The following is a 558796-nucleotide window of genomic DNA, read 5'->3' on the forward strand; positions in this document are numbered from 1 at the left end:
TTCCAGCGCTGGGCCCTGACATTGGATGGGGTGAATGAATTAGGTATGCACTCAATGTATTTATATACCTAGTCCCCATTGCAAATCTCATTCTGTCAAGATGGCACATTCAGGTTTTATATGGGGTAAAGGTATTTCCCATTTTACTTCACGACTCATGAGTCTATATAAATATTATAATGTGATGATACCCTGGAGGCCGAGGTGTTAAAATCGCTGCCAAATAATATGTTAGTAGCTTGAAAGCATCCCCCCACCCCATGTAATGAATTTTCCTAGTTTCTGGTTATATAGTGAGAAACATGGAGGCATGCCAACAACATTATTAAAAAGTGGCCAGATGGGAGATCCAATTAAATATCCTCATTACCATTCCAAATGCTTTGTTATTTAACATCTTTGTAATGTATTCCCTGGTTATTCCGCATGTTCCACTTTGACTCCGGTCAAAGTCACAAGAGGTGGCAATATTATTTATCTAGTTAATTGTGGACTTTATTGTTGTCACCTTTACTTACACTTCGCACAACCCTATTATTCTGCAGGTCACAGAATAAACTATAATTGTTTGGGCTACAATGACATTACTTTATATGGAAAGTGCACTGGACGGATTGTGTGCGGTGAATCTGTCATTAGATGTATTCTGGGAGCTGAAGTAGTACCCCATAAATAAAGGGGGTGTTCAAGGCCATAGAAAATTGGGGGAAAGCCAGGCATTGCTATAAGTCCTTGTACAAAACCATAGTATATTGCTTTACATTATTAGCAATTACAGGACTGATTTGTGTTTATACAGTAGCCTTATACAAACATCTGTAGTTTTTGCACAAACTATAGAACAGGTCCTATTTCTGTCTGTTTTTGTAGCTTAGTCCATGTACTATAATGATAGAGGCTGTGAAAACACAGGTAGCACATGGATGCCATCCGTTTCATTTTATACAGACATACACACAACTATGACAGTGTAATAAATATAAATTATCATTATTTACAGTTCTAGCATGGTATTTTTTTACTGAACCTATCACTTGATAGACACTATTCAGTTAATAGGCATGATGTTTCTATGCTAAGAGATACACTAAAGACACTTATTGTCTCTCTGATTGATTCTTGCCTTGACTACTGTAACTCCTTACTAATCGGTCTTCCCCTCACTAAACTCTCCCCTCTACAATCTATTCTGAATGCAGCGGCCAGGCTCATCTATCAGGCTAGACGCTACAGCGATGCCTCTGGTCTGTGCCAGTCACTATATTGGCTGCCTATTCATTATAGAATAAAATATAAAGTTATCACTCTCATCCACAAGGCTCTCCATAATGCCGCACCTCCCTACATTTCCTCCCCCATCTCTGTCTACCGCCCAACCTGTGCTCTCCGTTCACTCAATGACCTAACACTTACATCCTCTATTATCAGAAACTCCCACGCTCGTATACAAGAGTATACAAGACTTCTCCCGAGCTGCACCACTTCTCTGGAATGCTCTATCCCGGACAATCAGATTAACTCCCAATTTCTACAGTTTCAAGTGCAAACTAAAGACACATCTTTTCAGACAAGCCTATCACAATTGCTAATGTAAACCGTTCCATACCGTAATTAGAATCTCTAAAACATACACTCCTCTGTTCCCGCTCCCACATTACCCCACGCGATATGATGCCATTTCAGACTTTATATGTCCAGTCACCATGTGCATATTAAAGGACACGACTGGTGACAGCTCATACAGTTTTATGTTTGTGTAATGACAGTAACTTCTATTACAAGATTGTCTGACTACTGTATATGCAATGCTACCTCCGATGCCGCCCCTGCTACCTCTTGTGTCACCCCCTCTACCTCATAGATTGTAAGCTCTTGTGAGCAGGGCCCTCAGTCCGATTGTGTGAAGTGACTATTTCTTTGTAATGTATCCTTTTGTCTGTATTTGAGCCCTACAAATTGTGCAGAGCTGCAGAATATGCTGGCACTATATAAATAAAACGTATTATTATCATTATTATTATTATTATTATTATTTAGGAATCCACTAGGTAGTATTAGTCAATGATTAACCAGCCTTCACCAGGAGTGTACATACACAGATAGATGTGAACTTGGTATTCCAACTATCAGCACTCATCCTCAATTCACAGAATATGGGATAAGTGTCTCATCGCTGGGAGTCTGACCATTGGAATCTACAGTAATGAGAATGGAGATACCAGGGCATCCCATGTTAATGGATTGGTGGTGCGTATGACATGACCCATGCCTCATATAGGGCAACCTCCATCAGTCCCATAGAGGTGAATGGTGCAGTGGTGTCATATACACACTATTGCTTTGGTCACATAAGCTGTTTTCAGACCTCCGTATTCGTGATTGCTGGGGATAGAGGTGATGTAAATCAATAAGGCACAAGGCACACTGACTCTTTTCTTACAAAACTATACATCAATCTGCCCAGTTTATTTTGCCATGCTGCCAGCAGATCAGACTCCGACCATGACAGCTTCACTTTACATTTACTGTACGTCTAGTAAGGAGTGTTGAGCTCTGTTTTATATAATATAATATATATATATATATATATATATATATATATATACAGTCCTATGAAAAAGTTTGGGCACCCCTATTAATCTTAATCATTTTTAGTTCTAAATATTTTGGTGTTTATAACAGCCATTTCAGTTTGATATATCTAATAACTGATGGACACAGTAATATTTCAGGATTGAAATGAGGTTGATTGTACTAACAGAAAATGTGCAATATGCATTAAACCAAAATTTGACCGGTGCAAAAGTATGGGCACCTCAACAGAAAAGTGACATTAATATTTAGTAGATCCTCCTTTTGCAAAGATAACAGCCTCTAGTCGCTTCCTGTAGCTTTTAATCAGTTCCTGGATCCTGGATAAAGGTATTTTGGACAAACAATTCAAGTTCAGTTAAGTTAGATGGTCGCCGAGCATGGACAGCCCGCTTCAAATCATCCCACAGATGTTCAATGATATTCAGGTCTGGGGACTGGGATGGCCATTCCAGAACATTGTCATTGTTCCTCTGCATGAATGCCTGAGGATTTGGAGCGGTGTTTTGGATCATTGTCTTGCTGAAATATCCATCCCCGGCGTAACTTCAACTTCGTCACTGATTCTTGAACATTATTCTCAAGAATCTGCTGATACTGAGTGGAATCCATGCGACCCTCAACTTTAACAAGATTCCCGATGCCGGCATTGGCTACACAGCCCCAAAGCATGATGGAACCTCCACCAAATTTTACAGTGGGTAGCATGTGTTTTTCTTGGAATGCTGTTTCTTTTTGGACGCCATGCATAACGCCTTTTTTTATAACCAAACAACTCAATTTTTGTTTCCAAAATGAAGCTGCCTTGTCCAAATGTGCTTTTTCATACCTCAGGCAACTCTATTTGTGGCGTACGTGCAGAAACGGCTTCTTTCTCATCACTCTCCCATACAGCTTCTATTTGTGCAAAGTGCGCTGTATAGTTGACCAATGCACAGTGACACCATCTGCAGCAAGATGATGCTGCAGCTCTTTGGAGGTGGTCTGTGGATTGTCCTTGACTGTTCTCACCATTCTTCTTCTCTGCCTTTCTGATATTTTTCTTGGCCTGCCACTTCTGGGCTTAACAAGAACTGTCCCTGTGGTCTTCCATTTCCTTACTATGTTCCTCACAGTGGAAACTGACAGGTTAAATCTCTGAGACAACTTTTTGTATCCTTCCCCTGAACAACTATGTTGAACAATCTTTGTTTTCAGATCATTTGAGAGTTGTTTTGAGTAGCCCATGATGCCACTCTTCAGAGGAGATTCAAATAGGAGATCAACTTGCAATTGGCCACCTTAAATACCTTTTCTTATGATTGGATACATCTGGCTATGAAGTTCAAAGCTCACTGAGGTTACAAAACCAATTTTGTGCTTCAGTAAGTCAGTAAAAAGTAGTTAGGGGAATTCAAATCAATAAAATGATAAGGGTGCCCATACTTTTGCACCGGTCAAATTTTGGTTTAATGCATATTGCACATTTTCTGTTAGAACAATAAACCTCATTTCAATCCTGAAATATTACTGTGTCCATCAGTTATTAGATATATCAAACTGAAATGGCTGTTGCAAACACCAAAATATTTAGAACAAAAAATGATTAAGATTAATAGGGGTGCCCAAACTTTTTCATAGGACTGTATATATATATATATATATATATATATATATATATATATATCATACTACAATTATACTATATAATACTACAATCATTGCAATGGAGTATATTTAAATATATATACAGATGTAATATATATGTATATGATATTGTACTTGTCGATAAACCTTGCAAAATAAAATGCAAATGCTAAGCTACAGTATAAGGTAGCAATAATTCTAGTAGATGTCACACTACTATACACTATGAAGAAACACCAAATCCCTAATATATTACAATTGAGGCTACTAGTACACAACCATAGTGGTTACTGTCTGCAAATAATGATCCACAAAACCCAGATCCGCATTGTATAGGTATGCTATCTGCAATCACAGATCTGCAAAAACTTGATCCCCTACAAGAATAGGACACAAATAAGGACAATTTGTGGATAGTTTCTACAGCCCAGACACTGATCAGGAATAGCTACAGATGTGTGCACAAGGCCATAGAAATGAATGGGTCAGTAAAGTATCTGCAAGTGCACAATGTACAGAAAGCAATTACAGCTGTGTGCATAGGGCCTTAGATATGTTTCAGTACTGATCGGGGGATAGGTGATCTTTTTTTTATGGATTTTAACTTCTGCTTCAATAAAGATGACTTTGTTTTACATGATTTTGTTATCTAGGAGTCCTTTTTTGGTAGAAGTTTTCTTTAAAGAGGACCTTTCATGTTGGCTAGAAAGCCAACAGTGAGCTGAATTCAGTGCACTTTCGGCTTTCCCGTTATGTGCCCACCTGCTGGAGACACCAGTGCCATTACCGATCTCTGCCCACTGTCAGAAGGGTGTTCATGACAGTCTATACTAGTACTGGGGGGCTTTCTTCACAGTTAAGCATCATTGCTGGGTGGTAAGGAACGCCCCCTCTGACACTACATGGCTACGGATGAGTACTGTCAGGAGGGGAGTTCCTCACAGCCCAGCTAGAGTGTCAAAATCACCTTTCTGACAGTGAGCAGAGATCAGTAATGGCACCGGTATCCCCAGCCCTGGGGCACATAACGGGAAAGCCAACAGTGCACTGAATTTAGAACACTGTCTGCTTTCTAGTGGCATATAAAAGCGCATGTCCCCGAGGACATGAGAGGTCCTCTTTAAAGTCTATAGAGCTTTGTTTTTGGTACCAAATTACCCAAAAGATTACCACATTACTAGGATCATCTGGTGGGTCCAGGCTAATAGCAAACCCAGCCTTCGTAATACTAATGTGATGATAACAATATCTGAAGAGGGGAATAATAAGCAGATACAGTCTTGTTACCACACTAGTTTTGTATATGAATTTGCTTTAATAGTTCACACCTGGCTATATCCCCATACTTACATTTATAGATATGCTGAGAATATGTTTTATCTTAGTTTGTACCAGTTTTTCCTTGCTGGTTGCAGTTTGACGAGATATCCTTGAAGTGCCCTTTCTCATCATTTTTAGTATTTCTAAAATACCTAGCCGTGGTTCAAATGAAGCTGACATTTAGGTTTAATGGATAAATGTACTCAGAACTTTATAGAAATACCAGCTGCCACTCAATAAAATGTATTCCTTTCCCTACGAGGTTGAGAAATTACTGTCTTATTGTAATGTTTTCCATATCTTGACATTTACTAAGATTACTTGGATTTAGTAAAATAGGTTATCTGATGGAGAGGCCGCTAATATGCTGTTAGTTGTGCCAAATCTCTATATGTCGTGTGTACGCTCCCCGGACTTTTCCCCTCAAAATACATTATTGTGGCAAGTTCTTCTGTCTGACATGTAGTCCTCCATCTTTAAACAAGTACTCCCAGAATGTGTGTCCTATAGGATTATATAGGGAAACTGACTTCTGATCCATTCGAAAGAGTAAATGTGGATCAGAAAGTCTGAGTGCAAGTGACATAGTGACATAGTGACATATTTCATAGTCAATATTTCAGGGATAAGGAGCCTGCTATGGTTTTAACTGCACATGCAACACCTTCATTTCATTTGCAGTTGGTTGGGAGACAAAATATCTGGAGTGCTTCTTTAAGGCTGCATTCACACATAAGGTTTTGTGGTGATTTTTGCGTCTTTATAATGTGTTGTCGTGTCAAAAACTGTATAGCCAGATGTTACTTTAAAGTGTACCTCATGTTATAACTTTATAATAAATGAACAGTACGGGTGAACACAAGAACTTTTGTAATATATCTTATTAAGGAGATCTGTTTCCTTCACTACTTATTAGGCTGCTTGTCTCCTCCTGCCTGTTTGTTTATATAGAATCTGTATTAGAGTTCTATGGAGAAGGGAGGGAGATGAGGAAGATGTTAATTCATTTATCACCTCTTATCTCTAGTATAGCAGTATTAAGAGAGCTCCCCTTCAATCACAGCATAGCAGAGTGTAACAGCAGCAGTTATCTTTGTGTGTTTTCCATTAGCCTCATACTCCCCCTCCCCTCTCCATAGACTAAAAAGTAATTCAACTTTATAAATGAAGAGGGCATATATTTTTTAAATAAGATATATTACAAAATATCTTATTTTTGCTTCTACTATTAATTTCTGATTATTTTGCTATAATTGGATGGACGCGTTAAACTCTATAGTGAAGTCAGTCTTTAAAATTACCTGGATTTCTGCTTTCATTTCTAATAAAAGTGGTCTGATTGTTATTTAAGTCGCGATTATAGACCAGCACAATCTAACCAAACTAATAATGCGCAGACATTTTATGTTCCTGTCTTTGTTATATACTGAGTTTATAACAGTGCAGGAAGAAAATGTAAGTGAACCTCTGTGTTAATGACTGTGCCAAAGCTTATTGGCAAAAGGTATTTCAATTAAGGATTGTAAGTGTGGTTTCACAGGTGCTATGCCATTACATAAAGGCAGACAGAGCCTGGTTAGCAAAAAAAACCTGTACTCATGAAAGATTAGCTAATGTAAGCCATTCATGCAGGGTATTTTGGTCAGGATCTTGAAGCAGAATCCACCTCAAAATCCTGACCAAACAAACAGCTCCCACTGAAACCAATGGGAGCCGGTCAGTTCTTTTTTCTGGGAGCGGTTTGTTCCGGCTCCTGGAAAAAAGAAGCAACATGCCCATTCTTCAGGCGGGTTCACCTCGCAACATCCGCCTGAAGACACCTCTCTCCTGACTAGGCTCATTCATTTGGGCCTAATCCGGAGCAGAGTGCCGCGACTGGATGCCGGTGCTCTGCACCGAAATCCAGTCGCGGCTACCCATATTTTGGACCTGAACCTGAGGCGGCTTCTGCATCAAATTCAGGTCCAAAATACCCCGTGTGAACCCGGCCTAAGGGTAAGTTCACACAGAGGAAAATGAAGAGGAATTTCTTTTCATATTCCACCAACGTTTTCTGCCTGCCGGCAAACATGACGGGATGCCGATGCCGGGCATTGGCATTCTGTCATGGCTTTCCGCAGCTGATTAAGCCCAGATGAATGGACCTAATCACTGAAAACAATGGGAGGCAGAATCTGATGCAGATTCGGGGGCAGGATCTGCCCCCAAATCCTCTGCAAATTCCTCTGTGTGAACTGGCTCTAATTTGTCCAGGATCGTCAGGAGGTTCCACAATGTTTATGTAAAAATTTTCCATGGACTGAAGAGACAAAATCAGTAACTTTAGCTCAAATGCATAATATCTAGAAGAAAAAAAGAACAGCCCAGCTCATTCCCCTGGGTATTGTGACCTGATCCTGAATTCAGGATGCGCATATTTAGTGATGATGCAGCAGTGCTCAGTAATAGAAGAAAACTCCCACCCACCCACCACCCAAAAGACCACTAAGCCCCGCCCATCACCCGTCTACCCCATACTCCCTGATACGCACACGCCCCAAACAAGAACGACAAGACCCTAAGGACACTAAAACCCCCAACCCACGGACCCTGAACCCACCCCCCTCCACAACCCCAACCTCCTTTTTGCTTTGGTAACACCAAATGTCTTATTCTTTGGTAATGCTAATAAAGCTCATTTGTAGCTTGTATCTCCCCCTGTGCTCCAAGATCCTCATGTGAATAAAGAATAAAAGTGCTTTTTCTATTCATCGCTGGGGCTCTGAAACAGAAGAAAGGTATGGTTTTAACTTTGCTAACAGCATCTACAGCACTATGGGAGCAGGTTTAAAGTGCTGGAGGCAGTGATAAACTCCCTTTAACACCTTCCCATTGGTGACAATTTTAGATTTTTGTTTTTGTCTCTCCTCCCCCATTATACTTTTTTGACATTTTAGCCCGTTAAAAATATCCAAACTGTGCAAATTTCTTGGAGTCACCATATTCTGACACCATTAACTCTTTTTATATTTCATGTAGGGAACTGTAAAAGGCCAAGGCCCCACACAGCTTTTTTTATCCAAAACCAAGAATGGCTACAAAAGGAATGGGAAATATATAGGAAATTCTTAAACTTCTCCCTTCTATTCGATCCACTCTTGGCTTTGGCTCAAAAAACTGCAGAAAAATCTGCAACAAAAAAAGCTGAGTTTCCTCAACGTGTGGCCTTAACCAAAGGAGTCTTTTTTTGCAGGCCAGATGTACTTTTTATTATACTATTTTGGGGAATGTTTGATGTTTTCATTACTTTTTTCTTCAAATTTATGTGGGAGGCAAAACGGGTAAAAAATGCCGACTTGGCTCTTTTGATTTCGCCATATGGGAGAAACATTTTTATATATTTGTAGACTGAGTGTTTCTGGATGTTTATTTCAAATTGGGGTGATTTAAATTTTTTGTTTTGTATTGTTTTATATTTTTGAAAACTTTTAAAAATGGTTTTAAGCTATTTTAGCAGGTCTCCTAGGAGGCATGAACCTGCAACATTTTGATTACATGTCCTATAGACTGCAACGCAACTGTATTGCAGTATATGGGACTTTTGCTACATAGCTATTGAGGCTGGTCATAAACCTGGCTCAATAGCTATATTACTATGACAGTCCTATGACAGCCTTTATTAGGCACTCAGTGTTCATAAGAACAGGAAGGCTCCTGTGAGCTCAATGTGCGGGAGCTGTCCTGCATGGGCTTGTGGGGACCGACTCTGGTAGGACTCCTTGGAAACTCAGCAGCAGTATAAGGCAGCATTCACACTGAGTAACGCTGACGTTTTTTGTGCTTATTTTGGCACATAGCGCCGCATAAACGCCGTGTTTACGCCGCGTTTGCACCGCGTTTGCGCCGTACAACGCTACCGCAAAATAGCGTGGTGCAAACGTGGCGTCTACGCGGCGTTTACGCGGCGCTATGTGCCAAAATAAGCACAAAAAAGGCCAGCGTTACTCAGTGTGAATGCTGCCTAAGAAAGCTACAGGTTCCTTCTGTGCAATATAATGGAGAACTGGTGGCTAAGGTGGCTGCTCTGCTTCAGAGCGGCCACTATCTTTAAAGACCCTGTATCCACTCTACTATTACAGTGGATGTTAGGAAAGGGTTAACACACCTCTATAAACTACAAATTTACTAATAGTATTTAGGAGAAAATAGTTAGGCCGGGTTCACACGGAGTATTCTGGCTCGTCATTTGGTACATAGACGCCGCTGCAAAATCACGGCTGCAAAATAGCGCCACGTGTACAGTACCGGCTCCCATTGAAAACAATGGGAGCGTATACGGCCCGCAAATCCTCCCGCGGTGTCTACGTACCAAATGACGAGCCAGAATACTCCGTGTGAACCCGGCCTTAGATTGCAAGGCTGGGTTCACACTACTGCCACTGTCTGTCCCAGGATTTCCATCCTACACCCCGGGGAAACTGGATAAGGGACAGCTTGCCAGCTTTAAAACCCATTCATTTGTATGGGGTTTTTTTGCACGGACACAAAGTCCTACATGCAAAACTTTGGGTCCATGCAAAAAAAATGATTTCCAGGCGAAGAGGCCGCATACGGACACCGATGGTCACCTTTAAAAACCCATTCAAATGAATGGGTTTAAAAGCTGACCACCAGCAAGCTGTCCCCTGTCCAGTTTCCCCAGGGTTTAGGATGGAAACCCCGGGGCGGCAGTAGTGTGAACCCAGCCTAATTCATATTCATTTTATCTATGAATAATAATATTACTTATATAGCGCCAATATTTCCTGCAGCACTTTACATAGCATAGGGTCCATGCATAAACAAAATGAGACACCATAAGGCCACTTATTCCAATATGTTCCTTGGAGACGATAATATCACTAGACCACAATAAGAATATACAGTAGTATTACATACACATCCAGTATTTTACAGAACATTCCCTTACAACTAACTTTATTTCCTTTGTCAATGTTGACATCTAATATGTCTCATGTTATGTTCACCGACTTGTACGTGCCAAATGGAAGTTCACGGAAAAGGCTGATTATCTAAGGTGAGGGCAGGAAATTTGCCAGCGGCTGTACATTTATATTTGGATCAGCTTTTTTAAGCCACGGTATATTGTCAGGACTGAACAAGCACTCATAGTTTCTTTCAGTTTAGCAAATGTTCCTTGCAGAATGAAACATGTAAGCATAAAATCCTTATTGACTCCTATGGGACACAGTAAGTCAGGTATAGCTGAGCTTTACGCATCAAATTACTTCTAACAGTAGCAAAGACTTGGCAATCTGAATGTGGGGTCAAATCGAAGGGTGCAACTTGTCTGAATTATTTACCACTATTTTCCTAAAATACACATTCAATATATATCTCTATGACACATCACAACAAACACATCTGATGGATATGGCCATTATGGACATAAATATCTGAAAATGGTTACTGATAGTCGTAAGTGTTTATGTGTGATATCCCACGGATCCTGGGTTGATTTTTCATGACGTTATCAGTGCCAAGCATGCAGGCCAATCTGGATTAAATACAAATTACTTCTGGAGTCGTGTGAGCCTCCTGGTTTAGATCAGATATTCTATTTGTTGACTTTTTTGTTCACTTTTTGGCGCCGTGACGCATTAAACAAAAACACATTAATTTGCACAGGAATATAAAACTATGCTTAAAAAAGTGAACTGCCACACATTTACATTGAGGAATATGTATATATATTTTACAGTGTTCACTGTACGGGATAAATAACGCTATTTTTGGGTTAATGCAGACTTATGCACTTTCGGGGATACCTAATATGTTTGTTCACATTCTACATATTTTACTTTTTATTTATTTTTTTTTATAGATTTTGTTTTATATTCTCCTGTACTACAAGGGAAATAAAACCTGGAATCTCCTGATCCTCAGTGCAATGTACTGCAATACTTATGTATAATAGCACTGTATGTGTATAATTCCTATGAGTAACATGGATTGGCTGCCGGGAGGCCCTTAAACGAGTTGTCCGGGATAAATTAAAACTTTACCTCTAAGCTAAAGCCCTTTCGCCGCCTAATTTCTAATTTACTTCTTTTAAAAAATATGTATATTTTACCCATATGCCTGAAGCAGTCATGTGACTGCCCCAGGCACATTTTCTGATTTCCTGGGGACGTTCCATTTTGCTGTTTCAGGAGATGGGAGGCCAAGAATATTCCTATATCCCAACCCCCCCCCCCTCGTCCCCTCATACTCACCATGCTCACTTCCTCTTCTTCTGCCGGGTGTCACTTTCTTCACAAGGAAGTTGGCGTCTGCACAATAGAACGCAGGTAGAAGCAAAAGGAAACGGTGATCTATTGTGCAGGCGTGGCTTCTGCCAGCATTCTATTGTGCAGGCGCAAGTTACAGGCAGAAGAGGGGACAGCAGAACCTCAAAGTCATCTCTAGGATGAAAAGGCAGGTAGGTATGATGAGGTGGGGAGGGGGTTGGGCGACTAAGTTAGTTAGCTATTTAGGTAGACAGGGCTAGTAGTTTGTAAGCGGATTGCTTTTGATTTTGCTTTTGTGCCACTTTCTTATGGGCTTCTTTTTACAGCATTCACTGTGCAGCCAAAACTACATGTCACCTATATTGTATGGTATCCGGGGATGTGATATTTTTTCTAACTTAATAACAATAAAAAAATTCAAAACTTTCCAAAAAATGTATATATTTCTGTGTACTGGGATGCATAACTTTTTTTTGTGGGGCCTGATGTACTTATTTATACCAATTTGTGATTGTCTACTACTTTGATTATTTTTATTCAAATTTTTAAGGGAAGCAAAACTGAAAAAAATATATTTTTTTTCCCTTTACAGCATTCACCATATGTCAAAATATTTTTAGAAATTTATAGAACAAGCCTTTTTGGACACATAGATTAGATACCTAATGTGTATGTGTTTCACTTTATTTTTATTTATTTATTTTTTCCTTTTTACTGTTCTAGGGAAGGGGGTTGATTTTAATTTAATTTTATTTATTTATTTTTCATATAATTACTAGACCCCTTAGGGGTCTTGAATCCCAGGGCGTCTGATCACTAATGCATTGGATTATATGCATTGCAAAATTACAGCATTTATATTACAGGCTGCATAGAGCTGCCTGCAATACAAATTAATGCAAGACACACCTGGGAGCTTTCAATAGGCTGCTATAGCAACAGATCACTGGCCCACGATCTCATTCCACTGTCAGGATTCGGAGACGCCACGGCCTTCCTGCTATGCGACTCATGCCCCAGAGGTGTGTTAGAGACTCCTCTGGCAGTATTTAGTACATCAAGGGGTTAAGTTATCTCCTTGGTGTCAGTTTGACTGGCAGGTTGTCTGGCCAGTCATTCCTATCTGTGATGGGTGGGGTTGTATCTCAGTTCCTATTTTAGTCCCCTCCCCCCATGTTCATGGCCTGTTATAGCATTCAGTATCTGTTTGCAATCTTCCAAGTTCTCTATAACCTTATCTGTACACTTGCTACAGCCCCTTTAGCTTTGCTTTCCCTTACCCTTCCTGTTCCCTGCCTGTTTAGATTCCTTGTTTATGTTTGTATTCTATTTTTTAACCTATATTCAACACTGGTCTAGCCTGAGTACTCTTAACAGCTATTGTTCTCTGTTATCTGCCACCACTAGTATACTTAGTTTGTTTCTTTTTACATTTCAGCCCATTGTTAGGGTAACTATAGGGAATCTATTGTAGGTTCCTATGAGGGGCGTCCTTGTAAGAATGTTACTGTGAGGTTAGGCAGGTTCAGTCAGGGAATCTGTTAGGGATAATTCCCAATCTGGTTCTGCCAACGTTCCTGGATTTGCACCCAACCGTAACCAATCTAGGTCAGAAGTTGTAGGGACGTCGGGGAGTCTCCTTGGCCATGGATTTCTGGGAGCTCCAGGTCAGTATCTTACATCCACATTTCAGGAAATTAATATCCATGATTAGTTGATCAGTGTATAATATAGCAAAGATCCGGAGGCTGTGGCTACCATATTTAAATGCTCAACATTATGGCGGATAAGGGTTGAACGTATACGGAAGATATATGTAGGCCGATGCAAAAAAAAAAAATGGAGTGGCTGCCAATGACGCCAGATTCCACCTTTTTTTAGTGTCTTTTTGGAAAATGAAGCAGCAAACTGATCAATTACAATAGGCAACGACTCCACACCAGTTTATACATTTCCCTCATAGTAATTAACATAATTACATGATTACATGATTACATGGCACCAGATATCAAAAGCTCAAAGACATACATTGCCTGACAGGTGCTGCCATCCTGGGCATTGTGGCGTTTTGTTTATCCAAATTCATTCAGCTCTTCCAAAGCTATAAGCCCTGCTAGTATTTATACAGATTAAGGTCTTTTAGCTAAGTGGGCTGTAACACTGTGGTTTCATTTTGGTAAGGGTCTTTGAATGCTGTCATGAAGTGTTAACCCTCTCTTGGTTGAAAATGGGTGTTTAAGCCCTGGTGAGAGGTCCTCTTTAAATGGTCACTAAGGCTACATTCACATGACAGGGAAAACTGGTTGTGTGATGTCCACATTTTTTGACGGACATCACGTGGCAGCATTGATTTCACTGTCAGTGAATGGGGGCTATTCTCATGACCATTATTTTGATGGTCCATTGACATGGACTATCAAAATATAGGTTATGTGCTATTTTTGGCTATTATCATGGATTCCTCCAAATGTGTGGAGAATCCGTGTAAACCGGTGCCTCATGGGATCTTTGCAGATATAAATGCTTCTTTCCCCACTTTACGGGCTCTTTCTCAATTTCATTAGTCATCTGCATTATCTTTTGAATCCACCTTAGTCTCCTGAGATGACCTGTCAGTCAAGTTGAAAGGTCTACGGAGATGGAGGTGGTGAAGGGAGGAAGTAGTTAAGAGAAGCAAAGACATAAACACATGCTGCTACAGCTCACAGTAAGATGTCCAAGTGCTTTATGTCCATCAGTGCTGTTTAATACAGCATTATAATGTGGTCTGCTTCTGAGTGAGTAAGGCTAATGATCAGTCTCCATTGGTGGTTTCCCGTCCTCCATTCCGCTTGAAAAATGCGAGCCTTTTTTTGGGTGGAGACTGGGCAGAAAACCAACAGACCCTATAGACTATAAAGTGGACTAGGATTCCATTCTTTGGGTCCCCAAGAATGGAATCCTAGTCTATTTTTGGTAGACTAGTCAGCCGTCATGTACAGTTATTTGCTGTAACTTTATTTCTGAAAGTTTAATGTCTATGGCCTGCTTTTGGGATCAGAATTACCTTTTTATCCATGTGCTGTCTATAGGAGATGTTATGGGGGCATATGTCTGAGGATTAGAGATGGAGTTATTCCTCATGGGCACACATATGGCAGGAGGTACACTTTAAAGTCTGCTTTTTTTTATTGTTGCTACAATGGCTTATCTGCTGTGATACCAAACAAGATAGATACATTTCATAGACACCAATATAAACTAACACTGTTAAAACCATTGTATAATTTTCATTGGGCAGTATAGCAATAGTAACATCACAAGCAGGGGCGTAATTACCGGGGTAGCGGCTGTACATTAGGGTCCCGGCGACAGCCGCTACCGCTGTGGTTTTTTCCCCTTTACTGGCTGGAGTAACTCCAGCCGGTAACGGGCCCTATTTACTTACTGATCCTGGCAGTGGCTGGGATCGGTAAGTGACGCCATGGGCCCCACAGACATCATTATTATAGGGGTTCACACGGTGGCTCAGTGGTTAGTACTGCAGTCTTGCAGTGCTGGGGTCCTGGTGTTCAAATCCCACCAAGGGCAAAAAAACATCTGCAAGGAGTTTGTATGTTCTCCCCGTGTTTGCATGGATTTCCATCCCATATTCCAAAAACACATACTGATAGAGCCCACATTTTTCCCTATGTGGGCTCACAATCTACATTAAAAAAAAAAAAAAAAAAGACTTCATTATACTCAGGGGTCTTTTCAGACCACCGAGTATAATGATGAGTATAATGATCGGAGGTTCAGGGAAGGTAAGAGAACATAAAAAACACTGTTACTTACCTTTCCACGCTCCGGGCAGGTTCGGGCCTACCTCTGGGCGCTCCCTGACGTCACATGACCCGAGATGCAGGAACCGGTCATGTGACGTCCTGGGTCATGTGACGTCCCGGACATCATTAAAGAAGGCCGACACCACCGAGGACTGCAGGGGAGCCGAAGATAGGTAAGTAACATTGTTTTTTTATGTTTTTATTCCCCCCTCCTGGGTCTCCGATTATTATACTCTGGGGTCTGAAAAGACCTCAGAGTATAATAATTGTAAATGGGTGTCCACAGTGGGTTATAATACTGTGTGCAGGGGCCAATATGGGGCATAATACTGTGTTCAGGGGCCACTATGGGGCATAATACTGTGTGCAGGGGCCACTATGGGACATAATACTGTGTACAGGGGCCACTATGGGGCATAATAGAATGTGCAGGAATGCGCGGGGGGGGGGGGGGGTTGGGGTCTTCAGTGGGCGTCGGTCGGGGGGGGGGGGACCCTATGTCAAAAGTTCGCCACGGGGCCCCCCACTGGTCCTAGTTACGCCACTGATCACAAGGTACATGAGTTGCATAAGAAGTTATATAGCTCTAGAAAAATGGAAAGCTCAAGGAAGATGAAAATTAAAATGAGATCTGTTCTCTTATCACATGATAAAAAATTGCCATACAGCCCAAGCCTTAAGGTTATCAGAAGACGTCTAGGCAGAATTGTGTAGTGAGGCATAAGTCAAGGACAGATCTGAGTACATTATAAACCTAGTAAATCTGTCTCCAAGCCATGATCATATGGACTGTCCTATATGGATCGCTGTATTTGTATATTCTCATATCTATACAGTACAGTTACAGTATGGTTGAACTGTTAGCTCCAATGTATATTGCAGCCTGTCTATAGAATCATAATTGATATGGTAGCAAATACAAACCCATGTGCATACTAAGCTCTTGACATGAAAACCCAATTGTAAACTACGGTATAGTGGTTTGTTTGTTTTTTCTAGAGTAGGGATAAATCTTGTTCTTTGTACTATTGTATATATGATATTGTCTGACGAAAACATGGACGCTGCCTTCTATGAACTTTTCATAATTTCTTGTTCATTAAAGGGGTTTTCCGGGCAAATAATAGTTTTATGAGAAAAGTCTGTTAATGCTATTAATAGGTTAATAAGTGCAGCCAAATAGCTTTCAGTATTTTCAGTGATTTCTGTTTTTTTTTTTTTTTTTTTTTTAAATTTTTTACATGGATAGCTTCCTGTTCTGCTTTCCTACAACTACCATGATGCCTTGCGTGTTACTCAGATCTGATTCCCTCCCCCACCCTTTCTCACTCCCTACCCCTCCCTGTTTCCCTAGCTAACCAGCCCCTTTTTAGCCCTTTCTAACTAATTAAACCCTACCCCATCATACTTACCTGCCTTCCAGGATGTTCTGGGCTCTGGACTTCATTTGTTCTGGGTTCCAGTACTCCAGCTCTATTGCACAGGCATGGGAGACTGGCAAATGTCAAGAAGAGGAGGTTTTGGTCACCAATCGCCTGCACAATAGAGTTGGAGTGCCAGTAAGCTAAGATTAGAAAAATCATTTTATCCTGAACAACCCCTTTAAGTCTTTGATGACACTAAAAGACTGTACTTGCTATATAAGACCATAAATCTGAACACAGGGAAACATAAAACTTACATTGTTTACAAGTTACAAAGGGGAAGTGCAAGCAATTTTACATTTTATTAAACTTTACCTTCTTGTATGTTAACAATATAAAATCTTATGCTCCAAAGGACTTTGTGATAAAACAAACACATTCCGTATATGGCTGGAAAATCACAAGTAGGAATAAATAATGCATGGTCCGCATCTGGTCCGTTCCTACATCTACATCTATCAATTGCTTATTGTTGTTTATGCGGTAAATTCTGGAAACAAACTTTATTACCCTTATGAAAATATTTGTATTAAACTCTTATTCCATATTACATGGTTGCGAATAGTAGCGGGAACACAAGTTATAAGGTAATGACCAATCTCAGCATCGTTCTGATCAGATGAGAATATCCTGCTCTTGTTCCAATAGGAGCCATAACAGTCCTCTGTAGCTATGTAGTACAGGTAGTCAGCCTCACACACTATAAAAGACATACTAAGATGATAAAATGTTGCTGTCCTGAAAATAAAGCAATCCAATACATCTAGGAGGATACCTCTGTAATATGGTGGGCAGTGGAGAATACACAATATTCTTTCTGTCAAATCCATATGGAATGTAATGGAAAAAACTCCATAAACCTCTATAAGAAGGTATATAGAGGTAGAGGTCTATATAATAGTTGTGTACATAGCCAAAGCTGTACACAGCAGTCTTACACAGTAAACATGGTGGTTCACCTAAGGCCTGGTTCATATCTGCGTTTGGTATTTGGTTCGGAAAGTCCACATGGGGACCCCCAAATGGAATACCAAACGCATTAACAAGCAGTGAGCAATGAAAGCACACGGACCCCATAGACTACAATGGGGTCTGTGTGTTTTCCATGCAGTGTCCGCACGAGTCATGCGGAGAGAAAAGTAGTTCATGAAGTACTTTTCTCTCCGCATGACTTGTGCGGACAATATGCAGAAAACACACGGACCCCATTATAGTCTATGGCAGAGGTTCTCAAACTTATTTTGTCTACCACCCACTTCGAGAATTAATTATTTTCTAGCGCCCCCCCCAAATTTTTTTACTTTACTACATCTTAAGAATCACAATCGCAGTCATTATGTTAATAATTAAATTATGTGTGTCATGTGAAAATAAGACTTTCTGATGAGGGTAATGTAAAACACCATTTTGTAATATTAGGAAAACTTTTATTCATGTTATTAAAACAAACATTTTAATTTTAAAACTCATCTAATGTGAAGGATGAATTTGATGATTTTTAACAAATTTGTTAATATCAGGCTCGAATTTACTCAAAAACAGCAGTAAGTCACCGCGTTCGGTAATCTGCAACTGATTTCTTGGACTTGGATTTACCTTGTACGGAGTTTCCTAAAGGACCTGGCTCCTCTGCCCACTAGCAGCCTGCTCTATATAATAAAGCTTTATCCTAGTGAACAGAGAGACCAGGTCCTTTAGCCCAGTAGGATTTAGACTGCTTTATATAAGAAAGCAGCATTTATTCCACCCCCCCCCCCCCCTCTATCTCACAGCAGGGAGCTAGGTGATGTGTATGTGATGTGTATGTGTGGTGCAGACACAGGCTGGCTCTGTACACTCAGCCCCCACCTCTCTCCCCCCACACAGCAGGGAGCTATGTCATGTGGCTCCCTCAGCAATGAGCAGGGGGCCAGGTGCTAGTGTCCATAATGAAGTGAATAAAGTAAGATAGTGGACAAACAAAGCAGTTTTGCTGAAGCAGTGTATTTAGGAAAAGTCTTAAATCCACATTAACAAGCAGTATAGATAGAATCATTGTTATGATACCACCCCTTTAAATTAGCCATCACCCCCCTAAACCGCTTCAACGCCCCCCAATCTTCTCTGTGCCCTTTACTGCCCCCCTATAGGCCTCCAGCGCCCACAAGGGGGCGTTATCGCCCACTTTGAGAAAGACTGGTCTATGGGATCCATGTGCTTTCATAAGCTAAGGTAAGGTTCCCAAAGCCGCCTATTATTAAGTGAGCAGCAATAGTATTCCCTGGAAAACCCCTTTACAAAAAAAACCTGGTATTGAATTTTTGTTCTTAGTTTTGTTTAAACTAAACAAATAATGGTTAATTTTTAGAAAAAAGTGAGTTATAATTTACCAGTGTTTTATAGTAATATTTTTAGAGCTGCTCTCTTATGACATTCAGATCCCCTTTTACGGATTACCATGATATATATTCTAGTTTAGGAGAAGACTAATGTACTTTTACATGTGACACTTAGGACTATTTTTCGATTTTTTTCGATTGTTACCACTCAAAAGTAATTTGAAGTTTTCATTAGTTTAGCGCTATTAAGCCTGAACATTGTAGGATCCCTATGTATTTGGCTATATGAGTTACAGAAATGGTTGTCCTTAGCTTTTTATATAATTCTAGGGGTTTTAATAAAGAATGTTGCACACATGTTCAGCCTGTTCTTTTTTTCTCTATATCTCCAATTTCCCATAAACAGGTAGGCATTCCAGTTAGACTCTCACCTATCAGTAATTTTAATATTCTGGTCCAAGTTTTTTAAGAAAAAGCAAGGATCTGTACTCACACCATGAGCCAGAGACATAACCTAATAAACTGTCAGTTTTAGGGTGGGTTCACACTACAGTTACTTAGTGCCAACCTATGGTAGTACAATGGTATGGTTAGGGGGATATCGTCACTCCATGGGGAGAGACCATTATATAGGTGTGTGGAGACTTATTAAGCCTTTCGCACTCCAATTTGCAAGGGACCATGGGAAGAATAAGCAAATCTGTCTTCCATGATGTAATTAGGAAGTCAGGTGCCTCAGTGTTGCAAACCAATAGAGGACGCTCACTGGAATGTGCAAGCCTGTCTTCCCTGATGTAATTAGGAAGACAGAATCTCAGTGATATAGCCCAATAAAGGTTGCTCTCAATAAAGGCTACTCCCTTTCCAGTGAGCACCCTCTATTGGTTTGCAACACTGAGGCACCTGACTTCCTAATTGCACATTCCAATGAGCGCCCTCTATTGGTTTGCAACACTGAGGCACCTGACTTCCTAATTACATCATGGAAGACAGATTTGCATATTCTTCTCATGGTCCCTTGCAAAGTGGAGTGCTAAAGGCTTAATAAGTCTCCACACACCTATATGGTGGTCTCTCCCCAAGGAGTGACAATATCCCCCTAACCTTGTCTAAGCCTCTCACCTCTACCCTGTTAGTCTTCTCTACACCGGGCTGACGAGATGCAATAACATTGAAATGGCCGTCCTCGGTTGAGAGACTATGCCTGGTAATAATCCCAGCATTATTGCAAAACAAAGGCCTCTTGAAAGGTCGAGCATGATGTTAAAGGGAGCAGCCACTATTGGGCTATATCACTGAGATTCTGTCTTCCTAATTACACCAGGGAAGACAGGCTTGCACATTCCAGTCAGCGCCCTCTATTGGTTTGCAACACTGAGGCACCTAACCTCCTAATTACATCATGGAAGACAGATTTGCATATTCTTCCCATGGTCCCTTATAATGGTATGGCTTAGTATAATAACAGTAGAGCTTACCCTTACACTAGCAGGCTATAAACCCTAAAGCATTATATTAGCCATCAATCAATTGGACCCAAAGAAAAATGAAAATAAAGTTGAAAAAAATGTGCAGTAACAAAGAATGAAGACATTTGGAAAAGTGTTCAAAATACATCTTTATAGGTTACTGAGACTCCATCAATGCAGCGATGGCAGGAGAAGGATAATCTGTTATATCATTATGAAGACCTCTATAGTCAGAAACATCTGGGAGATATGGGACCCGTGGAGCAATTTGGTAGATCTCTCCTCCCAGAAGTGTTAAAGTGTTGTTTCCCATTTTGACTATACATCACCATCCCAGTCCCCCTTCTTTTCAGTCCCAAATCTCCTCCACTGTCCAGCAGTACCACTCTCATCTGAGACTCTGTACTACCTTATCATACACTAGTGACTTACTAATCACCCTGTGAAACATACTACTGATAGGGTCCGTGTAGGTGTATTGCATCTCTGCCTTGTCTGGAATTCCTGGATGTTTTTACAACTCACAAATATAGCGCCAATGTCATTAAGGACCATCTTCAGAGTGAAAAAGAGCAAGGAGTAATGGAAGTGACGATATGACCCCCAAAGGGCTTTGATCTAAAAATCGAGTCTGGGATTACATTAAGAGTCAGAAGGATTTAAATAAGCCTACATGGACAGAAGATCCTTGGTTAGTTCTCCAAGATGTTTGAAACAACCTCAAGTTCCTTCAAAATCTGTCTGTGTACCGAACACTAATGTAAGGCAAAAGGGTGGTCATGCCAAATATTGATGTGATTTAGATTTCTGTTTTGTTCATTCAATATGTATTTTGGTAATTGACAAAAACAAAGTATTAACATTTCTATTTTTGAAAGCATTCTTGCTTTGTAACATCTTTCCACGCTGCCTAAAACATTAGCACAGAACTGTATTTGATAATGTCATAATCATACTAATACAAGGAGTAATGGTATCATGTAACTTACAATGCATAATGTATGGAACAAAATGTTAAGCCCAAAAAACAATGGAATGGTAATTTACTAGAAACCATAATAAGGGGATTCCCTGTGTCTTCCCTGTTCCAATAAGTGTTTAGAATGGGAATTAAATGTACGCCATATTGGTTAGTTCATAAACAGAGCGAAGTTTAGTTCACCAAGAAACCTGTCTGTCAAGTAGCAGCGGTCACACCACCAAATCATAGAGGTGTTTATGGGTTAAAGCCAAGAAGCGAATCAGCGCTGATAAAGAAGAATGTTCTGCCCAACTTCACCTTGCCAAAGACTGCAGAGATGATTGCTAAGCAAAGCAATGGATTGCACTGAAGCAAACTAGTGATGAATGGCATGCATGCTCTGCAGTCCTCAGAACCCAATAGTGGAGAATTATTAAGGGAACGCTTGGTTCTGAATTGTGCCAACAAATTCTGCAGAATAACATCAGGGTCCCCATCTGTGAACTGAATCTAAAAGAAGCTGGTAGTGCAGAATAACTACAATCTTACACCGAAGCAACTGTATAAGAGAGCAGCTGAACCATGAAATATATTGTCTTTTGGCCTCACTACGTCTTCAGTCCTGATGTTAAAGTGACAGAGGTCTAGACTCAATAGCTGTATACCATTAGTAACCGAAGCTCTCCGCCAACTACCTGTAACAAAATTTAAAAGTATTTCTGAATGTAAAAATAAATATTGAATATCCAACATAATAAGTTTGGTGCCAGTGATGCCATGTTGTACAACTTCACGTGATCCCCTCTACACTTTGCATATAATACTCCTGGTATTTAATATTAGTATAGTGAATAGTATAGTGAATAGTTTAAGGGTATTTTATGAGGCTAAAGAAATATTCTGTGAAACTCAAAAGTTTTGCTTAGAACAAGAATATTTTTGCAGCCCTGCTCTACATACCCGGTCCTGGGGCCCTTTTTTGCCTATCCCTTTACTGGTAGTAGAGAAGTTTAGATGGCACGCCGCTTGGCATGGTGCACGTGAAATAGCTTTTTAAAGAGTTAACTTCAGGAAGGTAGGTGATAGCTTGATATTCTGAGTCTAAAGGGGTATGGGGGTTTTAGTAAGGGAATGTAAATTTTTTGGCATATTATAAGTAATGCAATTTTCCGTATCCTTCCTTTATGAATTTGTGACCTATTCCAAGATCTGAGCTTGCGTTCATTCAATAGGAACTGTCCATGGTCATATGATGGACACTTGGATTAGTAGATGACACATCTCTTATAACTGTACTGTAGTTGTACTCGGCCTTGCCCTCATGTGACCGTGGCTAGATTTGTAGCTACTAGAAGTATATAGTAAAGGTTCTTATACATTGACAGCAAGCAAAGATCTGGAAAACCATGAGGAATTGATAAAAAAAGGATATTAGAAAACTGCATAACGTCTTATTCTGCAAAGAATGACACTTGGGGCTTATTTACACTCAGTGTTCTCCATGGACCGACAGACATAACCTAAATCTTCTGGGCCCCAGTACAAAATATATAACAGGGTCCCTACTCCATGTTTTATATATAAAACTGGGGTCTTCTTATGTTGCAGAGAAGTCTTTGGGGCTCCGGGGCCCCATAGTAATTGCTTCCTCTGCTCTCCCTATAGTGCCCCCCTGCAGCACACAGTCCTATTGGTTTTATAGACATGCTTTATCCGCAGTAAATTTATGTTTTACGTCTGTGAAAATCAAATTGCCTTTAATTTCAATAAACCAATAGAGTTCACGAGGTATGTTTAGTTTGCAAAACAGACCAAAATAGTGCATGTCCCCGTCACAGCAGTAGGCGGTTGCAAGTAATAGACATCTGAATACTCCTGGAATACCCCTTTAAAGGTGTGAGCCCCTACGTCTGTGGCCAAATCCTTTTTCTGTTTTTAACACCGCCACTGTGTAGCTGAGCACAGCCAGGTTTACTGCTGTATCTCTGTGCTATTTTCTATATAACTCTATTCTAGTGGTGGCGACTTCTTATATCGCCAGCTACACTCGTATTGTCACATTTCACTCCATGACCTAATTATGGCAGCTTTATGTATACAGACAGAAATCGCCATCTAACAGCCTGCAACTGAGCTAAATGTCTCCATAACAAGGTTCTGGATCACAAGGTAAATGGGATTTTGAATAAAATGCCTAAAACTTTTCATATCTGGTACATTTTGCTGATATCTTGCATTCGGCATCCCCAGCGTCATTAAATCCGGACAGTGGAAAGAGCGCTCTAGATCGGCCTATTCATGTCTAACTTTCTACAGTAATAAGCTAGAACTTGTGGCTCTATTCACATCCCATTACACTGGAGGTATACTTCGTACACATACTTATTATGGAATATATTATTACTGATTAATAATTTGTGTATCCACATGTGTAATATTATGTTATACCTTGCTCTTTAATGTAATGTTTTTATCCTAGGTGAGGATAAGGGGGGATTGGAGTTGAGGAGGGGATTCATTTTTGTATATGACATCCAGTATGTGATGAATAATGGTGTAACTACCCAAAACGTGTCCATTTTGCTGGACTATTTTATGTGACTTATAAGGCAGCTCTGAAGACGTCTTGTTGGAGTGCTAAATGTATCTTTTATTATGGGAGACTGTAACTTATAGCACACAGATCACAAATAGTATGTGAAGCCTAAGCGTACTAGGTTGTATAGAGAAAAGGAGGCAAAACCCCTCAATTGGTGAAACTTTGTTTCAATGACAAAAACACGCGTGACACCACCTCCATGATGAGCAATGGCCTCAGACCATCTAGGACATATGGATAGAGCAGAGCTGAAGTTTTTATTCAGTGGTTACTTTTCCACTCTATGGTAACTTATTAAAGGGGTTTCCTCTTGAATAACAAGTATTCCTTATCTGCAGGAATGAAATACTGTAGGTGTCTTAATGGCTGAGGTCCCCAATGACTACAAAAATCTGGTTCCCTGATTCCCCTGTCTGAGTGAAGTGACCACCGCTACATTTCTACAGTATGTGGCAGATGTGTCAGTCCACAAGATGAGAATGGAGCTGTGGTCAGGCATTTTCACTACTGCTACGCATGGGATTCAGTAGGATAAGTGTTGTTTGTGCAAAAGACCCCTTAAGTTAATAGGATAACTCACTAAAATCTGTGAGTTTACCTGCAGGTCCTGAGCTCTTGCATTGACAAACTTATGTCTTCTACATCGGTAGGTCAATGACTTTGTAAACTTAGAGAGCTCTAACTGATCATCTGACATTTCATTGGAGTAGGAACCTGTGACAGGTGGAGTTTACCATTACATAATATGTGATTCTGCCACAATAACAGTAACAATAACTCTATATTCTCTTCAGCTGGGGAATAAAAGGGATTAAAGAGAGCAACAATAATATTTCCCTTACTTTTATTCTTCTTGCCTAAGAGTCTGCTTAGACAAGAAGAGTAATAGTAAGAGAAATACAAGATGTACAAAATCCCAGGTTCCTTCACCTGCAAAACACCTAATGTAGTGTATTTAATGATATGCACCAAATGCCCCACTGAAGGTCTGTATGTAGGAGAGACCGGTAAGAAACTTAGAATGCAAATGAACTGACACCGCCATACACTTAGAGAGAAACGAATGGACCTTCCCATACCAAAACATTTTTGCAACCAAGATCATAATATTACCAATGACATGAAAATTTTGGTTTTAAGGGGAAACTTCAAATCAAAGAAAGACAAGGATTTATGAGTATAAATTTATGACCCTGTTCAACACACTCCAGGAGGGGTTGAATCTGTCACATGGGTTTATGGCCTTTTACAGGAATCATCACTGATCAAAAGCAGCCATAAAACACCACTCTTTGAGCTGATAAGGACCTTGTGCACTGGTGAATTGTTTACTTGTATCTACCAATGACCATTCACCCTCCCACCTAACATCTCCTATTTGTCTCTTTTTACTCCTATGTCTCTTTCAGACATTGTGTTTATACTATACCTGAGGAAGGGATCAGAGTTATCCCAAAAGCTTGTAATCTGTCATCATTATTAGTTAGCCATTAAAAAAAGTATCAACTACCGAAGACTCAAGTTTTTTGTTTTTTATATTTCATACCCACTGGCTAACACAGGACAAAAACATATTTTTTCCTTATACTAAGAGTCTGCTTGTGCAACAACTACCAATGGTTAAAATCTGCAGCCTACTAGATGAACTGCCAGACTATTATTAGACTTAGTGGCCATAGGAAAAACTGCAAGTTTAGAATTTTTTTAAAATACAGGAAAAACATGGAACATTTTTTTTAAAAAATCCCCAAACATTGTTAAATTTACAAAAGCAGCAAGTATTAACTTGACTCTTAAATGTAAAGTTAATGTTTGAAAAAAAATATATGAAAGTTTGCCAATTGCTGATGACAAAATTCTTTTAAAGAACATTTTACAGTACCTGGCAAGTGGATCAGATTCTGCCTAATCCCATCCACATATTGCAGAAAACAAATCTTCTGCACTTGTGTTTTTGAAAATTGCAAGATCGCAATAAAAAATGCTGTGGAGAAAAAATGCGATATGCTCCACCGTCAGAATTTTTTGGTTTTGGCTTGCTACGTGGGACCTTAGCCTCAGTCGGATTTGCCATATGAATTGGGTGTAATAATTAAAAATACTGTGTTCCTTGGCTAATATAACCTAAGAAAGTATACTGCAAACGCATTTTTAAGAGTCATTGACTCATCAAAAGAGAGTCATCAAAGAGAGATTCATTGTTGTCGGCAGCCCCTCTCCCCATATAAACAGGGGATGTTCTACTGATAATATGCAAACTGTATAATGATGAACGGTCATATAAAAAAAATTCCCCTGTATCTTTAGCATTGTCCTTTACATGAGCACTGATCAATTCTATGTGAATGAGTGCCAGTCATTGTGGCAGGGAATGTGTCCATGTAAACCATTAGTAACTAGGCATAAAAGGCCTTGATATGTCTTTGTCTACACTAACTATAGCATGTCTGTTCTGTGCGTCATTGGAAACAGCTCAGAAACCTTACCAATGTCCAGTACTAGGGAATACATGACTGAAGGAAATATCATAGCACAAAATACTTTATATTATTTACACATTATAAATGGGAACAACTTTGAAGTTCAGCCCAGCGTTCCTGCTTCAGACAGCTGGTTGCCCATACAGCCGTCTTTTTTTGACAGCTGTCAACTGGCAGAGGAAATCCATTAAATGTGTGTTCAGGGAAACATCCTATTAGCCTACGAATCATTAAATCAACAGCTTTCAAGTCGAGACATTCACACAGTATTCAACAAGTTAGTTGGAACTCTACATTATACATCACTGCCTGCTTTCTACGGCCAAACACTTGGCTCTTATTTTTGGATTTGGACAGCAAACATTGGGTTTTATCAATCATTCATGAATTATTATACTATCAGTCATTATTTAATTTTTTTTTATTTTGCAACGTAATGTATATTTTTTTTTACAATATATTTAGTAGGAAGCGGGCCTTGGTGACCCATGTAACCCCTATAGTGACACACATACATTTTATGGCCATTGTGACCTTGATACATCATCTCGATGAGAAACAGTCTCTGGTGTGAACAACATCCTTGTTAACTCTTAAAGCAATTACTCCAGACAGTTCAATTACTTAGAATGGGGTCAAAAATCAGACTCCCCACACCAGTCTCTAACTCTCCTGTTCCTAGACTTCTCAAGTCCCCCTATGTCAAGTCCCCCTTTGGCTCTACTTCTTGGTCCCTCTACATAAATGGAAAATGGTCTATAAACCAATCCCTGGCCATAGGGGCTGTTTCTGGTATGTCAAGAGAGACCAAGAAGCCGTGACTAAAGGTGATGGAGAATCGGTTAGGTAAGTATTTGGTTTTTAACCCTTTTTAGCTGTCTATAGTTTTATTGGCTAGACAACCCTTTTAGGAAAGTAGAAAATGAGATGTTTTAGGTAATATTCTTACTTGGTACCTAGGGTACCTGTCATGTCTAATCCTCAGAACTAAAGTGTCATGTATGTCAGTGACCGCTATATAAACAATCCATTCACCCAAGACCATTTACATTGTCCCCATGCTTTAACGTAGACCATTTTAATGATGTATCCCCTATACCTAGTTAATACCTAGGAAACTTTTTACCTGGGCTAAAGCAGAACATATTAAGCTTTAATGCCGCCTGTTTGATAAATCAACATTGTTTTTCTGCAACATCTTGATGAGAAGTACAAATTAGAGTCATTTTGGTCCCAGTACGCCGTGTGTTTATCATCGCCAGTAAGGCTGCCAGTGCCGGAGGCTTTGATAGAACACTGTATAAAAGGGTAATGCCTTAGCTAAGCTTTTCTCGTGGACAGAGTGTATTTTGATAAATATACCTCATGTAAAGAAGCTGTGTCCAATCTTCCTGCCTCGCCATCTTTGCTGTGAGCTTTTCATGCTACATGTTGATAAACTATTTGCCGTTTTAATTAGTCCTCCGCCTGTATTGCGAGGGTTATCCTTCTTCATCGGTTGCTGTTATCTCTTGCATATCAATGTGGACTGCAAAGCATTGTCATGCTTCCCGTCCTTCCCTCTCTCCCTTAATGTTCCAAGACAAAACAAATCATGTGTATGCTGTGAGTCTCATGTTTGTATCAAGGCTGCATTGACACTCTCAAGACATTGAAACACTCTTGACGCCTTTGGTTCGCCTTTTGACAAAAATAGGCAAGGGTTTATAAACGTTTGTTTTGCAAACCGTGATATGGATATATTTATCAAGAAAGATTAAGCCTTTAGGTCTTTGAAGGACACGTCCATATTGCTCATTACAGAGATAAGACCTTGTGGTATCATTGGTATTCTAGAATAATTTCAGCTTTTAGGAACTGAGCAGATATTGCACCTGTTAACCTTAAGAGTTGCCCTTAATGACCTCTAACCCTTTGCAGATACCTTGAGCTAGCCCCATTCTCCAAGCGACCTTCATCCTTCTACTTGCCCCAGATTAGCTGTTTATTATTTTTTTTAGATTCATCCCTATGCCTCACTTTTATAGAAAATGTCACTGTTGAGAGAAATGTGTCAAGGTACAGCGTGTAGGAACGTGAGCTCTTACTTGTACCCATTTACTAGTAAGTTATAAACATTTTCCTTGGAATGACAAAATATGACTTACCAGGTCACCCTGAGTTCTGAAGGTCAGTTTCTGGTCTTTGCTTTTCATGAAAAATAGTGGTTATTGAAAGGTTCATTTATTCCTTATGTGGAATTGCCCAATATCCTAGATTAAATCCCATGATCACAATCCACATCTCGGCAGATATACCACAGAATGACATATAGAATCAGCAATATGGCAAAAATGAACAAAGCTACTAAAATAGCCTTGGTCACAGGAGATATGAGGGACTGCATGTCACCTACGGGATCAGACTGAGAAGAATAGTTGGCAATTGTTGTGATTAAGGAAGCAAAGGTTAACCGATGGTCTCTGGCATTGACATGCAACTGCTGTTGAGCAAGGTACCAACTAGGACCTGTGGATCATCTGCATTGCTTCGTGCCAAGTTGAATGAGATGTACAAATGGTGCTTTATTCCACTTGACAGGGAAAAGGGAAAGAAAATGACAGCTCGTCTATAACAGATTCAAAATCTGCTCTGCACACGTCCATCTGAGACTCCGGCACCAGAGATCAAAGCCTTAACTAGAGCAAAGAAAGGGACTGCGCAGAGGAAACTTAATGATGCTAATAATCCTGCCATGGGAGCAGCCCTGATCCTCCAGACTTCCTTTATTCTAGCAGAAGACACAGGACGCAGTCAAACTTGAAGAACAAAAAAGAGTGCGAAGAGTTGAATTGAAGTTGATGTGAGCTCCTGCTGTCGCTTCCATCAAAAGCCATCAGCCAGGGACAGAGATGAGGCTGCCGAATAACTGGAAAGAGGCATAAAAGTTGCAGGAGCAGAGGTTTAGAAGGTCGGAGGTCTATGGTTTACCACTCTAGCTTAGAAGACAAAGTGCGAGAGCTAATGAGTCAGTCTTGGCGAATGATGTCTTACCATTGCCCAGGTACAGCTGTCATATAGTGAGTGATGTGTAGTCAGTGTGCATGCATGACAGAGAGAGGCTTCAGCATGTGTGATGTGAGAGCCTCTGGTGTGTGTATATGTCTGCAGCTAGGCTGCTGCAGACTGAGAACTAGCTTGATTAGTATTCCACCCAGCAATGTCTCTCCCTCCTTCTCCTACCTCAATATCTCCCTCCGTCCTCCCCCTTTCTCCCTGCAAATCTCCTCCTCTTCTTCGCTATCATTCAGTCAGTGAATGCCACTCAGCCCCTATCCTCCGCTGTCATTATTATGTTGTGATTAAACAGCATGCTGGAGGTTACAATATAAATACGGCTGCTCATGGTGTAAGAGTACCGAGGCTGTGCAGCCATGAAACAATCAGCACAAGTAGTGTTCACATTGGGACACCTGTTTCTGCATCAGATTCCATGTCTTGTACCCTTTAACACCCAATATTCATGTAGTCCCTTCTACTATTACGGTGCCTTTGAGAAAACAAAAACAAGTAAAATGATTAACCTATATAAGTGCCAATATTCGGCTACCGGCTCTTACAATGCTCCCCTCCACCTCCATCTTCTGTACAATACATGTAATTCAATGCTTCCATGAGATAATATATTTAGTGGCCATCTCTATGAAGAGGGTATCTACTGGCCATCTCTATGATGAGGGTGTCTACTGGTCATCTCTATGATGAGGGTATCTACTGGTCATCTCTATGATGAGGGTGTCTACTGGTCATCTCTATGATTAGGGTGTCTACTGGCCATCTCTATGATGAGGGTATTTATTCGTCATTTCTATGAAGAGGGTATTTAGTGGTCATCTCTATGATGAGAATGTCTACTGATTATCTCTATGATGAGGGTGTCTACTGGTCATCTCTATGATGAGGGTGTCTACTGGTCATCTCTATGATTAGGGTGTCTACTGGTCATCTCTATGATTAGGGTGTCTACTGGCCATCTCTATGATGAGGGTATCTACTGGTCATCTCTATGATGAGGGTGTCTACTGGTCATCTCTATGAAGAGGGTATTTATTCGTCATTTCTATGAAGAGGGTATTTAGTGGTCATCTCTATGATGAGAATGTCTACTGATTATCTCTATGATGAGGGTGTCTACTGGTCATCTCTATGATGAGGGTGTCTACTGGTCATCTCTATGATTAGGGTGTCTACTGGTCATCTCTATAATGAGAGTGTCTACTGGTCATCTCTATGATGAAGGTGTCTACTGGTCATCTCTATAAAGAGGGTATCTACTGGTCATCTCTATAATGAGAGTGTCTACTGGTCATCTCTATGATGAGGGTGTCTACTGGTCATCTCTATGATTAGGGCGTCTATTGGTCATCTCTATAATAAGAGTGTCTACTGGTCATCTCTATGATGAAGGTGTCTACTGGTCATCTCTATGAAGAGGGTATCTACTGGTCATCTCTATAATGAGAGTGTCTACTGGTCATCTCTATGATGAGGTCATCTTCTGGTCATCTCTATAATGAGAGTGTCTACTGGTCATCTCTATGATGAGCGTGTCTACTGGTCATCTCTATGATGAGGGTGTCTACTGGTTATCTCTATGATGAGGGTATTTATTCGTCATTTCTATGAAGAGGGTATTTAGTGGTCATCTCTATGATGAGGATGTCTACTGATTATCTCTATGATGAGGGTGTCTACTGGTCATCTCTATGATGAGGGTGTCTACTGGTCATCTCTATGATGAGGGTGTCTACTGGTCATCTCTATGATTAGGGCGTCTACTGGTCATCTCTATAATGAGAGTGTCTACTGGTCATCTCTATGATGAAGGTGTCTACTGGTCATCTCTATGAAGAGGGTATCTACTGGTCATCTCTATAATGAGAGTGTCTACTGGTCATCTCTATGATGAGGTCATCTTCTGGTCATCTCTATAATGAGAGTGTCTACTGGTCATCTCTATGATGAGGGTGTCTACTGGTTATCTCTATGAGGAGGGTGTCTACTGGTCATCTCTATGATTAGGGTGTCTACTGGTCATCTCTATAATGAGAGTGTCTACTGGTCATCTCTATAATGAGAGTGTCTACTGGTCATCTCTATGATGGTGTCTACTGGTCATCTCTATGAAGAGGGTATCTACTGGTCATCTCTATGATGAGGGCATCTACTGGTCATCTCTATAATGAGAGTGTCTACTGGTCATCTCTATGATGAGGGTGTCTACTGGTCATCTCTATGATGAGGGTGTCTACAGGTCATCTCTATGATGAGGGTATTTACTCGTCATTTCTATTAAGAGGGTATTTAGCGGTCATCTCTATGATGAGGATGTCTACTGGTCATCTCTATGATGAGTGTCTACTGGTCATCTCTATGATGAGGGTGTCTACTGGTCATCTCTATGATGAGAGAGTCTACTGGTCATCTTTATGATGAGGGTGTCTATTGGTCATCTTCATGATGAGAGTATTTATTCATCATCTCTATGATGAGGGTGTCTGCTTGTCATCTCTATGATGAACGTGTCTACTGGTCATCTTTATGATAAGGGTGTCTATTGGCATTTTTATAATGAGGGTGTCTACTGGTCATCTCTATGATGAGGGTGTCTATTGGCATCTTTATGATGAGGGTGTCTTTTGGCATCTTTATGATGAGGGTGTCTACTGGTCATCTCCATGATGAGGGTGTCTATTGGTCATCTTTATGATGACAGTATTTATTCATCATCTCTATGATGAGGGTGTCTGCTTGTCATCTCTATGATGAGAGTGTCTGCTTGTCATCTCTATGATGTGGGTGTCTACTGGTAATCTTTATGATAAGGGTGTCTATTGGCATTTTTATAATGAGGGTGTCTATTGGCATCTTTATGATGAGGGTGTCTATTGGCATCTTTATGATGAGGGTGTCTTTTGGCATTTTTATGATGAGGGCGTCTACTGATCATCTCTATGATGACAGTATTTATTCATCATCTCTATGATGAAGGTGGTCATCTCCATCATGAGGGTGTCTATTGGTCATCTCTGTGATGAAGATGTTTAGACATAATTTCTATGAAGATGGCAGGATACAAAGGACCAAAACCAATCCAGTATTGGAATGATGAGGTGATCAGCGCTTACCCAAGGATGGTGAAACACTTCTTCATTATCAGTGCCAAACACTAGTGTGTTTCTTAGTGTGTTTAGTCCTTTGTATCCTGAGTACTCTGACATCCTGGTGACATCCTGGTGACAAAGATCTAGCTGCAACCCTACCACCCGAAAATTTCTTTACATGCTATTTGGTTGTTGTGACTATATCACAACCAAAAAAGGTGAGTGAGCACTTTTATTGCTTGTTAATTTATCACCTCTCCAAATGGTATCACACAAGGCTTGGCTTGGTGCTGACTTTTCTGTTTATAACATCTCTATGAAGAGAGTATCTATTGGTCATCTCTATGATGAGGGTATTTATTCGTAATCTCTTTGATGAGGGTATTTAGTGGCCATTTCTATCAAGGGAGTATCTACTGGTCATCTTTATGATGAGGGGGTCTATTGGACATCTTTATGATGAGGGGGTCTACTGGTCATCTCTATGAAGAGGGTATTTAGTGGTCATCTCTATGATGAGAGTGTCTAGTGGTCATCTCTATGATGAGGGGGTTTAGTGGTCATCTCTATGATGAGGGGGTCTACTGGTCATCTCTATGAAGAGGGTATTTAGTGGTCATCTCTATGATGAGAGTGTCTAGTGGTCATCTCTATGATGAGGGGGTCTACTGGTCATCTCTATGAAGAGGGTATTTAGTGGTCATCTCTATGATGAGAATGTCTAGTGGTCATCTCTATGAAGAGGGTATTTATTGGTCATCTCTATGATGAGAGTCTCTAGTGGTCTTCTCTATGATGAGGGGGTTTAGTGGTGATCTCTATGATGATAGTGTCTTACCTTACAATGGGAGTAGATTCATAAATGTTTCATGTTGCTTCCTCTTTATTTATTCTCCATAAATCAGTTACTGAATACCAAGACTGAACCAACAGGCAAAAAAGAGAGATTAGAAATTAATTAAATAGAGATTTATTATTGCTGTCTTAAATTTAGACAGATTCAAACTAGACCAGGTCGGTAAAAATTGTTTGAAATTTGTGACAGAGTGTCATGCTGTGTGATAGATTTGATAAATCTTAGCAGGCATGGACACTTTCTTCTTCCTTATGGTACCACTTGGATGGCTTAATTTAGACCAATATTTTGTGCCAAAATGATGGTGCAGTTTCACACATTTTAAGAGTCTTCTGAGCTGTATCTTCTTTTTTAGACACTTTTCAAATCTGTTTAATGAGATGTGAAAGCGACTAAAATACATAACAAGATCAATTTTTTTGAGTAAATTTAGCCAGAACTCTAGTGTATATCTGTTAGTAAAATCCTCCATCCCCCTCCCCCACTATGGCAGTGGCGGATCCAGGGTTTGCGGGGCCCTGGGCAATTGACTTTGGCGGGGCCCTACACGCAGCGCGCCACAGCAAATTTTTATGTTGACTCCGCCCATTCTCATTCATTTTTCATGTGATTCCACACAGTATAATCCTCCTACAGTCACCCGTAAATTATATGTCCCCCCTCCATCTCTCCCCATTTTCATATACACCCTTCATCTACCCCTAGTTTCATGTCCCCCCTCTATCTCTGTCCCCAGTTTCATGCCATTCTCCCCCTTTATCTGCCCACAGTTTCATGTCCCCCCCGTCTCTGCCCCAGTGTCATGCCGTTCTCCCCCTTCATCTGCCCCAATGTCATGCCATTCTCCCCCCTTCATCTGCCTCAGTGTCATGCCATTCTCCCCCCCTTCATTTGCCCCAGTGTCATGCCATCCCCCCCTTCATCTGCCCCAGTATCATGCCATTCTCCCCCTTCATCTGCCTCAGTGTCATGCCATTCTCCCCCCTTCATTTGCCCCAGTGTCATGCCGTTCTCTCCCCCTTCATTTGCCCTAGTGTCATGCCGTTCTCGCCCCTTCATCTTCCCCAGTGTCATGCTGTTCTCCCCCCTCCATCCACCCCAGTGTCATGCTATTCTCCCCCCTTCATCTGCCCCAGTGTCATGCTGTTCTCCCCCCCTCTATCTGCCCCAGTGTGATGCTGTTCTCCCCCCATCTGCCCCAGTGTCATGCTGTTTTCCCCCCCTCCATCTGCCCCAGTGTCATGCTGTTCTCCCCCCTCCATCTGCCCCAGTGTCATTATGTTCTCCCCCCTTCATCTGCCCCAGTGTCATGCTGTTCTCCCCCCTTCATCTGCCCCAGTGTCATGCTGTTCTCCCCCCTTCATCTGCCCCAGTGTCATACTGTTCTCTCCCCCTCCATCTGCCCCAGCGTCATACTGTTCTCACACACACTCACCTTTCCTCGTTCCCCCGCAGCTCTCTCCCTCATACACATATTGTAGGCGCGATGTGACGTCATCACATCGCGACTACAAATGCCGGAGCTCAGCGTTAAAACAGGAGCTGAGCTGTGACAGCTCCTGCTTTAAACGCCTATGTATTCAGCTCATCGGCGTCCTACGGACGCCGATGAGTTGAAATCGGGACATGCTGACCCAGGACCGGCTCCAGGTTTTTATGGGCCCTTGGGCAACAGAGCCTCAGTGGGCCCCTTGTAAAGGAGGCGGGGGGAGTCGAGACACTGTGCATCGCAGATGAAGCGAGTGACATCATGCAGGAGTGTGGCGTCACTACGCCATACCTCCCAATTTTTAAAGAGTAGAAAGAGGGGTAAAATGTGCGGCGCGCTCTGCGCGCCGTGGCAAATTTGCCTCCACCCACTTTTGTTGATTCCACCCATTCTCATTCATTTATCATGTGCTCCCACACAGTATAATCCTCCTGCAGTCACCCGTAAATTATATGCCCCCCCTCCATCTCACCCCCAGTTTCATATACACCCTTCCTCTGCCCCCCGTTTCATGTCCCCCCCTCCATCTCTGTCCCCAGTTTCATCACGTTCTCCCCCTTCATCTGCCCACAGTTTCTGCCCCAGTGTCATGCTGTTCCCCCCTCCCCTTCATTTGCCCCCCAGTTTCATTGGGCCCCCTTCATTATGTTCCACCTTAATATTTAATACAAAACAAACACTTACACTCACCTTCTATCACTCACCTTCCATCGTTCCCCCGACGCTCCTCTCTCTCACTCCAGTCACATACGCGATGCAGGAGCTGTGACCTCAGCTCCTGCTTAGCTGCGGCCCAGCTTGCGTGTGTAAGCGTGATGTGATGACGTCATCGCGCCTACACACGCAAGCCGGGCCAGAGCTTTAAAGCAGGAGCTGATCTCACAGCTCCTGCTTTAATCGCGATTCAGCTCATCGGCGGACGGACGCTGATGAGCTGAAATCGTGACAGGCAAGTGCCGGGGGGCCCCCAGAGGCTCTGTGGGCCCCGGCACTTGCCCGACTATGCCGAGCTGACCGGGACCATTTTGTTAGGGCCGGGCCGCGGGGCCCCGCTAAGCGTGGGGCCCCGGGCGGTTGCCCGGCTCGCCCGGCCCTGGATCCGCCCCTGCACTATGGTCTCCACAGCTCTGGAGATTAGGTTGTAGTATAGCAATGAAAGATTAAGCATCACTGGGAGCTACAGAAGGGTTGTCAATAACATTAAATTGGGTAAGTGCTTTATGCTATGAAATCAATTGATCATCCACCAATCTGGAGCGAGGAAAAAGTATTCAGTCAATCAGATTATAATAATTGTGTATTTACATATATTTATCTGTCTTTTACTATATATGTATATGTGTTATCCAATTGTGTGGACACAGATGCATAAAACCAAGACTAATTCCACATAAGACTAATAATAAAATACAAGTAAATTAAAATATATAAGAAAATATAAAACTATCTGTCTATCTATCTATCTATCTATCTATCTATCTATCTATCTACCTACCTATCCAGACACACTGTATAAATGTACATACAGATATATACAGACACTTATTATCTGGACGGAAGATAAAATGTGTGAAGTTCCATGTGTCTTAGTATTCCCCACCTGATGGGTACTTCCCATTCAATATACATTGCTCATTATTGATTTTCACCTTCGGAAATCCTTTGATATTCCCTAGAGGACACAATGAAACAGTACACATTTGTCATTTATTCCATGACATGTACAATGTTGTATGTTACTCTATCTCTAACTCCATCTAGTGGATTTCCAAGCCCAAATCTCTACAGCTTTAATTAGAATCTAGTAGCAGCCATCTATCTGACATTTCTGTAAAGCCTAAAGCTATGGTTAGCAATAGATAGCCATTAAAGTATCCCTTAGAAATAGCTTGATTTCCTCCCTTAGGCTGATGCCCCACAATGCCGAAAAGCAGCTTTTTTTTTTGTTGCGGTTTTTGAAGCCAAAGCCAAAAATGGCTACAAAAGGAAAGGAGAAATATATATATATATATATATATATATATATATATATATATATATATATATATATATATATAGTACTTCTACCTTATGCTCAATCCACTCCTGCTTTGGCTCAAAAAACTGCAGCAAAATCTGCAACAAAAACAGCTGGGTTTCCACAACGTGGGGCTATAAAACGTCACTTAGAGGAAACGCATTGCATTTTTTACTGCAGCATTTTTCATTGCATTTTGTTCTGCAGTTTTTCTAACTGTATTAAATCTACGGGAAAAACGTGATTGTTTCTGCGTTTTTCAAAAACATGTTTTTTTCCACAATGCATGGATGAGATTAGCAGAACTTCAATTACTTTGCTGGTACTGTAAGTTGCAGCTGGAATAATGCTGTGTTGCTGCAATGTGGGGCCTTAGCCTAAGTGACTAAATAGGCGACTAACAACTGTAATCTGGTTACAGCTTTTTGTAAATGAAAATTTACCATACTAGGAGTTAGAGACAATGAAGAAATACACAAACTGAAGCCCCCTCTTGTCAGCCAATGACTAATTCAGCAGCATTGTACTCTAGATAAAATATATAATATAGCCAGGAATTGCTTCAAGAGGATCCACTCTTATAAAGTGGATTTTCAGTGATTCATAATTTTAACTATAGTAGGGATTAGAAGTAGGATGCTAAGATAAAAAAAAAAAGGTACATCTCACAGATCTCCTGCTCCAGTTCCCACACTACCTGGATTCCTACTGTGCTCCGACCCTCCAGAAATGCTTGGATGCCTACTCAGACAGTCACTGGCCTACACTAGCATTCAAAAAGATAGAGAAACACCGAGCACACTTTATAGTGTAGATAGTCTATTCACCTTTTTAGATAATTGTAATGAATGTATCAGACCTGGTGGCCTCTCACCTGGTTTGTTTGTGACAGCGTTCACAACTCCGTACTAAGGTGTATATGATACCAGGTATGGGGAGCAGCACGTCTCAAAGGCACCAGTTGTGTCAACCGGGGAAACAGCAGAGGAATAGGGCAGGACGGCGCTCACAGGTCCAATAGATTTTATTAATAAGAACAATTGCAATTCTTCTTATTAATAAAATCTATTAGACCTGTGAGCGCTGTCCTGCCCTATTCCTCTACACTAGCATTTCGTTTTTCGAGTCTACTTGGTGATCCAAAAAGAGAAACCCAATCCGCTTAAAAAGTGGTTACTAGCAGAAACCCACAGACCACATAGACTATAATGGGGCCTGTCTGGTTTCCACCCAAAAAATGCGGAGAGAAAAGACTGCACTTTTCTAGCGCTAGTGTGAACCTAGCCGGAGGCTCTAATAACAAGACTTGTACAGTTGCTTGGAAATATAATTATAACATCATTTTATAGTGTTAGTTGAAAAACAATTAAAGGGTTTACGTGAATTAGTTGTACATGATGTGCTAATAGGACATGTCATAAACCACTGATCGTTTAAGGTTTTGACGCCCACCTAAGCTTCAAGAACAGGTTTGTTACAGTCCTGGCCAAAGATGGTGTGGTTGATCTTTGTCCATTTAAGAAAATGGCAAGTGCATAACCACTTCTCATTGGACAATTGGAACCAAAACTACTCCATTGACACGTCCTAAAACATTTATTTATGAAAACCCCAAAGGCTGAGGTCACATGTTAAGGCATTTTAAGGAAAATATGCATCTTTAATTGAGTATTTTGGTGCATTTTTTGAGCCAAAGCTAGGAGTGTATTTAGCAGAAGGGAGTCCTTCTGTTACGTACTCACCCATTCGAACTCCTCGGGCCTCCATTTGAATGTTTTGGCCCCATAGTACGGCGCTGGAGGCATGTCGACTCATGATTACCTGTTCCTGGACTCTTGTCATTCTGTGTTGGCACTGTTAGGGTTAACTTTTGTGCGTTTGGGATTGACAGCTTATCTGCCAATCAAGCCTGGGACGGGTTCTGGACTTCCTTAAACTGGCCATCAGTTCACACATGTACTGTGTCTCTGACCTTGCTAAGCTTTGTCCTTGCTCTTGTATTGTATTTACTGACATCTGCTTTTTGACTACTCTTTTGGATGGCAATTTGGTACTGTTTTTTTCTCTCTGGTTTGACCCTTGGCTTGCTGACTCCTCTTCTGTGTTGTCTTGTCTTGTCCTGTTCTGTATATCACTTATCTAGAGTAGAGTTTGACGTCCAGTTGTCCCTGTCATTAAGACAGTTGTGAAAAATAGGTAGGGACACGAGTTTTAGGTCTCAATATCTCTGTCTTCCCTTTCCCTAGCAGTATTTATTGGGAATTACCTTTGGGTATTCTAACACCTTCCTTTATATTTCCCAGTCCTTTTGAAACCAGTAATGGCTTGGACTCCTCAGCTAATTCTGCAACAAAAAACAGAGCTTTTCTGTGATGTGTGACCTCAATCTAACTTTCATGGTAATGAATATTACCATTTATAGCTATGAAAGTCATTCTAAAGCACAATAACATTATAACAGGCATATTATCAAACACATGGATGCCTATTACCAGCGCAGGTAGGACTTAAGATTTCCATAAGCCATTGCCTCTATTTAGTTTTATTCTAATTCAGACTAAAAAAAGAAAGCGAAAAGCTAATTGTGTTAAAATCCAATTCAAGAGGGAGCATTTCACATTTATCTGATAGTTTTATACAAGTAAAGTATTTTCATAATGGGATAAGGTAGGATACCATAATTACAATACGATTGGCAATAGAGTTTGTCATCCATTTTGTTCCGCTAGACTGCTCAGAATAATTAACATACACTTATGTTTCGGAGTCGGCCTACAAGTGATTCTTACAGAATAGATTCTATGGTTTGGTCAGGAAAAGTAGTACATATATATATAATCATGCAGTTTCTGCGATGACTTCAGAAAATCTTAAAGAAGAATGTCCTTTCATCATCCCACCCATAGGTCAAGTACAACTGGGTCATGTAGCAGGTCAGAGAATCCAAGCACGACAGCTAGGCCATCTCTGAATGGCACAAGAAAATAATAATGCTTTGAAGTGGCCTAGTCAATGTCCTAAATAAACCCCACTGACATCAGAACCGGAGAATTCATGCTTCAAAGCCCTCCAATTTCACTGAATGTAAGTCATTCTTCAAAGATGAGGTGACAAAACTCAATCACAGTGATACGAAAGACCGATCACCAGTTATAGAAAGTGTTTAGTTGTTGTTTCTGCTGGTATTAAAAGGAGTCTGTGAGAAGGAAAATCATGGTTAATATAATGACATTGTAGGACTCTTTACACACTTTCCAAATATGTCTTAGTTATTCAGCATTGCAGCTCCATCATTTGGAAATTGTTGTCTAATTGATATTCCCATTAGGTGAAAAGGGTGTTTGGGGGCTTGTCATATATTTTTTAACTTCTCCTGGCTTCACCATGTGCTGTAGATTTCCTATCCTGACTGTCACTCAGTTCTCTCCAGGGGAAAGCTGAGTGGCTTGGGCTGGGCAGCAGTTAGTGGAGGGAATCTACAGCAAAGAGCAAAGCATGGGGAAGATAAGAAATGCTCCAAGAGCCCTGTCCACCCTATATAAAGCCTGCCCACCTAGGTGCTTAAAAAATTATCTTTGTCCTTAGCTAGAGGTGAGTTTCACTGGACTAATCTCTGCTGTTCCTAGTGCATGCACAGTTCTACAATAAAGCCACGGAAGTACAGTAGACATCAGGCATACTTACATAAGTACAGCAGTCATACATAAGGAGCATGTGCAGTGAGACCACAGTGTACTATCATTAGATATCACTGGAACTGGTGTATATGTATATATGTTACTTCAAAGAATATCTCCAGTATGTTTGATTTGAAGAAACTTTGCCATGCATGTTATATAAGAAATATGCTTCCTTGTCAATGCATTAAGCTGAATTACTTTTCGCATATTAATGTATGGAGAGGGGAGTCCGAGGAGGAGTATGCTGGTAATAGCATAGTAATAGCTGCCGCTGCTGCCCTCTGCAGGGAAACCTCTACCACTGCACAGAATGTGGCAATACATCAATTAACAGCCTCAACCTCCCTCTCCCCTCTCCATAGAATTCTGTGTGTGCAAAAAGGCAAAATTTGAGGACATGTTAGGTACTGTGCAAGGTATGGTATAGTTCCATATAATTCCAATGGTGTTGTACAACCCCTGGCAAAAATTATGGAATCACCAGTCCCTGAGGATGTTCCTTGAGTTGTTTAATTTTGTAGAAAAAAAGCAGATCACACCCATGGAAAAAAAATAAAGGCATTTCATAAGGCAACTTTCTGGCTTTAAGAAAAACTAAAAGAAATCAAGAAAAATAATTGTGGTAGCCAGTAACAGTTAGATTTTTAGAACAAGCACAGGAAAAAAATTATAAAATCTCTCAATTTTGAGGAAAACATTATGGAATCATGAAAAACAAACAAAATAACCCTCCACTAGTACTTTGTTGCACCACCTCTGGCTTTTATAACTGCTTGCAGTCTCTGAGGCATTGATTTCATGAATGATAAACAGGACTCTTCATCAATCTGGCTCCAGCCTTCTCTCATTGCTGTTGCCAGATCAAATTTGCTGGTTGGAGCCTTGTCATGGACCTTTTTTTTTTTTAACTTCCACCACAGATTTTCAATTGGATTGAGATCCGCACTGTTTGCAGGCCATGACATTGACCTTATGTGTCTTTCTTCAAGGAATGTTTTCACAGTTGTATAATCCATGTGTACCACATAAATATGTAATACGATCATGTGCATAAAGCTTTAGGAAGACTGAAGGACTCAAAAATGGACAATTACAATGAGCAATGGAATATTGTATAGTGCTGCCGAATATGTTGGTGCTATATAAATAAAATTTATTATTATTATTATTATTATTAATAATTATTATTACCGTATTTTTCGGACTATAAGACGCACTAAGGTTTTAGAGGAGGAAAATAGGGGAAAAAAAATTTTAAGGAAAAAAAATTGGTGAAATATTTAATAACCTAATAATATAATATTTCACCAATGTAAATAGAACCGGGGGCTTTCGGACACAGGGATACCAAATGTGTATGTGTTTCACAGTAATGTTTTTGTTTTATATGTATTCTAGGGATATGGGGGTGATTTGAACATATCTATCTATCTATCTAATCTATCTATCTATCTAATCTATCTATCTATCTATCTATCTATCTATCTATCTTTCTATCTATCTATCTATCTATCTATCTATCTATCTATCTCCTATCTATCTATCTATCTCCTATCTATCTATCTATCTATCTATCTATCTATCTATCTATCTATCTATCTCCTATCTATCTATCTATCTATCTACCTATCTCCTATCTATCTATCTGTCTATCTAATCTATCTAATCTATCTATCTATTCTCATCCATAGATGGAAAGAGACATCCTGCAGTGAAGCTATGCAAGAAGAGAAAAAGGGGCGGGCCAGACGGGTGAGGGAGGTGTGGTTTTCTAAGCAAACTTGAAAACACACCTCTTTCACCCGTCTGGCTCGTCCCTCCTTCACTGCCTCTCAGATCTTGCTCCTGCAATGAAGCCACACAGGCAGGGAAGTAGGGGCGGGCCAGACGGGTGAAGGAGGCGTGGTTTCCTCGGCAAGCTTGAAACCACGCTTCCTTCACCTGTCTGGCCCTCCCCTACTTCCCTGCAAGAGCCAGATCTGAGAGGCAGTGAAGGAGGGGCGGGCCAGACGGGAGAAGGAGGCGTGGTTTTCTCGGCAAGCTTGAAACCACGCTTCCTTCACCTGTCTGGCCCTCCCCTACTTCCCTGCCTCTCATATCTCGCTCCTGCAAACACGCGACACAGACAGGGAAGGAGGGGCAGAGCAGGCAGGCACCGTGCTGCTCTCCTTTTCATTCACACAGACGGGACACAGGCGCTGCACACGCTGCATTCGGACTATAAGACGCACACACATTTTCCTCCCATATTGGGAGGAAAAAAAGTGCGTCTTATAGTCCGAAAAATACGGTATATTGTGTTTCACCCACTTCCTATTAAATGAGCTCTAGAATGTATTTTCTGTGTTTAATTTTACTCCAAAATTCAACTGGAGTTTATTTAACTTTTTTCCAATTATAGAGTTATCTACTCATTAAAGTTTTTCGTTGGATCTGAACAGATTTAGTGGAGATTAAAGTTAATTTAAGGATTAGGAACATACAATTCTGAAAGAACGATGTGTAATACAATTGAAGATAGTATCTGTCTCAGAAATGTTTCTAGCTTGTCTACTGTATATCGTATTATAATAGTGTTCTAATATTCTCCTATTAATTTTAGTCTTGACAGATATTCAGTAAAAAGTCCAATAAATAAAAAAATTTACCATTAATTTCCTTTAGATTTCTGTTTTTGCCTGGGTAGTCTTATGGTCTTGTTAGGGGACTGGTCAGGGCTGGCATGGGTTAATCTCTGTATATCTGGATTCTCTGGTTTTGGGTGGGGGTTTTTCCCTGAGATTCTGCCCCACCCTCTGGTGTGCTATTTAAGATGAGTTCTAGCAGCACTCCAGTGCTGGCTATTTAGTTGATCTCCATATCCTGGTAGTAAGTGTTCCCTGATCTGATTACTTGTGTTCCTGACCCTTTCACCTTGACCTTTAACCTTGCCTTCATCTCCTGATTCCATGCTCTGCCTGTTCCTGTTAACGACCTTGGCTTGCCTCTGGACCTCTGCTCCCTGAATCCTGCTTTGCACTCCATTTTTGGTTCTGTTACTGACTCGGCTTGTCTGATGTTCCACTTGGATTTCCCTCTGTATTGCGTTGCCCTCTTGTTGACGACCTGCACCATATGTCTACGATTTACTCTCTTCTGCCACCTGCTGACCACCTGCCTTCTGGATCCCTGGACCAACACCGCAACCCGAAACGTCTGCTGGTACGAATCTCAGTGTCTGGTTTGCCGTGATTTGTGGTGCACTGTGTGTTTGTTGTTTCCCGACCCGTGCAGCTCTGACCTGCAGTGCAGTCAAGTCCATCCCCACCATCTGGGGCTCTGGTGAACACCATTGTGGGGTTGGAGTTGGTGTGGCACGGGGGGGGGGGGGTGTTGAACACACGACATTGTGTTAAACATTTTAATCGGTACATCTAGTACTGGCTCTTACTTTGGTTCTGAAACTGCATCCGCTATCCTAACAGGTCTCAGAACTCCACTATAAATATATTTTTACATTTTTACTTTCTGAATATTTTAATTAAATATACATTAAGTCTAATAGACTGCAGGTGAAGAGTCAGTACATTCGGACAAGATGCCAAGAATAAAGTAGAGTAGTAATCCAGGCAGGACAAGAGAGAAACCAAAGTCAAAAGGGCTCAGAGAATGGGTGTACTATTGAGAACAAGAAATAATACAACCTTACAGTAACAGACAACATACTGCTATCAGAGAAGGACTTGCATAAAATATGTAATATGTATTCAATAGACCTTGAATATACAGCCCACAATCGTGCTTTGGCATATCCTCTGAGTACAAATCCAAAGAGGGGGTCACAGCTGGACCTAGGTACAATAGAGCTGTTATAAGGAGCTGGACCTTCCACTGTCCATGGTTCTGAAGTTTCTATTAGAAGCACATAGGGGCAGATTTATCATTATGGAAATGTTCATAGTCAGTATTGCTGTAGTCTTCATTGGCATAATTTGCAACAAATTTCAGATGTCGCTCAATGTTAGATAAAGTTATTGCATCTATATGTAAGACACGACTATTTATTTATTACTCTCCTTTATACACCATACAATGACTGGAGTGAAATTTTGGAATTTTTTTTAAAAAAGTCTCTTAAAAAGATGATACACCTGGAGTACATACAGCTAGACCGGCTAACCGTGCCCACTTTCCAAAAGTGGAGGGCGTAGTGTAGGAATCGAAAAGACGCAAATCTCTGCTTTGTGACTTTTGCACCAAAAAAGTGCCATGTGCTGTATATATCTTTTTATATTACATGCTTATATCTGTGTATTGAGCTAACTACCTACCATTGATCATTTATCTATATGCTTCATGTGTATAGCTGTGTCTTTTGTATCAGAGTATTGTGGTCTTCTATTGCTGGATTATTCTTTGGACAGTGGTCTGTGACTGGAGGCTTGGATCTATCTCATGTCTCATGTACATATCAATCTACCAAAATATCTTTCTATCTATCTATCTATCTATCTATCTATCTATCTATCTATCTATCTAGGTATTCATGTATGTACCTTTTATCTATACATTTGCCTAATTGTTATTGTAGTGTCTTTTATTAAAAAATATAGAATAACCTTTTTTATACCATGGCAACTTCTTTTCACGTTGTATACGTCTTAGTGTAATAAATGTAGCTTGATAGAGTAGTATAACTTGAAGAATATGATTCTCACATTCAGCCATAATACAGCTATTGTAGACGGCAGAGTAATATATGCTCAGATGATTGGGTTTCTGAGGGAATAGGTTCTGCATTGCAAATGAGCAATGATACGTTCTCATGTTGATTTCATAATCCTACAAATGTATTCTATGTAACCTTTATATTATACAGCAGCAATGATGCTTTGATGGAGTACAAGAGAGGAAGCAGAAGCAGAAAATTTTGCTCTCGCTGCTAAGTAAGATCCAGTAATTACAGAAATGCATTTAATTAATGTGGAAATTCAACAGTTTGTTCCGAGTCTCGTGACAGGAGAGAATACTTCTCAGTGATATTATTCTACCAGCATTACACCCAGGAACAATAACTGTAATATGGATTTACTCTGTAAATTGTAGCAAAATTCAAGTGAATAAAACAGTGTAATGTGGTGCAAGAGACATCATAGGAGTGTATACGTTTCAATGCAAGGAATTGATGATTTTACAATAGGTGCTAGACCTTACTTAGTAAGGTTTCATGAACATTGAGTTGTATGGATGTGTAATGCAAGACCTATAGGACACTTAGGGTAAGTTCACATGGGTTTTTTTGGTCAGGAATTTGAGGCTGTATCCGCCTCAAAATCCTGACCAAAAAGACGGCTCCCATTGAAATCAAGGGGAGACGGTCAGGTCTTTTTTCCAGGAGCAGTTTGTTCTGGCTCCCGGAAAAAGAAGCGAGATGCTCATTCTTCAGGCTGATTTGCCTCCTCCTGACTAGGCCCATTCACTAGCGCCTAATCCGGAGCGGAGTGCACGATTGTATGCCGGTGCAGTGGAGTCGCGGTTACCTATTTTTTGGTCCAGAACCTGAGGCGGCCTGGGGATGAGCACCTGTACGGCAGCGACTAACTCCTTTACTCCACAACGATCGCTGCGCTTTGAATCCCTTGTGTGAGAAAAACATGTTACACATATTTGTCCTTGTTGCTGTATATATAGCATTACTTCTCATCAACCTAAGGACACAGATAGAGGTGAAATTCACTGCATACTGTTCGGAACAGTGGGACATCACCTGAAATGTGGGACTGTCCCATTCAATCTGGAGCAGCTGAAGGGGCTCTTTCAAACATAGGGCTCAGTTCAGTTGCACCATTGCACCTATGGTTAATGCGGCCTTGACTATAGTAGCATCTCGTCAATGTATATATAGTATTACTATAGTAGCGTCTTATCATGCCTGTTAGTTTAGTTACAGTATTAGTACAGCATCTTCTCATCATGGCTGTCAGTGTATACGCAGTGTTACTATAGTAGAATCTGATCATCATAGCTGTCAGTGTATATACAGTGTTACTATAGCATCATCTCATCATCATGGCAGTGTATATACAGTATTACTATAGCATCATCTCATCATCATGGCAGTCAATGTATATATAGTGTTTAGAGATGAGCAAACACTGTTCGGCCGATCCAAACAGCACGCTCCCATAGAAATGAATGGAAGCACCTGTGACGCTGACATTGCCGCGGCCGGCCGGCGTCACAGGTGCTTCCATTCATTTCTATGGGAGCATGCTGTTCGCTCATCTCTAATAGTGTTACTATCATAGCATCTCATCATCATGGCAGTCAGTGTATATACAGTGTTACTATAGCATCATCTCATCATCATGGCTGTCAGTGTATATACAGTGTTACTATAGTAGCATCTCATCATCATGGCAGTCAGTGTATATACAGTGTTACTATGGCATCATCTCATCATCAAGGCTGTCAGTGTATATACAGTGTTACTATAGTAGCATCTCATCATCATGGCTGTCAGTGTATATACAGTGTTACTATAGTAGCATCTCATCATCATGGCAGTCAGTGTATATACAGTGTTACTATGGCATCATCTCATCATCAAGGCTGTCAGTGTATATACAGTGTTACTATAGTAGCATCTCATCATCATGGCAGTCAGTGTATATACAGTGTTACTATGGCATCATCATGTGGGTCATCTAATGAGAGTTTCCACTATTATGGCACCTCAGGGACTTGGCAAATGTGTCATGGCACTTGAAAACGATGACAAGCATTTCAAATGTTGAAAATTAGTAATTTTTACTGATTGTCATAAAAAGAAATTGTATTCAATATTTTTTCATATATGAATGTAAAAAATATCTACTATAAAATACCATCAATAAGTTACCATTAACATAAAGTACAATGTGTCACAAAACAGTCTCTAAATCACTTTGGTAAATTAATGCAATCCAAAATTATTAATACAGAAAATGACACGTCTGATTTCCAAAAAAGTGGCTGTGTCCTTAAGGTGATTTAATCTGGGTTCTTAATGTATAAAAGCAGAAATTCAAAAAGTGCCACATATTCACCCCAGGAAAATAAAAGGTAGGATGCCCACTAATATAGCATTTACTACCTATCCAGTAGGATGAAGAGGTGAGAATGATTCCTTTAAAGGGATTGTCCAGGATAAACCTTTTTTGACAAGGAGCCTGGGAAGGTGGGAAAAAAAACATATTCATCTGTCCCTTGTGCTGTGGTGTCTCCCACCGTGATCTGGTCCAAAGCCACCCCCATGCTTCTTCTGGTAGAAGTCTTCGCCGCATGTGACCGCTGAGGCCAATAAGCGGCCTCAGCAGCCTTAGGAAAGGAATCAGGATGTCTCATGTCCTTTCCTTAGGTCGCTGAGGTTGCTGATTGGCATTTTCTTTGCAATACATCTTCCATTCCGGTCTTCCGATACACTGTAGTTTCATAGGATCAGCAGTTTGAGCTGCCAGCTTATACAACTTCTGCAGTAGACTGGAAGTCAGTTTCTTTATAGACGTGTATGAGACTCACGTTGAGGCTGTCACAGCCTTGCATGGAAATAATAAGGCCTGTTCTTCTGACTTGGCAAGTCAGGCTATTGATCACATGACACAATGAAGGACCCCAATGTACTCTAGTCTGTACTGCATAGTAGAAGCTCTGGTTGAACAAGCTGTCAGCCCTAATGGGCAAAATAAAAAGTAGTGTATATGAAGTGGTGTATAGGAGGGAAAACTTTTCCATTGTTTGCTAAAATTGTTCATAGAGCGTTTCTTATAAAAGCTGAATTAAAAGACACGGCGTCCATATCATTCATTACATAAAGAGCCAACAAAGAAACATACCAAGTGTAAACAAAATGCTCTTGAACTTAAACAACCTCAGGAGGTCGAAGGCAATTTTCTGTACTTTCTGTATGCAGTCTAGAGCGCGCAGTCATCTGTCATCACACATTCCCAGCCGTACACTTCTTTCTCTCCGGTAATTGCATTACTGTACTACTTTCTCTGGAAACTGTCCGTAGGTGGTGAATTTCATGTTAAAATGTGGTAATACGGTTACGAAGAAGAAATCTGAAAAGTAACTCAAAATGAAGTGCCCTGTATGAGGATTACAGTCTGTCCGTGCGTATAACAATGCTAGTGCGTACAGCATATGGTAAACCCGGTAATATATGCAATGCTGAGTTTCTATTTTTATTATCTGATAAATGTGATGACTATAGTGAGTCTCTGAGCTGGAACTACTAGGAATATAATTATAGAGAATTGCACAGCCAGCAATTCCCTAATACAATGGTATCAAAGCAATAATTCCTATAAAGTGTGATATTGAATTCCATTGACAATACTGTAAGTAGTAAGCTCTGTTCTATGGATGATTCCAACAGAGAACAACTTGCTTTATTAGTTCCTGATTAGGGTTGAGCGATCATGTTCGGAAAAGATCGGATTCCGATCGGCGATCGACAAAATTTCACGATCGCGATTGGAATTCCGAGCACGATCCTTTTAGGTGGGATCGAGATCGGTGATTATTTCCCACAATGCTTTGCTACTGGCCAAGCATTGTGGGAAAAGCTAACAATGTTAGCCTTCACATTGAGTATACACTCCACTCATTCTGAGCGGAGTGTATACTCAGTGTGAAGGCTCTGCTGTGGTTCCATAGGAATGAATGGAAGCAGCCGGCACACAGCCTTAACCCCCTGCACGCCAGCTGCGTCCATTCATTCTAATGGGAGACTAGCTAACATCCCTAGTAGCTACTTACCTGCAGAGATGGCTGGTCCGGTGCCCGGTGTTCTCGTTCTTCTTCGCCTCGCTGCCCCCGCCTCCCAGGTTAGTGTTTAAAGAGCTAGGAAGAAGGCTGGGCTTGTGGCTTAGGAGAGTGTGGGCAGGTATAGGGCGGGGAGATGTGACGTCTCCCCTCCCAGTACCCACCTACAATCTTCTAACCCGCCCACACACTCCTAACCTGGGAGGCAGGGGGCAACAAAGTGAAGAAGAACGAGAACACCAGGCAGCGGACCAGACATCTCTGCAGGTAATTGGACACCAGGGGGGACTAAGTAGCCAGAGGATTAAAAAAAAAAATCCTCTGGATACTTAGTGATTAAAAAAAATTACTCCACAGCGTGGATTCTAACAATTAAAGCATGCAATTGTTAGATTCCATGCTGTATAGTGAATAGGATTGTTTTTAACCCCTTCCCGCCGATGGCATTTTTTGATTTTCGTTTTTCATTTTTGACTCCCCTCCTTCTAAACCCCATAACTTTTTTATTTCTCCGCTCCCAGAGCCATATGAGGTCTTAATTTTTGCGGGACAAATTTTTCTTCATGATGCCACCATTAATTATTCTATATAATGTACTGGGAAGCAGGAAAAAAATTCAGAATGGGGTGAATTTGAAGAAAAAATGCATTTCTGCGACTTTCTTACGGGCTTTGGTTTTACGGCGTTCACTGTGCAGCCAAAATGACATGTCCCCTATATTCTGTGTTTTGGTATGGTTCCAGGGATACCAAATTTATATGGTTTTATTTACATTTTGACCCCTTAAAAAAAAATCCAAAACTGTGTTAAAAAATTTTTTTTCTAAAAGTCGCCATATTCCGACGGCCGTAACTTTTTTATACGTAAGTGTTTGGGGATGCATAGGGCGTCTTTTTTTGCGGGGCCGGGTGTACTTTTTAGTTCTACCATTTTCGGGAAATGTTATTGCTTTGATCACTTTTTATTCAAATTTTTATCAGAATCAAAACAGTGAAAAAACGGCGGTTTGGCACTTTTGACTATTTTTCCGGCTACGGCGTTTACCGAACAGGAAAAATATTTTTATAGATTTGTAGAGCGGGCGATTTCGGACGTGGGGATACCTAACATGTATATGTTTCACAGTTTTTAACTACTTTTTGAACTTTTAATACTTTTTATATTTTTTTTTATTTTTTTTACTTTTTTTTACTTTTTTTTTTGCATTTAGGGGGTCTGATCACTAATGCAATGCATTACAATGCTAAAGCATTGCAAAAAATCATCCTCTCTTTTGCAGGCTGCATACAGTTAGGGCCAGAAATATTTGGACAGTGACACAAGTTTTGTTATTTTAGCTGTTTACTAAAACATGTTCAGAAATACAATTATATATAATATGGGCTGAAAGTGCACACTCCCAGCTGCAATATGAGAGTTTCCACATCCAAATCGGAGAAAGGGTTTAGGAATCATAGCTCTGTAATGCATAGCCTCCTCTTTTTCAAGGGACCAAAAGTAATTGGACAATGGACTCTAAGGGCTGCAATTAACTCTGAAGGCGTCTTCCTCATAAACCTGTAATCAATGAAGTAGTTAAAAGGTCTGGGGTGATTCCAGGTGTGTGGTTTTGCATTTGGAAGCTGTTGCTGTGACCAGACAACATGCGGTCAAAGGAACTCTCAATTGAGGTGAAGCAGAACATCCTGAGGCTGAAAAAACAGAAAAAATCCATCAGAGAGATAGCAGACATGCTTGGAATAGCAAAATCAACAGTCGGGTACATTCTAAGAAAAAAGGAATTGACTGGTGAGCTTGGGAACTCAAAAAGGCCTGGGCGTCCACGGATGACAACAGTGGTGGATGATCGCCGCATACTTTCTTTGGTCAAGAAGAACCTGTTCACAACATCAACTGAAGTCCAGAACACTCTCAGTGAAGTAGGTGTATCTGTCTCTAAGTCAACAGTAAAGAGAAGACTCCATGAAAGTAAATACAAAGGGTTCACATCTAGATGCAAACCATTCATCAATTCCAAAAATAGACAGGCCAGAGTTAAATTTGCTGAAAAACACCTCAAGAAGCCAGCTCAGTTCTGGAAAAGTATTCTATGGACAGATGAGACAAAGATCAACCTGTACCAGAATGATGGGAAGAAAAAAGTTTGGAGAAGAAAGGGAACGGCACATGATCCAAGGCACACCACATCCTCTGTAAAACATGGTGGAGGCAACGTGATGGCATGGGCATGCATGGCTTTCAATGGCACTGGGTCACTTGTGTTTATTGATGACATAACAGCAGACAAGAGTAGCCGGATGAATTCTGAAGTGTACCGGGATATACTTTCAGCCCAGATTCAGCCAAATGCTGCCAAGTTGATCGGACGGCGCTTCATAGTACAGATGGACAATGACCCCAAGCATACAGCCAAAGCTACCCAGGAGTTCATGAGTGCAAAAAAGTGGAACATTCTGCAATGGCCAAGTCAATCACCAGATCTTAACCCAATTGAGCATGCATTTCACTTGCTCAAATCCAGACTTAAGGCGGAAAGACCCACAAACAAGCAAGACCTGAAGGCTGTGGCTGTAAAGGCCTGGCAAAGCATTAAGAAGGAGGAAAACCAGTGTTTGATGATGTCCATGGGTTCCAGACTTAAGGCAGTGATTGCCTCCAAAGGATTCGCAACAAAATATTGAAAAAAAAAATATTTTGTTTGGGTTATGTTTATTTGTCCAATTACTTTTGAGCTCCTAAAATATGGAGTGTTTGTAAAGAAATGTGTACAATTCCTACATTTTCTATCAGATATTTTTGTTCAACCCTTCAAATTAAATGTTACAATCTGCACTTGAATTCTGTTGTAGACGTTTCATTTCAAAACCAATGTGGTGGCAAGCAGAGCCCAACTCGTGAAAATTGTGTCACTGTCCAAATATTTCTGGCCCTAACTGTAGATCAGCCTGCAAAAGAGAGAATTTGCAGACAAGCCTGGGAGCCTTGTAAAGGCTCCCGGCTGTCATGGCAACGTGACGTCGGCCCTGGAGCATGCTCCAGGAGCTGGCGATCTCGGGCAAAATGGCGGCGCCCATGCGCCGTCGGGAAAATGGCGCCTCCGGCGCCTTTGACCGCGGCGCCGGAGGGGTTAATGCCTCCGATCGGTCCGGGGACTGATCGGAGGCATTAGAGCCAGTTGTCTACTGCTTAAAGCAGTAGACACCCCGCGGCTATGGCGGCCGCCCGGCTCCCGTACTATTACGGCGCATGTCGGGAAGGGGTTAAAATCCGATTTCTGATTAGTAAAAAAATCCCATTGACTTGCATTGGGATCGGAATTGGGATCGAGATCGGGTTCGAATGAAAAATGATCGGAAATCGGATTTCAAAATCGATCCTGAAAAGTCAAGATTGGCTCAACCCTATTCCTGATACACAGCTCCCTCTCACACTTACAGAAAACTGCCCCTCCTCCATCGCTATGGCCCTAACTAATAGGTACCCCTCGCCCCAGCCCTCACTGAGCTCATGAGACCTATTGCATTTTATCCACAGATAAATGTACTGACCTCTACAATTCAATGGGCCCATGCACACAGCTGTGGTTTTTACGGTTTGCTGTGCCTGGGCCAAATTTAAGAACCACATAATATGGAGCAGGGCCTATACCTGTACGCGGCTTTGTGAATTCATTTTCAATGTATGGATCAGTGAAAACCACGGATGACACACGTACGCCAATCTGTGTGTCATCTGTCCCATTTTTCCCAAACTGTACACTGCACTGGATTATTTGGTCATGTATGGGATTATTATTTAGGTTCTGTATATGGCGTGATATTGTTACGTAGGCTATGCACTATATTACAGAGACCTTAGTTTGTCATAAAACAGACTTGCAAACAAAATTTTGTTAACAATATGTATAATTATTTTATAATCATTTTTATAAGTTATCTTAATTTTGCTGTTTCTATGTTACTTATGTGTAATGTCTCTGCCTGTGCCACCCTCTGCTCGCATGCTGCGGTGCAAGAGGCGTGTGCAGTTTAATTCCTTGCTTAGAGTTTTTGGTTGCACTGTGTGAACACGGCTCTAGTTCTGTAGTTGAATTTCCACCACACCCGTCTTCTACCCTTGTTTGCCTCTGTTCATAGTGGTTAATTCTAGCGTTGCCCTGTGATTGACAGCCTGCCTTTCCACCTATCAACTCCAGGGCGGGTTCTTCCTCCCTATTTATTCTTGGCTCACATTCACACTGGTGCTTGCTATTGCCTTGTGCGTGCTGGCTTTTCTCTTGCTGTTTGTTCTTGTATTCTGATTCTTTACTCTGGCTTTCCCTATTGACTATTCTTTTGGATATCGATTTTGACACTGCATTGCTCAACTGTTACTGACCCCTTGGCTTTCTGACTTCCCTTGTTGTTGTTTGTTTTGTCCACGTTTTGTGTGTCACATATTTAGGAAGGGTTTTGTCATCCAGTTGTCGCCTATTACCTAGTATAGGACCAGCAAGCAGGAAGGGACAGTGGGGGTGTCAGACCAGGGCTCACTGTCTCTTCTGCCCCTTCCTCTAGGGTTCATTTACAGCACTGGGGAACTGCTGTCTGGCACTTCCCTTACATTATGCCTTTGTTTAGAAAATCATCTGCTGATAAGCCAAGTAATAACGCTCCCTATGTACCTACCACAAAGTAATAATGCCCTATAGTTCCCCCCAAATATAGTTCCCCATGCAGTAATAATGCAGTGAGTTTAGGAAAGGACATGTGATCATGTCACTACATCACACTGCATGTGAGAGGTCGGTGATGGCATATATATGACCCTGGTGTCTGGTATATTTAAAAAGTTGGATGAACATATTAAATCCTATCCATTGTGAACATTTGAACATATTAATACTTTACACTTGAGGATGCATTGCTGTGCACAGTAGTATTCCCTATATTAATAAAATAGTCACTTTGTGATGTACCCTCTGTGAGAAAGTGACAGTCAGAGTGCTGGAGTCCAGATATATCAGCCCCACATTTCTGACATATGTGTGGCCCAGGGCAGATCTGGAGTAGGCCTCAGCCCAGATGTAGATCCTTGGCTCATTACTGGGCCACAAAAAGGCTTCAGCTCCTGCATTGTGTGCAGTTCCATGAGGTGAGAGGAGGTGTGTGGTTCTGTCCTGTAACCCTGAGTCCGGTGAGACTATATTGCTCATGTTTTGTTTGTGTGGCTGTTAGTAAAGCACATGTATAGTTAGTTTATCAGCTCTGTTAAGTTAGTTGCTCAGACAAGCAGGTTTTTATTTTGTTTTTGCCTGAAGTTAAGGCTGTATTTTGTTTTGCTCATTTTGTGTCTGAAGTCAAGGTTTATTTATTTTCCTGTTTTCTTCTAAATAAACCCGTTTGCTGCACATTTTGTGTCCCTGTCTTGACTGTTTGGGTGCGCACCACTGCTTTCTAGCGAGCTAACTTCCCCACACCTCTTAGATCCAATAAAGAAAAGCTTTTTTCACCTGATGGTGCTCTTTCCTTCCTATATGAGATCACTATATTAAGGCATATGGTAACAGGTCTGTTAGCCATAACTAGTTGACAGTTTCCAGCTGACAGCGTTAAAACTGGCATAAAATATTACAATAATGAACGCAAATAAATATTATGACATTTATTTCTTTTTTTTTTTTTTTAAATGTGGCATTTTGCATTCACTGTCTATAATGTCAATGTTAAGATAAAATGTAATCTCACATTAAACATAAAAATCTTGTACCTTTTACCATAGAATATTACAACTCGCTGGGGAATTATGCAACTTGGAAGTGGCACAAAGCCAGAAACTGAGCACCTGTGTACCAGTAGAAAAATTACAATGTGACTTTCAATGAAGAACATGAGAGCTAATTGATCATTCACCATATTATACACACAATTCTGGCAGTGTTATTGTGGTGCTACTATTGTTACATTTACAGCTCCGATTATATAACAGTACCCGTAGTCCCACATAACACTAATATTAGGACATACAGTATACTACAGATAACATGGGGTTAGTTCCTGATGATGTCATTGGATTGTGGTAAAGGGTTACTGTTTACTGAGAATAATATACCGATATAATGCATTTAGATATGTTGTAGCTGTCTGATCTATATTCATCATGGCCAGTTGGGAAACCTTACAATGGCCTAAACGCAAACAAAGCAGGAATCCTCCTAATGACATATGATTAAGTAGTTTAATGAGCCAATAAGTAATGCAATCAGATAGACAGAAATAGAAGAGCTTATCACTGGGAACCCTTTCCTGCAGCCTGAAACAAGAAGCATTAGTCATTGAAACTGACCAGCATTTCTGCATACTGAGAACCGGTCAGAGAATGTGAAACACAATGACTTATTATACTATTGTAGCACTTAAGAAGGTGAAGCCGGTGGAGCATTTCACATGTCATGAAACCTGCAAATCTCATTCAAGAACGTTGTGCATTCTTCGGTATTGGTAGAATTATTGCACTCTTTGTTCATATGTTTCATTATTTTAAAGAAAAATAATCTCAGAAAACAAATTCACCAGCTACCCTTATGTAGGTAAACTTCTATTTTTTTCCACAAATTAAGTAAAAGCTGTCCATATACACAGTCCAATCACATTAATTTGACCACCTGTCAAAATCCAGAATAACCACCTTCTACAGAGCGGACCGCTGCAAGACGTGCAGGAAGAGAGGGGATGTTGTGATGATGTTCACTGGGGTGTTGAGCCATGCTGACTCCAGTGCCGTGGCCAGCTGCGCTAGGTTATGCGGTTGAGCATCCATGGCATGAACAACCCAATCGAGGTGGTCCCACAGATTCTCGATTGGGTTCAAATTCAGGGAATTTGCTGGCCAAAGGAGTACGGTAAACTCAACCTGGTGTTCCTCGAACCACGCACATACACTGCGAGCTTTATGACACGTCACATTGTCCTGCTGGTAGATGCCATCATCCTGAGGAAAAACAATTTGCATGTAGGGGTGAACATGGTCCGCAAGGATAGATGCATACTTGTGATGATCCATCGTGCCTTCCACAATGATGAGTGCACCCAGATGGCTGATGACGCGTGCCTTCTGTCATTGGTTATTTAACGTTGACGTCAAAAGTAGGCAGTGCTCACATTAATATGACTGGATTGTGTAAGTCTAAGGAGAGGACTGGTAGAGGAGGAGCTGTTGGAGCGAGACAGAGATACACAGATGTGACTGCAGCAACTACTAAGTGTTTTAACTCATCAGCTATACTGTTCAGTATTGTATAATGTCTTCCAGGCTGCTACGTCTTTTTGTGTATGAGAGGAAATTATAAGAGCAGAATCTCTTCTTCTATGTTTGTAGGGCATGGAAGACATCATAGTAGCTGGTGTCCACTAACTCTTAAGCAAAAATGACATTTAGAAATTGAGCCCATAAAAGCTGCTAAAAGACAGATATAAGCTATATAATTGTCAGACACAGTGTTACTGCCTATGTACACTACACACATGCGACAGGTTGTTCTACTAAAAGAAAAGTCAGCCAAAAATTGATTCATACTTACCAGGGTTAACAAGGGTTAAAATAATGAATAGCGCAGAAAATGATAAAATAATAAAACTGAAACATAACACTAAATATAAAAAGAGATATGGGCTTGGAATACGGGACTGTGTAAGATGTAGAGAAAGTGAGAGTAGGGGAAGGTCACTTCAGTTATATCTCAGACATTATAAAAAGTACTAACTAGCTAATGTGAAAGAAGAGAATCTCCTCCATGTTTTCTTTCATATGCCACTAAGGTTGCAGTGCTATCTATATTATTTCCAGAGATATCATTGGTTGAAAACACAGTTGGGATTGGAATATTTATATCATGTATATTATACGGCTTCATATAAATCAAACAGCTTCCTCCTCCCCCTTCCCTCTCCATAGACCTCTGTGTGAGGTAATGGATTCTATACAGATGAACAATCTTAGTGAAAAAAACAGAGAAGGAGAGCAGCCCGAAAAGTGGAGTAAGAAACATATTTGGTTTTTTTGACCTGTAATTTTTAGTAAATTTAACATAATGAGAGGTAAACAAACAATTACAAAAAACTTCCATATCATGTAAACAGTAGCAGTGTAAACAGTAACCAATGATAAATTGAGACAATAGACTAGGGAAGAACACAAGAAAGATGGTGTTGGGAAGGGAGGGAGGGTGTCAATGACCCCACAGAAAGCAGTGGGTATCCCACGGGTGCCATATAGACTGGAATGCTTCCACTGGGTTGTTCCATCTGGTCCTCCAGACTATGAATATCTTTCATATGGGTGAGGAGGTCAGTGCTACATGGGGATTAACATATTTCTAGTAATATAATAATAAGGGCTCGTTCACATCTGCGCCCAGGTGTCCGTTCTGCAGGTTTCTGTTTCCTGCATAAAACAGAGCAGGAGACGGAAACCTGCAGGAGTCTCTCACCCATTCATTTGAATGGGTGAGAAAGCTGTCCGGCCGTGAGCGGCGGTGAGCGTTTTATGCTCTCCGCCGCGAAACCAGGTTTTATAATCCGGACACAGAGTCGGACATGCAGTACTCTGTGTCCGGATTAAAAAAAACAGTTTTGCGGCAGAGAGCATAAAACGCTCACCGCCGCTCACGGCCGGACCCGGTCTGTGCTTTCTGTCTTCTGGCATGCAGAAGACAGAAACCACAGAACGGAGACCAGAACGCAGGTGTGAACCTAGCGTAACAATACATTGTATTTATATAGCACCAGCATATTTTGCAGCACTTTACAAATTGTAGGGTTCAAGTACAGACAAAAAGATACATTGCAGAGTAATAGTCACTTCACACAATGGGACTGAGGGCTCTGCTCACAAGAGCTTACAATCTAGTGTAATGAAATGAGGGTCTTACAAACAAAGAAATAATCTAGCAGACATTTTTCCTAACCATAAATGAAGTGGGTAGATGAGAGGGTCTATGGGACACCCTGCAGAAAAAGTGGTAGCGTGTGCCTACTACTGAACGACAGTGCCAATATACAGAAGGAGATTGTATGATTTAGAGGATGAAGCAGAGCGGCAGTATGATACCAATACATAAGAATCTTATATTGTGTTTCCTGTAATGTCACACACATAGAGGAGTAGAAACATACAGTATATCCGCATGTACATTTATGAAAAGAGCGTTAGAAATGAAGGCACGCTTTAATATACACCGATGTGCATTCTATGCCAGTTAATAGGTATAATCTAATAGTAGACAGTCTAAGGATGCACCAGATTTATCATCTAGCAATAGACACTGTAATAAATCTGGTGTATTTTTAGACTGTCTACATCTTCGATAGGATTAGTAAATCTGCCCCATGATGTGAACCCAGTCTTTGTTGGTAATAAACTGAGCTCTAACATCTAGCGCCCAACAGCTGCTGCCAAGCCAAATAAAACCATAGGATAAAGGGTCTACATGCTGTGGGGGAGGTAGGTTCAGCGGTAGCAGCAGCGGACCCAGACAGTCAGAGACAGACACCAAAATCAGTTTAAACAGGGTTTTAGCCCTGTGTGTTTATTTTGCAAAAAAGGTGTTGGCAAACAAAAACAGGCCTTTACTTCAGGCAAAAACAGAAACACAAATACCTGCCCGGCTAGGCGACTAACTACACAAATGAACTCTGTCTATACGTGTGGCTTGCTTCAACCACACGGACAAAAGAAAATCAACAAAATAGAAGTTTGTGGAGCACCCACTGGTCTCACCAGATATCAGGTTTGAAGGACAGGACCTGGCTCCACCACTCTCCCCCAGGAACTGCCCAGGACTGAAGTCTTGATAGGCTTTATAGGCCTGTGATTAGGCCTAGCTGTTCCCACTTGTGCACACAAGCTCCTTCCTGCAGTAGGATGAGAAGAGGTTAACTGACAGATGCCTTACTACAGCTATTGAAGTCCTCACTCACCACACATATGAGAGGACTCTGGGGGAGATATAGCGTCCTTCCAGGACTTTTCCTGTCACTTTCTTACAATGCCCATAGCTTATTTAGGACAATTTGTTCTTTTGTTTCTCAGAATATACACTGTAGGATAAGTGTGGATTTGTGACTTTTTCACATGTGCTTTATAACAATGTATAAAACAACAGAACCCAAAGACGAACAGAACAGTCTGGTGCCCTTCCTTACCGACATAACGTAGGTTGCTTCATTTTACATTTTGTATATTCTCATTTTCTCAGAACATGCCCAATAATGAAAGGTTAGAGCTCAATCTTTCTGGCTGCTTGCAACTGCCACTAGGAGACGCTCACTAGAATCAGATTTATACAACTCCAGAGGTGGGATTCACATTATTAACAAAGAGCTTCTGTGATGTTACCAGTAGAAGGAGCCGGACGCGACACACACTATGCAAATTTTTCTAGGGTCGGAGTGGTGGTGTGCTTTCAAAATTAACAAGCCGCACACAGTTGGGAGCCCCCTTACACTGTTCCTTGTCTCTCTAATATAAAATATGCCCCTATATATTAGATAATATATGTATACATCTATAGGGCCTGCAATAAGATGTGCACCTCTGCAATACCTACACCCACTGCTACACATCATACAACTGACAAGCAGAATGGTTACCGGGATTGTTAACAGTACTGCTAGCAATGGATGTTACTCATACTTACCTGTCCCCGGTGCTCTGTTGTCTAACACCACGGGGACCAGTGGATGGGTCACTTAATGGGGGAGCAGTAAAGGGACCTATAAAAGATTTGGAAGTCTGAACCACCATTGAGATGTGGGTATGGATCAGTTTTAAGATGGATTGCTATGTCTTCTCATTCAGTGCCCAGTTGCCTATATGGTAGGGCTGCAATTAATCACAAAATAACTGAAATAAAATATCAGATGAATTAATACATAGTCCAGTCATATTAATGTGACCACCGACTACTTTTGACGTCAATGTTAAATAACCAATCGCAGAAGGCGCGTGTCATCAGCCATCTGGGTGCACTCATCATTATGGAAGGCACAATGGATCAACACAAGTATGCATCTATCCTTGCGGACCATGTTCACCCCTACATGCGAATAGTTTTTCCTCAGGGTGATGGCATCTACCAGCAGGACAATGCGACGTGTCATAAAGCTCGCATTGGACGTGCGTGGTTCGAGGAGCACCAGGATGAGTCTACCATACTCCCTTGGCCAGCAAATTCCCTGGATTTGAACCGAATCGAGAATCTGTGGGACCATCTCGATCGGGTTGTTCATGCCATGGATGCTCAACTGTGTAACCTAGCACAGCTGGCCACTGCACTGGAGTCGGCATGGCTCAACATCCTAGCATCCTAGTGACATTATCACAACATCCCCGCTCTATGAAAGGTGGTTATTCTGGATTTTGACAGGTGGTCACATTAATGTGACTGGACTGTGTACATGAACTTGCTCACATCAGTTACTGTATTTCAGTTATTTTACTCCATGCCATCCTATGTCACACTGTCATTGGCTAAAGGATATGTCACCAACTGTATACCATACAATTAGCATTACTGGTATGTGAATAACCAAAACCTAGATTGTAAGCCCTCGCGGGCAGGGCCCTCTACCCCACTGTGCCAGTCGGTCATTATTAGTATTATATCTACCTGTATATTCTGTGTATTGTATGTAACCCCCAAATGTAAAGCACCATGGAATTAATGGTGCTATATAAATAAACAAACAATAACAATAATAATAATAATAATAATAAAACCTAAATTCAGTGGCATGGCGTGTGCTAAAAAATAATGTATTAATTCTTATTGAGGTACAATGTTATATAATTGCCCATCCCTAATATTCGCTCAGTCTGCCTCTGGCCAATCCTGTTTCAAAGTGACTTTAAATTGTATTGATGTCTTTCAGCTGCATTGGGCTAATACATCCCTTCTTTTGTACCCCCAAACACTATGGGCCAGATTTACTAGAATAGTTATAACTAGATACTGGTATAAACATGAAAAATCTCTGGCACGTCTAATTTGAAGCTAAAATTTGTCCAACTTGCTAGACATGTGGTGGCGGCTCATCAGGAAAGGGGGTGTTGCTTAAACATGCCAAAAAATTCACCAAAAACGTGATATAGAATTCTGGCTTAAAGTAAGCCAACTAAAGGGTGGGATAAACGTAAACTAGACAATCTAAAGATATGCTAGATTTATCATCCAGCATCAACCACGGTGACAAATCTGCCACATAGACACCTGTCTAAGGCCTCGTTCATATCATGGGATTAAAGTATGAACACATGAATTTCCATGAGTCTATATACACACAGCTGTTGGTTTTTTTTGCAGCTGTGTCTGGGCCATAGTGAAGCGCTTCATGATACGAAGCAGGTCCTATACCTTTCTGTAATTGCTGCTCGGTTCATTCAATTCAATGAATGGATCAGTGAAAATCATGGATACCAATCCATCCGTGCCATTTTAGTAACCCGTACACTGCACATGAGCTCTAAGTTTACAATGTCATTAGTATATTTGTGCCTGTACAGTCCTATGAAAAAGTTTGGGCACCCCTATTAATCTTAATCATTTTTAGTTCTAAATATTTTGGTATTTGCAGCAGCCATTTCAGTTTGATATATCTAATAACTGATGGACACAGTAATATTTCAGGATTGAAATGAGGTTTATTGTACTAACAGAAAATGTGCAATATGCATTAAACCAAAATTTGACCGGTGCAAAAGTATGGGCACCCTTATTATTTTATTGATTTGAATTCCCCTAACTACTTTTTACTGACTTACTGAAGCACAAAATTGGTTTTGTAACCTCAGTGAGCTTTGAACTTCATAGCCAGATGTATCCAATCATAAGAAAAGGTATTTAAGGTGGCCAATTGCAAGTTGATCTCCTATTTGAATCTCCTCTGAAGAGTGGCATCATGGGCTACTCAAAACAACTCTCAAATGATCTGAAAACAAAGATTGTTCAACATAGTTGTTCAGGGGAAGGATACAAAAAGCTGTCTCAGAGATTTAACCTGTCAGTTTCCACTGTGAGGAACATAGTAAGGAAATGGAAGACCACAGGGACAGTTCTTGTTAAGCCCAGAAGTGGCAGGCCAAGAAAAATATCAGAAAGGCAGAGAAGAAGAATGGTGAGAACAGTCAAGGACAATCCACAGACCACCTCCAAAGAGCTGCAGCATCATCTTGCTGCAGATGGTGTCACTGTGCATTGGTCAACTATACAGCGCACTTTGCACAAATAGAAGCTGTATGGGAGAGTGATGAGAAAGAAGCCGTTTCTGCACGTACGCCACAAATAGAGTTGCCTGAGGTATGAAAAAGCACATTTGGACAAGGCAGCTTCATTTTGGAAACAAAAATTGAGTTGTTTGGTTATAAAAAAAGGCGTTATGCATGGCGTCCAAAAAGAAACAGCATTCCAAGAAAAACACATGCTACCCACTGTAAAATTTGGTGGAGGTTCCATCATGCTTTGGGGCTGTGTGGCCAATGCCGGCATCGGGAATCTTGTTAAAGTTGAGAGTCGCATGGATTCCACTCAGTATCAGCAGATTCTTGAGAATAATGTTCAAGAATCAGTGACGAAGTTGAAGTTACGCCGGGGATGGATATTTCAGCAAGACAATGATCCAAAACACCGCTCCAAATCCTCAGGCATTCATGCAGAGGAACAATTAAAATGTTCTGGAATGGCCATCCCAGTCCCCAGACCTGAATATCATTGAACATCTGTGGGATGATTTGAAGCGGGCTGTCCATGCTCGGCGACCATCTAACTTAACTGAACTTGAATTGTTTGTCCAAAATACCTTTATCCAGGATCCAGGAACTGATTAAAAGCTACAGGAAGCGACTAGAGGCTGTTATCTTTGCAAAAGGAGGATCTACTAAATATTAATGTCACTTTTCTGTTGAGGTGCCCATACTTTTGCACCGGTCAAATTTTGGTTTAATGCATATTGCACATTTTCTGTTAGTACAATAAACCTCATTTCAATCCTGAAATATTACTGTGTCCATCAGTTATTAGATATATCAAACTGAAATGGCTGTTATAAACACCAAAATATTTAGAACTAAAAATGATTAAGATTAATAGGGGTGCCCAAACTTTTTTATAGGACTGTATGTTGTACTTTGGAATACCCTTTTAGTTCAATATCGTAAGAACCCATATAAATTGGTAGGTTAGCACCTATTGACATTTGAAAGGTTGTCGTAAAAGTGAATGCACACTTTATGATGGAGGATCTACCGGTAGTATTTATATGATCATTCTTTCAATAGCAGTGAATTGTCGGCTACTGTGTTGACCATCGTAATAGATATAAAGAATCGGATCAGATGCCAAATCAGTCTTTGCTTGGTGTCAGATGTTCAGTTCTCTGCTGAGATGGGTCGATGGTCAGGTGAACAAGTCTTCTTGCAAACTCTGGCTCCCTCTCATCAGCTCATGTAAATGGGGCTCAGTTGTTTTCCCATACAATTTCCTTCCTTTGGATTGTGACACTATTTTATTAGGCGATCCTTTCTACAATATGGAGACCTCTCTGTAGACGTGTGCTAGAGCTGTTCTATAGAGTTATTAGTTTTCACGGGTGGCAGAGCTGAGCCTGCTGTTATCTGGTACATGGTTTGCTCCTGTCCTAGTCGCTCAGGCTTTACATCCATTTGCTTTCTGTTATGTGCATTAGATAAGAAGAGACAGCCTTCTTCCCTATATGCCACTTCTTATAAATATTTGCTCTTTAGTAGATATGAAATCCATTGGGAGACAGAACTGGCATGATGTCTTCTATATTGAAGCTGTCACTAACATTACTCCTGGAAGATGCACACTGTTTTGTCATATACCTGAAATTTGAGATCTGTATATACCATATAAAATTCCTTCTTGTGCATATTATATGTATATCCTATCGTAGTGTATGAAGTTTTGGGGAAATGATGTCATGAATAAATATAAATGTTGTGTCCTTTGTATGTAATGATGTGATGCGACCACAGACTTCATACATTTTTCATCACCTGATAGATATTAGCATCATTAGGGTGAGTTCACACGGAGTAAACGCGCCACGCAATGTGGCGCGTTTACGGGGCGTGTACGCCGCGTTTTTTAGCGTTGTGCGCAAACGCCGCGTTAACGCCGCATACACGCGTCGTTAATGCGCCGTTTGCGCGCAACGCTAAAAAACGCGGCGTACACGCCCCGTAAACGCGCCACATTGCGTGGCGCATTTACTCCGTGTGAACTCACCCTTATACTTCCATTCATGTGTAACTCTTCATATAAGACAATTGGATATGAGCGGGGCATAGTAAAGTGCCATATAACAGTGTGAGTAAGGCTGCATTCACACAGAGTAACGCCAGGCGTCATTTGTGTGTAATTTGTGTGTCTTTTACGGCCGTCATAAAACGTTTACATAGAGTTCTATAGGAAAAGACGGCCGTCATTTACTGCCGTCATTTACGGCCGTCATTCACGGCCGCAAACTAGCGCGGCGCATACGCTCCCCGCTCCCATTGAAATGAATGGGAGCGTGTACGGCACGCAAAGGGTCACGCGGCGTCTACGTGCCAAATCTCGCGGCACGTAACTCCGTGTGAACCCGGCCTAAAATGTCATTGAAGTCAATGGGATAGCAAAATTTACAAGTGTAATTTTACTCTACAGAATAAGCTAACGTTTACTCAGTGTGAATGCACCCTAAGGAGTATGGATGCTTAACCCCTTCCCGCCGGTGGCATTTTTTGATTTTGACACTCCGCCTTTAAACCCCATAACTTTTTTGTTTTTCCATTCACAGAGCCACATGAGGGCTTAATGTTTGCAGGACAAACTGTTCTTCATGATGCTGCCATTTATTATTCTGTATAATGTACTGGGAGGCTGGAAAATGGGGTTGAAATTGGAGGAAAAGTGCATTTGTGCGACTTTCTCATGGTCTTTTTTATTACGATGTTCACTGTGCAGCCAAAATGACAGGTCACCTGTATTGTATGTTTAGGTATGATTCTGGGGATACCAGATTTATATAGTTCTATTTACATTTTATCTCCTTAAGGCCGGGGGCCCCATGGGACATAAATGCCGCAATTTGCCCGCAGCAGAGACGCTGCGGGGAAAATTGCAGCGTTTTACAGTGCAAGCAAAGGGGATGGGATTCATACGAATCCCATGCCCACTTTACGGAAAAAAACACAGTGCGGACACGCTGCGATTTGCAAAGCTGTTGCGGCTTTGCAAATCGCAGCATGTCAATTATATCTACGGAAACGCCGGCGGGTTTTCCTGTAGATATAATGGGAAGAGAAAGTCGGTGGAGGAAAACTCCGTGAACTTTCTCTTCAAAGTGCTGCGGAAAGAACCGCAATGCGATCACACATCAGTTCTCTCCACAGTGCTTTAGCGCTGCGATTACTGTCCGTGGGGCCTTAGACTTAAGGGGTTTTACCATCTCACTGTTTCAGAAGTTTGCCTGCTGTTTCATCTTCTCATATCCAGTCCCCCCCCCCCACCTTGCAGAAGGACACTATCAAGTCAGCGCCGCACCTCCCATGAGGCGACCTGAAGCGAGCGCTTCAGGCGGCGCTATGTCAGGGCCCCAGGGAGGGCGACATTTTTGATTATCTAAGCCAGTCCAGGACAAGCTGTCCTGGACTGGCTTAGCACCGAGCAGTGGTTTGGGGAGGCCACTGGAGCAGCGCTGCTCCAGCAGCCTCCCCTCACGCTCAGGCAGAGAGCAGGTCATCTCCGTGCCTGCTCTCTGCCTGCGAACGGCGCTAAGCCTCGCCCCCTTCGCTCCGTCACGCCCCCTTCGTTCTGCCACGCCCCTTCGATCCGCCCCCTCCTCCCAGCGGGGGGGGGGGGCTTTCTGTAGTTCGCCTCGGGCGGCGAAAGGGGAAGGTTCACCCCTGTATCAAGTATCACAATACTTATGCATATCAGATAACATGCAGATGCTTGTAGAGAATGACTCAGTGTTATCTGTGTGTTTACATAGAGGGATAACAGACTCAGCCTTATCAGCAAACTGCAATTAGCTGAACTGGTTGCCGCAGAGCTGTAGATAACAATGAGAGCAGTGAGTGACGCCTATCACACTGGTCTGGCGCTATGGAAAAACTATGTAAACAATAGGAGGAATTAGTTCACATAACAGGCAAACAAAGCAGCATTTCTAAAGCAATATATTAAGGGAAAGTCTTCACTTTACATAAGCTACCAGTATAGATAGGATCCTTGAGATTTGACAACCTCTTTGACAAAAATTCAAAACTTATATATACTGTTCTATTTCTTTTTTATGTTTTTGCATGGCCAGATATACTATTTAGTTAAATCATTTTGGAGAATGTCTTTTACTTCGATCGAATTTTATTGAAATTTTTATGAGAGTTGAATAATGATAGTTTGGCTCTGTTGATCTTTTTTCTCACTACAGAGTTCACTGTATGAGGGATGTATTTTTATAAGTTTTTTGACGGGGCACTTTCAGACACAGGGATACCTAATGTGTATGTTTCACATTATTTTTTAACTTTTATATGTATTCAAGGGAAAGGGGGGTCATTTGAATTTTTATTTCTTTGAATTCTTTTTATATTGTTTTAAATTGGTATGATGAATGTTGGGAATGAGATGAAACCCTCAGCACAGGTCACTTGGCTCTTCAGGTTTTTATGTATCACTTTCACTAGGCTGCAATTGTAAATCGTTGCTAATGGTCCATCAGTGAATTTTCAGTGGCTAAGCAGGCCCCTTGTAGCAAAACGCAGCTAAAAAATGCAGTGGTTAAAAAACTCTTCTTAAACGCCCAGATTTTACTCTGCAGCATTTATCGTCAGGTTTTTGTTGCTCGTGCAAACAAATAGATCGCCATCTATTTGCATACATTTTGGGTTTCTTGCATTCAATAAATGGATCTTGAAAACAGATGATAACAATGTGAATGGGCTTGATTTCATTTTGGTCGCAATAATTTCCAGAGAAATAAGCATTTGAAGTCGTGCATATTATGTCAGTTGTGTTTTGGCACCATCTAGTGGAAAGTACTTGTATATGCAGTGTACAGGAAGATCCACAAATAGTTGGATAGTGACAGAAGTTTCGATCTTCAAAAAATATTCCAGATACAGTTATATAATATATCTTAGGCTTCGTTCACATCTGCGTCGGAGTCGCCATAAGAGTGGACTTTTCTCTCCACTGGTTTCATTATAAAACCAGTGAAAACCTGCCGGACACCCATCAGACCCCATTATAGTCTATGGGATACAACAGCATATACAAACGACAGAGACCACATTGTGAATCTAGAGCTAAAGTGCAGATTCTCAGCTGTCTTCAGTGGCATTCAAATCCTGCGCATACGCTGTACTATCAAGCCGAGAGTTTAGTGCTTGCACGGGATTTGGATCTCACTGAAGACAACGCCGGCTGCTGACACCGCGAAGTGGACGATGCAGACAACTCATCTACATGAAGGGGGCATGAAGGAAAGGGCCAGGAGGTGGCATTCACGGAATGACGTTGCTGTGCTTGGAGCAAAGAAAGAACGCCTGCTGTGCTCCTTGAACTTCATTTACATACAGTATCTGCAAAAAACAATATATACTGTGGATGGGGGGGTAGATGGGGATAGCAATCAAAATTATCAAGCTAAAGTGGATCTCGTCTTCAGAAAATTTGGGAACCGCTGTATAACAACTGTGGTCTGCAATTGCCACCATACTACTATTCCTCTGTGTATGAGCCTTTGCCATCCTATAATTCTGCATCTCTGCTGCCTGTCCTGACCTTCACACCAGAATCTACCAGTCTCTTGCCTGACACTCTGCTTGCCACTAGTGTCTCACGGCTTCCGGAAAAGGTGCCACCTATACTTGGACCACTCACCGCTATATACTTACCAAATTGGTCATAAGTAGAGATGAGCGAACACAATAGGTATTCGATCGAATATCAGGCCGTTCGAGGTATTCGTTTCCAATTGAATACCACGCGGCATACGCAGTAAAAATTCGTATCCCCTCTCTCCTTCCCTGGTGCATTTTTTTGCACCAATAACTGTGCAGGGGAGGTGGGAGAGGAACTACAACAACGGAGGCATTGAAAAAAATTGAAAAACCCATTGGCTGCCGAAAACATCTGACCTCTCATTTATAAGAATGTGTCATTTTGCGGCTTGCAGACATAGGGACAGGTGTGCTGCTGAGGGCTAGAGAGTTTTAGATTCTACTAGGTGGGGAAAAACTGAAGAAAAACAACAGCTCTTTTCAGAGCTATACTGCAGGGATAGGAGTCGAGCTTTCCACATGGTGTCCCCCCGAAACAGGAATACAGAGCAATTCAGTCCAGTTCTATATGCTCAACCCAGCTTTGCAGTCGGTGTCTCCCGAAACACCTAACAGGGATACAGAGCAATTCAGTCCAGTTCTATACCCTTAACCCAGCTTTCCATGGGGTGTCCCCCCAAACACCTAACAGGGATACAAAGCAATTAGGTCCGGCTATGTACGCTTAATCCAGATACCCCCGGTGTGTACCCCCAAAACCTAAGTGGAATACACAGAAATACAGTCACGCAAGTTTCAGCCACAATTCCAACTTGGAGACCTAATAAGTGTAGGGCGCAGAGGGATCGGAGAGGACAGGGCTGGGGTCGGCCAGGTACCCCCGCAACATGCGCCTATACTTGTCTCTCCTGGTGACACTAGGCCCCTTAGTGGTGGTAGTTTGGCCAGGGGGTGCCGCTAGCCTCCTGTGTGACAATGAGATCATCTGCCACTTCGTCATCCTCCTCTTCCTCCATCAATATACGCTTTGAAGTGGACAGGAATGTGCACTGACTATCCTGTTGGGATGGTTCTGCTCCTATGCCCGACTCCTCAGCATACAATGCATTATCCCTGTTGGTGAGGAGGGATTCTTGCATCACACACAGGAGTGAGATTGTTACACTCACAAGTGCGTTGTCACAGCTGATCCTCTTGGTGGACTCCTCAAAGACACGGAGAGATCTCACATAAGTCTGCCAACATGGGCGAGTTTTGCATGAGTGGCTAGTACACGGAAAATCTTTGGCCTTGTTGCCTCTGGACATGCCTCTTCCTCTAGCCACCTTTTTTGCTTCTGCACTTGCATCCACATCTAAAAAGCTTCCCCCCCCAGACATCACCCCTGTCCATGTCTCTGCCTCTAGCCACCTTTTTTCTTGCTTAGCTTGCCTCCACATCTACACTGCTTTCGCCCCTAGACATCACCCCTGTCCATGCCTCTGTCTCTAACCACCTTTTTTCCTGCTTAGCTTGCCTCCACGTCTACACTGCTTTCGCCTCTAGACATCACCCCTGTCCATGCCTCTGTCTCTAGCCACCTTTTTTCCTGCTTAGCTTGCCTCCACATCTATACTGCTTTCGCCTCTAGACATCACCCCTGTCCATGTCGGGTCGGTGGCCTCATTGTCCACCAACTCCTCTTCAAATTGCTCACTCTCCCCTTACTGGAAACCACACATAACCACAGCTTGCCCTGATGGCAACTGTGTCTCGTCATCATCACTGAGGCCCAGAAACGCCGGTTGCGGGTCCACAACCACAAAACTGGTAGGAAATGGCAGATGCTCCAGTATTTGGGCATCAGGACACACAAAGTCATCTGGTAGCTCCTGCAATTCGGGAAGTGGTTCAACAGAGGGAGAGACAGTAAAAGGATCCGAAAAGAGATCCTGGGAGGAGGCAAGGATGGGATGTCTCTGTTGGGAAAATTGGGCATGTTGGGAGGAAGGAGGGGCAGACTCTTGGGTTTGAAGACGACTGCAGGTAGTGGCTGACTGGCTGGTGGAAAAGCAGCTGGAAGCATTATCCGCTAGCCTGTAACACCTGTTCCTGGTGTTCAGGCCTGGTTTGCGTTGTACCCTGCACCCTGTTAACGCAGCTGTCATATCAGGAATTGTGATGAGCGCATGCTAATGTTGATGAACCCTTGAGTTTTGGAGATGGAACTCCATCAAAGGTCTGTGCTGCTCACACCCTGCTCAACATATAGTATCTAGGGTTTCAGCATGTGGTGACCTCGCACAACAGCCGGTGGTTCAGGCAGATGTAGGCGTTGCTGGAGTATATTGAGGCTAGCAGCAGCTACTGTAGACTTGCCGCACTTTAACTAGTAGCTCGTGTAAATTGGGGTACGTTTTTAAAAACAGTTGCACCAATAATTTGAAAATGTGGGCCAGGCATGAACCATGTTGGAGGCTGGCAAGCTCTAGAGCCGCTACCAGGTTCGGTCCATTATCACACACGACAAAAATGCCTGGCCCCAGGTGCAGCGGGGAAAAACACATTGCCATATCATCCAGGATGGCATCCCTCACCTTGGAGGCAGTGTGCTGTCTGTCCCCCAAGCTGATGAGCTTCAGCACAGCCTGCTGACGTCCCCCCACGCCAATGTTGCAGCGGTCCATTTAACGGCGGAGAAGGAGTAGGAGGAGGGTGGTAATTTGCGACCCAGTCCCAGCCTCAACTACATTCAGCCAGTGTGCCGTGATTGAGATGTAGAGTCCCTGGCTGCATGCACTTGTCCACGTGTCGGTGGTCAAGGGGAACTATGGGCAACTTAGCGCAGAACTTAGGGCCCGCCTGATGTTACGGGACATGTGCTGGTGCAAGGCTCAACTCACCCTAAGGGCCAAAAACACTTCTGGTGAATTTTGTTCAGTTCCAAAGGACTCTGTGTATAGATTTGGCTCAGTTGCAGCTCCAAAACATGCCTTGGAAGGCAAGGTTTCCTTTAGTGGCTCCATCTCAGCAGGATGATGATGATGATGATAATGATGATGATGATGATGATGATGATGAAGCTTGGTTAAATCTGGTGTCGGAAGGGAAAGTGGTTTCTGATCTACATCTAAAGTACTTTAGCATGTTGTTTGAACTATTAACACCTGATCAGTGGCGTAACTAGGAATGGCAGGGCCACGTGGCGAACTTTTGACATGCCCCCCCCGACCGACACCGACGCCGAAGACCTCAACCGACCCCCTCCTACGTATTCCCATAGTAGCCCCTTCACACAGTATTATCCCCCATATTGGCCCCTGCACACAGTATTATCTCCCTTAGTGGCCCCTCCACACAGTATCATCCCCCATAGTGGCCCCTGCACACAGTAATATCCCCCTTAGTGGCCCCTCCCATCATCATCTGAAAAGACCCCCGAGTATAATGATAGCAGCGGTAGCGGCTGTCACCGGGCCCCTAATGTCCCTGGCCCTGTGGCAGCTGCCTCTGCTGCTATGGTGGTAGTTACGCCACTGCACCTGATCAGAACCCTGTAGAGGTAATATAGAGTCCGATTTTAGAGGACCATTACTGGTAGTAGTGGTTGCAGCCAATTCTCCACCTTTGCGGTCCTCTAAATAAAAGTTACCCCCAGGACTTGATGCCAAAATGTTATCAATTTCCCAATCCAAATCAAGGTCAATGTCTGGGTCCTCAGTTCAATCCACTGCATCAATCCCACACAATGAGAGTGATGGTTCTGGAACCACTGTTTTAGGGGCTAACAATTTTAAAGGGGCTAACACTCTACTGGTGCAAGGCTTAACTCACCAAAAGGGCAAACAACTCTGCTGGTGCAAGGCTGAACTAAGTTAAAGGGCCTAAAACTCTGCTGGTAAGAGGCTGAAGTCACCTAAAGGGCCTCAATCTCTGCTGGTAGCTCAGCTTAAGGACCTCTAACTTAATTTGGAAGGGCTCATGTTAAGGGCCAGAAAAGTGAATTTTTGAAGGTCTTACCACATTTCTCACACACACATCCACAATGACAGGTCAGGGTGGGTACTGTTGGATTTCCCATTGCCTATTCCATCTGTGGTTGTCATGGGCAACGTGATTTAAAGGGGTGCTTGGTAATGTTTCTTTAGCTTAAAATTTGGGTTTGTGTCCATCCAATTGGGGAGGAAAGAAGGTTTCCAGGTATTTTCCCACTTTGATAAAGCTTTTTTTTGAGTGTAGAAAGTGTTTAGTTGATGGGCTGTGATGTTGGGGTAAAACTGTGACTTGGGCTTGTTAGATGCCCCCAGACATGCTTCCCCTGCTGTCCCAGTTGCATTGCAGAGGTGTTGGCATCATTTCCTGAGGTGTCATAGTGGACTTGGTGACCCTCCTGAGTCGAATTGTGGGTTCCCTTGAAACTAAGCATTTTTCCCCATAGACTTTAATGGGGTTCGATATTTGTTTGAATAGTCGAATATTGAGCGGCTATTTGAAATGAATAACGAATATCAAATATTTTACTGTTCGCTCATCTCTAGTCATAAGTACTTCAAGTAATACCAGCTGCAGATGGAAACTAGAAAATTCACTATATGCATTGATAAAACATTATTCACATATCTATTGACATTGCTTTCAATGTATTAACAAAAAACCGCTCAAAACCCCAAAAAAATGTATAGAAAAGGAATGGAAAAACCACTTAAATCGGCTGCTCCGGATAGATCCCCGACTGAAGAGGATGAGTTATATAACAATGATGAATAAAACCTCCAGCGCCAAAAAATTATAAATAAAACTTACTTTTACTTCATTTGATTAAAATTGTAAATACAATGGATCCATATGAAATACAAAAAAGAAGAATAGCTTACGCGTTTCGGGGCTACGAAACATGCCCCTTACTCATAGCCATGAGTAAGGGGCATGTTTCGTAGCCCCGAAACGCGTAAGCTATTCTTCTTTTTTGTATTTCATATGGATCCATTGTATTTACAATTTTAATCAAATGAAGTAAAAGTCAAGTTTTATTTATAATTTTTTGGCGCTGGAGGTTTTATTCATCATTGTTATTGCTTTCAATGGGTTGGATGAGATAAGAAAAAAGGCTGAAGTTACAATCACTAGAATGGATGGTATTCGCATCCCCAGCAAGTGGTTGGTGCCCAAAAGTCATATCAGATATGGAAGCATATTTAAGCAAGACTTATCAATTGTGTCCAATGACTGAGCTTCATACCCTGTCCTGGATATGGTTCCTTGTACTTTGGCTACTGTTTTGATACCTGATTAACCCTGATCTTGACCTCAGCCTTGTTCCTCGATATTGTATTGTTTCTGTTTCGCTTTTTGGATTGTTTATCTAGAACTTGTTGTTATGACCCGGTCTTTACAGTCTCAACCTGTTAGGTTTGGGCGCATGAATCATATGATGCGCTGCAGAGGAATGTTCACACTGGGCATGCGGTAGCACTCATGCATCAATCACATGATGAGTTGCTTTGTGGGTCAGTGCCTTAGTATATGTTTGTCTCAGAAGTGCAGTGCTGAGAGCTAATTACAGGCTGTGGGCGGTTCTGAGTGCTGCTTCCAATTCCCTGGTCACTCCTGCTCTTTACTATTTAAGTCCACTGTGCATGCTGTCAGATGCCGGTCTTAAACTTCAGTTTCCTGTGTTCCAGAAATGGTCTGTCTGCCTGAAACTGCTTATTCACCTGTGTCTGAGTCCTGGCCCATTCAGCCTTCCTTGCTGCCTATGTATACCATCTGGATGATAGCTAAGTATTGAGCATTTTGATCCAAGCATAGTTGTTCTGGGTGCAGTGAACCCTAGCCTTTTTACTGCTTGGATGTTTGGACTTTTTGTAGGGTTTTTTGTGTGTGATACTAAGTTCTGTTTTTCCTATCCCTTTGCATAGTGTCAGTATTTCTGTGTTTCCCATTTATTTTATTTTCTATACTTTGTGTTCCCTCATATTCACTGTTAGTCCAGTCGGACACCTGTGCGGGGCTTTGCCTGTATCTTTTCTCTCCTTCATAAATGTGAGACAACTCAGGGTTTTCTGTTTCACTTGTAGGCAAGTTATTTCTCCGACTGTGTTTGTGCCCATTAAGGTTAGTTAGTCAGACCCACGGTTACTTCTGTGTGCAAGGCAGGGATTAGGAGTGTCACACACTAGATATTCCAAAAGGCTCATACTCTTGTTTTGTTTTTCTTTTGTGTTTTTCCTTAAACTTGACTGAGAGGTTATCAGTCAGGGGCCAGTCCATGGTCAGAGATCCCCAGACCATAACACTTGTTGTCCTATCCCTGGCTTGGACCCTTGGCACTATTCTTGACAATGCCCCTATCTGGTCCCATTATGGCTGCTCATGGCAATGACCCTTGACTTCATTCCTGACCACAGCACCGCTTCAACTCTACTGCTGCCAGTTTTTGACTATTCTATACTAGTCTATAACTGCCTGCAGTGATAAACATGATGATCATGGTATCCCTTAAACACTCTATATAAGTCTGGCCAAGGAAATCCATTATATTCTGTAACTATAATAATGACATTAAGATATCAGATACCAGACATAACCTGTGGACAAGTGTTTGCTTTCTATACGTTCAGCATTTCTCATTGATCTGACATTGTCCTTTTAAAGATGCTAGCCTACGTGGCAGGATAGGGGATAACATGCAGATTGCATGGATCCAACCTCTGGCTGACATGCCTAGCTTGCCACTATATAAGATGTTAAAACGGCACTCTTATTCTTGCAATTGGTGAGAGTCTCAGCATTCAGACCCCACCGATTTGTATCTTGTCCCCCTACCATGGAGATAGATGATAGCATTAATTAAAGAATCTTACATATGACATTTAATGGCCAGCACTGCTTGTAGATAGGGCCCACAATCTATATACTCATTCAGCAGAGCTACAAATCCTTACCTTATATAGATAATTAACAGAACTATACAGTAGCACAGTCTCGGGACTTAAGAATACCCAGAGTCCCATGAGCTGTAGACTGTAGCCGTTATGGCAGTCTATGGCTTGCAAATGACATGCAGGCTGTAGATTGTAATAACTCTGCCTATAGTATGTCCACAGGCTAAAGAGAAGCGGCTGAGAACATGGAGATCCCTGGAGCATTGCTGCACGTCTTGTCTGTTGTGAGTCTGGGTAATTATTGTGTAAATGTTACTATGAATCAGAGGAAACATCTGTATAAATAGGTCTTGTAGTAATGTGAGTTACATAGGACGTGTCAGAGAAGATTAATGCTTTCATCTCAGTACATATGTCTTTTTTTTCCTCTACCTGGTAAAATAGTTTTGACATGAGGGAATAACCTTTCAATTGAAATTCTGTGACACTGAAATTCCCTGGCATCTGAAGCAGAGCCGATGACACAAATATTGCTGCCAAGTGTGGAATTTCAACATTGTAGACTCCGCTTTAAGCCTCTCAGGTTAATGTATTAACATATTTGCAGAAAGGTTCCAACACCCAGTATTATGACCCCTCTGAGTAATAACTATAAGTGCCCCCTTCCCTTAAACACAAATGTTATAGTGGAAAAATTTTTTAAAATTAAATGCTTATTTGATAATCCACCCACTAGATCTAGGACTGGCTGTTCTGAACTGTGGGAATGCTGAAGAGAAGGTAATGCTTATTAATAAGCTCATTTTTCACATCCACTCTATATTGATACTGCTGTACTTCTTCAGGAGCACGGAGAGCAAGTGAAGTGCTAGGCAACTGCACATCGGTCACTCTATTGCTGTTAATGTGTCAGTCACTGCACTGGTTGCCCATCCACCAAAGAATACGATATAAAATTATTACACTCACCCTGTAACATCCTCGCCTGTCCGTGCTTCACCACCACCCTCCGGCCGCATGATGTGGTGCAGAAGACGTGTCCAGCTGTGATTTCTTATTTTGGGTTCTTCTTGTATTATCTGAACATTGTCGTATTCCCTCACCTTGGTAATTGATTTACCACCACACTCATCTCCTTCACTTTGGTTTCCTTCTGCTCCTCTAATAGTTAATTTTAGATTACCTGTGTAATTGACAGCCTATCTTCCTATCACGTCTTGGGCGGGTTCTTCCTCCCTTTTTATTCTTGGCTCACATTCACATTGGTGCTTGTTATTGCCTTATGTGTGCTGGCTGTTACTTTTGGTGATTTGTTACCTGTGTTCTTATTCCTAACATCTGGCTTTAACTAGATCTAGTGGGTGGACTATTCTCTTGGATTACAATTTTGTACTGCGTTGCTTGACTGTTACCGATCCCTTGGCTAGCTGACCTCCCTTTGTTGTTGTTTGCCTTGTCTGCATTCTGTGTCATCACCTATATCTAGGAAGGGCTTGTTGACCACTTGTCACCTATCGCTTAGGACAGGATAGGCAAGCAGGAAGGGATGGGTGGGGGTCAGTTTAAGGCTCAGTGTCTTATTGTCTACCTCCCTCCAGGTCTTCTCAGAAGAAGGTATAAAAATGATTCCCTGGCTGCTGATAAAAAAGGGCCTCAAAGACTACTTTTGGGCGTGTGCTTCTCGATGAGAGATCATTGACTGCTATACATGCTTCTACAATGCACTTGAGGACATTTTGCCCAGTTGACAGAGAGAGAAGCAGGATGGTTATTTTGATAAATTTCCAGCTGTAGGAGGTGTTGGGAGCCGTGGTTATGTGACAACACACATGATGAACAGGCTCTGGATGAATCTAGACAGACTAATTTTTACAATTTTACAGCAGACACTATACAGTAGGTATCATACCTCACTGTTACTGTAGAGAATATACTTCTGCTCCAGAGTCTAATGTAACATGCTTTGTACCATGCCTGTGACATTTGGCACTTGCATTGTGACTTCACACTAACATTCAGTTGCTTGACTGTAAGAACCAATTTCATGAAGCTCTCAACACATCGTTCCGATGTCACTTTCCTCTAACAGAGCCAGTACCGATCTGCTGACGGCATTATCTGTATTTGGAGATTTTGTGTGTGCTTTGATCTATCAAACACTATAGTTATGTGTCATGTTATCCCTTTTACTATTAAATGTCTGCTTTAGTGAGAACTGTCCAGATCTCCAAGTCAACCGTAATTACCAAACTATGGGTGATGTAAGCCTGGAATAAGTCCCGAGCAACAACAAACATGTCACTTGGCGCTCTAAAGTCTTATGTACAGGAGGAATAATAAACGGCTGCAATAAGACAACACATGTGGCCCTATACTCCCATGAGGAAACTACAGACAAGTGTGCCTGTGGGACCCGATCATCATAGTCTGTTCTTACAGATATGGGTGCGCTGCTCTAAGGATCTAATTTTTTAGTGATTCAGAATTTTATGCCACTCCTACACAATAGAAAGTCAGGCTGATGACTCAGGAGGGTTTGCTCAGTCGTGATTTTAGGCAAAAGACTGAACTAATTTAGTAGTACAAAAGAATCCTGTAATAAGAGGCTTCTTGGCAGATTTTATGAGCATTATTATTGTATCTTTTAATTGACTGCTTCTAACATTAGTGAAGTTACTTAACTGTTTCAGCATTGAAAGTATCAGAGAATTAGAAGTTTATATGTAATGAGTCCGCGGTTAGGAAAGGAAACGCAGTGAGTCACGTCTTCATACAGTAAATCGTGCTGTGAAAGCAGAGCCCACTTACAGATTCTTCCCATTGTGGGATATTTGTCATAAATGGTCCTTCAAAAAATACATATTTATCAGAAAAGGGAACTTTTAGTCTCAAACTTGAGACGTACTCAAATTGGAGAAAAAATGTCAAACACATTTATGCTAGGTTCACGCTAGCATTCAGAGTTTCCATTCTTCAGGTCCCCATGTGGAATATGGAAACCATATCCGCTCAGAAAGCAGTTACCTGCGGAAACCTGCGGACCCCATAGACTATAAATATATCTGTCTGGCTAGTATGAACCTAGCAGAAGTGATTAAATCTGCTTGAGAGACTTTCAACTAGAAGTCTTTTGTGCCTTTTAACTACAATGATTTTTTCCAACACAGCATATTATAACACCCTTCTCCACGGACACACTACAAATACTCTTTCCCCCCTCCAGTCCATGTTAAACTGCGCTGCTCGCTTAATACACCTCTTCCCCCGTTCTTCATCGGCTGCTCCTCTCTGCCAATCCCTTCACTGGTTACTCGTTGCCCAACGAACAGTTAATTTACTAACGTTGACATACAAAGCCATCCACAACCTGTCCCCTCCATATATTTCCAACCTAATCTCCCGCTACCTGCCCACACGTAACCTCAGATCCTCCAATGACCTCCTACTCCGCTCTGCTCTCATCCGCTCCTCACACAACCGCCTCCAAGATTTCTCCCGTGCATCCCCCATACTCTGGAACTCCTTACCACGACACATAAGACTGACCCCCACAATCACAGGATTCAAGAAGGCCCTGAAGACTCCCCTATTCAGGAAGGCCTACAACCTCCAATAACACTATCACCGCACTGTCATCTGTACAGTCTCCCCCTCTCCTTCTGTCTCTATCCCTCTTACCTCATAGATTGTAAGCCCTCGCGGGCAGGACCCTCTACCCCACTGTGCCAGTCCGTCATTGTTAGTATAATATCTGTTTGTGTATTTTGTGTACTGTATGTAAACCCCCAAGTGTAAAGCACCATGGAATTAATATAATAATGTACAAAACTTTGGAATTAATATAATAATGTACAGCACTATGGAATTAATATAATAATGTACAAAACTATGGAATTAATATAATAATGTACAGCACCATGGAATTAATGGTGCTATATATATGAATAATAATAACAAGTCTACATCTAGACAAGACAGCTAGCACACAAATTGTAGCCAAAATTCAAAAAGTTTCAAAACTTTAAAGCAATATGGATTATTGGAAAGGGGAAACCTAAGTAGGAAATGAGGTAAATTATTGCTTATTTATTCAGACAGCAAAGTTATTCTCCACCCATATCACTCAAGTAAAAACTATCTGCCCCTAAAACTGGTTCTACTACCATTCAAACGAACGATTGCAACTAAACATCTCTTATATAACATTCTTAAGTCCACCCTTCTTTGCACAACTTATTTAATGTAGGTAGATTTTCACGAATGAGCTGCTCTATGGAAAACAATTTGGATCTGAATCAAGACTTTAACTTGGCTATGGAAACAAGGAACTGACCTACTTATTCCTCAACCTCCTCTTATGAACAAATGACCAAACAGTCTTCATAAAAATATCAACTTGTCCATGTCCTGAGGCAGAAAATTCTCCCTAGTAGAGGACTATATTTGACGATTGGTACTATGTACACTTTTTATGGCAAGTATAATGGGACCAGACTCATTCAGCAGGAATAGGAGTGTGAGTCAGAGCTCCAAGCAGAAGTAGACAGTGTCAGAGCTCAGAATCTCATTCCCTTGCCTGCTCCTGCCTGACACTGCCCTAGTAGTGTATGAGGCACCAAAACTATAAGCAATTATTGCTGGAGAACGGTGAGGGCGAGACAAAAATTCCAACTGTGCTGGAATCTGTGGAGGAGCACCTATAGAGGGATGCAAATGGTCCTCTTAAGGACAAGACATACACAAAGTGATAGCCACTGGTGACTAACCCACTCCATTGTATAAGCACAGCATAGTAGGTAGATTTGCTAAACCTCTTCCATATACTAAAACTGCATACCATTATACTACGTATTAGTATTTTTACTTGCTGTCCCCATCCATTTATTGACAGTGCTACCAAAGTATACTTGTGTATCTTCTGAGCATTTCTCAGATATTCTGGTAGATGAGAAGCTCACATACTGGACGATGTGCAGAAGTTCGTGACCAGCCACTTCTTTGCCTCTCTACTGAACAGATGCTGATCTATAGAGTTATCAAGGCATATCTGCTATGCTTGTATTAGGAATAAAACAGTGTAATTGTTCGGTGCACAATAAGAATGTGGGAACCATACTTATCCTGATGGGAGTAGGCCACTTTTGTTTACTCAAGATGCTGGCATTGGGTGGGCACATTTTGAAGTGGCCACTACAAAAAAAAACTATGTGCCAGGAAAATCTAATTTTATTTATTTATAGAATATTAAGACAAAAAAAAGTTTAAAAAAATTTAAAACAGCCTCTGTAATATTGAAAAAATGCAGACTAAAATCTATCAACTGGTGCAGTGGAGTCGACACATTTTATGAGTCCTTCATACTTGATATGGAAATGCCAGACTCGGTGAGAATCTGGAACCCAGGACGGAAGGAGACGTGGAGAGAGGCCTTCCAGATGAAGATAGAGGCGTGCTGGAGATTTCTGTTGCAGCATTGGGGACGCCCCCAGTGCTGTTTGAGCGCTGGGGACTGCCCTCAGTGCTACGAGAGAACTCATTTGAATACAGAAGCAAAACGGAATTTCTACCGAATGGCAGCACGCATAAAACATCTAAAGATAGAAGAATAGGCTTTCTTAAGGCTATTCCTACATGTTAGGAAGAAAAAAATGGGGTTCCCTTTGGAACCCCATTGGATCCCTTTAATATCCAGAGTAGAAAATGGTTAGATGGGAGGTGATTTCAAGTCCTCCAGGGGTCCACACCAGAAAGTAAAAGCAACTTTTTAAGACCCAACCCAGGAAAAAAAAAAAAACAGTGACAAACCACTAACACCATCAAAAATCTGAAAAATAAAAACTGGGGGATCAAAGGACTAAAGATACAATGTGAATACAACAAACATGAAAAAAAAACAACTTAGTATCACAGCAGCTGTAACCAACTAGAAGAAGGTAGGAAATGTATACTGCGTATAAGCCATTACTGCTGGGAAAGACAGCATGTAAATATACTCACCCAGCATGGACCCTAAAGAGCCTTCAGGCCTTGTATTTTGTTTTGCTACAGACACAATAAAAGCTAAGTTATTTTGCAATGTTGCAACAGCTTAGGAGAAAAGTTGAAACAATCATCACAGTAGAATGACAGCAGCCATCTTGTGCCATTGTCTTCTGCTGAGAACCATGCTGCAGCAGCTTAGGGATAACTGTGTCTGTGGACATCTCAAGACTTACGCTAGGTTCACACCTGCGTTCGGCACTCCGTTCTGTGGTTTCCGTCTTCTGCATGCAGAAGATGGAAACCACAGACTGGGTCCGGCCATGAGCGGCAGTGAGCGTTTTATGCTCTCCGCTGCGAAACCGTTTTTTTAAATCTGGACACAGAGTACTGCATGTCCGACTCTATGTGCGGATTAAAAAACCCGGTTTCACGGCGGAGAGCATAAAACGTTAACCGCCGCTCACGGCCGGACAGCTTTCTCACCCATTCAAATGAATGGGTGAGAAAGAATCCGGCAGGTTTTCGTCTCCTGCCTGCTTTGTGCAGGAAACGGAAACCTGAAGAACGGAGACCGGGCGCAGATGTGAACGAGCCCTTAGCAGTCAGCATCTCAGTGGTGGCACATGGTGGCATCTTGGCAATCACCAAGGACACAAAGCACAGTAAATAATGGCTACAAATCCTCAGTAGATGTGGAAGTGGCTATATTGATGCAAAGTAACAGCAATGTCTTGTATGATGTATAGTGCTTAATACCATACCATCCAACATGTCTCACAATTGAAGAAGGCGTAAACAAATGCTGCTGCACACCGTAAATAGGTGAAAGGGTGAAACAAATTTTTTATTTTTAGTACATTAATTTTTGGTACATTAACGCCGTGGATAGATTTGACAAGCATAAAGAGAGTACTAGATCAATAAATGAACATAACGTTTCGGTCATATTGGACCTTCATCAGATCGGATCTAGTATATGGAAAGCAGAGTACGCAGCAGGGTCACGCCATGACCCTGCTGCGTACTCTGCTTTCCATATACTAGATCCGATCTGATGAAGGTCCAATATGACCGAAACGTTATGTTCATTTATTGATCTAGTACTCTCTTTATGCTTGTCAAATCTATCCACGGCGTTAATGTACCAAAAATTAATGTACTAAAAATAAAAAATTTGTTTCACCCTTTCACCTATTTACGGTGTGCAGCAGCATTTGTTTACGCTGTATACGAGTCGCAGGACTCTCTGACTGCTAGCACCCATATTCTCTTAAGCTATTCAGTGTGCGGTTCCTCTGATATCTGTATATCACAATTGAAGAAGGAACTCGGGCTTCACTTACATGCTCATTCTCAATATACAAGGTTTTAAACTTCTAGTAAATTCTAAAGGTGACTCATATTTCTTTTTCATGATGTCATGTGCACCAGGTCATGCTGAAAGTATCTCTTATCTGCCATGACTACAGTGTTCCCTGTCTCCTTAATAGAAGTTATTCCTCTGCATATGATATAGGTTATTTTTCTAATCAGTGGCATGAAAAGATCCCAGAGTACAATAATTGTTTACGGGTGTCCACAATGGTGCATAGTATTGTGTGCACACAGTATTATATCCCATAGTGGCCCCTGCACACAGTACTATGCCTCATAGTGGCCCCTGCACACAGTATTATGCCCCATAGTGGGCCCTGGACACAGTATGATTCACCATAGTGGCCCCTGCACACAGTACTATGCCTCATAGTGGCCCCTACACACAGTATTATACCCCATAGTGGGCCCTGGACACAGTATTATGCCCCATAGTGGGCCCTGGACACAGTATGATTCCCCACAGTGGCCCCTGCAAACAGTATTATGCCCCATAGTGACTATAGGGCATCATACTGTGTGCAGGGGCCACTATGGGGTATAATACTGTGTCCAGGGCCCACTATAGGGTATAATACTGTGTGCAAAAATGCGAGGGCGGTCGATCGTGGTCTTTGTAGGGGGGTGATTGTAGTCTTAGGGAAGGGGGGGGGGTATGTCAAAAGTTCGCCACTGGGGGCCGCCATTCGTAGTAACACCACTGATTAGAAAAATAACCTATATCATATGCAGAGGCATAACTTATATTAAGGAGATAGGGAACACTGAGTGACAGGAAGCATGGCTACAGAGAGCTAGATAGGGGTGTGGGAAACTGCATGTCCTTACCAAAAACAGGTCACACATCTATGGTTGCATTACTAAAGGCTGATTTAGGTCACCCCCAAAATCTGTAAATAATTGCTGTACCAAGGGAAATTTCTAAGGACCAGATTCTTATAGCTTACTTGAATTTTGTGTTTTGTATGTTCAGCTTCAGGCCTGGGTGTGACATCTATGCTCAGATACAGTATATACGTTATGTCCTACTCTATTTGGCAGAGATTTTACATTCTGCTGTTGCAATGTCATACTATTGTGATCAAATGAGGTGACATGTATGCTATTGCTTGTTAGGCTGCTGGTATGCGGTTCTGGATATGACCTCACACCTCATTGTGATATGTAATCGCCCCCAATAACTGAATAATTTTCTTTCCTAGGGTAATGATGGTATACTAAGGTTTTTTTTTTTAGATGCCTTCATGTGGGCTATGTTATTGCAGCAAATCTGTCCTGACTAACCAGTCTAATGAACTGAACTAGAAGCTTGATAGGAATCTATAACGCTGCCAGTTTGGGTCCTTAAACCCACGGTCAGGGTGTTATTTGTGGACATAATACCATCCGTATATAAAACACCTGCGTTACGAATAAGCCCTAAACAAGTCAGACAGTTCTGGTAACCACATAGTATAATAAACACTATACAACATACTTTACTCTGTTAGTGAAAACTTATGTCCAACTGAGAAGGAAATAGCTCCTTCCTGTATGTTCTTGTGATCTGTGATATATCAGATAATGGAATACTTGCTGGCTCAAAAATAAAAAGGACAGATATTCATTTACCTTAACCCTTTTACTTCTGGGACACATATGACACCTTTTTCATCCACATAAGATCCATATCCACAAATTATGGCCACAAACTCCATCCTGACTGTGGGTGTAATGACCAAAGCTAGCAACGTTGTAGAGATCTATGGTTCTGTAAGTGATGGTCATTAGAGCTGCAGTCATGATGGGATTTTCAGCTGAAATACAGACCATATAATAAAACCACATTACAGCTAGAATGCACCCCTATAAACAACTCGGTACATCTTCTAACATTAAATAAAATACTTTCCTTCCTTATACCACCACCTATAACCCCACAGCAATAATTAACCACCAGGAAAAATATTAAGTGTTAGACTTTCACATTACTGTTATTAATGTCCGTTGTTGTCATCTGTTATAGGAAGACAGCACTGAACATTAACTAAAGCAGAGCAAGAGACACAGATGGAGACACAGGACTCCAAAAAAAAACCTCATACTCACTTGTCCCTGGCTCTCTGATGTCCACTGTCCGGTCGCCACAGGAGTGGAACTGGTGATGTCAATCACAGTTGTCACCAGTCCTTCTACTATGGCCGCTGAGGCTGCGGACACAGGACTTCTGCCAATAAAGACATGGTGCGCACTGGACTGAACATAGACGGTGGACACTGGGGCGCTGGGGACAGGTGAGTTTGATTTTTTTTTTTTTTTCACCTTCCTTAGTCTCTTTCCTGAGTTGTGAAATGTGGATAACCCTTTCAGGCTGGGGCCCCCCATTGCGAAAACACTGGAGAAAACTGAAGCATATTACAGTACCTCCAAAATGGATGGGAATCTGTCTAATCCCATCCTCACAAAACAGAAAAATATCTGCAGCAGAAATACTGTGATTTCAAAAAACAGGGCATTTTTGTAAATCGCAGCGTCTCAATTATACCTACGGAAGTCAGCAGAGGGAAAAACGCTTTTTGGCTGCATCTAACTATGAGGGACCTTAGCTTTAAGTAGGCTTTGTGACTGGCAGAGGTAAATCACAGCTGTGCTCCATCACCTATGGAGATGCTGTGTATTCCTACTGCATATACACAAAGAGTTGAGAAAAAGATAATACATACGTAACAAACATCCTGAATTATATGAACATCAAACAAGTTTATTATCAAATAACAAAGACACCCAAAGATGGAATAAAAACATTTAAAACCAAAGCACAAAATCCAAACTAGGATGATCCTAAGTGATGGGAGATCCGATAGAGCGGCAATTCTCCATAATAAGACAAAAAATATTAACCCTCTATGAACAAGTGACAAAAAGAGGAAGAGTAATAAATAGCTAATGTAAGACCAGTCCAGATGGATAGATTAAATTAATAAGAGACCTTAGGGGAACACAATTCAGAAATATCCCCAAAAATGACAATGACTTGTGCACTACTATATAAATCTACTTGTTGTGACAACATCACATTTATATAGGTGAAACCAGTGCCAAACACTAAAGGGAGGTGTAGGAACCAAACCTAAGTCCCATGTTCTGAAGCAATAACTAATAATGTGTGCGGAGTATAGAAAATCCCAAAGTGTATTGCCAAACTTGTGGCTTCCTCAAATTGTAATGTGTGGATTGGATTGAAAATGCTTTCTCTATTTACTTCTATGAGACACAAAGAAATAAGCAGAGAAAGCAACTTCTGATCTACACATAACAGGCCGTGTGAATCAGCAAGTAAGAATGCCAGGCATGCAGGACAATGGTAGTATACCATATACAGATGTAGCAGGGTTAGCCCGAACTTCTGCAATTGGTTAAACTGCCAGTGACTAAGTACCGTCGTACAGCCAAGGCAACAAAGGAGTGGCTCAAAAAGAAGCACATTAAGGTCATGCAGTGTCCTAGCGAGTGTCCAGACCTTAATCCCATAGAAATCTTATGGAGGGAGCTAAAGCTCCGAGTTGCCAAGCGACAGTCTCAAAATCTTAATGATTTAGAGATGATCTGCAAAGAGGAGTAGAGCAGAATTCCTCCGGACATGTGCGCAAACCTCATCATCAACTACAAAAACCATCTGACTGCTGTGCGCGCCAACAAGGGTTTTGTCATGGGGGGTCCATTTGGGACTACTTGATCCCTCCCTGCCTGTATTGCAAAATTGACAGGGATCTCTGGATTCCTATAAGATTGCTAAGGTTCTTTTGGATTCCGTGATAGAACAAAGAAAAAGACACAGGCCACACCCACTTATCAGATTACATAGTTTATTATGCAATTAACAGACTGACTTAGCTCATTATGCAAAGTAACAGACTGACTTAGCTTATTATGCAAATAAACTAGGAGTTACTTACCACACTGCCACGCCTCATTGATGCCGATCGGTTCCCATCAAGCTTTAGTGTTCACTCGCTATCGATGCAGTAAGGGACGCCTTACCAAGCAATCGATATTGACCTGTCACTAAAGCATGATGGGAACCGATCGGCATCATTGAGGCGTGGCAGTGTGGTAAGGAACTCCTAGTTTATTTGCATAATAAGCTAAGTCAGTCTGTTACTTTGCATAATGAGCTAAGTCAGTCTGTTACTTTGCATAATGAGCTAAGTCAGTCTGTTAATTGCATAATAAACTATGTAATCTGATAAGTGGGTGTGGCCTGTGTCTTTTTCTTTGTTCTATCACGGAATCCAAAAGAACCTTAGCAATCTTATAGGAATCCAGAGATCCCTGTCAATTTTGCAATACACTGCCCCACACGGATTCAGACCCTTTGCTCAGTATTGAGTATTTGCACCCTTTTGAGCTAGTACAGCCATGAGTCTTCTTGAGAATGATGCAACCAGTTTTTCACATCTGGATTTGGGGATCCTCTGCCATTCTTCCTTGAAGTTCTTCTACAGTTCCATCAGGTTGGATGGTGAACATTGGTGGACAGCCATTTACTATTCGTATTTTGGAGAAAAAGTCAATATAGAGTAAATATTGTCAGGACTCCTAGGATTAACAGAGCCCTGCTTACCGCACCTACACAGTCTGATTGACAGTTTGCCCTGTATTAGTGCATGGAGAATGCTGTCTATCAGACTAGTGCTGCTTTTGTAATTTTGGTGTCTGGCGTTCCCAAGCACTATATACATATTTGTGTACAACCTGGATTTTGTCAAACTTTAATGTTTAAGTTTTATATTGATGTGTGTTGTAAATATTGAAGAGTACATGTAGAAATAGACACATACATAATAAAGTTAATTCTATGATATTTGGTTAGATAAACAGTATAGCATTGACTGACATCAGGACACAAATGTGAGCCGGTCATTGTTAGGAAATGAATACGCAATTTACAGAATTTCTCTTCTTCTATTGTTTGGAAGAGCTAGTAGATTGTTTCAGCCAAGTTTCCCAGTCTGGCTCTATTGTTACAGAGCAAGGTGGGATTTTCACAGCTGAATGGCAGATAGCATCCATCCTCTGAAACAGCGAACTTGAATATCCAAACGTGATGATCAGCAGCCAAAAGGATAAGGAAATTGGCACATAATGAATCACATCATTGCTGGCGTATTTAATTGTGACTCAACCACATATCCCTAGAAGTTAGCTCATTATAAACCATGCTACCATTTTAAACACGGCTCTATCCTCAGTTCCGGCTTTACAAAAATAGCTTCTAGCACTCACGTATCATTTTATACTGAGCTTTTCCTGACTTTTCATGAGCCGTAATGGTAAGGTACATAAAACCACATCACGCCTCATGGAGCATGGTATCTGTTTTGATGGGGACAATGTGTCCTTGACCCAGCAGTGGTGACAAAAGCAGTCCTATAAGAACTGAAATGGAAAATAAAGTTGCACATGCTTCACTCTTTACAGAAGACAAAGAAATGATAATATACTCACTCATCCTAATAATAGATGCTGGTAACAAAAAAATTGTACTGTACCCTAAAGGTATGTGAGATCAGCCATAAATATTTCATATACTATGTCATCGGCAACAGAATGTCTATGATAACATACCGGGAAGAAAATCTATTAAAAAAAAAACCTAATGGATATCTAGGCTTCATGTACACAACTGAATGTGCTATCTGAGTCTAGCCCAGTGTCTTCCAGGTCTGTGTGTCCAATCCAACAGATAATAATACATTTTTATTTATACAACGCCAACCTATTCTGCAGCCCTTTACAAATTATAGGGTTCCTGTAAAGACAAAATGAGACATTATAGTGTAATAAATGCCCAGAATAGGATTGAGGGCCTTGCCTGTGAGAGCTTACAATTTATAAGGTAGAGGGGATGACTTTGGGAGTGTAACTGCAGAAATGTTAGATTAATAAATATTATAGGCCGCCTGAAGAGATGTGTCTTTAGAGTACACTTGAAGCTGTAGAAGTCGTACATTAATCTGATTGTCTGGGGTAGCGCATTCCAGAGAAGTGGTGCAACTTGAGAGAGGTCTTGGAGACAAAAGTGGCAAGTTTTTATAATAGAGCACAGATTGAGGGGTAGAAAGAGATGAGTAAAGAATGTGCAGCATTGTGGAAACTTTTGTGGATGAGGATGATAAGTTTATGTTGTATTTGCTTTTATTCAACTGTGATTTTTATAAAAAAATTTCAAAACAGAGAACAAAGAACCATATACAAGAATCAACCACTAGAACAACAAAAGGCAGTCGATACAAGCAATAATTTAATTAAACTACTGCTATGGTTGGGTAAAAGGTAAAAAAAATAATTGACAGAGATAACGGAAAGAGACGGGGAGACACAAGACTAGAGATAGGAGACAAGGAGGGACGGGAGGGATCAGAGACCACCTATAGAACAGTACGGTGCCCAGATGGTTCGAAATTTCTCCACTGCATTATTCAGAGTGGCAGTAAGAAACTCCAGGCACTTAACATGTTTAATATGAGCAAGTAGAAAGGGGGCCGAGGGGGGTTGGGTACTTTTCCAGTGACAAGCTATAAGGGACTTAGCCGCAGTACAAATATATAAAAACAGCAAGGAACAGTGTTTACCCAGGGGTCTGGGAGGTAAGTTAAGGAGATAAACCAGAGAGTCCAGGGGGACAGCGTGAGGGAAGATTGCATCCATCATGGACTTCACCTACAGCCAAACAGGGCGGATCAGAGGGCAGTCCCAAAAAAGTTTATGTTGTATTCTATAGTGAAAAGCAAATCTGTGCAGTGACAAAAACATACTGGATACAAAAAAAGATGTGCTCTAAAAATATTGAAATGAAATGGAAGCCTTCTAATGGACACATGATAAAGATAAAGCAAAGAACCTGCTGTTCAGCAGAGCTTGTTTGATTATTTGAATTTAAAAAAAATTGAAACAAATATGAGAGAATCACTATAGATTTCAAGGGCATAAATGAGGAATCATTGAGGAAATTTAAGTGCCAATTGCGGTTTTGGAAATTGCAGAATGTCAATTATATCTACAGAAATACAAGCGTCTTCCTTATAGGTGTAGTTCAATTTGAAATTCCGCAGAAGTTTCCTTTTTACTTTCTGTGAAAAGAGCTGTGGAGAAAACCAGGATGCATTGCCGCCGCAGGTTTTCCCGCAGCACTTTTTTCCTGTGGCCTGTTACATGGGGCCTTAGCCTTAACCATTTTCTAAAATAATATAACGGATGTTGGATCTTTAAATAAGGCAGGTGCTTGGTCTCTGCTGTATTATATGGTCACTGATTGCAGATGTTAATCTGCTAATGTCACCATTATTCCGGTGTTGCCGCCATTTTGGCTAGGATCATTGTCCCCCAGAAAGCGATATGTTGTCTATATAGCCAGGTGCCTATTGAATATTCCCAGGCTTGCATTCAATAGGATTCTAATATAGGCTTTGGTAGATAACTTGTAATAGAATTGATGGCATTTTACAATACATCACAATGCATTAGCATTGCAATGTATTGTATTATTGATCCAACCCTCTGGGTTTTAAACAAAATCTTAGGCGAGGACCCGTGTGGTGTAAAACGCCCCAATTTTGCCGTGGTGGAAACACCATGGCAAAAACTGAAGCATTTTACAGTACATGCAAAGTGGATGAGATTATGGCTAAACCTTTCCACAAGCTTGCATTTTTGTAAATTGTAGTTTGTCAAAAATACCTACAGAAATGCTGATGTTTTCCATATAGGTATAATAGAATCAGACAGTCCGCAGAAGAAAACACAAATCAAAGTGAAATCAAAAAAGCCAAACAGATATTTTTTTCCCCCAAATGGTATAAACAAAAACTACATCTAGCCCCACAAAAAATACACCTAATGCAGCCCCATATCCAGTACTATACAAACTTTATGGAGAGTCGGAATATGGCAACTCAGAAATTTTTTTTTTTTTTTTTAAAAAAGCTTTGTATTTTTTAAAGGTCTTAAAACATAACCTAAACTAGATAAATTTGGTATTGCCGTAACTGTGCCGACCCGCATGATATAGGTAACATGTCACGGCCACAGAGTTAACACCATAACAAAACTAAATCCATTCTGAATTCTTTTTCAGCCTCCAAGTTTATCATATGGACTATCAAATATTACAAAGTTAAATTTGTCTAAAAAAAACAAAAAAACTTCTTATGGCTCGGTGAATGGAAAAATAAAAAAAAGTTATGGCTTTCGCAAGGAGTGGCGTAAAAAAACAAAAATAAAAAAAATGTCTGGAAGGGGTTACATGAATGTCTAGGTTACTTTTTACTACAGATTGATGTGTACCAGTTGTATATGAACAAACACTCATCTACCGTATATAAGGGCATTATTTTATCTCCTTTCATATGAAATGTCTGCTTGGTTCACATTTACACCCGTAGTCCTCTCGGTGTATGAACGTTTCACATTTTGTTAAATATATCATAACATTTCTATTTTGTTCAATGTGAAAAGCAATCTAAACAATAGGGCATTTTTCAGTATAAATAGTTTTCCATTAAATTTCTGTCCAGAGGAAAGAGGATAGGGTGGAGTTATCAATTCCAGTTGGTGTGCTTTTTAGTGAAAAGAGCAGTCATGGAGTAAAAATACAGCTTTTGTGCATGACAACTCAGGGGTTAGAGGTTAAGTACTGGAGTGTGCGCATTTAGGCTGTTAGACAAATGTTGCCTGAACAAGAGAACAGCGAGATCTATAAATTATTCTCTACACAGCCAGCTGCTTTGTGTACAATTATACCAGTCAGCAGCCATCAGTTTCTCTGGATGAATGAGGGAGGCACAGGAGACGTAGTCGCCTTCCTGACGCTCTGGTTAAATGAGGCACACTGCGGTACTGCTTACACCCAGCTGATTCCAAGGACATCTACCATATAGATCTACCGTATATCCATAAGGGACAAAGAAAATGCAGCCAGTTATCAGAGTCAAGATAAAGACTGTTACATTTATATAAGGGCCCTACTAGGCCTTTATACCAATTGTTGGGAATGAACGCTCATACAAGTGATAATTGGGCTGTGTAATAGTGTCCACAGTCACCCAATGAATAAGGCTAAGGCTTCATGTGGCGTCCCCCAGAAAAAAAGCGATATAGGAAAAAGTGCTGCGGCAACCCATCGCAGTTTTCCCACAACGCTTTGGACAGAAAGTTCACAGAGGTTTCCTTTGCACACTTTTCTGTTTCAATTATACCCATAGGGAGGGGGCAACACGGTGGCTCAGTGGTTGAGCGCTGGAGTCCTGAGTTTGTATGTTCTCCCCGTGTTTGCGTGGATTTCCTCCAATACTACAAAGACATACTGATATGGGGCCTATATGGGGCTCACAATCTACATAAAAAAAAATAAAATAAAAACTGCGATGCTGCGATTTCCAAAACCACAACAATTTTGGAAATGGCAGAGCTACAATCCCATCCACTTTGCTGTGACTGTAAAATCCCGCATTTTTTTTCTGTGGGGTTTTTTGTTCCGTGGAGTTTCGAACAGCCCTGCGGCCATTGGACAATGACAATATAAGTCAGTGGAATGATCTCTTCAGCACGAGTGCTCTTTCTAATAATTATGAAGTGTGCCTCAATTCTGGCACCATTTTCATCACAGACAAGTGTAGAAAATCATACAGGATCCATAATTGTTGATGACATAATGATGCAAAGTGAACATCTTTTGGTGCGGATCAGTATTTGCAGACCGTAGATAATCTACTACTTGGGCAGGAGGTCTAAGGCATAAAAAGGTCTAACACAAGTGTGAAGAAAGCTTTAAACCCTTCCCGCGTTGTACTATGATACAAGTTATACAAGTTGATCATTGCTAATTTACTTAAGCCTAGTTCACATCTCCGCTCTGTATTCTGCTCTGGGAATCTGCTTGGGGATCCTCCGAACAGAATACCGAATGCATTAAAAAGTAGTAAGCAATAAAAGCACATGGACCCTATAAACTATGATGTGGTCCATGTGTTTTTTGCGCAGTGTCCACAAAAATCATGTGGAGAGCCAGTGGAAAGGCGCCATTACTACATCTCAGCTCCCATTGACGCCAGTAACCCAAGAATAGGTCATAAATAAAAATGACAGAATACCCCTTTGAGATGCAGCATGGTTGCGAAGTCTCCTGTTTGTTACTGTGGTTCTGTATGGCACATAGTGACTTGTGGTGTACAGAAGTGAAGACAGATCCTGCAGTAGACTATGCCACAGGATATGTACTCATCCTCCAAAAACAGTGCCTCTAAACAAATCCTTGTGAGTGTTGAAGGATGACATCAAAGACCTAGAAATACACAGGAAGGAAAAAGTGAGCCTTTCCTATACATGTTATCATCTTTACCAGCCCTTTTGTTTGGGGTTTCTGGTATTTCTTCATTTTCCAGAAGGATTCCTGTTACCCCTGACCCCACTGTTGTTGTAACTCTGCTCCATCTCAAGCCTGATTCACATCTGCGTTTGGGATTCTGTCCGTGGAGTCCACTTGGGGACCCCCTGAATGGAAACCTATCCGCATAAAATAGCAGTTACCTAAGGAAACCTGTGGACCCCATAGACTGTAATGGGGTCCGTGTGGTTTCCACACAAAAAATGCGGAGAGAAAAGTGCTGTTTGTAGGACTTTTTTCTCCGCATATTTCATGCAGATAGGTGAATGGAATGGCCTGAGTGCAGATGTGAACTGGGCCTCATTCTGTTTTGCAGATTATACACGTCGTCCCTTGTCTGTCCAGAGGGGCCGTTACTGCTATCTGACATCATTTTCTCCTGACAACTCCTAATACATTACTCCTATGCACTCAGCTCCGCTGTTTTCTGCTATGAAAAAATGCATATGTGGGTGATATTCTGGAGTGAATCCACATTAAGCTGGTGTTACAGGGCTTTTTCCACATTAGACACTTATCCCCTACCCTGGAATGGGACATAAGTCTCTTATTGCTGGAGGAGAGGCCACTGGAGCCCCAGAGATCAGGAGAACGGGGGACAAAAGTCCCCCTAAGTGCTCCAGGTAAATGGTGATGGTGTGCATACATGGACACAGCTCCATTCACTTCCATGTAGCCGCTTGAGATTGCTGTCTCATAGAAATGAATGGAGAAGTGGCCTAACGTGCACACAGGCGGACCTGGCAGTTCTCATTCCTGTAGACCAGTGGTTAACCATAGGCCCTATGCACAGTTCATTTTGTGTACCAGTAAAAAAACATATATCTATGTCCGGTGAATGTGCATATGAATGTCAGGATACGGAGTCGCCGCGGTCTCCTTGCTGCGCGGCGTCTCCCTGGGAGACGTGTTAGGAGTTCTATTGGGTGTGCTTAGGTCATTAAGGGTTAATCTTTTCCTTACCTTCAGTCTCCATGTCATTAGCCATCAGGTGTGTTTCTCTGCTGCTATTTAATCCCCACCCAGACATGGATCCTTGCCAGCCATTCACTTGTGTTTCCTGGTCCCCCTGCTCAGTCTGATTCCCTGTCTGTTTGTATTCCATTTGCTTCTTGGTTTTTAGACCCGGCTTGTATTTTTGACTATCCCTTGTCTTTTGATTTGGTACCTTTTATTATATCTCCTGGCTTGACCTCTTGCTCATCTGACCTCGCCTTCTCTTCTGTGTCTTGCATTGCATTTACACTGTGCTTTCTGTTTAGGTGTGACCCCGTGACTCCAGTCCCTAGGACTTTCAGGGCCTCCTCTCCCCTTATCCTAGCCGCCGGATAGAAGGTTAGGAGCCGTGGTAGGCGCACTTCAATTAGGAAGTGCATTGGTCTGCCTCATCTCAGATATTACAGCATAGTTATAGCTGCAGGGCCTGCGACCCCTTTTGTCATTAGTTGCACAGTGTTGCTTTCCCAGCTGTGTCACTTTGCACTGCCTGACCCTGACTCCAATCCTTCCAATGAAACTGCTGGGTTCGGTACCTCAAACAAGGTTAAGAACCACTGCTGTAGACAGAGGATGGTGGTTTTACAGACCATCTATATACAGTCCGTCGTTCAAAAAAGTGGCCACCTATAATCTCTGATGTATGGCCAGATTTATTAAATGAAACAAAAATTGCTTCATGGTCACGGTTAAATAGCAATAGCTAGTACCATTTACTAAATCTATCTATACACTGATATTAAAAATAGTAAAGGAGTATAGTTCAGGTCCCCCACAGCACCAATGTTTGCATGATGACTAGCCATGCGCAATGAGGCCCTTGTGAACAGGCTAGTCAGTCCTGGCCCACTGTAGTGACGTCATTACGGTACGACCTGTGACTGGCTCACTCACGTGGTGTTTGTCACACAGTTGTGGAAGTGGGTACAGTGAGGTACACAACTGGGTTCGAAATTCTAAATGTAAGTTTCATTTTTTTTTCCCCCTAAAAAACCCCTGTAAGGCTAAGGCCCCGCATTGCAGAAACACAGCATTTTGAGCAATTGCAGAAACACAGCTGAGAAAAATTACTAGCAGGTACCTGCGACTTCGTCTGCGGGGTGGCGGTGGCGCTGATCCGCTTATATGCACGCAATCGCTGCTCCAGTTTCATGTCCCCCCATGTGTGCTCCCAGTTTCATGTCCCCCATGTCTGCCTCCAGTTTCATGTCCCCCATGTCTGCCTCCAGTTTCATGTCCCTCATGTCTCTTTCCAGTTTTATGTCCCGCCATCTCTGCCTCCAGTTTTGTGCCCCGGTGTCATGCTGTTCTCTGTCCTGCTCGTTTTGTGCCTCAGTTTCATAGGCCCCTTAGATTATGTCCCCCTTGGATGTGTAACACAAATAGTTCTACTCACCTTCCCACGCTCCCTCACCGCTCTCTCCGCTCGCTCACTCCACCGGCGCCGGCACCCAGAGAAGTCTCTGGGGCCAGCGTCAGGTTGCTATGACAGCCGGAAGCCTTGTGCTGGCTCCCCGGCCAGTCAGTGTTTCGCTTCAATTGCAGCCTATGGCAGGTAGACTGCAATTGAAGTGCTGGTTTTATGCAATGTACTGCATAATACCGGCGCCTCTATTGCAGCCTACGCAGCCAATGCTGCAATAGAAGCGAAGGACTGACAGGCCGGGGAGCCAGCACAAACCTTCCGGCTGTCATATCAACCTGACGCCGGCCCGGGAGACTCGTCCGGATGCCGGCATCGAGAGGGGACATGGCTGCGCCGACGGATGACATTTGTTCAGGGGGTTGGGGACACCCCCAACCCCCTGCACTGACCTGTTAAGGGGATGTGTCGGGTGCAGCAGCCTCCTCTTTAGCCGTCCGCGAAGTATGTAGGCGGTGTGGGATAGCTGCGGCGCCAGGACCATGTGGGCTGCCGCCATCTCCCTCATTGTGTCCCTGCTCAATCGGCACGCCAACATGCAGCCCCCAACGTATGGTGCCGCAGCCCTGGCTCCATAGCCCGCCCACACCCAGCCATGCACCAATAGGAGGTGCGTGGACAGACCAGCGCTTGCGGAATGCCAGCTGCTGCAGCCAAGCCGGAGGGTTCTTTGGAGGGTGACGCTGGCGATTTGGGCCTATTACCTTTTCCTGGGCAATGTATGTGTGTGTGTGTGTGTGTGTGTGTGTGTGTGTGTGTGTGTGTAGCCGTTTGGCTGTGATTGAGGAACAAACATCCAATCATCAATCCAATCATCCCCTGTAACTGGGACTGATCATGTGCTGGATGATGTTTTTTTGTTTATAATACCGCTATACTAGGGAGAATTATTACCACTAGACAGACAACTATTGAACATATAATATAAATACCACTAGCATCGATAATACACAATCTACAAGTCTCAGATAGTAAAGTACCGTCACACACTGTCTATCTCCATTACCACTACATAGTGTCAAAAAACAATAGTAGAACACAACGAAGTAAAAGTAGCCTTGCGTTCACACAACCAATATTTTCCCAGGACTCCTAGCATTATAGTTATCTACACCCCTATTACATTTACTAGAGGACACGATGTCACTGGGCGCAGGGCCTCGCATCATAAATAATTATAATGTTAGGATTCCCACTCCCGGCATAATATATAGGCTGGTAAATCCAGGCAACACACGGACCAAGTTTCACAGGTAAAATTCAGTCATGTGTTTGCGGAGTAATAGTGCCCTCACTTTTATCCTAATGAAAACAGATCAATTAAAAAGTGATTTAATAATGCCCCCTTTCTGCCCCCCAAATAGTAACAACAAGCCCACAAACCCACACACAATAGAAATTACCATCTTATTAGGTATTATAGTGCCCTTTTATGAATAATAGTCTTTACCTATAAATAATAATCCCCCTTTATCAGTAATAGTTCCCCTTTATAAATAAAAGTCCACTCCTCTCTTAAAAATAGCCCCTCTGAAGGATACCGCTTTACCAAGCTGCTTGCCACACCTTGCAATCACCCTTCTTCCTTACTTTCCACTCGCGCCCCGCGAGTGTGTCCGAGTCTTATAGAAAAATACAAAACGAGCTTTCTAAATTTTAGATATTTATTAACCCTGAATGGGTTGGTACTAACCACTTAACATATACAGAAATATATATATATATATATATATATATATATATATATATATGTGGTTGACAAGCAGATACAGATAAAGTACAATACAATACAATACATAAAAAATAAATGGGAATAAAAGGTGGAAAAGGAAACAATACCAAATGTATCTCTGAAGCCTATCTCCTAGACTACAGGGCACATGCTTATTCAGTTAGGGGGCGTTCACACTACCGTCTGTGTCCGGCAGGTAGTGTCCGCTCAAAATCTGGCACGGACATTAGGAGCGGACACTAGCTGTGTCCGTGACACCTGTCATTTATTTAAAAGGCGATCGGGTGTGTTCTTTTGCACTCCGTGCCCTTCCTTCACTGTCCGCATGTAAAGATGTCCGACTTTTCAAGCGGACAGAAAAACCCGACATGTAGTGCAAAAGAACTCACCCGATCGCCTTTTAAATAAATGACAGGTGTCATGGACACAGCTAGTGTCCGCTCCGAATGTCCGTGCCAGATTTTGAGAGGACACTAGGAGCGGACACTACCTGTCGGATACAGTCGGTAGTGTGAACGCACCCTTAGAGATACTCAGTCAACCTTACATGGCTTCCAAAAATAGAACTCCACTGTATTTTTGGGAGAGACAATATAACAATCCCCAGTCCCCTCCCAGAATGATGTCATTAGGGATAGAAATATAACATGATGCAGGGAAAGGTATGAGGAAAAAACACAGCTCTACGTGCAAAAAAATATATGTCTGCAGCAATGGAGATATCGCACTCACGTAAATTCTGGAGGAGGTTGAGTTTGCCCGGAAGATTCCCTTTCGGCTAGGGTGATTGCAATCCACACGTTCAGAAGTAAAATTCCAGCAAAGACATAGCTCCTTGGTTAAAACTTAGCGTTTATTGATTGTAGACGAAATTCATAAAATCATATTCATTTGTGTGATGAGACACACTAAGTACATGCAATCGATGGAAAGACAGCTGACGCGTTTCGAACACAAACAGTGTTCTTAGTCATAGCTATAGGGATAGAAGTCCAACCCTCCATCCTTGAACCCAAATAACTAAGAACAGTCATAATTCCTTACCAGATGACCATAGGGTCAGGCCATTGGTATGATTGGGTTCGTAGTGAGGTCCCCATTGTGTAGACACCAAGAATGACAACCCATCCCCTTTGAGGAATGAGTTCAGTGTCTGGATTTTTCCCATGCTCTCAAGATAAGATAAGATAATCCTTTAATAGTCCCACCATGGGGAAATTCAGTGTGATACAGCATCATGGATAGTTGTCATGACCTGATTGTGTGTGTTAGTGTATGTTTCTGTCGGGGATTCAATCCGGGCTTCTGTGATCTGCTGGTGGGCTCCCTACCATTGAGCCGTAGTGGAGAATAGAGTCCCTCAGGGTCTTAACCTAATCAGGCATGGAGGTATAAGGGAAAGTGCGCACAAGACCAATGATCAGCTTATTAACTTCCAATAGATTTATTCGTTAAAAATACAAGCACAATGCGTTTTGGGCTATCCGCCCTTCCTCAGGTGCAATTAAAACCAACTTTCCTGAGCCCCTGCACAGCACAGCCCCCAACCTGACTGTAGCATCAGCATGAAGTGAGTGAGAATAGTTGTGGCCCCTGCAGCCCCCACAGAGACCCTCCTCTCTGCAGCTCCACTGCTGTGCACAGTCCAGTTCTCGAATAAGATGGAGGATGTCTGGGTCAGGGTGAGGAGAAATCTGGTAGCCTGTTCACAGAGAATTAAAATGGTGGCTGACAAGAAAAGGAGAAAAGTTGATTTTGTGGTGGGTGACCGGGTGTGGCTACTAGCCAAAAATTTGAAATTGAAGGTCCCCTCTAAGAAGTTGGGTCCTAAGTTTGTGGGTCCTTTTTCTGTGACAGAACTTATTAATGAAGTTTCGGTCAGGTTAGACATTCCCCCGTCATGGAAAATAAACTCTGTGTTCCATGTCTCTCTATTAAAAAAGGTGAGTTCGGTGGAGACTGCACCTACAGTTGTGCCTCCCCTGGACTCAGATGGAGAGTATGAGGTCTCCCGGATTGTGGATTCCAGATTTTTGAGGGGAACTCTTCAGTATTTGGTGGCTTGGAAGGGGTACGGTGTAGAGGACAACTTGTGGGTTCGGGCTTCTGAGCTGTCTGAACACACTTGAGGTTATAAGAGTAAACCTCAGGTGTTATGTATTGCCATCATCCTATGGAAGGAGTCTGGGGCCTTTATTAGGAAGAGGGCTGTCTCCACCAGTTGCCGGTTTTTGTGGTCCCAACCTAGAATTCTTGGCCTTAGGAGGAGGAGGAGTGGTTTGTTTGTGCTTACTGACTAGAAAGGAGTTTGAGTGTTGTTTGTGTGTGAGTTGGTTTTTCCCTCCACACTTCTACTCTGCCCTTCACATCTGTTTGTTTGGCACTATCTAGTTGTTTGAGGTGGGTTCCAGTTTATTTTACACCAGTCTTGTGTTTACCCTTTCCTCACCTCTCCACTGTCCCTCTCCTCATTTCTCTGGTTTTGTATTGTGTTGTGCTGCGTGTCCGTTGTCCAGCACATCCTGTCCGGTTTGTTTGTCTGCAGCTGCACCTTTATTTCTGTAGGGATCACCACTTTAGAATCCCCAGTCCCTAGCTCTCTTGCAGCTCTTGTCCTATCTGTCTGTTAGGTCTTTGTGCTAGAGAGCCAGGAGTTGTCAGGGCCAAGGCTAGCTTGGGGACAGCTGACCACCACCTGTAGGCAGGGCCTAGCTAGCCACCATAGTGCCAGGGATAGTCTCCTTCCCCTGTTTCCTTAGCGGTGCAATCTGCAGTCCGGAATCTGTGTCTGGACTCTGACGCGAACGTGACAATAGTACAGTAGTATATAGCAAGAGAGATAGAGATATACTAGGAGCCATAGCAAATAAAAAAGAAAAAAAAAAAACTTCAGGATCGTTTAGCTCTCTGTGTGAAGTGATGTTGATAATACAGTCTGACCGCAGTTGGAGGACACGAGGAGGGGGCACAGCATGTAAACATAACAGGCAGAATCAGCTCTTGCAGAGGTGGGGGACATATACAGCTATCATGATAACATATGGTAGTTGCTTTGGGAGGTAGTAAGATCTCATGCTCACAGCTGATACTTCGATACCTTGCATCAGCACTATTTTTTCTTAACCACAAAAAAGTGCACCATCTTTCATCGCAAGCCCTCCTCCTTTCTTCTTACCACTGTGTTCTATCCGCCTGAAGTAGTCTGAAGCCATCCAGGGGCACAGGCTGCTGATTATTCTCCATTCAATCTGCCTCTCTTGCCATGTTTACTTAACTCGTGGAGGGGGATGGTAACAAAGGCTGTAATAGAGCCACCATGTGTCCACAGGAAAAAGAAATTCCAGCCAGCCAACCGCAGGCATCTCCAAGCATAAACAATAGATGGCAAAACAATTCCTTAAAAAAAGGAAATATAAAAAAAAACAAAAAAAAACTTGAGAGTCTTGAGTAGTTGATACCTTTTTTAATGACTAACTAATAATGATGACAGATTACAAGCTTTCGAAGCTCTCGGCTTCTTCCTCAGGTAAATTTAAAAACTATTTCTGAAGGATGCATATTTATGTACAAAAGGACACTTAGGAATAGAATTTTAGGAGGGAGGGTGGAAGAAGGTTATTGGTTCATACAAGTAAACTATTCTTCAGTTCGCAATGTTCTTATCAGTTCAAAGTGTCATCTTTTATGGCTGTCTCAGTGTTAGGACTGTGCGACAGGTGCAGTGATAGTATTAGGGCTGCCTTCACACGGAGTAACGCTCTGCTCATTCTGACACGTAAACACGAGTCAGAGTGAGTGGAGTAAAACAGAATCCCATTGACTTCAATGGGTTCTGTCTTACGCGCGCTACCCATAGGTGTAAACTAATATGATGTGTAAAGTTAGACTAGACAGTCAGATATTGCAATAGATTTATTAAGACTGTCATTTTGTATGCTAGTCTTACTCTAGGTTTACACTTGCTTTCGGGTTTCTGTTCTTTGGGTCTACTTGGGGACCTGAAAAATGGAAACTCAATCCACTTACAAAACGGTTACCCGCAGACTCCTTAGACTATAATGGGGTCTGTTGTTTCTATCAGAAAAATGCAGGACTTTTCTCCCCCCATTTTTGAAGCAGAATGTGACCCTTTGTTCACATATGTGTTGGTATTCCGTTCGGGGGAGTCCACATGGGGACCCCCGGGATGGAATATCAACGCAGATGCGAATGAGGCCTGAGACGGAATCCCGGAACATTCCCCGAGCACAGATGTGAACCTAGCCTTAGTCAGACTAATACAAGTTTCTGAATTATTAAGTGACTCCTCTGTGCCAACAGCAGCGATCTATGCCAGTCAGGGCTGCTGTAGACATCAGGTATCGCTCATGCCAGATTTATAGTAATAGTATATAATAGTTACCATATATAGTTTTAGTAAATTTGTCACCGCCGGGCCTGCCTTAGATTTTGCTCTCCTCTACCCATTTTCATAAAAAGTGACGAGCTAGGTGTAATGTCACACATCTTTGCCACAAAAAGGGGCCCATTTTCACAAATCCATGTCAGAAATCTGGTACACAGAGGTTAGAAAATCCTCCCCCATTGTGATAAATCTGGAGGAATAACAAAGGAAATAGAGCTCCTTCTGAGAGCTTATTCAGTAAGGACAGAGCCTTGGTATGCTGCGCACAGTGAGGATATAGCACAGCTGTGTGGGCAGGGGGCACTTACTTTAGAAGCATCTTATTATAACATGACAAGGGCATTGCCAAGTCGTCGCTTTCTTAAATTAAAACCAATAGACAGTTTCGGATAAATCGGCCACAGCAGCCGTTCTTTATTAATAACATACAAACATAAATGAAACATCTTAAATGTAAAGTTAACCCTATAACTTCCAAACATATAATAATAATGCCCGACAAAGGAGGTCCTCGAAGCCCCAAACCCATTAAATCCAGAATGTATACCTATGTATATTTTATATATACATATATCCTCCCAATTTTGCACCAGGAGTATTACCCCCAGCCGTAGGCCACCAGCTCGGGGGCACCATAACATCTTAAATTTCCTGGTGCTCACTATCCTTGCTATATATACCAATAAAATTCAACCCAACTTACCAAAATGGCGTTGAGGAGTCCAGCCCCTACCGTGGGGCCCTCCCCACCACAACCATTTCTTAAATTCCAGGTTCGAGGACCCCTCTGCCATAACGGCCGTCGGTGATCCCTTACCGACGGGCGTCGCTCCACATGCCAATAGCCGTTTCTACTCCATTTTGTAAGCCCAGACACCATAAGTCAATTCCCACCGCGATCAGGTGAACGCCGTTGCGCCTCCAAAAGGCACCAGTCCCTGACTCCAAATCACTGTGCCTCACCACAACCGCTCCGGGACATAAATCTTCCGATAGCCCTGTTGACCTTAACCCTGGCTTTATTCAACCGTTCCATCGACCTCGATTCACGCCAAACTTTCCTGGGCATTATATCCGACCAAAATCGTGCCCACAGCCTAAAAAAAAAAATCTAATTTTATATCCCGCACTAATTCCCGGAATGGTCGCACCCCTAAGTCATTTCCCCCTAAATGAACCAACAACACATTCGGAACCCTATCTAAGGGGTAAAACGATGAAACCCTGAAAGAAAACGACTCTATACCATCCCCCTCATACCTAACCATCTGACTGTTGCAACTTCCCTCGACAAACCAAGTTGTCGGCCATCCGGACGCACCTCTGCCCTTACAGCTCCCCAGAATATGAAGAAATGACCCATCAGCCAAACAAGACAAGGCTCAGATCCTGAAAAACAATATGAAAACATCAGAAAACAAAATCTATCAAGATACAAATGAGCTTTATTAGCATTACCAAAGAATAAAACGTTTGGTGTTGCCAAAGCAGAGAGAAGGTTAGGGGTGGTGGAAGGGGATGGGTACGGGGTTCTTGGGTTGGGGGTTTGAGTGTCTTTAGGGTCTCCTCGTTCTTGTTTGGGTGTCGGTGGGAATGGGGTAGACAGGTGATGGGGGTGGGCATAGGGGGGTTTAATAGTCCATGGAGGATGGGTGGTTTGATAGTCCATGCGTCTCATCTTCCTCTTGTTTGGTGACAGCTGGACACGTATTGGGCAGCGATCTCCACAGTGGCCTCTTCTTCTCCCAGTAGGATGTAGAGTTTCCTCTTCTCGTCTGCAGATGTGAAGTCTGGGATGTGGGCAGAGAGTCTTTGGTAGTAGACGTCCCTCACAGCTGAGTATTTGGTGCAGTGTAGCAGGAAGTGGGTCTCGTCTTCTAGGGCCTCCTGGTCACAGTGCTGGCACAGTCTGTTCTCCCGTGGCTTGTACATCTGTCTGTGCCGCCCCGTCTCTATCTCTAGGTTGTGAGTACTCAGTCTGTACCGGCTCTGGGTCTGTCTGTGTTTGGGGTGGCGTATTCTCTCCAGATAGGTGGCCATGGTGTAGTCCTTTGCAGGGATTGGTACACGGTGACTTTCTTGGAGTTATTTATTTCGTTTCTCCATTCCTCTATGTACTGCTCTCTGTTTGCCTCTGTGGTCGCCTTTATTTCAGCCTTGGTCATCGTCTGTTGGTGTTTTTGGTTTGGTGTTTGGCTGTTGTTTAGTTGGGGGGTGTTGGGTTTGCTTAGGTGTCTGTGACTTGGCCATGCTTGGTGGTGGTAGGAGTCGGGGTTGCTCCCCTGGATGTGTGCCTGGAAAGCTAGCGCCCTCTTCTGTATGGTGAGCCATAGGGGGAGTCTGCCTAGCTCTGCCCTGCAGGCCATGTTGGAGGTGTTGCGATGGACATGGAGCAGGTATTTGCTATCTATCTAATATCTATCATCTATCTATCTCCTATCTATCTACTTATCTCCTATCTATCTCTTTATCTATCTATCTCCTATCTATCTATCTACTATGTCCTATCTATCTATCTATCTATCTATCTATCTATCTATCTATCTATCTATCTCCTATCTATCTCTTTATCTATCTCCTATCTATCTATCTACTTATCTCCTATCTATCTCTTTATCTATCTCCTATCTATCTCTCTATCTCCTATCTATCTCTCTATCTATCTACTATGTCCTATCTATCTATCTCCTATCTATCTCTTTATCTATCTATCTACTATGTCCTATCTATCTATCTATCTCCTATCTATCTATCTACTATGTCCTATCTATCTATCTATCTATCTATCTATCTATCTATCTATCTATCTATCTATCTATCTATCTATCTCATATCTATCTATCTATCTACTATGTCCTATCTATCTATCTATCTATCTATCTATCACTCTCTCTCCCCCCCCCCCCCATACTCTCCTCTGAGTTTACACTAAGGGCCCCTGTTAACCCTTTCCTAGCACTGTCTTTCTCCCCTGTCATCCCTGGCATGTATGCATTGCCTAAATCTTAGCCTTTCTAGTCCGGCCTTTCTTGACGGCGGATTAGAGCGCCACACCTAGCCGCTGGCAGGGCGGGGCACAGCCGGGGTGGAGGCGGCCGCCTGGTCTATTCGTCCCGGGCTCGTACAGCGCAGTGTAGGAGGAGGAGAAGGGGCTGGAAGTTCAGACAAGTAGGGAGGAAACTTTGGTGCGGCTCCCGTGTGATATTACAGAAGTTTCTGTACCGGGCTGCTGGACACGTGATCTCGCCTGCGGGGTCTGCACTAGTCTGTAGCACTAGTCTGTAGCACTAGTCTGTACGGAGTGAGTGCTGACCACCATTACCATGAGGCTGCCCGTGTGCTGCTCCTGCCTGCTGCTGCTACTTGTGGCTGGGATCCGAGGTAAGTGCCTGCCATATGTCCCCTCAGTGTGCTGGCTGCCTGCTCGGACAGCTAACATGGGAGCTCTGCAAATAGAACTGCTGCCCCTCACCCCACCATGATTCCAGCTCTTTGTCTCCTCTATATTTGGGATGGGTGAGGGGGTTCCCTGTAGGTGAGCTGTGTGTGTGGGAGGCTCAGCTTGTAGGACCTCACAAGTGCTGCCAATCTGTGTATTGCACCCAGGTCTCCAGGTTATATAAGCTATGAGCCAGAGGGATTGTTTATTGTGGCCGTCCTTCACCGCACATCAGGTTTTCCATAGACCTAGATGACTCCTGGGATCCTTGCTTCACTAAGATAAGAAGTAATAGCGGAGGAAAATAGTCGGGAGAGCTCCAGATGGCAATACGGCAGGATATGGGATGGCGTTATGGTGTGCGCCAATGTTATTATGTAGCCAGACAAGATGGGAAGGGACAGGCAGTGGTACAATGTTGTTGTAGGTGTTAATCTGTGACTACCCCAATTATAAAACTGTGCCCACCCTTTAGGCAGGATAGCATGATCACCCCTATTTGTAAAGAAGACCCTACCTCTTATATATGATACTGTGGTCACCCCCTAATTATAAAGCTGTGCCTACCCCTTATGTACAACATGATCACCCCCGATTTGTAAAGCAGACTCTACCCCTTATGTATGACCACGATCACCCCCATTTATAAAATCTACCCTTATGTATAACATGATCACCCCCCTTATTTATAAAACCTACCCCCCTATGTTACTACCCATATATATATATAAAGCTGTTCCTACCCCTTATGTATAACATGATCACCGCCTATTTGTAAAACAGACTCTACCCCTTATGTATGATCTCACGATCACCCCTATTTATAAAACCTACCCCCCTATGTTACTACCCATATATATAAAGCTGTGCCTACCCCTTATGTATAACATGATCACCCCCATTTGTAAAGCAGACTCTACCCCTTATGTATGATCTCACGATCACCCCCCATTTATAAAACCTACCCCCCTATGTTACTACCCATATATATAAAGCTGTGCCTACCCCTTATGTATGAACCAGTAACTATTCCTATTTCTAAAGCGGTCACTTCTCTTTATAAAACAGCGAGCCCCCTATTTATAAAGGAGCTCTTACCTCCTATGAGTGCCCACCAGTTATGCTTTAAACTGTGACTGCCTCCTTGGATGGGACACAGCCTACCCCTTATTTATAAAGCTGCATGTACCCCTTATGTATGAGACGCTGACTGTTTCCTTTCTATAAATCTGTGCCTTTCACATGTATGGAGCAGTGTTTGCCTCTTATAAAGCTGTGCCTACCCTTTGTATGAGACAGACTCTACGCCCTGTTTAGGAACATGGCCTTGTCTGACTCAGGGTTTGCCATGGATTACATTGTTGTGAGACATTCTAGACACATATACAGTTAGGTCCATAAATATTTGAACAGAGACAACATTTTTCTAATTTTGGTTTGTACATTACCACAATGGATTTTGAACAGAACGATTCAGATGAAGTTGAACCAATGAAGCAGCTGCAGCCGGACATCTTGTAAAAAGTGTTTTCCAGAACTTGGGATGGGTCATCAATATCTGAGTACCAAGCCCAGAGCTGTACATTACATAGGGACTGTGTTTGGTACTGCAGATCAGCCCCATTCACTTGCATGCGACTGAGCTGCAGCTATACCATATGACCGACGAACATGATTTCATTGCTACAAGGAAGAGGCTTCAACACTTGCAGGCTCCATGGCGTCTTCAGACAGCTGATCGCGGGCATCTGGGTGTTGGGGATCCCCATCAATCCTAATAGTGATGACCTAATTTTTGTAGTCCCATAAAACAGCTTTAGTCCAAGGCCTCGTCTTGTGGAAACATAGTGTGTATGGCTGCTGCAGAAGCTGAATGCTGATTTTTATGCTACCCACAAAGTACATGAGATTTTGTTTAGTCTCATTCACACACTGAGGGAAATAAAAAGCTGTTTTGAAAAGCGAATGCATTTTTGCAAACTAGATGATATTAACTTTAGCTTTGGAACTGCAAGCACTTTTCCTATATATTTCATACTTGAAGAAAAATTGCTACAACAACTCAATGAAAAAAAAAACACTTTTCAGAATCTTTTAAACCCAGCTCTGCATTCGGGGATTCCGTTCCCCACTTCCACATGAAAAATGCAAGCAGCACTTTTCTCTTCCTATTTTTGTGCCAAATTATAGTCTATGGAGTCCGTGGGTTTCCTAAAGCAACCGCTTTCTTTTGTGGATTAGGTTTCCGTTCGGGGGGGGGGGGGGGGGGGGGGTGGTAACTCAAGCAGACTTCCCCCAAACAGAGACCCATGCTCTGTGTGCATTGTTTTTTTTTTTTTTTTACAACCCATCCAGGGCGTTCTAGCTTTTGTTGTACATCTCTATGTTGTTATATTCTTTATTAGACTGTATGCCATTGCTTCAAAGTTAAGAGTCTGACATGGATTATGACTGAGCAATAAAACCCTCGAGTGAGCTCAGCCACTTAAAACCTTATACCTGGGTCCAGCAAGACAATATGAAGAAAGTGTCCCTTTTCTTTATAGTGTAATACCTGTGGGAATATTGTTGTGCTCAACCAGGATCGCACCAGAAAACAGATCAGAGAGCCGTCTCCTCCCACCTCCAGGAATAGCTGGTAATTCACACCAGTCAGTTCAGGGCGTAGCATCCAAACGCTCGCTCCTTAGTGTCACCATTGAAATTTAAGTTGAGATGTTGCAGTACACTTAGGCAATGTTAAGGGGCCCAATTCCGGCACTTATTTATCTGATATTAAGGGGTATAAATAAGACAAATAGGCGGATAAAAAAGCCCAGAAGGAACATTACCATGGATTATAGTATGGTGTTGTGTTCTAGACACTTAGACATTGCCATGGGTGCACCTGGCATTTACATCATTAGATACATTGCCGTGTCCTCTGTTTGCGACATAGTGCACTGAACACTACTAGGTTGGAAAATTACATAGAAGGGGTTATAAAAAGGCTGCCTTCACACGATGTAATGTGCCGCGTGATCTGGCACGTATACGGCGTGTGAGAGTTTGCGCGCCGTAAAAGCTCCCATTCATTTCAATGGGTGTTAGGATCGTATACACCACGTTATTTTGCGGCCGCAAAATTGCGGCCGCAAAGTAACACGTATACAATCCTAACTCCCATTGAAATCAATGGGAGCGTTTATGGCACGCAAACTCTCACACGCCGTATACGTGTCAGATCACGCGGCACATTACATCGTGTGAATGCAAGTTCTGCTTGGGGTCCCTCTTCTTTGTCTGACCCTGCATCTGTCCCAGTCCTTCTACATTACAGGAGCCATGATTCCAGTATAGAGAACCACAAGCTGTACACTTATAGTCCATGGCTATATACAAGTTAAATTAAACTCTCCTCAGGACTTTTTTCACTGTATATTGTAATATTTTACTTTACTGTCCTCATCAGTTCTAGATTCTCCCCATATATAACAATTAAGTGTGAAAGAATGTGACTGCAGAACAATCTGTCTGTATTTATCTCCTTGTTTTAGCTGTATTTTAGTGTACTCGTGTGAATGAGGCCTGAGGGAGGATGAAAAGACATTATGCCCTTCCCTCAGTCTCTGGTTCTTGTTACTGACAATGCAAACATGCCTGGCGTGGTTACCATGCCTTTGTGAAATCGCACACCAGAGATGCAGAATTTGGTCTGCAGGGGGTGCTCAGGACAGCAGGCGGAGTAAACCATTGCACAAGACCATCCTAAATTATTATTATTATTATTATTATTATTATTATTATTATTATTGTTTATATAGCACCATTAATTCCAAGGTGCTTTACATTTGGGGGTTACATACAATACACAAAATATACAGGTAGATATAATACTAACAATGACCGACTGGCACAGTGGGGTAGAAGGCTGCTTTTGTGCCATGTTATTGCTGAAAATCCCATCCCAACTACCAGTCTAATGACCCAAACTAACACCATCATAGGTTCGGTTATCGGCTGGAGCGAGTGGGTATGTTAAAAAGTTTTCCATGAATGTAAAAATAATGAAACGTTTTGTAACTATAAAGAATTAAACATTTTGCATAACTAAACACATTGTAAAGATATTTTGTAATCCTCCAGATTTTTTTGTGTCTTGATAGGTTGCCGATAGATATGCCCATTAAAGGGGGTTTTCCATGAAACAAATGACCTCTCAGACCCCAATGATCAGGTGACCAGGAGCCATTCAGTGATCTGGCATTGTGTGCCCCATTCTCTTCAGTGGGACTGCTGGGGATAGCTGATGTACGGTGCTCGACTATCTCCAGGGCTCACGTTGAAATGAATGGTACATGCACTACCTGACTACCGCCCCATTCAGAACCGGTCGCCCATTATGGTGATCATTAGGAGTCTGAGCAGTCGGACTACCACTATTCTGAAATTATTCCCTATCCTTTAAATAGGAGATCACTTGCTTTTTTTAAAAAAAAAATCCCTTTATTGCAGGAATTTTCTATGATCTGGCAGAAACCAAGCCATGATTTCCTTAATGTAAGTGGGTTATCTTCTTATACATGCAGTGTCCCTGTCTGATCATCTGTTCATGACTCGATTTTCAACAAGCATCGGATCATAGTAATGAATACATGGTTGCCGATCAAGAAAATAAATTCTCTCAACTAAAAATCTTTAAAAAAAAAAAAACATTTTGCAGAATTTAATTTGCAGAAGTTTTTAAATGTCTCCAAATTTAGTTATAGTTACATCTGCCATCTACTGGGATGTTGTTTGATATTTTATAACCTGTGTTCACCTGTCCTCAGGATAGGAGATAACTGCTATATTGGTGGGAGCCCAACTACGGGCCCCCCATTGATCACTATAATGATCTACCATTGATGGCTACCTCTGTTAATCCATTAGTGATAGGATGTTTACTCAAATAAGGGAGAGCTGGGTATAGAATATCGCTATAAGTGTGTGAGGACGTTTAGCGTAGTCTGTATTACAACTCCCAATACATAATGTAGTCCTACTGTAGTGATGGGTGGTTTGTAGAGACTTCTATAGCATCCTGGTAGAAGAAGATACCGCCATCCCTAAACAGTGAAATCATTCCTTATGGCTTGTTTGGAAAGCAAATGATGTATTTCTTTAGGACATGGAGCGGTAGAAGTCGTGTACTCTATGTGGACTATATGTATGAGACATCCTGGATAACCTATTCCTGTTATTTCAGTGGAGTAGCCACAAAGGGACACCTGTTGAGTTCCTTATCTCTGGGGACAGCTAAAAGTTTAGATAATAAAATTCCAATCCAACTGCTTGCTTTACTGGTGGGGGTCTTCAGACAGCTGTCTCCAGACTCCATATACATTGACAGTGGATATTCTGTAATGGTCATAATCTGACATATAGATATTAGGTACTATGTACTGTGCAGCTTTAGTTTATGATGAGATATTGACTTTTGATTCACTAAAGTTTGGCTTTGTTCTATATTTAATGTACAGGCTAACACGCCCCAAGACTAGAAAGATATACAGCTGTCATCCACATATTCTCAGCATGCTGAAAGTGCTTCAGGGTGTGTAGAGAAAGAACAGGCGTGTTGGGAAACCAAAGAGCATAACACTAAGAGCCGGGGATGATCTGCCCAGTAACTCATATATGAGAAAGCAAAGACTATGCCTGAGTCACCAGATTAGTCAGTATGACCTGTACAGAGCCTCATGGACATGTACAAGTACAGACACTGGGAACATTTACTACAGAAAATGTGCACCAAAAATGGCATGCCACATGTATTAACTGTTATAGACGCTTCGTGAAACCTTCTGTTCCAAGAGGGCCGGGCCTATCAAAAAAAATGGGACTTGCCTCGAAAGGGGTGAAACCATGTGCTAAACTTAGGTTCCGCTTCACGTTCTTCGGGTCCGCTTGGGGACCTGGGGGAACAGAAAGCTAATCTATTTAAGAAGCTTGCTTGCAGGACATTTCTCTCCACATTTTTCAAGCAGATTCAGGGATGGAAACCCCGAATGTAGTTCCAATGTTAGGGTGAACCTAGCCTTAGTGATATAAAGTTAGAAAAGACAGCCTTAGGCTAAGGCCCCACGGGCCGTAATCGCAGCGCTAAAGCGCTACGGAAAGAACCGCTGCGTGTACGCATTGCGGTTCTTTCCGCAGCGCTTTTAAGAAAAAGTTCAGAGTTTTCCTCCGCAGACTTTCTCTTCCCATTATATCTACGGGAAAGCCGCCGGCATTTCCGTAGATAGAATTGAAATGCTGCGATTTGCAAAGCCGCAACGTGTCCGCGCTGCGATTTCTTCCACAAAGTGGGCATGGGATTCGCATGAATCCCATCCCCTTTGCTTGCACTGTAAAACGCTGCGATTTTTCCTGCAGCGTCTCCGCTGTTGGTAAATCATGGCGTTTATGTCCCGTGGGGCCCCGGCCTAAGGATATGTTCACACAGAGTTTTTTGCAGGCGGATTATGACGCGGAACCTGCCTTAAAATCCGCCTGCAAAAAAGGCTCCCATTGACTTCAATGAGAGCCGCTTGCTTTTTTTCCCCCGCTAGCTAGCGGAAGAAAGAAGTGACATGCCTGATCTTGCAGCGCATTCCGCGGCTGTATCAGCTGTGGGTTCGCGGCCTGAGACACACTCCTGTTAAGGCCCATTCATTTGGGCCTAATCAGGAGCAGGATGCTAGCGGGCCAAAAAACCACACGGGGGGGAAAACTTTTCCACCATGTGAACTAGCCCTAAAGATGCTCCAGATTTATCATTCAGCATTTGACACTTATAGTTTAGGACTGTCTAGTCTCATTTTCCACAGATGAGTTACAAATTAAAGCCTAATTCACATGACTGTGAAAAACTGGCATTTCTAAATCAGTTGTGTGTGGGTATATTCGCGTGTTTGTTTGCTTTTTTTGTTTTTTTTATGGTCAGAAAAAACTTTTAAAAAAATCTTGAGTTCTACCGTATATTTGTCCATTTTAGCAAACTACAAACTCAGTGGGTTCGATAAAAAAACAAACAAACTCCAAAACTAATGAAATTCATCAGTTTTCTGTACAGTCCAAAAACTCCTGACACTTGGCCTTCAAAAACAAACTAACACTTCTATTTTATGATGGCCACATGCCACACAGTTGTGTGAATATAGCCTAAGGCTACATGTGCAGGGCAGTGAACAAAAAGGACATAAAGAGGATAAATCATTCAATCCCAACATCTATTTTCCATCCTACTATGATTGTGGAGAGGCTTGACATGGACTTATTAGACCATGCACGCCATGCTAAGAATTCTGGGAAAAGGATATGCAAATGAGTCCTTCTTGATGGATAAGGAGAGTTTGCCCTAGCACCATGTTCTGGAAGGCATTAGGTTTTCTTGAAACCTAATGGCATAATCTGGGAGTAAAGTCCTCCAAAAAGAGTTCTTAATTGAAAATCCACAATAAATATACCTCAAAATCAGTAGATATTAAACTAATAAAATCGAGAGACCCTCTTTAATGTTACATTGTTGGCAGTGATGGCAATACATCCTTTACTTTCTCTTGTAAATGTTTACTTAGTGATAAGAACATAAGAAAATCAATCAAGACAAGAAATGAATAAGTTAAGGTTATCTCATAGGTCAGTCTAGAATACTCTCAGAAGTAATCTATTGTAGTAGATAACCTGGCCGACATGGGCTGAACCTAATGATCTGAGGTAAATCGTGTGGCCTAGCAGTATTCATGTTAGAGAGCCTATCAGCAACTCCAACAATTCAGGTTCTTCGTATCTGTTAATAGGCTCGGCTCCACTGATTCCAGCACAGTGGGAATTTTTCCCTCTAGCCCCCACTGATCCCAAGTAACAAGCGCAGGTAGTTTTGGTGCCTGATGTGCTATGTAAAGGTTATCCAGGATAACTTGTTTTTTGTTTTTTAACTTTCTTTGTCCTTTTTGCAAAATACAGATTATCCTGGACAACCCCTCTAAGCTCTACAGTGTCAGAAATTAAGTGTCAGGCAGGGGATGTGATTCAGCGCATAATTGGTCCTCTTTTTACTTGTCATCTTTTAGCAAGGGTCCCCTGAGATGCCCCATTTACATTATATTGTCAATAGACCCCATGTATTAGTGCAGCTATTGAGCATTGCTTTAGCTTTCTGCATTAATGTTATAAATTCCATACACTATTGTTTCAAGACCTTCCTAGGGCCACATGCCCGCAGCTATATTGGTTTTTACCAAAATTGAGGAATGGATCTGTATACCGCCAAAGAAATGTCTTTATTGTATCCATATGTCATCCATAATTACGGATAAACAAAGAAACTTATTCGTTCCCATACATTGGTATGGCCGAGTCAGTGCCACAAATACAGACAGGAATAGGACCTGCACCGTATTTTACAGATGGTTTATACGACCCAGACACTGATCTGTAAAATCTACAGATGGGTGTATGGGACAGTAGAAATGAATTGGTCCTTATACTATCCATAATGGCAGATATAAGATTGTGTGCATGGAGCCTTAGCCTGCACATACACAGACACATGATGCTTTCCATTGTCTTCTATATCTCTACCCTCCCTGAATGCTTTTATCTTGAAGTTGTGAACATCATGGTTTGTATACATCGGTGCCCATTTACACTATGGTTTATATACATTGGGTACCCATGTACACTAATTTGTATACATTGATACCCATGGACTCCTGGCGGTGGTGGTCATTCCTGTGTGGGCTAAGGTAAGCCCTGACACAATGTAGTGACTTATTACGCCATTAGACATCAGCACTTGGCCTTTCTGATATTTCTGCAGAATGTGGACAACCTCCAAGTATAAAATGTAGGTGTAAGAAATTTTTCACATTCTTCTTCTGTGGAATTTCAAGATGATCTGCTCCAGAGTTTTCCTGTTATTGGTACATCCCAGTACATGGCACCGCAGAAACCTTGGGCATTGGTTGTAACCTCCTGGTAGAGCTAAGACGTACGACTTGTATACATGGATCTATGAAATGCGCTTCCCTTCCTGTGCCTGAACACTACACCGAGCTGCTAGTTGTCGCTCGCTCGCCCTCCCTTAGGTTTAGGGCACTTTGTGCTATTAATCCCGGCAGAGTTTGTTTTTTCTCCGCAGCCAATTTATCTTGCCACCTGCTGCCACAAAAATGTCTTGCCACAGTTGTAAATGGCAGCACTGCCTAGGAACAGGCCTGGTACAATAAGGTATTTGCCTTGCGCCTTTTCTAGTAACAACTTTTTTGGCTCTCGGCCTCAATGTCTGCTTTTGATCTATGCACAAGCTATTACAAGCAGCAGTTCAATGTTTTTCTTGTTTTGTGTTAAGTTTGACTTGTGTTTTTTGCCTTGTATGCTTGAACAATACCTGTATGTCATCCCCTTCAATTTGGTGAAAGGTTTTGGTAACCGTAAATACTTTTGAGGTCTTTGTATGCTGTTCACTTGCTACATCCTCTTGTGATTTTTGCCCCCGTATTACCTTAGATCTGCACACCTGGGATTTTGGATGACCATACTCACAATAACACAATGATATAAAGAAAGTTTAGCTTTTGTTTAAGATTTAGTTAATATTGACAGTGTCAGGGTAGGTTCACACTGATGTTATTAAAGTCCATTAAAATGAGAGCAACAGATATTAACTATAATATGGCGATGGAGCCCCACCCGTCTAGCGTCTGTCTGCATTCACTCTCATGTTAAAAAACAAAAAAAACAAAAGTTGTGTTTTTTACTTACAGGACTGTTTCTTCCATTACAAAAGTAAGCAAGCATCATGGGAGAATTGTCATATTGTTTACATTAGAGTCGATGGGACAAACTCAGATGGAGGGGGCTCTATCTGTGTCCGTCACTCTGTCGCTATTAAAGTCCGTTGACAGAATCCTATGATGGATGAGAGCAATGGATATTCACAACGGTAGTGTGAACTTCCCATACACCGACTCGTCATGTGTAGCAGGAGTGGAACATGAAACGCCCAGGCCTGAGTGCAAAAGTGCACCCCATAAAACTAGGCCGTGACCTGTACTCCCATACTAAGTGGCTAAGGTACATAGTATTGGGTAAGAAATATCAAACGTGCTATAAAATGTGTGCAGTTACCAGTCGGACCAGAGAGAGAAATTGTACAAAATTTTTGGAAATGGCACATGCAGCATAATACATGTGGTGCAACCTGGCAGCAGGAGTGTTACAGTTTCCCTTCTTCATCCAACATTATCTATCTATCTATCTATCTATCTATCTATCTATCTATCTATCTATCTCCTATCTAGCTATCGAATTGATCTTTACACTCTCATGTCTTTAAAGCTGTTGGCACAGTTCACAAGTTCAGCCAAACCTGTTTTTCTGGAAATATTTTTCAGTATTTAAGGTAAATTTACCACACATAATAAATGTAGCACTTTCTTTAATTATTGTCACAATTTGTGACTGAAATCTGATCCATTTTACCTAGTAAGGGCTCGTTCACATCTGCGTTCGGGTCTACGTAGTTCAGGTTTCCGTTTCCTGCCTAAAACAGAGGCAGGAGACAGAAACCTGCAGGAGTCTCTCTCACCCATTCATTTGAATGGGTGAGAGAGATGTCCGGCCGTGAGCAGCGGTGAGCGTTTTAGGCTCTCCGCCGCGAAATCGGGTTTTATAATCCGGACACAGAGTCGGACATGCACTACTCTGTGTCCGGATAAAAAAATCCGGTTTCGCGGCGGAGAGCCTAAAACGCTCACCGCCGCTCATGGCCGGACCCGGTCTGAGCTTTCCGACTTCTGGCATGCAGAAGACGGAAAGCTCAGAACGGACAGGAGAACGCAGGTGTGAACCTAGCGTAATTCCACCTCCTATATCCAATTCATTCACACCAAGGACTGGAGTTGAGAAGTTGCTTGTAGCAACCAGGGCCCATTATTATGGTTAGGCCCAATCCACAGTAGAGCAAGTCGATGAGCGAATATTTAGTTGACGCGCGTTCGCTTCCTTGTCAGTTAATCCTCAGACGTGTTAGCATTGGATAATGGTGTCAGGATCGCTCACTCTGGTGCTCACACTGCACCATGTAAATGGTTACCCTTATGTTCTCCTTCTTACCTGTCTGGATTGCTGGGAGTCCTGATGTTTTTTTTTTATCCTTTGACGTTAGTGGAGACAGGATTGACTGAGAGAATCTGTAAAACACCTCTCAATAAGTGACATTTGCATAACTGTTTTTTGCATAAACAAAATGTACAATGGCCGCCCTGTGTGCAGGCGGAGTGCTTCACCTGGGCCCTGGGCTGTTTACTGTAGAGTTGCATTTATTATATTAGGCAAATGTAATTTGGAGCTGGCAGACACTGGACGTGCTGTGTTCCATCTATTATATAGTAAACTTCCCTTACTTAGCTTCTAATACACCCAAAAACTTATCACCTACATTATTTTTCACTTGAACTGGAACAGGGGAAAAAAAAGTTTCTGCCAGACACCCATACTAGCGGCTTTGGTCCCCACACATAGGATTGGGCATGTCTAAATCGAAGTGACAGGTTCTTATCTCCCCAACAACTAAAAAAGGGAAAGTTGGGAGACTACAATACATATTAGATGGTTGGTTGGTCAGTCTAGCCAGTTCAGCAGATTCTGCTTATATACATGTGGTGTGTATGGCCAGATTTATTTCGGCATACAAGGCATAAAAAGCCACATTTTTTTTAATTTTTTTTTTTGCACAAATTTTTGACTTTTACCGCTTTGCCAAAAAGGGGTCAAGGCAACAGTATGCGCAGGGGTCAGTGCTTTCTGCCCCGCCAGATATACCAACATTTACGCCACACATCTGGCTTAATTCGCACACATAAATATCCCAATCCTGACTCTGTTTTCAACCAATGATCAACCTGGAAATCCTACAGGTGGAATCCTTAGGGCTAGTTCACACGGAGTTATGGTAAATGAACTCCGCGTGTACATATGAATGGGCTGGAGCTTCGCGCCATGGCTGATTCAGCCACAGAATCCGCGGCAAGATAGCTCACTTATTTTTTGCTCTACTAGCTAGTGGAAAAAAGAAGTAAGCGGCTCCCATTCAAGTCAATGGGAGCCATTTTTGGCAGCGGATTTTGAGGCGGATTCCGCGTCAAAATCTGCTGCCATCTTCCCTTGTGTGAACTAGCCCTAAGTGTCATTTTCTCCACTTTAAATAGCCCATACACAATGAATAACAAAATACAGCTCTCAATAGAGAATGAAAAGGAAGAGTAAAAAATTGCAGGATTTCACAGAAAGGAGCTAAATTTGTTAAGTATATTACAAAATCAAAAGTTGTCTGAATGTTTAGTTACATGTTTAGTCTTAACCAGTGTGTATATTTTATGTTAAAGTGGTTGTCCCACTTTAGACACTTCTACCCTATTAGAGGTAAGTGCCTGATCACTGGGGAACCCACCATTGCGACCCCTAGAGATAATGAAGATTGATCCGTAAGTTCTCCTGAGTACTCCATAAGGGGTGCTGCCCGTATGACCACTAGTTCATTCACTTCTATAGGACTGTTGGGATGATAATTTCCAGCCGCCCTATAGAATGAGGCAGTGGCCTCTCGTATCCACCCCTACTCTATATACATAAAGGACTTAGAGGACGTTTGGGGCTCTTGTTCTACTGATTGCTCCAGAGGACACAAGTCACATGGAAACCTTTCTTCATCTACTTTACTAGCTTTATTTTGCAAAGTCTTTTTGCTGTGTACATTGTTTTTCAGGATCCTCTTCACCTATGCCTATCAGAACTGCATTGCGCCCAAATATATGACTATGCGATGCTTATAGACTGTGTACGTTACCACGGCTGTACAATGTAGAGGGTTCAGAGTTGTCTGTAAACAGTTTAGGTAACCTCGGGCCTTCGCTGTAAGTACATGCCTGAGTAAATTGCTTTCTGTGCGGCTTGGTCCAGGATTATTGCAGAACAATAGGACTCTTTGTTGTATATGATTCTTCATTCATGCCTTCCTGAAGTCTGTGACACACCCTAAAAACATCAGCTGCATTTTCAGTCTGTTTAGTGTGGGCACATGGACTTTTCCCACAAGAGATCACATAGGTGGCTGTATTTATTTGCTGCACTTTGTGAATAGGATTTCATAACGCTTACTGCTACAAGGATCTGTCCTTTCAGTCTGCCGGTCAGGTGTAAGGTTCCCATTGATCTAGTGTTAAGGAAAGTTCATCAGTGTTTGACTTCAGAAAACCCCTTGAAGGAATTGACAAAATTCATTACTTTGTGCATTTCCAAGGTGAGGTTTTTTTTCAAGTGAACCTCACAACAGGACTCTTCTCCCTGCCCCAGTGAAGTTTAAACCGGACCTGTCACCTTTCCTGCCATGACTGTTTTAGGACATACCTGCTTTTCCAATGTTATAGCCATTGCAGGGCATTTTTGTGGCGTTCTACAAATTGATATATTAATTGACAACTGGGTGTCACTAGTTAGCGGTATGTCTGATACTTTGCAGTCGTCGATGACCATATCAGACTGTGCATAGATACAACCCTTTTACAAGGCGAATAGTAACCCCCAGCTGTCAATATACACCTATTTATAACTTGCCCAGATAGGAAGACCTCATTAATCCTCCTACTATTTATAAATGTGAAAGTTTGTGTGTTTGGATGTTTGTTCCTTAATCACACAAAAGCAGCTGAACGGATTTGAATGAAATGTGGCACATAGATGGTTTTATCCCGGTAAATGACATGGCTTCACGACTAATATGAATTTATATTCACATACTATATTAAACTGCTCTTGCAGCAGCTTATCTCAGCCAGGTCTGTTATCTCTCTGTGTAAAAACACACTAACCCTCAGTACTTTGTTTACATACATTTATATATTATCTGATCAGCTCCAGGCAATATGCTGAGACATTGGGTAGGAAAACACCTTTAATCCAAATTGGCAGTTTGCTACTTTTAAGCATACCAGGAAAAAGAAAATCTAATTTGTTGCAAAATTCTTAAACAACGAGAGCTATGAAGGTAGCCAGAAGTCAGAGTTCTCCTCAAGCGGAGCTGAGGGGGATCATCGGTGCCAACGACCTGCTCATTACATGACATCCCAGCGAGTAGCTGTGATGCCGGAACAATCACAGGCACAGTGCGAGGAACGACTTCAACAGCAGGCCAGCTTGACAGTTGTCAACAAAACCGGAGCACGCGGATTATCAATGCCAACAACACGCTCATTATATGGCTTCCCAGCGAGCTGCTGAGATACCAGAACAATCATGGCCACAGCGTGAGGCAAAAGTTCAGCGGCAGGCCAGCTTAAGGACTGCCGGAGCAGGCGGATCATCAACACCAACAACACGCTCACTATATGGCGTCTCAGAGAGCTGCTGAGATGCCAGAACAATCACAGGCATGGTGTGAGGAACAAGTTCAGAAGCACTACAGCTTAAGAGCTGCCGAAACAATGGAGCAGGCAAAACATCGACTGCAGCAATTTACTGAATATAGGCGGATTATCGACGCCAACAACACGCAGACGAAGTCACTAGTGAATAATATGAGTGTTTACTAAAGCAGACATGTCAGGTCCTCTTCAAAACCACTATTTGCAGTAATGCACACAAAGCAGCAAAGTATTCACATTCCGTTTGCTTTGTAGCTGGAAGTCAAGGTAAATACAGGCACAACGTTGAGTCTGTGTGCACATGGTCACTGAGTAAACTATGGACTGCATATAGCCAAATAACAAAATTAAAGAATTTCTCCCATTACATTAGTTTGACAATTATATATTTTTTACATTCGAAATGCTTATGATTTCCTGATAAAAGGTTACGGTGTTCCTGGATCCCCACTGATCTTCAATTGATGAAAAATTATAAGCCCAGAAAACCCCTTTAAGCCACTCCGTCTTGTTCTGTACTATAAGTTCATAAGATGTCTGCTAATGGAGAGCCACGTGACACACGTCACTCCGCCTCCTTCCTTCAAACCCTCTACCTGGTGTCTTATTGGATAGCAGGTATGGTTTGAGTTGCAACACCATGCGCCAAACATGGGGCAAAGTCAATCTTAGGCCGAGGCCCTACAAAGTGGAAAAGCTGTTGTTGTTGTTGTTTTTTTTCTCTTTCCATCCAACCAAAGCCAAGAGTGGCTTCATCAGGAATGGGACATGTATAGTGAGCTCTTACACTTCTCCCTCTGCTAAATCCACTCTGGGGTCAGAAAACCACTGCAAAATCTGCAACAAAGAAAAGTTTTTCCACAATGTGGGACCTGTGAGAAAGTGTTAAGCAGAGTGCTGGAGTCCAGTTGTATTAGTCCCAAGTTTCTGACATGTATGTGGTCCAGGGCGGATCTGGAGTAGTCCTCAGCCCAAGTGTAGCTCCTGGGCCAGAAATGGCTGCAGCTCCTGCATTGCCATACAGTTCCATGAGGTGAAACGAGGTGTGTGGTTCTGTCCTGTAACCCTGAGTCCAGTGAGACTAAACTTCTGTTTTGTTCGTGTGGCTAGAAGAAAGTCACACGTATAGTTAGGTTATCCGTTCTGTTCAGCTAGTGGCTCAGACGAGCAGGTTTTTATTTTATTTTGTGCCTGAAGTCAAGGTTTATTTATTTTCCAGGTGTGTTTTTTTTTCCCTAAATTTGAGTCCGCACCACTGCTTCTAGTGAGCTAACTTCCCCACAGACCTAGTCTATCTCTTAGACAGTATCATGTCTGTCACATGCCCCTCTACTAGTAGACTCCTTATGGATAGGTCCACCATTAGGACAGTACAGATGGCGGATGGAACAAGGGGCAGCTTTTAACATTACTAGTAACCGTATTAGTGAATGCCATACACTTACATACACTTTAGATAAGTGGTGAGATAGTTGCTTCCCTTTATAGACATAGGCAGCTCGGAGTAGTTTAGCGTTTCATGCATTTAGAATCTGACGTAATAACTTAGGATTGAAATGGAGTTTTAGGGCAGAGACATTTGTAGCATCCACAGCTTGACTTTGATGCTGTTTTCTCACTTATAAATATCCTTGTGGTTTTGGGGTTAAGCCCGTTAAAGCCACATTGGCAGTCACATTGTCTTTTTGTAAAACTGCATGATGAAAAGTGTTAAAGGGGCTCTATCAGCAAAATCATGCTGATAGAGCCCCACATATACGTGAATAGCCTTTAAAAAGGCTATTCAGGCACTGTAAATGTTATATTAAACTACCCCCCAATTTTAAAATAAAACCCTAAAAAAGAATGTGATCTACTTACGCATCGTGCACGATGGGCGGGCATTCAGGGTGCGCCGTCTTCTTCATCCACGCCTCCTCTTCCTCCGATGTCCTCGGGTCCTGTCTTCCTCCGGCGCTCGCGAACTGACATTGATAAAAAAAAAAAAATGGCCTGGGCGCATGCGCAGTAGCCGTAGTAGAATCCGCATGCTACTGCGCATGCGCCCAGGCCATTTTTTTTTAATCAATGTCAGTTCGTGAGCGCCGGAGGAGGACGGGACCCGAGGACATCGGAGGAAGAGGAGGCATGGATGAAGAAGACGGCGCACCCTGAATGCCCGCCCATCGTGCATGATGCGTAAGTAGATCACATTCTTTTTTAGGGTATTATTTTAAAACTGGGGGGTAGTTTAATATAACATTTACGGTGCCTGAATAGCCTTTTAAAGGCTATTCACGTATATGTGGGACTCATCAGCATGATTTTGCTGATAGAGCCCCTTTAAAGAAAAAAGTGGAGGCCTCATTGAACCAATTGGCACCAAGAAACGCCCGATAGGGTTATGTGAAATATGCGGAGTTGTGAGAAGTTTGGATATGTATTTGTTACTTGTTTGATACTTCTATGACATGTTGGCCGTTCCTCTTACATCTGGGTGTACTTTACAAACTCAGAGGAAATTAATCACGTGGAATTAGTCATAGTTTTTTTTTATAAAGCCATACTTTTGGCAGCAGTTTCCACAGTTACCAAGGAGACTATTTTATATCCTCTGTGATCAGCTTTAGCCACAATGAAGTCCCAGTTCACTTTTTACATTTTTGTTTTCATTGTGTAACGTTTACTACATGTACAACACATCAGAGCCTACACCATTGCAAGACATCGGTTTAAAACAGACACCTGACCCACCCCATTATAGTCATTGAGGTTCGTCGGTCACTGTTGATGTCACGATTTAACGCTCAGTTTGTAATTTTCCATGTTACCCATATTGAAAAAAAAGTTCTAAAAAATCTTGCAGCTCCAACTACTGCCACTGACACAAGGTTCACACCTGCTTTGGGGTTTCCATTGTTCGGGTCCGCATTGGTCTTCTGGGTTTCCGCCTGATAAATGCGGATAGGAAAGTCCTGCTTACTGGACTTTTCTCTCCGCGTTTGTCAAGTGGAAGGGGCGGATGGAATCCCTGAACGGTGATCAAGCGAAAATGTGAGCCCAGCCTAAGCCTCAAATGGTCTCTTCATGTTTCCTATAGATGGACGTTTGGCCATAGACGCAATAATCTGGAGCAAACCCTATTGATTTTGAAGGGAACGTTTATTTCTAAGGTATACTTAAAGCGTAATAAAACTGAGGTATTGCCTTCAAAATTGTGCGGTTTTGGACCATGTGTTCTTAACCTAATAGTTTACTTCCTAAATCTGATACAAGAAAATGGAATGGCACAGGTGCTATGAAGTAATAGACAATGCTTATTACCTGTTCTCTCTTTCTCATATTGCATCTTTCCTTTGGGATTGTCTCGTGTCTCTGTTGCTCCCATTATACCTGCACCTGCTCTTATGCCCTTGTGCATTTGGTGGAGTCTGCAGTCTCTTAAGGGAACACTGTGCTTCAAGCAAAACATCATTTCTATATCCTTGTTCGCATTTATTATGCTTGTAGAGTGTGCGTGGTGTTACATCTTTGTATCTGTATACTGGAAAGCAACTATCCTGTTCTAGTTATTTCACCTAGTTAGTTGTCTGGTTCTAATCTGGATGGGTAGAACATACTGGCTCCAGTTTTATTTTGCGATGCATTACTTTGGGTGAGTTTCTACTAGCTGTGACAAGAACCCGCTGCAAGAACAGGAAGTCTGTGAGCTGCGACATCAGCCAATAGCTGCACAGCAGGAAGTGATGTCAGAGAATGGGGAATCGTTTTGGCATTTGCTGGTTACATGCAACCGGTTACATATTTCCTATGGTATTACGGTATTGACCTTTAGTTACAGCACCCCACTGAAACTTCCCTGTTACATGTCCCCAGTCCATTTCTATGTTCCGAACTGGGAGAGTTATACTTTTATAATCTGAACTGTGTCCTTTAGTATTTTTTCTCTATTTTTGTGACCTGTTGCAAAAGAATATAACTTAGGAAAAAAAAAAAAAAAAAACTGTCAGGGGACTACTACACCTCTGAGGTTGTACGCCTGGTAAAATATATGGTATTTGGAACCACGAATGTGCATTTTTGTTCAGTGTTAGCCATTTTCATTGGCGTAGGAAAAACAGCAGTGTGATAAAAAGCAAGAGTAATATCACGGTAACTCTTAAGCAGCTCGATGAGTAACATCTTTCATGCTCCACCCGGGATGACTCATGGTCACATTCTTGTGTGTAGTGTCTGGAGGGCTTCTAATTCTAATGCATAACACGACTTCGGGACTTCCTAAACAGACTTGGCAGGAGATTTCATTACAACTATCTTACCAAACATGTCATATGTAAAAGAGAGAAAAAATTCTCCAAGTGAGCTGTATCATATTTATGAAAAAATTGCACAATATATAAAGGTTATGACCACAAACTAACGTAAATTACTATGCTATGTTCACACCTCCATTGAGATTTCCATTTCGACATCGGATCTTTGTCTCATCGGGCCTAATTCGGATATGGCAGATTTGGTGCTTGTTCCTCAATAAAAATCTGCACTATTGCATTATATATGAGAATGTTTGTTTTGTTTCCAAACCCATTCACACTTTATGGACTTTTCCACTGTCAATTTATGGGTCTGGCTTAAAAATCGACAGTAAAGTATCAGCAAAATCTGCATAAAACAAAAAAACAAAAACCTCTTGATTGATAAGAAACAGAAGTGGACATGAGTGGAGCATGAGACGATATGCAGCATGTATTCTGTTGGTACTTTGAGCAATTTTTTTTTTTTCTTGCACAGGCAGTGACCATACATGGAAAAATTGACTGTTACAACATTAAACCAATGATGCTGCCCATTCATTCTCTCTGGGTCATGGGGTTTCTTTTCTTTCTTTTTTTTATGTAGATTGTGAGCCCCATATAGGGATCACAATGTACTTTTGTTTTTTTTTTCCTATCAGTATGTCTTTGTAGAATGGCAGGAAATCCATGCAAACATGGGGAGAACATACAAACTCCTTGCACACGTTCCTGATGGGATTTGAACCCAGGACTCCAGTGCTGCAAGACTGCAGTGCTAACCACTGAGCCACCATGTTGACCCCATGGGGTTTCTTTTTGTAAAAGATTATGAAGAAAAATTTCCTGTGAGGGTATGTTCACACAGCTGAATTTGAGGTGGATTCCACCTAGAATCTGCCACCCGTTAATTTCCATGGACACTAGTAGTAAAAATTAAGGGCCGTACTCCAATCTTCAGGCACTTTCCACTTGATAACTCCCATTGAAGTAAATTGGAAGCAGGAAAATTCCATTGGACTGGTTTGGATCAAGCAGAAAAATTCACATTCTAGAAGCTGAAATTTTTCAGCTTGTTCCTCTGTGTGAACATACCCTAAGATGACTTACATTTAGGAGCCAGTAATATCATGATTCAACTTTTTTAAAAAAAAATAAATTTTAATTGCATTTTTTTTGTTTTTAAAGTAAAATTCTATTTGCTCCCCTTGTTTTTGCTTTTTTTTTGCCATGTTTACCTTCTTCAGACTGTCACACAAATTTCAATATCAGACAAAAATAACCTAAGTAAATACAAAAAATGTTTTTTAAATGATGACTTCATTTATTAAGGGGAAAAAGCCATCCCAAACATCCTGGCCCTAAGTGAAAAAATAAGAAATTCAAGAACAGATGAAAAATAAGGTCATTGAAACCTAGAATAGTGAATCTTCGCAGGAGTTTTGACAACTCAGAGTAACGTCTAAAGTACTGTAGGCCTCACTTTAACTCAGTTAAGGACAGTATTCAAGATTCAACAAGACTGGGCAAAATGGTATCAAGGGAGAGTTCCAAGGCAAAAACCACTTGCTGAGCAACACTAGAACACAAACCATCTTGATAATTTTTTGGTGAAAATATTCTGTAGACTGACAAGACAAATTTAGACCTTTTTGGAAGGTGTATGTCCTGTTACATTTGGCATAAAACTAAGGGCTCGTTCACATCTGCGCCCAGTCTCCGTTCTGCAGGTTTCCGTTTCCTGCATAAAACAGAGGCAGGAGACGGAAACCTGCAGGAGTCTTTCTCACCCATTCACTTGAATGGGTGAGAAAGCTGTCCGGCCGTGAGCGGCAGTGAGCGTTTTGCGCTCTCCACCGCGAAACCGGGTTTTTTAATCCGGACACAGAGTCGGACATGCAGTACTCTGTGTCTGGATTAAAAAATCCGGTTTCGCGGTGGCGAGCATAAAACGCTCATGGCCGGACCCGGTCTGTGCTTTGCGTCTTCTGGCATGCAGAAGACGGAAAGCACAGAACGGAGAGTAGAACGCAGGTGTGAACCTAGCGTAACACAGCATTTCAGAAAAGGAATATCATACCGACAGTCAAACATCATAGTGGTAGTGAGATGGTCTTGGTCTGCTTTGCTGTTGGATGGATTTCTGTAATTGATGGAACCATGACTTCTGCTCTCCTGAAGGAGAATGTCCAGCCATCAGTTATACTTGGGTTCTACAGCAGAACAATGATATGAAACACACCAGCAAGTCCAGCTCTGTATGACTGAAAGAAAACAAAACAAAATTAAGGTTTCCAAATGGCCAAGTCAAAGTCTGAACTTAAATTAAATTGAGATGTCGCGACATGATCTTATCCAGGGCATTCACGCTTGAAAACCCTCCAACTTTGCTGAATTAATATGTGAAGGACTCATTGCCAGTTATCGCAAAGTCTTCACTGCAGCTGTGGTTTAACTTATTAGGTTTAGGGAGTAATTACTTTTTCATATAGGCCCAGGTTTATTTGGATAGCTTTTTTCCCTTAACAGTTGAAATACCCATCGAAAAACTGTATTATGTATTAACTCTGATTATCTTCATCTGATAATAAAATTTGATCATCTGAAAAATGCAAGTATGAGAAATTACCCATCGAAAAACTGTATTATGTATTAACTCTGATTATCTTCATCTGATAATAAAATTTGATCATCTGAAAAATGCAAGTATGAGAAATCTGTGAGGGGGCAAATACTTTTTCCCAACACTGTTGTCAGGGTCTGGGGTTGCTAGGTGGGGTGACATAGACACACAAGTCCAGATTTTTAGTCCAAAAACGTAGTTTTATTTTCACTCCAAATAAACAGTGTGGCAATAAAAGAAAACAATACAAAAATAAATACCTGCCCGGCTAGGCTCTAACTGAACATGGGTTACCTCACCTATAATAGCAGACTCAATAGTAAATTGCAACAACCAGGACAGCTCCAACAATGTGACCTTCCTGCTGGCTCTCCAGCCAAGCTCTGTCCAAAGTCTTGCTGCTGGAGCTGACCTTTTAAACCTCACTGATGAGGACAATCCACAGGAGCTGACACACTGCAGAAACATCCACAATGTGTGGACTGGAGGGGGTGTGGAATGACAGGTCCCACTGCCAACCTACCTGCCATTCCTAAAAAATCCAGCCCGATACTGAGCATGTAACAAAATGCAAAGCAGACAAAAGCTGTCTGCTGAGAGTAAGTCATTCCTGGACTTTCTCTCATCTTGCCCACCTGAGTAGTCTGGGCGAGATGTACACCCCCTCCATTATTTTGCCGGTCATCGGCTTACACTGTATATAGAATGACTTCTTTTTAGGCCCTATTTGTGGCTTCCCTTGACTTTAATAGACAGAATGGAGCCCAAGGGATTTACCATACCTTTGGTATTCATTTGTATACTGTATATACTCGAGTATACTTGTCTTCAGGGTAAAAAAAAAAAAAAGTAAAAAAAAAAAAAAAAAAAAATAGAAACAGCAAAATGAACACCTCCATCTTTCTTACAATGAGTGTTTTTGTTTGTTTTTCCCCACGTATATGTTGTATAAATTAAACATTTTGCAAGTTATTGGTTGTGTCCCATAAACTACATAGGTGACTGTATTTCTTCTTCTTTTACCTTTCTATTTTAAAAAGCTAATTTTTTTCTTTTGTTTTTTTTTTCTGTTCTAGGCCAAGATGATGCTGGTGAGTTTTTGGGTTTTTTTTCCGCTTTGTTTCTGTTGTGATTCTTATAACCGAAGATGTAGTCCTAAAGGAAAAGGGAAGCTTTCCAATGAACATGATCCGGCAGCCACCATCTTACCTTCAGCGCTGAAAATGAAGACGTGTAGCATTGGCCAGCACCCATCCAAATGAGCTTAGGAGTTTATTATTAAGGAAGGTGCCTGTTGATGTCTTAGCTCCTCACATATGTCTTATGCATTCACACGGACAGGATTACCGCTGATACCACATTACACAGCATTTTTTATCAGAGTACAACATCTGTAGTATCTACGTCTGTTTATGAGCAGGTCAAGTGTCTGGTGTGTTCATGGTATAGATTGCTTCGATGTAGTTTATTTTCATGATTTTGAAGCACTTAAAGTTGGGTCCCTTACAAAATTCATGGCCTAATGATGGAAGCCTATTTTGGTTGACATCTCTCGGTTCTGCCCCATCCCCCATTAGCCTGTCATGTTCACTTCGTTGGGTATATAAGTCATTGACCTTTTTGATTTTACTTATTTCATCCACTGGTTCCCTTCCTGGTACATATCTGGATGCCTTTGTGGGACAGAGGGGGTACTATGTCTCATTAAGGAGACGCCACTGTGAGGTGTACGGGACTATTAGACCATGCATGCCCTGCTATGAATCCTCGGTAAGGAATATCCAAATAAAACCTCCCTGGTGGGAAAGAGGAACCTTCTCTAGCGCCACCTCTTGGAAGACTGCTCCTTATAAATCAATGCCTGGTTTTCATGAAACCTAGTGGCATAATCTGAAATAATTATTCTGGTTTTACTGTATTCCCAAATTATGCGATTAGGTTTCATGAATTCGGGCATTGTTTTATAGGGACCTGCTTTCCAGGATTGTGCTAGAACAAGCTCATATTTTCCACCAAGGATGTTCTTATTGGCTTATTCTTTGGGCAGTATTGGTCAATCTCTATAATCATTACAATATTGCCTTGAAGGGAAGTGGATATTTTACCCTTACAATATCATAGTTTGTACATTAGGTGGGCTGTCTACTGTATAAAATGTCACAATCTGTTGTTTTCAAGATGTTTTTATAATTTATAGACTGTTGTTTAAAGGGAATGTACTGCCATGAAAGGTTTTATGGAACAAATGCAGTAGTACTTCAATTAAAGGGGTTGTCTGCAGCTTACTGGTTCCACTGGTACCTGGGGGTTCTGGCCTCAACCTGTGTCACGTGTTTGGAAGCCGTCCTCTGACCCTTGGGTTGGTCTGCCCCTTCCCTCTCTTTCACCAATCTCTCCTTTTCTATGGGGGATGGCTGTGGAATCAGAGTTGTGGAGTCAGTCAAGACCAATTTTGGTTGTAGTAGGAAACTGTCAGCCAGCCCTCATAGCACAGGTCATTGTGAGGGAAGGAAGGAAGAGGGCAGAGAGGGTCAGAGTGCTGCTGCCAATCACATGACCCTTGGGTCAAGATGAAGATGGAATCCCCAGGTCCATAATTAAGAGTCTACTGGAGCACATAAGTGAATCTAAACTCCCTGGACCACCTCTATTAATAGTCTACCATGTCCCCCATGCATATTCAGATGCCACCATCATATTAGCGAACATATTAGCAATAAACATAACTCTGTTATGTATGTCATTTTTAAAGAGTTGGCGAAAAACACATTTGAAGTCTTAGGCAGCTGACGCAATTGGTGCACTGGGGGCGGGGCCTTCTGCTCTCTGAAGCGCTACTTTTGCTCCTCAAGCAGGGCTGTGGCATCAGAGTCATGGAGTCAGTCGGGACTAGTTTGGGCTAGAGTTGGGTTTGGGAAAACAGTTAAATCATTAATTGTTCTAAATTATATTATGCGATGATTGATATTGTATAATTAGTAGATGCATAGCTTGTTGTATATTTATTTTCTTAGGAATTCAATCATTAGTGTTTGGTGGGTTGTTTTTTTTTTTCATGAATTTGAGGATCTTTCCTGCTTCTGTCTGACCATAGCTGACAAAGCCATTTCTAAAGAAGTCAGATGTTGGACGGTGGAAAAATAGTCAACTCCACACCCCTGTGCTAAAGTAGGATTGGTGATGTCATAGAAGCGGGAGGATCAACTTTCACTAAACAAGGTGGCATGATGATGGCAGTGTAAGTGGCTAGAGCTCCAGGAATCTAAAGCTCCACCCCCAGTGCACCAACTGCCTCATTTGCATTTTTTTTAGCTTACAAAAATGACATGCATAAGAAAGGTGATGTTTATCACTGTAATGGTGTTCTGTAACACTGCGGCATCATCTGACCATGCATGAGATTGTTGTAGACTCGCTTGAATTTTCTTCTTGCTTTTGCCTTGGGAGTCCAGTGGGCGGTCCTTTTAGACAGTGAGTGGGACAGCCCATTAGACTCCTAAGCCCAGAATGAGTGGTAAATAAAGTTCTAGAACAGGGGTAGGGAACGTACGGCTCTCCAGCTGTTGCAAAACTACAACTCTCAGCATGCACACTTGCTCTGCTGTTCTTGGAACTCCCATGGAAGTGAATGGAGCATGCTGGGAGTTGTAGTTTCGCAGCAGCTGGAGAGCCGAAGGTTCCCTATCCCTGTTCTAGAAGTTCCACAGAATCTTCTACAAAATGATATATCAAACTGCTCAGCTCCTCCTGCTATGTAACATACTACGGTACCTATAAACCAAGCTGTATGTTCTCCTGTAAACCATGATAGCCAAGTGAAAAACTATTGAATGTGATAAACTTTGTTTTCATGATCTCTCTTGTTGTGCTGCAGGATTTGACCTAATGGATGCTTTGGATGGTAAGAATAAGTTCACTCATTATTAAAAAGAATATATGTATAGATGTGTGATAGATAGATAGATAGATAGATAGATAGATAGATAGATAGATAGATAGATATGAGTATGACTTTATATTACCACAACATTGTTTTAGTGCAACTTTCAAAAAAAAATCTATTTACCGGAAAGGCTGCCAGTAGATTTCCATTTTTTTTAAGGAGGCTTTCTACTGAAAATGTAATTGCTGTCAATCATTCGGGTCTATGCAGCTGAAATCTGTGAGACTGTCCTGCTCATCCAAATGAGGCTTGCAAATATCTATGTGCTGCGGCCTAAATAACAACAGGCGGTGGGGTTAATGTAGTGTGAATGGAGTTGAGACGATCTTGAAAATTAGTTTACTCATAAATGATCCCTCAAATCTATATCCACTACAAGCAGACGCGAAGGGCCTGGTGGAGGGTACTCCTGATGAGGAGGCGCTCCCTCTGTTACTGCAGGGGATATAAAGACTGGCGTTGCAATCATCAGTCTTCATAAACCTGCCCTATTATTTCATTTCCAGTAATTAAGTAAAATTCTGTAGATCATAAATAAAGTACGGGATGCATTCCTTTAAAGGATCAATATTCAGTTTGTTTGAATTTGTTTTTATTCATATTTTATTTTCTTATAAATTTAGAAAAGTAGCTATTCAGTACAAAATATGGTGTGAACAATACCTTAGGACTCACTTGCATGGTTGTATTTTGTGGCTCATGTGAACTGAACTTAATGCTGTGATTTTAAGTTCTACTAGCTCCTGTACTCGCCGCATCAGGATGTACAACTGATACACACAGATACGGCCATGTAAAAGTGCCCTACAGGATAAAGAATAGGATGACTTTTATTTTTTGACTGATCTCTCTCTTATTTTTTGACAGATGTAACTACAAAACCTAAACCAGATGAAGGTAATGAGAATACGGGTGGTAAATTGTATAATCCTTGATCCTTTCTGTGTGTCTGGTAAAGGATACAGTGACTTTTTTTTTTTTTTTTTTTCTGACAGGTGTGAAGCCAACTACAAAACCTAAACCTGAAGAAGGTGGTAAGTTGTATAATCCTTGAACCTTTCTATGTATTATGTATACACCTTCCGTATACAGTGGCATGCAAAAATCCGGATACCCCGGTCAAAAAAAAGACGGTTATTGTGAACAGTTAAGCATGAAGATGAAATGATCTTTAAAATGAAAGATTAAACACACTTATCTATAAGTTTAAGCATTATTAGTGTATTATGTTTGAGTATAAGTTTAGAGTGAAAAAGGGGAAGGAGCACCTTGTAAAAGTTTGGGAACCCTTGTAGATTAGTGTGCTCAGATAACTTTGACCTTCATTAGCCATTTAGTGCTATGGCTTGTTCCCTGTCGTTGTTAATGATCCAAATCTTACAGCTTTATAAATCCCCTAACCTTGTGCCAAAAAAAAGCAGCCATGGGTCCTGTTGGAGGTCCACAGAGCTGGAGAAGGCTATAAGAATACAGCAAAGTGTTTTTCAAGTTGCCCTCTTAATATAATGAAGAAATAACAGTTACCAGGATCTAGTTTCAGGCTTGGTTCACATCTTTGCTTGTTTCTCTGTCGTTCAGAGAGCCCCATTTCAAAACGGAACCCAGCAGAGAAAAAAGTCCTCCACAAGGCAGCACGGTAGCTCAGTGGTTAGCACTGTTGCCTTGCGGCGCTGGAGTCCTGGGTTCGAATCCTGCCAAGGACAACATCTGCAAGGCGTTTATATACTCTCCCCATATTTGTGTGGGTTTTCTCCCACACTCCAAAGACATACTGATAGGGAAAGTTTTAAAAAAAATAAATAAAATTCAGAAAAAGTGACCAGGCGGTAGATTGTTCACTGATGCAAAGGAGCAACATGCAGAACTTTTAAGTAGAATATGGCAAATTTCCAGCGAGATTAAACATACTAGGGCATCATTCCCTCTACGCCAGCTTTCTGGGGTTATATATCGATGTACATGTTTGCCACCTTTGCACCAAGTCCCAATCCGTGATTTGCCTGGAACATTGTGTGAATGTAATTGGGGAGGGCCAGGGTGTCCGAGCCTAAGTCCAACAGATTAATTCTAACTCATGGTAGTTTTCCTGTGTGAGATGCAATAGAAATCTAAGCCACTTGGCAGGTTATTAAGAATGACGTGTGATACTTGGGGCTTAATAAATTTGCCCTGCTAGAGATATACGGTATATGGCCTACTAATAGACATGTTTCGCATAGTAACTGCCCTGCTGTGTATAAAAGTTATGTAATGATTTAATTTAAATTTTTTTCAAGTCATACCCAAAGAGCCAACCCCAGAACCTAAGCCAGAAGTCCCTGATGGTGAGTAGAGGTGCAAAAACTGTGTAAATGAGTTGCAAAACATGTTCAATATGATTGTGTTTGGAACAGATTAACTCAGAATTTTGACACACTTTGCTTAGTAAAACTGTGTCTGGAATCTATGTGATAATACGTGTTTTTATTTTTTTTTTTTTTTTTTTTAGCCACACCAAAAAAGCCAACTGTAAAACCTCAACCGGGTGCACCCTTAGATGGTAAGTATCTGTTCACACTGTGAAGATATCATTGAACATTAAGACATTGAATTTATGTGACCTAAGTACCAATAACCAAAATAACTAGTTGTGAATGGATATATATATCTGTATATGAGAACCTCATGAAATGTCTACATTATATAGATTTAGTACAGTCTATTAGCTGGTCTTTCCATGAATTTTGCTTTTGAGAGTTACTGTCCCTTTAAAGAGCACCAGCCACCTCTCCTGTGCCGGAGTATATTTTCTTAGAACTCAGTGTTATTCCATTTGTCTATTATTCTTTATTTTCTTACATTAAAGGGGTTTCCAAGGACTTATTAATGATGGTGTATTCTTAGGATAGGTCTTCGGTTATAGATCTGCAGGGGTCCGATACCTGGACTCCAGCATATTAGCTATTTGAAGAGGCTGCAGCGCTCACATGACATCGCATAGCCTACAAAGTGGTCATGTAGCCTTTCAAACAGCAGATCCACGGTGACCTTGGGTGTCGGATCTGCACAGACTTTTAATACCAATGAAGTCCTGGAAAACCTCTTTAAAGGGATCCTATCACTCAGACATGATTTTTTTTTCTAAGTACCACGTCGGAATAGCCTTAAGAAAGGCTATTCGTCTCCTTCCTTTCGTCGTCTTCTCAGCGACGCCGTTCGCCTACAATCCCGGTTCTTGTCGGTATGCTAATGAGCTCTCTCGCAGCATTTGGGCGGAGCAGTCTGCGCATGCCCACAGGCAATGAGAAAATGGCCGCTTCCAATACTGTGCAAGGATACAGTGCAATACTTCCAATACTGTGTAAGCGGCCATTTTCTCGTGGCCTGTGGGCATGCACAGACTGCTCCGCCAAAGGCCCGAGGCCTTAGAAGTAACCCACCGCCGGAAGAATAGGAGGAAGATGACGCTGCTGAAGAAGAGGAGGTGCCGCTGGAGAGAGCTCTCTTGCAGCATTGGGGACGCTCCCAAAGCCATCTGAGCGCTGGGGCCCACCACCAATGCTGCGAGAGAGCTCATTAGCATACCGACAAGAACCAGGATTGTAGGCAAATGGCGGTGCGGAGAAGACGACGAAAGGTAGGAGAAGAATAGCCTTTGTTAAGGTTATTCCGATGTGGTACTTAGAAAAAATCATGTCTGGGTGATAGGATCCCTTTAAGGCTGAGACCCCACGTTGCGGAAAAGCTGCATTTTTTTGTTGCAGATTTTGCTGCGTTTTTTTGAGTCAAACCTAGGAGTGGCTACAAACGGAATGGGAAATATAATAGAAGCATTTATAGTTCTCCTTTTTGCTCTAAACACAGCAAAATCTGCAGCAAAAAAAAGCTGCATTTCCCCAACGTGAGGCCCCATGTTGCAAAATGGCAGCTTTTTTTTGTTGTAGATTTTCAAGCCAAAGCCAATAATGGATACAAAAGGAATGGGAAATATCTAGGAAGTTCTCATACTTCTCTTCTGTTCAGTCCACTCCTGGCTTTGGATTAAAAAAACGGCAGCACAATCTGTGTTTCCGCAATGTGGGGCCTCAGCCTAACAATTGGCTATTACCAATCCCTTTTGAGAGCAATTTGTCTTCTCTATAGCAAAGTACATATGTGAAAGCAAGTACTCTTCATAGTAACATGTATATTAGTGTACTGATCTAAAAAATGTGCCATGTAATCTCATGAGTAGTTATGTCTGAAATAAACATAATTCGGATCCCTACCTTAAGGTTTATATTTTTTTCTTGGTTTGTTGCAGACTTTAACTTGGGTGATGCTGTTGAAAAAGATGGTAAAATTTGTTATATAATATTTGTGTACTGTGTGTATATATTGTGCTATAATTGTTTTATATAATCCAGATTTCCTTCGTAAGACTAAACACGCATGTGGTACAGTAAACCTAGCTGGAAGCAGGTAGCATGCCATGCCAGTTTAGCTGTTCATTAAGTTTTAGGTTGTGTGTGTTTTGTTTCCTTAAAGTCTTAGTATAAAAATGGATACATAAATGGATAGATGTCTTTTGTAATCAAAGCCAAAATGCTGCCAATTGCCCAATTCAGCTTTATACTTGGCATTATATCCATGTAAGGTCCACTTTTTACCTAATTTGTTGTACCTAATTTCTTGCATTTATCTTAAAGGGCAACCCAAGCAGCCAACTGCAAAGCCTAAACCAGCTCAGCCAGCTCAACCGGGCGGTGGCGGTGGGGGTAAGTAAAATTCTGAATCCACCTGCTCCAAACTTATCTTCTATATCTAGAGAAGTTTCCTATGTAAGCGTAAGCTCACACAGATAAAAATGAAGAGAAATTCCTCTTCATATTTGGCCGTGGTCTAGCCACAATGGGATGCCTATGCAGCTCATCGGCTGTCATGGCTTTCCACTGCCAATTTAGGTCCAGAAGAATAGGCTAAATCAGCAGGAAGTCTCGAGCCGCAGAATCGAATAAATAAAGACTTGAAGTGCGTTTTCGTGCGTGTATGTGAGAGAGTGGGAAAGCTGGATCTCCCACTGGAGATAGTTACTAACCTGAGTGGGGACCATCCCTGAATAGCAACAGGACAAATAACATTAGAGAGCTAAAAGACTTAATCTGAAAAGGGTAGTAAAATCTGGATTAACCTGTAGGCCTCTGCCTGGAGATGGCCCAGAAGAAACTGTCTGCTTAAAGGGAATCTGTCGGGTATTTTCGGTCACTAAACCACCCACAGGTACTTATAGACTGGGGGTTTAGTGGCCTAAATCGCCCTGTTGTAAATCCATTCTTTATACTTGGCTACAGATGAGTCTGATGAGACTCATTAGACCAGGGGTGGGCAATTAATTTTCCCATGCGGCCGCATGAGAAATTGTAATGGTTCTAGAGGGCCATGCGAGTCGCGGCAAATTTAGCCCCACCCACTTCTCTGACTCCGCCCATTCTCAATCATTTTTCCATGTGCCCCACAAAGTAAAATCCTCCTACAGTCACCCTAACAGCATACACCCCCACATTATAACGTTTTCCTCCAAATGTCCCACAGTATTAAGTTCCTCTCCTGGTGCCCCAGTATAAACTAGCAGAAACTAGAGGGGACATTAAACTGGGGCAGCTGGAGGGGGACATTAAACTGGTGGCAACTAGAGGAAGACATGTCCCCCTCCAGCTACCCCCCATGGTTTAATATCCTCCTCCAGCTGCCCCAGTTTAATGTCACCCTCCATCTGCCCCATAGTTTAATGTCCCCCCTCTATGTACATTCAGTTTAACTGGCCCTCTACATCTGCCCCTATTCCCCCCCCCCCCTCTTGCTCACACATGCTGTCTCTTCTCGTTATCATCCAGCAGCCCCCATTGCTGGCAGCTTGCAGAAAGCACACAGTCCCATTCCCGTGTGGCTCCGCCCACTAACTAGCCATAGCCTATCCTGGTGATAGGCTGTGATGACATCTCACAGGTCCTTCAAAAACCTTCCACTAGCTATGCGGGCCGGATAGAAGCCGGATGTGGCCCGTGGGCCGCACATTACCCAGGTCTGCATTAGACTGTCCTCTGGTGCCTGCGCAGTTCTTCAGTGAAGCCAAGGATGTACACCCCGGCTTCACTGCACTAGTGTCAGAGGTTTGGCGCATGCGCATTGTTACTGAGGTGTACTCCTCTAGTTTTAGCAAAGAACAGTGCTGGAGCAAGAAGTACAGCAGCAGGGTATAAAGCTTGTTTTGTGTTTATTGCGGCCAAGAATGTCTTTCACAGGATGATATAGACCCCCTGTCTATAAGGACTTGTAGATGGTTTAGTGTAGATTACACTGTTAGATTCCCTTTTAAAGGGGTGTTCCCGTGTCGGACAATTGTCATAAATGCAGGACCTGACTCTGGCACTCACACCGCAAAAATGGGAGGTCCTGTGCCATTCACTTCTGTGGTTCTGAAAATGGCCAAGCTGGTGTGAATAGGGCAAGCCTCTCCATTCACAATAGGAGGGAGACTTGGAGCAATGAGATTGGTAGTCTGTCTGGTGTAGATTGTGGCTGATCTTTTATTTATGTCTTTTTACTTTTAGTATTCGATGACAGTGATCTTGGTGGAGGACACCATGATAATAATCCTGGTGGTAAGATATCTGTACAGTACATACATATATAAAAGGAATTTGTAGATAAAAATAATGTTGTTGAAATTGAGCAAAATTGCTGAAAATTATGACTTTTATTTTACACATCCTCCACCCTTAAACTTAGTAGTGACAATCTTTTGTCTTGTCACGTTCTATGGTCTGGGACTTGTCAGAGACCGGGCCATGAATCTCCTTATGGTGGATAGGTTACCCGGCAAGGACACTACATGCAGAAGATAACCCAACTAAAACGGGAAACCAACTTATCTACATGGTTGTACCCATTGATATCTGATCAAGACAAAAGATTATCAGCGCTAAGATGGTTAGAGAACGTCTTCAAGCCTCTGCAAAACCTTTAATGATTGATATTTGCAAACATTTTTAACTTTTTTAATTCTCTACAAATTTAAATATTTCTATGCTTGTGGGAAAACCCCTTTAAGGAAAATAGGTTCAATACATTGTCATTGCCATAGACCCTGTTGTGGGTAAGCGCCATAAAGCAACATTGCACATATAGCATTTGATACTCCGTAGCATTAGGACTAAAGTGAACTGCTTTAATTGACATATGACATTTCAAGGGGTTTTCCAGGCTACAGATATTGATGACCTATCCTAGAATAGAGGATTTCTGACACCAGATAACCTCATTGATTGGCTGTTGTCAGCAGCGAACACACAGAGGATGGAGCAGGAAGCAGACGGCTCTGTTCTGTGTAGTGGCCAGACCAGGTACTGCAGATCGGCTTCTATTCATTTGAATGGTACCGAAGCTACAGTGGTTCAGGTCCCCCATTACAAAGAGAACAGGGCTGTCTGCTTCATTCCTTGTGTTTTAGCTACTGAGAACAGTTAATGGATGGTGGCGCCAAGTGTCTCTGTGACTCCCTACAGATCTGATATTCGTGACCTATCTTTATGATTTTTAGCCCAGCTATGACCACTGGGACTTGTATTGCTCTGCTGATGTGATTGAAAAAAAAAAACAATGGGGGGGGGGGTGTGCATTATGAATTTAAGAAACTTTTTGATGTAAAAAATGCAATCCATTGGTGTGACTTCACTTGTGTTTTTGGACTACCTCCACCGCTCCTCTCAAATCGGGCAGGGCCATTACGTGTGCCAGGTTCATGTTCACCTTTGTAATGTAAGCGACTACACATATACACACCAGCAATGAGCTGAGGCATATCTTGGCCAAGGTGGAGGATGAGCCCAATTCATGACCAGATGTCTTGTGAAGAATGAAGCACATCATCTGCAAGATCAGGGGGCATAAAGACTGGAATACAATACGCCGGTCATGGCTATTCTTCTTAATTGTATATGTGGCCTATAAAAGCTTTGTGTGTAGAGCAATTGTTAGAATTATGTTTTTTCTATAGTTCTTGGCAGTGTTTTCTATAACATTGTCTCCTACAGAGCACAGTATAAAGTAGGATTTCCTTAAATGTGTTATACTTCCTCGCTGGTGAATATTTTTTTACTATAGACCTGTTTGATTCTGTACATACTAAATAGTGTTGTTTCCTGTTTTTGTACATTGCCTAGCGACGTGTGCCAGATGAAATAGCTGACATAGCTGCGGCATTGTGATTGTGCAGCACTTGGCAGTAGTCATGAAAATACCGTATACAATTTATGTTTGCTGGGGTTTGCCTATAAAAGAGATGGCAATCCTAAAATCCATCCTATTGCTGTATCTATCAATGGAGAACACCCAGGCGCGTCCTGTTTGCTTCCTGCTGGCAGTCCTGAACAAAACAAGTCTTTTCTTGGGATAGGTGCGGTGCAGTTGCCAGCTAGCAGACCCCCCCCCCCCCCCCCAAATAGTGCCTGGGCTCTCATAGGGCCTGGCTGATGAACACAACACTACGTACACTGGAAGTCAATATGATAGGAAAAAATCAGACGTAAATGACTGCATATGAGTAGACCGAAAAGAAAAATCATGAGTCTGGGGTCACTTTAAGGGCTTATATCTTGGCCATTGTAATACATGGGAAAGTGCATAGAAAACAAGGTTCTGATATTTCATATGATTTCAACTTTGTTCTACATTATTGGTATTTTACTACAAGTAGGGAAGAGAGCAGCCTGCCTGAAAGGGATTACAATAATATATTAGTGTCTTAGATACTGTCAGAAAATCAAAAGAATTGAATGTATATGGCCATAATAAGGTTATAGGACTTGTTGGTGGCACTGACTGAGCATATAATGTTTGTGGTGGGGTGTTTAAGATCTGCATTAGGTCGTTGTATTTCATCATTCTATTTTTTTCCGTCTTGGGAAGATAAGTCCGTGTTTGGCAGCGGAGTGTTTTTATGTGTATGGTGGTGGTTGGGGAGGAGGTAGCAGTCTATGGCCTCTGTTACTTGGGTAATCCCTATGCAGACTAGATGGGCTTTTGTGCAGATGGTGTGCCCTCTAGTGACAGAAATGTGTAATGCTCAGAACAATGGATCATGAACAAACAAAAAAAGTCCCATTGAATGACACTGTTTCCTTTTGGAACATTTTCTAATTTTATGGGATTTCTTTGGACAACATAAGTGAGCCTCAATGCCTTATCATAGGATAAGTTCAGCTTTAAAGGAGTTGTCCAGAAGAATATATTTATGTAAAAGAAGCAATACTTGCCAACGCATTCTCCTTCTGCTGCAGGTAGACCCCAGAGGTCTGGATTTCCTGGCCATTGTAGCACACAGGAAATGCCTGCGACTCCCGCTGACAGGTGACAGCTGCAGCCAGTTATTGGCGGAGGGGCCTTTCCTGTTTGCGCGGAGACAGGACCAGGAAATGGAGATTAGTGAGGACGCAGAACAGCAGCTAGGACAGTATTGGTGAGGGGGGTATCACGTCCATTACACTCATTGCCAAAAATATAATGCACCAAAAGGAGTTGTTGGAATGGAATGAAATTTTCTATGCCTGAATATAATGGTGATGTATATAGAAGCGATTACCATATTGGAACAAAAGGAGAATTTATTGAGGAAATCTGTACAAATGAAAGAAGGTGCTACTACCCTTTTGGGTCACCTCTAGCCTGGATACAAGATGAGACAGGTTCCATATGGTATCTTGCAGCACATTTGCCCACAGCGGAGTCTTTAGAGCCTGCACCTTTGTAGGCAGCCAAAGCTGACAACCAAACTGGTCCCATTAATGTTTGACTGACAAACTGGGGAATGGCCAGGCCAAGGATGTTTTGCATTCTGTCAGAGACATCCTGGGAAACCCTTGTTGCATGGGGAGAGGATTATCCTGCTGAAAAATGGCAATAAATGTGGCCGCAGGTTGTCCTACACATATTGATAAGCAGTTGGTATCAATCATACTAGTACGTAGGGGTGACTGACTCGCATTTATAATGATCCCCAAGCCAGCAGTTGGGGCAATGTGTTACTCCACAGTAAGGGCAGGATGGCAGCGCTCACCATGATGTCTCTATACTAAAACAGCCTGGGTTTGTTCCCAAAGACTATATGATTCCAGTCCATAGCAGTCCAGGTTTCTCATACACAATGCCACTGCAAACAAGCGCTATAGTGGCTGACTGTGAACGGCAAGACACATAATGGGCACATAGACTCCAATCACAAAGTGATCGGCTTTCCTGAAAATCTGTCTGTAGCCTGTTCACCATGTGTGCATGCACTTACATAACCACCACCCCAAATACCACCTAACCTACCCATCCTGCTTCACTCAGTCCATTGATCTGCCCCCTCAAAGTCTGTCAACTGGGTAAAACATCTTTGATGAGGCATGTCAAGCAGTCTTCAATCTCTCGACAAGAGGTGCACTGCGCAAAAGTAGCCTCTTAGAGGCTTTTTATAGGGTAATGAGGGAAACCCTTTTACACTCTTTTGTGGCAAGACCTAGCGTCTGAGAGCACAGCTGACATAATTGCAAACGGAGACTTGCAGCATTTCTTTAGTCATCATTATTATTATTATTATCATCATCTTTATATTATGATATATAAATTTGTTTTGTCAAGAAATATATATATAATTTTTTTTTTTTTTTTTTTTTTTTTTAATTGAAATATTTAATGCACATTTTTGTTTCCAATTATTCCAGGACATGATAATAAGCCAAGTGGTAAGTAGCACATTTCCTTTTTACAGGTGGGCTACAAGGCGTCTCGGCAAGCTGTAGCTGTCCATGTTTCGTTGCAACTAAATGTGTTTATAATGTGAGCATGAAAGCTTGTACAATAAAAGAGAATCTGGAATACTCTGCGTTTAATAAAGTGTAACCTTACAAGCTTTGCTGGTCATAAGTGATGACTCCTGGCATACAGACGTGCTTAATGGCAATGCTAATAATGCTTCACCTCGCTTTCATAAAATACCATCTCAAGCCATTTTGCGGGCTGAATGCTACACTGCTGGCTGCCACTTGTAACCAGGTTGCTTTCCATCCCAAGTCTTTCACCCGCTCTGCCAAAGTAGTTATTTGTCATTTGTCCAAAACTACTTTTATTGATCTCCATTAAAATGTATTTTTCCTTCCTTTGCTTCTTATAAATAATTGCACAGAGCAACCGAATTGAAAGGCGTAATAGTGGCACGTTATGGGGGAACCTTACTGGGCTGTAGTTGGGGGGCTATACTAGAAGTTTTTTGGGTTTTTTGAAGTTACAGTATGAATTGGCTCTGAGATGTTTGCTCAGTGTATCTGCTAAGTTTTTATACTTCATATTACCTATTTCTTTAGTTTGTAGGACAGCGCAGTCAAAATCCAAGGAGCCAATAATACACTTTTTATGGATTTTTGACTACCCAATAGGGCTTTTCCCATCTCACAAACATGGCATAGCTACAAGATCTGCTATAAATGGTTTATAGGTGAGGGTTCAACTATTTGGACGCTCTCATATAAGTGAATTGAGAGGGTCATCGAAGGGTTGTCCCTGACCCCCCATTCTCGAGATAGGTCCTTCAGACGTTCGTGGCATATTTTGTGTATATACGATACAAAACATGTCTGGGATAAGGAAAACCCCTGTAAAATCTTCATTTAGTTTTTTTAATCATACGTGTATTTTGCTTGCAATTCTTACTAGGTCGTGCATTGCATCCATCAGATGGTATGTCTCCATGCAATGTCTCATCAATCTTTAGTTTATGAACTTCCTTCTTCAATTCTTTAAATTCTACATTACAAGTATTTTCTTTCACCTTCTTAGACCCTTTCAAATGATATTATGGAACTGCTTTGCCAGCAATACCCTAATGAAATATCAGATTTCCTCTTAGAAGAATCCATCCCCTACGACTATCCTGCAGGCACCTATATGGCGGCATTATTCTGCCATAGATATCGGTGAAATGCGGCTAAACTAAAGTCTTGGACAGGTCAAGACTAGAAAATATTACATTCCTTCCAGGTTATTATTAGGATACCTGTAAATGCTGTGACTCCACTACTCCAGGGATTTGCTGAGAAGAGTTCCTTAATATGATCTTTTATAATTGGTGGCTAGGTAGACCTTCTTCTCTTTAGGGGTGTACTCTGTGTAGGGCTGTCCCATGAGATTTTACCTTTCTAGAGTTTCACTGAAATGCCATAAAATATGAATTTACTATTTAATAACCATCACTATATATCTTTTCAGCGGAACACTAAACCTAGAAATGAATGCTGAACGTAAATTAAAAAGTGTAGTTGCCCCTGTTTTTCAGTCTGATTCTGCGGGGGTCCTGAAGGTGTTGCTCGGCTCCATCTTTTGCTGTAGACGGATGGAGTGGTGAAGCTTAAAGGGGTTTCCCATGCACATAACCATATTTAGATTTGTAGACAATTTTAATGTTAAGTCTTTTTACACCTATAAATTCTAGAGATGAGCGAGTAGTATTCGATCAAATACCTCCCCGCCATAGGTATGCGTGTAAGCGGCTGAACACCAAGGGGTTAAGCACATTGAATATTCGATGCGTTTAACGCCTTGGTGTTCGGCCGCTTACACGAATACCTGTGGCGGGGAGGTATTCGATCGAATACTACTCGCTCATATCTAATAAATTCTTAAAGATTTTGCAGAGCTTTAATGACTCTAACCATCTTAGTGATGACAGTCCGTTCTCTAATTTGGTCGCCCATGGTTATGCCCATGACTGCAGGAACTTTCTTTGGTCTGGTGCTTGTTACAACCCAGCCCCGATTTCCTTATTGTGGTCAGATTATCAGGTATCATCCAAAGAGGAAAGGAGAAAATCCTGGTTATTTTTTTAACCTATTTTTGGTAAATCTTCTATGCTTAGTGTTCCTTTTGCTCAGCTAGTTGCCCGCTTTTCCGCCTACGCTCTTCTGCATGCCCCTCATATCAGATATGCTTCTTTTGGTATCTGCTTTGCTTCTCGTATGAATAGCGTTACGACTTGTACACTGCTCATTTATAGAACGTCCAGTCATTGCCTATATTTCTGTTATTTTGTAGGTGGCCAAGAACAGGGACAAGGAGGAGGAGGAGGTACTGCCCTTTTTCTTGACTTTCTAATTGCGTTTGTTACATTGTAAACTCCCACCCCAACCCGTTTTAGGGGGTATATGATACTTCACTCTGTCACCACCTTTATACTGTGTAGGTTTCCCCTGAGCTAAGTGTGTACATGTTAATGTTAGTGATTGATGGGAGATTGCAAGAAACATTTTTTTGGAAAGGCAGCAAAGTGGCTCAGAGGTTAGCACTGCAGCCTTGCAACGCTGGAGTCCTGAGTTCAAATCCTGCCAAGGACAACATCTGCCTTGCAGTTTGTATGTTCTCCCCGTGTTTGTGTGGGTTTCCTCCCACACTCCTAAGACATACTGATATGGGGGGGAGGGGAAATGTTGAAATATGCAATGAAGCTTTTCTGCTTGCAGATTTGGTTACGATACTGGTATTTTGTTGCATGGATACAGTAGGGTGATTTTATTAAGATTGACGTTCCGTACGCCAGTCCTAATGATGTCCCAAACTGGAGCCAACTGCCCATGGAGGGGGGGGGGAGCTTCCTTCAAACCCACGCAGTCAATGGGAGGCGGAAAAGCCACGTGGAATTGGCAAAAACCACATTGAAAAACCGCTAGCGGTTTTTTCAAGGTCCATACACTGTGCTGGAGGAAAAAAACATTTTCCAATTCTTGAAGTGGATTTTTTTCCTTTTTTTTTTTAAATTTATTTATTTATTTTTCTCCCCCCGCTTCAGGAATTAGGAAATTTGCCAATTCCACATGGATTTTCCACCTCCCATTGACTGCGTTGGTTTTTGCAGGCAGAGTCCGCTTGAGTCCGACCCTTACGTTAGGTTCACACTAGCATTCCACTGAGGAATCTGAAAAACTGAAACCTAATCTGCTTAATAAGCAGACTATAGACTTTGATGGGGTCCGTCGGTTTTCGGAAAAATGCAGGCAGAGTACAAACGCTAGTGTAAATCAAGCCTTAGTGGATTCATCATGATGACTTCCTCTGAAGGAGGGCTCCATAGTCTCAATGCTCTTACAGTAAAGAACCCCTTGTTTGTTGCTGTCAAAACAGTCTTTCCTCTAGACCTAGGAGTGTGTCCTCTTTCTAATGGCCTTTTGACACATTTATACAGATATTAGGACCCCCCTCAGTGTTTTTTTTCATCACCTTCATTTGGATAATCCTCTTGGGTGCTGTAGTCCAGCCATTATTTGCTGCCTGTTTTTCCTGTGCCCTATAGCCTGGTGCACAACCTGACTACTGGTTTGTAAAGTGCTGGGGCTGTGTTCTCATTATGTGCATCTTTAGAGGGGAAGGGGGCATTTGTTCTGGTAGCAGCGTTGTTACAAATTACCAAATGTATTATAGCTAATACCCTTCTTAAAATGTTCTGTATATTGCAGAAAATCAGAGCATGGTGGCTGGTATCGTCAGCACCGTCGCTGTGGCAGTGGTCGGGGCAGTATCAAGTTTCATAGCTTACCAGAAGAAAAAGCTGTGCTTCAAAGGTGCCACGGGTAAGCTACCAATGATCTGTTCATGCCAAAAATAATCCCCAAATATGTTTGAATACGTTCAATGGTTCCTTATTTATTGCTGACATTTGGAATAAGGCAACACTGAGTATCTGCTTGAATTTGATATACACATTAAGCAGTCTGTCCTCAGTCCAATGAGTAATGCTTATGACAACGCCTAAACAGATAGATTGCCTTATCCTTGTAATGTCCTCAAGGCAAGTTGTATTTTTCCAATTTTGCCATTTTATTTATTTTTTTTTAATTTGAGCGGTAAAATGGCAAAAAAAAATTATCAATGTTTTTTTTCCCCCCTACTTTGGGGTTCATCATATATGATAAATGTTTTTTTGTTTGGCCATTTTTGGATGCATGGATAGCTAATATGTTATGTTTGCGTTAACTTTTTGTTATATGTGACAGTGTGTGTGTGTGTGTAATAAATATATATTATATGTTGTGAGAAGGTGACAGGCAGAGTGCTGGAGTCCAGATAGATCAGCCCAAGGTTTCTGACATATGTGTGGTCCAGGGCAGATCTGAAGTAGGCCTCAGTCCAGGTGTAGATCCTTGGCTCATTACTGGGCCAGAAAAGGCTGCAGAGCCTGCAGTTCCATGAGGTGAAAGGAGGTGTATGGTTCTGTCCTGTAACCCCGAGTCCGGTGAGACTATATTACTCCTCTTTTGTTTGTGTGGCTGGTACTAAGCCGCATGTATAGTTAGGTTATCAGTTCTGTTTAGTTAGTGGCTCAGACGAGCAGGTATTTATATTTTGTTTTTGCCTGAAGTTAAGGCTGTATTTAGTTTTATTCATTTTCTGCCTGAAGTCAAGGTTTATTTATTTTCCTGTTTGTTTTTCTAAATAAACCAGTTTGCTTATTTTGTGTCCCTGTCTTGACTGTTTGGGTCTGCACCACTGCTTCTACTGAGATAAATTCAAATGCCACTATTTAATGTTGTAGAAGTTAAGTATTTGATCAGTTGGGGGGCTGACTGGCCACCCCACATGGATCCGCTGTTTGAGATATATCCAGTGCATGGAGCTGAAACCAGATAGCTCTGTATAGTGACTGTGTGCCCGCACTGCAGTTTTATTCCCATTGACTTCAATAGAAGCGGAGTACATGGCGACACTGCAGGGCACACACAGAACTGCTTCCATCTTTGTGCACTGTATAGTACACAGAATAAACGCACCTCCGAACAACTGACCTGTCGGCCTTCCCATCAATCAGATATATATGGCCATAAAACAAAAATTCCTGGACCACCACTTTAAAGCTATTAGAGAGGAAAAAGCTAAAACTGAAAATGGCTTTGTCAGGAAGGGGTTAAACACTTAGGCTTCCGTGCTTTGCAGCATCATTGGTATTAACTTGTGCAACTTGTTTCAGAGGATCCAGAAAATGTGAACATGGAAAGTCATAAAGGAGACCAGTCAGAACCTCAAGGTAGGGATTGCTGAGTGCTGCGTACTTGTGGGGTCCTTCATAGGATTCACAGGTAGACCTGCGTACCATCTTTTAGCAGAGCAGGAAGTTATACACCATTTTCTGTCTGTTTGCTGTCGCCTGCAGAATATTTCTGTATTTGTTCAGCTGACCTTCTCCCCGTATCCTAATGAATATAAATGGCTCTCACTTGTTTACTCCTCTGTAAGCACGTGTCATGTACACCTGCTTTCTGCGGGTCCAGTAGACTTTACTGCACACGAGAAGGATTTACATGCAATATATCCACACTGAAATCCGCATCCGCTAATATGGGTTTTGCATTGTGTGCATGACAAATAGAATTCTGTGTGGAATTTTAGACCCAAGAATGATAATAAATTGTTTAGGCTCCATTCAGATCATGAGTTTTACAGCCGTGTAAAGCAAAAGGGTACAAACAGATGGCCGTCTATTTACATAGGTATCCATGTTTAAAAAAAATAAAATATTTTTTTTATTTTTATTTTAGGCACAGAAACATAGTATACCATACTTTTGTGTCTGTCCAAATGTATGGCCATCTATTTGTGTTTGTCTCTACATCCACTTTTTGCATCTGCTAAACGAATGTAAAAAACGTGATCTGAATAAAGAAATATTTTTTGTATTTTTTTGCATTTGCTTCCTCTGGGCATCGTGATAACCATACACATTTACTGTTAAAGCAAAAATATTGACTGGCCGTCTGAAAATGTGCCAGATTTATCAAAGTTCTGGATCATGAATCTGATGTGTCTTTATACTGTCAGGTCTAAGTTTATACCACTTAGGGCGGGTTCACACCTGCGCCCGGTCTCCACTTTCAGGTTTTTGTCTTCTGCCTGAGAAACTGGACAGGAAACGGAAACCCGGCAGTCAGTTTTCAAACCCAGTCATTTGAATGGGTTTGCAAAGTGTCCGCCCGTGAGCGTCTTCAGCCTCTCCGCGGCAAAACCGTGTTTTTTTTTGTTTTTTTTTTTAACTAGACTCAAGGTCGGACTCTTAGGACTTTGTGCCCGGTTAAGACGCTCACAGGCGGACACTGACTAGCGGGTTTCTACTGTTGCGCCCGGGTATTCCGTTCGCCTCTCCGCATGAAAAATGTGGGGACAAGGGCGCTACAAGCAGCTCTTTTTTTTTTCTCTGCATTTTTCACCCTTGTCGGATGGAAACCATTATAGTCTATGGGATCTGTGTGGTTTACTAAGGTGACTGCTTTTTTTATGCGGATTAGCTTTCTGTTTGGGGTGTCTGTCCCCAAGCAGAACAGAAACCCGTGCGCATAATTGCACCAAACCTTACCGAGCAAATTGTGACAATATCATATCAGACTAGATGTGCCAAAATGCTAATCTTTGCTCATTTTATTCCAGGGTGAAGTTGTACCCATAATACTAAATGCGCCCCTCTGTGCTTGCTTTTGCAGTTCAAAGTACTCTGCTTGCAAAATAGCTGCTGTTATTGGCTTACCGACTTGTGTGAAAGCTGGCCACCAAAATGCAATTCCCGAAGAGGACATCTCTCAGAATTATATGCTGGAAGCAGCACAACCACAGACATTATCAATGTTCTTGGTCAGATCGTGCCTGTTACATGTGTAATCTCAAACGTTGTTTTTTGACTTGATTTTAGAGGGGTTTTTTTTTTTTTTTTTTTAATTTAAAAATTTTAGAACCAGCTTTCCAAATGAAGATTGGTACTTCTGTGCCCTCCTTTTTAGCATTTTTTTGTTCCTTTTTTTTGTTGTTGTTGTTTGTTTTTTTTGTTTTGTTTTTGTTTTTTTTTGTTTTTTTTTAGCAAACTGATGTTAGAAATGTGTACCACCTTCAGGTTGCTTTTATATAACATGCAAACCGATTGAAAAATATTTTGCCAACTAAATATGCTTTACCACCCTAGAACATGAATTTATAATTGGTGAAGTATAAATGCAACGCTGCAATTTTTTTAGTCTTGTTTATTGTCTTTGAGACATCAAAGTGCCTTCTCCACTTTCATCTCCACTTCCTCTCATAAAACCAAAGTTAGCATCTACCAACCAGAGACATAGTCGCTTATCCTTGTGAGAGGAAAGGAATGAAGGTGGAAAATCCATTTGGCCCTTCTGGTTGGGACTATCCCCAGAAGGCTAAGGCTGAGTACAGGAGCTGTATCATACTTTCACCATGCCATGTGCACTCCTTGGTCGCACCTCAGGTTTGTGAGGAGTTACTGTATATATGTATTAAGTAAGGAAGGATTCATTATGTAATCAAATTGACTAAATACATGTAAATTCTAAGCTCGCTCTTATGTTGTCTGGCCACACGTGAACTTCTTATGTGGCAGTTTTACATAAGACACAGAACCTCGGTTCTTAGGCCCTACGTTTTTGTTCTTATCTTGGCCATTTAACCACAGGCCATTCCTTGGAAATCGTGTGACTGTCTTCTGTTTCCGTTGGCTATAGACAAAAAAAAAAAAAGTCATAGTGATGTGGTTTACAATACAAGTTGTCCTAGGTACATTTTCCAGAATGGTTTCTAGAACAAAAAATGTCAGACAGCAATATAAACTTAAAAGATCATGCGTTAAAAAGTTTGTTTTTTTTCAATTTTGTTAGCTGCGCTCGAGGTGCCCATACACATTAGATTATAGTTGTGTAGTATAATATAGGTTATAGTATAAAAACCTTACTGAACTTCCTTTTGCTGGATTTTAACAAAAATTAGTTTTGGCGCACCGAAGACGCAGTCACCTGCCACGTTTGGATGTTTCGACAGATTATAAAAGATCTTTTCTTTTAGGTTTCTAGAAAGATCATCTCCCCATGGCAAGTGGGAATGTCTATAATGGCCAATATGGGCTAAATGTGTAAGATCTATGAACTAATCATCTACCAGATGTTCGACCATTGACCTACTTCTGTTTAATGTGTTTGGCCATCTTGAGTGCGGTATGGGCCGGGGAAGATGTGTCCTTTTTTTAAGAGGATATTGTGACATTAGCTTTTAACTTACAGCTTTTATATCTGCCAGCTGACTTGTTGGGACGAGAGAGATGTGAGTCTTTGTTGAAGGGAATAAATCTTCTTATTGTTTAAAGGGGTTGGTCACTTCAACTCTAAAAGGCACAAACAGTAAAGTGGCACTGCATTAACGTATAGACCCATCAGAGAGGTGTTCATTGAAAGCGGCCAACCCCTTTAACTGCTAAGATGATCTACTGAAACAGTGTTTTGTCTCAGCTTTTCATTAGATACGTTTCTGACAGGAGTTAGTAGTTCGGTGCAGACTTATGGTAGAGGGAACCTGTCCTGGGCAGTTTGCTGATCTTTCTGTGTAGTTACTGTGCAGCAGTTTGACTACTTACATTCTAAGCTTTGCGGCAAACAGCCAACACCAAGGACTCCTATGATATACATCAGGGGTAGGGAACGTACGGCTCTCCAGCTGTTGCAAAACTACAACTCCCAGCATGCATACTTGCTCTGCTGTTCTGGGAACTCCCATGGAAGTGAATGGAGCATGTTGGGAGTTGTAGTTTCACAGCAGCTGGAGAGCCAAAGGTTCCCTACCCCTGATATACATGCTTTCCCCGCTGTCCAGCTGCTGATTCACAGCATCACTCTTGTTACTGTGCAGAGGGAGAAATCTGTCAATCAGCAGCTGCAGGGCAGTGGAGCTCGGGTATAATGAATCTCATTGAACTCTTTGCTGGCAGAACTGGCCATGCAATGTGGCTGTTTGTCACTAAAGCTTTTTAAAATTGCTGCACAGACTGTTGAAAACAGATTTTATCACTATTTCATCCTTTAGGGAATGGGTCATCAAAAATGGCTTGTTTTTTTTAAACCATCTTTTTATGAGAAACCTTTTTAAAGAACTTTTAATTTTCTATTTCACAATCTAGATTTATAAATACTGCAAATTTCACACGGTCCCCTAAAGTCTAATAGCAGCCTTACACTTACTAATTCTGGGGGAGTTTTCAATGAATCATTGACCTCATTTATATCATAATCAAGATGGACAATATCACAATAGAAGTTCACACCTCTACAAATTACACCCATAGTGACGCATCATTAGATCTACTTCTGAAAATAGGTGATGTCACATCTTATCTGCTTCCCCCTCCCTGCACAGATCTTGTCTAGGAAACTCTTCCATAGTCCTCAATGAAGCGTCTTCAGACGGCCTATGGCCTTGTCTATACTGTAAAGCATATCTCCAGCAGAGATGGCGGCCTCATAATCATTGATAGAAACTAGATTAATAATCTACAATCAAAGGAAAACAGAAAAAAAGATATTTCACTATCCGGTTTTAATAAATGGGTAAAAAAATTGGTGATACATTCCTTTTACTTCAGAAAGGGCAGCATAACATCCCTGACAGGTTCCCATTAGCCTGGCCATATAAGTGATGTCAGTAAGCGTATTACTTACCAACTCTCCCGAAAGAAGATTGGATTTGATCTTGTGTATTGGGCAGAATATGTCTACCAGGTGGGTGTATTGGTTCCATAATGTAATTAAAATGGTGGCATTTTACCACTGACTTATTCCAATGTGGCATAAAAGTCCAATATAGTAGGGTATATGTTTGTGTTAGTTCAATAGAGAAGGTCAGGTGTAAGGCATATACAGGGATCGTGTCGGACTTTGAAATCATGGCTCCTTTCTTCATCATGTAGGTTATTCACATGCTGCAGCTCCGTCCCATTCATTTTAATGGCATGGAGATGTCCGCTGGCCACGTGTTATATCCAGAGAAAAAGAAAGCAGCCATGTTTTTGAGTCCTGCACAACTCCTTTAATCTGTATAAAATGGTAGTCACTGAGCTAATTGTTACAGGATGGTCAAGGTTTTAGAGCTGTTTGTAAAGTACGAAAAGGTAAGAAAACAGTGTATTACAAATGCTGTACCTGCATCACCTCTTTGTGTTCCTTAAAAGCTTGCCATGTGCCTGTATTAATGTACTCTAAATAAATGTTTTGGTTTTTTTTAATTTCTTTGTGCTGTGTTTTATTGCATCATGTATGTTAGGAGATCTTATAGCTGATCAATATAAAAAAGCTGAGAGAGATCACCCTAACCCCTCGTTCACATCTGTATTTGGTAATCCGTTTGCAGAGTCCGCATGGGGACCCCCCTGAATGGAATACCGTACGTATTTGCAAGCGCTGTGCAGTGAAAGCACATGGACCTCATAGACTATAATCGGGTCTGGTGTGCTGGACAGGAAAGTAGATTGTCAACTACTTTCCTGTTTGCATGTTCCCTGAGGAGATCTGGTGGCAACCACACGAACCCCATTATAGTCTATGGGGATCTGTGTGGTTTCACTGCACACCACTTCCAGTTGCATTCGGTATTATGCTCGGAGAAGTCCCCATGTGGACTCCCCCGAACGGAATACAAACGCAGATATGAACGAGGGGTCAGGCCAGGGTTCCACATTTCAGCTGCTGTTTGGCCACAGCAGAAACACTGCAGAAAAAAAAACATAGCATTTATCAGTCCCTGCATCTAGAGAATCCCTACCACACATGGCAGAAAAATATGTTCAGCGGATACACTGCAATTTCCAAAACCGTTGCCGTTCTGGAAATCGCAGCATGTCAGTAATACCTATGGAAATGCTGGCGGTTTCCCTGTAGGTATAAAGGAAGCAGAAAGTTGGCAATGCTTTTTTGCTGCAGCCGCTTCAGGGGTTTCTCGCAAGGTACTTTTGTGAACTGTTTGCTGACGCTGTTTAGGAATTGTACACAGACCATTGACCCACCATGGTACATGCTGTAACTTCCACCTCTTAAAAACTCGCATCCGTTACAGTACGAAAAATATCTCCAGAATGCTCTATTTAAATCCCTGTTGCAAAGGTCTTGGTTCTTGTGACCTTTGTCTATATCCTTCACTGATATACAGGTTAATCATGTAGATGAAGAATTGTCAGTTATGGAGTCTTTGTTACAGATGCAACTTTGGATGATTTCTACAGTCCTGTGATTCTGGCTTTAGGCTTTGCTTACACTTGCATTACAGTTTGCTCTTAGAATGTAAATGACATTGTATTTCCTGATCTATTGCATGACCGATACCACTGGTATTCTACAGGCTACCATTTGGGGTTTTGAGTTTATGTTCTTGCATGCGGCGCGTTTCTTTCTGTCATATTTGATGTAACCCCTGATACAAGTGTGAATAGAAGCTTATGGCAGTATTACACTGGCTAATTCCAGTCAAGCCAGGAGCTGATCAACAAGAAATCTGTCAGTCAGCCTACACAGACCATTGCAAGGTGACTGTGAGAGGAGCGATTGTGAAGGCAATATGTCTTCCCCATTGGACCGTGGCTGTGGTCAGTGTGCTCTCCGTGTATTTTACAGCACACTGACCACTTGTTTTTGATGGGCCTGTACACACGACCATGAATTTCACGGTCCCATGTGCGGGCCGACACTCTGCTCTGCAAAATATAGAACAGGTTCTATTTTGTGGCTCGTGCTTCTATAACTCCTCTTCATTTAATGAAAGGATACCCTGCCCTGGTTTATAGCCTGTATTACTGCATGTGCTGGAAATCTATTCACTACAGAGAGATGGCACGAGAAATGAAAAAAATCAGCTCACCTTTCCTTTGCAAATGTCCACTCTTAGTAACAAGAAAGAAAAGAGAGTTTTCTACGTTTCCCAAGATTAGAAAAAGCCTAGTCGAAAAATAGAGGTGCAGACAATGTACTTTTTCTGATGTGTTTATGGTCACTAAACATAGACCGTGAAAGTAGGGTACAGACTACGAAACTAGACTCGAGACAAACTCTGCCCACCCAAATACATGAAAACTGGTATCTGACATTTAACCCCTCTAAGAACATACAGCACCATGATCTAAAACCCCTCCAAATTCAATAGGAGACATCGCAAATCCCCATCTCTTACAATTTGACAATTTCAGTTCCTGTTAACTGTAAAGGTCTCCCTGTTTTTCTATATTGGAAGGATTATGGACAATGGGGGTTGATGGTGCCCATTGATATGCTCCCAAATCCAATCTCTTTACCTATGGGAACTACAACCCATGTAGGTAAACTTCCAATCTGCACAGTCTATTTAGTAAACTACATAAGGAGTATTACAAGTAACTAATCTCTTTATAATAGGGATCTTTCTATCGATGGCAGTAACAGAGGTATTAACCATATACTTACAGGAACTACATCGGAAAAAAAGCCCTTATGATTAAGCCAAGTACCAGTGGTCTCCTCGCCTGATATAAGACTAGGAGATGAGAGAGATGTACAAGCATGTTGTAAGACGTGACTGATCATACTCGGAGCACTGGAATGTACTTCCTAACTATAGCTCAAAACTGACATTTCCAACTATAAGATTCAAAGTGAGATAAAAAGATTCCAGCTCCACTCCGAAGTCCTTAAAATGTAACTTTTATTGCGGCTGTTAAAAGTTCACTGCATGTAAACAAGCTCTAACTCCTTGATGATGTTTCCATTTCTTAAACAAGCTTGACTCCCTGACATGTTTCGAGAACGGGAGTCGTAGCCAGACTTTTCCGACTATAGGTAGTACCAGAAAATGGTCACTAGGTGTCATCGGAGTCCACATCTTTGACCGCTTTATTGCGCAGCGTTTCTTCTCCATTTCTATTTCAGCAGATGGACTTGCCCCTTAAAGTCCGGGTAGGATAAGATGGAAGCCTCATTCTAGAGGAGATATCACAGACATCTAAATTGTGGCTTTTATCATTCTAATCTAATTTAGCCCTTGGCATCTCCCCTACTGCGAGGCTTCGGGCAGTGTGCTTAAGAAGACAAGATTTCCCATGTACAATAGTATTACCCAACATCTGCTTGTGATATGTACAGGTGTGAGCTAAGCCCTAAATGGGATCTGTCATCATTTTCAAATCCAAAACTGACACTAGTACTATGTGAAAGCGGAAAAGAGTCCAAAAGGATTATTCTATAATCAGTAAAATCCTTTAAGGCGGCCGCAAGTTACTATGACATCATTGACAAACTTATCGAATGGATCAGTGCTGGACAAATGACTCCTTCCACTGTGCAACAGGTTAGGGGGCAGCGGGGCAAATCTAGTCCCTATAGGTATTGAACGTTAAATAATTGGTGCACAATAGATATTATACTGCCATACAGATACAGATTTGCAAATCCTCTGAAGAGTTATCATATTTGTCAAAATGCTACAAAGGCAATATTGGCCAATCACTATGGAATATGTGAATAAAGCGATTCCATGTCAAGTAATCCAAGTTTATTAATCATTCCATGTTAATTAGCATAAATGGTTAATGGTTGCATAAATGGTTAATTTGGTGTATCTAATATACCCATAACTGTAACCAAAGTGTGAAGCAAGTTATCCACCCACTCCCCAAGTCTCCAATTCCTGCAACAGCCCGGACGCCAAGGAGAGAAACGAGACTAAGAATACAGAAGGTACAGACATGGATTTCATGGAAATGAGCCAACAAATGAATAAAGTACATTACAATATTTATTCATGTCACAAATTCTGCCCCAAAATCAAAAGTTTATTTATACTTTAAAGCAACAGAAATTTGGGGAGTATCTCTAAAAGGTGTTTGGCAGGAAGGCAGCAACCCCCCCCCCCCCCCTCTCATTGCCTATCAGGGCTGTCCTCAATGAGCGATCACCATCTCTGGACAATATGACATCTTCTCTATCTGTGAAGTGTAATTTTATTTGTAAGTGTGGACCAATATCGCCATGGACGCAGTAGTGTAACTATAGTCTTGTGGTCCCCGATGCAATCTTTTGTCCGGGGCCCCTACCTCATCCCTACAGCAAATTCTTGATAGTGATGGTAGCGGGAACTGAGGCGTTTAATGCACCTTAGTGTGGTTGGGGTAATCTGTGGGTCTCCTTGGTTTATGGGTCAGATGGAAGCTGCAATCTCAATACTGATGTCAGTGCTTATGGGCCACCTAAGGCTCTTGGGCCCCGGTGCGACGTTACCCTCTGCACCCCCTCAAGTTAGGCCCATGCATGGATATAGTCCTGTTTTGGAGGGAGTCTTTGGTTTTGAAGCCTCCTTACCCAACCCTGGCCATTCATTACTTAGATAATACTGGAGATAGTCTATAACCCAGTGTCTATACTCCAGTGACATGCGGATACCCAGAAGACCTTGTCCTCCACTGCTGCAGAAGGATTTGACAATAATAATGAATATATGACAATTATCTAATGATAGAATTACTTGATCAATAAGGCCTTTGACAACCTAAACACTTGTCCAATATAAAAATCACAAGATCTCACTGGAGGATTTCTGTTACATTGCCGTCTTCCTTATCACACCAGCAGAAAGGAAAGGTCCCACAACATGGCTGTAACCAGGGCCTCCATAGGTTATTGAGGAAAGAAAACTGCATAGGCACAGCAGTGATGGTTTTCTGATGCTCCACCACTGCCATCTTTATTCGGTCTAGTACAGTCTTATATTGGGGGTCCACATGAGAGTCAAGAGGGTGGGACTCTGAAGGATCAGCAGATAGTTCAAATAATAATGGAGGATCATGGTGAGTAACCCCGTCTCCTTCACAAGCACAGATTACAGTATCATAGCATGCCCCCGCACCCTCAGGGGAAAAGACTGGAGTCATGTAGTGAGCTTTCCATAGAGCGCCACCTAGGAAAACAAAATGTAATGCAGAAGATTTAAGAATCTGGGATAAATCAATATAGTGGTCATGCTGCCCTAAAATCCAGGCCGATTGATTTTCTCAGTAAACAAATTAGGTTTTGTAATCTCCATTTACATTTATTGCCACAATTCCATAATGATCACTACTAGTAATTATTAGTGACCTAGCACCTACATAGTCTGGAGAGCAGAACAAAGAACATGAAATAAAGCACTTACTCGCTTTCTGATGCCAGCGGACCGCATGGAGCTTAGTGCCACAGTAATGGAAAAGAAACTCGTGTTCGGAGTGAGGAGATTGTCTTGTGAGTAAAGGCATCAAGTTCTTTCCATCAATTATTCTAATGGAACAGAAAATAAATAATATAAATATAAATATTTGAACATCATTTATTAGTTTTTGTAAGCTCCCCCTCCCTTCACACAGGGGGTAATGGGTAATACTAACATCCCTCCTTCCACTACTTTTTCAGTATAAAAAAAGACACCCGGCGGATACCTGGCAGACTGATTATTGTCCATGGGGTCCATGGGTAACCGATGTTCTAGTGTACAGATGTGAACCTAGCTTTAGTCTAGATGAACTAAAAGTTTGCATTGCAACCCTTTACTGTGACTCCACACCTCTATTGGTGAAAATCATACCAGAATTATGGTCCATCTACTTGATAAATCTGCACCATTATATGTGCTTGTTAGCTTGTACGTGATTTCTGACTCTCATCTCGGAAAAAGTCAGAAGTCAGGTATCAGCAGTCAGATGTATCAGAAGTCAGGTATCAGAAGTCAGACGCATCAGTAGTCAGACGCATCAGAAGTCAGACGCATCAGAAGTCAGACGTATCAGAAGTCAGACGCATCAGAAGTCAGACGCATCAGAAGTCAGACGCATCAGAAGTCAGAGGCATCAGAAGTCAGACGTATCAGAAGTCAGACGTATCAGTAGTCAGGTATTAGAAGTCAGACGTATCAGTAGTCAGGTATTAGCAGTCAGATGTATCAGAAGTCAGACGTATCAGAAGTCAGGTATCAGAAGTCAGGTATCAGCCGTGAGACATATCAGAAGTCAGCTGTATCATAAGTCAGACGTATCAGTAGTCAGGTATCAGAAGTCAGACGTATCAGAAGTCAGACGTATCAGAAGTCAGGTATCAGAAGTCAGGTATCAGAAGTCAGGTATCAGCAGTGAGACATATCAGAAGTCAGCTGTATCAGAAGTCAGACGTATCAGTAGTCAGGTATTAGAAGTCAGACATATCAGTAGTCAGGTATTAGAAGTCAGACGTATCATAAGTCAGGTGTATCATAAGTCAGACGTATCAGTAGTCAGGTATTAGAAGTCAGACGTATCAGAAGTCAGGTATCAGAAGTCAGATGTATTAGAAGTCAGGTATTAGAAGTCAGGTATCAGAAGTCAGGTATCAGCAGTGAGACGTATCAGAAGTCAGACGTATCAGCAGTCAGGTATCAGAAGTCAGACGTATCAGAAGTCAGACGTATCAGAAGTCAGATGTATTAGAAGTCAGACGTATCAGAAGTCAGACGTATCAGAAGTCAGATGTATTAGAAGTCAGGTATCAGCAGTGAGACGTATCAGAAGTCAGACGTATCAGTAGTCAGGTATCAGAAGTCAGATGTATTAGAAGTCAGCTGTATCAGCAGTGTATGGACACTGTATAGGTGGATTCCATCCCTGGGCTTCAGGACCAGACTACACATTTTGAGAGTAGGAGCTGTAAGTAGATAATAGCAAATTTCTGCTCAAAGCTATATGCATGAGTAAAAAACAACAAAAGGAAACCGTCCATAGCAATTCCATCATAAAAAGTATGGCCACATTCTGAGTACGATACATTCCCTTCATGTAATATGTTGTATTTAATCATATTACACTCTTATGAAATAACTGACTAAGGCCTCGTTCACATCTGCGTCGGTAATCCATTCAGTGGAGTCCACATGGGGCCCCCCGAACGGACTACCGAATGCATTGGCAAGCGGTGTGCAGTAAAAACACACGGACCTCATAGACTATAATGTGTTCTCTGCACAATGTCTGCACGGAACATGTGGACAGAAAAGTACTTTGTGATCTACTTTCATGTCCGCATGATTGGCGTGGGCACTACACAGAAAGCACACGGACCTCTTTATAGTCTAGGGGGTCCGTGTGCTTTCCCTGCACACCGCTTGCCAGTGCGATCAGTAGTCCATTTGGGGGAGTCCCCATGCGGACTCCCCGAACGGATTACCAAATGCAAATGTGAACCAGGCAGAAGGGGCAATTCTGATTAACCCTCTACTGCCTAGCCTTAATATTTTTTCATAACCACTGAGGTTACTCTGACAATATATTAGCAGTGGCAAGGTGTGAACAGGGCTGTTATCAGGACAATATTGTCAGAGGCATCTTCAGTACATTTTATAATGTGTCAGGCCATTGTGTAGCATTATACTATATGGAGGCTCTGGGGAACATTTTATACCCTGTGAGGCCACTGTGAAGCATTATACATTGAGGGGGACTGGGGAGCATTTTATACCGGGGGGCAGTGGCGTAGCTAGCAGGGGGCAGAGGGGGCACTGCCCTAGGTACCCTGATATTGTGGGGCCCACCCCAGGGCCTTCATAAATACGTGCTTTACTTTTAACTAGATTATTATTTGCAGACACCGATCTGGTTAAAATGCTTCCTGCAGATATCTTATAAATCGCAAGCCACTTCAGGCCTGCTTCTTGGCATAGGTGGGTGCGAAGACGTCACAGCATTGCAGCTCCTGCACTGAGACACAGACAGTGTTGGACTGGGATGTCTAGGGCCCACCATCAGAACCCCTGCAGACCAGCGGTACCAAGACAGGGCAGCTAAAGGTAATAACATGTTGGGAGCCATGCTGCTCCCCCGTTATACCATGTGCAACAATGCACTACCTAAACCTACTGCTACACCCTGGATGGCAAGTGAACATCGTGGCTCCTAGAATTGTTACCATTACCTGTAGCTGCTCTGCCCTGGAAAAGCTGATCTGCAGAGGAGAAACAGATGTGGCGAGTATGAGGTGTAAAATAAATCAGCATACTCATCTGTCCCCGGCACACTGTTGTCCGTTGCCAATGTCCATTCAGTCTTGTGCCAGCGCTTATTTGCTGGAGGTCCTGCACCTCGTGTGACTGTAAAGACCAATTAGGTACAGGATTTCCAGAAATGAGGCACCGCCATGAGACCGAACAGACAGAGGCAGGAGACAACGGGATGCTGGAGACAGGTGAGTATACTTTTTTTTTTTTTTGCACCTGGTGACCGTCACAGTTATCATTCCAGTTTATGGACAACCTTTTTTAAGGGGATGTCTGGCCCCAATTTTTTATGGCCACTTCACTGGTTCCCCCATACAGTGGCCTTTTCACTGGTCCCCCATACTTGTATGGAGAACAGTGATGGGGCCATTATATTGTGTGGGAGCAGTGAAGGAGCTGACATTCTGTGGGGAAGGGAGGACATTAAACTGTGCAGTGCATATTAAAGGGGTTGTCCAAGGTTAATCTTTTTTTATGGCCTATGCACAATTTAAAGAGGGTACACAGGGATGGTATTAATTTAAAGATGCACTTAGGGGTATTATTCATTATGGGGGTTATATTATATATTTTATGATTGAGGGTAGCAGCAGGATGGGTGTGCAGGAGAGGATGATGTGGGTCAGGTGCCTGAAAAAGTGAGGAGCCCCAGTATTTTTGTGTTAAGAGTCACTTAATGTTACTCAATTGTATTCACCTAAATGGTCTTTACAGCCCTGTGTGGAACCGCTATACACCACTATACTATAATATCAGAATACCTAAGTTGGAGCCCAGCTTGGACATGTTCACCTTCCCCCCACCCCCATGCTGCACCCCTAGCTACGCCTCTGACTAGGGGAAGGAGATTGATGAATATTATACTGTGTGGGGAGCACTGGGGAATATACTAAATACTGTGTGGGGGCACAGGACACATAACTGGAAGATGCGTCGGGAGATAGAGGAGGCCCCCATTTTTCCCTGTTATGGGGCAGCCCTGGGCGCAAACTTAACACAAACCTGTCATTAGGCAATTTTCCACCACTCAAGTAGACCACGGTTGGATAGATATCCATTAGGCTTGTGGGTTCATCAATGTTAACAGAAGACGGAATCACACCAGGCCACCGGAATATCCCTGGTACTCGGATACCACCTTCCCAGCCAGCCATAGCTTTTCCACCTGAAAATGTTACATTATGAGAACATGTTGGAAATGCCCTACATGAAATACATGAATTGAATGGGGTTGGGACAATCTTATTCTCTGTGGATAGGGAATAACATTACAGCTTGGGCTAACCCAAGGACTTTTTTTTACATATTTTTAAAGCAGAATGGGGAATGGATATCTTCTCTCTAAACACTGTGGTTTATTTAGAAGATACAGTATCCAGACAGTTTTCTAAAGCCCGACCCACTGTCCACCGTTACCAAATCTTGCGGAACATGTTCGATAACTTTACAGTTCAGACAGTAGAATAATAATTTTGTAATGAAATTTTAAGCTGTGACTGTGTGTTCGCTGTAGTTATTGCTTTGGGTTTTTATCAGTCCCATGCACATACTTATACAAAGATATCATACGCCTTATATCATACAGCTTTCTCTTCTGTAGGCTAATCAAATTTAGTTTTGATAGCCTATCTTCATATGTGAATTATTTCCTACCGCGTTATGATGGATATAAAAATATAATTAAAAAATATAATCCCTTCAGGTCTGATTGCTTTTTGCACAGGACCATTTGTTCCCGGTAGACATGGAGTTATACCATGCTCACATCGGTGCCGCAGTCTGATGTCACGTTGATTGTCATATAGATATTATTGCTGCTAGCGAAGTTTGCCTTCTTTTAGTTTGCCTCCTATCTGCCCCCGCAGTCAGACTCTGCTGCATTAGATCCTCCCTTCACCCTATTAATGTGTTATTGTTTGTCGCCATTTTAGTGTTCAGACATCTCTACCCACTTGGCAAAGATTTCTCTTTTCACTTGTTGCTGCTATTTTTACATTATTACAAGAATTCAGCCTGGAAAGAAACTTTCTATTGGAATCTTCTTATATGAGTAAGACAATATCTGGCAAGGTTTCTTGGAGTAAGTAACTGGTTCAATACAGATATACACAGTGAGACTGTCTCTAGAGCCTTGCTGCCTTGTGATGGAGTCAGAATATGTGGGAGGACCAGAACAACAAACACATGGACTGCTAAGACAGCGGACAGTAAGGGAGGGTTCACACGGTGTAACGTGCCGCGTGATGTGGTACGTCTACGCCGCGGGACCCTTTGCGGGCCTTACACACTCCCATTGATTTCAATGGGAGCGGGGATCGTATGCACCGCGCTAGTTTGCGGCCGTGATGTTGCGGCCGCAACATCACGGCCGCAAACTAGCGCAGCGCATGCGATCCCCGCACCCATTGAAATTAATGGGAGCGTGTACGGCCCGCAAAGGGTCCCACGGCGTAGACGTGCCACATCACGCGGCACGTTACACCGTGTGAACCCTCCCTAACAATGTCCGAGAGACCCCTTTGACTATAATGGAATTGGTTGGGTGCCTGTTCTTTTACCCTGAAACTGCCAAACAAAAAAAGTCGGTCTTGAAACACTTTTACATCCAGCAATTTTGAGTAATCCTACGACAGAGTCTCTAAACAAAGATTCTGATGCAGATGTATATACAGTCCTAGCTGTGTATAGTCTGTATAAGTACTGTATGTATATCAATATACCTAGTTCTCGGGGTAATGCTGATCAGTACTAAAGCAGCACATTGCTTAGCTGAACGCTTCTGCCCTTCATCTCCGCTGTCCAGCTCAACACCCATCAATCAAAACTTCGGAAGCATCACTGTGACAGTTTTATTACATTACAGATATTGCTGCATTATATCACAATGTGAAGCTTTTTCTCACCTCTGTAAATTCCATTCCATCCTCCAGTTTGGTTGTTGCCATCTTTAACCTCTAAATGTCCTCCATGGTCGGAGGCAAAATAGATCATTGTGTTGTTCTTTAATCCAGCATTATCAATAGCATTGACTATTGAACCTGAAAAAATAATCAATGTTGCAAGTGTTGGTAATAAGAAAAATCATAATAATAATAATAGAGCGCTGATTAATTCTGACTTAGAATAAGTTCACATCAAGGCAAAATCTTCAGCAGAAATCTTCCTGTCATAAGAAGAAAATTTTCCTTTCCCCATTCTTTTCAGTGGGATTTTCAGACAGGACCACTGGCATAGCTATTTGCTTGCCTCTACACTGGGCTCAGAAGCCAGGGGACCCCACAGGTTGCCCATAACATTAGACCTGGATAAACTTTTTTGAACTCCTTTCTGACTCCCTGTGATTGCTGACAGTCTGTCCTCATGAAACTATGGCCCCCTACCCTCTGGTGAGCTGAAGTGAAACTTATACACAGCCTTGCACTGTCAGAAAAAAAAAAAGAGAGAAAATTAACCCTTTCTTGGCAAACAAAATAGCTACACACTAGACACAGACTGACCCTCAACAGACACCCTAGAGACCTAGGTCTCCTACAACCCCACCCAGTGGCCTGTGATTGGTCAGGGCTAAACCAGGGCAAAGGTTTAAACAAAGAGGGAGAAAAATAACAAGGGAAAGCTGCAAAACAATCACATAGAACATAGAGGATGGGACCTACCAACATAACCCAGAGGCACAAAAGACAAACACTTATAACAGTAGCACTGTGGGATGCTGCAGATATTTTGTGATTCCATTGCAAATATTCTTTTGTGTGAACTTACCCTAATAGATCTGTGCTATACATATCTGAAAACTAATGTGAAGCAAAGACTACTAAGGGCCTATACACTGCCTTTGATTTTATGTGGAGACTCACAAGGTTTCATACATTCATTCATTTATAGAAAGTGTTCCGTCACATGCTGTTTATGAATTTAATAAAGTCCACATAAGGTGAAGGTCAAGTTAAAACTCCATCATGAGTTCAGCAAATGCAAACAATCCAGCATGGCATGACTTACGTGTTCCCGATCATCACTCTTCACTGATAGCTTCTATCTTATGGATCTTCCTGAATGAATCAATTTCCTGTGTTGAAGCCCTACCTTCAGGCATGTCCAGAAACTGGGCGTAGTATTATTATTGGCATAGATACACCGTTACATTATCATGTGCAAGAGCTCTGAAAATGGACCATTCACCACCTCCACAACTTCCAACTCTTTTCATCCTTATTAAATAGGTGCCCCTCTACCAATTTTAGTGAAGTTGGAATTTCCTGAGCAATCTTTCCTATTAGTCTTAGCATCCAATCTTAATTTAGCTCCCTACTTGCAATCCTTATTTTTCTGCTCCCACCCAGGACAACCCAGCTGACAGTAGAGTCTTGGCTCTTTGATAGAGTATTGGTTGTTAATAATAACAAAAATGATTATTCAGGAAAAGTACAGGGAGCTATACAAAATATTTCAACTGCACCCAGATCAGGGTATCCTTGGCTTACCAACCATGAAGTCCATCTCTTCAACAAAATCTCCATAAGGTCCATGCTTGCTTTTTCCAGTAAAAGCTTTTGTGGGCACCATTGGTGTATGAACATGGAGAAATGAAACGAACAACAGAAAAGGAGCATCCTTATTTCTTAGAATAAAAAAAAAATGCAATGTTAAAACTAATGACATAAAATACCTGATACATGAGATAATATTTATTATAGAAATGGGACAGGATTACTGTTGTTTTCCAAAAACAGTGCCAGGCCTGTTAATGGGTTTCATCTAGTATTGCAGCTCAGACCCATTGAGGTAGACAGAGCTAAGCTGTAATATCAGAGACAACACATGGGTAAGTGTGGCATCATTCACTAAAGAAGGCAGCCATGGTTCTCTAGTTCTGTACAACCCCTTAAAGTCAGTGGGAATAACAATGATTTGTATATGTAGTGCTGAGACTGGATCTATCATTAGTGCTTTCACCATTTACTGATAGTCAGAAGAGTTTATATGGTCATTTTACCAACCTAGAATGTCTACAAGAATAATTCAATAGAGCAAAAGCTCATTGAAATACAAAGCAATCCAGCTATGAACATGTGAGCACAGACCAGTGGTGATTTCCAAAAGGATAGGACAGCAGCTCCATAATTATAAGATAATTCCACCTATGTGAATGGCTGTTCACTTAGAAAATTGGGTAACTGATCTGGTAGCATTGCAGGAGCATAACTTGAGACTATACAGTTGCACTGTCATACCTATAGGTTTGCAGTGGTTGCAATTGGAACAAGGCCCATAGTCACAGGGACCACAGGTCACCATCATCACACTAAGGCTGATTAATTTCTCTAAAATTCATCGCAGTACTCCCCATAAATCCTCTTCTCTTCTGAGCACAGGGCAGGTTGAGAAGGAGACACAAGGAGGACTATAACAGTGCACTACATATGCGTAAGATCTTGCTGCTTTTTCATAATAGGCAGTGGAGGTCTGGTAACAGCACCATCAGCACCGTGATAGCTATACACATTGTTAATGGACAAAGTACTAAGTGCACGAAACGGACATAGCTTGAAATTGTTGCTTCCCCTCTCTTCCTGTGCAAAGTGTTTTAAGACGGATGAAATAAAGGATCACGATTTTAAATGAAGCACCCCGGTGAGTGCCCTGCTTATTTCTTTTGTGCATGACTATGGAGCATATTATACTGCATGGGGGCCACTCTGAAGCACATTATACTGTGTGGAGGCCACTGTGGAGCATATTCTGTGGGGGGGGCCACTGTGCAGTATATTACACTCTGTGGAAGCCATTGTGGAGTATATCATAGCGTTTAAGGTTACTGTGGAGCATATTATACTGTGTGGGGGGCCACTGTGGAGGATATTATATTGTGCATGGGCCATTGTGGAGCATATTATAGTGTGTGGGGGCCACTGTGGAGCATATTATACATTACATCACAACCCATCTATTTACATCACACCCCATCTATTTTATATCAGAGAAGTGATATTATCACAGGATGTAATTACATTGCTTGGTCACATAAAACAGATCTGTGTGATGTAAATAGCAAAGGGTGAGGGCACTTGCAAAAGCACCATGGTCCCTTCAAACAGTTGATCAGAAGGAGCCCTGCATGTTAGACCCCCATTGATCTCTAAGACAGAACACTGCAGATCAGATGTTTACCAAAACGCGCAGCTCCCAGTATTATTTCCATGCTCACTCACTATATTCTTGATAACCACAGTTGTGGGTACTCTAGTTGTATGATCATGTTAATGTTAACAACACCAGGAGCCACGCTGTCTGCTTGCCATAGATAGTGTAAAGGTGGGTTTAGGTAGTGCAAAGGTGCACATGATATGGCAGGTGAGCAATATGTTGGTAAAGCTGATCTAAAGGGGTCCTGGAAGTGGGCCCTTAGAAACGATTCCATTGGTGGGCTCTAGACATCCCAGTCTGACACTGAAAAGAGGTGGATTCATCAGCTAGTGCGGTGCTCAGGGATGTAAAGGAAACGCCCCCTGTGCTCTGTGTGCTTAATTTGCATAATGGATAAAAGTCAATTTTCTTGGCATCTGAAGCAGTCTTAATCATTAAAAAGGCTATGATATTAGTCAGTGTTACAGGAACTATATCACTGTAGGGTCAGTTTAAATGGTTTGGGGAGGTGATAGACTCCCTTTAAGACTGGCAGATAATACATCAATTTACATCGTCTTAATAGATCTACCCCAGTGTGTCTGTCATTATAAAACTGGTGACAGATTTCCTTTAAGTGCTCATTCTACAAGTACCAATGTGACAATACCCAAGGTGATAATGACCAAAAATCGTTTCATGTGGTCGTAATTCGAAATTAAGAAAATTCCAAACGCTACAATATTAGTAAGACTGAACTGAAAACACTGGTGAGACCTAAATCTTCATATATGATATATGTTTTGTTGCAAGATAAAAGTCAAGCCAACATACCTGTCAATGAACTGTTGCGCCTCCCTGAGTATAAGAGATGCAGATCTTTCCACATTCATTGGCTGCTCGATGATTTCGTGATTTCTCATTATTATACAGCTCCAGTATTGCAGAAAACCATATTTTAAGTACCACGTCATGAAAAATAAAATACTAAACAGGGCAGTGTAAAAAATGAGACTCCAGGTGATGTGGAACATATTACTGTATCTAACAATCACTAATGTCATTACAGTAATAGCCATGAGCTGAGTAAGAAGTCTTAGTTGTGCTCGAAAAGGAACATCAATTTCCAGCAACCTTCCAGGCCGACACTCATTGACGAGAGTAAAGGGCATACCATAGAAGTAGTCAAAGCCATGGTTAAGAGGATGATGACAATGGTCATTGAGAGTTTCACAATTCAGCCCAAGATGCCATTTGCCTAAGTAAAGAATAAAACATGCTGCAATAAAGCGTAGAACAAGATAATCCTTTAATAGTCCCACCATGGGGAAATTCAGTGTGTTACAGCAGCATGGGTAATACAGTAATATATTACAAGAAAAGATGGAAAAGATACTAAGAGTCATAGCAACCAAAAAGAAAAGAAGACTTCAGGATCATTTATTTCTCTGTGCGGAGTGATCTTCGCTTAGCAGGGGTGAACTCAACCCTCTGCTGCCTGAGGCCAACTATAGGAAAAAATAAAACATACCTAACCCAGCTATCTTTGGTTGCGTGATGGGTCCCCTCTAATTAAAATTGTAGAACATGCATCTCCCATTTTCATATCAAACAATACCCCTATTTGGCCCCCACATAGTATAAAACCCTTTTTTTTTTCCACCCCACAGACTCCCCCCCACCATGGTATGTGACCCCCTTTTTCTGCCCCCCCCTCCAATGTTATATGACCCCCTTTTTCTGCCCCCCCTCCAATGTTATATGACCCCCTTTTTCTGCCCCCCCTCCAATGTTATATGACCCCCTTTTTCTGCCCCCCTCCAATGTTATATGACCCCCTTTTTCTGCCCCCCCCTCCAATGTTATATGACCCCCTTTTTCTGACCCCCCCCCTCCAATGTTATATGACCCCATTTTTTTGCCCCTCTCCTCCCCACAGTATATGACCTCCTTTTTCTGTGATCTGTATAGAGTCTTAATAGAATGGCACTCAATAAGGAAAATTAAAAAGAGCAGATAAATATTTTGTGTAATTATTATTTTTAATCATTTCACAGCAGTTTTATTTTTAGTGTTCTTGTTGAGAAAGCTAAGACTCCCTACACAGTCTTTTGGTACCTGTATATACAGTTTTGCTATGTTGACATACATAGGTGTGCAGCAGTGTAACAGGTACCATTAACTACTGAGAGGCACATGTAAATTCAGTGGAGCTTTTCACACATCTGGTTTTTGTTTTAGGTCCATTTTGATGGACCCTCAAAATATAGAACATGTCCTAATTTAGTCCCTTTTCATGGAACCATCAATAGACTTCCCCACGCATGCAAAGTAGTTATGAGAATTGAACAGTTTCATCCATTTCTCGCAGCCATTTTAATACATGGTTGAGTAAATACACAGTTCAACCCTTTAAGTACTATCATGGTGTCTATCATAATGATATGTGTATGATAATGGTGTATTTTTACATTGAATGGTCTTTTGAAGGCAAAGAAACGTAAACAAACAAAATTAGAATTGTACAGTCCTATGAAAAAGTTTGGGCACCCCTATTAATCTTAATCATTTTTAGTTCTAAATATTTTGGTGTTTGCAACAGCCATTTCAGTTTGATATATCTAATAACTGATGGACACAGTAATATTTCAGGATTGAAATGAGGTTTATTGTACTAACAGAAAATGTGCAATATGCATTAAACCAAAATTTGACCGGTGCAAAAGTATGGGCACCTCAACAGAAAAGTGACATTAATATTTAGTAGATCCTCCTTTTGCACAGATAACAGCCTCTAGTCGCTTCCTGTAGCTTTTAATCAGTTCCTGGATCCTGGATAAAGGTATTTTGGACAAACAATTCAAGTTCAGTTAAGTTAGATGGTCGCCGAGCATGGACAGCCCGCTTCAAATCATCCCACAGATGTTCAATGATATTCAGGTCTGGGGACTGGGATGGCCATTCCAGAACATTGTAATTGTTCCTCTGCATGAATGCCTGAGTTGATTTGGAGCGGTGTTTTGGATCATTGTCTTGCTGAAATATCCATCCCCGGCGTAACTTCAACTTCGTCACTGATTCTTGAACATTATTCTCAAGAATCTGCTGATACTGAGTGGAATCCATGCGACCCTCAACTTTAACAAGATTCCCGGTACCGGCATTGGCCACACAGCCCCAAAGCATGATGGAACCTCCACCAAATTTTACAGTGGGTAGCAAGTGTTTTTCTTAGAATGCTGTTTCTTTTTGGACGCCATGCATAATGCCTTTTTTTATAACCAAACAACTCAATCTTTGTTTCCAAAATGAAGTTGGCTTCTCCAAATGTGCTTTTGCATACCTCAGGCAACTCTATTTGTGGCGTACGTGCAGAAACGGCTTCTTTCTCATCACTCTCCCTGACAGCTTCTCCTTGTGCAAAGTGCGCTGTATTGCTGACTGATGCACAGTGACACCATCTGCAGCAAGATGATGCTGCAGCTCTTTGGAGGTGGTCTGTGGATTGTCCTTGACTGTTCTCACCATTCTTCTTCTCTGCCTTTCTGATATTTTTCTTGGCCTGCCACTTCTGGGCTTAACAAGAACTGTCCCTGTGGTCTTCCATTTCCTTACTATGTTCCTCGCAGTGGAAACTGACAGGTTAAATCTCTGAGACAACGTTTTGTATCCTTCCCCTGAACAACTATGTTGAACAATCTTTGTTTTCAGATCATTTGAGAGCGGGCTGTCCATGTTCGGCGACCATCAAACTTAACTGAACTTGAATTGTTTTGTAGAAAGAAATGGTCCAAAATACCTTTATCCAGGATCCAGGAACTGATTAAAAGCTACAGGAAGCGACTAGGGGCTGTTATCTTTGCAAAAGGAGGATCTACGAAATATTAATGTCACTTTTCTGTTGAGGTGCCCATATTTTTGCACCGGTCAAATTTTGGTTTAATGCATATTGCACATTTTCTGTTAGTACAATAAACCTCATTTCAATCCTGAAATATTACTGTGTCCATCAGTTATTAGATAGATCAAACTGAAATGGCTGCTGCAAACACAAAAATATTTAGAACTAAAAATGATTAAGATTAATAGAGGTGCCCAAACTTTTTCATAGGACTGTAACTGTATGACAAGGTAGGGTATTACCTATAATTCCAGTAGAATAGCCTTCTTTCTGCAGAATGGAGGCAAATGTAGTCTCGTTAGGGGGGAGTCCGCCAGTTTCACCAAGCCACTTTACAACACGAGCTCCACCACATGAATCCATACCTAAAATGATATGCAGAATACAAAATGGATCGTGTGCATAAAGCCTATGTAGCGTTAGAAATACTCTTCCCTTTCTTACATGCATTTAGTTATGCTTGCAAATCCATTCACATGCTTTATGAATCATACTGGGTTATGGCCACCCAAATAACACGTAAAGCTCACTTTCCCCCTTAGACAAGTATTTCATGGGCCTAATGTGATAGCTTTTGGGGTTGTTTATGTTAGGATTGTGAATTATGCTCTGGCCCCTTTAAAATATTGTACTTCAATCAATGTTCCAGTCCGGGTCTTTATAATCCTGTCCATCTCCTTACTCTCTGCCGGTTATTAGGCTTTTCCTTAGTCTTGACTCCTAATCCCTGTTTTGTTACTGACTAAGGGTGCATTCACACGGAGTAACGTGCCGCGTGACCTGGCACGTATACGCAAAATCACGGCCGCAAAATAACGCACCGTATACGATCCAGGCTCCCATTGAAATCAATGGGAGCGTATACGGTGCTCAAAATCTCACATGGCGTATACGTGCCAGGTCACGCGGCACGTTACTCCGTGTGAATGCACCAAGGCTTTGGACTTTTGGCTTGTTTTCTGGACCTCCCGCTTGGATTGTGATTCTGCTACCCTGCTCCCATTCGGCTTCCGAACTCAGGCTACGTTCCCTGGATTTGGACATTAGTACTCTGTGGTGTCAATTCCAGTCAAAGGATTCTGTTAAGTTCCCCTCCACCACTAGGAGCTCTGATGAAGGTATCTGGAGGCTGGTTTTGTCTCACTCTAGGTGTGGTGTGTTTTGGTTGCGGTGTTTATCACTGATAGTTGTCTGCCCTGGTTCTATCTCTCTCTTCCATACTGACAATTCTCATACTCACTACATCTGATCCATAACATTTTACAAGTCCTAATATTTTGGGTATGGGTGACAAATTTTGATGGGGCTTTTGGAATCTTTGTTGATGCATAGAGTTCAATGTCTTTCTTCAGATGACAATTGGCTAAGGAATGGCTCAGATGTCTAGCCCCCTCCCGTTTCCCAATTGTCTCCTATTTCATAGAGCCATCATTGTACCTATAATATAAAACTACTTGAACCTTTTTCTCTATTTTTCCACTTACAGGTAACTCATATTTAATACTTCACCAACAGTTGTATTTTTGTACAAGGCCTGGTCTCCCAATCTCATCTAAACAACTACTGACTTACATATACTAATTCACTAATCTATCTACATTTTGGTTGATAAAGGAGACAGCAGCCCAGTTAGGCTGCTTTTACACAGAGCTAACACTCCGCTCATTCTGACACGTAAACACGTTCAGAGTGAGCGGCGTAAACAACAGATCCCATTGAGTTCAATGGGTGCCGGCATACGCGCGTATCACATTGAAAGCAATAGGTAAAAAAGCCTCCCATTGAGTTCAATGGGTAGCGCACGTAAGACCGAACCCATTGAACTCAATGGGATTCTGTTTTACTGCGCTCACTCTGAACGTGTTTACATGTCAGTATTACCGGAGTGTTAACTCCGTGTGAAAGCAGCCTAGTCTTCGTTAACATCTGTGAAAATTGTCGGAGAGAAAAGTCCTGCATGGAGGACTTTTCTGTCCGCCGGTTTCTGTATAAAAAAACCTGACAGACCCCGGCGGATACAAACGACAGAGAGCACAGTGCAAGTGTGAACCTAGCCTTACAGAGGTATGGCATTAATGTCTGAAGTAATAATACACCTTTAGGGTGCATTCACACGATGTCTTTTGGCACGTAATGTGGCACGTAGACACTGCGGGAGCTTTTGCGGGCCGTATACGCTCCATTGATTTCAATGGAAGCGTGGATCGTATACGCGGCGCTATTTTGCGGCCGCAAAATAGCGCCGCGTATACGATCCCAGCTCCCATTGAAATCAATGGGAGCGTATAAGGCCCACAAAAGCTCCCGCGGCGTCTATGTGCCACATTACGTGCCAAAAGACATCATGTGAATGCATCCTTATTCACACGGAGTAAAATGGCGTGTAATTTGGAGTGTAATTTTTACACATGTAAAAATTTTACACGTGTATTTTGGAGTGTTTTTTTTACACGTGGCGTTTCAGTAGCGTTTACGGAGCGTTTTTTTATACGTGTAAACGCTCCAAAAAACGCTCCGTAAACGCTACTGAAACGCCACGTGTAAAAAAAACACTCCAAAATACACGTGTAAATTTTTTACACGTGTAAAAATTACACTCCAAATTACACGTCATTTTACTCCGTGTGAATACTGTGAATTCACACTACGTAAACGGCAGCTTATTCCGAACGTAAAACACGTTCAGAATAAGCGGCGTATAAAGCAGTTCCATTCGTTTCTATGGGAGCCGGCATACGAGCGCTCCCCATAGAAATGAATGGGCTGCTTTTTTCACTACGAGCACTCCCATTGAAGTGAATGGAAAGTGCCGGCGTGTATGGCTCGGCATGAGCAGAGCTTGCCGTACACGCGAGCACTTTCCATTCACTTCAATGAGAGTGCTCGTAGTGAAAAAAGCAGCTCATTCATTTCTATGGGGAGCGCTCGTATGCCGGCTCCCGTAGAAACGAATGGAACTGCTTTATACGCCACTTATTCTGAACGTGTTTTACGTTCAGAATAAGCTGCCGTTTACGTAGTGTGAATTCACCTTTAGGTTAAGGCCCTACATAGAAAAGTGCAGAAAAAAAAAAACTGAAGAAATAAACACAGCGGAAACATATTGCGTTTTTTTCCATAGCATTTTTTTCACAGAAAGTCCTTAAAGTTTTTCTCTGAAAATTTTGAAAACGCAGCTTTTCTGCTGCAGATTTTTTTTTTTTTTCTGCAGCGTGTGAATGGGATTAGACAGAATTCCATCCACTTTACAAGTATAAAACATAACATGTTTTCCTTATGCCTGGTTCATATCTGCGTCAGTAATCCGTTCGGCGGAGTCCGAATGGACTACCGATCACATTGGCAAGGGGTGTGTAGTGAAAGCACACGGACCCCATAAACTGTAATGGGTCTGTGTGCTTTCCGCACGGTCTCCGTACAAGTCATGTGGACAGGAAAGTAGTACAATTGCTACTTTTAATCCCCTTATCTGTCCTCTAGGGGATGGAGAACGTTTGCTATCAGCATAAAAAGGTGTCAGTATACAATCAGTATGTGCATCAGTCCGTTTTGAAGTGTCAAACTGAATTCAAACGGACGGATGGCATACTGATGTGTGAACATACCCTTAGGATGAAGCCCAACGTTGTGGTATAGTTGCTTCTTTTGTAGCAGATTTTGCTGCAGGTTTTTGACCAGAAGAGAAAAGTATAGGTGCTTCCAATATATTTCTCACTCCTTATGTAGCCACTACATGGTTTGGCTCAAAAAAACCACGGCAAAATCTTCAACAAAAAAGCAACTTTTCCACAAAATGGCTGAGAAAACGCATTGTGATTTTTCCTGCAGCGCTTCTCACAGAATGTCTGCTTCAATTACAGTGTATCTATACAGAAAATGCCTGTGTTTCAGTAAGTATCATTGACATATTGCGATTTACTAAAAACGCAACGGTTCTTGTGACTAATGTATCATCTTAATTGTTCTTATCACGCCCAGGTATGGATAACTTAAGAGGAGGTGCTATTTACTCACCAGACCTGAGAGGATATCGTCCTGTCACAAAAGCCGCCCTGCTTGGTGTACATACTGGTGCTGTTGCTATATGTTGGGTTAATTTAATTCCCTCAATTGCAAGTTTGTCAATATTCGGTGTCCTTTACAAAAAAAATGTCTTCATTAGACCCATAGATAATGGTTAGAGCTTAAAGTAACAAAGCCATCATGTAACAGAACTGTCCTCCGCTGTTTAGTAAATACTCACATTCTTATCATTATGTAAAAAAATGTAAAACTTTGAAAATTTCTCAGCTTTGCCATATTCTGACACTAGTAACTTTTTATGTTTCTGTGTATGGATCTGCATAAGGTGTTGGAGTTTGTTTGTTTTGGTTTTTTTTTTGGGGGGGGGGGCAAATGTACTTTCTATGTGTACCATTTTTGGGAAAGTTTGATGTTTTGATCGCTTTTTATTAAAATTTTTATGAGTGGCAAAACAACCAAAAAATGCAGGTTCGGCTCTTTTGATTGATGTTGTTTCCCGCTGCACCATTTGCCATACGGGTAAAATATTTTTTATAATTTTGTAGACTGGACATTTTCCGGCACATGATGTGTATGTGTTTTACACTGCTCATTTATTTTTTATATGTGATCTAGGGAAAGGAAGAGGAAGCTGCCATGTCTGGAGGGACAGATGAGGTCTCAGAAAATTACACACCATATTATATAGATGAAATGAAGACTGTGGGATCGTAGAGCAGGCAAGAAAGAGAACGGGACAGAGCCTTGAAAAGAAAAAAGCTGCTTGGTGTAAAATGCAGCGACTATAGAACAAATTCTGAGTGTCTGGAACGGGCCTCAGGTGCATCAACCTGCTATGGAGAGACAAGAGAGCACAGGCTATAAACAGACTATAAACAGACTGTCCGAGTAGTCCTATGTAAGGGTAAGCTCAGACAGGGTTTTTTGGACTGGATCCCCCCTCAGTGAAACATATATAATAAGGAATAAGAATATCATACTTTCGGAGAATATATAGGCCGCCTCAGGTTCCGGTCCAAAAATCGGGTAGCCGTGACTGAAGCCGGTGCACTGCACTGGCATCCAGCTGCACACTCCGCTCCAGATTAGGCCAAATGAATGGGCCTAGTTCGGGGGAGGGTGCGTCATCAGGCCGAATCGCAAGGTGAAACGGCCTGAAGAATGAACGCCTCGTTTCTTTTTCTGGGAGCCGGAACAAGCCATCTCCCAGAAAAAAATTCCTGAGCGGCTTCCATTGATTTCACTGGGAGCCGTCTTTTTGGTCAGGATTTTGAGGCGGATACGGCCTCAAAATCCTGACCAAAAATCTCTGGGTGAACTTACCCTAAGAAGTAGGGCTAGAGTGCAAGTGGCCTGAGAAGCCATATACTGAACTGGTGCTAGAAATTCACATTGATATGTACTGTATATGGAACTGTACAGTCAGGTGTTTTATCTACAAAGGAAGAAACCTATGGCTGTCTCTTATTGCCTTCCCATTTTACATACTATTTAACTCTTTGTGGGGATATTTGGAGTTTTGCATGGGAAACCACAGCACAGAAGTTTGGAAAACCTCATTTACCTTAAACGACAAGAGAAGTCACCGTCTTCACATATAAGACTTTCTTTAACCTAGTGCCATATATGACTATAATAGAACACCTCTTTATAAGTATATTCATTTATAGCAATTCTTTAAAATCAATCAACACTAGTATTGTGAATTTCGAGTGTTTTAAACATGTACCTCATGGTGTCATTTCCATAGCATCCAATATCTCCAATGCCAAGATCATCAGCAAGCATTAGCACGAAGTTGGGTTTAGAGTTTGAAGCCATTATACATGTATCACCAGCTAAATGCAAGAGAACCAGAAATATCCTAAAATAGACAAAGTCAAAGTCACAAAAAAGCATTCATGGCACTATATCACCAATTTCCTGATGCTCTCAGAATCCTATGTTCATCTATGTAGTTCATTGGAATTATGCACAAGTGTATTCTGAAAAGTTAATAATGTTACATGGAGTTGGAGCAGCAGCATTGTTCAAAATAGTACAAAAACACTTTGCATATGGTATGCAGCACATATAGCATGGCATATCTTACATGACATATACAGCATTGTACAATAAAACAAGGATTCAACAATTTCAGCCCTAAACAGATGGGTTCATGCAGAGTCAGACTGGCCCACTTGGGAACCAGTAAATCATCTGGTGGGCCCCATACCTTTAGTGGGCCATACTGGATTTCCACAGTTTTTTTTTATAATAGGCAGTGGAGATCTGGTAACGGGCAGCATAACGATCATGGGCTCCGGGGGTGCGACTGCCCCTGGAGTAGTATGGGACCTGCTGGAGATTGCCAGAGCCCGGCAGCACCATGATAGCGATCGAGGAAAGCCTGTTTTGCCGATCATTATACATATTGTTAATGGAAAGGGGCCCGGCATTATGTTGGCCCCTTTCCAATAGTGCTTTTATTGTACTCTGAGGTTGTCTCAAACCCCAGAGTATAATAATCAGAGGCCCAAGGGAAATAATTAAATATAACAAATATTTTTACTCACCTTTCCTCGAACCTCGACGACTCCCTGCATCTTATTCGGGTTCTTCCAACCTGTGACTGTCATGTGCCCCAGAGGTCTGGGATGCGCGACCTCGGTTGCAGGCAGAAGAGGACTGAAAAGGATGCTAATCAGCTGTATGGAGCAAGGATGCCCAGGAGATGTGAAGTAAGGTGAGTATAAGTGTTTGTTATTTTCTATCTCATTGCCATGGCCACCGATTATTATACTCTGTGGTCTGAGGAAACCACAGTGTATAAGAATAGCACTAAAACTAATTGGACTGAGGAAGCTCATGAATATTCATCAAATTTTGTGGGGTTCGTCTGAAGGGGGACTCTTGTGAGGAGAATATTATACTGTGTGGGGCCACTGTGGCATTTAGTATACTGTGTGGGGCCACTGTGGAGTATATTATACTGTGTGGGGCCACTGTAGAGTATATTATACTGTGTGGGGCCACTGTGGAGTATATTATACTGTGTAGGGCCACTGTGGAGTATATTATACTGTGTGGGGCCACTGTGGAGCATATTATACTTTGTGAGGCCATTGTGGAGTATATTATCCTTTGTGAGGCCACAGTGGAGCACTATTTTACTAAACCCTTAAATACTAATGCCTTTATCAGATTAAATGTGTGGTGTAGATGATTCAGTCAATAATTCACCGTAAAATCTATCAGGTGTAAAGGCATATGTTCTACTCCAGGTCACAGCTATGGAACCCATAAAAAGAGAGGTACAAGTTAGACTGAAAATTACCTAGAGGGTTATACTGCCCTCTTTTACAGACAATAGGAGGAAAGTAAGAGGGCAACAAGCTCCGAGCCCTTATGTAGAAGAGGGCCCCAATTTGAGTTTTGTGCTTTATATATGCCACAGCTAAAATGGACAGTATACCGCACGCAGGGGATCAAGAGTGGTACAATCATTTCTGTATAAGCTCAAAAGTTATATTAGTAGTAGAAAGGAACTAAAGAAACTTTATTATTAAATGATGTTTGGATGTTTGTGGGTTTGTGTGTTTGGATGTTTGTTCCTCAATCACGCAAAACCCGCTCCACCGATTTGGCTGAAATTTTCCACAAACATAGTTACTACACTGGATTGCGCAATAGGCTACTTTTCGTCACAATAGCGCACATACGTTTTTCCCAGGACCCCCCCAAATCCCAAACTCACATCACTATCTCTACAATCTCACACACTTTGGACCATAGCAAGCCACAAAATTCATATTACCCTCTACAGCAGAGGTCGGCAACCACTGGCACACGTGCCAAGAGTGGCACTCCTGACATATTTCACTGGCAGCCAGCAGCACAGGACCTGCAAGAGTTAAATGAAGTCGGAGCGTCCCTTCAGTGCTCTGCTAGAGCTGAGGCATAAGGACACTCCCCTTTTCTCACTGCCCTCCAATGAGAGGGGTGCAGGAAACCCAGGGGGTGGAGCTTAATCGCTCAGGTCTCTGCCTGCTATAGTGATAGCTCCTGCCGTCTGCACCCTGCAAAGGTTCCCAGAGGAGGAGAGGAAGCTGCTAGCAAAGTGAAAGTGAAAAGCATACAGGTCCCTTCCTTTAGTTCCTATTCTCATTAATGTCAAGCATTTGGGGTTATTAGTTTAGTGTTAGTAACTCCATGTGCCTCACATTAATAGGAATAAACCCCATCATGTCCCTCATATTAACCCCTGTGTGCCTCATATTAATAGGAATAAACCCCATCATGTCCCTCATATTAACCCCTGTGTGCCTCATATTAATAGGAATAAACCCCATCATGTCCCTCATAGTAACCCCTGTGTGCCTCATATAAAGGTTACTAATATGTGAGACATATGGAGCTACTAATAAAAGACCTTAATAATGAAGATACTTAATTATTACCTCCAAGTCTCTCACATATCAGTAACTCTTACACAAGGGTTAATGTGAGGGACATGATGGGGTTAATTGCTATTAATAAGAGGCACATGGAGTTACTAAACTGTAATGCACAGGGCCAGACTTTATGTTGCTTGCTCAAGAGTATCCTGTGCCCAAAACTTACACGTACTGGCGGAAAATAACAAATCATACAATGTTGTATATCAAAGTATATTAAATTGAAATACCTCTGTTGACAAAGTCACTATGTACAGTTTCTCACAACACCGTATAGCAGCTGAAATAAAAATTACGTTCAACACAAAAGTCTCACGTATTCTCAGAATTACAGCAAAAACAAGATACAAAGTTACATTTTATATCATATACTTTTTACACACTACTAAAACCTTACCCGCGCCTGTATTTACCCACTTCTACAATCACCACAGACGAAGTCGCGGGTACCAGCTAGTTTTATATAATTATATTATTATTATCTTTAGCTAAGGCTAAGTTCACACCTGCGTCGCAGCCTCTGGAGACTTTTTTCAGCCTCACAAACCATGTTACATAATGTACTGGATAAGCAGTGGTTCAAGGATACTTACCCATATCTTTTTGTCAATCCCATTCTTCACCCTGAAATGAAGGAAATTTGATCATGAGTATCCCTGAATAGAAAATATTATTATTTGACTTATGTTTAACAAATGTAACATAGCTGGGGTCAAACTCCAAGGAGCTGGCACTGTAACTAGAGAAACAAAGATTTCTTAAAATTAATCATTAAAATAGCAAATAAGTAGTGACTCTGAAGTGTTACAGACTGTGAGAATGTGTGTCAAAGGGATTCTGTCTGTAGACTACTGACAGTATCTTGCAGGACGGCTTCTACATTTTCCAAAATATCTTTCTTATTCTGCATTACAGATCCATTTTCATGAAAATCAGTGTTTTATTATTATGTAAATTATCTGCAAAGGGTTTTAGGGGCGTTTTATCTCCTGCCGGGACTTCACTCTGATCTAAATAATCGCCCCTAACTGTCACCCAGCTCAGCCCCCCACTGCTTGAGTTACATCTTCTACTTTGTCACGCTTTGTCTCATTTATGCTTGGTTCACACCTGCATTCTGCTTGGGGAGCCCCCAAAAGGACACCTAATCCACTTAAAAAAAGCAATTACCCAGGGGCAATACAGTAGCCTTGCAGCGCTGGAATCCTGGGTTTGAATTCTGCCAAGGACAAAACATCTGCAAAGAGTTTGTATGTTCTCCCTGTCTTTGTGTGGATGTCCTCCCAAAGACATACTGATAGGGAAAAATGCACATTGTGAGCCCTATATGGGGCTCACAATCTACATTTAAAAATTTTTTTTTTAAAAAAAAGCAATTACCTGCCAAAACCTGTGGACCCCATAGACAATAATGGGGTCCACCCGGATTCCGCTTGAAAAGTGATAAAAATGTGGACAGAGAGCCAGCGCTGGTGTGAAACCAGCTTTAGTGGCAGTATATAGTGTGTGTATAAATATAGTGTGTGTACATATGTATATATATATATATATATATATATATATATATATATATAACAGATGCCACTGAAAGTCTAGTGTTCTGTAGCACAGTATTGTTACTCTGTTAAGCAGCATCAGTTAAACATATATACAGTTCTGTGCAAAAGTTTTTGGTAATTGTGAAAAAAATGTTGTAACATAAGAACGCTTTCACAAATAAAAGTTTTAGTAGTTTATTATTGTCAATTAACAAAATTAAGCAATTGAACAATAGAGAAATGGAAATCACATCACCGTTTGTCTTTAAAATTGTGCCTCTTCTAGGCACAATTTTGAAGGAACTTGTCAGAGAAGTTGTTCCAAACACAGATCTCCTGTGGATGTAGGTTTGCTGAAATCCTTCTGTCTCCTATAATACCAGACAGACTGGTATCACTTCCAGGACTCCTCTTCCAAAGGGACATTCACGCCAAATATGAATTTTATTCAGATTTTATCTTTTGTTCATTCACTTAATTTTTAACTATTAACACTTGAATTTTTGAAAGTATTCTTAGGGGGCGTTCACACTACCGCTTTTACTGTCTGTCCTTAAGTGTCCGTTCCCAAAGATGTCCGCCTTTTCAAGCAGACAGCAAAAACCTACATGTCGGGTTTTGCTGTCCGCTTTAAAAGTCGGTCATCTTTGGGAACGGACAGTTAAGGACACCCACGGACTGTAAAAGAACGCACCTGATGTCCATTTAAATCAATGCAAGATGTCACGGACACAGCTAGTGTCCGCTGCTAATGTCCGCGCAAGATTTTTCACAGACATTAGCCGCAGACACTAGCTGTCGGACACCAACGGTAGTGTGAATGCCCCCTTACTTTGCAGCATTTTTTCACACCTGCCTAAAACCTCTGCACATCTATATAAGAGCAAACTATCTCCTTTGCTCATCTTCATCCTGCAAACATAGATACAGATCTATGGAAGGTCATTGAGGCGTTGCTGTGTTAAGTACCTGGACCCCATTTTGTACTGCTCAGCTTCTTACAGTCATCTTGTATAAAGTTACCTCCTGACACCTGAAGTGGACCTTCTCTGGAGTTCACCTGCCAGATTTAAATAGTCAGTGCTGGTGTGCTCTGACCCTTTGGTAAAGGGAGAAGTAGTTAGCCAAAGGGGAGGAGTCATGTGGGAGAGTGACCAAGAGAAGGTATATTCTTGGGTGGGTAATGGTAATTCACTAAGATAACTGTGCTATATTGTAATTATGTCATGTGTCTTGGCCATCTTCCTTACTGTCTACCAACGGGTGCATGGCCTTACTGGGCTTTATCACTTGACTCTGTTTCAGCAGGGTCTCAATGTCTTGCAAGAGGTTTGTGGTAAATGGCCAGGAATGATGATGAATTGGCAGTAACTCATGGTCCAGGTGCATGCTTGTACCCAAAGTTAGCCTCATGATGGACAGAGAGCCAGCATGGGCTCCAGGACCTTGACCAGTCGCTCTTGCTGCTCTTCATTCCACACTAGGCCTAACCTGAGGGTCACAGAATATGGTTTTGGCGAGTCCACACATCAATGGGGCTTTACATCCTGGACAGTATTCTCCTTAGACACAACCTTCCTTGAAGATAACATCATTTGTGATTGTTCAAATTCATCATGTTCTCTCATACATGACCTTGGAGCAAAGTACTCAACAAATGACCACTCCTTCCTTGTCCAATTCAGTCTCTTCCATCACTGTAGCGCCCTGCAGTATCATGTTGGTGCGTACTGGCAGAGGCCACAGCACTTCTATGCTAGTGGGCAATTTCACAGGTGTGGCAGAGGGTCTCTTCTCTTTTGCCACTGTGGCATGGGCCCGGCTTTCCTTTAACACTACAAAGTCACTTTGAGGCCTCTGATTTGGGACTGACTTCCTGCACTTTGGGCCCAACTCCCTCAAAGACAGGAGCATTGAGTCTGCACACGCACTCATCTGCTGGAGCATGAAGGTGCCAGCAGGGCTGTGAGAGGTCTCCAAAAAAGTATAAACCTGCAACAGAGCCGTGTGGTCATTGCATAAGAATCCATCGATGTCACTTATCCAATAGTTTCCAGAAAATAAATCCCACTGCAGCAGCACCACGACACCTGTGCTATACAAGCCACTTCACACAATGTTCTAGTTGGTATGATGGTTAGAACAGAGGTCTCTGTCAATAGGATCTCTTCATGCCCAGGACTTTCACTATAGCAGCGTTTCTGAAACTGTGCTCCGCGATATGGTGATAATAAACGGTTAACAATAAAAAATTGATAAATGTGAAGGGTTTCAAAATGAAAATTCACATGCACTCCTTATATTCTACCGCCGCGGCACTACGGTCTTTTCGGCAAATATATGAGGCCGGCGGTTTAACGCTTCACAGTCGGATGACACTTCCAAACTCGTCTCAGAACGCCCTTTCTGACTAAATATGCCGGTCTCGTATATTCGCCGAACTAACTGTACCTATGGGCGTTAGTGCTTTAGTCATCTTTCACGCTCGTGTTGTGTGGTCACTCGATCCTTGCTGTGTCAGTTTAGTTCGTGCAGTATTTGCAGTTATTCGCAACGTGTTATTCGAAAAACATACCTGGATCATTGGTTGAAGACTGGATCCTTCAGAAAAGCAATTAATACCACTGACACAGACCCTCCAGTAGGAGCAGCGGCTTCAACATTGAACAGGCATGTTCAAATATTATGTTAAAAAGTTAAAATATGGATATTGTGATTATCCAGAACCAGATTTGGGTCATACGACTTTTCAATTGCAGTGAAGAGATTACTGATGCTGAAATAATCGACAGGCTGAAGAGTTTGTGGAAGAGTTAGTGACGCAAAATGTGCCAGAAGTGTTCAACAAACTGCCTAGTACTAGTTCTTCTTCTGTGAATATCTATTCCACAGGAAAAATATCAGTAAAAGGAAATACTATGATTCCTACTTGGATATTGGATTCGCTGTGACCAGTGACAACAAACCACAGTTAAGTTCCTTATTTTTTAACTGTGGCTGAAAAAGAAAAAAGTTTGAATAAAGTTAAATAGGACCGTCCATCAAATTGGGCACAGGCAGTTCCATATACTGCTGGAAAGCTGACAGTGTGCTGAATTCAGTGCACTATCAGCTTTCCCGATCTGTGCCCCGGGTAGGGCGCTATCGGTCCCGGTACCATAGCGCTTTACAGTCAGAAGTGTGTTTCTTTTTTTTTTTTTATGTAGATTGGGAGCCCCACATAGAGCTCACAATGTACATTTTCTTCCCCTATCAGTATGTCTTTGGAATATGGGATGGAAATCCATGCAAACACGGGGAGAACATACAAACTCCATGCAGATGTTTTTTTGCCCTTGGCAGGATTTGAGCACCAGGACTCCAGCGCTGCAAGGCTGCAGTGCTAACCACTGAGCCACCGTGTGGCCCCCCAGAAGTGCGTTTCTGACAGTCAGTCAGGAACATCCTTATCCACAGGAGCACCTATCGCGCCACGGGGTGCTGTGGTGCCGTGTGTCCCCCAAGCAAGTCTGCTCTGGGGGGCCCTGTCATGCAGATAAGAGAACAGAATGACGCGAGAGCAGATGTGACCCGGGCCTCAAATTGCAGAGCCCCCACCCTATAAATGAGGGGGACACACTGGATAGCAGCCCCCTCTTCGGTCTCCCCTCCCTTATTACGTTTCAGGTAGTTTTACCTGAGGAGGCTTATGCAGTTCCAGAGATCCTCAGAGTGTCACCTGACCGGCTGGCTGAGCAGGGATTCATCTGCTCAATATAAGACCAATGACCCTGCTATAACAGGTAGTCCGCTGACTGAAGAGACTAGAGCTGCAGGGTCTTGGAGGACCTGTTGTGTCAGCTTATTCAGAAAACAGAGAGTGGTTGTGGAAGTGTCTGGAGCAGCAGCCAAGAACTTCTACATCTCTCCCCCCTCTGAAGCTGGGAACTTCTGAGGACTGAGGAAGAGGCGGCCACGGATGTTGTCATAGCAGATGAAGGATTGGCTGAGGATTGGTCGGGAAAGGAGAAGAAGTTCTAGGCATGTTTGTTCCCCTTCCCAATCACAAGCCAGGCCCCTCCTATGCAAAACAGGCCTGAATCACAGCAGGCGCCAAAAATTCAGTGCTGAGGGCAAGAGCTCAACTTGTGTTCTTAACCCTTAATTTCCTGGGGAAATGCTTACTATGTGTATGATTTCATGGAACAAAAAGTGTCTGCAATGTCTCCTGTTGCATGAGGGTGGGGTCCACATATATGCAAACATGATGGCATACAATGTCTGAGCCCCGACGCAAGTTACAAATTACTTATTCATTAAAGGGGTTCTCTGGCCTCAATTTTTCTATCTACAGGATAGGTCATCAGTATATGTCACACCGAGAAACTGCATAGATCAGCTGTTGCAGCAGCTTCGGGGTGCAATTCAGGTAATAGAAGCAGTGTTGTCGTTCCCGGGAGCCACCGCTATGCAGTAGACAGGGCTGCTGTGCCTATTACTTAAATAGCAGTGATGCTGAACATCCACTAGCTGATCTGTGTGGGGTCCAGGTGTCTTACCCTGTAACCTATACCATAGATAGATACACTTGTAACTTCTATCAGGGCCAGTGCTTAAATTCTATTTTTGTAATGTAGTTTGCGTGGAATTAGCTTTTTGCTTTGTTGAATATCCTTTAGAACTACCAGACAAATCTAGTTTATGTAAAAGCTAAATTATGTTAATTTCATGACAGTGACCACAAGGTGGCAGCAAAGGACAACGTAAGATGGAAATCCCAGTTGCAATTGGTAACGGCAAAAGAAAACCTCCAAAAACATTTCATCTGATCTACAGTAAATTGTTACAGGTCTTATTTACGGTACTCTAAAATTAGTTTTCACAAGTAAATTGTAAATTCACACGGGTTTATAATAAGTGATCATGTCAGGCGATTACGTTTATTAATTAATCTCATGTCTTGTATTCTCAGATGATCCACAGTTGTCAGATCTCCATACTGTACCTTATAATGGGGTCTGACAATGGAAAACGTAGTATCACAGGATAGCTGTACAAATATTTGCCATCCAGTCTGCCAGCTATGGACTTTACTGTATAGGACCCTACACATATGCCTGCGCAGGTTTTTATACTTATTATGCTGCAACCCAGATGGAGGGAACCAGAGGATGGGAGTAGTAGCGGCAATAACTGTGTGACCGGATAGGCCAAGTGTCCTCAACCAATCTCCCAAAACACTTCTCCTAGGCTGGTCACCAATGAGAGGGCCTGCACTCTACCGCATGCTGGTGGTAGTAGTTCCCCTGGGACGTTCCAGTTTATATTTATTTCTATGGTCATGTAACTGTTAGGTGGATCTTGTTATTATTGTTTGACAGTGACATAACTACCACCATAGCAGCAGAGGCAGCTGCCACAGGGCCCGGGACATTAGGGGTCCCTGTGACAGCTACCCCTGCTACCCCCGCTCTTATCACAGACAAACTGTTGTAACTGCAATAAGATTGGGGGAAAGCTTGTAGGACCTGTAGATGAAGGACCTTGTGTGACGTCAGCCATCACATGATTAGGTGGGCGTGTCTTTATAGCCCGTGCAGTCCTGCAAGAGATGAAGAGAAGGAGAGATGTGCTGGGTACAGAAGGGGAGGGGTAATGTGAGATGCAGAATGGAGAGTGAGTGTGTATGTATGTGTGGTCTGGAGGAGGGGAGAGGACAGTATCCTGATATTTGTGTATGAGGAGGAGGGGAGAAGATAGTGTCCTGATATCTGTGTATTAGGAGGAGGGGGAGCTCAGTGTCCTAATATCTGTGTATGAGGAGAAGAGGACAGTGTCCTGATATCTGTGTATTAGGAGGAGGGGACAGTGTCCTGAGATCTGTGTATGAGGAGGAGGGGGAGGTCAGTGTCAGTAGATAGATCAGTAATCTACACATTGTTTGTATTCAGACTTGCTTGCAATTGCTGTTACTAATGACTGTCTAATAGTAGTCAGGGGGCGCTCTGTGTATTGTATTGTACTGAAGGGGAGGGGGATGTGAGATGCAGAATGGAGAGTGTGAGTGTGTATGTATGTGTGGTGTGGAGCAATTGAGGAGCAACAGTAACCTAGGGGCAGAGATGGAGGGGAGGACATGAAAATGGGTGTAGAGATGAGGGGTGCATGAAACTGGGGGCAGATGGAGGGAGGACATGAAACTGGGGGCAGATGGAGGGAGGGCATGAAATGTCATGTGACATCCGTGTATTATTAAAGATGGCCAACACCACCAAAGACTGCAGCGGAGCCGGAGACAGGTAAGTAACTTTTTTTTATGTCTGTATCTCCCTTCGGTCTCCGATTAATATACTGTGGGGTCTGAAAATACCCAGAGTATAATAATTGTTCATGGGTGTTCATTATGGGGCATAATCCCGCGTGCAGGGGCCACAATGGGGTGTAATACTGTGTGCAGGGGCCACTGAGGGACATAATAGAGTGTGCAGGAATGCGGCGGGGGGGGTCAAGGTCTTCAGTGTCAGTCAGGAAGGGGGGGGGGGGGGGCATGTCAAAAGTTCGCCACGGGGCCCCACCATTCCTAGTTACGCCACTGTTGTTAGACATATTACTTTGAGAATTGTCCCCTGATGACCCAGTTTCAAAGTTTGGGGAAATACGTTGTGATGTTACTTTGTTAGCATACAGTATACATCTTCAGAAGGCTGTTTTGTTTATTTGGCTATGTGCCATGATGTCATGAGGGCCCTCGGATGTTATTGGTACCATAACATCTGAAGGTCTTTTGTCCCTCATTGACATATTTGTATCTTGTGATTATTTTGGAGCTTAGAGAATATTTAATAAAAGTTAGATGTTCTTGTTTTTTTTTTTCCTGTTAGCAGTATATTTCATAAGGTTCTGATGTTTATTGAACAGAGATTTTTAGGAATATTAATAATCATATTATTTTAGAGCCAGAGATGGAGTTGGTAACTCTGACTCAACCCCAAATGGGTCCCGACTCTGATCCCGTGACTCCAAATACACAGCCCTGAAGTATACTACCTTTAGAAGCTTTGCAAGGCTTGTCAGTTTTTATTGGAGATCTTCAGTATTAGGTCAGTAGGAGTATGACACCCCAACAATCAGCTAATGTGACTATCAGATCTGCATACTGTATGGAGCCACAAGCAGTTTGGACTGTACACTGTGTCAGGGTCTGGGGTTGCTAGGTGGGGTGGCATAGGCACACAAGTCCAGTTTCTTTTAGTCCAAAACAAAGGTAGAGTTTATTTTCACTCAAAAAGGTAGTGCAGCAACAAAAGGAAACAATACAAAAATAAATACCTGCCCGGCTAGGCTCTAACTAAACATAGAATAGGTTATGTAAAGCATAAAAGTCATCTCCAGCCGGGAAAGGATTTCTCTATAATTTCTCCTGGTTTTAATGGATTACGAATAAAAATTTAGCTATTACTAATCTTCGGAATTTGGATTTAACTTTCTGTTCCCGGTTGGAGGTGACTTTTATGCTTTACATCACTATACTTCCTGGTGCAAGTCTATCCAGTGTCTTTGTCTCCCAGGAAGGACTATGGAAATGGTGAGTGGAAATAAATAACTTTTTTCTTTTGCTTGAATAGAATAGATTACCTCACCTAGAATAACAGAAACCCAAAAAGCCAGTAGAATCATTCAGGACACAGCTCCAAAAATATGACCTCTCTGTCAGCTCTCCAGCCAAGCTCTGCCCAAAGTCTGCTGCTGGAGCAACTTCTTATGCCTCCTTGATGAGCAGACTCTCTGCAGCTGAGTCGCTGCTGGATCATCCCCAAAGTGTGGACTGGAGGGGGGTGGAATGACAGGTCCCACTACCAACCTACCTGTCATTCTGAAAAAATCTAGCCATGTCAAAAGTTCGTCACGGGGCCCCGCCATTCCTAGTTACGCCACTGACAGAGCCTATAACGTCCCTGGGCAACCTTCTATTACCAAGGCAGGGGGATTGAACAGTGGACTACAACCCCCATCTTCAAACTGCTGTTCTGTTCGATCCAGTTGTGTTAATAAACAGTTACCTGGTTCACTGCACATCTGGCCTCCTGAGCTGTGCCTGCATTTCCTTCTCCTCAGAGAGGAGAGGTCCCCTCTCCAACTGGAAGCGCCCTGGGGAAAACTTCTACCATCACCACCAACTGCAGGACCCCCCTTGACAGTGTCTGGCCCTTGTGTGGGACTGGAGTGATTGCTGGAGTGTGCTAGGCCTAGCAGGTGGCACAGCATCCGCCACTACAACTCCCATCCTCTGGTCGTCTCCATCCGGGTTGCGGCATATACCGTATTTTTCGGACTATAAGACACACTTTTTTCCCCCAAAATTTCGGAGGAAAATGGGTGCGTCTTATAGTCCGAATGTGGGGGGAGGAGCGGATTTACAGCAAGGCCGCACTACTGCCACCGCTGGTTTTCTTCAGCGGCAGGAGCGTGACAATCTGCAGGCCCCGGCAGCTAAGACACTCCCCGGCATCCGCCGGTCTATTACAGCAGATGCCGGGGACTGTCTTAGCTGCCGGGGCCTGCGGATTGCCGCGCTACTGCCGCTGAAGAAAACCAGCGGTGGCAGTAGCGCGGCCATGCTGCAAATCCGCTCCTCCTCCGCAGGTCCCGGCAGTTTAGAGTTAGCCCCAGGGCAGGTCCCCACCGGCCCCATACCTTTAGTGATGCAGGCCGGCTCCTGCACAGCGAGGCCGCAGGAGCCGACCTGTTCCGATGACAGCCGGGAGCCTAATGAAGGCTCCCAGGCCTGTCATAGATATAGATTACTATCGCGGCTGGTCTATGACACTCCGCGATAGTAATGTATAGAATCTCCCATAGACGGCAATACACTTGTATTGCCGTCTATGGGACTTGCAATCAAATGATTGCAGGTTCAAGCCCCCTAGGAGGGGGATAATAAAATAGTTAAAAAACAAACAAAAAAAAAACACTTAAAAAAATATAATAAAAAATAAAATAAATAAAAGTTCTCCTTTCCATATAAAAGTATAACATTACTGTGAAACATATACATTAGGTATCCCTGTGTCTGAAAATGCCCGGTCTACTAATAGTTTTATGTACAGTGAACGTCAAAATCAAAAGTGCTAAACCGCCGGGTTTTTCTCACCGTTTTGCCTCTGATTTAAATAAAAGGTGATCTAAGCAATAAACATTTCCAAAAATGGTATAACTAAAAAGTACACCTGGCCCCACAAAAAAAACGCCCTATACATCCCCGTACAGCTGCAGGGTCACCTGTCAATGTGGCCTTGCAGCTGTTCCAAAACTACAACTCCCATACATTAAATATTTTACCATTTTTTCCCTGAAAATTTTTTTCCCCTATTTTTCTCCTCTATATCCTATAGTCTATATCCTATAGTCCAGTGCGTCTTATAGTCCGAAAAATACGGTAGTTTTGTTACTGCAGAAGGATCTGCACAGTTGATCTATTATGTCATTAGGGGGTAACAATCCCATTAGTCTCATTTTATTTGTGCTGTTACAAAGACTGCAGTCTGAAATACTTTAGAGGCTAAGGATTGCTGCAGAGGTAATAGGGCAAAGTTGTCCAAGTGACAAATTCTTCAGTTGTCAGGAGAAGTCATCATAATGGTCTGGGGCGTGAGGAAAGAGAATGTCTGCAAGTCTCATTTAGCAAGTACTTTTATTTCATAAAAAATATACAAAAAAGTCTCCTGTCTAGTCTAGATCCAATTGATAAATGGGTGTTCCATTCAATAGGATGAGTCCCTATACAGTCTGATTGGGCACTGTCAGTGTTCAGGGGTTTATTCCAGTAACACCCAGTTATTAGCAGATAATGGTGATGTCTATAGGCAGAGCATAGCAGGAAAGGAGGGCCACAAGTTTGAGGAACAGTTCGTGGTCTATGGGCTACTTATTCTGTTGCTGCCTTATTAGGGTGCATTCACACGGAGTAATGTGCCGCGTGACCTGGCACGTATACACCGTGTGAGATTTTGAGCGCCGTATACGCTCCCATTGATTTCAATGGGAGCCTGGATCGTATAAGCCGCGTTATTTTGCGGCCGTGATTTTGCAGCCGCAAAATCATGGCCGCAAAATAACGCGGCGTATACGAGACTAACTCCCATTGAAATCAATGGGAGCGTATACGGCGCTCAAAATCTCGGTTACTCCGTGTGAACGAGCCCTTATATTGCAGACATCTCGTGGTCTTTACGCCTGATGTTTAGGTGCATTTCCTGTGACAACCAGGAACGAGAAACACACACAGTATAGAAACACAAGATATTCAAAATTGTGCATTTATTCTTTAATACATTGTCAAATTTATGATATTTCATTGTACATAGCACATTATAAAATTCTATTTTGATGATTCAATATGTAGCAAATGTCAAATATAAGATTTCTTGTTACATCCAGGATTATACATCCAAAGATATGTCTTTGTCCCATGCAAAAGGCACACTCACATAAAATACCACTTTTTTTTAAATATATGTTGGTAGAAGATAAAGCCTCACACATAATTACTCATCTTCACTTTCCTACTCGTATAATGTTCTTGACTCTTGATCCTTGGAACCACAGCTCTGTCACTAATGGTTAGATAAAAAACGGAGCTCGGCAGAACCACGGTGCAGATCATGTCATCCAACATTCACAAAAAATTGAAGATGATCAGTGTGAATTGTACTTATTACCAACATTATAGTCCTATCACAACCTGGGCTATGATAGTGTTGGATGCTTATGATAACCCCATTGCCTAGATGATGATGTCATCAGGATTACACTAGTTACTATTAATGTGTTAGGTGGACCTGTCAGCAAAAGATAGGTACTGACCCCTTTAATCCAAAAACAGGTCAAGGCTCTCAATAATCTTTACTTAAAAATTTAAATTTGACTCCTACAACCTTCATCATGCTTCCTAGGGTTAAGATCCAGCCATATCCTTTGCATCCACATTTAAAAGAAATTACCGTATATACACGAGTATAAGCCGACCCGAATATAAGCCGAGGTCCCTAATTTTACCACAAAAAAATGGAAAAACTTATTGACTCGAGTATAAGCTGAGGGGGGGAAATCCACCATTGCAGATAAAAGTCTGGTCATGTGCATTACAGCTTAGTAACTCCATGGGGATCATAGTAATAGCAGTTAACCCCATCATGTCCCTCACATTAACCCCCTGTGTGCCTCACATAACAGTTACTGATATGTGGGACATATGGAGGTAATAATTAGGTATCTTCATAATTAAGGTCCTTCATTAGTACCTCATGTGTCTCACATATTAGTAACCCTTATATGGGGCACACAGGGGTTAATATGAGAAACATGATGGGGTTAACTGTTATTAATGTGAGGCACATGGAGTTACTGAAACTAAATGAATAACCCCAAATGCCTGACATTAATAGGCAGAGTAACTAAAGGAAGGTCCCTGTGTGTCACTTTACTGTAGTTTCCTCTCCTCCATACAACAGACATCTTCCATAAGACACAATGAATCCTGGCCACTCATCTGCGGGGTAGATGCTAAATCCTAGTGTGCTAAAGGACCTCTGATGACGTCATGACCATGTGATCGGACTCTGGTGTGGGCGGAGCTACTAGGATTTAGACTAAAACCTTATCTGCAGATGTTACATATCAGTGGCTGCAGGACTTCTGATGACATCACAGTCATGTGACCTCATGACAAGCCAATCACAGAGCAGTAGCACTAAAGGACCTCCCCCTACCAGGTCCTTCCAGTTTTCTGTGCTCCGTGGACCCTGACTCGTGTATAAGCTTTTTCAGCATGAAAAGTGTGATGAAAAAGTCGGCTTATACTCAAGTATATACGGTACTCAGTCCACGAGGTATCCCTAAACCTCAGCATGCATTATAATAAGGAGGCAGTATAGTCATGGTATCCATTGTCCTGACAGGTTCCAATCATTGCATGGGGACTTTGAGAACTATGAAGCCGACATTTCCTAGGTGTCACCTAACTCTAGGAATATTTCATTTTTTCCATGTTATAAAAATTCAAGAGTAGCATGCAACAGAAAATAAATCCCATGGTTGGAATCACATATGTAATTTTTGGTGCCAAAGCCAAGGATTGATAAAATATGGAGGGAAAGGATGCAGATCCATCCCTGCCCTGGGTACATGTCAGGAGAATTTAGGCCCTCAAGCTGCCATAAACCTGTTTTCTAGGACGGTGACATATTGACAATTATTGTTTTCTATATTTTGGCAGATGCAACATAACAGAGGAAAAGGTACTGAATGTTGTAATCTATTGACCTGTAAGGAGTCATGGAGGTGGGGCCTCTATGTTCACCTTCCCCCTTGATTTGATTGATGGTCATCTCATCTCTAGTATACCTCGCTTTACTGCACATGTCCAGGACGTTGTGCCCACACGCAGAGTTTATGGGACGTCAATCAAGTCAGAAGGGGGAGTGACCATTTGGACTCTTCAATGGAGAGGCTCCACCCCCAAGACTCCTAACAAGTCATTAGATTGTTTGTCCTCTTAACAAAATACTTTTTATAATTCATGCTGTATTAATAAGAATATAGATAGAAATGCTGGGTTACAAGTAGGTGGTAGTTTAGGGCCAAATTCTTCACACCAGGTTCTGTTTAAATACTGCACCAAAAACTGCATGTGTGAATCCAGCCGAATACATTCACTAAGTTTCATTAAGTAAACATTACCACTTACCCTTAGAAAACCTGCTTATATAAAACTCCTAGAGTCACCAAGCGCCTCTAGGTCTATATGGGTCGAACAGTCACCTGATAATAAAAGGAATCAGCACTTTAAAGTTCCATGTAAAAATAGATACTTCTGTTTGGTCCACTTGTCTTCCTCACTTATATGAGGATTGGTCCGTCCAACTATATTTATGGAAGTTTCCTACTGTAATGTATAAAAGAGATGAATAGTCTCATCGAGCTCCTATTACTAGGAAGAATTGTTACTGCTGCATGCGGAGGATTTGGTGGAGACAAATGGTATAAACTCTCCCACCAAGTCTCAGTAATGGAATAAAGGCCTTGATAAATATAGGCCAGCAAGGACAATGTATAATGAAGTGGTGTAATCTAGAACTAATGCTATATAATAGCAGAGCACATGTAGTGGCCTAAACTGCTTATACACTTAAGGTGAATTTCACACAAGCGTATTTACCGGCTGCATTTTTGCCATATTACCACCAAGTGTCTCAGCCTAACTGCAAGTCAAACGAAATATCCTATTTATATCCTATTATATCCTATTGATTGCAATGGGAGCCTGGATCGTATACGCAAAATCATGGCCGCAAAATAACGCGGCGTATACGATCCAGGCTCCCATTGAAATGAATGGGAGCTTTTACGGCGCTCAAAATCTCACACGCCGTATACGTGCCAGGTTAAGCGGCACGTTACTCCGTGTGAATAGGATTCCATTGGGTATATTGCCAGAATGGGAGCATTGTCATAGAGATATGCTATATGTCATATTTGTTGAGTTGGCAAAACTTCTAAGCAGATGTTTGCACATCCTAATACACTAATGACAACGTGCACATTAATAGCTGCGCCACAGTTCTACCTGTTACAAATGCCTATTGTTCTATACTTTGTCTTTATTTTGTAACTGACTTGGTAACAGAGTGATATGTATAGTAACCCATGCAACATAACTGGTCAAGCAAAACATAATCCGGCATTGTCAACGTAATACTAACATTAGCGGTCCAATGGACAACTTGGCCTAAATGGATCCACATTTTCCATGTTTACATATTGACCTGCCAAGTTTTCTATTACCTGTAGATAGTTTCACCAGTCGTTGCTAATAGGTAACACTAGAGGGACTGTTGTCTTTCCTTACAAGGTGAGCAATATTTCTTATAAATTTACAAACACTTCTCAATGATGTTTTCCAAATTCTTAAAGATGTAGTAAAGCTTTAGGTTCCAAAAATAGTTTCTGGTGAAAGTTTTTCTATCCTATCTAACTTTATTTGTACTGTTAGAAACTCTATAAAAGTACAGCCAATAAAATGTATTCATACCTTTATTATCTAAGGGTGCATTCACACTGAGTAAACGCTAGCTTATTTTGTAAAGTAAAATTACACTTGTAAATTTTGCTATCCCATTGACTTCAATGACATTTTACAGGCGTATTTTTACAGGCGTATTTTTACGGGCGTATTTTTTACAGCCGTATTTTTACACTTGTAAAAAAATATCATTGAAGTCAATGGGATAGCAAAATTTACAAGTGTAATTTTACTCTACAAAATAAGCTAGCGTTTACTCAGTGTGAATGCACCCTAAAATGTGAGGTATTGTTGGTCACATTAACCCTAATCATTTATTTTTACCATTGGAATTATGGGTGGATGAATGGAAAAGAGAATATATGGAGGGAAATGTGCCCTGTTCTGTCGTTGTAGGTCCTTCTACCACAATGTCCCTGTCTTAAAGGGGTTGTGCAGGACTTCAAAAACATAGCTGCTTTCTTCTTGTCAGGTAATGACCTCGCGATGGTTGGTCACATGGCAATACCACATCTCTGTACAATTAAGATTAAAGGGATTGAGGTACAGAATGGCCATGTGACTAGTGGACATGATGCCACTTCCTGAGAAAAAGAAAGCAGCCATGTTTTTAAAGACCTGAACAACCTCTTTAAAGGGAGTGTATCATTGGAAAAACTCATTTTCAACTAAAGGCTATTCTACTTCTACCTTTACTGCTTTGATTCTCCCCGCCGTTTCTACAAAATCCATTTTGTTCTGGTATGCTAATGAGGTTCACAGAGCACCGAAAGCGTCCCCCCCAGCGCTCCGAACACCCTCCGCATCATACCTGTCTACCACCCCTGTCTACCATACGTTCGTATGCTCAGTATGCTCATTTAGACTAACTGAGCATACGAGCGCACAAAATGGCCGTTCAGACATGCGAAGTCAGCTCTGCCTGAACCCACAGTGGCAGAGCCACTTGCGCATGCCCGAGCTTTTAGATAGGTACAGCGCGGCGTCAGAGGTACAAGTTCCGGAGAACAGAAGGAGGGGACAAGCATAAGCATGAAAGGGGTGGTGGACAGGTATGGTGCGAGGGGTGCTTGGTGCGCTGGGGGGATGCTTCCAGTGCTCTATGAACCTCATTAGCATACCAGAACAAAATGGATTTTGAAGAAACAGTGGGGAGAATCAAAGAAGTGAAGGTAGGAGTAGAAAAGCGTTTTTAACGGCTATTCCAACGTGCCTTTAGTTGAAAAAGAGTTTTTCTAATGATAGACTCCCTTTAACAGTAAGCTTATATATGGAATGATGGATTTGACTTGAGAAACTATGTGTGCCACCATATTAGCAATGGTGTGAACCATCATATTAGCATCTGGTCCGACCAACTGGTTTTCTGGTGAAATATTTTGGCAAAAGCTTACAATACGTAAAAAGAAATAAAGAACCATCACAAATCTCCTACCATGACCACTCTGGTGCTGTCTTAGTCCCACCTGGTACTTCCTGGTCTTGCTCATACATCAATGGCGGAGGTTGGTCACACTGTGGACCACAATTGACTGAGCAGTCCTATATCAAGAGAATCCAGGGAGTTAAGATTGCTCGGGAACCCCAATATCATTGTAATCATTGCAAGGGATTAGGAAGGTATATTGTAGTATTATATTTTTTTATCCAATTTGAGCCTTTGACAAAAAATGTTCACCCACCAGAAAACTCTGTTAATGAATTCTATCTCTCTGAAATGAATGGCTTTTTACATATCCTTACACGACAAACAATTGAAGACTGTTGAATCTCATTCATTTGCGAATATCAAACTAAATTTGACATTGTATTACCTTCAATATAATAATCAAAGTATGGTTTATCTGAGAATTTGGCAAACACGTTAGAAAAATAAGTGGTTGTATGCATATTAAACAGCAAATATGCTAAATTCCTAAAAATGCTGACCATCTTTGCAATAAGATTGAGGTATGATAAGGAGTATACCGGTATTTCGGAGCATGGATCAATAACTTATCGGAATAATCTGACAGCATGCTTTGGTTTCTATAAAATAGTCGGATATAATGAAAAGCCTAAAATCACTGACTGATAGTTTAGCTAAAGAACGTACCAAGAATGATCAAAATTGCATTTCAGTGGAGACTAGTCAACATCTAATACATAGTCATAATCTGAAGAAAGGACAGTAGAGACTTCTCTCCACCGATGGAGTGCCTGACATTGACATCTTTCAATAGCATCTTATCTTTTAAGTGTGAAAATACAAGGTCATTATAGGAAGCATCTAGTTAACTTTGTGGCTGCACACTCTTATCTTCTAAGCCGCTAACCACTTGCTCATCTTCAGTCTCCGTGGATGCTTCTTGATTCTCTAAGTCACTTAACTGTCCCTCTCCAAATTCTAAAATAGTTGGCAAATTCCCCTGTTTAGGGCATCGTTTCTTGAGGCTAACTAAAAAAGGCTGTGGCAAGGAGAAGATGTCCACATTATTGCCAAGGTCAATCCAAGTCATGGAGGGAAACTTTTTAGGGTCCTTCAAAGCTTCGGTAATTTCCCTCAAGATGGATTTTGTCAATCGGTTTCCATTGAGTGCTAGAGTGGTAAGATGTGGAAGGCCACTGAGGACAGGCAGAAGGTGTAAGAACATTTCATCTGTGAGTTCCGTAAAACAGAGTTCCACATTCTCCACTTCTTCTGAATTGTGCTGAAGATAAAGCATCAACCGGTCCAGGTCCTTCATGGTGAGGGGAATGCCAGAAAGGTCTAAAGAGCCATCTTGAGGTCTTGCCGATAGAATTGCTTTTAAGCTGCAGAAAAAAGAATAAGACCAAATTATTCACCAAAATTTTTCACTATTATTCATTACAATAAAGAATAAGGGAAAAGAGTTCTTACATAATGATAAAAAAAAGTTATTGGGGTTCCCAGATCATAAAAACTTAGAACGAAGGTATAAAATAACATAAGTGTAGACAATCGTATAAAATATTCAAAGAAGCAATACTCACTTGATGATGTATCAGTAAGGCCATTGTTGTTGATGTGATGTCACCACTGGAGCCCTGTATACAAAGCACTGGAGCTGTGGCATTGGAGCAAAGGGGCATTGAACAGTTAAAGAGGACCTTTCATGTCCTCGGGCACATGCGGTTTTATATACCGTTAGAAAGCCAACAGTGAGTTCAATTTAGTGCCTTGTCAGTTTTCCGTTATGTGCCCCAGGAGAAGAGATATTGGTGCATTTTCCAATAGCTCTTCACTGTCAGAAGGGCATTCCTGACAGTCTAGCTGGGCACGCCCCTCCTGACAGTACTGTCCATAGCGCTATACTGTCAGAGGGGGCGTTTCTTACCGCCCAGTGATGATGCCTAGTGATGACGTTCCTTAGCGCTCAATGTCAGTCCTGGATGGTAAGGAACGCTCCCTCTGACAGTGTGGCGCTACACACAGTACTGTCAGGAGGGGCGTTCCCAGCTAGACTGTCAGGAACATCCTTCTGACAGTGAAGAGCTATCGATAAATGCACCAATAGCTCTTCCCACATAACGGGAAAGCCGACAGTGCACTGAATTCAGCACACTGTGGGCTTTCTAGTGGTATATAAACCCGCATGTGCCCGAGGACATGACAGGTCCTCTTTAACTGATCAATCCACCTTTTCTCCAATGCCACAGCTCCAGTGCTTTGTATACAGGGCTCCAGTGGTGACGTCACATCAACAACAACGGCCCTACTGATACATCAACAAGTGAGTATTGCTTCTTTGAATATTTTATACCATTGTCTGCCTTTACCCCATTTTTTTTATGATCTTGGACAGGTTACAAAACACATGACTAGTGCCACTCTGTTCAGGTGAGCCTCATTTACTGGAATGGAGCTGAGCTGAAATAACAGATGCAGCCTGTGAATAAGAGTGACACTGACTTTGAACTGTGACAGTATCTGTATTTATGTGATTCATATACAAAACTATATAGGCTAGATGACGTAATACGTTACGCTGACATCATTCAAGCTGTCATTATTGGAACTGAGTCAATTAAAGGGGTTGTCTAAGGCTGTAAAATGTCGACTTCTTTCTTCTAAATACAGCGCTGTACTGTACCAACTCTTGGATTGAGCTTGGTAATAAACCTGCTACGAACCCTTTATGGCTGAGGCTGCATGTTGTGAAAATGCTGTGTTTTGGCCTTTGAAAAATCAAGGCAGGAAAAAAAAACCCTGTATTTTACAGTGCCAGATAGTGAATACGATTTAATTTAATCTCACTCCAAACCTACAGAATAAAACATTGCGAAAAATGTGAAAAATGCAATTATTAATTTTACATGCAAAACAACAGCATTTTCCCCATACCCCTATATTGTATGAGGGAGGGAAAAATGCAAATGCAGCAGATAACCAGTGAAAAACGAGAGTATTTTTGCTGTTTTTTTCTGTAGCGTAGTTTTGGCTGCAATAAGTTATGTGAATCCTTACACTTAAAGGGGTTTTCTGAGCCAAATTCAGTTTTCACACTGATGACCCACTGCTACAGTGGACAGACTGCTCCAATTACGGATAACAGGATACAAACATAGACAAAATTGTTAGTACCCCTCGTTTAATGAAAGAAAAACCCACAATGGTCACAGAAATAACTTGAATCTGACAAAAGTAATAATAACCAAACTAAATGTTGTCAAGCCACAAAGCTTCTGGGAGAATGTCCTATGGATATATGAAACAAAAATTTAACTTTTTGGCAAGGCACATCAGCTCTGTGTTCACGGACAGAAAAATGAAGCATATCTTGAAAAGAACATTGTCCCTACCGTGAAACATGGAGGAGGCTCTGTTATGTCTTGGGGCTGCTTTGCTCCATCTGGCACAGGGTGTCTTGAATCTGTGCAGGGTACAATGAAATCTCAAGCCTATCAAGGGATTCTAGAGATAAATGTGCTGCCCAGTGTCAGAAAGCTTAGTCTCAGTCACAGGACATGGGTCTTGCAGCAGGATAATGACCCAAAACACACAGCTAAAAACACCCAAGAATGGCTAAGAAGGAAACATTGGAGTGGCCTTCTATGAGCCCTGACCTAAATCCTATTGAGCTTCTTTGTAAGGAGCTGAAACATGCCGTCTGGAAAAGGCCCCCTTCATACCCCAGACAACTGGAGCAGTTTTCTCATGAGGAGGGGGTCAAAATACCTGCTAAGAGGAGCAGAAGTCTCATTGACAGTTACAGGAATCCTTTGCAGCGATTGCCTCAAAAGGTTGTGCAACAAAATATTAAGGGAACCATCATTTCTGTCCAGGCCTGCTTCATGAAGTTTATTTAAAAAAAAAATAAAATTCTATTGAAGCGAAAAGCAATGTCTGACTTTCATAGAATTTTTATTTATTATTACTTTTGTCAGATTCAAGTTATTTCAGTCCATGTGTGTAGGTGCTGAAATAAGTAACAGGAGAGGTGCGGAAATCCAATCCCCCCCCTCGAAACCACAGCCCTCGATGCAGTGGATGTGGATTCTGCACTGCTCCTATTATTTGAATAGGAGTAATCTGCACATGCTCTCTGTTCACTACAGCAGCAGCCAGCACCTGTATGCTGCTGCAACAGCTGATCTGTCTGGGGTCCAGGAATTAGAAACCCATAGTTCACATACTGGATAGGTCATCAGCATGAAAACTTGATTTGGAGCTGGAAAACCCCTTTAAGCTAAGGCGCCACGCTGCGGAATTGCAGCTTATGCGTATCACATTGAAAGCAATAGGTAAAAAAGCCTCCCATTCAGTTCAATGTGTAGCACGTGTAAGACCGAACCCATTGAATTCAATGGGATTCTGTTTTACTGCGCTCACTCTGAACATGTTTATGTGTCAGAACGAGCGGAGTGTTAACTCCGTGTGAAAGCAGCCGTATACTTCTTTCTTCTGATCAACCTACTCCTGGTTATTGCTCAAAAAACTGAAGCAAAATCTGTAACAAATAAAGCTATGTTTCCGCAACGTGGGGTCTCTGCCTTAATGCATATATTACACACAAAGAAGTTATCTCAATTTTTTTTTTATAGATTTCAACATTTAACCCCGATTGGGCCAATATTTTATCAAACTTTTTTTAACACAGATATGAGTACACCATATTTTAGTGGGAACATCTCTTTAATATTGTTCAACAAACATTTTTCCCATCATTTTTATTTACCAAAGCAAGATATTTTTATGTGAAAGTTTCTTTACTGCCCTCGCTGCAATCTATTCTCATTTTCAGGGAACAAAAAAACAGGTAAAGGTAGAAGGTTCTAATGCACTGTAGATGAACCTCACAAAATGAATTTTGCGAAGTTTTCCCATGAGTAATCTTGAGATGTGCGGCGTAAGATGACCAACATTTCAAAACAGCATGATTTTGAGATACTATATCACAAGATATCTATTATACTGTCCATGTGTCTGTGTGTGGCTATCCAGTGACTGTGTTGTCAAGAGGTGTACTAGTAAGTCATGATATTGTATTGAATTGGTTTAATGAGATATCATGGTCCATTACAACTTTTGGCCTACGGAAAGGGTGGACACATCTGCATAGATTAGATTGTATTTAGATTATGATTCATTGTATAACAGATTATAACTGATTCCTTCTGATGGCTTCATTGCGGGATTTATTTTTTTAATAGGAAAGTATACAGCACAGCATTCTGCTAGTGAAAGTAATGGAAACACAAGAATGTAACTTTATATCCCGCCATACAGGCTTACTATCAGTAATGTGGCCTTTTATAATACTGTTATTATTATCCCTCTAGAAACAAAGTGATTTTGTTAAGTGTATAAAATAAACAGCAGGCGTGTGTGAACACAGGAGAACATAATCCTGTTAAAGAAGAGCTAAGCAGAGTTCAACCAATGATAAAAGGTTTAACTCTAAAGATATAAATGGAAAGATGGATCCAACAGCTCAGTCTCCAGGTTGTTTACATGGCAGCTGCTCCCATACGACTGATCTTCTCCAGAAAGATTGACAGCTATTACTAAGAAGGGTCCAACAATTGTATATGTGTAGAACAACACTAAACATGGTAGACTCACATTGGCATCCCGTCCGCTATGCTCTGCTGAATATGTCATACGATGAATACTAATGGCAACCGACATACTCCAAGCTACATCAAGGTGTATACTGTATAGCAGTGATACAGGCTCCAGCTGGATGCAAATGTCAGCATAGCTTTTACACAACAAAACTGCTGATGCCCATTGTCCTATTCAATGAAGTTGTCTTGTTAGTAATGCCTAGCTACATAAATACAGAAAACCCCATAGCAAAGCTCAAGATAGCACCAATTATGATGCCACCCAAGACAGAAGGGTCCAATGTTTGTTTCCTCCTCCGTACTTTCCTTAACCTTTGGGCATACTCTCCACTGCCAAGGTTTGTAACCATACATTTTCTCTAGAGAGGTTAATCCTTCACATGTTCTCCCTGGTCAGTAGCAAGGGTCCTACAGCTACTATGGTGGGTATGCCCATCTACCACCAATGAGCCAAGTTATTGTTACCTGTGCAGGATTATATGTAATGTAAAACTGATGTGGACATGACATAAACCAACACTGCAAATGGGGAAAGGTAGCACATCTAAGGATGGGTTCACATCTGGGCCAGAGTCTCCATTGCTTTCAGTTCTAAAACGGCGGACCCCATTGTGGGGTCTATGGGTGTCTGGACTTTAGGGACTTCTAGTCTGGAGATAGATGCGAATTCCGCCTATAGGACCCGCATATATCAAACATTTATAGCATCTCTTATGGTCGTGTCATAACTGTGATGGGAATACCTTATACCTTTAAGAGAAAGAAATGTAAACATAAAAATATATGTACACTGCTCAAAAAAATAAAGGGAACACGCAAATAACACATCCTAGATGTGAATGAATGAAATTTGCTCATTGAATACTTTGTTCTGTACAAAGCTGAATGTGATGACAACAAAATCACACAAAAATCATCAATGGAAAACACATTTATTAACCTTTGGAGGCCTGGATTTGGAGTCACCCCCCAAAATTAAAGTGGAAAAACACACTACGGGCTGATCCAACTTTGATGTAATGTCCTTAAAACATGTCAAAATGAGGCTCAGTAGTGTGTGTGTGGCCTCCACGTGTCTGTATGACCTCCCTACAAGGCCTGGGCATCCTCCTGATGAGGTTGTGGATGGTCCCCTGAGGGATCTCCTCCCAGACCTGGACTAAAGCATCTGCCAACTCCTGGACAGTCTGTGGTGCAACATGACACGCTGGATGCGCTAACAGGAGACAGGCCAGTACACCAGGAGACGTGGAGGGGTCGTAGGAGGGCAACAACCCAGCAGGAGGACCGCTTTGTGCAAGGAGGAACAAGAGGAGCACTGCCAGAGCCCTGCAGAATGACCTCCAGCAGGCCACAAATGTGCATATGTCTGCAGAAATGGTTAGAAACCGACTCCATGAGGATGGTATGAGGGCCTAATGTCCACAGATGAGGTTTGTACTCACAGCCCAACACCGTGCAGGACACTTGGCATTTACCACAGAACATCAGGATTGGCAACTTTGCCACTGGCGCCCTGTGCTCTTCACAAATGAAAGCAGGTTCACACTGAGCACATGTGACAGACGTGACAGAGTCTGGAGACGCCATGGAGAGCAATCTGCTGCCTGCAACATCCTACAGCATGATCGGTTCGGCAGTGGCTCAGTAATGGTGTGGGGTGGCATTTCTTTGGAGGGCCGCACAGCCCTCCATGTGCTTGCCAGGGGTAGCCTGACTGCCATTAGGTACCGATATGAGGTCGTCAAACCCCTTGTGAGACCATATGCTGGTGCGGTTGGCCCTGGGTTCCTCCTAATGCAGGACAATGCCAGACCTCATGTGGCTGGAATGTGTCAACAGTTCCTGCAAGATGAAGGCATTGAAGCTATGGAGTGGCCCGCCTATTCCCTAGATCTGAATCTGATTGAGCACATTTGGGACATCATGTCTCACTCCATCCACCAATGTCACGTTGCATCGCAGACTGTCCAGGAATTGGCAGATGCTTTAGTCCAGGTCTGGGAGGAGATCCCTCAGGAGACCATCCACAACCTCATCAGGAGCATGCGCAGGCGTTGTAGGGAGGTTATACAGACATGTGGAGGCCACACACACTACTGAGCCTCATTTTGACATTACTTCAAAGTTGGATCAGCCTGTAGTGTGTTTTTCCACTTTAATTTTGGGGGTGACTCCAAATCCAGGCCTCCATTAGATAGTTCCTATCATCTGACACGTCTTTCCTACTATCTCCTGCTACCTATGACTGACACCATGTAAGCTGTGCCCATTTCCCTTTAAACCGTCCTGAGTACTTTGCTTTTTACAGACTTAATCACACTGGCAGGTAATCATCCTTTGTGTACTTGCTATGATGCTGCCGCCTGTTTTCTCTCATACACTCCGCTCCTATTTTGTAACCTTTAATGATTTTGAGTCCTACTGAGCAAAGAACAGGGGAAATGATCATCATTATGAAGATATGAAATGAGTCTTATTACAGGCTCGGTATCTTTTCATCAATCTAGTGCAGTGCTTTTATATTTGGGGAAAATAACCCACCCTTTATGCTGACTGCCATTTCTAAATACAAACTATTCAATAAGGTGTAAAAGAGGTCAGTGGATGGGACTTACAGGATAACTAAGTACATAGACTAATGTTTTCCATATCTCGTCTTTATTAGCTGAAAATAGATTCTTTTTTTTAACCAAATGCATCGAGTTCACAGTTATACTGTAAGTTAGTTAAAAGGGATGCCGCATGAAAAACATTAAGGAAATCTCACCGCCAATTTCACAACACTATGGAGCCTTACATTATGGGTATGTATATATAAAGTATAAACAACCTGACAATGACAACCCCATTTCCAAGCAAATGCCCCATTTGTACCTATAGTATGAAAAAGTGTCATGGGTTATCTTCAAGAGCTGGATGTAGTTAGACAAGGTGGGTACAAGAAGTGGCGTTACTGCCAGGGTAGCAGCGATAGCAGCTGCCACAGGGCTCAGGACATTAGGGGCCCGGCGACAGCTGCTACCGCTGCATTTTTTGTTTTTTTTTAATAGGCCAGTACCGGCGGGGGTAACCCCAGTCAGTAACAAGCCCTACTTACTTACCGATCCAGGCAGGGGCCGGGATTGGTAAGTGACTCATCAGGCCTCACAAGCATTATTAAACTCAGGGGTCTTTTCGAACCCCTGAGTATAATGATTGGAGACCCAAGAGAGGTAACGGAACATAAAAAACAGTGTTACTTACCTCTCCGGGCAGGCTTCGGGCCTACTTGCATGATGTCCTTGATGTCACATGACTGGGATCTGCGTCCACATGCGTTGCAACGCAGACCCCCTCAGTCACATGACATTCCGAACATCATTAAAGATGGCCGACAGCGGCGGAGAGTTCAGCGGAGCTGGGGATATGTAAATGACAGTGGGTTTTTTTTATGTTTTTATCCCCCCTGGGTCTCTGATTATTATAATCTGGGGTCTGAAAAGACCTCAGAGTATAATAATTGTTCATGGGTGTCCACAATAGAGCATAATACTGTGTGCAGGGGCCACTATGCGGCATAATATTGTATGCAGGGGCCACTATGGGGCATAATACTGTGTGCAGGGGCCACTATGGGGCATAATATTGTATGCAGGGGCCACTATGGGGCATAATATTGTATGCAGGGGCCACAATGGGGCATAATACTGTGTGCAGGGGCCACTATGCGGCATAATATTGTATGCAGGGGCCACTATGGGGCATAATACTGTGTGCAGGGGCCACTATGGGGCATAATATTGTATGCAGGGGCCACAATGGGGCATAATACTGCGTGCAGAAATGCGGGGGGGGGGGGTTGGGTGGGGGGGGGGTGGCGTGAGGTCTATTGGTAGAGGTCTTTGGCGTCGGTCAGGGGGGCCCCATGTCAAAAGTTTGCCACGGGGCCCCGCCATTCCTAGATATGCCACTGGGTACAAGGTTGCCTAGTATAATCTCTTGCTTGCCTCTATAGAGTTAAATGAATTTGTAGTATAGATTTTTTCTTCTGTCTCATCCTCCTGTTGTACAAGCAACATTCGGGAAGAAGCTATAAATCTACTAGATGATACCACTATTCACTGACAGCTTTTATATGTGATACAAGAAGAAAGTAACACCTAAGAGGGATTCCTTCCATTACACTTGTACTATTTCCTGTAGCAAGGAACAGGACAAATTAGAAAAGAGCTCATTGGGAACCGAAGGTCAAAACAAAGTCTCCCACACTCTCAGTTATAACACCTACCATACCGTGCAAAAGTTTTAAGCAGGTTTGGAAACAATGCTTTCAACAATAGAAGTTTTATTTCTATCAATTAACAAAAGGAATTGAATGGACAAAAGAGATATGTAAATCACATGGTAATGTTGCTTCAAACAGTGCTTTTCTGACCAACCTAGATGATTCTGAGAGTGATTGGGAGAAGGCGCTGTAGTCATAGGAGACAAAAATTGAGCTCTTTGGCATTAACACAAGTCGCCATGTTTGGAGGAAGAGAAATGCTGCCTATGACACAAAGAACACCGTCCCCACTGCCAGGCATGGAGGTGCAAACATTATGTTTTGGGGTTGTTTCTTTGCTAATGGCACAGGACTACTTTACCTCATCAATGGGAGAATGGATGGAGACGTACTGTAAAATCCTGAGTGACAACCTCCTTCCCTCCGCCAGGACATTAAAAATGGGTTGTGGTGGGGTGTTCCAGAAGGACAATGACCTCAAACATACAGCCAAGGAAATAAAGGAGTGTCTCAAAAAGAAGCATATTAAAGGGGTATTCCCATAAATCTTGTTCACCAACCTGCAGGCTGTGTGCTCTCTTCACTTCCTGGATTTCTCGGCACATTGGTGGGCGGGGTTTTACTTGCTCAGCTATCTGCTATGTTTGCAATCAGTAATGAGTGATTGGTTGTAAATGCAATACCATAGTATGAAGCTGATGTAGAGGCTGATGTAGCAGAGCTGGATTTGAGTCAGTTTGTATTACATACAGAGGTACCGGACTCCCTACCTCAGCCCTTATCAGCCAAATTCAATTAAACCGACTGATAAGTGGAAGAGCTGAAGATAAAGAGTTTAGAAATCCCCGAGCTCTCATCTTCCCCCGCCCCTATCTGAGGAGCTCTGTTACTTGTCAGACATACACAGCACAGAGTTGCTCCCAGCACTCAGCCCCTCCCTCCGCCCCTGAGAGCAGGCAGCTACGTCACTGAGGGACTGAGCAGATAAGCCCATGGTTTGGGGCACGTGGTCATAGAAACGCATGTAAACAATGAAGTGAATAAATTAAGATAGCGGCCAAACAAAACAGTTTTGATAAAGCAATGTATTTAGAAAAAGTCTTAAATCCACATAAACTAGCAGTATAGATAGGATCCTTGTTATGGGACAACCCCTTTAAGGTCATGGAGTGGCCTAGTCAGTCTCCATACCTTAATCCCATAGAAAACTTAGGGAGGGAGCTGAAGCTCCGAGTTGCCAAGCGACAGCCTCAACATCTTAATGACTTAGAGATGATCTGCAAAGAGGAGTGAACCAAAATTCCTCCTGACATCCGCAAACCTCATCATCAACTACAAAAAACATCTGACTGCTGTGCGCGCCAACAAGGGTTTTGCCAAGTATTAAGTCTTGTTTGCCAGAAGGATCAAATACTTATTTCTCTATGCAAAATGCAAAAACATGTATAAAATATACACAATGTGATTTTCTGGATTTTATGTTTGATATTCTCTTGCTATTAAAATTAACCTAACCTTAAAATTCTAGACTGTTCATGTCTTTGTCAGCGGGCATACTTACAAAATCAGCAAGGGGTCAAATAATTATTTCCTTCACTGTACAGCAAAGCTGACAAGTGAGCTGCTGAAAGCAGGAATTGCCAGCCTGCTGTGTCTACCCTGCTAGTCAATGCGAAGACTTCAAACCACAGCAAAGTCTGTGGCTGAGACCCCACATTGCAGAAATGCAGCTTTTTTTGTTGCAGATTTTGCTGTGGTTTTTTGAGCCAAAGGTGATCCTAAATATTTCCCATTCCTTTTTGTGATGTTGTTATAAGTATGTTCTATATGTTCTGTTCTGCTTACTTATTCTGCTTTGTCTGCCTAGCAACAGTGAGGTAGTAATGGAGGAGGAGCTGAGCTTAGGGGGAGGAGTTGTTAGACAGGGAGCCATGATGGAAACATGGAATAAAGTGTTCTGATCTACAAGAGTAACCATCTCATAGTGGACTTATTCCAGAAGACCTGCATCCTCACTACAACACTACAATTGGCGACGAGGATTAAGGATAATCAGTTAAAGGTATTTCACTGCTACAGAAAACTGTTTACAAGACTGCAATCCTAGCACCAGCCATGGCCTGCTTACCCTCCTTTGCTGTATTTGATGTGCACCAGCCCCAAGCAAACTTAGCAGCCTGCTGGAATAAATGGCTGAAACGCTTTGAGATATTCCTGCAAGCAATGAACATTACTGACAATGCAAGAAAGAAAGCCATGTTGTTACACTATGCAGGGGAGCAAGTCTATGATATCTTCACAACTCTGCCCAATACAGGGGAGGACAGTGACTATGAGCTAAGCAAAGCAGCACTAACTAAGCATTTCTCTCCATACATAAATGCAGCTTTTGAAATTTTCAAGTTTAGACAGTCAAAACAGTCAGCTACAGAAACCATTGATGAATATCATGTCCGCTTAAGACAACTTGCAGCTTACTGTGAATTTGCAGATATAGACAAGGAAATTCTGATGCAAATCATACAAGGATGTGTGTCATCTAAGTTAAGGAGACAAGCACTCAGAGATCCCACTATGACTTTAGCAAAGCTACTGGACGTTGCACATATTCATGATGCAGCAGAGAATCAAGCTAAACTTATAGAGAACACAGACTGTATACCAGAGCAGCCATCTTCTGTAGCAAAGCTCACTCAGAAGCCACATGTGCCTCACACACAGGCTGCAGCCTGCTACAACTGTGGAGGTCCTTATCCTCATCAGAAACCATGCCCAGCAAATGGAGTAACTTGTCATAATTGTGGGAAACAAAATCACTTTGCAAAAGTCTGCAGATCACAATCTTCTCTCTCTGCTAAACAAACCTTGCCACAGAAAGTTCAGGCAGTGCAGTCAGTGTCCCCTGCTGATGAGCCCAGCAGCACCTGCTTATTCTCAGTGACTGAGGGGTCTCGCAATGTGCATGCAATGTCTAATCCCAAACAAGTCATCTTAATACATGGCAATCCGGTGGAGACACTGGTAGATACAGGGGCGTCTGTCAATGTTATTAGTCATGCCACTTATAGCCAGCTAAAGAACAAACCTGCTTTGCAAGGCACTAACCTGAAGATATATCCTTATGGTTCAGCTACTGCATTACCCCTATGTGGCAAATTTCAGGCATTACTAACGGCTGATGGGAAATCCATCACGGACACTTTCTATGTAGTGGAGTGTTCTGCAGACACTCTTCTGAGCTGCAATAGTGCGGTATCTCTGGGCCTAGTGAAACTGGCAAACAGCGTAACACACTCTTCTGTCCAAACTATTATGCAGAAATATCCTCAACTCTTTCAAGGCATAGGAAAGCTGAAAGACTTTCAACTGAAATTACACGTTGACCAGTCAGTCCAGCCGTCAGTTCAACCTCACAGGCGCATCCCATTCCATGTCCGCAAGCTAGTGGAGAAAGAGCTACAAGACCTTGAGACAGATGATGTTATTGAACGTGTCGAGGGCCCAACTCCCTGGGTCTCACCAATTGTTGTTGCGCCTAAACTTAAGCAGCCTGGTAAAATCAGATTATGTGTGGATATGCGACATGCCAATCGAGCCATTCAAAGAGAAAGGCACATTATGCCTACCATTGATGATATTCTCACAGATCTAAATGGTGCAAAAGTATTCTCAAAAATTGATCTAAAATCTGGTTATCATCAGCTTGAATTGCATCCAGACTCCAGATATATCACAACTTTTAGCACTCATGTCGGTCTAAGGAGGTTCAAGAGGCTGAATTTTGGCATTTCATCGGCTGCAGAAATCTTTCAGAATGTTATCAGGCAGGTTCTTTCAGGAATACCTGGAGTCCTCAATGTTAGTGATGACATCCTTATCTTTGGCACAACCCAAGAGGAACATGACAATCACCTAGAACAAGTCTTTCAGAGACTGCAAACCTGCAATTTAACTGTTAATCCATCAAAATGTGAGTTCAACAAGACGTCATTGAACTTTTTTGGCTACATTTTTTCTGAAAATGGTGTTTCTGCAGACCCTGAGAAAGTAGCAGCCATAACCTCTGCTAGCCAGCCACAAAATGTCTCAGATGTTCGAAGTTTTCTTGGTCTGGTCACATACTGTGGACGATTCATACCTGATCTGGCTACTGTTTCTGAACCCCTACGACAACTCACTAAAAAGGATACTCCTTGGTCATGGACAGTTGAACATCAATCAGCTTTTGATACACTTAAGTCCAGTCTTTCTAGTGACACGGTCATGGCCTATTTTGACCCACTAAAGTCTACTGAGCTCATTGTGGATGCCAGTCCTGTAGGCCTTGGTGCAATTTTAACTCAGGTGTCCAAAACTGGCAGTATCTCCACAGTCTCCTATGCGAGCAAGGCTTTAACAGAAACGGAACAGCGCTATTCTCAAACTGAGAGGGAAGCTCTCGCAGTTGTATGGGGATGCCTTCATTTTCATCTTTACCTCTTTGGTCGTCCATTCACAGTGGTCAGTGATCATAAACCACTCATTCCAATCTTCAATAAAGATTCATCAAAGCCACCCCCACGACTTGAACGCTGGCTACTCCGCCTGCAGAACTATCGCTTTCACTTGAGATATGAGGCAGGAGCTGGGAACCCTGCAGACTATTTTTCAAGACACCCTTCACCACAGTCTACCAAAGATGACTTGCCTGCCACTGTCTTAGCTGAGGAGCATGTAAATTTCATTGTTACACACTCTGTGCCAAGAGCAATGACCCTCGAAGAAATTAAACATGCGGTGGATTCTGATCCCCAACTTCAGTTGGTAATTGACACTGTTCGGTCTAAGAACTGGAACTCTTTTCTAGCTGAGACTCGTCTTCAACCACAGGGCCAAACAGCATATTTGCAGGCCTTCTTTAATGCAAGACACTCTCTTTCTGTATCTGACTCAAACATACTACTACGTGACAACTGCCTGGTCATTCCTCAGAAACTTCAGAGTAGAGTGATCGATCTGGCCCATGAGGCCCATCAAGGTATAGTTAAAACAAAGCAATTACTTAGGGAGAAAGTATGGTTTCCTGGACTAGATAAACAAGTGGAAGCACTTATTGCCACATGTATACCTTGCCAAGCAACTACGGTGGACCATAGCCGAGCACCAGTACAAATGACACCTCTGCCAGACAATCCATGGACTGCTGTGAGTGTTGATTTCTGCACTTTGCCAGATCATTCCTATTTACTGGTTGTCATAGATGATTTTTCTAGGTTTCCAGTCATTGAACCCGTTTCCACCACCTCTGCAAGAGCTGTCATACCAAAACTGGACAAAATCTTCTCTGCATATGGCATACCTGAAACAGTGAAGACTGACAATGGGCCACCTTTCAATAGTGCAGATTTTCAGTCTTTTGCAACTTATCTTGGTTTTAACCACAGGAAAATAACTCCTTACTGGCCTCAAGCCAATGGTGAAGTGGAGCGCTTCAAGCAATCAATCAACAAAACTCTTCGGATTGCTACCATGGAACACAAGGATTTGCAGCAAGAATTGTACAGATTCCTTAGACAGTACAGAGCCACCCCACACTCTACTACAGGAACTCCGCCAGCGACTGCGCTTTTCGGCAGGCTTTTGCGCATTAAGCTTCCAAACATCCCAGTAGTTCACGTCCAGACTCCATTGGTCCTCAATGATTCCCTTGCCAAAGGCAGGATGAAAAGATATGCAGATAAGAGAAATTGTCGCTTCAAACAGCTGGATGTGGGAGACTGGGTCCTCGTTAAAAGGCTGAGACCCAGTGACAAGTTATCATCCCCTTATCATCCAGAACCCTTTCAAGTCACACTCGTCAAAGGTACCATGGTTACTGCTCAACGCCAGGGTCATCAAGTGACACGAAATGTCTCCCATTTTAAAAAGCTTCGTGACTACAATCCAGGAGCAAGTACAGAGGAGACAGATGATGAGGAAATTTCACCAGGTACAACTGGTTCAGCAACACCAACAAGAGATACCGAAAATTCACAGACTGTTTCTGATAACGAGATGTCTCAACGCTACCCGACAAGGATAAGTCGAAGGCCACCAACGCACCTCAGGGACTATGTTCTGCAGTAAAATTTTCTTTTCAGTTCGGACCTTTTATTTATTGTTCATTTATAATGTTTGCATTTTATTTTATTTTTTTTATAAGAAGGGGAGAGATGTGATGTTGTTATAAGTATGTTCTATATGTTCTGTTCTGCTTACTTATTCTGCTTTGTCTGCCTAGCAACAGTGAGGTAGTAATGGAGGAGGAGCTGAGCTTAGGGGGAGGAGTTGTTAGACAGGGAGCCATGATGGAGCATGGAATAAAGTGTTCTGATCTACAACAGTAACTATCTCATAGTGGACTTATTCCAGAAGACCTTCATCCTCACTACAACACTACACTTTTGTAGCCATTCTTGGCTTTGGCTCAAAAAATTGCTGCAAAATCTGCAAGAAAACGCTCCCCTTAGGGGAGCAGCACACGACCAGTGACATACTGTCCCATACTGTAATTGATACGGGCAGAATGTCACTAGGAGGCCGGGATTCCTAGTATCATAGATGACTATACTGCTAGGAGTCCAGCATGTTCAAGTCCGTAAATCAGGCTGACATACAACAGGATTTCTCATGTGAAACACAGTCGTGTGCTGCTCCCCTTAGGCCTCCCGAACAAAAACGGCACAGATGTGGTTTTCACTAACCTATACATTAAAAATGATTTGACAGGGCTGCAAATGAAAACACATATAGGAAATGCTCCATAATTCTGCAGCTCTTCAATTTTGGTCCAGACACACGGCCGCAAAAACAACGGCCGTGTGTACGGGACCATTAAAATATAATAGTCCACAATATTATCCCTAGTTGTGAATAAAAGATATGGTCAAGTGTATTACAAGATAGTAATTCCATGTGCCTCATATTAATAGCAGTTAACCCCATCATGTCCCTCACATTAACCCCCTGTGTGCCTCACATAAGGTTTACTGATATGTGAGAGTCATGGAGGTAATAATTAAGTAACTTCATTATTAGTCCCTCCATATATCTCACATATTAGTAACCCTTATATGAGGTATACAGGAGTTAATGTGAGGGACATGATGGGGTTAACTGCTATTAATGAAAGGCACATGGAGTTACTAAAACTAATCACCCCAAATACCTGACATTAATAGGCATACCCCAGCATCTACCTGGTATTTTCTTTTATTACTTTCACTTTTGCTCGCAGCTCCCCTCTCCTCCTTCTCCTGTGTGCAGGATACAGCCGGCAGGGTCCTTGTGCTGTATAATGTTAGCTTCGCCGCCTGGGCTCTCCTCTCGTTGGTGGACACAGGGCAGCCAGAGAAGGGGGAGCCTCCTGAGAGCAGTGAAGGGACGCTGCCTCAACTCCTGCAGGTCTTGTTGTGCCAGCGAGATATGCCACGCATGCCAAGTGTAGCACGCGTGCCAGGGGCTGCTGACCCCTGCCATGTACCCTGGTAAGGAGCAGGGGTCTGCTGCGACTATAAGTACAGCGCAATTCATCAATTGTATCTCTTGTTTCCTTATTAATCTGTTATAGAAAGGCAATTTGCAGTGCCAATAAAATATTTCTAGAAGTATCATTACTTGTGCTGTCAAAGATAAGCCTATCTCCTCCAAACCCTTCTATGAAGTAGACAATCTCTTATTAGGCTTATGATCCATGAGAGAGCTTCATTACTAACACTTACTGCTATGTCGGCAGATGGTCAGCTTTGAAATAGGCTGCTTATACACTTCAAGGGTCTCTCTAATTAAAAGACACTCAATTATAATAAATATTGATAATAAATTTACCAAGAAACCCAGAAACTTCTCTGAAGTTGTCTCAAGATGCTGGTTAATTAGGAGTTATCCATGAAGTTCTGTCTACTCTTTGCTAATTTTATCAAATTTGCACATATTTATCAAAGCAAAACTTCAGATGAAAGTTCAAGATGAGACGTGAGAAATATCAGACACAACAATTATTAGCAGTAACTAGCGGAGAGCAAATGGTTGTGGTCAGGGACACATTAAGGGTATAGGTACAGGGGTATAAGTAAGGAGCACATTCAGAAACTACAGACCAGCAATTGCCCAGGGCCCCAGCACATGCAGGGCCCCCCTGGCGGTGGAATACTTTCCCTATTAACATAGGCAAAGTATATGCTGCAAGGACACTGTGTGCAGCTGCAGCACAGCTAATGCACAGCAGCCAGCACAGGAGCTGCAGGTATTGAAAGAGGAAGCGTCCATTCAGTGCTCTCAGGATGCTTCACCCCCTTCTCTGGCTGACTTCTGCTCACCAATCAGTGGGCTGAGGAAAGCTCAGGAGGCGGAGCTTATCGCTATACAGATCAAGGACCCCGCTGAGCTCCTGCCATCTGCGTCCTGCACAGAAGAGAAGTAGCAGAGAGGAGCTCCGAGCAAAGTGAAAGTAAAAAACACTAGGTACACGCTGGGAGTAACTATGCCTATTAATGGCAGGCATTTGGGGTTATTCATTTAGTTTTAGCAACTCCATCTACCTCACATTAATAGCAATTAACCCCTATGTATCTCACATAAGGGTTACTGATATGTGAGATATATGGGGGTACTAGTAATGAAGATACATAATTATTACCTTCATGTCTCTCATATATGAGTAACTCTTATGTGAGGTACACAGGGGTTAATGTGAAGGACATGATGGGGTTAATTGCTATTAGTATGAGACCCGGTTCACATCTGCGTTCGGTAATCCACATGGGGACCCCCAAACGCATTGGGAAGTGGTGTGCAGTGAAAGCATACGGACGGACCCCATGGACTATAATGGGGTCCGTGTGCTTTCCACACAGTCTCCGCTTGAGTCATGCAGACAGAAAAGTAGATTGTGTCTACTGTATTCGGTGGTTCTTGGTGACCCAGTCTTCAGTCTTTTTTGAGGAAGTATAATGTTTATAGAAGTGAGGACACACAATGTTATTGTCCCTATCACAGAGACTGACCCCCATAACACTTAGGACAAGAGTCGACATTATAACATGCAGTTATGTGTTATCTGTTCTTGATATATGGCGCCCATATAGTCCATGACCCAACAACTGCCACCATGTATGTAGATGATGCATTTTATTATATACGGGATCAGCAGCCAAGTCTAGTTCTGGATTACTGAGCGGCAGCGATTATTCTCATCATGGCCAATGTGTAAGGAGAGATTCAGACAAAAGACAAAAAACACAATATAGATTCTTTTTCTTTTTTTTATTGAATAGCAATAAGCAACATTGTAATAAAATTATTACTGGCCCTTTAATATACTATAAAATGGGTGACAGTGACTCTCAGGTCAGGCCGGTGCAGACTACAGAACTCGCTGCATTCTCATCACCATGTCCTGAGATGAAAGCCATCTGACCCAAAAGATCCAGAGGAAGGCGAAACAAACTCCCCGGAGCATTATACCTCAGGGGGGCAAAAAATTCCTTCCTGACCCCAGATGTGGCGATCAGATTTCTCCCAGGATCTCGACTGTTCTGCTGCATATTGCTCTTATATATTTTGTATATTGTTATTTGCTGTGGAGAGCTGACCCTGTAAGGAAAGAAAGAGACATCCTGCCCCTAAGAGCTTACAATCTAATACAATACACATTCTGCCCTTAAGAGCTTACAATCTAATCTAATACAATACACATCCTGCCCCTAAAAGCTTACAATTCGACCGAATACCTCGCTCCCATAGGAATTCACGTAAGCGACCGAACACCAAGGGGTTAAGCGCAGTAAATATTTTTTGAGCTTAACCCCTTGGTGTTGGGCTGCTTACACGCATTCCTAAGGGAGCGAGGTATTCGGTCGAATACTATTCGCTCAACACTACTCAGAATCTAATACAATACACATCCTGCCCCTAAGAGCTTACAATCTTATACAATGCACGTCTTGTCTCTAGGAGCTTACAATCTAATGGACAAGTAAGGGGACTTTCACACTTGCGCTTGTTCTGCAGTTTGTGCATACCGCTGGGTTTCAATCTTCAGCAACAGCGAAACTGGACAGGAGACAGAAACCTGGCGGTCAGCTTTAAAACCCATTCACTTGAATGGTTTTGTAAAGGTGACCGTCTGTGTCCGCCTGCTACATGTCTGCGGGGAGACCGTTTTTTTTAGCCTGCATGTCCGACTTTGTGTCCGGCTAAAAAAAAACGGTTACCCCGAGGACAGGCAGCAGGTGGACACAGACGGTCACCTTTACAAAACCATTCAAGTGAATGGGTTTTAAAGCTGACCGCCGGGTTTCCGTCTCCTGTCCAGTTTCGCCGGTGCTGAAGACGGAAACCCAGTGGAATGCACAAACTGGAGAACAAGTGCAAGTGTGAGAGCCCCCGAAGCAATAAATACAATATAATGCAATACATAGTCTAATGCTTACGGTATGTTCACAAAGTGAACATTTCACATGAAATTTGGGGCATATGCTATACCAAAGTCCATGTGAAAATTGTGCAGAAACCAGGACAGGAAGCCACATGAGGATTAGATCGATTTAACAAAGCTATTCCCTGTGCGGACCTGCAGCACATCAGAATGGAAATTTGTTCTGTGTATTCTACTACAGATACAAGAAAAATTTGCTGTATGTGAACAAACACTAAGATTGCCCATATACCTTGTATAGATATCGGCTGAACGCATTCATTCAGCCGACAGCTATTCCTCCTGACTGCCCCATACACCGACTATACACATGCACACTCAGCTGAGCATGCATGTTTTTTTCAGTATAAACAATGAGTAAGCTGCTTTCTGACCTGGCAGTGAATTACTACCTGCTAGAAATTCAACATGTCCCATCCCTTCCCCTAAAATTGGATATGTGTCATACACACTAGGTCAGGTTCAATCAACTTTATCGAATGTGTATGAGGACCTGAAAGGACATGATGACTGGCAGGTAATAATTTATCGCATGGAGCCTTACAATAAGTAACAAGTCGCCATTAGATCCACGTACAGGGGTGATGAGGATCCAGCAGTGATCCGCACTATAAACCCTCATGTACATGACACCGCCACAGATTATAAAAGTTTTCACACTGATTTCAGCACAATTTCTGTGTCAGTATCAGTATGAAAAAACTTGCTACTGCCCCCCCCCCCCCCCCCCCTATAGTTTCCAATAGGAAACAGCGGCAATGATCATATGGTGTAGATTTTCCATGCACAGAATTTTTTTTCCTGTGTCATGGGAAAAAAAGCAGCCGGTTCGGTTCCATCTTGATGCAGATTCTGCAACAAAAATAGCGCTGAAACCGCAAAAAGTGACCGCACATATTAGTCCAATAATCAGGTGAAAACGACAAACTGCGGCAGAAACCCAAGGATTGGTCTCAGATTTCTGCTGCAGGTTCCATGGCAAAAATACATTTTGGGTATGAATTTACCCCAAAAAATCAGGAAAATGTTCCTGAAGACTGTGCCAAGGATAGAACCAATATGATTTTTATCCTCCATGACGTTTGTATTGGGAAAAGTTCCCAGATATACAGTACGTCTAATGGGAGACTATGATGTATCATACTGTATAGCTATACAATGTGATAAATCGTCTCTAGGTGTCTATACCTCCCTACCCCTATAAGGCCTACCCCTGTAAGGCCGGGTTCACACATGGAATTTTTCATGCTTTTTGGAAAGTCAAAAATACAGAGCCCAGATGTGACATTTTGTGTAATATCAGGTCAAGTAACATCATCCTGACAATCTCTGCATGAAAGCAGAAAGGGCTTCTTACTGAAATTTTTGGGGCAAATGGTTCGGTTCTGTACTTCACCAAACCCCCCAGTCATACCATGTGTGAACAAAGCCTCAGCCTGGGGAGAAGAGCCACCTACCTGGTCATACCGTCCTCTTCAAGCAACCAAGCTCAAGTGACCCAAGATGGTGCCAGTGTATAACTTTACACATTCGATGGTGATGTCATGTGGAATCTGTGATGTCAGGGGCCTTGTGATGTCATCATAACTGCCACTGCTGTTTATGTATCATGTTCACCACATTGAACTCCCTAAAATGAACTCCCTAGTACCGGCAGGTCTAAATGAAGCCCTAGAGGACATCTCAGGATAGGAGACCCAAAGATTCTACATGTTGCCGGCTTGGGTGAGAGGATGGTGTCTTGGCGATTGGTTAGTCCTCCTCCAATCCCTTGTGAATTCTTGGTCTCACTTCCATTCTTTAGGGACTTGTGGTTTCCAGATTTTATATATAAAAAATGCTTCTGTTTTAAATATATGCATATGCATCACGGATATTAAGCTTCTCAATTGATCGTTTTTTTATGGGTATGTCTATTTAATTTTAATGCATATCTATCTATCTATTTATATATTGCTTTTTTATGGGTATGTCTATTTAACTTTAATGCATATCTATCTATCTATTTATATATGGTTTATTTTATTACACTATTTTACTTTGCCAACTGTTTATATTCTATATATTTACCATCTACAGGTGGATTATGAATGCTGCTTACTTATTGTGCAGCTGTCACTTGATAAAGCATGTATTGAGGCTAGCAGCCCACAGCCTGTATTCACATACATGCGCTGACTTGGAGCCCGTAACACGGCAGTAATCCCCTCTCTATATCGGTGGGAGTGCGCATGCGTGGTGACGGCCGGCGCGTGCGCGCTGGCAGCTGTTGGTGTCGGCGGCTCACACACGCGATATTGTGTGGGCGCGCGGTCATCTGCGGCTCTGGTGCGCATGCGCGCGGCTAACTGTGCCGGCGCATGCGCGATCTACACTGCCGGACGCCGCTCACAGTCGAAAAAGGCGCACAAACATTCACTGCCACCAATGCTATTTAAAGGTCTAGTCCTCGTCGGCTGGACGAAGCATCCAGCTCGACGTGAGTTCTAAGGTAAGACCTTTTTTAATATATTTTTAATATACTTTTAATATGTATGGGCTTCATTTCCCTAGGATTAAACTTAGCCCATGGCTGGATCTAGCCTGGGTAATTCGGTGTACCTGTTATTATATTTTTTCACAATCACCATCTCCAATATTAATTCTATACACAAACAAACTGGGTTTGTTAACCCCTTAAGGACGCAGGGTACTTTGGGCCTTAAGGCTCAGACCCTGTTTTTCAAATATGACATCTTTTACTTTATGTGAGGACAGCTTCATATTGCATTTACCTATCCAGGTGATTCCAAGATTGTTTTTTTGTGACACCTTCTACTTTATGTTGGTGGTAAATTTTGGTCATTATACTTTGTGTTTGTTTGTTAAAAAAAAGGACAATGTACTGAAAATTTCATAAAATTATCAATTTTGAAAGTTTCTGATATTCTTGTAAAAAACCAGTCAGATCACACAAAAGTCTTCCTAATTAACATTTCCCATATGTCTACTTTATATTGGCATTGTTTCTTCAATGTCCTTTTACTTTTCTAGGAAGTTAGAAGGCTTATAACTTTAGTAGCAAATTTTCAAATTTTCAAAAAAATTTCAAGATTGTGTTTTCTAGGGACCTATTTAGTTGTGAAGTGACTTTGAGGGGACTATATAATAGAAAACACCAATAAATTACCCCATTTTAGAAAGTATAGCCTTCAAACTATTCAAAATTGTATATAGGAACTTTGTTAACCCTTTAGGTGTTCCACAGGAATTAATGCAAAATGGAGGTGAAATTTCCAAAAGCCACTTTTTAATGCACATTTTCCATTTCAAACTAGATTTTCCAGTAACAAAGACAGGGTTAATAGCAAAACATACCATAATATTTATTACTCTGATTCTGAAGTTTGTAGAAATATCCCATATGTGGCCCTTCTGTGTAAGTTGACTCAAAAACAGCCCTCAGAAATGAAAAAGCACCTTTGAGGATTTTGGTGCAGCAATTTCATTAGGATAGTTTTTAGACACCATGTTGCATTTGCAGAGCCCTAAAGGTACCATAAAAGTGGAAAAAACCCAAAAGTGACCCCATTTTGGAAACTAGACCCCTTAAGGAATTCATCTAGGGGTCATATGACCATTTTGCATGGCCAGAATTTTCACTGAACTTCTTTGAATTTGGCCGTCAGTTTAAAAAAAATGATAATTTCTACAGTTATATGCACTTTTTCATATTTTATTTCCCTTTTACCAGGGAATAAAGTAGCCCATCTTGTTACCCAATTTCTCTCGAACACAGAAATGCCCCATTTGCGGTCAAAAACCGCTGTTTGGGCACAGAGGAGGGCTCAGAAGCAAAGGAGTGTTATTTCTCTTTTGGAGCTCTGATTTCACACAAATGATTTATAGGTGCCATGTTGCATTTGCAGAGCCCTGGAGGTACCACAACAGTGGAAAACCCCCCAAAGTGACCCCATTTTGGAAACTAGACCCCTTAAGGAATTCATCTAGGGGTCATATGACCATTTTGAATGGCCAGAATTTTCACTGAACTTCTTTGAATTTGGCCGTCAGTTTAAAAAAATGATAATTTCTACAGTTTTATGCACTTTTTCATATTTTCTTTCCCTTTTACCATGGAATAAAGTAGCCCATCTTGTTACCCAATTTCTCTCGAACACAGAAATGCCCCATTTGCGGTCAAAAACCGCTGTTTGGGCACAGAGGAGGGCTCAGAAGCAAAGGAGTGTTATTTCTCTTTTGGAGCTCTGATTTCACACAAATGATTTATAGGTGCCATGTTGCATTTGCAGAGCCCTAGAGGTACCACAACAGTGGAAAACCCCCAAAAGTGACCCCATTTTGGAAACTAGACCCCTTAAGGAATTCATCTAGGGGTATAGTGAGCATATTGACCCCACAGGCTTTTCCAAATGATACTGCATAGCAGACGGTGCAGAGTGAGAATTGCAATTTTCAAACCATATATGCCATTTTAGTGCCCTTTATATAGTGCCCAGTACATGCCACAGGAGACATTGACCCCATAAAATGTAACGTAGGTTCTGCTGGATATGGCAATACCCTACATGTGGCAGTTGTATAATGCCTGATGACACAGCAGGGCTCAGAATGGGAAAGGACCCTGGATTTGGTAGCAGAAAGATATATCAGCTAAGGCATTTACATAAGGCCCCTGAGGTACCAGTACAGTTGAGACCCCCAAGAAGTGACTCCATTTTAAAAGCATAACCCCTTTAGGTACTCATCTAGGGGTATAGTGAGCATATTGACCCCACAGGCTTTTCCAAATGATACTGCATAGCAGACAGTGCAGAGTGAGAATTGCAATTTTCAAACCATATATGCCATTTCAGTGCCCTTTATATAGTGCCCAGTACATGCCACAGGAGACATTGACCCCATAAAATGTTCATGTGGCAGTTGTATAATGTCTGATGACACGGCAGAGCTCAGAATGGAAGGGCCACTATTTAGACTACTGGAGCATGGACGTATTTTCAAAAGGTATTGTGCAGCAACTGGTGCACAGTGAGAATTGTAATTTTCGAATCATAAATGCCATTTCAGTGCCTTATATATTATGCCCAGCTTTTATTACCATAGATTTTCCTGGAAATGGCAATCCCCCATGGCTGCTATGTGATACCTGGGCACACAAGGGAAAGAGAAGGGAAAGAGGCAGCATGCGGCAAGGGGATAAGCTGTGCGGAGTGCATCAGGGTAAAATTAAATATCAAGGGATGTATGATAAATGCGAAAACATTCTTTCATACAGAGCCCTGGTTTTTCAGGACACGTATCACACTGGTATATAGTGTCCTTCCTTATCCCCCTCTTTGCACAGACTCGGCACCTCTTTTGATTCTTTCCCTTCTTGGAAGTTTGAGGAACTTCTCCTGGAAAGTGTTGTCCTGGAACTATGCGTGGGGCCTCGCTTCCAGATGTACTGGGTACCGTCCCTTCCTGGTCTCTAAACAGGAGGTTCTTGATAACCACCTCTTGAAAATCCAGGAAAGTTCCCCTCTGGCCTGCACATCGAAATAGCACGTACGCATTGTACATTGCCATCTGTACAATGTGCACAGCCAGTTTTTTATACCACACCCTTGATTTGCACATGGCGCTGTAGGGCTTCAGGACTTGATCTGACAAGTCTACCCCTCCCATGTACCTATTGTAGTCCAGGATGCAATCTGGTTTGGGGGTCTCTGTACTGGTACCTCGTACTGGTACATGGGTGCTGGTGTGGCCATGTATTGTTGTCGATACAAGGACTTCTCTCTTGTCCTTGTACTTGACACACAATACATTGCTGGTACATTGAGCCCTGCTCTCACCCCTTCTGAGCGTTTGCCCAAGAAGGGTCTTAGGGAGGCCTCTCTGATTTTTTCGGACGGTGCCGCATGCTGCAGTATTTTTGGAGGCAAGGCTATTGAAGAGTGCCACGCTGGTATAAAAATTATCCAGGTAGAGGTGGTAACCCTGGTCCAGCAGTGGGTGTAGCAAATCCCACACAATTTTGGCACTAACTTTCAGGAAGGAGGGGCATTCTGGAGGATCAATTTTGGTGTCCTTCCCTTGGTATATCCTAAATCTGTAGGTATACCCTGATGCACTCTCGCACAGCTTATACATCTTCACGCCATACCTTGCCCTCTTGTTTGGCAGATATTGGCGGAATTTAAGCCTCCCTTTAAAATGTACCAGCGATTCATCAATAGAAATATACTTCTCTGGGGTGTATGCTTGGACAAACCGGGTCCTCTAACACTTGCGCCTGCCCTCCTAACACTTGCGCCTGCCTAGAGTGTGGCTGCATGTGTTTACAGCTGCTGAAACTAAACTGATCTTTCTCTATCCCGTCCTTTTTTGTTCACTTTTTTCTATTACTATAAGGAGTATTAGTATAAGAACTTACCATGGGCTGGAATTTGATGCAGAAACTCTTATAAAGAAATCCTTTTTGAGCCTTTTTGTCTGAAGCATGCCTCCACACAGACAAGGAAGACTGGTTTACACTAAGGAGACACTATTACACCTTAGAAGCATGCTGCAGGGCAAGCTGGACAAGCATGCTCTTACCATCCCCCACGAACTAATAAGGAGACTTAGAAAACGCAGAAAACGCGGAAAACGAGTCGGCATACTGAGACGCGAAGGAAGAAAACGCAAAAAGCATGTGATCCCGTCCATCATTATGGGGAATGTGAGATCAATTGTGAATAAGATGGATGAACTGACAGCACTGACCAGACATCAACAGGAGTTTCGTGAGTGCAGTATGATGCTGTTTACAGAGACTTGGCTTACTGAAATCACTCCGGACATACTTGCCTCCCTGGAGGGCTTCAAACTTCTTCGGGCGGACAGAACACTGGAGAGCGGTAAGCGAATAGGCGGAGGAATTGCAATATTTGTCAATGAGAGATGGTGTAATCCAGGACATATTGTGGTTAAGAAACAATTGTGTGGAAAGGATATTGAACTGCTAGCCGTGGGCATGAGACCTTTTTACCTGCCAAGGGAACTATCACATGTTATTGTACTAGCTGCCTATGTCCCCCCCTCTGCTAAAGCTGACGCTGCCTGTGAAGTCCTCCATGCTGTTGTGAGTGAGCTGCAATCATCTCACCCCCATGCCCTGCTCCTTCAACCATGTCTCAGCATCCACTCTACCAGGCTTCACACAGTATGTAACCTGCCATACAAGAGACAACAAGACGCTGGACTTGCTCTTTGCCAATGTAAGGGATGCATATAACTCATCTGCCCTACCACCTCTAGGCAGATCAGATCACAACCTGGTACATCTGCGACCCACATACATTCCACTGGTGCGCAGAGAACCGGCGGTTACCCGTACCGTGAAGATTTGGTCAGAGGGAAGTGTCGAGTCTCTAAGGGACTGCTTTGATATAACTTTATGGGAAGTGTTTCAAGACTCATTTCCAGAGGACATTGAGGGACTCACACATTGCATAACGGACTACATTAATTTCTGTGTGGACAGCACGGTACCAACTAGGAAGGTGAGGTGTTTCTCCAATAACAAACCATGGATTAACTCTGAGATTAAAACTCTCCTCAAGCAAAAAAAGAGAATTTTTAGGTCTGGGGACAAAGATGGCTTGGGGGCGGTTCAGAAACAGCTGAGACAATTGATCAGGGAAGGGAAAGCCAACTACAGACGGAAGATGGAGCTACAGATGGGGGAGGGTAGAATCTCTGAGGTGTGGGACAGCCTTAAGGCAATTTCAGGACACAAGGAAAAGACAAGGCACCGAACAGTAGGGGACAGGAAGTGGCTTAACGAGCTTAATCTATTCTTCAATAGATTCGACTCCAAGCAAATGCTCCCCCCACCAGCATGTCAGCTAACCGCCCTCCCCTCACACACCAAGACCCAACCCCCACCGACCTGCGGTCAACTGCAATCTGACTATCTGATCCTGCAGGAGTCTCAGGTGTGTAAGGAAATGAAGAATATTAGAGCGAACAAAGCGGGGGGACCTGATGGTATAAGCGCAAGAGTTCTTAAAATGTGCAGTGACCAGCTGTGTGGTATTATAACGCACATGTACAATATGAGCCTGAAGCTGGGGGTGGTACCTCAACTGTGGAAAACATCTTGCGTGGTACCAGTCCCAAAGAAACCCAACCCGATGGGCTACAATGACTACCGACCTGTAGCACTGACATCACACCTAATGAAGGTCCTAGAGAGACTGGTCCTGACACACCTACGCCCCCTAGTGAGCTCCGCTCTGGACCCCCTCCAGTTTGCCTACCGGCCAGGCATTGGGGTAGATGACGCCATCATCCACCTTCTTCACAGAGCTCTCTCTCACCTGGAGAAACCCGGGAACACTGTGAGAATAATGTTCTTTGATTTCTCCAGTGCGTTCAACACCATTCAGCCAGGGCTACTGAGGGAGAAGCTGAACCTTGGTGGTGCGGACCATCACCTGTCCAACTGGATCCTAGACTACCTGACAAACCGCCCTCAGTATGTGAGAGCCCAGGACTGTGTGTCTGACACTGTGATCTGTAGTACGGGGGCACCTCAAGGTACAGTTCTTGCCCCATTCCTCTTCACACTGTACACTGCTGACTTCAGGCACAACTCATCCAGCTGTTACTTACAGAAGTACTCCGATGACTCTGCTATAGTCGGCCTTATCACTGATGGCGATGATAGGGAATACAGAGACTTAAACCGGGATTTTGTTGAATGGTGCCAGCAGAACCAGCTCAGGATTAATGCTGGGAAGACCAAGGAGATGGTGGTGGACTTTAGTAAACGGAGAGGTGCTCCGACCCCGGTGGAGATAAAAGGAACATGTATTGAGATAGTCAGGACCTATAAGTACCTGGGCGTGCTCCTCAATAATAAACTAGACTGGGCTGATCACCTGGAGGCGCTGCACAGAAAGGGCCACAACAGACTCTACCTGCTCAGGAGGCTGAGGGCCTTCGGAGTCCAGGGGACACTTCTTAGGGCCTTCTTCAACTCTGTGGTTGCCTCAGCCATCTTTTTCGGTGTGGCCTGCTGGGGAAGCAGTATATCAACCAGGGACAGAAATAGACTTGACAGGCTGATCAGGAGGGCCAGCTCTGTCCTGGGGAGCCCCTTGGACCCAGTACAGGTGGTGGGTGACAGAAGGATACTGTCTGTGGTGACCTCCATGCGGGGGAACAAATCCCACCCCATGTATGGGACCCTGATGGGACTTGGCAGCACTGTAAGCGACCGTCTGCTTCACCCCAAGTGTGAGAAGGAGCGCTATCGCAGGTCCTTCCTTCCAACCGCGACCAGGCTGTATAATCTACATCAGACCAAACGAAGAGCTCTCCGCACAGAGAACTAATGATTATGAGGATGATCATGAGGTCTTCCTCTTTCTCTTCTGTTTTTTTTTCCTTAGCTGCCATGGACTCCTAGTATATCTTCTCTTCTCAGCTTATCTGTGTCTACGTCTGTAACATATTACTCTGTATTATCCTGTATCTGTATTACTATGCTGCTGTAACACGCTGAAATTTCCCCAAGGTGGGACTATTAAAGGATTATCTTATCTTATCTTATCTTACTGAAATGGTCTACTATGGGTCTCAATTTATATAAGTGATCAAAACTGGGGTCATCACGGGGTGGGCACTGTTCATTGTCTTCATAGTGCAGGAATCGAAGTATAGCCTCATAGCGCATCCTGGACATTCTAGTGCGATATAATGGGGTGTAGTATAATATGTCCGTGCTCCAGTAGTCTCTAAGGGACGGCTTTTTTACAAGCCCCATGTTTAACAAGAGTCCCCAGAATATGTACATTTCATTTACTGTTACAGGGGTCCACCTGTGGGGTTGCGAAAGAAATGCACCAGGGTTTTTGGTTTTGTACTGTTCGGCGTACAAATTCGTCTGCACCACCATGAGCTCTATGAGGTCCTCAGAGAAAAAAAAATTAAAGAAATCAAATTCTCTGAGCCCTGCCGTGTCAAATTTAATCCCTGGGGTGCCTGTGTACTCGGGGATCTGGGGAACATAGTTCTCAGGAACCGAAGTCCAAATGGGGCAACTTTCCTCTGGGCTTTGTACAGTGCTGTCACTCCTTTCTGGGGTCTCAAGTGCAGTGGGTCTAGGGCGTCTTCTTGGGGGTCCCTCATCATCATCCTCATCATGACTTGATGAGGATGATGATAAATAAAACAGTGTGGCACCATCAGAAGATTCGCTTTCAGAGGCGAGAAATTGATACGCCTCTTCAGCAGTAAAGGAGCGCTTGGACATTTTTGTACGTAATGTGTGTTCACAGTTTATTATATTTGTGTGTTCACAGTATACAGTATATTGGTGTGTTCACAGTAAACTGTATATACAGTAAAAACTGTATAAAGAAAAAAAATAATATACCCAAAAAAATCAGGTATATAAATGAAGATTGGACTTCCCTACACTACACTAAGGATTCCCTAAACTACACTACACTACACTACACCTAATTTTATTTATTCCCTGATGCTAAACCTAACTAACCTAACTAAATTTTTTGCAAATTTCCTGACACTGACTATAATAATTAAAAAAAAAAGACAGACAGACAAGACGCAGGGGGTAGACAGTAACAGTAAACGCACCTAACTAACACTGAACTAATCCCTATTACTAAAACTAAGGTGACGGGTTCCTAACACTAATCTACTATTATTATTATTATTATTATATATAAAAAAAACACAAAAACCCACAAAAAACAAGGACAAACAGACAAAGATGGGACACAGGTAAGGAGGTGGACGGACGGGGAAATGCAGGTGGTGCAATAAGGAGGTGGGCAGAGGGGGTAATTCAGGTGGTGCAATAAGGAGATGGGCAGAGGGAGAAATTCAGATGGAACACAGTGGGCACAAACACACAGGAACAGAGTTTTCAATATATCTCAAAATAGCACAGCACAGCAACCACTAGCAACCTCTCTCAACGACTGACTAAACCCAACAGAGAAGATGGAGGAGGGTGCAAGATGTAGTAGCAGTTCTGTGACATCACTGATCACTCCTATTGGTCAGTAGTCAGTGACTAACCAATAGTGGCGATCAGGAGGCAGGACTACTACTACAGTAGCCAATCACAGCATGGGCGCCAATGCACATCTGGATAGATGCAAGCAGCAGCATATCGCTCACATATGCAATGGCGTTGATTCACAGCAGGATAAACATGCATTTGCGTTTGCATATTGGCGATTGCTGCCATTGCAGACATTGCAGACATTGTTCAGATGTCTGCAATGTCTGCAATGGTGGCGATCGCCAATATGTTCACGATCCTAACAGGCGACCGCCGCCACTTTTCTCTTTTGCGCCTCATGCCTCATGCTGGCGTCTCTTACCTGGGTTTGGTGCATCATACTGGGGCCTAATCTTGCATGCTGTGATGACTGCTGTCCCTTACAGCAGCTATCACAGCAGGAATTTTATTTATTTGCAGCGACGAGACTCACATGGCAGGGGTCGCACTTCCGCGGTCGCCGCCATTACCCATGTGACTAATGGCGGCGATCGCCGAAGTGGGACCACTGCCATTTGTCACCTGGCAGTTAGCTGGGATGGTCTGCTGTCTCAGACAGCAGACCATCCCAGCTTGTACGCATAATGAAACAAAATAGCAGCGATCCAACTTCGGCGATCGCCGCCATTAGTATTCTATCAGTCAGTGACTAATAGCGGCGATCGCTAATGTGAGACCTCCACCATTTGTCTTTTTTTACTTGCCTGTGATGGTTTGCTGTAGGGAACAGCAGCCATCACAACTTTTTTCGGTGAAACGGAGGCAGGAGGGTGAGGGGAAGCTGGTCAGTAATAGTACTGACCTGAGCGTTAACGTACTACATGCGAGGACGTACTATTACTGACCAGAGCGTTAAGGGGTTAATATACTGATTGATGTAGGACATATGTGGAGGGAATTCTTTTCATAGAAATAGGATGTTGGTTCCATGTAGTAGTAATATATTGTGAAACACACTTTTTAAATTGTCAAGAAAATTTTCGGATGCTTTTTTAAGAATTTCTATATATATTTTTTTATTTTATCTATTTGTTCGCTCATTGTTGCTATTTCCCCCTTTTGGGGCTGTTGTTCTTATTTTTATTTAGTTTATACACTTGAAAAAGGGCGATAAGCCCGAAACGCGTTGTGTTTACATTCCCAAAATAAAGAGAAATTTTAAAAGACGATGGATTGAGCGCGGTGATCCTCTATTTGTCCGGTCCATTATCGATGTTCACCACATTAGGATGAGTTGTATTAATAAAATGGGAAGGAGAGGGTTAATTACAGCCAAGGACCCTTTTATAACTCTCCTATCCTGTGTTTAGTATCTATTATATTGGGCTGCATTCACACTATGGTTGTGTTGTATATACAATGTATATCTATCATATGGTGTAACTATAGAAACATCACAGTAAATCACTGATTCTCGCTGACACAGTTTATCCTTATATGCCCATAATGTGGGGGAATGTTCTGTGTATAGTTTACATGTAACCCTATGGGGCAGATTGATTTAAATGCTCATAGCAACCAATCACAACACAGCTTACATTTTGTATTCATCTTCTGAAAAGTGAAACCGGCTCTGTGATTGGTTCCTTTGTCAACTAAGACAGTTTAGCTTTTAGACCATTTTGATAAATCTGCCCCTATTTGTATAATGGCCAGAGAATCCGATATACAGCGACACACATAAGGCCGACTGATCAAACCATCTGAAAGAGAAACTGTCTTTGTTGTCCACAGCAACCAATCACAACGCAGCTTTCAATATTCAGACACAGGAGACAAAAAAATTTGAACTGTAATTGATGAGGCTGTAAGGCCTGGTTCACATCTGCGTTCGCATGGAGACCCCCTGAACAGAATACCAAACGCATTGATAAGCGATGAGCTTATGAAAGTACATGGACTCCATAGAGTATAAATCATGCGGAGAGAAAAGTACTTCATGAACTACTTTCCTGTCCACATGACTTGGAAATTCTCAATAAATTTGATGTGTCACATGAGCCTCTTCCCATTGAAAAAACTAAAATTGGATCCAAAATGGCAGAGTTCAAAATGGCCGCCATGGTCACCACCCATCTTGAAAAATTTCCCCCCTCCCATATGCTAATGTGCCACAAACAGGAAGTTGATATCACCAATCATTCCCATTTTATTTAGGTGTATCCATACAAATGGCCCACTCTGTATAATGTCCCATAGCGGCCCCTCCATACAGTATAATGTCATACAGCGGCCCATCCACACAGTATAATGTCCCATAGTGGCCCCTCCCCACAGTATAAAATCATATAGCGGCCCCTCTATACAGTATAATGTCCCATAGCGGCCCCCGTACACAGAATAATGTCCCATAGTAACCCCTACACAGTATAATGTCTCATAGAGGCCACTCCACACAGTATAATGTCCCATAGCGGCCCCCCTACACAGTATAATGTGCCATGGGGATTTGCCACCCACAAACTACTGCTATACTCTGAGGTCTGAAGAGATATAATAAATGGAGGCCCAGGAGAGATGAATAAAATATAATGATGTTATTCACTTCCGATGGGCTTCGGCGCACAGTCGGTCCCCCATTCCGCTAAAAATATGTGTAGAGAAAAGTTCTGCAAGCATTATCCCCATTATAGTCTATGGCAGTGATGGAGAACCTTTTAGAGACTGAGTGCCCGAACTGCAACCCAAAACTCACTAATTTATCGCAAAGTGTCAACACAGCAATTTAACCTTAATACTCTGCGGATCCACATTTGTGGACAGTTGCGGACCCGCAAAATATGGTCGTGTGAATGGGGCTTTACTGAGCTTTCAATTAAACCTACATCTTTGTACTGCATTTGATATAATTTTAAACAATTAATGTTCACCATTTACATAGTACAGATCTGTTTTATAGTGAATGTGCAATATTATTATGCCCTATAATAATATCATGTCTACTATAAAAAAGATACTGTGTGATATAAATAGCGAAGGGGCCCCACTCAGTCCAGTGTCCACCACAGTGACCCCGACACAGTACAATCTGCTCCACAGTGACCCCCACATAGTATAATCTGCTCCACAGTGACCCCCACATAGAACAATCTGCTCCACAGTGGCCTCCACACCGTATAATCTGCTCCACAGTGGCCCCCACATAGTACAATCTGCTCCACAGTGACCCTGACACAGTACAATCTGCTCCACAGTGACACCCACATAGTACAATCTGCTCCACAGTGACCCTGACACAGTACAATCTGCTCCACAGTGACACCCACATAGTACAATCTGCTCCACAGTGACCCCCACATAGTATAATCTGCTCCACAGTGACCCCCACATAGTATAATCTGCTCCACAGTGACCCCCACATAGAACAATCTGCTCCACAGTGGCCTCCACACCGTATAATCTGCTCCACAGTGGCCCCCACACAGTATAATCTGCCGCAAAGTGGCCCCCACACAGTACAATTTGCCCCACAGTGGCCTCCACACAATATAATCTATTCCACAGATGAGTGCCCACAGAGAGAGCTCTGAGTGCCACATTTGGCACCCGTGCCATAGGTTCGCCATTACAGGTCTATGGGGTCTGCACGTAATTGTCTTTTAAGCAGATTTGCAGTAGTGCATTTTTTCGAGTCTCCAAGTGGACCCCGAAGAAAAGAAACCTGAAATCTAATGTGAACCTAGCGTCAGTGACTTAGTGTTCTAAACAGACCAGACAAGTCCCTTTAAGGTAAATTCTGGGGAACTATAGCAAAAATCACTTGGGAAAGTAACTGAACACTTTATAAATGTATAATGCTGAAACATACAGAAAACCATCAATGTTGAAGACATTCACTGTAATGTGTTAACTGGAAGACATTTTTCAATGCATAATAAGCCTGTCAGTTCTCTTGCAGGATGATACAGTCAGTATCTATTTAGCAAAACTGACAAAAATACAAGGATTGCACTCGGCCACATTGTAAATTTACATATAACATGAAATGTGTCAAATTCTGTCAGGATACGGGACATTTTGCATATTCATTCATAATATCATTGTACATATCTATGCATCAAAAATGAAGACAGCTGTCTAAAACACTGCAGTTTTTGCAATTGCCACTAGGTGTCCTCACATGCACTATGTAAAACCTTGCCAAATACAATTTATTGAAGAAAAAAAAATCTACTTGTGAGAAATTGTATACTTTTCAAGGGAGTCTGCTCGTAGTAAATTCATTATAATCCTAGAACCTTGTAGAGGCGAGTCTACAGTTTCCAAAGTGTTTTTGTTTTCTATACACCTCACCTGGGATTTAAAGGGGCTCTATCATTGGGAAATAGTTATTTTAGATAGTGATATGTTTGAATAGCCTTTTAAAAGGCTATTCAGGTGCTGTTAGTAGATTTTGAAAAGACCTTCCCTCACCCCAACTGATATGCAAATGAACCTCTCTCTGCACCCTGGGCGTTCCCCAAGCCATCGTGCACCCCCCAGCGTTATACCTTTGTAACGCCCCCTCCTTTGCTTGTGCTCCATGATGCCCTCCTCCTCCGTAGGTGTAACCGCCTCCATTGTCTGTAGTCTCGATCCTGTGCTTTGAAATCTCGGGCATGCACGGTAACGCTCCGTTCTGAGCACTACGGCACATGCCCGAGCGCCATTTTCTTGTAGCTACCTATAGAACTGCTCAGTATGCAGTATTTCCCAATGATAGAGCCCCTTTAATGGAATGGGGCCCGGTCAGGCCCCTTTCCATTAATAATATGTATAGCGGTTGGGGAATAATACTTTCCCCAACCACTGCGGTTGTGGTTCGAGTCCCCGGCCATTTCCAGCTGGCCGTGGGCCCCGTACCCTTCCAGGCACGGTCGCACTCTCTGCCACTATTATCATTACGCCACTGGCAGCAGCTATCCTTTATAATACTATAGGTCTGAAGGCTCAAGCGGTATGCAATGACAGGGCACTATTCCATTATCACTATCTATTATCTAAAGTTTTCATAATATAATTTCCACCAAAAAAATCTAGTACAAATACAGTAATGGCAAGAAATCACTGAAACATATCAGACAGCAGGCTGGTTCTAGATACAGTTTAATTGAAAATAAATAATGTATGAGATAGAACCCATGTGCAGAATAAACCAAAGATCCATCGTGGCTGGGATTGAGACACTTGCAAGAAAATGAAAGTATATGCTTAAAGAGGTTGCCTAGTTTGAGAGACGAATGTTATTGTTTGTATAATAAAAGTTATACAATTTTCTAATATACTTTCTGTATCAATTCCTCACGTTTTTTTTTAGATCTCTGCTTGCTGTTATTCATTCTGTTTACTTCCAGTGAAATAAAAATCAGTCCATGGTTGCTCAAGTCCTCTGATTATATGATAGTGATTATGTGGCTTTAAGTTTTACATGGAATCCGATAATATTACATTTATAATAAAATAAGAAAGCCCTTGAAAATCATTTTGGAGTGCTGCACCCAAAGGGTTCTGGGTAGAAAAATGCTGCCTGTCTGCTACCTAGCGTGATATACAGTCCATGGTCTTGTGATATACAGTGTAAGGTCATGTGATATACAGTCCCTGGTCATGTGATATACAGTCCCTGGTCATGTGATGGACACACAGGTGCACAGCTCGTTACAGTCACAGCGCAGTAATCAGTAAGTAGAATGTTTGGCAGCAAGCAGAGATTTAGAAAACCACAAGGAATTGATACAGAAAGTTTTAGTTATGCAATAATGCTATCAATAACATTTGTCTGAAACTGGACAACCACTTTAAATATGATAGCCAGGGAGGAGATAAGAGACAAGACATAAGAGACAAGCCCTGAAATGTGTGCCAAATATATAGCCAAGTAGTCACATGTAGGGCTATGATCACTGGATAGACCTCATATGACCTCCAGATGTTCTGCAGGTGACCTCAGGTTACACACTTGCACAGCCACTGCAGGACACTATACAGACTGTACTATACAGTTAATGTTAACATTTCTAACCCCCCAAAGATGAGCTCCGCTCTCTGCAGGGATGGTAAGCCCTCCTAAGCACACATGAAAGTCCAGGTAAAATCTGTTTTATCTTTGATTCTACAAAGCTGATAAACTTAATCCCTTCACTGTAGGAGACCTCAGGAAAGATGTTAAATGAGGTCAGCCTAATTCTGCGCCTCCATGGATAGGAGTTTGTGCACTGTTTGGTAATAATGTTGAGGGGATACATTCTGGAGACCTCATCCAGAGAGAGTAATTGGAGAATGACTGTTTTACTGCCCACCAGAGTTTCCCACGTTGCAACGTCTACGGGAATAGAGATTGCACAGGCATTGAGAAATAATCAGACATGAAGTAATAAGTGTGAAGCTTTCCCATTGTAACCACACACAAAGGAATATAATAAGGGACGTATATTATACACAGCACTAGATGTATACAGGAGAATGGAACTAATGTAGCTGCAGCGGTGGCATCAACTGCCCCTGCTTAATAAAACCGGGCACCTAAGGGTTGTAACTACTATGATTTTTAACACTATTTTTTTTAGATAAATGTATATTGTACCTCCAGTTATAAAACAATTTTTCATAAGTGAATACAGGAAACTTTGTAACATGTCTTATTAAATAATGTTTCCTGTCTCACGTAGCAGACTACTCTCCTTCCCGTCACTAAGACTGCTAACATTAATATCCAACATTCATATTTGGTCACACACATAGAAGTCTATGAAGAAGGGGAGGAGGAAGCGTCTGCTGGCTAGTAACTGACATATACCTCAATCTGTTCAGTGGGAGAGCATTATCTTACTAGATATAGTAGAGTCATAAGAGCTATCTTATAGCAGAGCTTGGTAGCTGAATCTGCCTATGTGGCTGCGTGCGGAGATTACAGTCCTGGCAGCCCCTTAGAAGTGAATGGATTCACAAAAAAGGCTTTAGGTGGACAAAGCATAAGTGTTCATAATGGCACAACATCTTCAAGTCCTGTATAGTGGTAATGTTATTTAGGCAATTCTATCTGGCCAACATATGGGATTGCTATTTTGGCACCACATTGTATGACGCTCCTGTTTAGGTACTGTGTGGTATGGCAATTTGGACACTATAAGATCATTTCATAAAATCCTGGTGGGTCTGAGTGTCAGACTTCCACCAATCAGACACTGATGGCCTATCCACACTATTAGGACCAGAAAACCCCTTTCCCTGTCGTCCCACCAGCAGCACAATACGGGACCTTGTGCTGCTGTTGGGACTAAGGGAAAACTGATTATCTTCATAATTAGAGATGAGCGAACACTAAAATGTTCGAGGTTCGAAATTCGATTCGAACAGCCGCTCACTGTTCGAGTGTTCGAATGGGTTTCGAACCCCATTATAGTCTATGGGGAACATATACTCGTTAAGGGGGAAACCCAAATCCGTGTCTGGAGGGTCACCAAGTCCACTATGACACCCCAGGAAATGATACCAACACCCTGGAATGACACTGGGACAGCAGGGGAAGAATGTCTGGGTGCATAAAAGTCACTTTATTTCATGGAAATCCCTGTCAGTTTGCGATTTTCGCAAGCTAACTTTTCCCCATAGAAATGCATTGGCCAGTGCTGATTGGCCAGAGTACGGAACTCGACCAATCAGCGCTGGCTCTGCTGGAGGAGGCGGAGTCTAAGATCGCTCCACACCAGTCTCCATTCAGGTCCGACCTTAGACTCCGCCTCCTCCGGCAGAGCCAGTGCTGATTGGCCGAAGGCTGGCCAATGCATTCCTATGCGAATGCAGAGACTTAGCAGTGCTGAGCCAGTTCTGCTCAACTACACATCTGATGCACACTCGGCACTGCTACATCAGATGTAGCAATCTGATGTAGCAGAGCCGAGGGTGCACTAGAACCCCTGTGCAAACTCAGTTCACGCTAATAGAATGCATTGGCCAGCGCTGATTGGCCAATGCATTCTATTAGCCCGATGAAGTAGAGCTGAATGTGTGTGCTAAGCACACACATTCAGCTCTACTTCATCGGGCTAATAGAATGCATTGGCCAGCGCTGATTGGCCAGAGTACGGAACTCGACCAATCAGCGCTGGCTCTGCTGGAGGAGGCGGAGTCTCCATCAGAGACTCCATCAGAGACTCCATCAGAGCCGAGGGTGCGCTTGAACCCTTGTGCAACCTCGGCTCTGCTACATCAGAGCCGAGGGTGCGCTTGAACCCTTGTGCACACTCTGCTTCATCAAGCTAATAGAATGCATTGGCCAGCGCTGATTGAAGCAGAGCTGAATCTGTGTGCTTAGCTCAACTACTCCACCGGCGTAGTTGAGCTAAACACACACATTCAGCACTGCTTCATCATGCCAATAGAATGCATTGGCCAGCACTGATTGGCCAGAGTACGGAATTCGGCCAATCAGCGCTGGCTCTGCTGGAGGAGGCGGAGTCTAAGGTCGGACCAGAATGGAGACTGGTGTGGAGCGATCTTAGACTCCGCCTCCTCCAGCAGAGCCAATTGATTGGCCAAAGTACGGAATTCGGCCAATCAGCGCTGGCCAATGCATCCCTATGGAAAAAAGTTTATCTCACAAAAATCACAATTACACACCCGATAGAGCCCCAAAAAGTTATTTTTAATAACATTCCCCCCTGCCTGTACAGCTATCCCTGTCTCATAGTCACAAAGTTCACATTCTCATATGACCCGGATTTGAAATCCACTATTCGTCTAAAATGGAGGTCACCTGATTTCGGCAGCCAATGACTTTTTCCAATTTTTTTCAATGCCCCCGGTGTCGTAGTTCCTTGACTTTTGGATATGGGATGTCCCTCACTCCTTCCTAAAACCACCCAAACTACAGTAAGTATTGACTTTGGAATAAATGCACAAAACACTTTATTTTGGGTGTCAAAATGGCCACAGCTTTATTAAACTCACAGAAGTAAAATAATGACAGAAGGAGTCAGGTGAAGTGCTAGACCATTGGGATTCACGAATACTGTGAGATCCCCAGCTGTCTGACATACAGCACCCGGCCAGACAGCAATAAATAAATAAATAAAGGGGGCGGCACGCTCCGGCTTGCAATTCTAGCAGAGCCAGTACACTTTAAGGGCACCAACGACCCTGTGCTTAACCACTGTGCCCGCCCCTGGATGACGTTCCTATTCCGACATCCTTCAGGCTGGCCATTTCCAAAGCTCAGCCTGTTCACCACCATGAGGTTTAACCTCCTCTATTAGTTAAAATAAGTCCACAATAACTTGCCTGCAACTTCCACCTGACTCCTCAACCGCAAAAGTAAAGCTGTGACAGTTTACCAGTAGTCCATGTGACAAGTAACACTTTATCACATTCTACTTGACTATCTTTATTTCATTTTTTTTTTTTTTTTTATTATTATTATTATTATTTTTTTTTAATACTTATTGAATTAATTTACTTCCACACTCATTGCCAATGCCATGAACAATTAACTCCAAAACTAAACGTTCAGGCAAATGACAAAAATATGGACCAAACACGACAAACCCCCGACTCACGAAGAGTCATCCTACAGCACTCAGGAGAGGAAAAACCCCCTGTGGAGGAAACCTCTAGGGAACCATGGCTGGAGGACTGCCCTTCCCTTGGGCTTAGAAGGATAATGCCAACAACAATTTGCGAAACTCATCTCAGAATTGTATATATAGATCCAGATACACAATGACAGTAACAAAGAAATGATACAATAATACATTATACAGGAAAATGTAAAAAAAAAACAAAAAACAAAAAAAAAAAAACAATTGTAAAATAGTGATTAATAGAGGGCGGGCGGGAGGGAAATGCTTCATCCAGGTCTTGTGATGAGAAAGAGGATGAAGGTGGATGAGACAGGAAGTTACATCTATTCCTAAACTCCTCCCTCCCTACAGTGACACACTAAGCACTACATACTCCTAAAGCTGAATATACACAGATATACCGTTAAAGCTGAACCATTCTGTATAAATCTACACAACTACTGCACAAAGAAGAAACTGCAGGAGTTATTGGTTCCCCCATCCCAAAGTCATGTCCCCCTTTGCCGATGGCTCCGGGGGTGTCTGTCCCACCTCCCCAGCGCTGTTATTGGTGCAAAAAAGGCGCCAGGGAAGGTGGGAGGGGAATCGAATTTTGGCGCACTTTACCACGCGGTGTTCGATTCGAACATGGCGAACACCCTGATATCCGATCGAACATGTGTTCGATAGAACACTGTTCGCTCATCTCTATTCATAATCATCCATTAATATGACAGTAATAAGAATGGTAAGCATATAAAGCAATTGACATCTTATGATCTATTATCTCTTTCCACCTTTGGCGAACTAGTAAAACAGCTGCAGACATGACATGTGAAGATCCCTGTCCTCTCATTCATCAGGAAGCTCATCATGCATTTTCTCCTGTCATCTATCAGCTCAGTATGAGAAATGAGAATTAACCAGCATAAAAAAACCACAATATTCCACCAGCAGGTTTATTAATCTTGGTAACCCAAGGGGTGACATAAAACCTCAATCTTTGGTTGACATTGAAAGGAAATCTATCACTAAGTCCTAGCCTAAAAAAGGAAACATAAGGACAGACTAATCCTGCAAGCCTAGGAGTTACATTTTTTTACTTTATACGTTGGTTCATGTGGAGAATCTCTTCCCCTAAATTTATCCTAAAATTTATGTAAATAAGTCCGAACACCAGGACAGAGAGACTATATAGCTTTCTGGCTAAATCCTACTAAAGTTTGTCAGCTCTCCACAACAAGGAATTCCCTGTCTCTGATATTAAGGAGGGTTGCAAGATCCTTAAAGATTGCACTGCAAAGCCAAGCAGCCCATAATGGTCTCCTAGGGAATTTTCTAGCAGGACAAAAATTTGGTGTGAATGGGATCCCCTGTTGTACTCATTCGACACTGCCTGGGTCCACATTGGTCTCTAGTTCCTTGTCCGAACTTAATGCAACAAAAAATGTTTGGAAATGCTCAGCCAATCACTGAGAGCAACAGTGGCCTGCCCCCAGCCAATGATTGGATGAGAGCAGCAGTGGCCGCCCCCAGCAGATGACTGATATAGGCGATGGCCCGCCCCCAGCCAATGATTCGATGAGCAGAAATTTCCTTTTGTATCAAGGTTAAATCAGGATCTAGGGACTGGCATGGACATTGCAAGTTCATGATTGGGAGTGCCACTAATTTTAGTACTTCACTGTCATGCAAGAATAATACTCGGGGACTTGGTTTGGCAGAACAGTTTTCATCTGAGGTAGAACAAGGCAAATTCAACATCTTTAAGTTACTGGACGTACAGGTCTTGCGCTGAGCTGAATGATGGTAGTACATGGGGTAATCTGTTGTCAACTTTCTCTAATGTATATAGACAGCCAGAACAGATAATCCTTGTGTGACACGGGTTCCTCTTCTGGCAGACCTGCTCTGGCCCCCTCTCCATCCATAAATTACACGATTGCCCATTTAGTTCAATAGCTGGTATGAAATGCTAAATTTTCCCTGTAGACAACCTGCTTCTTGGTAAGATGTCCATTAGAATGAGATTTACATCTCAGCCAAACATGACAGGTATGGGAACAGCCTATACCAGCCATGTCGTCTTGCACAGAGGTAAACAGGTGGTGTGGAAATATGGTAGCACAATGGGTACTCTGTTTCCACAACATCAGGTGTTATCTGGCTGTGCCAATTTTTTTCCAAAACTCATATTTACCTCCTTGGGAGTTATAGAAACAGTGTAGGACAGCTGTCTGGGCAGCTGTCTACATAACCCCCTGTTCTAAATAGTAGAAAATGACAAATAACAGAGATTAGCAATGAGACAATCTGTCTATTGCACTATTGATAGCCAGTGAAGATACAATAATCTCGTTACCATACATGTTTACAGCGTTACTGGCTGTCACTATTCTATACATGTGATTGATGTGCACTTTTAGGAGCATACAATCCTATGGGAACAAGCTCAATACCTGCTCACAGACTTACACTCAACTCTGTGATCTGAAAGAACCAATGGTGAGGATAATGGAGATGGAAATGACCTAAAGAGAGTCAAGCACATTAAACCAGCGACACAGCTAGGTAGGTCACGTCATTTTAACGGCTTTCTCCCCATGAAAATATGCGCATCTAATGCCAAGATATTTGTTTCACAGCACGCAAATAAGAAGCCTGGAGAACTAAGGGCGGCTCCATGGCTCCAAACTACTATACTCCACCCTGCTCTAATACAACCAAACAAACACAAGTCCAGGTGACATTTCAGTACAGCTACCTGGCCCTGTTACTCAAGGAAGGTGGGAGAGAAGGAAGGGTGTATTAGAGCAGTGTGGGGCATAGCAGTTTGGAGCAATGGCGTCCTCCTCAGTGCACTGGAGTGCTCATTTACATATTGTGAAATAAAGGAATATCTTGGGAACAGATTCACAAATTTTCATTGGAAAAATTCGCTACATCCAGGTGAGCCTGACCTATCTAGCTTTGTTACTGGTTTATTATGCGTCACCCTGGTGAAAGACTCCCTTTAAGCAAGGATGTAACAAGAAAGTGTAGGGCCTATACCAGAGCTTTATATAGTTCCCCCAGCATTTATCACAACCTCCTTCAAGGTTGTCCCCCCTTAGAGAACACTATGTGCATTCTATGTTTTTGCTATGATCCTATAAACACCACAAACTATATACTGTGTATTTGTGCTACCATTATCTTGTATATTTGTATTACTAGATGGTTTGACAAAGTGTAGTAGACTGACGGACACTATTGTCCTGTATACACATCACAAAAGTACATTGGGTATATACAGACGGTCACCTGAAGGAGGGGCTCAGTCTGCTTCTGTCTTTTAATGTCCGTTGCTCTCATCCTGTGACAGATGACAGCAAGGGACATTAATGACGGTAGTGTGAACTTACCCTAACATAACTAATTTATTAATTTTCTAGATGAGAGGCCAAACAAATAACACTCTACAATTCTACAACATAAAATATACAGGGCATCAATGTAAATTGTATCACAGCTGCTACATCTACCAGGAACTGTCTATGGCATTGTTGTCTTCTTATGTGACAGAAAGACCTATGTGTCACCTAAGACTTTAGGGCCTGGGGGTGACAGTAATCTCTACAGCCACAATAGTGAAGCGCCTAATACAGCAACATAATAATTTGTAATTGTCACATAGGAAAGAAATCTTGCACAATGTAATCAAGTGAAAACATTACAGAATAATCTTTGTGACTACCGTGTATGTAAAGAAATTAGTTCCAATTAAATGGAAATACCAGCTAATTATTGACCTGACAATACGGCCATGGTTAGCACATCTCTAGAGCACATAGGGATAGGGATACACTTGTTTGATACGGCGAATTCTCCCTCCTAGACATAGCTAATAATAGTTTCTCCTGAAAGCTGTTTTGATAAATGGTTTTCTGCCCATGTACACAAGAATCGCATCCCCACTTAATTAGTACAAGTAATCCCCTAGCAACCCAAGCTTCTACATAAGGAAAAGTGATGTTTATCTCTTCACACCTGCTAATGAGACAGAAAAACGGAACCTCCGAGCACAAAGAGGTTAGGCCGGGTGAAATCCAAATGTAACCCATAACCAGCGCTCAGAGAGCTAATAACCAAAGAGTCACATCAATTGTGTACTGAAGTCACCAAGCTATCGACAAGCAAGTAATAAAGCACAATTCTGTTCTGATTATGTAGACAATGAGGGAATTTATCAATCCTACTATGCCCCAAAACTGGGGTGATAGTGGGCAGCACGTTTGGTGCGCGTGTTTCCTTCCGTGCCTCGCTCACACATATTTATCATAACTCATTCCACTTTGCTAACATGATTTAGGCCGGGGCGCCATGTGGCGTAAATTCTGCAGTTTGCCTACGATGGAAACGTTACCGAAAAAACTGTAGCATTTTACAGTTACGATAAAATGGATTTGAATCTAGTGAATCCCATCTCCACTTTACGGAAAAATATGTGCAGTGGATACGTTGCGATTTCCAAAACCATCAATTATACCTCCAGAAATAATGGCAGTTTCCATATAGGTACCATGGAAAGAGAAAGTCCATAGAGGAAACCTTTGGCATTTTCTGCATTGATTTTCTGAAATGTAGAAATGTGATTAAAGAGAATCTGTCGGTGGTAAATCCTACTAATATTATAAATGTGAAAGTTTGTGTGTTTGGATGTTTGTGAGTTTGGATGTTTGTTCCTCAATCACGCTAAAACGCCTGGACGGATTTGCGTGCAATTTTCCACAAACATAGTTTTCCCTTAGGATTGAGTCACAGGCTACTTTTGGTGCCACTAAACAACGTGGCTTCCTAGCAGGAGACTCACAAAAGCAGGACTCCTAGCCCCAGCTATAGACTCACACACACTGCCTGGCATTTCCTGCCTCAACCTGCCTGCACACTCCTTACTGTCACCTCAGGAGTAGCCCTCACTCTACTCACTCACATTTACATATAGATTTCCACTATATAACACAACACAATACAACACATCACATTGTCTGACACAATACAACACATCACATTGTCTGTATCACAACATACACAATACAACACATCACATTGTCTGACACAATACAACACATCACATTGTCTGTATCACGACATACACAATACAACACATCACAGTGTCTGACACAATACAACACATCACAGTGTCTGACACAATACAACACATCACATTGTCTGTATCACGACATACACAATACAACACATCACATTGTCTGACAATACAACACATCACATTGTCTGACACAATACAACACATCACATTGTCTGACACAATACAACACATCACATTGTCTGACACAATACAACACATCACATTGTCTGTATCACGACATACACAATACAACACATCACATTGTCTGACACAATACAACACATCACATTGTCTGACACAATATAACACATCACATTGTCTGTATCACAACATACACAATACACAGGCTACTTTTGGTGCCACTAAACAACATGGCTTCCTAGCAGGAGACTCACAAAAGCAGGACTCCTAGCCCCAGCTATAGACTCACACACACTGCCTGGCATTTCCTGCCTCAACCTGCCTGCACACTCCTTACTGTCACCTCAGGAGTAGCCCTCACTCTACTCACTCACACAACACATCACATTGTCTGTATCACTACATACACAACACATCACATTGTCTGTATCACTACATACACACTCACACACTGCCTGGCATTTCCTGCCTCAACCTGCCTGCACACTCCTTACTGTCACCTCAGGAGTAGCCCTCACTCTACTCACTCACATTTACATATAGCTTTCCACTATACAACACATCACATTGTCTGACACAATACAACACATCACATTGTCTGACACAATACAACACATGACATTGTTTGTATCACGACATACACAATACAACACATCACATTGTCTGTATCACGACATACACAATACAACACATCACATTGTCTGTATCACGACATACACAATACAACACATCACATTGTCTGTATCACGACATACACAATACAACACATCACATTGTCTGACACAATACAACACATCACATTGTCTGACACAATACAACACATCACATTGTCTGTATCACGACATACACAATACAACACATCACATTGTCTGTATCACGACATACACAATACAACACATCACATTGTCTGTATCACGACATACACAATACAACACATCACAGTGTCTGTATCACGACATACACAATACAATACAACACATCACATTGTCTGTATCACGACATACACAATACAACACATCACATTGTCTGTATCACTACATACACAATACAACACATCACATCACATTTGCTAGCCCACCAAACTTTTTAAAGCACTTTTACAGTTTCACACGTCTGTGTCCGCCCAATTCTCAAATCACCGCAGACGAAGTCGCGGGTAAAAGCTAGTTCATTATAAACCTAATCCCAGTAATTTTATAAGGGATTCTACAGTCTCTAAATAGGTGTCTCTAATTCAGCCCCATTTTTATGTAGATGGATGTTTAGTCACATGTAAAGTATATAAAAAGTGCTTTAGGGGTATACCTTATATTGCCTGGGCCTTGATCTCACTTCTAGATTCCAGAGCAAAGTATTTTTCACTCAATTTTATATGAATACAAATAGATTTACATGAAAATGGGGCTGCAACACTGAATAACAGAGACATATATGGAAACTGTCTCTGTCTGCAAATTGCTGGGATTAGGTTTGTAATCAATTTACTGCTGACAGACACCCTTTGAATAAAGTCTCATTCACTTTGCTGGGAATGGGTTTTTCCCACTGTGTTTCCGCAATGTGGGGTCTTTTTTGCAGCCAAAACCAAGAGTGGATTTGGCAGAAGGGAGAATTATTAAGACTTTCTTAAGATTTCCCATTCCTTTTGAATTCACTCTTAGCTTTGTCTCCAAAAAGTGCAGCAAAATCTGCAACAATAAGCTAAGATTGTCCTCAATGTGTGGCCTCAGTCTAAAAGCTACATTCTGTCATCTTCTTGGAAGCATATTAGGATAATGCAGCAACGATTCTGTACAAGGCTCCCACATCCACTATTCAACAGGACTGGCGCAGAGCTCAACTCTGTTACGTACTGCAGCTTCAATACAAGAAGAAAATGCAGCCGCGATGAAGACTCTATAAAGAAACTTTCAAAGAGTTTAACTTAATAGAGAGGGAATGAAACTGAGCCGATGCTCCCGCATGATAAGACATCACAGAAGAGATTCATGCCATAATCATGGCGCGGAGAGAGTGAATTATCTGAGATAAAGGCCTCCTTATCTTCACTCCATCTCCTACATCAAAACAGCAAGAAAGTATGTAAAAAGGATAAGAGAATCAAATCAGCGCCGAGTGAAGATATCTGCCAAATTGTATAAAAGGAAACAACCACCTTTAAAGAGGACCTTTCACCATATCCGGGCACAGGCAGTTCTATATACTGCCAGAAAGCTGACAGTGCGCTGAATTCAGCGCACTGTCGGCTTTCCCGATCTGTGCCCGGTGTGAAGAGCTTACGGCCCGGTACCGTAGCTCTTCTATGGTCAGAAGGGCGTTTCTGACCATTAGCCAGAGACGTCCTTCTGCCTCGCGGCGCCAATCGCGCTGTGCTGTGGAGCGGGGAGGAACTCCCCCCTCCCTCTGCTCACACAGCTTGTCCGTAGACGAGCATTAGCAGGAGAGGGAGGGGGCATTCCTCCCGGCTCCACAGCACAGCGCGATTGGCGCCGCGAGGCAGAAGGACGTCTCTGGCTAATGGTCAGAAACGCCCTTCTGACTGTAAAGCGCTACGGTACCGGGACCGATAGCGCTTTACACCGGGCACGGATCGGGAAAGCCGACAGTGCACTGAATTCAGCGCACTGTCAGCTTTCTGGCAGTATATAACACTGCATGTGCCCAGATATGGTGAAAGGTCCTCTTTAACTTCTAGTCCAAGATTTAATATCAGCTTGGTAAAGAATTAAAAGCATAAATATAATCACCACTAAGGCCTGGTAAACAACACGATGCAGCCCTAAGATAAGAAACATATAGGCATCCTAAGTACACAGGGAGTAGAGGTTTTTAGGGTATGTTCACACTGAGCTGTTTTTTAAATTGATTTGGAGGCATACACGAACACCTCATTGGGAGTTGGTGCTGTATCTTTTTTCAGTGCTGGCACGTGTAAGGGCTAGTTCACACAGGGCACGGTATGGCGTATTTTGGTCCTGATTGTGATGCAGGAAGCCATGTCAGAATAGGACCAAAATGCACCTGCTGCGACTGTTGCGGCTTCTGACAGTCGCGGCTTCCCGCTCCGGAGTAGGCCCATGTGAATGGGCCTAGATCGGAGGGTGCTGTCGAGAGGCGGACACCGAGGCTGAATCAGTCTCGGAATCCGCCTGAAGAAAGGGCAGCTCACTTCTTTTTTCTGTGAGCCGGAACAGACCACTCATGGAAAAAAAAAGAGGCTAGCGGTGTACATAGACCTCTATTGTAAGAGGGCGGATTCTGAAGTGGATTCGGCATCAAAATCCACCCCCTCTTGCCCCGTGTGAACGGGTCCTAATGATACATTTCCAGTGACGCAGCCATTGCAGGGAATATATATATATATATATATATATATATATATATACAGGGATTTCCTAAGCAATAACAACTGATCGCCAGGAGTTAGAGATGCCAGACTCACACAGATCAGCTGGCTTTATTTCTAGAAGCTGCCGTACAATAATCCCGTAAAGGAACAATTAATGACAGGCACAAAGGAAGACTCCTCCTTTTTATCAGCATTGTGATCGGTATTGATTGTGGAGCTTAAAGGGGCTATACGGGGATTTTTCCTAAACCACTTCTTGGCAGTGTTGGACATTGGGTTTAAGGACTGTTTCTGACTCATGGACATGTGATTGGCATTATATCTCCCTCCTCTCCTTGTTCACTATGTATTACCTGTACTATGGGGGCTGGCTTTACTGCGTAGTCTGCCTGCCCCCATTGAACATATAATACATACTAAATAGGGAGAGGAGGGAGGTGGGGAAGCAGCTTGGGTGTCCGGTGATAGTTCCAATCACGTGACCCTGATTCGGAACCAGCCCATAATACTAACCTTTGTAGGAAAAAGAACCCCACCAGGAAGGGAATGTCCCCAATAACTCCTTTAAGGGATTAAATTAATAAATACAGATTTCATTCTGGTTCAAGCATTATTGTGGGGGGAACAAGGTCACTCACTGGGTATAATAATGGCTTTTTTTTATTCATGCATTATATGTTATTATTGCTGCACATCTCTCCATTTGCATCACTGTGCCTGTGGGTGACCCGCATGTGCCTGCTACCGGCCTCCTAAAGGGCCAATGATTGCTAGAACCCTCTGACTTAGGGTGTTATTTAATGTCAGTTGCTTTCATCTCTCACAGGATCAGAGCAATGGACATTAAAAGATAGATGCTGACAGATCCTGCTCCGTTAGATGTCCGTCTGCATTCGCTCTCATGTAAAAAATAAGATGGATGATTTCTTCTGTAATTTTTTTTTTACTTTTTTGACAGAAGAAATACAAGACTTTTCTTCTCTTACAAAAGTAAGCAAACATGACAGAAGAAAGCTTCAATGGAAAGAGACACGGGATGGGGGGGGGGTATTGGATGTGTCAGGGTCCCTTATTTCACTAATATAATTGTCTTTTGATGTCATCCTATGATGGATGATGGATGACAGCACCGGCTGTAATAATGGTAGTGTGAGTAGACGCTTAGGCAGCAGACACATTCAGCAGGCTGGAGCTTTGTTCAGTTCAGTTCAGGACATCAGTCTGAAACTTGTATAAGAGACTGGAAATCCTCTTTAGGCTAAGGCCCCACAGAGCGGCGAGCCACAGCAAAAAAGCATTGGCAACGCATCTCAGTTTTTCCTGCAATGTTTTTCACAGAAAGTCCATAGGTTTCCTCTGCGGACTTTCTGCTTCCATTATACCTATAGGGTAACCACTGTTGTTTCCGTCAGTATAATTGACATGCTGCCATTTCCAAAAGCAGTTTTGGAAATCGCTGCGTGTTTGCCGTGCTTATTTTTCGGCAATGTGTGGATGGGATTTGCCATTTTGCAATGACTGTATAACGCTACATGGGATCCTGGGTAGTCATAAGTCTTGTGGGCCCCAGTGCAATCTTTTGTCCGGGGCCCTCTACCTCACAGCGAATTCTTGATAGTGATGGTTACAGGTGCTAAGGAGTTTAATCCACCTTAGGGGGCATTCACACCGAGTAATTCGGCGCTGATTCTGACACGCTAACTCGTGTCAGAATCAGGGCGGAAATAAAGCCTCCCATTGACTTCAATGGATTCCATTTTCCGCGAGGAACCCATTGAAATCAATGGGAGGCTTTATTTCTGCGCTGATTCTGATGCGAGTTATCGTTTCAGAATCAGTGCCAAATTACTTCGTGTGAATTCCCCCTTAGCGTGGTTAGGGTAATCTGTTGGTCTCCCTGGCTTATGGGCCAGAAGGAAGCTGCAATATCAATACCAGTGCTTATGGGCCCACTAAGGCTCCTGGGCCCCGGTGTGACTGCTCCCTCTGCACCCCTCAAGTTACGCCCCTGCATGCAGTGCCCCAGCATTAAGTAGCTCTCCTAGACTGACATCTCTGCAGTGGTGTTATTAAAATATATAGAAAAATGAATAACTATATCAAAACCTATGTAAGCACATCCCATTACTGCAGCATATGTATGAAAATGTGTTATTTTCCCTGAAGCCATTCCATTTCCATCTTCCTGGGAGAACTATCCCCCGGCATACTATGTATATGAATATCTTTATACAACTGTCATATCAACTTTCTGTTACCTTCATTTGTAAAAGCAGAGACTTCAATAGGAACAAATGCTGTCAATCCTCCTAATTACTCTTACATGTATCTGCGGGCCAGTCATTTCATTAACCATTTCTTTCTGCATATCAAGTGGCCGCTGCGGGAATAATTACATATGGCGCCTTCAGCGTTGTTTTTCTGTCCTTTCCACCCCACCCTCTGAATCTGTTTATTTCACTCGAGCTAAAGTAAGCGTTTAGCTCATGTCTGGGCCGAGCACTAATTTTGCCTCGTGATGGTTGCCAGAGATGTGTGATTTGCACAGCGAGGATAATTTCAGGATTCATTTGATCCAGGAGAAAATGAAACTGGGAATTTCCTCTCCGCAAGGAAGTCCAGCAGTATATTAAGGCAAATCCGAAGGGCGATGAAGCCAATTTCTATCGATGTAGTCATCGACTGTGTTTTTGTGCTGTTACCAAAATGCTAAGTGACTTCCATTTCCAAATGTTTCACAATAATGGCTGTTTTCAGCCAGTGAGCAACTACAATAATGACCAAAATGAGCAAAAAAGCGAGCTGAATAAAATATTATTAGGCGAAAAATGATACACTACATTGGCAAAAGTATGCGAGCCCCTTCCTAAATATTGGGTTTGGAGTTTCAGCCAACCCATTGCAAAACAAATGCATAAAATAAAGCCCTCCGCCATGTAGGCTCCACAGGTACTGAAGAGCCTAGTGACTTAAGACTATCCTGTCGCAACCATTTTTGTTTTTTTAATTTTTGTTATTTAGTCATACCCTTCCAAAAGCTATAACTTCTTAATTTCTCCATTCACAGACCTGTGTGCGAACTTATGGTTTGCAAATCAGATTCCACTTCATAATGGTACCAATGAGAAGTCCATACAATGTACTGACAAGGTGCAAACAAATTGAGAACTGAAAAAAAACATTCCCTTGGAGGCATCATATTCTGACACCTGTAACTTTTGTTACGAATACGCGGCTGCATATGGCGTATATGTTTATGCAGGTTAGTTGTCCGACATTGATAAATTTTTTTATTCAAAATTTTTGGAAGGTGAAAGGGCAAATAAAAGCAGCCATTTTGACTATATTCCCCAACAAAGCATCCACCATACGTGTAAAATATTTGATATTTTTGTAGTTGAAGCATTTTGGGATGTAGAGGTACTTCATTTGTGTTTCACTTGTATCACAGCGTGCCTAGAGATTTATAGCATACACAGATCTTGGCTGGATGGCAGACGATGTGTTAAGCATGGCAATGCGCATGTCTCGGTCATGTTTGACGTTTCGGGTCTGCTAGATCTCCCTAGTCAATTGGAAGTACTATTGTTTTGAAGAGAAAGCATCTAGGACTTTCAATGGCTCAGCCACAAGGTGGTAGACCACAAAGACTCACAGATGATGGCTGCTAAGTGCTGAAGTGGGTAACACATTTCAATTTCCTATCGCCTGTAACATCAGTTACTACAGAGTTCCAAACTACCCCTGATGCACTGGGAGCTTTATAAACCATATTATTATTATTATGGTCACGTAAACGCTCCTAAGATCAGCATGTGCAATGCCAAATGTAGCTGGAGTGTAGTAAAGCCCACCATCACTGGACTATGTAGCAATGGATCCCTGGAGAGATGAGTCACGTTTCACTATTTTTGCAGCCTAAGGGCTCGTTCACACGGTGTAACGTGCCGCGAGATTTGGCATGTGTACGCCGCGTGACCCTCTGCGTGCCGTACACGCTCCCATTGAGTTCAATGGGAGCGGGGATCGTATGCGCCGCGCTAGTTTGCGGCCGTGAATAAATGCACGGCCACAAACTAGCGCGGCGCATACGATCCCCGCTCCCATTGAACTCAATGGGAGCATGTACAGCACGCAAAGGGTCACGCGGCGTACACGTGCCAAATCTCGCGGCACGTTACACCGTGTGAACGAGCCCTAATAAATGACTTTTGGCAAAAGCCTAGAAAACATTACCGATTGGAATAGGAGGGATAATAGTATGAGCTAGGTCCTTTCTATCCACTAAAAGGTAATATTAATGCAACCATATACACAGTCCAGTCAAATTAATGTGACCACTGTCAAAATCCAGAATAACCACCTTTCGCAGAGCGGACCGCTGTGAGACGTGTAGGAGGAGAGGGGATGTTGTGATGATGTTCACTGGGATGTTGAGCCATGCCGACTCCAGTGCCGTGGCCAGATGCGCTAGGTTATGTGGCTGAGCATCCATGGCGCAAACAACCCGATTGAGGTGGTCCCACAGATTCTCAATTGGGTTCAAGTCCAGAGAATTTGCTGACCAAGGGAGTACAGTAAACTCATCCTGGTGCTCCTCCAATCACACACGTACACTGCGAGCTTTATGACACGTCGCATTGTCCTGCTGGTAGATGCCATCATCCTGAGGAAAAACAATTCGCATGTAGGGGTGAACATGGTCCGCAAGGATAGATGCATAATTAGTTGATCTTTCCGCAATGATGAGTGCACCCAGATGGCTGATGAAACGTGCCTTCTGCGATTGGTTATTTAACATTGACATCAAAAGTAGGCGGTGGTCACGTTAATATGACCGGGCTGTGTATAAAGACTTTCTAGTTGTATGGTATCAGTAATGTGCCAACTATTTGGGGATGCCCATAAATAGGGATGAGTGAACTGATTTGATCGAAACAATTTGACCTGAATTTACCAAAAGTTTTGGGCTCGACCCAAATCCGAAACTTTTGGAGTTCATCACCCACAAAATACAATAGTACTTTGAAGCCCAAGGGAGATGAGTAAATATAACATACAATTATATTCAACTTTCCTCACATGGGTGGAAGCGTTAGGATCTCAGCGTGCCCCACATGAAAGCTGAGTAAGTGGAAATAAATATCCGTTTCTGACTATCGAACACAGAATTGCTTCTGAGAGATCCTTCTTGAGTGTCAGGGTTTCCTGGTTTGGTAGTTAGGTACATATTCACATGCAGCAGATTTCATTTAGAAATTTCTGCAACTGAAAATCCATTCCATGTACATGAATGGGGCATTTTTTGCAGATCATGCATAGATCTCTATGAGACCCAGTTAGACAAAATTAGACAATAAATATACCATAGTGAAAGAAACATAGTCTTAAGGGTGGGTAAAGGCATTTTCAGCTATTGCCTGAAGTATCACTTTAACATGAAGACCACATGAAGGGGATTTGACTCTTATAACAACATATTATAAAATTAATCAGAACCAAATCTGAGACCAGAAAATTAAATTTTGTTTGTAGATGGAAAATCTGTCACAGTACAACAACTTCCCATTATATTCATGTATAAGTGGCAACTGGAGAGCTCAAAAGCCCTGTGTGTGCAAAATCTCTATAAAACCAATAACTGGCCTGTATCAAGATCTTTTCTTACAATCTTTAACAAAAGTTGTTGAATTGACAAAAAAAATGTCTCCTGTTATTGGTATCTAAAGCACCTGATAAGTGCACAGGGGGCTTGGTCACAAGTGGTGGTCTCATCAGTAAATCCCTCCGAGCTCTTTCTCCTTAGTTAGACTGATATTCCCCGACCTTTATCATGTGTTCCCTCACTGAAATGATGCGCATGCGCCTATCTTTGCACAGCTGGTGCATGCACTGTATTGTATTGCTTCCTGCCGTGTCTTTTATTACTGTGATGCAGACCCTGCGAGGGCTGCTGGGTTACCTTTAAGAGGTGGAGCTGGGTGGTGCTTCCTTTTCCTGCCATGCCCATGCTGTACTTGTGTAAGAGGGTGAAACAGCCCCTGTGTAGTGAATGTGCAATGTGTAATTGAGTTGGTGTTTTCATAACCTGACATTTTGTTGTTTGACCACAAGAGGTCGCTGTTGCGAGATAACAAGTAAAAGGAAAAAGGCTGCATGCCCCTGGAAGATTGATGTGGAGACCCTGATCGTTGGAGGAAGGTTCTAGGAGCCATTTTGAGTCAGAGTGTGCTGGACTCTAGAGGAGAAGAGAGAGCTGTGCAGAGAGGGTCCTTGGAGGGAGAAGCCACAGCAAGAATAGCTGAGGATTTGAGACTTTCAGAGTCTGTCCAGACACCATCCTAAGGAGAAGATTACTGTCAGAGACTTGGCTGAGAAGTGAGACTGTCAGTGAGACCGCATGCTGTCCGAGGAGCTCCTCTTCACCCTGATGCTAACAGAGACTAAAAGGTACCCAACAGAAGGAAGCGTGCACGCACCACACTGCAAGTTTTGCACCATATTGCTGGGACTGAGTAAAAAGCCTGTAGTTAGTTAGTTAGGTATAATCATCACCCCAGGCTGCAATACTGGTGAACTATCTACCTGTCTGGTAAAAGGACTAAGTCACAGAGGATTTCTACAGAGTTATATCTCCCAGAGAGGGACTTTTAAGGAAGTCTGGGAGTAACATTTAGTTTAACTTTACACTGTTTGGCTTGCAAGCTAACTAACCATTATACCTGCTTAGTTGTACTTGGTTTGGGGGGAATTTAGTAGTATTGTGATAAGATTGTAAACCCTGGTGTTACACCGCCGGATGCCTGTGTCACACACACTGAATTGTTCCTGTGTAATAGGGTAATAACAGGTAACAGGCAGCTGCATAGGCGCAGCTTGCAGGTAGGTAAAAGCTTGGAGTATATTGAAGGCCACACTAGTGGGCACCGTGCTGTATAACACCAGGGTCCCAGCCTCTAGGCTGTGTAAATGTAATACCTGGGAGTGTTCTTTTGGACAAAAGAGGTTATCTAAACTAAGTAAAGTCCTATCTTGGTTAAATTGAATTGGACTCACTTCCTTTGTTCGTGACTTCGCTGTATCCTGGGGAGCCCACCTCGGTACACGGCTTACAACTTGGATAGTCGGCAGGATACAGCGACCCTCATGGACGGGAATGTGGCGGGAGAGAATCCCCTGGCACCAGCTGTGGTGGTCCAGGGTGCCCCTGCACAGCAAGCCCCAGCGCTGGTAATGCCGGCCCAAGTGGGGTACTTATCGGCCGGGGCACTAATGCAGCATCTGCCAAAGTTTGACGTTAATAATATGACGTTGCAGGACTGGACTGAAAGGGTACGAAGTATAGTTAGACTGAGCAACCTGATACCGGAACTGCGTGCAGAGATAGCATTAGGGGCCCTAGAAAGTGACGCTAGACGGACAGTGATGGTACGGCCCGAATCGGAAAGAGACACTTTAGAAAAAATATTTGCTCTGCTAGAGGGAGCTCAGGGAGGGCGTGCCAAGGTAGCGCAGTTGCGGAGCAACTTCTTCAATCGGTCACAGAGGGAGGGTGAGACTTTAACGCAATACTCTAACGCCTTACAAGAGATGCTGAATGAAGTGCAGCGACGGGACTCAGAGGCTATGGGAGCCTTCAAAGAAGTGGACCGGCTGCTACGAGATCAATTCATCCTAGGGTTATCCAATAAGTTGTTACAGGATAAACTGCAAGAGATGATCCGGGCAGATGCCAACCTGACATTCTATAATGTTTACCTGGCTGCTGTAGAGAGGGAAGAAGCGCCCGTGGCTGTGAATGTGAAGGCTGTGAGTAGCACCCAAGTGACAGGGACCCGAGGAGGTCCTGAAGACCCAGGGTCCTTAAAGGATGTAGTCCAGGCTCTACGGGCAGAAATGAGAGAACTCCGACTGGAGGTGTCCCAGATGCGAGCAGGTCAATCCATGGTTCCAGAAATGACCGCATCGTCCTACTCTCCCCCGCTGAGAGTACACCGTGGCCGAGGACCCACCAACCGAGGCTCATCAGCTGGGCAGGTATCAAGGGGACCCCTCTGCTGGAGTTGCAGACAGTATGGCCATATCGCCAGAGAGTGTAAGGGGGAGGTGGAACCCGAGCCGGCTTTAAACTCCCGACCGCCGCAGTAACGGGGCGTCCTGTGGCGGTTCACCAACAATCAAGCCCCGTATGTGATGAATGCGACCTATATGCTAGCAGCCCCGTTATGGAAGCTGAGCTGGAGGGCCAGAAGGTACGCTGCTTAGTTGATACTGGATCGGAGTGCACCCTGATGCCCCTGGAGTTCTTCGAGAGACACTTCGGACATATGATGGAGCCAGAGGATGGAAGTGTCATCCGGTTGATAGCTGCCAACAATGGTGCGATGGACGTACAAGGGATCGTCTGGATGCGGGTCCGGCTGTTTGGGCAAGACATTGGCAAAAAGGGGATCGTGCTGATAGACCATCCGTCCAGGAGAGGACTCGATGTGACGCTGGGCATGAACGTGCTGAGAGACCTAGATCATCACCTTTATGCAAAGGAAGGACCTAAATACTGGCAGCGGGCCACCACACACCGGCCGACTCAGAAGGTCCTACAGCAGATGGTGAGGAGCTGTAGTTTGCAGAAGAGCACCATGGCAGGGCGCTCCATTGGATACGTGAAGGTGCCGCTGAGTGCCCCAATGAAGATTCCACCGCGACAGGAAAATATTGTGATGCTTCCGGTGGGGGCTGGACGACCATTAAATGGACTAGAGGTCTTGATAGAGCCTGCCCTGCAGGGAGAAACGCAGACCCGCCCTCTGGTAGCCCGAGCACTTGCCACTGTGAAGGATGGGTGTGTGCCTATACGCTGTCTCAACGTTCTGGACAGTGAGTTGTTCGTGCCTGGGAATACCCTGCTGGCTGAAGTTCACGTGCCCGGGGGTGACATCCTTTGCCGGAAGAGCTTCACGTTGCAGCCTGATGGGAGGTCGTCTTGGACCTATGCTGTGAAGGTCCAGCAAAGGCAGCCTCCAACGGCAGAGTGGAATGGCCAAGTGATCATGTCTCTGATGGGAGTAGATCGCCGGTCTCTGACCCCGGGACAACAGAAGCTTCTGGAGGACACTCTGTGGGAATTCCAGGAGGCGTTTTCAAGACACGATGAAGACTTCGGGTGTGCTACCGCCATTGAACACGAAATCCCCACTGGCGACGCTGCGCCTATTCGGGAGCGGTATAGGCAGATTCCCCCCAAGATGTATCAGGAGGTGAAAGAAATGGTGGCTAGCATGCTGGAGAATCAAGTGATCCAGGAGAGTAAGAGCCCATGGGCTGCTCCGGTGGTCTTGGTGCGGAAGAAAGACGGAAGTCTCCGTTTCTGCGTAGATTACCGGAAACTAAATGCTAAGACCGTCCGTGATGCATACCCCCTTCCACGGATTGAAGAGTCACTATCCTCCCTCGGTCATGCCAAGTATTTCTCAACGCTTGACTTGGCCAGTGGATATTGGCAAGTGCCAGTGGCCGAGAAGGACAAGGCCAAGACAGCGTTTATCTTACCCATGGGACTCTATGAGTTTAACAGAATGCCTTTCGGTCTGTCCAATGCCCCAGGGACATTTCAGCGGTTGATGGAGCTCTGTTTGGGTGACCTAAACTTTGAGTCGGTATTGATATATTTGGATGACGTTGTAGTGTTTGGGTCCTCATTTGAAGATCATCTCGAAAAGCTGCGGCAGGTCCTAGGGCGATTGCGTGATCATGGGCTAAAAATCAAGCCCAAGAAGTGTCAACTATTCCAGCAGCGAATAGAGTACTTGGGACATGTAGTCACTCCGGAAGGGGTACAACCTGCGCCCAGCAAGGTGGAGGCCGTCCAGAAGTGGCCCCAACCAAGAACCCTGCGTGAAGTACAAGCCTTTCTAGGGTTGGCCGGTTATTACAGGAGATTCATACCCAAGTTCTCTCATCGGGCTGGCCCCCTAAATGAACTACTGAGAGGCACAGCTGGTGGACCCAAGAATCGCCCCATTGAGTGGGGGCCACGACAGCAAGAAGCCTTTGAGGGGTTAAAGAAAGCTCTGACCAGTACCCCGATCCTGGCCTATGCACAGTTTGATAAGCCATTCCTGTTGTACACCGATGGAAGTCTACATGGTCTGGGAGCTGTGCTATCTCAAGTTCAAGATGGACGTGAGAGGGTGATTGCCTATGGCAGCCGGTCCTTAAGGGAGTCAGAGCGTAACCCCGACAACTACAGCTCCTTTAAGTTGGAGCTTTTGGCACTTGTATGGGCCATGACTGAAAGATTCACAGAGTATCTGACGGGTGCAGAAGTGATTGTGATGACGGACAATAACCCTTTAGCACACTTAGAGAACGCTAAGTTAGGTGCCCTTGAGCAGAGGTGGATGTCCCGCCTTTCCAAGTATCAATACCGTATCCAGTTCCGATCAGGGAGAGAGAATGGCAACGCTGATGCCCTCTCCCGAGTCCCTGTGGGGTTGCCAACCAAGAGTGGAGAGGAAGGGCTAGAAGACAGTGAAATCCCACACCTCGGCAGAATACAGCCATTCCAGAACATAACCCATTCAAGTGGGGTGGCTTCAGGGATGCCGATGGTGCTGGGGAAGACATTGGAAGATTGGGAAAGGGTTCAAAATAGCTGTCCGGACCTATGTAAAGTGAAAGAGTGGATCCGGACTAAGATCTGGCCACGGCCGAATGAGCGGGCTAGCTTAACCCAAGAGGGTCAGAAGTTACTGAGACAGTGGGATAAGCTGGTTGTCATCCAAGGACTCCTATGTCGGACCATATACATACAGTCAGAGCTGCAGCATCGGCAACAGATTGTCATCCCGATGTCATTGGGACCAGTAGCCGCTCAGGAAGCCCATGAGAGTGGGGCCCATTTTGGGAGTGCCAAAACGTACCAATGGCTCCAACGATTTGTGTATTGTCCAGATTTGGGAAAGATGGTGACCAAGGCATGTCTTCAATGTCGGTCCTGCGGGCTGAGTAAAAGTCCCGAACAACGTGCCCCTGTACAAACTATTCAAACATCTGCCCCTCTGCAAATTCTAATGATTGATTATGTACAGATTGGGTACTCTACCTCAGGACATTCTTACTGTTTGGTTATGACGGACCATTTTACAAAGTATGCAGTAGCTGTACCCACCAGAGATCAGACGGCTGAATCCGCTGCCGAAGCGGTCTGCAAACACTTTATACAAGTGTTTGGGTGTCCACAGAAAATCCATTCAGATCAGGGGGCGTGCTTTCAGGGGGCTTTGATGAGTGAATTGTATCAACTCTATGGGATCGAACGTTCTCGCACGACCCCATATCATCCACAGGGGAACGGGGCATGCGAGCGGTTCAACCGCACCTTGATACAGATGTTGCGGACGCTAGAGGATAGTCAAAAAGCTCGGTGGCCAGAGTATCTACCTGAACTGATGTGGGCCTATAACAATAGAGTACACAACACCACTGGTTACTCTCCACACATGTTGATGTTTGGGAGGGCAGGTCAAGAGATTGAGGATCTCCACATGCCAGATCCAATGCAGCCTCCTCCAAGGAGCACTACCGCATGGGCGCATGAACACCGTCGCCGACTGAGAGCAGTACATAAGGTTGTGGGCGAACGCATGAGACAAATAGTACACCCCAACCCAGGGCCGGTGCAGAGGGATGAATACGCCCCAGGTGATCGTGTGATTGTCAGGGCCAAGAGGCCAACGGGAAAATTGGATGGGCGGTGGGAGGCGGTACCATATGTTGTGAAGCGAAAGGTAGACCCTGATATTCCAGTGTATGAGGTACAGCCAGTAGGGACTGGAGGACCCTCAAGGAACCTTCACCGTAACATGTTAAGACGCTGCAATTTTGAACACTCGGTGGCCGACGAGGTGGTACAGGCTCCTAGCATTGCTACCAGGGAAACCCCCTTAGACGATGAGTGGTGGGTTGTCCCTGCCCCAGCCGATCCAGGGAACCAAGTCGAGTCTAGTTTGCCGCCCAGGGAGGGAGTTGTACAACCTGCAGAACAGCCATCATTGGGTGTGCCGGGTGCCCCTGATTCTGTGACTCTGCGTAGGACAGCCAGTTCCAATGCTGGGGTACCCCCACAGCGCTATGCACAAGATGAGTTTATATGGGAAAGGTTGCCAGGGACGTCAACCTCTAGTGGGGTGGCATGTAAGAGGGTGAAACAGCCCCTGTGTAGTGAATGTGCAATGTGTAATTGAGTTGGTGTTTTCATAACCTGACATTTTGTTGTTTGACCACAAGAGGTCGCTGTTGCGAGATAACAAGTAAAAGGAAAAAGGCTGCATGCCCCTGGAAGATTGATGTGGAGACCCTGATCGTTGTAGGAAGGTTCTAGGAGCCATTTTGAGTCAGAGTGTGCTGGACTCTAGAGGAGAAGAGAGAGCTGTGCAGAGAGGGTCCTTGGAGGGAGAAGCCACAGCAAGAATAGCTGAGGATTTGAGACTTTCAGAGTCTGTCCAGACACCATCCTAAGGAGAAGATTACTGTCAGAGACTTGGCTGAGAAGTGAGACTGTCAGTGAGACCGCATGCTGTCCGAGGAGCTCCTCTTCACCCTGATGCTAACAGAGACTAAAAGGTACCCAACAGAAGGAAGCGTGCACGCACCACACTGCAAGTTTTGCACCACATTGCTGGGACTGAGTAAAAAGCCTGTAGTTAGTTAGTTAGGTATAATCATCACCCCAGGCTGCAATACTGGTGAACTATCTACCTGTCTGGTAAAAGGACTAAGTCACAGAGGATTTCTACAGAGTTATATCTCCCAGAGAGGGACTTGTAAGGAAGTCTGGGAGCAACATTTAGTTTAACTTTACACTGTTTGGCTTGCAAGCTAACTAACCATTATACTTGCTTAGTTGTACTTGGTTTGGGGGGAATTTAGTAGTATTGTGATAAGATTGTAAACCCTGGTGTTACACCGCCGGATGCCTGTGTCACACACACTGAATTGTTCCTGTGTAATAGGGTAATAACAGGTAACAGGCAGCTGCATAGGCGCAGCTTGCAGGTAGGTAAAAGCTTGGAGTATATTGAAGGCCACACTAGTGGGCACCGTGCTGTATAACACCAGGGTCCCAGCCTCTAGGCTGTGTAAATGTAATACCTGGGAGTGTTCTTTTGGACAAAAGAGGTTATCTAAACTAAGTAAAGTCCTATCTTGGTTAAATTGAATTGGACTCACTTCCTTTGTTCGTGACTTCGCTGTATCCTGGGGAGCCCACCTCGGTACACGGCTTACACTTGCTAAATTTTTTACATACAAATAAAAAGAGGAATTTGTTGTCAATCCAAAAGTGCTTGGACCGCACAAAGATATGTTGAAGATTCTAATTAAAGCCCTGATACAGCCAAGTAATGCTTCATTCACACTTGCGCATGGTGTCTGGTGTGTGCATTCTGCCGGGTTTCCGTCTTCAGTCCCGGCGAAACTGGACAGGGGACGGAAACCCGGCGGTCAGCTTTAAAACCCATTCACTTGAATGGGTTTGTAAAGGTGACTGCTGGTGTCTGCCTGTGACCTGTCTGCGGTGAATCCGGGTTTTTTTAGCCAGGCATAAAGTCGGACATGCAGCACTTTGTGTCTGGCTAAAAAAAACGGTTTCCCCATGGACAGGCCGTAGGTGGACACAGGCGGTCAATTTTAAAACCCAATCAATTGAATGGGTTTGTAAAGGTGACCGCCGGGTTTCCGACCCCTGTCCAGTTTCGCCAGGGCTGAAGACAGAAACCCGGCAGAATGCAGACACCGGACACCGAGCGCAAGTGTGAACAAACCCTTATTAGTTTTATAATAGTTTTGGAGGTGACAGACACTTGTAGCTGCCTGTATACATGGTACTATCAATCACTGCTGGGAAAGAGTCGTAGGAGGTGGGAAGAGGCAGCTGAGTGTTACTCATATAGAAAAACTACATATCCACTATAGTCAGTAATAGCTACCATTAGCTAACCTGCTCAATATAGTGTGCGCCATCTGGACCATAAATGCCGCAGAGCTGTCTCCAGTGCAGGCCACCCTTACACGCAGCAGAACACTACGCTGACAAATCTGTAATAAAATCTTCTCTCCTTTAGCAGATAAAGCTTTCACTGTGTGAATAATGAACATGTAACTTCTCACTTGGAAAACTTCATCATTTCTTAAACTTCAGGGTTTTATAAAAAGTATCACATTTCAATTACTGCAAAAGGAACAGCTAAATATCTGAAATTAAATGCGTTATCAAAAAATTAATTTCATACTTGCTGTTAAGACGCTATTATGACACTTTGTAATTTCCATTTTCAGCAGTAACTGTAGATATTAGAGCTTATCTGTAGAAAAGTGTCCTGACATCAAGCTGCAGAATATCTGGATTTGTTTCCTGTTATATGGAAGTACATCTGGGTGCAAAATGTAACCCTTCCTAGTGCCTTCTGGTTTTCTGGTTACTACTTGGGGGTGCCTGGCCAGATAGATTGATAAATGGATAGATAGATAGATAGATAGATAGATAGATAGATAGATAGATAGATAGATAGACAGATAGACGGATGGATGGATAGATAGATAGATAGATAGATAGATAGATAGATAGATAGATAGATAGATAGAGAGAGAGAGAGAGAGAGAGAGAGAGAGAGATAGATAGATAGATAGATAGATAGATAGATAGATGGACGGACAGACAGATAGATAGATAGACGAATGGATAGAGATAGATAGATAGATAGACGGATAGATAGATAGATAGATAGACGAATGGATAGAGATAGATAGATAGATAGATAGACGGATAGATAGATAGATAGATAGATAAATAGGAGATAGATAGATAGATGGATAATTATATGTTGTAGGAATCCCATTGTAGTAGTTTTCTTGTTTTTGCCATATAAAACATAACACTAATATTATTATTATTATTATTATTATTATTATTATTAATAATAATAATAATAATAAGTCTTAGAAGAGTATTGGGTTAAAGCCTTATGTCCCAGGTTTGGATACAGCCCACCTATAAGCCATCGAAGGAAAGCTGAGATACACATACTGTACAGTGCAATTGGTATTATGTATTAGATGGTATTAGGTGCCACAGGTCATCACTGTAGAACAAGTAGGGATCACAAGACTGGCGCAGATGAGTCCATTTATTTTAAAAAGAAAAATCCTTAAAAATCATTAATCGACTGCAGCAAAAAAGCAATATCGGAAAAAATGCATCCTTGTGGTTTTTTCCCGCAGCACTTTCTGCTTCCATTATACCGGGAAACTGTCAGCATTTCCATAGGTATAATTGACATGCTGAAAGATCTAAAAAAAGATCTGAAATTACCCTTTAAGGCATTCAAATTCTGCCTTCATTTTGCCATGTTGTGACTCTGTATTGGAAAGCACCCATGTAGATGTATGTAAATGCGCAATGAAAAGGCTAATCTACACAAACATAACAACATCATTGAAGGATTTGGCTCCAGCAAACAGAAGTCTAGTTGTAACCCGGCCAATAATTATTTCTATTCACCATTCCTGCCATCACGGTTATGATTTTCAGTACACTGAATGCTAATATAACTGATAACCTCCTATCTGTAATACAATCCTGTGAGTGAGTTGAAAGGTTATCGGGATAAAAAAGCTGAATTGGCTTAAAAGAAAACTTGTCTAAGGCTATGTGCACACAAACATTATCATGTACAGATCCATAAACATGGGTTGTATATGGGTCAAATGACATCCACGTTTTCCACAGACCCATACATGTGAAGGATTGAGTCTGGACTGCACAATGGACAGGAATAGTACCTGCCCTAGGATTGTAGTCCAAGTTTACAGTCCCACATGGACCCATGTGAATAGAGGCATCAAAATCAATGTGTCGATGTCCTAACTATTAAGAGATATGGAAGTCACACTGATGAAAAATATTGTTATCTGCATGGATATGTTTTAGGTAGGTGCGGTGTGAGGGCAAGACCTTGGTGGCTCAGCTCATACGTTATTTTTAAGGCCAGAAAACTGGTCTAAATTATGCTTGAAAGCTTTGCCAGCTCCTAACTAGTGTAGATGATAGATAGATAGATAGATAGATAGATAGATAGATAGATAGACGGATAGAAAGATAGATAGATAGATAGATACAGATAGATAGATAGATAGATAGATAGATAGATAGATAGATAGATAGACTGAAATACACTAGAACTCTCGACCAAGGAGCTGCGAGTACATCCTGTAGGCAGTAGAACAGCCTGTGCTCCATGATTAGACGGAGGGCCTGGGACGATCTGGACGGTCTCTGATTATCTTGCCGCAGCCAGCTGGACTTCCTGTCACTATTGGGAATGATTAGGAATGCATATTCCAATCTGCTGTGATTAATATTTCTAGTACATATTTTCTGCTCTTCCAAATTTTACCATTGCAAAATATTTTTCATGCTAATCTACAATGAAATTTAAAGAATGAAAACAGATGAATAAAAACAGCCAGTGAATGTAATAAGAACATCTTACGTTTTAATGGATATGCAGAACATATGTATGAGTACGATGACAAGTAGAGAAATACTGACAAAAACTGGTTGCGCCCTGTCAGCTATAAAGTCCAAACACGCTCCTAATATTCAATGATTTTAGGGGAACAGTTCTTGATTCCCTAAGAGTGACAATATCCCCTTAACCTGGTCTGAAGCCTCTCACCTCTGCCAAGTTAGTCTTCTCTGCACCGGGCTGAAGAGATCCAATCAGATGGATAGCTGTTCTCGGCTGACAGACTGACTTGGTAAAATCCCACATCATTGCAGCAAAAGCCTCTGGGAAAGTCAGGCATGATGTTAAAGGGAGCGCCCCCTAGTGGCCTATATTAACATCACGGGAGACAGATTTGCATATTCTTCCCATGATCCCTCACAGTGGAGCGCAAATGGCTTGATACAGTGTTGGCCAAAAGTATTGGCACCCCTGCAATTCTGTCAGATAATACTCGTTTTCTTCCAGAAAATGATTGCAAGCACAAACTCTTTGGTATTAATATCTTCATTTATTTTGCTTGCAATGAAAAAACAGAAAAGAGAATGAAAAAAAAAGTCAAATCATTGATAATTTTACACAAAACTCCAAAAATGAGCCGGACAAAAATACTGGCACCCTCAGCCTAATACTTGGTAGCACAACCTTTAGACAAAATAACTGCGAACAACCGCTTCCGGTAACCATCAGTGAGTTTCTTACAATGCTCTGCTGGAATTTTAGACCATTCTTCTTTGGCAAACTGCTCCAGGTCCCTGAGATGTGAAGGGGGCCTTCTCCAAACTGCCATCAAGAGATCTCTCCACAGATGTTCTATGGGATTCAGGTCTGGACTCATTGCTGGCCACTTTAGAAGTCTCCAGTGCTTTCTCTCAAACCATTTTCTAGTGCTTTTTGAAGTGTGTTTTGGGTCATTGTCCTGCTGGAAGACCCATGACCTCTGAGGGAGACCCAGCTTTCTCACACTGGGCCCTACATTATGCTGCAAAATTTGTTGGTAGTCTTCAGACTTCATAATGCCATGCACACGGTCAAGCAGTCCAGGGCCAGAGGCAGCAAAGGAATCCCAAAACATCAGGGAACCTCCGCCATGTTTGACTGTAGGGACCGTATTCTTTTCTTTGAAGGCTTTTTTTTTTCCTGTAAACTCTATGTTGATGCCTTTTCCCAAAAAGCTCTACTTTTGTCTCATCTGACCAGAGAACATTCTTTCAAAACATTTTTGGCTTTCTCAGGTAAGTTTTGGCAAACTCCAGCCTGGCTTTTTTATGTCTCTGGGTAAGAAGTGGGGTCTTCCTAGGTATCCTACCATACAGTCCCTTTTCATTCAGACGCCGACGGATAGTACGGGTTGACACTGTTGTACCCTCGGACTGCAGGGCAGCTTGAACTTGTTTGGATGTTAATCGAGGTTCTTTATCCACCATCCGCACAATCTTGCGTTGAAATCTCTCGTCAATTTTTCTTTTCCGTCCACATTAGTTGCTGTTAATTACACAAATTAGAGAAGCATGACATGATTTTTCAAACAGTGCCAATACTTTTGTCCACCCCCTTTTTTATGTTTGCTGTGGAATTATATCCAATTTGGCTTTTTGACAATTCTTTTTGTGGTTTTCCATTGAAGACAAATTAAATGAAGATAATAATACCAAAGAGTTTGTGATTGCAATCATTTTCTGGAAGAAAATGTGTATTATCTGATAGAATTGCAAGGGTGCCAATACGTTTGTCCAACACTGTAATTTTCCACACACCTATGTGGTGGTCTCTCCCTAAGGAGTGACAATATCCCCTTAACCTGATTCTTCAGTTAAGGGATCATGCACATTTCAGTGATCTATGCGCACAATCTGTACAACAGGGCACAGAACCTACTCGCCTTCTGAGTATGGAGTAGGAGTAGTACAGTCTCAGTGTGCTGTCATACAGAGATATAATGCCTCTTGGGTAGAAGCCCTCTGTAAAAACAGCATCTAATGGAGCATATAGTTGTTTTTTTTTGATCTTTATAAACATCTTTTCATGATGTTTTCATAAATGAATACTACAGATGAAAATAAGAAACTTTGAAATATATCTTATTAAGGAGATCTTTTTCCTTCACCACTTATTAAGCGGTTCTCCTGCTCCTTATCTCCAATCTGACTGCTTGCTTACATTATATCTCAGTATTCAGCCTCACACACAGAACACTATAGAGAATGGAAGGGCTGCTTCACTGATATATTGCCTCTGTCTGTGTATTATCAGTGTCTTATCTACGACTTAGCAGTATTAAAAAGCAATGAACAGCAGAGTGTAACAGCGGCAATTGTTTGAAACCAATATGGAGAAAATAACCGTCTGCAGAGTAGAGAAGAAAACATATTTCTTTAATAAGATATGTTACAAAATTTCATATTTTAACTTTTACTATTCATTTCTAAGAAGTTGTTTATAACTGGAAGCATACATTAATATTAAGAAAAGTTATTCCAGTTTTTATATTCTATATTTATATTCTTATTGCCCTGACAGTTACTTGATGCACTAGCACAGCTCCATAGATATACATAGCATTAAAGGGATTCTTAAGATAGGCTATTCTTCTCTTACCTTTCTTTTTCTGATCTGCGCGCCATTCCTGAGAAATTTCTTATTTCTTCCGTATATAAATGAGTTTTCAGACAGCACAGGGGGCGCTCCCATTTGCTCACACAGCACAGTGGTGCTGTGCTATCCAAAACTCTCCTTTGCACTGTGCCACAGACGGCACCTTCATCCACAGCCATTTTCCTGTGGCCGAATGATGCTCACGTAAGTGGCCACAGGAAAATGGCCAACGGGCATGCGCAGTCGGTGCTTTTGGATGAAGATGCGGCTGGTGACGTGGTGAAGAGGTGGCCGGCAGAACAAGACAAAGGCATCACTGGAGAGTTTTCGGACAGCACAGGGGATGCCTCCAGTGCTGTTTGAGCGTAGGGGAACGCCCCCTGTGCTGTCTGAAAACTCATTTATATTTGGAGAAAATAAGAAATTTCTCAGGAACGGCGGTGAGGATCAGAAAAATAAAGGTAAGAGAAGAATAGTCTTTCTTAAGGCTATTCCGACGTGTTCTTAGCTAAAAAAGGGATTCTAATGATAGAATCTCTTTAAGGGGGCGCTACCACCAAAATCATTTTTTAACTACTTAAATACTGTACAAGGGGCAATTAGTTACATAATGAACATACTTTTTTTAGTGTGTCAAAGTGCAATCTTGCTGCAGAGAAAAACTACTTTTAATCCAAATGCAAAGTAACTATTCTCTGTACCTCAGGTTATGGTCGCATGTGCCAGAGCATCCGTTTCCTCTTTTGGTCTTTGTACGTCAAGACTTATTTATTTGTGGCAACTACAGCCAAAAACAGATGCAGCCAAGCCCTAAATGCACAAGGTTCATTTTCATATGGATTAAAAATTGCCATTCTGACCAGCAAGATGTTCACTATGCCTCTGAAGACTTTATAACAGCGACTGAACTGCAATTTTATATGTACTTGTACCTACTTCAGGCTGCTTATGTTATTGCTGATATGAAGGGGCTTAAAGATTTCTCTAATTCTTGGTTAGGGATCTTTTTAGTTGCATCATGCCATGGATTTGCAGTACAGTGTCTCTGGATCTCCTATATTATGGTTACTTGAACTTTTTTTTTTTTTGGCTTATTGTTTACTATTTTACAATCACTCCTGGCAGAATTACCAGTACTAGTAGTAATGGATAACTAACAGAGGCAGACCTACTCCTTATTGTACACACTTCTAACTTCGGGAAGAAAAGTAAAATGTACTGCAGCCATAAAAAGCTTGTTAGATGCAGACAAAAACTGACAGGGAACTATGTATAAAAAGAACTGCCCAGTCAGACCCTGCAGAAATTTCAACTTTAAGGGAGCATTCACATGGGGTAAAGTGGCATGCTATTTGGCGCGTTTGCGCCGTGTTTGCGCCGCGTTTGCGCCGCGTGTTTGACGGTGCGTGTTTGCGGTCGCGTTAACGCCGCGTTTACGCCGCTTTGCGCGGCGTAAACGCGGCATTAACGCGACCGCAAACACCCACCGTCAAACACGTGGCGCAAACGTGGCGCAAACGCGCCAAATAGCGTGCCACTTTACTCCATGTGAATGCTCCCTAAATGGGCCTGATCTTGCAGTACCTTTCCCTGCCACTACGTAGTGTATGGAGCTATGCTAGTTTTGGAGCTCAGTGGCTCCTTTGGACAGATGAATGGCAGAGTTTCAGGAATAAAGAGAAAGATTTTAGTGCTAAAATAATAGATGAGAAGGTAATAATTCCATTACAATAAAGTTTATAGACTTAACATCCACACATCATGTTTTTACAAGACATATTAAACAGCAACTTCACATAAAATCATGAAAGCAGTTGATGGGGCCACACGGTGGCTCAGTGGTTAGCACTGCAGCCTTGCAGCGCTGGAGTCCTGGTGTTCAAATCCCGCCATGGGCAAAAAAACATCTGCAAGGAGTTTGTATGTTCTCCCCGTGTTTGCATGGATTTCCATCCCATATTCCAAAAAAGACATACTGATAGGGAAAAATGTACATTGTGAGCTCTATGTGGGGCTCACAATCTACATTTAAAAAAAAAAATAAAAAATCATGAAAGCAGCTCCGTGCATACAATAAAGGACGCGGCGGTGTTTGACTCCTGGTAACTATATGATTGATGCAACAACTGGCAGCCACATCACATTATCAGGACTGTTTCTTCTGAACCTGGGGCTTATAAGACAACTCCAGCTACTAGGAAAATATATCACATAAAAATATTAATACTAAAAAGTATAAGTTAAAGCAAATAATATTAAAGATAATAAACCATGAAAGCATTTCATCCCATAAATGTCTCCGCAGCACTCGCCGCAGCTCTATTGTACTCACAAGTCTGGGAATAAATGGTAGGTAATGACAGACACAAACATCAATTCTATATTATGGCATTAAAATGAACTTGTAAATTTTTTTTATTGTCTTTACATATTAAAATCCCTCTAAATCTAGCAATAAAAGAAAAAATATTACAAAGTAAAGCCATATCTGGTTATTTTAGTAGAATAGAAAATCTAAATGGAAAAGTGCTTGGCCTGGGAATCTAGAGACCAAGCTCAACCATGTTAAGACACCGCCCCCCCAAAGCACTTCATTTGCATATGAATAATATAGGAATTCACATGAAAATGGGGCTTCAAAGTTGATTAAAGTATTTTGGAAATTGTAGGATCACCTCTTACCAATAAGCAATTTACAAAAAATTCCCAAAAAGTGTCTGGTCATTAAAGAGGGTCTATTTTCTCCTAGATCACATCACAAACACAATGCAACCATATCTTTAGTTTCTATAAGATCTTATGCAAGTGAGCTTCCGGTTCCGTGGTTATCCTGGACAACCCCTTCAATCTGCCCATGCACAAGATTTTAGACAGGGAGCTGTGACACTGTCTCCAGGCAGGGGATGTATATATATGTATATGGGGTTCGTGGTGCCATGTTGCATGAAGAGAAACAAAACGGGTACACCATTTGGCCACGCCCCTGGCGCACAATGAAGCTTGTTTACAGCAAGAAAAAAAAGAAAGGGATTTTCCTACCAGATGCAAAATCCTTTTAAAATAATGTCTGCACCTCTATTAAAGTGCCCTTAAAGTTACTGTAATTTCTTGTGATTAAGAAGATGACAGACCTCTAGTTATAAGTAACAGTTCATAAATGAATGGTATACATAAACATTAGAGACTTTGTAATATATCTTATTCAGCAGATCTGTTTCCTTCTCCACTTACTAAGGGGGCGTTCACACTACCGTCAGTGTCCAACGGCTAGTATCCGCTGCTAATGTTCGTGCAAAATCTTGTGCGGACATTAGCATCGAACACTAGCTGTGTCCGTGACATTTTGCATTGATTTAAATGGACATTGGGTGCGTTCTTTTACAGTCCGTGGGTGTCCTTAACTGTCCATTCCCAAAGCGAGTGTCCGATGCTAATGTCCACACAAAATTTTGCATGGACATTAGCAGCGGACACTAGCTGTCGGACACCGACGGTAGTGTGAACGCTCCCTAAGCTGTTCTCCTGCTCCTTATCTTCAATCCGACTGCTTTATTTCAATTAGGATCTGTTCACACAGAGGAATTTTCTGCGGATTCTACCCCCAAATATGGAGCAGATTCCTCCTGAATCTGCCTCCCATTGAAAACAATGGGAGGCAGAGATCGCAGCAGGATGAGGAAAAAAATAAGCGTCCTGCTCGATCTCGCCGTGGATTCCACCCAAAGAGTCTGCGGCTCGAGACTACTTCCTGATTAGGTCCATTCATACAGGCCAAATGAGGAATGGGATGCCGCGTGAACTGACCCTTATGTCTATTCAGCCTCACACACTTCAGAACTCTATGGAGGGATTGAACTGAATGCTCCTACCTCATTCTGTATATTATTAGCTTCTTATCTACAACTTGGCAGTGTTAAAGTAGCAAGGAACAGCATCAATTATTTCAGTGTCTTTTCTATCCCCTCCCGTATTCATAGACTAATATGGAGAAAGTAACTGCCTGAAAAGTGGAGAAGAAAGCATACTTCTTTAATAAAGTATATTACAAAGATTCATATATTCACCTGTACTATTCATTTATGTAAAGTTGTTAATAACTGGAGGTAAGCTTTAAGTCCATAAATGTGCTGTATCAAGGGGTCGATATAATCCATTAATAGCTATAACTTACAATACATAACTATCTGGAGTGTGATAGCTCATTCCAATTCGTTTTCAGTGCAGCCACACTTCACGCGTTTACTGGAGACAGAAAATTGTCATCTTAGCAATGCGTCACGTTGACGCCATTCCTAGCTGATGTGCTTGATATAATTCATGAGTTACAAGCATCTCAATTTCTCCTGACAGTTCTCTGAGTGGACTTGTGGCTAAGGTCATCTGTAGGGGGCAAGGGCAGGTGCAGCTGCCGATGTGGCCCGCAAGAGCATCACTTCAAACAAAACAATCCTGACAGCTCTCATATTACCTGTTTATATGTATTCTAAACAGCCGCTCCCATCTCCACGTATTATGTCTCTGGACACAGACATATCATTCCCTCGCTTACAGACAACACAACAATGGCCCAGAATATGATCATATAAAATACACAACACTACAGATGAGCGTACTTTTTTTTCGAACTGTCAAGTTACTATGAAGATCAAATGTTCTGTTTGCACCTGTTATACAATCACACCATATTATTTATTTTGTGTATTACCACTAGCTTATATACTGTAGTGCCAACATATTCGGCAGGGTTGTACAGAGATTGTCATCACTTCCATTAATGTCTGTCCTGGGGGGCTATTTGACACAATCTAATCTTACATGATGTGCAGTCTGTTTGGTTTCGATGGCTTGTTTTTTGTGCAGGGAGTTGTGATTTGCACTATTTTGGGAAACATTAAGTTAATTGATCAAATAGGATTAGATTTTTTTTAGCAGAGGGCAGAAAAGGTCGGTTTTCCATTTAATTTTTTTATGTCCTAAAGTTTGGATGGCGCACTGGGCATCGTAACTAACGTGATACCTTTATTCTGCTGATGGCACAATGGTGGAGATACCAAGTTTAAATTGTTTTTTCTAAATGTCGTAATCATTAATATGCCAACATTAATTTGTTTTAGTGTCATCATTTTCTGAGGGCCATAATTTTTCTATTTTACCATCATTAGAAATATGTTAGGACTTTTTTTTTTTTTTTTTTTTTTTGCGGGATCAGCTTTGTTTCTGTTTTTACCATTTTTGGTTATATGCGACCTTTTTAATATCGTTTAATAATTTTTTTGAGGCAATGTAATGCAATTTTCTTGGTTTTTTTAATATCTATTTATTTTTTGGAGCTGATTTTGAATCCAACTGAAATTCAGAGCGAAATCCCACTATGTTACATAGTTACATAGTAGATGAGGTTGGATGAAGACATCAGTCCATCAAGTCCAACCTATAACCCTACAATCCCTACAGTGTTGATCCAGGGGAAGGCAAATAACCCCATGAGGCTCATGCCAACTGCCACATTTCAGGGGGAAAAAAATCCTTCACGACTCCAATCTGACAGTCAGTATAAAAACCTGGATCAAAGTGTACTTAAAATCTAGAATCGATAACTCGTAATATTGTTCTCTTCAAGAAATGCATTCAGTCTCTCTTTGAACTTGTTCAATGAATCCAATGCGAACTTACCCTAAGACCTTACCTCTGACAAAGTCTGCTGGGAGAAGCTTCAGTCAGACTTAGGCCACTTTTACATGGCCAGTATTTGATCAGTAAACTCACAGACATATCAGATTTCACTTTCTGTTTTGCTTCTGAATTTTGATGCAAAATACTGACCAAATACCAATTGTATAAAAGTGACATTATATTCCTATACTTTAATTTTCCCTGTGTTGGGCTACTGAAAAAACTGAACAGTGCCACACAGGTAAGAACTGGTTGTTAAGGGGTCCATCTAAGGGACAATATGTGATCAGATTATTGTAAAGGTCCAAAACGGAGGAGCCCCTTAAGAACCACATTTAATCAAATAAATAAAATCAATTAAATTAGAAATATTAGAAATATTAGAAATATTAATATTAACATACAGGTCTGCACATGACCTGTATTCTCCATTCTGAAGCTGCATTCTCCATACACCTCATACCAAATCTCTATTTTGGTCTTCTCTTCTCCGCTCTTCACACAATGTTATCCTCATGGGCAGGGTCCATCTTTCTGTACGTACTAGTCTGCCACTTGTTTTTATGTATTGTTATGGTGTCAACCCTTTATATCTATGTACAGAACCCAGTTGGAGCTCTAAAAAAAAGTCACAATACGTACCTCTGACTTATAACAGTAATTCCACAAGGTGACCACCAAATTTCCAAAAATAAAGTGCAAAAAGATGCAACCCCTTTAAATGACAAATCCAGCTCTGTACAGAAATCTTTCACAATACAAACAGTAAAATAAATGGATATATTACTAGTATTGTAGAACTAACCAAATCTTGCATGTAAGCAGCAATTCAGCTATATAAAGGGCAATTTCCTAAATTCATTCTTATTAAATACTCTGTTTTAGGTTTGTGCTGGTGCTGTGAGTTTTCTGATTATATTGCTTGGCTTAACACGCTGTCAACATTTACTGTTCTGAATGGCTACGTAAACAAGTAGGTTTTCATAAATGCGTGCTTACAAAAGCCAAAAACTGCAGAGCAAGCAGAAGCCGCGTAAATGGGCATGCTAAATAAGCTTACCTAGTTTTCTCTAGAAATAGGCTGCACACCTTTCAACTGGTTTGTGTCAAAACCTGGTCTCTTAAAGAAGAATTACAGTGCACATTGCTATAAAGACTACTGAGCGAAAAATAATAGTCCAACTTACTGTATGAAGGAATTAGATATTGATTTTACCAGAAACAGTGCCTCTCTTGTCTATGGGTGACCACTAGTTATATCGAATCTGAGACAACCCATTGATAAGAATGGACCTGTAAATAAAATACAGCATGGGAGGGAGGGGGATGCAGTTGCAGTAATAATCTACCCAGTATGTTAGGCTGATGCATAGCCTGGTTGACATGCTGTACAATAAGTGTACTGCGCCATGCCAAGGTGAGCTGGGGGCTTCCCTGGTTAAAGTGGCCACCAGGCCTGGCTACCACCCACAACAAGATATGTAAGTAATGCCATTCTGTGCGGCCAACAACCATTAGAACACAGACTTGCTGATCCGTTTCCTATATGTTCAGAAAACCAAATCTGTAAAAAAAAAAACCCCAAAAAAGAGGAAAACAATCTAGAAATACACTGTATGTTGGTATGGAGCACTGTGTGGCTGGCACTGGTATGAAGCACTGTGTGGTTGGCATAGGTATGGAGCACTGTGTGGTTGGCACTAGTATGGATACCTATGTGGCTGGCACTGGTATGGAGCACTGTGTGGTTGGCAGTCGTATGAAGCACTGTGTGGTTGGCAGTGGTATGGAGCACTATGTGGTTGGCACTGGTATGGAGCACTGCGTGGCTGGCACTGGTATGGAGCACTGTGTGGTTGGCACTGGTATGGAGCACTGTGTGGTCGGGACTGGTATGGAGTACTGTGTGGTTGGCACTGGTATGGAGCACTGTGTGGTTGGCAGTGGTATGGAGCACTATGTGGTTGGCACTGGTATGGAGCACTGTGTGGCTGGCACTGGTATGAAGCACTGTGTGGTTGGCAGTGGTATGGAGCACTATGTGGTTGGCACTGGTATGGAGCACTGTGTGGTTGGCACTGGTATGGAGCACTGTGTGGTCGGGACTGGTATGGAGTACTGTGTGGTTGGCACTGGTATGAAGCACTGTGTGGTTGGCACTGGTATGAAGCACTGTGTGGTTGGCAGTGGTATGGAGCACTATGTGGTTGGCACTGGTATGGAGCACTGTGTGGCTGGCACTGGTATGGAGCACTGTGTGGTTGGCACTGGTATGGAGCACTGTGTGGTCGGGACTGGTATGGAGTACTGTGTGGTCGGCACTGGTATGAAGCACTGTGTGGTTGGCAGTGGTATGGAGCACTGTGTGGTTGGCACTGGTATGAAGCACTGTGTGGTTGGCAGTGGTATGGAGCACTGTGTGGTTGGCACTGGTATGGAACACTGTGTGGTTGGCACTGGTATGGAGCACTGTGTGGTCGGGACTGGTATGGAGTACTGTGTGGTTGGCACTAGTATGGAGCACTATGAGGTTGGCAGTGGTATGGAGCACTGTGTGACTGGCACTGGTATGGAGCACTGTGTGGTTGGTAATGGTATGGAGCACTGTATGGTTGGCAATGGTATAGAGTACTGTGTGGTTGGCACTCTTACTGGACACTCTAGAAAGAAGGAGCCATAGTGGTTATGTATGCATTTTACTCTCTCCATTGTAATGTATGTGAGTTGTGAAATGGTTATCTCCCGTACACTTCAATGAAATGAACTGTATATTTTTAGGGTACTAGTAGAGTAGGAGACCTCCTTCCCCATTTGTCTGATTATTAAGATTCCCAGAAGTGAAAACATCACCTATCAGACATTTATGACTATGCCATAAATGTCTGATAAAAGAATACCCCCATCATTTTATTATGGCCCTTTGGTTTGGTAAAATTTGACAATAAACCCAGGATCATTCTGGGATGCCTACTGTCCACCAGTGAAACTCTGGGGACCCAGTACATCAGGGATACTAAAATGATGGTCCATACCCAGACCGCCAGCTGTCTTTACCTCTTCCGGATCTTTCTTTATAACAGTGGCCGGGAGAAACCATCTGTCTCCAGATCCCTTGCACTAGCAGGAACGATTGCTGATCTCTGCTGCTGTTTAATGTAAGGTCTTAGGGCTTTGGGACAGTGGGCAGGAGGTGAAGGATCCTCCCAGCTGCTTTTAATGTTAAATATGTATGAGGGCAGTATTTATACTGTAGGGGGGTACTTAGGAGCATACAGCAAGGAGGCACAATAATGGGAATTATACTATGTGGGGGCACTAATGTCCGCCATGCTCTTTAGGAGACAAGGAACCCTCTATTGGCTTTGGGGATCACAAGGGATTTCAGCATTTACCCTGTGGATCAGTCTGCACATGATGCGACTCTAGGGTCACAAGAGATTCTATATCCCTGGTCCCTGGTCAAGTGGGAACTTATTAAAAAACTGGGATGTCTTTTTGCTCCTGTACAAGGACACCAAGGTAAAGTGTGGACGATGTACAAAGAAACACATGTAATAGTTGTACGTGCACTTAAGGTCAGTGTAGTCATGACAAACAACTTGTAATGGTTTCTCCTTAGTGTCAGCATGACTTGAGAAACAGCTTTTTATACTTTCCTACTGTTAGAACGTCAGAAATATCTGGTTTTAGAGAAATTATTTTATAACAAGCACTACTTCTTCTGAAAAGCTTCAACAACACCTCAGAAGAGCGTCTTCTGCTTCTGAAAACTGAAACTTGATCATTTTTCTACAATTAGTCATCATCTTCCTTAATGTCTTCTCGGTAACATGGGGCTGGAAATTCATGGATGAACGCACTGAATACTTTATGTTTAAGCAGCATTAAAATACAGTTTTTCATTTTCAATGATGAAGTTCTGTCAAGCTGCAAATTCTAGCAAAATGAAATCAATTCATCAAGGATCCTCTATGCTCGTATTTAGCTACAGAAATGAAATTACACAATTAACACCATGTTAATAGGATTTAAAGGGAAAACATATCCAGGATTTTCAGCACTATGGGAAAAACAACTAGGTCTCAAGGGTGGACGGGCCCAGTAAAGTACCAGAGGATCCACTTGTGGCCTCAGGTTCTGACACAGTGATAGGTCCTGGTCGTGATCGCCCTCACCGGTTGTGGCAGTGGCTACTGTCTGAACAGGTCGTGTTATGTGCATCAAAAATAACGTAGAATAATTCAAGAACAAAAGACAGAACTTATTACAGGGAGTTAAAAATGATCAAAAGAGTTACGCTAGGTTCACACTAGCACTCGGCTCCATTATTTGGTCCACCAGGGGACCGGCCACTAAAACAGAGGTTACCCATGGACACCGGAAGACCATCAGGTGTCCTCCGTTATAAAACTGAAAGCAGTGGAAAGAAAGTCCTCCATGCATGACTTTTCTCTCTGCCAACTTTTGGAGGTTTTTGTGACGGTGTCTCCAACAGAGAACGGCACAGATGTGAACCCAGCCTCACAATGCTTATACATAATAATAGAATAACAAATGACATACAGAAAAAATATGCAAAACGGTTTAATAAAATGAAAGGAAATAAACCAGAAACCTAACACTCACAACAATCCAGCTTGACACCTCCTCCCTCCTCCAGATGAGGCTGGAGACTGACTAGAATGCTGTAAGTGGTAGAACGTACCATCTTGCAAAGCCCAGTCCTAATATGCGCCACAATGGCAGAAAACTGGAATAGAGGGCTAGATAAATTCCCCACATGTTGTTCTAAAAACAGCCATTACAGAAGGCCTTGTGGTATTTTAACGTGTCCACTACGCTGTTACAATTTTTTTCTTATAAATTACTCTTTGATGCAAAATTGCATGAAGGCGCCTTTGTGTATAAAGTGCTGAGTGACATTTCAACAATGTGCCACGCTTTTAGTTATATTCCGTACTTGGGTACGGAGGGTTAGCATGAATTTTTTAGCTTGTGCAAAATGTCTAAAAAGCCCCTGGCAGCAAAATGGTTAAACTCCTTTAATTTATCTGAGACTTGTGACAATTTAATCACATGGGTTTCACATTACTTTGGCCAAGGACATGATAAGTTGAATCACTGTCCATTGTCTATGGCCTGCGCTTTTAGCTGCTCGCTAATATCATTCTTCACCTCCGGATGAAGAGTCCACTGACTCAGTCTGTAATTATTGTTCTTCATAACATTGCTCTATTAAAAAACCGTAATACAATTTGTCAAAATCATGGTCCACTGGGCTTGGAAATTGTCACAGTGAAATAAATGATAGAGCGAAGACCACATTGTTGCACAGGGACCCTGTCATGTTTCAGGCTGAGTCACACAATGCAGTTTCTTCTCTGAGTCACTGAGATAAGACATTGGTAGCCCCAGTCACAAGCTCCTGCAACCTTCCCTTTAAATGTTTCTTTAATTGTACTAATCAAGTTGTTCTGTACATTGTGCATTTCACAGGACACTCTGGGCAAGGGAAAGTCATTTTGTCTCGCACGTTATAGACTTAGTATAATACAATGGGGCGTAATTCTGACATAACTGCTTTCAAAATAATGCCTTTCAGGCTACACGTCATATCTATCAAACCTTCTGACATTTTTTGTGCTCATTTGTTATTTTTCCTTACCTGGTCTAGTTCAGTAGCCACCATAGTAAGATTAAGGCCCCACATAAAAGCATTGCTATAAAAATTGTAACAGCAACGCATCTTGATTTTTCCCACAGCGCTTTTTACAGAAAGTCTGCAGAGGTTTCCTCTGCGGACTTTCTGCTTCCAATATACATATAGGGAAACCACCAGCATTTCCATAGGTGTAAGTGACATGCTGCCATTTCCAAAACAGCAACAGTTTTAAAATCACAGCATGTCCGCAGCATGTATTTTTTACAAGCGCCACGTACAAACAGTGGTGTTTATACCACACGGGGTCCCAACCTAAAGGTGGGTTCACATTACAGTTATTCAATATGTCTCAGGATGAGAGCAATGGACATTAAATGACAGATGCACATAGAGACCCCTCCGAGGGAAAAGATTTCTTTTATCATGTATATTACTTTTTTGACTACAGAAAAATTCTGCATGCATAACATTAGGGTGCATTCACACTAAGTATACGCTGAGCTGATTCTGAACGTAAAGCACGTTCAGAATCAGCGTGTACAAAGCAGATCCCATTCATTTTAATGGGAGCCGGCATACGTGCGCTCCCCATTGAAATCAATGGGCTGCTTTTCTCCCTATTGGTTTCAATGTGAATGCACCCTAATAACAGTAGTGTGAACTTAGCCTAAGACTGGCATTATGAGCCTATAAGTGCATTATGGTAATACAACAGACCACCTCACCTTTAGAATTTGCCTGCAAAGGAAAGACTAGAAGATGGCCCCCCCATACCAAGCGAATTTTGAACTGCTAGAAGGACAATGACTTTGTAATATAATGCAAAGTAACAAAGCAACAATTCTGGAGAACACATTACCAACTTTACTTAAAAAAACAAAAACAAATAGCAGCTGTACATTGTGTGTACATTTCTACCATTGCATCTCGGAGAATGCACCTTGTAATCGCCAAAGGCAGACTTTTTCTGTAAAATATCGTTGGCCGTGTTTTTAGAGCTCCTTACAAGGTTATAATTTCATTTAAAAAATCAATAGAACAAGAGTTGAGAATAGAAACTATTGACTTTTTCTGCACAGCAAATGTTCACGCAGCAAAGTTACAATGAATGCTGGGCAATTCATTGGTTAATACCTAAAAATGTAATTTGATTTACAGTTATGCCCTATCTACTGGACCTCACTCATCACTGGGGCAGGGGTGTTATACTCCCATATAAATGGAACGTCAGGTGTGCATTAGTAATTTCAATGACACACAGGTAGGATGTAGCGGGTTCTCCCTGGTACTGCCGATCTGGTTGTTAAAAATACAACTTGACTGCAGCATCGGGAGTGGAGTACAGACACGGGTCTGTTACTGGTAGAGCAGGAAGCCACAGGCTATCCAACTTGTAGGCTTAGGGATTATCCACATTTCTGTGATTTCTATGAAAAGGCTATCAATATTACATCTGTTGGGGAATAACAAATAGAACTATTCACTCACCAAACAATATGCACATCATACGGCAAGTTAGTAGCACGGCTCCTAGTATGTTATTACCTGTAGCTGCGTTATCTCGATACAGTTGATCTGCAGGGGTCTTGGCTGTCAGTCCCCCCCAGATGTAATATTGATGGTCATCATTATAAGAAAGGTGGATTACCCATATAATATATGATGGTATAACTTATATTGGGGGACAGGGAACACTCCAGGTGAATGGAGGAACTGTGGGCTTGAGTCCCAAAAGAGGGTGTGATTTGAGGTAAAGGGGCATGTCTTAAATATTTTCATGGCATTCTGAGTGTGCCAACCCTCCTAACCATAAAAATTTGTACCAACATGTCCCCACCAGCCTGCAGGTGCCCTCACGGAACCTGTTGTTAAACAATAGAATCCAATCCCAGGATTTACCTCTATGGGACTGCTGGGAATAGCCAAGTGACAGCTATGGGACTGGTGAGGATAGCCAAATGCTGTACTATGGGACTGCTGGGGATAGTCAAGTGCTGTACTATGGGACTGCTGGGGATAGCCAACTTCTGTACTATGGGACTAAATGTTGTACTATGGGACTGGTGGGGATAGCCAAATGCTGTACTATGGAACTGCTGGGGATAGTCAAGTGCTGTACTATGGGATTGCTGGGGATAGCCAACTGCTGTACTATGGAACTGCTGGGGTTAGCGAAATGTTGTACTATGGGACTACTCGGGATAGCCAATTGTTGTACTTGGCTACCTCTGGCAGTTCAGTAGACAATGAATGAACATCTTCCACCTGCTGCTTCATTCAGAAAGGAAAAAGAGATCTTATGATAAGTCAGACCTCTGCTGCACAGATAGTTATCCACTATAGAAATGATAGGAGATAACTTAAAATTACAGAATCGGCCATTTAGGCAGAAAAAACAGCAATGTGTTTTCGCCATGTTTTTTTTTCCATAGCAGTTGGCTATGGCTCGCTACATGGGGCCTTAGCCTAAAAACAGAAATGATAAAATAATCACAAAAAAATTCTACAAAAATACTAAACATTTTATTGTACTAGCTCCATTCACTTAAAGAACAGTGCTCCAGACTACTATGTAAAGAAGAGGAAGACTCCAGAATCCAGACTATAAAGCCAAGCTGCTGTAATAAGCTCAGGTCAGACCTTGTTGTTAAGGTTCCTGTGCCAATTTTCTTCTTATTTTGCTTCTCTTGTACGTATTTTCTACCCAAGTCTTGTCACTTTGCTGATTTGAAAAGTATGCATGGTTTATATGGAGTAACATTTTACAATGTATTTATAATGTGTGTCTTCAAGTGACTAAAGGCACATGTAACCAGAATGGGTCAAGAAAGACAAATAATATCTTCTTCCCAATGTTTTGAAAGGTAACTTTCAGGCATTTTAGGCCCTTTTCTGAATCAGTTTACAGTAGGTTCACACCTGTGCTCTGGAGTCTGTTCTTCGAGTCCACTTGTGGACCCAAAAAGTGGAAACCCACAGAAGCCTTAGAGTACAATGGGGACCACCAAGTTTCCATCTGAATAATGCGGAGAAAAAAAGTCCTGTTTGCTGGACTTTTGTCTCTAAATTTTTCAAGTGGAATGGGTGTCAGAAAACCCAAATGGAGTGCTGGATCAGACTACAGGGTAGGGATCAGACTACACAACTCTATGGCTGTTATAAAGATTGGATCAAACAACGCACCAATTCAGATGTTGTATGGAACTTCAAAATGATGTCCTCACTGAAATGTATTAGGCGTTCCCTATAGGTATAATGGAAGTCTTTCTGTAACAAGCACTGAGGGAAAAACCGGAATACGTTGCCACCTTTTTCCCCCCGAGATTTTTTGCTACACGGGACCTTAGCCTGAAACAGACATGTCAGGGGAGGTGACTGGTCTTCTTTAAATCAGACATTAGTTAAAGAGGACCGTTCATGGTTTAGGGCATAGGCAGTTCTATATACTGCTGGAAAGCCGACAGTGCGCTGAATTCAGCGCACTGTTGGCTTTCCCGATCTGTGCCCCGGGTAAAGAGCTTTCGGTCCCGGTACCGTAGCTCTTTACAGTCAAAAGGGCATTCCTGTCAGTCATGTACGTTCAGTCATGTACGTCCTTCTTCAAAGCAGCGCCTATCGCGCTGTACTGTGTGAGCGGGAAGGACTGCCCCTCCCTCAGATCATAGTGCTCGTCCATAGACGAGTATTATCAGGAGGGGAGGGGGCATTCCTCCCCGGTCTTAGAGCACAGCGCTATTGGCGCTGCTTGTATAGAAGGACGGTCCAGACAGACTGCCAGGAACGCCCTTCTGACTGTAAATAGCTACGGTACCGGCACTGATAGCTCTTTACCTGGGGCACAGATCGGGAAAGCCGACAGTGCCCTGAATTCAGCGCACTGTCGGCTTTCCAGCAGTATATAGAACTGCCTGTGCCCCAAACCTATGAAAGGTCCTCTAACCACTTGGTGACCTGAAACCCATGTGTTCAAAAAGCCAAACCATTGCAAAGAAAAATAATATAACATATATCTTCATGGCGCTGAAGGTCATTTACAGAGTGAATTATTTTGGCATAATTGAAGTAGCTATGGCATAATGAGTTGCGCAGCTCACTTTGGAGTGAGCGCCACAGTAACTCTCTGCAAACGTGTGGTATAGACGTTCCCATCTCTCCTCAGTACCATCACACCCTGGTGTCTCATCAGTGATAACAGCCGTATTAAGAAGCTCAATGCTCTGAAGGCACGAGCCGGAACATATTGCAGTACAGCTGGGCTGGGGTGGACTCGAGCCTTACTTTGTGTTTATGGCTGGAGATAATGTTTGCAGGTTCCCAACAGCAGTTCAGCTGTGAAGGAGTTTGATCATATTTTAAAACCCCAGGGTAAAACTAGGCCAACATTTCATTTACCAAAGAAAATAGATAGGATTGTTCTTTGTAGGTGACTTTTTGCTGATTTTCTGTTCCTGTTTTGCTTCAAAGTTTACATCTGGGATATTTTGACTAATGGATCCAGTAGACTAGAAAGTTTTATAAAGTCTGAATCTGACTATTAGCATTCCTCTCTGCAAAGAAATCAATAATGTTATGGAACTGGCTAAAAGGAAATTGCAGCTAAAGTACAAACTGTTTGTATAGTAAAGAGAATTGTGTTTTTAGGATTTTTTTAATGATACATTTTATTCACCAGAAAGCTGTGAGATATATGGACCACGATCTCATAAGTCAATTTATCATGTAGAGAGCTTCCTTAGGCTAAGGTAGCAAGCTGAGGCCAAAAAGCGTTTCGGGAAAAATGCATCGCTCTCACAGATAGTCGGCAGAGTTTTCCTCTGTGGACTTTCTGCTTCAATTATACCTATATGGAAATCCCCAATGTTTCTGTAGGTATAATTAATATGCTGCAATTTATAAAAATGGACATTAAAAACGTCCATTGTTCACAGTCGTTTTGCACCTAAGGCTTCGTTTACATCTGAGTTTGGAATCCTCATGAGGACCCCCCCCCCCCCCCCGAACGGTATACCGAATGCAACTGCAACCGGTGTGTCAGTGAAAGCACACGGACCCCATGCACTATAATGGGGTCTGTGTGCTTGCCGCCAGATTTCTGCAGGGATCATGTGGACAGGAAAATAGTTCGCAATCTACTTTCCTGCCCGTATGACTTGTGCAGGCAGCATGCGGCCATTATAGTCTATGGGGTCCGTGTGCTTTTACTTCACAGCGCTTGCAGCTGTATTCGGTATTCCGTTTGGGGGGTCCCCATGCGGACTCCCCGAACGGAATACCAAATGTAGATGTGAACGAAGGGTAAGAATCACCCATTTTCACAGATTCATCTGTGTTTTTGAAAACTACAGCCTGTCAGTGATACCTGTGGAAATACTGGCGGTTTCCATATACGTATAATAGGGGAAGTAGGTCCGAGCAGGAAAACTCTGAGAATGCAATGAAAAATGCTGCAGAAAAAAACGCGATCTGCTTTTTTTTTTTCCACGTTTCACTACGTGGGGACGATTTTTTTTCTACTGCATATTTTCCATCTTGTATGTATATAAGCAGAATGAGTCTTTACAAAGTTTCAGTAGCGGTCAGCCAGACTTGTTTGTCCAACAGATACTCCTCGACTACCCCATCTATGTGGTTGCTTAGCTTGGCCAAGTGCACATGTGTTGTGATAAGGGGCTGCCAGACACCTCTGGAGACAGTTTATCTCCCTACAGCTATATTCAGATGACCGAGGTGTAAAATGGCCATGAAAAACGGCCATTTTTCACATGTCTTGCACCCGAGGGCACCTTTTTCACAGATCTATTTGCGTGTATGGAGGGATCCATGAAAATAGGACATGACCTTTATTTTGATGGTATTTGAGAATGAACTGTCAGGGAACTGGACAGGGGACAGCTTGCCAGTGTTCACCTTTAAAACCCATTCATTTCTTGCATTTTACGATGGAAACCCCAGGGCAGACAGTGGTGGCAGAGTGAATGTCGCTTAACAGTCATGTGAATAGTCGCCATTCAATGACATTGAATTTAATGCTGCCATGAGACATACTTGTTTTTAATGTAATCCCTGTTGTGCGAATTAGAACAATTGTCCAGCAAAAGATAGTTGGCTGGTCCCCACAAAGTCAGTGGGTTTGGCCAATTGTGCTCAAATGTGTATGTGGACCTCACGTTGTGAAAACGTGGCATTTTAAAATACCTGCAAAGTGGATGAGATTCTTGCTAATCCCATCCACATACCTCCCAACTTTTGAAGAACCGAAAGAGGGACAAAATGTGATTTAGCCCCGCCCACTTTTGTGTTGACTCCGCCCACTCGTTAATTTTTCATGTGCCCGCACACAGTATATTCCTCCTACAGTCACCCGTAAATTATGTCCCCCTTCTATCTCTCCCCCAGTTTCATATATACTCTTCATCTGCCCCCAGTTTCATGTCCCTCTTCCATCTCTGCCCCCAGATTCACGTCCCTCCATCTCTGCCCCCAGATTCATGTCCTCTCCATCTCTGCCCCAGATTCATGTCCCCCATCTCTGCCCCCAGATTTATGTCCTCCATCTCTGCCCCCAGATTCATGTCCCACATCTCTGCCCCCAGATTCATGTCCCTCCATCTCTGCCCCCAGATTCATGTCCTCTCCATCTCTGCCCCCAGATTCATGTCCCCCATCTCTACCCCCAGATTCATGTCCCCCATCTCTGCCCTCAGATTCATGTCCCTCCATCTCTGCCCCCAGATTCATGTCCTCTCCATCTCTGCCCCAGGTTCATGTCCTCCATCTCTGCCCCCAGATTCATGTCCTCCATCTCTGCCCCCAGATTCATGTCCCACATCTCTGCCCCCAGATTCATGTCCCTCCATCTCTGCCCCCAGATTCATGTCCTCTCCATCTCTGCCCCCAGATTCATGTCCCCCATCTCTGCCCCCAGTTTCATGTCCACTCCATCTCTGCCCCCAGATTCATGTCCCTCCATCTCTGCCCCCAGATTCATGTCCCCACATCTCTGCCCCCAGATTCATGTCCCTCCATCTCTGCCCCCAAATTCATGTCCTCTCCATCTCTGCCCCCAGATTCATGTCCCTCCATCTCTGCCCCCAAATTCATGTCCTCTCCATCTCTGCCCCCAGATTCATGTCCCCACATCTCTGCCCCCAGATTCATGTCCCACATCTCTGCCCCCAGATTCATGTCCCTCCATCTCTGCCCCCAGATTCATGTCCTCTCCATCTCTGTCCCCAGATTCATGTCCCCCATCTCTGCCCCCAGATTCATGTCCCCCATCTCTGCCCTCAGATTCATGTCCTCTCCATCTCTGCCCCCAGATTCATGTCCCCACATCTCTGCCCCCAGATTCATGTCCCTCCATCTCTGCCCCCAAATTCATGTCCTCTCCATCTCTGCCCCCAGATTCATGTCCCACATCTCTGCCCCCAGATTCATGTCCTCTCCATCTCTGCCCCCAGATTCATGTCCTCTCCATCTCTGCCCCCAGTGTCATGCCGTCCTCTCCTTCATCTGCCCCCAGATTCACGTTCCACCTCCACATTAAACTTACCTTCTCCTCCGCTCCCTCGCCGCTCTCTGCCCGCCTCTCTCGCTGACACATGCAGCTGAAGGAGGGAGCTGACACAGGCGCTTCGCCGCTGCCCACCTCTCTCCCTGACACATGCGGCTGAAGCTGCTCGCGTGCTCGCTTCGCCGCTGCGTCTCTCTCTCGCTGACACATGCGGCTGAAGCGAGGAGCTGACCTGTGTCAGCTCCTCGATTCGCCGCTGCCGCCGGCTCCTGGCTTGTACATCGCGTCTACAAACCAGGAGCTGGCGGCAGCAGCGAAGCGAGGAGCTGACACAGGTCAGCTCCTCGCTTCAGCCGCATGTGTCAGCGAGAGAGAGACGCAGCGGCGAAGCGAGCACGCGAGCAGCTTCAGCCGCATGTGTCAGGGAGAGAGGCGGGCAGCGGGGAAGCGAGGAGCTGACCTGTGTCAGCTCCTTGCTTCAGCCGCATATGTGTTCAACTCAGATCTGCGTCCTCTGGACGCAGACCTGAGTTGAAATCGGGACATACCTCCCTCCAACCGGGACCGCGGGACATGTCACCCAAATCGGGACTGTCCCGCGGAAATCGGGACGGTTGGGAGGTATGCATCCACACATTGCAGAAAAAAAATCCACAATGGACATATACCTACAGAAATGCTGGCTGTTTCCATACAGGTATAATAGAGGCAGAAGGTCCACAGCATTTTCAGTCTGTGACTCGCTATATGGTGTCTTAACCTTAAACAGGTAATAAATCCCTATTAGTTTGTAATCTGGCAATATATTGTATTAAAAATCCATGTGAGGTCACTTCCACTTCACATATAGGTAGAAACCAGTTTTATGCCAGTCCATAGAGGATCTAGAATTTGTGCAATGATCATTGATGGGCTACTGCACACAAGCCCTTGGGGTCCAATTATAGACGTGTCCTTTATAACTGCTAAGAAAATAAAAGACCTTTAGCCACAGCAAATAAAAACTAAATATCCGAGTACTCTTGCTTTCCATTATTCATATCTCTAACTTGAGCCAATAATAAAAAAATTAAAAAAAAAATGACTTCCCAGGATGCTAGAGTCTGGGACAGGAGAACTCAATGGACCTTCCAGGATAGCTCAGGTTGGCAGTGCCATGTTTCCACCAATCGCCCTAAGTGCTTTTGCTTGTACAGAGCACGTTCTGCTAGTGAAACCATCTGGTATTAAATACTCTGAGGGGAAACTCCAGTTCTGGCTTGTGGTCGATCCTTCTGTCTGTAATTTATGCTCATAGACAGATCAGTATAATTTGGCAGATGCTCTAAAACTTGCTGAGATTTTTCCAAGGCGCTGCTGAGTGCTTCAATGAATTATGCACATTTCATATGTTATTGTAAAGTAGTGCACTGTGTGGATAACTGCACCACCATGAGCAGAAAAATAAATTATACAGTCATTCATTACCTTTGGGCAGGCAGTTCAGGAAAAACACTATATAACAAGGCACCGGTTTAGCATCATCTGATGGAAATGGAAGGCTCAATGCATTTATGTAAAAGGGTTAATGAATCCCGTCCCCATGACATACTAGCAAAGTATTAATAATTCAAGTGCGAACTATGTAAAGTAATAAAAAAGGAAGAAGAAAAAGATTTAATTTCCTTTATTTGCATTTCTCTTTATTCGAACCATAGGAAATAAAAATTACACAAATAAGCCGCAAATCTTTAGCCACGGTAAAAAGAGCTACTTAATTCAATGCGCCATGCAGCCAATTCAAGTTGATGGTTCTCTGCTGATAAGATGAAGCTTTTATTCATGAAGCTGATTCCCAGAAACTTGCTAACAATATTGTGCACTTTCTGCTGATAGAATTTTTATTTTTGCAACCGTTCGGGTACATGGAGCAGCTGCGGTAGATGGGAATGCTTGTAGCTGACCTATTGTGCCGGCTCTCGAACAGAGATGGCAAAATACTTCTGTGTTCTCTAATCATAGAGCAAGCCCTCCAAGTATTAATCACATTGTTTTAATAGAAAGAGTATCAGTAACCACAAAGAATCCAATTATTTTCAGGAACCAGACTTATTCCCCAGGGAAATTAAGTATACAAGCTTGGATACACTTTTCAATGATCCCAATTTGGTTCTTTTGCATCTTTCTTGAGTACAATGAAACTTGCTTGTGATAGGCTGCCAACTTCATTTTAACATCCCAAAAGTAACATTGAATTTTTGGAGAGCAAATAGAATTTGGGTTTTGTATTTCCGTATTTGGTTGGATTCACACACAGTGGTTTTTGGAAAAAACCTCACTGTAGTTTATGGTGCAGTTGTCTGAGCCAAACCTAGTGGCGGATCCATAAAGTTTTTCACTTTTATATTTCCAGTTCCTGTTGAATTTACTTTTGGCTTTGGCTAAAAAAAATTACATAAAAAATGGCACCAAAATCTTCACAAAAACTGCAAGTAGTTCCAAAACTCCAATACTATTGTCAGCTACATCAATAACTAAAGAAATCTCAAACTGTAATATCTGAGATTTAGTTGGAATAAATGAGTCAAGGGTTGTTCCTTAGGTGATTTGTTGTGTTACTTCCCTTCCGAATCCAACGGAAGACACACAATATAATTGTTGACCCTGGCTATACACATTTACTAAAAGAAGCAATTACCTTGGCTAGGACTTCAGTTACCTGAGACAAGGCCGGAAGTGAAGCCTTATATTTCCCATTTCTTTCGAACCCACTTCAGGCCTTGGCACAGCCACTTCAGTCTGTGATGCCGTTAGTTCAGATTATCAGATCCGTGGTCAGACCAGGGTTTAGGTCTGCAAGGCAAGGCAACAGCATTGCCCCTGTACTAGGCTTGTGTGAAACTACCCTTAGGCTACATTCACACAACCTTTGTGAAAAACAAATGAACCAGTCCATTTTTTATGAACCATTTCCTTCCATGGAACACATTTTTTTTATTATTTATTTATTTATTTATTTAACTTTCATGTTTATTAAAGTTTTCATAATAAAAACCTAAATATAAGAATAAACAAAAACAAACATCTTGTGAATTAAAGGGAAAGGGGGAGAGGGATTAGGAAGGAAGAAGCAATGGGGACAAGAACAGGAACAGTTTTTTATTTTGTGGGCTGGACTGTTGGTCCGCACATGTGACCGTGTAATTCACAGTCATGTGATATGAATGGGTCAGTGTGCTATCTGGGAAAAACACGAATAGCACTCTTATCTCGGCCATGGTGGTCTGCAAGGGGCCTACAGTGAACATAAAGTTGGGTGAATATGAATGGGGGAATGTGAGAGAGGAGGAGTAAGGATGCAGAGGCCAACATACTGCAGTGCTAACCAGTATCTCATAGTGCCATCCACATGCTGAGTAAAGATTATAAGGATGGGGGGGGGGTCATAGGCATAGGGGTTCCTTTCCCATAGGATCATTAATTTTTTAATGTTCCATTCACTTGGTAAATAGCCCTATAGGCACCCTTTGTTCTGAAAATGGCTGTATGACGGTCATTCCATTCAAAAACTGGCTGTCACACTTATTCACTCTTGTGTGAATAAGGCCTTAGGCAGGATTCACAAACTGCAATTGACCATATTTTTCATCGCATTTTCTTCAGCATTCTCTAGGCATGGTATATTTTTCTGCTTTCTCTCCCATAGACTTCTCTATTGACTTCAAAAATTTCTTTCTTTCTTTCTTATTTCTTTCTTATGGTAGAGTTGGAAGGGACCTCAAGGGCCATCGGGTCCAACCCCCTGCGAGTGCAGGTTTTCCTAAATCATCCCAGCTATATGTTTATCCAGATTCCGCTTGAAGATTTCCATTGATGGAGCGCCCACCACCTCCCGTGGCAGCCTATTCCACTCTCTCACTACTCTCACTGTCAGAAAGTTTTTCCTAATGTCTAATCTGTATCTCTTTCCCTTTAGTTTCATCCCATTGCTTCTTGTACTTCCTTGTGCTAATGAGAATAGGGTAGATCCCTCTGCACTGTGACTACCTTTCAGATATTTGTAGACTGCTATTAAATCTCCCCTCAGCCTTCTCTTCTGCAAACTAAACAATCCCAGTTCTTTTAGCCGCTCCTCATAGGACATGGTTTGCAGACCTTCCACCATTTTGGTTGCTCTTCTCTGGACTTGCTCCAATATATCGAAAAACATGTAACTTAAAAAATAACCCCAAAAAACCCACACTTGAACTGCAAGTCTGAAAGGAGCTCTATGGGCAGTATAATCTGATTATCAGACTTTTTACATTGTCACTTGCCAGAATAAACTATTTTATAGTATATACACATACCGATCAGCAATAACCTTATATGGTCTAGATCCGAAGCAGATCTGACTTGCTAGACCCTTGAAGGTGTCCTCTGGTATCTGGCTCCTTTAAATAGACACTGTCTTACAATAAACTCTGCATAAATGAATAGCTTGTGGTATTCTAATATACAAATAAATATATATTCGAGAAATGCCACTTTCTGCTCTTATCAGGCTGTCTCCCTGCTCCCTCTTCCGATTGTGTCATACTGCACATGGAAGTGCCAGGGACCGCAGCTTCTGAACCAACAAGAGGGACAGAACTTCAGCGGCTACCAACTAAGTGGTTGTGCACATGCACTGATACTGCAAATCTTGGTGCAACTGCAAGAATACAGGGCTAGTTGAGGCTTTGGGATCTGTTCCTGTCCCTGTCATTCTCGTATGTGCAATGGTCAGGTGATCAAACAACTGTGAAACACCACGATTTTTATTAATTTTTATCATTTTCTTCAAACCAAGAATGTTTAGGTTGGTGGCATGTATCAAAGTGTCCAACAAATGAACGCTAGAAGCCAAAATTTTCCAGCAAAACCTTGTCTAGAGAATAACAATTCCTTGGCTAACCTGCCTTTATTCTATTGTGTATCCTAGTGCAATCTCTTATCCAAGTAAGCAAGGCAAAAGATGTACAGAGAGACCAGGTCTCCTTATTCCATTACTCCATGATCCAGTTCTGATGCTTGTGTTCTAGGTATACGCTTTTTCTCCAGCATGGGCTTTGTGTGCTCTGCAGAGACATAGCCCCATTTGTGCCAAGCTGAGGTACACTATATATTGCACTTTACTATCCTTTTTTTCAGCTTTGTGCTTCTATAATCCTATGGGCCCGGACCAGACAGGCTGGCTTTGGCTCCCCACACATATCAATAAGTCATGGACACCCTGTCACAGTTACACTACTTCCAACTCATCATCAAGAAATGAACGTTCTCTTTTTTCCCACCACTTTGAGGTACCATTGTCTTCAAGATAATCAATGTCATTTGCTTCACTAGTCAGTAGTTTTAATGTTATGGCTTACATATGTGTGTTAACAGCTAACACTATGTGCATATGACAATCCAATGTAAACTACATCTGCATTTAATAGGTTTACTCAATTGTCACAAAAAGCTTCAAACCTACAGTACAAACCATTGAGACCTATAGGTTATAATGTCATGCCTTTAATCCATTGTAGTACATATAGTGTATAGGATTCTACTAATCTCACCACACGAGTGTCAGGACACACATCTTATGGTATAAAATATACATATGAATGCATGCAGGCTTCTCATTATGTCCCCTCCGAATCTCATGCATGTGAATATAAGCAAAATATTGAGTTTAAGGGCTTTGCATTAGAACTAATCTGCTTTATAATGTGACAAAGATCCTGTCCCTTCTTTATGTTTATACACCCTGAGCATCCAGATATGCAGCTCATTGATATATACAATGCAGTGAATGTTCTCCTACTGGGTTATATCATGAATACAAATTAGATATAGGGCGGAACAAATAGTATGGCGAACACCGAGGCAACAAGTAGCGATAAATATATCAGGAGTACTGTGAATGCGACCTCCTGGTAACAATTCACAATGAGATATATCGTCATCTCTGGAATTATAATTAACAAGTACGAAGAATGGAAATGCAGAGATTGAAGAATATAAATTCAGACATGGCATTACTCAGGGAGATTGGGGAGCAATACACAGCAGGAAAAATCCAAGACTCAAGTGCAAGGAACAATATCCAGTTTAGGACTAGATTACATTTATCTTTACTGTCACAGTTGTGCGTCACTAAAGATGGTCATAAACACTAGAATATAAGGCTTGGATGATCACACAGAATCCCTCTAACATGTGAGCCACCGTGGCTATCAGCTGAGTGCCATGGCTCTGACTCTTGAATTTACCGGGGGGATATTGGCATCTGCAACTCATTGCCTCTGCAGTGGCCACTACAGGGAAAATCAAGTATTACAAGTAGGGTTGAGCCGATCCTGACTTTTCAGGATCGATTTTAAAATCCAATTTCCGATCATTTTTCATTCAAACCCGATCTCGATCCCAATTCCGATCCCAATGCAAGTCAATGGGATTTTTTCTATTAATCGGAGATCGGATTTTAAAAGCAATCCTATTCACTATACAGCATGGAATCTAACAATTGTTAGAATCCACACTGTGTAGTGCATCACTAAGTAGCCAGAGGATTTTTTTTTAATCCTCTGGCTACTTAGTCCCCCCTGGTGTCCACTTACCTCCAGAGATGGCTGGTCCGCTGCTCTTCACTTCGCTGCCGGTCCAGCTGCCGTCTTCTCCACCTCGCTGCCCCCTTCCTGCCAGGTTAGGAGAGTGTGGGCGGGTTAGGAGAGTGTGGGCGGGTACTGGGAGGGGAGACGTCACGTCTCGTCTCCCCACCCTGTACCCGCCTACACTCTCCTAACCCGCCCACACTCTCCTAACCTGGCAGGGAGGGGGCAGCGAGTAGAAGAAGACGACAGCTGGACCAGCAGCGAAGCAAAGAGCAGCGGACCAGCCATCTCTGGAGGTAAGTAGCTTTAGTCTCCCATTAGAATGAATGGAGGCAGCCGGCGCGCAGGGGATTAAGGCTGTGTGCCGGCTGCTTCCATTCATTCCTATGGAACCGCAGCGGAGCCTTCACACTGAGTATACACTATATACTCAGTGTGAAGGCATTGTGGGAAAAGATCACCGATCTCGATCCCACATAAACAGATCGTGTTCGGAATTCCGATCGCGATCGTGAAATTTTCTCGATCGCCGATCGGAATCCGATTTTTTCTGAACACGATTGCTCAACCCTAATTACAAGCAAATGAACATCCATCCCTGTAATACAGAGAGAGTGTCACTGCATGTTAACAGGAAAGATCCCCAATGATGTCCTAGAGGGACTGTAACCGAAGGATTAGGCCTCCGGTAGAAAAAGTCATAGGCCAGAATTTCATGTCAGCAATACAAATTTACTCAGAGTAAGGTAGAGTTTATTCTACAGTTTCTCTAATACAACTATACGCCAAGGTGGCGGTTCTTTCCTCCAGGTACATATATAATAGTCTCTTTGCTATAAAATTGGCAGACTCCTTCCTCTAACCCAAGGCGGCCTAGTATGGGGCTGTCTCTGGACTTGTGGTATCAAAGCTCTGTCTATAATAAGTGCCGAGGTTGCCACTGGGTCTTGGACACTGAGGGGGTCCAAAGACCTCTCTACAACATAGGAAGACACCAGTATCATAGTCAGCATACCGATACAGATATACTGGCCACACACAAAAGACAGCGGTCAGCTGCTGAACAATCCCTTCATATCACTGTCAGCTGAACAATCCGCTCATATCACTGGATCAGACTACTGTATGCATAAGTACACCATGTGTGGTAATGGAGAAAGAATAGGAAGTCGCTGCCAGATACCTCCAGTCAGTGATGTAACTAAAGTCTTGTGGGCCCAGTGCAATCTTTTGTCCAGGGCCCCCTGCCTCAGAGAATTCTTGATAGTGATGGTTACAGGTGATAAGGAGTTTAATCCACCTTAGTGTGGTTGGGGTAATCTGTGGGTCTCCTTGGCTTATGGACCAGATGGAAGCTGCAATCTCAATACTGATTCCAATGCTAATGGGCCCCTTAAGGCTCCTGGGCCCGGGTGCAACTGCAACCTCTGCACCCCTTCAATTTACTCCCTTCCTGCCTCTAGTGGTAGCCTTTTTACTCCCAAAATATCCCATTGGCTTTAATAGTCTTCTGATAAAGATTAAGCTTTTTTTTTTTTTACAAACATACAAAAATATGCCATACAATGACAAAAATCTGAGCATACAATATACCATCATGTATCATACAAGGAAAAGCCTTGTTTAGAACTGGAGAAAACTGTGACAGAAATCAGAGGAAGAACAATAAGACTAAGGCTACACAATGCACAAAAGAAACCATTTTGGCTGTTGTGGCCAAACAGTAAATGAGATTTCATTTAGGCCGGGGCGCCATGTAGTGTAATTGCCAGTTTTACAGTCCCTGCAATGTGGATGGGATTCCGGCTAATTCCATCCACACACTGCAGAAAAATATCCACCGTGGACATACTGCAATTTCAAAAACTGTTGTGTTTTTGTAAGTCGCAGCACGTCAAATATACCTATGGAAACGCCGACATTTTCCATACAGGAATAATAGAAGTACAAGGTTTAAAGAGCGTCTCCACTGCAGTCTTTCCAGCAGCACTTTCAGGCTAAGGCCCCCACATAGGAGATTTCAACAAAAAAGCGCCTCGGGAAAAATCAAGGCAGAAACGCGTTGTGGTTTTTCCCACAACACTTTTCACAGAAAAGGGCCTCTTTCTGTTATACTCTTTTATTATACAAACCCCCAAAACTTGGGTCAAACCTGAAAGTTTTGGAAAATTCAGGTTGAATCTGGTTACTGTACCAGTACGCTCATGTGTAGAAGAAGCTTGTTTTATCCACATTCAATACATTAGCTGAATGTTCTGAGAGGGAATCTTAAGAACATTATGGCGTGCCAAAACAAGTTGACGGCAGGTGCCATTTTGTGGCAAGCAGCGTTGTACAAGATTATACGCCTTCATAATACGAATCCATAGGAATGGGATATAATATGAAACCATAGGGATATGTAGTCTGCTGTAAAGAGCCGGTGCACACAGCACTGCCATGTGCATGAAGCCTTATTATAAGGTTTTTATGTACAGAGTGCGAGGATTGCCATTATACAGCTCAGATAGACTTCCATTTGCACTGAAGTCAAATGTTTGCATTCATCTATCTACTTAGTATAGAAATGTATATATAGAAGTGATATGGCATACATCTAATATGTGTATTATAAGCCACCCTAAAGGGCTTGCCTTATAGAGTTTGGAATTCATAAATTATAACCAAAGGACCTTTGAAAATAGCAGCGCTGGCAAATGACAGCCATGGGTCCTATACTGATAAATAATTGCTTTGCTTCTAGTCCGACCAGCTTAAATAGGGTTATATGTATTTTTCCTCTGTGAGACCTTGATCTACCCTTAGCCTGAGCTTTCATTACACGGCTGACCTCTTATGTGTGCACTATGGAGGTCAGAGCCTTTGCAATACCTCATCAGGGCATAATTAACCTACTTTGTTCAGCAGTCTATGACTTCTACATGTTACTGTAACATCCTTAATCCCTAAGCATAAACATCCATTTGTAATACTTAGAAAATAATACGAGTAATAAAAAAAAAGAAAATTATACGCATAAAAGTATAACAGAGTAACAAAGAAACAAACACATACAAAAAGATATTACATATATAATACTTAGGGGGCGTTCACACTACCGCCGCTGTCCACCCAGGGGTTTCCGTCCTAAACCCTGGGAAAAATGGATAAGGGACGGCTTGCCGGTGGTCAGCTTTAAAACCCATTCATTTGAATGGGTTTTTAAAGTTGACCGCCAGTGTCTGTATGCAGCCTCTCCGCATGGAAACAGGTTTTTTTTTTGCGCGGACACACAGTCCGTGGAAAAACGGGCGCCTATCATAACAGACATTAACCAACACTAACTGATGTTAATGTGTCCCTTTTTTTTAACTGATCCATTTAATGGACACATTAGCATTAGTTAGTGTCCATTAGTGTCCGACACCCATCTGTTACTGTCCGTTATCCGTAGAATTTATTATTAAGAAATAGCAGACACTTGATGTCCATCATGAAACCGTTATTTTTCAGGGACACAAAAGTCTTGCATGCAGGATTTTTTGTTTGCGAGCATGTCACTAACAGACACCAGATAAAATCCCATTGAAAACAATTAAATTTTTAACATAGCAATGGACACTACTGACCAATGGTAGTGTGAATGACCCCTTAAAAGGTAACTTTGAAGTATGCAGATGAGACTGTAAGTGCACTAGAGATAATCCTTCAGCTTTCTGGAGAACTACTCTTGCTTCTCAAACCCTTTCTATCGCCTGCCAGCTCCATCCTCTACAGTGAGAATTGATCCTTCCACTGGTGTGACATTACTCATTCTACTTAAAGGGGTTGTCCATGATAAACTAAAAATTAACCCCTAAACTAAACTGCCTTCCCCACCTAACTTCTAATTTACTTCAATTTAAAAAAAAAATCTATAATTACCCATGTCACTGGAGCGGTCATGTTTCCAGGGACACTTTCTGATAATCCGGTGACATTACGTTTCACAGCTTCCGAAACGGAACCTCACCATCACTCTTCCCCCTTCCCTGCAATACTTACCAGCCTTCCTGTGTCTGGAGAACAGGTCTTCTACAGTGGGCGGAATAGCTTAGCCCGGGAGACAGGAGGGAGGGTGGGTGGGGATAGTAATGGGCAGGATTGCTATTCTAAAGAGAAACATGGGAAAGTAGGAGGGGTTAGTGATGGGATCGCTATTCTAATGAGACAGGAAGGGGGAGTGTAGGAGTAAGAGAGGAGGGGGAGCTGAGTAAGAGGGAGTTAGCGCAGCAGCTACAGGAAGTCTGGACAGCATGAAGCTACACAGAGGATGCAGCAGCAACCAGAGATACCTAGAAATCACTTCAACCCCTGCTAAAGGTATGTGGGTGCACTTCTTAATCCATTACTAGCACTAACAGACCTTTATTTTAAAAAATTCTACCTGGAAAACCCCTTTAAGCAGCATCAGCAGTGCTCCTAGGCAGTGGCGTAACTAGGAATGGCAGGGCCCCGTGGAACTCTTGACATGCCCACCCCCCGACCGACCCCAACGACCTCAACCGACCCTTCCTCTGCATTCCAGCGCGCTCTATCATGTACCTTAGTGGCCCCTGCACACAGTATTATGTCCCTCAGTGGCCCCTTCACACACTATTATGTCCCTTAGTGGCCCCTGCACACACTATTATGTCTCTTAGTGGCCCCTGCACACAGTATTATCCCCCATAGTGGCCCCTGCACACAGTATTATCCCCCATAGTGGCCCCTGCACATAGTATTATGCTCCACTGTGGACACCCATAAACAATTAATATACTCTGGGGTCTTCACAGACCCCAGAGTATAATAATCGGAGACCCGGGGAAATAAAACCATAAAAAAAAACACTGTTGCTTACCTGTCCCCGGCTCCTATGCTGTCGGCTGCCGCTCTCGTCCTTCTTTAATGACGTCGGACGTCACATGACCCGGGACGCAGGCCGGGATCATGTGACGTCAGAGACGTCAGACAACTACCGTAGGCCTGAGGCCTTGTAGGATCGTGGAGAGGTAAGTAACAGTGTTTGTTACGCTCCGTTACCTCTCCCAGGCCTCCGATCATTATACTTGGGGGTCTGAAAAGACCCCCGAGTATAATGATAGTCTTTGTGGGGCCCACAGTGTCACTTACCGATCCTGGCCCAGTAAATAGGGCCCGTTACCGGCTGAAGTAACTTCAGCCGGTAACGGCCTATTAAAAAAAAAAAAATGCAGGAGTAGCTGCTGTCACCAGGCCCCCTAATGTCCCGGGCCCTGTGGCAGCTGCCTCTGCTGCCTCTACGGTAGTTATGCCCCTGCTCCTAGGGCAGAATACCTGCCTCAAAGTTGTTTTTTTCAATATTTCCAGAAATGACATACATAATAGAGGTAGGTTCAGGTTGTTTATCACTGTATTGTGTGGTGCTGGTAGTTGAATATGCTTCGAGAGGTCATAGACTACCTATAAAGGACAATCAATTGACTGGTTTTATAGCTATGGCTGACCAATGTATATAGTGATTCTAGCAAGTTTGTGACTTTATGATCTTTAAAACCGTTTCTATATAAGATGTCTAGGATGCCTCACATAAGACTCACTGGTGCATTGCAAAGATCTGCCCTGGAGGCCGTAGATGTGCTGAAGATTGTGGAGCTCTCCAGCACTTTATACACTTAGATGAAACAATTATTCTCCAAATGGCAAACATCAGAAGTCATTTCACTATCCTTTATGTTCTCAAAAATGGCCAAGAAGTAATTAGAGAAGCAATTAACAAAGAGCGCACATCTTATTCACAATTTAAGATGGTTTAGCTCTTTTATATCACAAAAGTGAATGTTGATTTACGCCATGTGTACATTTTGGGACATTTAATCTTAAAACAGAATTTTAATTAGCACCTACATAGATGACGCATCCCCAGTGATCCTCAGTAATAGTAATTATACTGAAATTTTAGGCTAGAACTACATAGCAACTCTGGTCACTTGACATCAAGTCACACATCAGTCGTGTTAATATAAATCTGTGAGATTCGTGTGAGATTTGTTTGAAACTTTATTTTAAAGAGGACCTTTCACCACCTCCACCAAGTCTTAGCATTATTGAATAGTCACTGCTCCACTGGTTCTGGCACAGTTGGAACTTTTTTTCTAGCCCCCGCCGTTCCACAGCAATAGGTGCTGTTAGTTTTGGTCCCAAATATGTCTCCCACAAATCCAGAGGCAGAAGAAAGGGAAGGAAGCACAAAAGTGTGATATTGTAGTATGTAAACGAACCTCACTAGTAAGTACAGAGGCATGTGTTATACTTTAGTACATAACTCCAGTAGGGGCTCGCTGTAGAGTGCCATAGGGATCAGGCAGTCTGTCTACCAATACAACGGGAACCAGGACCCTGGTTTCCGAGTTTTGTGTGATAGGATGAACGACAGTGCTAGGAGCAAAGAGGAAAGAAGACACTTATCTACTCCCTAGCTTTTCTTCTCTTTAGCTTTGAGAATTTGGTTTATCCTAAGAAGACACTAGGACAGTCCTGGATTCCGAGCATTTATCCATTTGTCTTATTCATTGAATGTTCTCGGGTCTCAGGATATGGAAAACAATAGTAAAATAGCACTGGTAGTAGATCATGAAATATCACTATCATTACTATATGTAGCATTAATACATTTTCAAACAAGGGATTCAAATCCAAGAAGTATTTTCTGTGGCAGAATTCCGAGGAGTTGCCACAGATTTGCAGTTGGCTCAGGCCCAGATTTATAGAGGATTAGTCACATATTCAATTAATGGGGCAAACTTTGTCTTTATCATGTATGTGATCAGTGACATATATTAAGGAAATTATATTTTGGGTCCAGTCATAGGTTTTTCATAAGGAAATTTTAAGCTATATCTATATATACCTCACATTAAGTGTCTATGTTATACTCCCATACACTGGGTCATTATGATGCAGAGAAGCACATAATATCAGTGGTGGTTACATGGTGGGTGAAGTCATAGATATTTCACAAGGATCTTAGAGCTTCCAAACTTCCTGACCATTCCTCTCGGCTAGACATGCCCCTTGTGTGTCATGAGATGATCAGATTTTCAAAATCACATAGTTATGTCTCCAATTATAAGGTTTGCACATTTATCTATTGGTACATATATGACTTGGGTCCCAGTTAGAGATGAGCGAACACTAAAATGTTCGAGGTTCGAAATTCGATTCGAACAGCCGCTCACTGTTCGAGTGTTCGAATGGGTTTCGAACCCCATTATAGTCTATGGGGAACATAAACTCGTTAAGGGGGAAACCCAAATTCGTGTCTGGAGGGTCACCAAGTCCACTATGACACCCCAGGAAATGATACCAACACCCTGGAATGACACTGGGACAGCAGGGGAAGCATGTCTGGGTGCATAAAAGTCACTTTATTTCATGGAAATCCCTGTCAGTTTGCGATTTTCGCAAGCTAACTTTTCCCCATAGAAATGCATTGGCCAGTGCTGATTGGCCAGAGTACGGAACTCGACCAATCAGCGCTGGCTCTGCTGGAGGAGGCGGAGTCTAAGATCGCTCCACACCAGTCTCCATTCAGGTCCGACCTTAGACTCCGCCTCCTCCGGCAGAGCCAGCGCTGATTGGCCGAAGGCTGGCCAATGCATTCCTATGCGAATGCAGAGACTTAGCAGTGCTGAGTCAGTTTTGCTCAACTACACATCTGATGCACACTCGGCACTGCTACATCAGATGTAGCAATCTGATGTAGCAGAGCCGAGGGTGCACTAGAACCCCTGTGCAGACTCAGTTCACGCTAATAGAATGCATTGGCCAGCGCTGATTGGCCAATGCATTCTATTAGCCCGATGAAGTAGAGCTGAATGTGTGTGCTAAGCACACACATTCAGCACTGCTTCATCACGCCAACACAATGCATTAGCCAGTGCTGATTGGCCAGAGTACGGAATTCGGCCAATCAGCGCTGGCTCTGCTGGAGGAGGCGGAGTCTAAGGTCGGACCTGAATGGAGACTGGTGTGGAGCGATCTTAGACTCCGCCTCCTCCAGCAGAGCCAGCGCTGATTGGCCGAATTCCGTAATCTGGCCAATCAGCGCTGGCCAATGCATTCTATTAGCTTGATGAAGCAGAGTGTGCACAAGGGTTCAAGCGCACCCTCGGCTCTGATGTAGCAGAGCCGAGGGTGCACAAGGGTTCAAGTGCACCCTCGGCTCTCCTACATCAGAGCCGAGGGTGCGCTTGAACCCTTGTGCAGCCTCGGCTCTGCTACATCAGAGCCGAGGGTGCGCTTGAACCCTTGTGCACACTCTGCTTCATCAAGCTAATAGAATGCATTGGCCAGCACTGATTGGCCAGAGTACGGAATTCGGCCAATCAGCGCTGGCCAATGCATCCCTATGGGAAAAAGTTTATCTCACAAAAATCACAATTACACACCCGATAGAGCCCCAAAAAGTTATTTTTAATAACATTCCCCCCTAAATAAAGGTTATCCCTAGCTATCCCTGCCTGTACAGCTATCCCTGTCTCATAGTCACAAAGTTCACATTCTCATATGACCCGGATTTGAAATCCACTATTCGTCTAAAATGGAGGTCACCTGATTTCGGCAGCCAATGACTTTTTCCAATTTTTTTCAATGCCCCCGGTGTCGTAGTTCCTGTCCCACCTCCCCTGCGCTGTTATTGGTGCAAAAAAGGCGCCAGGGAAGGTGGGAGGGGAATCGAATTTTGGCGCACTTTACCACGCGGTGTTCGATTCGATTCGAACATGGCGAACACCCTGATATCCGATCGAACATGTGTTCGATAGAACACTGTTCGCTCATCTCTAGTCCCAGTTATTGTTAATGTACATTGACAAGTGATATAATTTATGGTGGTTTCTATACACCTAGAGGCTTCTCCCAACACCATATATTTGGGCTAAAAAAATACCTTCTATGGATATAATGTGAAAATATAGTTAAACATGAAACTCTGAACAGCCTATTGATACAAATGACAAATATGATAATGTGATGAGAAACCTCCAAGCATATTATACTGTTCCAACGCTGAAAGTAAAGACCTACTATCATTTTATCAGAAGAGTTTACACCCCATTAACACTGACACTGAATAATAAGCGAAGGAGAAAGTCTAAGATTAAAAAAAAACTTCAGTAATAAAACTTATTGTAGGGAAGGAGGCTGTGATGACATGTAGGCAGGAGATGAACCAGCACGTTGTAAGAGGTTGCTAAGAGCCTAGAAGACGGAAGTGCTGATATAGGTTACTTTAAGTATCTGGGTCACGTAGAAGCCCAGGGCTTTCATAGCAAGTCATGTGTATACAAAACAAGTAGGGAGGACTGCAGGAGGCAACCGCAACAAGCAATGTGTTCAATGAAAACACTTGCAGATACTCCATATCAAGTTCAGATCCATGAGCTGTCAAGATTCGCTGTTTCTAGAAAGGTGACTCACCAGGCCTGCGGCTTCCGCTTCACGAGACTTTGACGCTTCCACTGTGAGTGAGGGCTGAGGTGGTAAGTCAGCTGTCTGCAAACTTTCTCCATGGCCCCAAGTGAATCTCCCTCCTGCAATAGGAATAAGAGGCAGGTTTAAGGCATATCCAGTGACTATACAAACTATCTAGCTATTCGCATGAGGGTTCCTTCACTCACTATGATGTTTGAGCTAAGGGTCAATCAGCGGTGGAATCCTACACAAATTCTAGGTAAAACTTTCAAATTTGTGCAAGACTCACATTGTTACCGAGGTCTCAAAGTTCTCCAATTTTACCAGTTTCATAAAAATTGATTATTTATTAATTCATGTAAAACCAACGTGTGCCGCTTACGTGTTTTAGGGTATAGACACCCCTTACTCATAGCATCAGTAGGGATATATCATAGTGTACAGAACAATACTGTGTAAGCAGCCATTTTCTTGTGGCCCGTGGGCATGCACAGTCGGCTTTGCCCTAGGCCCGAGTCCTAGAAGTTTGAAGCCAACCCCTGGAAGAAGACACGGTGAAGACCCCGTTCCTGAAGAAGATGTAGGCGGCGCTGGAGGGTTCTCTAGCAGCATTGGGGACACCTCCAGTGCTCTGAGAACTCATTTGCATACTGGCGGAAAACGGAATTTAAACCGAATGGCAGGGTGGAGAAGACATCTAAATGTTGGAGAAGAATGAGCCTTTCTTAAGGCTAATCCGTCATGTCAACTAGAAAAAAAAAGTTTTTAATGGTAGAATCCCTTTAAAGGGGTATTCCCATGTCGCATACTCACCAGTCTTCACTGCTGTAAAATCTTCTTTCTTCCTGGTTTCTTGCATCATTTGGTGGGCGGGGTTTCACATGCAACCTCCCGTTTAGCTCCGCTCCCAAATTAGCGTGTAGCTCCGTCCACCTATATTAGACTCTGAAGTACAGGCAGCAGCAACTCCATTCTGTGTCACATACAGAGACTGCCTGTCTCTGCCATAATGAACACAATTGAATTAGCTAGCCTGATAACTGGGAGAACAGAAGAAATGAAAGCAGCTCCTCTCCCCTATCTGAAAGCAGGAAGCTAGGTCACATGGTGTAGACACAGTAATAGCTAGAAACACAGGCTCGCTCCCGTGCACTTAGCCCCTCCTCCCTCCCCCCTGAGAGCAGCAGATACATCACTTGACTCATGAGCAGATAAGTCAGGGCTGTGTCCACAAAGAACTGAATAAAGTAAAATAGTGGACAAACAAAGCAGTTTTGCTGAAGCAATGTATTTAGGAAAAGTCTTACATCCACATTAACAAGCAGTATAGATAGGACAACCCCTTTAAGCATGCTATAATATCCAAGGATAGTTAAACAAGATCTCTTAACTTCATGGACATGTTTGTCTTACTAAATACTTGAATTCTGCATAAAAAAAGAAAATTTTAGAGCTTTTTCTTAGCACTCTGGGTTGTACTGTTCCTTTGTTACTCCACCTAGATGTCAAAATAAACTGACAATTGGATGTTACTATTCCCTTTGTCAAAGAGGTATGTCTCTACACTGTCTGCTGTTTGGACAGGGCCAGACTTTGTACAGTTACTGTTATAAATGTAGATTGCTCCCATTTTCATAGGATGAGAGCAACGGACATTAATGGCGATAGAGTGACGGTTGCAGACGATACCTCTCTATCTGTCGTCCAGTCTCATTCACTCCAATGTAAAAGACAAGGCAGAAGCTTTCTTCCGTCAAGTTTGTTTACTTTGGTAATGGAAGGGAAAAAAAACCTGCAAGTTTGACTTTTTCCATTAAAAAAGTTAGAAAAGTAAACAAAGTTGATGGGAAAAAAAGCTTTGGTCATGATATTTTACATTAGAATGAATGCAGATGCTCCTGTGATGGATGAGCACAATAGACATTAATAACGGTAGTGTGAACTTAGCTTTATTCATACACAAGCTGTTACCCGCGACTTCGTCTGCGGTGATTGTAGAAGTGGGTATATACAGGCATGGGTAAGGTTTTCATACTGTGTATAAGGTATGGGATATGAAATTTAACTTTGTATCTTGTTTTTGCTGTAATTCAGAGAATACGTGAGACTTTTGTGTTGAAGGTAATTTGTATTAGAGCTGCTATACGGTGTTGTGAGAAACTTTACATAGTGACTTTGGGACAGAGGTATTTGAAGTTAACCCTTTCCCGCCGATGGCATTTTTTGATTTTCGTTTTTGACTCCCCTCCTTCTAAACCCCATAACTTTTTTATTTCTCCGCTCCCAGAGCCATATGAGGTCTTAATTTTTCCTGGGACAAATTTTTCTTCATGATGCCACCATTAATTATTCTATATAATGTACTGGGAAGCAGGGAAAAAATTCTGAATGGGGTGGATTTGAAGAAAAAATGCATTTCTGCGACTTTCTTACGGGCTTTGGTTTTACGGCATTCACTGTGCAACCAAAATGACATGTCCCCTGTATTCTGTGTTTCGTGACGATTCTGGGGATACCAAATTTATATGGTTATATTTACATTGTGACCTCTTAAAAAAATCCAAAACTGAATTAAAAAATAATTTTTGGAAAAGTCTCCATATTCCGACAGCCGTAACTTTTTTATACGTCCGTGTACGGGGATGTATAGGGCGTCTTTTTTTGCGGGATCGGGTGTACTTTGTAGTTCTACCATTTTCGGGAAATGTTATTGCTTTGATCACTTTTTATTACATTTTTTATCAGAATCAAAACAGTGAAAAAATGGTGGTTTGGCACTTTTGACCATTTTTCCCGCTACGGCGTTTACCGAACAGGAAAAATATTTGTATAGCTTTGTAGAGCGGGCGATTTCGGATGTGGGGATACCTAACATGTATGTGTTTCGCAGTTTTTAACTACTTTTATATGTGTTCTAGGGAAAGGGGGGGTGATTTGAATTTTTAATCCTTTTTATTATTTTTTTTAGATTTTTTTTTACTTTTTTTAAACTTTTTTTTTGCATTTATTAGACCGCCTAGGGGTATTGACATGGGTGGGCGGTGTCGCGGATTGTCAGAGCGGTGGGGGTCGGCAAACATGGCTGCTCCGGAGCGTTAAAGAGAGCCTCCTGGAGTATCGTTAAGGTGAGGGTAAAAGTGGTAAAGTACTGTATATGTGATTGTGTGGGGTTAGGGGCGAGGCTGTAGAGGGCAATAGGAATTTTGTGGCTTGCTATGGTCCAAAGTGTGTGAGATTGCAGAGATGGTGGTGTGAGTTTGGGTTTTGTGGGGGTCCTGGCACAAACGTATGTGTGCTATTGTGACGAAAAGTAGCCTATTCTTTAATCGGGTGTATTAACTATGTTTGTGGAAAATTTCAGCCAAATCGGTGGAGCGGTTTTTCCGTGATTGAGGAACAAACATCCGAACATCCAAACACACAAACACACAAATCCACAAACTCACAAACTTTCACATTTATAATATTAATAGGATTCTTAGAGGTATAACAAAGGGAACACAATACACAGAGTTATAAGAAAAGATGCTGTCCATAATTGTTATGTATTATATATGTATATACAGGTTATCTGCAACCTATTAAATATGCAGAGAAACAGATGATGGACAAATTTAGAGCTGGGTTGGAGGCCCCTAATATTACCGCAAAAAACTTATTGACTCGAGTATAAGCCTAGGGGGAAATGCATCAGCTACTGGGATAATTTCAAAAATTAAAATGGTCGGAGTTTTTGGGTACAGTAGTTGCTGGGTTCTGGGGAAGGGGAGGGGGTGTTTTGGTTGTCTGTCTGCCCCTTCCCTGAGCTTGAGGACTGCTTCCCCCCCCCCCCACTTGGAATTCAGCCTGGCTGAATATAGGGTATATGCGGTGCTCCTATTAACCCCTTCCCGACGGAAGAGGAGCACTGCAGATCCCCTATATTCAGTAGACCGGGCACTTTCAGACACAGAGATACCTAATGTGTATGTGTTTCACAGTAATTTTCTACTTTTATATCTTTTATATGTATTCTAGGGAAAGGAGGGATTCAGAACTTTTATTTTTTTCTTTTTTTTAAAGCTTCTCTTTTTTTCCCGCTATTTTATGGGAGATTCTATACATTGATATTGCGGCTGTGCTGAAAAATTCGGCTTATACTTTAGTATATATGGTATGTAAAAAAAATTACCTTTCTTGCTGACATATTATAAACCACTACATTTAGGCACACTTTAAACCTTTATAATTTTTTTATTGTATTGAATATAAGCAGTTGTACAATTCAATACAGGAGTATCACATACAAAAACACATACTGAGAAGTATATATATATATATATATACATATACACACATAAATTTTACTTTTTTTAACTGAAGGTCTGGGCTATATGGGATTTTTTTTTAATGTAGATTGTGAGCCCCATATAGGGACATTTTTTTTTTTTTTTCCTATCAGTATGTCTTTGTAGAGGGGGAGAAAATCCATACAAACATGGGAAGAACATACAAACTCCTTGCAGATGTTGTTCCTGGCAGGATTCAAATCCAGGACTCCAGCATAGCAAGGCTGCAGTGCTAACCACTGAGCCACCATGTTTCCCCAGGTCTGGGCTATATGTTTGATGGGAGACCTATTTGTCTATCTTTCTATCTTTTACACATTACCATAATATGTGCCCCCCCACATTTCAATAAGACATGACACCAGCCATGACGGAAATGCTCCAAATAAACCCTGAATAATCCTATTATCTAGTACAGTTTGCAGTTCCAATGAACAATTCTCTATATACTATGGAGGATGTATAATCCACAATGCTGACTGTATGCTGTACAATTCTATTAGCTAGATTCAAAAGAACGTAATAAAGTGATAACAATACTGTACAGAAAACTATTATTCTTATGATTAATTGTCTTCTAGCTATCTGCTGCTTACCTTGCAGAATCCCTGTGAAGAAAAGGATGACTGAGCCATAATAATACTGATCCTGTATATAAACTTATCTCCAAAACTTTGCGTTATTTGCTCAGGCCTTCATTCTTCAAATAATAGAAAAACATTGCAGAGAATGTTTATATAGTCCCGACATCTACTCTATATAGACAATATAGGAATCAGAAATCGCCAAACTGGACATTCTATAAGTATCGCAATTGGATTTGAGGTCATAAATTGCTATTGGCCATTAACTTTGTATGTGTTGTAAATCTGTAAAAGCCACAAGATAAGTTGCAGTGGTTAGCACTAGTGCGGTGCAGTGCTGGTGACCTAGGTATGAATCCAGCAACGATATACTAATAGGGAATTTAGATTGTGAGCTGTACATGGGACAGTGATCATAATGTCTGTGGAATATCTTGGCGCAATATACCGTATTTTTCGGACTATAAGACGCACCCAGGTTTTAGAGGAGAAAAATAGGGAAAAAAAATTTTCAGGCAAAAAATGGTAAAATATTTAATATATGGGAGTTGTAGTTTTGGAACAGCTGCAAGGCCACATTGACAGGTGTATAGGGCGTTTTTTTTTGTGGGGCCAGGTGTAGACCGGGCATTTTCAGACACAGGGATACCTAATGTATATGTTTCACAGTAATGTTATACTTTTATATGTATTCTAGGGAAAGGAGGTGAACTTTTATTTATTTTATTTTTTATTATATTTTTTTTAAGTGTTTTTTTTTTTTTTTTTTTTTTTACTATTTTAATATCCCCCGCCTAGGGGGCTTGAACCTGCAATCATTTGATTGCAAGTCCCATAGACGGCAATACAAGTGTATTGCCGTCTATGGGAGATTCTATACATTACTATCGCGGAGGGTCATAGACCAGCCGCGATAGTAATATATATCTATGACAGGCCTCGGAGCCTTCATTAGGCTCCCGGCTGTCATCGGAACAGGTCGGCTCCTGCGGCCTCGCCGTGCAGGAGTCGGCCTGCATCACTAAAGGTATGAGGCCGGGGGGGGAGGGCTAACTAACTGTCGGGACCTGCAGAGGAGCAGTGGGTTTACAGCATGGCCGTGCTACTGCCACCGCTGGTTTTCTTCAGCGGCAGTAGCGCGGCAATCCGCAGGCCCCGGCAGCTAAGACAGTCCCCGGCATCTGCTGTAATAGACCGGCGGATGCCGGGGAGTGTCTTAGCTGCCGGGGCCTGCAGTATTGTCACACTCCTGCCGCTGAAGAAAACCAGCGGTGGCAGTAGCACGGCCATGCTGCAAACCCACATTCAGACTATAAGACGCACCCTCATTTTCCTCCGAAATTTGGGGGGAAAAAAGTGCGTCTTACAGTCCGAAAAATACGGTAAGTAAGCAAAATGAATAAATAAATGTTATATCGCACATGTAGTTTTGATTCTAACCCATAGATCAATCAAATTCTGGCCTCGTTTTATGTGATAACAGTTATCTGTCATAACAAAAGGCACAAAATTTACCATCAATGTATAAATTTGATGTAAGTTCCCACAGGTTTCAAGCTATATGGGAATGAAAAAGGATCTATATGCTGCCAAAAAGCAGTCAATTAGTGCATTGCCTTGGACAAGGTATTAAAACATTAGATATTTCACAAAAACTTAAGCGTGATCATCACTGTGAAAATATGTGAAATCTGTGAAAAGATCTATGGCTGATTCAGAGCACAGACTGGTTCGTGCAGATAAAGGCATAATGAGGAAGGCTTCTGGCAGACAAATTCATTGGATTAAGGGAGCAGCTGCTAAAATATCTTTACAAAGCAGAAAACAGGTACTTGAAGCTGCTGGTGCCTCTGGAGTCCCACAAACCTCAAGGTGTAGGATCCTCTAGAGCTGTAATGGCAAACTTATGGCACGCGTACCAGAGAGGGAACGCAGAGCCCTCTATGCTGGCACGCGTGTGGTTGCCTGGATCGCTCACTAACGGGGAATTTGGTATAGGATTCCCTATTAGTGAGCAAACGCTGCTTTCAGTTGTATGTGCAAATGCTGTCAGTGTAGGCCGCGGATAGCACAACCGCGTCCTACACTGATAGCAGAGTGTGACCTCTGCCCCGACGCAGGCGCGATGACATAAGTCATCAGCACCTGCAGTCAACAGGAGAAGGACGCCCGGTGGCTCTTTAGGTAGGTATATTTTTGTGTGTACTTTGTTGGGAGGGGGACTACTGTGGAACATTTACTACTGTATGGGGAGGGGGGCTACTGTGGAACATTTACTACTGTGTGGGGAGGGGGGCTACTGTGGAACATTTACTCCAGTGTGGGGAGGGGGGCTACTGTGGAACATTTACTACTGTGTGTAGAGGGGAGCTACTGTGGAACATTTACTACTGTGTGGGGAGGGGACTACTGTGGAACATTTACTACTGTGTGGGGAGGGGACTACTGTGGAGCATTTCAAACTGTGTGGGGAGAGGTGCTACTGTGGAATATATAATCCATTGTGGGGGCCACTGCGGGGCAGATTGTACTGTGTGTGTGGGCCGCTGAAGGGAAGATTGTACTGTGTGGGGGCCACTGTGGGGCAGATTGTACTGTGTGTGTGTGTGTGGGCCACTGCAGTGCGGATTGTACTGTGTGTGGGGGCCACTGCGGGGCAAATTGTACTGTGTGGGGTCACTGCAGGGCAGAATGAACTGTGTGGGGTCCCTTCACTATTTATATCACACAGCATCTGTTTTATAGCTGACATGATATTAGTACAGGCTGTAATAACATTGCACGGTGACTATAAAACAGTTCCTGCATGATGTATATGGTGAACATTAATTGTTCAAAAGTACCAAATGCAGAGACTTTACCTATCAGTACAAGCTCTGTAAAGCCCCATTGACACAACTGTAATTTGTGGGTCCGCATTGGTGGATCCACAGAGTTTTTAGGTTAAATTGCCATGTTGGCACTCCGCAATAACGTATTGGGTTTTGGGCACTAGTTTGAGCACTCAGTCTCAAAAAGGTTCGCCATCACTGCTATAGAGGCTTGCAGTTGTGTAGAAACCTACTATTCAACCACTCCTAAGCTTACAGGGCTGCTGGCAGTGGGCCTAGACATATATGAAGACTAATTATAAAACAGTCTTGCTTACTGATGAGTGCTGGGTAACCCTACATGGCCCAGGAGTAGTGGATGGAGTAGTGGATGGTGGTGGATGACCAAAACTATCCTGTTGGAAAGAGACTGTTCCAAGTTTATGGTGTTGCTTTTCCTAGGAGGAGTAAAACTGTTTTGCACGATTTAAAAGTCAATGTAATGTACCAAACTGCCCCTTCCCTTAAATCTCCATGGACTGATCATTTAAAGCCAATTAAGTAGATGTTCGGTACAGATCTAATATACAATAGCTGGATCAATAGAACTAGTAATGTATGAGTGCTTAGAAAATGCTGAAACAAATTATCAATATAAGGTCAACTTGTCTTTGTTAGAGATTTAGATGGCATCTTGTGGAATTATGAAGCCATCAATACACAGATGTTTGCTCAAATTCACCAAATCCTCCAAAATCTTTCCTAAAATGAGGCAAGCACAGTCATCCAGCACCCTTGGGATATGGGATATGCTTCCTGCATTAGAGCTTATACAATAACTACATCTCCCAATCCCTCATAGATATGCATGCTTGGGATGGGAGAAAGAAGCTGTATACAATTTCGGCAGCAGTATATCCCTCTGAGAACAAATGCATTGAGTATGATAATAAGCAACATTGCTAAAGCTTTCCTACCCTGACATAAGCTTTCGTGGGAAACTCCAGAGACCCCATAAACATCACATGGTCTGGCACCTTGGCCAACAAGAAGCTAAGGTGTAGGGTTACCCGTTAGATATAGATAAGACACTGAAGTTACCCATGGTGGGAGTATTAAACGATTATCTTATCTTATCTTATTGCTATACATACTGCAGTGTCCATACAGTATGGCAGCATACACAGTGCAAAGTGTAGTTCCCATATATTCATAGTGTAATAGCACCAATATCTCCTTCAGAACTTGTACTAACCCAGCCTAATGTATATGGACATACAGAATTGCTCCCAGCTTCCAAAAAAATCACATGCACATCCTATTTTATTGCAGATGCCATGGTCATTGGACAAAGTCCATTAGGTTTACAGACCATGCATGACTTTGGACAGATGGCAATCCTGATTTACACGTACAATATACAATCTAAGCCAGAGATGGACATTTCCACTATAAATACTAGCTAGTCATTTTAATATTAGATAACTTCACACATATTACAGAACAAAAAATACGGATAAAGACAAAGTACTGATGGAATGAAAAAAAACCTACACTCTGCATTAGTCATAACTTGGATATTCATGTATTTCGTGTGATGATGGGTTTACTAGAAATTGGCAGGTAAATGTAGTATATACTGTGAAATTACACTGTGAAATCCCAACCACTTAGGAGTTCTGGAACAATATGAAATGATAGGGCTGACAAAAGAGCGCTTTCATACAGGTCAGTAAACATACTGTAAACTATATCAGGTATGCTTTGATCTAGTCACTTATGGAGTACCATAGATTTACCATACAAGACTATTAATAAAACATATTTTGTTTTGATGAGTTACTATATAAAGGATTGTAACGTAATGTATAAGCTACATAACATCTTGCTGACTTTCTGTTTTCACAGACCACACTGATGTACAGTCCTGTCCCTATGTGATATGCCATAATGTAATGTAGACCCCATAAGCTGTAGACACCACACTGTGTAAAACAACTTTAAAGGGAACTCTTAAAGGGGTAGTCCCATCTCAAGGATCCTATCTATACTGCTAGTTTATGTGGATTTAAGACTTTTCCTAAATACATTGCTTAAATAAAACTGCTTTGTTTGGCTGCTATCTGAGATTCTTCACTTCATTGTTTACACTGTGTTTCCATAACCACGGACCTGGGGATGATCTTATCTCTCTGCCCAGGACAAGTGACGTAGCTCACTGCTCTCAGGAGGGAGGGGGAGCTGAGTGCTCGGAGTGAGCTTGTATTTCTGAGCTGTTTATCTCAACTCTTCCAGTTATCAGTCTGCTAATCAAATTTTGCTGATAAGGGCTGAGACAGGGAGTCTGTTACCTCTGTATGTAAACACAGACCTAAAAGTGAGTATATTGCAAGCTGACTCTTGGTGCTGTAGCATGTATGTTTGGGATTCTCATCACCTGGAAAATCCAGCTCTGCTACATCTGCTTCATAATGTGCATCTTCCAGTAATACTGTACTAATTTATTTACACCCATCCCTCATTACTGACTGCAAACATGTACTGCTATGAAGGGAGCTAGCAGAGCTGGCTTTGTCTGTGAGATAGCAAGTGAAACCCCACCCACCAATTTACTGAGAAAACCAGGAAGTGAACAGAGCACACAGCCTGCAGGTTGGTGAACAGGCAAGTTTGGAATACTTGTTTAAAGAGAACCTGTCATCAGGTATGAAAAGCCCAGAGTCATACATGATCTGATGCTGTCACGCTCAGCATTTTTGGTAGTCTATTGACATCCATTTAGCATTCCAAAGAAATAAGTCATTCTAGTGTTGGTGCAGATTCGGGTACTAGCCAAATGGGCTTTTTAGACCTGGAGACTTGTCCTTTCATGTCCTCATCAATATGTGTTATTATAAATCGCTAGAAAGCTGACAGTGCACTGTATTCATTCCCGCTATGCGTTGCATGGTGGAGATATTAGTGTCATTAATTTCGGCACTGATGTCTCTTCATTGTCAGAAGGGCGGGCCTCACAGCCTAGCGTCCTCAACAGTATTCTACCAAAGATTTGTAGTGTCAGAAGGGCGGGCCTAACAGCCTAGCATCATAGACAATATTCTTCCATAGACTTACACTGTCATGAGGGGTGTTCCTTACCATCGGGGCACAAACTGCGAAAACCGACTATGCGCTGAATTCAGTGCACTGTCCACCCTCTAACAGTATATAATACCATACGTTGATGAGGACATGAAAGATCCTCTTTAAAGGGAATCTATCATGTTGAACCTGGTGTATGATCTGCAAGTAGCATGTTATATATAGAGAAGAAGGGGCTGATGGAGTAGAATAATATAGAGGTTTTTAGGAACAGATTCATATATTCAAATCCCCCCTTTTTATTCTGAGGAGTCCTGTAGGCGGTCCTTTTCAGTGACTGACTGCATTACCTGTGTTATTGAAGGACTGAGTAGCCCTGCCCACTGGACTACTAAACATAGAGAGAGCAAAGGTATAAGTGATAGCAATGTTCAATCAGTTACCACAGAAAGTACTGCAAAAGAGACCATCCAGTTATTCCATTCAACAGAAGAGACACAATGGAGGAACAACCTCAAATCCCTCACAAGTCTTTAGTGGTTGTGCAATGCAGAAGTCCAATCATTAAAGGCAATTCATGTAGAATAATGTATCACTAGCGCACTCTTACAATGGTAAACCAAGTTGCTTCACTGTAGTAGGTGATACTTGAGAATCTTATTGATGCATATCAAGACTTCTACTTCAAGGGTAATTCACAGTAATGGAAGCCCTTGGTGTTTCCACTAGATACAAGAAGGCATTGTCCACCGCTGTCAGCACAAGGACCAACATGGACCATACATAGACACTTTTACAATTCCATAAAACATAACTGACCATTATGCATGCTTTACCCCACTAATAATATGTAACATTTATGTTCTGAATTTGACAGTGTTACTGTTAGTGAAGCAACCATACTGCCCACATACAACCATACTGTATTCATGGCAGTCGTTCAATCACATGAATAACCGTCAATTCCAGTTGACTGGCAATGGCTCGAAGCCCACTCAATCCAGAAGATCTTGCAAAAAACGTATCCACTATTCAGTAAAAAAACATATCAGAAAACTTTTATGCACAGATTGTAAGAATACTTCTGGTGTTTGAATGGTTAGATGACTCTACAAACATACAGCCTAGTTGGACATCTACATCTTCCTCTGTCACATCTCATGTGGGATTAGGCTAGCAAGTTTCCGACATTTGGTGCAAATCCTTTGCTTCTTAGCATAGATTTAATTTTTTGCCATTAGAACAGTCCAAGACGCAGTTAGTTTGTTACGAGGCGTTCACGTCTTAATACGTTTGCTGAATTTACTCAACAATTTGATACTGGAATACGAAATGCCAGCCTGTGATATCATGTACAGAATATCACATCCTATATACAAGGACTGAAGCAATGAATTATGGCCAGTGACTACTCCGGAGAAAACCACTGTAAATGCCGGAGAAATCCTAGTGCTATTGCACATAGTGCTGACTCCAAGAACGTAACTATGGTCACAAGATCCCATTCACTCAGCTACAATTGTGCTGCCGCCTATAAAAGAAGAAGTTCCCACTGATACAAGTTTATAATGGCATTGCTATATAAAGGTTCATCTGTGGCCTGGCAGAGGTGAACTTAGGCGTCATGACAAATATCACAGTTTTTGGAGATATGACAGTGTTAGATTCTTTGATGCTCCCTAAACAATTGTAGTGAGGTGTGAAAATGTTATTTATCCCGAAACATCGTTCTGCTTGCATGCCAAACAATTTTTCTACTTTGCAAACTGCACAGGGAAGTGGAAGTCATGGAGACCATGATTCGCTCCTTAATATTCTACTCAATATCTCTTATGGCTTCATGGATTGTACAAAATTTTCCATTAGAACTCTACTTCCGTTGAGTTCATTGCTCAGCCATTTGTCCTCCTCCCCATCAAAAAAAAGAACAAAAAAAAAACACCTTACTGCGTCCCCGGCACCTGCAGAATTGTCTGTCACAAGAAACAGCACAATCGCAGACTGAGGTTAAAATTAAACCGAGAAATCAGAAGCTCTGAGTCACCGCAGACAGGAACAAGGATAAAATGAATTAATGCTTCCTATTCAGGCTCTAATCTCTGAGCCGTGTCTATTATTAACCCATGTATTACTCCCATAACACCTGGAAAGCAAACATTGGTGAGCAGCAAAAAAATTCTATCCTCAGCAAAAATGGATTGGTTATGGATAATATCCCGTTCTGGAGGATACGACGTTATTCGGACAATTGCAAAAATAAAGCAGAGCACAAGGGAATACTTGGATATTTTTGTAGACGCAGGGAACAAATGTAAATTAACATCTCAGATTCTAACTATTCCCTCAGTGGCTGAAAAGAACATTATGATGAGATATTAATATGGAAGATATCTAATGACACAAAGGAAATATGCATAGTGATCCTTATTTACTCTCGGCTTAATTGTGCATTGACTGTCATATGTACATAGCATTAATAATTCATGGATGTGGATACAAGTCTACAATATAAAGCAATTGATATATTTCGCACCCTTAGGAGCTCTAAGAGGGATCTATAATGGCGTTTTGTGATTTTTTTCAGCCCATCAACAAGGGTGAGATACCTAAAAATAACAAAAACTGAACTTTTTTGTCTTGACTTATTCTTACAACCTGCAATGAGCCTCTCAATAGACGCTCATTTGCTAATAGACCTATATTTAGTGTTATAGTCTAGAATTTTGGACCAAAAAAGGAAACATTTCTTTTAAAACGCAGCTCGCCTTTTTCCTTCCTGCTGACTTGTTCATATAGATCAGTTAAAAGAGTCAAAAGATCGATCCTGGTAATATTCTTATGAAACATTCGCTAAATAAAAAGCCAATATTTTATTTTTGGATATTTGTCTTTTCCCTCTGCCAGTTTGTTCCTTGACTACTCATTGGCCAGCAAATTTAGATCAAAATATTAACAGTGACATATAAGTCCATGTATAACCTGTCCATATATCTCTAACTTAATTTCCCAATAACAGCTCACATGTAATCTCCGATCCTCACAAAACATCCTTCTTCATACACCCATTATCGCCCCTTTCTGTGAGAACATTCCCATTTGAAGATGGGGGGCATGCCTCCTTTCTGTGATGCAAGTAGGAAAATCTGCAGGCAATGCCCTTTTCCCGCTGTCCCCATGTTACATAAAAAATAATGGCGTAATGGAGAGCCACGTGGGAGATTTGCCAGCTCTCACGAGAGGTCTCCCCTTATTTCAGGAGCCTGTCAGACATTCTGGCACAGTCAGCAAGTAGGTATATTATAAATTCAGCCCAATCTGTAGGCAGCATGTTATAGAGCAGCAAGAGCTGAGCAGTTTGATATATAGATCCGGTTTTGTAAGAAGAGATTTAATATAACTTGTCATTTATCCATTTAAATCTCTATTCTTTCCTGGATTAAGAGTCCAGTGGGCGGTCCTATCTAGTAATTGACAACCTTCCCTGGGCCAGTCATGAAATAGAACCGCCCACTGGACACCTATGCTCACAATGAGCAAATATATGAATGAATAAAAGACAGGTTATGTTGAATCTTGCCCCACTAAGGCTGCATGCACATGGAGTTACGCCGGGCTTGTAAAAATACTCATTCACAGCCGTACACGTGAGCGCAGCGGACGGATCCTGAATAGAGATGAGCGAACACTGTTCGGATCAGCTGATCCGAACAGCACACACCCATAGAAATGAATGGAAGCACCTGTGGCGCTGACTTTGCCGGCGGCCGGCCGGCGTCACAGGTGCTTCCATTCATTTCTATGGGTGCATGCTGTTCGGATCGGCTGATCCGAACAGTGTTCGCTCATCTCTACTCCCGAACACTTTCCATTCACTTCAATGGGAGCGCTCGTAACGCTGGTGCTCGCGTGTACTGCTGTGAATGAGTATTTTTACAAGCCCGGCGTAACTCTGTGTGCATGCAGCCTAAGTGATATATCAGTCTGCTCAGCACCTCCTGCTCTATAACATGATAGCTACATATCAGGGGCACTTCACACGGAGTAAACTGGCGCGCAATCTGGCACGTATACGCTTGTCAGAGTTTGCACGCTCAAAAAAAGATCCCATTGATTTCAATGGGGATTATGATCGTATAATGCGTGTTATTTTATGCCCGTAATTTTGTGGCCACAAAATTACGTGCCGTATACGATCATAACCCCCATTGAAATCAATGGGATCATTGCGCGCCAGTTTACTCCGTGTGAACTGCCCCTTACACTGTAATTTCAATGGGACAGGTTTCCTTTAAAAATAATTAATAATTTAATAATTAGTTTAATATAAGTAACAAATCATCTGGAATAACAAGGAATCCAACCTCTATGTATGCTATGGAGTTACTAGAATGCCCTTGCTTGTAAAAGGGTTAATTACGCTAATAAGTATATTAGGACTAAGCCTTTTATGGCGTTCTATAATATATCACTGTAGGTTCACGGAAGAGAAAAACAAACAGAATAAATATTGCATATAGACTTTGTAAAAGTCCAAGACAATGCATTCGGAAGTAAGCGAGACATCAATGAAGACTGTTTAACGACAGCATCCTTTCTTGCAGAGAGAAGGCTAATTAGTTTCTATCGATATTTTGGCTTGAGATATCTTCGAGTTTTGCGAACCTGTTTTCTTACTACACAACAGCGACTTCAAGAAGAAGGCGATAACTGTTCTGTAAATGTAGAAAATCCCCATTCTCTTCCTCTGATACAAATCTTCCAGTGGTGGCGAGTGTTGATGAAAGCACAGCTTGCCTATAAGTAGCGTGACATGCTTTCTCTTCTGGGAAAAGACAGGTATGCTGTATGCAAATCACAAAATCCCCACATCAGATCAATTATTCATTGTGCAAGATAACATTTTAGGATCCCCCATCTGGATATATCAATTTGATGTCGCTCACTGAAACAGTAAGGCCCTATTGCTAAATCTACGATTAGTTCCGCGTTAGCGGGAAATCTACATCCTGGATATGGCTCTTCACACCCCAGATCCAGGCGTGAAATCTTATTTCAGAAAGGCTAAATGAAATCTGTAGAAATGTTTGCTGAACGGTTTCTCTTCCATTCAAGGAAAAACACTCAGAAAAAGTAAAGAAAAAGAAAAAACCCAGACGGGATTATCAGGGGAATGCGCTGTGGAAAATCTCATTGTAAATCACCTAATTAACCAGCCGAGATAATGAAATATAAATATGGGATTTTTTCTTCAACCCCTCTATGTAGGTAAATGGGAAAAATCAATATATACTGCCACTTATTAAGCTCTCAAGGCTGCACGAAGGTAGTATCTTATTCCAACATGCACATCGGATACACAGATGAAACAGGTTTCCGTTAGCTTAGTCGCCAGGAGATCACAAGCGGCTTCCTTTCCGTAAGTAGCCCCTCAATATTCGACTACTCGAATCGAATATGGAACCCCATTATAGTCTATGGGGGGAAAATGCTCGTTTCAGGGGTAGGTAACATTCAATCAATCAATCAAATTACACTTACCAAGTCCACAAGTGAGGGTCGGGCTGGATCCTCCGAGAAGTCTTCTCAGTGCAGCGTCCCCGCGGCGTCTTCCGGCTCTGAATTCACTCTGCCAGGCATCGGGCCTGGGCAGAGCCGACTGCGCATGTCCGCACTACAAGCGGGCATGCGCAGTCGGCTCTGCCCAGGCCCGATGCCTGGCAGAGTGAATTCAGAGCCGGAAGACGCCGCGAGGAAGATGCACGGAGAAGACTTCTAAAAGGTAGGAGAAGAACCAGCGTTGATTGGCTGACTGTATAGCATTCGGCCAATCAATGCTGGTTCTGCATCGAATTTTTCCATTTGATTAGCGAGTGGTACTCGATCGAGTACGAGTATTTCGAATACCATAGTATTCGATCATATACCTACTCGATCGAGTACTACTCGCTCATCTCTAATTATAATAGCTGGGTCGGGTAGAAAGATCTACGATAGCATTGAACAATTTCATGTCAGATGAAACGGGCAAGAAATGCTACTCATACAGTTAGTTTCCTCCCAATTTTTTGAGAGGAGACTTTTTTAACCCCTTCCCGCTGGTGACATTTTTTGATTTTCATTTTTGACTCTCTGCCTCCCAAACCCCATCAATTTTTTATTTTTCCATTTACAGAGTTATATTTTTTATATATATTTTTTACATTTTTTTTCCTGCATTTATTAGCTCTCTTACAGGTCTTGAACCCCAGGGCATCTGATCACTAATGTAACGCATTGCAAAATATCTGCACTTCTACTGCAGGCTGCATAGAGGAGCCTACAATAGAAGGTAATGCCAGACAAGCCTGATAGACTTGAATAGACTCTCGGCTGTCATGCCAATGGGACGCCGACCCTGGATCTTGCTCTGGGTGCCAGCAAAATAGAGGCACCCAGTTACCGGGAGAGTTAATGCCTGCAATCATTATGGACACTGATCATGGGCATTAGCTCTGGGTCTCTGCTCCATAATACTATTGTGGCCGCTCAGCTCCTGAGTGGCCACTATATTTAATTACCTAACATACGCAGATGTCAGGAAGTGGTTAACGTGAACCAGTATGTAGACTGATCCTGGTTCTTGAAGATTATCACTGTTAGTAATCATATACTATATGTGTTGTAATATGGGGTGTCTTAGACACCTACTGTATATATCACAGAACTCAGCTTCTCTCCTTTTATCATATAAACTTATATATCACAGAGCTCAGCTTCTTTCATCCTTTATCATATAAACCTATATATCACACAGCTCAGTTTCTCTCTTTTTGTCATATAAACCTATATATCATACAGCTCAGGTGTTATCTATCAGAAAACACAAGGTCAAATATGATATGACACTAGAGATGGGAAATGAACAAATCAATCCACAAATCAAATCAAAACTTCAGTTTGCAGAACCACAGACCTTATATATATATATATATATATATATATATATATATATATATATATATATATATATATATACATATACAGTCCTATGAAAAAGTTTGGGCACCCCTATTAATCTTAATCATTTTTAGTTCTAAATATTTTGGTGCTTGCAACAGCCATTTCAGTTTGATCTATCTAATAACTGATGGACACAGTAATATTTCAGGATTGAAATGAGGTTTATTGTACTAACAGAAAATGCGCAATATGCATTAAACCAAAATTTGACCGGTGCAAAAGTATGGGCACCTCAACAGAAAAGTGACATTAATATTTAGTACATCCTCCTTTTGCAAAGATAACAGCCTCTAGTCGCTTCCTGTAGCTTTTAATCAGTTCCTGGATCCTGGATGAAGGTATTTTGGACCATTTCTTTCTACAAAACAATTCAAGTTCAGTTAAGTTTGATGGTCGCCGAACATGGACAGCCCGCTCTCAAATGATCTGAAAACAAAGATTGTTCAACATAGTTGTTCAGGGTAAGGATACAAAACGTTGTCTCAGAGATTTAACCTGTCAGTTTCCACTGTGAGGAACATAGTAAGGAAATGGAAGACCACAGGGACAGTTCTTGTTAAGCCCAGAAGTGGCAGGCCAAGAAAAATATGAGAAAGGCAGAGAAGAAGAATGGTGAGAACAGTCAAGGACAATCTACAGACCACCTCCAAAGAGCTGCAGCATCATCTTGCTGCAGATGGTGTCACTGTGCATCAGTCAGCAATACAGCGCACTTTGCACAAGGAGAAGCTGTATGGGAGAGTGATGAGAAAGAAGCCGTTTCTGCACGTACGCCACAAATAGAGTTGCCTGAGGTGTGCAAAAGCACATTTGGAGAAGCCAACTTCATTTTGGAAACAAAGATTGAGTTGTTTGGTTATAAAAAAAGGCGTTATGCATGGCGTCCAAAAACAAACAGCATTCCAAGAAAAACACTTGCTACCCACTGTAAAATTTGGTGGAGGTTCCATCATGCTTTGGGGCTGTGTGGCCAATGCCGGCACCGGGAATCTTGTTAAAGTTGAGGGTCGCATGGATTCCACTCAGTATCAGCTGATTCTTGAGAATAATGTTCAAGAATCAGTGACGAAGTTGAAGTTACGCCGGGGATGGATATTTCAGCAAGACAATGATCCAAAACACCGCTCCAAATCAACTCAGGCATTCATGCAGAGGAACAATTACAATGTTCTGGAATGGCCATCCCAGTCCCCAGACCTGAATATCATTGAACATCTGTGGGATGATTTGAAGCAGGCTGTCCATGCTCGGCGACCATCTAACTTAACTGAACTTGAATTGTTTGTCCAAAATACCTTTATCCAGGATCCAGGAACTGATTAAAAGCTACAGGAAGCGACTAGAGGCTGTTATCTTTGCAAAAGGAGGATCTACTAAATATTAATGTCACTTTTCTGTTGAGGTGCCCATACTTTTGCACCGGTCAAATTTTGGTTTAATGCATATTGCACATTTTCTGTTAGTACAATAAACCTCATTTCAATCCTGAAATATTACTGTGTCCATCAGTTATTAGATATATAAAACTGAAATGGCTGCTCCAAACACCAAAATATTTAGAACTAAAAATGATTAAGATTAATAGGGGTGCCCAAACTTTTTCATAGGACTGTATATACACACTCACCGGCCACTTTATTAGGTACACCATGCTAGTAACGGGTTGGACCCCCTTTTGCCTTCAGAACTGCCTCAATTCTTCGTGGCATAGATTCAACAAGGTGCTGGAAGCATGCCTCAGAGATTTTGGTCCATATTGACATGATGGCATCACACAGTTGCCGCAGATTTGTCGGCTGCACATCCATGATGCGAATCTCCCGTTCCACCACATCCCAAAGATGCTCTATTGGATTGAGATCTGGTGACTGTGGAGGCCATTGGAGTACAGTGAACTCATTGTCATGTTCAAGAAACCAGTCTGAGATGATTCCAGCTTTATGACATGGCATTGCATTATCCTGCTGAAAGTAGCCATCAGATGTTGGGTACATTGTGGTCATAAAGGGATGGACATGGTCAGCAACAATACTCAGGTAGGCTTTGGCGTTGCAACGATGCTCAATTGGTACCAAGGGGCCCAAAGAGTGCCAAGAAAATATTCCCCACACCATGACACCACCACCACCAGCCTGAACCGTTGATACAAGGCAGGATGGATCCATGCTTTCATGTTGTTGACGCCAAATTCTGACCCTACCATCCGAATGTCGCAGCAGAAATCGAGACTCATCAGACCAGGCAACGTTTTTCCAATCTTCAATTGTCCAATTTCGATGAGCTTGTGCAAATTGTAGCCTCAGTTTCCTGTTCTTAGCTGAAAGGAGTGGCACCCGGTGTGGTCTTCTGCTGCTGTAGCCCATCTGCCTCAAAGTTCGACGTACTGTGCGTTCAGAGATGCTCTTCTGGCTACCTTGGTTGTAATGGGTGGCTATTTGAGTCACTGTTGCCTTTCTATCAGCTCAAACCAGTCTGGCCATTCTCCTCTGACCTCTGGCATCAACAACGCATTTCCGCCCACAGAACTGCCGCTCACTGGATGTTTTTTCTTTTTCGGACCATTCTCTGTAAACCCTAGAGATGGTTGTGCGTGAAAATCCCAGTAGATCAGCAGTTTCTGAAATACTCAGACCAGCCCTTCTGGCACCAACAACCATGCCACGTTCAAAGGCACTCAAATCACCTTTCTTCCCCATACTGATGCTCGGTTTGAACTTCAGGAGATTGTCTTGACCATGTCTACATGCCTAAATGCACTGAGTTGCCGCCATGTGATTGGCTGATTAGAAATTAAGTGTTAACGAGCAGTTGGACAGGTGTACCTAATAAAGTGGCCGGTGAGTGTATATGTGTGTGTGTGTGTGTGTGTACCATAAAGTGTATATATGTATTTGCCAGTAGAAATATTCTTCTGCATTCCGGCCGATAAATGAATATTAAATAAATGGGAGATGGCTGCTGATATGTGCGGCTCTCTATGTATTGGACTTACAGAATATATATGGCCACCCTGAGTCATTCCCTAATTGCCTGTGGCAACCTATTAGGACCGGTGTTCTAGATAAAGGTGCAAGTCCTAGGGGTGACACCCACATTTAGTTACCATTTTGGCTATAAATGTCATACATTGCTCAGATAGATAGTTCATACTACATTTCAATGGATATTTATATAATATATTTATATATAGCATTGCTTTAGTCTGGTTCCCGTGAGTATTAACAGATTTATGTTACCATTGATCTAATCATGTTCTCCACAAGGGCTAGGTAAGCACTGCGGTCACAAGGAACATGAGATATCCTGGTAAAATATGGAGCCTATTCATTTCACGTAACTTGAAACAGCATCCGCTCCATATGGTTAGCAATCCCTGATGTTATGAGCAGTAACGGAAGCAGCGCCTGCCTGTAGTCTGCACGTCACAGGCTGTACCACGGCCAGAATACCTCCTGTCTCTGTTCTGTCCCTGAAATGTCTCCCTTTTAGAATACCTAAGGAGGATCTGTTTGGCTTCTGTCTTATTGCTATACCTTCTATTTTACAGTATGGAATAGAGTAGCAGACTAGACTAACTCAGGGATCATTCACATCGCATTATGATCGTCAGTTTTACAGATACAAAAAAATGATGATAAAAAAGTATGAAAGCAGATGGAAACCGATGACCCTCCATGCCCAAAGAGTCAATGTAAATAAAAAACAATCAGTTTCTGTCCATTTTTTTTAAAGGGATCCTATCATTGGATACCCTTTTTTTCTGACTAACACGTTGGAATAGCCTTAAGAAAGGCTATTCTTCTCCCACCTTTAGATGTCTTCTACGTGCCGCCGTTCGATAGAAATCCGGGTTTTCTTCGGTATGCAAATGAGTTCTCTCGCAGCACTGGGGGCGTCCCCAATGCTGTGATAGAAATCTCCAGCGCCGCCTCAATCTTCTTCTGGAACGCCCTCTCCCTGTGTCTTCTTCTGTCCTGGGTTTCAATCTTCTAGGCATGCGCAGTCAGCTCTGCCATCGGGCCTCAGGCAGAGGCAACTGCACATGCCCTACAGCCACAAGAAAATGGCCGCTTACACAGTAAGCTGGTGTATCTTATCTATACAGTGGGATATGCTGCAGCATTCAGTAGGATGCATTGGGAAATCTTTCCATTATATACCTCCAGACTAGGTTCTTAAAGGGGTTGTCTGTGGAGGAGCAATTTACTCACCTGTATCGAGGGATCATTGATGGGTTCCAGCGTCATCACAACCCCTGAATCATTTGATTCAAAGCAGCATGTCACTACCTCCCACCCAGCCCCTTACCCATCTCACAGATAGCTAATTTCCATTAGTTATGGGGTAAGCTGACTATAGTAATACCAGATTGTGGGGATAACGTCTATCCTTAGGGAGAGACCACCTTCTCAGGTGTGTGGAGACTTATAGCCATAGTTGCTCCACTGCAAAGGAACATGGGAGAATATGCAAATCTGTCTCCCAAGATGTAAACAGGGAGACAGTGCCTCTGTTTGCTGCCCTCTATAGCAAGCAACCCTGAACAACATGCCCGAGACAGATTTGCATATTCTCCCATATAGTAATACCAGTCACTCATGTCTAGGAGGAATAACACAAGTGCAACACAATGTACATTTCTAAATAAAGTTACTGCAGCAGGTCTTGCTCTGACATACCAAGTTCATTCATATATTAGCTAGTACAAACCTGATGGGGGATGGGGCAAACGCATCATTCCCTCTATGCCAAAGAACTATGCCAGTTGGGTTGTTTATTAAGTCTGGTATTCCAGGTTCAATAGATTTGTCCCAATGTGCTTTTCTTTATTGACAAAAATGCCTAAAAAATGAATTGTTTGAACACAACCTAACAAGGATGAACAATCTTTTGCATAGCCCGTATCAGTCGATTGGCAGCTAATGCCACAACTTTCCCTGAGCTTTGTGACTGTCACATCAGAGGGGGTTTCTGTGATCAGACAACCTCTTCATTTATCTGTTCCTGAAGCAGAATTTGCAGCCAGGAAAATTTCCACCATGTGAACAGCCCCAAAGTAACACAATATGATATGAGCAAATATTAAGCTATCAATGACTTCCGCATACAGCTAATACCCATGTCTTAATCCATTGTAATACAGATATTTCCCTTTACTAAGCAGTCTGTTTATCTGGAGGTGATATCTAGCATGGATGATATTGTTGGTGGTTATCAATGTAAAGCTAATGGTTGTATCAATATCCTGCTTCCTGCTCGCTTTCCTGCTTTCATCATCATCATCACAAGGTCATGCACGATCATGTTAACAAATGGGCGAGCAATTGTTTGTTGGCTGATCACGTGTTTTATGGCCAACATGCACAAAAATATTATTTAATGGCAGTACATCTCCTGCTAATAATGTGTAAACTGCATGGCTTTGAGTGACTATATTATGGGGGGTTTCCACACTAGGGGCTGTTTTTGATACTGATGATCTATTCTTTGGACAGGTCATCAGTGTCAGATTGGTGGGGATCCAACACCCGGATCCTTCACTGATTGGCTGTTCCCGACAGCCCTGTATTGTAATATTGAAATTAAAATCCATGTTCACAAAGATCTGCAGTACAAAACTAGGTCACCAGAGTCAGAACTTGCAGAGATACACACTATAGGATAAGCAAACTCTCTCTGCTGCAACATCTGCTCAAGTTAGAGGACTGGGTGAGTCTGTCAAAAAATAATTTGCTAAATTATTGAAGGGGTTTTCCAGGACTATGACATATCCTGTCAGACCATCAGTATTTAACTGTTTGAAGGGCCTGCAGCACTTTGGTGATTTCCACTTCCTTACATTAATCACTTGACCAGGCTGCAGCTCAGTCCTATTTAAATGAAAGGGGCTGAGCTACAATACCAAGAACAGTCACTATACAATGTACACTGCTGTGTTTGGTAACCAGTAAAAAAGGTCACAGCACTTGTGTAACACTGGGCCCCTTCAATCAGATGATCTCATTGTTATCCTGTCCTAAGTATAGGTGATCAATATCATAATCCCAGAAAACCCTAGTAATATAAACTAGATTTATTACACAATCAACATCTGTAATTTTACACGATGTTTTGTATTATAGTCTTTTTTATCTTCAAGAGTCACCAGTGGATTCCACAATTTTTACTGAATTGTAATTTTACCAAGAAAGGATAGAAGAAGGATGGTGGAGGCCCCGGGTGATAATGGAGAAGGAGGCCGGTGGTGTCTGGCAGATAGATAGCCCTTTTTTCTGTGACAATAAACATGCATGCGCCACAGCTGAAAATATTTTAGTTAGTGGTGCAGATGTATAGTAATATAATAACAACCATTAGAAAAAGCTGCCATATAGTAAATTTTCTATATTGTTGGAGACAATGGCATATCTACCGTATAAGAGACCGAGCAGCTTCTAAATGGATGATGAGGAGAGAGGACCTGGCACTGATCTGTGATGGTTCATACAAGTCACTCTGTGGGGGACAGTATGGGTGTGGGCAGTATATTGAGTGGACCTGTAAAGTAGCATTTACTGTAAGGAACCTGTAAAAAAGGAACTTACTGTATGTGGGCCTGTAAAGGGGGTACTTATTTTATGGAGGCCAATAATGGGGCAGTTTACTATGTAAAGGGCCAGTAAAGGGGGCGATTACTGTGTGGGCACTAGTAAAGGGTCAGTATACTGAGGACAACAAAAATGGTAATCTACTGTATGGGGGGCAATAAATGGGCAATATATTGTATTGAGTTCAACAAATTAGGAAAGGGTGGGTCAGTAAAGGGGGTATTATACCATGTGAAGGGTACATAAAAAGAACATTATACAATGTGAGGGTCAGTAAAAAAGACATTATACTATGTAAGGATAAGAGAAGGAGGCCATAATACCATGTATAGGGCAGGAAAGGGGGTGTTATACCATGTGGAGGCCAGCAAAGGGGGTGTTATACCATGTGGAGGCCAGCAAAGGGGGTGTTATACCAGGTGTAGGCCAGCAAAGGGGGTGTTATACCATGTGGAGGCCAGCAAAGGGGGTGTTATACCATGTGTAGGCCAGCAAAGGGGGTGTTATACCATGTGTAGGCCAGCAAAGGGGGTGTTATACCATGTGTAGGCCAGCAAAGGGGGTGTTATACCATGTGGAGGCCAGAAAAGGGGTTGTTATACCATGTTGAGGCTAGTGGGGAGTCCAGTCAAAATCTTGCTATGAGGCTTTGTCTTTCCTAGTTACAAGCCCTACATATAGTAGATCAGGTGAAGACTAGTGGAGATGATTTATTACATTTGGTAAAGACAAAAACTCTGCATTGCTTACATTCTTAATATGTGCAAATCTGCAAATCTGACCAACTCTAACCAACTACTAGAAGACAGAAAGACTTGAGATTAAATAACTTCCTTCAGTTACTGTAAATAATATTGACTGTAACAGAGCGAATCTTCGGCCCACGCTTGAGCAGCAAGCCTCTGGAGTACGCGCCCAAATGATGGAATATCAATTGTAGATCAGCAAATTTCTCAGCTCTTCACCTGGTACAGCAGTAAGATCTAGCTTCAGAGACTCCACTCAATCCACATTGGCTTTAAAAGATTTATTGGAGGGTTTAATGAGCTTAAACATGAAATACACTCTACTTCTAATAGCAGCGATTCAGGAAGATAAACAGAGAGCTTAGAACGCAAAAAAAATGGTGACAAAAACAAAGAGCTCCTCTCTACATGAAAGACAAGGATGGCATTTCCAAATATATACGCAAAAACGTAGCTTAACCCTTTCCTTTTGCACCCAGTTTTCTTTTATGTTTTTCACCAACTTTTCCAAAACCATAACTTTTTTTTTACTTTTCTGTTCCCACAGCCATATAAAGGCTTATCTTTTGTGCATCACGCGGTATTTTCTAATGGTAACGTTTAATTTACCATATAATGAATTGAGAAATTTATAAATATATATTTACAGTGGGATGGAAAAATGTGGTAAAATGTCAGCAATGTAGAGCAGGCCGGTACAATCGCAGCAATACAAATTTAGATTTTGTTTTTATTATGGGTTTCTAGTTTAAAAAAAAAATAAAAAAAAGCTTTTTATAACAAAAAAGGGTTAATTAGCCAAACAGTCGCTATCAGAATTCAACACCCCAAAGTGTTAAGGGTGTTTGAAAAAAACAAAAAACTGAACTTCAAGCCAGTAACTATCAAAGTTCAGATACCCCAAAATAGGGATATCCCTAATCTGAATAAGGGAACCACTGTCCCATGCAGACCAAATAAACTACATAGAGTTATTCCCAAAAAAAGAGGGGGTATCTGGTGGCAACATATAGAGGTCCAACAAAGTTAAAAACAGTCCCAATATTCTCTATTCATCTCACACGAACTTTTTAACAGTTGGACTTTGACTCATAGGGTTGTTGTCTTCCAAAAGGTGGCATACAGTTTCCTTGAACTAACCTCAATACATGACCTGCCTACATGGTGGTCTCCACAAGGAGAAACAATATCTCTCCTAACCCACAGCAATGGCCTCTCTCTTAGCCAATAAGCACCTTACTCTGCACCGATGAGGGGAAGAAGACAAAACAGAAAATATTTCATACTCGGACATTGACTTCTAAGTTTCCAGCCTTACAACAAGTGGCGGTAGAGACATATTTTTTAGAGGAATCTAAGAACCTTTCGACCATGTTTTTGGAGAAGGGTTATCCAAAAGGAGTAGTGAACAAAGCTTTTGACAGGGCCAGTTCCATGAACAGAAACCATCTACTGGTTCCAAGACAGAGATCTGAGGGAAAGGGTCCCACAAGGATTGTGGGGACCTATGACGCTCGGCATCGGGAGGTGAGGGATGTTCTGAATAAATTCTGGGATATCCTTAAGGCAGATGCTGATTTAAAGGAGGAGATAGGCTCAGGACCGAGCATCACTTTTAGGAAAGGAAGGAATCTAAAGGATCGATTGGTTCATAGCTGTTTACCGGCTGTGACAGCAAATACCACATGGCTGGCACACGGGAGACCACTGGGCACATTTAAATGTGGGAGATGCTCAGCATGCCCATTTGTGGATAAAAGCTTAAGCTTTCAGAGTGTATCGACGGGTACGGTATACCAATGCAGAAATTTTGCTAATTGCGAGACAGCAGGGGTGATCTACCTCCTCAGATGTCCATGCCCACTGAATTACGTGGGTAAAACTATCAGACCGCTGAGGAGGAGAATCAGGGAACATGTCTGCGACATTGAAAATGGTCGAGACACCCCTGTTGCTAGACATTTCACAAATTTTCATTCAGGAAACGCCTCAGGATTACGTGTACAAGTAATGGAGGTGGTGAAACCTCATCCAAGAGGGGGAGATTGGGACACTTTCGTGTTGAGGAAAGAAACCCAATGGATATACAGAATGGAGAGTATGTCCCCCAAAGGACTAAATGAACAGATAGATTATACATGTTTTTTGGAATAAACATACCGAACAAAGTATGATAAGGATAGGGTACCCAGTATGTATTGTATATACACATAGTATAGCGTTAAGCTATTTCTCCCCTTTTCTTTTTAGGTCAATGGTTATAAAAATCTGGACCATATAGGTGGTGGCATGTTCTATAATGACCTCCTTCCCCCCCCCCCTTTTTTTGTTCTATTATAGGAGGGGAAAAGGGGTGGGTAACAATTTAACAGCAATATTTGTCCTCTTGTCCACTCGTCTGTAGCACACAATGCGTTACCTGTGGATTATACAGTGACATCTCACAGTTAATGAATTCAGTCTGTAATATCCTTGTTGAAAGGGACTTATTTCCTATAAACCTAATTCCAGTGTCTAACGGCGACACCCTTTTTGGGACACAATAGTGCACATCCAAAAGGGTGAATGTGAATGTGAAGTTATACCCTGTAAAAGATAGAGCGGCATATAATTCACAATGGGAGTTGTAACAGTGTTAATACACAGCAATATAAGTCCCCGATACCATATAACTATGTTTCTCAAAACAGTGGGATACAGAGTATCCAGTGGGAAAAGTACATGGTATGATGGTATATGAGCTGAGATGGAGACACTGTAACTAATATTGCAGTGACAGCCCGTATAATGAGTCCATGCGCATGCGTCATGGCGTATAATGGGATCTAATAGACACGGTCCTACTCGCATGCGCAGTCGTTGATAGACTGGCTGTCAAATGCCGCTCCGAGGAGAAAAATGTTTAAAGTTCTCGCGCATGCGCGAACTTGGTGCTGAGGTGTGTCTATGCCAACCACGTATGCGTAGTCGTTGATGGACTGGCTGTCAGACGCCGCTCCGAGTAGAAAAATGTTTAAAGTTCTCGCGCATGCGCGAACTTGGTGCGGAGGTGTGTTTATGCTAACCAATGAGAGTGGGAGTATGACGCACAGCTCCGAGGGATGGTTTTCGCACGGGGTGCCAATTGGATGCCGCCGACCAATGAGAATGATTGGTTTGTATGACGGTGGAAGGGTGTGGAAATATGCTTTAAATATCGCGAGTATAGCAGGGCAATTCACCGCTGATTAAATGTGCGGCGGTCCTGCTAGCGGTCAGACCATCTACCGCAGACCTTAATGTTTTTGGCTTGAGCTCTGACTTATAGAGCTAAGATATAGACCCCTGATGAATCTCCTTTATAGAGAGGAAACGTGTAGGGTCGCAGCAAAGTTTATGGTGTAGCACCCACACACGGGTAGCCTGAGTTTAGACACAGCCAGTGATACCTCCCCTCTTCGTTGGTGTGACATTAGGTCAGTATCCTCGGAGGGGTGGGGGATCATTCCACTGAGCTCACGCATGTGTGTCTTGCTCTGACTTTAAACCTGTGAGTTTTGGTGCACATCGGATGTATTACTAGGGAGGTAGAGAGAAAATAACGGCAGGGCTTATATATGCAGTAGCCTTTCCTCTCCCCCTAGAGACATTTGTCTGATTTTATATGGTGGATTGTGCATGATTTTTTTCACTTTTTTTTGGTGTGTCAATTGTATGGTCTAGAAATAAAAGTGAAGTTTTATATTTATATATTATTCCACTGGTGGATGAGTCAATCCCCCTGCAGTGAAACCTATCAAAAGGAGTAATAATATCAAACATCAGAGAAAATTATTCCCAAAAAAGAGGGGGTATCTGGTGGCAACATATAGAGGTCCAACAAAGTTAAAAACAGTCCCAATATTCTCTATTCATCTCACACGAACTTTTTAACAGTTGGACTTTGACTCATAGGGTTGTTGTCTTCCAAAAGGTGGCATACAGTTTCCTTGAACTAACCTCAATACATGACCTGCCTACATGGTGGTCTCCACAAGGAGAAACAATATCTCTCCTAACCCACAGCAATGGCCTCTCTCTTAGCCAATAAGCACCTTACTCTGCACCGATGAGGGGAAGAAGACAAAACAGAAAATATTTCATACTCGGACATTGACTTCTAAGTTTCCAGCCTTACAACAAGTGGCGGTAGAGACATAGTTTTTCTAGTAAGGACAACTCATTTACATAGACTTTACCATATTCTTCCCTTACCAGACATGTACAAGGAAAATGTTCGTCGTTGTACCGTGTTAGCCGGTGGGTTGGAAATATAAAAAAAACAAGAAAACTTGATAATCTTCAGTAGTTGATACCTTTTTAATGGCTAATTCATAATGATGACAAATGGCTGACGTTTCGAAACCTCTAGGGTCCTTTATCAAAGTAAATTTAAAACATTTCTGAAGGATGCATATTTATATACAGAGCAGGCACAAAGGGTGTCAGAATTCAGGAGGAAGGGGGGGTTGTTAGTAATTGGTAGAGACAATGTAAACACTTACAGGTCCTTATCAGTTCACACGTTACTGTAAAAAGACATGAAACTCTGTGACACATTAAGTCCACACTCGAGTGTTAGAAGCAGTGTCATGAATTTATACTCATGTATGCGTCTTTCTCTCTTTGATCTGAAATTTCCTGTCAAAACCAAAATTTTCATGTGATCGGTGATATTGTGGTCCCCACTACAAAAATGCTTTGACACGGGAAGGTCAATTCTTCGTTCTTTAATTGTATGGCGATGTGAATTGATTCTCATTCTGAGTTGCTGTCCGGTCTCTCCAACATACAGATTTTCAGTGGAACATTTGGTACACATAATTAAATACACTACATTGGATGTGCTGCAGGTGAAGGTACATGGAATTTTATATTCCTTGTTCGAGTTTGGTATCTCTATCCTGTCAGTGGTCAGTATGTGGGGGCAGGTTTTGCACCTCTTATTTCCACATGGAAATGTTCCTGTGTTAGTTGGGGGTGATAGTGAGCTACTGACAACCATATTCCTGAGGTTTGGTGGCTGTCTGTAGCATAGGAGAGGGGGGTCCGGAAATATGGATGTTAGACGGTTGTCTTTTTGTAGTAGTGGATGTAATTTCCGTGTGATACCTCTCAGCGTCTCCAGGTGGGGGTTATATGTGACAACCAGGGGCACCCGATTGTTATCCTTTTTGGTACTGTATCTTAATAACTCCGATCTTGGTATTCTGATGGCCCTGGTGATTTGGTTATCAATTGTTCTTGGATGGTAACCCTGCCTCAAGAATGTGTTTCTGAGGCCTCCAAGGTGTTCGTCTCTATCTGCAGGGTCTGAACATATGCGATGGTATCTGATGGCCTGGCTGTATACAATAGAGTTCTTTATGTGTTTCGGATGAAAGCTCTCCCATCCTAGGTAGGTTGGTTGGTCAATCGGCTTCCGATACAGTGATGTCTCAATTTTGTTGTCTTGTATCTTGATGACTGTGTCTAGGAAGTTTATTTCCGAGAAGGAGTGATTGAGCGTCAGGTTGATGGTGGGATGGAATTGGTTGAATTGTTCATGGAAGGTTATCAGCTGTTGTTCAGACCCAGTCCAAATGATTAGGATATTGTCAATGAAACGGTAGTAGGCCAGAGGCCTGGTGGTGCAGGTGGAGAGGAAGTCACAATACGCTAATCTCTTCATGGCCAAGCTGGCCTCTCCTGTGCTACAGACAGCCACCAAACCTCAAGAATATGGTTGTCAGTAGCTCACTATCACCCCCAACTAACACAGGAACATTTCCATGTGGAAATAAGAGGTGCAAAACCTGCCCCCACATACTGACCACTGACAGGATAGAGATACCAAACTCGAACAAGGAATATAAAATTCCAGGTACCTTCACCTGCAGCACATCCAATGTAGTGTATTTAATTATGTGTACCAAATGTTCCACTGATAATCTGTATGTTGGAGAGACCGGACAGCAACTCAGAATGAGAATCAATTCACATCGCCATACAATTAAAGAACGAAGAATTGACCTTCCCGTGTCAAAGCATTTTTGTAGTGGGGACCATAAGATCACCGATCACATGAAAATTTTGGTTTTGACAGGAAATTTCAGATCAAAGAGAGAAAGACGCATACATGAGTATAAATTCATGACACTGCTTCTAACACTCGAGTGTGGACTTAATGTGTCACAGAGTTTCATGTCTTTTTACAGTAACGTGTGAACTGATAAGGACCTGTAAGTGTTTACATTGTCTCTACCAATTACTAACAAACCCCCCCCCTTCCTCCTGAATTCTAACACCCTTTGTGCCTGCTCTATATATAAATATGCATCCTTCAGAAATGTTTTAAATTTACTTTGATAAAGGACCCTAGAGGTTCCGAAACGTCAGCCATTTGTCATCATTATGAATTAGCCATTAAAAAGGTATCAACTACTGAAGAGTATCAAGTTTTCTTGTTTTTTTTATATTTCCAGACATGTACAAGAAATGTGTGCATCTTATAGAAGGCAGTCAATGGCGCCCAAGACACCAGACCAACACCCCTCCACCTTTTCTACAGATAGGTAAAATGATGATGGAAAGTCCTCAGATAATTAATAATAATGTGACTTTACTTTTTTCTGTAGAATAATGTACAATAAATTCCATATTATTTCAGCGTAAAACATTAAATTCATGTTATTTTTACAAACCAGATTGAGGACGCTGAGCTTTAGAAATGAACATACTGTATGTGTAAAAGAGCGGAGTTTGGGTTTCAGAAATGTACTGTACTTCACTAAAAGTTGTGAAATGATTTGCATACCTGTTAAAACAATATTCACACCAGGTCTATGAGACCTGCACTGGTATAGGGATAGCAATACTTTTTAGCTTACAATAAATTTAGTTTAGGTGTCTTATGGATGGAATAAAAATAAAGTAAAAGTAAGTAAGGGTCAAGGATCATAAGTTTAACCCCTTAAGCTGGCTCATAAAGTTGTCCAAAAAAAGTCATACTCACCTCTTCGATCCCTTATTGCACCAAGCCTTATCCCTTCCAGCCCCACGTGATTTGCTTATGATGTCCTGTGACAGTGATATGAAATCGCTCTAGGCCAGGGTTAGGTAACCTTCAGCACTCCAACTGTTGTAAAACTTCAACTCCCAGCATGCACGCTTGCTCTGCTGTTCTTGGAACTCCCATGGAAATGAATGGAGCACTCTGGGAGTGCAGAAGGCAACATGTCGCTGTGGTGGACCCCGTCAATGAAGCAGGAAGAAGATGGTGGGGAAGCCAGTTAACAATATATTTTCTTGGCTGTCAACCCCTTTAAAGGCTTTCCCCATTGAGAAAGTCTCTGTGCATAGATCTTATTGGGATATAGGAATATCATGGGGGTATCCCCTGTTTGGACACAATTTCACTTGGCATAAGTAACTATTTGCCATAGGTGCCAGGAATCGGCTTCCATAAGTAATGGTTTATGTTGTCTTTTGTAAAGAAATTCATAATCCTGCAGAAATTTGGTTTAACTCTACTAAATTTGTAGCTGGAGATATAAACATTTTTTTTAACAAGAGTACATATCAAAATGTGTGGTCTGGGTTTAACCAAAAATATTATTCTTTTTTTTCCAAGTATCTTTTGATGTCATAAACTGTGACTTTATTAGTATTGGTAAAAATAATCCAAGGAGAAGATCTCAGGGGATAGACCACAGCTGTTCTATGTAATCAAGGTGGGAGAATGATAGACATCTCAATCACTAAGGAGTCTACATGAATAATGTCTAAGTAATGAGTCTGAAATGTGGAGAGGATATGCATCCAGACATCTACTAAGTGACTTTTGCCATCCGCTCTTCAGAATATTATTAGTATATTAGAGTTGTCAGTAGACTAGAATTTTGACTTTAATACTGATACCAAGTGTAATATCATGATTCTCGATACCAGAACGACGTATGGAGATACCACCACTGGTATGGAGCTGGAGCAGGGGCTTAACTTGCAAAGAAGAGATTCTTATAAAAATGATGCCTTCCATTCCTGACTGCACAACAGACCTGTCTGTCTGCTGAGTATAAATTACTCAAGAAAAGATGTAACCCATCAAGATGTGCAGCTTTGCCGAGAAATTGAAAAAGAAAAAGCACAATGGAGAAAATACAGCGTGCGATGATACATAATTTTAATTTGTGGCACAGTAGACTGAGCACACAGAGAGAATTGTGCAATGCCTGGCATGTAACAAACACAATAAGAAAGATCTATAGAAGATCATTCTGGTTACAGTCGAGGGATTATTACAGTATGTTCCAAGAAGTTCACTCTATACAATGTACCGTCCTTGTGAATTATCATTTTCTAGCTCATTTCACATCACAAACTACATATATACGGTAACACCAAACATTTGTTTCAAGATGTCGCATTATGTTCTGCTTTTATCATTTATTCGTTTACTTGTGGGAGCTGAGAAACACTTAAAGAGAAAATTTGTGTAATCTGCTGTCATGGCCAAATTTTATGTATTTGGAGTCCAGCAGGTAGGCTGCAAGGAAGATGGGGTTGTTGGGGTGATATTCCTCTATGATAGGTCTTCAATAGAGATGAGTGAGTACTGTTCAGATCAGCCGATCCGAACAGCACGCTCGCATAGAAATGAATGGACGTTGCAGGCACGCGGGGGGTTAAGCGGCCGGCCGCCGTCAAAGCGGAAGTACCAGGTGCATCCATTCATTTCTATGGAGCGTGCTGTTCGGATCGGCTGATCCAAATAGTACTCGCTCCTCTCTAGTCTTCAATATAAGATTACTGACAGTCCAACTCCTGTGAATGGCACATGAATTGGAGAGAGAAGCAGTACCATGGTACACAATGTGGCAGAGTTACTTATAATCTAGAATATGACATATCTATCTATCTATCTATCTATCTATCTATCTATCTATCTATCTATCTATGTAACTATCTCTTTCTTAAAGGAAGTCTGTCAGCAGTAAATTTACTATAATTCAAGTCCCACTACCTTGTAGAGGTGACTCTACAATTTCCAAATATTCCCTTTTCTTCAGCTTTGGAGTCCCATTTTCAGCGGGGCTCCAAAAGTGCTTTGCCCATCTAGACCTGAGACTTAATTCCAATCAAGCTAAGACACTCCCCCGAAGAACCTTCCCCTTGATTTATATATGAATAAAACAGCAAGTTACATAATAATGGAGCTCCAAAGGTAAATAATAGAGGCATATGTGAAACTTTACAATCACCTTGTCATGTACAGACCATCCTAGCACATGATTTGGGTGCGGCTGTCCAGGTCAATTCACTCCACTCACTCAATCTTGCACTCACTCTCATTCAGGCTGCAAATTGAACGTAAATTGCACCCCAACACAGTCCTTGAACCAAAAATACATGCTGCCACCACCTATTGTATTCAGAATCAGCTCTCAGTAGTCAAAAACACACAATTTAAAAAGGTAATGGGTTCATAGAGCAAACACAAAGTACAGTTAAGTTTAATGATGTAATACCCAAACACGATGACAAACAAGCATAACAGTTTTAAACCAAAAGGAGAAACACAGAGTAAACCTAACAAACTAGAGTTCTTTTGGTTCCATGAAGCTTGGAGGATCTCTTCTAATGGAATAGGCATACAAATCTTTCTTGTTGGCTCCAAGATGTGACGAAAGTTCCAAAAGATTCCCTGTCTCTTGTAAGGTGAAACTCCATAGCTTAGCTATGACTCTTGCCAGACTGCCGCTCTCCTCTCACTATTCACATCGTGAAAAGCTGGGAAATGGCTGGTTTCCTCTGTGCCTAGGAAAGATGGATGCTCCACAGATGTCAGAAGTCTCTGTCTGGTCACTGGTCACACTCTCTTATGTATGCTTGACTGGGTTGGTTATAGACAACTAGTCATAAAGCAATAAAACCTGCCTAGCTGGACATCTGATTTTGGGTTTTAGGAAGTTAATACTCTTAATTATGACCCCCTCCTGCATTACTATGTATACACATACCAATGTAACATATAGATGACACATGTATGACACATGCATAAAGAATGTATTCACAAATTATCGATACACTGAACAATGCAAGATACTGGGATGAGGTTTATAACCAACTTGCTGCTAACAGACTCCATTCAAAGCAGTAAGGATAGCTTGTACCCCATGCTCACAAGTATAAGACAAAGTAGATAGAATTTTTGGAGCAGGTTGAGTGCATGTGGGGTTTTTGCAATGGAAGGGTCATGCAGCACGGTGGATAAAGCGATCCTGTAAGTAAATATCACGTGATATATAAAATCAGTTTACAATAAGGATATATCTTTGAATATATTTGAATAGCAGTAATAGTATAGCCATATGAAAGCACACAGAGAGAAAACAACAGGTCACCTGCCTTCCCCCAGCCACCTGGCAAACAGCGAGTCCATTGCATTCACAATGACACAGGAAAGCGGGAGGCCGGCTGCAGACTGGCAGATAAATATAGTCTGTTTTCTTTCCTTGCCTCTTCAGTGAGTATGGGGCATACAGCAAAGAAAGGAACCCAATGTGTTCTATGCTGCTCTTTCAATGCTAGACTAGCAATATTACCGGGAAAAATTAGGGCAGGGGGTAATAAAAAAAAACAACCTGTGTTTCCAAAGTACATGGTTTTCGAGGTCATCAATAAAGAAAATTAGAGGGGTTCCAATACCCAGGACCTTGTCCTATATACAGTACATCTATGTGACAAGGCTGGAATTACATCATATGGTCACTATAAACAAATATAAACAGGCGCCATAGCCCCTTTATACAGCTGATCAGTGGGGATTCCTAAGGATTGATCATCAATAAAAATTAACTCTTTTTAATATAGCCACCTTAAAAGAGATGTTCAGGATAAGGTAAAAAAAAAAAACAAAAAAAAAAAACATTCTGTCCTGTCCCCAGTGCTCCACTGTCTCCCAGTGTGGTCCAGTCCTGCAACTCGTGTGTTTTTTGCAGAGGTCCCGGAAGAAAACACTGGAGCAGCAGGATCAGACTGTACTGGTAAGGACCGAAGCTTGGGGGCAGGTGTTTATTTTTAGTTTTTTCATCTGGGAAGCCCCTTTAATTAAATAAATTGTCTCCTTATATTATGTCCCTGACTATGCCCCTGATTGGCCCTGCGCTCTATGCATCGCGTCCACACATAGGATGTCTGTGTCTCAGCGCAGGAGATGCGATGCTATCAAGTCATTGCACCTGCCTGTGCCAAAAGGAAAGATGTCTTTTGTCTGTGTGCTCAGTGTCTTGCAAACTGCAGGCTTGAAGTAGCTTTAAAACAGATCATGAAACACATCTAAACACATTGCATATGGCAGACAGGGATTGGCCAGAGGAAGTTTAGAAGGTGAGCTCACTAATCCTTAAAAAGACAAGAGAGTCTTGCAAAGAACCGTAAGGGTGTGTTCACAAGACTTCACTGTCATGTAGAAAAATCTGATGCATAATTTGAAGGCAGATCCTCAGATTTCCAGCTTTACATGCCATGGATTTACACTTGAATTAGCCCAACTCACTTTCTGATGCAAATCTTAGGAGGCAATGCAGATTACTCTGACAACAATAGGAGAAATAGCAGGATTTCACATGGATTTTGGCACAGAAGACATACCAAATTTTTCATGAAATTTACACTGCACTTACATACCCTCAAGCATTCACCCTTCTTTGGTATTGTTAAAGGGATCCTATCAATAGAATCCCTTTTTTTGTAACTAACACATAGGAATAGCCTTAAGAAAGGCTATTCTTCTCCTACCTTTAGATTTCTTCTCCACGCTACCGTTCAGTAGATATTCTGTTTTCCGTCTTTATGCAAATGAGTTCTCTCACAGCACTGGGGGAGTCCCCAATGCTGCGAGAGAACTCTCCATTGCCGCCTCCATCTTCTTCAGGAACTGGCCTCTACACGTCGTCTTCTGGCTTGGCTTTCAATCTTCTACGCATGCGCAGTCGGCTCTGCCAGTGGGCCACAAGCAGAGCGGACTGCATATGCACGCGGCCATTTTTTGTGGCCGCTTACTACAGGAGATCATGTAAGCGGCTACAAAAAAATGGCCACGCACAGGTGCAGTCCACTCTGCCCGAGGCCCGTTGGCAGAGCCGACTGCGAATGCGTAGAAGATTGAAAGCCAGGCCAGAAGACGACGTGTAGAGGCTGATTCCTAAAGAAGATGGAGGCGGTGCTGGAGAGTACTCTCGCAGCATTGGGGGCGTCCCCAATGCTGTGAGAGAACTCATTTGCATAAAGACAGAAAACGGAATATCTACCGAACGACGGTGTGGAGAAGAAATCTAAAGGTAGGAGAAGAATAGCCTTTCTTAAGGCTATTCCTACGTGTTAGAAAAAAAATAATTCTAATGATAGGATCCCTTTAAAATATTCTATCATGGGAAATTGAGGAGTTACATCTTGTTTTCGGAATCTGAGGAAGTTTGAGTGATCTTAACATGACGTATCAGGAAATAAATGCAGGATGACGTCTACTTTAAATTTTCTCATATCACGTTACTAAGTAACTTAGCGAATGAAACAGGATTTAGTAAAATGTGCAGAAATAGGTGGCTCAACGTGCGATACCATATGACTGGAGAAAGTAGGTTATTCTGACAGTGAAAAGAAGCGCTCTGGCAACCCGAGCAGCAGTAACCTTTTCATTAAGCCTGATGAGCCATTATTTTATAAAGACTTTGTCAAAAAGGAAGCCAGAAGACATGCTGATATTTGGAATACATGAAATAGCAAAAAAACGAGTCCTGTTGACATTGTAAGAGCTTGTTACTAAAATCTGCCAAAACAAATTAAAATTAAACTAATTTTAAAAAAAGCCTCATGACACAATGTTTCTAGACCTGTCAGTTTAATTCATTAGTATCTTTGTAAGACCTCGGCCCTACCCAATACATTCCCTCAAAAGTAACAAGACTTACTACTAGACAAACAAACTGTATATCAAATACTCAAGTATTACATATACAATTTTTTTAAGTTTACACTTATCTACATTGTCTGCCAGCTATTTGTCTTACAATGGTGTCACTGACGTCTACTTTTCAGAAAGGCGCGAGATTCGTAATAAATCTTGCACAATTTATGATTCCACTGCCAGATATTTTGGATTTTTGATGCTCCCCATGTTTTGAAGTGCAGATACCCCTTTTTTGTTCCCTTTAAAAAAGACACCCGTTATGCGTGTATTGTTACTCCAGGTAAACTGCGCCCATTTATGCGTACCCTGCATAAAACAAAAACGGGGAAGAACTAAAAGAAAAAAATGCCAAAGGTTTTATAAATGGCTTCTACTGTCTCCGCAGTAAAACAAACTTGTAAGGGATATGATAGAGGGAGAGCAGCTAAGCTCCGGTATATAGGTTTATATGGTTTGAAGGATTTCTGGCTGAGAGTCCTGCTTACTTCACTTTCACAAAGTGCTTGACAACTTATAGGGGTTGTCTAATATGGAAAACCTATTTTCATATACTATAACAGTAAAGGCTGAATTAACAGGAACCAGTCAGATAGATTTGGAACACCAAACCATCAACAGGTCCTTATGGTGGTTTAATGTCCCTATACTGTGACGGTAGCCCCTCAGATTGTATAAAAGACAGCCTATACTTACCAAGTGAATAGTGCAGCCAGGATATATGTAGCTGTAACATGAAGCTGAGTCAGTACAATTCAGTATCAGTGTACACATACTGGATGTAAGACCCTTGAGCATTGTACCTGAGGTATACTGTCCTGGCTCCTTGATCTGCGCATGCGCCAGGAGTACCAGAGTTAAGCTGGATGAGAACTTCAGACTCCTCTCCTAGTATTTGTAAGGATTAAAAACACCCTTGTCATGGAAAAGCTTATATAGAGATCAGTGGCTTAAATACCGGTGGTAGCAGTGGTAGTCACTAACACAGGGCCTGGGACATTAGAGGGCACAGCGGGCCCCTGATTATTTTTTATTCGGCTGTTAGCTGCTGGAGTCTGAAGAGACCTCTGAGTATAATAATTGTTCATGGGAGGTTCACTATGGGACATAATATTGTATGCAGGAGACACTATGGGGCATAATAGTGTGTGCAGGGGCCACTATGGGGCATATTATTGTGTGCATGGGCCACTATGGGACATAATATTGTGTGCAGGGGCCACTATGTGGCATAATAGTGTGTGCAGGGGCTACTATGGGGCATAATACTGTGTCCAGGGGCCACTATGAGCATAATACTGTGTGCAGGGGCCACTATGGGGTATAATACTGTGTGCTGGGGCCACTATGGGACATAATATTGTGTGCAGGGGACACTATGTGGCATAATAGTGTGTGTAGGGTCCACAGTGGGACAATATACTGTCTGTAGGCCACTTTGGGACATTGTAGTGTGTGCAAATGGGGCATTCTACTGTGTGGAAGCCAGGAAAGGGGACACTAGGGGGGCCCCAAGTCGAAAGTTTGTTGGGGGGCCCAGTCATTGCTAGTTACGCCACTGATAGAGATACATATGGGACATTAAACCATCAGTCCATAAGGACATGCTAGGGGAATAGTGTCAGAAATTCACATAACAGTTTCCCTTTTAATATAAGGGGGGAGGGGGTCTTCAGACTCCTTATCTCTAATAAAATAAATGAGGACCCCATAAGTGTTTATACTGGGTGTCTTTCACTTTGCCGTGCCCTGCTTCACTACACAGGCCATTAATATGAATGTATTGTATAATGCCTCATTTCCAAAGTGATGGCGCTACAGGACAATTAAACACTTGCTTCAACCAATAATCACTGGGGACACTTTGTGATCAGCTCATTACCACAGGACCCTTATTACATGGAGGAATTTTGCAAAGTGTAGAATCCCTTTAAGTTCATAGTGAACACTATAGTGTGAGTGCAGGGATAAGTACTTTTCAGGCTAAGTATTCCCATGACCACATCTTGTAAATGCACTTGTTTTTTCTCTAGGACTCCGGCAAGCTTAGATGCAAGCTTAGTTGTAGACTCCACAATTTGCCAGTTTTAATATCATTGATCATGTCTTCACAAGGAGCCTACAGTGAATTGCCATCTGCTACCAGCTTGGCCTTTCTCCAGGGTTTCCTCTTGGAGTTGCGCTTTTTCATTCGCTTGGAGATTAGTTTATTCGGTTTTTGCTTTTATGCACAAAAAAAAACTTTGTGTTAAGAAGATTTAGTGAGATAACATGCTGAATCAGGAGAAAAATATATTTATGGCTCAACACTGAAACTTAAAGCACTAAATATAAAAATGCAAAAAAAAATGTAAAGAAATATTCTAGCGGTTTCATCCTTCATCACTTCCATTTCCTTGATCATATTTATTTCAAGTTACAATCAAATAAGAAATAAGTAAAGAGATTGTCTCTGTGTGTTCCAAGAGATCCGCCATGTACCCCTCTCCTCCTCACTCCTGGACTACAACATGTAGTTTGTCAGATTCCAGTTATTTCTGTGACCATTGTGGGTTTTTCTTCCATGTACCAACAATTTTGTCCATGTGTGTACAACTCAGAGATTGTGCCTTTGGTTCCAAGTAAATCAATAACCTTATGAATAACTGGTTGTAGTTCATTATTTGGTGATGTCATCTATTTGTAAGAAACTGGATTTTATAATATGACTATTGGCTAACAGTGAGATAACACAGGGACAGTCTCTTATTACTTATCATCAGTTTTGCCCCAAAAGGCTGATGTCTATTTCAGTACTACCCATAATCACCCCTGCTTGGGGTGCCCTGCTAAGAATGAGGGTAATTGTGCATTATAATACTGATGTCAATTATGTTGATTCCAGTTTTCTCAGTTACAATTAGAACAGTCATAAGTAGAGATGAGCGAGTACTATTCGAAACGGCAGTTTCGAATAGCACACTCCCATAGGAATGAATGGACGCAGCTGGCACGCAGCTGGGGTCGGCGTCCTGCCGCTTAACCCACTGCACGCTGGCCACTCCCATTCATTCCTATGGGAGCGTGCTATTCGAAACTATCATTTCGAATAGTACTCGCTCATCTCTAGTCATAAGCTGAACGTTCATGTTTTCCTTTCAGTTCATTTGCTTGCTTTACTGTGTAGAATGGAACAGAATAAGCAGAGGACAAATGATTTAAAGGGAGTCTACCACCTGCCCCAAACATATTCAGCTGTCATCACCATGTTACAGAACACATTACAGTGGAAAACAACACACCTATGTTATGTCATATCATAGAAGTAGAAGGATCAACTGTGACTGCATGGGGTGGTACCTGCAGGAGATGGCAGAGGTCTGAGCGGCAACAGTGTTTCTCTAGGGAGCTGAAGGCTTGCCCCGAGTGCAACAACTGCAGAATCTGCATAAAGCTTTCAAGTGGTTTTCCTCCAAATCTATAAAAGTAACATACATATATAAGGTATATTGTGTATTACTATAGTGCACTCTGTATAGGGGTGGTGATAGTTGAATATGTTTGAGGAAGGTGGTAGACTCCCATTAAGGACAACTCTGTTGTACTGATAGACTACAATAAAGTAGAATAATAATCCTGCACCCTCAGACAAGACTATGATGGGTTGTATTGTCGATACAAAATGGCAGCCCCTAAGATTGGTTTTTAAAAAGGAAAAAGAATAAAAATTAAAGAATAATACTTCACTACTTTACTATATACGAACATCTAATTAACACTAAATATGCTCCATTAGCCGGAACATGTATACCTCTGCTATATACTGATTTTAGATACATTGGGAGGAATTGAAGGAGATGCCAGTCTTAATCCATTCCACAACTGGTGCTAACTGTGTAATTCTGTAAACTCTGGCACACTTCTGTAAATTTGTCAGGTCAAGGTAACCCTATCCTGCCTTGGACTCTGCCCCACTACGCTCACTTTCATAAAAAGTGGCGAGCGGGGAAAAGAAGGAACAATGTGGTGTACTTTTGGTGCAGGAACGGGCTGTTCACCAAAGCTGTCCCATACTTATACAAGAAAACTGGCATATATGGGTTAGTAAATTCCCCCCATTGGTTTTGTGTCAATGTCATTGTAACTGGTAGCACAAGTGATTTTAAAGAAGCCGCAATCACCTTTATTACTTATTTAGCCCATATTTTACTTCCATAATTATTCAATTCACTTGCCATTACATAATAAAACTGATACCGTGAAATACAATGTTCTCTTGTTCTACTGGAAGCCTCCAAATAATCTACATTATTAACTTAGCACAACAGCAATTCCTTCCTTTTGAATATTGCATTGAATACGACCTTCTATTTTGCAGACTGTCCTTCCGACATCTCTGCACATGATTAAACTTGCATGTCATTAATAAATATGTAATGTGCTCAACATTATATTAGATCAAATATTCAATAAGCTTTACTAACTATATGGGAATTAGGAGCTTCAGAGTAATTACTGGCTGTTGACGGATTTGCATATCCAGACAATTCTCTAGATCCTGTTAAGGGGGACCTGTCACCAATCCTGACATTCCTGCTTTAATAAATACTTTATTTTCAAATTCCACAAAATCAAACTCTTTTCATTATTCATTTTTTATTTTTTTATTTTACAAATTGTCTCTCCAGATTTTGGAATAAGTCTTTGGATATGTTCACATGGTGGAATCTGTACAAGCTCAAAAATTCTGCTGCTGAATTTTTCCACTTTACGGGTCCATTCACACAGAGGAAAATGCTGAGGACTTTGTTGTGGAATTCCAGCAAAAAAGGAACCCTTTGAAGTCATAAGGAGGCACTTTTTCAGTGCTGAAATTCCACACCAAATTCCTCACCACTTTCCTCCGTGTGAATGGACCCTAGCAAATCCACCTCGGAATCCACCAACAAGTCCATGCTACCTAGGGGTATTGTTCTCCCTTTCATTCAACTGGAGTTTTCAGCTGAAATACACCTGCAGACCAAGCAGGATGCTTATTTTTCCACTAGCTGAAAAATTTGTGTCTGCCTCCCATTCAAATGAATGATGGTTGACTTCAGGAAGAATTTGGAGCCTTGATTTTGAGGCATTTTACAATATAGTGTAATACTTTAGTACTACAGTATATTTTATGAGATCAGACTCCCTAGGGTTCAAATTCTCAAGGTGGTCTAAAATAAAAAAAAAAATGTCTCTCTGAACGAAAAAGTAAGAATCTCATGGCATTTAAAAAGGCCACAAGTAAAAAAAAAATAATCAATGTCTTAGGAAAGAGGTTAGTAAATGCATGAGTTTTCAGTACAAAAAAAATGCCAACTTCACAAATAGCAGTGCATTATCTTAGAATATATATAGTGTATGCAAATTTCTGAGCTGTAGCAATAAAGTAAATATATATATATATATATATATATATATATATATATATTGAGAAGATGACAGGCAGAGTGCTGGAATCACAGCATATCTAACATATGTGTGGTCCAGGGCGGGATTTGAGTAAGCCTAATCCTGGGCTTGTTACTGGGCCTTAAAAGGCTGCAGAACCTGCACTTCAGGGCAGATCCTGGGAGCAAGAGGAGGCGCCTGGGTCTGTCCTGAAATACTAAGAGTCTGGTATAAAAGTAACATACATATACTGTACTGTTATTTTGTTTGTTTGTGTGGGTGATAGTCAACTACACTCATAGTTATTTATTTTTTTTAACAATTTAGTTAGTGCTCGGATAAGCAGGATTTTCTTTGACATTTGTGCCTGAAGTTAACACTGTATTTTATTTTGCTTATTCTGTACCTGAAGTGAAGGTTTATTTGTTTTGCTTTTTCCGAAATAGACCTGTTTGCACCAGACATTGTGTCCCTGTCTCTGACTGGTTGGGTCTGCACCATTGCTGCTACCAAGCTGTTTTCCCCAAATTGGATATAGATATGAACACGGCTGACCAACCTTGTTTTGGGCAATCACTTTTTTTTAAAGAACCCAATAAGCAAATTAAAAATTGTTCCACTGCTGGGATTCCTAGCAATCATCTATTAGCTGTTGGGGAACCCTGGCAATAAGTATTCAGTTTACCTGCAGCGCCACCACAGGAGAAATTAAGTATTACATAATGCCCATTGAAATTAATGCAGGACAGGGCTTTTAATGCAAGATAAGCTCTTTGTAACCTTCTCCGCACTGGCCAAGAGATGAAAATAAAGAACAGAGACACCGTCTATTAACTCAGAATTCATTAATACTGGACAATCCCTTCAAGCTAAAAAAAAATGATGAAGTTTGGTCTGGGTATAAAGAACTTATCTGCTGACTGACAACTTGTTTCTATGGTAAAATAGGAAAGATACTTGTATTTGGGAGAGATTAAGGAACGTAGCAGATAATTAAGACAGTCGTGAAGAATATTGATGTTTTACATGTAAGGGAATACATTAAAGGTCTAGCAAAGAGATTGTCTGTACATCTTTGTAATGTGAAGCACCAGCCTCATTGGTTGTTTTAGTTTTATCACTGGTCTGTCTCTCCAGTTTAATATCATGTGGATCTCTATACAAGTCACTTGACGTGTCACAAGGGAATCAAATAAGAAAGATAGCCGCACTTCAGAACAATGGCAACAGTGGATAGTCAATAACTATGATTGTGTTATAATGTATAGGAACCTCTTTACTACACAAACAGCCCATTATGTAGTATATTGGGTCTAATAACTATATTAACAGAAATATGGGCATTAACCTGCTTTAACTCATTATCACATGAAAAAATAATACTATAATAAATCTGCACAGAACTACAAGCTAGAAGATTCAAGCTAGGTATCGTGGCCATAGTTGGATCAAGAACAGGTAGACTAGCTGGCCTACTAGGGCGCAAACTGGGGAAGAAGCAACCTATTATATATAAATTACAAAAATCCAGAGTGGGAATCTGTAATATGCGTGTAATGTGAATGTGTGTTATGTGTATGTATGCCTGTAACTATATGTGTATGTGCATTTATTGTATGTATATGTTTAATCTGGGTATAATGTGTGTATATGAGTCTACATTATTACTGTAGTCCTCTGTAAGGGTATGGGGTATGTTCACTTGTGGTGGGTTAATCTACTGGTATTTTTTTCCAACAGGGTTACAAAAACCCCATGCACATGCGCTGGGATGTCGATTGTTAGCACTTTTGAAAGTGTAGATAGATAGATAGATAGATAGATAGATAGATAGATAGATAGATAGATACTACATTGAATTAAAAAGTGGTCTACTGGGGGTGGGCTTGTATAACCAGTATGCTTAATATATGGTGAAACTGAGAATCCATTACAGAAAACCTATCCTAGTTCTTAGTTATGGAGTGGCCTTCACACAAAGGTGATCTTTTGGAGAGAATTCCATGTATATGTATTAATTTAGGGGACACAGGGTGACACATTGTGCTGGGCCCGCCTGGAATCATTTTATGTCCCCATGGGACAAAGTAAGCAGCCATGTTGAAATCCTAGTAAAGATACATAGTATGGTGTCCAGCCAGTAATAGTAATAACGTTACATATGTGGAAGAGACTGGCGGCATCCATTTATTGCTGTTGCTTATATAGACCCAACATATTTAGTAAAGAGATTGTCATCACTCCAACCACCCACCTTCCATCTGTCTGCGACACGCTGACCTTTCAGTAAGTTTTTGGAATGTTAGGGGGAAACAAAGGATATCCAAGCAACTACTGGCAGAACATACAAGCTTCATGCAGATGTCCTTCTGTGGAAATTAACCTGAATTTGTGCCTGTGTATAATATCTGAACTTCGATGTATATGTTACATGACTTCCCTAAGTGTTGAGACAGGGCCAGTTTGAGTATTCAATGCTTTTTGTGATGTCTTTTTGTATTGTTCTTTAATGGGAGCTCCACATATGAAGCCTCATAGTGATTATAGTAGAGAGTTCATTCACTACGCTCAGTAACACCAGGCCTAGAGACTGCCCTGTAGAACGATGTTCACACGACTAGTATTCTGTCAGAATTTAGGTGTGGATACCAGGCCAGATCCTGATAGTATCCACTGATAGGGGCATACCTGTAGTGCGTAGCAGTGGCTACCAACACCTGGACTCTGAGGAAGACCCAAAGCTCCTTCTGTCACACAAATATACCACTATCCTAAATGGCAGCCATTAGATTGATAGTGACCTCATCAGAGACTCTCCATTGGGGCCTAGGAGCTTCAAGGTCTACTTAAGTCCACTAATATTCCTGACATTTCTATGCAAATCCATCCGGAGAACATGCCCTAATAATATTATACATAAGGTTCTATTTATTCAGATTTCTTTTGGTAATGACATGCAGATTTGTAGGGAATTCTTACACTTAGCATAAAGGAAATGATTCTGACATGACAGTCACTACTGAGGCCCTATCACAGGCCTCAGCGCTAATCCTGGGCCAGTGACTTCACAGAAGAGTCCCTGATGTCACCAGTAGAGCACTGGACTCAACAAGAAGGCCCAAAAGAGGTAACAGATGGTAAGTATGAATGGGTATAAAGTGGCGGCCATTTTAGTTAATCAAAAACAAATTTCCATTTGTTCGGACCGCGTTTGGAAACAACCCCTTTAAGGTTCTGCATAGGTTGAAAATATCACATGAACACCCCCTCTAACTCAGTACTGACTCTCAACTTAACCATTAACTTTAGACAGAATAATAGTATTTATCTGAACTCTTTAGGGCGGGTTTACACCTGTGCCTGGTCTCCGTTTTGCAGGTTTCCGACTTCTGCCCGAGAAACTGGACAGGAGATGGAAACCGGCGGTCAGTTTTCAAACTCATTCACTTGAATGGGTTTGCAAAGTGACTGCCCGTGAGCGTCTTCTGCCTCTCCGCGGTAAAACAGTTTTTTTTAACCAGACACAAGTCGGACATGCAAGGCTTTGTGTCCGGTTAAAAAAAACTGGTTTCACTACAGAGACCAGAAGACGCTCACGGGCGGACACTGACTTCCGGGTTTCCGTCTCCTGTCCAGTTTCTCGGGCAGAAGGCGGAAGCCCACAAAGCGGAGACCGGGCGCAGGTGTGAACTTGCCGTTACATGCAAAAGGAGAATTATATGGTAAATGCTCATAAGTTATAGGTCTTCATATTATACTGAAAGTAGTATCTAAATATCAGTGTACAATGGAAACAATACTTTATGGAGGAGACCTATTAGGATTCTATTGTTAGGATCAGTGGGGTCCAGGACACCCTTCAATCAGATGTTAGTGGAGACCGCAGCTTTTGGGGGAGTGCTATGGCGTCTTCTCTGTATACCATGCACAGCGAACTACAGTACATGTCTTAGGAGCTAGGCTTGGTATGGCAGTTCAGGCCCGTTCACTTGAATGGAACTGAACTGAAAACAGGCCACATGACAAATGAACATGACTTCGTTGATGTCTGTGTTTAGAATCAGGATTGTTCCTACAGAAGAAGCTCAGAGGAAAGCTTCGAAACGTCATATTCTGTCATCATTATGAGTTAGCCATTAAAAAAGGTATCACCTACTGAAGACTTGCAAAGTTTTTTTTGTTTTTTATATTTTACAAATCAGGAATCAATGATATTATTTACTGCAGCGAATATGGCGTTAATAAAACCTGGGGGCTTGGAGATTCCAAGTCATTTATGTAAACATCTGACTCACATACCTGCAGCCTGTTCACTATGGTAAAGGCTATGATATTTTCTTATCTACGCAGTGCAGAGAGGAGTCAGCCCAAACACACACACCCACGCACTGGCTGATAGGCAAACAGCCCAAACAGTCACCCCCACACACGTTATTATACAGGACGAGGGACTGAATGATCCATAGATCCTAATACATGCGCCTGGCAATGAACAGAACGGGTGTCCCAAGAGATAGCAGGCACCAAATGACTTCTGCAAATCATCAGAACAAGTGACATCACCAACTGAGCCGAAAGAAAACAACTTGCCACATTAGTCAATGCAACACTTTCACTGTACATTACAATGAAACACATTGCGTTTTGCAATTTCTTCACACTGTACCAAATAACGTGTTATTTTTAACAAATCCAAAGGAGAGATTTATAGCCTGTGTACACTTTAGAACATTTTGTGCCGCTGATGTTAAAAAAAAATTGAGAATTGCTCAAGAGGGATAATATTTTTTTAAAGTGACAAGATTCAGAATATTGCTGTATGTCCAAGACGCTATATTCATTATCCTTATGCATAATATAGAATCTTACATGTACAGAGTAGTAGACAAAGATAAAGGGTTTTCCAACTCTAAGATATCAATGACCTAAACTTAGGACAGGTTAATATCAGATCATTGAGTTCCGACACCTGGCACCCCTACTGACCAACTGTTTGAAGAAGCTGTAATGTTCAGGCAAGTATTGCACTTTACTGTGCACCAAGCACAGCACAGATCATTTTATAGTGCCTGCGCCTGGTATTATAGTTCGATCCTATTTATTTCAATGGTACTGAGCTGGAAACAGACCATGCGACTCATGAACATGACATCACAGACTGGTGATACGGATGCATCAGTTACCCAAACACTGTGGGGTTGTCGGGGGGTGTCAAACCTCCACCAATTTAATATTGATGACCTATCAAGAGGATAAGTCATCGGTATTAAAGAGGTCATAGACTTTCTAATATTAGTGGCCTATCCTTAGGTCATCAATATTAGAGGGCATTCACACTACCGTCAGTGTCCAACAGGTAGTGTCCGCTCCTAGTGTCTGTTCAAAATCTCTCACGGACATAAGGAGTGGACACTAGCTGTGTCCGTGACACCTGTCATTTATTTAAATGGCGATCAGGTGCGTTCTTTTGCACTCCGTGCCCTTCCTTCACTGTCTGCATGTAAAGATGTCCGACTTTTCAAGCGGACAGAAAAACCCGACATGTCGGTTAATTAATGTATAGAGCAGAGGTCCTCCTTAAGATAAAAACACTTTGTGTACTGTAAGTGTGGGTTGAGCTTTTGACCATCTCATGTGGATATGGTCTAAAATTGACTATACAAAATGCAGTCTTGCACCTTATGCTAAAAATGGCCAGACCTAAAAAATTCATCTGACATCTTACATCTCACATCTTCTGTGATGTTAGTTTATGATGGATAGAAGGAACCAAGTTCTTTTCATCTGTATCATCAATTAATATAACAATTGGCGTCTTTTTGTACTACAGTAGAAACAGAGAATATATGAGACACCATGTACGTATACATTTTTGAGGCACGCAGCAGAATGTGATGGCTGCTTTCATGCAAATACACTGCCTCAAGGAATGAGAAACAGCAAACGACTGGAACCAGCCGTCTCATAAGCATACATTATTTTCCAAGTAAATTAAACAGTTTAATTCCCTTGATGTAAGATTCTTAAAAAGGACAGGTTCATCCGCAACAAGGATTTTATCTATCAGGATCACACTGAGAGGGAGTACGTGGGTGAGATAGAAGATAAATTGCTTGTTTTAGGAAGGAATATTCAGTACTGTTTTGTATAATAGCTATGTATGTATTTGTACACAAATCCAGGATCATAATCTGTCACCATTCCACAGACATACACTTATGCTTTCAGACAGGGGTAATTGTAGACTATACTATATACAGGTCAGTATATCCAATAATACAGCCACATATAGGGGGCAATACCAGGTGCAGGAAGCATAAATGACGTATATTAGACTAATATACTGAGGCGAGTCACAGGCTGAATATACACCAAATAAATCCAGTGAGTCAAAGGTGATCTCTTCTCCCATTGTAATCATTCAGTCCTTTTATTTTCATCCAACCCAGCCACCATGATGACTTCTCCTTACCCAGACATCTTTCACCCTTACTTCTGCAGTCATCCCCATGCTTTTTAGTAGCACAAATAAATTCAGACCCCATACAGACAACCTAAATAATTCCATAATCCAGATCAATATATAAAACATATCCCCCGGGCCAGTACTAGGATTCTTTTAAACTAATATTTGTTGAAATGAATCAGAATGCAGATCAGAGCCCTGTATGAACTCAGACCATTATCAAACAGACAGCCCAAAAAGAATATACATTTATAGGCTTTCAATAGTCCTCTCCATACGTATAGCGTATAGCAATCTCGTAGTGACATATACAACAGTAGGAAAAGCGTTGCTATCCACCCGGGATAAAAGCAAGCAAGTCTTGTAATGTGATTTTGCCACTTGTCTAGAGTTTAATTAAGGTATACTGTATTACTTTTATAATATATAAGCCTGCGCGTATTATCAAGAGCGACGTTCACTATCTTTATGGCTGATACTTGGAATCAATCTGCCAGGTAGAATTCTGTTCAGACACAGTGCATTGTGGGAGAGGCTACTTTTATCCTGCTGTACAATGCCTGGTGTAAACAATGCGTATCCCACAATGCAGAATAAAAGAGCTTGATCTGTGAAGACCATTGTGCTCCTTGGAGATCTGTAGTCATCCAGCCTGAGAGCAGATAATAAACCTGCAGGATTGTGGATGCAACATTGGATGTAATCCTGATGTAACAGACAAGTGTTCAATGTATTTAGAAAGTAAGTCACTCTTCTTGGCTGTATTTTTGATCCACTTTTCATTGAAATTAAAGTTTTCACCTTTACCGATACCTGCAATCTGTGCCAGCCACTACATTGGCTGCTTATTCACTATAGAATATACTATAAACTTATTTTCTTCATCCACAAAGCTCTCCATTGCACTATACCTCCCTACATTTCCTTCTTTATCTCTGTCACCAAACCCGTGCTCTCCAATAGGCTAAATACCTAAGACTATCATGCTCTATTATCAGAACCTCCCTTAGATAAGACTTCTCCCAAGTTGCACCATGTCTCTGGAATGCTCTACCCCGGACAATCAGATTAACTCATAACTTCTGCTTCAAGCACAAACTAAAGACACATCTCTTTAGGCAGACCTATCACTATGACCACTGTATAAGCAATGCTACCTCCGATGCCGCCCCTGCTACCTCTTGTGTCCCCCCCTCTATCTCATAGATTGTAAGCTCTTGGGAGCAGGGCCCTCTGTCCCATTGTGTAATTTGATTTATTACTCTGTATTGTCTAATTTTATCTGTACTTAACCCTATGATTTGTAAAGTCCTGCAGAATATGTTGGCGCTATATAAAATTTTTTATTATTATTAGAGATGAGCGAACACTAAAATGTTCGAGGTTCGAAATTCGATTTGAACAGCCGCTCACTGTTCGAGTGTTCGAACGGGTTTCGAACCCCATTATAGTCTATGGGGAACATATACTCGTTAAGGGGGAAACCCAAATCCGTGTCTGGAGGGTCACCAAGTCCACTATGACACCCCAGGAAATGATACCAACACCCTGGAATGACACTGGGACAGCAGGGGAAGCATGTCTGGGGGCATAAAAGTCACTTTATTTCATGGAAATCCCTGTCAGCTTGCGATTTTCGCAAGCTAACTTTTCCCCATAGGAATGCATTGGACAGCGCTGATTGGTCGAATTCCGTACTCTGGCCAATCAGCGCTGGCTCTGCTGGAGGAGGCAGAGTCTAAGATCGCTCCACACCAGTCTCCATTCAGGTCTGACCTTAAACTCCGCCTCCTCCGGCAGAGCCAGCGCTGATTGGCTGAAGGCTGGCCAATGCATTCCTATGGGTATGCAGAGACTTAGCAGTGTTGAGCCAGTTCTGCTCAACTACACCATGTGCCGGTCAGCCCATCAGATGTAGCAGAGCCGAGGGTGCACTAGAACCCTTATGCACACTCGGCTCTGCTACATCAAATGTAGAAGAGCCGAGGGTGCACTGGAACCCCTGTGCAAACTCAGCTCACGCTAATAGAATGCATTGGCCAGCGCTGATTGGCCAATGCATTCTATTAGCCCGATGAAGTAGAGCTGAATGTGTGTGCTTAGCTCAACTACTCCACCGGCATAGGATATGTCATCAATATTAGACCTACGATGGTCCGACTCTCTCCGTAACGTTTACATGCCAGGACACATTTACAAAGTGTAGCGTGTGGTTTTAGGTACTGCAGCACTACCCTATTGAAGTCTATGTGGTGGTGCTGCAGTAACCAGAGCCGCTGCTATAATTTGTACGACAAGTTAGCAGTGCGGCCCTTGCTATGGAAATATTATTGGGAGAAGCACTGTCCTGGAGCAGTGGATCTGCACAGGTGCTGGGTGTCGGACCCTTGAAGATCTAAGGGGGCGTTCACACTACCGTCTGTGTCCGACAGGTAGTGTCCGCTCCTAGTGTCTGTTCAAAATCTGGCATGCACATTAGCAGTGGACACTAGCTGTGTCCGTGACACCTGTCATTTAATTAAATGGTGATCGGGTGCGTTCTATTGCACTCCGTGCCCGTCCTTCACTGTCCACTTGTAAAGATGTCCGACATTTCAAGCGGACAATAAAACCCGACATGTATAAAAGCTTCCTTTATATTTCCCATTTCTTTGGTAGCCATTGTTGGCTTTGGCTCAAAAAAAATGCAACAAAATCTGCTATAAAAAAGCTGTTTCCACAACATGGGGCCTCAGCAGGGGCGTAACTACCGTGGTAGCAGCAGTAGCAGCTGCCACAGGGCCCGGGCCATTAGGGGGCCCGGTGACAGCCGCTACCGCTGCGGTTTTTTTTTTTTTTTTAAAAGTCCGTTACGGGCCCTATTCTCTTGCCGATCCTGGCTGGGCCGGGATCGGCAAGTGACACCGCGGGGCCCACAGAGGCTATCATTATACTCGGGGGTCTTTGCAGACCCCCGAGTATAATGATCGGCGCACCGGGAGGGGTAAGGTAACATAAAAAACAGTGTTACTTACCTCTCCACGATCCTGCCAGGCCTCCGTCATTCGTGTCTGACGTCTCTGACGTCACATGACCCAGGCCAGCTTTCCGGGTCATGTGACGTCTGACGTCATTAAAGCTGGACAAGAGCGGACAGGACAGCCGACAGGAACAGGTAAGCAACTGTCTCTGTTCTTTTAATGGTTTTAATCCCCCGGGTCTCCGATTATTATACTCTGGGGTCTTTTCAGACCCCAGAGTATAATAAATGTTTATAGGTGTCCACAGTGGGACATATGGGGACACTATGGGGGATAATACTGTGTGTGCAGGGGCACTATAGGGGTTAATACTGTGTGTGCATTGGACACTATAGGGGTTAATAATACTGTGTGTGCAGGGGACACTATAGGGGTTAATACTGTGTGCATTGGACACTATAGGGGTTAATACTGTGTGTGCATTGGACACTATAGGGGTTAATACTGTGTGTGCATTGGACACTATAGGGGTTAATACTGTGTGTGCATTGGATACTATAGGGGTTAATACTGTGTGTGCATTGGATACTATAGGGGTTAATACTGTGTGTGCAGGGGACACTATAGGGGTTAATACTGTGTGTGCAGGGGACACTATAGGGGTTAATACCGTGTGTGCAGGGGACACTATAGGGGTTAATACTGTGTGTGCAGGGGACACTATAGGGGTTAATACTGTGTGTGCAAGGGACACTATAGGGGTTAATACTGTGTGCATTGGACACTATAGGGGTTAATACTGTGTGTGCAGGGGACACTATTGGGGATAATACTGTGTGCAGGGCTTACTAAGGGACATAATAGAGTGCGGAGGAGGGGGTCAGTCGAGGTCTTCGGCATCGGTTTGGGGAGGGGGGGCCCCATGTCAAAAGTTCGCCACGGGGCCCCGCCATTCCTAGTTACGCCACTGGGCCTCAGCCTTAGGCCAGGGCCCCACATGTTGGAAAGGCTGCAATTCTCTCGCTGGAAAAATTGTGGCATTATACAGTAACTTCATTCCCATTCCCATTCCGGCACGGTTTTGGAAATTGCAGCATGTCAATTATATCTAACGAAACACCAGCGGCTTTCTTGTAGATATAGATATAATTGTAACAGAAAGCCCACAGAGGAAAACGCCATGAACTTTCTGTTCAAAGCGCTGCGGGAAGAACCACAATGTGTTGCCACCGCGGTTTTCACTGCAGTGCTTTAGTGCTGCAGATCGTCCCGTGGGGCCTTAGCCTAAACAGTAAATGCTAAACCAGTAGAAGGGAAAGCTGTAGTTCCTTATGGAAGTTTTTAATACCTTAGGCTAGGTTCACATTTATGTCGGAGTCTATTGGAGGTGAATAATGTCAGAGAAAAAAGTACTGTAAGTGAACCCAACCTTAGAAACATATGCTGAGATTTATGCTATGAGAGGGGAGGGGGAGCAGTAGGGTAAGACATCTGATTGTATCAGACTACAAAGAGGAAGAAAGGTAAATTTATATTTAAGAAAAATATTGAAAGCAAGGAAAATATCCAGAATATGCAGGTTACTGATAACATTTATAGCCACACTATATCTAATATAACAGCTCCCTCAGGGTGTGACTGCTATATTCTGCATGTTTTAGTGAATGACCAATGTATATATCAGATCCTCAAATATGATTCCGTGTAGCACAGGATGAAAGCGGCTTCTACTGCTCCCGGGTGACTTTGTCACATTTGAATTGGAAAATAATACTCAGCTCTTACAATACTTTGTATCAAATCAGGTCCCAAAAGATTAGGCTGTTACATAGACCTACATCACTGAGCAATTACCGAAAGCAGAACAAGTACACACTTCAATTGTCTGTGCAAAATTAACAAACAATACAACGGCACAAACACCATGTCTTCATTATGCAAATCTACTGCAAACTGCGCAAGTTGCATTCACCTACTTTTGTGCGAAATAAAGGACCTGACAGCAAGACGTGTTTTCTTCTACAAGTATAATTTAAACATTAAAACACACCCATTACCTGCACTAAGTGGAAGCCACCATATTAAATATTTTGGGATCAGGGAGCATAAAGAATTGCTCATTTATATTCATTTATGAGCAGACGCCATGTAATTTCAGGGACTATGTGTGTTATGCTGCTGCAATAAAACCCAAATGTGATGACTGTGTCAATATGAGAGGCAGAACTTGGGCACAAGAAAAGAATAGGCAGCTGTCATATTGTTTAGAGGAGTGCTTAATCCAAATTCAGTGAGGCAAATATATCAATAATAGATTTTCCTGGGATGCAGCTGGTGAAAGTAGGATTACTATTGGGGAATCAATCAGTGTTGTGGCGTACGAGTCATGGGGTCGGAGTCAGGACCAGTTTTGGCTGGAGTAGGAAAAAAACTTACTGATTCACTATGGTTTTAAAATAAAATGTATAATTCTTTTTTATTCTATTATACAATTATTAATATTGTATAATTAATTAGGTGCATAGTTTTTTTCCGCACATTTACCTTCATAGGAAATCAATTCCTAGCTTTTTAATAAATTAGAGAATCTTTACGGCTCCCGAGTGTGATTCAGAGTTATCTGTATAAAAATGTCACAGTCCTGTTATCAATAAGCCAGCTCAGAAAAGACAGTCTGTGCCTGTAGGCTCCTGAGATGTAAGTGTTACGTCCTCACCCGTTCAAACTCCTGCACCGTCCTCTGGCCTCATTGTATGGTGTTGGAGGTGCGTCATGATTATCTGCTTTCCGACTCTTGTCATTATGTGTTGGTAATGTTAGTGTTATCTTTTGTATGCTTGTGCTATTGGGTCTCTGACCTTGCTTACTCTTTCCCTTGCTCTTGTATTGTATTTACTGACATCTGCTTTTTGACTGCTCTTTTAGATTGTGATTTGGTACTATTATTCTCTTTGTTGAAACCCTTGGCTTGCTGGCTCCTCTTCTGTTTTGTGTTGTCCTGTTCTGTGTATCACTTATCTAGAGTAGGGTTTGTCGTCCAGTTGTCCCTGTCATTAGGACAGTGAAACGGGGTGGGCCTAGGTTTAGGGCTCACTATCTCTGTCTTCCCTTTCCCTAGCAGCTGTTATTGGGAATTACCTTCTGGGCAATTCTAACAGTAAAGTTTTCATTGAGACTGTAATCTTCGGCAGCCTCACAGAAGTGAATAGAGCGGTGTTCATGCAAGCTCAGTGGTACTCCATTCAGAATTATGCCTTAGGATCAATTTCAGTCTCTCGTTCTCCTGATCACTGAGGAGCATGATGATCACTTATCCTCTGTCCTGTGCATTGGAGATAAGTGTCCATAATGGGACAAGCCCTTTACATCCAATACCGTTTACATTTGATATGTTTCAGTCTATGTTTACACTAATGTGGTGTCATTAGTTCAGAATAGAGATGAGTGAGTATATTCCATCGAATACCTCCCCTGCATAGTTTTTGGTGTAAAAAAAGCGCCAGGGAAGGTGGGAGGGGCATCAAATATTTACAGTGTGGTATTCGACCGAGTGTACCAATAACTGCAAAGGGAGGTATTCGATCGAATACTACTATTCAATCGAATACTACAAATTGTACAGTGCTGTGGAATATGTTGGCGCTATATAAAATTTATTATTATTATACTACTCGCTCATCTCTGGTTCAGAAGCAAAACCACAATTGTCCATCATACAAGGATTTCATTGGTGCTTAATGGACTACATTGGCTTATGACGGTGTCTATCAGGGGGTCTAGTGCTTTTTACCCATTAAAAAGGACCTGTCTCCAGGTCTGAAAATCCAAATTGGTGTTAAGTTTATCCAAAACTGTTCAGCCATTCCAAAGATATAAGCCTGCTTATTGTTTATGCAAATGATAGTATACTAGCCAAGTAACAATATACTTTGTCTAGGAGCGGAGTCTCTGTGCTCAGACTGGGTATAATAAGGAGAAGTGGGAATCGGGCTGTACAACCTTTTGCAGAAATTGGTTAATTTAACTTTAAGTGTTGTCACATGAAAAGATCAGAATTAATGTGCCAGATTTATTATAGCGGTCAATGGCCAGAGCGGCTGTAAATATTTACAGACACAGATAACGCTTGTGCTTGGCATTTCCCCAGTTGGCTAATTACTTGCTGGAGAGACGCAGAGGCCAACAATAGCGTGCTCCGCACACAAGATTTCACTTCTTTTCCACTTCCAGACGGCAATCTCTAAGTGCTCCTCCAATTGTTTTATAGCTATAGAGCAATGAGCACAGAAACCAGCAGGTAGACCAGATGTTGTTTCTTTACATCAGCAAAACAGATCGTCCTCCATCCTGTAGACATTAGTGCATAGACAATAGTAGATAAGGAACGCCTACAAACTAATTTTCTCTCCATAGACTTAAAAGGGGATGTGCATGTGTTTACATTATTTATATAAAACTGACATTGAAATACATCAACTTTTTCTAATCTGTTTTTATTATTTAACTGTAGATTTTTTTTTATTCTATTCTCTGTACATGATTGTGGCGGCTGCCATCTTGCCTGAGTTTCTCCTCTGCTCAGTTAACAGCATTACAGCTTTACGGCACTCTTATGGCCGTAGGCAACAGCAGACTGGAGTTGACTTATTGAGGTCTAAGACAGAGATTTCTAGATATGCTTTGTCCAGGGAGGGAAATAAATAATCTGTGACATTATCTGTTGTCAGTAGTGGATGTAATGATGCGTAATAATGGTTGTTACTAGAGATGAGCGAGTAGTACTCGATCGAGTAGGTATTCGATCGAATACTACGGTATTCGAAATACTCGTACTCGATCGAGTACCACTCGCTATTCAAATGTAAAAGTTCGATGCAGAACCAGCATTGATTGGCCGAATGCTATACAGTCAGCCAATCAACGCTGGTTCTTTTCCTACCTTTAGAAGTCTTCTCCGTGCAGCGTCCCCGCGGCGTCTTCCGGCTCTTCATTCACTCTGCCAGGCATCGGGCCTGGGCAGAGCCGACTGCGCATGTCCGCTTGTAGTGCAGACATGCGCAGTCGGCTCTGCCCAAGCCCGATGCCTGACAGAATGAATTCAGAGCCGGAAGATGCCGCGGGGACGCTGCAAGGAGAAGACTTCTAAAGGTAAGCCCGACCCTCACTCGTGGACTTGGTAAGTATAATTTGATTGAACGTTGCCTACCCCTAAAACGAGCATTTCCCCCCCATAGACTATAATAGGGTTCAATATTCGATTCGAGTAGTCGAATATTGAGGGGCTACTCGAAACGAATATCGAACCTCGAACATTTTACTGTTCGCTCATCTCTAATGTTAGCACATCATGGTCGCAACCTACTGCTTTCTTAGTTGCCAGTTGTTCACAGTCATAATACTACCATATTTTAGCCTCCATACTGCAGTTCTATTCTAAAACTGTACCTTATAGTCCTATGAAACCAAAGAGAGATTACTTTAGGGATTTATGCTGTAGAACCAAGGCGTCTGGGTATTGTAACTGTTATGTTTGCATAAAAGTGACCGTATATCGAGCATGTGAAGTTGACCTTAGACAGATTCTATGCTGTGAACTCCAAGCTATTTACAGGCTGGAAAAATAATCTAAGTGACAAGTAAGCGCACTTAACTCCAGGTTTGCGGCGAGGCTCAGCTAGTTATTCATTCAAATCCCGGAATGCATATTCATAGGTCTTCACAAGGGTTTGATATACACATGGCTTGATACATAGTAAAATGAACCCCTGCCGCTTGCTAGAATGCGTGGGCGCTGTGCTCCAGACAAAGCAGAGGTGAGACATGATTAGTATCGATGACTAATGTCTAAACCCATTTACAAGCTCCCTGTATGATAATTCATGAACTGCCGCTATATAAATGAAAGAAAACTAATAATGGATAAAAGATTGTGATTGACAAATGGAAAAGCCCTGGTGTCTTCTATTCTCAATAAGATATTACAGAATAGTTTGATATCGCTAATGGCAGATTCATTAGATCATAACTTATGTTTCCATAATTTCATCAACCAAACTGGTTATTGAGATGATCGCGTTGGTTATCTCCCATGATGAGCTCCTTCTTCATGTCTTGCCTTCTTTTCCCTGTGGCTCAGTCTATCAAACCCCCATAAGAGCGTCACATCAATCAACAAAACAATGTGTCGAAAATTTGGTGTAGAAAGTAAGCACAGTTACTATATGCCAAATACTGGGGTGGATTTGGCAGTATTAGGGGTCCCGCAGACAAAGGCCCTCCTAAAACTATACCCTTAGTGCCCCCACATACAGTATAATGCCTCTTAATGTTCCCCACACTTGTCTGTCTCAGCTGTGAGGCCCTGCTATTGTCATCATGGAGTTTTAGGCACTGCAGGTTATGTCCAGATGAAGACAGTATCAGGACATCAAGTGTTGAAGCAAATTTGTATGAAGAGGAGGAACCAGGAGCTAGGAGAGGTGGATATTAATTAATATCGGCTGTTATTTATTGAAATAATCCAACTGGTAAGAGCCTATTAAAAAATACTGGCTGGTATGTGTCAGCAGAGGGCCCTATGCAAATGCTTGGATTGCTTGGTGGGCAGTACCGCCCCATGCCATATATGCTTGGTGGGTATTACCGCCCCATACCATATATGCTTGGTGGGTAGTACCGCCCCTGGCCATATATGCTTGATGGGTAGTACCGCCCCTGGCCATAAATGCTTGGTAGGTAGTAACGCCCCTGGCCATATATGCTTGGTGGGTAGTACCGCCCCTGGTCATATATGCTTGGTGGGTAGTACCGCCCCTGGCCATATATGCTTGGTGGGTAGTACCGCCCCTGGCCATATATGCTTGGTGAGAAGTACCGCCCCTGGCCATATATGCTTGGTGGGTATTACCGCCTCTGGCCATATATGCTTGGTGAGAAGTACCGCCCCTGGCCATATATGCTTGGTGGGTATTACCGCCCCTGGCCATATATGCTTGGTGAGAAGTACCACCCCTGGCCATATATGCTTGGTTGGTATTACCACCCCTGGCCATATATGCTTGGTGGGTATTACCGCCCCTGGCCATATATGCTTGGTGGGTAGTACCGCCCCAGGCCATATATGCTTGGTGGGAAGTACCGCCCCTGGCCATATATGCTTGGTGGGTACTACCGCCCCTGGCCATAAATGCTTGGTAGGTAGTACCACCCCTGGCCATATATGCTTGGTGGGTAGTACCGCCCCTGGTCATATATGCTTGGTGGGTAGTACCACCCCTGGCCATATATGCTTGGTGGGTAGTACCGCCCCTGGTCATATATGCTTGGTGGGTAGTACCGCCACCTGGCCATATATGCCGAGAAAATTTGCCTAAATAAAATTACAAAAATGCCACCCCCACCAATTCCAATCACTTGTCTAATTTTAGACCAGGTAAACCAAGGTTCTAAAATAGTTTTTGGATGGAAAAATCAAGCACACCCTAAACTAGCAAGGAATGGGCATTAATAAGGATGCAGCAGGTTTGTACACTTGTGTGTGGCAGTTTCGGAAATCCGTCACTTTTAAGTCTGTCCACTCGTACACTTTGCACTAATTATACAATAGTCTATACCCCATAGTACTGCAGTCGATGGAGTCATATCTTTCACACTACTTGACTACTTGAATACCTGATATTAATAAGAAGTCCTCTCGGAATTTTGGTCATATGTGATATACGATTATATATTAATGTACATAATGATAATATATGAAATATAAGATGAGTTCTAGACATGCTGTATGAATGGTGGAACACTTGAGTTGTCCACCAGATGCCTACATTAGAAGCTTCACTACCCTAGACCATCAGGGATGTTGCTATTTACCCTTTCAGTACTCCAGACCATTGGTTACTATCTTGTGGTACATGTACCCCAGGGTGTACACTGCGCTGTCTTAGGGGGTAAATGCCATATGCTGGAGAGCATTGCTCTTAAAGTAGCAGATTTAGTGAGTGCTCAGGTTCTGAGGTTCTTTGGGGGTTCTTTGGGTGCCACAGCAGAGGCAGGACATTAGGTCAGGGTTGATCCAATGAATAAAAAGCTGGGTGGAAGCAAAAATAAGTTGAAACGACCATCAGAAATGTCAGCGTGTCTGCCACGGGTGCTCCCACAAGCAAAATAATCCCATAGCACGCCAGTTCTTCTTTCCCTCTTGAGATCCTGAGCAGAATCTGTCCCATGACAGACACCACAATGTCCACTGGGGAATCTCGGCTGGAACCTTTTTTACGAGGGGCTACTTGGCTTGAGAAGGTTCAGAAACAAGGCTATAGACGCCAGGAATACTGTATCATATAATATAATGTATAGCTGTCCTAATTCTATGGCTGTTCAGGAAGCAAAAACGCATCAAAGCAAACTGTTTAGATGTTTGTAGCTCAGGAGTCCAGAACAACACATTCATGGCGACTTTTGACTCCTTAAATAGAACAAAATGGAAAACACAATTAGCAAAGTGAGGCAATTGAGAATAACCATTATCCATACAGATGTGACCTCTATCATGAATCACCGCGAGAGTCCTGAGCAGCTGCTGTGATGGTAACTAAATGGAAATTGGTTTGCGATAAAATTGCAATTTATTTTATATCGAAATGCTAAAGGGGACCAAAAATAAGTTGTAATTATACTGTTTGCATCTGTAAATAAAGTTATTAAAACCAAACACTCCCTCATCTCTCATCCTCGTAACACCTGCAGGAAACATCAGTTCATTGAAACCTAATCTCTCTGCTGGCAGAATCCTCAGATCTTTAATTCATGGGCACAGTAATAAAGTTACTTATTTTGCTGCGGACTTCATAAACCAACATTCCTCGGCTTCCCACGCAGACTGCTCCATTCCCTCCAGCTTATTTTCTTATTTACCTAAATCTCTCCTGTCGGCATCGTCAAGATGTTCTTTTGATATCTGCTGACAGGTCGAACCGACTTCAGTGTGTCCGAAACAACCTGTGGGCTACAAAATCCTAAAAAAGAAGTCAATGAGGCTCGCCACGTTTCCTCTGTTCCCTTGGCAGCAACCTGAATGAATCTATTTTTCTCTTTTAATTATGTCTATTACAGCTATTATATACATTGTGAATTCTACATACACATTGCATACAAATCAAATAGGGCCGCTCGGGAAGGATTTACGTGTATAACATAGCCATCACATTGTACAAGCTTCTCAAACCTGCAGGTATCTGCAGACTTTATGGCTTCATTTTGGATGTGACAATACATTGGGGGATGGATTATGCCACATCCACATCATATTTCTATGTCACACTGTATACATCATTTTTATAGACAAATGCATTACCAGTAATTCATGGTGAAAAACCAGAAGCTGCAACCACAAACTACAGCAGCTTGGAGCTGGTACATATAATACATTCTAATGTATACATTAGAATTAAGGTTGAGCGATCTTGTTTGCAAAAGATTGGATTCCGATCGGCGATCGAGAAAATTTCACGATTGCGATTGGAATTCTGAACACAATCTTTTTAGGTGGGATCGAGATCGGTATTATTTCCCACAATGCTTTGCTTAGCCTTCACACTGAGTATACGCTCCACTCATTCTGAAGTGTGAAGGCTCCGCTGTGGTTCCATAGGAATGAATGGAAGCAGCCGGCACACAGCCTTAACCCCCTGTGCGCTGGCTGCCTCCATTCATTCTAATGGGAGACTAAACTAACATCTCTAGTAGATACTTACCTCCGGAGATGGCTGCTCCGGTGACCGGTGTTCTCCTTCTTCTTCGCCTCGCTGTCGCCGCCTCCCAGGTTAGTGTTTAAAGAGCTAGGAAGGCGGGGCTTGTGGCTTAGGAGAATGTGGGCGGGTACAGGCTAGGGAGACGTGACGTCTCCCCTCGCAGTACCCGCCCACACTCTCCTAACCCGCCCACACTCTCCTAATCTGGGAGGCAGGGGGCGGCGAAGGGAGAAGAGCAGCTTGGAGCGGCAGCGAGGCGAAGAAGAACACCGGGCACCAGAGCAGCCATCTCTGCAGGTAAGTGGACACCAGGGGGGACTAAGTAGCCAGAGGATTAAAAAAAAATCCTCTGGCTACTTAGTGATTCACTACACAGTGGATTCTAACAATTAAAGCATTCAATTGTTAGATTCCATGCTGTATAGTGAATAGGATTGCTTTTAAAATCCGATCTTCGATTAATAAAAAAATCCCATTGACTTGCATTGGGATCGGAATTGGGATCGAGATCGGGTTTGAATGAAAAATGATCGGAAATCAGATTTTAAAATCGATCCTGAAAAATCAAGATCGGCTCAACCCTAATTATAATACATTTGTTGGGTGATAGAGACCCTGCTGCCACCCACCTGCACCCCACCCACTTTTTACAAAGTGTCATGAGTGGTTTCCACGTTGAGGAAAAATTGCTTTTTTTTGTTGCAGATTTTGCTGCAGTTTTTTGAGCCATAGCCAGGAGTGGCTACTAGAGGAATGGAATAGGAAGCTCTTATACTTCTCCCTTCTGCTCAATACAATCATGGCTTTAGTTAACAAAAAAAGCAGCAAAATATGTAACAAAAAAGCACAAATTTTGAGAAAATAAGCCCAATATGAAGTACAAAAAATCTTTTCTATCGTACAATTCTTTATAAATATCTATTTACCATATGGTCCTTAATGTAAAGTTACTGCCACAATGCGGCCAAGGAAAATTCTGAGCAAATTTTTACATGTCACATTTGCAAAAACTAGCATATCCTGCTTTTAGGTAAAGTATGAGATCTAGGTGCAGCATCCTAGTAGACACTGTTAAACAATAGAGCACTAAATACTATACTTGTCTTATGTTTCCATACCATTTGTATGTAGTTCTATATGTGCAACATTAATATTTCCCCTTTGATGAGGTGTTCCACTGTGGATGGGAGTTACAGAACAACGGTATAGTCCAGCCAGTTGAGTACTAGAAAGTAGCAGGATACTAGGAGTCCTCATCCAGCTTCCAGAGAGGTTGTGTGTGAGCAGAGCTACAGTATACAGATCACTTATTGCAGTTGTGCTGCAGATCTGACACAGAGAGATGTAAGCTGCTGTATCTGATGAGAGACATTTAAAGAAGTTTATTGCCGTTATGTGGAATCCGGGACGGTTACATCTCAGACCTTGCAGAACCTGCTGATCCATAGGACAAATAAGGCAAGCATTGGTAGAGAGAGTGAAAAGACTAGCATAGACAGTGCCTTGTGAAAGTATTCGGCCCCCTCGAACTTTTCAACCTTTTGCCACATTTCAGGCTTCAAACATAAAAATATCAAATTTTAATTGGGGGGGGGGGGGAGAATCAACAACAAGTGGGACACAATTGTGAAGTGGAATGAAATGTATTGGATATTTTAAACTTTTTTTTAACAAAGAAAGAACTGCTTGCCAGTTTCCATTCTCCAACTAACATAACAATAGATTATTTCATATTACGTTAACCCTTAGTTAACCCATGGTGTCTATCATACACCACTATCATACACATATCATTAGGATAGACACCATGATAGTACTTAAGGGATAAGAGCGCTATACCAATGGCCATGTCTATGGGCTATGTCTATCTGTCCACTTATAAAGACAAGTGCCAAATAATATTTCTAGAACATATTTATATTGAGTGGGAAAAGGGAAGATTTGTGCACTATTGTTAATAGAAACAAATTATCTGGTCCAGTTAGATATTGTCTATACAGCAGGCTTGACGAGGCAAAAATGATGAATGTTTTAATTAACAGTCATTTTGGGGAAGACTAGAATATTGGCGTGTCTGAGAACGAATTCTGTACAAATGATCAGTGCAGGACTCGCGGTATTTAGCATGCTGGGAAAAATGTTAAAAGCTCCTGCCGTGTGGAAGGATTGAGTGAATTACATGTTTACATCTAATTTCTAATACTTCTTAAGGACAATGCTTAGGAAATCATGCCATTACTATGTAAAGCACGGACACAGCAGAGATTATTACAAACCTGCTGCGTGTTATCAGGCTACACCATTTGGTGGAAACGGTGATCTATACCTGGGAACAAAAGCTGATTTCTGTGAGGATGTCTCACTCCTCTTCTACTTGTAATATATGGTTTAAAATTCCTTAATAATATCAGATGCAGATCTTTAGTTTCCTCTAATTTGAAGAATAAATTAACTTGTTAAAGTCTTACAATAGAAGTTATTCCTTGTATCTTCCTTTCCTTCTACATTTCCCAATGGCATACAGCCACATATAGTGCAGCAATCCTGTGCTCATCAAAACAACTACAGATCTTATGCCTGTTACAATCATAGCAAGATGGCAGGGAATCCTGTGGGGTGTCAGATGGCCTTAGGGCCCCTTTACACGGCGTAAGCGCTTGGCTCATTCTGAGCCGTACACGCGAGTGCTTCTAAACACTTCCCATTCACTTCAATGGGAACGCTCGTAAAGCCGGCTTAATCTGCCCACCTTTCTATCCTTCTGGTTGCTTGTTGTTTTTTCTCTCAATCGGATCAAATAAAAACAAGTGTCCTAGATTTCAGTAAGTGAATAATTGTAACCGCTGACATCATCAGTGTTAGGACTCCTACAGTGCTAAGAGTCCTAGCAGAACTGTGCCAAGCTAGAAAACATACTGATGATGTCATCGGTGAGCAACAACTCGTAACTTCCCGTGAAGTGAACCAGACCGGTTTTCTCAGAGTCCAACACAGAAGAATAGTTGAGCAGCGAATAGATTAAGTCAGAAGTATCAGGGCATTGTCACTTACTGAGAAATGAATACTGTCTCACTGTCCCCCAGAAAGTGCCCATACGCCATATATAAAATATTGTCAGCAATGTTCTGATTAGGGACAAAGACAAATATTACGGACTATACAGATAGTATACAGATATACAGTATGCCACCCCTTTCTGTAAAAAACCTTAAGGAAAACCAACTGATATCCTATGAACAAAAATCCAGAGGTATTCACTTAGGTTTAGTGGGGCTGGCCACAGCTTTATTATTTAACACTATTTTAACAACTGTCCATGCCCATTATTACTTTCAATAATGGCTCAAAATACTCATTCTCACATCTGAATGCCCAACAGGCATGTGGACCTATAAACTCCTTTTTTTCAGGCAAGGACTGCCCAAGTGCTGTGACAATGGTTGTCGCCCAGACTGTCCTGATCACGCAAGTGAACAGAACAAACTTCTTTCCAAACTTGGGGGTGATCAGGCGGACGTTCTGCTCCACCAGATCTGTACAGATATGACCATTAGTCACTGTTTCTTTGTAGCTACTTTAACTCTTCCCCTTTAACAGTCAGCTCCATGTTTTCCCCCCTTAATTCCTCCCAGAAGTCGATAGCCATCTTGTTATTTCCTTCATGGCTTTTTTAAGAGTGTGAACACAATCAGCACCACAACCCTAATAGGACACGAAGGGGGAAAACTGCTCTGCTTTTTGGCCTCCTATAGATGCAGGTTCTAACCATTAAGGAAACAGTCATCCTGCATATGGCCCTGCATTGCACTGGATAGTAGAGGGCAATCCTCATAAGCGGCCTCGGTTTCTAGTGGCCATGTGCCTAATAGGTCATACGGACAGGAGTCGTCCTGTTGAGACAGATGCTTTAAGTGTATCATAAAATGAATAACAGTCAAATCTGTAATATAATACACTGTTATATAAATGTATATGAGCTGTAGTTACACACAAGACGATTTTATGGAGCTCTTCATGCCGAATAAACATGCTTACTTTCCTGACTTCAATCCTATCAAATATCACACTGAGATAAATATACTTTATGAATAGCGCTCTGCAGTACCCGCCATTCAGAATCTGACCATCTACATGTCATAGGCTCTTGAAGAAGAAATACTAAAATTGTATTTCTGGTATAGAGATGTCACCTTCCTCCTAATAACACCAGTGTCCTAGTGAGACCATTGATAAGCTGCAGCAGTCACCTGAACGTCATAACTTCAAAAGAACAGGGACCAGACCAGCGTTACTGAAGTGATGGGATATTTAAAGACTAGAACAATGGCAGAATTTGTTATTTTAAAAGGTTTTCTGCCTACAGTTTTATCAATAGGTCAGAAAGCCCCTTTAATGCTTTTAGTGGGTCTCTAAACAAAAGGAAATAATTCTAGAACTGCTTATATGGAAGTCACTATAACTTGTTATTTGGCTGTGTTACAGTGACCCAATTCAGGAGAAAATGGCAAACAAATGTTCCCCAAATAATATGCAAAAAAGTGGGAAAAAGCAGATTTATTTATTCCATGTAATCTGCAAGAAAATCAGACAGCAAGTGTTCAATTTTCCTACAGTGCCACCACAGGGGAAATGAGGTATTACACAGTGCGCCTTTAAATCAATGAGTCGTCTGTGTATTGCAAGACTGGACTCCATGGTCCGAATTGCACATGTGAACCCAGCCCTAACGTTACTGCTACACAATGTTGGGTGTTCTGGTTTTCAGGCTTCTCAATGGAAAGCTTATGATCTTTCTCATGGTATTCAGCCTTATTTCTCTCCAAATTCAGAAAATAATTATGTTTATCCTGCAATATCGTGAAGCCCAGTCTGGTCATTTGTGCTTCAGGTAGAATAATAGGCTTGATTTGGTTCCTGCCTTATCTGGTTGTTCAGATAATGAGAAGCATATGGGCGAGCCTCAAATTTCTATGATAAAATCTCGAAATTAGGAGCCTACAAATTAGGATAAATGACTGAATACAGAAATGAACAGCAATTCTGCTCTCCAGAATAATCATTATCCTCAGCGCTACTTGTTCCTGATTACCGTGATTTTTGTTGCACTTCTAAGGACTTGATTCCTATAAAAACAAACAAATCATTAACTATCCACTCGGCAATGGGGAAAACACCAAAATGATCACAATGGAATATTAAGGTTATTATTCTTCATGTTGTTTTCCTCTCTTTTTTGCTTCGGGAACAGCAGCTTGTAGTTTATTGCAGCTCAGCGGATGATTGCGAACGCAAATTCCCCAAACTTCTCTTTGTACTTCGCATTAGTGGCGGTAAAGCTAAATTATTTTCTGTAGAATGTTACACTTTCCCATAAAAAGTGTATAATCGAAGAGCTTGGAGGCAACGCTTTGGTAATCCAGTCACTGTACTGCTCAGTTATTAATGGGAAGATATTTGGTAAAGTGTTTGCTTTGTAAAGTACTTTTCCATTTTATGTGTAATATTGTTCCATAGGTGCCACCATTATGAATATATTAGTTTCATAGGAATTTATTGAATGATATCAAAAACATAACAATGGAGCAAATGTAAGGACATCCATAATAACAATCGACTAGACAAAATAAATGGAAACTAATACAATAAAATAATGACTTTATCTACAGTCACAAGTCCTGTAAAATAAGAAGGATAAAGAGATATAAAAAAACAGTAAGGGCGCGTTCACACTTGCACCCAGTGTCTCGTGTGTTCATTCCGCCAGGTTTCCGTCCTTAGCCGCAGCAAAACTGGACAGGGGGCAGAAACCCGGCGGTCAACTTTAAAGAGGACCTTTCACCATCACATTAACTTGAATGGGTTTGTAAAGGTGACCGCTGGTGTCCGCCTATGGCCTGTCCAAGGTGAAACCGTTTTTCTTTTAGCCGGACACAAAGTCGGACATGTAGGACTTTGTGGCCGGCTAAAAAAAAACGGTTTCCCCACGGACAGGCAGCAGGCAGACACTGGCGGTCACCTTTACAGAGCTGACTGTTTTAAAGTTGATTGCCGGGTTTCCGTCCCCTGTCCAGTTTCGCCAGGGATGAGGACGAAAACCTGGCAGTATGGCAAACACTGGACAGGGGTGCAAGTGTGAACAAAGCATAACAAATGCAGTGGGGTTGAAGGAGAGATGGACAGCGCTATAGTGCATAAATTGAAGGGCAAGGGAGAAGGAAGGTCCTGCCTAAGGGAGTGGTATGGACAAAACACTTAGTCCAAGCAACAAACTATAACTGAAGGTCTGGGATGAAGGGCCTATTAATCTGGGGTGCCCAAACCCTGTCAAAAAGTGAGTGGGTATCAGAAATGAAAGCATTAATCTGTTTGCGGAGCAAGATCATGTCAAGTCGAATGACATCCCTCAATGAAAGATGTGGCCATTTCCAGTTGAAAGCAAAATGGACTTGTGCAACCATTAGTATGTACTGGAGTAATTTATATTGGGCATATCTGAGAATAGAAGGCTTAAGAGCAAGTAGAAAAACTGGGGTAGACATTGAAGTCATTGCACCATGCTACGAATATATATCCAGAAGTGATGGGCCAGATGGCAAGTCCACCAAATATTAAGAGTATCGTCTAGAGCATCACAATCTCAAGAACAAAGGAGTGAGACCATAGGGCAGAAACTATGTAGTGAAGAATATTTAGGCTCCATAAGGGTGACTTGCCATCTGCTACTAAATGTCCAACAATCAGTCCATTGAGCAGGAGTCAGGGTGGTCTCCAGGTCCTGTTTCAAGGCCGTTATAAAGTCCAATTTGATCTCAGGGGGACGGAGCGTTTAGTATAGTGTAAATGCAGAAACAAGAACCTCTATCAGCCGTCCGATAGAGTCTCTCGAAGCTGATGGAGGAAATCTCTAGATTACATGGAGTAAGAGAACATAGGAAAGATCTGATAAGCCCTAAAAGACTCTGAGGGAGGCAGGGAATGCGTACTTTGGTGAAGACCCACCAGTCACAGAGGAAATCGTTAAGGAGACTAAACCTGATGTGCTTCCACCAAATGAACATCTCGGCGGAAAGGACAGGGAGGAAGAGGAGATTATAAAACGGGCCCTCTGCCACAGGTGCAACATATACCTGGTTACCTTTAGCAGTCGCTAGGATTGGATGAGATGCCAACTGCAGGGTTCAAAGTAAAGCCTGTAATGAAGTCAGAGGAACTAGTGTCGACTCCAGGATGAACCATTGTGGGCAGTCCGTCTCATAACAGATGACACAGAGTTTAGCTTAGCAGCAACATAATATTTATAAAGGTGAGGATCTGACATTCCTTCCAATCTCTTATGCTAATGCATAATACGTCTGCAAATAAATGGGTATCTATAGGCCCATATGAAATTGAAGATTTTGCTCTGGAAGGTGGTTAGGGAAGAAGAGGTCACTGGAGTTTGGCGGATACAGAAATAATAGAGAATGCAAGGTAAGGTAACCATTTTGTGTAATTTCTACCAAACCAGGAGAGGGTGGGGCAATACTACATAACAAGATCCTTCAAGAGTTTTCTGGTACGTAGCATTGTTCCATTTGACATAAGCACTAGGGAATTGCAAAAAGTTATGCCAAGGTAGGGCAGGTATTAATGTCTAGTCTGAAAGCCAAAGTTTAAGGCTATTCATTTTGAGGTAGTTTATTGCAATGTAATATTTCTGATTTAGAGGTGTTTTAGGCCTTACAGTTGAGTAAACTGTGAGAGGGTATTGATCAGATTCAGGAGCGAGATCAGGGGTTTTGTAATAGTGAGCAACATGTCATCCACAAAAAGGCTAGTTTTATATTCATGAATCCTTATGCCTGTATCATCAGGATAAGAACTGATGGCAATTGATAGCAGTTCTACTGCAAGAGCAAACCAAGCTTCAAGTAGGCAATGGGGTTACAATAAAAAGCATGGAGAGTTCTTTAGAATTGACCAGTTTGGCCCATGACACCACCTCAGGACACCAGCAAGGTAGATCCAAGATAATCTGTCGAAGGCTTTTCAACATCTAAAGCCGATAAAGAGATAGACTTGCGATGAGAGTTTTCTAAAATTATCCAAGGCCTTTCTTACCTGGAATAAACCCTGCCTGGTTGAGAGACAGTACTAGGTTATTCAATCCGGTAGCAAGGATGGAGGAGAATAGTTTTATTTCTAAGTTTAAAAGTAAAATGAGTTATGGACACGCTGAGCGTGCCCTGGGGAAATTTACCACCCCGCAGGACATGATAGAACATCTGGAGAAAGTGAGGCGAAAGGATACTTCTAAATTTTTTATAATATAGAGGAAAAACCATCTTGTGTAGGAGCTTTTCCTTTCTTAAGGGCATCAATAGCTAAGTTTAGTTCCTCCCTAGTTATAGGTCATTCAAGGCAGTACCCTGGAAGTGTGTAATAGTAGAGAGGTGGAGGGAACGGAGTAAGGAGGCAATCTCCCATGAGCGGGCTACGGTAGGGGCAAAGTATAAATTTTGGTAGAATTGGTGGAATTGTGTAAAATAAGGGTTGGAGGTCATTGCACGCCTGACTCCTGTATTTGAAAGTAGAATTTAACTTCTGGTGCTGGAGTAACAGAGTGCATTGCTCTACTCCTGTCCAGAGTGGCCAGAGGCAAATCTGCAAAGAGCTGTACTGATGGGGCCACGCCCTGTAGAGGTTGTAGGTTGCTGGCTGCTGATAGAATTTGGTCACAGTGCTCTGAGTAGTCTAGCTTACGAATTATATCCCCAGACATATTCAGGTTCTTAGGGCACCCAAGTGCTTGATGAATACAGTCCATGTGAAGTAGTTTAGGGTTGACCTGTGAAAGTAGAGCTCGAAACAGTGTTGTAACTGTCGCTCACAATGTAGTTATCAATTCTGGCACTCCTCTGTTACAGATGTTGGCTCCCCTGGACCTGTTTTCCTTGTAAGAACTGAGGCCAATCAGCAACCTGAGGAAAGGAGTTGGGGCCATCACAGATTTTGATGTCCTGTGTGTCCTTCAATGAGGCCGCTCATTGGCCTCAGCCATCATGTGCGACAGTGACGTTCACCAGAAGAAAACAACAGAGTGGCAAGACCGGACTGCATCGGGGACAGGTGAGTAGTTTTTTTTCACCTCCCCGGGCCTAATTAAAAACCACTTTTTTATTCCAGACAACACCTTTAAGTGAAGTTAAGGTGCCCCTTACAGGAATCATAATGGTCAATGTTATAATAATATTAGAAGACATAAAAGTAATAACATAGCCCACACAAGAAAGAGGAATGGGAGTTACAGCCCAGTATGTCTCCGCTTCTTCAGAAGTTCATAGCTTTGAGCATTAAAGAAAACAGACCACAGCTTGAGCCATTATTTTATCTCCCTATCAAAGATTGTTATTATTTTTCCACCTTTGAGAATACAGAGACTGAAGACAATAGATATTATTACTGCAGCTTTATTCTTGTTTTGTTGTAGTTCCCAGTACAGATCTGCAGTTACACAACAAAAGATGGATGTTAGACACCAGGAATAACACTATATATTGTTTATCCCATTTTAGGTATAAAGGTATATAGACAAAATCTGGCCATGAAACGCTGCTCACAAACAAGTCAGACTTCCATTAAAGAGTAGTTGTTGCCTTTCCAATAGTGTATACACAATAAGTCAGATATCTGCTCTATACAGAAGGCTACAACCCCCTGGTTGTAGAAAAAGATCAATAAAGATCAATCAATCAATCAATCAATCATACAGTATATGCAATCCAAGTGGACTGCAAATAACAAAAGAAACTCTACTGATGAATATTTGACCTTTTTATTTCTTTCCTTTTTTGGGTCTATCTATTTGTGGGTAGGGTCTTTTGATCTAAGTAATCTATAAATTATTTGCCTTGAGCAGAGACTAACCAATCTTTCCTCTGCGGCGTCTGTGCCATGTGGTGCCCCAGCCTGAAACTCACAGGTTCAATATAATTTCCTTAATTAAAACACCTTTAGCCAATTAGCTTTTGGAGACGTCAAACATGAGGGTTCACTTATTCTTTCTTCCTGCACTATGAAGGTTAACTTACCATGTGTAATAGCATGACTGGTTCACATGGAGGACTTTAATGCTGAATTTGTCAGGCAGAAAATTTCTGCTTTGGAAATTTAAAGGCAGATTTTGATTCTGAAAATCTGCTCCAAAAACAGTTCCAAATTCCTGAAAGAGAAATTTTAATGGGCGTCTCAGGCAGAAATTTCCTGAAGAATGAGTAGGACGCTGACTCAAAGCTCAAAACTCTTCTTCCCATTGAAAAGAATGGGAGGCAGATTTCCGGTGAAATTCGGAGCTGATATTGAGACAGAATCTGCATCAAAATCAGTTCCAAATTCCTCTGCATGAACATACCATAAGTTGCATTCACATGGAGGAAAATGGCGCTGAATTCGGTGTGGAATCTCGGTCAGAATCAGCGCTGAAAAAAAAGACTCCCATTGACTTCAATGGGTTCCTTTTTCTGCTAGGGAACCCACTGAAGTCAATGGGAGGCTTATTTTCCACGTGGATTCTGAGACGGATTCCGCTCCAAATTCAGCGCCATTTTCCTCCGTGTGAATGCACCTTAAACCTTAGTTGCGTTTGTCTATACTTGTGAATTAGATTAGAGATCAGCAACCTCTGGGCCTCCAGCTGTTGTGAAACTACATTTCCCAGCATGCACACTCACTCGGCTGTTCTCACAAACTCCCAAAGAAGTGACGTGAACATTCTGGGAGTTGGAGTTTCACAACAGCTGGAGGCCTGGAGGATGCTGATCTTAGATGACAATCAGACCACAATTTATTATCAATCTAAGTAGAAATCCAGTCATTCCAATTGGTTCTGCATTCTATGTAAAGAGGCCATTAGGAAAACTGCCCTTCTTAGGTCTTCAGTCATTACAAAGATGTCCTAGCAGTCACTTATTTTATTACCTTGTGTACATGCTAAACATCTCATAAACCTGGATTATTTGGATTCTTTCATCCTACCACTTCTCAGCCTGTTCTGCACTATGTTGCGCAGTTGCTATCCACAGGCTCATAGTCCATGTATTTGTCCAGCTGCCCTGTAAATCACCCATTGAAGCTCAAGTCAAATAAACAACTGTGGCTGGAGTTTGTGACAGCTGCCGGCCGACATTCACAGAATTCATCTACATATCAATTTTGGTATTTCACACAATTTACTCTGTTATTATGAGAATTGTCTATTCCAGCACTTGCAAATGACAGCATATGGCTAGGATATAGGCCATAGTCATCTATCCGCTGAGATCTTCTCCACCTGCTAGAATGAAAGGGATGTGATTTGTGGGGTCCCATCGATCAGAAAGTGACTAGTATTAGTCATATGACGTCACTTTCTAAACTGGTTTTAGCACAATTGATCTTTTGTTTGTAGCTTCCTCCGTTACACAAATATCTGTGCCATCAGTTTTTGCTTTACAGCCAAGCATCACCTTTGGGCGATAGGGAATATCCCCCTGAATATACATTTGTATTGACTTATTCCCCATAGATGATGCAGAGTTGTAACCTACCCCTGGCAGCAGGACCACTTTATTCATAGGGCCAACCGTATGGCTGTTCCACTATGTACAGTATACTGCTTGGGAGCAGGAGCCATGACGTGGTGATGTCTCTTACATTGTATCTGTACAGAAGACAACAGGGGAACAGGGAAAGGAAAAGATTCAGTGTTTTTTCCCCTTATTTGATTGATACTGGGTTGGGTTTGGGCAACCTGGAAAGGAAACATGATACTGGGAGAGGAACTTGGAAAGTGAACATGAGGGGGAGGGGGGCAACCTGGAAAGTGGAAAATATACTGGGGAAGGGTGGGCAAGCTGGAAAGGGGAGATGACACAGGGGCTGGGGGAACCTGGAAAAGGGACATTATATTGTGGGGGCAAAGTGAAGGGGAACATTATGATGGGCCTTTGGGGTGGGGCAGGTTAATTTATGAGGGGCCACTGTGGAACCTGTTAATATCTGATGCCTCTGCAGGGGCATTTGATAGTGTGGTGGGCCACTGAAGGCCATTAAACTGTATTGGACCACTAAGGAGGCGTCATACTGTATGAGGTCCACTGACGGGGCATTATAATCTAAGGGGTGGTGATGGGAGGGCCCACTTATGAAATCTTTATGCTGGGCCCATCAATGTGTTAAAAAAGCAGTACAGTGATGTGAGTAACTAATACGGTAACACCGATATCTCTGCAATGGGGGGAAAATGCAAACAAAAAAAGTGCACTGAATTCAATGCAGTTGGATAATGGTGTATAACTTGCCCTATGTTAGAGGACATGAAAGATCCTCTTTAAAGAACCAATAGTAACATCTTAATAGGTACAGGCTGGTTCTACAATGCACTATTATAGTCTTGAAAGTGGCTCCAAGAAGATGCCATAGATAAGCATTGCCTACAAGCCAAAGCTATGATTGTAATGTCTTTATACCAAAGGATAAAAATGACAGTAACATTTCATTGAAACTTGGAGAAATCCCCCGTGTATTTATGTATCACTAGCTTTTACCCGCGACTTCGTCTGCGGTGATTTGAGAATTGGGCGGACACAGACGTGTGAAACTGTAAAAGTGCTTTAAAAAGTTTGGTGGGCTAGCAAATGTGATGTGATGTGTTGTATTGTGTATGTCGTGATACAGACAATGTGATGTGTTGTATTGTGTATGTCGTGATACAGACAATGTGATGTGTTGTATTGTGTATGTCGTGATACAGACACTGTGATGTGTTGTATTGTGTATGTCATGATACAGACAATGTGATGTGTTGTATTGTGTATGTCGTGATACAGACAATGTGATGTGTTGTATTGTGTATGTCGTGATACAGACAATGTGATGTGTTGTATTGTGTCAGACAATGTGATGTGTTGTATTGTGTCAGACAATGTGATGTGTTGTATTGTGTATGTCGTGATACAGACAATGTGATGTGTTGTATTGTGTATGTCGTGATACAGACAATGTGATGTGTTGTATTGTGTATGTCGTGATACAGACAATGTGATGTGTTGTATTGTGTCAGACAATGTGATGTGTTGTATTGTGTCAGACAATGTGATGTGTTGTATTGTGTATGTCGTGATACAGACAATGTGATGTGTTGTATTGTGTATGTCGTGATACAGACAATGTGATGTGTTGTATTGTGTATGTCGTGATACAGACAATGTGATGTGTTGTATTGTGTATGTTGTGATACAGACACTGTGATGTGTTGTATTGTGTATGTCATGATACAGACAATGTGATGTGTTGTATTGTGTATGTCGTGATACAGACAATGTGATGTGTTGTATTGTGTATGTCGTGATACAGACAATGTGATGTGTTGTATTGTGTCAGACAATGTGATGTGTTGTATTGTGTCAGACAATGTGATGTGTTGTATTGTGTATGTCGTGAAACAGACAATGTGATGTGTTGTATTGTGTATGTCGTGATACAGACAATGTGATGTGTTGTATTGTGTATGTCGTGATACAGACAATGTCATGTGTTGTATTGTGTCAGACAATGTGATGTGATGTGTTGTATTGTGTCAGACAATGTGATGTGTTGTATAGTGGAAAGCTATATGTAAATGTGAGTGAGTAGAGTGAGGGCTACTCCTGAGGTGACAGTAAGGAGTGTGCAGGCAGGTTGAGGCAGGAAATGCCAGGCAGTGTGTGTGAGTGTGTATGTAGTGATACAGACAATGTGATGTGTTGTGTATGTAGTGATACAGACAATGTGATGTGTTGTGTGAGTGAATAGAGTGAGGGCTACTCCTGAGGTGACAGTAAGGAGTGTGCAGGCAGGTTGAGGCAGGAAATGCCAGGCAGTGTGTGTGAGTTTATAGCTGGGGCTAGGAGTCCTGCTTTTGTGAGTCTCCTGCTAGGAAGCCATGTTGTTTAGTGGCACCAAAAGTAGCCTGTGTATTGTGTATGTCGTGATACAGACAATGTGATGTGTTATATTGTGTCAGACAATGTGATGTGTTGTATTGTGTATGTCGTGATACAGACAATGTGATGTGTTGTATTGTGTATGTCGTGATACAGACAATGTGATGTGTTGTATTGTGTCAGACAATGTGATGTGTTGTATTGTGTCAGACAATGTGATGTGTTGTATTGTGTCAGACAATGTGATGTGTTGTATTGTCAGACAATGTGATGTGTTGTATTGTGTATGTCGTGATACAGACAATGTGATGTGTTGTATTGTGTCAGACACTGTGATGTGTTGTATTGTGTCAGACACTGTGATGTGTTGTATTGTGTATGTCGTGATACAGACAATGTGATGTGTTGTATTGTGTCAGACAATGTGATGTGTTGTATTGTGTATGTTGTGATACAGACAATGTGATGTGTTGTATTGTGTCAGACAATGTGATGTGTTGTATTGTGTTGTGTTATATAGTGGAAATCTATATGTAAATGTGAGTGAGTAGAGTGAGGGCTACTCCTGAGGTGACAGTAAGGAGTGTGCAGGCAGGTTGAGGCAGGAAATGCCAGGCAGTGTGTGTGAGTCTATAGCTGGGGCTAGGAGTCCTGCTTTTGTGAGTCTCCTGCTAGGAAGCCATGTTGTTTAGTGGCACCAAAAGTAGCCTGTGACTCAATCCTAAGGGAAAACTATGTTTGTGGAAAATTGCACGCAAATCCGTCCAGGCGTTTTAGCGTGATTGAGGAACAAACATCCAAACTCACAAACATCCAAACACCCAAACACACAAACTTTCACATTTATAATATTAGTAGGATAAAACCGTATAGTAAGGTGCAAACATAAAAGAGCGCACTCCTACTTGTAATTCCAAAACAGCTGCTGCCGCGCAGGTTACTCGTCTCTACAGTACGTGAATGATATTTTAAACCTCATCTAAACTGCACATTTATATGTGAGAAAATAACATGGGTGTGAAACATCTGCTGCAGCTCCACCATTAATGTGCTCCAGGTACAAATACACACGTATGCTCTCATTTTGAGGTCTATATTACATCTTCATTATCAGACATTTATTTGACAAGATTTCTAAATGTCAGGGTTTTTTTTAGCTACGGCATCTCAGACATCGCTTTTGTGCAAAGATCATTCCATTAAAATGTACAATGTTTTAATTTTGTATTTTGCCACCGCCATCCTCCTAGAAAACCTCAGATCAGACCCATCTCTGGCTGTAAAGCAACTAGCTGCAGCAGGAGCCCTCCCCCACTGTTTCGTCTTCATTAGGAGATCAAACATGCCATGTCCCACCCGTTAGCAATCCTCCTCCCTCCGAGCCATCTGTCAGAAAGAAACTAGTACCTGTATTCCCTGCAATACCTCGACAAGACTGTATGTTACTTTTAGTGTTCATTTAATCTAAAAGCTGCTGAAACAGTAGGTGGGCTTAAGCCGCAGGGTAACCCGGCATAGAGATAATCATCGAAAATGATGACTAAATGATGGCTAACAGCCATCCGCATGGAGATACCGTATTTTTCGGACTATAAGACGCAGGTTTTAGAGGAGGAAAATAGGGAAAAAAAATTTTGAAGCAAAAACTGGTAAAATATTTAATATATGGGAGTTGTAGTTTTGCAACAGCTGCAAGGCCACATTGACAGGTGACCCTGCAGCTGTACGGGGATGCATGGAGCGTTTTTTTTGCGGGGCCAGCTGTACTTTTTAGTTATACCATTTTGGGGGATATCTATTGCTTAGATCACCTTGTATTGAAAAAAAAAACAGGAGGTGATTTAGAACTTTTATTTATTTCATATTTTTAAAGCTTTTTTTTTTTTTTTTTTACTATTTTATTCCCCCCCGGGGGCTTGAACCTGCGGTCACTTGATCGCAAGTCCCATAGACGGCAATACAAGTGTATTGCCGTCTATGGGACATTCTGTATATTAGTAATACGGCGGCTGGTCATAGACCCAGCCGCAATACTAATATATAGCAGTGACAGGCCTGGGAGCCTCATTAGGCTCCCGGCTCTCACCCGAACAGGTCGGCTCCTGCGATATCGCCGCGCAGGAGCCGGCCTGCAACTTCACAGGTACGGGGCCGGTGGGGACCGGCCCCGGGGGAGAAGGGGCCACGGATACTGACCCGGCATCCGCTGTACTAGAGAGGCGGATGCCGGGGAGGGATAGACGCCGGGGCCTGAGACATCGCTACGATCCACTGCCCTGCATGAAGCCAGCGGCGGGGGCACGGAGGAGCGGAATAGCATCACTCCTCCCGCTGCTCGCTTCATGCAGGGCAGAGGAGCGCAGCGATGTCTCAGGCCCCGGCGTCTATCACTTGCCGGCTTCCGCCTCTCTATTACAGCGGATGCCAGGCGCCACATTCAGACTATAAGACGCACCCTTCTTTTCCCCCCAAATTTTGGGGAAAAAAAGTGTGTCTTTTAGTCCGAAAAATACGGTACGTTCAAAGGGGTTCCCAAAAAAATAGCCCGACTCTTGTTTCTACCCTGTGACTGGTACTACCACGTATCTTATTCATGAGATAATTTTTATAATTCTGGTCAAGCCCTTTAAAGGGAGTCTGTCAGCAGGAAAATCAGTATCAAACTAATGGCAGTACCTTGTAAGGTAGCTTCAACACTTTCTAAAAATGCATTTTTTATTTTGCATTGCATCTTCATTTTCATGACAATCAGCATACAAGGTACTGTCATTAGATTGATACTGATATTCCTTCCCTTTAAACTTCATTTGTTTCCAGTTGTAAACTTTGGCTACAAGTGGACAGCGCGGAGCAGAGAAAATTTACAAGGAAATGAACCTGGGCATACATATGACATAAAAGTCAGCTGAATTTTGGAGAGTTTGGTCAACTAGCAGTTAAATATAATAGGGCAGATTTATCATATCTTGTAAGCCAAATTTTAGTGTTTGGTGTCACTTTTGCCACTTTACTAAAAGGAGGTGTGGTGGTGGGTATGGCCCCCAGTCCCACCAGGTTTATCATTATTTATGCAAGCTTACTGGTGTACATGATGTCTATAAACTATGGCAACTATGGACTGGCTTATATTTCCATCTAGGTCTATAGCACTGCTGGAGAATGTGGAGAAAAACTCTGCGGACTTTTTGTGAAAGGTGCTGCGGGAAAAACTGTGATGCGTTTCCACCGTGGCTTTTCCCACAGTGATTTTTGGGGCCTTAACCTGAAGAGGTTTTTCTAGGCTTTTGGTATTTGTGATCTAACTATAGGATAGGTCACAGTATCAGATTTGCGACATCTTTCCTCAGCAGCTGCTGACACTAGAACTATTCCAAGTGCTGATTTGTATTAAGCCCACAAGGTCACTACATAGTGGATGAACCATTTCCTTCTACCTCCATCCACTGTGTAGCTTCGGCTACTGCTGAGAATGGCCGATTGGTAGCAGCTTCAGACCCAGTCTGATAAGAATGACCGATCCTAAGGATAGGTTTTCAATATTAAAAGTCCAGAAAACCCTGTTGATTCAATGTCAATGAGGGTCCATCCTCAGTCTATACAGAACCTGTGCACGTCTTCTGGTAACTGAATTGTACTTGTTGCTACCACTGCGCACACAGTTCCTGGAATCACTAAGGTTATAGGTTATTTGTGAACCAATTAGAAATAGACCATAGGTTCTAGATGGAAAGGCAGCGCTCTCTTCAGGGGCTGCTGGGTGCAACTTTCCTAGGGGACTGTATGGATTCCACTTGCTAGAAGAAATGAACAGCACTCCAGGCTTTCGAGGTTATTGTGCATCGATAGTGAATTCCATGTATCTATATAAAGCCATAACATTGTACAAATCCGGAGTAGCTACAAAGCCTGATGAACTGGATAGGATCAGAAGGGACATGAACAGGACTGGGCAGGGTTAGGGTCATGACTTCACATAGATGAATACAGGGCACATTCAGCCTGGACCTTCGCTTGATGGCAGACCCAGGTCAGCAGACATTACTAAAAGTAGTTGAGTACTCATTTTAGACTTATTGTTGAGTCAGAGCTCCATTCACAGAAAACTGTCTAATGCGAACAGCGTAGGAAAAAGATCACTAAAAGCTATACAGATTGTTGTAATCATTTCCAGAGAAAAGGTAGGAACTTCTCCGAGAATGAAGATTGCTGGCTGAAGAGATTACCTGCTATTTCTCCCAACAACATCCAACATGAGAGTAGATAAATGCACAACATGCGGCATTGATACAAGTTCTTTGCCAAGTAATTAAGATAACAAAAATGTAAAAGTGTCAGTACATACCGGTTTAGGGCAGTGCACGTATCTTGCCAAGCTGATTATCAGGTCATGGGTAATGGGATCCACCAAGTTTCGGAAACTTGCATATCGGTATAGAACATCATCTAATGATGTTGATTCCATGCCCAGATCCTACATCAAAAGCAACACAAAAATAGTTATTAGTCATGGATCCAAAGGACTGAATGTATGAACAGTTCAATAAGCTGTACTCTGTAATGAAATACACCTTGTGCGGTTCTTTTATGTCTTTAGCTAGTCTCCATTAGGATTCGCTAATGTGTGATGTGCAGAAAGCTATCCCATAGGGAACTGGTGAAAATCCCATGGAATTGAAGAAATTGTATGAAAAATATGCCACATGTTAGGAAACCCTCACTATACACATTTTTTGCAAAATAAAGCCTTATGCACACAGCCATATTACAGTAATGTGTAATTTCGGTGGATTTTAGACGCATTTAAATAGTTATTCCAGTTCTTTTTTATTAATGACCTCTCCATTGATCAGCTGTATGATAGAGAGGTAGTGCTTGTGCGAGCGCTGAGACCCCTTCTGTGTTTACATCACATGCCATGTGATATATGGTGGTCTTGCAATGTGATTACAGTCACTCCGATAGACTGTAATTGCATTGCACAACCTCTATAAATCAATGAAAGTGTGCAAGCGAACAGATGGTAAGTTCTTTGGGTCTTTCGAACTGCTTCTCAGTGGGGGTCCTTGGTGTCAGACCGCCCACTGATCTTATACTGTAACCTATCCAAGGATAAGTCATCAATAAAAAGGGACTGGAATAACCTTTTAAATACGCCAAAATTGTGTTCTGCATCAAGAATGCACCAAAATTGACGCTCACATGTCTGGCGAGTCAGGAATATTGAAATATTGAAAGGTAGAATTGTATATATGTATACATGTATTTATGTACAGTCCTATGAAAAAGTTTGGGCACCCCTATTAATCTTAATAATTTTTAGTTCTAAATATTTTGGTGTTTGCAACAGCCATTTCAGTTTGATATATCTAATAACTGATGGACACAGTAATATTTCAGGATTGAAATGGGGTTTATTGTACTAACAGAAAATGTGCAATATGCATTAAACCAAAATTTGACCGGTGCAAAAGTATGGGCACCTCAACAGAAAAGTGACATTAATATTTAGTAGATCCTCCTTTTGCAAAGATAACAGCCTCTAGTCGCTTCCTGTAGCTTTTAATCAGTTCCTGGATCCTGGATGAAGGTATTTTGGACCATTCCTCTTTACAATACAAGTTCAGTTAAGTTTGATGGTCGCCGAGCATGGACAGCCCGCTTCAAATCATCCCACAGATGTTCAATGATATTCAGGTCTGGGGACTGGGATGGCCATTCCAGAACATTGTAATTGTTCCTTTGCATGAATGCCTGAGTCGATTTGGAGCAGTGTTTTGGATCATTGTCTTGCTGAAATATCCATCCCTGGCGTAACTTCAACTTCGTCACTGATTCTTGAACATTATTCTCAAGAATCTGCTGATACTGAGTGGAATCCATGCGATCCTCAACTTTAACAAGATTCCCGATGCCGGCATTGGCCACACAGCCCCAAAGCATGATGGAACCTCCACCAAATTTTACAGTGGGTAGCAAGTGTTTTTCTTGGAATGCTGCTTTTTTTGGATGCCATGCATAACACCTTTTTGTATGACAAAACAACTCAATCTTTGTTTCATCAGTCCACAGGACCTTCTTCCAAAATGAAGCTGGCTTGTCCAAATGTGCTTTTGCATACTTCAGGTGACTCTGTTTGTGGCGTGCTTGCAGAAACGGCTTCTTTCTCATCACTCTCCCATACAGCTTCTCCTTGTGCAAAGTGTGCTGTATTGTTGACCGATGCACAGTGACACCATCTGCAGCAAGATGATGCTGCAGCTCTTTGGAGGTGGTCTGTGGATTGTCCTTGACTGTTCTCACCATTCTTCTTCTCTGCCTTTCTGATATTTTTCTTGGCCTGCCACTTCTGGGCTTAACAAGAACTGTCCCTGTGGTCTTCCATTTCCTTACTATGTTCCTCACAGTGGAAACTGACAGGTTAAATCTCTGAGACAACGTTTTGTATCCTTACCCTGAACAATTATGTTGAACAATCTTTGTTTTCAGATCATTTGAGAGCGGGCTGTCCATGCTCGGTGACCATCAAACTTACCTGAACTTGAATTGTTTTGTAAAAGGAATGGTCCAAAATACCTTTATCCAGGATCCAGGAACTGATTAAAAGCTACAGGAAGCGACTAGAGGCTGTTATCTTTGCAAAAGGAGGATCTACTAAATATTAATGTCACTTTTCTGTTGAGGTGCCCATACTTTTGCACCGGTCAAATTTTGGTTTAATGCATATTGCACATTTTCTATTAGTACAATAAACCTCATTTGAATCCTGAAATATTACTGTGTCCATCAGTTATTAGATATATCAAACTGAAATGGTTGCTGCAAACACCAAAATATTTAGAACTAAAAATGATTACGATTAATAAGGGTGCCCAAACTTTTTCATAGGACTGTATCTGGATCATTACTAGAGATGAGTGAGTAGTATTCGATCGAGTAGGTATTCAATCGAATACTATGGTATTCGAAATACTCGCACTCGATCGAGTACCACTCACTATTCGAATGGAAAAGTTCGATGCAGAACCAGCATTGATTGGCCAAATGCTATATAGTCGGCCAATCAACGCTGGTTCTTCTCCTACCTTTAGAAATCTTCTCCGTGCAGCTTCCCCGCGGCGTCTTCCGGCTCTGAATTCACTCTGCCAGGCATCGGGCCTGGACAGAGCCGACTGCGCATGTCCGCTTGTAGTGCGGGCATGCGCAGTCGGCTCTGTCCAGGCCCGATGCCTGGCAGAGTGAATTCAGAGCCGGAAGATGCTGCGGGGACGCTGTATGGAGAAGACTTCTCGGAGGATCCAGCCCAACCCTCACTCGTGGACTTGGTAAGTATAATTTGATTGAATGTTGCCTACCCCTGAAACGAGCATTTTCCCCCCATAGAGTATAATAGGGTTCGATATTTGATTCGAGTAGTCGAATATTGAGGGGCTACTCGAAACGAATATCGAATCTCGAACATTTTACTGTTCGCTCATCTGTAATCATTACCTTTGGTTTAATGAAGTTGGCAAACAATGTTCTAGAAAATCTTGCAAACTGGTAGCAAAAACTAGACATTCATCACAATTCAGTGAAGCACATATGGAGTTGTATGCGCTCTTTTATATATATATACATTATGTTGTGTACATTTTACGCATAGTAAACGGCTAAAGATATAAATCCAGCCAAGGGAAGCAGCTGCCTCTGTGCTCCATATGCTTACACAGTAATAATGATCGTGTCATTATCATTTATATTGCCATTTATTTTCCATTTTTACCTTGACATAAGCCGACATCACAAACAAGCCCCTGGAAAGTCTGGTGCACCAACAGGAGCCATAATAAATAACCACAAACATTCACACCATTCAGGTTCCTGACAGATTTGTGTATAGCAGATAACAGCAACCTAACCTTTGGAAATGTCACATTGTTAAGTCTGCCAGGCATGGCACAAAGTTAAGGCAGCATTTAGATAAAATCCACGTGCCTCAATGCTGAGCAGATTGCATGTTGATGTGTATGGAGTATTGAAGGAATTACACTCCATATACGGTACTTTATAAGTAATCTAGGTGGACAAATGTTCAAGTTCACCCTCTGCATAGGCTCTGCAATCCTTTATATTTTCTGTAATGCGTTTTGCGGCATTATTTATTGTGGCACCATTATTGATTTAAGAATATAGTTCCTCAATAAAAGATGAGTGGGGTCCAGCACCTGGGACTAGCTCTGTTAAGGTATATGCAGGGGCTGCAATGCTCACATAACGCTGTGATAAATTCTCTATTTCCATCCATGCTGGTCGCTTTATACAAAGTAATTATAACCTCATTCCATAGAACGGAATGTGACAAGGCTGAAATTACATTGCATGGCCGCCATGAAACAAATGGTACGCAATGGAAGTAGTGAAAGGGTGACAGCTTTCGCACAAGCACTGCAGACCCTTCAAGCAGATGACCAACAGAGGTCCCAGACCCCCACTGAAAACGGTTGGGTGATTATGACCTGAATCAAAATTGCGATTAATTGGGCATTTTACCTCAATCACAATAAATGGTGATTATTTAGGCCACGCTCCTTTTACACCTAACCCTTTTACGGTACGTGTTAGCAAACCTCACAAGGCTAAATCATCAATACAAAAAACTGGAACCCATAGCTATGGCTCAGCTCCAATGAAGGCCAATATCATACAGTGTTGGCCAAAAGTATTGGCACCCCTGCAATTCTGTCAGATAATACTCATTGTCTTCCAGAAAATGATTGCAAGCACAAACTCTTTGGTATTAATATCTTCATTTATTTTGCTTGCAATGAAAAAACACAAAAGAGAATGAAAAAAAAAGTCAAATTATTGATGATTTTACACAAAACTCCAAAAATGGGCCGGACAAAAGTATCGGCACCCTCAGCCTAATACTTGGTAGCACAACCTTTAGACAAAATAACTGCAAACAACCACTTCCGGTAACCATCAATGAGTTTATTACAATGCTCTGCTGGAATTTTAGACCATTCTTTTTTGGCAAACTGCTCCAGGTCCCTGAGATGTGAAGGCTGCCTTCTCCAAACTGCCATCAAGAGATCTCTCCACAGGTGTTCTATGGGATTCAGGTCTGGACTCATTGCTGGCCACTTTACAAGTCTCCAGTGCTTTCTCTCAAACCATTTTCTAGTGCTTTTTGAAGTGTGTTTTGGGTCATTGTCCTGCTGGAAGACCCATGACCTCTGAGGGAGACCCAGCTTTCTCACACTGGGCCCTACATTATGCTACAAAATTTGTTGGTAGTCTTCAGACTTCATAATACCATGCACACGGTCAAGCAGTCCAGGGCCAGAGGCAGCAAAACAACCCCAAAACATCAGGGAACCTCCGCCAACATTTTTGGCTTTCTCAGGTAAGTTTTGGCAAACTCCAGCCTGGCTTTTTTATGTCTCTGGGTAAGAAGTGGGGTCTTCCTGGGTATCCTACCATACAGTCCCTTTTCATTCAGACGCTGACGGATAGTACAGGGTGACACTGTTGTACCCTCGGACTGCAGGGCAGCTTGAACTTGTTTGGATGTTAGTCGAGGTTCTTTATCCACCATCCGCACAATCTTGCGTTGAAATCTCTCATCAATTTTTCTTTTCCGTCCACATCTAGGGAGGTTAGCCACAGTGCCATGGGCTTTAAACTTCTTGATGACACTGCGCACAGTAGACACAGGAACATTCAGGTCTTTGGAGATGGACTTGTAGCCTTGAGATTGCTCATGCTTCCTCACAATTTTGCTTCTCAAGTCCTCAGACAGTTCTTTGGTCTTCTTTCTTTTCTCCATGCTCAATGTGGTACACACAAGGACACAGGACAGAGGTTGAGTTAACTTTAATCCATTTCCACTGGCTGAAAGTGTGATTTAGTTATTGCCACCACCTGTTAGGTGCCTCAGGTAAGTAACAGGTGTTGTTAATTACACAAATTAGAGAAGCATCACATGATTTTTCAAACAGTGCCAATACTTATGTCCACCCCCTTTTTTTATGTTTGCTGTGGAATTATATCCAATTTGGCTTTTTGACAATTCTTTTGGTGGTTTTCCATTGAAGACAAATTAAATGAAGATAATAATACCAAAGAATTTGTGATTGCAATCATTTTCTGGAAGAAAATGAGTATTACCTGACAGAATTGCAGGGGTGCCAATACTTTTGGCCAACACTGTAGCCTGAGAATTAGAATGTACTAGCTTTTACCCGCGACGTCGTCTGCGGTGTTTGGAGAATTGGGTGGAGACAGACGTGTGAAACTGTCAGAGCATTTGAGAAGTCAGGTGGTAGATGGTAAACTTGAAATGGAAAGTTGCCGGGTCGGGGCTGAGTGGCGGTGCGGGCCAGACTGTGTGTGCGCTCTGCGGTCTGATGTGTGCTATGCGGGCCAGACTGTGTGAGGGCTTTGCGCGGGAACTGTGCGTGTGGCGTCATCAGTGAATCAGTGAAGTGCAGTTGGTGTGAGTGGCCAAGCGGTGGCGCGCAGCTGATAAGAGAAGATGGCGGTGGCACGCGGCTGATGAGAGAAGATGGCGGTGGCAGAGTGGGACCTTTGTTTTTGGGGTTATGTGAGTGTGTAAGGTGTGGAAATACATGTAAATGTGATGGAGTGGGGTTAGGGCTACCGTAGAGGCAACAATATGGAGTGTGGAGGTATTTTGGGGCCTGAAATGCAAGGAAGTGTGTGTGTGGGGCTAGGAGTCCTACTTTTGGGACTGTCCTGCTAAGGAGCCATGTTGTTTAGCGGCACGAAAAGTAGCCTAGGTTTCAATCGCAAGGAATGTTTCTGGAAAATTTTAGGGAAATCCGTCCAGCCGTTTTAGCGTGATTGAGGAACAAACATCCAAACACACAAACTTTCACATTTATAATATTAGTAGGATATCCCACTGATTTTTTGTGGGTACACACCGTGACAACCTGGATTAAGCATATATAGGCACACAATTTCAGTGTATCCCACTTAGCTTAATCCCCACCGCGGAAAGCTGGGTTGCGCAGATACAGCCTGGCTTAATTGCTGTGAATCCCACTTTAGCGTTTGTGGGTAGACACTGTGCCAAGCTTATTTGAGCTTCTCCCACAGCTGTTGTGGTTCTTCTTCTTTGCTATTCCTGCCTAGCAGAATTTAAAACCTAACTAGCCCTCAGCAGATGTCTGTCTCTAACTAAGTGCAAGCCGCAAATGAATCAGAGATGATGCCGCCTGTTCGTTTGAATCAGAGGTCACATGTCCTCAGCAGCCAATGGCTTTTTCCTAGTTTTTTCATGGCCTCCGTTGTCATAGTTCCTGTCCCACCTCCCCTGCGCTGTTATTGGTGCAGAAAAAGCGCCAGGGAAGGTGGGAGGGGAATTGAACTTTAAGTGCACTTGCAACGCGGTGTTCGTATCGAATCAAACATTGCAAACAGCGTGATGTCCGATCGAACATGTACTCGATCGAACACTGTTCGCTCATCTCTAGTGAGCAATTCTGATACAAAGAGGGCATGGCCTAGAAAGTTTGATTGGGATGGGGGGGGGGGTGTAGACTTTATTTTGTTTGGGGTCCCTGAAATGACAAACCTGCCCCCGGTATTCATTCTTATAAAAATAGACTTCCTTTCTGGTAAAACCAGGTAAATTGACATGGCTGTAAAAGGTGCACAAGGATCTCATGAATGCCAAGCCAAAATTTAAAATAAGAATGTAAAACTAAAATGAAAAACTAACAACTAAATAAGAAATCTGTTTGATATATTCCTATAACAATATGGCGGATATACCTTAGACGTGGTGGTTTAAGCTAAGCCCTGGTATATCTACAGTGTAACAGTATTCTGTACGTATCGTCTGTAAACTCAGGAAATTTTCTTCCCCCTGGGTAACATAAGTAATTCAGTATGTATCAGACTGATGAAGTGACATTCAGTAGGGAATAGCAAAGCTTCGTGTTTCTGAGTCTACTTTTCTGGAGGGAACTTTCCAATGAGTGGGTGAAGTAACCCTGCTGTCCCCAGCAGATTGTTCCAACCAAAAGCAATGATCCCTTGTGTAATACCGAAAACAGCACGACAGGTCTGTAGCATTCATGTCTCTCCTTATAACTTAATTCTTTCCCACAGACACCTGTGAAGTGACTGGAATAGGTAAATCATTCGCTTGGATAGAAATCCCAGATGTGCAATGTAGTACATATATATTATTATTTATGTATTCTGGGCAATGCAATTTTCCTTGTATATGGCACAAAATATATATTAAAAAACATGTAACAAATATGTAACTAAAATAACATGAAGCTAAATTGAGCTGCAAAAGACATAGGCAGTGGTATGAAATAAAAATATATCTAAGCGTATGGTAAGTAAGCAGTGCGACTCCCGGCATGTAAAGATTACTAGGACCCATACTGTCCCTTACCAGCCAATTTGCGGGGTTCTCGTCAGACAGCCAGGCCCCCTGCAAATCTAATATTAATGACCCATACTAAAGATAGGCATCAATATTAGAAAGTAAATAGCCCCTTTCATTATTCATGGGTGGAGAGGAGAGTTTTAGCTCAATTTGGCCCCATCCTACTTCTCATCATGAACAGTATGAACCTTTACATGATTCTCCAGCCACCAGCCCAAAAGCAATGACACCTTTACATTATGGATTCCATTGAGTTTCCCTGTAGAAAAACTCTTCAACTCTATACCTGGTCTTAGACTTACCTCCTATAACATAAGTGCAGATGGAAAAATAAAGAAGCACTTTGAGCACTGGCATAGGTTAGGTTATTTCCATCAGAGATCCAGCTCTGCCACTCCACTTTCTCCATCATATAAATAGTCATGTTTGTTTCAACCAACTTAATAAATGAATTGTACAAGCAAATATACGCAAAAACTTTGTAATATAGCTCATCATAGAAAAATGCTTCTTTCTCCTCTTAACCAACTCTTTCTATGCTTGTTCTCCCTATGCCTAACTGACTTTCACTCTGAAATATCTGCTATATGCATCTCACGTCAGATTGCAGCACACATCTATTACATTATACATGTCTACAGGAGTCTAGGGAGAAGGGAGGGAGGAGTGAGCAGAAGCTGAGAGAGACAGAAACAGAAACTAAGGCCTGGTTCACATCTGCGTCGATAATCAGGTTGGGGGAGTACTATAACCCCATTCTAGTCTATAGGGTCCATGTGCTTTCACTGCACACTGCTTGCCAATGCGTTCTGTAGTTCATTTGGGGAGGGGGTGCCCATGCGGACTCCCCAAATGGATTACCGATGGAGATGTGAACCAGGGCTTAGATTAACATGTGCATGTCTGTGCCACCTGTGCCTCCATGGACACCATTCATTTGCATCAGTGAGCTCAGGATGCAAAACAAACAGGCAAGTATAGGACCTATCCCTAGTTTTGCCCTGGGCACATGATCCCATACATAGACCCAGATACAAACATGTAAATGAGCCATTAGAATATAACTAATCAGCAAAATAGCCGTGAAAAACACAACTAGCATAATGACAAAATCTGATTTTGTAGGTAAATAAGAACTTTCTATGATAACGCTAGTACTATATTCACGTCAGCACATGACAGTAATTCTCTATATATGTCCTGCATCATTCTGGGACTGTTTCTGAGTGAAGCAGAGTTATTGAGCAGAGTCTCCTCTATGTACTGTGTGCAGTATATGGCATGCAGAATATACACAGTATATAGGCAGAGAATCTAGAGAGGAACATAGAAGCCATATCATGTTCACAAATAGTGTTTTTCCTTATATACACATGGCTGCTTATGTTAAAAAGTCACCTAATAAAGAGTCTGAATGAAACAGGTACCAATACATACAGGTTGGTACATTTTTATGCAGGACTCTGAAATATGTTGCCACTGAATAAATACCAGGTACTATATAAATAAATGAACACAAGACCTATTGCTGTATTTGCAGGTCTCAATCCTTAATGTATAAAATGAACTTGAAGTGTGATACGTTATCCCTCACATCCCTGGTATTTCTACTAGTTATTGGCTGGACATTAGATTGCTATATTACATAATTGTTATATAATTAGGCTTTAATATTGCAGAAAGTAGAAAAGGAATGACACATTTTGCAGCACTAAAACGCCATACATGATAATTCCTTTCGACTGATATTCACTGTTTTCCCAGCCAGGCAGATGCAAAGTACATACAAAGTGACAAGAGCAAGGAGATCTCTATTGTCAGATCTTGGGTACAGGCTGTCCTCTGCAATTTACAGGCATCAGCCCTTTTTGCTTGTAGTTGTAGAAAGCTGCAGGGCAGCCTGGAGGTTTCCGATAAAACGAACTCTGGAGAGTTGTCAGATGCTTTGTACCGAGTGCTGTATACAAGTCCTGCCATATTCTGTTCATTGGTATTCCGACTAGCTTGGTCACAGGCGGGTTTAATGTTTGGCTGTTTGTACTTTTATTGCATCAATTGCTAATAGTTATATAAGAAGAATATCTAATAGAAGTGAGCGAGGGCTGCAATGACATCTACAGATACAATCCTCTACCTCAACACTGCAAATTTACTAATACTATCTAACTATAGACAATGCGACTTTAGACCAGATGTTTTTAAAGGGAGTCTGCCAGCAGGAAAACCAAAATCAAACTAATGACAGAACCTTGTAGAGCGGTTTATAACCTTTCTAATAATGTCTTTCTTATTATACTCTCTTATTCTACATTGTAGCATCATTTTCATGAAAATCAGCATTTTATTTTTATATAAATGAGCTAAAAGGGCTTTAGGGGGGTTTCAGTATCATTCATAGCGCTATACTGTGAGGGGGCGTTCCTTACCGCACAGGCATGACGCTGAGTGGTGAGGAACACACACCCTCTCCTAACAGTACTCGATCATAGACTAGTACTGGGGGGGTGACGTTCCTCACCGCTCAGCGTCATGGCATTCCCAGTTAGACTGTCAGGGACGGCCTTCTGACGGTGAAGAGTTATTGATAACAGCACCGATATCTCTTCCCCCAGGGCACATAACGGGAATTCAGCACACCGTTAGCTTTCTAGCGGTATTTAAAACCACATGTGCCTGAGGACATGAAAGTCCTCTTTAAACCAGGTCTTGGTACTTTTGGCAGTGTGGGCAAGTGCCAAGTCCTGTTGGAAAATGAAAATTCCATCTCCAAAAAGCTTGTGGGCAGAGGGAGGGTTGAAGTGCTCTAGAATTTCCTGGTAGACGGCTGCGCTGACTTTGGTCTTGATAAAACACAGTGGACCTACAGCAGCAGATGACATGGCTCCCCAAACCATCACTGATATGGAAACTTCACACTAGACCTCAAGCAGCTTGGATTGTGTACAGCGGCCTCTCCACTCTTCTTCCAGACTCTGGGACCGCAATTTCCAAATGAAATGCAAAATTCACTTTCATCTGAAAACACCTTTGACCACTGAGCAACAGTCCAGAACTTTTTGATGATATTCTTATTTATTGAGATGTGTATAGCTGTAATTTAATCATTCCTATAGGCTACTGTAATTGTGTCAGACTGCTTAGAGTCTACCATAAAATTAATACTGGGGCTCCACTGAAGAGTTCTATACAACTATGGTCAGCATGGTGGCTAGATGGTTAGCACTGTCACCTTGCAGGTCTGGCCATCTAGCCAAGGACAACATTTGAATGGAGAATGTGTTGCAGAAGTATGACTTGGGCTTCGGTCACACCTGCATTGGTTGACCATTTGAAATATGCAGAGCAGGACTTTTGGGAAACCATGTGGACGCATTATAGCGGATCGAGTTTCTGTTTTACTGGTCCATGAGCGGAACTGAAGAACGAAAATCCCCAACGCTACTGTGAACCTAGAGTTAGACCTACACACCTCTTTGTGTTTTCAGTGTTATGTGTCCCTTGACGAGGCTGGCACCGCCTTCCAGGTAAAAAATATAGGATTATTCAATTGTATTGGCCCAACAGATGGTTGTTCCACCTGGCGGATTTTTATAGTCTATATGATATAGCTAATCAGTCCCAAGAATGTAAGGCTAGGATAATTCTCCACTCTTTGACCTACAGACAGGATGACCAAATGACCTACCAATATTGATAAGACCATTCATCTTTTTCACACTGTATCGGGCAACATACATTATTATTGTCTCTTCCATAAAGCAGCAGCACACAACATTTCAGAATAACTTTACGACAGTATTTCTAGGAATATATTTCAATGAAGGTGACTCATTGTCATCTACAATATCTAGAATCTAGAATATATATATATATCCAGAGCCATAATATAGAAAGAACCACTGACAGGTGCTGAGGAAATGTTATTGATTATCTTGAGACACTGGCACCTGTCAGATGGTGAGATGGCACAGCTGGGTTCACAAAATAGCAAAACATTATCAGTAGAGATGAGCGAACGGTGTTCGACCGAGTACATGTTCGATCGGATATCAGGCTGTTCGAGATGTTCGATTCCAGTCGAACACCACGTGGCAAATTCACAAAAAATTTGATTCCCCTCCCACCTTCGCGGGCGCTTTTTTTGCACCAATAACTGCGCAGGGGAGGTGGGACAGGAACTATGACAACGGAGGCATCGAAAAAAATCAGAAAAAGCCATTGGCTGCCGAAATCAGGTGACCTCCACTACAGACGAATAGTGGATGTCAGATCCGGTTCATATGAGACTGTGAACTATGTGACTGTGAGACAGGGATAGATGTACTGGCAGGGATAGCTAGGAATGTTACTCAAATAGCTCTTTGGGGCTCTATCTCATGGCAGCCCATTATATGCTAGTCGGGATCCCTGTCAGCTTGCGTTATGCGGGAACTGACTTTTCCCCATAGGAAATCATTGGCCAGAGTTGATTGGCCGAATGCCGTACAGCATACAGCATTCGGCCAATCAACGCTGGTTCTGCCGGAGGAGGTGGAGTCTATTATCCTCCACAGCAGTCTCCATTGTGGTCCGATCTCAGATGTAGCAGAGTTGACAGAGCTCTGTACATCTCAGAACCAGCGTTGATTGGCCAAATGCTGTACACTATACGGCATTCGGCTAATCAACACTGGCCAATGCTTTCCTATGGGGAAAAGTCAGCTCCCGCATTATTAGTAGCATAATACAGGGACTTGGGCATGTTAGATGCCCCCAGGCATGCTTCCCCCTGCTGTCCCAGTTGTATTCCCGAGGTGTTGTCATCATTTGCTGAGGTGTCATAGTGGACTTGGTGACCCTCCTGAGTCGAATATTGGTTTTCCCCTAAACGAGTATTTTTTCCCCATAGACTATAATGGGGTTCGATATTCATTCGACCAGTCGAGTTTTGAGGGGCTACATGAATTGACTATCGAACTTCGAACATTTCACTGTTCACTCATTTCTAATTATCAGCAATGGTTGGGAGAGGAGGGCACACTGCTCCTTATTGTACAGGCTCACAGCTTGAGAAAAATGTATAATGTGTTGCAGTCATAATGTGATTATTAGTAGGAGGACATCATGAATGAAGGCTTACCCTTGGTTCACATCTGCGTTTGGTAATCCATTTGGGGAGTCTGCATGGGGACCCCGAATGGAATACTGAATGCATTTGCAAGTGGTGTACAGTGAAAGCACACAGACCCCATAGACTATAATGGGGTCCATGTGCTTGCCATGCGCTGCCCACACGAGTCATGCGGACAGAAAAGTAGATTGTGAACTACTTTCCTGTCCGCATGTTCCCTGCGTAGATTTCACGGCAAGCACACGGACTCCATTATAGTCTATGGGATCTGAGTGCTTTCACTGTACACCACTTGCAAATGCATTTGATAGTCCGTACAGGGGGGTCCCCATGCGGACTCCTCGAATAGATTACCAAACACAGATGTGAACGAGGCCTTATACACCCATAGAACAGGCTGCCAGTCATAGAAAATCCTGCATATATTTCAACTTTTGATGAACACTCAGGTACCCTTTAAGATAATCCTTTTAATCCTTTAATAGTCCCACATTGGGGAAAATTCAGCAAGGACTATATAATAATATTATATGTAGAGCAGCTCAAATGCCACTTCCGCTTTGATGACAGTGGCATGGGAGATGGAAACACACCAAATGGAACAAATATTGATAACTGGCCTAAATTAAAGGGGTATTCCCATCACGCTTGTTCACCAACCGGCAGGCTGTGTGCACTCTTCACTTCCTGGTTTTCTCAGCACATTGGTGGGCGGGGTTTCACTTGCTATCTGCTATGTTTGCAGTCAGTAATGAGGGATTGGTTGTAAATGAATTACCACAGCATGAAGCTGATGTAGCAGAGCTGGATTTAAGTCAGTTTTTAATACATACAGAGGTACCGGACTCCCTATCTCAGCCCTTATCAGCCAAATTCAATTAAACCGACTGATAAGTGGAAGAGCAGGAGATAAGAGCTCAGAAATAACGGAGCTCTCACCTCCTCCCTCCCCTATCTGAGGAGCTCCGTTGCTTGTCTGTGGCAGAGACATACACAGCTCAGAGCTGCTCCCAGCACTCAGCCCCTCCCTCCCCCCCTGAGAGCAGGCAGCTACATCACTGGGGGACTGAGCAGATAAGCCCATGGTCCGCGGACCATGGTCATAGAAACGCATGCAAACAATGAAGCGAATAAATTAAGATAGCGGCCAAACAAAGCAGTTTTGATAAAGCAATGTATTTAGAGAAAGTCTTATATCCACATAATATACTAGCAGTATAGACAGGATCCTTGTTATGGGACAACCCCTTTAATAATAAATCACCCAAAGTGAGTTCAAGTCACTCTACTTTCTGTGAATCACAAAAAAGAGCCTAGACAGTCACTCAATATTTGACAGTTGCAACTAAGGTGGGAATCCGTCTATGGCCATACAAAGGTTATACTGTGGTATAGCAAACTGATTTGTGTTTCCTTAGAGGATATAATGTGTAAAGCTCTTGTTGGGAGTTCTTAAGGTTGTTGACTTCAGCCCAGCACTTGGGTTGTGCCAGAATGAAGGTATGCTGTATAAGAAGCTGCCATTGTACCTTCAGGTGTTGCTGATACTTGGAATTCTTTCATATTGGTCAGTTTGCTTCAACCCAAGAGGCAGCTACTGTGTCACAAGACGTTATAGGCCTACTCTGTGGGTGTGGCAGAGTCACCTTTGCACACAAGAGTGATGCCTGCCAGCTCATGACAATATGTCTTCTGCATGTTACCTCTTATCTTGCATTTACAATCAAGAAGTCTCAGATCCAGCCTCTGATACTTTCCTTTTTCGTATGACTGCACAACATGACACTGCTGGTATTGTGTAATAACCCTTTGGTTTTGCTAAAGACATGCACCAATTCCCTGATATGCTGTGAGTATCTCATGTCATTTGCTTTTTAATACCACAATAATACCACAAATTCTGAGCAGAATATACAATCTAGGAATCCACAATCTCTTGGGCGTCCTGCTCAGTACTCCGTTACATCCAACAGCATAAATTCCATTAATAAAACACTGCAAAAAAATAAACAAGTCTTGAATATTCCACAGAAACTTTTCCCAAACCAGAGTATTTCTTTAACTTTTACAGTAGTAAAACTGAAAGGTTGAGTCCTTTGTATTACGAGTGCATAGAAAGCCGAACGACTCCAAGCGTGGGAATTGGAAGAGCTTCCCGAGTTCATAGTTAGTGGCTTACAGCCAATAAAATAAGGTCAGTGACCTTCAGCTTTCTTTCTACATAAGCCAGCTAAGCAATGACTCGGATTTGCAGCTTTCTAAACTCAATTCAGTGACTTCTTTGTAATGATAACCATGCCTGGGACCACACTGTATCGCCGACTCTAGAAAACCTCGACTTATAATATTGTAGACAGCAGTGAGTCACGAACCCTAATGTATACTGCTGGAAGAACTTCTAAAAAGTTTTGCTATAATTGCTATATACTTGCAAATAATTCTAAACTACAATGTCTTAAATTTCTTAAATCTCCGGCTATTTTTTGGTTTGCCTATATATTGCAGTATAGGATATTATTACTAGAGGTAATAAACAAGCTTTTCTGTATCCTTTGTGTACACCCATTCGATTTTGCTTGCTTGTTCCCTAATATAGACTTCAATTCCCATAATCCCTCTACCAGTAATAATAGGGGAACAGTACAACACACAGCTACAGGAAAAGATACCCAAGATTTACTATTTCATTTGCAAATCGATTATTAGAACACACATATGTGGACAGGGCCGCCATCAGGAATTTTGGGGCCCCATACAGCCTAAGTGTCTGCCCCCCCCCCCCCCCCCCCCCGCCATTTTAAAACTACTTTAATTTGTGACATACCCATTCTGTATTACATTTCCCTTTATTTAGCAGCATTACAAGGCTTAATCAGATTCTGTTTGCAGGTAAGATCTGCTCCATGTGACAGCGCCTATAGAGAGCCAACACCATCTATAAGAGCCCTCCTAATAAATCCTCAGGGCTTATTCACATTGCGTTTTTGGCCTCCCTTGCCGGGATACGTTGGTAACCAGTCAGAATCAGCTGTCAACTTATCCCTGCACGAAGAACTGGCCATTAAAAAAAAGGGGGGCCTGCAGTTCTCCGTGCAGGGATAAGTGGGGAGCTGATTGTGACTGGTTACCAACGTATCCTGGCAAGGGAGGCCAAAAACGCAATGTGAACACTCCTTTATATTGAAAGTCCCACCCCCAAACAGGCTGCTATGCTAGTAACATAGCAGCCTACATCATTATTAATACAAAGCACACATACCTTTGGAGCTATTGTGTGCTTTGTAGTTCTCCAGCTAAAAACGTATATATTATATATTATTGCCCCAGACGTTCCCTCTCCACAGTGCCGCACACCTGATGTCCCAACAATCCCACCCCCCCACCCCTCCCTCCACCTTCTAACATCTTTCCATTGCCCCCTGTACCCATACCTCCCAACTTTTGAAGAACCAAAAGAGGGACAAAATGTGCGGCGCGCTTTGCGCGCCGTGGCAAATTTAGCCCCACCCACTGTTATGTTGACTCCACCCATTCTCATTAATTTTTCATGTGCCCGCACACAGTATAATCCTCCTACAGTCACCCGTACATTATATGTCCCCCCTCTATCTCACCCCCAGCTTCATATACACCCTTCATCTGCCCCCAGTTTCATGTCTCCCACCCAATCTCTGCCCCCAGATTCATGTCCCCCCCTCCATCTCTGCCCCCAGTTTCATGTCCCCTCCATCTCTGTCCTGTTTCATGTCCCCCATCTCTACCCCCAGATTCATGCCCTCCATCTCTGCTCCCATATTCATGTCCCTCCATCTCTGCCCCCATTGTCATGCCGTCCTCTCCATCTCTGCCCCCATTGTCATGCCGTCCTCTCCATCTCTGCCCCCATATTCATGTTCCCTCCATCTCTGCCCCATTGTCATGCCGTCCTCTCCATCTCTGCCCCCATTGTCATGCCATCCTCTCCATCTCTGCCCCCATATTCATGTCCCTCCATCTCTGCCCCCATTGTCATGCCGTCCTCTCCATCTCTGCCCCCATATTCATGTCCCTCCATCTCTGCCCCCATTGTCATGCCGTCCTCTCTCTGCCCCCAGTTTCACGTTCCACATTACACTGACTGACTTACCTTCTCCTTCGTTCCCTCGCAGCTCTCTGCGCACCTGTCTCTCACTGGCGCACAGTTATAGACGCGATGTGACGTCATCACATCGCGTCTACAAGCCAGTAGCGGAGGCGGAGAAGCGAGGAGCTGACACAGGTCAGCTCCTCGCTTCAGCCGCATATGTGACAGCGAGAGAGGCGCGCAGTGGCGAAGCAAGGAGCTGACCTGTGTCAGCTCCTCGCTTCGCCGCCGGCTACTGGCTTGTAGACGCGATGGCTGAAGCGAGGAGCTGACCTGTGTCAGCTCCTCGCTTCGCTGCTACCGCCGGCTACTGGCTTTTAGACGCGATGTGATCACATCGCGTCTACAAGCCAGTAGCAGCCGCGGCAGCGAAGCGAGGAGCTGACACAGGTCAGCTCCTCGCTTCAGCCATCGCGTCTACAAGCCAGTAGCAGCGGCGGCAGCGAAGCGAGGAGCTGACACAGGTCAGCTCCTCGCTTCAGTCGCATATGTGTCAGCGAGAGAGGCGCGCAGCGGTGAAGCGAGGAGCTGACACAGCTCCTTGCTTCAGCCGCGTATGTCTTCAACTCAGATCTGCGTCCTCTGGATGCAGATCTGAGTTGAAATAGGACATACACAATGACTGCTACGGGCGCCAGGGGGCCGGCACACGGTGGCGGGCCAAAACCGGGCCCCCCCATTTTTCAATTTGGCCGGGCCCCTGACGCCAGTACCAGTAGTACTGCCCTATCGGCGGCCCTGTATGTGGAGATGTGACAGGTACTCTACAAAGGATATTTCACCGCCCCCTCCCACTCTAATTTTTTGCATCCTGTAAGGCTGGTCTTACACAACCGTAGTTTAAGTCCGCAAATGGTCCGCAATTGAGGATTTTCAATTGCGGACCATTTGCGGACACATTACAGTCAATGCGGCCTCGTACACCACCGAGATATTTTATCCGTGGTGTGCCGGGCCGCAACCGAGGTCCTCACTTTTTGGAACATGTCCGCAATGGCCGCAATTCACGGCACTGCACGGACTCGCCCATAGAACTCTATGGGCGAGTGCGGCAGCTCACGGACATCTGCGGAGTGTAAGTTGATGATCAGTAACTAGTGTTGCTGATCAGCAACTTGTGGACCGCAAATGCATTACGGTCGTGTAAGACCAGCCTTACCCACTAACAGTCACATTAATTTGCAAAAACCCTCCCAAAAGTGTCACTTTTTATTGCAGAATTTGAATTTATGGCCAAAATTAATAGTACTGACATATAACTTTGGTAATGTTTGTGTATTTTAACCCTTTAGCTACATAACACATTTTAACTGTAAAGTAGTAAAATTGTATTCATCTCTTTTTTTCAGCTTTCATAACTTTTTACATTTCATTCCAATGTAGCTTTACGTAGAGCTTGTATTTTGTGGGTACCTAAGACTTCTTCATTAGTTTTTATTACTATTTGTTTTTGAAAGGTATCTGAATGTTAATGTTTATGCCATTTGTCAAGCAGAGGGGGTGATATCATGGTACCCCTCTTCTGGGGTTATCTAAAGTGAAAGGGACATGAGAATAACAAAATAATTTTCTCACTCCCTGCACTTTCCACTACACGTGTTCTTTTGCACAGTGATTAAAGTGAATGGACGAGTATCTACACCTCCGCTTTAACTAGTGATATCTCCAAATCAATAGGAACTACAGACAAGATTCTTGACTTTAAAATAAAATCAAGATTACAACTCTAGCCCCTGTGACTCCAGAGTTAGAGCTGTTCAAAGTTATGTGGGTGAACAGTAATGCATTTAGCTCAAGCCCTGAGTCCTGCTCATCTAAAACTATATGTTGTACATAGTGACCGCTCCACTGATTCTGGCAGTGTTGGATTCTTTTCTCTAGCCCCCACCATTCCTGAGCAATCTGAACAGTTAGTTTTGATGTCTGATATTATAATTTGACTCTCTACTGTTAAGGGGTGCTCCTGGGTCAGAGTAGACAAGGGGTGTCATTCAGAGTTCTATGTATTGTTCCAATTAGACAGTGTTAGAGCGTTCACACCCCTTGTCTGCTCCTCCCTGAGACCACCTACTTGACAATAGAAAACTTAATTATATCTGGAACCAAAACTAATAGCACTGATTGCTAAGGAATGGTGGGGGCTACAGAATAAAAATTCCAACTACACAGTGGAGTGGTCACTATTAAAGGATGTTAAGAACTGATGTTGGTGACGGTGGTAAAAGGTCCTTAGTTGTGGAATACCTTACTGTGTAAAACAGTAATGGACCATCCATAGCAGAAAAAAAACGACAGAGTTTTCAGGAAACAAAGTCAGTACTAACATTTACATATGAAAAAAGGAAATGTAGTCAATTTATCCAATGGCAGAGAGAATGTTCTCACCACACATGAGCAAAAAGTAGAAACAAGTCTCCACAAGGTTTTGTTTTCATCTGGTCCAAATAACTAGCCCTGAGAAAGAGGCCAAACACCTGGGTAATGCGTATAATGATACTAGTCCAGATACTTATGGAGGACAGTGGCATTGATTTAGGGGTTGTAGAGGGTCCCCTCACCACACACTGTGGCTAAAACAGTTCTAGCAGGTTGACCATCTTAGAAACCAACACACCCCTTCATGTAGCCTGGTGTGTAGATTAGATTAGATTAGATAATTTTATGGCTAGTGAGTTCTTTTGTGAGAAGTAACTCTACACTAATTTACTTGGTTGACCAGCATTTGATAAGCAGCTCTGTTCTCTGGGTTGACATTGAGGATTGGCTGAGCAGGTTCCTGTCTCCTCTCATCCGCCTGTTCTCTCTGTGTCTCTGATCAATTATTACAGGGAAGAAGTACAGACAATGAGTGTGTGTAGGTAAGACGTTGATTCAACCCTAATACATCTTCCTGTTCCTTATCGATATAGACTGGAGAGGAATTCCATGTGTAATACCTTGTTCTTGGATGCTTCTGGGCATAATGGCTTTCTAATCCATAGAAGACATCCTATTTTGTATACTATTGTATAGTTGTAAATTACTGCTGCAGTATATAGCCTGTGTCACTCAGCTCATATGTGTTATAATACATTCACCAGATGTCACAGGATAAGGAATAGGTTACAGATTGGTGTGGGCCAACCAATGGGGCCTCCACTGATCACAAGAACAGGGCTGTATTGCTCCCCATTCTGAATGAAGTAGAGGATGGACAAGTGCACCCCCCCCTCTGTTAATTTTAATTGGACCCCCAGAGATTGCCAAAGCATCTTTAGCTGAACCAACCAATCTGCAACCTATTCCCTATCTCTTTACTGTTGTCTTGAAAAGATAGTTATCTTATGACAAATATATCTGAACATGATCAGCCAAGGAGATAGGCAAGGTCTGTGTCATACTGTGGCAAGGTCATTTGCCAACAGGATTTTGTGATCTTACAGCAGACACAAAAAATGTAGATAAAAAGATACTAAGATACAAGAAAATAAACATACATAGGGTTGGTAAATATCAAGTACAAATTTTGACTCAATTGTGATTTACCGCGACAGAAAAGGCAACATGGGATTTCATGCCAACGTCTAGCTTTAATTTGATCGTAGACAATTCTTCTATTTGCCTTGTGACAGCAAAGCCATAAGTTTCTGAATTCCCAAGAAGACGACATTAAAGTAATATGGGAACAGGGGATTTCTAGCGTAATAATTAAAGTGACAATTCCAATTATCATCAAGGTTGTGATGAGACTCCAATGACATCACTCATTACTCAGTAAAAGTTTTTAGATTTTTTTACTGCATAGAACAGATCACTTTTTATTATTTTATAGTTGAGTAATTGCTTTTTATACCTTATGTACAATAAAATGTATTAGTCTTAGAGTAGATGTGAAATGGCCCGGCATCCTTGGAAAGGACATGTGAGTTCCAGGCTGACAATTGTACAACCTTGCTTTAAGTTTTCCATGATTTAATAGTCCTTAAACTACTATTTGTGGAACTTCCAAGGTTTTATTTGTGTGCTATAAGGACAACCAGCTGTGAAATGCTGCCGACAAGCCAAGCAAGAAAGAGAAATGTGATTTGTAAAAGGAAGTCTGCCTTATATCAAAAAGTAAGAACTTTCCATTAAAGTGGTATTTATGACATATCCACAGGATGCCTGAAAATGCCTGATAGATGCGGTCACCCAGCCCCCCCAAGAAGCCATGGAGTCTCATATGCACAGCTCTCTACATTCACTTCTATGGAGGATACAAACAAAATTAAGCATGGCTACTTTGGCTGTTTATCTAATGGGGTGAGTAGGGGGTGGAATGTTTTGTGTCACAATGGGGCATGATACTATGCAGAGGCCATAAGATAGCTATAAGTTATGTTCAGGGTACAAGAGGGCATTATACTCTGTCAGAGCCATTACAGGGACAATATACTGTGTAAGAACACTAACGGGGCATTATACTGTGTCAGAGCCATTACAGGGACGTTATACTGTGTCAGAGCCATTCCAGGGGCATTATACTGTGTCAGAGCCATTACAGGGACGTTATACTGTGTCAGAGCCATTCCAGGGGCATTATACTGTGTCAGAGCCATTACAGGGGCATTATACTGTGTCAGAGCCATTACAGGGACGTTATACTGTGTCAGAGCCATTACAGGGGCATTATACTGTGTCAGAGCCATTACAGGGGCATTATACTGTGTCAGAGCCATTCCAGGGGCATTATACTGTGTCAGAGCCATTCCAGGGGCATTATACTGTGTCAGAGCCATTACAGGGGCATTATACTGTGTAAGGACACTAAAGAGGCATTATACTGTGTCAGAGCCATTACAGGGGCATTATACTGTGTAAGGACACTAAAGAGGCATTATACTGTGTCAGAGCCATTACAGGGGCATTATACTGTGTAAGGACACTAAAGAGGCATTATACTGTGTCAGAGCCATTCCAGGGGCATTATACTGTGTCAGAGCCATTACAGGGGCATTATACTGTGTCAGAGCCATTCCAGGGGCATTATACTGTGTCAGAGCCATTACAGGGGCATTATACTGTGTCAGAGCCATTCCAGGGGCATTATACTGTGTCAGAGCTATTACAGGGGCATTATACTGTGTCAGAGCCATTCCAGGGGTATTATTCTGTGTCAGAACCATTACAGGGGCATTATACTGTGTCAGAGCCATTCCAGGGGCATTATACTGTGTCAGAGCCATTCCAGGGGCATTATACTGTGTCAGAGCCATTCCAGGGGCATTATACTGTGTCAGAGCCATTCCAGGGGTATTATTCTGTGTCAGAACCATTACAGGGGCATTATACTGTGTCAGAGCCATTCCAGGGGCATTATACTGTGTCAGAGCCATTACAGGGGCATTATACTGTGTAAGGACACTAAAGGGGCATTATACTGTGTCACGGCCATTACAAGGGTATTATACTGTGTCAGAGCCATTCCAGGGGCATTATACTGTGTCAGAGCCATTCCAGGGGCATTATACTGTGTCAGAGCCATTACAGGGGCATTATACTGTGTCAGAGCCATTCCAGGGGCATTATACTGTGTCAGAGCTATTACAGGGGCATTATACTGTGTCAGAGCCATTCCAGGGGTATTATTCTGTGTCAGAACCATTACAGGGGCATTATACTGTGTCAGAGCCATTCCAGGGGCATTATACTGTGTCAGAGCCATTCCAGGGGCATTATACTGTGTCAGAGCCATTCCAGGGGCATTATACTGTGTCAGAGCCATTCCAGGGGTATTATTCTGTGTCAGAACCATTACAGGGGCATTATACTGTGTCAGAGCCATTCCAGGGGCATTATACTGTGTCAGAGCCATTACAGGGGCATTATACTGTGTAAGGACACTAAAGAGGCATTATACTGTGTCAGAGCCATTCCAGGGGCATTATACTGTGTCAGAGCCATTACAGGGGCATTATACTGTGTCAGAGCCATTCCAGGGGCATTATACTGTGTCAGAGCCATTACAGGGGCATTATACTGTGTCAGAGCCATTCCAGGGGCATTATACTGTGTCAGAGCTATTACAGGGGCATTATACTGTGTCAGAGCCATTCCAGGGGTATTATTCTGTGTCAGAACCATTACAGGGGCATTATACTGTGTCAGAGCCATTCCAGGGGCATTATACTGTGTCAGAGCCATTCCAGGGGCATTATACTGTGTCAGAGCCATTCCAGGGGCATTATACTGTGTCAGAGCCATTCCAGGGGTATTATTCTGTGTCAGAACCATTACAGGGGCATTATACTGTGTCAGAGCCATTCCAGGGGCATTATACTGTGTCAGAGCCATTACAGGGGCATTATACTGTGTAAGGACACTAAAGGGGCATTATACTGTGTCACGGCCATTACAAGGGTATTATACTGTGTCAGAGCCATTCCAGGGGCATTATACTGTGTCAGAGCCATTCCAGGGGCATTATACTGTGTCAGAGCCATTCCAGGGGCATTATACTGTGTCAGAGCCATTCCAGGGGCATTATACTGTGTCAGAGCCATTCCAGGGGTATTATTCTGTGTCAGAACCATTACAGGGGCATTATACTGTGTCAGAGCCATTCCAGGGGCATTATACTGTGTCAGAGCCATTACAGGGGCATTATACTGTGTAAGGACACTAAAGGGGCATTATACTGTGTCACGGCCATTACAAGGGTATTATACTGTGTCAGAGCCATTCCAGGGGCATTATACTGTGTCAGAGCCATTCCAGGGGCATTATACTGTGTCAGAGCCATTCCAGGGGCATTATACTGTGTCAGAGCCATTCCAGGGGCATTATACTGTGTCAGAGCCATTACAGGGGCGTTATACTGTGTCAGAGCCATTACAGGGGCATTATACTGTGTCAGAGCCATTCCAGGGGCATTATACTGTGTCAGAGCCATTACAGGGGCATTATACTGTGTCAGAGCCATTCCAGGGGCATTATACTGTGTCAGAGCTATTACAGGGGCATTATACTGTGTCAGAGCCATTCCAGGGGTATTATTCTGTGTCAGAACCATTACAGGGGCATTATACTGTGTCAGAGCCATTCCAGGGGCATTATACTGTGTCAGAGCCATTCCAGGGGCATTATACTGTGTCAGAGCCATTCCAGGGGCATTATACTGTGCCAGAGCCATTCCAGGGGTATTATTCTGTGTCAGAACCATTACAGGGGCATTATACTGTGTCAGAGCCATTCCAGGGGCATTATACTGTGTCAGAGCCATTACAGGGGCATTATACTGTGTAAGGACACTAAAGGGGCATTATACTGTGTCACGGCCATTACAAGGGTATTATACTGTGTCAGAGCCATTCCAGGGGCATTATACTGTGTCAGAGCCATTCCAGGGGCATTATACTGTGTCAGAGCCATTCCAGGGGCATTATACTGTGTCAGAGCCATTCCAGGGGCATTATACTGTGTCAGAGCCATTACAAGGGCATTCTGCTGTGTGGGGGCACAAAGGGACTGATGAGATGCCACAGACATTGTCCCGCTTTCATACCTCTGAAAGTTGACAGCTATAGTCAGTGTCCTTATTGTTAAAGTGACCCGCATACAAGCTAGAAACTATCTGAAGGCGATCATACTACTGAAGATGTTTCCATTTTTTTTAGTATACTCCTAAATTAAATACTGTATAATGTCTAGTTAGGGTCTTGCAATACAACCGCATACATGCCATAAAGCGAGACCATGTGGTTGTTCTTGGGCCCTTGGAAAGAGAGGTGTCTTGTCCAGCTGATCCCATTCCCTTTGCTACTAGGAGGTGAAAACCTATTGCAGTACTCTAGGAAAGCTGGAAAATTAACGAAAGGGCCATGCAAATGCAGGGAGGCACAAACACTAGGCCCTTCTACTGTGGGGGTTTGATGTTTAATATGCTGATCAATGAGCTGATGGTTTACAGTCAGGGCTGGAGAATTGGTCTGCCAAATGTCTGACTCCTAACTTTATCTTTACACACTCCGACTACAGCTCCAACTTGGCACACGTACAATAATAACTTATAACAAATGTTCTGTAGTAACATTGTAACATCCGACTTTTCATCATCAGCCTTGCATTAAATAATTGTATAAAATATAATATATTTATTTTTACGCTGGAGTTGAACACATCTTCTGATTTCATCCAAAACCAACTCCATGACGCCACAGCCCTTTTTACAGCTATTAAAATTGTATAAAAACTTACTGCTACTGTTTATTCCTGAAATATGTGCTAGTGGTCTGTGCTATACATGGAGAAAGCAGCCCTCCTTTAAGTACATTGTGCCATATAACACTATCTGTAAAGCTCAAAATCCAAATTTCAGTCACAAAGTCATCTGTCCCCGGAAAATTCTATTTGTTTACTTCATCATCCTATTTTTAGCTAAGATTACAAATTCCCCAGGGAAAAATATCTTGTTTTTCTTAATTTCTTCTTGGCCGATCTGCTCTGCAACAATAACCTCGGCCTGCTGTTCTCTGCTCCGGCCACTCCAGCTATTCATTAATATTGCTTTCTACATTTTATATGAATAGCCCAAGACTAAAAATAAGTCAGTAATAAGCAAAGTGTCATTCCAAAGCCTTGAAATAGTAAGTGAATACTTTACTAGTGTCTAAATATTTTGCTATAAACAGGAATATTTTTTTTGATTTTGTGACCCATGAAATTTCCAGAAAAAAGACAGTAAGCGTTTACAGTAGATCTTCAATGGTCTCCTTCGGCTGAAGGCTCACGAAACAGATGGGCAAATACAATTCATAGGCATGTAACGCGCTAAGACAAAAAATATAGACATTGCTATATATAGACATTGGTCTATTCTTGGTCTATTCCTGGTTATATCTCAACAGTTTGATCATGGCAGGACCAGTAAGAAGAGACTTGTATGGACCACCAGAGTGGCGCTAGAGTTGCAAGGGATATATTTTGTTTTTGCCAATTTTTTAATCCCTGACTACCCCTTTAACCGATTAATATGGACTCCAAATACATTCATCTGACAAAACTATAGTAAATGACAATAAACCGTGATATATCACCACTATAACATCTTGTCCCGGTCACCAGGATACAAGCAGTCCACATTGTTTCAGCATATAAATTTGTGTTGTGAATGTACATGATCACGTCTAAATTTACAGCACTTTTTGTAACTGATTAATTTAAAGAGGACCTTTCATCAGATTGGGCACAGGCAGTTCCATATACTGCTGGAAAGCTGACAGTGCACTGAATTCAGCACACTATCAGCTTTCCCGATCTGTGCCCCGAGTAAAGCACTATTGGTCCCGATACCGTAGCGCTTTAGTGTCAGAAGGGCGTTTCTGACAGTCTGTCAGGAACGTCCTTCTGCACAGCAGTGCCTATCGCGCTGTACAGTGTAAGCGAGGAGGAACACCCCCTCCCCTCCTGATAATACTCGTCTATGGACGAGCTCTGTGAGCAGAGGGAGGGGGCGTTCCTCCCCGCTCAGACTGTACAGCGCGATAGGGACTGATTTGCAGAAGGACGTTCCTGACAGACTGTCAGAAACGCCCTTCTGACTGTAAAGCGCTACGGTACCGGGACCAATAGTGCTTTACTCGGGGCACAGATCGGGAAAGCTGATAGTGCGCTGAATTCAGCGCACTGTCAGCTTTCCAGCAGTATATAGAACTGCCTGTGCCCAATCTGATGAAAAGTCCTCTTTAAGAAATCTTGTAAGAAATCTTATTTCATCATATTTGATGTAGAAGAGCTCTCTGGGAGAATGGAGAGTACTTCTAATCACTGGAAGTGTTTCCTAATAACCATATGAAGATGTTCACTTCATGTTCACAGTGAATAAAAACTCAAAGACTTTAGTACACGCAATTCATTACAAGTAGGTATAAGATATAGGACTGATAAGTGACTATGAGTATTCAGTGGTCTTCACTAGAGATGAGCGAGTAGTGTTCGATCGAGTAGGTGTTCGATCAAATAATACGGTATTCGAAATACTCGTACTCGATCGAAGACTACTAGCTGTTCGAAGTTTAAGGTTCGATGCAGAACCAGCGTTGATTGGCAGAATGCTATACATTCTGCCAATCAACGCTGGTTCTTCTCTTACCTTTCCGAAGTCTTCTCCGCGCTGCGTCCCCGCGTCGTCTTCCGGGTGGAATTCACTCTGCCCAGGCATCGGGCCTGGGCAGAGCTGACTGTGCACGCACATGCGCAGTCGGCTCTGCCTAGGCCGGATGCCTAGGCAGAGTGAATTCCACCCGGAAGAGGACGCAGGGACCCTGCGCCGGGAGAAGACTTCAAGAAGAATCCAGCCCTACCGTCACTTGTGGACTTGGTAAGTATGATTTTATCGAATGTTGCCTACCCTTGAAACGAGCATTTCCTCCCATAGACTATAATGGGGTTCGAAATCTGTTCGAACAGTCGAACAGTGAGCGGCTGTTCGAATCGGATTTCGAACCTCGGACATTTTAGTGTTCGCTCATCTCTAGTCTTCACTCATGAACGGTAAGAACCCTTACACAGCTGTGGATTGGAGAAAGCCTACAGTCATAGAAGATCTGTGGTTAGTTCTCCAAGATGTCTAGGACAACCTCCCTTCAAAAACAGTCTACAAGTGTATCTAAAAAAACTGATGTGTTTTGAAAAAGGGTCACACCAAATACGGACGTGATTTACATTTCTCATTTGTTCATTCACCTAATTTTTGAAAGCATTCTTACCCCCAGCTAAAACTTTTGCACAGTAGTGTATGTCTATATGTGGAGATTATTACGAGGGTAACAATGTTATGAACTTGTGACTTTCGGGCTCCATATCTTATTTTTAACACATTGGTGGGCCCTGTGTAAAGATTTCATAAGTGCCCCCCCCATCACTACCACCTAGAAAATACCTGACCTGTACAAATTATAATGCTCCTTCAATGGCCCCCACATAGTATAACACCCCTTAGTGGCTCTCACACAGTATAATGGCTCCTTAGTGACCCCTTACAATATTTCCCTTATAATGTCTCTCTTCAGGTTGCCTCCCACAAATTCATGTCCTCCTCCAGATTTCCCGCTCAAATTCATGTCTACACACCCCCCTGGCTGCCCCCACCGGGTCATGCCCCCCTACACTGACATGTCCTCACCCCAGATTGCCCCTACAGTTACATGACCCCCCTACACTGACATGCCCCCAAAAGTTTGCCCCCACAGTGCCATGACCTCACTCCAGGTTGCCCCCACATTATGATGTCCCTCCACCCCCCAGATTGCCCCCATAGTGTCATCTCCAGACCCCCCATACCATGTCCTCACCCCAGGTTACCCCCCACAGTATCTTATTTTTGTTTCAATGTGTAACCTTCAACATTTTCATCTATATGCAAAAGAATATACATGTGATGTACAAGTGATTTTGGTGGTAGTAGACTCCCTTTAAATATCACGGGTTCAATATGCAAAAATGATCAATAATAATTCTGAACTAATAAACATCATATAATGGTCAACACAAATGTGTCAGATCTATGTGACTAACAACTCGCATGCATGATATCTGAATGGGCGCTCTATTGCATCCTTTTTGGGAATGGATCTAAACAACTTGAAGTTTGGAAATAATCCACCAATGTTTTTCGACTGCATTTTCATTACCATATATTTGACTACACATTTTGCCTGTTCTATTGGAGAATGGCTTTTAGATGCAAATCATGTGGACATTTAACTTTCACCACCAAGGAAAAGCTAGAAATGAGTTCGCCTTGGATGTTGTCCAGCTTAGTCACTGCCAGTTTCATTGGGCAGGGGACCAGCCTCTTTGATCTATCAAAGTGCCAACAGTGACCTATCGTCATACACTTCTTTCTTTGTATGCTACACACATACAACAAAGCAGCATGGCCAAGAACTAACCCTTCCAAGACTGTGCTGGATCTGCTCATATATTTGACTATACTACGTTGCTTGGGTGTAAATGCTGGTTGGTTTCTGTGTAACTAGAAAAACAAATAATGAATGAACATGGGATTAAAATATAAAAATTCTGCACTACTGTCACATAGAAAAAAAAATCACAAAATGATAACATTTGTCAGCTTAGATCCTAGGAATGTGGATACAAAGCTAAACAATTATTCATCATTGAACTTTTTTTTATCTAAATAAGTAAAAACTTCTGTGCTGATTACTTTTTATATAATACCGTATATAAATATATTTTACAGTGATCAGAGCTCTAACGTAGAGAAACAATACAATTATGGCTACCTGGTACTACCCCTAGAGGGAGCACTTGAGCAAACTGCCTTTGTTTATGTATTAAACAATAGAAAAACTGTAGTAGGCTCCCTCTAGTGATAGCAACAGGAATCTGTGATATTACATTTTATAGGTCTGTCAACAGTTTGAACACCAGGAACCCCCTCTAATCAGCTGTGTGAAAGGCCCACGGCAATTGTGCAAGTACAGTGACCTCTTCACTGTATACATCATATGCTGTCTGATTCACAGCTACTGTATGACATACACACGTGATAAAATTGTTGGTATCCCTTGTTTAATGAAAGAAAAGCCCACAATAATCAAATAAAAACTTGAATCTGACAAAAGTAATAATGAATAAACGTTGTTGACAAGACACAAAGCTTCTGGGAGAATGTCCTATGGACAGATGAGACAAAAATCATACTTTTTGGCATGGCAAATCAGCTCTATGTTCACAGATGGAAAAATGAAGCAATACTGTCCTTACTGTGAAACATGGAGGAGGCTCTGTTGTGTTCTGGGGCTGCTTTGCTGCATCTGGCACAGGGTGTCTTGAATCTGTGCAGGGTACAATGAAATCTCAAGACTATCAAGGGATTCTAGAGAGAAATGTACTGCCCAGTGTCAGAAAGCTTGGTCTCAGTCGCAGGTCATGGGTCTTGCCAAGGCCAGTGTTAGGGGCAAGCAAAGAGGGCAAATGCCCAGGGCCCCCGCCCCCAAAGGCAACGTCATCTCAAGTCCTGCAGCGGAGCCGGAGCATACTTTCGCCAGTCGGGGTCGGGATTTCGGGCCAGTGTGCAGCATATGAAGTAGCCTATATTTCCTTCCTGTTGAATATCTAGGTACGTGTCAAATCTCAGCCAAATCCGTTCAGCCGTTTGCCCTTGATTGAGGAACAAACATCCAAACACACAAACTTATATTAGTAGGAAGGATAGGATAAGGGGAACTTATTATTACTTATAAGGGAAAACTATTAGGCTGGGTTCACACTATCACTGCTGTCCACCTCGGGGTTTCCATCCTAAACCCCAGGAAAACTGGACAGGACAGGGGACGGCTTGCTGGTGATCAGCTTTAAAGAAGACCTTTCATCAGATCGGGCACATGCAGTTTTATATACTGCTGGAAAGCTGACAGTGCGCTGAATTCAGCGTACTGTCGGCTTTCCCGATCTGTGCCCGGTGTAAAGCGCTATCGATCCCAGTACCGTAGCGCTTTACAGTCAGAAGGACATTTCTGACAGTTAGCCAGGGACGCCCTTCTGCCCAGCAATGCCTATCGCGCTGTACTGTGGAGCGGGGAGGAACGCCCCCTCCCCTCCTGATAATATTCTTCTATGGACGAGCTGTGTGAGCAGAGGGAGGGGGGAATTCCTCCCCGCTCATACAGTACAGCGCGATAGGCGCTGCTGGGTAGAAGGACGTCCCTAGCTAACTGTCAGAAACACCCTTCTGACACTAAAGCGCTACGGTCCCGGGACCGATAGCGCTTTGCACCAGGCACAGATCGGGAAAGCCGATAGTGCGCTGAATTCAGCGCACTGTCAGCTATCCAGCAGTATATAGAACTGCCTGTGCCCGATCTGATGAAAGGTCCTCTTTAAAACCCATTCATTTGAATGGGTTTTTAAAGTTGACCTCCGGTGTCCATATGCAGCCTCTCCTCTGGAAACCATTTTGTTTTGCACGGACACAAAGTCCTGCATGTAGGACTTTGTGTCCGTGGAAAAAAAACTGTTTCCAGGCGGAGAAGCTGCATATGGACACCGGAGGTCAACTTTAAAAACCCATTCAAATGAAAACTGAAAAGTTTCTGTGCCTTAAAAAAAATAAATAATGGGACAAATTCAACTCTGCTACATCTATACATAGGTAAAAGTAGCAATTATATACATAGGTCACCCACATAATATGAACCATGACAACTCATAATCCAGCAATAACAAGGGTTTCACACATGAGCATCTTGAAACACTCAAGAAAACAAGATATCCTCGTAAGTCTCTTCAAGACATAATATACATCCTTATAATCTTGGGCACTAAGGTTAAGTAATCACAAACAGAACATCCAATATCCCATTTTGAACAAGAAACAGCAACAATGTCATATTTCTCTCCTACATTAATGTCATTGTCAGGAAATTGAAATGTATACATTTAAAGGTAACTGAAGTATAAGACAATAATTCACTTTACCCTTGAAGTAGTCCTACGTACAGAATAAACAGGTCACACATGTTACAGAAGTGATTTCATATATTAATATGTGGCCATAGGAATCAGTGATGGATATCGAAGAACTTCTACTCAAGGACGTAGAACAACCCACTCGACTGAACACAGCTGAACTGCTGGCCTAATGCTGCATGTATTAACATATACGAAGATAAGAAGCTGGAGCATACTGTACACCATATGAACATAAGTATTAGGACACCTACACATTTACACCTACACAAGATTTTATGAAGTCCCATTCTAACTCCATAGACATTAATATAGAGGCGCCCCCACTTTGGTGCTAAAACAGCTTCTATTCTTCTAGAAAGGCTCTGTACAACATTTGAGAGAGTATTTTGGGGGAATTTTTGACCATTTATCCAGAAAGGCATTTGTGAAGTCTGTTGGATGCGAGTGCCAGGCTCACAATCTCCATTCTAGTTCACCCCAGAGATATTCGATGTGGTTCAGTTCGGGGCGCTGTTGGACCAGTAAGTTCTTCCGCACCAAACTCAAACAATCATGACTTTAAGGAACTTGATTTGTGCACTAGGGCTTGGTCATGAAAATAATTTTTAAAAAATCTTCCCCATACTGTCCCACAAAATGGGACGCATACAAATGTCCAAAATGTCTTGGAGGTGAGGAACTCTGCAGTGACTCCTCAGAGCGCTGACTTTTTTTTTTTTTTTTTTTTTTAAATGTAGATTGTGAGCCCCACATAGAGCTCACAATGTACATTTTTCCCTATCAGTATGTCTTTTTTTTTTTTTTTGGAATATGGGATGGAAATCCATGCAAACACGGGGAGAACATACAAACTCCTTGCAGATGTTTTTTGCCCATGGTGGGATTTGAACACCAGGACTCCAGCGCTGCAAGGCTGCAGTGCTAACCACTGAGCCACCGTGTGGCTCCTTATGCGCTGACAACTTTTATGCACTATGTACCCCAGCAATTTTCAACCCCACTCTGTAACTTTTTTTGTTTTTAGGGTTAGGGCTCTAGGGAAGATTCCCGATCTGTAACTTTTCATGGTCTGCCACTTTGTGGGTGAGTTGATATAGCTCCATAGTACCATTGTGGAAGACTTCTATTCTACAGGGAAAGCAGCATTAAAAGTAACTCCTATCACATTATGTGCCATAGCTAAAGAAATCAATCTAGAATTACTAAAAGGCCATAGTAAAATGAGATGACAATGAGGGCAGGAGAAAGGAGATTATCATAAAAGTGTTAAGAACACTTCTGTGGTGTTACAATAGATTCTGGCAGGGCATTGTATTTTGTTAAATAGATTTTTTAAGTATTTTTCGCAGTACTACAGTGTATATAGAAGGGATTCCTCTGTCTAGTTAAATAATCCCTTAAACAGAATAGGAATGTCAAAAGTTAAAACATTTATTAACTTTTTATGGCAAATGATGCTAAAGAAGGCTTGTCAGTTTAACAGACATTCAGGGGTGTAACTAAAGACTTACAGGCCCTAAAAGCTCAGTCTGCGCCCCCTACACAACTTCATGTCCCCTGGCTACATATTTACATCTTTCTTTCCTTCTGACAGATCACCATGAAGACTGCCCAAATATCTCCACACGCTCCTTATCATTCCCATCCCCTGTTGGTGGCCCCCAAGTAGTAATCTTGTCCCCTTTTTTGCCACAGCCTTATCCACAGAATCTCCCTCCTTTAAGGGATTCTATCATTAAAATCCCATTTTTTCTCAATCATACGTAGGAATAGCCTTAAGAAAGGCTATTCTTCTCCGACCTTTAGATGTCTTCTCTGTGCCGCCGTTTGGTAGAAATCCCGGTTTTCGTCTGTATGCAAATGAGTTCTCTTGCAGCACTGGGGGCGTCCCCAATGCTGCAAGAGAAATCCCCAGCGCCACCTCCATCTTCCTCAGAAATGGCCTCTCTGCGTGTCTTCTTCCAGAGCTGGGTTCAAACTTCTATGCATGCGTAGTCGGCTGTGCTGTCTGGCCTCGGGCAGAGCCGACTGTGCATGCCCATCTGGTGTAAGCGGCACATATGCAGACGGCCATGCGCATGTGCCCGAGCAGAACCGACTGCGCATGCGTAGAAGTTTGAACCCAGCTCTGGAAGAAGAGACGCAGAGAGGCTGTTCCTGAAGAAGATGGAGGTGGCGCTGGACATATATCTCGCAGCATTGGGGACGCTCCCAGTGCTGCGTGAGAACTCATTTGTATACAGACGAAAACCAGGATTTCTACCGAACGGCCGGGCGGAGAAGACATCTAAAGGTAGGAGAAGAATAGCCTTTAAGCGTTTCTTAAGGCTATTCCTAAGTGTGATCGAGAAAAAATTTGATTTTAATGATTGGATCCCTTTAAACACATGCTGCTGACCAGCTGCTATTTCTGCAATGAAAGGGTTCATGGCAGTGGAAAGCCATATATATCATATATATTCTCACTCCAGCTAACTAGAGGGCAGGGGTGATACATTTATGAGCACACACTGTCAGTAATTAAAGGGAATCAGAAAAGACATCGAATATGTTTGATCAGCCCTAGTGTGGTAGGGTGACCTTTAGGCCTCCTAGGCTCCTGGGCCAGGTTGGAGGTGTAACAACTGCAACCCCTATAGTTACATTAGCGCAGATATTTGTGTTTTGCAAATAATGGTATTTTGATAATATAACAATCCTGGAACATTTCTTCACCCTGCAATCTGCCGATCCTCTGTTTTTCCTATTTGAAAAGTCTTAAAGGCGTTTTCCTATCTCACTGTTTCAGTTTTGCCTGCAATCTCTTCTTTTCACTTCTTGTATCTCTCCCCCCATCCCAGCTTGATGAACAACTCTATGAGGTATGACAATCCTTCTGCAGATCAGATAATATGCAGATGCCTGTACAGAAAGGACTCCATGTTATCTGTGTGTCTACATAGAGAAATAAACATTTCAGCTAATTGCAGTTTACTAATAAAGCTGAGTCTGATTGTCCTGCCAGCACTGAGTAAGTGACATTACTCGTCCTATCTCGCAGTTCCGTGGTTATAGCAATCCTGTGTAAACAATGGGAGAAATAAGTTCACATAGCAGGCAGACAAAGCAGCATTTCTAAAGCAATATATTTAGGAAAAGTCTTCAACACCGCTTTCAGCTTGCATTGAATGGGACTTATTAAGGGTACACAGAAACCCAGTTCACATTATAGGGGATATCCTCTAACTATGGGAATATCCCTTGAAGGTACAATACAGAGACACAGATATAGACACTTCTGGCAGCCGCTTACCTATTTTCACTTAGTGGATACCAGATCTGACTCAAAGAAGGGCCTCCCAATGACCTCATGTTTATGGAGGCCTCCAGTGGAATCAATGTATAACACGACTGCTTATTCATTTACATAACCAGCATGTAACACTACATTTTCACAGCATCGATCACTACAGTGAAATGTAAGGGCAGCTGATGTATTCCCTAGCAATAACAGCAGATTGACAGGATCCACAGGATACGCAGGAGTCTCAGCAGTGGGACCACCAGCTATCAGACATTTATCATCTATTCTGCTGATGGGTGATAAATGTACACTGTGGGAAACCTTTAAAGGCAAAAAATATACAAAAAATTCATATAAATAGGGCTAATTCATGTTTGGTTACAAGTGACAGTTTCTGTGAAGAATCCATTTCACTAAGTGACGTCTCTTGTCAACATGGATTTAAAATCTACAGTGAAAATACAATGTCCATATGTATGGCAACACAGATTTCCAAATGCAAATAATGGGAGGCGAATTTCAGACTGAGTTCACATTAGAATAAGCATCAAACTCTGTGGGACAATTTTACCTTGTGAACAATTTCTAAGGCCGCATGTCGCGGAAACGCAGCTTTTTTTGTTGTTGCAGATTTGATTGTGGTTTTTTTGAGCCAAAGCCAAGAATGGCTACAAAAGGAATAAGGAAAATGTTTGTTTTGGTACCGTGTTAGCCAGTGGTTATGAAATGAAATGAACCCTACCCCTATGTCCAGTTATAAATATGCAGCCTCTAGAAAGTGTTTTTAGATATATCTGAAGAAGGAGCTCAGAGGAAGCTTCGAAACGTCATATTCTGTCATCATTATGAGTTAGCCATTAAAAAAGGTATCACCTACTGAAGACTTAAAAAGTTTTTTTTACAAAAGGAATGGAAGCTATATAGGAAGTTCTTATACTTGTCCCTTTTGCTTAATTCACTACTGGCTTTGGCTCAAAAAACTGCAACAAAATTTGCAGCAAAAAAAAGCTGTGTTTCTGTGATGTGGGGCCTCAGCCTTAACGCTAAGTCCCTGAATTGTGAAATTGCAGTATTTTACAGCACTTGCAAAGTGTATGAGATTCTGGCACACAATGCAAAAAACAATATCAGCTCAGGAAAAGCTGTGTTTTCAAAAACGACAGTATTTTTGGAACTCATGTCAATCATATATGCAGAAACGCTAGCATTTTCCCTATGAAAATCATTGCATTTTGTTTCTGTGGCGTTTTTCAGCTGCGTTTTGCTATGAGTGTGATATTACATTCCTGTAAAAGCGAATATTGACTGCTGCCATTGAAAACTTGCCTGGACTGAGTGTGCTAAACTGTATGTATTACTACAAGAATCTGGCACCTCCACCAGTACCGAATGGATGCCAGCAATAGGCCCGTACTTCTATACAGCTCACATGGTGTCCAAGAATCAGTGGGAATTAAACAATTAACTTTGGGGTTCATGGGACTTATTTTGCTGACCAAACCCTAATATACTGGCTCCGCTATCAGCAAATTGGCAAAAATACTAGATAGCTAATGACTGACATCATATGTGTATAGTCAACGTCCACACAATATCTATGGCAATATCTGCAAAGACCTCCCAACAGAGTCACAAAGACCAAATGAAGATGTCTTAAAGGAACACTATACAAAGAAAGTGGCCAAAAAAAAAACAAAAAAAAACGTCCAGCACTTTCTCCTATCATGTCATTGTTTTAATTGGTCCGACTTTTCTCTTCTAAAACTGAGAACTGAGACATTTATACAGAAGCCTTCTCTCTGTGTCACAGGAGCTATGACAGTCTGTAAGACCCCTGGCTGGAGCAGACTGCCCTCATTTGCTCTGTCTGCTAAGCCCTCCCCTCTAGACAACCAGCGATGAAGGAATTGATCAGCAAGATATTAACCCCTTTTTTCTCTGACAGTTCCGACTACCATATTTTGTGTTTACTTTTGTCATCATTTTCTATTTTTAGTGTTCCCTTAAGATAAAACATGAGCAGATCACAAAGTCAATCGTTCAGGCCTTTCGGATGGCAAATGATAATGTTGAAGGTTTTACTCATACACTTAAAGGGATTCTACCACTAAAGCAACATCTTTTCTAATTGCCACGTCGGAATAGCCTTAAGAAAGGCTATTCGTCTCTTACCTTTAGATGTGGTCTCCACGGCGCCATTCCTTAGAAATACCGGTTATAACTGGTATGCAAATGAGTTCTCTGCAGCAATGAGGGCCCCAGCGCTCAAACGGCGATGGGAGCATCCCCACTACTGCCTGAGAGCTCACTCCAGCGCCGCCTCCATCTTCAGCTGCAACCCCACCTCTTCTGTCTTCCGTCTCGGTCCAACTTCCGACGCCTGCACAGTACGCTCCTGTATTGAACTACAAGAGCAAGAGCGGCCTCCCAAAAAGGAACGGCACCGCGGAGACCACGTCTAAAGGTAAGAGACGAATAGCCTTTCTTAAGGCTATTCCGACGTGGTAATTAGAAAAAATGTTGCTTTAGTGGTAGAATCCCTTTAAAGGGGTGTTCTGGGTAGAATTTTTTTTCTTTTTTTTTTAGAAAGGTCTGTTATTGCTAGTGATGGGTTAATAAGTACAACCACATACCTTTAGCAGTGTTTGGAGTGATTTCTGGGTGTCTCTGACAGCTGCTGGCATCTTCATCTTGGTGTAACTTCCTGCTGTGCAGCTTCGTGTAGCTTCTATACTAGATTCCTCTCAATCAGCCTCCACTGTCTCACTCTGTTACAAAACCCTCCCTGTCTCACTAAGACTAGTGATCCTACCCATTACTATACCCTCCCATCCTCCCTGTCTACCAAGTCCAGCGATCCCACTCATTACTAGCCCCTCCCACCCTTCCCCGTCTACCAAGCCCAGCAATTCCGCCCATTACTAGCCACTCCCACGCTCCCACCACTCCCCAGTCTCCCGGGCTAACCTATTACACCCACTACTAGCAGACAGGAAGAGGGGAGGAACCGTTCCCAGGACACAAGAAGGCTTGCTAAGTATTGATGGGGATAGGGAAGAGGGAAGGGTAATGGTGATATTTCATTTCAGAAGTGATGAAACGGAACGTCGCCGGATTATCAAAAAGTGTCCCTGGAGCAGTCATATGACCGTTCCAGGGATATGGGGAATTATAGATTTATTTTTTTTTAATTGAAGTAAATAAGTCAGGCAGGGGGAGAGAGTTTAGTTTAGGGGTTAATTCTCAATTTATCCTGGACAACCCCTTTAAGAATGACACCACTGCAGAGCTCCATTTTTCTCAGCTCTCTGGACAATCTGGACAGTTGATATTACAGACATCAGGGCGGAGATGTGAAGGTAAACAATGAGAACACTCCAGCACCTCTGGCGTCCATACACACTACACATAATTACATCCAGGCTCTCTTATTTGCAGGGCTTGGAAATGTATCTCCTAAGAATCTGGAAACATCTATCATGTCAAAAATGTTCACTCATGTTGTTTCCATAAAGTCACGTATCTGAGATTGTCTTTTACTTTATCATTCAGTACATTCACTAATCTAAGGAATACTGTTTCTCCTTAAGGAGACTGCCAAGGAGCCCTATAGGCTATACAAGGCTCCTTCCAGAAATAGGTATGCAAATTAGCTCTCCTTCCTAAATAGAAAGCTACACAGTAAATCAATGTCATAAGTCCACCCAGATGAAGGGTAATCTCCCAGATACGGGTAATGACTTATGGGGTAACAATCTTCCAACAAACAGCACTAAGGGCACAACTCTCCTTATTTTTAATCACTTCAGTACCACAACAATTTCTGTTTCAGGACGAGACACATTTTCGGTCTTTTTATGTATGTGCGGTTTTGAGGGCTGTAACATTTTTATCATTTGCGACATTCAACTAATTTCTGCGTCTTTTTTTCGTTGACACATAGGGCTATATTTTTATGTTTTTTTATTTTTGCATGTGTTTTCATTTTTTTTTTGTATCCGGGAAAATATAAACTAAAGAGGAGGGAAAATGTGTCTTTTTTCATTTTTCAATTTTTTTTATTTAATAACACAAAAACTGAAAATAGTTTTTCCTCTCCGTTACAGTAATTTTTATTTTTTATGGTTTCATTGTGGATGGGGCTAGAACCTTTAATAAGGGAATTTTATTGACATATTATTTTATATATTAATTTTTTAATTATTTTATTTTTTTAAAAAAAATATATATTTTTCTACTATTTTTTTTCCCCACTGTGTCCCCATAAGGACACAGTGGTAAACTACTGCTACTACTACTACTGCTCCCACACAATTTTTTATCAATGGTAGTTCGCGAGCGCCGGAAGAAGACGGGACCCGAAGACATCGCTGGAAGAGGAGGCGTGGCTGAAGATGACGTCAGACCATGAATGCCCGCCCACCGTGTATGATAGATAATATGATAGATAAGTTTAACATATTCTTTTTTGGAGTTTTATTTTAAAACGGGGGGGGGGGGGGGGGGGTAGTTAAATATAACTTTAGCAGTGCCTGAAAAGGCCATTCACGCATATGTGGGGCTCCATCAGCATAATTTTGCTGATAGAGCCCCTTTAAACCTTGAATCATAAAACAACTTTTCATAAATGAATAGTACATGTGAATATAAGAAACTTTGTAATATATCTTATTAAATAAATCTGTTTCCTTCTCCAGTTAAACTGCTCTTCTCCTCCTTATATTCTAATTTGTCTGTTTGTTTACATAGACTCTGTATCTGGGCCCAACTCACACACACAACTCTATGAAGAGAAGAGGTGAGAGGAAGAGAAGGTTGTTAATTGATTTATTCCACGCAGATTAACTACCAGATTATATATTCTTTGATGCCCGGTATTCTCACTGTATACATATACGGCTGTGTCATAGCCCCATTGCAGCAACACCCTAATAGAACTGATGTCTGCAGACACTTTCATTGTTTGCTAGTCTGATTTTTCCCAAACTAGAAGCTGAGGCAGGCTCCTCTATATGTCTCTTGCCTCTATAGGTTGGATTTGTCTATGCAGTGCTTACATTTTGGCAATTCATGTTAAATTGTGTAAATTCTTTTTTTCCTTTTTGTTTTTGAAAATGTCAAGAAAATTCTTTGGAAATTTAAAATAAAAAAGGTCTTAAAAAAACAAAAAAGTAGGCTACCCAGCAAGAGACAACAATTCTGCACCCTTTTGTCCGCAGCCTACATTACTTTCTGTGCTCTTACCTCTCCTGACTCCGAGCTGCATAATCACATCTTAGCAGAGAGGACCAAGTCGCAAAAACTTCAATTTTAAACAGGGGCCAAGAAAATACTGTCGATTTTTGGAGCTAGTGAAATCGCTTCTGGATCCAATTTTACATTTCTTAGGCTTCACTAAGAATTTCATTTTCTTGGCATATGTCTTTCCCTATTTGAAACACGTTGTAGGAAAAAGTAGATTCGTGTTCGAAGATACTAAGTAGATGACAATTACACAAAGGAAAACAAGGGATTAAAACTTTGATGAGAACAGAAGCTACCATGCGAATCCTCACTGGTAATCCCAATGTATTATGCCACTGCTGTCACTGTTACTTAGTAATACACAGAGACAATCCAAACATGACAACTGCGGCTATCGGTAAATCACCTCCAAGCTACGCCAATCTACTTGCCCGTCATACATCTGCATGTGACATCATATGCTTTTGTATAGGTGCAATCTGTAGGTTCTCTTGTGCCTTAATTTTAATGTGATCTGGATTATTATTTTCTAGAGAAAGAAAAAAACAGAAGAAGACTGTCATAACTAGGATCCGTCACGTGGCAGTGAGACTGAGAGGGAGTTTCTAAATTCATTTCAGATGATGTTATTCTGAAGACAGTTATTGGTGCGGAGAATGAACGAGATACAAAGGATATGTAGTAGTATCCAGGATAGTAAATAGAGCGAACAGCAGATAAGACGAGAGTCTACATCTAGTGCAAACCTCACTCACCCAATAAGACAGGAAAAGTCCATCACACATTAATCTCTGGAGAAAGAAGATGGGACTACCGGAGAAGAACAGCTGCTCATACACTGAGACAAGTGATGAATATTTTATCAGTGAGGAATCCCTAACACAGCAAAATTCACATATCCGCTTTCTCTTCACCACTGACACTTTATGAAGAAAACACAGGTTTCTTTGTATCATTTGTCCTTATGGTCAGCATAAATCCAATCCTTGAAGTCAACTGAAAAAGTCTACCTCCAATTCTAAAACCACTTTCCATAAATGAATAGTACAGGTGAATGTAAGAAACTTTGTAATTTATCTTATTAAGGAAATCTGCTTTCTTCTACACTTATTAGGCTGTTCTTCTCCTTCTTATCTTCACTCAGCCTGTTTGTTTACATACCGTGTTTCGCCAAAAATAGGATACATCCCGAAAGTAAGGCATGCGGGGGGTTTCTGTTGAATTGCCTAATATAAGGCTCCCCCCGTAAATAAGGCATGCCCAAAAATCATTGCAGCCGACTGAACACTGTGAAATGTATTCCCTGTGCAAAGGAAAGCCGGCTGCTGCCTCTGCTGTAGTATCCACTGTCCCTGCTGCTGTAGGATGAGCTCTCCCAACTCATCCCAGAGGCAGAGGCAGCAGCCGGCATACAGAAGAGGCAGCAGCCGGCATACAGAAGAGGCAGCAGCCGGCATACAGCAGAGGCGTTACTGTGCACACAGAGCACAGTGCTCAGCATCCAGCCGGCTGCAATGCCAGTGAAGTGAGGCTCTCCAGCGCAACCGCCAGAAGCCTCGCTAAGCCCCGCCCACCACTTCCGCTGCCGGGACGAACAGCAGCACAAGCGCTGCTATGAAGATGGGAAAGGTAAGTAGTATACCTTCCCCCCCTTCCCCTACACTACCTACAACCGGCAGTCATGCCGGCGCTCTGCTACGGAAGTGCCGGCATGACTGCCAGTTGTCATAAACATGTCCCCTGAAAATAAGACAGGTCCTATATTTAGGACAACAATTTAATATAAGACACTGTCTTATTTTCAGGGAAACATGGTAAGACTCCATCTCCCTATCCACCTCACCTACAGAAATCTATGGAGAGGGGAGGGGAAGGCATTTCATTGATATTTTTTGCATTATTCTGTGCACTGGTAGACTCTTATCTTGATAGAGAGCAGTGTTAAAAGAGCGGCCGGTCTCAGAATAGCAGAGTGTAGCTTCTGTAGTTATGTCTTTTCCAGCGCCTCCCCACAGACTAAACAGTGACTTAGCTTGGTAAAAAGAGAATGAATATAAATTATTATATAATGAACCTATTTCTAAAATAAGAGATATTGCAAAGTTTTTCAGATTCATCTGTAGTTGTTTTATGTTTGGAGGTAACTTTTATAATGTGTTTTGAGTGCCAAAAATGAAAATCACACATGGTCATCAACCAAATCATCCCTAAAATAGTCACGCCACTTATTATTGTGTTGAATCAGAGATGCATAAAGAGATGCATAAAGAACCATATCATTACACTTGGATATATAGTATCTTAGAACAAGCTTTTATTTCACTTGCAAACAAAGATTTTCACTCAAAGGCAGACTAGAAAAGAAAAACATGCCACATGGATATTACGGGTAAGGAATATGCAAGTAACATCTTCAGGTGAAAAAGAGGAATTTGCTTCTAGCACCACCTTTTGGAAGGTAGCTCCATATAGATCAATACCTTTTCCAGCAATGAGGTCTTATTTACATACTCTTTACCCAGAATTCTTAATGGAGCATTCATGGTCTAATAAATCTGTGTACCAGTCTCTCTAATAAGATAAGATAAGATAATCATTTAATAGTCCCACCATAGGGAAATGAGACATTAGCCCTTCTGACCCACATGGAGACCTTTCACACAGCCTGCACCTTCTCTGCTCAAAACAATTGTCTGTGGTTGGGAACTTTTTCTTTTTGGATGCAATATACTGGCTTAGGGTGGATTCACACCTGCGCCCGGTCTCCGCTTTGTGGGTTTCCGTCTTCTACCCAAGAAACTGGACAGGAGACCAAAACCCGGAAGTCAGTGTCCGCCCGTGAACGTCTTCTGGTCTCCGCAGCGAAACTGTTTGTTTTTAACCGGAGATAAAGTTCTGCATGTCCGACTTTGTGTCTGGTTAAAAAAAAACAGTTTCGCCACGGCAATGCAGAAGACGCTCATGGGTGGACACTTTTCAAACCCATTCAAGTGAATGGGTTTGAAAACTGACTGCCGGTGTCTGTCTCCTGTCCAGTTTCTCGGGCAGAAGACAGAAACCTACAAAGTGGAGACCAGGCACAGGTGTGAACCTGCCCTTATCTATTACTGCCAGTTTATGCCCTTAGATTTCTTTAAAAAACAGGTATTAGGCCGGGGCCCCATGGACCGGAAACACCGCGATATGCCCGCAGCGGAGACACTGCGGGAAAAATCGCAGTGTTGTATAGTGCAGGCAAAGTGGATGGGATTCATGCAAATCCCATCCCCACTTTGCGGAAAAAAGATCGCAGCGCGGACACGCTGCGATTTACAAAGCCGTTGCGGCTTTGCAAATCACAGCATGTCTATTATATGTACGGAAACGCCGCCAGCTTTCCCATAGATATAATGTTAAGAGAAAGTTTGCATCGGAAAACTGTGAATTTTCTCTTAAAAGCGCTGCGGAAAGAACCGCAATGCACGCAGTGGTTCTTCCCGCAGTGCTTTAGTGCTGCGGATACGGCTCGTGGGGCCTTAGCCTTACTCTTTAGGAGCTAGCTTCCAACAGGTGGGCAAATTCTTTTATTTTTACCAATGAGATCTTACGCTGGGTTCACACCAGCGTCTGGACTCTGTTATCAGGTTTCCGTCTTCTGCATGCAGAAGACGGAAACCTGTCATGCCGAGTCCGGCCGTGAGCGCCGGTGAGCATTTTGAGCTCTCCGCAGCGAAACCGTTTTGTTTTAAACCGAACACAGAGTACTGCATGTCCGACTCTGTGTCCGGTTTAAAAAAAACAGTTTCGCCGTGGAGAGCATAAAACGCTCACCGGCGCTCACGGCCGAACACTTTTCAAACCCACTCAAATGAATGGGATTGAAAGATGCCAGCAGGATTCCGTCTCCTGCTCTGTTTTGTGCAGGAAACGAAAACCTGTAGAACGGAGACCGGGCGCAGATGTGAACGAGCCCTTATTTGCATATTCCTGTGTCAGTCTTTTCCCAATGAAAGACATTACCCCTTCTGACCCATGTATATTAATATACACCACACAAAATATAAAAAGATTTTTATCAATTTGAAGTGATAAGGCATTGAGTTCATGCTTACTAATATGGACTAGTTCTCATCATAAAAGGGGTTATCTCAACAAGATTTGCCCATACGTAAAACATTATATTAATTGCTGTGGTAAAGGATCCAAATGCTGCTCCTATACCAACATTTACGTGAATAGGGAGGATATTTACTGAGCAAAATGAGCCAAAATTATGTCAGAATTTTTGCCAAAAACTGTCTAACATGTCGTGTGCCATATCTATCAAGTGTTTTGGACATTTTTATGGCAGGCACACAACTTGCTACAAGCTTTTGTTTGTAAAATCCATCCTACTATCTTCATTTCCAAAGCAATCACATTCAATCCATGTTAAAAATCCCTGTATAGGTTAAATCTACTAAACATGTGGTGGATTGTGAAAGACACGACATATAATCAGCTCCTCAATGATATGTGCAAGAAGTTCGAGATTGGAGCTTTCCCGAAAAGTGACAAACAGCATTGATACAGCTGGAGCTGTTAGGGAGCCTTAACACGGAGTAAACACACGTGTATTTTTGCAAAATACCCATGTAAAAATAAGGGAGCCTTCACACGGAGTAACGCCGGGCTCAATGTGTGTTTATTTTTACTGCCGTAGAAATGCGAGGGCAGCGTATACACAGCATTTTTTTTACTATGAGCGTATACGCGGCATTGAGCCCGATGTTACTCCGTGTGAAGGCTCCCTTAGGGTAAGTTCACACGATGTAACGTTGAGTGTGATCTGGCACGTATACACGTGCCAGCAGATGACGTGCTCAAAATGCTCCCATTCATTTCAATGGGAGTTAGGAGCGTATACGCTGCGTTATTTTGCCCCCATGATTTTGCAGACGCAAAATCACGGGCGCAAAATAATGCGGAATCCCCGAAATGTAACCCTCCTCTGTCCCCGCTCCCACATTTCCCCACATGATATGATGCCATCTCAGACTAAGTTTATAGGTCCAAGCTCCATCCACATGTTACAGGACACGACTGGTGACGGCTCATAAAGTTTTATGTTTGTGTAATGACAGTCACCTCTATTACAAAAGTGTCTGACCTCTGCATAAGTAATGCCGCCCCTGCTACTTCTTGTGTCACCCCCTCTACCTCATAGATTGTAAGCCATTGTGAACAGGGCCCTCAGTCCCATTGTGTGAAATGACTTTCTTTGTAATGTATCTTTCTGTCTGTATTTGAACCCTACAAATTGTACAGCGCTGCGGAATATGTTGGCCCTATATAAATACAATTTATTATTATTATGAGCCAATTAAAACTGTTTCTGCCTCATTAATGCGGTGTGCCCCCAAATAGTGCTGATGGAATAATCATACATTCAATCTATTACATTTTCATACATTTAGGCAGCATTCACACAATGTATAGCGGCGCTGATTCTGGCACGAAAACTTGTGTAAGATTCAGCGCTGCAAAACAGAATCCCATTGACTTCAATAGGTTCCGTTTAACACGCATAACACATTGAAATCAATGAATGCACCCTTACATGAGGAATAATAGAAGGAACGCCTCAATGCAGAATTCTAAGAAAAGATACAAGTATGTGTAAAGTGTGAATGTTTACTTCTCTTTACAGGAACTAATATGAATTTAAGAACTTAAGAACACACATTTCCGTCAATAAATGTCATAGATACAAGACGCGTGCTCTCTCAAACGTGGTTGACCTTTAGTTGGCTTAGACTTTGTGCATGAGATTATGTTTTATAAAAAAAAAAAAATAATCATGAACACTGACACAGAAGCAAAAGAACTATATGAAAATACAGCAAAATGACTGTGAATTATAATCTAAGAAGATAGGAAGTGGAAACAAGTATCAGGCTGACAGTAATTCATAGGAAGATGGCAAAGCCATTACTGTACAGTGATCCCGGCGATGCTTCTAAGCGGACATCCGACAGCTGGGCCCTGAGAGCGGTTCTGGCTCATTTTACTAACTGCAGCCTCAATCACCATCAACATTCAGGCTAAAAGTAAGAGAGAAAGTGCAGGGTGAGGAAGGAAATCTCCGCAGCACAGGCTGGAAACTTCAGCTACAGGAAAGGCAGCTGCATTAGGTAAAGCCCTTGAGTAATGGACTCAGGAGACTTAATGAAATTGTTTATTTGCTGCTGGATAAAACCGTATCTACCCAGTTTATCAGTCTGCGCAGAGCGCTTATAGGAGAAAGTTGTTGTGTGAAGGAGCTGCAAACAGCACGAAAATAATAAAACTAAACTGCAACTGGTCTCTATTAGTATTACATTTGTTTGTATACGGTTGTGTGAAGACTGGATAAGAGAAGAGTGGAGTAGGAGGTCTTAGGGGGATTGAAGGTGATGGAGGATCTGAGGTTACGTGTGGGCAGGTAGCAGGGGATTAGGTCAGGGATATATGGAGGGGACAGTTTGGCAGCGTTAGTAACTCAATTCGCTGCGCCGGTTAACCAGTGAAAGTATTGGCAGAGGGGAGGGGCCAATGAAGAACAGGGGGAGAGGTGTATTAAGCGAGCAGCACAGTTTACGGTGGACTGGAGGGGGGGGGGGCAAGAGTATTCGCTGGGAGGCCATGGAGAAGGGTGTTATAGTAGTCTAAGCGGGAGATTATGAGGGCATGGACTAGCATCTTTGTAGTTTCAAGGGTGAGAAAGGAGCAGATTCGATGGATTTTCTTGAGTTGGAGGCAGCAGGAGGTGTTGAGGGTTTGAATGTGCGATTTGAAGGATAGGTCAGAGTCCAAGGTTACCCCAAGGTAACGCAACCGTGGGACAAGGGAAAAGTGTGGTTCCATTAACTTTGATAGTTGGACAAGGCCGAGATAGTAGATGGAGAACAGGAGGGGTCCTAGGATGGAGCCTTGGGGGACACCTACAGAGAGAGGGCGAGGTGAGGAGGTGGTGTGTGAGTGGAAGACGCTGAATGTGCGGTCGGTGAGGTATGAGGAGATCCAGGAATGGGCCAGGTCTGAGGTGACAAGGGATGAAAGTGTTTCTAACAAAAGGGAATGGTCGACTGTGTCAAAGGCAGAGGAGAGGTCAAGAAGGAGGAGGACAGAGTAATGGCGCTTGGCTTTGGCGATTAGAAGGTCATTAGTGACTTTGGTTAGGGAAGTCTCTGTGGATTGACGGGGTCTGAAGCCTGACTGTAGTCTGTCAAAGAGCAGTTTGGACGAGAGACAGGAGGAGAGTTCGGAGTGGACGTGTTGCTCAAGCAGTTTTGAGGCGTATGGGAGCAGTAAGATGAGACAATAGTTGGCTGGAGAGGACGGGTTGAAGGATGGTTTCTTAAGTATAGGTGTGAAGGTGGCATGTTTGAAGGCGGAGGGGAAGGATCCATTGGTTAGGGATAGATTAAAGAGATGTGTTAGGACCAGAGTAATGACTTCAGTGAGTTTATGGATGAGATGTGAAGGGATCAGGTCAAGCGCACAGGAAGTGAGGTGGGATTTAGAGGTTAAGGTGGACAGCTTATCATCAGTGACGGTGGAGGAACAGGTTAAAGATGAAGAGCAGCGAACAGTTGGGTAGAGGGGTTGCCAGGGGTGTAGGGTGAGACTGTCGCTTATGGTGTCAATTTTGCTTTTGAAATAAGAGGCAAAGTCATCATCTGAGAAAAGTGACAACCTTAGCAGAGCAGATACATTTTAGAAAAGACAAAACTGACAAAGTGATGAAACACATACAGACATATTCAGGAGCTTTTAACCTTGCTAAAAAAAACCCTGCACTATATGAGAAAATCACAAAACCGCAACAAGCAGCTAGAAATGACTAGAAGCCATTGTAGCAGCCTAAAACTTCTATTAGCAACGACATTGCAATTCGTTATAAAAATGGCACCATAAATAAGCCATAGCAATGGGGGCAGCTCTCTATCCCTACCACTCCACATGACTCATACATCAATGTCTGCTCACTGCTATACAAATATCCAGTCAGCTGAATGGGATTATACGCTTTGAGAAAACCAGAGAAATCATTGACAAATGACCTCTGTAATAGCTAAGTATCGCTGCCATGTTCTATAGAACGGACGAAAATGAAAATGCCAGTATGCTCCGACTGGTTAAAAGTACAGGTTGTGTCATGGGTGAAGACTTAAAGAAAACTTGTGTTACCTAAAAAGTTTTTGACTGCTATTAAATAAGACAAAAAAATCCAAATCCGTAGACTACGTTACACATGGTGTATATTCAGGTAGCATCTTATTTGGACAGACTTCTATGACATCACAAGAGTAAGTCAGGTAACTGCTATGACATCATCCTTTGCTTCCATTATAAACCACCGGCATGTCTGTAGGTATAATTGATTGATAGGGGTCTGAGTGGCAATAACAGTGCTCTAGGGAGCTGAAGGCTCGCCCCCAGTGCACTTTTGTAGATTTAGGGTTGGTTCACACTAGCGCTTGTATTCCGTCCGCAAGGAGTCTGCATGGAGACCCCCCCCGGACGGAATGCAATCGCAATTGCAAGTGATGTGCTTGCAAAGCACATGGAGCCCATAAACTATAATGGGCATGAATGAATTGTGCGGGCAGTGCGCAGCAAGCACACGGAGCCCATTATAGTCTATGGGCTCCATGTGCTTAACTGCACAGCTCTTGCATTAGCGTTGGTATTCCGTCTGGGGGGGTCTCCATGCGGATTCCTTGCGGACGGAATACAAGCGCTAGTGTGAACCAACCCTAAATCTACAAAAGTGACATATATAGCCAAGATAAGTTATTTATCACTGTCATGTGTAATGTAACACTGTGGGGACAGTGAATAAGCTTGGTGGAGGTGGTAGACTCCCTTTAACTGTTCCCATTTTGGGTGTGTCACCCAGTCTCCCTGCAGGGCTACTACAGGACACAATCACAGTGGCGTACAATACACCCATATGAATGAGAATGTAATGTGCTCCTTTTTCATGTCCTCTGTGTTCTTGTGAAACATTTGCTTCATCATCTGGATATTGCTTTAGAATTTCAAGGAAGGAAATATGTCAGAAAGGAAATGTCACACGTTTTTGCTATTCTAGACCAGGTCTGTAATATTTACATGCACAGAAGAACATTATTAATGGATGCCACCTTAAAGGCAGAGGATCAGTAACTTCCTTATGTATAAATGTACAGAAATCCCATTAATGCGGCAGTAAGGCGACCTGCACGTGCAATGTATGGGGCATGTATGACATTTTTTGTTTTTTATTTAGATTGTGAGCCCCATATAGGGATCACAATGTACATTTTTTTTCTATCAGTATGTCTTTGTAGAATGGGAGGAAAGCCATGCAAACTCGGGGAGAACATACAAACTCCTTGCAGATGTTGTTCTTGGCAGGATTTGAACCTAGGACTCCAGCACTGCAAGGCTGCAGTGCTAACTACTGAGCCACAGTGTTGCCCCCACGGATGACATATTGATTGGTATCCATGTCATCCAAGAATGAATTGAATATATTGCAGACCCCAAACGGAATACCGAACAAAGGGCCTTAAGTCTCTCACAGTAGAGGTATCACATTGTCATCTTGTATCAAATCTTGTGCAAGACTGATTAGACATTATCGGTCAGATTTTTCAATGCCAGTCTTCATGTCCTCTGAACCAGCGTAGGTGGCGCACACCTCCTCATAAATCAGATGCACCTTTCACCAGGCAGGGCACCTCCACTGAAATCCGCACCACATTGTAGCCGTCGCACATTTCAGAGGCCATTCATGCAAATTTTTGTACAAAATCCTGATCTAAGCAAAGCATGCAACATTTTCATGTCTTTTTAATACATCAGGCGCATGGAAATAGAAACTAGAAACTGGAAACCAAAAAATTGCAAATAATAAATTTCCCCCACTGAGTGAAAGTAGAGATTGAAAAAAAAAAAAAATAAAGGACTTAAACACAAAAAATCTAAAATCATTTAATTCACAAGTAGCAGAATTTGTTGCAAAAAATTCAGTCCTATCCCCCCATTTATCTGTATAAAATTTCTAAAAATTCTTGTGTTTGATGCCAAATTACCCTGTCGAATGGAATTGATTTTCGGTTGCAAAATTTCTGCAACAAAATCTACCACATCTGAATCCACCCTTAAAAGCCTGCAGCTGTTAGACAGTATATCCCTAGCAACCAATCTCTTGCAAATGACTCAGCTGCTCAGGTCAAAAGTGGATTGGTACTGACATGAGAGAAGGGAAGAGCAGCTTGGCATCAGTCCCACTATGCCATTCCACATCTCAGACCGTTCTATTCTTCACAATCTCTTTCTGCATTTTACAATATATTGATGGACTGTAAATCTAAGCCTATAGATATACAACTGGTGGCCGCCACTGCCTGCAATACCAAATATATTACCTATGCATGAGAAAGATGGCTGTCATCTGGGATCTTGCTAATAATTACAAATGTATGTATATAATGTATCATTCTATTTCTGAATTACCAAATAAAATGCCCTTACAAGCCCACATACTATTACTTGGCTATAAAATAGATTATAAAATATTTGGGTTTTTTTGTCATAATAGATGCGGCATGTGACAACTCCTTGTGATAGGTTCACCATTAGTCCTATCGAAGATGTACTGACATATTATTAGCAATATGTCCGTCCATACAATGTAATGTATGGGGTATCTGTGAAAATAACTGCCCCACAGGTGCAAGAAGGCCATGAAATATGGATGTTTATCACAGCCGTTTTGCTCCTCAATTCTGCCAATGTAGCCTTAGGCTAAGTTCATACAGAGTTTTTGGTCAGAATTTTGACACGGATTCAGCCTCCAAAAAACGCCTCACAATACAGTCCTATGTATGTATGTCGCTTGTAATTTTTTTCCTCTCGTGGCAAAAAGAAGCGACATGACCTTACTTCAGGCGGATTCCACCTGAAAAAGTCAATGGGAGCCGGAAAATCCGTGTTAAGGTTTTTGGATGTGGATTTTGACTTGGAATTGTCAAAAACCGCAAGCGATTTTTCCGCCTTCCATTGACTCCCGTTGGATTTTTCAGGCAGAATCTGCCTGAAGAAAGGTCATGTCACTTTTTTTTTCTCTAGCAGAAAAAAAGCATCAAAAAACGCCTCACAATTTTTCCTGAGCAGATTTTTCCTGACCAAAATACTCGCCAAAAAACTCCATGTGAACGCCTAACACAGAACTGCCTGTATAATACCCATACAGAGGGTTCCTTCCCTCCATCTTACATTTGGAAATGCTGAACCACACTTTCTATGGTTTGGACCATTTACCAGTTTTCCATGTTGCAAACCCCTTTAGAAGTTTTACCCCTAATACACACGACTGTCTCTTAACAGACAAAATTATTACCAACTCATAAGTAACAACCAAATGTGGTCATTCCTGGTCATTTTGGCCCCACAAATGCTGATAATAATTACTATAGCTATGGCCACCATAACAACACTTAAATATGGATAAACCTTTGAATGTTCTGCCCATCGACCATTGCCGTCTCCATTTTTGGCTGTACAATATGTTTAAAGTGTGAGGGAAGGGGTTAATAAGGAGATGAACCAAGAATTTGGTTACTCCGATCATAACCTCTAAAATATTCCACCGCTTTGTCTGTATTTAGGTCCCATTATTTCCAGGAATTAACTATCGAGGACTTGGCGGTGAAAGACATAAAAGAATGTTACGCTATGAATGTCCCTTCACTCAGTGAGAAGTCATCCAGATTTATCCACATTGGCGCGGGACTATTTCTGGCGCTAGTGAAAAGCTGCTATTAATTTGGGTAACATATGACTTGCTTTATGTTTATATGTCACAGGCCTCACGATAAACGGCTCCAATACTACAGAGAGCTCGAAAATAGACACAACCTCTCTGTCACCTCTGATCTATTGTGTGTGAGTACACGTTACATCTATACACATCGCTTAGTTTCTTGCACAGCTCCTAAACCCCGACCCTGCACATCCCAGCAATGCTCCGTCCTATATAGAACACGCAGAATTCGCTTAATATATGTTGTAACTGATACACAAATTGTACATCACCTGCAAAAGTGGTCAGGGACCTACTGAGCCACACTTGTATAGGTAGGTCAGTATATTGTATCAATGGAGGGATTTATCAAGACAAGGATTTTGTATATCGGTCTTGACAGTCCCTGCACCGCTGGAGAATTTGCCTGATTTATCATGAGGTACAGGCCGTGCACCTACACTGATATCTATGCTATCTTGTAACTGGTATTATTAACTCCAGAAAATTATCAATGGTCCTGTCCACAAAACGTTCCTACCACCCGCTAGAAATGTAGTACGGGCATTGTCAGAACGCCAATTGTGACCATTTTTGTGACTTTTTACTCCACTCAAAATTGCCCCAAAATACAGTGCTGTGCAAATGCCTTGCGTATAAGTATGTAAAAATGTTGCAAAGTAAGATATGCTTTTAGAAACAGATGATTTTTGTCAATTAAAAAAAAAAAAAAAAAAAAAAGTGAAGTAAGTGAACAAAAGAGAAATCTAAATTAAACTAAGACCCCACGTAGCGTCCCGGCGGCAATGCATCGAAAGTTTCCTCTGCGCTCAATTATACCTATAGGGAAACCACCGGCGTTTCCGTAGGTAAAGTTAACTTTACCTACGGAAACGCCGGTGGTTTCCCTATAGGTATAATTGAGAGCAGAGGAAACTTTCGATGCATTGCCGCCGGGACGCTACGTGGGGTCTTAGTTTAATTCAGATTTCCAAAACTGCAATGGAGATCGTAGCGTGTCCACAGCACATATTTTATCGCAGTGTGGGGATGGGATTCGCTGACTGTAAAATGCTGCGGTTTTTACTGCGTTGTTTACACCATATGGGTGACCGCCCTTTGGCATCAGAACAGCATAATTCTTCTAGGTAGATTGGAAGGAACAGTAGTGTATACAGATATACCAGTGGCCTGTATTATGGGACTTGTAAGAACGCAATGCCAGCAGAAGCGGCCATTTTTTACATATAAACTGTCCCAAGTCTGCTGGAAAGGGAGGAGACATCTGAATTCCCTGCAGTCCTGTATAAGCCAATAGTGGCTGTGAAGAAAGTTTTTATAATAATATAAATATATTAGAGCATTACTTTTAGGGCTTATTTAGATGGTGATAATGCATCTGTGTTATATGGACTATAGGACTGCAGATTGTTCAACTCATTCAATCCATAGTCAAGACCAGATTGGTGGCCGTAATACGGTCTGTATAATACAGAGGCATTATGACAGGCTGAAAAAGCCCTTAAGGCAGATCCCTAAGACGATTCTATAAAGTAGCTCTGTCATGGATTATCATTTTCACAATATGCTGCCAATACAAGTACTGTCACATGCAGCGGCTCCAGCCAGACTATTGGTGATTTCATGTAACAAACACAGCTTGTCTTGTCCATGCATCACTGGATCATATCAGGAACCAAAACTTACTGCACTGATTGTTTGGGAATGGTGGAGGCTAAAGAAAAAAATCCAGCTGCCCTGGAATCAGTGAAGTGGGACTTATTAAAGGATGCAAAGAGCTTAAGTTGGTGACAGTAGTGAAAGGTCGTCTTTAGGCCGGGACACCATGCGGTGTAAACACTGTGGCATATACTGTGGCTTTCTACTGTTCCCTACAAAGTGGATGGAATTCTAGCTAACCCATTCACACATTGCAGGAAAATGCCTGCAGCGAAAACGCTGTTATTTCCAAAACTGAAGCGTTTTTGGAAATCGCAGTATGTCAATTATACCTATGGAAACGGTGGCGGTTTCCCTATAGGTGGAAAGGAAGCAAAAAATCCGCAGTGGAAACCTCTGCAGACTTTCTGTGAAATGCGTTGTCGGAAAAACCATGATACGTTTGTCTGTGGCAGTACCTTATAAAAAGCACAAAACCAGAACGGTACCTATGCTACATCTGTATGGGGATTATTTTGGGAGCTTTTGATCAGACTTGTTGAAAAGTTGCTAAGCATGAGGAAACAATATCTATAGTGTGACAGATTGACTATTGTGGTTACAGCTCGACCCTGGTATAACAATAGCCAAAATGTGGAACATCAGATTGAAATAAAATATTACTGAGTTACCTGACAAGTAGCTGTGACTTTAAAAAAAAAATTGAGAAAACACCAAAATTAACACTTAAAATTCTGATCTATGGCAAACTAACAAGTAGAATAAAACAAAAATAGCCTTGAGATTCATCAAATGTATTATCCAGCATCAAGCACAGTACTCTCAGACTGCACAAGTTTACATAAACTATTAGTAAAGATGGGCCGACGTCTTCTGTAATAATCACAAGTGATTTCTGCTACTCATTGCGAGGCTACACAAATTTTCACATCAGCCTTGAGTTATACACCCAGCCTAACAAGGTTAGTGAGCTGGAGAGAGCTGGAAGCTAATAACCTGCTGTAACATTTAATACATATGTCATGTCGTCCAGAGGAGAAAGCTGCATGTTGCCTAATAACACTTATTTCATTAAAACATGGTATAACAAACTATTAGACTACCAGAAGAGACATGGAAGAGATATGTAAAAAAACACACTGTGGACACGGTGATTTCTAAAACCGGCACAGTTTTGGAAATTGAAGCATATCAATAATACCTACGGAAATACTGGCAGTTTCCCCATAGGTATAGTTGAAACAGAAAATCTGCAAAGTCCATTCACACGGAGGAAAATGGTGAGGGATTTGGTGTGGAATCTCAGCACAGAAAAAGGAACCCACTGAAGTCAATGGGAGGCTTTTTTTTAGCGCTGAAATCCCACACCAAATTCCTCACCATCTTCCTCCGTGTGAATGGCCCCTGATTCACTTGTTCCTAACCTATGTATCTGCAGGGCTAGACTGATATGCTGCATTCTGCTGACAGACTCTCTCTAAAGGAATTACCCAGGATAATTCAGCTCATGTATATGTGTATGTAGAACACAGAGGCCAGTGTCCTGTAGCAGTGTTCACGCAGATGTATGGCATCTCATTGCTGCAAAAACCAGTGGGAATTACCAGAATGGTGAAGGGGTGGATTGGTGAAGGGTCTTAACAGGGATTTCTAACATTTACTATTATTATTTAATATTTCATTTTAGCACATTAAAGGGGCTCTATCAGCAAAATCATGCTGATAGAGCCCCACATATGCGTGCATAGCCTTTAAAAAGGCTATTCAGGCACCGTAAAAGTTAAATTAAACTACCCCCCCCCCCCCATTTTAAAATAATAGCTTAAAAAAGAATGTTCTCTACCTACGGAATGTGCGCCGTCTTCTTCTCCCCCGCCTCTTCTTCCTCTGACGTCTTTGGGTCCCGTCCTCCTCCGGCGCTTGCTCGCGGACACTGATAAAAAAAAAAATAGCCCGGGTGCATGCGCAGTAGCACGCGGCTTCTACTACGGCTACTGCGCATGCGCCCGGGCTATTTTTTTTTTATTAGTGTCTGCGAGCAAGCGCCGGAGGAGGACGGGACCCGAAGACGTCAGAGGAAGAAGAGGCGGGGAAGAAGATGAAGACACGCCCTGAATGCCCGCCCAGGGTGCACGTTCCGTAAGTAGAGCACATTCTTTTTTAAGTTATTATTTTAAAACGGGGGGGTAGTTTAATTTAACAATTACGGTGCCTGAATAGCCTTTTTAAAGGCTATGCACGCATATGTGGGGCTCTATCAGCATGATTTTGCTGATAGAGCCCCTTTAAGCCAAATTTTTAAAATTCCTGGCTAGCGCCTTTACTTCAACAATGTGAGCAAAATTTCAGAACATCCCACATTACAATAAATAAGAATTACGTGCAATTTTTCTCCAGGTTTGTTTTAACATTGCATGTGGTATTGTGCAATTGTAATGCTATGTGGTATTTCCAAACTGTTCTGCTTTAGGGACTTTTCAAAGGAGGCTCTATTTCTAAATCCTACATAAAATGCTTTGTAATTTACTGCATGTGCCTTCCTACAATATCCAATGTACAATATGTTACGGGTGCTCTACCTTAAAGGGATTCTGTCAGAAGGAAAATTCGTATTAAACTAATGACAGTACCTTGTAGGGCCGCTTCTATACTTTCCAGAAACGCCTTTCTTATTCTTCTTAGCCTCAGCAGAAAAACACCCCTAAAGCCCTTCTTAACTAATCTACAGAAGAGTAAAATCCTGATTTTCATGAAATTGGAGCTGCGGTGCAGAATAAGAAAGACAATATTGGAAAGTGTAGAAGCCGCTATACAAGGCGCTACCATTAGTCTGATACTGGTTTTCCTGCTGACAGGCTCCCTTTAATAATTCATTTCATCTGTATTTTTTAACCCGCCATGCCCATGCGATATTGGAGCCCAATAGAGATAACCACTGATCTCGGCTGAATATAGTGACACCATTAGTTTTTCTTTTTCTCTCTGCCCTCTGGCTTAAAACTTCAGTAATCTGCCTACATTCACCGCAGTTTTTGGAGCGTGGTGTCTTATTGCCCCTGTCATGGATTGTGCACAGTGCGTACAAGTGTCTCTTATGGTGCCGCACATTGACACAGATTTACTATTACTGTCTAACACTTTGACAGATATAGAGTCAGGATATTCAGGAGTTGCAACAAATGTATCACGGACGGTGGCGATGCTGTTTAATAAATATGACGCATCCTTTGCACTTATTAGACTCTGTTCTTCATTATGACACCTTTTGCAAGCACTGTTTACATTGTCTTTTGCACCTACAAAGTGATGCACACCTGTAATAATTTTACAACTTGACACAGTCGCCCCCTTTTGAAAGTGTCTGGTAAGGTGCAAACATCTATTCCTTTTGGGGGCAAATTCTAAAAAACTATGTCGCAATGAATGTCCGAGTTCTGGCACAACAACGATAAATCTGCCACATCGTGTCATATAATAATAATAAATTTTATTTATATAGCGCCAACATATTCCGCAGTGCTGTTCAATTTGTAGGGTTCAAATCCAGACAGAAAGATACATTACAAAGAAAATCATTTCACACAATGGGACTGAGGGTCCTGCTTGCAAGAGCTTACAATCTATAATGTAGTAATTCTACATCAGGTAACTATAGACTTTACTTATCCAACTTCTAACTTTTTACAACCATTATATTTTGGAAAACTACTTTAACTCTGACCAAAGCAGAAATCCCATGGCACGTGCCATCACCATATAATGTTCTTAAATATTGATACAGAATATGACTGGGGTCAGGGGTCACCACTCACCTGTCTCAGGTGTCGCAGCAGCTCAGTGGCCTCCTCCTGTCTCCCCTGCTTTACCAACATCATCATGTCTTGGATCATCCTGATCCTCCTATGATAAGGGGGTAGATTGGAGGATCCGCTTTTTCCAAATTTATCCCCAGACTTCACCCCAAAAGACCAGAAGTCTCCTCTTTCCCTGGCAGGGGTGCTCCTCCGGGATCCGGGGGGGTGCTGAGGGCTTTCCCCCCCAGCACTGGAAGCCTGGCACACCTTGGTCTGCTTGGTGCCCATGATGGTAATAGGGAACCCTCAGGAGAGGCATCCGAAATAATCCTGGTGGGTTCACACAGCAGAGCAAATGTGAAGCTGAATGACACATGCAACAGGTCAGGGATCCAGAGAGACAAGTCACTCCAGCAATGGCATCACAAGGAAGGGGATGGAGAATCCGCACACGTCCGGGAGATTCCAGAATCGCAACATTGTTTCCAGTGTGCACAGCTGGATCCCTGTGGCGCTTCCTCCTCCTAGGGGGGCTACTGTTTAGGGAACACAAAGCTGCCCCCGCCCCCCGCGACCCCCCAGACTACACAACTTTCTAGCGAACCTCCAAAACAAGAAGGAAGCAGCGCTTAGGACACTGTGCAGACTAGAGGGCAGCGGTCACCTGCGGAGTCCACACTAAACTGTTGCACGTCCTTGTGAAGCCCCGGGAGCAGCAGAAGGTTTTCTACTGACAGGGGGAGGGGGAAGGACAGACAAGTCTCAGCCTCTCGGCACAGACTCCCTGCACTAGGAATCAGTCTCAGGAGGGGCTGAGCAGGGGAGGGGGCACCGGGGCTTTCCTCTGGCTGCTGCCCAGGAGCTGGCAGGTAGCACCGGGGTGTCTGGAGCCTCTCCTGGAGCCAGCATCGCTTCCCATACACACAGGAGAGGGGGCTGCGGCTCTTGTCAGGCAGAAGGCGTTTCCTGTGTGTGGAGCTGGCCACTCTCATGCTAGGAAGAGCTGAGCTGGGCATGTGCCAGGAAAAGCCCCTGTAGATCCATCAGTGCTGAGCAGATGAGACCAGGGACCCCCTGTGCTCAGCAACAACTTGTCTCTTCTTAAAGGAGCCCTGAAGTGCTAAGGATCTGCTGCCCCTGAGACCTGGACAGAAGGATACACAGCAGGGATCATGGGGTAGACACTTATATGACAGACTGTATACAGTGGCTGATAACATAGAACAATGCATTGTATCCAGCTCCTCTATAATTGGGACTGGGGTGGGCATTGGGGTGTATTAATCTACCTGTCTTCCTACTTGGCGTCTGTGTTTTTAGTAAATACATCTGTTTTAGTAATAACATTGCAGGAGCATTGCTTGTCATGAGAGCACGTTCCTCTGTTATTCTTCCTGGATATTTATATATTGATAACTTGGTGTATACCGTATTTTTCGGACTATAAGACGCACCTAGGTTTTAGAGGAGGAAAATAGGGGAAAAAAATTTTGAAGCAAAAACTGGTAAAATATTTAATATATGGGAGTTGTAGTTTTGCAACAGCTGCAAGGCCACATTGACAGGTGACCCTTCAGCTGTACGGGGATGTATAGAGCGTTTTTTTTGCGGGGCCAGCTGTAATTTTTAGTTATACCATTTTGGGGGATATCTATTGCTTAGATCACCTTGTATTGAAAAAAAAACAGGAGGTGATTTAGAACTTTTATTTATTTCATATTTTTAAAGCTTTTATTTTTTTTTATTTATTTTTTTTACTATTTTATTCCCCCCGGGGGCTTGAACCTGCGGTCACTTGATCGCAAGTCCCATAGACGGCAATACAACTGTATTGCCGTCTATGGGACATTCTGTCTATTAGTATTACGGCTGGTCATAGAGACCAGCCGCAATACTAATATAGCAGTGACAGGCCTGGGAGCCTCATTAGGCTCCCGGCTGTCACCCGAACAGGTCGGCTCCTGCGATATCGCCGCGCAGGAGCCGGCCTGCAACTTTACAGGTACGGGGCCGGTGGGGACCGGCCCCGGGGGAGAAGGGGCCACGGATACTGACCCGGCATCCGCTGTACTAGAGAGGCGGATGCCGGGAAGGGATAGACGCCGGGGCCTGAGACATCGCTACGATCCTCTGCCCTGCATGAAGCCAGCGGCGGGGGCACGGAGGAGCCCCTGCCGCTGCTGGCTTCATGCATGGCAGAGGAGCGCAGCGATGTCTCAGGCCCCGGCACCTGTAATGGCGTCTATCACTTGCCGGCTTCCGCCTCTCTATTACAGCGGATGCCAGGCGCCACCTTCAGACTATAAGACGCACCCTTCTTTTCCCCAAAAATTTTGGGGAAAAAAAGTGCGTCTTATAGTCCGAAAAATACGGTACTTGTGAGAGGAGGAGTTAGAGGAGTTCTCAGAGCAGTGACGTGACTAAAGTCTTGTGGGCCCCGGCGCAGTCTTGTCCGGGGCCCCCTACCTCATCCCTACAGTGAATTCTTGATAGTGATGGTTATGGGAGCTGAGGAGTTTAATCCACCTTAGTGTGGTTAGGGTAATCTGTGGGTCTCCTTGGCTTATAGGTAGATGGAAGCTGCAACCTCAATACTGATGTCAGTGCTTATAGACCCCCTAACACTCCTGGGCCCCAGTGTGACCCGACCCTCTGCACCCTCTCAAGTTACACCCCTGTCACAGAGTAATAAAGGAGTATTCCAGTAATGACAAGTTGTTCCTTGTCTGAAGGATGGGGATAACTGAGTGACTGATGGACGTCTAACCGATGTGGCCCACAGTGATCATAAGTGAGAAGGTGCCTTGTGCCCCATAGGAATGGAGCAGCGGTTGTGCATGTATGCTGCCATTCTATTCATCTTTATGGAACCGCTGAAGAGAAGTTTAGTACATCACTTACTAAACTAAACTCCCCCCTCCAAATTACATAGTTATTGAATGATTTCTAATCACCAGAATACCTTTTTCTGCCACTTGCTGCTAGACGCACCCTGTCTAAGGACACCTCCCCCCCCCCATTGCCACCACCTAGAAATACCTGACCTGCACAAATTAGAATGCTCCCTCAATGGCCTCCACATAGTATAACACCTGTGGCTCTCACACAGTATAATGGCTCCCTAATGGCCCCATACAATTTTCCTTTTATAATTTCGCCCTCCAGGTTGCCCAAAAAATTCTTGTCCCCCACCCCCCTGGTTGCCCCCACTGTGTCACACACCCCAAGTTGCCCCCACTGTCACATACCTCAGGTTGTCCCCACAGTATCATGTCCTCACCCCAGGTTGCTCCCACAGTATCATGTCCCACCACACTGACATGCCCCCTTCAGGTTGTCCACACAATGTCATGTCCTCACCCCGGGTTGCCTCCCCAGTTTTGTGTCCCCCCTAACCCTCAGGTTGCCCCCATAGTGTCATACCCCCCCCCCCCCCCCCCGCCCAGGTTGCCTCCTCAGTTTCATGTCCCTCCACTGTATGTATCAAAGAAAAACAAACCTTAATACTCAGCTTTCCCCATTCACTCCTCTCTCTGGTCCTGGAGTCCGTAAGAAGTAACAGGCGCAATGTAAGCGACGTCACTTCATTGCGCCTCCTGCTCTCAGGACACCGGGAGTAAAGACAGGGGCTGGATAATGAAGTAGGGAGTGGACAGATCCCTATTTCATCAATGCTTTCAACTCATCGGTATCCAGGGGACAGCAAATGTAGAACTGTCCTGCTGTCCAAAGGGGCCGTCGCTACCATAGGACTTAGTGCAAGAGCACCATTGGCCCTATGGTTAAAGTTGCCCTGCCCCCCGAATGAAAACCGGAACACAGGTGTGAACCTAGCGTCAGCCTAAAACTTTTTATATGTGATAATCTGGGCTGTACATAAAGGATCGCTCTTGTCCCAGCAGTTATGTTCATACATTATTACATACAGTCACTGGGATTTTGCTTCTATCTGTTATCTGCCACCACTTTTACCATCAGATCCCAGTGTCCCTAGGCCACCGCTGGATGGGAACACCTCATGTATATTTATATGGTAAGGGAGCAGATTTCATATATATTTATATGGTTTCTACTGAATTCATTTTAGCTGCTTCTTCACATAAAAAAATATTTTTTGGGGAGGGAAGGGAAACATACCTAAAGAAAACTACACCCGACTCTATATAGTAGTAGTAAAATAGAAATTTTTATTCACATTATTTAAAAATAAAGTATAAACATACATATGACAACATGTAACATATATGAAACATGGAAAGAGAGGGAACTGAACTGCACCCAGACCTAAAGGTAAGTGGTATAGGGATGTATATGCAATTTCAACAGGAGAATACCAGAAGTCAAATACAAAATGACATACAGCAGTGGGTATAATAACTATTAAGGTGAGTCAAAGCACTACCTGAAACACTGTATAAGTATACCCCACTCCCCCACATGAAGACGCCAAATATATGTGATTTGTAATATGTGATTTTGTATTTGACTTCTGGTATCCTCATGTTGAAATTGCATATACAGTTAGGGCCAGAAATATTTGGACAGTGACACAAGTTTTGTTATTTTAGCTGTTTACTAAAACATGTTCAGAAATACAATTATATATATAATATGGGCTGAAAGTGCACACTCCCAGCTGCAATATGAGAGTTTCCATATCCAAATCGGAGAAAGGGTTTAGGAATCATAGCTCTGTAATGCATAGCCTCCTCTTTTTCAAGGGACCAAAAGTAATTGGACAATGGACTCTAAGGGCTGCAATTAACTCTGAAGGCGTCTCCCTCGTAAACCTGTAATCAATGAAGTAGTTAAAAGGTCTGGGGTTGATTCCAGGTGTGTGATTTTGCATTTGGAAGCTGTTGCTGTGACCAGACAACATGCGCTCAAAGGAACTCTCAATTGAGGTGAAGCAGAACATCCTGAGGCTGAAAAAAAAAGAAAAAATCCATCAGAGAGATAGCAGACATGCTTGGAGTAGCAAAATCAACAGTCGGGTACATTCTAAGAAAAAAGAAATTGACTGGTGAGCTTGGGAACTCAAAAAGGCCTGGGCGTCCACGGATGACAACAGTGGTGGATGATCGCCGCATACTTTCTTTGGTCAAGAAGAACCCGTTCACAACATCAACTGAAGTCCAGAACACTCTCAGTGAAGCAGGTGTATCTGTCTCTAAGTCAACAGTAAAGAGAAGACTCCATGAAAGTAAATACAAAGGGTTCACATCTAGATGCAAACCATTCATCAATTCCAAAAATAGACAGGCCAGAGTTAAATTTGCTGAAAAACACCTCAAGAAGCCAGCTCAGTTCTGGAAAAGTATTCTATGGACAGATGAGACAAAGATCAACCTGTACCAGAATGATGGGAAGAAAAAAGTTTGGAGAAGAAAGGGAACGGCACATGATCCAAGGCACACCACATCCTCTGTAAAACATGGTGGAGGCAACGTGATGGCATGGGCATGCATGGCTTTCAATGGCACTGGGTCACTTGTGTTTATTGATGACATAACAGCAGACAAGAGTAGCCGGATGAATTCTGAAGTGTACCGGGATATACTTTCAGCCCAGATTCAGCCAAATGCTGCCAAGTTGATCGGACGGCGCTTCATAGTACAGATGGACAATGACCCCAAGCATACAGCCAAAGCTACCCAGGAGTTCATGAGTGCAAAAAAGTGGAACATTCTGCAATGGCCAAGTCAATCACCAGATCTTAACCCAATTGAGCATGCATTTCACTTGCTCAAATCCAGACTTAAGGCGGAAAGACCCACAAACAAGCAAGACCTGAAGGCTGCAGCTGTAAAGGCCTGGCAAAGCATTAAGAAGGAGGAAACCCAGCGTTTGGTGATGTCCATGGGTTCCAGACTTAAGGCAGTGATTGCCTCCAAAGGATTCGCAACAAAATATTGAAAAAAAATATATATTTTGTTTGGGTTATGTTTATTTGTCCAATTACTTTTGAGCTCCTAAAATGTGGAGTGTTTGTAAAGAAATGTGTACAATTCCTACATTTTCTATCAGATATTTTTGTTCAACCCTTCAAATTAAACGTTACAATCTGCACTTGAATTCTGTTGTAGAGGTTTCATTTCAAAACCAATGTGGTGGCATGCAGAGCCCAACTCGCGAAAATTGTGTCACTGTCCAAATATTTCTGGCCCTAACTGTACATCCCTATACCACTTACCTTTCGGTCTGGGTGCAGTTCAGTTCCCTCTCTTTCCATGTTTCATATATGTTACATGTTGTCTTGTGTACGTTTATACTTTATTTTTAAATGATGTGAATAAAAATTTCTATTTTACTACTACTATATAGAGTCGGGGGTAGTTTTCTTTAGGTATGTTTAATTCAATCACACACCTGCATTTCTTTCTTTATTTTTGCTGTATTGCACCTTTTTGTGGAGGGGGAATTTATCAAGACTGGCATCTCAATAAGGCTTGTGCAGCTTAACCCCTTACCTGCCGGTGACATTTTTCGATTTTTGTTTTTGACTCCCCACCTCCCAAACCCCATAGCTTTTTTATTTTTACATGAACAGAGCCACATGGGGGCGTAATGTTTGCAGGACACGTTGTATTTCATAATGGTGTCATTTATTATTCTGTACAATGTACTGGGAGGCTGGAAGAGAATTCAGAACTGGAGAAAAAGTGCATTTGTGAGACTTTCTGAAAGGCTTCCTTTTTACGGCATTCACCCTGCAGCTAAAATGACAAGTCACCTGTATTCTAAGTTTCAGTACAATTCTGGGGATACCAAAACTATACAACTTTATTTACATTTTAACCCCTTAACAAAAATCTAAAACATTGCAAAAAATCATTTTTGGTTAATGTCATCATATTCTGACACCTGTACCTTTTTATATTTCCGTGTAAGGGGATGGATATGGCATTGTTTTTTGGGTGGCTAGGTGTACTTTTTAGTTCTACCACTTTGGGGACTGTTTCTTGCTTTGATCACTTTTTATTTAAATTTTTATCGGAGGCAAAACAGTGAAAAATACGGTGGTTTGGGATTTTGAATTTTTTTTCACTACGCTGTTGATCATACAGGAAAAATATTTTTATAGGTTTGTAGATAAGGCATTTTCAGACACAGGAATATGTGTATGCGTATGTGTTTCACAGTATTAAGTACTTGTATATGTGGTCAAGGGGGGGGGATTTGAATTTTTTTTAATATATATATATATATATATATATATATATATATATATATATATATGTTTTTTTGGGTGGTTTTGTTTCATTTATTAGATCCCCTAGGGATCATAAACCCCAGGGGTCTGATCACTAATGCAGTACATTGCAAAATATCAGCACTACTATTGCAGGCTGCATAGAGCAGCCTACAATAGAAGTAAATGGTAGACAAGCATCAGAGCCTTCAATAAGCTCCTGGCTTTCATACCAATGGGACGACAGCCCCAGATCCCTGGGATAATGGCGCCACTGGCAAATTGGATAGGTCCAATACCCGGGACCTCCGCAAGTCACTGGTACCAAGACAGTGTAGTTCGTGGCATTGTTTACATACTGAGAGCCGCACTGCTCACTTGCCATATAAACTGAAGTGGCGAGTGTGGGTACTGAAGCATTGCCTCATTAAAATCTATGATTTGTGACACTAAGCCCTTAGTTAGTAAGGACCTCTATCATCGGGAAAAGTCATTTTTAGCTAAGCACATCCTTGCATAGACTTTAGAAAGGCTATTCCACACCTATCTTTAGTATGTAAATTGCCTATTCATATGCTAATTAGCCTTCCCCGTGCACTCCGGAAGTGTCTGTGAGCACCCTCTTCTATTCTCTATGTGTATGAGAGCAGAGAGGCTGCTGATGATGATGACTTATCTCTCTGCTATCACACACACAGAGAATAGCAGACGGTGCTCACAGACACTTCCGGAGTGCACAGAGAAGGCTAATTAGCATATGAATAAAAATGGGCTCATTCAAAAACTGCTGAGGTGATTTACATACAAAAGATAGCTGTGAAAAAGCTTTTCTAAAGCCTATGCAAGGATGTGCTTAGCTAAAAATTACTTTTCCCAATGATAGAGCCCCTTTAAGTGTAAGGGGGAGTTCACACTACCGTTACTAAGGTCCATTGTGACACCTAAAGTCCATTGTTGTCGTCCTATAATGGAAGACAGCAACGGACTTAAGTAACAGTAATGTTAAGTGAAATTGTAACAACTTTGTGACTTTTTATAAATATGATGTAAATTATCTTGACCGGATGATGCTAGGTTCACACTAGCGCTTGGGTTTCCACCCTTTGGGGACCCAAAAAACAGAAACCCTATCTGCTTATAAAGTGGTTAAATGTGGAGGCCCTATAGACTATAATGAGGTCCACCGGGTTTCCGCGGTAAACAGATGAGAGATAAGTCTTCCTCACAGGACTTTTCTCTCCACATATTTTAAGTAAAATGGGGAACAGAGTCTGGTACTGAGCCCCCCTTCCTGTACAGTTTGTATGTGCCGCTACACAGGACCTGTGCACATGACTTGCTGTCCCTACCCCTTAGGTTGTATAGTAATAAGGGAGGAGTGATATATGTGAATGGGTTTAGACACACTTACACATATATATATATATATATATATATATATATATATATATATATATATATATATATATATACTATGTGTGAATGGAAATCATTATCTAGTACATTAGGCTACAAAGAAATCTCCTATATCCTTATCACTAACCCCACGATGGGGAATCACAGAGTTCAATTGAGGACATCAGTTTGATTGGAAATAAAATCCCGATGTGTAAACCCAGCCTTATGTCACACTAGCGAATCTGTCTAGTAAAAGGAGGGCAGACTTTGATCTTCTGCCACAGAGAGGGAAGCGGCTGCTGCTGCCACCTTTGACATATAAACACACGGTGATGTGCCAGTCACACTTCCTCCAAGCAAACCATAAGTGACACCTTCTGGGGCTGTCTGCATGGCATGGGGGGATGGTCAGAGTCTGCAGTAAAAATGCAAAAAACTTTCCATTGTATTAACCCATCATCATCTGTGTTATACTATGGTGCACGTCACATATATAGCACCAGCATATTCTGCAGAGCAGTACACGTTACATCCAGCATTGGCAACCTTTTATCTAGGGACACGGATATCAAATAGCAAGGCTGAACTGTATGTGGCATTGACTTTTTTATGATCAATCTTCTTATCACTATGAAACTGTAGAGCAAAGCTTCACAACAATGTGGAAATACTACACGAAGGCTTCCTGCAAGTGCAAGGAACATCAAGGACAACCGCGAAACCTTGGATCAGTAAAGCAAAAACTGTCCAATAATAATCCATTGTATTTCCTATCCACACTTCCATCTAACCTCCACTTGACCCAGGGACAATCGCTGTTATATCTTGTCACCGTAAAGTCTTTGCAACTCGACAAAGGTCATATACTGTTTTATTCTGGTGGATAAGGAAATGAATATTACATTTGCCTGCACTTAAAGTGTCCCTACAGAGTGTCAGGGGATGAATGGTCACATTTATCCCATACATTTCAATACTATTAAAACCGCACTGGCTGCTTGTAGCCTATAACACTATTACGGTGTAGTCATGGAGATAATGCCACATTTACTGTGGACCACCTTCATAGCTTGTGCAAATCCTGTTGGGGTTACTTGAGGCCGGGTAAAGGAAGAGGGCAGAAGAAAAGGAGCAGCTAGTGACAGAGAGGAAAGGAGATATTGTCATAGATTTGCATGTGGAGTTTATTCTGCATCTAGCCAAAATCTAGTCCAAGAAATGTGAAAGTTGCTTTTAATCTGAGGCCACATGTTGCCACATGTTTTTCTCCTCCTGGGTCTCCGATTATTATACTCTGGGGTCTGAAAAGACCCCAGAGTATAATAATTGTTTATGGGTCTCCACAGTGGGACATAATACTGTGTGCAGGGGCCACTATGGGACATAATACTGTGTGCAGGGGCCACTACGGGGTACAATACTGTGTGCAGGGGACACTATGGGGGATAATACTGTGTGCAGGAGCCACTATGGGGGATAATACTGTGTGCAGGGGCCACTATGGGGGATAATACTGTGTGCAGGGGCCACTATGGGGGATAATACTGTGTGAAGGGGCCACTATGGGGGATAATACTGTGTGCAGGGGCCACTATGGGGGATAATACTGTGTGCAGGAGCCACTATGGGGGATAATACTGTGTGCAGGGGCCACTATGGGGGATAATACTGTGTGAAGGGGCCACTATGGGGCATAATACTGTGTACAGGGGCCACTATGGGGGATAATACTGTGTGCAGGGGACACTATGGGGGATAATACTGTGTGCAGGAGCCACTATGGGGGATAATACTGTGTGCAGGGGCCACTATGGGGGATAATACTGTGTGAAGGGGCCACTATGGGGCATAATACTGTGTGCAGGAGCCACTATGGGGGATAATACTGTGTACAGGGGACACTATGGGGGATAATACTGTGTGTAGGGGACACTATGGGGGATAATACTGTGTGTAGGGGCCACTATGGGGCATAATACTGTGTACAGGGGCCACTATGGGACATAATACTGTGTGCAGGGCCCACTATGGGGGATAATACTGTGTGCAGGGGCCACTATGGGGTATAATATTGTGTGAAGGGGCCACTATGGGGGATAATACTGTGTGCAGGGGACATTATGGGGGATAATACTGTGTGCAGGGGCCACTATGGGGGATAATACTGTGTGTAGGGGCCACTATGGGGCATAATACTGTGTACAGGGGCCACTATGGGACATAATACTGTTTGCAGGGCCCACTATGGGGGATAATACTGTGTGCAGGGGCCACTATGGGGTATAATATTGTGTGAAGGGGCCACTATGGGGGATAATACTGTGTGTAGGGGCCACTATGGGGGATAATACTGTGTGAAGGGGCCACTATGGGGGATAATACTGTGTGTAGGGGCCACTATGGGGCATAATAGAGCATACATGAATGTGTAGGAGGGGTCGGTCGAGGTCTTCGGTGTCGGTCGGGGGAGGGGGGGGTCCATGTCAAAAGTTCGCCACGGGGCCCCGCCATTCCTAGTTACGTCACTGCTTAAGTGCAACGTTTGTTATGCCTAGTATATAATTTTTCTTTGTCAAAGGTGCTAATAGCCATTGTGACTCTGGCTCTAGAAAAAAGTAGACCCCCTCATATACAGCTAAATCATTTTATGGTGAACAGTTTCTATTAGCACGCCTCATGTATAGGGGGTAGAGTATTTCTTGCTGCCAAGAGAAAGCATGTCACCTCCATCAGTCCTGAAATTCAGTATGGTAGCTACTTAGATTACTCGTCTCCCCACCAGTCTCTAGGACATGCTCATCATTTTCCCCTTTTTTTTGTGTAATTCTTAACTGCGCCACACAACCTTAACAGCAATGTAAGCGGCTCCTTAGAATTCATCCTGGCCCTGGTCCAGAGATTAAAACCTGGAGAAAATCGATACAGACAGTTTCTACAATTCTATCCAAGCAATCTCTTGTGAGCCTGGACTCCAGACTGATTCGTGTTCCATAAGTTGATACCATTGTAGCAAATTCATTAATAGCTCCTATTATTATTATTGATTATTATTATTAATTATTATTATTATTATCTTTTAAGCCTTTATTAATTATACAAGATAAACATGCAATTCCGCAGATAAAATGAAACTAAAAAAAATGGAAAATATTTTCATTATATTATAATTTAATTAAAATTTTGTAAAACCATAAAAACTTTTTCATTTTTAGGTCCTCATGATGATCAAATTGTTGAAGTTCATTGATCAATTTTAGTCATCAACAAGATCAGCTCTAAAAAGGAGAGTTTAGAGAGAAAATAATACTTGTCCCATGGGGCCTGAAGCTCTATGAGTTATCCCATAACCTTGACGAACAAAGGTTAATAGGATCACAAGTGACTTGGTGTCTTCAGAGGAATATTGCAGTGGTGAGAATTGTTATGAACCTTTATATTAAAAGCAATCTCCTGTCATAGAGGTTGTAGTCACATATGACCTCAAGACCACAAAAAATATCAAAACCACATCAAAATCTGCACATGCCATACAGTGGTATCTTAAAGGGAATCTGTCACTTGAAAAATACAGTCCAGTCCGTAGGCAGCATGTTATAGAGCAGGAGGAGCTGAGCAGGTAGATGTATAGGATTGTGGGACAAGATTTGGTATAATTTGTCATTTATCCTTTAAAATCTCTTCTATGTTGAGAGGTCAAGGAGGTGGAGCTATCAGTGATTGTATATACAGAGATGGCTGTCAATCACTCATAGGACTGCCTCCTTGACTTCGCAACATGATAAAATGACATGTCATCTGTATTCTATGGGTCAGAAGAGTCTGATGATACCAAATTTATATATTTTTTTAATGTTTTGAACCCTTAATAAGGTCCGAAAATTTGCAAAAATAAAATACTTGGCACCTATAACTTTTTTTTACATTTCTCTGTACTAGGATGCATGAGCTGCCGTTTTTACAGGACCAGATGTACTTTTTATTTAGAACAATTTGCGGAATTCAAATTTTGTGATCACATTTTTTCAAAAATTTTATGGAGACTAAACAGTCAAATAACGTCAGTTCAGCTTTTTGATTTTTTTTTTCCTACTACAGCGTTCGCACGCTGTGAAAATATTAGTTATATAAGTTTGTAGAATGGCTTTTGTGGACAGAAGGTCGATAATATATGTGTGTTTCACTTTTCTATGTACTTTTATATGTGTTCTAGGGAAAGGAGGCAATTTTAATTGATATATATATATATATATATATAATTTTTTTTTTATTATTTTTTTTTTACTGTAACTATTGAACCCTTTAGGGGTGTTGAACTCCAGAGGGTCTGATCACGAATATAATAAATGGCAATGCATTGTAAACAAATAGCACTTTTACTACAGGCTGCATAGAATGTAATAGGATGTCATGCCAAACAAGCCTGAGAGCCTTCAATAGGCTCGGAGCTGTCATGGCAATGGATTACTGGCCCTAGATCTCATTTCGGAGGCCGGCAATACACCCATGTGCCACTGGGAAAATTCTGTCAGCTTTGACCGACTGAAGGAAGTTAAAGTTTCTATTATGTCTAGTTTTGGAAAAGCGTTAAAAAGATGCCTGCACTGACACAAACCATAACCACCCTAATAATCCCAATACTATATATATCAAAAAGTCTGTAATAAAATTAATAAGTAAAAAATACATACAATTTTTTTGGAACTTTTGGTAGTTTAGCCCACCAAAAAAAATCAAATACGAAAAGCTCTCTTAAGGCCGGGGCCCCACTTGGTGGAAACCCCGCAGCAAAAATCGCAGTGTTTTACAGTAATGGCAAAGTGGATGGGATTCTAATGAATCCCATGCCCACTTTGCAGTAAAAACTGTGGTGCGGACGCAGCATGTCAGTTATACCTACGGAAATGCCGGCAGTTTCCCCATAGGAAAACTCCAGGAACTTTCTGTCTAAATCACTGCAGGATGAATCGCAATGCATTGCCACCGTGTATTTCCCCGCAGTACTTTATTGTACTTTACAGCACCCTAAGGGTGCATTCACAAGGAGTAAACGCGCGCTCATTTTGGCAAAATACACGTGTAAAGAATGTAAAAGTCTTATTTTTACACGTGTATTCTTTACACGTGTATCTTGCCAAAATGAGTGTGCGTTTACTCCATGTGAATGGACCCTAAAGCTGAGGCCCCACATTGCAGAAATGCAGCTTTTTTTCTTGCAGATTTTGTTGCGTTTTATTTTGTTTGTTTTTGAGCCAAAGCCAAGAGTGGATTGAGCAGAAGGGAGAGGTATAAGAGCTTCCTATATATTTCCCATTCCTTTTATAGTCACTCCTAGGTTTGGTTCAAAAAAACCACAGCAAAATCTGCAATAAAAGAAGCTGCATTTCTGCAACGTGGGGCCTCAGTCTGAAGTGTGTTTAGTCATTAAGGTCTTTTTAGGCCAGGTCATTAAAGGGTGTGGGGAATCGCTCAGGTAGATGCTCGGTAGCAGTGCAGGAAACAGGGACACAGACACTGGGTTGCACACAAGTTCAGGCTTTATTCAATTGTAGCGCATACACTGCTTTTGCAGAGGCACAGAATAAACAAAACAAAACCCTCCTCGGCTGAGAACTCACTAAACATAGGAAAACTGTTCCCTGACTATACAGGAGACTGGCTACCAGGCTTCCACCTTGGCAATAACAACGGGTGGCACAGTACCTGATATGTAGATTCAGTTTGGACAGGTCAGCTCTGTCTGTGTGGTGCTCCACTACTAGTCCTCACACACAGACTATTATCAGGCCTTGATTAGTCAGCTGACCTCTCTGGTGTGGGCCTTTACCAAACACCCTTTAGCTGCCTGGCTGGGACATACCTGTCTTCCCAGACCACACCCTTCACTCTCTCACAAGGGTTAAGAATCTGTCAACACATTTTTTTTTTTTTTAGGAAAAATACTACTTTCACTGTATCTCCTTAATTCTCTGTGTTGGCCAGTGATGCATAAACCTGCCAATGGCACAACTGCTAATATAAGGACAGCACCAGGCAGGCACCAGTTGTCAGCAAAGTCCTGGCTGTAGCATGCTTACATCTCACATTCATCCAGAGCGGCATTAACAGTCCAAGGACATTTTTCTTGTTCTTCTCTTCTAATCACATTCATACAAATGTTAGCAGAACTGCATGCTTCGGGCACACATCAATCTGTGCATATTTTTAAGTTGGCAATTTTATTGGCGCTATATAAATAAAGATATGCACAGCAGTACATCTCCCACATGCTGTCACAATTCTTCATAAATTGAAGCAATTTTAGGGACAGTGTTCAAAAAACAAAAAATCTAAGAGTGGTGGGAACATTTATGATATTAAACTAATATTACCGTACTTTTAGGAAACCTAATGTTACTTAAAGGGATGGTCCACGTTCAGATCCAACTGTTCTATTCTTCCAATGCATCTAAAATTTAAAATGAAGCAACATTACTAAAACTCTGATTTACTTATTTTCATCTCTTAAAATCAGGATCAGAGTACACAGGATGGCAACACATAGATCAGCATGGGAGCTGAAAACGTAAATTAACAGAACATTTTGTTTTTAGACATCTTTCAAAATTGGTCAACTTTATGTGCATTGAAGCAATGAAACAATTGAAATAGGGGAATCCACCATTAGGAATGGCTATAAAATCTTAAGGTTTTATTTTAACATTCAAAAGAAAAATTGGCATTAAAAAACTAATCTTTATTGATATTACCATTAAAAATAATTCCCTGGGTGCAAAAAAATTTTTTTTTAAATAGTCTATTTTCATGCACCATTTATTTCTAAACACCAAGGGGTATCTAATAAGCGTATGAGAGCCCCTCTATTCAATGGGTGTTTAAAAGAAACAACTACAAAACATTGCCTATAGATAGCATGGCTATAGTCAAAGACTATTGAGTGGGTGCTAGTTCCAATCCCCAATCTATCTGTTTTGAGGATCAGTTAGATACAATTCATCTCAGGCTAAATGACTGCTGAGTTGTAATATATATGACTGCTTCTTGCTCTTAAGAATTCAAAGAAGCATAGAGTAACTTTGTATCAATATTGCCACGAGTTTGTTCATAGCAAATATATATCTAGTTACTATGACTCTATATTGCATGCCAGCAGCACAATAGGTTAGCTGATGGCATGGTTAGGATTTTAAATAACAAGCAAATGTCTAATGAATAGGCGTCTCTTCAAAATTAGACGTCTCTTCAAAATATAGAGGCATAGTAACTAGATATATATTTGCTATGAACAAACTCGTGGCAATATTGATACAAACTTTTAAAATCTTAATGTGCCGTCACTCGGTCAAGAAGTTTGGTGCCAGGAAAAGGCTTCTCATAGCCATAGCAAAATAGAAATAAATTTCCTGCACTCAAATTAATGCTTCCAAAATATTGTGAACTTTTATTAACATCCGACAAAAACGTTTCGGTCTTATATAGACCTTCTTCAGTTTGTCGGTGGGGTATAGTGGAAAGTGGAAGCTTCTGAAAGGGTCCAGGTCAGAGGGCACCCTCTGACCTGGACCCTTACAGAAGCTTCCACTTTCCACTATACCCCACCGACAAACTGAAGAAGGTCTATATAAGACCGAAACGTTTTTGTCGGATGTTAATAAAAGTTCACAATATTTTGGAAGCATTAATTTGAGTGCAGGAAATTTATTTCAATATTGATACAAAGTTACTCTATGCTTCTTTGAATTCTTAAGAGCAAGAAGCAGTCATATATATTACAACTCAGCAGTCATTTAGCCTGAGATGAATTGTATCTAACTGATCCTCAAAACAGATAGATTGGGGATTGGAACTAGCACCCACTCAATAGTCTTTGACTATAGCCATGCTATCTATAGGCAATGCTTTGTAGTTGTTTCTTTTAAACACCCATTGAATAGAGGGGCTCTCATACGCTTATTAGATACCCCTTGGTGTTTAGAAATAAATGGTGCATGAAAATAGACTATTTAAAAAAAAAATTTTTTGTACCCAGGGAATTATTTTTAATGGTAATATCAACAAAGATTAGTTTTTTAATGCCAATTTTTCTTTTGGATTTGCTAAAACAAAGATTCTAGTGGAAGTTTTTATTTTAACATTCCATAAATTCCATCATGGCAAAGAGTGACACATCTTACAGATTTGTGGGTCCTTAGTCATCATAACCTGAAAGTATATATGCCTCTGGTCACGTATACTAATGTACAGTATGATACTATAACAATGTGTAATAGATCTGATGTAAATCTGTAGTATGCCGGAACGATTATTCTTTTCCTATCATCCTTTGATCGGCCCTTATCGTAAATTGTCATTACAAACCTACAAGCCATTGTATTATTGCACTGTGAGGGGGCATTCACACGGAGTAACGCCGGGCGTGTATCACATCCGTACACGCCGGCGTTACGGCAGACTGCCGAACACTTCCCATTCACTTCAATGGGAGCACTCGTAACGGCGGCGTTTACGAGCGTTCCCATTGAAGTGAATGGGAAGTGTTCAGCAGTCTGCCGTAACGCCGGCGTGTACGGCTGTGATACACGCCCGGCGTTACTCCGTGTGAATGCCCCCTGAGGCTGTAATGTGGTCACAAATTACATGAGTTGTTGTGCCCCATTAAATATATCTTAAATATATCTTTAGCCCAATTGTGTGGAGTAGTTACCCTATTGAGATGTGGAAGAATGACTAACGATGGAATTAAGAAACTATAACATTGTATTCTCATTTGGCACCAAGAGGACAGTCTTAACAACAGGCAGCTGATGGCTTAAAGGGGTTATCCAGCTTCTAAAAATTATCTGCAAATACATCCACAGCAGTGCTAAGAACTCACTATACCCTTGTACACCCTTTGCTTGGCTTTATTTTACTTGCTCCTCCTTGTATCACTGATATATACATGCAGTGAATCTGTGAACAAACTACATTTCCCTTGAATGAGCTATCTCCTCTCACACTCTGTGTTTGCTGCTCACAAGGGAAGGGGATGAGTTTGCAAATGAAACATCACAAACATTGCAGCAGCACTTGACCTCAGATGTAGGAGTGGTTTATTACCCGCAATTTCAGAGTGGAAAGGGGAGGGGTACACAAAGAGTGAGGACACGGAGATGAATCATGGGAAATGTAGTTTGTCCACAGATTCACCATTCTGCTTCACCATTCGAGCCCTGTTTCTGCTACATCGTGGGAGCAGTAGACGAGATATACTGATGTTACTACATCGCACCTGCTGCTTCCGGAAGCTGCCAGCAACTCAAATTAAGGAGGACTGTGGAGGAATGGGGTTAGGTGAGCATTAGTTTTATTTATTTAGTTTTTCTGTGGTGTGGGACTCCAGGAGGGGGACATTATAATGTGGGGGCACATTGAAAGGGACATTATGATGTAAGATGGATATTATAATGAGGGGCATGTTCGGGGGGGGGGGATTATTGATTCTAGGTATTGAGTTTGACCACTTTTATTCAAACACCGATTTGGCCATTTTGGGGTCTTTTTTCTTGCTACTACAGCACTCACTGTGTTATGTTTACGTTTGTTCATTTATGTTTATATGTGAATTTTTATATTTTTTTGTTGTTGTTCTTTTTAAATTATATTTTTCGATCCTTTAGGTCTTCAATCCTAGGGTTATGATCAGCCATAAACTATGCTGCAATACCAATGTATTACGTTATACTGTAAAAACTATTAACTTCTATTAGATGAAATGTGTGGTTCCCTGGGGCCTGAGGCTGCAAGGGGCCCAGCAGCAAGTAATTGCACACTTGCCCCCATTATGATTCAATTCATAATCATCTGTATTGGCATCCAGCACAAAAGACCTACTGTAAATCTATCAAGTTCAACCAAGAGATGGGAAAGGACATGGCTGTATAATACAGTCATACAGGGTCGATAGTAATCCATAGTAACAATAAAAATACAATAATAATAATAATAATAATAATAATACATTTTATTTCTATAGCACCAACATATTCCGCAGCGCTGTACAATTTGTAGGGTTCAAGTACAGACAAAAAGATACATTACAGAGTAATAGTCACTTCACACAATGGGACTGAGGGCTCTGCTCACAAGAGCTTACAATCTATGAGACTAATGTAGGGTATTTTATACAGAAATTCTTTCGCTCACTTCTTAGAAGTTTTGCCCCCCCTCAGCACCACTGCATGTAAAATTTATTGTCTCCATTCAAGAATTTAGAGAGCATCTGTTTGGTGTTATGTGTCTGAATGATCAAAGGCAGGTGGCAAATTGCTGTTATAGGTATGACGACAGCCAGGATTTACATAGAAGCCAGATGGAAGTCACAGAATGTTCCAATAGAATAAACCAGGATCAGTGACATATGGAGACACCATTGGACAGGGGCATACTGAATGGCTTTTGCTTGTGTTGTACTGTGGTGCTGTGTATGTGTGATGTGACTGCCTGCTATAAGATTATGGAAGGAGGTGACACTGTCTCCGATTCACCAGCTATATATCAAAGTTCACTCAACTGTACGTTAGATTTTAGGCACCTGTTAGCAGCTGTTTTTACTATAGTGGGTCTGGAACAACTGAACCTATTGTTATACTTTTGGCTATGTAGTACCCCAATTCTAATTATAACCAACCTGACAACTCCTAAAAGTATCTGCTAATCTTTTCTGTTGGATTCTAAAAACATAATTATAATTTAACAAGTAAAAAAAACATCTTCTAGGCACCAATGTTATATACCGGGAGTGAGCTTCCTATTCCACCAGAACGTCCACCTAATGGACACCTTTATTAAATGGTCACTCACTGTCAGACAACTAATGGCTTGTTCACACTTGCATCTACAGTCCGTCTGTTGTGAATCTGCCGAAATTGCAGAAAAACACATTGGGACTTTGCAGGACTTTGTGTCCGTCCAAAAAAAGTGGATTCACAGCAGAGAGACTACAAATAGACACCTGCGGATTGCTTTAAAAAAAACATTGAAGTGGATGGGTTTTTAAACAGACCATTTGCAAATCGTTCCCAATCTGTTTTCCTGCAATTTCAGCAGATTCATGAGAGATGGACAGCAGGCGCAAATGTGAATGCCCCCTTAGACTTATTTCATAGAGCATGTGATTCTGGACCAACATGTAATGCAATGTGTTACCAGGAATGCGGCGGATACCTGCATCTATTCGCCCTATATTTGCAGTACATTGTTCCTGGATCCCTTATATGATGGCCACTTGGGCTTTTCTCAGCTATTTGTTTTTGTTTTTTTTAAAATATAGATTGTGAGCCTCATATAGAGCTCACAATGTACATTTTTCCCTATCAGTATGTCTTTTTTGGAACATGGGATGGAAATCCACGCAAACACAGGGAGAACGTACAAATTCCTTGCAGATTGTTTTTTGCCCTTGGCGGGATTTGAGCACCAGGACTCCAGCGCTGCAAGGCTAACCACTGAGCCACCGTGTGCCCCCCCCCCCCCCTATTTGTTTGCTTTTGTACAGTTACTCCTAGCCAAGAATGGCTACAAAAGACATGAGAAATATATAGGAAGTTCTACCTTCTGCTCAATCCAATCCTGACTTTGGCTCAAAAAAAACCCAGCAAAATCTATAACAAAAAAAAAGCTGCAATTCTGCAATGTGGGTCCTGAGCCTAATGATACACTTAGACAATCGAGGTTTGAAACAACCATGAAAAACGTCCATTTTCACAGATGTATGTAGATTTAATGGTCATATATTTATCTAGTTTTAGTGGTCATATATGCTCAGTAACTCAGTTTAACTTCCAGAATCCTCTTGTGTCTAGGAATAAAAAAAATGGTTGTGGAAATTTTGTAAAATGTAATATTTAGTCACAGAACAACCCCTATACTCATGAATAAGTGAATTCACTGAGAGTATATGCCATGTGGTCCATGTGCAGGATTCACACGGCGTAAGCACTCGGCTCATTCCGAGCCGTACACGCGAGCGCTTCTAAACACTTCCCATTCACTTCAATGGGAGCACGCGTAAAGCCGGCATAGTCCTTACCATGCTCCATTCTGTTAGTGCTCATCTGTGTTAGGATAAAGTGACCGCACCCATTTGTACTCATTAGATAATAAAGGCTGCCTTAGCAACCATTTAGGAAATGAAAATAATTATCGGAAATTTTATAAAAATTAAGCTTTGGAAAAACAGCAAAAATAAAACACCAAAATGGGAATTAATGTTTAGTTTGTGCTGTAAAATGTGCAATATGTAACACCCACAACCACTGACACTCTGTATTAGTGACAGCTTGTAAATACCGAAATGCATACATAAGGAATGACATAGATCATCTAGTAACAGCATCGGGGAACATGGCAGGTACCTGAGCGAATGTATCCCATTCCATTATTCATGTTGTCATACTGAATGGTTTGGGGTAATACTGCGTGAGCAAAATAATCCAGATCTATTCTGATTTTTAGACCTATACCATTGTAACCTCCTCACAACCAGGCCAATATTCATATTTACTGTTCTGATTTTTTTCTCCCTGCCTTTCAAGATCAATAAACTTTTTAATCCAACTGTCAACATATATATACGAAGGCTTGTTTTTGTGGGACAATTGTATTTTCTAATGTCACCATATAATATTTTATCCAATGTACTGGGAAGATGGAAAAAATTATTCTGAATGGGATGGAACTGAAAAAAAATATTCGTGGCTTTGCTTTTGTGGCGTCTACTGTGGAGTGAAAATGACAAGTTACCTTTATTTTATAGGTCATATATCAAATTTATATCATTTTTGTTATGATTGGATACCTTCACAAATATATAAAAACTTTGAAAAAAAATTGTACATCATTATATTCTGATAAAATGTTTTTAAATTTTGCTGTTTAAGGGATAGCTGTATAAGGTTTTTTTTTTGTAGGTCAAATTGTAGTTCTTAATAGTACTATTTTCTGTAATATCTAATGTTGTACACGAAGGGTCCATTCACACAGTGGAAAATGGTGAGGAATTTGGTGTGGAATTTCAGCGCTGAAAAATAAGCCTTCCATTTACTTCAATGGGTTCCTTTTAGAAGTCAATGGGAGGCTTTTTTTCAGCGCTGAAATTCCTCACTGAATTCCTCACCATTTTCCTCCGAGTGAATCAACCCTAAATGCAACTTTTTTGTTGTCGATTTTGTTGTGGTGGGACATCTATGTGGAGAACCAAAGTTACTGATAGTTAAAGGGGTATTCCCACGTCGCATACTCACCAGTCTTCACTCCTGTAAAATCTTCTTTCTTCCTGGTTTGCTGGGCGGGGTTTCACATGCAACCTGCCATTTAGCTCCACCCCCAAATTCACATGTAGCTCCGCCCACCCATATTGGAATATGAAGTACAGGCAGCAGCAACTCCATTCTGTGTTACATACAGAGACTGCCTGTCTCTGCCATAATGAACACAATTGAATTAGCTAGCCTGATAACTGGGAGAACAGAAGACGTTCAGAAATGAAAGCAGCTCCTCTCCCCTATCTGAGAGCAGGAAGCTAGGTCACGTGGTGTAGACACAGGAATAACTAGATACACAGGCTCGCTCCCGTGCACTTAGCCCCTCCTCCCTCCCCCTTGAGAGCAGAAGACACATCACTTGACTCATGAGCAGATAAGTCAAGGGCTGTGGCCACAAAGAATTGAATAAAGTAAGATAGTGGACAGACAAAGCAGTTTTCCTGAAGCAATGTATTTAGGAAAAGTCTTACATCCACATTCACAAGCAGTATAGATAGGATCCTTGTGATGGGACAACCCCTTTAAGAGAGTATCCGACATGGTACATATGTATGTAGGTTGTAACACATTATGGGTTAACACTATCCTGTCCGAGGATCTGTCATCTAGCCCTTGCATAGCTGTCACATATTGTACAGTGGAGCTAATTAATCTCCAGGACATGACAGAAGTAGAAGGATTGATTTTAAGAACATTTCGTCTGCCGTGTTATTCTGTTATATCAGAAATGTCATTTTCACCAGCTATCAGAGGAAGATACAGGAATCAATATCTACTTTATATCTAATTTTCCAATGTACAAAAATGTAATCCATTGCCCAAAAATACAAACCAAGAAGTGACAGGATGAGGTTTTTGGTTTGTTGCTTGTAGGGGAGGGGAACCCTCAAGAGGTTGTTCAGTTCCTTTCAAAAACTTTGCATGCTATACAATAACAATTAACTGAGATTTATGTAGCACTTAATACAAAACTTTGTATTGCTAGAGAGGCAAAGTATATACAGCGCCTTGTAAAAGTATTCATACCCCTTGAACTTTGAGATTTTAAGTGATAGACCAACACAAAGTAGCAGATAATTGTGTCCCTGTAATTGGATGTCTCTCTTTGATTTTACTTCATTACCTTTTATTTTATTACGGTAATTATTATTATTATTTACAATTTTTGTTTTCTTGAGAAAAAACAAAAAAAAACACTTACAGAGACAAGGAATAAAACTGCTATCCTGTTTCCCTGAAAATAAGACAGTGTCTTATATTAAATTATGTTCCGGAATATATGATCTGTCTTATTTTTCGGGGATGTCTTATGCAGCGGCTGGAGCGGGGGACAATCTGCAGTCATGCCGGTGTTTCCTTAGCAGAGCGCTGGCATGACTGACGGTTGTAGGTGGTCCAGGAGGTGAAGGGGGGGGGATATCTTATTTTTGAGGAAACAGGGTACAACCATGTATCCTAAGAACAGCGAGTTGTCACCCTCATAAATACAGCATAATATAATGAAAAGGCCATGACTTGATTTATCATTTTCTCCCTATAAATTCAATTCCCCAAATCCCACAACCTCTTTTCCTTTTACACACAGTCCATTTCCAGCTCTTATTCCCATTCTTACATTTCCACTGGTAGTTACATTTCCACTACGTTTTCCACTACCATTTAGTCTATAGGATGACACCAGACTATTATACTCTTGTACACTAAAGACAAGCATTTCATTTCCTAGCACGCCCTAATGGAGATCGGATACTGGTCAAGCAGCAGAAATGGAAATCTGGTCCATTACAACATTGTAGTCAAAAATGAAACTGGTCAGAACAGCATTATATTAATGTAATACTTCTGTAATCTAATCCTGTGTTCTGCAGATAGGAGTGCCAGCAGCTGGACATCAGCATTAGGTTTTATAGATCTTGCCTAGAGCTTTCATTAAAATATGTCTATATCATTACAGCACGTCCTTCCTGGGTATCAGATAACATGCGTAGGGTGCCCGGCTTCCCATGTTTTGTGAATGTACAATAGTCCCCACAGCCTGATCTATGAGTCACAGCAGAATATATTGAGGAATCATAAACCAGTAACATGTTTGGAATTGCGCCATCTTAGTAAGTATAGCTGGGAGATATATAGGGCTTCTAAAATCCAGAGACAGCCCACCAACTCTTTGCTCCATCTTTCAGCTTGGGTCGCCTTCAAAAAAGCCCTGCAGGCAGGGATGGACAAGGCAAGCCCCAAGCAAAACAATGTCTGGGGGCCTTGCTAATCAAATTTTTTAGGTCAAACCCCTTTTTTACCAGCACCCTACCCATTTGCTGGTTAAAAAAACTGGAAAAATTGTGTAGTCCCATGCAATAACTACCTCCTTTATTGGCCTCATACATTATATATCAGATATGTCAACAAAAACCAGCCAATGTTCCCCCCAATGTTCACTTTCACCCAGAGAATAGAGAAAGAACTTCCATTAAGAATAATGGAGGCAGTGCTTGTCTTGCATAGTGTATCAAGTCCTGCATTGTACCTTATTTATAGTTGTGCAGAGTAAATTTTTAAAGGTGAAATATGTTGGTGGCTCCCCCCTGAAGAATACTCTCCAGCGGGGAGCCCGGTCCTGTCCTTCTTGCTTGTAGGAGGCAGGAGTCGGGACACTGCGCGCCGCTGCGGCCGGACGAAGCGAGTGACATCACGCAGGAGCGATGAGTGAGTCCGCATGGTAGGGGGAGGTGGGTGCTGATGGCAGCCAGGCATCAACATACCTCCCAACTTTCGAAGAACTGAAAGAGGGACAAAGTGTGCGGCGCACACCTGGAAAATTTAGCTCCACCCACTTTTAAGTTGACTCCGCCCATTCTCATTCATTTTTCATGTGCCCCCACACAGTATAATCCTTCCTCCATCTCTGCCCCAGATTCATGTCCCCCCATCTCTGCCCCCAGATTCATGTCCCCCATCTCTGCCCCCAGATTCATGTCCCCCCATCTCTGCCCCCAGATTCATGTCCCCCCATCTCTGCCCACAGTTTCATGTCCCCCCTCTATCTCTGCCCCCAGAATCATGTCCCCCATCTCTGCCCCCAGATTCATGTCCCCCCATCTCTGCCCCCAGAATCATGTCCCCCATCTCTGCCCCCAGATTCATGTCCCCCCATCTCTGCCCCCAGTTTCATGTCCTCCATCTCTGCACCCAGAATCATGTCCCCCATCTCTGCCCCCAGATTCATGTCCCCCCATCTCTGCCCACAGTTTCATGTCCCCCCTCTATCTCTGCCCCCAGAATCATGTCCCCCATCTCTGCCCCCAGAATCATGTCCCCTCCATCTCTGCCCCCAGATTCATGTCCCCCCATCTCTGCCCTTGGATCTGCTTCTGTCAGTGACAACACTGTTGGTTGCCGCAGGCATTTGATAATGTTATAGATTCATAACTATATTTCAAGCACTCATGTACAACTTAGGAGAAAACCTTTGCAACCATAAGTTTATTTTGCGCGAGTCTCTACCTTGACACCATAGTGAGTATTGAACCTCAGGCTGCCGATACCATTCATAAACAAGCTCTCAGCACGATGGAATAATTGGCTGCTATTGATGTGACTGAAGCGCGTTGGGTTTAATCAATGTTGGCTATATATTGGCTCTATATTGGCTTTAAGACTGATGCGCTTTGAGTGATGGGGAAGCATACACAGACACCACGTGCTTGTTAATCTAGTACATTATAGTCTGCGGGTGGTGGCTATGGCCAATCGTTAATTGTTACTTTGAGAGTCTACTTGTAAGACTAGGAGATTGATCGGAATTATTTGCTCAATGCAGTTAAGGCGTAATATTATCCCGACTCGTAGCTTTGACCTTGTATTGAAATTCATTTCCCATCAGTGTATACGCAATATACAAGTTATAAGCCAAGCACATAAACAAAGTACAAGTAAAGTAATTAAAGGAAGCCATAAGGAATATCACTTCATTGTTTTGTTATGGTGCCTGATATGTTACTTACGCTCAGTACTCACAGATGGGCAATGTCGGGCAAGTGCAGAAATCAGACCCCTTGTCTGCTCCCTCCTGACACCACCCATATCACAGTCCAGAGCCTAAACAGCATGTCAGAAACCAAAACTAACAGCATTAACAGCTCAGGAACAGTGGGGGCTAGAGAAGAAATCCAACTGTGTCGGAATCAATGGAACGGCACCTATTAAATGAAGCAAAGAGCTGGACTTGACAGTGTTGGTGAAACATCTTCTTAAAAGACATTAATATGTACTATACTAAAGACTGATAATAAAAGTCAAGTGAAGTGTAAATGGCGGGGGTGAGAGGAAAGGATGCGGCAGCTGTAGGCCCCCACACATGGTTGGGTCTATCTACTGGAATAACATACATTTGCCAAGCAGGCAATTTATTAGATTAATGAGTAAATTAGTTAGATCGATGGGTCTGTATTGAAATACAATTGTAAAAATCAATTTTACTTATATCTTGGGCTCTGCACAATTCTGGATCATCTTTAGGTCAAGGCCCCACGCTGCAAAAATTGCAACATTTTACAATACCTGCAAGGTGGATGGGATTGTTTTTGTAAATCTCAGCATGTCTATTGATTGGGCCTAATCCAGAGCGGAGTGTGCGGCTGGATGTCGGTGCAATGCACCGACTTTCAGTTGTGCCTACCCGGTCTTTGGACCAGAACCTGAGGTGGCCTCCGCCTCAGGTTCCGGTCCAAAAATCTCTGTGTGAACTTGCCCTCACTCTGTTTTGTTTAGGAATAAATTAACACGTGTTACCAGTTTGTGTGCGCACTACAGATGAGAAAAAAGGATTAAACAGAAATTTACAAACATTTTGGGTTCAAGCCAAATGTTAGAGGTTCAGCACTTATGAACCAGTAACTTACCATTTTATACCAGTAAATAATAAGTGGAGGCTCAGGGAAGGTGTGAAAACAGTTATACTGACCATCCCTCGCCTCTCCTGGGCCTCTTTGCATCACCCAGCTCTACCTTGGGGCCGTCTTCCTGACTTGGGCTTAGACATTTCCTCTGGATCTAACCACTGACCTGGACGTTCATTCTCCTGATTTCCTCATTATCCTGAATGGCCTTGTACATTTATTGTGATTTCTGTTTGATTTTGGATATTTATATAACGTACTGTTTCTGTGTTGATAATTTGGACCCCATATTCAATAAAGTCCATCTGGCTTGGTGGCTGGCACTGGCTCAAGTGAAGGTGTTTAGGTCACTGGGACGTATCTCTCATTGCTGTATAGGATTTAAACATCTAGTTCTACTGCTCTCTGTTATCAGCCAGATCCTGCTATTTCCTGATATTTGCTCCGGGGACTCTACCATAACAGTTGGCAGTTTATTTATAGATTTCTAGGAGAAATAACAGAGGAATGGCACATTGCAGATTTATGAACAAGTGATGCTAGGTTCACACCTGCACCCAGTTTCCGTTCTTCGAGTCCGCTTGGGGACCCGAAAAACAGAAACACAAAACCGCCTAAAAAGCAGTTACCCACAGATCCCATAGACTATAATTTCCTGCTTGCAGGCCTTCTCTCCACATTTTTCAAAATACGCGTATAGAATCCGGGCGCCGCGATGTAAATGTATTACAAAATATAGCTCTCTACTGGTGGCGTAAATACCGGGGTAGCAGCAGTAGCGGCTGCCATAGGGCCCGGAAAATTAGATGCTTATTTTAATTTTTTAAATAGGCTGTTACTTGCTGGAGTGACCAAAGCAAGCATCGGGCCCTATTCACAGGTGGCTGTGGCAAAGGTGGATGTAGCAGGAGCAGGGATTGGTAAGTGAGGCTGTGGGCCTGCAAACCCCAACAAACACTGCTATCATTTTACTCTGGGGTCTTTTCAGAAAGGGAGAGGGAACATAAAAAAAACACTGTTACTTACCTCTCCTGTGCTCCAGCAGTCTTCTGGCCTCTTTAGTGATGTCCCAGACGTCACGTGGGCCAGGCCGGCGTCATTATGCGTAGCGATGCCGGCTTTGCTCAAGTGACATCTGTACCAACATTGAAGAAGGCTGAAAGCAGCAGGGAATAGGCTGGAGCCAGAAAGAAGTAAGTAACAATTTTTTAAGTTTGTTATTTATTTATTCTTATTTGTAGATTGTGAGCCCCATATAGGGATCACAATGTATATTTTTTTCCCTATCAGTATGTCTTTGGAGTGTGGGATGAAATCCATGCAAACATGGGGAGAACATACCAACTTCTTGCAGATGTTGTCCCTGGCAGGATCCAAACCCAGGACTCCAGCGCTGCAAGACTGCAGTGCTAACCACTGAGCCACCATGTTGCCCCAGTTTTTTATGTTTATATCCTCCCCTGGGTCTCTGATCATTTTACTCTTTGGTTTGAAAAGACCCCACAGTGTAATAATTATTCATGGATAGTGACACTATGAGGCATAATACTGTGTGCAGGGGTAACTATGGGACATACTAATGTGTGCAGGGGCCACTAAGGGGCATAATACTGTGTGTGCAGGGGCCACTATGGGGCATAATACTGTGTGCAGGGGCCACTATGGGGCATAATACAGTGAGTGCAGGGGTCACTATGGGGCATAATACTGTGTGCAGGGGCCACTATGGGGCATAATACTGTGTGCAGGGGCCACTATGGAGCATAATAATGTGTGTGCAGGGGCCACTATGGAGCATAATACTGTGTGTGCAGAGGCTAAAGTAAGACATTATACTTTGTGCAGGGGCCACAGTGGGACATTATACTGTGTGGAGGGGCTGCTATGGGACATTATACTGTCTGGAGGCCACTTTGGGACATTATAGTGTGCGGAGGCCAGGAAAGGGGGTGGTATGTTATGGGGGAGGGTCCCAGTCTTTGCTGGTAATGCCACTTAACTCTTTCTACATATGTTCTGCAATGAATTATAGACTGTATGTGTTGAGTTCTGTCAGTCATACAATGTGCTTTCTCTTCGTTCAATACTTTTTAGTGGCTGCAAGAAAACCATATAATTTCCATAATCGTATATACCATATATTAATTCACTCGACTGTGACCTATATGAAAGTATAAAAGCCACAAATCTCTTCTGTGATGTCTAATACTCTTCCAATTGAATTATGGGTCAATGAGATGTATAGCCTCATAGATAGGATTACAATATATGGGCTGGTGAGGAAATAATAGGCACCTAGTAACAAATAAAGATGACTGTATGACTATAGTATAATTGATATTATTACCACATGTATCACACTCTCCTACTGACTTATACTGAGTCTTTGTATGAATAATAGCTAAGTATACAAGGAAACATGTAAGTACCATCATGTACAGCCTGGGGATGAACGTGACTCATGGTACAGCAGTAATAGTTCTCAGTACTAGACTCATACACATAGAACTGTATTATTGCTGTAATGGTTTATGCTATTAATTTCTATATTATTTGATAGGCTTCTTGTGACTCAGACACCAAATATAATGAGCATCGCAAATAATTAGAACTATAAGAAGTCAGAAAGACTGAACGTAGACGTAGATCCTATATATTAAGCCTGTTGCAAAAAAATAAATAAATATATATATATTAAAATAAAAAGATTAATTGCCTACCTGCCTGTTCCCCTGGCGATCTAACACTCTTGTCCATTGTATTGCCAGAGTAGCAGCATCGCCAGTGAACCTGCAGCTCTACCCCTATTACTTAAATAGGAACAGAGTTCTGGTCCCTGGCCATTGCTATATATTCCACCGCCCGGAGGCAGCCAAATCAGTATGGGGGATAGGTATTGTACAGATCAAATAGGATAGGTTTTGGAGCTGGAAAATACCCTTAAAGGGGCTCTATCATTGGAAAAGGCCATTTTTATCTAACAACATACTTGCATAGCCTTTAGAAAGGCTATTCCACATGTACCTTTAGTATGTAAATCGCCTCAGTGGTTTCTGAATTAGCCTGTTTTTATTTATATGCTAATTAGCCTCCACTGTGCACTCCGGTAGTGTCATCGTGCACCCTCTGCTATTCTCTCCAGCAGGCTGCTATTGCTGCTGCTGACTTCCTGTTTCCTGCTTGCACACACACACAGGAGACAATAGCAGAGAGGAGGCTGCTGTGAACTTCCTGTGCTGGCTGGAAGCTAATTAGCATATGAATAAAAACGGGCTCATTCAAAAACTACTGAGGCGATTTACATATGAAAGGTACATGTGAAATAGCCTATCTAAAGGATATGCAAGTATGTGCTTAGTTAAAAATGACTTTTCCCAATGATAGAGCCCCTTTCATATGTAGACAGAAAATGCAGTAAAAAAAAATCTGAAAAAAATAACACAAAAAAAGCAGATCTTTACATGTACTTTCTTATATGTGTTTTTCTATATATTTTTTCCAGTTCTATAGAGAATCCTGTGTTAAACCGCGTGTATTTTTTTGGAAGGTTTCGATGGGATTTGCTAGAATCCCATACACCTTGCAGTGACTGTAAAACGTGACGTGGGGCCCCAGCATTAAAATACCTGAAAAAAACCCTGCTGCGATCCTCAGTACAGTATGAGATTTATATCACATTTATGTGCTGTGACTAAAACCCATTCATTTTGCACCAGTTGGTAAACCCAAAGCACATCAATAAAGCCGGCATTACATTGACAATTTTCTACTAATTAATTTTAGCCATTAAGCTACAGCTGCAGTCCAAATGAAGGCATCTAGCTGCATTCGATCTCATGTTCTGCACCTGTCACTCAACAGTTAAAATAAATAAGTTGCGCTACAAAAGGTCACAACCCTGGCCTAGCTGCTACATGTCATCTATAGCTTTCATTCTTTGTAATGAAAACAAAGGAAATAACTGGGAAAATTAAAGAGCGCTGCTGAGGGTAAATCAATCGATGAGTGGATAATGTACAAGCAGAGAAATGTATTGGTTCCAATGGACATAAAATGAGGCAACACGTTTCAACGCCGAACCGACTTCTTCATCAGGCCAACACATGGTGTCACAGGCCCAACTCCAATTCATTATTTAACTACTTAATAATACTAAAATAAAAACATAACAACTTTATTGTGGATTAAATAAGGCCTGGGTCATATCTGCATTTGGTATTCCACTTTGGGACCCCCCAAAAGGAATACTGAACGCATTGACAAGTGGTGAGCAATGAAAGCACACGGACCTCATAGACTATAATGGAGTCCGTGTGTTTTCTGCGTGGTGTCTGGTCGAGTCATGCAGAGAGAAAAGTACTTCATTAACCACTTTTCGCTCCACATGACTCGTGTGGACACCGGCCGGAAAACACACGACCCCCGAGTATAATAATCGGGGCCCCAGGGGAGGTGAGAGAACATAATAAACAGTGTTACTTACCTCTCTGGGATCCGATGTTGATCCTAGCAGGCTTCGGGCCTATATGGTAATATCCCAGACGTCACGTGGTCTGGGATATTACCATAAAGGCCTGAAGCCTGTGCTAGCAGTACCATATAGGCCCGAAGCCTGTGCAAGTAGTAATAGCCTGTTACTGCTAGCACAGCACAGGCTTTGGGCTTATATGGCAACAGGCTGTTACTACTAGCACGGGCTTTGGGCCTGTATGGTAATGATAGCACAGGCTTTGGGCCAAAATTATAATATCCCAGACCACATGACATCTGACACATTACCATATAGGCCCAAAGCCTCCCCTGAGGCTCCCATTATTATACTCGGGAGTCTGAAAAGACCCGAGTATAATAATAGTTCATGGGTGTGCAACTGTGGGGCATAATAGAGCTTGAAGGGTCCACTGTGGCCCCTGTAACCTCTATTATGCCCCACAGCAGCCCCCCTGAAACCGCTATTATGCCCCACAGTCTATTGTGCCACTGTGTGGCATAATATAAGCTGCAGGGGCCATTGTGGGAATATATATATATGTATATATATATATATATATATATATATATGTATATATATATATATATATATATATATATATATATATATATATGGGTTGGGTGCGTGGAGAAGTGAGGAATCAAAGATATCTGTGTGAGAAGAGACGGGAAATGTGGGAAGACGTCTCCTGTGAGTATTACTGCACAAAATATTACTGCATTGCATTTATTGTACTGTTACCGCTAGCATCCCCAAACACCCCCCCCCCCCCCCCCCCCGGTCTGAGGCGGACGATCAAGAGATAAACAAAAAAACATACAAAAAGCAGAAGTATGAGCAGTTTGGACACTAGTGGGGATACTCCTATACCCTGCCTTGCACAACTAGAAGTAGCCGTGGGCCCGACTAACTAGCCTGAGTGGGCGCGGACACAGCCGGAGAGATAACTAATAGAGATGAGCGAACACTGTTCGGATCAGCCGATCCGAACAGCACGCTCCCATAGAAATGAATGGAAGCACCTGTGACGTCGGCCGGCTGCCGGCAAAGTCTGCGTCACAGGTGTTTCCATTCATTTCTATTGGAGCGTGCTGTTCGGATCGGCTGATCCAAACAGTGTTCGCTCATCTCTAATTACTAACCTAATAGTGAAACAGAAACCCCTGACTACTTTCACATTTATGAAGGAGAAGCAGATACAGAAAAAGCCCCCCACAGAGGCCCGACTGGACACGGTGAATGTGAGGGAACACAAAGTATTGTGTAGCAAATAAATGTGAAACACAGGAAAACTGAACTAAAGCAAAGGGATAGGATAAACAGAACTTAGTATCACATACAAAAAACTTAACAAAAAAATCCAAACCTCCAAACAGCAAAAATAACCTAGGGTTCACTGCACCCCGAACACTATGTTTGGAGAAGGAGCTCAATACTCAGCCAAGTCTGGATAGTGTGAACAGGCAGCAAGGGCTGAATGGGCCAGGGCTCAGATGCAGATGATATTGCAGACTTCAGACAGACAGACAATATCTGGGACCAGGCACTGAAGATTTAAGACCGGCACTGATAATAAACTTTTTCTGGAATCTTTCACAGATCATACACACATAAAAATGATCCTTTGGATTTGTGTGATATGGTCCAAATGTCAGAGATTTCATTGTCATTATATCACTACTACTAAAGGGAAAGGGAACTGTATAGTACGGTAGCAGTGAGGATATAAATGGCCGTCTACCAGACTTCTTCTTGTAAATGGCTTTTATTAATGCTCAGGGATCCTGTTCTTACTGTCTATATCCCCATGTTAATGCATTAATAGCAGTGCAGACATAAGTGGAGATGGCCATAGCAACCGGCCTGATCCTTGGTGTTGTTTTTTAAGCAAAGCATGAGAGGTGGAATGTCTGCGCTCTCATTTCTACATGTTTTCAGAGATGAAGTCAATTTACTCATATTAATCTGCATATTCTCTGGAAGGGGAGCGGTATTTGGGCTCTTTCCTTTCGGTGAAAAGGTTCAAATTCCTTTCATGACAAATAGTAAATTACCATTACCGAATACTCTAAGTGAATGGGAGCTGAGCTGCAATAACTCGCTACAGTCCGGTCAGAGCCAGCCCAGAACTCCCAGGTCCAGCATCAAATAAACTCGGAGGGAAGGAAGTAACTCCCTGGACATCACCTCTAAATAAAACTTGGACCCGAGATGGGTATCTAAGATGTGCTTTTATAATGTAGTACATGTAGATTGCTGCGGGGTATGTTGCAATATAAAGATTAGTAAATAAATGATTGCACGGTAATATAATCACACTGGATGGAGCTAGCTCACTATACATATATACAGTAAGATGCCTATAGAAATTAGCACTTTACTGTATTTATGTAGTGTGTATAGAGCCTATAAAGCAGGACATTAGCCAATAACTGTCTTAGCACAGTTGGAGATTCTGGGTTAAAGTGGTTGTCCAGGATAAACTGATAATTAACTGTAATTTACTTCAATTAAAAAAAAATTCTATAATTACCCATATCCCTGGAGCAGTCATGTGAATGTGACCATTCCAGGGACACTTTCTGATAATCCGGTGATTTTCTGTTTCACTGCTTCCGAAACAGAACATCATCATTATGCTTCCCCCTCCCCTATCCCCATCAATACTTACTAAGCCTTCCTGTGTCCAGGGATGGCTTCTCTCTGTCTTCCTGTCTTCTAGCAGTGGGCAGAATAGGTTAGCCAGGGAGACGGGGTAGGATGGGAGGGACTATTAATTGGCGGGATCGATAGGGAGTGTGGGAGGGGCTAGGCTTAGTGAGACGGAGGGTTTTGTAATGGAGTGAGAGAGGAGGAGGGGCTGAGTGAGAAGGAGTTAGTGCAGCAGCTACACAGGAAGCTGCACAGCAGGAAGCTACACCAGGTAAACAAAGGGAGGAAATGCCAGCAGCAACCAGAAACATCCAGAAATCACTCCAAACACTGCTAAATGTATATGGGTGTACTTATTAACCCATCACTAGCACTAACAGACCTTTATAAAAAAAGATTTTCTGCCCGGAAAACCCCTTTAATGCAAGAAGGTTCCCTTGTTCAACAAGCATATTGTCAACTGCTTTAACCCTTTTGCTATCAGGGGCTTTTTGGAAATCTTGTACCTGATAGGACTATGTTCACACTTTTGTATATGCTCAAATTAAAAACTAAATTCTAATCTAATAATAAAAAATACTAAACCCCAAATCGCATCTATATTCTAAAAGTAGATACTAGCCACATTGTAAAAATACCACTCAGCATTTTATACACAGGAAACACTTTATGTCAAAGTGTCATATTTTTAATTAAAAAAAATAAAAAAAACATGTACCGTATGTCACTTCCACTTATAGCTATTCTATGGTAGAGGTAACAGTTGCAGGGAGGCCTGCTGTCTGAGTGAATCTTAAAGGCCCCCATAAGATGATAACACAAAGTAGGTGAATGGCCGTGTTACAGGTTTTGCAGTGGGGTCAGCTTCTGATTCAGAATAATACCAGATGAATTCACATTTATAAACCATATAACAAATGACTTGTTTATGACTTGAGCTTCCTTCATGGAAATGTATGTTCTAGATAAATCACATCATCCATACTAATTATATCCAAGGCCATGATGACAGCCATGAGTCATAGGGAGTTCCGCTGCTCATCCATCACTGAGGTCCAGCCTGGGTTGGTGCCTGTCTATAAGTAAGCATTACAGATGTGCAAAGCTTTTAAAATCCAATTTGAAACCAATTTACCAAATTCAGCTGTAGTATTTGGTAACTAATCCAGAAAAATAGATTTGTCAACCGGTGGCATAAAGCTCCATTACCCTATGTAAATGGATCCTGGAGAACAAATTGTTGTTCTCTGTTTTCCTCTTATTTCTCTTTTTTTTGTTTCACCAAGTTTTTACATATGGATCTAATTTGTTAGTAAAACCCTCTTATTTTGAAAAGGATTACACTGTGTCTGGGGAAAACATCCAGGACGTTCTCATGATTTTGGTGCCCTTGCACCATGTGCTCTGGGTCCCAATGCAAATTCTGCACTCCCATTCTCTTTATATATTGGCAGCATCTTTTTCGTATTACAGAGGGACCTGTGGGCCCTGTGAGCTGAGCTGCAGTAACTCACTACAGTCACTACATTGTGGATGGAGGCATCTGGTTCTGGTTTGAGATGGGTGAACCTCTCAAGATTCGTTTTATGTCCAGCAGATCGGTTCTATGTAAAACATAGAGTAGAACACTCTTAGTGTTCCTAGGATCCTATCGATCCGGTTTCTAGCTGTCTAAGGCAAACACAGACAAAGTTACGTCAAAGTGAAAAGTGGGTCGATGACATCACAGAAGAGCACCAGACATCACCAGGAGATCACCAGACATTGTGAGCATGCCCAAAATAGATAATGGAAGGTGAGTATGAATAGTTTTGTTTTTTTTCTTCTGGGCCTCCACCTATTATACCCTGGGATCTGAAGAGACCGCAGAATATATTGCTACAGGCATTTTAGTCTGATTTAGTTATAAAATCTAAACAATTTGGAATGTTCAGTATTCTGCAGACACCAGTCTAGTTAAAAGTAAAAGATATATTAATGGTGGTGCTGGGGTGGGCCCCAGCACTTGCCTGGGTTTGCTGGGTGCCGATGCCGGTCCTGCCTGGTCTTGCTAGTGCTGGAGGGACTTCTCAATGCCAGACTGTTAGATGGAACAGGAAGTAGATGGAACAATGGAAGACCAAATACCGTCAGATCAGTGGAGACGGAGGATCAGCAAGTGAGGTGAGTGTAAGTCCTTTTATTCTTTTATAGCATTTTCAGTCCCCTGCCACAGATTTCTAAATCACTGCAAGCTTCTTGTGTGTTGTGGTTATTGCTTTTTATTACTCCGGTGGTTTGGAGGGATCCATTGTTCAGATTCCTTGTCTATTTGGAGATTGATTAAAAAGAGAGTCTCTTGCCCCGAAGGACCTGTCCTGCATTATGCCCATAAACAATTGATTTGAGCGGACACTGAATAGTGTTAATTTTTTTCCCTGTTGTGGTGTTACAGGGAAATTGAACCCTTACAGCCTAACTTAGCCAAAGATTACTGTTGATCTTTGGAGGTCCCAACTGGCTTAAGATTTGTGATCTGTTTATTGTCAAAGGACCTTTCTAACAAGTAGGCAATATCCAGATTGATATCTCTTGGGTGAGATTCTATCAGTCACCACCAAGGCTAGCACTCCAAGGAGCGGGGTTCAGACAACCACTGTCATCGGCCCTGTAGTGCCCATGATCCATGAAAAAATAGAGGATGCTCACTTCTCACTATGATCTATTTCTTTTAGGTTGAGTTACAAATAACATGTTATATCTTATTGACTGTATGTCTTGTGTATACAATGGTAACAAAGATTACAATGTAATTGAAGCTGGACATGCCTGTTCTGTATAGATGGTAGGTGGCCATTTAGAAACATTTCCTCAGTTAGACTTGACTCCGTCTCATGCTGCCTTGGCAAGCCTGAAAGTTTGAAGTGAAAATGTGAATTTAGATGTAAGCACTATGTTATATGCCTGAATACTACGCCATGGTTCTGAGTTATAGCATATCTTGTCCAGAGTCCCATTCTGCTGATAGGCACAAACAATAGAAACAGCATAATGCAATGTTCTGTACTGCACGGTATTCTGGGAGTTATGTTTTTCCTTCAGTACAACAAGTTACCGTACACTGCTTGGAAGGGAAACAGCATGTTTCAGAACCAGAAATTATCATAGCAAGCTCTGTCTAGATTCTGAGGCAGAGCCGGGGTTCTGGGAATTTGACCTCAGCAACATTTTGAGCTGGGAATACATCTGAGATATAAGAAATGTAATACAATATGAAATTATATCTAGATAAATGCTCTAAAATTAAAGGTAACTCAAGACTTTAAATGGATTCTACCATTAAAACTAATTTTTTTCTTGTTCACATGTCGGAATAGCCTTAAGAAAGTCTATTTGTCTCCTACCTTTAGAAGTCGTATCCGGCCCGCTGTTCGGTTGAAAACCCGGTTTTTTTTGGTATGCAAATGAGTTCTGTTGCAGCACTGGGGGCAGGCCTCAGTGCTGAAACAGCACTGGGGGCGTCCTCAATGCTGCGAGAGAACTCTCTCCAGCAACGCCTCCATCTTCTGCAGAAACCGCCTCTTCACTCGTCTTCTTCTGGCTGGGGTCACACTTCGACGCCTGCGCAGTCGGCTCTGCCATCTGGCCGCAGGCAGAGCCAAGTGCACAGGCCGGCGGCCATGTTTTGGAGGCCACTTATGCGTGCATGTGCAGTACGCTCTGTACTCCATAGAACTACAGGAGCGTACTGCGCATGCGCACGTAAGCGGCCTCCAAAAAATGGCCGCTGGTCTCTGCACTCGGCTTTGCCTGTGGCCCGATGGCAGAGCCGACTGAGCAGATGTCAAAATGTGAACCCAGCTGGAATAAGACGAGTGAAGAGGCGGTTGCTGAAGAAGATGGAGGCGTCGCTGGAGAGAGTTCTCTCACAGCATTGGGGATGCCCCCAGTGCTGTTTGAGCGCTGAGGTCCGCCCCCAGAGTTGCGAGAGAAAACCGGGTTTTTAACCGAACAGCTTCTAAAGGTTGGAGACAAATAGCCTTATGTGTGAACGAGAAAAAAAAGAGTTTTAATGGTAGAATCCCTTTAAGGAATTTTGGAGAATTATAGAGGTCCTATCTTCTCTCATGACATATGTTATTGCAAATAAGTAGTTCAGGAACCTATATTCTTAGTAAGTCTCATTGTGTGGTATGTAAAGTATTCAAGGGCATCAAGTAAAAGAAACACAGTAACACTTTGCTGAGAGTAACATATATTTTCTGTGTTTCCCTGGCTTCTATTTGAGAATCTTACTAAGGTATATGTATAATGTATGGGGTATTAATGTGTATATTCTGAAATAGAGCCGTACCAAATATAGAATTAGAAAATTTATGGTATTAATATTTCCTAAATGAAGGGGGCGCTATATAATCAATAATGCAGCTGAAATGATTACTGGCATTATAACATTTTTCAGCAGCTTTTATAGGCGCTCCATGGGTTCCTATGATAAGTGGATTGGTTGCTGCGGTAGATCTGTAGAAGCTCAGATCTTTTACAACTTTAGCAAGCATACATATTTTAAGCATAAAGCATATAAGGGTTTAGAATAAAATTCAACCAAGGAGTCAATAAGAGGAAGTCAAGAAGGACCAATTCTTCCCCCATCCATGCTATGCAGGAATCTGTGCCATACAATACCACAATAACCCATTTACACAACATTAGTAACAAAGCGTAGGAGAACTAGTCTCAGGACCATGCCATTCCTTTGAGACAAAGTAGAGTTAGGGGGAGTTCACATGGAGTATTCTGGCTCGTCATTTGGTCCGTAGACGCCGTGGGAGGATTTGCGGGCCGTATACGCTCTCATTGTTTTCAATGGGAGCCGGTACCATACATGCGGCGCTATTTTGCGGCCGTGATTTTGCGGCGGCCACAAAATAGCGCCGCGTGTACGGTACCGGCTCCCATTGAATACAATGGGAGCGTATATGGCCCGCAAATCCTCCCGCGGCGTCTACGGACCAAATGACGAGCCAGAATACTCCGTGTGAACTCCCCCTTAAGCTGCTGCTGGCTATTCAAGACTAAAGGGAAGGTAAACTTTTGCAACCAATGTTTTCTGTTTCATGACGATACTTCTAAAATAATAATAATAATCCTATCCGTCCTATCCTACTATTATAATAAACCTACTATTATCCTATTATTATTATTATTATTATTATTATTATTATTATTATTATTATTATTATTATTTAAATATTTTGTTCCTCGATCACGCAAAAACGGCTGAACGGATTTGAATGAAATTCGGCACATAGCTAGATTGTAACCTCAATTAAAACATAGGCTATCCCGGTAAATGACATGGCTTTGCGACGGTTATGAATTTATAGTCACATACTATATTACACTGTTCTTATCACAGCTTCTGAGAAAGCCAGGGCTGTTATCTCTCTGTATAAACACACGCTAACCCTCAGTGTACACACATCTGCATATTATCTGATCTGGTCCAGGCACTGCAGACAAAGTGACATGGGCAAACACCTTCAACCAAATTGTCAGTTTGTCAATTTTAAACATGTCGGAAACAGAAAATCTAATTTGTCACAAACAACGAGAGTTATGAAGGAGCCAGAAGTCACAGAGTTCTCCTCATGCGGACCTGACGGAGATTATCAATGCCAACAACACATGCATTATATGCCATTGCAGCAAGGTGCTGAGATGCCGGAACAATTACAGGCACGGTGTGAAGAACAAATTCAGTGCCAGGCCAGCTTGAGACTTGCCGAAACGCTGGAGCATGCTGATCATCAACACCAACAAGACGCTCATTATTTGGTGTCGCAGCGAGCTGCTGAGATGCCGGAACATTCACGGGCACAGCGCAACGAACACGTTCAGTGACAGGCCAGCTTGACAGCTCTCGAACCACCAGAGCAGGCAGATCATCAACACAACAACACGCTCATTATATGGTGTCCCAGTGAGCTGCTGAGATGCCTGAAAAATTACAGGCACAGCGCGAGGAACAAGTTCAGCAGCAGGACAGCTTAAGAGATGCCAAACCATCGACGGCAGCAATTTGCTGAATATAGGCGGATCATCCACTCCAAAAACCCGCAGACGAAGTTGCAGGCAGAAGCTAGTAATCTATAAAAACAAATAGTGTTAGGGTATGTTCGCACAGCAGAAATGGAAGAGGAACTTGTGGTGAATTTCTGACTCAAATTCCTCTTCCATTTCTGCCCCTTCAGCTTTCGGAGGGTCAGTGCACACAGAGTTTTTTGGTGAGGATTTTGACAATGAATCCGAATCAAAATCAACTTCCAAAAAAGCCTCCCAATAGAACTCTATTGGGCATGACACCTTACAATATTCTACAGGGTTTTTTTTACAAGGAAAATGACTTTGCCTCAGTATAAAATCGAAGCAACACAGAGGTACAGGGTGGATCCACAATAGCCCATGATGATCACTGTATTTAACAACGGTGCGTAAAATGTCTGCATGTTTGTTCTATGTCTGTATACAATATTAATAGATTAAAGGACTGCAAAATAAGCAGAGGAGGTGAGAAGAACAAACACCACATACTTGTGCTATTACAGTGCTGACCACACACGAGACGCTCCGGCTCTGTGCACACTAACATACTATACAGCCCATGCTATGACACAATTCATGTTGGCTGTGCATTTATAGGAAAATACACTATGTCAAATAATAGAAAATGTGACATATGTACGGATGTATTTTGTATTACTAAGGACAGAATTACCCATCCTACTTTATATTTTACACTGCATGGGGTTGGACCAAGCGTGTAATTCATGGCCATTAAACGTTTGTGAAAGAGGATTATAAGCAAACCTGATCTTTTGTCTATATTAAAGTGATCCATATATAGTATAATATAAAATAAAATATGTAGTATGATATAAAATACAAACTATACTAACAGCTGTCACTGTACACACTCATAACGGCAAGCATGTCAAGCACTGAGTAGGACGACCCAATGGACTCCTAAACCCAGAATTAGCTGAAGTTTAAAGGGATTGTCCAGATTCATCAAATTAGTGTTATTGTTTGTACAATGAAACGTTCTATAATTGTCCAATATACTATCTGTATCGGTGCCTCACGGTTTTCTAGATCTCTGCTGTTGTTCATTGTTTAATTCAAGTAAATAAAAAAAAAAAATCAGTCCATGGTCATGTGATATACAGTACATGGTCATGTGATGTACAGTCCATGGTCATGTGATATACAGTCCATGATCATGTGATGTACAGTCTATGATCATGTGATATATAGTACATGGTCATGTGATGTACAGTCCATGGTCATGTGATATACAGTCCATGGTCTTGTGTGATTAATAGAGATGAGCCAATAGTATTCGAAACGGCTGTTTCGAATACATCGCTCCATAGGAGTGAATGGATGCAGCCAAAACGCAGTCAGCGTCCGGCCACTTAACCCCCTGTGTGCCATCCGCTCCCATTCATTCCTCTGTTTGCGTAGTATTCGAAACTGCCGTTTCGAATAGTATTCGCTCATCTCTAGTGATTAACACACAGGTGCCCGGCTCTTTACAGGACTGAGTTGTGATTACTGTGCTGTGACTACAATGACCTTTGCACCTGTGTGTTTATCACATGACCATCGACTGATTTTTATCCACTTGAACTAAACAATGAACAGTAAACAGAGATCTAGAAAACCGTGAGGAAATGATATAGGAAATATATTGGTAAACGCCACAGAAATAACCACTGAGTTTTACAGTTTTCTAGCGAATCCCATCTACACTTTGAGGAAAAATATGTGCAACGGACATGCTACGATTTCCAAAACCATTGCAGTTTTGAAAATTGCAGCATGTCAATTATACCTATGGGAATGCTAGCAGTTTCCATATAGGTGTAATGGAAGTAGAAAAACTGCAAAGGAAACCTCTGCAGAGTTCCTGTGAAAAGCATTGCAGGTAAATCTGTATTACATTGCCGCCGCAGTTTTTCCTGCAGCGTTTTTTGCCGCAGCCCGCTACGTGGGGCCTTAGCCTTAATCTTTCTCAACAAAAATATACATGAATTTGCTCCTGCTCCTATCATGTTGCTTGGATATTGAGCATATTAAAAACTGCATTTTCAGTTGCCCAATTCCCCTGAACATAGTGATGTTTCTGCTTCTATCCAACTCCTCTATGCACATAGCAAAGTGACAGTCACTATAAAGCTCCAAAAAGGGCAGTCTATATTCCTTGTCATTTTATATCTGCTATTTGTAATTATTTCTTTTCAGAGCACTATTCATTCCATGGTGTTGTACATATGAAGAAGGTTTACATACATCATACAAAACAAGTACAATAAACTTAGTAACCAACCTGCGCAAGTGTGTGCGCCCCCTAAATAATGTAGCTATTACCAGTGAAAATAATATATACAACTCAAGGATTTATATTTACTGGGAAGATGTATTTTTATTTTGGAGGTACCATTTGCATACCTGAATTTACAGCCATTCAGAATATTCCTCAAGATTTTGCCAGATTTTGCATTCTTAGTCATTTTTTTAAAAAAAACAGAAGGAATAATAGTTGATTTATCAGCAAGCATAACTGCATTACTGAGTGCAAGCATATGGGTCCCGCAGTGAGGTATGGAGCAAGCTGTTAAACCGCCACTGAACAAGGAACAGGCAATTCTCTGAAGTCAGGCTCAGTTGTGCATCTGGACTGTCATTTATAAACATTTTCCTGAACAAGCCACTTAACAACTGACGGTCAGAACGCAGGAACATTCCCTGCTCCGCCATATAAACAGAATACTTCTATAACAAGGGACTAATGCATCGCCCGCCTCATATCCAATGCTTATTTGTGAATGTTTGCTACAGTGACTATTTCCAAAAGAATATTTCAAGCTCACTATACAACTTTATTCCAGCAGACGACACTTCTGCATTTGTATATTCTAAATCAGTACAGTCTGAACAGTCCTCAATACTGCAGGAAAGGGTCGGCCTAAAAGGAAGACACAAATATGTTAATAAGGAAGAAATCCATTTATTTACTTACTATAAGTGTATACAAGATTTAAGGGATGCCTTTTACCAAAGCAGTCCCTATTGAAATATAAACAGTCAGACAGACGGGGTTACATGAATGAAACACATTGTTCCGTTTCCTGATCGGTGCCCCTATTGATAACTTTTTTCCCTGATTTTCTTATGAGCTGTTGGGTGCAGCAAGGCATCACCACTGCTCCAACCCTGAAACCAGAGCTACTGCCTTATTGACAGGGCCAGGCAATGTCATTCATAGCAGAGAGGGGTGTTGGAAAGTTCTAATGGTGATGGCTCTTATTGTACCAAACAGCTTATCTCATTAAAGGGGTTATCTATGCAAAAATCAGCCATGTACATAGGAAAAAAAATGTATACTTACCAGTCCCCAATGCTCCAGTGACCTCCCACGTGTCCCAATTCTTCTGCTCCAGCGGCATCGCACAGGTCTCTTGTGGCGTTCTGCTAAAGCCGCTGATGGACCTCAGCGGTCATGTGACCAATTAGGCCAATCAGTGAAGTGACATGACGGGTCCTCTTCCTGAGTCCACTAATTGGCATCGGGGACAGGTGAGTATGCTTTTTTTTTTTTCAATGCCACCAGTTGATTTAAAAATTAATTTAATTTAACTTAGTTATTTTACTTACTTGTAAATAAGCCATTCAACTCTGTGGTTGCTTCAGCCATCTTTTTCGGTGTGGCCTGCTGGGGGAGCAGTATATCAACCAGAGACAGAAATAGACTTGACAGGCTGATCAGGAGGGCCAGCTCTGTCCTGGGGAGCCCCTTGGACCCAGTACAGGTGGTGGGTGACAGAAGGATACTGTCCGTGGTGACCTCCATGCAGGAGAACAAATCCCACCCCATGTATGAGACCTTGATGGGACTTGGCAGCACTGTAAGTGACCGTCTGCTTCACCCCAAGTGTGAGAAGGAGCGCTATCGCAAGTCCTTCCTTCCAACCGCGACCAGGCTGTATAATCTACATCAGTCCAAGCGAAGATCACTCCGCACAGGAAACTAATGATTATGACTATGAAGTCTTCCTTTTTTCTCTTCTGTTCCTTAGCTGCTATGGACTCCTAGTATATCTTCTCTTCTCAGCAAATGTGTGCCTACGTCTGTAATGTATTACTCTGTATTATCCTGTATCTGTACTACTATGCTGCTGTAACATGCTGAAATTTCCCCACTGTGGAACTATTAAAGGATTATCTTATCTTATAGGGCTCACAATCTAAATTCCCTATTAGCATGTCTTTGGAGTGTGGGGAGAAACTGTAGTCAACCCACACAAACACATGGAGGATGTATAAACTCCAGGCAGATGTGGTTCTTGGCTGGATTTGAACCCAGGTCTCCAGTGCTAACAGTGCTAACCACTGAAGCACCATGCTCCAAATACTGCATATGAGGAAAAACGCTAATATCTCAGGAATGGAGGCACCGATTGGGAAGCAAAAATTATTGACATGACCCCAGCTATCTGACTGGTCTTATAGTTAAATAAGGACTGTTCTGCTGACTACTTTTTATTTAGGGTTTGATATAGAAATAATCTGTCATCTTGAAATAGAAAGCTGAGTAAAGAATGCAGGATTACTGTAGTAAAATCTAGTATGAAACATAATATCCTTGTTTGGTAAGTATGGAGGGACTTTCTATGAAGAAACTCCCAATAAGGAGCAATCTATCATTAAGAGCAAGTGTCGGTGGAAATAGATAGATAAATGATAGCTAGATAGATAGATAGATAATAGATAGATAGATAGATAGATAGATAGATAGATAGATAGATAAGAGATAGATAGATAGATAGATAGATAAGAGATAGATAGATGATAGATAGATAAATGATTGATAGATAGATAAGAGATAGATAGGAGATAGATAGATAGATAGATAGATAGATAGATAGATAGATAAAAGATAGATGATAGATAGATAGATAGATAGATAGATAGATAGATAGATAGATAGATAAGAGATAGATAGATGACAGATAGATAGATAAGAGATAGATGATAGATAGATAGATAGATAGATAGATAGATAGATAGATAGATAATAGATAGATAGATAGATAGATAGATAGATAGATAGATGATAGATAGATAGATAGATAGATAGATTAGATTTTGGATATGCTTTTTACATAGTAGCAGTAAGTCCCAGAAAGACTGATAAAGGGCATCCATTGTTGATCCAAAGAAAGGCAGAATGCCCCGTGACGTAGAAGCAAATTTTGCTTATCTTAATGGAAAAAAATCCTTTCTGATCCCAAATATAAACAACCCGTCTCCATGAGTGTATTAACCATATTATTACACCACAGAAGGCCATAAAAACTTCCTCTGACAGAGATTTCCATAGTCTCACTGCTCTTTAAGAATCCCCTTCTGTATTGATATAGAAACCTTCTTCCTTTAGACATGGTGGGTGCGCCTTGTTTATATATGAGAGAACGGGTGAATGAAATATAGAGACAGAACAGAAACAAAAGTTTATAAGCCTTATGCACACAGCAACGCAAACAAAACTTGACAGAAATCCAGTTTAACTGGAAACAACAATAATATTCAATTGCTTCAATGTTATACTCGCAGGAATTTAATATCCAGTTATTAAATGATACTGCTGAAACCACTACATAGAAAGAATAAGAGGTAGGGGAATTACCAATAAATATCATATCAAACGGCAAAAAAATAGTAGCACAACCTCAAAAAATGTAAGCTTGTTAACACTACAGACACTTAGGAAGGGCAGCTAAAAATTCACATTTTTTTTTCTCTGTATATGTCAGTAGTATATATAGAACAAAAGGTATACAGGTATACAGTCTCACACTGCAAACAGCACCGAAGATCGCAGCCTGAATTTGTGAATATGACAACAGCATATAATGAGATTATAATTTTATAGAGCCATCAATATAGGAAATTAATAAAATTTACACTTTGCTTCTTCTTAGCAAATACAGCAAAAGAAGAATATATCCTTTGATCAGCAACAAAGAACTCAGCCTTGTAAGTCTGGGTTCACACAGGGTTTTTTGGTCCGGAAACTGAGATGGAGGCTGCCTCAGTTTCCGCACCAAAAAACGGGTAGCTATGACTGGATGCCAATGCCGTGTATCAGCATCCAGTCACGCACTCCACTCCGGATTAGGCCCAATGAATGTGTCTAGTTGGGAAGGAGGGAGCGTCTTCAGGCGGATTCACAAAGAATGAGCATGTCGCTTCTTTTTTCCAGGAGCCAGAACAAATGGCTCCCGGAAAAAAAGAACTGACTGGCTCCCATTAATTTCAATGGGTGCTGTCTTTTTGGTCAGGATTTTGAGGTGGATACGGCCTCATAATCCTGACCAAAATAGCCTGTGTGAATTTAGCCTAAGGAAGGGTTCACACCTGCGCCTACTTCACATTTGGAGTTTCCATCCCTGAATCCACTTGGAAAATGCAGAGAGAAAAGTTCTGCAAGCAGGACTTTGCTTTCCACATTTTTTGAGCGGAAACCAGGTGGACCCCATTATAGTCTATTGGAGTCGGAGAGTTGCCACGAGTAGCCGGTTTTATGGCTAAGGCCCCATGGGACATTCCGCAGCCAAAAATCGTGGCGACAATGCATCATGGTTCTTCCCTTAGCTCTTTAAACAGAAAGTTTGCAGAGTTTTCCTTCGCAGACTTTCTGTTACAGTTATACCTATGGGGAAACTGCTGGCATTTCCATAGATATAATTGACATGCTGTGATTTCCAAAACCGCGCCGGTTTTGGAAATCACAGTGTGTCCACACCGAGATTTTTACCGCAAAGTGGGCATGGGATTCGCTAGAATCCCATCCAATTAGCACTTACTCTATAACACTGCGATTTTTCCTGCGGCGTTTCCCCCCCGGGCAAATTGCAGTGTTTCTGTCCCATGGGGCCCAGGCCTTAAGCAAACTAGGTTTCCATTCTTTGGGTCCCCAAGCGGATCTGAAGAACGGAAACCCAGGCGCGGGTGTGAACCTGGTGTAAATATGACATGGGCGGTGAGGCTGACTCCGTTTATACTCCACATTTTGGTAGAGAAGTATCCTGCCTCATATTATTTTTAAGCCCTTGGTCTGATTTTTAACCATATAGGGAAAAGACTGCAAATTTTAGTAGTGTATGATTGAGTAAAATATGACATACTTCTATCCTACCAGAAAGCGGTGCAATTGTTATTAAAATTAGGTAGGACAGTTAGGAGGTTTTCAGTAGAACTATACAATCCATAAAAGATGACAAGTTCTGTACAATGTATCTCTCCAGAGTCACTGTGTGTATCAATTATGCCTGCAAACGCTCCTTATTAGGAAGGCAGTGCAGGTCAGTGCCGAGATCTCAGTCCTAAGATGAAAACAAGGTGAGAAGACTTCGGATTCCTTCACCCCGCTAAATCTGATGTAGGTTGTAGGTTTATATCACTTAATGAACAACTGCGGGAACGCAATAATCTACTGAGACATGTGATAGTCAGAAAGTTCACCCAGCAGAAAGAAGGCAAAGCTCACGCACGTAATGACTGAGTCCAAATTAAATCTGATATTTTATCTCTATGGCATTTTATACAATATTCACAAGTCAGGACACAGTCTTCCTGCTACATCCATAAAGGTCAGGAATGAGTGCAATAATATAACTGTATATATATATCTGTTACCATTACAAAAAATGAGGAAATGGTTTTGCTTAATAAAGGGTTAAAGATATTTTTTTTTTCTCCTGTCTTTTCGGATACTCGTAAGACTGCAAGGCCGATCAATCACAGAAATATAGACATGCTGCCTGAAAAATGAGGAGCTATAGTCTATCTCCTGAAGGGTCATCAGTCATAGGGCTCATAGTGTACCTGACATAGAGGACATCAGGGGAGGGGATGTTACACCTAGTACCAAATGATCAATATGAGATATCAGATCTAAGAAGTTCTACTTGTTCCTTGAAAGAAGAAACTTTGGTTATGAAATTAAAAAACTAAAAAAAAAATTCTGCCCCTTGTTGTCTAGAGAAGAAGGATATAATAGCTAACACAGAACTTTCCAAACATTGGGATGTGTCCCTAATGATACGTCAGTCAGGAGTTATTGTAGGGAACTACATCCTGTACACTACCTAAGACCTTGTTCACAGAGTGCAGGTTTATAGTTTTTTTTTAGCCAGGAATGCCTGGCAAGATTTGACTATAATAAAACTGCACGGTATGGAGAAGGTCCAAAGGAAATGAGATGGATTTTGTTGGAATTGCTCAAGCACTGCCTTGGCTTCCCTGCTCCTGCTCCAAAGCTTTACAAACAGCACAAGGTTCGGCTCATACCATGTGGCGGTATTATATCTGGTGCAAACACCAGAATGTCTTCCCTATAACTAAGCCTAAAGCAAGCCAAACACATTAGATTTTAGACTGCCGAAGTGGCAGTGTAAGGGAATTACTATAGGAGCAATTCCCCAGTAGCTGCTGGTGAACCCTGGGGGGAGGGGCACGGCAAGACAGTGAGCCCTAAGCTGAACCTAAGCGACACGTGACAACTGGTCGACAAGCCCTTCCTAGATATATGTGATGACACAGAACACAGACAAGGCAAACAACAACAAGCTATCCAGGGGTTCGGTAACAATCGAGCAGTGCAGTATAGAGTCAAAATCCAAGAGAATAGTCCACGGTAAAGCCAGAGATCAAGAATAATAATACAGGTAACAAAACAGCAAGAATAACAGCCAGCAAGCACAAGGCAATAGCAAGCACCATTGTGTATGTGAGCCAAGAATAAATGGGAAGGAAATACCCTCCCAAGACCTGATAAGAAGATAGGCTGTCAATCACACAGGTAATCTAAAACTAACTATTAGAGGAGCAGAGGGAAACCAAGGTGAAGGAGATGGGTGTTGTGGAAAATAAATTACCTAGGGGAAGTAATAGAACAGTGTTCAGACAGTACAGTACAAGAAGAACCCAAAAGAAGAAATCACAGCCAGACAAGTCTCCTGCTCTGCAGCATGCGGCTGGAGGATGACACCAAAGCCCAGACTGGCAAAGATGTTACAGGCAGATTTTGGACTGTTGGCTATTGGTTGGTTGTACGTAAACCTATGACAGTATGTTGTATTACAATTCATCCGTCTATCTATCATGATCTGTTGTGCATGGGCTAGAGCGCACCATTTCTGTATTGTGGGCATATGTTTGTACTAATAACACCAACAAAGTGTCATTTCTTATTTTCAGCACTTCATTAGCATTGAATGACATTCATTTGTTAATTTCCAGGTTTCTTGGGTAGTCAAATGTTTGTCTGAAGATTTGTGGCTGTTCATGTGTTTTGGACAGCCGGACCTACGTACGATCAACAGCGGTTATTTTCATAGAAGTGATGGCAGTCTAAAATCTAATGTGTATGGCCAGCTTAAGGCTCTGTTCACATCTGTGTTGGAAGTTCTGCAAGGAGTTTTCAACACAAACTGTATCGTATTCGACAGGAAGAATAGTACGGCTTGCTGTGCAATTCATTAAAAGTGATAGACATGACAGTAGTCAGTGGGGTCTGTCAGGGGCCATTGATGTCAGTTGTTGAGGCATTGGGCATTTTTCATTTTTCTATTCCTATGATAGAAAAAGAAACCAGAAATGACAACGCAGATGTGAACATACCCTGACATGCCCATAGGCTTATAAATGCATTTGCCTATGAGAATATTACAGTATATATTTCATTTTTTTCCATTATACTAATAAATGTAATATATTACTCAAACATCATGTGAACAGAGCCAAGTTAAAAGAGTATTGCAGTAACATAAAGTTTCCCTCTTAAGGATCGGGGGTGGTCCCACTGGTCAGGCCCGATGGTTAGTAAGTTACCAGAACACCCAGTTATGAATAAATATATCCAAAGAACTCGGATATATGGCCAAAAATTGTTAAAAACATCTGAAAACTGTTTATTACGCTCAAGGATACAGAACAGGGAATCAGTACAAAGAAAATAGCAATAAAGTATAAGCTCTGAAAATAAAACTCTCACTATAACAATAGCAATTACACATGTACATCAGGGGTTAAATGTCAAATAAAAGCAGTAAAAGAGCTCTGCCAAACAACTCTTTGATATATGACATCTCAAAGCAACATGAAGGATCTAAGCCTGTCCCAAAAGAGGAAAACTAGTCAATATCCAGATTGCAGATGCATGAGTCATTGAAACTGAGTGAACGTGCCATTGAAAAGTTTTGAAGATCATAATAGTGTACGGCAAACATGGAGCAGAATAACTGATACCGAAATCATGATCATATTATCACTCTCACTCTTTGGAATTTAGGAAGGGATTCAAAGTCAGCAAAACAGTGTACTCAAGGGCGTAATGCGTGCCGCACATTGTGTCCCTATGTTGGGGGGTATGGACACAAACAGATAGATATTGTTAGGAATCAAATACAGTATAGAATGGACAATTAGTTCCGGGCAACCAAACTCCCTTGCACACTGAGACAAAACAGCACTGAGTATTCAACGCCCTCCAAACCGGAGCAGAACCAGGCCCCAGAGGTCTTCGTCAGAGCTACTGATGGACTGGTAAATTCTGGGACCCAGAACCACAGCCGTCCAGAAGAAGTCATACACACAGCGCACCCCAAATCACAGTAGAACCCAGAAACCCGAAAACCACTCACCTAGGTGGGTGTAAAAACAGATGAAGCTGGTCAGTAATAGGAGTGCAGTAATAGGAGTTCACCAGAAGATGGCAAAAGCACTGCAGAGTAGTCGTACTAGCTGGGTCAGTAATCAGGAGGTCACGCAGTTTCCAGGGATGAGGCAAGATGTAGTCAGGCAAGCCGGGTCATACACAGGAGGTCACGAGGTACAAAGTCACAGGTCAAGGAGAGGTGGTCTGGAAGGCAAGCAGGGTCATACACAGGAGGAAAATGTCAGATAGACATTAGGCGAGCAGGAAACAAGGTCAGGGGCAAATAGGATAACGCAGAGTGGAGCTGATACCAGGCAACTGAATAACCAGCGGCAAGTCGGAGCCAGTTAAACTTAAATAGACTCTGGCTTGCCGCCTGACCCACTGACCCCAGAAGTCTGTGTTCCGGTCCCTGCAAAAGGTATATGGCTGCACTTATTAACCCATTAACTGCAACTAACAAACCTTTTTTAACCCCTTCCCGACATCCGCCGTAATAGTACGGCGCATGTCGGGTGTGTAACTATGGCGACCGTCCAGGAGCCGGGCGGCCGTCATAGCCGCCGGGTGTCTACTGCTTTAAGCAGTAGACAACCGGCTCTAATGTCTCCGATCGGTCCGCATTAACCCCTCTGGTGCCACAGTCAAAGGCGCCGGAGGCGCCATTTTCCCGGCGGCGCATGGGCGCCACCATTTTGCTGGTGATCGCCGGCTCCTGGAGCATGCTCCAGGGCCGACGTTATGTTGCCATAACAGCCGGGAGTCTTTACAAGGCTCCCCAGCTGGTCTGCAATCTCTATCTTTTGAAGGCTGGTCTATACAGCCTGCAAAAGAAAGGATGCTTTTTTGCAATGCATTGCAATGCATTAGCATTGTAATGTATTGCATTAGTGATCAGACCCCCTGGGGTTCAAGACCCCTAGGGGGTCTAATAAATGCAAAAGTGCCAAACCGCCGTTTTTTCACTGTTCTGATTCTGATAAAAATTTGAATAAAAAGTGATCAAAGCAATAGCATTTCCCAAAAATGGTAGAACTAAAAAGTACATCTGGCCCCGCAAAAAAAGACGCCCTATACATCCCTGTACACGGACGTATAAAAAAGTTACGGCTGTCAGAATATGGCGACTTTTAGAAAAAAAATGTTTTAACACAGTTTTGGATTTTTTTTAAGGGGTCAAAATGTAAATAAAACCATATAAATTTGGTATCCCTGGAACCGTACCAAAACACAGAATACAGGGGACATGTCATTTTGGCTGCACAGTGAACGCCGTAAAACCAAAGCCCGTAAGAATGTCGCAGAAATGCATTTTTTCTTCAAATCCACCCCATTCTGAATTTTTTTCCAGCTTCCCAGTACATTATATAGAATAATTAATGGTGGCATCATGAAGAAAAATTTGGCCTGCAAAAATTAAGACCTTATATGGCTCTGGAAGCGGAGAAATAAAAAAGTTATGGGGTTTAGAAGGAGGGGAGTCAAAAACGAAAATCAAAAAATGCGGGAAAGGGTTAAAAAAAAAATTGCCCGGGAAAACCCCTTTAAGGCCCCTTCACACAGAGTTTACGCTCCGTATATTTTGTCTACGCGCTGTGTATTCTGTCCATTTTACACATGTAAAAATACACATGTAAAATGTAGTTAGCCATGGAGTTCAATGGCTTTTTCGTATAATACGCGTCTTTTACCGCGCACACAAAAAGACGCGCGTTATACGAAAAAGCCATCGAACTCAATGGCTAACTACATTTTACACGTGTAAAATGGACAGAATACACAGCGCGTAGACAGAATACACGGAGCGTAAACTCCATGTGAAGGGGCCCTTAGGCTGAAGCCCCAATGCTGCAGAAATGCAGTTTCTTTTACTGCAGATTTTGGTGCGGTTTTTTGAGCCACAGCCAAGAATGTCTACAGAGGAAATGGGAAATATATAGGAAGTTCTTATACTTCTACCTTCTGCTCAGTCCACTCCTGGCTTTGGCTCAAAGAAACGCAACAAAAGAGGCTACGTTTCCGCAACGTGAGGCCTTAGCCTTAAATTTTCTTCACTGTTTCTATAATGTGCCTGCTAGTCTCAATGTAATGTACTGCACTGTCTCACCTTAGTGTTTTAGAGGCTGTAGTAGTGGCACAATGCTAGCTATGTGGTGGACATGCCCAGTGGTGGCCTTTATATAATCCCAACTACATCCCATCATCCAGGAGATTACCAGACATAAGTGCTCTAGAACTCCAGCTATCTTTCTGTTGGGCGACAAGGCACCACGAGTACCGAACCGTTGCAGCATATCCTCATAGCAGTATGGGTTCCTATAGCCTCGAGGTGGCATAAACCTACCTTATAACTTTTCATGTTGATCTCTAGTATGAACTCTTCTATGTTGTATGAAAAACTCCATTTGATCCATACAGACACAGTGGACAATTCCAGACAAGTGTGGCAGCCGTGGACATCTTACACCCAGGATTCTAGATATTATATTACTTTGTAACAATAGTACCAGGCTATTGCTTTACTATAGCTTATCTAACTCCGAACATTAACCCCGCTCTTACCAACTAGTTAGGAGAATTTCTACCGATCTGTATCCACCCTCTGATATAGACCATATGTTTGTATTGGTATCACAAGATGTTTCTTATGTTTTATTTCTTTATTCTCATAATAAAGTTTATACTTTCGATACTAAAACACCATGAAGTTATATTGTTTACAGCAGTACTGACAATTTTTTACACCACCAGCAGCAAAACTGAAGAAATGAATGCAGTTGAAGGACATGATCTCCAGTCTGTCACAGTCACTTCCATCTGATACTTAATGGTAAATGTAATTTTCATTATTAATATGTTTTCTCCAGCAGCAATGGGAAGTAAGAAATGAATGCAAAGCGCACATTCATCTGGTTTGTCACAGTCACATCCATCTCCTGTAATATTCCTGCTGTCTAAAAGTCCTGTTGTATCTGATGGGAACAGATTAGGAAATTATTAAAAAGTTCATGTTTAATTATTTTCTTGTATACAGTAATAGATGTCTATTATTAACATGTGGCATGAAATACAGTCCTATGAAAAAGTTTGGGCACCCCTATTAATCTTAATCATTTTTAGTTCTAAATATTTTGGTATTTGCAACAGCCATTTCAGTTTGATATATCTAATAACTGATGGACACAGTAATATTTCAGGATTGAAATGAGGTTTATTGTACTAACAGAAAATGCGCAATATGCATTAAACCAAAATTTGACCGGTGCAAAAGTATGGGCACCTCAACAGAAAAGTGACATTAATATTTAGTAGATCCTCCTTTTGCACAGATAACAGCCTCTAGTCGCTTCCTGTAGCTTTTAATCAGTTCCTGGATCCTGGATGAAGGTATTTTGGACAAACAATTCAAGTTCAGTTAAGTTAGATGGTCGCCGAGCATGGACAGCCCGCTTCAAATCATCCCACAGATGTTCAATGATATTCAGGTCTGGGGACTGGGATGGCCATTCCAGAACATTGTAATTGTTCCTCTGCATGAATGCCTGAGGATTTGGAGCGGTGTTTTGGATCATTGTCTTGCTGAAATATCCATCCCCGGCGTAACTTCAACTTCGTCACTGATTCTTGAACATTATTCTCAAGAATCTGCTGATACTGAGTGGAATCCATGCGACCCTCAACTTTAACAAGATTCCCAATGCCGGCATTGGCCACACAGCCTCAAAGCATGATGGAACCTCCACCAAATTTTACAGTGGGTAGCATGTGTTTTTCTTGGAATGCTGTTTCTTTTTGGACGCCATGCATAACGCCTTTTTTTATAACCAAACAACTCAATTTTTGTTTCCAAAATGAAGCTGCCTTGTCCAAATGTGCTTTTTCATACCTCAGGCAACTCTATTTGTGGCGTACGTGCAGAAACGGCTTCTTTCTCATCACTCTCCCATACAGCTTCTATTTGTGCAAAGTGCGCTGTATAGTTGACCAATGCACAGTGACACCATCTGCAGCAAGATGATGCTGCAGCTCTTTGGAGGTGGTCTGTGGATTGTCCTTGACTGTTCTCACCATTCTTCTTCTCTGCCTTTCTGATATTTTTCTTGGCCTGCCACTTCTGGGCTTAACAAGAACTGTCCCTGTGGTCTTCCATTTCCTTACTATGTTCCTCACAGTGGAAACTGACAGGTTAAATCTCTGAGACAGCTTTTTGTATCCTTCCGCTGAACAACTATGTTGAACAATCTTTGTTTTCAGATCATTTGAGAGTTGTTTTGAGTAGCCCATGATGCCACTCTTCAGAGGAGATTCAAATAGAACAACTTGCAATTGGCCACCTTAAATACCTTTTCTTATGATTGGATACACCTGGCTATGAAGTTCAAAGCTCACTGAGGTTACAAAACCAATTTTGTGCTTCAGTAAGTCAGTAAAAAGTAGTTAGGAGTATTCAAATCAATAAAATTATAAGGGTGCCCATACTTTTGCACCGGTCAAATTTTGGTTTAATGCATATTGCGCATTTTCTGTTAGTACAATAAACCTCATTTCAATCCTGAAATATTACTGTGTCCATCAGTTATTAGATATATCAAACTGAAATGGCTGTTGCAAACACCAAAATATTTAGAACTAAAAATGATTAAGATTAATAGGGGTGCCCAAACTTTTTCATAGGACTGTAATTTTTTTCCTATTGAAGCATGGGATATAACTAAACAGCCATTATTCTAGTCCGTAATATGGTAAGAACTGTTCAGCTCATGAGCCTGCACCAACATTTTGGTTTCCTAAAAGGTAAATTAAATCCTCTGCTCGCTCAAGGGTTAAAAGAAGTCTAACACCTGCCCCCAAGCATATTCACCTATCACCACCATGTTACAGAGCACGTTACAGTGATAACAACATACTTACCTTTGTTAAGTATGGCATTTTTGCAGAAAATAACTTTAAAGTCTTATGCAAATGAGACAGTTGGTGCACTGGGGGCGGGCCTTCAGTTCCCTGGAGCACTACTCTTACTACTCAGACCCCTATCATCTCATGCCTATGCCATCCTGTACAGTGAGAATTGATACTCCCACTGCTATGACATCACCCATCTTACTCGGGCAGTATGAGCAGTATTCCAAGGGCTGAAAGCCCATCCCCAGTGCACCTATTGCTTCATTTGTATAAGGTTTTTTTTCTTTACAAAGGCTACATACATAACAAAGGTATTTTTATCACTATTATGTGCTCTGTAATGTGATGGTAGCTGGATATGCTTGGGGGATTGTGGCCCCCACATAAGAGCAGTACTGCCTTGATAAAGGGGTTTATTAATTGATGACCTATCCTTATGATAGGTTGTTGTTGACCCTATTCCAGGGTTGACAATGGTCTGACCCCCACAGAGAAGCAGTAATGTATTATAAAGCTATGGACACTTTCTAATCCCTAGAAAATTCAGCAGTCAACAGGAGTTTTGATCTCTTGATACTTTGATCAATTTGGCACCATTTAAGACTGACTAGACTGCCCCATTGTCTTCCTAGATTAAATGGATGACTATTTCTTAAGAGTTTAAGGGTGCTTTCTAACCCCTAGTTGGTAAGAGTCCCTCTTGTGCTTTAAAGATGCCTCCTTCTTAGAATGTATTGGGAGTCATTTTTCCATCCAGAGGTAAGGGGCTCCCAATGCCATAAGATGGTTGCAACTTCTCGATTTTGTAGAGTGCCTTTAGATTGTAAGAGCATATAACTTACAAATGGTAAGTGCGCCTTCTCTGAATCTTGATGGTAAATCAGGCCCTCACGTCCCCCCTTGTGAGGCAAATGAAGGTAATGGTGCCTCATTGTGCTTTCTCCTGCTTCAGGCTTCATGAAGTGCAAAGAGAGCCTCCTCCTCCCCATGTAAGACCAATGACTCCTCCTAATGGTAATAATGGCGCCTCATTATCTATAGGTGGTGCAGACAGTTCCTCCTCCTTCAGTCTTCTATAGATGTGAAAAGAGCCACCCCCTCCCCATGTGAGACACATATTTTCTCCTCATGGTAATGGAACTTCATTTGTCTCAAGATGGTATGACTCCTCCACTTCCAGGCTCCTTCAGATGATATGAGATTCTGCTCCTCCATTTCTTGATATACTGCATAACCTGGCTACAACACCATCTATACTGAATTGGTATAGATTTCCATTTTGGTGCCCTGGATTTATTAAGATGACGGATCCTCTTGATAATTTTGGCACACCTCACAACAGTCAGGACCTTTACTAAGACTAGTATAGGAAGCGCCAGTCTCAACAAACCCCCCTCCCCAATGTGTGTACATCTCTATAGTGAAGAGTATATGAAGTGGTATGGAAATCATGGCACCTGGGTCTCCCCCTCCCACATATATAGCCGAGAGGAAGGAATTTCTGCAATGTTATGAAGCACCTCTACAATGGATGCCACACTACAATTATACTGCTAATGGTTTCTAGCCAAGCTTGTAAAAGACTGCCAGCATGTCTGTTTACCTCCATCTGTCTTTGCTGGGTCCTCTCCCGATAGAGACTGGGAAAATAATGAGAATGCAAACATACTATTGGATCAGGCACCGTACTGTCTTATTCTCACCGGGTACTGGACGGATTCCTTTATCATTCTGACTTTACTTTATTGAGAAATTGGATCTATGCCTTCGGGGTAAGTCTTTTTCCAGAAATATCATGAAAAGGTCAAAGAAAACTTTTTATTGTTTTTTATAACCACATGTTGTATTTTTTCAGCAATAACAATAAATTATTTATGTCGGCCTTTTCTAACCAAAAAAGTTAGAAAATAGTGACAGAACAGTAAAATAAAAAGGGTATACAACCCGCCTAACAGGTGCATGCAAATATTTGAGGAAAACTTAAAGGGGTGTTTTGGGCAAAAAAAAAAGGCATGCAAGTGCTTTTAATGGGTTAATAATTGTACTTATATACCTTTAGCAGTGTTTTGAGTGATTTCTGGGTTTCTGTGGGAGCTCCTGGCATCCTCTGCATTTGTTTACCTGGTGTAACTTACTTTTCCTTTATCCTACAACTACTATGATACATTGCTCTTCACTCAGAGCTGACTCCCACTATCTCCCTCTCTCGCTTCCTCTCTGTCTCACTAGCTAGCCCGCCCACTACTAGCCCTCCCTCCCTAACTAACTAACTAACTAACTAACTAACTAACTCACTCACTCATCTTCTGGGCACAGGAGATGACTTCCTTCTGCAGGGCCAGCTCCTCCTCTTGACTTCTGTTGGCACCTGCGCAATAGAAGGGAGTGATCTCCCATGCCCAGAAGATCCGGACAAGAAGCCCCGTAAGTTTGATGGGGTGGGGGAGTTAGTATTGGTGACATTTCATTTCCCTGGCAAACTAGGAAAATCTAGATTTTTTGGTAAAGTGAGTAAATTAGAAGTTAGGAGGAGGGAAGGAGTTTAGCTTAGTGTAGAAGTATCATTTACCCTGGACAACCCCTTTAACCACTTCTGGACCACCCATTGGGTATATACGTCCGGAAGGTGGTTGCCTTGTTTTGCAAGCATGTACCGGTACATCCATGCAGATTTCAGCAGCTGCACAAAGTCATGCAGCTTCTGAAAAGGAGAGCCAGCTGTAACTTCAGCCGGAGCACCCAGAGAGAAGGCAGGGAAGATTTATTACCTTCCCTGCCTTCCCGATTGCTGTGTTCACAGTGCTCAATAAGCACTGTATACAACGCTGTGGGTGACACCATGATGTGGCTCCCCTCTGACCTGGCGGTCACATAATCTGCCAAGATCAGTGTGTGTTAGAGCTGCTGGGTCCTACAGGATCCAGATCAACTCTATAGTAATGGGCAGGAGGCTGTATTCCTCATAGAACTGGGGCTAAATGTACTAGCCGCAGTTAAAGGGGAAATCAGCCTCCCCTACAAAAAAAAGGGGTGATCAGATGTCCCCAAAGGTCTATTATTACTTTATGGGGACACAATGCAAAATAATAAATAAATAAATAAATAGGAAATAAAATAATTAAGATAATATTCCAATAAAACGCCCTTTTTACAGGTACTAGCCCCACCCTCGATGACATCATGCAAAATAAAAATTACCATAATGGAGAGGAAAAACTACTTAAAGTTTTTTAGTAGCACTTTGTGTTATTAACCCCTTAGCGACCTTTGACGTACTATTACGTCATGGACGCGAGGTATTTCGCGCACCATGAAGTAATAGTACGTCATGGTGATTCCGCCCGCTCAGCTAGTGAGCGGGCGGAATCGGAACTGAGTGATAGCTGTTACTGACATCTATCACCCTTTTCCATAACCTCCGGTCGGTACTTTTACTGATCGGAGGTTTTAACCCTTTGATTGCGATGGTCAAACATGACCACCGCAAACAAAGGGTGCCGCGATCTCTCCTTCCCCGCCGGCACCCCCCGCGGAGAGATCGGGGGGTGCCGGTATCTGTAATATGTAGTCTGGGGTCTGGTTAGTGACCCCAGACAGCCCTGAGCACTCACTTACCTGGTGATGCTCCCGGCGTCTTCTGGAAGTGAGTCTGTGCCGTCCGCACAGCTCACTTCCTGTTTCTCGAGTGAGACACGTGCAGGCTGTCACTGCAGCCTGTGTCTCAGTCTAGAGTAGAGAATCAGTGATGCAATCATCACTGATCCATGTGTCCCATAGGGACACAAGAACAAGTAAAAAAAAGTGTAAAAAAAAAATAAAGTATTTGAAAACAATTAATAAAGTTATAAAGTCCCAAAAATCCCTTTTTTCTATAAAAAATGAATTATGTAAAAAAAAACCAAAAAATTAATAAAAACAATACATATTTGGTATTGTCGCGTCCGTAACAACCTGTACAACAAAACTGAAACAATATTTAATGTACACAGTGAACGGCGGTAAAAAATAACGGAAAAAACCCGCCGGAAGTAGTGATTTTTCGCCATCTCACCTTACAAAATGTGCTATAAAAAGTGATCAAAAAGTCATATGCACCCCAAAATAGTACCAATAAAATGCACAGGTTGTCCCGCAAAAAATAAGCCCTCAACCAACACTGTCAAGCGAAAAATAAAAATGTTATGCCTCTCAGAAGATGGCGATGCAAAAATCACTGATTTATGTCCCCAAATGTGTTTTTGTTCTGCAGACTTAGTATTGCATAAAAAAATAACATAAATGAGGTATCGCTGTAACCGTACCAACCCGCAGAATAAAGGTCACATGTTACTTATACTGTACGCTGCATGGTGTAAAATGTAAAAGGTAAAACTCAATACCAGAATTGATTTTTTCTCTTTTAAATCCAGCAAAAAAAGAGTTAATAAAATGTAATCAGTAAGTTTTAGGCACCCCAAGATGGTGTCATTACAAAATACATCGCATCCCGCAAACAACAAGCCCTTATATGGCCACGTCAGCAGAAAAATAAAGAAAATATAGCCTCTACCAATGTGAAGACAAAATCACGCCAAATCGCCAAATCATTAGAACACAACTGGGTGCGGCAGGCAGGGAATGTATAAGCTGTGCGAGCGAATATCAGGGGACACCCCAGATTTACAGCTTATGAGGGAAAATATACCAGAAGTGACCCCCAAAGTGACCCCAGTGTGACTCCCCCAATCATAGGAGCTACTGGGACATAGTAGGGAATTTGGTGTTTGCAATGTCCTCCGCACCGCTTATATATTCCCTCTTCGCCATCCGCTGTGCAGTCACGTCTGGGATATGAATACTCACTACACCCCCTGATAAATTCTTTTAGGGGTGCAGTTTTCAAACTGCGGTCACTCCTTTGGGGAATCCACTTTTCTGGTACCTTACAGGCTCTACAAACATGACATGGCATCCAGATACCAAACATCTGAATCTGTGCTCCAAAAGCCGCATCGCACTCCTTCCCTTCTGCCCCCTGCTGTGCGCCCAAACTGCAGTTTATGCCACATGTATGACACATGTATGACACTGGTGTAACCGGGGTAATGTCATATGTGAGTATAAACTGATATTAGGGCACATATATGACACTGGTGTACCCCGGATAACGTACGTAATGTCATATGTGCGTATAAACGGATATTAGGGCCCAGCCAGACACAGAAGGGAAGAAGGTTATTTGGTTTTTGGAGCACAGACTTAGACGGTTTGGTTTTTGGATGCCATGGCACTTTTGCAGAGACTCTAAAATTTCCCCTACAAAATGGGGTCACTTCTTGGGGAATTCCAGTTTACTGGCACCTCCAGGGCTCTGCAAAAACAACATGGCACACAGAAAGTCCCTCTAAATCTGTACCCCAAAAGCTATAAAGCGCAGTGCTCCTTCCCTTCTGAGCCCTGCTGTGTGCCCAAGCAGCAGTTTATACCCACATATATAATTTTTTTGCCCCTCGGGAAGGCCCACTTAATAGTTTTAGGAGTGCAGGTCTCTGACAACACAAAGTGGGTGCAATGCATTGGATACCAAAATGGCATATTTCTTTAAAAATTTCAATTTTTGGGAAGCATTTTTAGTCTCAAAATCATAATACCACTTGATACATTCCTTGACGGGTGTAGTTTCTAAAATGGGGTCACTTTTGAGGGGTTTCTATTGTATTGATACTTTAGGGGCTCAGCAAATGCGACATGGCACCTCAAAACTATTCCAGCAATATATGCCCTCCAAAATCCAAATAGCGCTCTTTCCATTCTGAGCCCCAACATGTACCCATACAGCAGATTATGGCCACATATGGGGTATTGCCGTGTTCAGGGGAAATTGTGTAACAAACTGTGGGGGGCTCTTAATTCTCTAACTACTTGCAAAAATTAAAAATATGGCACTAAATGGACGATTTATTGGAAAAAAAGTAATTTTTCATTTTCACATCTCAATGGTAAAAAAATCTGTGAAACACCTGTAGGGTCCAAGTGCTCACTAAACCCCTTGATAAATTCCTTGAGGGGTCTAGTTTTCAAAATGGGGTCGTTTTGGGGGTTTCCACTGTTCTAGCACTTCAGGGGCTCTCCAAATGCAACATGGTGCCTGAAACAGATTTCAGCTAAATTTGCCCTCCAAAATCCCAATAGCGATCCTTCAGCTCTGGACTTTACAGTGTGCCCATACATCACTTTACATCCACATGTGGGGCATTTCTGTAGTTGGGGCAAAGTGCTTGACAATTTGTGGGGTGCATTTTCTTTTTTAACCCCTTGTGGAAATGCATAATTTGGGGTTAAAACTACATTTTATAGCAAAAAATGTCACTTTTCCTTTTGTTGGGCCAATTCTGTTACACTCCTGTAGGGTCAAAGGGCTCACTAAACCCCTTGGTAAATTCCTTGAGGGGTATAGTTTCCAAAATGGGGTGACATTTTGGGGGTTTCCACTGTTTTGGCACATTGGGGGCTCTGCAAAAGGGACATGGTGCCTGAAAAGTATTCTAGTAAAATCTGGCCTACAAAATCCAATTAGCGCTCTATCCGTTCTGAGAGCGACCGTGTGCCCGTACATTAGGGTACCAGCACATATGGGGTATTGTCGTGTTCAGGATAAATTGTGTAACAAAATGTGGGGTGCAGTTTCTCCTTTAACCCTTTGTGAAGATGAAAAATTTGGGGCTACAGTGACATTTTATTATAAAAAAAAGTGATTTTTCATTTTCACATCTCAATGGTAAAAAAATCTGTGAAACACCTGTAGGGTCCAAGTGCTCACTATACCCCTTGATAAATTCCTTGAGGGGTCTAGTTTCCAAAATGGGGTGACATTTTGGAGTTTTCCACTGTTTTGGCACCTTGGGGGCTTTGCAATCGGGGCATGGCGCCTGAAAAATATTCTAGCAAAATCTGGCCTACAAAATCCAATTAGTTCTCCATCTGTTCTGAGAGCGACCGTGTGCCCGTACATTAGGGTACCAGCACATATGGGATATTATCGTGTTCGGGAGAAATTGTGTAACAAAATGTGGGTTGCAGTTTCTCCTTTAAAACTTAGTAAATGTGTAAATTCTAGGGCTAAATGAATATATCAGTGACAGAAATTGAAAAATGTAAATTTGACCTCCATTTTGTTTTAATTGTTGTGAAATGCTGAAAGGGTTAAGAAACTTTCTAACTGCTGTTTTAGATTCTTTCAGGAGTGCAGTTTTTAGAATGGGGTGACTTTTGGGGGGTTTTATTAGAGAGGCCTTTCAAGTTCCCTTCAGAACTGAACTGGTCCCTTGAAAAATGTGTTTTGGAAATTTTCTTGAAAATTTGGAAAATTACTGCTTGACTTGTAAGCCTTATAATATCTGAAAAAAATGAAAGGGTGCTTAAAATTTGATTGCTACATAAATCAGAGACATGGTTAATTATATTTATGAAAAAATTCGGGTAGTATGACATTCTATTTGAAAGGCTTGCAATTTCAAAGTTTGAAAACTGCATTTTTTTCAAAATTTTCACCAAATTTCCTATTTTTTCATAATTAAAGACAAAACATATCGACGAAAAGTTACTACTGACATGAAGTACAATGTGTTACGAAAAAACAATCTCAGAATCACTTGTGTAAGTTAAAGCGTCTCAAAGTTATCGCCATTTAAAGTGACACATGTCAGATTTGAAAAAAGAGGCCTGGTCCTTAAGTCACTTTTGGGCTGTGTCTCTAAGGGGTTAAATAAAATAAAAATACAAGTGAAAAACAGGCACAATTTCCTTCCTCTTTTGTTTATATTTTACCGAATATAAAAAAATGAAAACACACGCGTAAGTAAAAAGAACATAAAAGAAAAACACAAAAGAAGCTGAAATTAGTTAAACAACCCAAATGATAAAAATGTTACAGCCCTCAAAACGGCACATACAAAAAAAACCTGAAAATGTGTTAGTTCTTGGATCAGAAATTGGCCCAATACTGAAGTGGTTAAAGAGAACCTGTTACCAGGTCTGAAATGACCAATGACATACGTGATTTTGATAGTCGCTGTCACCATGAGCATTTTTGTATTTTGCTTATCCAACTCCATTCAGCTTTTACAAAGAAATAACCCTTTTAGTGTTGACGCAAATTAGATTATACTAGCCAAGTACAGCACTGTGTTTTCTCTAGGTGTCTCTGTGTGCTGTGTGTATACCACAAGGCTAGCATACCCTAATTTGCATAAATACTAACATGGCCTATATCTGTGGAATGGCTGAATAGATTTGGATAAACAAAACATTAAAAACGCTCAGGGAGACAGCGACTGTGATTGGAGCTCAGAATCACGTTGTCTTGTTTGTTCTGGCCCAAGACCACACACTTGACATTAGGAAGCCTAAATACACATGTGGTTCCAAAACTAACTGCACTGATGAGATGTGTCACTGGTGTGAAGAAATTCCCTCTAATTATGCAGAATTGTTAACAGAATTAATGTTTGGAATTTCTAAGAGCGCAATAACGAGTCTAAATATGTCGCTCGAGGAGGGCCATGACTTTGCATAAACCGTTAGGAGATGCTAATGGACACTTAGAAACTTTGTTAGAGTAAGGTAAGCAAAGCTCATTGTGACAATTAGCTAATAAGCCATTATGGGTTATGTAAAGTGGGTATAAACCAATTAGAGTAAGACTCTGGAATGTGTTAACCAATTGAGTTGCACTTTGAGAATTTACACCCATCTGACCCTGTTGTGAGTCTATAAACAAAGGGCTTGACCCATCCCCAAGTGGGAATTTTGCTGGGTATCACATTTGCTGGTTATTCCACCATCACAACGTCATTGACTGATGACAACTACATGATAATTAGATCGACTCCTGGTGGTTGGCATAAGTATTGATGTGACATTGGTGGCAGAGCCTATTTAAAGGGTCTTCTAATAATTTATTATGTTTTGAAATAAAGATTTATTGGTATCAACATTCAATGGGTTCCTTTGGTATAACATTATTAAAGGGGTTGTCTGGGCCTACAGTCATTTTTCATACTGATGACCTATCCACAGGCCATCAATATGTGTTTTTTTTGGGAATTTGACACCCGGCTTAGCTGTCCTGGAAGCGTACAGGTGCTGGTGGATGGGGAGTACGCGTAGCACTGCTAGTATTCAGTGGTGCAGCAGCCCTGTCCTGTTCTGGGGGACTGCAGCACCACGTCCTGTCCACTAGTAGCTTTATACACCTGGACCCCGCATTGATCACATACTATTGGCCCATCCTGTGGATAGAGTAACAGTTATGAATAATCAATTTGGAGCTGGAAAACTCCTTTAAATATAAAAATGTATGATTAAGGTCTATAAGCCCTGCTGCATCTGTGGCCACAACCTGTGGGGCCTTCAATAATAGATCTCCTTCTGAGATTGTAAGAATAAGGAGAAATATCAGGGTTTGGAGAACATGCATTTAATGAAGGAAGTGGATCATGAACCTCATTCGCTGAGCAATATGCAGTTCCTTTTCACAAGACAGAAAGCAGAGATGAACAAATTATAGATAAAGCTCTTCCTTTTGATATGGAAATTCTCATCTAGATACCTGGAAATGGGTCTTTGGGCACCTTTTCAGAAACCAATACAAGCAGGTGCTGATATGCCAGGGAGAACAATTTTCTATGAATAGTCTTTATTTTCTTAAATAATAGGCAGGTGGTTCGGCATCAAAACAGTTTACCGCAAATTACCGCAATGGTTCTGTAAATTTTATTGTTGTTTCCGATCTCAAGCAGTTTAGGAGAATCTCAGTGACTCGACAGCTGAACGGTTCTTGGCTGTTTATTTGCACGGTTTTCCCATAGCTTCACATTATGTACAATTATGTTATTTAACATTAAATATTTGCAGATGGCAGATATTATGAGCAGCACCTAGGGCACATGCCCTACAGAAGCCAGCGCACCTGTTTTTGTGCTGATCTTCATATAATGAACGCTTTACTTGGTAAATACTCTATGGCACCATAAACAATGTAACGCATCATTTTTTATCTAACAAATCACATGGAAATTGTGATCCCTTCAATGAACTGACAGTACTAAAAGAACTAATGAAAGGATCATATTAGACGTCACTCTGCCGACCTGTTTACATTAAAACAACAGGCTTAATTTTGTTAAAGGGAGCCTGTCAGCAGGAAACTCAAACAAGCCACAGTGCATTGCAATGGACGTTATTCTAATTGTACCATTAGACAGTCCCATATAGGCACCATTTCCTTTGTAAGCTCATTTTAGAAATATGCAAATGAGGCTAAAGTGCAATGGGGGCGTGCCATAGCACCCAAGGCACACTTGATGCCCTGGAACAACCCACTGTACCTGAATGTAATTTACATGTTCCTAAAAACTGCTTTTTCAGGATATTGGTGGTATGGTTTGAGGGTACTCAGCATATTGTTTCCTACATTGCAAAATGGCTGGTTTGATATTGAGTATCCTGGTGACAGACTCCCTTTAAAACCCATACCCAGGGCCATCGGTATGTCTGTGCAACAATGACATTTTTCCATAGTGAATTAAGTCTCTTTTACTGAAATTTTGCTGCCACCTAACCTCAACACAATGTCAACAGATACCTGTGATGGCGGACAGGGAGAATTTGATGAGAAACAATATGAGGACACCTGGTAGGCAATTTATTTAACGTTCTATTCACAATGAATATATACACCACTAGGGTCTATATGACAAATGGTGTACATACCCTAGAGGTACATTACATGGAGGTTATGAGACTTGGAGAGAGAGGGGCCCACTTGTGGTTGGTCTCAAGTCCTTTCTTACATGGTGGTGAGGAGCTGTAGGACGCTCCTCTCCAGAAAACTGTATTTGTTAGATAAATATTCAAGGCATGGACAACATATTGGGGGGTCTATTTTGGTATATTTTATGGGACAACCTCTCTTTTATGTTTTCTATGGAAGAATCTGTCTCTGTTTCATGATTACCTGACCGGAGAATCAGTTTATTGAGTATTTATGAGATGGTACCTGGTGGCAATTCACATTGGAGAGTAGGTGCTGGAAGAAACCTCCCAACCAATACACATCCTCAACATTGAAATGGCAACACCAAGAAGGACAAGCCATAAGTTATGCAAATCAAAGAAGTAGACGCAGATGTCACTAAGATCTGCAAATGATCACATGTTCAAGCACCTAGCTCCAATCTGTAGCATATTAGTGGGGCACAAAAGACAGATGGAAAACATGATATCTCATAAAGTGGATCAAGTGGTGGGAGAGGATTGTGGGATACCTTATGTTCTTCGACAAGACAGTTATCACCACGTTCTGCAAACTGAGAAGGAAAGAATCCTTGAACTGCCAAAACCCAAGCCTTGGGCAGCAGTGTGGACGCAAACCATCAAAACGACACACAACATTGGGCTATGAGCCAGACATCCAACGACACGTGTTCCATTGACCTCTCACCACAACTTTCAGAGACAATCATGGTGCATAGAGCAATGAAAGCTGGAATTTATTCAATTTATTTATTATGCTTACTTGTATAGCGCCATCATATTCCACATCGCGTTACAGACATTGACAGTCACTGTCCCCATACAGGACTCACAATCTACATTCCGTATCAGTAGGTCTTTGGAGTGTGGCAATGGAGGTCTTTCTTTCTCAGTGATGGCCTGCAGTATCTCCACACTTGATGATTTGTGTGCCCAAGTGCATTCAGTGTGGTATAGCATTCCTCAGACAACTATTAATACAAGTTTTTCATATCATTAACATGTCTATCGATCTCATGGCTTCCTGAACTCTTGGTGTTGTCATTTCAATGTTGAGGAGTGTAGTGAATACATGATGGGCAAGCCCAAATGTGTGATGATTCTGTTGAGGGGTCTACGAGATGATACATACTTTGTTTTATATTCTATGTGGGATATCTTATTATTATATTTCCAGGTTGCTTTTACTCATTCCAGTTTTAACTTTTGTTTTTCTTACGGTTATCTAAAGGAAGATGCCTGGAAAAACCTACCTGTCCTATTTCCATGGGTGAAGCTCACCAAGCAATCTCCAAGACCTCCATTTCCTAGTAAGCAGATATTTTAGACCAATACAAATATACTACACAAGATGTGATGTGATCAAAGTCATTTCTAACATGTTCCTCAGAATTCCTCCTATATTTAGAACAAGGGGCCCGGTGATTTACAAAGGAAACATTTACATTTGGCCCGGGAACTATTTCTGTGTGTAAGTGAGGGAACATGGACCGTACTCTGCGGACTTGCTGATCATCGGATAAGCTGTTCTGGTTTCCATAAATCACATGTCAACACTAACATGAGAAGTGGAGGATAATATAATCAAAGAATAGGAGATCTGGGCCAAAAAGGCTTATTTACAAGAGCACATACTTTCCTAACAAATTTCCTCATGTATTGTATGTTATAGGAAAAACTAGCATACAGTTCTGAGTTCTGTACTGTACTTTGACACATAGTTTGCAAAAGTAGACAATGATTTGGGGTCCTTTTGTCTTGCAAAAATATTCTATTGCAGTAAATTCATTTGATACAAGTAGATATATTTGTCCCTCCAGCATGTGCATATTCGATGTTTATTATAGAAAAAAAAAAGATATGCCACATGTGAACTGACAGTAAGGTTTCTTGCACATGACACCATAGCACCTCTGAATTGATAAGAGACTTTGCTACGGGCATACTGTATCTCCATATGCCTCTGATTTCCTATGGCAGATGGAAAACTCTCATCAAAGTCTATGGCGAGTGTTTCACGTACTGCATTGCTATTTGATCCGTATTGAATCAATATGTGATCAATATCACATCCATTTTGAAAACTGGGTTTTTCATGTAGTTCAATTTCCTCCCTAGACCTGAAGCCGTTCTCATATGGCAGCATTTTGCTCAGAATTTTTTTGTAAGCCAAAACCGGGAAGAGGTCCAAAATATAAAAGATGCAAGTCTTCCATGATACTTTTTCTCTGTGTAGGTTCCACTGCGGGGTTTGGTGTATTTATACAAAACGTTGACCAATATCAACTGTGTGAAAGTGGCCACAGTGCAACTAAGAGGGAAATTATCACCTTTTTTTAAATTCATGAATTACGCAATTTTTCTGTTAAAAACTTTCACTTAAAGAGAACCTTTTACGTCTTCATAGATGTGTGGTGTTATATACCTCAAAAAAGTCGCTATGCAACCGGAGCTGAAGATATCATTGCCATTAACTTTGGCACCGATATCTCCCCACTGTCAGTAGGGTGGGCCTTACAGCTGAGTATGATGGCTGATGTCATAGCAGAGGTAGGACCAACTTTCACTGCACAGGGTTGTACGGGCAGGGGACGCTAGGGGTGTCAATTGCAAGAGCAGTGCCCAAGAAGCTAAAGGCACATGTTACAGTCATATTTCTATGTACTTAGGCACTGTATATAGAATTGGACATAAAACAAACTATCTCCATGAGTAATATTACAAGAATAGGTTTTACATATGGTCTAGTACGAACGAAGTGAGCACCGCACTGAGTATCATTCTCACTGTTATTACTAGGGATTGCTGTAGGACGTGATGTCATTTGCTGTTATTTGCTTATTACTGTTTACCTCTGGAGATTGCTTAAATTCCTGGTTTGAGATGGAAGCATGGAGAGCAAGAACAAGGTCAGGACAGGCTGCAGCAGCTGCCGGCCTGAGAGCAGGAGTAGATCATGCTGTGTGCTGGCTCTGAGCATATTACATTCTCCAAGCTATACCCAAGTAATTACAACTCGCAAACCGTGAGAAGACAAGACACAAGCCCCTTAACCTGTTGTGTCTATGGATGGAAATACACTATGAAAGTGAATCTGGTGGAAAACTACCAAAAAGTAGTTTTAGCACGAACTGCTAAGTGTGGTCTTTAGCCAAATGACTTGGACAGATGAAGTACAATGAAACTACTGTATGCTGCGATTCAAGGTACCAATTGTAACATCCTTGCCCATCCGGGCTTACCCGTCATCCTCCGGCCACATGCTATGGCGCGGTAGGTGGATCCGGCTATGATGTCTTGCTTTAGGTTCTTCTCGTATTGTCTGAACACTGCCCTATTCCCTCACCTCTGTAATTCATTTTCCACCACACCCATCCCCTTCACCTTGGTTTCTCTCTGCTCCTCTAATAGTTAATGTTAGCCTTGCTTATGTGATTGACAGCCTATCTTCCTGTCAATTCTGGGACCCATGGTGAACTTTTGACATGGGGCCCCCTCCAAGAGGGGTACATGGGCGTGCAGGCTGTTTGTGAATAAGAGGGTGATGTGGGGTGCAGGGTGTGTGTATAAGCAAGAAGGGAAATAGGGGTGCAAGCTGTGTGCAAGCAAGAGGGTGATCTGGAGGGGGGAACTCCTCATTCCACCACACGCTTGCTCACCCACAACCTGCATCCGCATTCCTCCTTCTTTCTCACACACAGCCTGCGCCCCCAGGTCACCCTCTTTGCTCACACACAGCCTGCGCCCCCAGCTCACCCACTTTGCTCACACACAGTCTGCATGCCTATGTACCCCTCTTGCTCACCCACAGCCTGCACCCACATTCCCCCTTCTTTCTCACACACAGCCTGCGCCCCAGGTCACCCTTTTGCTCAAACACAGCCTGCATGCCCATGTACCCCTCTTTTTCACACGCAGCCAACACCACCCATTCCCTCCTCTTGCTCACATAGAGCAGAATGGGGGTGCAGAATGTGAGTAGGAGGGGTACATAGGTGTGCAGGCTGTATGTGAGAAAGGAAGGAATGGGGGTGCAGACTTTCTCACACACAGCCTGTACACCCATGTACCCCTCTTCCTCTAGGTTAGTATTAAGCTAGGAACATGCAGTCAGTACTATTGAAGATTTCACTCATGGTATTAACCATTGCAATACAAGCTCCAAGTCCCAGGTCTGCCAAAGCAATATTACTATTGAGGATAGCCTTTGGCAGGGCTCAATAGTAATACTGGGTTTTATTATAGACTGCAACACATTAATAATCAATTTTAAAAATGTTATGTTTTCAAAAGTATAAAAATATTTAAAAAATATAGAAATCACCACAATCCCTAGAATAAGTATTAAAAAACCAAACAAAATAAAACAGACATATTAAGAATACAGCGTCACACAAAATGCCCAGACTATAAAAATATTTATCCCCTACAGTGAATGTTTTACCTTCCTTAAAAATGTGAATTAAAAGTGATCAAAATGTCACAAAATAATATAAAAAAAAAAACTACCGTATTTTACGGACTATAAGGCGCACTGGACTATAAGCCACATTGCCCATGAGCGCCTTATAGTCCGTCTCGGTTCATATATAAGGCGCACCGGACTATAAGCCGCAGTCCGGTGCGCATTATATGTTATTGAAAGCGCCGGCAGGCAGACTTTGCCAGTGGCCGCTTAACCCCCCGCGTGCCAGCCGCTTCTATTGGAAGCGCTCGGCAGGCGAGGAGGGGCTCTATCAGCAAAATCATGCTGATAGAGCCCAACCGTAAAAGTTGGATTAAACTACCCCCCCCCCGTTTTAAAATAAAAGCCTGAAACAGAATGTGAAACTTACCGAGCGGTGCAGGGTGGGCGGGCATTCAGGCCTCCTCTTCCTCCGATGTTCCGTCCTCCTCCTCCGCCGCTCGCTAACTGATAATGGCCTGGGCGCATGCGTAGCCGTAGTAGAAGCATTATGATATTGCGCATGCGCCCCGGCCATTATCAGCGAGCGCCGGAGGAGAAGGACGGAACATCGGAGGAAGAGGAGGCCTGAATGCCCGCCCGCCCGCCCTGCACCGCTGGGTAAGTTTCACGTTCTGTTTCAGGCCGGCGTGACAGCAGGGCTGCCGGACACTTCCCATTCATTTCTATGGGAGCCGGCATGCGAGCGCTCCCCATAGAAATGAATGGACTGCTTTTTTCCATTCATTTCTATGGGGAGCGCTCGCATGCCGGCTCTCATAGAAATGAATGGGAAGTGTCTGTCCATTCATTTCTATGGGGAGCGCTCGCATGCCGGCTCCCATAGAAATGAATAGGAAGTGTCCGGCAGCCCTGCTGTAACGCCGGCGTGTACGGCTGTGATACACGCCGGCGTTCTGTAGTGTGAATGCACCCTTACGGTGTCTTTTATGTATGTATGGAAGCGGCACGCAGACTTTGCTGCCGCTTCCATCCATATATAAGCCGCACCGGACTATAAGCCGCACTTACGATTTCTGAGGAAATCGTAGGTTTTTATGTGCGCCTTATAGTCCGGAAAATACGGTACATACAGTCCTGCAAAAAAGACAACAACATAAATTTGACATCACTGAGATCATACTAACTTGCAAGAATATACAGTAGGTAATGTGTCATTTTTAAAGCAGGGTGAACACCATGAAAACAAAACCTATGAGAAAATGGATGCAATATAGAGATACTACATAGTGTGAACACCTCGTCTTAAAATCCACACCAATATTATGTTCTGTATTCTATGCTATTATGTTCTATTTTCCATACTATTTTGTTCTATGTTCTATACTATTATATTCTATATTCTATACTATTATGTTCTATAGTTTATACTATTATATTCTATGTTCCATACCATTATGTTCTATATTATATACTATTATATTCTATATTCTATACTATTATGTTCTATATTCTATATTATTGTATTCTATATTCTATACTATTATGTTCTATATTCTATACTATTATATTCTATATTCTATACTATTATATTCTATATTCTATACTATTATGTTCTATATTCTATATTATTGTATTCTATATTCTATACTATTATTTTCTATATTCTATACTATTATATTCTATATTCTATACTATTCTGTTCTATATTATATTCTATATTCTATACTATTATATTCTATATTCTATGCTATTATATTTTATACTAGCTTTTACCCACGACTTCGTCTGCGGTGATTTGAGAATTGGGTGGACACAGACGTGTGAAACTGTAAAAGTGCTTTAAAAAGTTTGGTGGGCTAGCAAATGTGATGTGATGTGTTATATTGTGTATGTAGTGATACAGACAATGTGATGTGTTGTATTGTGTATGTCGTGATACAGACAATGTGATGTGTTGTATTGTGTATGTAGTGATACAGACAATGTGTTGTGTTATATAGTGGAAAGCTATATGTAAATGTGGAAAGCTATATATAAATGTGAGTGAGTAGAGTGAGGGCTACTCCTGAGGTGACAGTAAGGAGTGTGCAGGCAGTTTGTGACAGGAAATGCCAGGCAGTGTGTGTGAGTCTATAGCTGGGGGCTAGGAGTCCTGCTTTTGTGAGTCAATGTGATGTGTTGTATTGTGTATGTAGTGATACAGACAATGTGATGTGTTGTATTGTGTATGTAGTGATACAGACAATGTGATGTGTTGTATTGTGTATGTAGTGATACAGACAATGTGATGTGTTGTATTGTGTATGTAGTGATACAGACAATGTGATGTGTTGTATTACAGACAATGTGATGTGTTGTATTGTGTATGTAGTGATAGACAATGTGATGTGTTGTATTGTGTATGTAGTGATACAGACAATGTGATGTGTTGTATTGTGTATGTAGTGATACAGACAATGTGATGTGTTGTATTGTGTATGTAGTGATACAGACAATGTGATGTGTTGTATTACAGACAATGTGATGTGTTGTATTGTGTATGTAGTGATACAGACAATGTGATGTGTTATGTGAGTGAGTAGAGTGAGGGCTACTTCTGAGGTGACAGTAAGGAGTGTGCAGGCAGGTTGAGGCAGGAAATGCCAGGCAGTGTGTGTGAGTCTATGGCTGGGGCTAGGAGTCCTGCTTTTGTGAGTCTCCTGCTAGGAAGCCATGTTGTTTAGTGGCACCAAAAGTAGCCTGTGACTCAATCCTAAGGGAAAACTATGTTTGTGGAAAATTGCACGCAAATCCGTCCAGGCGTTTTAACGTGATTGAGGAACAAACATCCAAACTCACAAACATCCAAACACACAAACTTTCACACTTATAATATTAGTAGGATTCTATACTATTATATTCTATATTCTATACTATTATGTTCTATATTCTATACTATTCTGTTCTATATTATATACTATTATATTCTATATTCTATACTATTATATTCTATGTTCTATACTATTATGTTCTATATTCTGGTATTATATTCTATACTATTATATTCTATATTCTATACTATTATATTCTATACTATTATGTTCTATATTCTATAATATTATGTTCTATATTCTATACTATTATATTCTATATTATATACTATTATATTCTATACTATTATGTTCTATATTCTATACTATTATGTTCAATACTATTATATTCAAAATTAATAACATTTGAAAAGCAATTGTTTGTTTTCCAATTCCACACCACTGTAATTTTTTGCCAAAAATAAGTTATCACATGATCCTTTCAACGGCTTTTGGAAGTCAAGCAGTGAAAAACAAAAGCGCAAAAGTGAAAAGTTCTGCATCTCTAGGGGTTAAGCAGAATCTCCAATTTCTATATTTGATCCCCTAGTTCACAGTTAAAAAAGTGCAATTCTTTCTACAATTGTCTAATATGTCTCCATATTCATTCTTTTGATTTTCCTTGGGCTGTATCAGTATAGACCAACAAATTCCTTTTCAGTTTGCTGTGGAGATCTCTATGGGTAAGCTCGCACGGCTTGTCATGGTGGCAGAATAATGTAGATTTGTAAACATGCATAACACTGTAACACCTGAAGAATAACAGATCTATAATGTGTGACATTCTTTGGCAGGAATATAATTTAAGGAACTGTATAAAAAGTCATTCAATTCTGAGCCCCGATGCCTGGCAACATAATCTGCTGCCACACAGATGCCAAAAATATGAGTACATCCAAGCGGAAGAAAAAGTGCAAAACGGTAAAATGCACTGCCCGATTGCTGTGACATTTTTAACAGGGAACGAGGGTGAGTACATATCTTCTGATCCATGTGACTATGCTGTAATATAGATGGCAAAATTGTCTACAGATAAGCAAACCAGCTCTTAATGAAATGGTTTTGATCCAAACTTTGTAAACACTTTGAATTTGAACAAATCCAAGATTTTTATGGTTTGGTTTGCACAAACTGGCTGCAATAGTGGCTGTCTCATAAAAGCATGGAGAAAGCAGAGAAGAAGAGTCACATCAGGGGTCACATGGACTTCTTCCATAATGCCTTTCAAGCAGCACTCTTGACAGGGACATTCAATCATGAGGGATTATAGGTCTGAGCAGGGGCGTAACTACCGTGGTAGCAGCAGTAGCAGCTGCCACAGGGCCCGGGCCATTAGGGGGCCCGGTGACAGCCGCTACCGCTGCGGGTTTTTTTTTTTTTTAAATAGTCCGTTACGGGCCCCATTCACTTGCAAGTGACACCGCGGGCCCCACAAACACTATCATTATACTCGGGGGTCTTCGCAGACCCCCGAGTATAATGATCAGCGGACCGGGAGACGTAAGGAACATAACAAACAGTGTTACTTACCTCTCCACGATCCTGCCTCCGGCCTCCCTCATTCGTGTCTGACGTCTCTGACGTCACATGACCCGGGTCTGCTTCCCGGGTCATGTGACGTCCGACGTCATTAATGCAGGACAAGAGCGGCAGCCGGTAGCCGACAGCATAGGAGCCGGGCACAGGTAAGCAACTGGGTTTTTTTTAAATGTTTTTATTCCCCCGGGTCTCCGATTATTATACTCTGGGGTCTGAAAAGACCCCAGAGTATAATAATTGTTTATGGATGTCCACAGTGGGACATAATACTGTGTGCAGGGGTCACTATTGGGGTTAATACTGTGTGCAGGGGACACTATTGGGGTTAATTCTGTGTGCAGGGGCCACTATTGGGGTTAATACTGTGTGCAGGGGACACTATTGGGGTTAATACTGTGTGCAGGGGACACTATTGGGGTTAATACTGTGTGCAGGGGTCACTATTGGGGTTAATTCTGTGTGCAGGGGCCACTATTGGGGTTAATACTATGTGTGCAGGGGCCACTATTGGGGTTAATACTGTGTGCAGGGGACACTATTGGGGTTAATACTGTGTGCAGGGGACACTATTGGGGTTAATACTGTGTGCAGGGGCCACTATTGGGGTTAATACTGTGTGCAGGGGCCACTAATGGACATAATACTGTGTGCAGGGGTCACTAATGGGCATAATACTGTGTGCAGGGGCCACTAATGGACATAATACTGTGTGCAGGGGACACTAATGGGCATAATACTGTGTGCAGGGGACACTAATGGACATAATAGAGTTCTGAGGAGGGGGTCGGTTGAGGTCTTCGGCGTCAGTTTGGGGGGGGGCCCATGTCAAAAGTTCGCCACGGGGCCCCGCCATTCCTAGTTACGCCACAGGGTCTGAGGTCACCAAGGAAACACCATAACCTCACAAGCAGGAAGGGTGTCCATTTTGTGGGGAGAGATAAGACAGATAAGAGCTTTTCAGACAGTCAGATTGAAAGATATAGAAAATATAGATACACAGATGTGGTGAAAGTAGGGTGTGAAACTTAGCTGTGAGGAAGACCTAAATGTAATTGATGGAGAGACGTAAGACACTGGGGTTATCTATCTGTCCATCTCACTGTGAGAGCAGCAGCGCAGACTGTGTATGTCTATGTGCTACTGTCCTGTGCTGCGTCAATGACTCTCCTTAGCAATTCTCCAAACACTCAAATTGAATGTGTATTGTGTCCAAGACCAGGAACATACAGTTTAGTCACACACATGCCACGGAGCACAATTTGGCTTTTCTCTTTGTCAAACTCCAAAATCCAATAAAGTTCTATACACTACACTAGAACCTCTGCAAGGGAGTTTTTGTTGAATGAAAGTTTTTAGAAATAGATTTGACCCTGATTTTTCAGTCAACTGAAACCCAAAACTTGTGGATCAGGTCACTCATGAATCACTGTTATCCTTGGGGGTCTCTTTAGACCCCAGTGTATAATAAATGGAGGCCCAGGGGAGGTTCAACAACATGATAACAGATTATACTCACCTTTCTTTACGTCTTCTGAACATCCTCCAGGTGTCTTCCTGATGTCACATGCTTTGGGGTCACCGCTGAGGCTAACTCACACTCACAGGTCATGTGCGGCAATGCTTACATCAGGGGTCCTCAAACTAAGGCCTGCAAGCCACATGTGGCCCTCCGAGGACATTTTACGGCCAACCTAATGTGGCCCACATGCCGTCGCCCGGCACAGGATTCCCCGTTAGTGAGTGATTGCTGCTTTCAGTTGTATGTGTAAGTGAATGTACAGCTGAAAGCAGTCTGTGTTTGGCGTGACCGCAGCATACACTGACTGCAAAGTGTGACCTCAGCCTCGACACAGGCGCGATGACCTAAGTTATCAGCGCCTGTAGTTTGAAGAAGGAGGATGTGCGGCCGCTCTTCATCGGTAAGTATAATAGTGTGTAAGTATATATACAGTCCTATGAAAAAGTTTGGGCACCCCTATTAATCTTAATCATTTTTAGTTCTAAATATTTTGGTGTTTGCAGCAGCCATTTCAGTTTGATATATCTAATAACCGATGGACACAGTAATATTTCAGGATTGAAATGAGGTTTATTGTACTAACAGAAAATGTGTAATATGCATTAAACCAAAATTTGACCTGTGCAAAAGTATGGGCACCTCAACAGAAAAGTGACATTAATATTTAGTAGATCTTCCTTTTGCAAAGATAACAGCCTCTAGTCGCTTCCTGTAGCTTTTATTCAGTTCCTGGATGAAGGTATTTTGGACCATTCCTCTTTACAAAACAATTCAAGTTCAGTCAAGTTTGATGGTGGCCGAGCATGGACAGCCCGCTTCAAATCATCCCACAGATGTTCAATGATATTCAGGTCTGGGGACTGGGATGGCCATTCCAGAACATTGTTATTGTTCCTCTGCATGAATGCCTGAGGATTTGGAGCGGTGTTTTGGATCATTGTCTTGCTGAAATATCCATCCCCGGCGTAACTTCAACTTCGTCACTGATTCTTGAACATTATTTTCAAGAATCTGCTGATACTGAGTGGAATCCATGCGACCCTCAACTTTAACAAGATTCCCGGTGCCGGCATTGGCCAAACAGCCCCAAAGCATGATGGAACCTCCACCAAATTTTACAGTGGATAGCAAGTGTTTTTCTTGGAATGCTGTTTTTTTTGGACACTATGCATAACGCCTTTTTGTATGACCAAACAACTCAATCTTTGTTTCATCAGTCCACAGGACCTTCTTCCAAAATGAAACTGCCTTTTCCAAATGTGCTTTTGCATACCTCAGGCAGTGACTCTGTATGTGGCGTGCTTGCAGAAACGGCTTCTTCCTCATGACTCTCCCATACAGCTTCTCCTTGTGCAAAGTGCGCTGTATTGTTGACTGATGCACAGTGACACCATTAGCAGCAAGATGATGCTGCAGCTCTTTCGAGGTGATCTGTGGATTGTCCTTGACTCTTCTCACCATTCTTCTTCTCTGCCTTTCTGATATTTTTCTTGGCCTGCCACTTCTGGGCTTAACAAGAACTGTCCCTGTGGTCTTCCATTTCCTTACTATGTTCCTCACAGTGGAAACTGACAGGATAAATATCTGAGACAACTTTTTGTATCTTTCCCCTGAACAACTATGTGGAACAATCTTTGTTTTCAGATCATTTGAGAGCGGGCTGTCCATGCTCGGCGACCATCAAACTTAACTGAACTTGTATTGTTTTGTAAAGAGGAATGGTCCAAAATACCTTCATCCAGGATCCAGGAACTGATTAAAAGCTACAGGAAGCGACTAGAGGCTGTTATCTTTGCAAAAGGAGGATCTACTAAATATTAATGTCACTTTTCTGTTGAGGTGCCCATACTTTTGCACAGGTCAAATTTTGGTTTAATGCATATTGCACATTTTCTGTTAATACAATAAACCTCATTTCAATCCTGAAATATTACTGTGTCCATCAGTTATTAGATATATCAAACTGAAATGGCTGCTGCAAACACCAAAATATTTAGAACTAAAAATGATTAAGATTAATAGGGGTGCCCAAACTTTTTCATAGGACTGTAACTTTGGGGGGAAGAACATACTGAAGAGCATATAATACTGTGTGTGTGTGTGTGTGTGTGTGTGTTTAGGGGCGTACTGAGGAGCATATAATACAGTGTGGGGGTGGGCGTACTGAGGAGCATATAATACAGTGTGGGGGCGGGCGTACTGAGGAGCATATAATACTGTGTGGGGGGTGTATTGAGGATTAGATAATACTGTGTGGGAGGGGCATACTGAGGAGCATATAATATTGTGGTGGAGCCTGCTTTGGAGCCTATAATACTGTGGGGGGAGCCAGCGCAGCACCTCCCATGAGGTGACCTGAAGCGACCGCTTCAGGCGGCGCTATGCCAGGGCCCCAGGAAGGGCGGCATTTTTGCTCACCTAAGCCAGTCCAGGACAAGCTGTCCTGGACTGACTTAACGAAACCGTCACCAAGCGGTGGTTTGGGGAGGCCCTGTGGACACAGCGCTGCTCCAGCGGCCTCCCCTCACGCAGAGAGCAGGTTCTCTCCGTGCCTGCTCTCTGCCTGCTAACGCTGCTCTGCCACGACCCCTTCACTCCGCCCCCCTTCGCTCCGCCCCCTCCTCTCGGGGGGGAGGGGTGGCTTTCTGTCGTCCGCCTCGGGCGGCGAAAAAGGCAGGTTCACCCCTGGGGGGAGCTACTGTGTAGTGTATAAGCTTAGATTTTTTTTTAAACTAAATTTCAGCCCTCCAATGGTCTGAGGGACAGTGAACTGGCCCCCTGTTTAAAAAGTTTGAGGACCCCTGGCTTACATCATGACACAGGCATCTAAGGCAAAGTGAGTATACTGGTTTATTACATTGCTGGACCTCCCTGGGCATCCACTTATTATACTATGGGGTTTAAACAAAACCAAGAGTATAATAATAACATTTCCTGTTGGTGTCAAACAACTTCAGCCTCAAACCAACGTTCCTGGTTCCTCCAGTTGGCTACCTCTGCCCTATAACATAAGTCTGGAGAAAATCAGGAATATCAGGAAATATTAATGAGTAGTTGAGATTTGGAACAAACTTCTAGTAGATGTGGTTGGGGAATCTACAGTAAGTGAGTTCAGCATGGCTGGGATAAACACATGGCCATCCTAAGATAAAATGGTAATAATATAAGGGCAGACTAGATGGCCCATGAGGTCTTTTTCTGCCATCAATCTTCAATGTTTCTAGATTTTCTTATATCTCAATATTGTGCAGTTCCTCTGTTATTCCTCTGAGAAATTTCTAAATAAATTGACAACTTGGTGTCAGCAGTTGGGGGGGTCTCTTTACAACCCTTAGAAATAAGCAGACCATTGACTCCAAAATTTTCTTTACAAATAGACTTGTTGATGGCATTAAATGATGAGATATTGGTACAATGTACTTGCCATGTGTACTGGAGAAGTTGTGTATATTACCCTGTCAGTGATTTTTACTTGCAGACACCCGTTTTTTTTTTACATGAGGGCAGATTACAGATAATACATTTTATACAGACAGTCTGGAGCGCTCTCGCTGATAATATCACAGGGAGAAAATCACTTATTCGACAAATCTGCAGCAATAAAACTAATCTTACTGATTTCGCTACAAGTAACGTCTTAGAGGGATGAACGATAAAGTCGGTGTTAGACTTCTGATATGAATGCGGAGATGATGTCTCTCTGGAGTATTATTTAATAGCGCTTTACATTAAAAGACTGTGTAAAAGTAATGACAGTCAATTAGAGTAAATTCACATACGGTAGATTTACTGCAGAAATTGCAACAGCGAAAATCCATTTAATTCATCTGAATGTGGTTACTTTTGTGACAAGCACATACTGTAGATTTCTTTAGGCATCTTTGAGTTAAATGGGACAGTCGCAGAAATTTCTGCAATGAAACTGCACTGTATGAATTCACCCAACCTTTTCTTTTTTTGCAAAATGGAATGTTGTGTTTAGGGAAAAGTGAAATGGATTGCAACAAGCTGGGCTCGTAACAAATGTTCCAAAAATTTCAGGTTCGACCATATATGAAATTTTTGGAATTTGCCACCTGTAATGTGTTCTTGGGTCTCTTCATGGTATAACAAGTGGAGATCCCAGGGAGGTAAGTAAACATAACTGTCTTGTTCACCTCTCCATTGCGTCAGTCGATCTGTGATTTGAGCCTCAGTGGTCAATTGGGAAACATCAATGTCATTACTGAGCCTGTAAGAGACTCGAAAAGAATAAAAAGGTGCATTGTAGAAGAAGCGAGTCAGGCTAGGTTCACACCTGCACTTAGATTCCGTTTGGGGTTTCTGTACTGCAAGCAGCGCGTTTCTCTACATATTTTTCCATATTGTTCAGGCGTAAACCCATCAGACTCCATTATGGTCTAGGTAGCCACTATTTATCCCATTCCCGACATCCACCGTACTAGTACAGCAGCTGCTGGGTGTTTAAAGTTTTATACAGTAGACACCCGGTACTAATGCCCGCCATCAGTGCCCGCAAGCTCTGAGGCCGGCGATCCATTACCAGGACAGCTGGGAGCTTTTTGAAGGCTCCCAGGCCTGTCTCTCATTATTTTCTATTGCAGGCTACTCTATATAGCCTGCAATAGAACTGCTGGTTTTTTTTGGAATGCATTGTATCAGTGATCAAACCCCCTAGGGTTCAAATAAATGCAAAAAAATAAAAATAAAAAATTAAAAGTTCAAATCATCCCCTTTCCCTAGAACACATATAAAAGTACTTAAATACTGTGAAACGCCTACACATTAGGTGTCCCTGTGTCTGAAAACGCCCACTCTACAAGTGATATCATTGTAACTAATACAGGTAGTACTGCAAACTCTTTCATATCATACCAGAAGGAAGTTTCTATGTTTTATATTGCTTAAGATATAACTGCTTGAAGTGACCCTCCCCCACACTAATTTTCCCTTCATTACACACAAGCCCCATACACTGTACACAGTGAGGAGCCAGGACAGCTCTCAATACAAAAGAAAGAGAAAGAATAAAGAAATGCAGGATTTCACAGAAAGGATCAAAATCTGTTATTAAAGTATATTACAAAATTTATATGTGATGGCTTAATAGCAGATTTTTAAGAAGCACCCTGTGTGCACAATTTATAATATGTAAATCTAAGAAAACCCATAGTGACATCTAGTGGACAGTTGTGGTATTGTCAAGCAGGTTTGCGATCACTTATTGTCACTTGTAGTGATGCCACAGTGTGAGAATCATGAGTACAGTGACATCACAAAGCAGAACAGGCATCATTAACATAATGATGTCACAGCTAAAGGGTAAGTGCCACTGAGATGTCACTGCACTGGAAAGGAACCCCTGTGGGCTCATGGACCCATATGAGATTTCATCCTTTGCACTGCATATAGTTGGAGGCAGGGGTGTAGGTGTAGCATATGTAGAGAGCTACTACTTTAGTTGTTTGTCTTTTGAGCCTCTGGGTTATGTTGGTCTGTCCCATCCTCTATGTTTTATGTCACTGTATATACACAGTTTGCAGCTAGCCCTTGTTGTTTTTTCCCTTGTGGTTTCCCTGCAGTTTCCTCCAGTGTTTAATCATTGTGCCTTGGTACAGCCCTGGCCAATCACAGGCCACTGGGTGGGGTTGAAGGAGACTTTTGCCTCCAGGATCAGTGGCGTAACTAGGAATGGTGGGGCCCTGTGGCGAACTTTTGACATGGGGCCCCCCGACACCGAAGATCTCGACCGAGTCCCTCCTACGCATTCCTGCGCGCTCTATTATGACCAATAGTGGTCCTCGCACACAGTATTATGTCCCATAGTGTCCCCTGCACACAGTATTATGTCCCATAGTGGCCCCTGCACACAGTATTATGCCCCATAGTGGCCCCTGCACACAGTATTATGTCCCATAGTGGCCCCTGCACACAGTATTATGCCCCATAGTGACCCCTGCACACAGTATTATGTCCCATAGTGACCCCTGCACACAGTATTATGTCCCATAGTGGCCCCTGCACACAGTATTATGTCCCATAGTGACCCCTGCACACAGTATTATGTCCCATAGTGGCCCCTGCACACAGTATTATGTCCCATAGTGACCCCTGCACACAATATTATGTCCCATAGTGGCCCCTGCACACAGTATTATGTCCCATAGTGGCCCCTGCACACAGTATTATGCCCCATAGTGGCCCCTGCACACAGTATTATACCCCATAGTGGCCCCTGCACACAGTATTATACCCCATAGTGGCCCCTGCACACCATATTATGTCCCATAGTGGCCCCTGCACACCGTATTATGTCCCATAGTGGCCCCTGCACACAGTATTACACCCCATAGTGGCCCCTGCACACCGTATTATGTCCCATAGTAGCCCCTGCACACCGTATTATACCCAATAGTGGCCCCTGCACACAGTATTATGTCCCATAGTGGCCCCTACAGGACTAAATACTGTCACGTCACCCGCTGACCGCTATACCAGGACAATTGTGGATACAAAATCTGGTCATGTGCATTACAATTTAATAACTCCATGTGCCTCATATTAACCCTTTCGCTGCCAGTCACGTACACTGTAGGTGCTCCCAAGGTGGCACTTCAGTAGCGGAGGACGTACTTTGTACGTCCTCCCTACTAATGCCGATATCTCTGGACTGCATCAACATATCTTGATGCTTTAAAATGCATTTTAAAGAAGAGACTCTCATCTTTAAAATGATACCAGGGACTTGATGATTTTACTTACAGTTTTGTAGTGATTCACTGTTGAAAACACTATTTGGCTATGAGATCCAACTGCAGATCTCAATTCCCAACAGTGTTTCAACAGTGAATTTCTCCAAAACTGTACATCCAATCATCGATATCATTTTAAAGATGAGATTTTCCTCTTTAAAATGCAATTGAAAGCATCAAGATATGTTGATGCAGTCCAAAGATATAGAGCTCCAAAGTGTCCCCCCCCCCCTCCTGTCTAAGCAAGCAATTTACGATCTAACAAGAAAGGAAGAGGGACACGGAGCAGTGCAGCAGAGAGAGACAGTGAAACAATCTGTCTCTCTGCATAACTTGTATGTGACAGCAGGAGGGGGGTGGCAGGGACTCTATTGTCCCTATTAACCCTTCTCCTGCCAATCAGAGCGTATACTATACATTTGTCTCTGATTGTCACATACAGTTATAATGTAATTCCCCCCTGAGCTTTACTAGTGGGGTATTCTTATGTTATACCTCCTGAACATAACCAGGAAGTTTATTGGCGCTGTGACCCAGATGTTTACCATTGTCCAGGTCACAGCACCAAAAAAAAAAGTCGCACCAAACACTTACACAACATATACATAAAGTCGCAAATAAAGTTTACATTTCACCCAATCCCTGTCCTGTCTATACCTGAGCTTTCTACAGTAAAATACGTCTCTAGTGATGTCCGTTACACTCTAAAATAATAGTAATAACGATTATCACTAGAGATGAACGTATAGTTTGCTAAAATGATTATAGGGGGATGGAAAATAACATTTTTATGTAAAGTCCTATTTAATTTGCATGCACAAAATGGGATGGCGCATTTCTGCGATTTTGGCGATTCTTTAACACCCGCCCCTGTAAATACAGTCCTATGAAAAAGTTTGGGCACCCCTATTAATCTTAATCATTTTTAGTTCTAAATATTTTGGTGTTTGCAACAGCCATTTCAGTTTGATACATCTAATAACTGATGGACACAGTAATATTTCAGGATTGAAATGAGGTTTATTGTACTAACAGAAAATGTGCAATATGCATTAAACCAAAATTTGACCGGTGCAAAAATATGGGCACCTCAACAGAAAAGTGACATTAATATTTAGTACATCCTCCTTTTGCAAAGATAACAGCCTCTAGTCGCTTCCTGTAGCTTTTAATCAGTTCCTGGATCCTGGATGAAGGTATTTTGGACCATTTCTTTCTACAAAACAATTCAAGTTCAGTTAAGTTTGATGGTCACCGAGCATGGACAGCCCGCTCTCAAATGATCTGAAAACAAAGATTGTTCAACATAGTTGTTCAGGGGAAGGATACAAAACGTTGTCTCAGAGATTTAACCTGTCAGTTTCCACTGCGAGGAACATAGTAAGGAAATGGAAGACCACAGGGACAGTTCTTGTTAAGCCCAGAAGTGGCAGGCCAAGAAAAATATCAGAAAGGCAGAGAAGAAGAATGGTGTGAACAGTCAAGGACAATCCACAGACCACCTCCAAAGAGCTGCAGCATCATCTTGCTGCAGATGGTGTCACTGTGCATCGGTCAACTATACAGCGCACTTTGCACAAATAGAAGCTGTATGGGAGAGTGATGAGAAAGAAGCCGTTTCTGCACGTACGTCACAAATAGAGTTGCCTGAGGTATGAAAAAGCACATTTGGACAAGGCAGCTTCATTTTGGAAACAAAAATTGAGTTGTTTGGTTATAAAAAAAAGGCGTTATGCATGGCGTCCAAAAAGAAACAGCATTCCAAGAAAAACACATGCTACCCACTGTAATATTTGGTGGAGGCTCCATCATGCTTTGGGGCTGTGTGGCCAATGCCGGCATCGGGAATCTTGTTAAAGTTGAGAGTCGCATGGATTCCACTCAGTATCAGCAGATTCTTGAGAATAATGTTCAAGAATCAGTGACGAAGTTGAAGTTACGCCGGGGATGGATATTTCAGCAAGACAATGATCCAAAACACCGCTCCAAATCCTCAGGCATTCATGCAGAGGAACAATTACAATGTTCTGGAATGGCCATCCCAGTCCCCAGACCTGAATATCATTGAACATCTGTGGGATGATTTGAAGCGGGCTGTCCATGCTCGGCGACCATCTAACTTAACTGAACTTGAATTGTTTGTCCAAAATCCCTTCATCCAGGATCCAGGAACTGATTAAAAGCTACAGAAAGCGACTAGAGGCTGTTATCTTTGCAAAAGGAGGATCTACTAAATATTAATGTCATTTTTCTGTTGAGGTGCCCATACTTTTGCACCGGTCAAATTTTGGTTTAATGCATATTGCACATTTTCTGTTAGTACAATAAACCTCATTTCAATCCTGAAATATTACTGTGTCCATCAGTTATTAGATATATCAAACTGAAATGGCTGTTATAAACACCAAAATATTTAGAACTAAAAATGATTAAGATTAATAGGGGTGCCCAAACTTTTTCATAGGACTGTATATACATGTGTGGTATGTATGAACTCCTCACATATTGCAGTTTTATGGACAGTACATTATGTTTGCAGAAAGGGATTTCTTGAGCTGCACTTTAGTGGCAAATTTGAATTTTTGCGCAATTTTTGCTAGCAATCTCTGTTTGCGGCAAAGTTGAATGAAGGTGGTTGTATATATAAACTATCAAATTGTGTTTTTATATACGGAATGCTGTGTACTCTGAAAAAAGCTAGATTTTGGTATCACAGTCACAGTTTGGTAGGTGCAGTATAGCTTTTTAACATATTAGTGAACAACAGCAAAATCCTGCTTGTCTTCTGTATTCGTGTTTTTGGGAGTCCGAGCTCTTGTTGTAGTTGATGTTTGCGGTACATATAGTATATATACACATTGTATACACCATAAGCTATTATTTTAAAAGTATTTTGTATATGAATGTGAGATTGAACATGAGTTTTAGGTGCAAATATGTGTTTTAGCGTATTTTTTCAAAAAATTATTTGTGTTGGTCGCAAAGTTGCATGAAGGTGGATGTGGCTATCGATGACCCATTAAGATATTCGTAATCTTCAGGTTGTCTACTTTCAAAAAATATATAGGGTTTAGGGGTTCACTTACTTTTCATGGTGTGTAATCCCTAAATTTTATAGGATGATACTTTTTTAGCATTTCCAGCTTCAAAGCAGATTTTTGTTCCTTCCAGTTCTAGCGATTTTCTGAAGACACCAGCATGCGGGTTCAGGCCATAGTGATATGTATGAACTCTGCACATGTTGAACTCTTATTTTTAGGAGGTTTGGTGCATTTAATTTTTTGTTTGGTTTCCGCTTTTAACAACTAATATACATTTATTTGCATTTTTTCATAAAACATTCACTTTAAATCAAAATTGCATGAAGGTGCCTGTTTGTATACAGTACCAAGTGGCATTCTGACAATGCTGCAGGTGTCTACTTTAAGAAAATATATAGGTATGGGGGGGTTGGATGCTTTTTTTAATGTTGCAATTTAGGTTTGATTTGTCCATCTCAAAACTGTGAAAATTGCTCTGGCTACTGGAGGTGCAAAATTTCCAGAGACCCTTGGCAGCGAAAAGGTTAATAGCAGTTAACCCCATCATGTCCCTCACATTAACCCTTGTGTACCTCACATAAGAGTTACTGATATGTGAGAGACATGGAGGTAATAATAAAGTATCTTCATTATTATTACCCCCATATGTCTCACATATCAGTAACTCTTATGGTGAGGCACACAGGGGTTAATGTGAGGGACATGATAGGGTTAACTGCTATTAATATGAGGCACATGGAGTTACTAAAACAAAAGTAATCACCCCAAATGCCTGATATTAATAAGTATAGTAACCCCAGTATGTACCTGTGTATCTTCAGTTTCATTTTCCTTCTTCCTCTTCTCCTCTTCAGTGCAGGAGCTCGGCAGGGATAAGCCCCGCCTCCTCCTCATTCGTGGGCAGAGGACAGGCAGAGAAAGGGAGGGGGGGGGAGCATCCTGAAGCGCTGACAGGAGCCAGAGCTGCAGCTCCTGTGTCTCAGCCGTTGCTGCAGCTTCGGGGCCCCCTGTTGGTGGAAAGTATTCCACCACAGGGGGCCCCGATCATTATACTCGGGGGTCCGAAAAGACCTCCGAGAATAATGATAGCAGCGGTAGCAGCTGTCACCGGGCCCCTAATGTCCCGGGCCCTGTGGCAGCTGCCTCTGCTGCCTCTGTGGTAGTTACGCCACTGTCCAGGATGATTCTTGAGGCCCCAGTCTAGAGTGTGTAGGTGAGACAGACAGACTGCAGAACCATCACTGCAAGCCAGCACTGAGGCTGGACTTTAACAGCCATCCATACAGCCCTTAGGAAGAGAGAATTGCCCTGGGCTCATCCAGAGACAGCCCTTAGAAGGGAGTTTTGGTTGTCAGAACTTTGGATTCTGTGCCAGGAGGAGCAGTAGAGTACTCTGACAGGAGGAGTTGACTCAGGACCTTATTAAAAGGTAACCAGATACCTGTCAGGATTACCCTGCACTGCTGTCTCCAGTATCCATTGCTGGGAATGGCAGCTGAGAGGAGTTGGAGTTAAAGTAAAGTCAGCCTTAAAGCCTTTATCATTCCTGGGCACCCTCCTAATGCCAAGGCTGGGGAGTTGGATGCTGAGAGACATTTGGAAGCTTCTTGTTGTACCTTCTCCATTTGCTAAATTAAAGCAGCAAAGTAAAGTTTTACTGCAGTACTGGCAGCAAAGTCATTCTTGCTTTTAAGGGAGTCTATCATTAGAAAATGACCTTTTGACATAATGGCACATTGGTGATATTCTACTCCTTCCTTCCATTCTTTTCTGCCCCCAGCAGTTTCTGTAAAAATTTGGTTCTTGGGATATGCAATTTAAAGGGGCTCTATCAGCAAAATCATGGGCTCATGCGCAGTAGCCGTGGTAGAAGCAGCATGCTACTGCGCATGCGCACAGGCCATTTTTTTAGCAAATGTCAGTTCGCGAGTGCCGGAGGAAGACTGGACCTGAGGACTTCGCAGGAAGAGGAGGCGTGGATGAAGAAGAAGGCGCACCCTGAATGCCCGCCCCCCGTGCACGTTCGGTAAGTTTATCACATTCTGTTTTAGGGTTTTATTTTAAAACGGGGGGGGGGGGGGGTAGTTTAATATAACATTTAGGCCAGGTTCACACGGAGTATTCTGACTCGTCATTTGGTACGGCCGCTGCAAAATCACGGCTGCAAAATAGCGCCGCGTGTACGGTACCAGCTCCCATTGAAAACAATGGGAGCGTATACGGCCCGCAAATCCTCCCACGGCGTCTACGTACCAAATGACGAGCCAGAATACTCCGTGTGAACCCGGCCTTACGGTGCCTGAATAGCCTTCTTAAAGGCTATTCACGCATATGTGGGGCTCTATCAGCATGATTTTACTGATAGAGCCCCTATAAGCTCAGTGAGTACAGTGGGCATTCCCCTGTGCTCCAAGCACACCTGTGTCATCATCCCTCACTGCCCCTTAGTTCATTCTCTTCACACCCCTCTGCATCTTCTAATCTTCTTCCCCTTAACATCTGGGCCCTTCCAAACACCATCACACTGGCTTAGAGTAGAGAGGTTCCCTCTCCAACTGAATCCAGGAGAACCTATTACCACCACCATCAGGTAGTGTTCCAGGACCCCCTCAGCAGTGTCCGGCACAGAAGCGGGGCTGGGTGCGTGGTTGAATGTGCTCAGCCTTAGTTGGTGGCACCTCGTCCACCACAACTATTTCCATTCTCTGGTTCCCTCAATCTAGGTTGCGGCACCAGGCCCTGGAGCCTGAGGGGGGGAAAACTGCTTCTCTACAACAAATGAAGCCACCAGTATTATAGCTAGTAAATGGTAACCTCACAAACCAACCCCAGTAAGTGAGAGCCTGGGACTGTGTGTCAGACACCGTGATTTGTAAAATGGGGGTACATCAAGGTATGATTTTTGCCCCTTTCCTCTTCACACTGTACACTGCAGATTTTAGATGCAACTCATCTGCTATTTACAGAAGTATTCTGATGACTGCAATAGTAGGATGGAGACGACAGAAAGTACAGAGACTTAAACTGGGATTTTTTTGGAATGGTGCCAGCGGAACCACTTTAGGATTAAAGCTGGGAAGACCAAGGAGATGGTGGTGGACTTTAGTAAGCAGAGGAGTGCCCCGAATCTGGTCATCATCCAGGGGACAGGCATTGAGATACTCAACAGCTGTGCTCCAACATAATAAGCTGGACTGGGCTGATCACTTGGATGCGCTGCACAGAAAGGGTCACAGCAGGCTCTACCTGCTCAGGAGGCTGAGGACCTTTGGAGTCCAGAGGGAACGTCTTAGGGCTTTTTTGAACTCGGTAGTGGCATCAGCCATCTTCTTCGGAGTGGCCTGCTGGGGAGTAGCCAAGGATAGGAATAGACTCCACAGGCTGCTTAGAAGGGCAAGTTCTGTTCTAGGGAGCCCCCTGGACCAGTGCAGGTGATGGGTGACAGAAGGACACTGTCCATGGTGAGGTCCATACTAGAGAACAACTCCCATCCCATGTATGAGACCGTGATAGTGCTGGGCAGTACTGTCAGTAACCGACTGCTTCACCCCGAGTGTGAGAAGGAGTGTTATCGGAGGTCTTTCCTCCCTACTGTGGTCAGGCTGTATAATCAACAACCGGCTAAGCAAAGATGACTTCATACAGAGAACTGAAAGATGCTGAAGTTATGATATCCCTTCTACTAAGTTTTGCCTTTATCTTTTATCTGTACCTACTGTCTCTGAAAAGGCCTCTACCTTGGAGCTTTTGTATTTCTATATGGTATTATCTATGCTGCTGTATACTCAAGTATAAGCCGGATTTTTCAGCACAGTTTTTGTGCTGAAAAAGCCCCCTCGGCTTATACTGAAGTCAAGCAAAAAAAAAAAAAAAAAAAAGGTTTTGGGACAGAAATATTGGGACAGAAATACTGGTTTAGCAATTAAATCCACATTATGATTAAAAAAGACTTTATAACTGAGTTGTTCATGATGTTAAGGATGCTGCCCTCTATAGGGTGGCGTACAGAGTGCACTGTTCTCCTAATTACATCCTGGAGAATAGATTTGCATATTTTTTTACCCAGCCGCAATAGTAATGTATCGAATCTCCCATAAAATAGTGGGAAAAAAAAGAAGCTTTAAAAAAATATAATAATAAAATAAATAAAAGTTCTGAATCCCTCCTTTCCCTAGAATACATAGAAAAGTAGAAAATGACTGTGAAACACATTATACACATTAGGTATCCCTGTGTCTGATAGTGCCCGGTCTACTAAATATAGGGGATCTGCAGTGCTCCTGTGCCGTTAGGAAGGGGTTAATAGGAGCACCGCAGATACCCTATATTCAGCCAGACTGAATTCCAAGTGGGGGAAAAAAAACCTCAGTCCTCAAGCTCAGGGAAGGAGCAGACAGACAACCAAAACACCCCATTCCCCAGCACCCAGCAACTACTGCACCCAAAAACTCCGACCATTTTAATTTTTGAAATTTTCCAGTAGCTGCTGCATTTTCCCCCATGGGACTATTAAAGGATTGGGGGTCTCATTACAGATTTTGCATTGGGGGTCCAAGGGCTTTTAGTTATGCCTTCAGTTTGAGAACCCATTTCCTACATATAGCACTGGTATTCCTCAGGATACTATAGTTTTTGGGCATTGGGTGTTGTCTTGTTCCTCTTCGAAATGTATAAATATAGTGATACCTGGGTGTCAGTATTACTGTATATTGATGGGGCCATGGTGCTCGGTCCTGCAGCTTCTCCATTGTGTATATTGGGTTTTATACCTTGAGGGTCGGACTTTTTGTGCTTCTGTTCTCATGAATATATTAATGGACTTGATTTTAATCAGATATCTAATGCCAGGTTTCACATTGCCAGCCACCAGTAAATTGCATCTTATCCAAAGATACTGTTACACAAGGAAGAAGATGCTTCTAGGAGCCGGTCATCATGTCTTACTTCACTTGCAAAGCAACCCCAGGGGTGTGTCTCATTTATTTAGGATTTTTTATACAATGTTGTGCGTTCAGTACTTTTAAAAAAAAATAAATTATTTATTTCAATTACCGGTATTTATTTCAATTTTACAAAAAAACAAACAAATTTAAAAATTGGACCAGAAGAATAAATACAGGATGCCATTCGGCGCCATTAGGGAGTTCAGTAATTTTATATTATACTAAACATTGGGAAATTGTGAAGAGAAAAATGAACAAGCTGGAACTGCCTGTGATGGGAGGTTAAAGGGGTCAGACATATAAAAACTGAGGAAAGACAGGGAACTGTCGAAGATAAGAAAAAGAGCCATACTCACATTTAAATGTCGCACCAGCCCGGCGCCATCGCTCCTGCTACCACATGAACTCTGCAGCAAAACACACAAAAAAACTACTAAAAATATTATCTAGTCCTGAAGCCCCAAAATAGGGTCAGTGTCCTTTATACTATGTGTAACCCTCATGTTAGTGTATTGATATGTTCTACTCATGTCCTGTACATTTTGCTCTCTTTTCCTGAGTATAGGCTTGTCTTAAATAAGCTCCTTCCTTGTCCTTGTAACAGTCAATGGATATAGACCCAGCGTTCTTAAAAAAACAGCTTGAATTTGGGAGACTCCGAAATGTGTTTCCCAACTCATCTCCCTAGTCTTACCCTCTGAATTCTGCACAGGGATGTAGACTTTGCTGTGGAGAGACCATCAACCTTGCAACCTTTTGGAGTGGTCTTAATGTTAGAAGCAGCTGACCAAGAGGGCCAAGAGCTGCTGGCGCACAGCATGAGTGGTCAGACAGGAGACTAGTCTGGGTACAGGCCCGAGGTCAGGGCAGGAGTTTGTGTGCGGCCAAGAATAGGAAGGTGGTCAGAGCAAGCAGCACAGGTGCAGTGGTCAGGAACTGGACAAGGTCAGGCACAGGCAGCAAGCAGGATGCAGAATAGGAAAGGGTGAAGTTAGAAGGTTACTACATAGGTCAGGTCACCAATGCCAACACTTTAGGGCAGGAAACTAGAGAACGGGAACCTTTGCTAAGGCAGGAGCTACCTGGGGACAGTTTTACTGGTACATGCACTGGCCCTTTAAGTCTCACACTTCTTCCTGTCGAGTACTACATTCCCAGCTACCTACCTATAGAGGATGTAGAGACAACAACCACACAAATCCTAATGACTTCTCAGCCACATAAGACACACTATTATAATAAACAGCATAGGATAGCTATTCTGCAAATGGACAGTTTTGGTGTAGGCATATCCTTGATCTTAGGATGACACATCTTGAGATATATAGCTACAGTATAGCCACAGAATGGAAAAAGAACTTTTAACTCCTTTAATGTTGAAGTTAAGCGGGTTGATATAATACTGACAACAGGCCGAAACTCCGCTGTCCATAGCTGGGAATCTGTTCCTTTTGGAATAGAAATATTGGTTTAGCAATAAATCCCACATCATATCAGTAGGCTTATTAACATGATGTTAAGGAGGCTGCCCCTAGAGGGTAGCATACAGAGGCACTGTTCTCCTAATTACATCCTGGAGGATAGATTTGCATATTTTTTACCCAGAATCCCTAGCAGAGCAGGAATGACTTGTAAGTCTCCGTACTGCCTATGTAGGCACACACTCTCCCTAATGTGTATGATTATCTCCTGACCCTGGTCTATAGTCTCTCACGCTGCCAAACCAGTATCCCTACGCTATGCTGACGAGGCCCAATAGGCCGAAACAGCGCTGTCCATAGCTGGGAATCTGTTCCTTTTGGAATAGAAATATTGGTTTGGCAATAAATCCCACATCATATCAGTAGGCTTATTAAGTCATGTATGATGTTAAGGGAGCTGCCTCTAGAGGGCAGCATACAGAGTCACTGTTCTCCTAATTACATCCTGGAGAATAGATTTGCATATTTTTTTACCCAACAATCCCATTAGACAGAGTTGGCTGCAGTGAAACTTGCGCTAATGTAATACGACAATGTCGCCGTGGAACAGCGTCAGGTTGTACAGCAGCCATGTTTGATTACAGTCATGAGACCAAAACATCACTAGAATTGCTGTTATTAATAAATCTACCTGCTCGCCTTCAACCTTAAAGGAGTGCAAAATTCTTTTTCCATTAATAGTCTGGCTGGCACCCTGATCACGAGGTGCCGCTGACAGCCCTTACCCAGTGTAGCCACAGAAATGCCCATAAAGCTTGTCCTTTATCCTACACTTATGCCTTATCATTTAGTATAATTATAAAAATAATGGCATCCTTATGTAGCATGCGGCGCTCTCGTTCCATACATCAGTGTGACACTGGAGAATCTTCTGCGGCTCTTATTAGGCTGCCATATGTTGTTTGCTATAGATGCAGCACATACCCAGAAAACCAGAGTAAGGGTGCATGCACACTACGTAACGCCGGGCGTGTATGAGAGCCGTACACGCCGGCGTTACAGCAGGGCTGCCGAACACTTCCCATTCACTTCAATGGGAGCGCTCGTAAACGCCGCTGTTACGAGCGCTCCCATTGAAGTGAATGGGAAGTGTTCGGCAGTCTGCTGTAATGCCGGCGTGTACGGCTCTCATACACGCCCGGCGTTACTCAGTGTGCATGCACCCTAACAGCAGGAAATGACTACACAGACCTACTTATAGAGGACATGTCAGCTCTTCTGATGTATCTGCTTTACTAAATACTTGTTTGTCATGAAAAACAACAGAAACACTTTTTTTTTTATAACTTCATATTGTGTTGTACTTCTGTTATTCCTACTAGATATCCTTAATATCTAGACATTGGCCAACAGTGGTATTGTTGTTCCCTTTACCACAAGAAATGGTAACACCCAGTGGTAAATTTATGTATAGATTTCCAGGAGGAATAACAGAGGAATAGCACAACAGTATTCCTTTATAAGGAATAGCGGTCTTTACTGAAACAGACACGCCAAGACTGGTGACAAATCCTTTAAGAAATATGTTCAGTATAAAGTACAGTACATATGCGTGACGCTGTTAGGAGGCATTCACACTACCATTATTATTGTCCGTTGCGATAAGATCAATGAACATTAGCAATGGTAGCGCGACGGACACACACAGAGCCACCTCCGTCTGCATCCATTCCCACTGACTCTATATACACAGCATGGCTGAGAGTAATAGTCCTGTATGTATGACTTGTTCTTCCATCAGAAAAGGAAAAAAAAAAAACATAATGTTTTGTTTTTTTACATGAGAGCAAATGCAGACAGACAACAGACGGGCTCCATCTGCATGAGTTACTTAATGGCTGTTGCTCTCATTCTATGATGGATGAGATCAATGGACATTAATAACGGTAGCGTGAACCTACCCTTGGTTTGACTTATGGTCAGGCTGGGACTTTGGCTGTGACGCTGGGAGACCTGGCTCTTGCTAACTTACTCACACCCTATTGAAAGTGTGTAATGCCAATAGAGTGTGCATGGCTGTGTATAGAGCATATCCATTTCATGTAATATCTCAGTGTATGCTTACATGTTATATACTCCATAAGGATCCACCTGTACATACTGTATAGAAAACACAACTTTCCAGCACTGTGAATTGTGTCTCACACAGCAATAGAAATGATATAATGTGACCTCCAGTGGAGCCGGCAGATTGAACAGATTTCTATTATTTCCTAAGTGACTTGTAAGTACAATAGTCTGGAAATTGCCATACATCCGTCATCCTGGCACATTGTACTCGTTCCACTTATGTGGAGACCGTAAGATAATCGTTCTATCAGTAACAATCGGATATCAGTGATTTATGTATGTCAATGGATTAACTATAATAAGGAATACGCCTCTGCTGTCACCGGGTTAGATAATCAGATGTATATGTTAATCTCTGAATAGCATTTTACACATATAGCACTGTGCAAATATATATGCATATACATATAGTACTGTGCAAATATATATGCATATACATATAGTACTGTGCAAATATATATGCATATACATATAGTACTGTGCAAATGCAAATATATATGCGTATACATATAGCACTGTGCAAATATATATGCATATACATATAGTACTGTGCAAATATATATGCGTATACATATAGTACTGTGCAAATATATATGTGTATACATATAGTACTGTGCAAATATATATGCGTATACATATAGTACTGAGCAAATATATATGCATATACATATAGTACTAGGCAAATATATATGCGTATACATATAGTACTGTGCAAATATATATGCGTATAAATATAGTACTGTGCAAATATATATGCGTATAAATATAGTACTGTGCAAATATATATGCGTATACATATAGTACTGTGCAAATATATATGCGTATACATATAGTACTGTGCAAATATATATGCATATACATATAGTACTGTGCAAATATATATGCGTATAAATATAGTACTGTGCAAATATATATGCGTATACATATAGTACTGTGCAAATATATATGCATATACATATAGTACTGTGCAAATATATATGCGTATACATATAGTACTGTGCAAATATATATGTGTATACATATAGTACTGTGCAAATATATATGCGTATACATATAGTACTGAGCAAATATATATGCATATACATATAGTACTAGGCAAATATATATGCGTATACATATAGTACTGTGCAAATATATATGCGTATACATATAGTACTGTGCAAATATATATGCGTATACATATAGTACTGAGCAAATATATATGCATATACATATAGTACTAGGCAAATATATATGCGTATACATATAGTACTGTGCAAATATATATGCGTATACATATAGTACTGTGCAAATATATATGCGTATACATATAGTACTGTGCAAATATATATGCATATACATATAGTACTGTGCAAATATATATGCGTATACATATAGTACTGTGCAAATATATATGCGTATACATATAGTACTGAGCAAATATATATGCATATACATATAGTACTGTGCAAATATATATGCATTTTCATTTAGTACTGTGCAAATATATATAAACATATAGTACTGTGCAAAAGGCTTGGGTAGGAAAGGAAAACTGCTGTAAACATACTGTAGAAGTGTTAACCCCTTAGCGACCTTTGACGTACTATTATGTCATGGACGCGAGGTACTTCGCGCACCATGAAGTAATAATACGTCATGGTTATAAACAGCCTCCGTGTCTCAAGACACGGAAACTGTAAGAAGGTTGCTGCTGTCCATGACAGCAGACAACTTTCTTTACATGAATCGGAAGATTTAACCCCCTCCCTGCCACGTGGATCGCTGCAATTGGACGATTGCTTCGCAATGTCCAATTGCAGCTTGCCGGCACAGATCCAATGATCTGTGCCGACAGATCGGTACAAAAGTGACAGTGATTGGAGCTACACCTTGCACCAATCCCTGTCGAGTGTTTGGGGGGCGTACAGTGGTGCGACCCCCTCCAGATGTTTTAATTGGTCAATCTGCCAGCATCATGGCAGATTGACCAATCAATGGCGTGCAGGGCAGTGTAAACTTCGGGCACTGCTCTGCTTACATCACTCCCTCTGGGAATTGCGAGCAGAGCAGAACCCGTGCTGCCCTGTGAGCCCTGTGCGTGAGATTGCTGCGTTACCGCTGCGTCATACCTCGATCAGATTCTGCCAGACGTCCTAGGTCCTCTCCCAGCCAGCCCTCTACTGCCCATCTCTCCCCTCTGCCGTCTCCCGTCCCATCTCCTCTCCACCCTTTCCTGACCGAGGCATCTGAGACTGTCTGGCTCCTCCAGCTTCTGGGTCCTAAACTCTGCATTCTGTGCAGAAAAGAGACTCACCTCCCTCCCCTTTTTGAGAAAGCCCTTTTTGGCATTTCTCCAAATTTTTTTTTTTTTTTTTTTGTTAGGTTTTTTTGCATTTTTGCATTTTTTTTTCCTTTTCTTTTTTTTTTGTTTGTGCACAAGCTTTTTTTTTTTGTAAAACTCGCCACCGCAAATTGACCAGTAATAAAATATACGTTATTGGTCACATTTGTGATTTTTGGCTCAGTTTTTTTTTCTAGTAGGTAGAAAAGAGAATTTTGTTTGTGCACAAGCTTTTTTTTTTGTAAAACTCGCCATCGCAAATTGACCAGTAATAAAATATACGTTATTGGTCACATTTGTGATTTTTGGCTCAGTTTTTTTTCTAGTAGGTAGAAAAGAGAATTTTGTTTGTGCACAAGCTTTTTTTTTTTGTAAAACTCGCCACCACAAATTGACCAGTAATAAAATATACGTTACTGGTCACATTTGTGATTTTGGGGGCAGTTTTTTTTTCTAGTAGGTAGAAAAGAGAATTTTGTTTGTGCACAAGCTTTTTTTTTTGTAAAACTCGCCACCGCAAATTGACCAGTAATAAAATATACGTTATTGGTCACATTTGTGATTTTTGGCTCAGTTTTTTTTTCTAGTAGGTAGAAAAGAGAATTTTGTTTGTGCACAAGCTTTTTTTTTGTAAAACTCGCCACCGCAAATTGACCAGTAATAAAATATACGTTATTGGTCACATTTGTGATTTTTGGCTCAGTTTTTTTTTCTAGTAGGTAGAAAAGAGAATTTTGTTTGTGCACAAGCTTTTTTTTTTGTAAAACTCGCCACCGCAAATTGACCAGTAATAAAATATACGTTATTGGTCACATTTGTGATTTTTGGCTCAGTTTTTTTTCAATCTATATATAGCTCCATTTTTGATAGAAGGGAAGGTTTTTTTTTTTTTTTTTACATAAAATACACGTGTTAAAGCACAACACACACCCCACACTGAAAAAGTTTCAAAGAAATAAAGTTTCAAGAAATAAAGTTTTATATACTCAAGTAAAACACCACACACACACAAAAATGTTCCAATCATCCCAAAGAAGGTTTTCAGTAGAAGAGGCGTACGCCATACTGGCCTCTGACACTGATACCGCCAGCGAGGGAGAAGAGGAAAATGCCCCATTCCTTTATTTTTCCTCTTCTTCCTCCTCCTCCTCCTCCAGTGATGAGCAACCCCAAAGGAGGCACCCCAGAACAATTGCTGAGTTAGTTGCCCCACCTGTAGAGCCCATGTGGACCCCACCCCCAGAAAATTATGCGCCTCAGCTTCCTGACTTTGTTGCCCGGTCAGGAATACAAATTGAGACTGAGGGCTTCAGAGAAAATGACTTTTTCAAAATCTTTTTCTCTGATGAGTTTGTAGATCTTATGGTGGCCCAAACAAATTTGTACGCTGAACAATTTTTGGAACAAAATGCCACCTCTTCCTATGCCAGGCCACAGAACTGGACCCCAATAAATGCAGCAGAAATGAAGATTTTCTGGGGTCTTATTCTGCATATGGGCATAGTGAAAAAACCTAAAATTCGTCAGTATTGGAGTACAGACGTCTTGCGCAACACTCCAATCTATCGAATGGCTATGTCCAGGAAGCGGTTTGAAAGTATCCTAAAGTTCATTCATTATAATGATAATTCCCAGTGCCCGCCCCAAGATGCCCCAAATTTTGACCGCTTATACAAAGTTAGGCCAGTCATTGACCACTTTAGTTCCAAATTTGCAGAGTCCTACATCCCTGATCAGAACATTGCAATTGATGAGTCTCTGATCAGTTTCAAAGGGAGGCTAAAATTCCGCCAATACTTGCCCAGTAAGCGGGCACGGTATGGCATTAAAATGTATAAGCTATGTGAGAGCAGTTCAGGATACACTTATAAATTTAGGGTGTATGAAGGAAGGGACACAAGGATTGAGCCCCCAGACTGCCCCCCAATCCTAGGAGTTAGTGGGAAAATTGTGTGGGATTTGATGCACCCACTGCTGGACAAGGGTTATCACCTCTATGTGGATAACTTTTACACCAGCATCCCACTCTTTAGGTCCCTGAGTTCTAGAGGAACTGCAGCTTGTGGGACTGTGCGCAGAAATCAAAGAGGCCTCCCTAGGGCACATATTGAGCAGCGCCTCAGAAAGGGTGAGAGTAGTGCCGTCTGCAATGAGAATATGCTGCTGGTCAAGTATAGGGACAAGAGGGATGTCCTTGTACTGACCACAGCTAATGGCAGCAGCAGCACCTCTGTCCCTCTGCGTGGCACCAGTACCACTGTCTCCAAGCCAGACTGCATCCTGGCATACAATAAGTACATGGGAGGGGTTGATCTATCTGATCAAGTCCTAAAGCCCTACAGTGCCATGCGAAAAACAAGAGTGTGGTACAAAAAGCTGGTCGTGCACATGGTTCAGATGGCATTGTATAACTCTTACGTGCTATCACGATGTGCAGGCCACACAGGAACTTTCCTTGAGTTTCAGGAGGCAATTATCAAGTCCCTGATATTTGGGGACCTAGAAGTGCCAGGCCCCAGTACTTCTGAAACTCATGGTTCCCGTATTATACCAGGGCAACATTTTCCCGGTGAAGTCCCCCAAACTGCTAAAAAAGGGAAAACTCAGAAAAGATGCAGAGTGTGTTACAAAAGAGGAATAAGGAGAGACACCATTTATCAGTGTGACACCTGCCCTGATAAACCTGGCTTGTGCATGAAGGAGTGCTTTAGATTGTACCACACTTCCATGGAATATTAATTTTAGAATTTATTTTCCATGGAATATCGCCTCCTTATACCATCACGTACTCTGCACACAATTACTTTCATCCGGTTATGCAGTAATTTCTGGATAATAAATTATTGCCATACAAGCTGCATCCAAATGTTTGCTATACTTCTTGGTAAATTTTTTAAGAGGTGTAATTTAACACTAACGTCACTGAAGTCAAGGGGTCTAGTTTCCAAAATGGGGTCACATTTTGGGGGTTTCCACTGTTTTGGCACTTCAAGGCCTCTACAAATGTGACATGGTAACTAAAACCAATTTCAGCCAAATCTACCCTCCAACTATTGTTCTATCCCACTGTGTGACCATACATCACTTTACGTCCACATGTGGGGCATTTCTGTAGTTGGGAGAAAATGCTTGACAACTTGTGGGGTGCATTTTCTCTTTTAACCCCTTGTGGAAATGCATAATTTGGGGTTAAAGCTACATTTTATAGCAAAAAATGTCACTTTTCCTTTTGTTGGGCCAATTCTGTTACACTCCTGTAGGGTCAAAGTGCTCACTATACCCCTTGATAAATTCCTTGAGGGGTCTAGTTTCCAAAATGGGGTCACATTTTGGGGGTTTCCACTGTTTTGGCACCTTGGGGGCTCTGCAAAAGGAACATGGTGCCTGCAATCTATTTTAGCAAAATCTGGCCTACAAAATCCAATTAGCGCTCCATCCGTTCTGAGAGCGACCGTGTGCCCGTACATTAGGGTACCAGCACATATGGGGTATTTCCGTGTTCGGGAGAAATTGCGTAACAAAATGTGGGGTGCAATTTCTCCTTTAACCCCTCGTGAAGATGAAAAATTTGGGGCTACAGTGACATTTTATTATAAAAAAAGTAATTTTTCATTTTCACTTCTCAATGGTAAAAAAATCTGTGAAGCACCTGTAGGGTTCAAGTGCTCACTATACCCCTTGATAAATTCCTTGAGGGGTCTAGTTTCCAAAATGGGGTCATTTTGGGGGGGTTTCTACTGTTCTGGCACTTCAGGGGCTCTCCAAATGCAACATGGTGCCTTGTACAAACTCAAGCTAAATTTGCCCTCCAAAATCCCAATAGCGCTCCTTCCGCTCTGGACCTTACAGCGTGCCCATAGATCACTTTACATCCACATGTGGGGCATTCCTGTTTTTGGGAGAAAATGCTTGACAACTTGTGGGGTGCATTTTCTCTTTTAACCCCTTGTGGAAATGCATAATTTGGGGTTAAAGCTACATTTTATAGCAAAAAATGTCACTTTTCCTTTTGTTGGGCCAATTCTGTTACACTCCTGTAGGGTCAAAGTGCTCACTATACCCCTTGATAAATTCCTTGAGGGGTCTAGTTTCCAAAATGGGGTCACATTTTGGGGGTTTCCACTGTTTTGGCACCTTGGGGGCTCTGCAAAAGGAACATGGTGCCTGCAATCTATTTTAGCAAAATCTGGCCTACAAAATCCAATTAGCGCTCCATCCGTTCTGAGAGCGACCGTGTGCCCGTACATTAGGGTACCAGCACATATGGGGTATTGCCGTGTTCGGGAGAAATTGCGTAACAAAATGTGGGTTGCAATTTCTCCTTTAACCCTTAGTAAATGTGTAAATTCTAGGGCTAAATGAATATATTAGTGATAGAAATTAAAAAATGTAAATTTGACCTCCATTTTGTTTTAATTGCTGTGAAATGCTGAAAGGGTTAAGAAACTTTCTAACTGCTGTTTTGGATTCTTTCAGGAGTGCAGTTTTGAGAATGGGGTGACTTATGGGGGTTTTTACAAGAGAGGCCTCTCAAGTTCCCTTCAAAACTGAACTGGTCCCTTGAAAAATGTGTTTTGGAAATTTTCTTGAAAATTTGGAAAATCACTGCTTGACTTGTAAGCCTTATAATATCTGAAAAAAATGAAAGGGTGATTAAAATTTGACTTCTACATAAATCAGAGACATGGTTAATTATATTTATCAAAAAATTTGGGTAGTATGGCTTTCCATTTGAAAGGCTTGCAATTTCAAAGTTTGAAAACTGCACTTTTTTCCAAATTTTCATCAAATTTCCTATTTTTTCATAATCAAAGGCAAAAAATATCGACAAAAATTTTCTACTGACATGAAGTACAATATGTCACAAAAAAACAATCTCAGAATCACTTGTGTAAGTTAAAGCGTCTCAAAGCTATTGCCATTTAAAGTGACACATGTCAGTTTTGAAAAAAGAGGCCTGGTCCTTAAGTCACTTTTGGGCTGTGTCTCTAAGGGGTTAATAGTTTATTTGGTCAAATAACGAAATGATGCGAATAAAGAAAAGAGAAATCTAATTCACCTCAATATTTGGTGTGACCTCTGCCTTCCATCAGTTCTTCTAGTTACATCTGCAGACAGTTTTTGAAGGAGCTCAGCAGGGAGGTTGCTCCATCTTGGAGAAATAAGCACAGATCTTCTTGCTTAAATCCTTTGGATGATGTTGAGGCCAGAGCTCTGTAGGGGCCATATCATCACTTCCAGGACTCCTTAAAGGGCAAAAGTCACACCAAATATTGTTAACTGCCCAAAACAAACTAACAACACTTCTATTTCTGAAAACATTATTACTTTGCAGCATTTTAATACAACTGCCTAATACTTTTGCACCACTCTGTAGCTAGCCGTAATCTAAATAAATGTAAAGTAATTTTGTAACTACAATGCACTACCTATATCCTTACAGTGACGGCAAGCAGGATTGTCACTACACCTCTGGGATATATACAGTATTTGCCCTGTAACTTAGCAGCCATGTAATGTACAGTCATGGCCAAAAGTTTTGAGAATGATACAAATATTAATTTTTACAAAGTCTACTGCTTCAGTTTTTCTAATGGCAATTTGCATATACTCCAGAATGTTATAAAGAGTGATCAGCTTAACATCAATTACTTGCAAAGTCAATATTTGCCTAGAAAATGAACTTTATCCCCCAAAACACATTTCAACATCATTGCAGCCCTGCCTTAAAAGGACCAGCTAACATCGTTTCAGTGATTGCTCCATTAACACGGTGTGGGTGTTGATGAGGACAGGGCTGGAGATCAATCTGTCATGATTAAGTAAGAATGACACCACTGGACACTTTAAAAGGAGGCTGGTGCTTGGCATCATTGTTTCTCTTCTGTTAACCATGGTTATCTCTAAAGTAACACATGCAGTCATCATTGCACTGCACAAAAATGGCCTAACAGGGAAGAGTATCGCAGCTAGAAAGATTGCACCTCAGTCAACAATCTATCGCATCATCAAGAACTTCAAGGAGAGAGGTTCCATTGTTGGCAAAAAGGCTCCAAGGCGCCCAAGAAAGACCAGCAAGCGCCAGGACCGTCTCTTAAAAGTGTTTCAGCTGCGGGATCGGGCTACCAGCAGTGCAGAGCTTGCTCAGGAATGGCAGCAGGCAGGTGTGAGTGCATCTGCACGCACTGTGAGGCGGAGACTCTTGGAGCAAGGCCTGGTCTCAAGGAGGGCAGCAAAGAAGCCACTTCTCTCCAGAAAAAAACATCAGGGACAGACTGATATTCTGCAAAAGGTACAGGGAGTGGACTGCTGAGGACAGGGGTAAAGTCATTTTCTCTGATGAATCCCCTTTTCGATTGTTTGGGACATCTGGAAAACAGCTTATTCGGAGAAGACGAGGTGAGCGTTACCACCAGTCTTGTCTCATACCAACTGTAAAGCATCCTGAAACCATTCATGTATGGGGTTGCTTCTCAGCCAAGGGAATCGGCTCTCTCACAGTCTTGCCTAAAAACACAGCCATGAATAAAGAATGGTACCAGAAAGTCCTCCAAGATCAACTTCTCCCAACCGTCCAAGAGCAGTTTGGCCATCAACAATGCCTTTTCCAGCATGATGGAGCACCTTGCCATAAAGCAAAGGTGATAGCTAAATGGCTCAGGGAACAAAACATAGAGATTTTGGGTCCATGGCCTGGAAACTCCCCAGATCTTAATCCCATTGAGAACTTGTGGTCAATCATCAAGAGACGGGTGGACAAACAAAAACCTACAAATTCTGACAAAATGCAAGCATTGATTGTGCAAGAATGGACTGCTATCAGTCAGGATTTGGTCCAGAAGTTGATGGAGAGCATGCCAGGGAGAATTGCAGAGGTCCTGAAGAAGAAGGGTCAACACTGCAAATATTCACTTGCTGCATTAACTCATTCTAACTGTCAATATAAGCTTTTGTTACTCATAATTAGAGATGAGCGAACACTAAAATGTTCGAGGTTCGAAATTCGATTCGAACAGCCGCTCAATGTTCGTGTGTTCGAACGGGTTTCGAACCCCATTATAGTCTATGGGGAACAGATACTCGTTAAGGGGGAAACCCAAATCCGTGTCTGGAGGGTCACCAAGTCCACTATGACACCCCAGGAAATGATGCCAACACCTCTGGAATGACACTGGGACAGCAGGGGAAGCATGTCTGGGGGCATCTAACACACCAAAGACCCTCTATTACCCCAACATCACTGCCTAACAACTACACACTTTCCACATTCAAAAAAACCTCTATCAAAGTGGGAAAATACCTGGAAACCTTCTTTACTCCCCAAATGGATGGACGCAAACCCCAATTTAAGCTCAACAAACAGTAACAACCACCCCTTTAAATCACGTTCCCCATGACAACCACAAATGGAATAGGCAATGGGAATTCCAAAAGCCCTCACCCTTAACTGTCATTTTGAGTGTGTGTGTGTGTGTGTGTGATGTGGTAAGACCTTCCAAAATTCACTTTTCTAGCCCTTAACATGAGCCCTTCCAAACAAAGTTACATGACCTTAAGCTGAGCTACCAGCAGAGATTGAGGCCCTTGGCATGAGTAGAGCCTTGCACCAGCAGTGTTTTTGGCACTTAGGGTGAGTTGAGCCTTGTACCAGCGTGTGTCCCTTAACATCAGGCGGGCCCTAAGTTCTGCGCTTTGCACTAAAGTTCCACATTAACTAGGCTGAATGGTACAAAGATTAGTAGGCCCGAGAACCAGGAACAGGTCTTGCAATGGCTGTCGGATAACGCTTAAAGCACATTGTCCACCAGCCAGTCAGCCTCTACCTCCTCTTACCCAACAGTCTTGTCCTCCTTCCACCCAAAATTCCCAATCTTCCCAGAACAATAACCCCAACTGTCCCTGCTCCCCAGAGCTGTTCTCCCTTCCTTTGACTGTACCGCAACCTGCCCCTCCATTTCGCGATTCCACGGACCTAACAGACGAGTATCTGTGTCCAGATGCTCAAACACTAGAGTCTCCTCCATTCCATCTCCGGTCGATTTGGTGGCGGATGACCAGCAACCCACCCTCATCGACGACGATGAGACGCAGTTGCTGTCAGGGCAGCCAGTTGACATGCGCATTGTGCAGGAGGAGGAGGCGAGACAGGAGTTGGAAGAGGAGGTGGTGGACGACGAGGACACCGACCCCACCTGGACAAGGCAGATGTCAAGCTGGGAAAGTAGTGTGGATGTTGAGGCAGGTGCAGCACCAAAAAGGGTAGCTAGAGGCAGAGACATGTCCAGAGGCAGAGGTCAGCTGCTTTGCCGAAGCCAGGCCAGACCCGGAATGTCCGAAGATGTTCCCTTTTGTACCCAGCCCAGAAAAACTCCCCCATCGAGGGCACGTTTCTTGAAGGTGTAGAGTTTTTTCAAGGAATGCGCCGAGGACAGATATAGTGTCGTCTACACAATTTGCCTCTCGAAATCGAGTAGGGGCCCTGAGAAGAGCAACCTGTCCACCACTTCAATGCACCGTCATTTGGAATCCAAGCAATGGAATCAGTGGCAGGCAGCAACGGCAGGACAAACGTCGCCCGCCGTTCATGCCACTGCCTCTGCTCACAGTGCTGGCGATGCACTCCAGAGGACGAGCCAGGACATCACTTCATCTGCCTCCGCCACTTTGTTGACTTCTCCCTCATCCTCCCCTGTTTCTGTCTTATCTCCTTCTCCTGCACCATCAAAGGCACCATCAGGCGCTTCTTTACAACAACCCACCATCTCTCAGACATTGGAGCGCCGGCAGAAATACACCGCTAACCACCCACCCACGCAAGCCTAGAACGCCAACATCGCTAAACTGCTGGCCCAGGAGAGGTTGGCGTTCCGGCTTGTTGAAACTCCCGCCTTCCCGGACCTGATGGCAACTGTGGCACCTCACTATGCCGTCCCTAGCCGTCTCAACTTCTCCCGGTGTGGCGTCCCCGCCTTGCACCAGCACGTGTCACTCAACATCAGGTGGGCCCTTAGTTCCGCGCTTTGCTGCAAGGTCCACTTGACCACCGACACTTGGACAAGCGCCTGTGGTCAGGGATGCTGCAGTGCTTATCTTTAATGACAGGCAGGGTGAATGTGGTGGAGTCTGTTCCCCGGGTGCAAACTGGGGTGGCCTATCTCCTCTCCCAGGCCAAAATTCATGGCAGGAGTAGACTGAAACCCTACGACGCTGCAACCTCCACCACAGCTACTAGCGGCAAACGCTAAAACACTGGTGTGGGGAGACGTCAGCAGGCGGTGCTGAAGCTCATCAGCTTGGGGGACAGACAGCACAGTGCCTCCGAGGTCAGGGATGCCATCCTGGCTGAGATGGCATTTTTTTTTCCCTGCTACACCTGGGGCCTGGCATTTTTACGCCTGTGATAATGGCTGGAACCTGGTAGCGGCTCTGGAGCTTGCCAGCCTCCAACACGTTCCATGTTTGGCCCACGTCTAACCTAGTGGTGCAAAGTTTTTTAAAAACATACCCAAATGTACCGAAGCTACTGTTGAAAATGCGGCGCTTGTGCGCCCACTTTTGCAAGTGCACAGGAGTCGCTGCTAGCCTAAAAACACTCTAGCAAGGCCTACATCTGTCCAAACACAGGCTGTTGTCCGTCATTCACACATGCTGAAACCCTACAATACCATATCTTGAGCAGGGTGTGTGAGCTGCACAGACCTTTGATGGAGTTCCATCTACAAAACCCAAGGGTTCCTCAAAGTCAGCAACCAAAGTTTCTGCACCATGAGTTTCCAGGGGTGGCAGAGTTATGGCTAGGGGAAGAGGCATGGATAGGGATGATGTCTAGGGGCAAAAGCAGTGTGGATGTGGAGGCAAGCTAAGCAGGAAAAACTGGGGGTACAAGCTAAGGCATGGACTGGGGTGATGTCTAGGGGCAAAAGCAGTGTGGATGTGGAGGCAAGCTAAGCAGGAAAAACTGGGGGTACAAGCTAAGGCATGGACTGGGGTGATGTCTAGGGGCAAAAGCAGTGTGGATGTGGAGGCAAGCTAAGCAGGGAAAACTGGGGGTACAAGCTAAGGCATGGACTGGGGTGATGTCTAGGGGCAAAAGCAGTGTGGATGTGGAGGCAAGCAAAGCAGGGAAAATGGTGGCTAGAGACAAAGGGATGTCCATAGGCAGCAAGGGCAAAGATGCAAAACTCTCCCGTTTCAAGAATTTTCCTGACTTGTTTCCCCACAAAACATTCCTGGGAGGAGGGCTGAAACACCACCCTCCTCCTCCTCCGCTGTTAGATTGACCCCAGCTACGAGCTGAAAACGCTGCAACACTGGTGTGGGGAGACGTCAGCAGGCTGGGCTGAAGCTCATCAGCTTGGGAGACGGACAGCACACTGCCTCTGAGGTCAGGGATGCCATCCTGGATGAGATGGCAATTTGTTTATCCCCGCTGCCCCTGGGGCCAGGTTTTTTAGCTTGTTGGAGGGCTCTGGAGCTTGCCAGCCTCCAACACGTTCCATGCCTGGCCCACATGTTCAATGTAGTGGTGCAATGATTTTTAAAAACATACCCCAAATTAGCTGAGCTAAGGGTGAAAGTGCGGCACTTGGACACCCACTTTCCCAAGTCTACAGTACCTGGAGCTAGCCGCAATACACTCCAGCAAGGCCTACATCTGCCTGAAGCACCTACTGTTGTGCGAGGTCACCACACGCTCTAACCCTAGATACCGTATGTTCAGCAGGGTGTGTGAGCAGCAGAGACCTTTGATGGAGTACCAGCTACAAAACCCAAGGGTTCCTCAGAGTCAGCTCCCTCACTTTCTGCACCATGAGTTTCCATGGGTGGCAGACTTATGGCTAGAGGCACAGGCATGGATAGGGGTGATGTGTAGGGGCAAAAGCAGTGTGGATGTGGAGGCAAGCTAAGCAGCAAAAACTGGGGGTACAAGCAGCCGGTGGCATCATCACTGACAAGCACAGCTGTCTGTCAGCTGACAGGCTGACTTTCACCAAAATGAACAGACAATGGATAGACTCATCATATACATGTCAGTTACATGACAAATTTAGTGCAATTTGCAAGTCCAAGATGGTTTGGAGATCTGCGGAGAGGAATCTCACCACCTCTTGCGGGTGCCATCATTTGGAAGGCAAGCCCTGGGCTCAGTGGGTGAGAGCAAGCGCAGGATAATCGTCGTTTGGCCTGGCGGCCACTGCCTCTTCCACTGTTGACAGGGCTGGCGCTGCAGTCCAGACCAGGAGCCAGGACACCTCCACATCTGCCTCTGACACTTTGGGGAGTTCACCCTTATCCTCACCTTTTCCTGCCATTTCTCCTTTTGCCCGCGCCATCATGCGCCTCTTCCCAGCAACTCCCCATCTCCCAAGCCTTTCATTTCATGCTAAAGTACAGCGCAACCCACCCACATGCCCAAGGCTTCAACGGCCTCATCTCAAGAAATCTGGCCCAGGAGATGTTGGAATCCCGGCTGGGGGACACTCTGCCCTTTTTGGGCAGAGTGTCTACTGCGCCACCGCACTGTGCCGTCCACACCAGCACTTTCCCCCAAACATGAGGCGGTCCCTAAATTCAGCGCTTAGCCCTAAAGTTCCATGTGACCAGTTACGAATGGACAAGTGCATGCGGACAGGGACGCTACCTTTCAATTTGGGCACAGTGGTTGAATGTAGTTGAGGCGTGGACCGGGTCGCAAAATGTGGTGGCCTGACTTGTCTCCCCACACAACATTCCTGGGAGGAGGGCTGAAACACCACCCTCCTCCGCTGTTAAATTGACCCCAGCTACGAGCTGGAAACGCTGCAACACTGGTGTGGGGAGACGTCAGCGGGCCGTGCTGAAGCTCATCAGCTTGGGGGCCAGACAGCACACTGCCTACAAAGTGAGTCATGCCATCCTCGATGAGACGGCAATGTGGTTTTTGCCACTGCACCTGGGCCCAGGCATGTTGTCATGTGTGATAATGGCCGTAACCTGGGATTGGCTCTGTAGCTTGGCAGCCTGCAACATATTCCATGCCTGGGCCACGTTTTTAACTCATTGCTGCTAATCTTTTGAAAAAGGTACCCCAATGTTCCTGAGCTACTGGTGAAAGTGTGGCGCTTGTGCGGATAGTTTTTAAAGTGTATAGTTGCCGCTGCTAGCCTCTATGCACTCCTACAACGCCTGTACCTGCTGGAACAACGGCTGTTGTGCGACGTCTCCACACTGCTGGCACTAAACATATCATGTGTTGAGCAGAGTGTGTGAGCAGCACAGACCTTTGATGTAGTTCCAACTCCAAAACCCTCGGGTTCGTCAAAGTCAACTCCCTCAGTTGCTCAACCATGAGTGGCCATGGGTGGCAGACTTATGTGAAATCCCATCCCATCCATTGCACTGGACACGAAACATTAGCATGCGCTCAGCACAACTTCGGATATGGCAGATGCGTTAAGCAGGGTGCAGGGTACAACACAGACCAGGCCCGAGCACCAGGAACAGGTGTTAGAAATACTGCAGCATCTGCCATTTCCTTCCAATTTTGGGGTTTTGGACCCGCCACCGACTTGTCTGGACCTAAGTGGGGATCATGAGACACAGTTGCCATCAAGGCAAGCTGTGGTCATGTGCGGTTTGCAGTAAGGGGGCAGTGCGCAATTGGAAGAGGAGTTGGTGGATGACGAGGCCACCGACCCCACATGGACAGGGGTGATGTCTAGGGGCTAAAGCAGTGTAGATGTAGAGGGAAGCTAAATCAACAAAAAACCTGGGTAGAAGCAAAGGCATAAACTGGGGTGATGTTTAGGGGTGAAAGCAGAGTAGATGTGGAGGGAAGCTAAGCAGCAAAAACAGTGGGTAGAAGCAAAGGCATGCAAAACTCTACCCTGTTGGAAGACTTATTCCTAGGTCTGAAACACGTTAATGGCCCCCCTGGACAAATTACTGCCACTCAGGGGCCTAGTGTCACCAGGAGGGACAAGTATAGGCGCATGTTGTGGGAATACCTGGCCGACACCAGCTCTGTCCTCTCCGATCCCTCTGTGCTCTACAGCCTAAACTTATTTTCTCATCTTTTTTTCTGAACTGCACATCTCTTGCCTGCTTCCTTTAATATCTTAGAAATGGTGGTCCACTTCCACAGATGGTAACTTCAATAGACAGTGTAACGGGAGTAGCTGAGGGATCGCTGTCTTAACCACTTTTTGGCACAAAATTAACTTCCAAAGCCAAATATGGTGCAAGTATATGATGCAAGGACACCTACACACCTATCTCTGACACATTGGGGAGTTCACCCTCATGCGCCCTTTTGGCCTGCACCATCATGCGCCTCTTCCCAGCCACTCCACATTTCCCAAGCTTTTCATTGCAGGCAGAAGTACAATACAACCCACCCCCATGCCAAGCCTGTAACAGCCTCATCGATAAACTGCTGGCCCTGGAGATGTTGGTGTTTGTTTATGCTTCTGGAGACCCAGGCCTTCCGTCAGCAGATGGCAGCTGGGGCACCTCCCTATGCTGGGCCTAGCCGTTACTACTTCTCTTGGTGTGCTGTCTCTGCCTTGCGCCTGCATGTGTCCCATAACATCAGTCGGGCCCAGAGCTCTGCGCTTTGCTGCAAGGTCCACTTGACCACCGACACATGGACAAGCGCCTGTGGTCAGGGATGCTGCAGTGCTTATCTTTAATGACAGGCAGGGTGAATGTGGTGGAGTCTGTTCCCCGGGTGCAAACTGGGGTGGCCTATCTCCTCTCCCAGGCCAAAATTCATGGCAGGAGTAGACTGAAACCCTACGAAGCTGCAACCTCCACCCCAGCTACTAGCGGAAAACACTGTAACACTGGCATGGGGAGATGTCAGCAGGCCGTGCTGAAACTGATCAGCTTGGGGGACAGACAGCACAGTGCCTCCGAGGTCAGGGATGCCATCCTGGCTGAGATGGCATTTTTTTTTCCCTGCTACACCTGGGGCCTGGCATTTTTGCGCCTGTGATAATGGCTGGAACCTGGTAGCAGATCTGGAGCTTGCCAGACTCAAACACGGTCCACGCATGGCCCACGTTTTCCAACTTGTTGGTGCCATGTTTCTTTGAAACCTACACCATTGTGCCTGATATACAGGTCAAAGTGGGGCCATTTTCGTAAGTGAGAACTAGCCTCTGCTAGGCAGAAAACATTCAGAGCACACTCCTCTCATCTTCGCACCGTTGGCTGGCGGAGGAAGACGAGGGGGTTGGAGTGGCATCTGATGTCCCTATCCCACACGAGGCTAGAGGGTGCACTTCAGTGCATCCCATTGCTTCACCACAAATGGTGTGAAGGGGAGTGGAAAATGGAGGAAATGGAGAGTGACCCTTACAGTTGGGGCCAGCAAAGGCATGCCAAGTAACACACTGGCACACATGGCTGACTTCATCTTGGGTTGCTTTTCAACACATATTTCACATCATGAAGAACAAATAATACTGGATTTTTTCAAGCCTCGAACCCCGGTCTAGGTCTAATGTCTGTTCCTTTCTTATATTAGGGGAGAGGGAAAAAAAATTACTTCAGTGATACGTTTAGCGTACATAGACTGACTATTAATGTGTATCCCACTTAGTGTTGTTAGGGTTACACACCGTCACAACCTGGCTAAAGCTTCTATAGCTGTTAATAAAGTCAACATAACTTTACGGTATCCAAAAAGACAGCTGGTACCGACAGAGAGCAAGACAAATGTCACCCAAAGCTGTGAGCTCTGAACACCCACAGTGACTTTGGCGTCATCATCATTATAAGGGAGCGGGTGGTAATAAATAACTTGGCAGTGCCTAAAACCCAAAAAGCTTATACAACTATATTTACATTAAGATACACAAATGAAACTTTTCAGTAGCATGTCATGAGACAAGCTGATAAGCTCTTCCTTTGTGCAGTGCTATTTGAAAGTTAAACGCTGCCTTTATTTTAATTCTGGAGAAGGTGCAGACATTAGATTTAGAACATGTTGTCTTCATTGTCCAAATCCTCTATATAGGTAACGTGTTTTTCGGGCCGAGCTGTCTGGGAACGAGCTGGTGCAGCACTGACAACCTGGGTGAATATGGCAAGAGCCTGAGATGTAGGGTGAATGAATCCCCAAATTATTTGTGGAATTCCCAGTGAGACAATGGCACTGTATACCAGTATTAAAAATTGTGGGTGCACATAACCCCCATATATTCTTTGAATTCCCAGTGAGACAATGGCACTGTATACCAGTATTAAAAATTGTGGGTGCACATAACCCCCATATATTCTTTGAATTCCCAGTCAGACAATGGCACTGTATACCAGTATTAAAAATTGTGGGTGCACATAACCCCCATATATTCTTTGAATTCCCAGTGAGACAATAGCACTGTATAGCAGTAGCAAAAATTGTGGGTGCACGTAACCCCCATATATTCTTTGAATTCCCAGTCAGACAATGGCACTGTATACCAGTAGTAAAAATTGTGGGTGCACATAACCCCAATATATTCTTTGAATTCCCAGTCAGACAATGGCACTGTATACCAGTATTAAAAATTGTGGGTGCACATAACCCCCATATATTCTTTGAATTCCCAGTCAGACAATGGCACTGTATACCAGTATTAAAAATTGTGGGTGCACATAACCCCCATATATTCTTTGAATTCCCAGTCAGACAATGGCACTGTATAGCAGTAGCAAAAATTGTGGGTGCACGTAACCCCAATATATTCTTTGAATTCCCAGTCAGACAATGGCACTATATTCCAGTAGTAAAAATTGTGGGTGCACATAACCCCCATATATTCTTTGAATTCCCAGTCAGACAATGGCACTGTATACCAGTAGTAAAAATTGTGGGTGCACATAACCCCAATATATTCTTTGAATTCCCAGTCAGACAATGGCACTATATTCCAGTAGTAAAAATTGTGGGTGCACATAACCCCCATATATTCTTTGAATTCCCAGTCAGACAATGGCACTGTATACCAGTATTAAAAATTGTGGGTGCACATAACCCCCATATATTCTTTGAATTCCCAGTCAGACAATGGCACTGTATACCAGTATTAAAAATTGTGGGTGCACATAACCCCCATATATTCTTTGAATTCCCAGTCAGACAATGGCACTGTATACCAGTATTAAAAATTGTGGGTGCACATAACCCCAATATATTCTTTGAATTCCCAGTCAGACAATGGCACTGTATACCAGTAGTAAAAATTGTGGGTGCACATAACCCCAATATATTCTTTGAATTCCCAGTCAGACAATGGCACTGTATACCAGTATTAAAAATTGTGGGTGCACATAACCCCCATATATTCTTTGAATTCCCAGTCAGACAATGGCACTGTATACCAGTATTAAAAATTGTGGGTGCACATAACCCCCATATATTCTTTGAATTCCCAGTGAGACAATGGCACTGTATAGCAGTAGCAAAAATTGTGAGTGCACGTAACCCCCATATATTCTTTGAATTCCCAGTCAGACAATGGCACTGTATACCAGTAGTAAAAATTGTGGGTGCACATAACCCCAATATATTCTTTGAATTCCCAGTCAGACAATGGCACTGTATACCAGTATTAAAAATTGTGGGTGCACATAACCCCCATATATTCTTTGAATTCCCAGTGAGACAATGGAACTGTATAGCAGTAGCAAAAATTGTGGGTGCACATAACCCCCATATATTCTTTGAATTCCCAGTCAGACAATGGCACTGTATACCAGTATTAAAAATTGTGGGTGCACATAACCCCCATATATTCTTTGAATTCCCAGTCAGACAATGGCACTGTATACCAGTAGTAAAAATTGTGGGTGCACATAACCCCAATATATTCTTTGAATTCCCAGTCAGACAATGGCACTGTATACCAGTATTAAAAATTGTGGGTGCACATAACCCCCATATATTCTTTGAATTCCCAGTGAGACAATGGAACTGTATAGCAGTAGCAAAAATTGTGGGTGCACGTAACCCCCATATATTCTTTGAATTCCCAGTCAGACAATGGCACTGTATACCAGTAGTAAAAATTGTGGGTGCACATAACCCCAATATATTCTTTGAATTCCCAGTCAGACAATGGCACTGTATACCAGTATTAAAAATTGTGGGTGCACATAACCCCCATATATTCTTTGAATTCCCAGTCAGACAATGGCACTGTATACCAGTATTAAAAATTGTGGGTGCACATAACCCCCATATATTCTTTGAATTCCCAGTGAGACAATGGCACTGTATAGCAGTAGCAAAAATTGTGGGTGCACGTAACCCCCATATATTCTTTGAATTCCCAGTCAGACAATGGCACTGTATACCAGTAGTAAAAATTGTGGGTGCACATAACCCCAATATATTCTTTGAATTCCCAGTCAGACAATGGCACTATATTCCAGTAGTAAAAATTGTGGGTGCACATAACCCCCATATATTCTTTGAATTCCCAGTCAGACAATGGCACTGTATACCAGTATTAAAAATTGTGGGTGCACATAACCCCCATATATTCTTTGAATTCCCAGTCAGACAATGGCACTGTATACCAGTATTAAAAATTGTGGGTGCACATAACCCCCATATATTCTTTGAATTCCCAGTCAGACAATGGCACTGTATACCAGTATTAAAAATTGTGGGTGCACATAACCCCAATATATTCTTTGAATTCCCAGTCAGACAATGGCACTGTATACCAGTAGTAAAAATTGTGGGTGCACATAACCCCAATATATTCTTTGAATTCCCAGTCAGACAATGGCACTGTATACCAGTATTAAAAATTGTGGGTGCACATAACCCCCATATATTCTTTGAATTCCCAGTCAGACAATGGCACTGTATACCAGTAGTAAAAATTGTGGGTGCACATAACCCCAATATATTCTTTGAATTCCCAGTCAGACAATGGCACTGTATACCAGTATTAAAAATTGTGGGTGCACATAACCCCCATATATTCTTTGAATTCCCAGTGAGACAATGGAACTGTATAGCAGTAGCAAAAATTGTGGGTGCACGTAACCCCCATATATTCTTTGAATTCCCAGTCAGACAATGGCACTGTATACCAGTAGTAAAAATTGTGGGTGCACATAACCCCCATATATTCTTTGAATTCCCAGTCAGACAATGGCACTGTATACCAGTATTAAAAATTGTGGGTGCACATAACCCCAATATATTCTTTGAATTCCCAGTGAGACAATGGCACTGTATAGCAGTAGCAAAAATTGTGGGTGCACGTCACCCCAATATATTCTTTGAATTCCCAGTCAGACAATGGCACTGTATACCAGTAGCAAAAATTGTGGGTGTATATAGCCCCAATTCTATTGCTAGGGGACTTGCAGGGTATTTCTGAGGTGAAGGTGGGGGGGCACACCGTTGGAACGGGGATTTGGGGTGTATATATGGGGTATACGGGAATACACTGTCAGTGTGTTCCATTCAGGATCCTGGGAAAGCTGGGTTGCGGCGATTGAGCCCGTCAGTGCCACGTTACACTGACAAGCTTCTCCCTGGAATTGAAGTTATATGTAAGCCCAATATATTCTTTGAATTCCCAGTGAGACAATGGCACTATATGGCAGTAGCAAAAATAGTGGGTGTATATAGCCCCAATTCTATTGCTAGGGGACTTGCAGGGTATTTCTGGGGTGAAGGTGGGGGGGCACACCGTTGGAACGGGTATCGGGGGTATATATCGGGTATACGGGAATACACTGACAGTGTATTCCATTCAGGATCCTGGGAAAGCTGGGTTGCGGCGATTGAGCCTGTCAGTGCCACGTTACACTGACAAGCTTCTCCCTGGAATTTAGCTCTTACAAGAGCTGTTGTGGTTGTCTTCTCCTTCCTATCCTAGCCTGTCCCTGCCTACCCAGAATCTAAGCCCTAGCTAACTGGACGGAAACCTCCGTCCCCGGTGAATTGCAAGCTCAGAATGACGCGAACCTGGGCGGCGCTGTTCTTTTAAATTAGAGGTCACATGTTTTCGGCAGCCAATGGGTTTTGCCTACTTTTTTCAACGTCACCGGTGTCGTAGTTCCTGTCCCACCTACCCTGCGCTGTTATTGGAGCAAAAAAGGCGCCAGGGAAGGTGGGAGGGGAATCGAGTAATGGCGCACTTTACCACGCGGTGTTCGATTCGATTCGAACATGCCGAACAGCCTAATATCCGATCGAACATGAGTTCGATAGAACACTGTTCGCTCATCTCTACTCATAATATGATTGCAATTATATTTCTGTATGTGATGAAAACATCTGACAAACACACATAAAAACCAGAGGGCAGCAGATCATGTAAAAATATAAGATGTCATTCTCAAAACTTTTGGCCATGACTGTAGGTAAAGGGATTTACTTGCACAGGAGATATTAGATACAAGCACGTGTCCACCTTTGACCACACTTTTCTAAGTCATGGACCATTCTTGTTTTGGGACAGTGAGCAGTATATACTTCACATAAGTAGCACATTTATCTTGAAAAGTAAAATTGGTGGCTTTGTTTAGACAATCCCTATCCATATATCCTCTTAAAGGAGTTGTCCTGCAAAGTAAAGTGAGGAAGACCTTTCTTGCCCTTCACATTCAAGCTGTCCGCAGCCAGGTTTAACGTGGGCAGAACTGGTGATGGTTGGCACTTCCACTACCTTTAATGGGAGTGCCGGAAATAGTTAAAGTACAGTGGGACAAACCCTTTAAGAAGTGTAAGTAAAGTCTCCCACTGTTCCTGGTTAATTAATCCCTGCAATCAGCTCATGATTAGGGATTCTGTGTAAATTACCAATGTGGATAATCCCTTTAATTGGATCCGAAACGCTCATTGACTATACAGGTACATATACAGCTAGCGGCCCACTCTCAACCCTGCAAGAATGTACCCATAGGTCCTTGCACTGCTAAACAGCTGCATGATATTGAATTAGGGAGTCTGCTGTTACTATAAGCGCAGCTTCTATAGGGAAGTCCAAGATGGTTTATCTACGCCCCTGCCTTCCTGATTGCTCTATATACAGCTATGGAAGCTGCTGTGATGCGACCCAACGGTCATGTCATCCACCAGGGGCCGTGAACTGTAGCACCTGCCTAGAGAACCCAGACCAGCTTTGCAGTTCATATTAGGAGGCTGCATTCCTCTTATAACTGGGGCTTATACCGGCCATGTGTGAAAGGAGGAGAAAAAAGGAACGGTAAAATATCCCAGCTCCATTTTATTGGACAAATGATTAAAAAAAAATCTAATTAAAAAAAAAAATCTATATCCACTGCTCCAAATTATTACATGCAACAGTTTCTCAATATTTTATAGGTTGCAAAGAACTGAAAATGGTCATTTGTTGAATTTGTAGCAATGAGAGGTCACATTTTCTGAAATCAAAAGCTATTTCTACCAAAAACATCTTAAGAGGCCAAGTTACATGTTATCATAGGAGCCTGACTTCGAAATCACCTTCACAATTCTCGCATCCATTGAACTTGTCAGCTTTGAATAGTTTCTGCTTGAATTTCTATTTATTTATTTTTTTTGGAGATTGTGAGCCCCACATAGAGCTCACAATGTACATTTTTCCCTATCAGTATGTCTTTGGAATATGGAATGGAAATCCACGCAAACACGGGGAGAACATACAAACTCCTTGCAGATGTTTTTTTGCCCTTGGCAGGATTTGAAGACCAGGACTCCAGCTCTGCAAGGCTGCAGTGCTAACCACTGAGCCACCGTGTGGCCCCGTTGCTTACATTTCTTTGCAGGATGTCAGAATAGCCTCGCAGAGCTGCCATTTTAAGGTGAACTGTCTCCCACATCATAGATCTTTCGCATGATGATACTCCATCGGTTCTCAGTAGGGTTCAGCTAGGGTCAGTAGGGTTGTGGTCAGGGCAGGATGGTGGTCACATCATGAGTTTCTCTTCTTTTAGGCCCATAACAGCCAATGAGGTCTTCTTTACCACATGACATGGTGCATTATCATGCATAATGAGGATTTTGTTATGGAAGGAACGTTTTTTTTCTTTTTGTACGAAAGTGGTCAAACTCTACATACTTTGCATAGGTCATTTTCACATGCTCAGATACCCTAAAGGGGCCTTCCAGCACTGTCCCCATAACTCTGCCACCTCCTTGCTGACATTTGCTGCCTTGTTGGTGGCCATCCACTGTTTTATCCATCACACCATCAAAGGTTGCACGGCTCTCATCAATAAACCAGACAGTTTCCAAATTTCTCTTCATGTAGGTCTGGGCCCACTGCCATGGTCTACTTGTGAGCGCTGTTTAGGGTGGCCAAATAATAGGATTATGCATGGCTGCAAGCCTCTGGATCACGGGTAGGCAACCTTTTATTGTTCAGTGTGCAGATTTAAATTAAAAAAATAAAAGAGGTCCTCAGAGCGCCTCACAATAGTTTTAATACTGACAACACCTACACTAAAATCCTATAGCACAAACCGTAACATAGAGGGGCTGTCATACTGCGCTCCCAGCCACATGCGTTTACCGCTATCTTCCTTGATACACTTGTACTTTCCCATTAGAAGCGATGTAAGTACATGTGTAACCTGCATTTAGTGGTAACTGTATATAACTGAGAGTTGATGGAGGTAACACCTGTAGGGGGCGACACACTTTCACCTTTCATTTCAGCCACTTTTAATTCCTGGTGATGCAGCAACAGCAAAACCACAGCCAGGAATTAATGGGTGTCACATTTACCTTAAAGTGACAACACTGGTGCCTGAGGACTGGATTTGGCTATATCTGGGTACACAGTGCGTCACCACCCGAAAAGAAACAAACAATCTAAGGGAGCCTTCACACGGAGTTACGCTGCGCTCATTCTGAACGTAAAAACACATTCAGAATGAGCGCATAAAAAGCAGCTCCCATTGACTTGAATGGGAGCCGGCTTACATCCGCTCCCCATTGAAATCAGTGGGAGGCTTTTCTCCCTATTGTTTTCAATGTATTACGCGCGTAATATTACTTGAAACCTGTGACCTGTCAAAAAAAAAAAAAAAAAAAAAGCTGTGTTTTACAATGGACGGGATTCTGGCTAATCCCATCTTTATCTTGTAGAAAAAAAAAAAAAAAGTCTGCAGCAGAAAAGCTACATTTTTTTGAAAAGTACAGCATGTCAATTATACCTGCCGAGACGCCACTGTACAGTGGGGCAAAAAAGTATTTAGTCAGTCACCAATAGTGCAAGTTCCACCACTTAAAAAGATGAGAGGCGTCTGTAATTTACATCATAGGTAGACCTCAACTATGAGAGACAAAATGAGAAAACAAATCCAGAAAATCACATTGTCTGATTTTGTAAGAATTTTTTTTTCAAATTATGGTGGAAAATAAGTATTTGGTCAATAACAATTTCATCTCAATACTTTGTTCTCTCTCCTTTGTTGGCAATGACAGAGGTCAAACGTTTTCTGTAAGTCTTCACAAGGTTGGCACACACGGTTGTTGGTATGTTGGCCCATTCCTCCATGCAGATCTCCTCTAGAGCAATATAGAGTTGGACATGCAGTACTCTGTGTCCAGTTTAAAAAAAAAAAAAAAAAAAAAAAAGGTTTAGCCGCGGAGAGGTCAAAATGCTGATTTAAGGCCAGACAACCCCTTTTAAGGCTAAGGCACCACGTTGTGACCCGCAGCAGAAAAGCCCTATGGGACAAACCAAAGCGGAAGCGAATTGCAGTTTTTCCTGCCGCACTTTGGACAAAGTTCACCGCGTTTTCCTCTGCAGACATTCTGCATCAATTATACCCATGAGGAAACCGCTGGTGCTTCCGTAAGCATACTTGACATGCCGCGATTTCCAAAACTGCAAAGGTTTTGGAAATTGCCACATGTCCGCAGTGCATATTTTAATGCAAAGTTGGGGATGGGATTCAATAGAATCCCAACCAATTTGCTAAGACCATAACGCCGTGTATTTTCCACGAAGTTTCTGCTGCGGGCAAACCGCGGAGTCTATGCCATGTGGGGTCCTAGCCTAAGGCTGGGCTTAGACTGCACTTTTTCACTGAGAAACTGCATGCAGTTTTTCATAGTGGTAATGCAATACATTTTATCAGTATGATCACTTCACAAGCGACAAGAATGTTCGAGAAAGAATTTAACCCTCACTACATATAAGACAGCTACATTTCTTGTAGCTGAAATTACATTTACAGGTTTTGGTGCAGTTTTATAGCCAAAACATAGGAAAAAATATTTAAAAAATTCTAAAAAGGACAGACTTGTACTTCAGATTTTGGACTCAAAAAATGTATGTGTGACATATATTGTAGGCAGATCAGACCATAGAAACATGTGACAGGGGAGACTAGCGCATACAAGCAGCAGCAGTGAAGTTCGGGAAAAAGTTTGGATTATGTGTGAATTAAAAGGGTTTTCCCCTCAAACACAAGCCCCGCTCCACTTCTTGTAATCTGTCTTTGTTGCTGGAGACAGACTTCACCTGAGTGCAAGCAGTGGACAGCAAGTTGGAGGGAAGGGAGACACCTAGTGGTCAGCACTTGGGTGAAATTTTCCAGCGCAAAAACAATCTTAGATAAAGCAATGATAACTTTTTATGGCTGTTACATATGAGCAAAAATCAATGTCCATTTCAATAGCTTGTACCGATCCTTAGAGCCTATATCATACTTCAGAGCTGTAATCACAATTATTATGGCTTTAAATTCTGTCTTGACTGCGGTTCTAATGACTTGAACCAGTGGCATCATGAGGATCTACATCGATGTATATTAAGGGCATTAGACCAGTGATCAGGACAGGATTGGCAGCCCTAATATAGACCTTGTTATACAGACATATTAATGGCTGATGACTGGAACTTCAATCCTACAGTACCTGAAGAGGCGGCAAATATCCCCGGGCATGGAACACTATAAAACAATGGTGCTTATGTACACTCTAAGGACAGTTTCTAGAGGTTTCTACTTTGGCAGGTCTGGGCTGTGCTAAGGAACAAGCTGTTAGCTGACAGATCTGCTGACCATAAAGTTAATTAAGAAAAGGTGTAAATCCAAGGAAGTGATGGGAGATAGATAATATGTCCGAGGAGGCGGCCATTAACAGGTAAGAGATGAGTCATGAGAGAAGAATCCAATATTCAATCTCAGGGAAATCATTACTCACTTTAGGCCATCTTGGAAGACATTTCAGGCTCCAAGAATCTAAAGCAAATACACACAGGCTTCTAGTAATGCCTTTCTAAGCTACAATGGTGGCCATACTGTTTGCCAACCATCTAGTATTTAGTTACCATATTTTTTGGACTATAAGACGCACTTTTTTCCCCCCAAATTTGGGGGGGAAAGAAGGGTGCGTCTTATAGGCCGAATGTGGCACCTGGCAT

General features: G+C 42.3%; 3 protein-coding genes across 4 annotated transcripts; 1 reads left to right on the top strand and 2 right to left on the bottom strand.

Moving 5' to 3' along the window:
* The first annotated feature begins 104976 nt into the window (after window positions 1-104976).
* Window positions 104977-151640, top strand: CD99 (CD99 molecule (Xg blood group)). The gene is made up of 15 exons (XM_075263862.1): window positions 104977-105243; window positions 127698-127712; window positions 130496-130522; window positions 131432-131461; window positions 131560-131598; window positions 132841-132888; window positions 133053-133103; window positions 134847-134879; window positions 135232-135300; window positions 137134-137184; window positions 141286-141306; window positions 143648-143680; window positions 145063-145176; window positions 146571-146627; window positions 148075-151640. The coding sequence occupies exons 1-15, from the start codon at window positions 105186-105188 to the stop codon at window positions 148098-148100; spliced, it is 672 nt and encodes a 223-aa protein (XP_075119963.1). The 5' UTR covers window positions 104977-105185; the 3' UTR covers window positions 148101-151640.
* Window positions 151641-155295: 3655 nt separating this feature from the next.
* LOC142194602 (arylsulfatase H-like) lies at window positions 155296-183350 on the bottom strand. Its single transcript, XM_075263848.1, has 11 exons — window positions 183122-183350; window positions 178501-178531; window positions 175201-175335; window positions 173463-173584; window positions 169691-169813; window positions 166382-166805; window positions 163906-164042; window positions 162325-162459; window positions 160424-160586; window positions 156563-156684; window positions 155296-156328 (listed from the first exon to the last, which is right to left on the bottom strand). The coding sequence occupies exons 2-11, from the start codon at window positions 178521-178523 to the stop codon at window positions 155955-155957; spliced, it is 1758 nt and encodes a 585-aa protein (XP_075119949.1). The 5' UTR covers window positions 178524-178531; window positions 183122-183350; the 3' UTR covers window positions 155296-155954.
* LRRC75A (leucine rich repeat containing 75A) lies at window positions 178031-437784 on the bottom strand. 2 transcript variants are annotated; one of them, XR_012715042.1, is made up of 5 exons: window positions 437125-437784; window positions 379552-379680; window positions 298593-298705; window positions 193099-196297; window positions 178031-178040 (listed from the first exon to the last, which is right to left on the bottom strand). XR_012715042.1 is itself a non-coding variant. In XM_075263858.1 (4 exons), the coding sequence occupies exons 1-4, from the start codon at window positions 437392-437394 to the stop codon at window positions 195778-195780; spliced, it is 1032 nt and encodes a 343-aa protein (XP_075119959.1). In that variant the 5' UTR covers window positions 437395-437784; the 3' UTR covers window positions 189758-195777. The 2 variants fall into 2 exon arrangements, 1 of the variants encoding a protein (XP_075119959.1); XM_075263858.1 differs by lacking the exon at window positions 178031-178040 and having other exon boundaries at window positions 189758-196297.
* Window positions 437785-558796: the final 121012 nt, after the last annotated feature.

This window comes from Leptodactylus fuscus, chromosome 2 (assembly GCF_031893055.1).
Source record: "Leptodactylus fuscus isolate aLepFus1 chromosome 2, aLepFus1.hap2, whole genome shotgun sequence".
NCBI classification, from domain to species: Eukaryota; Metazoa; Chordata; class Amphibia; order Anura; family Leptodactylidae; genus Leptodactylus; species Leptodactylus fuscus.

Excerpts from the sequence above, each read along its gene's own strand:
- CD99 (XM_075263862.1), top strand. The coding sequence starts at position 105,186 with ATGAGGCTGCCCGTGTGCTGCTCCTGCCTGCTGCTGCTACTTGTGGCT. Across the intron at positions 131,462-131,559 it reads AAAACCTAAACCAGATGAAG|GTGTGAAGCCAACTACAAAA; the intron begins GTAATGAGAATA and ends TTTTTCTGACAG. Across the intron at positions 135,301-137,133 it reads ACCGGGCGGTGGCGGTGGGG|TATTCGATGACAGTGATCTT; the intron begins GTAAGTAAAATT and ends TTTTACTTTTAG.
- LOC142194602 (XM_075263848.1), bottom strand. The coding sequence starts at position 178,523 with ATGGGATTGACAAAAAGATATGG. Across the intron at positions 175,336-178,500 it reads GGATTGACAAAAAGATATGG|GATATTTCTGGTTCTCTTGC; the intron begins GTAAGTATCCTT and ends TGTCTATTTTAG. Across the intron at positions 166,806-169,690 it reads CTATTCTACTGGAATTATAG|GCAAATGGCATCTTGGGCTG; the intron begins GTAATACCCTAC and ends TTCTTTACTTAG.
- LRRC75A (XM_075263858.1), bottom strand. The coding sequence starts at position 437,394 with ATGGGCACCAAGCAGACCAAGGTGTGCCAGGCTTCCAGTGCTGGGGGG. Across the intron at positions 298,706-379,551 it reads ACGTGCACTGCCCTAAACCG|GAGGGAGATTCACTTGGGGC; the intron begins GTATGTACTGAC and ends TTCCTATTGCAG. Across the intron at positions 196,298-298,592 it reads AAGCGGAAGCCGCAGGCCTG|CTTAAAAGCAATTCTATCGG; the intron begins GTGAGTCACCTT and ends TTTTTTCTGCAG.